General features: G+C 45.6%; 1 protein-coding gene across 2 annotated transcripts; it reads right to left on the reverse strand.

The window, feature by feature from the left end:
- Nucleotides 1-3,768: 3,768 nt before the first annotated feature.
- On the reverse strand, nucleotides 3,769-267,192 carry FRS2 (fibroblast growth factor receptor substrate 2). Of its 2 annotated transcripts, none has more exons than XM_078678808.1 (9): nucleotides 266,998-267,192; nucleotides 163,186-163,405; nucleotides 123,522-123,680; nucleotides 106,572-106,674; nucleotides 85,811-85,902; nucleotides 36,868-37,054; nucleotides 13,974-14,129; nucleotides 6,623-6,786; nucleotides 3,769-6,097 (listed from the first exon to the last, which is right to left on the reverse strand). In XM_078678808.1, exons 5-9 carry the CDS (start codon nucleotides 85,874-85,876, stop codon nucleotides 5,129-5,131), a joined length of 1,542 nt encoding a protein of 513 aa, XP_078534934.1. In that variant the 5' UTR covers nucleotides 85,877-85,902; nucleotides 106,572-106,674; nucleotides 123,522-123,680; nucleotides 163,186-163,405; nucleotides 266,998-267,192; the 3' UTR covers nucleotides 3,769-5,128. The 2 variants fall into 2 exon arrangements, with proteins under 2 accessions (XP_078534934.1, XP_078534944.1); XM_078678818.1 differs by lacking the exon at nucleotides 266,998-267,192 and adding an exon at nucleotides 266,679-266,882.
- Nucleotides 267,193-461,813: the final 194,621 nt, after the last annotated feature.

Below are 461,813 nucleotides of genomic sequence, written 5' to 3' on the forward strand. Positions count from 1 at the left end.
GTGTTCTGCAGCCAGCAGCCCCCAAGAACCCGGAGGACCTGCCCTACCTTCCCAAACCAAATGGTTTTTATCCCCATGTTTTGTAGTTGATAAAGTGGTGTTTAAACTTGTTAATCCCCAGCAAACTAGGATGACAAACATATCTATAATTCTGGAAAAATGCACTTTATACCCATTTTAACAGAGCATGATGGCAATTATTTTAATTAATTATGCAATAAAATTATCCATCTATCTATCCCAAACCAAGACTTTGTCTCCCCATGGGCACCAGATTTGCTCACCCACAGACTCTGGCTCCAGCCAAATCTGCGAGTCTGCACCAATCTGCACCAGACGCCCACAGTCCGAGTGGCCCAACACCACGGGGAGGTTCCCCCGGCAATCCTGACCTGAGATCTGGTGATCTCTGACCTCCCTATAATCTCCAAGCAACACCTGCAGCTCCTTTCTGGAGGATCCCCCTCCCGAAGTTTGTAAGAACAACGTGACACCTAAAGAAACCCCTGCACCAGACGTTCCACAGCCTTGGGTGGCCCAACCGACGATGTTCCAGCATCCCCAGACATCCCAACTTACCTCTCCACCTGGTGGTCACCTCCAGAAGCTCTTCGTCCCCTAGCATGCAGTGTTTTTTGCAATGGGAGAATCCCAATTAAAATCAACAGGGCATCCGACGCCAAAACGGCGCCCTGCACCCAGCCGCCCGTGCCTCTGCGGGTGCACCTAGTGTGCTAACTCTGATCCCCCTTTCCCCTGAGCCAAACACCAGGAGCTTTGCTGCCTCAACCTTGTGGCTTGCTCGTGAGCAGCCACCAACCGCAGGCCCTCTCTTCCTCATTGGATAACATTGGGCCTCAGCACTCTGCACCCGTGCGGCTGAGGGTGCTTCGACTGAGCATCCTCGACCCAGGGGGAACCCTATTTCTAAACCCAGAAACCCAACTCCCACAAGTACTTACCTGTAAACCGATAATTTCCTCTAATAAAATGGCTTGACTGCTTTTCACAGAAAAATCTTCCAAGTGTGTTGAGTTGGTTTGTATGAGAACTTGAAAAACTGCAAATGTACCAAAACTGAATTAATTACCTTTTGTCTAGGAAATGTCCCATTGTGATATCTAGGCATATCACACTGATTAGCAAACATACCTTAAAAAGTAATCCAAGAAGTAACATGTACTGTAATCTACAAGGTAGCTGAAAAGTAATTCTGATTATAGACTTACCTATAAATCAACAAACTGCATTTGAATCTGCATTCAACTGTAATTTATTGCAAAAGCATTGCAAAGTATTTTTTCACTTACTTGCACCAGGCCTGGCTTCATTCTAGAAATGAAATAACTAAATATTTTTATACAAACAAGTTGGTCTGAGTTCAGTCTTTGAGTGTGTGACATTTACTGCCTAAGCTGTACAATAAATGCTTAACACACTACCCTCTGATAAAGCCTTACTGCTCGCCCACACTACCACAAATAGAGAGTACGGTGCAATCTACTTTTACCTCTGCCTACCTTTTGGGTTCCACTGGACTCTGTGCACACTGTGCCTTGCTTTGGTATAGTATATACAGAGCCAGCTTCCTACACTTTGTGGCTTTAGAAGAGTACTTCTGTCATGGACTGGGACCTAAAGTCAGAAGGTAAAATCTTTCACCAAGACGAACCTGGTTAGTTTATCCAACCGGCTACCAAAGCGGTTAGTGTCAAATTGCGCCTAGATCCTGTAATTTCATAACCAGTGACTGTCATTGGAATGTCGTGCTTCATGGTGCCATATCTACTTAAAACTATTATAAATCAGGTCTCTGGTTCTCGTTATTGGATTTTTATAATTTTTGTAAAATACTTTTTACTCAATTTTTCTAATTTGTTTTGGGATTTGTTTATTGTTTTGCATTTCAACTTTATTACAGTTTTGGAACCACATACATACTTTAAATATTATCTAGGAGTTAAGCCTGTTTGCTCTGTGCCATAGCTGCCAGGGGTTGAGCTCAGGTTTATTTGGTGACTTTAGTGGTTTACCCTGACAAGGATTTTGTGATTACTTGAGGTGGGTACTTAACCCCCCTCAACTAATAACCACATTTCTTACAAATGCGTTTCAACTTTCCTTGTTGGTGCAGGAGGGGAAGTATCTTTGGTGTAAATACAAAGGCAATTACCATATGATTATATTAAACCTTAAAGAGTGCAAATTCTAACGCCATATACACTGTCAATCCAACGGACCTGCCAGCAGTTCCGCAAAGTGACCAAGATATCAAAGGCATGTCCTGGTTGAAAAACACAGAACTGAGACAGCATCTCATGACGTGATAATGCTGGGGATCTCTTTATTATTTGCAAATAATTAGGAGGGGATGCTAAAAGTGTATTTATAATCCTACTACCTCTGCTCCCGCGTTCCATTCTAAAATTTCATGTGCTTTATTGGGAAACGACGACCTCACCTTTTCGTGGCATATATAGTTAACTCTTCATGAAATTCTAACCACATAGCTAGATGTCGAATACTCCATTTCTTGATGGTGGCATAACACCCAAAGATTTTGAAGGTAGTAGATTTGACTTCAATGTGCTAACGCATGCTAACAGGCAAACACAAATTCACAGACCGTTGCCTTGTTTCTAAAGAATCTGCCTTTTAGTGCCACCTTCAATGTTCCTGCCCTATTTGCTACATGGCAAGGTTTGGCAAAATAAACACACTACACCAGGAGCATAAAGTAACAAAGAAAAAGCAGGTACAGTCACATGTCTATTAGCATGTCCTAGTGCTTTAACCTACTGCCTTTGACAATGCTTACTTTAACTTATTGCCTGACAAAAAGCTGACAACATTTTTTTTAAAGTACACCAAGTGACATTTATTTATTTTATTAAGTGTGGTCACACCTCAAGGTACCTCAAAGCACTGTGCAGTGACTGAAAGCACGCACTAAATAATGGCATAGTAAAATAGTACAAAAAGCTGAAGTGCTTTAAAGTTATATAAAGCAATGCCCTAAGAAAAGTAGCACAGAGATGCCAGTTGTCAAGTGCTGAATACAATCCAAAACGTAGAAGCAAGACGGAAGGGAGAGCAGGCATCAAATATGCTGATAAGCAGAGTCTGAAGGGAAAGGGTGATGAAGGAAGAGTAGAACGAGCAGGGACCATAAACATTAGAGGGGCTGGGAGTGAAAGGCTTAATTCCAGAAAGGAGTGAGGCAACTTTGCCCACCCCTCTCTTTAGTAGACAAGAGAAAGTAACAAATGTACTATTAATATCCCTCTATGAGTTAACAATATTAATAAAGTAACCATCGTTTATAGAGCACTTTATCATCCCAATCCGAACAATCACTAGCGAAGCCAATTGACCTGGGTTTACCACACTGAGCATTAGCCCAAGAGACAGAGCCAGCAGGAGAGGCCTGAGAGCGGACAGAAAAGGCTCTAGTTGTATATTAGCCTCTCATGCATTTCAGTGCAAGCTCTCAAGTGGAGGCAGAAAGATAAATCCAAAAGACAAATGGTATAAGGTGGAAGATGAACACTCCACTGGACTAAGCCAAGAAGTGATTGAAAATGTCTAAGGCAAATGGCTGAAAGCGGTTGGCCAAAGTCGTCAATGGTTGAAAGGGCAGACCCAGGGGAGGGTGGTCTGCTTGGCAGCTACATTCTCCACACGCAGACTTAAAATGAGACTGTACCAGACACAAGGTTACTATCTTTACCTAGTACAATACTCCAATAAAAGCAACTACATGAGCCATTGAAATGTAAAAATCAATATTTTATTGCCATGCTACAAAATATGTTGGCACTGATGAAGTGATAATGTTGTCAATATCACACAAAATAGTGTTTTACAAAAGGACCATTTGGTAAGCTATATGATACCCAAAGTCGCAAACCAAAATTAAATTAAAAGATGAGTATTTCATTTTAAAGACCAATGTAAAAAAAGTGCACTTCTCTGCATATGGTCATATTTTCTTAAAATTCAATATAGTACCCTGGAATGTATATCATACAAGTTATTCAGAAGGGGCAAAACTCCTAAAAATGTTTGGCAAACGTACTCTCCCACCCTTTAATCGTCTTTTTTTATCATGGAAAAAAACTTTAATTCTAGTAAGCTACATATATACAATGTTTCTATGTTTATAGATTTTAAGTAGGGAAAAAGTAAACAAAAATTCTTAATGCAAATTAAGACATAAAATAATGTTACACTATCATACAAATGTGAAGACACAAAGAATGTTGCAGTTTATAAAAAATGTATATTGCTGCATTTAATAAATGCAATTGTGGCACACTGGTTACTACTTTACTGTTACTATCAGACAGCTTCCATGCGAAAAACATATTAATTTATAATTTCACACCTGAGTGAGCTTCGATCATGTTGCAGGACATGTTTTGATGGGTAGCCCAAAGAATGCTACGACAGAATCAGATGCTTCATGCAAACAGGGCAACATGCCTGCTGGCTTGGGCACTATTGAGGGATGCAGAAAACACTTCAACTATAGCAAACCAGGAGCAATTGCAATTTGTTCAGTCTTTCAGTACCAATGTTTTGCATGGAAGCAAGCCTGTGTCTGAGGTTTGGGAAATCTCACCATGGCGGCAAGGGGAGATGTGAAAGGCAAAAAGGAAACATGCCAAGTACACACAAACAATTCTCACGTATTAGAAGTGCAAAGGACACTGCAGTCATTGAAGTGCATTTGCTCGCAAAGTACACATCAAGAGGCTTTATAAAAATGTATAAAAGCCAACACTGAGTAGATGCAAAAGAAAGGCACAGAGCCAACACACTGGCATGTTACTCACTTTAGTCAATGAAATAGGCACTGTGAGAATAGCATCGACAACATACCGTAAATATAAGTACTGTAGAATAAAGTAGTGTTATTTCATGAGTACCTGCTCAACATTAAGTCCCTTCCAACAATCTAAAAATATTTGGGGAAAATTCTACCCGTCTACAAAAGTAGTTAAAGATTTAGAAACGGGAATGAAGCCATACCATTCTTTAGAAAAAACGAAACCGAACCCAGAAACAATATGACAAGGTGCAAATGACAATGATCCTCTGATACTTTAGTGTAAGCTACCCAGGCTCACATTGGCAGATCTGTACTATTGTGTCGAGTTTTTCGAGAAGTCCCGTCATCTCGTGGCAGTGCTTTCTGTAAGCTGGACATTGCAGCAGTCCTTTCAATGTCTATGACAGCATACAACTCTGTGCGCCTGGTTGGCGTTTGAGGGAGTGGAGTGGTAGGCGTTTTGGGAGTTTGGGGATTGTCCGAGTCACTTCCAGCTTCCAAGTCTACCTGTATGTAGTTGAGATGCCGGTGTTCTAAACTGGGGCGCCGTACATCAAAGTTAAAAATTGTAGGCGCACAGTCCCTACGCCTTGAATATTCCACTTTGTGAGCACTCAATGGTACATTTACATTTTCGGTGTTGACGTAATTATGCATTGGATCTAAGTTACTATGGTATCCATTTACCGATGGGGTCTTTGGTCCTAAGCTGTCCTCTTCATCCCTACTAGGCTTACGAGCTTCCCAAACTGGGGGAAGAGATGGTAGATTTTCATAATTTAGCAAAGCAGTTCTCCTTTGAGCAGAGTTGTTGACATTCTGTGTCTCTGAAACACCAGCAGAGGCTAGTCGACGACTCCTGACACCAGGAACAGGTAATCCATTTACATTTTCATAAACGAGTTTACTGCCAGAAGAGGCCTCTTTGCGCTCATCACTGTCATAACCAGTGTCCCAGTCACTACTGGAAGCATTTACAGCAGCGCTGGCACTTCCACCAACCGTATCCCCACCAGGTTGCTCTTGTTTTTCTTTTTCCATTAGTTGGCGCTGAACAGGAGTCGGCCCTAAAACAAACTTCACTGCATCAGCCTCCATGAGAACTTGTGGGTCATTGTCCTGAACACAGGCCTGGTCTCCTCGCGGGTGGCAGCTCTCCGCATTGGAAAGCCGCTGCTCCAAAGGTGGAAGAAGAGGTGGCATAATAGGTGTTCGGCTTTTATGCTCCTCGTGCACACCCGTGGTGTTAACATACGTATGCACCTGAAAATGAAACAAGAGCATTAAAAAAAAGTTATACACCAACAGTGCGCTACACTAAGAGATAACTAATATTTCCTATTCCCACATGAACTATGAATTGCCTTTACATAGTTGAGATAGCACTGTAAAATCAATCCCAAAGTTGCACGAAGAGCTCTGAATAAAATTCCCAATGGACGTAACATCATTATGCCATATAAACCCATAAAAAAGGGGTAAAGAGAGTCAGGAAGCAGATAACCGATATTTTGTGACACCACAAATGGAATACGGAATACTCTAAATCAATGCATTCACGGTATGAGCAGGATACTGAGCAGTGATGTGCATGTAAGAAGGTCACCTCAGCATATTTGTTTACAATTATTATTGGTACTCTTGGCATCAGAGAGCGAATCCAAAACTGCAAAATTGTGTATGCCATGCATTACTCTGAAATTCACTCTTACAACTTTAAATTGGAAATGTAAAGTTATTTCTAGTAATAACTGATTGCGCAACACAAATAAATGTAAAAAGACTAACTTGTTCCTCTCCAACAAGCAATGGATGAGTAGACTCTTCTCCAACTGAAGGAAGGCGTGTACTGCCAACAGAGGGGTGCCGGCTGGAGGGATGGGATGATGCATCTCCAAAAGATGGATATCTTGGGTACCCATTAGGTAGATTTGGTCCACTAAAGCCAGGTGCTAAAATACATTAAAAAAGATGTAATCATAATAACAAGGATGTCATGGTGCATATTTAAATTACAAGTAACTAAATTGCGTGCTGTGGAATGAATTTTGTATAATCAAGACTACAAATGGCGACATCAAATCCTCACAATCAGTTTGGTATATTGATTAACTTTTTTCTGGAAACAGCAAATAAATACTAGGACTGGGTGGAGTTTCGCTGTGCGAAACGCTGCGAAGTGAGCAAAACCTCAGCTGCGATACTTGGCGTTCCACAAGTGGCGGAGTGCGTTTGGTCATGTCGTTCGTGCTGCTTTTCAGTGCCGGGTGTTTGACACTATGCTGTTTAGCACCATGCACAACGCAAGAGGGCGCTGCTTCTTTTCCAGAAGCTCAAGTAGATTTTCTAACCGAGCGGCAGCTTTCTCAATGCAAACGGAAGGTTTCTCAACATGAGCGGTCAAGACAATCCGGGACCGCCCGCGTTGAAAAATCCCGTTGGGAGGTGGATTTTCCTTTCTCACGCTCGGTAACTTGACATTGGTGAGTGCAAGTGAGGAAAAAACTGTGCTCTGCTGGGCGGAGTTTTTCGGAACTCCACGGAGCGCAGAGTTCGGAAAACTACGCGAATAGAGCAGAGTTCACCCCCCAGGCCTAATAATAAACACAGCTGTTTTCCTGTGGTTATGTCCATGCTAAGTTTGGTTAAGTAGATAACATTTTGAGGCAGTTAATTCTGTTGTTGCTAGAGCTGAACTTTAAGGTCTCCTCAAACTGGGTGTGCAGTGAACACTAACCAAGAAGTTCAGTATAGGACTGCAGCAGAAACAAAGACATCTACCTCTCAAAATACAAACAGTACCCTGAAATGGGGAGCTGATAAACCACATAAATCAAATTCAACGCTACCACCATTTAAGAGATAAGTGAGATGGGAAATTGTAAGGTGTGATTTAATTGTGCAAGGGGAGAAATACAACAAGCATTGGCAAAGCAAACAGCTTTCGCCAATGTGAAATCTATTGGCTTGGTCAATGTTATTTTACATGTTGCACAGCAGTTTAGCCGTGTTGTTCAGCAGCTCAACTGCTGTGCAACATGTAAAAAAAAAAAAAAACTTTGGCAAAGCCAATAGATTTCACATAGGCGAAACTTGTTTGCATTGCCAATGCTTTTTCCCCAATTTCTTTACTTTTGAAGCAACCGCGGCACTTGCGCTTTAGCTTAAGATTTTGAAAGCTAAAGCACGGGTGCCGCGATTGTATCAAAGAAAATAAATAGAAAACAAAATGGCGGCAGCATTTAAAAAAAATCTATTTATCTACTTTTGTTACAATCGCGGCAGATGCGCTCTAGCTTTAAACATCTTAAGCTAAAGCGTGAGTGCCGTGATTGCTTCAAATGTAAACAAACAGAAAAAAAAATCAGTTTTTTCTGTTTGTTTACTTTTAAAGCATATCGCAGCACCCGTGCTTTAGCTTAAGATGTTTAAAGCTAAAGCGCTGGTGCTGCCAATAAAAAAACCAACCCATAAATAAACATGAAAATAAGGGCATGCATGCGGTCACGTTCGGCCAGCAAATAACAAAAGAAAATTGCGGCTGCCATTTTTCTTGTCGAGGCATGCCGCACTGAATAATGACGTTAAAAAAAGGTTTGAAGGAGAACGTGTCCTGTCTGCAACAGGCAGGACAAAGCTATTTAAGAAAATAGTGCTTGGAGGCTGTAATAAAGCCTACTGAATAACAACACATGTAACAGGGGGTGTTCCTCATGGGAAGTTCCAAGAAGGGAAGAGGTGGTACTAAGGAGGGGCTACTACTCCTATTGACCAATTAAAAGCCACCATTTACAAAGGATAGGGACAGGTGGCAATTAAAAAGATGGGTGGAAAGAGGGCGAAGCTTTATTCGCTATCCTAAATACTGCAGGTCTCGAAGAGACAACACAAGCGCTGCCTAGGTGAGATCCACACCAAAAAAAAAGCACCAACAAGACTGCATTTTGAAGAAAATTCAAGTGAATTGTCTCGTGGTATTGAATGACAGGTGTTAATCCCTCACAGAATTGTACTGGGGTACTTAATTTATTGAGTTCGAAGGACAAAGAAGGCCAAAGATGACCTTGTTGGGATGCAATGATGGCCATGTATGCTATGTAGTTACAGATATCTCCAGCTCACCCATAACCCACTGAGCGATGAGGCAGAGGCTTATTGATCTTTGTATACAGTTTTCTTTTTACAGATTCCCTTTGTATGTGTCTAGGGGAGTAGCTATCATTGGTGCAGCAAGTGCAGTGGTCCCGGGTCCAGAATGGCTATTTGAATCCACATAATTGTTGTATTTACTACCCCAACAGCAGCATTTGCTGCTTTCAGGAGAGGTTGTGCTTCAAAGAACAACCTTGACGTTTCTGTTGCATCTCCTAGTAATAGTAATGGAATGAGCACACCTTGTGTAGAAGCTCAGAAAATGACTGCACAATATTCAGGTGCTGCCAGACGTGGGACGTGATGAGCAAGAACGAACCATGTGCTCGGTGAGGAGTGTCTCGCTGTGGAGGTGCTTTAGCATAGGTTGCAAGAAGTCGCAATGTGCAGGTGCATGGAAGCCTGATACACTATGTGTTCCCGCAAGGCACGTGTCCAGCAAGAGTAGATCTGAGTATCACACATACTCATTTTAGGTGCAACACAAGTGTTATGCCTGGAACTTGGCACTCTGCTGGTCTTCTGTACTTGAACAAGGCTAAAGTGATATCCAAGGAAATCAACCAAATATAAATGCTCAGCACAGCTCTGTCAATGTGTGCTCACAGGTAAAGATAGATAGGTGTTTGAGAAGAAGGGAGACCTCAGGTCCAGCTGCTTCCATCCCATGCAGTTTCCACCCTGGCACCACTGAAATGGCATGCATTTATTTGAAGCAGTCCTTCCTATTTTTCAAGTATCATATAAAAGTGATATGTTGGACCGAGTGTTCTGTCACATTGGCATACGCTGAAGGCAACTCATGTTGTACTGAGTGCAACAACAGCAGTGTAGTACACGTTGTACAGACACTTTTTGCATTTTTTAAAATTCATAATCTGGGTTTTAGGTCTTTAAAGCAGAAGCATATTGGTATGGAATTAGAATGTAAAGTGTGTTTCTTATTGAGCGGACAAGCAGTTAGAGCTGTTTCTTTTCGCTCAGTCGGTTCCTCTGTATTGACTTAAAATAAATTCAGAGATTTTACCTATGTGCACTTGACTTCTTCAGAGAACCCTGCTGTGGCAACGAGGAGTGGGCTCTGTCATGCGACCAGCAGAGGATGTCCTTCAAGCAGCTTGTCTTACGTGTCAGCTTTCTTGGAGCAGGAACTTAATGGCAGCCTCCCCTATGCCGTTTACAGTGGGGGACTCCTGGAACGAGACAGCGAGGAGGACACCAGCGGTATTTCCGGGTCATTGCTGTGTATGGGTGGCACTGCCAATGCGGTTGCACAGTGTGTTTTTTGACTCGTTTGGATTCTACCTGTGTGAGCGTTTCACATCAGTTTGTTGGATCTGTGCAGGGTTCTGTTACACTCTAGACTCGCTGTACAGTTGTGCGTTCCGTGCATGAATGTTAAACGGTTCTCAGCTTGCAGCACATGTCTTACATTCATCTATGGAGTATTTTGGATGGTTACTGAATGCACTGATCAGCTGCAGGTACCGCAAGCTTAGGTTATTTGCCATTGTGATTCGCACATTATTTATGAATTTAACAATTTTATGTGATAGTTATGTTCCAGCTGAACCTCCTGGGTTACTAAATACATTATTGAAGCATTTTGCATTATTTGACTGTTACACTGTTGGGCATGTTTTGTGGATACGCATTGCAGATCTACTGTATTTGCATACCATATTTGTATTTTGTGATGTGGTAGTTTGGTTATTGTAGCTACAGCACGCAGCAAAACATCAGGTCTCCTCTGGCCGTTTTAATTACACCGGACTCTCCTCAGATTGAGTGGAAATGCTAGAAGGAGGCGTTTGAAGCTTATTTGGAGGCCATCAAGGGCAAGGTGTTTAAGAAAAAAAAAGACATTTGCTATTTTAAGACATTCTCTGCGTCCCGATAGAAGGAAAATGTTAAAGCACTTGCCTGCATCAAAAGTGATGGGTGAAGGGGATGTACTGGATGAGTACACTACTGCTATTAAAACGCTTAAAACTAGTTTTAAGAAGGAGAAAAAGTGAGATAATGGAGAGGCACACATTTTACGTTAGAGATGGGATGCCTGGAGAGTCTATTGAATGTTACGTTGGTCTTTGAGAAACTTAGCAGCCTCATATGAATATAAATAATTTGAGGATAAAATAAAGGATAAACTAGTGGAACAAACTAATAACAAAAAGACACAAGAAAAGTTATTAACTACAGAAAATTTGACCTTAGAAAAGCTGTTGAAATTGCAGGTAGTATAGAATCTACTTCTGCTTACATGGAGCAGATGTCACTGAGTACACAGGTACATATTGTGCAGAAGGTGGATTCTGTGAGAAAAAGTAAAGAAAAGTGAAGGAAAAAGGAAAAATGTGGAGTGTTACAGATGCTGGAGCAAAAATAATTTGGCTAATGGTTCATGTTGTCCTGCTTTGGATCAAGTGTGTGCTAAAAGCAAAAAAAGGACACTTTTTTGTAAACCTAGTAGCACTAATTCCGCACCAAAACATGTTAATGTGGTTGAGACTACGACGAGTAGTGAAGTCTGAATCTGATGAGGACCGGTGTGCTATTGTATAGAGAGGTGAAGGACCAACAACCTAACTGTCCCCCCCTTTTCCCTCAACAGGTACCCAGTAAAAGCCCTGATGAAAAACCTGGAAACTCGAGAACGGGTTTAGAAACGCGTCGGCTGTTTCATAATTTTCGCATCCACAAAGGGTCATAAATGCAAATGTGCACACCCGAGTGGTGTACACATTCAACAAAGTTATGTTAAAAAAATTATCCCTTGTGAGACCAGTCCTAGATTATAGCCAAACAAAGAGGTTGTAGGATTGCAAGAAAAAGAAGTACTAGGGTACTATTTCAATTATTTTTGTAAATATTGTCAACTTGTAAATATTGTCAACCATGTACTCGTCAAGTGTATAATTGTGTTGTGTAAAAATGTGTATATAAGTTTGTGAAATCCATACATATGGCAATGTACAAAACTTGGACAAATTCTCAATGTTGCAATTGTATGAAGTGAATTAACTTAAACATTTGATAAAAAATATATCAATACCCAAGAATTAAATTAAAAGGGTATACAATCTACTTTGAATAAAGAGCAGCTTCAATTGAATCGTGACCGAGTCCCCTTGTTAGTAATACTATTGTATGTCAAGCGGCAGAAAGAGAGAGTTTGAAGAGTGAAGAACTGCGCAGTGGGCCATGTTGTGGAAAAAAAAATATGAATTATCTCATTGATGTATCGAGTGTCCCGAATAACATGATGGCAGTTTCTTTTTTTAAATTCTTTTTTTTTTTTACTATAATAGGGGTTGGAGTGGGAAAGATTTAGTATGGCTCTCAGGAAGTCAAGTGAGCGACCAGTTGCCTATGGAGGGAAGTGCATAGAAGATGCCATTTTGAATTTCAGAGGTAATGAAGCGCGAGGCACTGTTTATGTGGCTAAGGATGGATTGTGTCTTTTGGGGTGGCTGGAACAGAGAAACCTAGGAATTATCCTTGAACAAACAGTCCAGATCAATTGTTATTAAGAAAGGTGTGCTATGGATGTATACCCTTAGGTTAGTGCTTTTCCAGTTTTTCAGGAGAAATTGGGAAAGTGGAAAGGTTTCTCTCCTCAAATCATCTTATGGCAGGTGTCACTCCAATTGTACATAGGGATAGAAGTGTGCCCATGGCCATGAGGGATGATCTTAAAAAGGAATTGAAAAATCTGTGTGAGCAAGGGATAACTGAAGCAATTGAGAGCTCAGAATGGCTGTCCCCTATTGTGTTGGCAAGAAAAGCCAATGAGTCATTAAGGATGTGTACTGATATGTATCACAGGATTTGAGTGGACAGGCAACCCTTGCCGAACACAACAGAAATGCTTGCCTCACTTAAGGGTGCCACGGTTTTCACAACCCTAGATATGATGGCTACATAGCATCAGAATGTATTGAAGAATGAATCATTTAGAAAGCAGAGATCTCATGCACAATGCAGTCAATGCAAGGCTTAACATTTCGAACTGGTATTTTGTTAAAATTAAAAGCTTGTAGAGCAGTCGCCTGGCCTGCATATTACAAATTATAGATTTTCCTCAGTGAATACTTCAATAGAATGAGACGCTCCCGGCCTTGCATCACCAGCAGACAAGGATTGGCCTCGAAACGAAGGTAGACTGCAGATGCATACACCAAACTTTTGCCCTCAGCGCTTCTAACTGAATTAATAATGTGCTGAATGGTTGCAAGTAAAGAGAGTCTCTAGCATCAGATCGGCTGCGCTGGGGCTTGTATTTTCACTGCACTCGCTGGATTTACTGTCCCCAATCTAGGCTTTTAGTGAGGACGGCCTGAATAGGTGAAAATCGGTCCGCTGGCCTCCAGGTCACTGGGGAAACGGTGATGGCGGGTCCGGCCATGCAGGCAGCGATGGATGCATAGGTGGGCGATGAGAGCAAAAGATCACAAAAGTTGCCTCAAGATGACAAGCTAAATGAACCCTGCAGATGGTAGCAGATCAAAATTATCAACACCAGGGAGCTGCCATCTTGGAGACATTAGGAAGGAAGCTCACCAACAACCTACCAACTGCCACAGTCCCGATGTTGAAAATAAAAATGAGGGAACAATGATATAGGAGTTTTAAGGGGCTACATGCTTATCGCTGTTGATCTGGACCAGAAATGGACAAAGTGGGAGCTCATGGACATAACTGCAAGACTAGGAGACTATGCCCTAGGAGAAGGAAAAAGTTTGACAGTTCAGCCCAAAGAAACTAGTGATGTAGATTCAATGCACCTCTTTGAGGAACAGGAACACCATCAAAGTTGTGGTAAAAGTGTTTCACAAATTGTTATGGTAATAAATCTGTAAACATTTACCTCTTAGGCCACTATTTATGCAGAGGGTGTAGGAAATCCGTACTTAAGCAGGCAGTTAATATACAAGCCACAAAAGAAATCCTTCGGTGCAAATTAGCAAGTAATGGAAATACTCACTAGTTGGTGTTCGAGGTGTTCTAGGAACTTCCAACTCAGACTGTTGATTCCGGTCTACCACGGGCTCTTCCACCACGCTAATGCTATTATTTTGCATAATCTCTTGCAGCATGTTGAACAGCTCCTCTGCTCGGGCACACTTAAATGCAAATATTCCTACAAATGTAAAATAAACACTGACTTGTTGTCTCGGTGCAAAAAGGTTGAGCAGACAGCACCAACACGTACAACATACTACCACTGCACGCTTTAATCGACAACCAGAAACAGAAAATATTACATAAATTAGACGCAAGTTTTAACAATCCTAACTTTTACACAGAAATGTAGGCCTACAAGACAGACAAAACCAAATCCATTTCATGGAAAACAGACGGACACCAACAAAGCAGAACACAATACCGTACAGAGTATTGTGCTGCTTAGTGACTGAACAGCAGATGGAGCCAAACTTACCATAAACTGCCAAGAAACGTAACCAGTCAAGTTCCAGCATTGGATTAGTGTTCCTTTGCAAGCATTAAGTTAAAGTTAACAGGTTTTAACTTATTTCTTGAGCGGGATACTTGGAAATGCACAATGATCGGTCAAAACTATTTATATGGATATCTAGTTTGTAAATTCTCCTTTTTAACAGAGAAACAAATACAGCAATTTTACGAATAAGAAATCTGAACTGAAATCCAAATCTTGTAATAGATCGATTTTAAAATCGTTCCAATTTTTAAACGCCACCTTGATTTGCAATGGTGCGTCTATAATTCGTCTTAGATCGCCAATTATAGAGCAAACATGCCAATGGAGTTGGGATGCGCAAAAAGAAGTTTGTTTTGTTTAAGAGACAAATTACACATATGCTCTTCAGCTGTTCTTCTGAGTGACAATCATCACATTAAACACAAACATGGTACTACAAATTCTTTCATAACAAAAGACTAAAAATCGAATCAATAATCATAAATGAAAACAGACAATTATCTGCGAATTACAAAACTGTGGAATGAATACAGTTTCAAATGGTTCCCTGAAACAACCCCTAAAGCCACTCGTCATAATTTTCAAGCGGTAAGTTTGCCAAAGTACAGCAAATTAACGACTCACTCATCTTAATTGTCGTAAAGGCAACAACATAAATGTAGTTTTAGGATTTTTGCCACACACTTTCAGCACCATATCAGGCTAGAAGGTCTTTCCCTGGGGTAAGCTTTTGCAATGACATCCCCCACTCCTGTGTGTTTTTTAATACAAGGTTTTCCCCAAGTAACACAACTGAACACACAATGGCCACCTTTCAGCGTCCCATCTCCTATATCCAAAGCCACTAGAATTATGCAGCAGGCGAGGGCCAAATAATACGGTGGGGTTGATTAAATTATGCGGCCAATAAAATGATATATATACACTGCAAAACGCAACACGTTTTGTAATAGTAGTAGTTTATTGTTTTGTCACTCTCTAACTTGTTAACATTGTCTAGGCATTGGTTGCACCTGATTAGTACCAGTTTAACCCCCAAATATAGCAATAAGCAACAAAAATGTAACTAGTCAACTTTTGCAAAGGGCCTTCCACAGCACGGCAATGCATTCCCCTGCATTTTTAGTAACAGAACTGTTTGAGCTAGAAACAAACTTTATTTTTTTGTTAAAATCTGCAGATTATGCAGCACATAATGGATTATGTGGCAGATGCAGCATCTATATATAACTATGCGAAAATCGCTGCAGCAGCACAAACAGAACTCCAGTGGTCCTGCCTATACCCCCTGCAATCATTTTTAGGCTGAAGCCTAGCAGACAGCGCAGCTGTCTGGTTTGCTAACAACTTGTTGTGGGCATTCTGAAAGCTTAACTAGGAATGTATTTCACCCACTGCTTACTATTGGCTTTGTAACTTGCAGTCCAACGTGATGGTGTGCCAGTGGGGGAGTGATGGCGAATCCTACCACCCACTGGCATTTGGTGGCCCAGAAAGGTAAGACTAAGAGGGTTTGGAGTCTGCTGCCGAGGGGGCTGTGGTGGACTGGGCCCGCTGGCCCCCAGAACCATAGCGCTGGTTCCCACGTCATCGGCTGCGCAGAGGCTGCAAAGCTTGCACAGGCCTGTGGCCCTGGGTGGCAAGTGGCAGGGCACCCCTTCCGTAGCCACGAAAGGCAGACTGCGTAGGGCGGGTGGTGGAGAGGCCCATGGACCTGGCCGTAGCCCGAGAGTCCTTGAAGTGCTCTAGCGCGTTGTCTGCCTTGTCGCCGAAAAGGCAACAGCCATCAAAGGGCATGTCCATAAGAGTGGATTGGACATCACCCGAAAAACCAGTCAACCTCAACCAGGCGTAGCGTCGAAGGGCTACTGATGTGAAAATCGTCCTGTCTAGTGAGTCGGCGGTATCCAGCCCACAGCGGATGATAAACTTTGCTCAGTCTCTCTCCTCGGCAACTGCATGGGAGAGCATGCCCGGGCCTCCTCGGGCACTGTGGCAGCACCTGCGCTATCATATCCCACACAGAGGGGGTGTAACTGTCCAACAGACATGCAGTGTTTACCGACTGCAGACCCAAGCTGGAGGAAGAAAACATTTTCTTCCCAAGGTGGTCCAGCTTTTTGGATTCCCAATCAGGTGGTGCGTTAGGGAATGCGCCTTTGGAAGTGGAGGCTTGGCCCACCAAGCTCTTAGGGGTGTGGTGTTGAGAGAGGAAAGTGGGGTTGCCCGGGCCGGAGGGTGGAGTCTGGCAATCATCCTGTCCACAGGAGCCCCTGTGTTGGGCCTGGACCAGGTGCCCAAAAGGATGTCACGGAGGGCTTCATTAAACGGCAACTGGTGCTCCGAAGAGCTCGCTGCCGGTTGAAGCACCTCTGTCAGGAGGTTAGTCCTGACTGCCACCGGAGGTAGCTCGAGGTGGAGAGCCTCGGCCGCCCTATGCAACACAACTGCAGATGACACGCCCTCCTTCGTAGCCACGGTGGAAGGAGACAACATGCCAAGTTTTGGGGAGGTGTCCAGACCACTGGCATCCCCAAGTTCCTCTCTCCAGTCCGGTTCATAATCTAACTGGTCGGTTAAAGGGTCCCCAGACCCCTCCCAGTCCTCCCAGTCCTCCTCACCCTCCTCTGGCTGCCAATCTGGTCTCAAAGAGCCAGGGTAGAAACGGGGCAAAAAAGTACCCATCGGCGCCGGATCCGGCATCAGTCGACGCCGGTCCGGCTCCATGTCTACCTCGAGGTGAAGGCCAGGGCCGACGTCGGCTGGAAACAGAGCAAACGCCCGCTGCGGATGTGGTGCAATCGGCGCTGGGGGAGGCGTAACCAGGTCGACCGGCGCCGATCCGGATCCAGGCTTGGATTCAAGGGGACCCTGCGGCGCCGAGGCTGAAGCCGCCTGCGTCATAGGCACTGGGCCCCAAACCGAGTCCGTGGGGCCCGAAGGCACGCCGGAGGAGTCTGACTGCCCAAAGATGATGTGCATCACTTCGTAAAACTGACGAAGCTCGGCAGGGGTCACTCCCGGGGTGGGACACCACCCGCATCCCTCGTAACGGCATCCAACAGAAGGGGAGAAGTCAAAGAGCGACGATGCTTCTTCGACCTCTTTTTATCCTTCAGCTTACCTGACCCGAGCGTTAAGACTTGGAAGAAGAATGGTGTTGGCTCTGCGACCGGTCACTCAACCGCCTACGTGACCAGGACCTCGGGCGGTGCAGAGTCGGCTGCTGGGCCTCGTGTACCTTTCTGGACTGCTCCTGCAAAGACTACAGGGCCATGGTCCGGCAGTTGGAGCACGACTTGGGGTCGTGGTCGCGCTCAGGCAGTACAGGCACATGCAGTGCAGATCCGTCACTAACATCAGTCAGTAACAGGAAGCACAAGCCTTGAAGCCGGGCACCAAGCCGTCAAAAGTCGAGAAAAAGTCAGTCAAAAAGTGATTGGAGGTACCGTTCTCTCCAGATCTGCGCTTCCTTGCAGGAAAAAGAAGGAAGGAACTGACGTTAGCGCCGAGGGTGGTGTCTAAGTAGCTACCACGACACGGAACGCGGAGGCACCTGATGCCACCTTCCGACGTGCAGGGGTACTGCTGATGAAAAAACTTTCTGGATCCAGTCTGACATCTGGGGAGTAATTCTAAGGTAAGGAACCTATAACTAACTGTTTCTTTCAGATTAAAAATGTTCACTTTATGGCAGAGGGAACCATGGGGGAAGCATGGTTGAAACATTAGAAAGAAGACCACATGAAGACTCTAACTGTTGTTACCCTGTCAGTAGCACAAAAGGACTACAGCTGGCAGAAAACTAATAACGGACGCAAGCAAAAATTAAACCGGGTCAGAAAAGTTTAAAACTATGGTAAATAGTTCTAGGCATCGCATTACATGTATGGTGCAGTCTACCAGTTGGTAATGCTCTGTATCCAGTGCCGGGTGCAAACCCTGAAATCTTGCTCCTGCATCTGGGGATAAGTCATTAGTGAAAGATGAGCTGCTGTTTGAAAATGCAGCTGGGTCTTTTTGAGGACAAGGGCCCATATTCATTTTGAAGAAGGGCCGCGGATCCCCTTGCAGATGGTCTAGTGTTTTACTGCACCCGCCTGTGAAGCAATATCTGTGGGGGGCCCTGGAACCCCCTTGCCTCTATAACAAGGGTCACTTTGAAAGGGCGCACCGACTTATGTGGCATATGATCACTGTGCCTTCTGAGGGCACTCTGTCATTCTGCCTGCATCTGTAATATGGTGCAAGTACAAGGGCAAGAACTTTCCCTTACAAATATGGGCCACACCCTCATGCAAATGAGTAAATGCACCCTTGTGATTGCACCCGCAAACATTTTTCGCCAGTGTGATCCATACTAGAGAAGGAAGGCACAAGCATCTGTGGCTCCTTCAGTGATACTATAGTGATCCAGGGGTGCAGAAAAATGGGTGCAAGAGCCTGTTGCACCCATGGAGCACTTTGTGTAATATAACTCAAGGCATATTTCAAGAAATCTTGATCTCTAACTTCGCGTACTGCTCGATACAAAAGGGAAAATAACTTCAATTTAATCTTTGTTTTCTGTGTTTGCTTTGCAAGACGGGGTGGAAGCAGATTGGCATCCATTTGGAGCAAATTGCCATTTGCAGGAGGAAGGCACCTTTCAGTTTCTGGCCTTCAGGCGAACCCCGCAAGCCAACAAAAGTTTTATCTGCATGTCACACAGTTAATTCACTATTCTAGTTCCAGTACTAGAAAATTTAGGGAAAGTACAACTTTTCCCATGATAGACCAGGATGCATATTTACTATTTTGGAAAAAATGTACAAATTCACGAACAGGCGCTGCCCCGCGGATGCGGCTGAAGGCAAAAAATACCCAAGAATAAATATAAGGCTGAGAATTCCTGTAGAGCAGCTTTTGCTGCATCATTTCAAAAATCGTTTTGAAAAAGGGACGCTTTTAGTAACCAGCACCATATTCGAGTACTGAGTATGCAAAAGTGCAGAAGAAACAGAGTTAGCCCTACAAATAGCAAGGACAACTGGGTATTTTACTCACAATAAGCCAAGCAGCCGTTTAACCATTATAAATATAAAAAAAAAAAGGAATCATCAGCTGCAGTAAAGAAAGTTTCCATCTCTATAAAATGATTGAGTAGGATCCACAGAATTAGAATAAAGCTCAGCTTACTGCATGGCGAAATGCAAATGAACCGAACTGTTCTGTAGAACATTAACAACCGCGATGTGTGAAGCCCAGGGAAAGCACTAGAGGCCAAGGGGCAAAAGCAAATAATCCTGGACCAAAAAAAACACTCTTCAGATGTCAATTTCAAGTGATCAGATTTACCACATCTAACAAAAGAAACGACGTAGATAAATTCAGACACAGGCCTTCCAATAACTCTCTTTGATAATGATAGACGTAGAGGAAAACCAACAGCCCATTCAAGACATGTTCCCTCCAAAAACGGTGGTAGAATCGAACCAATGTCAGAGAGAGTTTCTGGCCATATCAAGGTTAACTGGTAGCTTGAAAAATAACATATGTTCTATTGGGTAAAGGCAGTGTCGTTGCCGATACAGCCCTGTTCTTTAAATTTGGCCTCATAATATTGGATGCCACTCTTTAGAATGGCAATAGCGGTGGAAAAAATGGCATCATGAAAGTTATTAAAAGCCAACAGTAATAAATGGGGGTTTGAACGAGATCGCAGTAACTCGAATAGGCACAGCAGACGAAAATAAAAAATAAAAACAACCTGAGGCATAAAGGAATACATTGGGAGGAGTTCAGTGGGTGGGCAAAGGCAAGATGCAAAGCAATTGAATGTCCTCAAGCACAAATAATGGAAACAGAGTAAAGGGCACCATTCTAAAGGTTCAAGATGAGTCGCAACAAGTTTTATGTAATTTATAAACTAGACTCTCTATCACTTAATGGCCATCTGGTGCACTTTGCCTCAGTTGGTAGAGAGGTGTGACTGGTTATCAGAGATATCAATGCTAGGTAACCGTTCGCTCATGACTGATATGCTGGAATTTTTAGGTTTAGGGCGGGTGAAGGGGATGATTTGGTCTACCAATCTCCCCACCCCACCAAACCTGCGTGTTTAGTGAGGCACTTGCTCATCGATGGTGTGTTTTTGTGGGTCTAGCAAGCAGCCCCAGACGATGGCATGTTGGGAAGAAGGAATGCAGGGCCGAAGGCGCTAATGAAAGTTACTTCTCTTTGGTAATTATATTTTTGATAAATACCATATATTCCACAAGATTACTCACCTAATGAATGCCAGGTGCCAGACTGGATACAGAAACCTTTCTAGCAATAGTTCCGCAACACCGCTTGGAGGTGCCAGGTGACTACAGTCGCCAAGAGAGCAGCAGATGGAGCTTAAAGCTAGCAGAGAAATAAAGTAACATATTGAATACCCTGGAACCATATAAATAGATCAATCTCGGAAGGAGAGGTGGAAGGGCAGTGAGGAATCTCTCTGAAGATATAGTATCCACCAATAGGAAAATGTTGCTTACTCTAAGGATCTGTTGGTGGCATGTAGAGCTGTAGATTCTAGTGTTGGGCTCGGAAGTGTACAACTTGTTTTTGTTTGAAGTCTTTTCGAGTCACTAGGTATAGTGATTCCACCTATTGTAGGCCATGCGCATGGGCTTCATAGTCATATTGTTTTTCCGACCCGGAAGGTGAAGATGGAGCATAAAGATGAAGAAAAGATAATCGTGAAGTTAAGAATTAAGGTAAGAGGACCTGAAACGGTTCCCAGATGACTTGGGAGGGGAGGGGAGTGAGCGCAGGCGAATCTACATCACAACATGCCATGAACAAATGCTAACAGGGTAAATAAAATGTTAAATTCGTAGCATGTGTATCTGTAGATATACATGCTGTGCATAGACTGTAAAGCATTTTTCCCCAAAAACGGTGGCTTAGCCTGAGTATGTTGCAGAAGATTGCAACAGTGTACGTAATACAGCCTGGACATCGCTAGCTTGTTGTCTAGCCAAGACAGCCATAAGGTAATATTTAGGAAAGTAGGAGAAATGGACCTACTTTACAGATGTCAGCTAATGGTGTATTCCCTAAGAAAGCCATAGAAGCTCCTTTCTTGCAAGTGGAATGAGGTCTGGGAGGGATAGGGAGGGACTTTTTACCTTAAGCATAACATGTCTGAATGCATTTGACAAGCCAGCGAGCAATGTCTGCTTTGGAAATGGCATGCCCCTTGTGTGGCTTGGAATAGGACATGAAGAGTTGTCTCTAACGTAAGGGTTTTCTTGTATCCACATAATACATTAACACCCTTTTGACATCCAGGGTATGCAAGACGCATCCTGCTACCGACTCTGGATTTGGAAAGATAACGGGCAACTCAATTGTTCGATTGAGCTATAATCTTGAAAGCACCTACGGGAGAAATTTGGTATTGGTTCTGAGTTCCAACCTATCTGGATGTATCTGGAAGAAAGGCTCTTCTAAGGTGAGAGCACATATCTCACCAACTCACCTGAGGGAAGCAATAGGTAAAAGGAAGGCTACCTTCTATGAAAGAAACTGAAGAGGGCCAGAGCAAAGGGGTTAAAATGTGGGCCCATGAGACTAGTTAGTAAAATGTTGAGATTCCAACCCAGGGCAGGAGACGTCCTGGGTGGCATAGCCTAGTTAAGCCCATCCATGAAGGCCTTAATGACTGGTACCCTGAGGAGCAAAGTGTGCTGCCTATCCTGTAGGCAAGCAGCCACATATGACCGAATGGAGATGTAAGCAAGGCCTGACTGCAGAAAGTGAAGAAGGTAATAGACAATGTCTTGTACCAAGGGTATGAGAGGACTGATGTGCTTTGGAAGACAATCGTGTAAAAAACACTTCCATTTGCCCATGTAGCAGGCCCTAGCAGTGGGCCTGTGTGCTTCGCAAAGAATGGACATACATTCTTCCGATAGTTTGAGATAACGAAACTCTATGACCTCAGAAGCTAGATCGTAAGATTGAGCCATTGAGGACTCGGGTGCTTAGAGTTCCCTGGTTTTGCCTGAGAAAGTTCAGTCTCTTGGGAAGCTCGTTGCGAGGAACTAGAGAGAGTTCCAGCAGAGTGGAGTACCAGGGATGCCATGCCCAGGTTGGGGCTACTTGAAAGAGTAAGGGATGTCTTCCTCAGCTTGCGAACAAAGAGCGGTAGGAGGAGAGGCAAAAAAAATAGGCAAATATCCCTGACAAGTTGCTCCATAGTGCATTGCCCATGGACTGTGAGTGTGGTAACCTGGCAGCGAAGTTTGGGCATTTCACGTTTTTGGCAGTGGCGAACAGGTCGATGTTAGAAAACCCCACTGCTAGAAGTGAACGAGTAGAATCTGGGGGTGGAGTTCCTACTTGTGGACCTCTTGATGTGCCCTGCTGAGTAAGTTTGTCAGGTTGTTGTCGAGATCGGGAATGCACTGCATGATCAATTGCACCTTGTGATGTATCGCCGATCTCTAGATGCTCTGGGTTAGAGCAGACAGTTCAGGCGTGTGTGTGTGTGTGTCCCCCTTTTTTTGTAGGCAAGACATGGCTGTGTTGTCCCTGCGTTCTAAAATCACCTTGCTGTGAATGGATGGAAGGAATGCTCATAGAGAAAACTGAATAGCCAGCAGTTCCAGGTGCTTAATGTGTAGGCCCTGGTGCATGGATGCCTAAAAGCCCGATATTGTGTGATGTTGCAGATGCGTTCCCCATACGGGCAACGAGACTTTCATAGTGATGGTCTCCTGCAGAACTGGGTCTAGAAAAGACCATCCCTGCAACAGCTTGTTGGCATTCCAACACTGCAGAGAGTTGGTGAATGGCCCCAAAGCAACACTAGTCCTCGCTTTGACCTTCCGCCGGAGACCACTGTGCTGCTAGGCACTGTTGTAAGGGACGCATGTGTAACTTTGCTTGAGGAACTATTGCAATGCTGGACGCCATCATGCATAACAAACAAATTACTATTCTGATTGTTACTTGACGATCCAAACTGAAAAAGAGGTAGCTATTTTTGAAAGGCGTTAACCCTGGCTAGGCTTGGATATGCCTTCCCCACTAAAGTCTATGCTAGCCCCAAAAAAGAGTTTTACTTGGAGGGACCGAGGTGAGATTTGTCTATATATAGTATGAAGCCCAGCTCGTGAAGAAGGTCTATGGTTGTTTGCATGCCCGCCAGACATTTCTGCTGCGTGTCACTCTTGATCAGTCAGTCGTCAAGGTAAGGGAACGTGTGGATGCCTCCCCGCCTTAGGTCAGTGGCTACCACAGCTAGGCACTTGGTGAAGACTCCTGGGCCTGTTGTGACCACAAAAGGAAGCACCATGAACTTATGAGGTTGCCCACTCGCCACAAATAGCAGGAATCTTTGATGGGCGGGGAAGATGGGATTATGGAAGTAGGCATCCTTCAAGTCTAGGGCGGTCATGAAAGCGCCTTGCGGCAACAGGGGAATGACATTCAGAAGTGTGACCATGTGGAATCGTTCCAACAGGATGTATTTGTTGATAGGTCAGAGGTCTAATTTATACCTGAGAGACCCATCTTTCTTGGGAATGAGAAAGTGCACGGAGCAAACCCCTCAGTTGCCATGGACTGGCGACATTAGCTCTGACCTCTTTGGCATGTAGCGCGTGCATTTCTACCCGAGCAGGCATTAGTGTTCTGTGGATAACCTGTGTGTGCGTGGAGGAAGACTGGGTGGTATTTGGATGAGTTCTAAACAGTACTCCTCCTATATGATGACTAGAACCCAGCAGTCAGAGATAATGGTCTCCCTGTGAGGCAGAAACTCTGCAACCTGCCTCTGACAAATGTTAGATGGACGGAGGGAGAGGGTCCCTGTTTTGGGGTGGTGGCTCCTTTAGCAGCTGCCCCTTTACCTTTGCCCCCTTGTAGGAAAGTGCCCCTTTTTGCATGGTTGCCCGGAATTTTTAGCCGGACACATGATGCACTTGAACTTGGTGTGCCCTGGGTCCCTGCCAATCAGGTTCAAGGACCTGTGATCTTTCCCAAAGCTGTACCTTTGTACCCACAATTGGCACATATCTGGCCACAGGTAAGCCCCTTGTAAAAGGTACCATTGGTACCAAAGGCACTATGAGCAGGGAAGGTCTAGCAGGGCTGCTGCACCTATTGTGCCAACCGTAGGTGCTCTGCACCGTAACACCCACACATTGCCATTGCAGGCTGCGTGTTTTGATGCATAGAAATGTGAAGCATCAACATGGAACACATCCCCGTGTGCCATGCTGCAATCCACTGCCTGTGGCCCTGGTAAGTCACCCGTCTAGCAGGATGCCCTAAACCACAGGCGAGGGTACAGTCACATGAGCTCTGTACCCCTATTGTGTCTCAGTCCATTCTTAGTCATTGTAAGCTCAGTAAAGAATTAAAGAGTATATGGTCTGGGAGTTGGTCATTACGAACTCCACAGGTCCATAATGGCTTTACTGAACACTGGGCAGTAGCAAAGTTCTCTGCACATTACACCCACACTGATGCCAGTGTGGGATTTAATGTAAAATGCACACAGAGGGCATCTTAGAGATGTCCCCTGAAAAACGACTAGCCCTGGTGTGCTTCCTGAATGACTGCCCATCATTTGCCACCACGAGACAGGTTTCTAGACCTCTGCTAGAGAGCCTCCACTCTTTGGGTCCAGAAACAAAGCCCATCCTGGGTAGAGGTGTCATGCCTCTTCCTCCAGATGGGCTGGGTCCACGAGGGGGAAGCTTCTGGCCCCCACCGATTCGTACCCCCACTTTGGACAGGAGAATCAGCAGGAAAACAGAGTTAGGAGGAGAGGTGAGCCCACCTTTGCCAACCCCACTCCTCGCGTGGGGTAGGCAAGGTGAAGCACACATATCAGTCCCCTCCATCTTGAAGACGAGGGGACCCAGCCAATTAGGAAGAGGTTGACTGAAAACATCAAGAGATTACTGGGATGTAATCTAATCAGAAGCCCTGAGGAAGACTTAAATCAAACATGGGCTGCCTGTGTTGGACAAATTACATCTTGTGGCTATATTTTGACATTCTTTGTACTGCATCAGGGACGTGTTTAGTCTCCACTGTATGTTGTTTCAATATGCATGTAATGTCTATATGTGTTGTATATTGAAAAGTAACTACATTCATGTTGCAAAATTTGCCTTGCCATGTTCTCAATAAAACATTGTTACATGTAAAAAAGACTTTCTTCTTTCAATCACATTAAATTGAGACTGTATTAGTTTACATTGTGTTGTGCTACACATCTGTTGGAATGACCAACACTACTGCATTGTGATATTAAGAAACATATTTGCCCATTCACTCCTTTCCATGCAGCAAAAACATTGATCAACTTGCTTTTTTTGGTAAATGCAGGACCAACTATATCAGCACCACTCAGGTTAGATAGCAACTCGGATCACACATTGTCATTGTTGAGAAGCGATGGGAATTGCAGATTGAGTTCAGCAGAGTCGTCTGGCATCTACTGTATCCAAGGGCAACATGGTGGTTGAGGAGGTCAGCTGGAAAATGAGCCGGCACACAACTTCTAAGTCACCTGTTTGGCTCCAATATTACCTCTGCAGCACTGGGAGTGGTCCCATTCCAAGACAGGTCGCAGGTCGGATGGTTCATTTAAAACAAGCATTTGCAATGCAATAGGTCTCGCATTTACGTGAGTTTAAGCTATTGGCATTGTAAATGACAATGCCTTTTATTTAGGTTTTAAAAACGAAAAACACAAATAAAAGGCTTTGTCATTTGCAATGTCAATAGCTCAAACTCACGTAAATGAGAGACCTATTGCATTGCAAATGCTTGTTTTATACTTACTTAATTGATCTGGATTCAGTCTCTGAGTCTGTGCCACCAGCCTTGAGTGAGTGAATACAATAAATACTTAACACACCCTCTGGATAAGCCTAACTGTTCGCCCACACTACGACAAAGAGCTGTTACTACATGTCTATTTTAGCCTCTGCTAAACCTCTGGGAACTCCCTGAAACTGTTGCGTCTTTCTTGTTAAGCACATGGATTGACTGTAGTGAACCTCAGAAGACGTACCAAAAGATTAGGCACATGCCGTCAGTATGAATGCTGTGTCTCAAACCAGGCTTTCAGTGATGCTGTTGATCACACCTCCCCAATACATGACTACATTAGCGTAATCTGACAGTGCGAAGTACAGCCTGGCTTTGATTAACTCGCCAAATACCAGATGCACCATATGCAATTCTTAAACTGCTAAGACATTAAATGCATTATGGAAAGAAGGGGCAATTCCATAACTAGAATTCATATCTAGAGACAGACTGTATCTTCAACGCAGTGTATGTTCACCTAGGTGGCAGAATCCATGGCTGCTGCTGTTTCAGCCAAAAGCCCTCCAATGAGGTGTTGATATTTAGGGTGGGTGGTGTGAATGACAAAATCCGCACTCAAGTTCATGAGTCTGGCCCTCCCCACTGCTAAGCCTTCACTATTCATGTGCTTTGTGATACCAAATTCTAAATGTCATTGCATGTTATTTCTTGCACTATTTCATAGTGACATTGAGAAAGGTTGCTTAACCTAGTAGAGCATTAAATATCTTCAAATAATTAAATTATTTGCTTCCTGTGGTTACAGAATTTGTTTGTTAATTCTACCGCATGTTATCCTACCACATGTTGATAGGAGACAGTGTTGGCTTATTTTTGCCATCAGGCCAAGTATGCCATCCAATTTCCTTCTGTCAAGGTACGTTTGTGTTTTTGTGTACAGGAATAGTCTTTCCAAAGTGTTTCTTCACTGTCCCCTATCTTCACCAATCCGAAAGGACCCCCCTCTCTCTAATCACAGTACATTATACTTTTATAGTAGATTAGTACATTATACCTTTATAGTAGATTAGATCTTCTCACTTTGAACCCATTCACATTACCTTGCTTCAGCAGAGTTTAAGATAATCAGCTCAGTTCATTGACTAAGTGAAGTACAAATCCTTCATTCCCAAAATTCTTGGAAAAAAAGGGCATCTGTGAAGAATTGGCTACCCTTTTAATTTTAAATTTGTTTTATTGATTTCAATAGCAGTAAGATATACAACATTGCATGGAGTACATGTCAGGAAAAAACATCCATCTGGCGAGAAGTTCTGCGATGTACAGTTATGTCGTGCACGAGTGTCCGCAGATAATGAGTTCATAGTGCAGAGCAGGGAGTTGAAGCACTCCAAAAGGCGTAAGGAGGAAATCATTGTTAGAAAAACACCCAATGTTAGCCACGATCCCACCCCCCAACTCCCGTTCCCGCCCCCACGCCACCCAGTGTGCCGAACAAAAGGGACATATATAGTCATAGGTTTGCGTTGGTCGGTATCGTTAGCCAGGTGAAGTTGCAGGATCCTTCGCGGGTTCAGTGAGGCGGAGAATGCGCAGGTATTTGGGGCACGTGATCTCATTAAATTCTCTGGAAAGAAGGGAGAGCAATGGAAGCCACAGTTTCTGAAAAGCAGCAGTGGAGTGTGTGAGCGTGGCATGGATGCGCTCCATGCCGAGGACAAACCAGATTTTGTGTAGCCAACCTGTGTGTGAGGGTTTGGTGGTGGGGCCCCACAGGGACAGGATGTGCTGTGTAGCGGCTTACATGGCGATCCCCATCTGGCGACCTCTCTGGGATTTTAGGGGAAAGGTGAGTGCGTTGGGTAGGCCTAAAAGTGCGTATGCAGGGAACCTGGGGATTTCTGTATCGAATGTGGAGTCGATCTCGTCCAAAACCGACTGCCAGTAGTCCTGGACCTCGCGGCACTCCCAGAGGAGGTGTGTCAGGGTACCCTGTTCTCCACACCCTCTCCAGCACAGCGCGCTTCGCGTGGAATTACCCCTGTGGAGCCGGACTGGTGTGAGATGCCAATATATAGCAATTTTTGTTGCTGCCTCTCTAGAGGCCGTGTTGCGTGTGGTATGGGCCTTGGCTACCCTTTTAAAAATAAATCAGGAACTACTTTTGGGGAAATCAGACTGTTTATGATGGGTACATCTTCCTTGAGATTCCTCTCCATGAACATGCTCCTTCCAACTTCCAGGCTTCATACTGGTCTGGAAAATGTTTACCCCCATCAAAGGCTCTACAGTTCTGCCAAATAGCGCCCTGTTGATCCAGGCGAAACTCCTTTTTCAGATGTGATGACCTCAGAGTATAATTCATCTCAACCAGAATGTCAGCTCTTGTTTTTATGCGCCTCACTAATGTGATACAGAGCACACACTCTGTTTTACCAACAAACTCCTCAGTTTTCAACATCAATTGGATCAGATGGCTCCTGAAAAGCATGAGGTCAACCCTTGTTGAATGTACAGGAAGAGGATGTCTCTTTCAGACCTGCACGATGAGTGTATGTCATGTCTTTGGTCGTAACATGATGCCGCTACCATCAGCTCATGTGTAGCTATCCGAGCAAATGCTCCTCGGTAGTAGAGGTCAAACTATTTCTGGCCAAGTCCTCAGGAAGTCCCCTAGGAGCTCACCCTCCCCCAAAAGTAAGTCACCATGCAGGGAATGTTCTGCTGAAGGATCTTCCCACTAAAAGCACCACAGGAATGTGAGGTCTTCCTCAAGTAAATGATCCTGCTACAAGAACCCTTTTGGAGGCTGAACCATTCCATGATACTTTACGATTTTTCAGGCTGGTCCACAATGCCTAAAATGATGGCAGCAGACTTTTCTAGTGTATCAGCTGAACCCTTACACGTGGAGGCCTTCAAGTTATCTGTTGGATCTCTACAGAATGCCTCCACAGTACTCTGGACAGTCCCCATGGAAGTAGGGTTTAGAGGGTTACATTCCTGCAGGCACTGCAACTCTGAGACCTTTGACGCTTCACCTCCACGGTTCCAGTGCCTAAGACAAAACCACCTAATGTGTCATCCCTGCCTGCTCGATCTACTCGTAGAGGCCGTTAGCCATGCTGTCCATGAAGCCAGCCAAGAACTCAGTAAGTGAAGGTATAATTTGTTTGGCAAAAGAGGTGTTCAGGGCCAACGCTAGTGACCTAACCTACCCTGTCGGCTTGCAAAACACCAGTGGCCTAGATACCAATGTCAGTACTGCTTAATTTTTGACCATCCATATCTCCAACCACCTGATGATCCAGCAATCTGTTTACTAGATCCATTTCTTGGGTAAGAGAGAGTTCGGAATATGACCAGAATTGATGGGGATGAAGACTGAGAATAAATATTTTTCATCCAGGTATCTAGGTCTTAAGAGTACATGGTTAAGTCGAGCCAGGCTGATTTTCTGCTTTATGCTAGCATTTCTGAAGATTACAGTTTTGTTGTGTCGTCTAGTACTGCTCCTACTATGCTTTCCAGCTTTTGCCAATAAATTAAAATACCATGATGAAAATAATAGTTAATTGAAATCCTTGTCCTCCCATCTTGGGACTATTGTTTGAAGCATTAAAATACTTCCCTCTCCCAGTGTGTGAAGATATCCGCTCATGAAAGATCAGGGCCCTGCTACATCATTCAAATGAGTGCCAGGACCCACAGTAGTGCAACAGAGCTGCTGGCTACTTAAATCTGCAGTGTTCCCTTTCAGCTGTTAATGTGGCCTCCAGCTGGAGATCAATGAGTGGAGGCTGTAGGTGTATACCCTTTTGAGCTGTGGTGTTTCTAGCCCCACTTACCTCACTGCCTTTCTTTCTTTTTAAATGTAACTTAGATTATAATAGGCTTCTTTGTAGAAGAACAAGAAATTGGGTTCTGCTACGGTAAGTGTGTGTTGTTTCCTTAGAATATCCCTTATTGTGTTTTTCTTAAATCAGTTTTGGACTTCTGGAGGAGAGCTGTCTCCGTTAACTTTATAATAATAGCCTTAAGGTATGATTGTAGCAGTTGTGGCTGTAGATAGGCATGCTCTGTATAATCCTGCAATCCTGTATTTGGCTCAGATGTTTGCAATTTGTTTTTCTTCAAAGAAGTCTTTAAAGTCATCCGGTATTGTGACTCTTCTCTTAGTTAGCAATGTGCATGGGCTCTAATCCCATTGTTAATTTTTTTTTCTGCCATTGGGTTTGGAAGTTTTGCCAATCGGTCTCTGTTCGGCACTTAATAGTGCTTACTACCGGGTCTACTTGACCACTCCACTACTACGGAATAACTCAACTGGATCCTCAATACCACTTTTTTTGATTGGTGACTAGGCTCCTCTTGAAGCCCTTCTGCCCTAGAGCCCCTCGGGGGTCCATTCACCCATCGTCCCCAGAAGAGAATGCCAGATCAGTGATGGAAAGGATGCCCATCTGGAACTGTCCCCAGTGCCAATCAAAGTTCCACTGTACAAACCATGACCAGGTCTGCAATCTCTGCCTCTTCCAGGAGCACGACAACACCACATGCAAGGACTGCTTCACCTTCTGGCCGAAGAAGACTCTTTGGTACTGATGCGGGCCGAGGTAGGCCCACCACAGAATGTAGAGGCACGAGTCTGACAGTACCCCCCGAATCAGAGGGGGAACAGTAGCAAGAGACCCTTCAAGATTATCAGAGCGCTTTACAGGATTTGGTTAAATGTAGAGAACAGACAAAACGGAGTCAAATTTGCTAAAATATGGTAAGACAGTCGAACAATCAGAGTGACTATAGGTAAGAAGTTCCAAAGCATGTAGCATATTGTAGGTTGTATATCAGGAAGAACAGAGAAGAATTATATAGTAAGTTATTAGTTGGAAAAAGGAGAGGGATTTAGGTAAAATAGTGGGAGGGAGGGATGAGGAGACTTATAGGAAGAGAGGAGCCAGTATAAGTAGTGAAAAGAGGAGGAGTACAAGGTCGGAGACAGTAAGTATAATTAAGAACCCCAATATTTGTTGAGAAGAAGCAGCTTGGTTTTTTTTTTTTTAAGAAGGGATAGGAAGGGTTACAACGCAGGTCTTTGGGAAGTGAATTCCAGATAGACGGGGCATTGCCAGAGAATGAGCAAGATGGAGTAGCTTTCTTTTTTAGCTGAGGGGGAACAAGGACAAGAGCGTTAGTGCTCCTCAATGTTCTAGTACACCCGGCTTTTTGGAGTTTGTCTGAAAGGTAAGAAGGGGTGTTTTGGTGAAGGGCTTTGTGTGTGATGCAGGCAATCTTGTAGGAGGTTCTGCCTTCGATTGGAAGCCATTTGAGGTTTTTGAGAACTGGGGATATGTGGTTGTATCGCTTACAGTCAGAGATAAGCCTGGCAGAGAGGTGAAGAACGGTTTTGATGGGGGCTAGATGAGTGGGAGTAGCACGGTATGAGGCTTTAGCTGCCTACTGCTTCACCCCTTCTGCTCAGAAGAGCTCTAAGACTTCTCCCAAGGATTTAAGGGGGAAAGGTGAACACCTGCAGGAAGATCAATGTTAAAAGTATCTATAACGCAAGCATTGTGCAAGGGTGGACTATCCATTGACACTAGAGGTAGCTGGGCTTAAGTTTGGTGGGCCAGCAGCATCAATTATTTTGGCATGGTCCCTCAATAATTCTGGGTGGCTACACAGCAGGTATCCACATTACTCATTAGCATCTCTAAATGTAAACTGGCTTCATAAACTGTATTTGGCACCCCTTACTAGTCTCCTGTAAATACTCATCAATCATGGCACTTCTACCGACAGCATGTTTACAGAGTGTGCGTGTCCGTGTGCAGGGAAGAGCTTTTGTAGCAGAGTATGAGCTAAGGAAGATAATATGTGAAGCTTTGCTTAACAAAAATATTTTTTGTTAAAACCAGAGGGGAGCAATAGTTCAAAAAAGTGATCAATGACACTATGGGTCTTATTATGAGAGCCCGGTCAAGAAAGGGTTTTTCACAGGGATCGCTATTGTGAGTGGTGATGTGTGTATAGCACCTGATAATTACTGGGTACAATAAAGTCTTCAGATCCAGTAAAATTTCTGCAGGTCCAATCCTCTGAAATTTAACAAGGGGAAAAGGTCGGGCAGTATGCACCAAAACCTGCGGGTTAATTCCCATTATGGAGAACAAAACTCAGAATAAGTGATATTACCTACATCTTATAAATTCTGACCCTGGTGTGTAAAACTTTATCTCGTGTGATAAACTACAAATATTCTTTCGGATACTCGTAATTAGACCCTAAACGTCCAATTTAAAGAACTATCAGCAGAACTGATTTTACTTGCATGCACCAAGAGCCTTACTTTAAAATTAAAAAGCCATAATTGGCATTTATAAAACATGATTGTACACTAGTAAAAAGATTCACCAACATTTAGATTTTCAGATCAATCCACACCCAAAAGTAATAACCCAACATCGCAATAAACTGTGTGTGTAGATTGTTTTAAAGAACTGGACCTTTAGTGAGGTGTGGTGCGGTCATGTATCAATTTCTGTGACTAGCGGCTGAGATGGGAAATGAGACGTACAGCCATGAAAGAGATTGGCTTGTGCGTGAAAATGATAGGTTGTGGGTGGTATTTTAAGTAAATTGTGATGCTACCTCAATCATAGATGAATATATGTGAGCTACCCAAATGAAAGTGACACTGACACAGTAGCATTGAGATATGTTGAGTGAGATGGCATTGTTGTGATTATGGACAAATGAGGGAAACTATTTTTACATAACGGCACTGGACACAGTGCAGACAAACTGAAGTAGTACAGAAACCACACCGGGGAGAACCGTTTTTCGTTTTTGGTCTTAATAATGACCAGTAGTTTTGCATAGATTTTTGCCGCGGGTACTTTAACCCTCTTGAGCTGTATTGAGAGAGGGCATTCCACCACTTATCAAGTCAAATATGACAGAAAGAAAAAACCATATGATCTACTTCCTAGCTAGTAGGGATCATTGGAATTATGTAAAACACTCTTTCCTTTGTACAAAGGACCGGTACGTTTACTCCTACAATATCTAGTCAAAGGAATAGTCTATATTTCTTAATTAAATTACCTCCACATCGATCCTTATTATTTCTTAATGTTATTTTTTCACAGGAGATATAGCCATGGATTGACGTACAGAGAATGCACATGTGCAAGATAGGTTTTCATTAATTTTCTTTAAAAGTGTGTGAACTGTTCTAGCTCGAACTTTATTGCTTTGGGCAAGCTGCTACTAGGTATAGGTATACAACCGTTAGTATACACGATCATTAGCTGGGACGTCAACTCTCAAGAGTGAATACTTTGCTGCAAAGTAATTTCCATGTATTAAACCATTATACCGATAAATGTAACAGTTTACTCTAGTAAAAAACAATGCTAACAGATGGGTCGTTTACTAACTGCCCCTTGTCTTCGGATGGTTATGGCTTTGCCTCATAAAATGGCAGTGCACGAGGGGGCAACGGTTCTGTGCCTAGGTGAGGTAAAAAGAGATGAAGTGGAAGGTGCAGCTTATATCGGAGGTATTTGGTGAATGGCTTGTTGGGTAAAACACAGGTTATTGAATGCAGGCTGATATCACAAGCTCACATTAGGGCCCACTGCACCCTGGCTACTCTACTGGCTGTGTAGTATTAACAGGTGGGAGGGGGGGGGGTCTTTTTCTCACTTCTAAACGACAGCTGTGGTTTTGGCCACTGAACATGGGTGAGCAACACAACCCTAAAGAGAACATTATTGGGTTCAGCATTAGGAGCAGATGAGAGTAAAGAAAGAGGAGACAGCATAGGGAGAACGAGCTTGTGTACTGTAGATGGATGCTACTGGGAACAGTAAAAAACCGACATGGCATGTATTGGCGATCTTGATGCATGTTAGGAGTTCTGCCCAATGTGTTTTGCTCTATGTTAGAATGTGGCTTACCATAGCTGAAAACACTGTTCTAAGTACAGTAATACCAGACTATATAGCAAAACCTCCTTCTGGTAGATTTAAGTCAGGTGTTTGTCCAATTAGTTCTGCATGTTCTGTGGTGTCTATAAGCACTTTGTCTCTCACATGCTTATAGGCAGCTACTTATCAAAGACCGATACATAGGTTCCGTGGAGTATTTATTGGCATGGTGAGCAGAGATTTAAGGCAGAAAGGCCTTAGGAAAATAAATAATTAAATAACGCCGCCTTCACAAGGCTCCACAGTCCCATATCCAATTAAAAGTTAGCAGGAAAGCAAGAAAGTTTCATCTTAAGTGCATATTTCTGCATGCACAATATACCTAATTCACAGGGAGATGACCGGCTTTTCTGTCTTTGTCGGCCTAGCAGAGCAGAGTACAGTGGTCTCAGAGTGTGGCCCAAAGGTTGTCAGGCAGCACTGTTCTTTAGCCTCCCTCAGCCCTGCAGTGACTCTGCCAGATATGAAAAGCCGATAAAGAAGAGAGAAGGCTTGATACTTGGGCCTCTTGCACGTCATTACCTTTTAGTGGGTTCCATCACATCGGCTCCATAGCAGATGGCACACATTCCAATGCACTGGTAGCAGGTGGAGGGGGCGGCTGGGAGCTACGCATAAAGTTAGTAGGATGTGTACGTCGAGATATAAACCACTGACTACCGTTTTACTAATGCTCGGGATGAATAGTATGTGGGCAGTGACGAGGATTCAGCTCATAAGTGAACACATATGAGACAGATATATCAAAGCTTGAATAAGGCCATCTGAAACTCGATGCTTTGCGGTTCTAAGTTCTAAACTAGCCTGGATAGTTCAGCTTTCTGCAGTAACATTTTAAAACGAGGCATCAAATGTGTGCAAAAGCAGATATCTGCTGGTCACAAGTTTAAATCTTCCTAACCTTTTGGGCAACAAGCAGAGGACCATTAAAGTGAATAATAAACTGCTGAAGACCAGTATGAAACAATATAACGGTAAGTTATTTCGATGGGACACTGAAAGTGCCGAACATTGCACTACGACTTGTGGCAGAAATAACAGTAAATGCTAAAGTGACGGCTTATTAGGTCTCAGAAAAAAAGGCAGATTGGCGTTTCACCTGACTTGCCGATGGATTTTGATTGTATGGATAATAAGTAAATAACCAGTGGTGCACGCGCACCACAGAGGAGTGGGGGCGGAAAACGAAACCATTGGTGCGCGCGCACCACAGAGGAGCGGGGGCAAGGGAGCGAGTCAGCGAGGCAAACGCGCGCTGCTGCACATGCTAGCCACCGGCGGGAATGGGCGGAGCAAAGGCAGGACATGCGCCCACCTTTGCCCAATTGCAAGCCGTATTTTGGAATTTTAAAAAACTCTAAAGCCAATGGCGGGCGGCGAAAGCCTGATCACACGCACGAGCGTGTGAGCAGCTTTCAGAATCCCCTTACAAGAGGTCTCGTGCTGCGCACTGCAATGCTAGGCCGAGACCTAAAAAACAACAAAGGACAGGATTTGGTTTCTAAAGTCTAAAGCACTGATACTCAAAGTATGGCCTGGGGGCCCGCATGCGGCTCGCCTGACCTTTACATGCGGCCCCCTGGTGAACAGAAGCACTCGGACGCTGTTAATGAGAGCGATGCTAACAATAAAAATATGTTAAATAAACAAGCAAATATGTATTTAAAGATTAATTTGGGTCAATGAAAGTAAGTAACTATTAAGTACTGCACCACTCAACTTAAAGAGCACTTTCCTGTTTAAAGCCATCTTGCAGCAAAAGTGTAAAATATGAAAAAGTATCTTCAAAATTTCAAAAGTGTATTTCATTAAAACACAGAACCTTTTCCCTCTAGTAGATCAGATTATAGAAGCGCATGCAGAAGTATTATTTTAAAAGTGATGGCTTTCAAACATGCATTTAGAAACATTAATTCTCACACCACCCTGACAACAATGTCAAGAGTTAAATGAGGAGGCAAGTTCGTTGTTATGTGCACTCTTTGGTTGATCTGAGTTGCTATTATACAAGTGAAACATTAAAGTTTATTAAACCAAACACAGGAGAAGGTTTTCTACAGCATGCATCCTGAAGTCATGTATTTCGGGGTCCTTGTATAAGGGATAATGAAGAAAAAGGAGGGAAAGCAAAATAAAACTATTGTCTAGGATCACACAATTTGGTTAAGTGGGGAAGCCAGGATTAATCTCAGCTTTTGTGGGTTCACATTGTGCAAGTCAGCAACTAGATGTATATGCTTTGCTTCTGCTACACCCACCTTGCCACAAATGACACCCCGCCCGACCTCTCGCCACCACACCAACCTCGCCCCCATTTGCATAAATTCAGCCCTCAGCCACATCACAGACCATACTTTTTGGCCCCTGGGAACATGTTTGCAAGTACCCATGGTCTAGAGGTACTCGATTCCAACGAAGCAGCTATAGGACAGGTGAACGTATCGATACACAACATACATAAAGGTAGAGAAAAATATATTAAATGTGACAGAACTTTGCAAAAATATCAAAACCGTTTACAAAGCTGCTATGATGCATCACAACTACACAGGATCTACATCAGCTGATCTTTTGGAAATGTGATAATATCAATGTACCTTGTCCAGTTTGGCATCTTCGACCACTTTCAAAAGAGAAGAGATTGGAGTCATAACCGTAGCGGCGCAGACACAAGTATGGCCATTTCACAGAGTCACGTTTGCGGGTGTATAGGATCAGCTCCGACTCTGTAAGCTCCATTATGCCAGAACCCAGCTCATTACCATCATCATCCACATTAATGACCTTCAAAGGAATAAGCTTACAATTTTAGGGCTGCGAAATGTGAAGATTCACTACAACTGTTAAAAACATTTACTTAAAGGAGATATAAAAAGAATTGAACTTTTTAAAACAGTACACAAGGCAGGACCTGAAAAGAAACAAGGGTCCACAAAATTCGGTACATGTGGTTTTAAAGTTTTGTGTTGCAAGCAGCAGCAGTGTTGCCCAAAGGGTCATTCGCACAGACATTAAGTGACACACAAGCAGCAATGTGAGAGAAGATAGGAAACACAAACACTGTTATGCCTGAATGGTGGTGTCTGGTCACTGCAAGGTTTTACAGGATCCTTGTAGGACATCAAAAGCTTTTCAAAAGTGTCACAAAAACGCAATGCGCAAAAGGAGATCCCTTTTAAAGAAAATAGTAGTACATTAATACATCAAGAATAAACTACTGCAATAGATCTTATTTGAGTTCTAATAGACCGAGGCCACTTTGTAGCTGTATTCATCTGCCAGGGCACACAAGGTGGAAAAATAAGATTATAAGTAACTTTTTCTACTTTACCATTGGGCTCTCTCTATACTAGTCCTAAAATTCAGGAAGAGGAACAAGCTAACTCTACCTTATATGAGAGTCAACCCATAGGAAGTTACAAAGAGATGCCTGACCCACTAAAGTATATCCCAGAGTCCAGATAATAATGTTTGGTAAAATATGGACCGAGCACCGATAGGCTACATTATAAATGTCAGAGATGAGCAGCTGTAGTCGCCTTCCAGCTTGTGGTATAGGTCGTGATTTAGCAGGTAACAACTTGTTAACAATATTTTTTTTATAACAACTCAAAGAAATAGAGCATAGTCTGTTAAAATTAAGCTAAGCCTGTCAGTACAGAACTAAAATTGACAAATAGCTTCATGACCTTATTAACTTTAGTCTTATTCAAATAATAACTACATCTCTACATGCGGTGTTAGACTTTGGCTTAAAAAAAGGCAAGGAAATAGTCTGATTAATGAGAAAACTAAAAATGTTTGGAAAAACAAAGGGATATTTCTTAAGAGTTTGATGTGACGGAAAACTTTCTATGGTTCATTGGTATACGTTCATACATATGTAATAACCATTAGAAATGCAATCTTCCACAAAAGGTGCTGTAAGCAAGCCTTGGCAAGTTACTATAAAATCACAACTCTGCAATTAATGACACTTCAATTTCAGTATAAAGTGAACGATAGGCTGGAGTAGACAATGCAAAAAAATATAAGTACTTTATTAACTTCAAAAGTTTTAAATATAAAGCAAACATCAAGTGGTGAAAAAAGTGGGGCAGGGAGCCAACACATACAAAACATAGAACACAAAATTAAAACCATGAAGCAGTTGAAAATGTGTGGTAAACTGTATGCCATCTAAACATAAACGTCCTCTTTTATATAAACAAAATAATCCAATGTGAGAGGTACAGTCTTTAGAACGATCCCAAAACCGGAGTTAACATTTTGCTCTCAAACAGTCTAGCTTAAAACCTACCTACCTGAGAACAACATGGTTTTATAAATGTATTTCAATCCTGAACGCTACAACAAAGGAATAAGAAATGCTTAACCATGCTAGAAACAAATAGAACAGGAATATAAATTTAACACAATTTCACAAGGGCAAATAAGCACTTCATGTGAAACGTGCGACAGCTCCACTGGCTACCCATCAGAAGTAGAACCAAGTTCAAGGCACTATGCATTGCATACAAGGCAAGGCAATCCATAATACAGGACAAGAGTTTCTGAAGAAAACTTTGTTTCTATATGCCCAGCAGACTCTTGCGCTCATCAGCAGCGAAGATGCTAATTGTCCGATGCACAAACAAAGCCTCTTCGGGCGACAGAAGGTTCACTGTCGCTACTATCAGACTATGGAACATGCTCCCCCTTCACATTAAGACTAGTCCCACCCTGCTTATCTTCCGGAAACAAGTAAAGACCTGGCTATTCAACCAATAAACAACCCGCTCCTGGCCCTTCCCTCTGCTTTTGTCATCAGCACCGAGACACCTAAGGGTATTTGCGCGCTTTACAAGTTGCTTAAATAAATAAATATCTCAAAGTGCCTCGCATTTAAAAATAATTGCTCTCAGCAGTTTAAATGCTACAAAACAAATTAATATAACCCTCCATTGAACAAGACATTACAACAATTCAAAGGAGCACCATTTGCAAAAGACCACCAAAGGATCAAGGTAGGTGGCCAACATGTAAGTCACACTCATTGAGAAGAGTAGCAGATCATCACTGTCCAACACTAAAGGCCTCATTATGATGCTGATTGTCATTGCCTCCGACCAACATTTTTGCGGTTGCGGAACCGACCGGTGTCCGCTCGCCGGTCCCCAAACCTCAATTACGATGCAACCGCACAAGGTTCAGTCGCAAACTTCCAATTCTTTATAGACGCCTGTGCAGCAGTTGGAAACACGCTGCAGCACAAGCGGTCATTGACCCACAGCATTGCAAAATGGTTGTTTGCAAAAGCGCCACATGCAGCTCTTTCACTTTAATGGCCCCTATGCCCCTTTCCTTGGACAAAGCTGGTCTGAAAAAAGGGACGTGGCCGCCTCTGAAGTGAAAGCGCCGCATGGGGCGGTTTTATAAACAAAAGTTAGTTAAACAAGCTCAACCCAAGCAACAACACTGATAGGTTAAAATAAAGGCGATCACAAACATATTTTACATAAGTAAGGATTGGACTTGATGTATGACAAGTACCACAGCATTTTTAAAAGCGAATGCGAGACGGCCAGAGCTGCAGACTTTGGGAAGAGTTTGCGCTATTTAAAATTATCAAAAAAAGCAACGCATAACCACATGGGAGGTTGGAAGAGAGGCCATCACACTCTGTACTGTGTGATTGCCAACTAAAATGTTCTCAGAGTGAAATCACCAGCAAAAGAACTAAACAAACAAAGGAGGGACTTTGTCAGAAATGAAACAATAAGAAGCCAGCATTTCTGAATGCTGCAGCTAACAGCCAATGGCAATTGGTGAGTATGTCAAAGCCCCACAAAGAGATACAACAGGTCATCGCTACTGCTCGACCCAAAAAGATGACAAGAGGAGACTTATGATAAGCAGTGATTGCAGGAGGCACCCCATAGAAGAGAAATACAAATCAGATAAGACAGGACCATCTTTTCCTGCCATGTTTTCTGGTCTATAAACTATAAACTATTGTCTAGGGTAGCAAGCACACCTAGCTTGTATGAGTCTTCAACCTAATCAAAATTAAACTAAGGTCACGAAAGGTTAATCAATCTGTTGCGTGCCTCTCAGTGTCATAGGGTTGCCTGTCCCTAGGATCTCAATACTGTATGTGGTTGGTACAAAACAAAAATTGTTAAGACCTGAAAGAGCACAGCTGGTGGTTATCTATACAAACTAGAATCTGTTTACTACAAGTGTCCATAAAGCATCAAGTGTCCCCGCGGATTGATGTATATAGGGAAAACATATTTCTAGGCGTTTTTACTGATTTACTGTGTTATTGTTTTTTTGTGTTCCTCTGCCCTCTGGTGTGCCCCGTCCGACCCCCCCTTCCCGCCGTTGCTCCCTCGCGGCACGCCCCCTTTTCTTCTGTACCCCCGCCCATTGGACGCCCCGCTCCCGCCTCCCAGCTGCTCCTCCCTCCCACTTTGCCTCATACGGAGGCCGCACGGCGGCCGTGAGCCGCTGGCGCCCGAAGGCGCGCCTAAGGCAAGCCCGTCCGCACCTGGACCGCGCCCAGCGCCAGGACCCCTGGCCCACGACGACGCCAGCCCACACGACGGACTTACGACGCATCCACCCTCCACACACTCAACGCCGGCCGAAACCCCGCCTGCTACCAAGCCAACCCGAAAGGAAGCCACGGACCCTTCACCTGCCAAGCCTGCCAATTCACCTGCCTCCGGACCTGCACCGCACCCGCCAGGCCAGGCACCAGCAACAATCACCTCAAGTGAATCCTGCTCAACAGCCGATCCGTCCACAGACACGCCGTCGAACTCTCGAACCTCCTCGACACAACAGCACCGGACGTCGCATTCCTCACGGAAACCTGGATGAACGCCTCCTCAGCCCCCGACATCGCCATAGCCATCCCAGATGGCTACAAGATCACCCGGAAGGACCGCGTCAACCAGACCGCAGGAGGCATCGCCATCGTCCACAAAAACACCATCCGAATCACGACCAACTCAGACGACACCCTCACCGCCGCCAAGCACCTATACTCCCAGATACACACCGACCCCAAGACCACGCTCAGAGGCACTCTCATCTACAGACCACTGGAACCACGCACACAATTCAGCGAAGCCATCGCAGACTTCGTCAGCCAGCACGCCCTCCCCTCCTCAGACTACATCCTCCTAGGGGACCTCAACTTCCACCTGGAAAACAACAATGACAATACCACCGCCCTGCTGGACAACCTCGGACTCAAGCAACTGGTGAACACCCCCACCCACTACGCCGGCCACACACTTGACCCCATCTTCTCCTCCAGCAAGCACATCTCCTTCAGCCACTCCACCGGACATCACTGGACAGATCACAGCTGCGTCCATTTCAACTTCAGGAGAACCACGACCCACCACCCGCAACAGGTTCCCCGCAGAAGCTGGACCAAGATCACCACCGACCAACTCACCACCTCCCTCAGCCAGCACCCCTCCACCAACACGAGAGATCCCAACGAAGCAGCCCGCAACCTCACTCAGTGGCTCACCAACTGCGCCATTAAAGAACCCACCCAGCAGACCCGGCAGCAAGAAAACCTCGTGGTTCACCAACGACCTCAAAAATTCCAAGAAGACCTGCCGCACCCTCGAGAAAGCCTGGCGCCACAACCAGACAACAGAAAACATGACAGGCCTCAAGAACGCCATCCACAAACACCACCAGCTGATCCGCACCACCAAAAGGACAACATTCAAATAACGTCTGGACAACAACACCCACAACAGCAAGGAACTCTTCTGCATCGTTAAATAGCTCTCCAACCCCAGCGCCTGCAACAACGACATCACACCCTCGCAAGACCCCTGCGACTCTCTCGCCTCGTTCTTTCTTTTTTTTTTTTTTTTCTTCAACTGACATTTTCACCTAACTAGAAGTCCCTTCAACCTTTGGTTTCCTCATTGTATGTATGTATATATATATATATATATATATATATATATATATATATATATATATATATATATATATATATATATATATATATATATATATATATATATATATATATATATATATATATATTCACTGAAAAAACCATAGGTTATAGACCATATATAGTTAGGAATTAGCATTTAAAAAACCTTATTTTACTCACACAAAACCATTGAAATTCCATATATAGTTAGTTGCACTAACTATATATCGCGCACCCGCAATCCACTGCTGATGATGTCACATATTACATCATTCATGACATGGTCAGTGACATCACTGATGACATCACTGATGACATCATCCAGTGACTGTGTGTTTCTGTAAAGTTTAAATATGTTTTACATATTGAAGAATGAGTAGATGTAGAAGTGTCTGGATGAAGGATTTAGTAGGTGCGTGACTGACTGTATGAGTGAGTGATTAAATGTGTCTCACTGAGTGCATGGGTTAGTGACTAAACTGTCTTAATTTGTGCATCATTATGTCTGTTGTTCTGTAAACTGCTGCATGTGTTGATCAGTAGCTATATGAGTAACTATATGGGTTATTGATTGATTGCCCAAGTATTTGTATGGGAGACTGAGTGTGTGTGTGGCTGGCTGGGAGGTGTGTGACTCTGTGCAGATCAATGTGTACTTGTATCAATGATTGTATAAGAGAGTAATTATGTGTTAGTATATGTTTCAAAATGTAAGGTGCTCTATGTTTAACTGTATAGATTAGAAAATGGAAGTGTGATTGATTCTTTACAGGACTGACTAGGTGTGTGAGTAACTCCATGGATGAGTGACAGAGTGTGAGAGTCTGTATAGGTGTATGAGTGCATATGATAGTGTTGTAAAGATGAGTGATTGTATGTATGAATGATTGTATGGGTAAATGAGTGAATGTGTGTGTAAACATAGGAATCACTGAGTGCGTATGTAGTAACTAGTATTGGTGTGTCAATGGTTTCAAAAATTATACTCTGTATTTAACACTGGGTGTAACAGAGGTTATATTAAAGTGTGAGGAGATGCATTGTATTGTCACATGAATGATATCATCAGTGATGTGGTCATTGATGTCAAATGAGATGTCATCAGTGATGTCATTTGAGATGTCATCAGTGATGTCATCAGTGATGTCACTGACCATGTCATGAATGATGTAATATGTGACATCATCAGCAGTGGATTGCGGGTGCGCGATATATAGTTAGTGCAACTAACTATATATGGAATTTCAATGGTTTTGTGTGAGTAAAATAAGGTTTTTTAAATGCTAATTCCTAACTATATATGGTCTATAACCTATGGTTTTTTCAGTGAATTTTCAAGGTTTTGTAAATGCTAATTCCTAACTATATATGGTCTATAACCTATGGTTTTTTCAGTGAATTTTCAAGGTTTTGTAAATGCTAATTCCTAACTATATATGGTCTATAACCTATGGTTTTTTCAGTGAATTTCAATGGTTTTTTAATAGCAAATATCATAAGCTGTCGAATGTCAAGTACGTGGTAAGTAAAAACATTTTCGTGTTTATGCACACTGATCTGCTTTGAATGCTGCCCCCCACCCCTCATTTCTATTAGGAGTACTCTCTCTTTGCAGATAGTGAAGGGTAGTTAACGCAGCCCTTTGCCCCCTTTGTAATCCGTCGTGCCTGCTTCTCTCTCCATTTGATTGATTGTTCTCTTTGGTTCATTCTCTATTTACAAACAAGCACAGAGTCGCAATACTCTGTTTAGTCTTTGCAGATAGCGAAAAATCGTGTAAAAAAACAAAAGGAATCGAGCAAAATCAGTAGGCCACTAATGGGATCTCTTTTTGACCTCGCTAAAATAGAAACATTAGGAACAACCTGTTGAAAATAGCAATGCGTATGTATATAAGCGGCGTTCATTTGTGTTCACAGTACCCCTTGTTGATTGTTTCAATCGAGCATTGAATTGTTCGAAGTTGGTTCTCTTAAGGATCTTCTCTGCCTGCAAACGAGGAAGAATAGGAATATTCTCTCTCCCTTTGCAGATAGTGAAGGGTAGGTAACGCAAGCCTTTAACACGTCGTACCTATTTCATTCCTCATTGATTGATTGATTGTCCGAACATTGACTGTTTGGGAATTAGTTCTTTTTGGAGGTATTCCCTGTTTGCAAATAAACGTAGGAAAATCTTTGCAAGTAGTGAAAGGGTACGTAATGCGGACCGTTCTCCCCCGTTGTAATCTGTCATGCCTATCTACTCCCCACTGATTGATGCACCTTTTTCACCCGGACCATTTACTAGAGATACGTCATCTGGCCCGACCAGAGAGCACCCCTAGTGAAAAGGACATATGCAATAATAACGAAGTGATCACTGTATCCTGTTAACAGAAACTTTACCATGAAACAACCTGGAAAGAAAAAAATAGGAAAACGAAAATCAGTAGGCCACTGATGAACATGAACTTTTATTAAACAACGAACAAAGAAACGATAACATAACGTAATGATAAAACCTATTAATGTCCTAGAAACAAGAAAACGTTAAAATATGCCAGTGGTGAGAGACCAGAAAAACAGTAAGAGAAACCAAATCACCCCTCGCTGTCCCACCGCCTGCCACGCCAAAAAAATCGATAGACTAGGGAAAATGCAAGTCAGTAGAACATCCACCCCCACTCTGGAAACTTCCAAGGTGGGGCAGGGTTCCGGCTACGCCCAGCCGGGAGCAGCCCATATAAGGCAGGTCCTGCTGCCACGCCTCGGCCAGGAGATCCTAACATAGGGTGTAGCCGAAGGAGAGGCCGAGGCCAGCGGGACCCGGCCAGGGGATTGCCTTTACAACGCTGAACAGTTGCAGGGGGGGGGAATGTCTCCTCGACCCTCCCCTCTCTCTCCCAGTCCGGCCGCGGTGGCCCTTGAGAGTTGCAGGTAGTCCCGCCACATGCTCTTCCGGTCCGACCACCAACGGTCGGGGGGCCGAGGCCGACGGGATCCGGCTGCAGCCGATAAACCAAAAAACCCGTTCATGGGGCCAGAGCCAGGGGCGTCCGGCCGACATCCACCGGAAGCCCGGCCCGAAGACGGACGGGACACTTCTTTCTTTTATAATGGCTGCGACAACACTGGGGGGGGGATGTCTTGCACATGCCTCCGACCCCCCCCTCGTCCTCATCGCCTGGTCCGCCCATAACAAATCTCAAGCGAGACGCCGTGGGGTGCACTGGGAGGGAGAGACGGTGCGAACAGGCCTCTCCCGCCTCCCCAGGTGGAGACTTCCCAGCTGCTCCCTCAGCGCTCCAGGCGCCCGGAAAACGGTTCTTCCACTGTGGCCATGCTGCAACGTCTCGCCCGGCAGGGTGGAGCCCGTCCGCTCATGTGACCCCGCGATCGCCGGTAGCTGCCGAACTCTCAAAATGGCGGTCGACCTGGCAAGAGCGGGCCCAGCATAAAGAAATGGCCCGGTCACTGGTTGACTCCACCACCGTAGTCCTCCACGACCTTGAAGATTCTAGAGGAGCCGCGGGAGTCTCCGATCCCCGATGGGGAATGACTGCCATGATCGCCCGTGGAGTGACGAAACTGTATCCGCGGGACGTCGGCGCTCCCATGCTGGCGCCAGCCTCACTTTGAATTACTAGAATCCTGCAGACCTCACTTCCGGTGAAAGCACAGTGTGACCCGGTAGGAAAAATTATTGCACCCCCTCCCCTTTTTGACTGATAGTTCAAACCACCGATCCTTTCCTTTGCCCTTTTAACGGAACTTTGGACTGCCTCCCCCCTTTTACATTTTCTAGAGAAAACAAAACATTAACCACTACATTAGCATAGCAGTTGACACCAGAACTGTTTTCAAATTGAAAACCAACAACATCTTCAACAGAATCCTTTTTGTTTCTGCTGTGACCCTGCTACAGCACAGGCATTGTCCCCAGCAGTAATTCTGCAATGCCGGTAAGAATAGCTGTGGTGCCTACTGGACTCACTCACCCCCGCAGCGCCCCACGCCGTTTTTTGCTGGGCGGCAACTTACTAGACATCACTTTCGTGCCATCTAGATTTCAGCGCGTTCTGCTGCCTTGGAACTATTCGCACAACAGACCGCTACTGACAAGAATATTTCATTATTGGTGCTGTCAATTTCAATAAATCTATTGGATAATTAAAAAGAAATTGCCACGGTCTCTTCGTTGTTTAAATGTTTTTACTGTTTTTGTTTTGTTGTATATATTTATATGTTATTAAAGTTTTATATTCCTACTACTTTGTTGGAGTGCTATATATTTTTAATGTGACACATAATTGTAAAAACTTTGATGTACAAAGAGTCATTCCTGGAATCTTCCGCTTCAGGCTCGGTCCCCTCCCCAATCACAATACAGGATGGTTTTCAGATAGTAGGAACACGTGTGGTGTGACGGATCTCATCGGGTGTGGGCCTTGATCTACTATAACTCCTTTGAAGAGGGGTGATTCTTTACAGCTGGGGCCATAAACTACATCTGCAGGGCTAGCTGATAGCCTGGACAATCGGACACAGAGAAAGAGGAGTGTCAGAGGGTGCGGTAGTGAATAGGGCGAAAGGGAGGTGTCGGGCGGGCACAGAGTGTGATTCTCAGGGAAGAGCAGCGCAGATGGGGGGAGGTTTATTGCCCATGCATAAGACAGAGAGCGGTGGTGACCAGTGCCTAGGGAAGATGCTTGCGTGGGTGAGGAGCCATGCTACGAATCGACAGCGTGCAGAGAGTGGGTCTGGTCAAGACATCTAAAATGGCTGCCGTGCACGACAAAAGTGTGGCATTTCAAAAAAGGCAAGATGGCGCAGACAATGTTTTTCAACACTTCCTCATTTCCTTCGAATCGAACGTTAACAGACGTTGGGGCATATTACCAAAGTTAAGCGATATTTATCGCTAACGATGCTTACCAACCAATTTTTTACCACTAAGCATCGTCAGAAATTATCGAAGATAAACCTTACTATTATCAAGGTTTATCGCAAATGCGATAATAAACGGCCGCAATGCATGAATATCGCTAAAAACTCAGCGATATTCATGCATTACCGAGCTAATGCTCTTAGCCATGTTATCCACCTCCCATTGGATAACATGGCTAAGAACTGCTCAGGGCAGGTGTTACTTTTTGGAGATATTCGCGCTTAGCGCGAATATCTCCAAAAGTTGGTAATAGGAGATAGATATCTTGCATGTTGTAATGCAAGTTATTGTGGTATATGGAACTCATACCATAATATCTCAGGAAAGCAGAAACTGATCCTTTTGGGACCGCCTAAAAAGGCCTAGGGGGTGAGGAGTACTCTACTTTGCCCCCTTTTCACGTTCCGAACTATTTTATTTTACTCTCTTCTGTAATTACACAAAATAGCAGCGATAAGATGCATCGGAGACACACAGTGAGAGAAAGGAGGCCGGAGATGAAGAAGACATGTCAAATACACATTGGAGATAATATAGTGGCAGAAGGGAAGTAAATATGAGTAAACTTACCATGTAACATAAAAATGTTGCACTCTATACTATAAGTCTCATTTTATACTACAATCACTTCGCTACAACCTCATAAATAAAAAATAAAAATGAATAATGTCTCAAACAATTTTTGATTTCTAAATATAAATTTATTCTTCAGAATTTTCTAAATTTGAAAGAACTAGTAACATGTCCTCATCAGCAATGTCCTCATTAAAAGTCTCCAATGATGATTCTTGTAACTCTATGGTCTCCAAACACTCGATAAATTCGCCATCAAGAGATTGATCAAAAAAATCATTCAAGTCATCTCCTCCTTGTGACAATATTTCATTATTGGTGCTGTCAATTTCAATCAATGTAGTGGAATCATTCAAGTCATCTCCTCGTGACAATATTTCATTATTGGTGCTCTCAATTTCAATCAATGTAGTGGAATCATTCAAGTCATCTCCTCCTTGTGACAATATTTCATTATTGGTGCTGTCCATTTCAATCAATCTAATGGAATCATACAAGCCATCTCCTCCTTGTGACAATATTTCATTATTGGTGCTCTCAATTTCAATCAATGTAGTGGAATCATTCAAGTCATCTCCTTGTGACAATATTTCATTCTTGGTGCTGTCCATTTCAATCAATCTAATGGAATCATACAAGTCATGTCCTCCTTGTGACAATATTTCATTATTGGTGCTCTCAATTTCAATCAATGTGTTGGACAATTCAAAAGAAATTGCCACGGTCTCTTCATTGTGAGCCATTTTATTTTGAAATTGCTTGCTGTAAATTGCAGAAAAAAATAATCACTTTCATTTATCGTTTTTAGTAATACATAATATAAAACTAACTTTATCAAGTATTTAGTATAACAGAAGGACTGCAAATAAATAACAGAAAACATTTTTCAAATTATCTTCAAGTGTACAACATAGTTCCCCTTACAAATTAACAACTCACCTTTTTAAAAGTAGCAGAAGTGTTAGTACTGTGTAAATCAAACACCAGAAATTCACCACCAAAAATTCCTCACAAATGTACCTCAGACAGTAGTATCACAAAATGGCTGTGGTTTCCTCTCATTTGACATATATACATAACCAATTAACTTTCATCACACACAAATACAAAACCAAAGTAACATTTTAATTGGTTCTAAATTTCAACACTTTCAAATGTGTTTTCCCCATGCAATTTTCCATAGGACATTTACATACGTCTACAGCCTGTATGGCTGAACGGAATTACACCAAACTTGGCAAAATGGTACATCAAACCTAAGAGGTCAGGAAGGATCTACTATGCCCCCTTATGGTCATTTCCCCCTTCGCTTTGGCCTCCTCTTGTCTCTCAATCCTACCGAGGGACAAGATGGCGGCCGCTACGGACTGTTTGGAATGTTGACAGACGCCGGAGAACCAATCAGCTTCGCAAACCTCCGTAACGCGAAAAGTACGCGAAGCGGAGCGCTGTTACAGATATATATCTTTTTTTGAACGTTAATTTCTCAAAATCCACTGGAGCACATATATTGAGACCTAGCAAAGGCACATCGGGCTACCAGTCCCTAATATTTTGCCAAGTTTCGTGCAAATCCATTCAGCCGTTCGATTATTATTATTTTGTTTTTTTTTTGCCCCGCGGGGCCCTTTTAAAACCTCCACATCAAACCTAGGGTGTCAGCGAGGATCTACTATGCCCCCTTATAGTTATTTCTCCCTTTGTTTTGACCTCCTCTTGTCTCTCGATCCTACCGAGAGACAAGATGGCGGCCGCTACGGACTTTTTGGAATGTTGACAGACGCCGGAGAACCAATCAGCTTCGCTTCACAAAGCTCCGTTGCGCGTAAAGTACGCGTCCTGGGACGCTGCCAGGTCCGCTGTTACAGATATATATCTTTTTTTAAACGTTAATTTCTCAAAATCCACTGGAGCACATATATTGAGACCTACAAAAGGCACATCGGGCTACCAGTCCCTACAATTTTGCCAAGTTTCGTGCAAATCCATTCAGCCGTTCGGGCTAAAAGTGAGGCCAACCGCCCTATGGAAAACTCAATGTTAAAAACACGTTTTGGGACCCCCCTTTTTTCTCGGCCCCCCCTTGACGAACCCCCCCCAAATTTTCAAGGGCTGCTCAGAAACAAAATGTGCCATTTTCCTGAAAATTTCAGCCAATTCCGTCCACAAACGCCAAAGTTATTAGACATAGAATTTTCAAAAAACCCATAGAGAAAAAATCCTAACTATATATACCTACTGGCGACCGCCAGTAGGTAATCCAGTAGGTTATATATATATATATATATATATATATATATATATATATATATATATCCATATTCCTAGACTATCTAACAATGAATGTTAACAAAATAAATAGACTGATTTATATTTTTGTGGGTGGGCTACTCCAGCCCAAACATGGTGGGTATCCCATTTACAGCATTTTAAGTGCCATAGGCAAAATGCACTTGTAATATGGCAGATAGGATATATGACCTATTAGTGATGGCAGTATCGCAACAATCGTTCCTAGCTAGAAACCACGCCAACCAAGGTTGTATAGGTTTAGCATGGACATCAATTAAGGGGTCCTGGCTGCGACCTCCTATACTGCGACTTGTGACCCTTGGTAGTTTGCATGCGCCCCCTGTCTTCAAAATCAAACTAGATTTTATTTGACTCACTTGTTCTTGGTGAAGCCGCGATTTAGAAAAACACACATTCATTATGCCTGTGTAAAATGATTTGTAAAAATGTTTCCACTTTTCTGTCCCAGTGTATCGGTTTTCATACACTGGTGTCTTTGCTGCCTGATGCTTTAGAGTAGTTGATTTGGAATCAGCAACAATGGAACCCCGCCTACTTGGGGAAACACATGGACAAACAGCAAGTATAAAGGTGCAAGGTTTGTGACTTGACGCAGGGCTTCAGCACTCTTTTGCAAACTGTGATAAGAGCCATTTAGAGGGTGTTTGGCCGAGGAAGCAGGTGCCTGGATCTGAAGTTACAACATATTTCGTTTTCTTTTTTTAATTTTTTTTTTATTGAACATGATCTGTAGTATTCAAAAAAGCATTTTCTTTACAGAAAGGAATACATTCTTAATACAGCAATAATACATCCAAAAAATTATTAAGAACAAGATACATACATAAGAAAAATAGAAGAAAAAAAAAAAGGGAGAAGGACAATTATAATTTACACAGTTTGCCTCGTCTTTACCATGTCAGCCCATGTCGGCCCTTCTCATATCAGGGGGGGGGATCTTACATTGGAATACCAATTCGAAATTGGGGCCCAAATCTGGGTGCCCCGGGCTCTAGTTTTCCTACCCCTTGTGCGATATATAGCTATCTCCTGCTTATAAGTGGCAAGAAATCGACAAAGCCACATCTGAAAGGTGGGTACATTGGGATCTTTCCAGCATGCCGCAAGAATAATACGAAAGACGGCAGTACCCAAAAAGACAATCCTCTGTTCCTCTAAGCTGTATCCTAAGGATTCGTCATGACCTAGAAGATATAGAGTAGCGGAGGATCTGAGATTCCGCCCGAAAACTTGAGTCCAAAATCCTCCAATCATTGTTTGTAGGTTATCTAGTTTCGGACATTCGGCAAACATGTGAATTAAATTTGCTTGTCCATGTCTACATCTGGGGCAGCAGTCATCTACTCGCATACCCCAGGTGAAGAGTTTAGCCGGAGTAAAATAAAGGTTGCAAATAGTTTTAAAGTATTGCGCTTTAAGGTTAGGTGCTAAAAATAATGTTGTGTAAAGAGTTATAGAATGATTAATATCTACATCTGGGTTGCCAAGTTTTTGTGCCCAAGATCTCTCAACGTTATCTAAATCATCATTAAAAGATTGGAAAAATAAATCATATAGAGTACCTATTCTAGTAGCTCGTTTCCCTATAATAGAAAAAAAATAAAAACTATCTAAATTAATAGTAAATTTAGAATTACAAATGTTGGTATATACTTGAAAATATTTTAAATAATCTGTAGTTGGTATATCAGATCTCTGTTGTAATCCCTCAAAAGATGGGGCAACATTCTGCCCGAAAAAGTGACCAAGTGTATATATGCCTGAATTCTCCCATCTCCTGGAGACAGTGTCTATTAGAGATGATGATATGATCTTGCTGTGCCAGAGAGAGGTATACCTTGTTATTTTCGGTATGCCTAGTTGTTTGGAGGCAAGTTTCCAGACTTTCCATGCATCTTCGATTACCTTGAACTTCGTCTTTTTATAATATGATGCTTCGAGCGGTTTCAAAAATAGCCCTCGGCATTTATCTCCTAGTCCAAGTTCGAAGATAGAGTGGATATAAGAATCTATGATGGGTAAGTTGGAAGGTTTCACTTTGAAGAGCAGGCCCATTTGTTGTAGTAATGTCGCCCAGAGATAGAATGTCAAATTCGGGATACCTAAACCACCTCTATGTAGGGGAAGAGTTAAAGCTGGTAATGCTCTCCTTATTTTACCGTAATTCCAAATAAATTTAGATATGGTTGAGTCCAAAATTTTAACAGTGCTACCATCAGCCATCAATGGAATAGCCCGGAATAGATAAAGTATTCTAGGAAATATACTCATTTTAATATAATTTGCTCTCCCTATTATAGAAAGGTGCAAGTTATCCACCCTCTTCAAATCTGTTTTTATTGAATTAATTAGAGGATCATAATTAAGCCGGTTAATTTCTTTTATCTCAGGAGAGATGTTTACACCCAGATATATTGCGTTTTTAACTTTATAGGGGCTGTCGTATATGATGTTGCTTGTACATAAAACCATGGTTTTATCTCTGTTGAGTGAATAGCCAGAGTGGAGTCCGAAATTTTGAGTTATTTGCTCTATTTCAGCTACTGCATCTGCTGGTTTGGTTGTGAGCACAGCAATATCGTCGGCGTATGCCAATATTTTAGTAGAATACGGACCCACCTTAACTGGTCGAATTTGAGGGGTGTTAAGAAGCTTTAAAATTAAAGGATTAATTACTAGGGCAAATAATATCGGGGAACAGGGACATCCCTGCCTAGTACCTCTTTGTACCTCTACAAACTCTGACTCAAAACCCTCAATGGATAATTTAGCCCTAGGGTTGATATATAGAGCTTTCATGGCTTTAATAAAGCCAGGGCCGAAGTTGTTAAATTTCAAAATTTCCCATAAAAATCGCCAAGGCACTCGATCAAATGCCTTTTCGGCATCGAGTAGGACCATCGACATCTCTCCCCCCGTGGCACCCATGATGTCAAATAAGGCAATGACTCTGCGAGTATGATCAGTCGTTCCCCTCCCTGGGATAAAGCCGTGTTGCCATGGGGATACGAGATGTTCGATGACCCCCCCTTAGACGGTTTGCAAGTATCTTCGAGTAAAGCTTTGAGTCAGAGTTTATGAGCGATATAGGTCTATATGAAGAGGGAAGCTGGGGTGGTTTTCCTTTTTTAGGAAATATCGCTATATTGGTGTGCTTCCATGACTCTGGTGTAGCTGAGTGATGTTGTACCCCTAGAAATAGATCCAATAAGTAGGGTAGTATCTGTTTACCCAACAATTTATATAGTTCTAATGGGATCTTGTCGGGCCCAGCCGCCTTCCCATTAGCTAGATCTGATAGCGCATTTTCTAGTTCTTCCATTGTGATTTCTTTCTCCAGTTCTTCTCTATCAACTCGATCGAGTATTCTAGACATCCCTGGTTCCGGTAACCACTCTGAGAAAGATTTTCATATCTCTTGTAGATAGGTGTTCATTCTCATTTTGATATAGTTTTTGATAGTATTTTCGAAACACTTCTACAATATCTTGAGGAGAGGTATTTTGTTGACCCTCATATTCGATATTCTTTATCCTATTATATGTTTGCTTTTGTCTAGTTTTGAGAGCTAATTGCTTCCCTACTTTTTCCCCTGCTTCATAGATTCTAGATCTGTTCGCTTGATATATTTCTGCTGCTTTTTGGGTTAGCGAGCTATTTATTTCTGTTTTCAGGATCAGTAATTTTTGTAGTGTATCGGCGGTTGATATTCCTTGCTGGATTTGTTTGGCATGCACTATTTCCAAATTGGTAAGTTCTACGTTTAGTTGTTTATTAATACTATCTTGAGTTTTCTTTTGGTTTGCTACAAACGCTATCGTCTCTCCCCTGATTACTGCCTTAAAACAGTCCCATACACTGAATCTGGGTGCTCTGTATTGGTTATTATCGAAGAAAGATTGAGCGTATTGTGTAATATAATTAATGTAATCTGGGTTAGTGAGAAGCTTTCGGTCGAATGACCATTGGATATTAGGTCTGTTGAAACTATCCAATTCAAAAGTTAGTGTTAGTGCGTTGTGGTCAGAGATGGTTTTGGGGGATTTAATTATATTTATTAAGGCTGTCTTGTGTAATGATGTCATAATGTAGTCTAACCGAACATACTTGTTGTGGGGATAAGAATAATAAGTAAAGGCATTTGCATTATGCTTCAACATATCCCAAACGTCAAATAAGTCGTGACTGTCCATCAGATGGGATACTGCCTTATAAACTTTGGGTTTACGGCCACTATAATTCTGCGGGAGTCGATTAGTTACTAATTTTTCGATATTTATATTAAAATCCCCACACAGAATTAGTGGGCCGACCCAGGAAGCCAATTCCAGTTCTAGTTCAATAAATAGTTGTGGGTCATCCAAATTAGAACCATAGAGTGAGCAAATGTTTATATCTGATTCTAATTGAACCACAGCCCACCTGCCATGCTTGTCGACAAGTTGGCGTCTAGGACCCCCCATTCCGGGTCTTGCTAGGATGGCGACCCCCCGTGTTTTAGACGTTTGTGTTGTTGCTGCTAACAAGTTAAACCCAGGAATTTTTAACAGATTTTTATCACAGCCAGCTATGTGGGTCTCCTGAATACAGAGGATGTCTACAGGGTCTTGACGTAACAGTTGAAAGAGTTGGGCCCTTTTTCTCCCATCATTAAGACCTGCTATATTCCAACATCGCAATTTTACTCTCCCCATTCAAATTTGTTTCCAATTGAACCAGTACCATCTCTATAATATATTTTGTACCTGTTCACGACCACCGTCCTACTTTAAGTTCATTATGCAAATTAACATTCCTCTCCCTGTTTAGGTTACTCAAAATACATGGTAAAATACTCCAGTTATTTAAAGAAATTAGAATCGCCAAAACTTCTTTGAAATTTCTTATACTACAGATCACACTCATTTTTACAGTTTTTTCTCCCCCCCTTTTACCCTCCCCCTCCCCCTCCCTCCAAACCCCTGCGAGCCACCCCCCACCCTCCCCCACCCGCAATGTGAGGCTCGCCTCGTTCTTTCACCGCAAGATCGCCGACATACACAACAGCTTCGGCGCACAGACCACGCACCCAACCACCGAACCAGCGTCCCCCACCACCATCCTCTGCACCTGGACCCAGGTCAGCACCGAAGACACCACCCGCACGATGAACACCATCCACTCCGGCTCCCCTACCGACCCCTGTCCACACCACATCTTCAACAAAGCCGACTCCCATCATCGCACCCCAACTCCGGGACATCATTAACAGCTCCTTCGCATCCGCCACCTTCCCGGAGAGCTGGAAACATGCCGAGCTCAGCGCCCTCCTGAAGAAACCCACCGCGGACCCCACGGACCTCAAGAACTTCCGCCCCATCTCGCTCCTCCCTTTTCCTGCCAAAGTCATCGAGAAGACCGTCAACAAACAGCTCTCCGCCTTCCTCGAGACAAACGGATCCCTCGACCCCTCACAGTCCGGTTTCCGAGCAAACCACAGCACCGAGACCGCCCTCATCGCAGCCACCGACGACATCAGGTCCCTGCCCGACAACGGGGAAACAGCTGCCCTCATCCTCCTGGACCTCTCAGCAGCCTTCGATACCGTATGCCACCGCACCCTAATACAGCGCCTCAGCAACACCGGAATCCAAGGAACGGCCCTGGAGTGGATCATCTCGTTCCTCACCGGAAGAACCCAGAGAGTCCGCCTCCCCCCGTCCCGATCCACGGCCACCGAAGTCATCTGCGGCGTCCCGCAAGGTTACTCGCTCAGCCTCACCCTCTTCAACGTCTACATGAGCCCCCTCGCAGCCATCGCACGCCAACACAACCTAAACATCATCTCCTACACCGACACCCAGCTGATCCTCTCCCTCACTAACGACCCCACCACCGCCAGAGCCAGCCTCCAGGAAGGAATGAAAGACGTCGCGGAATGGATGAAGCTCAGCCGTCTGAAACTGAACTCAGACAAGACGGAAGTCCTCATCCTGGGACCATCCCCTTCTGCCTGGGACAACTCCTGGTGGCCCCCCGCCCTGGGACCGCCCCCAAGCCAACGGACCATGCACGCAACCTGGGCTTCATCCTGGACTCCTCCCTCACGATGACCAAGCAAGTCAACGCCGTCTCGTCATCCTGTTTCAACACCCTGCGCATGCTCCGATAGATCTTCCGGTGGGATCCCCACCGAAACCAGAAAGACGGTCACCCAGGCCCTCGTCACCAGCCGACTGGACTACGGGAACACCCTCTACGCTGGCACCACTGCTAAACCCCAGAAAAGACTCCAACGGATATAGAACGCTTCTGCACGACTCATCCTGGACATCCCCCGTCACAGCCACATCTCTGCCCATCTGAGAGACCTGCACTGGCTCCCCGTCAGCAAGAGGATCACGTTCAGACTCCTCACCCACGCACACAAGGCTCTCCACGACATGGGCCTCAAATACCTCAACAGCCGCCTGACATTCTACACACCCACCCGCCAGCTCCGTTCCGCCAGCCTCGCCCTACGTATTCGCAGAACAACCGCCGGAGGAAGATCCTTCTCCTACCTGGCAGCCAAGACATGGAACTCCCTCCCCACCCACCTACGGCGGACACAGGACCATCTCTCCTTCAGGAAACAACTCAAGACCTGGCTGTCCGAGCAGTAGCACCTCCCCCCAGCGCCTTGAGACCCTAGCGGGTGAGCAGCGCGCTATACAAATTCGATGATTGATTGATTGATTGAATGCAAAGTTAAAGTTAGGATAGGAGATCATAAAAGCATGATAAGGAATAAGAACACTAATTCAAACTTAGTAGTACACTGGTTACAACATCACCACAATATATCCCAAGTGCGATTTATGGTGATAGAGAAGATTGAAATGAGGGAAGGTAGGGACCCTAGCCAGTACTTATCTCAGAGGGAGGTGATGCTTATCAAAAAATATCAAACTATGGAACCTATGGGACTAAATGATAAACTAGATTTACGCTGTTTTTTGTAACAGCAAAGGACCATTTATCCACGTTATCCCTTATGTACATTCATAGCCACGATAGAAGTGTAATCCATCACTCATCTCCACAGCATTTCTCTATTCAGAGCAATTGACTTCATGCATATGTTCTTATCTATTGTCATTCAAACATGAACCTTTTACGTTGATTACACACATGAATGTCACGTCTAAACGTTTTTTCATGTTTTTTCGCACCTAGAGAATTTTGTAATCTACTGTTTATGTTAAACATCATGTGCCAATTCAAGTATTTAGTTTTTTATTTGTGATGGTCGCACAAAACCGGATGTTTCTGGGAGCATACATATCATGTATTAGCTGTCACGGAGTTCACCCGTAGTATCGGTCCTCACTAAAATTCACTCTACTAATATGGCCACCACTTTTTAGTCCTTTCTCGACTTTTTTACCAGTTGCTTGCTAACTCAAGCAGTATTTCAGAGCGTCGCCGAACAGTATAAGAATTTGAACGCCCTGTAAACTGTAGAGCATAGTACGGAATCACCGCAACTTTCGTCTTGAGTTTAAGGTTAGTTTCATAATCTTTAGACTTTCATTATTGTTTGCCCATGAGCAGCTTGCGCCCAGAATACTTAATCCACTCATGCTTTATCTTGCAGATTACCAGAATCGCTAGAGTGTCTGCTCTCAGCTGTTTTTAGGTATCGTTTTTTAGGTCGAGGCTACCGTTGCACTGCGAAGCCGAAGATTTAATGACTTCAACAGTGGGGCTTTAACCCACCTCTCTCTTCCATTGGCTAGATTCGTAAATGGAGGCTAGCCATTGGAAGAAATGTGCGTCACTCATTTGTAGTCCCGGCTTGAGCAGATTTGTGGGCGTTTTTTTAACATTTCTTAAGCCCCGTCTCTTTTTCAGAGGTGGGCCTTTGTGGGCATTTCCTCTTTTTTTTCTTCTACAGGGCTGTTTTTGCGCAGTTGGTAATGTCTCTGTTGCCGGGATGGACGTACACGCCAGGCAGCCCGGGATATTTTCCTTCTCCGCCTCCCCATCGCCGCCGGGCTGCACTCCCCCCTCCCTCTCCAGCGGCCATGCTGCCTCGGCTCAACACACACACACAATAAACTCGCGCAGCTCTGCCGCTGCCGCCTCCCCCTCTTTGTATCAGAAACAAACTGTCGACGCCCTCGGCTGCGTGCCTATTACCGAAAATACGGACATTAAAACGCTGAAAAATGAACGCCGAAGATAGCTGCTAAATATAATTTGTAGGGACGAGCTCCGCGCCTAAAGCTTTCACCCGCACGGGCAGCCGTGCTCTGGGATGCGGCTCTCCGGTAGATGGCACCGCCCATCATCAGGAGGCAGAGTGGGTCATGTGCACCAACGCACCTGGTAGGAGGAAGAAGAGCACTGGCAGTGCCGAGGAAGGGGAAGGAAGCTAAATGGGTAACTTGAGTGTTACTGTTAAGTTGTGAGTGGAGTGGAGGACGGAATTTGCGGTGCCGTGAAGGAGGAGGGGGCTTGGTAACATGGACGAGAGCCCACTCTCTCCCTGTGTGAAGGAAGCCCCATCTGCCGGCGGTGGTCGTCTGAGTGAGAGAAGGAGGAAGCGCTCGGGGAGAGCCGGGTCACACTGTGCAGGGAGTGCGGAGCAGGGGACACCGGTCTCTCCGCTGTGGTCCAACGCGCGGGAACAGGCTGAAGGAGGATTGGATCGCTTCGGATCGAGGGCCGCGAATAAACACATTAGAAGACCTTATAAGTTAATCGTGCAATACAAACATACACCCTCAGAAGTGAAAAGCGGGAGGAGGGAAAGGGTGGGGGCTGGTGATTCCCGTCTGTGGAAAGCGAGTGGGGTTTACACGTAGGCAGATTAACACAGGGAAGGATTGAGTGAAACAAGCCCCCCTCTGCCTGCATCCCTTCTCCCGAGCACAGAGAGCGGCGAGGCTCAGCGCGAACAGCCAGCAGCTGGCGGGCGGAGGAGCAGGCTGACTGTGAGGAGAGGGGTCCGGCAGGAGGGGAGAGCGCTCCTGCCCGCTGCCACCTGCGCTGCTCCATCCCTGGAATTGCTAAGGAGATACCGCGCACCCCACTCGGAGGGAGGACATATATACAGGGTGCTTGTTTAATACACCCGTGGTTTCATGCTGCCACACACCTCTGAGGGATTATAATCATTTTTTTGGGAGGTGACATCACTTTTTAGATCGAGGCTACCGTCGCACTGCGAAGCAGTGGGCGGAGCCGAAGATTTAATGACTTCAACAGTGGGGCTATTGGCAATGTAAATGACAATGCCATTTATTTATGATAAAAAAAAGTCATGAGCAATGCCAATAGCTCTACCTTTAATAATGCCGAGACCATTGCATTGTAAATGCTTGTCCTTTAATTTTCATCACTTTTCACGTTTTATGTTCGCACTCGGCATGCTAATCGGAAGTACTTGTTTTGCAGAATCAAGCTTTTCGGCTTCATTTGTGTGTGATCTCACTCAATTTTACACGCCTTGTTAACCGCAGGTCAGTGTGTCAGTTTCGTCCAGTGCGTTTAGAAACGTGTTATTCCGTCTTTGAATACCAGCATGCGTCAGCACTTCCAGTATTTTTTCTTTTCACTCGGAAACTTTCCTCTTCTTATTTTAATTACATCTACTGGTGCACTTATCTTTGATATGCTGTTTGACGAGCAACCTGCATGCAGCAACTCACTTTAAAAGCTAAAGCTTTACCACGTGTATCGTATTTTCGAGCACTACTAACTAACTAGTGACACCTCACGACTATTTTTGGTAATTATTTTAGTGTGTGCACAGTCTAATAGTCATTGATTGCTCTGAAATAGTTTCCCTGGAATGCCTCGATCTGTTTATGTTGGCTCTTTAGACATATGTGAATCTCATGGATATGATGATTTATCATGCATTGTAAAGTTTTGTTTTTTTCTTGTTGTTTTACTTACAGTGGCCCCCGAGGAAGGGACACGTTGTCCCGAAATGCATCGGGCCAACGTCAATCGACTGCTGTCAACTATGTGTTTCAATCATTATGTATAAGAATATACGATACAATGTTTAGTTAACAATTTACTCCTGTACTAAAAGACAGTCATGAATTAATGGCAATTATGTACATTGTTTAACAACATTGGAATGACTTTGAAAAATGAATAGGAATTGCTTCTTTGAATGAAAGACACACTGTATTCATGTTTTCTGGTCTGTCTGACACAGCATACGCAGAATGCCTTGCACTTGAATGCATAAAAGTACAATGGGGGAAGAATGCTTCTCTTTCACAGCTTCTTCTTGATCACCCTGCTGTCGCCACTCCGTCCGCCTGGCCTCCTACTCGGCTTCTGCTTCAGGCTATTCCGAACGGTCAACTTCAGATCACACAGCGAAGTCTCCTGCCGGCAAGGAATCCTGCAAGGAAAGTTCAGCCTATTCCGGACATTTGACAACATCGCACCGCAAGGGATTCTCCATCGCTGGCTCAAGTGCAGAAGCAGACGGGCGCAATAGCTACAGCTATAGCCCATTCAGACGTTTTCATTTTGTTTTTTGGCTATTGCACACTGCACCCTATGAAGCCTCTGGCCAGGTCTCCAGGTCAGCCTATCGATTCTGTTGGGTACTTGGCATCATTCCAGTCCTGTGGTTGCTTGCTTGCAGGGCCAAACCTTGCCTAAGCTTGCTTTTAGGTGAGACAGCCCAAGAGATCTGCAGTTGCGGACTGCCAAAGCATATCAGGACGGGCTTAGGGCCCGGGTTCCAAGGTAGCTGTTGGCTTCCAAAGTCTCCTCTCCCCCACTGCGTCCGATCCCCCCAGGGAGCTGAATTAGGGGAGGGTAGGGGTGCTTGGATGTGTGGCAGGGTGGGAGGTGGGTCCTTTTTTTCCTAGTTAGCAAGCAGTCAGAATGCCATACAGAGCCCGGGGTGGCCCCTTGAGCCCAGAATGACCAGCATACCCTCCTTTCCTCTCGGGTCCTTCTCCAGCCCTTACCCTTACATCGTGAAAGAAGACTTTCACTCCTCAACTCATGTGGAAAACAAGGGCTTTAAAGGTCTTGAAAGGAGTGCCAAGAGACTTCTCGATTAAGGAGTTTAATGCAACCTTTACTCTTCTTCTTTGGAGCCCTACTTCCACTTTGGTTTTGCCAGCAATGAATACTTCCTCATGCATCTCTCCTCCTGTGCTCCGTTATATGAGCCCTCCCAAGTGTTCCAAAAGGAGGAACACAGGGGAGAGCCAGCAAAATAAGGAAACCAGAGGGAAGGCGGCGACCGTCGAATCAGACTCACGTTCCCTATCAAATTGGAAAGCACCACGCTCACCTCTTGTCACACCAAAAAGGAACCTGTTTTTTAAACATTTTATTACAGGATCTCTTCTGTCATCTGATGGAGGGAGCCAGTTACCCTAGGAGTTACCCAGAGTATCTGACTTAGCAACTGATGTACTGTGTTCAGCACCGGATGATGCCCAAATAGCCAATTCTACAGCGTTCCCTCAGTAGTCCAAAAGTGAGAGTCCAGGCAGAGGGCCAAGACTGTCTTCCTCACCCGCCTAGATATTTACCTTACCTCGCCTAGATAATTCTTAATTGTCCTCCGTCTTCAACGATCCTGAACTCTCGAAGATGGTTCAGTGAAGACCCCCCCCCCCCTCCCAAATCGAATCATTTCACCACCTTACAAGGCCACTTTGGTTGGAGAACTAAAGTCTACCTTTTGGTCACTGGGTCCATAATTATACAGCCCACCTCCTCTTCATCTTTGTTGGACGTAATGCTGCTTATGCAAAAGACTTTACATGGTATCTTGGAATCTTGAGTAACGGTAAGATCAAATCAGGTGGACCAATCAAAACTTCTGAAAGACATCCAGCAAGAACGATATCATTTTAAAAGCAAGGTCTCAAATGTAGGTGAGATCATGAGTTCCAAGATCCCTGTTGCAGCTCCAGTCCTAGAGCTTGGGGGTGGAGGGCAAATTCCCCTTATAGGGCAATGTGAGGTCCAATCAAGGTTCAGTCTATATTTCCCAAATGCCCAATGATTGTGAGAAAAAAACACCATCTCTTCAATTCCCTCAAGGCTTAATGGCTCCCAGAGGGCTAGAGTGCCGAATATATTTTTAGGTTCTCTTACTTCATGTGTAGGCAAAAAGAAGGCCAGGTCCGAAGGCAAAGGCCTGTAAGGGTGCGTCTCCCCCTGATCAATATTCAAGCCCCTCAGAGCTGCCTGCCAGCACTTTATTAGCTGCACCTACCCACAAGGGGGTTAAATCAAAATCTAGTGTTAAAACCAGCTCAGTCTCCATCTCTTCACCCTTAAGTATCCGCACTATTTCAAATAAAAAATACCTACCATTAGCTTGTAGCAAGGTGCCCAAGCCCCTGAATCCCAATAAACCTTGTAAAGAACACTCCACTAGTCCTGAATCTACTCCTCACCTTGACATGAGGTCTTCAGATACATTACTGGATATTATCCGGCAGGGGGAAAAAAGCAAAGAAACAACAGCCTTTGAACCGCTCAAAAATACTCCACATATCCCACCAAATCCCCTCCGTCTCTCAGGGATATCCTTGTTGGATTGAATCAAAGTTGGGTTCCAGCCTGGCGACCAAGGTAGGGAAGTATCAAGGGTCTCCTTTATTTCGCCGTGCATTGCACAGCTAGTGCTCAAGGAAGTTGAGGTCTTAGCTAAGGTAGGCTTACAAGCCTCCTGCCCCACCCCAAAAGGACCCCACCCGCTTGTTTTCTAGCAAGGGTCTATTCCACCTTCTAATTTAAATGTCTACGGTGGATTATATGCCACCCGATGGGAGCAATTTATACCATACAGACCACTCCCAAGGCCTGGAAGTTTATGGCAAGGTAGACAATCGCCCAAAAATCTGATGGTGGTTATAGTAAATGACAGACAAGCTGCAGATCGAGGGAACTATATGGGGGCAGGGTAAAAGGTTCTCTCCACAACAGCAACTCTCCGAGGAAGGCGACTGGAGTTTTCCATAGAGTGAAGGCTCCTCTCCAAATATGAGAATCCAGAGTTGGAATATCCATGGGTTCGGGAGCCACAGCAATAGTGGTGAACTTGAATAAAGATTGAAACCCTTTCATTTGGTGTTGCTTCAGGAGTCCTGGTTGAGAGAGGAACAGACTGTATAACGTTTTATGGTATTGAATAATAAAGGCCAGAGCCGGGGGAAGGGGAAAGCATCCGCAGGGATACTAACCTTAATATCCACTAATGTGGCCAAGAAATCATTGGAGGCTATAAATGTACCAAGTGGGGTCTACAGCTTTCTGTGGTTGAAATCGGCTTGAGCAGTAATATATGTAGATATTTTCTTCTTTTAAATGTTTACACTCAAAGACTTCCGGTGAATGAAAAGCTGGTTTGAATCCTTTGAACATTCTGTCCAGAGTCTGGAGCAAAATTCCCGGAAGCATTTATAATAATGACTGGAGATGTTAATGCCCGTCTCTCTCCTGCACAGATGGACGTACAGTTGGAGGAAGCTTTGGAATCTCATAATATTCCTCCAGCACAATTTCTCCCTGGTGTTATTAAACAAGAGGCTAAAGCTCTGAGCCAATGGCTGATGCACATTGGTTTGATCTATTTAAATGGCTGATGTAAAAGTGATATGCCAGCAGCCGTAACTTTTCAGCAGGCCCTGTCGACTATATATTCACGTACGCTTGGCATTTAAATCTCTTTCTGGACTTTGAAGTGGCAAAATATGAGAGTAGTGACCACTGGGCAACCTCAGCGGTTCTTGGCCTGTGCAAGCCAGTGACTCCCGCGAGGGTATTGCCTCTAGCAGTGTCCTACCCGCAGAGGTTTTCAACACACCTTGATCTCACTCATCTCCAACATCTAGCCTCCTTTGAATCAAATGAGCATATCGATACCCTCTCCATTTGTTCAGAGAATATTATTGTGTGGTACAATGAAACTGTACATCAAGTGCTGGGCTGTATAACTAATTGTAAGAGAGAGGGGACCCTATATAAAGGTGCAGGTGGTGCTGGTTTGATTCCACTTGCCAAGAGCTGAAGCGACTGGTGAGACGGAGAGCTAGGAGTGCTAAGGTATACCAAGGGACCATACCTCCTCAGGAGCTAGTTAAGCTTAAGTACCAATTTAAATCACTAGTTAAGGCGAAAAAAGCCTCAATTTACCATAGTAAGTGGGATGAGATGCAGGAAATTATCCATTCCAAAGATCAACAAAAGTTCTGCGCAAAGGTTAACAAGCCCAGTGACCTTAATAGGCGTACCCTTGTATGTACGATTCCGGAAGATATGTTGGCTACCTATTTGGCAGATTTATATAGGGGACCTTCTGTTCCAGCTAGACCCCAGGGAACTCTCGGATGAAAACTCCCCCTCACTTGGTTTTCAATAGAGGAGATAAGAGCAGTCACTGAGAGAATAAAGCTTTCCTGGGCAGCAGGCCCTGATAACATCCCAGCGGTCATAATTAAATCGAACCGTGTTTGGTGGGCTACGGTTTACTCACCTTTGTTCAGTTTTGTTTCAACCGACCTCCATCATGGACAGGGTCCACAGTAAAACCTATTTTTTTTTTTAAAGGGAAGGATTCAGATCAAACAAATTATAGGCTTATCAGCCTTCTAGATGTCTCGGTTAAGGTGTTTTTCAAAATGAGTGTATACAAATTGGAAGACTGGTCTACCTAATCAAAGACCATCTCAATAGAGCAGGAGGGCTTTCTGGAGGGCCATTTTACCCCTGATCACCGATTTGCATTATGGGCCATTATCCAGAAGGCCCTGGAAGTGAATCGAAGGCTGTGCTGATGTTTAGCGGACTTCAGGACAGCCTTTGATTCGGTGGACAGGGATATTTTATGGGGAAAACGTACCGCCTGGGAGCTCCCTCCAAACCTCCTTAGAGTAATTCAGTATTTGCAGTCTCACACCTGGGCTCAGCTGGAACTAGATAAACCAGGCCGGCTATCTCAAATAATTCCAATTAGGAATGGCCTTCGGTAGGGGTGTGTCTTAGCACCCTTGCTCTTCAGTCTATTTCTAGCTGATCTTCCCATTTTTATATCTCAAACAAAGTCCTTCTCCTACAAAGTTGGGAAATAGCACATTGAATCTCTGCTTTACTCACTTGAGCTGGTATTGTTGGAGTGTACCCCAAATGGACTGCAGAGGAACTTAACCGCCCTACCAACATATGGTAAGCAGAAACCGCTCCAAATTAATCTGGAGAAGACCAAGATTCAGGTCTTTGGGAAAAGAGTAAAAGATTTCTCCTGGTACCTAGATACACAAGAGCTAGTCGACCAATATAAATACTAGGGTTCGACTTTTAGGAGGAACTTGAAATGGGGCAGACATTGGGACTGCGCTAGGCAGAAGGGCCTATTGCAGCCCAGTTGTTTGTCTAGATCCAACTGGACATTTCGGGGTTATCCCATATCCCACTATGGAGGATGTATGAAGGGAAGATACCTCTGCTGGACCTGTATGGAGGAGAGATCTGTTCCCTTGATCGATTAGAAGGGGCAGTTCTCAGAAGACTTCTATCGCTCCCTCCATGTTCTATGGTCCAGAGCATAAGGCGAGAGCTCAACTTAGTCTGTTGGCCTTCGCCCGGGCCTTAAAATACTTCAATAGCCTCTTGGAGGATGACGAAGTGATTAAAGTATCTAAGCTCTGCTGGGATGAGATCCAAGGTAGTGTAATAGCACGGGCAATGTGAGGAGTAGATTGACAATTATTAAGAACCTCCATTCAGACTGTGGCACATTTACGTCCTAGTCCCCCTTCCTAGGTAAACAAGTATTTAACCCGTTGGCTGCTGCTGTCGGCCAACGGTCGTCGCGTGCACTACCTTGGTATTGCTGCGCACGTCCGTTGGCCGACGCTGCCCCACCCGTTTTTCGAACGTTCAGCACTGGAGCTGAACGTTCGACGCAGCCAACGGGTTAAAGACTCTGCAACAATGGTGACCGAGACTAACGACCTGACATATCTGAACAAGAAACCATCTATCAGCTTCTCAATTTCTACTCTAGGCCAGGACATTCTCTTTCCATATTTGACGCAGTTACCAGACCCCCAGCTTACGGAATGAAATCTTATGGGCTACAGTAGCATGTAAACCAATCCATTCATCTCGCCCATGTTGGGCCAGGGTCCAAGATAACAGAGGTCTCTGCCCCTGTCCCCTGTATGTAAAATGCTCCCTACTGCATATAATATGGACTTTTTTTTTATCTTTCAAACTGTATTAAATTTTAAGACCCTTGTTTTTTTTAAATTTGCAACTGTCCAAAGGAGGAAAGCTGTGGAGTTATCAGAAATGCGTTACTTAGATATGGCAGTAAGAATTGCCCAGTTTTAACTGTTTGTCACACAGTTTTAATAATGACCTCTAGTGTGGGTGGGGTGGGGCCTGTTATTTGGGTTAAATCATTGATTTTGACTGTTTTTTTATATTGTTTTATGGCCAATTCTCTAAATAAACTTATTTTCTCGCTACCTACCTCTTTCATAATCATGCAGCCATTAAGTTTTAAGTGTCCATACTGCAAGCCCTCATGAGCCAGGCCACCTAGTTCGGCGAGAAAAGGCTAACTTAACTGCCCTATTAACGATGTGTGAAAATATGATTAGCGAGCAACCTGAATTTATCCCTCTGTTCACAAGTTGTCAATGGAAATATTGCTTGTGGTCCTTCTTGATCAGGAAAAACAGGAGTAGACTGTTTTGTTCTACTGTCTCAACATTTTCTTGAACGTACATTGCTAGAGAAGGGCTACGGTCTCCAGAATCAGCTGCTTCAGAAATGCAAAACCCAAGTACCTCGATAGGGAGAGCTGATTGTGTACCTTTTCTGCACAATATCTAGCACCCACTTGTCTTTTCCAATTTCCTGCAATGCAAGGAGATGACATTGTAAATGCTCCCTCCCACAGTGGTGCTTGTTGGGTGTAGGAAGTGCTGCTCCTGACCAACCCTAAGAATTGTGACTTAGAAGAAAGTTCACCGAGAAGTGCCAGAAGAGCCAACCGAATACAGGGACCTAGCTGCCAGCCGATCCCTCAACGGTGCATCATTGACTGGACTGACTTTGCCGTGGTTCACCCTCTGTTCTTCTCCACAGCAGCAAATACTGTTCAGCGGGACCTCTCCATGTTGATATCAGGCCTTGTGGAGCCCTCTTCAGCTACAGCCTGCAGCTTTGTCCCGCTGGAGGTTTACGACTTCCAAAAAGTTCTTCAAGTCTAAAGGTAAATATCTTCACATGGCTTAAAGGCAGCAGGCTCCCCATCGACTATCACAATCTCCTCTGCCTGGACATCCATTTTTTCTCACTAGGAGCTTGACACCACCATCGTTGATGGCTTCACCGAGACTTTGTCCAGCGGCTACTTGACAGCACCTCCATAGTGACATGTCGCCTTGCCTTGCTGAACTCTACCTTCTACAAAACATTTCTTCTGAAAATAATTTTACGTCCGAATGCAAGCAGAGACCGGGCCCAATCCACCTCATATATCTGACCAATCCTCTATCACGATCAGCCTTAAATTTTGACATTGTCTAGTCTCTCGTAATCAGCTACCCGTGGGTAGGAGCTTTGATCTTTTAGGTGCTATTTTACACACAAAATAAAACCTTTAAAATGTCAAAGCGCCGGTTCTACCAAATTGCTTATAGGTCTCATCAGTAATATTTTGGTCATGATGACAGATTTCCAACAGCAATATACCGTTACATCAGTTTGACCCTTCTGGTTACAAAGATACATAGATTTTCCAGAAACACATGAAACCCCGACCCAACAACTGAGCTACAGTTTATAATGACTATGTAACAATTTATATTGTAAAAACTAACGAATGAAAAATGTGCATGAAGAAAACCTACGTATTTCCGAAAAGTGCACAAGACACTCAGTTTAGGAACAGTGGGTTATTATATACATCTGAATGAGGGGTTACCCATACTATCAAGTGATTCAAAGGAAAATTTGGAAAGTGTCTTCTTCCTTTCACTTTGGCTTACATTTGGCAGCCAATAACTAAAAAAAATCCAATTGATAGTAACAAAAACTCTACTGTTCTGTGTTCCCACACATCGTAATAAAAACAGAACTCCACTTGTATGACTGGGTCTTCCTGTGTAACAAAAAAGCCCCCGAAACAGAGACATCACACTCACCCATCAAAAACATTTTTCTTTTTCTTTTTTTTTTTTAAATAGGAGTAACTTCAGGAATTGGGCCCTAGATCAGTCATACCCACAGAAACCTACCACCACCAGACATTTATGAAAAATAGAAACCTGGGAAAGTAACAGGTGGTATTGCTTATGTCGATCCTCCTGGTTTTCTTAACCACAGTCCCCTTCAAACCTCAGACTTTGCCAAAAAGGAAGCATTCCCTCACATTTCTGTGAGAGGAAGTTCAAGGAGCTGCGGGATCCACACATTTCTCACCACTTAGTGTGCCCAGTCTTGTCCCAATAAAAAGAATACCCCACTGGGTGTGTGGCCCAGTGCCCACGACAGGAAAGGCCTCAAAAGGCAACATGGACAGACCAAATGTTTCCACTCAAACCTGACTCGTTTTTTGCAGTGTGGGTAGCAGTGGATATTGGGCCCAGGCCCCAATGCCACCCAGGGAAACCTACCAAACCCAGATATTTGTGAAAATTAGACACCAAGGTGAGTCCAGGGTAGAGTGACTTGCGTGGATCCCATGACATTTTCTAAAGCCTCTGAATTTTCTAGAAGATAACAGGCTCTGATTTGAAGAACCTCAAACAGTATGTTCAAATTTTGTACTCCCTTTTGTAACTCAAAATATCAACAATATATTATTGGCCAACAAGCCATTAAAAATTTATTTAGTGTAATCTCCTGCAATGCTTGCTTCCTGAAGGCCAGTCTCGCACGAACATCAGAGTTTCTATATGCCTATATGGGGTATAATAAAACCCATAATTATGAATGAATGGGGTTTGATAGATCTCTGAAGAGGTTCATACTTCCGCGGGTGTTGTAAAGTGTTCTCTCAGGATGGTCACACCCTACCTTGTTTGCTACTAAGATGCTGTGGTAATGTGTGCTGGGTCCTGCTAACTGGGCCCAGCACCAGTACTCTTTCCCTAAAACCGTAACTGTAAAGTAGTAAGTACATTTACACCCCGGTAAGGCCTTCTACATGGCACCAGTGGTGCCCAGGGCAGCAATGTAAAAGGGGAACAAGGGCTTCAGCACTTATTGTGCCACCCTGAGTTACCAGAGTAAAATCAAAGTCTGCAGGTCTGCCATGTCAGCCCTGCATGAACAGCTTGCCTGCTCGAGTTCGACCCTGCACACACCATGTGGCCTTAAAAGGTGCTCCTTGTCTTTGTCAAAAGGCATAATGAGTCCTGCCTGCTGGACCTCTGGTTTGTAACCAGAACACCTAAGCCATGCATATCATCTAATGAGCACGCTGATATTGACTCCCCTAGCAGCTGGATCTGCAGGGTCTAATGCACATCAGATGGAGTTGTTAGTGATGGCCCGACCTGCTGTGACAATTTGTTGTCCCTTTTTCAGTGTTCTTCGGGAATTACTTTAGCAGTTGCTCCATTTCATCCAATTGGCTCTGTCATAACCGGCCAGAAGGACTTGCAAATTGGCAATAGGACAATAATTTGCTGCTTGTGATGCAGCTCTTTTCCCGCTGTGTCTTTTCGCTTACTTTCTTTTTCAGGTGGTGGAGTGTCTCCTGTAGCCTGGCTATTAGCTCCTGTACGAGCTGTTGTGGCAACTATGGAGTCAGGTGGGACTTGACCCCTGATAAAAAGTGGGTGGGAAGGGGCTGCTTTGTATGTTTTTTACACCCGTGGTATGAGAACTCAGCTATGGACTGGCTGTTTAAAAATGTCTTCAGCATGCCTCATCATGCCAGGAAGCATTGGTAAATATTGTGTATTCTGTGTGGAAGATGGGGTGTGAAACAAAAGGAATATGCTACTTACCAGTATGCATCTGTTCTTGGCATAGAGGGCTGCAGAGTGGTACATTTATGAATAGATCGCCATCTGGTGTTGGGCTCGGATGATTGCACTTTGTTTTTCTTCTGGAGAAGTCTTTGTCGTCATAGGTGACTCCTCCTCTCGGTGTTAGTGCGCATGGGCATCGGCTCCATCCTTAGATTGTTTTGCCATAGTAGGGTTAGATGGAGTAGTGTAGTGTAGTACATAAAGATATGCCCATGTAAATGTATCTAAATAAGATAATGTTGGGACAGACACAGGTTTCCGGGGAGGCAGGGAGGGCATGTACCACTCTGCAGCCCTCTATGCCAAGAACAGATGCATACTGGTAAGTAGCATATTCCGTTCGAGGCATATGGGCTGCAGATGGTACATTTATGAATAGATTGTACAGCAGTTACCTCCCTAGCGGTGGTCACCAGTGTCTGTCGCAACTGTCTGAAATAGAGTTTTTAATACAGCTTGGCCCACTCTGGCTTGTTGTGCAGCCTGTACATCAACACAGTAGTGCTTTGTGAATGTATGTGGTGTAGACCAAGTTGCTGCTCTACATATGTCATCTAGGGGAATGTTCCCTAAGAATGCCATAGATGCTCCTAGTTTTCTTGTGGAATGAGCTCTAGGAGGAACAGTTAATGTTCTCTTTGCTTTAATGTAACATATTTGTATACATCTTACAATCCATCTTGCGATGCCTGCTTTAGAGATAGGATTGCCCTTATGTGTTGGGGAAAATGCTACAAATAGTTGTTTAGTTTTCCTGAAGTCTTGTGTTCTTTCTATGTAGTATGAAATGGCTCTTTTAACATCTAGTGTATGTAGAGCCCTTTCTGCCACCGTCTGTGGCTTTGGAAAGAAGACTGGTAATTCCACTGGCTGATTGATGTGGAATGCTGAAATTACTTTAGGCAAGAACTTTGGGTTTGTTCTAAGAACCACTTTATTCTGGTGTATCTGTAGGAATGGTTCTTGTATTGTTAATGCCTGTAACTCGCTTACTCTTCTGAGTGAGGTAATGGCTATAAGGAATGCCACCTTCCATGTAAGGAATTGTATTTCGCACCTATGCATAGGTTCGAAGGGTGGCCCCATTAGTCTGGTGAGTACTACGTTGAGGTTCCAGACTGGGGAAGGTGGTAATCTTGGTGGAATGACTCTTTTAAGACCTTCCATGAATGCTTTTATCGCTGGTACTCTGAACAGTGATATGCGCTGCCTGTTTTGTAGGTATGCTGCTATAGCTGCTAGATGTACTCTGATAGATGTGTACGCTAGATTACATTGCTGTAAGTGTAACAAGTAGCAAATAATCTCCCTTGTTGATACGTCTAGAGGGTTGATATTGTTATTAGTGCAGTGTATAGCAAACCTCTTCCACTTAGCTGCATAGCATGCTCTGGTGGTTGGACGTCTCGCTTGTTTAATTATTTCCATGCAATTTGGGGGGAGATCTAAGTACCCAAATTCTAGGATTTCAGGAGCCAGATCGCTAAGTTCAATTGAGTTGGATCTGGGTGCATTATCTCTCCATGGTTCTGTGTAAGGTGCATGGGTAGAATTCGTAGCTTTTGATGTGGCACTTGTGAGAGTTGCAGGAGCGTGGTGAACCACGGCTGTCTTGCCCACGTGGGTGCTACTAGTATCATGGTCATTGAATGTTGTTGCAGTTTCCTGACCACTAATGGGATTAGTGGGAGAGGGGGAAAAGCGTATGCAAATTTGTTGGACCAATTTATCCATAACGCATTGCCCTGCGACAGGTGATGTGGGTACCTGGACGCGAAGCTTTGGCATTTTGCGTTCTGATGAGTGGCAAATAGGTCTATCTCTGGTTGTCCCCATCTTTGGAAGAATGGCTGCAGTATTTGTTGGTGCAGTTCCCATTCGTGTATTTGTTCCGACTGTCTGCTTAAGATGTCTGCTATCTGGTTTTGAACTCCTGGTAGGTGTTCGGCTAACAGATAGATGTTTTGAGGAATGGCCCATCTCCAAATCTCCTGTGCTAGTCTGGATAATTGGAGAGAGTGCGTCCCCCCCTGTTTTTGAATATAATACATTGCTGTCATGTTGTCTGTTCTGATCAGGACTGCTTTGTGGATAACATGTATCTGAAAGGCTTTCAATGCTAGAAACACTGCCAGTAGTTCTAGATAGTTGATGTGCAGTGTTTTTTCCTGCACACTCCACCTTCCTTGTACTGTGTATTTGTCCATATGTGCTCCCCATCCGGTGAGCGATGCGTCTGCTGTTATTGTCACCTGTGGAATTGGCTCTAGGAACGACCGCCCCTTGGTAATGTTTGTTCTGTTCCACCACTTCAGAGAGCGGTGTGTGCGGTCGTCTACCAACACCAGATCCGTAATCTGTCCTTGAGCCTGATTCCACTGTGTCGCTAAGCATTCTTGTAGCGGACGCATTTTAGTTTTGCATATGGTATTAGCAGTATGCAGGATGACATCATGCCTAGTAGCTGCATGAACACTCTTGCTGTTAGTGAGTGTTGTGGCTGAAATCTCTGAATGATTGTAAGCATTGCTTGGACTCTTATTGGGTTGGGGTACACCTTGGCTTTTTCTGTGTCTATGGTAGCCCCCAGATATTGTTGAACTTTGTTTGGTTGTAGGTGTGACTTTGTGTAGTTCACCGTGAACCCTAGCTGGTGTAGTAGCTGAATTGTCTTTTGTGTGTGTTGCAGACACTCCTCTTGCGACCTGGCTTTTATTAGCCAGTCGTCCAAGTATGGGAAGACATGAATTTGTCGTCTTCTTAGGTGAGCTGCTACCACTGCCAGGCATTTTGTGAACACCCTTGGTGCCGTCGTGACACCAAATGGGAGGACTTTGAACTGATAATGTTGTCCTTCTACCACAAACCTGAGGTATTTCCTGTGGGCTTTGTGAATAGGGATATGAAAGTAAGCGTCTTTTAGATCCAGTGTAGAAAGAAAGTCCCCTTTCTTCAGTAAAGGAAGTACTTGTTGGAGCGTGACCATGTGGAAATGTTCCGAATTTATGTATGCGTTGAGAGGTCTTAGGTCCAGTATTGGCCTTAGAGACCCGTCCTTTTTGGGGATTAGGAAGTATAGGGAGTATACTCCTGTTCCCTGTTGGTGCTGTGGAACCTTCTCTATGGCATGCTTTTCTAGCAGTGATATTACTTCCTGTTTTAACAGTGTTAGGTGATCTTGTTTCATTGGACGCTGTTTGGGGGGGATGTTTGGTGGGGTAGCTGTGAGTTCTAGGCAATAACCATGTTGGATAATTTGTCTTACCCACTTGTCTGATGTGATGTTTTCCCAGACAGGTAGGAACTGTGATAGGCGTCCCCCTACCGGTGTTATATGGTCTGGGGGAAGCTCTATGAAGTCACTGTTTTGGGGTTGGAGAGTTGCGGTTGTTGTTGTTTCCGCGACCTCTACCCTTGTTGTTGTTACCCCTGTATCCACCTCTAGAATTACCTCTGGGTGATGTAGGTGTAAAAGAGGTTTGCTGTTGGTTTGTACCTGTACTTTTGGATCCTCCTCTATAGGTGGATCTACGAAAGGAACCTCTTTGTGTCGGCTGCTGCAATGCTCCCATTGATTTAGCCGTTTCTGTATCCTTTTTCATTTTTTCTAGGGCCTCATCTGTCCCTGTGCCAAAAAGTGTTTTCCCATCAAAAGGTTGATTAAGTAACGAGGTTTGTACCTCTTGTTTGAATCCTGACACTCTGAGCCATGCATGTCTCCTTAGCATGATGCTTGTATTTGTCGACCTTGCCGCAGTTTCTGCCGCGTCTAGGACGCACTTTATTGAAGTGTTAGTAATTAACTTCCCTTCTTGTATAAGTTGATCAGCTCTCTTTTGATGTTCTTTAGGGAGATGTTTGATGAGTGTTTCTAACTCATCATAATGCGCTCTGTCATACCTTGCAAGTAGTGCTTGCGTATTAGCTATGCGCCAACTGTTTGCCGCTTGAGATGCTACTCTCTTGCCAGAGGCATCTATTAGTTTAGACTCCTTGTCAGGAGGTGGCGCTTCTCCCGTAGATAAAGAGTTTGCTCTCTTGCGAGCGTTTGTGACCACTAGTGAGTCTAGAGGAATTTGTCCCTTAATGTATATTGGGTCTTTTGGAGCTGCCCTATATTTTTTTATCAATTCTTGGGTTCAATACCCTAGCCCTCACTGGGTCTTTGAATATCTCTGATGTATGACTGAGAAGGCCTTTTAGCATTGGTAGTGTTCCTGATGTTCTTTGTGCAGTAGGTAGTGTCTCTAATAAGAAGTCCTGTACTAGAGGTTCTGTATGTAGGTCTACCTTATGAAATGTTGCTGCTCTAGTAATGAGTTGTGCAAACCCAGTATTGTCATCAGGAGGTGAAGGTTTTGAGGGATATGACTCAAGGTCGGTATCATTACCTGATCCCACATTATACTCCTCCCATGGGTCTGTCCCTCTGGGATTGTGTCCTCATCATCCCCAGGGTGTCCCCCCTCCCCTGTGTCACTTTCTCCATCTGTTGTAGGTGTAGATGGACGTGTGGGAGGAATATCTGGCCTATTGTGAGGAATAGGCGAAGATGGTGTGTGAGGTTTGGGAGAAGGGGGAGGAGTTGTATTCGTCCCCATTGTTCTCTTCTTTGGATGAGCCTTGTCGTCCAAATGTTCATGTTTCCTCTTTTTAGGTAGCTCTGTGACTACTTTGCCAGTCTTTGGGTCAATAAACAAAGTCTTTTGTTTAGGATCCGTTCCGTGTTCCTGTGTCGGTACCGCAGTTTTCGGTTCCGAAAGGTGTCTTTTCTTTGAAATGTCCATTTGTATTTTCGGTGCCGAAGTTTTGTTCGGATCCGACTTCTTCGGTATCGAAGATGTCCCCGGTGTCGAGGGTGTTTTCGGCGCCGAAGCGTGCTTCGGTGTTGACATGGACTGCTTCGACTTCGAGCTTTCCTTGACCTGGTGCTTCGATGTCGATGTGGTTGGTTTATCGGAACCGGAACCACTATGATGGGGGACCGAGTGTTTCGGTTTCTGTTTCGTTGCCGGGCTCGAAGGCGGGGCGTTGGAAACTTTTTTCGGTTGTCTGACCGGGCTCGAGGGCGGGGTCGACACCGTGCGGGGTCTGTTTTTCGGTAAAGGGACGTCGTCACTCACGGTTTGTTGGACGTCGATTTCCTCGACGTCGGACTCGTCCGCTTCTGACCCCGCCTCGTCGGCCTCTTCTTCCTCCTCTTCTGGTTGCTGGTCCTCGAACATCTCCGGGATTGCTTGTGACTGCATTCTCGATACCTCGTGTCTTCGGGCTCGACGGTTTCTAATCGTCGACTTTGACGAGAACGCTGCACAGGCCTCACAGTCCCTGGATTCGTGTTCAGGGGACAAGCAGAGGTTGCACACTTCGTGTAGGTCCTTGTGTGGGAACTTAGCACCACACGTTGGACATTTTTTGAATGGAGTCCTTTCCATGGACCCCGGGCTGGACTACGTCGAGTTTCTCGTAGTCGTCGTCCTTCGAATCGCGTCGGTATGGAGTGAAGTCGCGTTCGATAACGATACCGTCGATTTGGAAAGGAATACGCGCCGGTTATAACCTTCTTTGTTGAAGTCGGTCCGGAGCGCTTCGATCCTCATCCGAACCCGATGGCGGAAAAAAACAATCTAAGGATGGAGCCGATGCCCATGCGCACTAACACCGAGAGGAGGAGTCACCTATGACGACAAAGACTTCTCCAGAAGAAAAACAAAGTGCAATCATCCGAGCCCAACACCAGATGGCGATCTATTCATAAATGTACCATCTGCAGCCCATATGCCTCGAACAACCCTGTTCCAAGTAATTTTTGTGAAGCTTAGTACTGTGAAATGCAGCTTCCCTGGCAATGACTTGGTGGTAAGAAGAGGCATCTTCTGGAGGTCAGGGACGAGCAGGATATGCATCTGGGTCGTTGGGGTAGGGGGATCAGTGTTATTTGCTTCCCATGAGTCAGGATCCCCTAAAAAACGTTATATGCCCCCTCCACCCCACCATAACCTCTACCTGGTGACTTTGGAGGTGTATCATCTAGTGTATCGTGCGCTCGAGATGAAGGAGGTGGAGATGGTGGGGGGGGGGGGAGGAGGGGGAGGAGACGGCTGATGTGTGGTACTGGTGCTTTGTCATTCATCTTCCTCTTTTGAGGGATAGGGCTTTCCAGTACTTCTTGAAAGGGCAGCTTCCTTTTGGTGGTGGAGAAGCAAGGATCCCACTTGTACTTTCCTGGATTTTCCATTGTCGAATGCCCATTTGCTCGAGAATGGGTTCGACCAGAGACATGGAAGCTGATGAAGATTTGGAAGGATTCAGCTCCATAGTTTTCGGACCCAGAGGTTTCTTTATGCAACCGAGTTTTTGGTCGGTAGCGTGGTTGATGTGATCGGTAACGGGCTCAGTCCCGAAGGTCTGTCGGGGTTCAAAGAGGTCAATGCCGAAGGCTTGGCCTTAGTATCAGATTTCAGTGCTGAATCCAAGGTTGCGGCGACCAAAGCAGTCTTTCGGATCCGACCATGGCCCGAAGGCAGTGGTGGTCCAGTGACCTCCATATGTGAGTGTTTGGAGGGGTGGTTGGGCGTTGGAGCTGGGTCAGGGGTAACGGTACTCACATGCTACTCGACGCCTTATAAACTGCAGGTAATTTATGGGGGAGAGCGGAAAGCCTGCACTAGGTGTATGGACATGGAGCTGCCCTGAGTTGCGCCCTTTTTGGGAAACAGTGATTGGTATACTGAATTATGCCCAGGATTGCATGGTAGCATGGGCAGCAGAGACTTGCCAATTGAGTTCATTCCCTAGACCGAGAGCACGAACAGTCGATACCAGGTTCGTCCTGGATAGTGATGAGGTGGCGCTCTGTGTCGAGCCCCGCTGTTGTGGCCTGGGTGGGAGATGTCACTACATGGGGAAAGGCGAAGGAGAGGGTATTGATTTGAGACGATGCTAGAGGGATGAGACTATGCCAGATGGTAAGACACTGGGAGGAGGTATTGTAGACCTGGGAACATCAGGACAGGAGGGAGAGGACATTGGAGGTCTGACCTCAGGGAGGAGGTAGGGGGGGTCTGGGAATGACTTAAAGAGTAGTGATGACACTGATTAGAAAGTGACAGAAGCAGAGAGTTTAGTACCACATATAGGGACTTCCCTCCCCGTGGAAGGGCAAAAATTCAGGTTGGTCAGGCCTGACTCTTCCCCTTACGCATGATTTCCCCAGATAACAAATTGGACAGATTAACAGGGCTAACTTACAGATGGACCCCTCTGTGACCCCTCCCAACTTTTTCATACATATTGGAGGACAGGGAATGATACCTCCTCTTGTGTGCAGCAGACGTATGGGAGATAAGGAGGAGTGGATGGACAGATAGACCCTCAGAATGGCTCAGTTTTACATATTGTTTGTACAATGCATTTTCTTTTGGTGCTTTGCCATTTATAGCTCCCATTGGAGAGTTTATAGAGAGCAGCACAAAATTGCTGACTGTAACGTTGGGGTACACACGATATACCTTGATAGATTTAGGATCAACTAGTTACTATAATTGGCACGGATTTATAAGTTACTGCTGTTTCTCTTCACATTGTTGATTTTAGTGGATCCAAGTGAACTACTACACAAATGTATGCGTATTACCGTCCAATCCCACCATAACTGGACAGAGTTTAAATACTTGTGAGAAAGTTCTAAATGGGAAGCTGCTCTCATGCAACCAATTGTTTATATGATAAATGCCAATAAAAACAGGTATAAAAATAAAAAAAAACATCTTTCCAAAGAAAAATGAAAGCTTCTACCACTCTCCTTATCTTTATCAAAGGTTGTGAGGCAGAAGAACAGGTCTATCTGTGTGCATGGTCTCTATAAACTCGCTCTTTGACCAGGATGGGACTCTATATTCCAGTTCTAAATTGGAGCTCACCAAAAGAATAAAGTAAAGGATATTTTTTCTTTAATGTACGCTAAGAATGCCTGGAGATAGCTAAATTAATTCAATGTTTGCTGCTCCAATAAAGCAGGGATCTGCAGGCCACATTTTAATTACAGCAAAGGCAGATCAGTTACATGAAAAACAAGTAATGAGTTTATAAGGAACAGAGCAGAATGTATCAGAAATTCTCACGTCTACCTGTTCATTTCCGATTTCATTTGTACTTCTAGTGACATGCTAGCGGTCATGTTTAAAAAAATATTTGACAACATAATTTTGCTTTCCAGGGATAAGAAGTAAGGACATGGGAGAGGCGTGCAAGCGCGTGATTCAAAATTGCTGCCGCCCTCTGAGCTCCATCGCATTTCAAGCCCGTTTTTAGATTAAAACGACGATTTTTAGTCAGCATATAGGCGCAAATGAGGCCACTGCAACAATAAAAGTGTCATCTACATTGTGAGGAGATTTTGAGTTCTGTGGATGCCTGAAGTGCTGTTTCAAGCTCCCTGGATCCTGCTCCCAGCCTTACAGCAAGGTACTGCCTGAACTGTCTGTCAAGGGGGCGGAGTGTTCGTCAGGAAAGGGCCTGGCTTGGGCCTAGCCACACCCACAGTCCTGTTTAGCTGCTGCACCAGTATTTTTGAGAATTGCTTTAACTTTATTTATCCAGAAATTATTCATTTATACTCAATTTTAGTCTTTTATTTCACAAAAATGGAAAATAAAAATCCTCTCAACAATAAAAGGAGACAGCAGGTTTCACCTCCTCCAATAAAATCGAAAATGGTAGTCATCTGAACCTTCACTATCTTTAATTTTGGAAGAAATTCAGGCACTTTATGTGAATACAGATACGATTGCGACAGAAGTTAAAAATGTACGTAAAGAAATGTGTTGGTCTATGAAAATTTCTGATAACGCAATTAAAATACAGGATAACAAAGTCAAAGTGGATGCTTTTACCCCACTTGTTGCGAAAATATCTCCTATGTGCTCTCATCTTTTGGATATAGAAAATCGCAATAGGCAAAACAACCTGCACATATTTAATTTACCACAGGAAGTTGAGGATTCGAATTGTCGATTATACTTGGAAAACCTAATTCCTGGTCTTTTGAATATTACATTTCCAGAAAAATTTGAAATTGATAAGGCTCACAGAATCCCTTCTCACCGCAACCCTCAACATACCAAGCCTAGACAAATGATAAAGTCTTTCGTCATCATCATTTGGTTCTCATCAGAAAAGCTGCAAGAGAAATTCCCTCACTGATGGCCAATGGCAATAACATTTTTATTTATTAAGAATTTGCTAAAGAAACTGTTGCAATACAAAGAATTTACTGATCTTCGCCCTCAATTAACAAGTCTTGGATACAAATACGGCCTTTTTGATCCATCAACAATGCGCATATGGAAAGATAACTTCTCAAAATCCTTTCAGCGTCCGGAAGAGCTGCAAAATTTTCTTGATCAACAAATGCAACACTCAATGGACACTCATGGCCCTACTACTTGACTTTATTCCAGTATGTTATTTGCGATCAAATTTATGAATAATTCATCGTATTCCGGGCTCGAACGGTTCCGGCCATGCTTGTAGAGAGTGTGTGCATTTCACTGTTCATATTTATGTATTTTGTCATTTTTTATGTTGTTCTTCCTCCTTTCCCTTTTTGCGTACTCTAGAGCTACTCTCTTCCTTACATTTATACGTTTCTCTTACTATCTTCTTCTTAACCTTTTCTCTCTATTTCTTCCATTAAGGCTAATATTAAAGTAGTAGACTAATTTGCATATAGCCAGGTTCTGAGCTGGGATGGTGCAGTGAGCTAAAAAACAGTGATGGATTAAAACCATGATCTATTGACTTGGTAAGAGTATTCTGCATCATTCAGAAACTCTGTCCATCACCTTTTCCAAAATCGATTTTATCCACACTATGTGTGGGAGGGTATACTCAGACGTGAGTCCCTTGCTCATTGCACCATCAGGATTCAAGCAAGCCGGGCCGAAGAAGGCTGTGATGCCAGAAACCGGTCCCCGGAAGCTTGTTTCCTTCCCAGTATAAGAATTGGCTTGGTAGTTTGGTTTGCCCGGTTCCCATCATGCACTGGGACAGGAACAGACTAATTTGCATATAGCCAGGTTCTGAGCTGGGATGGTGCAGTGAGCTAAAAAACAGTGATGGATTAAAACCATGATCTATTGACTTGGTAAGAGTATTCTGCATCATTCAGAAACTCTGTCCATCACCTTTTCCAAAATCGATTTTATCCACACTATGTGTGGGAGGGTATACTCAGACGTGAGTCCCTTGCTCATTGCACCATCAGGATTCAAGCAAGCCGGGCCGAAGAAGGCTGTGATGCCAGAAACCGGTCCCCGGAAGCTTGTTTCCTTCCCAGTATAAGAATTGGCTTGGTAGTTTGGTTTGCCCGGTTCCCATCATGCACTGGGACAGGAACAGACTAATTTGCATATAGCCAGGTTCTGAGCTGGGATGGTGCAGTGAGCTAAAAAACAGTGATGGATTAAAACCATGATCTATTGACTTGGTAAGAGTATTCTGCATCATTCAGAAACTCTGTCCATCACCTTTTCCAAAATCGATTTTATCCACACTATGTGTGGGAGGGTATACTCAGACGTGAGTCCCTTGCTCATTGCACCATCAGGATTCAAGCAAGCCGGGCCGAAGAAGGCTGTGATGCCAGAAACCGGTCCCCGGAAGCTTGTTTCCTTCCCAGTATAAGAATTGGCTTGGTAGTTTGGTTTGCCCGGTTCCCATCATGCACTGGGACAGGAACAGACTAATTTGCATATAGCCAGGTTCTGAGCTGGGATGGTGCAGTGAGCTAAAAAACAGTGATGGATTAAAACCATGATCTATTGACTTGGTAAGAGTATTCTGCATCATTCAGAAACTCTGTCCATCACCTTTTCCAAAATCGATTTTATCCACACTATGTGTGGGAGGGTATACTCAGACGTGAGTCCCTTGCTCATTGCACCATCAGGATTCAAGCAAGCCGGGCCGAAGAAGGCTGTGATGCCAGAAACCGGTCCCCGGAAGCTTGTTTCCTTCCCAGTATAAGAATTGGCTTGGTAGTTTGGTTTGCCCGGTTCCCATCATGCACTGGGACAGGAACAGACTAATTTGCATATAGCCAGGTTCTGAGCTGGGATGGTGCAGTGAGCTAAAAAACAGTGATGGATTAAAACCATGATCTATTGACTTGGTAAGAGTATTCTGCATCATTCAGAAACTCTGTCCATCACCTTTTCCAAAATTAATATTAAAGTAGTTTCATTAAATGAAAAAGGTTTACGACATCCAGTTAAACGTACTAAAATTTTAGATTATTTAGGTAGATGCAAAGCGGATTTCTGTTTTTTACAGGAAACACATGTTGATGATAAAGTCTTAGACTATATGAAGAAAAAATGGGTTAACAATATTGTTTCTTCTCCAGCTAATGGCAAGAAAAATGGTGTAGCTATACTATTTGCAAAAAAAATCACATTGCAAAATTTCCAGTAAAATTACAGATACGGATGGGAGATATTTAATTGTTAAAGTTTAAGTTCATGATCTATCATATTTTTATTAAATGTTTCCGGTACTACTGCAGATGATCCTGTTTTTTGGGCTAATCTTTCAACAGGGGTGTTAAAAATTGGTAATGCCCCTTTAATTGTTTCAGGGGATTTTAATGTCATCTCTGATCCTTTACTAGATAGATTATCCCGTACTAAATTCCATCCTCCTAAGGTTTATTTAGCTTTTAAATCATTCCTTCAAACTACTAAGTTAGTTGATACCTGGCGTCTTCATTTCCCTTAACTTGTTTTTCAAAACAACACAATTCCCACTCAAGAATTGATTATATATTAGTTTCAAGACAAAATATTAACTCTATTAATACTCCTAAGATTGGTAATATTGATATCTCTGACCATGCTATGATTTCTTGTATTTTAAAATTAAACTTTACCTTGACTAAACAATCGAGATGGTGAATGAATTCCGGTATAGCTCTCAATGAACGTAATAAGCCAAACCTTTTATCAGCCATTCATGACTATTTTCAACTTAATCCTGAAGGTTCTACTTCTATGGTCAATAGATGGGATGCTTTTAAGGCGTATATTAGAGAGGTAACTATTCCTATTATGGCCCACGAAAATAAAACCTTGAATGCAAATAATAAACAGATAAACAAATAGCGAAATATGAACGACTTTTATTACATCTAATGACCCACAATATAGAGATAAGTTACAAAAGCTTTGCTACAAATTTAATACACATCTTAGTAAAAGAGCTGGCATTCAGATTTCTAAGTCTAAAGCTAAATTTAGTTTTAACGCAAATAGAGCTGGAAGACTTTTAGCAAACTATCTACGTATTAAAAAAGACAAAACTCTAATTAACTCTATTCATGGCTACAATGATAAAATTGCTCTATCCCATAAAGATGGTTAATCAATTTTTGGATTTCTACTCCAAGTTATATGATAAACCTGATTTTCATGATGAATCTTTGGTAGATTCTTTCTTAACCTCATGTGGGTTACCTATGATTTCTCAATCAGAAAAAAATTGGCCTTGACTTACCCATTACTACGGATGAAATTTTATCTGCTATAAAATCTGTCCCAAAAAATAAATCTCCTGGCCCAGATGGTATCCCAGCGGAGTTTTATAAAGAATTTCAGCCCCAACTTGTACCTTTATTATTTAAACTTTTTACAACGTTTGGCTCATCGGGTAATACATCTGGTTCCTTTACTGAAGCTTTAATTATTGTACTTCCTAAACCAAACAAAGACCACAGCCTAGTATCTAATTATCGCCCTATTTCTTTAATTAATCAAGATTGTAAATTATATGCTAAAATACTGGCTACACGATTATCCCCTTTATTAGATTCCATCATACATTCAGATCCATCTGGGGTTATGACATATAGATATTCTGCAAATTACTTTGTTGCATGTCATTGAACAAGGTCATATGTTAACTACTCCTTCAGGAATTATGGCTTTGTATGCTGAAAAAGCATTTGATAAACTTCACTGGCAATTTTGATTTAATACATTATCATCTTTTAATTTTGGGGACTCTTTATCCGCATGATATCAGCTTTATATTTTGCTCCTACTGCTCGTTTATGAGTGGTCAAATTTCAAATCAATTCTCCCTTTTTCGAGGTACAAGGCAAGGATGCCCCCTTTCCCCGCTTATATTTTTAATTGGTATTGAACCCTTTCTTGCCTCTATAAGAAATTGTGATAATATTAAATGAATCAATGTTGAAGATGTTATTATTAAAACCTTAGCATATGCAGATGACGTACTTTTATTTATTAATCACCCTTTATCCTCATTTCCTTTTTTAGTAAAGATTATAACAAATTATGCTAAGGATTCAGGATACAAATTAAACACTAACAAAACGGAATTGTTCCCTTTAAATATTTATTGTACTCCTGCCTGACATGATTTCTATGAATGAAATCATTTGGTAAAAGAATAAATTAAAATATCTAGGTATCTTATTCTCTTCTTCTATAAAATAGTAATTTTGTCTCAGTATATTAAAGACAAAACATCTAAACGGACATCATTACATCTTTCATGGTGGGGTAGAATGGAATCTATTAAAATGAATATTGCTCCTAAAATCTTTTACACCCTTGTTATGATTCCTACTCAGTTTCCATTAAAATTTTATACAGATGTTGATAAACTTCTATCCAAATTTCTTTGGAATAACAAAGCTCCTCGTATCAGTTATAAAACATTTTAAATATCTAAATGTAATGCTGGATTCGGTATACCAGATTTTTTTCTTCATCATAAAGCCTTTATTTTAAAACAAAGTGCCTTATGGTTTAATCATTCCTTTTTACAAAATCCACCTGCATGAATCCACATTGAAACCCCCATTGTGAAACAGTTTCCACTACCCACTCTGTTAACTATGTCTAACAAATCCTAATTTTTTCCGTAAATCTGTTATATGTCCACTAAACTGATTTTCAACAATTTTTCAAAATACCATGTATAATACTGATGATTTATCATTATGGTATAGCAATGTTATTAAATTGAATAGAAATATTAGTTTTTGGTCTTCATGGATTAAGGCTGGCATTTTTATCTTAAAGAGGTTTACTTTAATATTACTTTTATACCATTTGAAGATCTACAAACAAAGTTTGGTTTATCTAATTCAGAACTTATAAAATACGAATATTTAAGCAATTCAATTTTAGATTTTCACAAGTTATTCCATCTAAAGTTCAAGCGGACTTATCCATTTATATCCAAACTATATCAATTTCTCATGGTGTATCTATTTTACATAAAAAACTGTCGAATAATTTAGGAAGTAACAGATAAGATTGCAACGTTCTGGAATAATGAACTATCGCTTTCATTGTCTATTGATACTTGGCAAAATATATGGCTTATCAATATATTTGGATGTTACCTGTCTCGCTTTACCAAACCAATTCTTATGTTTTATTTAACTGTTTATGGACTCCATTACGTTTATTTCAAGCAAATCTTCAATCCGAAACATGTTGGTATTGTAAATTACACCCTGGTTCTTTACAACATATGCTTTATGATTGCCCTTTATTTTCCAAATTCTGGACAGAAGTTTGGGATATTATTAAAAAGATACTAAATATACATGAAGACTTATCATATAAATTGTTAATATGTAAATCTATTATTTTATCGCAGGATTTAAATTGTCTTGAATGTAAATTGTTTAATTTCTTACTTTCAGCTGCTATAAAATCTATTACCTTCTGTTGGAAATATATTTCAAAGTTATCAGTTCATGCATGGTGTTCATGGATTATTTTTACAAGAAGAAGTACCCAGTTATCTTTGTCTGGGGTTAATCAGAATTCTAATTCTCATCACTCATTTTGGATTCCTGTTGATATTTATCATCTTGAATAGTATTTTAATGCTTGTTCCCCTTTTTATTGTTCTTATATTATATTAAGTGATATATCTTAGTAGCTCTATTTATAACTCAACAAAAGTTTGCTATTCAATGTTTCCCCCCCTTCCGCTCCAGTTTTAGTTTTCCTATAAATTTGAGCACGTATTGTAATAGATTTTTCAATGTATTAACATTTTTTGTATGTCTATGAGTATTGTTCATTTTAAAATTTACAATAAAATATTTTGAACTAATAAAAAAAAAAAAAAAAATGAAGAAGTAAGGACATAGACAGAGGAGAGTCACACAAGAAGTGCAAATGTAAATAGCATCAACTGGCACTATAAATGGTGTTTGTGTAGGAATGACACTTATGGGCGACCAAGAGAGCCAATGCTACTGTAAGAGCGGAAGAGTCAAAGAAATGTCACACAATACTACCTAACCATATAGCAGAGGATAAAAGCTTTTATAGGTGGTTATCTCATAAGCAAAATATTAAGAAACAGCAAACATTCCTATATACATGTGAGCACACAGGAGACAAGACAGCACAGAAGAATGACCTATCAGCATCCCAACAAGCTACTAAGGCAGAAGGTAACGAAAAATCCACGAATAGGTCATTTACAGTTTTTCATAAAAAGCATGAATACATTAAAGTAGTCAACAAAGCTAATAGCTTTTATATGTGTCTCGAATATGCTGCTCTATAAAATGAAACAAGTGCGGTTCCACAAAGTGTATTATTTAGACTAACCAAGTTCATTAAGTACAAACGCTCAATAATTGCATCTTCACCACTGCATGAAATAACCTACTGGAGATCATCTACTCACCTTAAACTTGCTTTGATGGTTATCTGGGATAGTTTCTTTATCTGGACAGCTACAGCAGCTACCCATGACTTCTTTAGAAGACCTTGTGATCTCTAGAGTTCAAGAAAGAAGATTAATGTCAAATTTGATGTAAAATGCCTGAAAAAATAGGTTCAAGTTATCTAAAGTGATAAAACTTGATGCTATCTACAACATTTTAAAGCCAAGGACTGAAACCATGAAGAATGTACAATAAATATCGGAAAACATTGTCTGCTACTGACAAAGTGAACATTAATACCAGTACATTTCAGAGGATATCAGAGGATACATTAGGGTTTGAGATGAATAGATGTAGCCTACTTAAATACATCAAATTAAGTATCCGACAAAAAATTCTGTCATCTTTTGGTGGCTGGCTTTTAACTATTAAAACCCAGGCAGATGCCAGCATTTACTGAATTACAACTGAAACCTGCTAAATCTTCTACAGGAAAATTTCTTTCCAACCGTGTTGTGAAAATGAAGGGGTTGTATAGCAGTATGTAGTGACAGCTGTGCAGGAACATATGCATGATATTCTTGGCTGAGTGAAGAGCACCTGAGTAGGCCTAGCTAGTAAACACCATAGCTCCTCACCTGTGTGTGTTTGTATAATTACTGGAAATGTTGATTTGTACCTGTACTAAACTTCTGACATAAGGACTAAAAGGTTCATTAAAGGAGCAACCCCTTGACGAGAACACAAGCCACAATTGCCAATGCATCATCAGATGGCAAAGAAACCCCAGTAGCACCAGTTGAAGCAGGAAGAAACGAACTATAGGGAAGAAATGACGAATGTGTTGCAACTATAGCCGGTAACCTGAAAGATCAGTGCTTGTGCGTTTGCAAGTATATGTACTGAGGCAGTAGACTGCCTACTATGCAAGATCAGGCAGCGGATGAGACTTCATGCTTCATTGAAGCTTATTATTTGATACAGGGTTATTTTGCCTACAGTGGTTTGTTTTTTTATAAGAAAAACAATATATTTTATGCTATTTGCTTCGGGTTTTTTTTCTCCTCAGGTGCTATGGTGTTGGGTGCCTGAATTTACCCTGCTGAGATTTTCGATTTGAGTTTTCCTTATAGCAGTTATAAGCTGTTTGGCCGGCACATGGTGCAGAGCTCTGCCTAACAAGTTTGTGTGCTGGAAATAGCACACTGTTAACTATTATTTCCAATTGTAGTTTGCAGTAGACATGGTTGCACTATTCGACGAGTAATGAATACATCACATAAAAGGTTCTAGGGACTTTGACAAAGTGTCCTAATCGTTAAGAACTAATGAGAAAGTTATGTACTTTCAGCAACATTCTTTCTGGGCCAGACTTACCTAATCAAAGATTTCTTATCTAGTGAATGTGAATCTTCCCAAGTAGGAGTTGAAAAATCTTGTGATTGCTCCTGCCTTCAGCTAGGTGGCGCAATCAGCTTTCATTATAAATCTGTTCTGCCTCTGACACAGAGGTGTATATAGGAGCCACCTCTGAATGTTGCCAGTTTGTCTATTCTCTCCACCCCCCACAGCCCAGCCCCCAAACCCCCAAGATAGAGAAACAATCGTGTTTCTAGAGGCATATCTAGTGTTGGGCTCACTGCAGAGGCAGATTCCACTGAAGGCCTGCATGTGCCACCAAGCTTGAGATGTCCAGCAGAAGGCATGATACTAGTAGATTATGGAGTCACAGAACAGGGCTAGAAAAGCCTTCTAGACTACCACTTCTAGAAATGGCCACAATGAAGGGCAGTCTCTGGTAAAATGTTGCACATTGATGCTGTCACAAGCACTGAAACCAGAGTGGATAATAAATACCTAGATCGTTGTTGCTGGAGTAATCTTCTACCTGGCTAGCTGCACATCTCTCTAGGGTCATAGAAAAGGGTGGCCTGTGATGCGACTAATGTTTGAGCCCTTCAATTCTTAACAAATATAGCAAACGTCTCCTAATGTGACAGCATACAGGAGGCAGCAATGGTTGTGGGAGGATTTGATGGTTACTTGTCAAACATATGAGTGGGTTTCGGTGTGATGTTTTGCTTGAACCGGTGGGAGAGAATGTGAAACAAAGTTTGATTTGTTAGTATTGGTGATGGTCATTTTCACCCTATCCAGGGTAAGGAGGGTGAACACAGTCTATATGGCTACATAATTCTTCATGGTAGTGCTTAGGTCATGTGTGAGATGAGTTTGGATTTTTAGCTATATAATTCTCAATTTCCATGGGCTTTTTGGAGAACTGAAGGCGATTCCATTATGTTCAGATTCAGCGACTGCATGCGAGCACGGCCTCTCTGGCTCTATGATCTAGGAAAGTTCTCTGTAGCAGTTTGGAGCACGTGTTAAGTTTTAGTATGAAGAATTTAGCATGGTGTAAGAGATGTTTATAACATTTCCTGCCCATCTATGCATCTGAGGGCATGGGCATAGTCTCTAATCTCTTTCTTGGGCTCTTACATTTTTCTGCGTCGTGTTCACATCATTACCGTACCAGTTCATGGTCAATTTACACTTTGATTTTCATGGTAGAAGAACTACATCACCCAACAGTGGCATACAGCTATATAAGCTTGGCGAGCTGGGTACAGAGTACGGCTGGTAGTTTTGTTGTAAAGGACAACAGGGCCCACTCCGAGTCTCCATTTTAGTTACACGCTTTAGTTTGACATCTTTTATAACGGTGACTTTTTCATGTTTTACACTTACGCGACAATGAATTGAGAAGCTATTCTACATCCAGTGTTTAATTAGTACGCATCATCATCACGTTGCTCGTACACTGTGTCCAAGGCAAAGGAACATGGAACGTGATGCCCTTTTATTTAGTTGTCCAGTTAAGACAGCTCATCTGCTCCAGCCTAACCACCACATCAGCTCTACACCTTTGACACAGTGTGATTGCAGAAGTACTTTTATTATATAAATGGCCTCTGAATTATATATTCGGCAGAGGAGCACTTCTGCTGGGATTGTCCTGGAATGCGACAGATGCAGGCTGCTGACCCTGACCTCTATCCTGCAAAGGATAGATAACTAGTTCTACACGGGTTGGCTTCCAGACACATCATACTCAGGAATGGGGGAGGGAGGAAGGCTATTCCAAGGGATCTGGCAGAGGGTACCCCCACAATGCTAGGTAGTGTTAGGTAGGAGTATAATCTTATAGCAATGTTATTTATACTGAAGGGATATCAAAGATTAGAGAGAATCCCCAGAGGTCTGCGTTCGCCATTGCAGGTTTTATAATCAAAGTGTGTGCCATGGAAATATCTGAACGCAACAGAATTGCTTTTGCCTTACAATTTAATACGCATATAAAGACTGATGGCAAAAAAGACGCAACTTATAAAATGCTGAATATAGAGTCTTTTACAGTAGCCAAGCCACCATCTGTGGCATGGTTATCCATGGGTTTATTTCATTACCAATATCCACATTCCAGTTTACATCTTGCCTGAAGCACTTTCAAGAAGGCAGACATGAAGCATTAGGGGAGAATTTTATTCATGAAACATGGTTTTTACTTTTTGATGACAGATGTCTGAGGGGGGAAAACCGAAGTCTTCATTAATGGAAACGAATGTGAAACTTTGTTCGGCCATTTATTAGTTTGTAAAGAGGTGACACTTCATGGTGTGTGCAATGCACCCATGGCCAATTTGGCGTGTTATCTGAATGGCGTACCAGTTTCCCTAATTCAGCCAGTGTTCAGATTACTTTCAAATGAAAGTTATTTGATCGTAAATGACCATGGTTGTAATGGGATGAAACCAGCAGTGCCATATGTGGTGACCGCTTCCAGGGTTGTGACTTGTTGTAATAAAGTGTTATTTCCACCCACACACACGATTAGAGAAGTTACTGCATGGCCTCGAATCCTATTTTTAAAACTAACTTTGATAAGTTAAGCCCACTGAGAGCCTCATTGTTTCAAAAGAACGTTGCATTAAAACATCTGCTCAAGAAACTTTTGATATTCAAGTTGCAAGGTGTTCCTCTGAAGTACAATCGCTATTGTACACAAACTTGCTGCAGCATTTTGATATATTTGTAAACCGCAAATGTAATGCTTCAAATACCGCTGGAGTGGTACAGTTTTTAAAAGAAAGACTGGGTCTGACTTTGTTAGTACAGTCCAGACTGTATTTGTAGTGATTCTACCATTTTCACACTCTTTGGTTATTTCCGCTCGTTGCCGTTTTGGTCCTATTTTTGGTGCTCCAAAATGGATGTTCCACTTTGAGGCCAAATGGTGATGGACTTAGTATACGTCCTGCTTTTTCGTGAATGCCTGATACAGTGCTTGGGAGTGTCTTTGCTTCAGGAATTAATCAACAACTGGTCCTTGTCCTTTAGACCTATGTGGTTACACTGAATGCAGTCTGTGTTCCGCGGTCTCTGGTGCCCTTCGAGTATGCACTGGACCTATGCCTTGCAATGCAATTGGTTTGATCTCTGGATATGGATCTGCAAGTGCATCTGTTGAGAGCTCATCTTCACTGCCTTTGCTGCAGGATGCTAACTATGAGCTATTGTCTCCAGCCAGCATGTGTGCTTCGGCTCATCAATTCCTGGACCAGCCTCTCCTACAGCGGTCATATTACCGGCTGACACCATCAGCATCTGCTGATTTGGCTGGATACGACCATGTTTGTCCATTGGAATTCGCTCTTTAGAGCTCAATGCATATATTCTCTGCGGATTCAGGTTCCTTCCTGGATCCCACTGACTCTCAGAACATGGGAAACATTTTGGGAGCATCCTAGATTTTTTATTTGTCCTGTAATTTTAACACAAAGTGTCTTTTATTAGTTTTTAATCAATCGCTTGCTTTTGACATTTACTTTTTTTTTTTAAGACTTTCATCTGCTTTTGTTATTAAAGTATACTTTATAACATTTCAGCTGACGTTTTAGGTTAGTTTTATGCTTTAGCAGAGTTTCTTGTCAGCCAAGAATAGGATGTTGTAAAGTACAACAGGGCCTACTCAGATTCTCCATTTATTTGCACGTTTTAGCTTGACACTGCGACTGGAACAGTGCTTTGATTATATAAACAGCCTCTGCATTATGTTCAGCAGAGGAGCACTTCTGCTGGGATTGTCCTGGAACGTGACACACTGAGATGCAGTCCTGCTGACTCTGACCTCTATCCTGCAAAGGATGACAGCCTGTTCTACATAGGTCGGAATCCTGACACATCTTACTCGGGTATGGGGGTTTAGGCTATCACCCAGGGATCTAGCGGAGGATAATCTCACTATTCTCTTGATAGTACAGATTGTGTTAGGTAGGAGTATAATCATATAGTAATGTTATAATGGTTGAACTGTTTATAGTCTTCACCATTCTTGTGATGCTGGTTACAGTGCTTTGCTCCTGATTCCCAATAATCGCAGCATTCTTTCTATAGAATATGATTGTTTTGTTTCAATAAATGTTTAAAAAGTCAATTTGTATCTTTCTTCTGTTTACCTTGGGAATGCAAATGTAAACCACAAAAGGGTAGATCTGTTCCCACGATTTCCTTGGGGAATAAAGAGAGGTCATGTTCAAGGTTGCGGAGTCCATCTGGTTCCTTGATATGGTTACAGGTTCATGAGGCACTGTGAGCTAGTTATAAATTAGGCCAACAATTCCTGATGTGTAAATCAAGTTCCCATATTCGGGCGTTTACATTGTCAAGATACATAGTTCTATTTAATTCGTAGGACCAAGATGCACAGCAAGTTTAGCAAACTTTTGTTGATATTTTAACATTGCTCAAGTTGTCCACTATGCATTCTGGATTGCCATATAGCGGAGAAATCATTTTGAAGGAGGACAAGGAGCTAATCCGACCATTGCACACAAAGGGGGCTGTGAGACCTGAAGAAGATTCTTTTTAAATATTAGGTTGAATGTTACTACATTTTTGAGTGTAGAAGACTGCTGTCGGATAGCAAGGATTTAAGTGAAGATGATTGGGTATCACTGTCATTTACCCAGTGGAGGATGAGGTCAAGCAGGGAAGTGTGTTAATGAGGAGATCAGATAATCTATGCTGTATTTAATAAAGTCCTCCATGAAATTCTTCAACCTAAACAATGGGAGGTAGAAGATATTCAGTGTCACAGGATTGGTTGTTGGTTTTGTGATCACAACCAGGAGGCAATAGAAGAGTGAGCTGTCAAGTGAGTTTATCAATTTGCATTTGAGGGAATTCACTATGTATAAGCAAGATACCTCTCACCTTTCCATTTGCAGCTTTATCAAGGTGGACAAAGTTACAGTTTGGAACTATTCTATAACATAGTGGGGTGGTTGATGGGCCAGGACAGGTTTCGTTAGAACAACAGGCTTGAAGTCTTACTGGAGGGTGAGGGCAGTTATGTATGTCACTTATCACCTACCTAAGGCAGGTCTGTGGAGTTCAGCTATGTGACCACTATTTGGCAGTGCTGAGCAGGACTAAGACAGGGCTCAGCCATGGCAGAGTCAGTCAGGGTTTCATAGAAGTATAGTAAAAACTCTGTGATTGCAAAACTTTAGTGAGCAGATTAGCTGCAATTGGCAACTACAGTTCTAACACTTCTGCTGCCTTTGGCACCACCACAGCAAAAAGAGGCACTTTCATCAGTGGAGGACACCAAGCCTGTGTGTTATTAAGCCCACAAGCATTTAGGATGTCTAAGTATAGTCACTAGAATAGTGAGAGGCAACAAAATAACCGCCTCCTCCCCCTCGTCATCTCCATCACGTGGAACATTCTGTGGGTCCTACATTGGACCAGAGTCTGAGATATCAATTTGCCAAAGATGCTGGTGCCATGAGAAAAGGCAGAGACAGAGAATCGTCCAAACCAACTGGCTGTATCTTAGTAATCTCAAACAAGACAAAAGAGGACATCTATTCGAATTTGGTTCAAGGTCCGAAACTGGCATCTAGGTCTATCAGAAATTGGCACCAGTCTGGCTGTAACCAGAATAAACTGAAAGTACGTCACAAGCAGGGCGGAGGCAAACAGGACAGTCAGAACTAGAGCGGGACCCACTGGCAGATATGAGACTGATGACCTCAGCAGATGCATGGGCCATGAACATGCTCAAGGGAGAGCTAGAAAAGCCCGGAAAAGCTGCAGCATTGTCTCCTTGAAGGCTTCTACAACCTGCGAAGTCTAGGATAACTCAGGAAATTCTGGGCACGCTGAATCTAGCTGTGGAATGCGGTCAGAATCAGAAAGACTGCAGTAGAGTCAGCCTTTAGAGTGCTGACCGTGCAATCTCTCCTTGGAGCGGGAGTGAAGGGGGTAGGAGTCCCATCTGGACTTCTTGTGTCTGCCATGAGATTGTGTCTTGGATTTCATCATAAACATACCAGAGGATGAGGCCTCAACTGGGCCTTGCACTTGGACCGGGAACAGACCTAGGACTCCGACCTGCACATTTACCAGGGTTCAGCAGTATGGATTATGTTACTTACACTGCAGGCATCTGCTCTTGGCATGTAGAACTGTAGATTCACATGCTTTGCATACTCCTGCCACCTAGATTTGGGTCCGGATGTTTGCAAGTTATTTTTCTTCAAAGAAGTATTTTCCAGTCACGAGGTAAGGAAACTCCTCCTTTTGGTGATAATGTGCATGGGCATACCCTCCATTTTTAGATTGTTTTCCCGCAAGAGGGTGAGAATGGAATAAGTAAGTGTAATATAGAGATGTCTATCTATATGTAATGTGAATAATAAGAACTACAACAACGATAGGTGTAGGGGGAGGAGGGAGAGCGCATTGGAATCTATGGCTCTACATGCCAAGAACAGATGCTTACAGGGTAGGTAACATAATCCATTCGAGGCATGTGTGCTGTAGATACACATGTTTTGCATAGACTGTATAGCAGTATTCTCCCAAAGAGGTGGCTAACCAGTTAGCTCGTTGACGTGCTAACACATCAATACAATGTTTGGTAAATGTGTGTGGTGCAGACCATGTAGCTACCTTACATATTTCAGTATGGGAATGTTGCCTAAAAAGGCAATAGATGCTCCTATTTTGCAAGTAGAATGTGCTCTAGAAGGTATAGTTAAAGTTCTTTTAGCTTCAACATAGTAAGTTTGAATACATTTAACAATCCATCTAGAAATACTTGATTTAGAGATAGGATTATCTTTTTGAGGTGGAGCAAAGGCAACAAAAAGTTGTTCTGTTTTGCGAAAATCTTTTGTCCTATCAATGTACCGTATTTTCCGGCGTATAAGACGACTTTTTAACCCCTGAAAATCTTCTCAAAAGTTGGGGGTCATCTTATATGCCGGGGTCATCTTTTTATACAGCCAATATAGTCCAAATCCTATATTTTAACTTGAAAAGTATACGCCCAGTCGTCTTATGTGCCGGAAAATACAGTAATACAATAGTGCTCTTTTGACATTAAGTGTATGTAGAGCTTTTTCTACTACAGAATCAGGTTGAGGGAAGATCACAGGTAACTCAACTGATTAATATGAAAAGGAGAAACCACTTTTGGAAGGAATTTTAGGTTTGTACGAAGAACCACTATCTTAATAAAGTTGAAAGAAGGGTTCTTCTAAGGTTAAGGCCTGCAGCTCGCCAACACGTCTTAGTGAAGTGATAGCAATGAGAAAGACAATCTTCCATGAAAGAAATTGTAATGTACAGTAGTGTAAAAGTTCAAAAGGTGGACCCATAAGCCTTGTGAGAACAATGGTAAGGTTCCAGACAGGTGCAGGTGATACCCTAGGTTTGATTATTCTTTTAAGGCCTTCCATTAAGGCTTTAATTACTGGAACTTTGAATAGGGATAAATGTTGTCTGTTTTGAAGATATACAGCTACTGCTGCAAGGTGTAATCGAATGGGTATGTAGGCAAGGCATGCATGTTGTAGATGCAAACGATAAGAAATAATATTTTGTATAGATGCATCTAACGGATCAATTGTGTTACTATGACAATATATCACAAACCTTTTCCACTTTGCTGCATAACATGCTCTAGTGGTGGGTTTTCATGCTTCCTTAAGAATTGTCATACAAACTGGTGGTAGGTTTAAATATCCAAACTCTAGGACTTCAAGAGCCAAATCGCTAGGTTGACTTTCTTGGAGTTTGGATGTCTGATTTCTCCATGGTTCTGTGTGAGAACATTTTACGGTATGTGAAGCTTCTGGTGTGGAACTATTGAGAGTTTGTTTTAATAATGTGGTGAACTATGGTTCCTGAGTCCATGTGGGAGCCACCAGAATCAGATTGAGAGATATCTGCCTGAGTTTCTGAACCAGAAATGGAGGGAGAGGAGGAAAAGCATAAGCAAATATCCCTGACCAGTAGATCCATAGGGCATGACCTTTGGATAGAGGGTATGGGAACCTGGAGGCGAAGTCTGGGCATATTGAGTTCTCTGCTGCGGCAAAGAGGTCTATTTATGGGAATTGCCATTTTTGGAAGTATGGAAGGAGAACTTGTGGGTGAAGTTCCCATTTGTGTACTTACATCTTTGCCGATCTCCTCAGCAGAATGCATGTCCCTGGAAGGTGTTCTGCCAGGAGTCGGATCTGGTGTTGAATTGCCCAACACCAAATGGTCTGCGAGAGGCATGACAGCTGCAAAGGTTGCGACCCCCCCGTTATTGTACTTAGTACATTGTTGTCATAGTGTCTGTCCGGACTAGAGCAACTTTCCCGATCAGATGAGGTAGAAATGCTTTTAATGCTAGCTGGACTGCTTGGAGTTCTAGGTAGTTGATGTGATGGTTCAGTTGGGTGGTATCCCAAAGACCATGAACTGTTAAATGTTGCAAATGTGCACTCCACCCTGTGAGAGATGCGTCTGTTGTGAGCACAACTTGTGGAATAGGGTCGATAAGGTGCCACCCTTTTGATAAATTCCGTGGGTTCCACCACTAAAGAGAGCGATGAGTGTGGCTGTCTACCAACACTAGATCTGTTACTGGACCCTGTGATTAATTCCACTGACATCGTATGCAATCTTGTAGAGAACGCATGTTTAGTCTTGCTTCAGGCACTATGGCAATTCATGACTCCATCATCCACAGAAGCTGCATGAAAGTTCTGACTGGTAGATACTGGTTGTTTTGAAAGTGGATTAACAATGCTTGAAAATTGTGAATCCTGGCTGCATTGCGATACTATGGAGCCATTAGAGTGTTTAAAATGGCACCTAGATATGGCTGTATTTGAGTGGGTAGAAGATGAGATTTTTGTGCATTGACTGTAAATCCTAACTGATGTGGAAGGTTTATGGTCATCTGTGTGAGTTGCACACACTTGGGATATGTGCTGGCTTTTATGATTCAATCGCCTAGGTATGGGAAGACCTGTATTTGTTGCTTTCGTAGGTGTGCTGCTACCACTGCAAGGCATTTGGTAATACTCTGGGTGCAGTTGTTACTCCGAATGGGAATACTTTGAACTGATAATGATTTTCCCCTATCATAAATCAAAGGTATTTGTGATGTCCTGGGTGAATGGTTGTATTAAAGTATGCGTCCTTTAAGTCTAGTGCCGACATAAAATCGCCTTGCTACAGAAGTGGAAGCACTTGTAGTGTGACCATATGGAGTGTTCTAATAATATGTATAGGTTTAATGGCCTAAGATCCAGGATTGGCCTTAATGAATCGTCCTTTTGGGGAATTATCAAGTATAGTGAATATACCCCTGATCCTTGTTGTACCGGGACGGATTTTATAGCTTGTTTTATTAGAAGAGCTTGTACTTCTTGTTTGAGCAGATGTTGGTGTTCTACAGAAAGTTTGTGAATATGAGGTGGAATGTTCGGAGGGTTGCTTGTGAGCTCCAGGCAATAACCATGTTGGATAACGTCCAACACCTATTTTTCTGTTCTTATTGATTGCCAAATGGGAAGAAACAGTTGTAATCTTCCCCTGACAGGTGATGAATGATCGGGGGAAGTGATATCAAGTCACTGTTTGTTAGTGAATGGAGAGATGTGTGTTGCTATAACTCTACCTCTTCCTTTAAAGTTGTTACCTCTATATCCACCTTCATAGACTCCTCTAGAGGGGGGGAAGGCAGTGTTTGTGTTTAATACACAGATGTGCTTGCATCAGTGGCATTAGTCTTGAAGCCCCCTATGTAGAAGGAGGGACGAAAGGAACCTCTGGTAGAAGGAGGCTGAAGTGCTCCATTGATTTTGCCACTTCTGTGTTTTTTTTTCATTTTGTCTACTGAGTGGTCTGAGGCCCAAAGAGGTGTTCCTTACCAAATGGTGCATTATGAATAGTTAGGACGACCTTTAAACAATGGATAAAGTATCAATCAGGCTCTCGCTTTTGTTAGTGTCGACGTTTCAACCCTATCTTGATACGGTGTCTCATCAGGACAGCGTTTCTGGGGACAGTATCAGCACAAGGCGTCTATTTCTTTTCTGCATCTTTGCGATAGGAGGGGTACCGGGTGATAAATTGTCTGTGGGTGTATGAGGACTAGACGAACAGGAACAGCAGATTATGGACCCAGAATTTCTATTAATTCCAACTTGGTTGTACTGTAGGGAAACCAAGTTAAAGGAAGAAATCATAAAATACCAATGTGCATGACTCATAATTAGTCGGAGAAGAATTCAGCGTCGCCAGTAGGACTCAATTGAGTGGATGTTCTGGATGCGGGACGCCGACTCCTCGCCTGTTGGTAGTGGTGGCCCAATTGCCTTTTGTTTATTTGGAGTGGATTTGGTTGGCAATGGGGCTTTGTTACTCACAGCACACTGTCCAGCTGGAACTTCGTGGGACTTTAGTTCGATCTCCAACTCTGAATCGGAGTCTTCGAAGGAGAGGCCTCTTCCACTGCCGATGCTTCCATCTATTCTTGTTCTATATCTTCTCTGAAGCTATCATGGGTGTCCTTGATACTCTGCCGCTGCATGTCTCTTCGTCGAGCCTGATGGTCCCAAAGAGTCTTTTTGTAAAGGAACGACAGACAACGGAGCAGTCTTCCTCTTTATTCCGCGGAGAGACAGAGGTTACAGACCTTAAGAAGGGCTGTGCGCGGGTATTAGGAATGGCACCAAGGACAGACTTGAAATGCGTCGGTTCCATCGGCAGAAGATTCCATGATGGATCTTCTAGTGGAAGTAGATAAAGAAAAACGAGCTGGGCCCGAAGGCAGCGGTTGGAATTTTCTAATAGAAAGGAAAATGCTACTTACCAGTATGCATCTGTTCTTGGCATGTAGAGCTGCAGATCCTCACACTTAGCATTAGATCGCTATCTGGTGTTGGGATCGGATGCTTGCACGTTGTTGTTTTGGAATAAGTCTTTGTAGTCACGAGATAGGTGACTCCTCCCTTGGAAGATAGTGCGCATGGGCATCGACTCCATCCTTCGATTGTTTTTTGCCATGATGGGAAATGATGGAGTTAGTAGAAAAAGAAAAGATATCCATGTGTGTATATCTAAATAAGATAGAACTGGAACAGATACAGGTCACGGGGAGGTGGGTGGGAGTGTGAGGAACTGCAGCTCTACATGCCAAGAACAGATGCATACTGGTAAGTGGCATTTTTCCGTTCAAGGCATATGAGCTGCAGATCTCACACTTAGCATAGACTGTACAGCAGTATCTCCCCTAGCGGTGGTCACCTACATCTGTTGCAGTAGTTTGAAAGAGCGTTTTAAGAACAGCTTGGCCCACAGAAGCTTGCTGCTTGGCTTGCACGTCAACACAATAGTGTTTAGAGAAGGTGTGTGTTGTAGACCATGTTGCTGACTTACAAATGCCTTCCAGGGGAATGTTCCCTAAGAATGCCATAGAGGCCCCTAGTTTGTGTGTAGGGGGAATAGTCAAGATGAGTTTCGCATTCTGGTAGCATAATTGGATACATTTAACTATCCACCTTGCAATCCCAGCTTTGGAGATGGGATTACCCTTATGTGGTGGGGAGAAGGCTACGAACAATTGTCTTGTTTTGCGAAGGATTTGGTTCTGTCAATGTAATAAAGCAGTGATCTTTTAACATCTAGGGTGTGTAGAGCGCTCTCTGCTATGGAGTCTGGGTTTGGAAAAACACTGGTAACTCCACCGATTGGTTAAGATGAAATGGAGAGATGACTTTAGGAAGGAATTTTGGGTTTGTTCTGAGAACCACCTTGTTACGATGTAATTGTAGGAATGGTTCCTGTATGGTTAAAGCCTGGATCTCACTTACTCTTCTAAGAGTGGTAATGGCAACAGGAAAAGCTACTTTCCATGTGAGGAACTGCAGTTTGCATCTGTGTAAAGGTTCAAATGGGGTCCCATGAGCCTGGTAAGAACAATATTTAGATTCCACACTGGAGAGGGTGGTAACCTAGGAGGAATTATTCTTTTTAGGCCTTCCATGAAGGCTTTAAATGCAGGAACTCTAAACAGTGACAAGTGTTGTCTGTTTTGTAAAAAAGCGGCCAGTGCTGCTAGATGTAAACATATGGATGAATATGCTAGATTACACCTTTGCAAGTGCAGTAAGGTGGCAAATGATATTCTGGATGGAGGCATCCAGTGTATCAATATGGTTATTGGTGCAGTAAATGGCAAATCTTTTCCATTTTGCAGCATAGCAAGCTCTAGTAGTTGGTCTTCTGGCTTCTTTAATGATGTTCATACAGTCCGGAGGTAGGTTAAGGTAACCGAATTCTAGGACTTCAGGAGCCAGATCGCCAGATTCAGCTGACCTGGATCTGGATGTCCGATGTCTCCATGGTTCTGTGTTAGCAGTGATGGGAACAGGCGTAGTTTTTGGTGCGGAACTAGTGAGAGTTCCAACAGTGTTGTGAACCACGGTTGGCGTGCCCCTGTTGGAGCTACTAAGATTAGTTTGAGAGACTGTTGCCGGAGCTTGCGTACTACTAGTGGGAGTGGCGGAAAAGCGTAAGCAAATCTACCTGACCAGTTCATCATATCGCATTGCCTTGGACGATGGGTGTGGAAACCTGGAGGCGAAGGTTCGGCATTTTGCATTCTCGTGTGTGGCGAACAGATCTATGTCTGGTTGGCCCCACATCTGGAAAAATGGTAGCAGAATCTGGGGACGTAGTTCCCATTCGTGAATCTGTTGTGTTTGTCGACTGAACAGATCCGCAATCTGATCAAGAACTCCTGGAAGGTGTTCGGCAAGCAGATATATATTTTGTGGGATGGCCCATCTCCAAATGTTCTGTGCGAGCCGAGACAGCTGCAGAGAATGTGTGCCTCCTTGTTTTTGTATATAGTACATGGCTGTCATGTTGTCCATCCAGAACAGGACAGCTTTGTTTTGTACATGTACTTGGAATGATTTTAGAGCTAGAAATATTGCCAGTAGTTCCAGGTGATTGATGTGGAGCACTTTTTGTTGAGTGGTCCATTTGCCCTGAGTTGTATGTCCGAAAAGATGGGCTCCCCATCCTGAGTGATGAGTCTGTGGTGAGTACTATCTGTGGAACAGATTCAAGGAACAGCCGCCCTTTGGACATGTTTTTTGTGTTTCACCACTGCAGAGAGCGATGTGTGCAGCTGTCCACCAACACCAGATCTGTAAGTTGTCTTTGAGCCTGGTTCCACTGATGTGCTAGACATTCCGGCAAGGGGCGCATTTGAAGTCTTGCATAAGGTACAATAAAATTGCAAGATGCCATCATGCCTATGAGTTGCATGAACACTTTGGCTGGGAGAGAGCGTTGGGCTTGAAATTTTGTGATGAGGGTTTGTATGCTGGCTATCCTGGGTGGGCTGGGATATGCTAGAGCTGTGGAGTTGTTTATTGTGGCCCCCAGACATTGGTGTATATGAGAGGGCAGGAAATGCGACTTAGTGTAATTGACTGTGAAACCCAAGTCGTGTAATGTTTGGATGATTTGGTGAGTGTGTTGAACACATTGGTGGATTGATTTGGCTTTTATTAGCCAGTCGTCCAAATATGGGAAGACATGGATCTGTTGTCGTCTCAGATGTGCTGCTACCACCTCAAGACATTTTGTGAATACTCTGGGTGCGGTGGGGACTCCAAATGGAAGGACTTTGAACTGGTAGTTTTGTCCGTCCACTACAAACCTCAGATACTTCCTGTGAGCAGAATGTATGGGAATGTGGAAGTAGGCGTCCTCGAGATCTAGAGTGGCAAGGAAATCGCCTTGTTGCAGTAGCAGGAGCACTTGTTGGAGAGTGATCATATGAAAATGATCAGACTGTAAATACCGATTGAGGGGTCTGAGGTCGAGTATTGGTCTTAGAGTCCCGTCCTTTTTGGGTATTAGGAAGTACAGCGAGTAAAACCCTGTTCCTTGATGTTGAGGGAACAGACTCTATTGCGTGCTTTTGAAGCAGAGATAGAACCTCTTGTTTTAGGAGCGTGAGATGATCTGTGGACATTGGACGCCGCTTGGGTGGTATATGTGGGGGGTAGTTGTAAGTTCCAGGCACTAACCAGACTGGATAATTTGTTTTACCCACTTGTCTGTTGTAATGGAATTCCAGACATGTAGGAACTGTGATAATCTTCCCACGACCGGAGTGGAATGGTCTGGGGGAGCGGGGGCAAGTCACTGTTTTGTGGCGGGGGAGGTGCGAGTGTTATTACATCGACCTCTTCCTTTGTTATTTCCTCTGTATCATCCTCTAAAATATCCTCTATTGGGGGATGTTTGTGTAGTGGCTTTAAAAGAAGATGTGGTGTCTGCACCCATGGTTTTGGAGGCCCCTCTATAGAAGGAGCGACGAAAGGAGCCATGTGTTTGTGGAGACTAACGCTCCCATGGACTTAGCAGTCTCAGTGTCTTTCTTCATTTTTTCAAGTGCCGGGTCCACAGCCGGGCCAAAAAGTTGTTCTTGGTTGAACGGCTGGTTGAGTATGGTAGCCTGGACTTCTTGCTTAAAGCCTGAAATGCGCAGCCAGACATGTCGCCTAAGGAGTACACTTATATTAATGAATCTAGAGGCAGTGTCTGCCGCGTCAGGTGAGCATTTGACACGTTTGAAATTAGCTTGCCCTCTTGGATAAGATTATTTGCTTGGGTTTTATATTGATCAGGCAAATGTTATAATAGGGTTTCTGGTCATAGTGAGCCCTATCATCTCTAGCCAGCAGTGCTTGCGTGTTGGCTATGCGCCAGTGATTGGCTGCCTGCGCAGCTACCCTTTTGCCAGACGCGTCCAGCAATTAGGATTCTTTATCAGGGGGTGGCGCATCCCCGGGGGTTTGGGAGTTGGTACGTTTTCTAGCTTTGGAAACTATTAGAGAATCTAAAGGCAGTTGTCCCTTAACGTAAGCAGGATCTTCAGGGACCGGTCTATATTTCTGATCTATCTAGGGTTAGGAATCCTGGCACATACGGGATCTTTGAACACTTCAGGGGCATGCTCAATGACTCCCTTGATCATTGGCAATATTTGCACTGTCTTCTGTTACTGTTCGAATGTATCTAAAAAGAAGTCCTCTGCTGCGTCCGAGTACATTGTGACGCCGTGATAAATGGCAGCCCTATTAAGCAACTGTCCAAAACTAATATTATCATCTGGGGGAGATGGTTTTGAAGGGTATGGCTGGGGGCTTGGGAGGTCTGGTAGATCTGCTGGGACAGGGTACTCCCAATCATCTTGTGGGTTCTGTGGATCCGTGAAAGGGTCATTTGGGTCACCCCCACCCCTAGGCCATTATCATTGTCATCTGGAGGTGTTGTATGTGGTGGAGAAGATTCAGACAGAGGTGGTGAAATAGATTTAGGGAGAGGAAGTGGGTTAGAAGGAAGTACAGGAAGAATGCACAGGTGATGTGGCAGAGTCCTTCTTTACAGGCTTTGGAGGAGCTAGTGCTGTGTCTAACTTCCTCTTTTTACACGGCACTGTAGTGACATCTCCTGTTTCTGGATTAATATAAATCTTTTTCCGCCTTCGATGCCGATTTTTTCAGTTCCGAGCGGAGCTGGGGTTGAATGTTATAGTCTTTGGCCTTAGGAGGCGTGGTAGAGTCCTTAGGCTTGTCTTTTGGTTCAGGGAATTTTGGTTTTGGAGCCGAATCGGGATCTTTAGGCTTGGAAACGTTCGAAGCCGGCTTATCCATGGACGCCGAGGTTTTCAGGGCCGATTTGTCTTTAGAGGTGGTAGACGTCGGAACCGCTTTCACAGCAGAGTATTCCTTTGGCTTTGGTGCTGAAGGCGCTGGTGGGATGATTACATGAGGTTTGCTTGATCCAGAGCTACCGGAAGGCTTGTACGAAGGCGGGGCTTCTGAAGCGTGTTTTCGGTCTCGACTCGGGCAAGCAGGAGAATTCTTGATCAGTGCCTTTGGTTGTGTGGTTGGAGCAGGGGCAGTAGTACTCACTCGTTGACCAGGAGTGATGAGGTCGTCTCAGTCTTCTGCCTCTGACACGATTTCGAGATCTTCGGAATCTTCTTCCGGGACATCCGGGCCTTCGTTGAAGATGTCCTTCGGTTCCGGAGCGGATCTTTGCGCCATGATGTGTCGTCGAGCTCTTAGATCGCAAATGGTCTTCCCCGATTGAAAGGATGGGCAGGCTGGACACCTGGACTAGTTGTGTTCAGGTGATAAGCATAGTTTTCAGACCTTAAGATGGTCACTGTGGGGGAACTTTGCTCCACACTGGCGGCATTTTTTGAATGGCGTCCTTTCCATGAGCTGTAGGCCTTACTGCGTGGCTAGGCCTAACGGCCCACGTCGAAGGCCATAATCGAGCCGATGAAAGTCGCACCGAATATGAAGATGTTCGAAGTTAATCCGAAGAGTTTGTGGAAGTTTTGCGCGTCGAAGAAGTTTGAAATAGAGATTTCGAACTGGAGCACAAAAGTTGCATCCGAACCCAATGGCGGAAAAAAACAATCTGAGGATGGAGTTGATGCCCATGCGCACTATCGTCCAAGGGAGGGGTCATCTATCTTGTGATTACAAAGACTTCTTCCAAAAAACAACGTGCAAGCATCCAAGCCCAACACCAGAAGGTGATCTAATGCTAAGTGTGAGATCCTCAGCTCATATGCCTCGAACATTAAAGTTTTCAGAAATTTTTCACACGCAGATGGTGGAACTGTGATCAAAAACAATACAGACGAGGGTAAGTGAATTGCGAACAGAACGGATCCCGATTGACAGTTTCGAATCAGAATGCAGCAATACACGTCCGAACCCAATGGCGGAAAGAAAACAATATAGCAATATAGTCGATGCCCATGCGCATTATCACGCAAAGGAGGAGTCACCTTACCTCGTGACTGGAAAAGACTTCTTAGAAGAAAAACAACTTGCAAACATCCAGACACAACACTAGATGGCAGGAGTATGTAAAGCATGTGGATCTACAGCACACATGCCTCAAACACACCTATTCCTCCTGCTCAATGATGGCCTTTAGGTGCAAGAGGGAGCGTATGTTGCAGGACTTTGAATCAAGTTGAAATGAGACACCAAAGACAGACATCATACAGCTCTGTAACAAACATCTGCTTATGCAGGTGCTGAATGGCTTCCCCTTCGGGGGAACACATCCATAGCACAATGTCACAAAAAATTGATTCTGGAAGATGGGAAAGCTCTGAAAAGTTGAGTGGAGCTCCAGTTCCGCATCGAGGACATACAAGGGTGGCACATATATACAGCTATGTGTTGTGAATTCTGGAGGCGAGGCGAAGTCAAAATAGTCTCAGCTACAGGCGCACACTTTTGCTTAAAAGGTTCTGGATCCAGTCTGGCACTTAGGAGAATTCAATGGGTGAGGAATCTGCAATTAAACTGAACCATCAGAAATATATATATTTTCTTGCTCTTCTCCATTTTAAAAGTTTCAACAACAAAAAAAAGTGATGTGGTGGCCACAAACTACCAATGTTTTACTTACATGAGTGAGCTTTGTATAGGTCCCTATAGCATAATCCTAACCATGCTGCTAAACCTGTAGGAAACTGATGGAATACAGCCAGAAAGGTAGCACATGTAGAAAGCTAAACGCAGACCACTGCTCCTGATTAAGGAGATTGTAAGTATTGTATTCCCTAATGCCATGTACTGCCTTTCCAAAGAAGGTGCTGAAACAAAGATTTATATGTTGGCTCATAATTTACATAATATCACATTAAGGTCTCATGGTGTGTAAGGGTGCAGACTTGGGAGAAAATTATGTTTAGCCCCTCGAAGTAATTACTTTTTACAACTAGATTTGAGAAAAAGATTGAGAGAAACTTTTCAAGTAGGTTTTAAATGCTTCTAAGTGTACCTTGAAGGGGAAGAACTTCAGATACAGATTTGCTCAGCAGAATAATCACACCTTTTTGAAAGGTCAATATTTTTCTGCTGCCATCAAAGAAAATCTATCACTTAAAGGCATAAGCCTCTATGGTAGATGGTTCCTTGGCCTCTCAAAAAATGTCAATACAGACTTTGGGTATTTAGAAATGGCCATACTGAACTAATTCTAAGAGCCATATTCCCAGGTTTTAGGTTTTCCAACTGGGGGTGCAATACTGGCTATGAAACTTGGTCAGGATGTTTAGTTTCACAGCAAATATATCAGAATACCAACAGTGTTATGGCTATTTCAGAGCAATAATAATCACCCTGGAACAAATCAACTTAATCATGGTTGCCAGTTTTTCTATATCCATTTCCTCCAATTTCACTGATACTACCCGACTTGTTAATCAAAGAATTTCCCCTAAGATTTTGTCTATACGAACAAGGAGTCAGACTCCTGGTGTTTTGCATTTTAAACCACATGCTCAACATTACATCGCATTTATAGGCTGAGCATGCAGAATTGAGTCAGCCTTTGAATGTGAATGGGAGCTGCACTTCTGCCTTCAGTGGAAATTACTTGTGCCTCCTAACGGTTTTTAAACCTGATGTCTCTGACAGGGGTGTGTTTTAATTCAAAACCATTGGGCTCTTATGGGGTGGGATGAATGCTCTAATGCCCTTAGAGCCCACTGTATTGGCCTAAACCTGCTATTAAGTTCCGTTTCCAGGTTACCCACCATCACTTTTGCTTCAGCCATATAATAGTTGAGCGGAGCTTTGATGAGCCAGAATAGCCCACTATGGCGGACTACAGAGTATATTGAAGATAATAGTTCATTAAAGGAGTGCTGTTCAGTTTTCAGCTTTGCATGGCGGTATTTTCTTCATTTCCTCCATGTATTTTTTTATGGTTTATGTTGCAAGGTTAGGGTTATGCTGCAAAGTTGAACCTTTTAAGATTAATTGCACTGTAATTGCCTTGCTTTAAAAAGAAGAAGTTATTTTTCAGTTTAGCAGGACATTACAAATAAGAACAAGACAGCAAGCAGTAGTGTGCATGGTGAAAGGTACAGTACACATCATACGACTACGACAAATAATTCCAGGACCAAAGAACAATCAAAATCCCCAAAGCAACAACTGAGTTCTCCCTTCATGAGTGCTATGGACCACCGCTTCTGCTAATTGCACTTTCATTTTTAAGAGGAAACCTTAAAATTCGAAAAGGAGACCTCTTAAAGGCTGCAGTTATTCTCCTTTAAAATGCCCTTTTCTTACCATTTAAACATATTGTATTCTTATATTGTAAAAGTGTGACAGGGTCCTGTGCAGGCTGGACTATTCTGTTGCCTATGACCAAAAATGAACTTCTACAACGAAGACACCAGAACTGATCAAAAATACGTTTTGTGACAATTATATGAAACCTGTTGGGAACGTGTGCACAGTGGAGCATTTGTTAAAATGGCTTTATAAGTTGCAGAATTTGTCGATTTACACTTACCTAGCTCTGTCCATTAATAGCCCTAGCCGCTGAAGCTGCATCTGGACTTTTGTCATGCTTCAAAATATACCATTGTTTGTTCGCTGGAATGCCTCTAAAGAAACTACAAAACAAATGAAGATCATGAATTAGTGATGTTTTCACATTGTCATTACTTGAATCTTGTTTTAAACGTTTGCAGGGTGATAAAAATGGCAATGAAGAAAGTAAACGTTACTTTGCTGTAATACTTGTGTAATTGAGTGTAGGTCTTCTCCAGATTCAAAAGCATGCAAATCCCAAATGTAAGGGTGGGGAGAGAGGGGGAGGGTGGGGGGAGAGAGAGCGAGAGAGAGAGAGAGCGAGAGAGAGAGCAAGAGAGAGAAAGAGAAAGAGCGAGAGAGAAAGAGCGAGAGAGAGAGAGCGAGAGAGAGAAAAAGAGAGAGAGAGAGAGAACGAGAGAGAGAGAGAGAGAGAGAGAAAGAGAGAGAGAGAGAGAGAGAGAGAGAGAACGAGAGAGAGAGAGAGAGAGAAAGAGAGAGAGAGAGAGAGAGAAAGAGAGAAAGAGCGCGAGAGCGAGAAAGAGAGAGAGAGAGAGAGAGATAGAGAAAGAGAGAAAGAGAGAGAGAAAGAGAGAGAAAGAGAGAGAGAGAAAGAGAGAAAGAGACAGAGAAAGAAAGAGAGAGAGAGAGAGAGAGAGAGAGAGAGAGAGAGAGATCCCAGGAGTGGAGGCAGACACAGATGTAATGGCAAACACAGAGACTGCAAGAGACCGACTTAGACAGAGAGGCAGACAGCGGCATAGAGAGTGGGATACAAAAGGGAGTGAGGAAGTCAGACAGAGGGAGACTGACACAGATTAACAGAGACTCAGAGCCAGGCAGAGCAAGGATGAATGTGACAAAAACACAGTGAGTGGGAGATACAGGGACAGACAGCGAGTCTGAGCGATAACGGGAGATTGAGTGAGAAAGGCAGCAAGAGACCAACCCACAGAGAGAGCTGGGGAAAAAGAAACGGGGAGGCAAAATAACTTTTGGTCTCCCTTTAATGGTGCAGGCGAGTTTAAGGCTTGAGAACATAACATAGGTATCTCTAATGCTCCTGTTCATCAATCAGAGCACACTAGCACTGACTAAAAGTTGTTGATTGTTACCTAACGCAATGGTACTCATTTTATCGATCTCTGAAGGATGAAATGCACAGTGCATCTGTAGGCATTTGAACATGTGACCGTAAGGTCAAGTATGAATTCGTAAAGTGAATGCATTAGGCCTCTTCACAGAAAGGAGTTGTGAATGTAGTCATCAACAAGCACAGCGCAATACAGTCAAAAGAATGTAACATTCAAACAAACATTAAAAAACAAAAAAAGTACTTTAAACTAGAAACAAGGATATATTCTAGTGAAAGCTACGCAATAGAAAAATTGTTCACAGGGTTAGTCTAAGGAGTTTCATTAAAAAAAATCCGAGTAGTAATCGGTATAAGGCTAGGTGATAAAAGTAACTGGGTACATCAGTAAAAGACTTGAAAGAGAAACGTTTCCGAGCAGGCGAAGGACTCTAGGGGTGTCAAAGCAGGATATACAAACACCAAACCGTGCAGCAGATTCCACCAGTCAGTTCGCTGCTCAATGGTAGACCAAAAATGTTCAGACATCTAAGCATGTTGCTAGTTGTGATTATGAACACAGACAGTATTCTCTATAACTCACAGCGCCCTTCAGGCAGTTCTGTTACCTATTTGTGTCTGAGCAGTGTGCAAATAGGTGTTTTGTGCATGACGGAGACCGAGTTTTGGCATGTGATGTTTGCTTTCATAACCATGACTGGTGAATTTCAGTGGTTTTAAGTATTTGAATCACAACCAACTGTTTTTTCTAGTGATGGTCATTGTTGTTTAATTATCTGCTTATTTTCAAACACCTGCTGCACATGGCCTTTGGCCGGGTGCAGCGGTGGTAGTCCACGGAGCATGGCCTGTTGCGCTCAACCTGCCGTGGCTGAACATTCCTGCTGTGCGCATCCTTCAGCCAATCCCAGCGGCGGCTGGGCAAACATTCCCAATGTGCATGACGTTGCCCTATGGCAAGGTCCTACACCCAATCCACTGAGACTGCCCAACCCAAGCTGCAAAAGGCCTTTGACAATGTGCAAGGCTGGCTTGGGGCCAAGGCCTCCGTCCAACCGACTGAGAACACCCAAACTCTGCTGCACATAGCCATGGACACTGCTCACTGCGCCGCAATCGCCAAAGTTCCCCTGAGCGATGACTTCAACTTTGCACAGTGTGGGCTGGTAGTGAGGCCAGACCCAAACAGCACTGGGCAGCGCTGGCTTGGCACAGAGCTCTCTGCACCCCACCTTGCCTTCCAAGCAAAGTCAGACACTCACTTTATTGATAAAATGGCCCCGTCTGTAGGTGCTTTTTTCTCTGGATTATGTTTAATTTTTCCACGTGCCTGAATAGCCTTCACTACTTCCCAGGAGTCACTTTTGTTGTTAGCTTTAACATGGCTGTGGAATTATTTTTCTTTTCCCCCCACAATGTGAAACTCGAGAGTCTGAGCCAATTTGCTAGTTTCATGATGGCACCAAACAAATGTTCAGCCCTGAGCCAACAAACCACATTTTGTAAAAAAAATTATTCACATGTGATAGCTAGGAATCAAAAGTCACTTGCAAATGAAAACGGCAGAGAAATTATTAAACAGATTTACATCGAACCAAAAAAAATCACCTTCTGACAAAATTTCTACTTTCACGCTAAGTTTGGTGTAAAGTAGGTCACTAAAATGGGAAATCACTAATTCTAGTACGGTTTGCTCAATATGCACAAAATATGACCGACATTTAGCATATTGAGCGGATTCGTAGTATTTTTTAATGTGTGCTAGCTACTCAATGGGAAGCATCATTAAAAAAATGGGTGTTGTTGGTAGTCCAAAAAAAGTATTAATTTACTTCAATCTGTGAAACAGTTTGACAAATGTGCATGGAATTTAGCAATCTTTTAACAAACAAGTTCCTAACCTCTGGGATCGCTTTTTCTGGTACAGACTAACTCCGGATTCCTCACCTTAGAATATTCCCCAGGCATCAAACAGACCAGGAAAATCCTGAGCAGTACATCAGCGCGCCAATAGGTCGCATGGAGTAGCTCTGCATCGGAATAGGAGGTGCGCTGTGCCTACAGGTCCCACCCTGGTGCGCTAACATCAGTTTTTTCATGACTATTTCTGCCCCAAAAATGCAGAGCCACTACTGAATGATGTGTGACCAGCGTACAGAATCTAGGTGGAACTTTTAGTTGAAGAGCCCATTTCGCAGATATGAGAGGATGGTAGGGTTGGTGAGAAACCTGCAGTGTCTTGAAGAAAAAGGGCTAACGAAGGAAGTAGCTTTGTCTTCGGATAGATACTTCTAACCAAAAATTCCTCACCGTACAATAAATATTCAAGCAATACATACCCAGAAGTGTATCTGCGAACTGGATGAAACTAGGAAATCCTCAAGGACCAAACAGGCAAAATACACATCTCTATGGACCTGACTGGGCAAGCAGTAATTGTTTGTGAACATGTGGAGAGACGCTCCCATAACACCTTGGCAGAGGTCCAGGCCGGTACTCCATGTGCCAGCCCAGTAGTAGTGGCCTAAACCCTGGTGGAATGGGCCCGTAAGTCCTCAGGAGGCCGCTTCATAGCTAGTGTCTAGCTGATCTTGTAGCAAAGAACCATCCACTGAGAGATGGTTCTCTTCTGCACATCTCGGCCTTCTTTTGCTTCTGTGAATGCAATAAAACGCGGACGGTCCACCTGTTGTCTTTGGTACTATCAATGTAGAAAGACAGCTCTTTTCGGATCCAGGCGGTGGCGTCTCTCCTCTTCCATAGAAGAATGAGGTGGAGCGAAAATGTCAGCAAGATGTTTTGGCTGACATGGAATGGAGTAATCAGCTTCTGTAGGAAGTAGATGAGAGCCCAAAGAACCAGTTTGTCCAGGTAGAAGCAGGTGTACAGAGGGTTAACTGAAAGAGCTTGAAGCTCACTGACTCAACTGGCTGATGTAATGACCACTAAGTAGACCGTCTGAAAAGTCAGCAGTCTCAGATGAAGCTGTGTAGGGAATCCAATGGAAAACCTGTAAGAAAAGTCAGAACCAAATTAAGATCCCATAGGGGCATGATGAAAGGGTGTAGGAGGGAACAAATGTTGCAAGCCCTTAAGGAAACCTGTCACAACAGGTAACAAACAGTGAGGGCTGATCCAGCAAACAAAAAAGCAAAGATGGTAGAAATATAACCTTTAACAGGGCCGAAGGTTGTGTCGGGCTAAAAACAGCACAAACACCACCTCCAACAAGGAGGCAGAATCAACATGAGGGGTGTAACACCAAGCCACAAATGTGGCAGGTGTATACAGCTTTTATTGAGAGAGAACTGGCTGCCCAGATGACATCACAAATCTCTGGAGAAAGATCAATAGTATTCATTGTAGTCGCTTCGTCTTCAAGCATGATGGTGGAGGGTGCACAGGTTCAGGTGCAGGACCATGCTCTGCAGCTGCGACAAGTGATCCTACTGAAAGGGCAGCTGATCAGAGGGCAGATGCTCATGCTCAGGAGTTTGGGATATCAAACTCTCGTTGCACAGTCCAGAGCCACTAAAAAGACTTGGGCCCATATGGCCCTTATTTACTTGAGAACGAAGGACAGGAGCAGTATGGGCAAAAAGGCATACAGGAGTGCCGGGTTCCAGTCTATAAAGAATGAGTCCGCGAGTGACAGCTGCTTTGGAAACTCCAACACGCAGACATGCGGACATTGTGCATTTTCGGCAGTAATGAATAGATCGAGCTAAAGTTCTCTACATTCTTGGAAGAGGCTTTGCGCCATCTCTGGATGCAGATGCCATTTGTGATCCTCAAGGAACTGACGGCTGAGTTAGTCATCCATAGCGTTCAAAGATACCAGCAAATTTTGCATGGCCAGGGAAATGTTCTGGCGCTTCAGCCAAGTTCAGAGGCATGGAGCATCCTGGCATTGGGTAGACAACCCACTCCACCCTGTTTGTTGCAATACCATATGGCGGTGGTGTTGTCCGTGAACACCTGAGCCAGCCTTCCGTTGACGGATGGGAGGAAGGCCTTCAATGCCAAGTGGATAGCCCTCATCCCCAGAAGACTGATATGAAGTTGAGATTCCTCCAGATGCCAGAGTTCTCCGATCTCCACCTCTCCAAGGTGGATGCCCAAAAACAGAAGTGATGCATCTGTCACAACTGTAGTCTCCGGATGGGGAATGGAGAGGGGTCTGCCTCTGATCTAATCGTGGTTCATCAACCACCATTGTGGATCTTTTACAGTCCCAACAAAATCCGGAACAGGTCAGAGAGATTCCCCTGGTGCTGAAGCTATTAGGTCTTCAGATCCCACAGAGGCCCAAATATGCCATGAAGCGTGCTTCACCAGCAAGATGCAGGAGGCCACCAGACCCAGCAGCATCAGAGTCAGTCTCACCAAAATTCTGGACTGAGGTACAAATGCCCTGGACTCTCCCCTCTGCAGGGTAAGCACATAACTGCACCAGAATGGCTCTGATGAAAAGGGAGTGTCTGAAAATGAGTCCGGTGTGATTTCAGCATGTTGATAGTGAACCCCAGCTAGTGCAAAAGATTTGTCGTAGTTTGGAGGTGGGTGAAAACTGCCTTCAACAGTCAGTCATTGATTTAGGAGGAAGACTGGGATCCCCTCACCTCCACAGCTGTACTGCAACCACCAACCATCACTTTCGTGAACACACAAGGGGCACTGGTGAGGCCAAAAGGAGAGCACGGCAAACTGGAAATGCTCCTGGCTTACCAGACACTGCAGGTAATGTCGGAGGGCCTGCAGGTTGGGGATATAGGAATGTGTGTCCTGGAGGTTCAATGCTACAATCCAGTCTCTGGGATCCAGGGCAGACAGAACCTGAGCTAAGTTGAACATCTTGAACTTCTGTTCCCGTAGAAAGGCATTAAGAGGGTGAAGATCTAAGATAGGATACTTCCTTTCTCATCACCGGAAAGTAGGGGGGGTCCTGGAGGTTCAATGCTACAATTCAGTCTCCGGGATCCAGGGCAGACAGAACCTGAGCTAAGTTGAACATCTTGAACTTGTTTCAGTAGAAAGGCATTAAGAGGGTGAAGATCTAAGATAGGATCCTTCCTTTCTCGGGTGAAGATCTAAGATAGGATCCTTCCTTTCTCGTCACCGGAAAGTAGGGGGGATTAACAACCAAGTCCGACTTCGGATGCTAGCACCCTCTCAATGGCTCCTTTAGCCAGAAGTGTCTTCACTTCCTCACAGAGCAAGTAAAGATGGTCCTCAGTCTAAGGATGGACGCAAGGTAAACAGGGTTTCGAGAAACAGCAGGGCATAACCCTACTGCACAATTTGGGTAACATACTTGTTGGGTGGTTATTGCTTGCCATTGAAGCAGGTGGTGCCTGAACGGGGTGGTGTGCTGTATTGAGAACACATTAAAGAGTTTGAGGAAGCCGGAGGACTGGGCAGTATGCTGGCTTTGGGTTACTCATCCCCAGTCACAAAAGGAGCGAGGAGTATGCTGGCCTGCGATATAAGGTTGGAACTGTGGACGCACATGGGAGTCCCAACCTCGGCCATGGAAGGGGCAAAGGAAAGATTGCTGCTGTTGTTGGGAACCCAAGGAGAGGCCTAGGGATTTGGCAGTGACTCAGCTCTCATGGCGCTCAAGCCCAGAGTCTGCTTTATCGTCCTGTAGGTGGGAACCATCTAAGGGCATATCTATCACCATTGATCTCAGTCAGGCGTGACCGTGGAGATGCACTGTTGAGACCATGGCTCTGGCTATTAACTCTGTGGAATCCAGTCCGCACAGAATGGTGAACTTGACTGCGTCACAGCCATCTAGCAGTGCCTGGTTTAAGATGGCCCAGTCCTCTTCTGAAAAGATTATCAGCAGCTGCGCAACCAAGCTCACAAGGTGTGAGAACATCAGCCCAAGAGCCATGCAGTGTTCACGGAAAGCAATAAGAGACTGAAGGAAGAAAAGATCCTCTACCCAAAAGGCATCAAGCATCATTGATTTCCTATCTGTCAGAGAGGTAGGGAATGTGCGTGGGTTAAATCTGGCCGCAGAGGGCTGCACCACAAGGCTCTCACAAGGGTTTAGTTCAGGCCCCCATGAGAACACCAGTGAGGCCCTCATTAAAGGAGAGCAGGGGCTCCGAAGAGCATACTCTCAATTGAAGCACCCCCCATCAAGAAGCTGGTCTTGACCACAAAGAAGGGCTGCTGTAGGTCAAGGATCTCCGCTGCCTTATGGCTCATCACAGCAGAAGATGCTCCTTCCTCTGAGACACAGCCCGGAGGAGAAACCAGGCCAGAGTAAGGTGAGGTGTCCAGTCCACTGGCATTGCCCAGCTCCTCATACCAGTTTTCCTCTTGGTAGGGGGCCAGAGCCTCTTTATAATCATTACTCGCTGGGTGGTGGGTCTGTCCATGGGTGCCAAATCTAGGGCAGGCTGATGCAGTCCGGGTGACAACTGAATCTACGTCAAGCATCACTGTCTAAGAGAGGGTGACTGGGTCCTTTTCAAGTGGTGTCGGGAACAAGGACGGGCAAAGGTATTGGTGTTGGCGTTGGTTCGCATACTGGAGCAGGTACAGAGAGTCCGGCTGGAGTCATGGGCAGCCCCATGGGTGATAACCCAGCAGGGTCACCTCTGGTTCCCTCGGGCCTCAAGGAGCGCCAGAGGGATCCGTTGGCCCAAAGATAAAAGTACATACTGGCATAGGCAGGGGTTGTTCTAGCTCCGGGAAACTCGGGAAGTGTGGTGCAGACCCAGCCGCCTGTTCTGCCCATGGAGTGCAGGAGAGGGGGATGGAAGCACAGCGTTTACTGGGGAAGAGAAAGAACGCTTCAACTTTCTTTTCCTTCTTTGACTTACTTGATTAAGAAGACTACTTGAAGTGGGATGACGAAGGTCCGTGGGATCGACTCCGAGAGTGAGTCAGAGATCTTCCTTGGGATCGAAGTCAGATCAGTGTGGGGCCTTCTTCTGCAGCACCACTAGGAGCTACATTGCCTGCTCGTGAATCGCCTTGGGGTGTATCTACTCGAAAGTTGTGCAGGCCTCAGGTCGTGGAAACAGACATTTGTTGAACATTCCTTACACAATTTAAATCCCATGGGTGTGTTGGGGGGACATGTCCCTTGCACACTGGGAGTAAAGCTCAAAAGGTTGAAAAAAGGTGATTAAAATATGACCCAGGTGGGTTTCTGGATCCATACTGTTGGCACGAAAAGAAAGGTACCGATGTCAGCGGGCCATGGTGGCACCTATACAGACACAGCACGCGTCACTTCGGCTGCGGAGGATGTTGAAACAAAGCTGCTCGACGCCACCTACTGGGGAGCCGAAGTACTCAAAATGTTCCTGATCCAGTCTGGCACCTGGGGAATATTCTTTGGTGAGGAATCTGTAGTTAGATGTCGAACAGAAATGTTTTATTTTCTGTTGGTGTTTTAAGCGCATATCAATCAATCAGCGTTCAGGAGGCTGCTTCTCAGGAATGTGTAGCAGATAGTGAAGCACATTAGGATCCAGTGAGAGATAGTTATTTTATGCACCGCTTCTCTTTGCTCCTGTGATCTCAACTAAGGGCTAACTGTCAACTGTATGTTCACTTGTAAGATTAAGGTAGAAAATTAGTCCTCTTTGGGTCCAGCCAATGTAGTCTCTCCTACTTCTTAGAGACGAGAGGTGGAGCAAGAACAATGTTTGTCAAAAGTGAAAGGTACTCGCTACCTTTGGCAAAAAGAATGCACAAGTCCAAAGAACCAGCTTATCTGGGTAGAAATAAGCATACTGAGGATTAGCAGAGAAGGCCTGAAGTTCGCTCATCTTTCAAGCCAATGTTGTGGCAACCAAGAAGATTTGTCTTGAGATTGAGCAACCGGAGAGGACAGTCATGCATAGGTGTGAATGGAGAACATATGAGAAAGATCAAAACTAAATTCAAGGCCCACTAAGGCTGGTGAAGGGGGAAGCAAATATTGTAGCCTTTTAAGGAAACGCATCACCACTAATGATTTAAAGAAAGAAGGCTGGTCCGGATAATGTAAAAAGTCCAAAATACCAGAGCTGTACCCATTAAAATTGCTTAAAGCAAAGCCTTGCTAGGCTAGGGACAACACAAACAACAAAACCCCGGACAGTGTGGCATGAAGTGGTCCAATTGGTTTGGTCACGCATTGGTCTACAAACTTGTCCCAATGGAAAGTGTATACAGATATGGTAGAGGGGTGCCTGGCTGGCAGGATCACGTCCACGACCTTGGGAGAGAGGCCCAAAGAATTCAACTGTCGCCGCTCAATCTCCAAGCATGGAGGTGGAGGGTTCACAGAAACAAGTGGAGGACTCTACCCTGCTACTGCGAGAGGAGATCCTCCAACAAAGACTGCCAGATCGGAGGATAGATGCTCATACCCAGGAGTTCAGGATACCATACTCTCAGTGCCCAATTTGGGACCACTAGGATGACTTGAGAACAATTGTTCCTAATCTTCTTCAGAACTAGGGGCAGGAGTGGTAGTACAGGAAGGCGTACAGATGTCCTGCATCTCCTAGCGAGAGCCGCTTTGGAAACTCCAATGGGCAGAAATGAGGACATTATACACTCTTTGCAGTGGCGAACTGATCGAGCCAAGGTTCTCCTCAACAGAAGAGACCTTGCGCCACTTATGGGTGCAACCACCATTTGTGACCCGCTAGGCATCGACAAGTGAGTTAATCCGCCCTGGAGTTAAAAGATCCCAACATGTGCTGCACCACCAGTAAACTACCCTGGCGTTCCAGCTACATCCAGAAGCGTAGGGCCTTCTGACACAGGCACCATGACTACACTCTGCACAGCTTGTTGCAGTACCACATGGCATTGGTATTGTCCTCGAACACGAGAACCAACCGCACTTTGATGGAGGGCAGGAAGGCTTTCAACACTATCCGGATGACTCCACTCCAACAGGTTGATGTGGAGCCGAGCTCCACCAGAAGCCTCTGATCTCCACCTCTCCAAGATGGCCGCCTTATCCCTGAAGCAATACATCAGTTACCCACTGTCAGCTCTGGTCGGGGTAGTAAGAGTTGTCTATCACTGACTAAATGGCAGTCCAGCACCCACCACTGCAAATAGTTTGCAGGCTCCTCTAAAATCTGAACTTGGTTGGAGAGGTCCCTGTGGTTCTGTTGCCAACAGGACTTCAGATCCCACTGCATAGTTAGCATAGGTCACCAGGAGTGCTTGACCAATAGCAATGCCGGAGGCCATCAGTCCGGATGACCTCAGTCATCTTCAATGGGATCCAGTTCCAAGGCTGAAGCAATGGAATCTGAGCTTGAACGTCCTGCACTCACAGTTTGAAGGCATATGTGCGAAGCTGCACAGTGACCAGAATGACTAAGTTTAAAGGGAGCCTCTGAGATGGCATCCCCAAGGAGGTTAGGAGGTCCGACATAGTCTGGAGGTGGTTGATGACTATGTGGGGCAAGCCTACCTCTGGTAGCCATTCGTCAAAGTAGGGGATGAATGGGACCCAAAGACCTCTGAAGATCTGCTGCGACAACCAACACAATTTTCGTAAACACCCAAAGGGCAATGGGGAGGCCATAAGTGATCACAGTAAAATGAAAATGCTCCTGGGCCACTATGAACAGATAGAGCCTGTGGGCCTGCAGGAGAGGGGTGTGAAAATAAGCGTTCTGCAGGTCCAATGCTACCATCCAGGGTCTAAGGCAGGGCAATTTTGAGAGGGTGATGGTCTAGAACAGGGTAAAGGCCTCCATCCTTTTTTAGCACCAGTAAAAAGTGGGAATAATAACTGTGACCTATTTCTGGTTAACAGCATCCTCTCTATAGCTACCTTCCCCAAAAGAGCGTGCACTTCCTGTCGTAAAAGGAGATAGTCCTCCATCAACCGTTCTAGTTGGTTGTAAAGGCGGCAGGGATTTCAAGAATGGAAGTTTGTAACCCTGCTGAACAATCTGTAACACCCACTTGTCCAAGGTGATGTCCCACCACCCTAGCAGAAAGTGCAGAAACCTGCCACCTACAGGGTGGATGTATGCCGCATAAGACACTATAAAGAGGCTAAGAGGTAGCAGAAGAAAATATTTCCTCCCATGTGATAGAAAGACAATATTGTTATCAGAGGGATTGCCGGATTGGAAGGATTAAGCAGCCGAAGTATGGCCTCAGACAGGGTCCGCACGGCGTAGTCTTGGAGTCTGACAGCATTAGGAGTTGGCTTTTGGTGAATTTTGTATCTGTGTTGGTGGACCGCAATCTAGTGTAAAGTGTGGAACTGGGAGTGGACCCGGTATCGAATTCGCTACAGATGCGTGCACAAATTCATAAGGACCAACAAGCTCCGAGTGAGGCCCCGCCAGCATTCCCTAGAATACTCGAAGTAAAATTGATAAAAAGCTTTGAAAGTTTAAGAAAAAAAGTGGTAAAAATGACCAGAGTAGCTTTGGATCAGTGTTGACAGGTGCAGAAGGAAAGGACCTGATGTCAACACACATGGGTGGCGCGTACTTGGCCCGCACATGTCAGATCCAGTGTGGACGTTGTCAATGCGGAGTCGCAGGTGCCACATCCCAGCATGGAAGGGTATAGCTTAAACGTTTTCTGGATTCAGTCTGACGCCTGGGGAATATTCTAAGGGTCAAGATTGTGACTGTAGTATAATGTCTGGAGTTGATAAATAAATAAAATCTTATCTATAGTCTCGTTGCTTAAGTTGATTGTGAGAATATACAGTTTTTAACCACCAACAGAAGTTACAGTAAAATATTTACTAAAAATTACATTAAAAAAAGATTTCATTTGTTTATCACTGGCATGAACTAGAAAATTTGTGATGTAGTAATTAATTAGAACTTTCAAGCACAATAAACTATATATGTAAAATAAAACAAGCATTTACAATGCAATGGTCTCGGCATTATTGAAAGGTAGAGCTATTGGCATTGCCCATGACTTAAAAAAAAAAAAAATCATAAATAAATAGCATTGTCATTTACATTGCCAATAGCTTAATCGTTAAATAAATGGCATTGTCATTTACAATGCCAATAGCTTAATCACTCGCAAATGCATGACCTATTGCATTTACACCCACACACATACAGAGCCACCCACACAGAGCCACACACACACAGAGCCACACACACACACAGCCACCCACACAGAGCCACACACACACACATAGCCCCCCCCACACACACACACAGAGCCCCCCCACACACACAGAGCCCCCCACACACACAGAGCCCCCCCCCACACAGAGCCCCCCCCCACACAGAGCCCCCCCCACACACAAACACAGAGCCCCCCCACACACAAACACAGAGCCCCCCACACACAAACACAGAGCCCCCCCACACACAAACACAGAGCCCCCCCACACACACACAGAGCCCCCCCACACACACACAGAGCCCCCCCACACACAGAGCCCCCCCACACACACACACAGAGCCCACACACACACACAGAGCCCCCCCACACAGAGCCCCCCACACACACACAGAGGCCCCCCCCACACACAGAGCCCCCCCCCACACACAGAGCCCCCCCCACACACAAAGAGCCCCCCCCACACACAGAGCCCCCCCACACAGAGCCCACCCCCACACACAGAGCCCACCCCCACACACACACAGAGCCCCCCCACACACAGAGCCCCCCCACACACAGAGCCCCCCCACACACACACACAGAGCCCCCCCCCACACACACACAGAGGCCCCCCCCACACACACACACAGAGGCCCCCCCCACACACACACACACAGAGGCCCCCACACACACACACACACACAGAGGCCCCCCCCACACACACACAGAGCCCCCCCCCACACACAGAGCCCCCCACACACACACAGAGCCCCCCCCCACACACAGAGCCCCCCCCCACACACAGAGCCCCCCCACACACAGAGCCCACCCCCACACACAGAGCCCACCCCCACACACAGAGCCCCCCCACACACACACACAGAGCCCCCCCACACACAGAGCCCCCCCACACACACACAGAGGCCCCCCCCACACACACACAGAGCCCCCCCCACACACAGAGCCCCCCCCCACACACAGAGCCCCCCACACACACACAGAGCCCCCCCCACACACAGAGCCCCCCCACACACAGAGCCCACCCCCACACACAGAGCCCACCCCCACACACAGAGCCCACCCCCCCCACACACACACACACACACACAGAGCCCCCCCCCACACACACACACACACACAGCCCCCCCACACACACACAGAGCCCGCCCCCCCCACACACACAGAGAGCCCCCCACACACACACACAGAGCCCCCCCCACACACACACACAGAGCCCCCCCACACACACAGAGCCCCCCACACACACACACAGAGCCCCCCCCCCACACACACACACACACACAGAGAGCCCCCACACACACACAGAGCCCCCCACACACACACAGAGCCCCCCACACACACAGAGCCCCCCACACACACAGAGCCCCCCACACACACAGAGCCCCCACACACACACAGAGCCCCCCACACACACAGATCCCCCCCCCACACACAGAGCCCCACACACACACAGAGCCCCCCCCACACACAGAGCCCCCCCCACACACAGAGCCCCCCACACACACACACAGACAGAGCCACACACACAGAGCCCCCCCCCCCACACACACAGCCCCCCACACACACACAGAGCCCCCCACACACACAGAGCCCCCCCCACACACAGAGCCCCCCCCACACACACAGAGCCCCCCACACACACAGAGCCCCCCACACACACAGAGCCCCCCACACACACACACACACACAGAGCCCCCCCCCACACACACAGTGCCACACACACACACAGACACAGAGCCCCCCCCACAGACACACAGAGAGCCCCCCACACACACACAGAGCCCCCCCCCACACACACACACAGAGGCCCCCCACACACACAGAGCCCCCCACACACACAGAGCCCCCCCACACACACAGAGCCCCCCCACACACACAGAGCCCCCCACACACACAGAGCCCCCCACACACACAGAGCCCCCCCACACACACACAGAGCCCCCCCCACACACAGAGCCCCCCACACACACACAGAGCCCCCCCCACACACACACAGAGCCCCCCCACACACACACAGAGCCCCCCCCACACACACACACACAGACCCCCCCCACACACACACAAAGAGGCCCTCCCACAGACACAGAGCCACACACAGAGTCCCACACAGACCCCCCCACACACAGACCCCCCCACACACAGAGCAACCCACCCACACACACACAGAGCAACCCCCACACACACACAGCCCCACCCACACACACAGCCCCACCCACACAGAGCCCCCCACAAAGAGCCCCACCCACAAAGAGCCCCCCGCAAAGAGCCCCCCCACACAGAGCTCCCCCCCACACAGAGCTCCCCCCCCACACACAGAGCCCCCCACACACAGAGCCCCCCACACACACAGAGCCCGCCCCCACACACACAGAGCCCGCCCCCACACACACAGAGCCCCCCCCCACACACACAGAGCCCCCCCCACACACACACACACACAGAGAGCTCCCCACACACACACACACACACACACACACAGAGCCCCCCCCCACACACACACACACACACACACACAGAGCCCCCCCCCCACACCGACACCCTGCTCTGCGGCCTGCAACATGACTGCAACTTGGACCACCCGTGTCTCCGGGAGGGTCCTGCGAACCAGACCCTTTGCAGTCTTACCCGCAACTAAACAACCCCGCACCAGGCTGCCTCACCCCTTGTGGCCACCCACCTTGGGACACAGTCCTATACCTCGGGGGCAAAGAACGCCGTACGCAACGCCCGCGAGTCTCTGCCCACACCCCCACCCTCGCGAGGCGCCCGGCTCTCTGCCTTTCACACAGGGTGGTGGTGGTAGGGTATTCACCAGCAGGGTCGAGTGGTAGCCACCGCTCTGTCCCTCCGGCCAGCGAGGTCGCACTTCGCGAGCCCACGTTGTCCGGCATTATCGCTGGTGTTTCCGGGGGGGGGGGGGGGGGGTTATGTCCGCCCTATCTTGTGCGCCACGAGGGTGCCGGGTCCCTGCGAACAGCCCAATATTAGCGGAAGCGGTGGTGGTGGTTGGGGGGGAGGAAGGGGGGGGGGTTATGTCCGCCCCATCTTGTGCGCCACGAGTGTGCCACGGGCCCTGCGAACAGCCCAATATCATCAGCAGGGGGGTGGCGGGGGTCAAAGTGTTAGGGCTCCAACATGCTCAGCCGACGTTATTCCTAAGTCTCGACAAGGCCGAGGACGGGTCCCGGTGCACCGCCCTTTTCCTAATACATATCAAACCAACAGGACCCGACATCGGTAACGGTCCCCACAATGCCCCCGCTTTATGTCTTTAAATCCCCGCCCAGGGTGGAGGGAGGGGGGGGGGGGGGGGGGGAGATAGGTAGGGGGGGAGGGGAGGCTCCGCGACTGTTGGCCTTTGGCGACTCCCACCAATATTAAAACGAGAAAGCAGAGGGCAAGAAAAACGAGTGAACAGAGGGCAAGAAAAACGAGTGAACAGAGGGCAAGAAAAACGAGAGAACACAGAGCAAGAAAAACGAGAGAACAGAGAGCAAGAAAAACGAGAGCATAGGGCAAGAAAAACGAGTAAACAGAGGGCAAGAAAAACGAGTGAACAGGGCAAGAAAAATAAGTGAACAGAGGGCAAGAAAAATGAGACAACAGAGGGCAAGAAAAACGAGACGAGAGAACAGAGGGCAAGAAAAACGAGAGAACAGAGGGCAGAAATTACTCCGAGAGGCGCGCTCCACACGACCACGTTTCTCCGAGGCGAGGCAGGAATGCCTCAGAGAAACCAGCGTCTTTTTCAGATTCGGGGGCGTGGTTTTCGTTCTCTCCTCTTCCCATTGGCTGGAAGGTAAAATTCCAGCCAATGGGAAGACGAGAGAAAGAAAACAAGATAGAAGCTTAAAAAAACACCCCCGAATCCGAAAAAGACAGGGCTTGAACCGAGTGACGCCCCTCTCATCCAATGGTTGGAAAGCATGTACTAGGCCAGCCAACGGAGAAGAGGGGTGGGTTCCAAGCCCCCTCTAAGAAACATTAAATCTCGGGCTCCACCCACTGCTACGCAGTGCGACGGTCCTCGACCTAAAAAGGCATCAATAATAAATAGATACTTTGCCTCCATATTAAAATAGACTACTACAAGCAAAGCAGTAATATTACTTGATGTGGAGCCATATGAATAAACTACGGACCAAGAAATACAGTTTTATTGAAAAACCAAAAACATTTATGTCAAAGCTGCCAAACGGTATACAAATAGTTGATGATTAGCGTAACACAGATTGCATGCAGAGAGCAAGTTCCAATTCTGCTCAGATTATTTTTTTTAGAGAATTAAAAACAGTTTATGTGCATAAAGTTATTTAGTGCCTTTCAAGTTACTACGTTCTGCTCAAAGTTTACTGGTTTTTAGAAAAATAAAGTTACTCAATCTTAACATTGTACCTGGTGAACAAATAAATGCACCTGAAGTAGTTTGGGAAACTAGAGTATGTCAAAATTATTTTGCAATGCTAGAGACATGGAGATAGATACCAGTTGTATCAATGTGGTACAGCCATCTTTCAATAATCCTATAACAAAGCATGTAAGTGCTTACAGGCTAGGAAAGATGCCCTAAAGGAGAGGAATATCTACTCCAGGACTGAGACTAGGAGATTTTATCAAGATGAAGACATAACAGCAAGAGTCAAACGAGTTGTCAAACTCAAGAAGAAATAGGGCTTTTAAATAGTGCCTTTAAGAGACCTTAAAGCATCACGTGGTAACCTAACCTGACTCCTATCTGCTCACCTTTTACTTGGCAGACATCAGAGACTGCACCTCTTCAGCCACAGGATCCACTTCTAGCAAGACATGCAAGTGCAGACAGAAGCTTGAGGATAAGCACAATGTAAGTAAGATAGATCCTTGAAAAAACATTGAAACTTTGAAGGCAGCCTTTTACGATACCTGTCAAAGGAAAAAACTCAAATTAGTCATCGAAAACAAGCAACTATTTTTTAACACATTGCCCCTATAAGGATATAAAGCAGTGTTAAATTCCCACCAATTTTAGGGGGCTGGGGGTATATTTTGCTAAAAAACACAAGTGTGGAATGCATAAACTGACTGAATGGACTATCGTAAACTAAAAAGAGGACACAGCTAAAAAAGGTTAAGAAACAATTTTACAAAACAATTTGCATCCTCGACACAAAATGGCTATTTTCCACCAGTCCAGTAAACTCCATCCCAGGATGTTCTTGACTGCAAATTGGGTATGTGTATTAACTATGTGTATAGTTATATTTTATGATGTTTCAAACTTAAACAGGACTTGCATACAGCAGATCATGTACCAACTCGGGCAAATCCACCACAAATTAAAAACACTGGTACAGGCTTACACAAGTCTCGCCAATAATCAAATGTTAGTAGTGTAGCAAACTTACAACCAGTGGCCAGCTTCTAGCTCAGATAGAATAAATTCCAAAGTATTACACCAATTTTGCAAATAAACCAGGGCTCACTAGTGGATAACTGGGTTAAATTCAATGCACTGTGTAGCATAAACAGAATTCTCTGAAATTATTGGAATCCTCCCAAGTGTGACCCATCAATAATCGGCTCAAGAGCCATAAGTGAGTCGCGACCCACAGTTTGGGCAACACTGCCTTACTGTATTCAACAGCAACTTTGCGAAGTATTTTTTTTTTTTTTACAAAGCTGTATTTTGCTACACTGGTGGAATCAGGCACTAGAAGCTCCACAGACGGTTTGCCGTAGAGGACTTTTTGTTGGATATGGATACAAAATATATTTTGGGTGGGAGAGGGAAGAAGGAAAGGGGAAAAATAGAGTACTATTGTAAAAGAAAAAACACCAAGTTGATTGGAAAACTGTATCAATCCCCTGAAACCATAGGAAACAAAACAGGAACAAAAACAGAAAATCAGAATTAATGTATCTTAAATGATCAGTCATACTTCACAACGACTTTGAAGCAAAGCACGTTTTAAATGTTAAAGCTTGGAAAGATGGTACTGCGTGGGCAGCCTCCCAAGGCACCTCGGCAAGTTGCTGCATGCTGTAAACAAAGCACTTATTCAGGCTATTTTACCCTGCAGGTCAACTGTAGAAACACATTTAACCTAAGAATCTGGATTGACAGCAGGGAAATTGTATACAATGTATATAATAAATTACTTCGAGTGACTGCTTGCTTGACGAGTTGAATTTAAGCACAAGTGTGGCTCACTGAATCATGAGTTTTGCTTGAAAAAGTTGCCATCGATTAAAAAATAAGACACATACATTAGTGAACACATGCAGGGTGTCTAACTTGAAGCATTTTGGTCTCTTTTGTTGTCCGTTAAGCTGGGGAGCTTTCGCGATGATCTTGGAAGCCAGCTAACTGGGAGGAACGTCATAGGGCGATGTAACAATTCTAACATTGCAAGGATTCCCCTGCAGATAGTAATAGAGCAAATAACATGCAGTTCTCTTTACTGTGGCCCAGTTACTGTTAGTACAAAGACTATTCCCTATTGGCAAACTCTTGATATTACTGCCACTGAGCAGAAATAAGAAACACAGCTATTAGCACTGAGAACCTGTTCTGCATACCCACGCACTGGTTCTCTGTGGCACAGACCTAACCATAGCCATGTGAACACCACTGCCTAGTCCCACTGTATAAAAAAGCTTTGGCAAAGTCAATATGTCTCAACTATTTAATGAGAGTGAAGAGCTGTTGGCTTCAACAGTGTTCTTAAAGTACTGTTTACAGAGAACAAAAGGAAAAAAGTAAGGGAGGTAAGGTAAAACATCTCTCATAGTATCTCTAGACTGAACAATTAAATCAGTGTTTTCAATCTTCATAAAACATAATAGTTTATTTTCCAAATACTTTTAACTCAGGAGCCTGAACAGAATTTAAAAAGTATAAGGCAGTGTCAGAATAGAAAGGGAAATGCTTTCCAAAGCTTAAATTACTTTACACAGGATTCAGCCATTGGTCTTCTGCAGTAATCCAGGGAGAAGATGTATGGGCCTTCTCCCTCTGAAGCAGACAAGCTAAGAGGGCTGGGGAGCAACACAGTAGGTGGTGGGGGCACACATGGAGAGTGGAAGTAAAAGACATGCACTGAAATAGACACATGCATGCAAAATAAAGTAGTCCCCAAAATTTGGACAGTGGAAGGATGCAGGTCAGCCAAAGAAAAGAACCGTAAAAAGACTACCCTCCATGAATGGGCAAACACAAGAGGAAGGCAACCCATTGAATAACACAACAGCAAATGAGTGACAAATTCAACTAATGGTAAGAAATGGTTATGCTGTAAGCCCACTACAAGTTCCCAATTGGTCTTTCACAACCAGACAGCTTGCACTGTCTGGTAGGTGAGACCAAAAACGAGAAGTCGGTGTGCTTTTTCTGACCAATGGCTGAGAGGTCAGCACAATGGGGATGATATTGATAGGAGACTACAGAGTCACCATGAAGGTAACTCATCTTATGTCATCACTTTTTTCATCTGTGTTTAATATTTCTATATTAGCATGTAACCTTATGCTTACATTATCAATAACCTTAAGTTTATCTTGATCTCAACTTAAAAAAACAAAGCTGAATTAAACACGGGCCCTTTTCTTATTTCTTTGAACAGCTGCCTCGTATTTACAGGCAATTGTTAGAACTGTGCTTAACTGATAACAGGAATGGCACTGACAAAATAGGGGAGGATAAAGCGATGGGGAAGGATAGAGAGGGAAAAATAAGGAAGATGAAAATAATATTTACTCCTTCTGACTGTACAGTCAACACACTTCTTACTAAGCACTTTCATTTCTTGACCTAGCAAGTGTTTCACTGCGAAAGATTCTGGAAGCTTTAATCCTCTCTGCTTTCGCGTGCAACGTTTGGACATGAAGAAGATTTGCAATTGGGATAAGCTGTTGTTTAAAGTATCTCGCCTCTAAGGGATTCTGCTTTAAGATCCGTTTCAAGGTAAGGAATCCGAGGGAATGAGCATTCATTAGAAAAACTAGTTTATTGCCATTGGCAACATTCATTTTTCATGGCTTCGGATTCTCATAGTCCCTCTCCCACTTCTGAGGCCAACTGATTTTTCAACATATTCAATAAGTTATTTTAGCAACTTTTTATTTGCTCAGTCGGTCTCACGGCCTGGCCTCTAGAAGTCAGGAAAAAGAAGGTGAAGCAAACATCACCCGTTCTGGGTAAAGCCTTTATTGGGTTATTTCATCTGGAAATGCTGCAGCCGCACTGGTGCCAGTCAAAGTCTACTGCTTGAAAAAGCTCAAGCTCCAGCGAGAGGAATAGGAAGTGCTTAAGATCAGGAATCTTTGTGCAGAACCTTATACATCAAAAATAAATTTGCTGAAGATAACGTTTGTTAGATGCAATAAGGTGACAGGACTGAAGCTCCATCCTTCAACACAGAGCTCAAAGCACAGATCATAAAAAGGAATACACAGCTGCCAAAATAAATACAGAGACCAGGTAATATCAGGAAAGGCTGAGGAGCTTGAAAGCAGAGTAGCAGACACGTTAACACTATGTTACTCCAAGTGCAACACTGAACAGATGCAGAGTCTCAATTCAAGAACCAAGCAAGCCAAGTAAAAATATTTGGAGGGTGGGTATTGAAGTAACGATGTGGACCTCTCATAGCCAGAAGGAACTGTAGCGAATAAGGTCCATCATACACTGACGATACCTGGACCAGTTAAACTTATGTGGGAAGCCCTAAACAAAATTAGTGACCAAAAGGGGGTATTAATTCACACAGGAAATATGGCGCCTGCAATGTATCATACTGTAACTCAATGCATACTCGCTACAGATCTCGTGGCAGACTTCACGTTTGACAAGGAAAGCGTACTCGCTATAGACTCTCACAACATACATCGTTTTCATTGATTGTGCCATATATATATATATATATATATATATATATATATATATATATATATATATATATATATATATACATATACATACATATACACATACTGCTACATTTTGATAATAAAGGAGTTTAATTTTAAAAGATTGGCGAATTTTAATCTTTCGGATTCATGACACTAGAATTGGAAAGACCTAGCCGGTTCGGAAGTATAATCGGGAACTAGGCATTGAATTGTCAGTTGGGTAGCTATATAGCCCTGAAGAAGTCTAGGGTCATCACCCCAACGACGAAACACTTGTTGGCTGGACTTTATGGTGTTCTCTGGAATAAAGAATACTTACAAAAAGACTATACTGGCTTTGATTTCAACTTATGATAAAACGTTCAAACTACACAAACGCGTGTGCACAGGATTTGAATCTAATCATAATGGTACTAGCAATATCGCTCAATACATAAATTTGCAATGAAAAAGAAACAAAGGTTAAAATGAAGTTATAGTTAGGTGTTGGTAATAAGATCTTTACACTGAAAAATCCACAGAGCACTGCCTATGGACTGGGGGTGTGGCAAACTGGCAGCAAAGTTTTGGCATTTTCCTTTTGTGTGTGGTGAAAATGTCTATGTGTGGGTGCCCCATCTTTGGAAGTAAGGGATTAGGACTTAAGGGTGGAGTTCCCACTCATGGGCTTGTTGCAGAGTCCTGCTGAACAGGTCAGAGAAGTATTCGTCCACTCCTGGAAGATACTTTGCCTGAGAGGAATTTGGCGATGGGTGGCCCAGCCCCTAAATCTGTGCGCTAGGGCCAAGAGCGGAGGAGAGCGAGTGCCCACTGGGTTTTATAGGATGAACATGGTGATCATGATGTCTGCAGCACAAGGAATATATATTGCCCCTTGCGGCCATGGTGACCTGGTAGTATTGACCACTTGCCATGAATCGGAGAAAGTGCTGATGAGCTGGATGTATTGGGATATAAAAGTAGGCATTACTCAGGTATTCTGTAGGATGACCATGTGAAAGTCTTCTGACAGAATGAGTCTGTTGAGAGGACGGAGGTCGAGGATTGGTCTAAGGGATCCGTCCTTCTTGGGAAGGAGGAAGTTTAGGGAGTAGATGCCTCTGCCCTGGTGTTGATGGGCACTAGCTCCTTGGCACCTTTGAGTAGGAGTCCCTCAACCTCCCCTTGCAGAAATGTAAGATGTTCTGGGCTGAGACTGTGGGTGCGATATTTGGGGAGGCTGAGATGAGCTCTAGATAGTAGCTGTGCTCTATGATGGTCGGGACCCACTGAGTCAGTGGTGATCTCTACCAGGTTGGAAAGGTACCCTCAAAGCCTCCCCCCAACAGGTGCTGTGCGATCGCAGAGTTACGAAGCAAGTCAATTTTTGGAGGTGGAGGCTGCCTTAGGAGGGGTGTCTTGGCCATTGAAAAGTTTCCCTCTAACGGAGCCTCGTGTAAAGCCCCTGCCACCAACAGGGTGATAAACCCGGTTTGATGCCGATGGTATGACCCAATTTGATCTGGAGAAGTCGCTTACAAGCTGTCTCTTTACTGGTGCCTGTGAACAGGAACACCTACCTAAAGGGGCCTGAGGCGCACCATTGCCTTGACGGTTCTGTGTCTTTCTTGAACTTTTTAAGTACGGTGTTAACCTGTGGTCCAAAAAGAAGTTCTGTGTCGAATGAAGGTTAAATGGCACCTCCTGCATGAACTCAGACACTCTGAGCCAAGAGTGGTGCCGAAGGATCACTGAGGTGTGAACCCCTGACGGTTGAGTATGCTGCATCCAGTGCACACCTGATAGTTGCACTGGAAATAGCCTTACCTACTTCAACTGGCTTTTGTACCCTTTTTGGAATACTGATCAGGGAGATGCAGAAGGAACTCCTCAATCTCTTCCCAGTGGGCTCTATCCTACAAAGCAAGGTGGCCTACAGAATTGAAGATGTGCCAGTGCATTGTCATACCCACCACTAGTCTCTTCCCAGCATCATCAATCAGTTTGCTCTCCTTGCCAGGGCCACTGTTCCCTTTCTAGCAATGGTAAGCATTAAGGAACTCAGTGTGACAGGACTCCCAGATGTAGAGTAGGTCAGAGGGCACTGGTTTTTATTCCTTTTTCAATGCATGGTGTAACCATGAAAGCTTTAACCTGCTCTATGAAGATCTAAGGGGCGGATTTAATCATCCCCTTGAGCTTCTGGAGGTTTTGGACAGAGAGCTCGTTCTTTGAGAGCATCTCTAGTAAAAAGTAGTGCTCCTTTGGGGTGGCATACATCTCTAACTTATGGTAGGCGGCCACGCATTGAATGACACTGGTTCACTGTAGTGTCATCTTTCAGGGAGGCCCAGATGGGTAAATGCTCGAGGGCAGAGTCTGTCTGAGGGTATATGTCGTAATCCTCACAAGACTCTCTTGGAGTACCTGGGTAGACTAGAACGAAGTCCTCAGCTCTGGAATAAGGGCTTGAATTGCCAGTAAGGTAGTAGGACTCCAGGGACCCCCTGTGGTAAAGGAATAGGAGGTAAGAGAGGTGGTGGTGGTGGTGGTGGTGGTGTTAGGAGCCGAAGAAGAGTGGAGACCTGGTTTTTGAGCCTGTTGGCAGGCAAGAAGGACACAAGTGTCTGATGGCACAGCCTCCAGGAAGGCTAGCCTGCGTTTTTTTGGTAGAGTCTCTACCAAGGCTGAGATCTTGTCTGCCCGTAGGTAGCTGATGAACCTCCTCTACCTTTTGTCAGGCTCTTGCTGCAACCTCTCGAGGATGGAGTGTTTTTCAATTTATATAAAAAATATGCAATGTAATTAAAAAAAAAAAATATCTAAAAATAAATTCTTTAAAACAATGTAGTAAATTAGTATAAAAAAATAACAATTAATACATTTAAAAATGATCATTTACAAAACCTTTGAAATTCACTGAAAAAAACATAGGTTTCAGCCACGTTATAGTTAGGAATTAGCATTTAAAAAACCTTTGAAATTCACGGAAAAACCATCGGTTTCACACGTTATAGTTAGCTGGACATTTCACTCATACAAAACCATTGAAATTCCCCCATTATAGTTAGTTCAGCTAACTATAACTCACGCGCCCGCAATGCACTGCTGATGACGTCACATATTAAATCACTCATGACATGGTTAGTGACATCACTGATGACATCTCAAATGACATCACTGATGACATCATCCATGTGAAAGAACGTCAGACCTCCTCTCAGGGTAATATAACCTTTGATAAACGCACCTTCAAAAATAGAAACAAAAATTTTCAAAAAAAAATGGAGATACCAATACCAGTTAAAACAACCTATTCAGTCATTCCAAAATCTACATACATATCCACTCATTCACCAACAGTTCTATATAATCACTCATACATGTACTCACTCCTCATATGTACGCATACACCTATACATCCTGTTACACACCGATACTCATCCATACAGTTACTCACACACATACTCACACATGCAAATAAACTAACAAACATCCATCCATTTACTTGCATATACAGCTATACACACACACCACTACACTTACTTTTACAGAAACGTACACATACTTACTCTCTTAAACAATCACTTATAGAAACACATACTTATTTATACAGGAACTCTTCCAATCTCTCACACTCTCACTTATAATCACTTATATACATCAATACTCACATATAGTAAATTAAAACATATGTAGTCCATACTAATATTATAAAGAGAGAGCCCAAACCTTTGAGGCGGGTAATCTCAGTAACCACAGCACCAATCACAACACCCAATACAGCGTTGGAAAGGGCAGTAGCAGCAGAAGGACATAGGCTATGCAGACGGCCACCATATACATTTAAAAGGTAAAAGAACCGTGCCAGCAAAGTAGTCCCTTGTGGGCGTCTCTGCGTTGTGCTGTGGGTGTGGGCGTGACAAACGCTGGTGGCGTGACAAACGCTGGGGGCGTGTGTCCGCCCTTCATGCCATGTGAGTCGTACATACAAGCGCCAATTACGTTGCTGCATCAAGGGGCATGCTGGGGGCGTGAGAAACGCTGGGGGTGTGCGTCCGGCCTTCATGCCATGTGAACGCAATTGTGCCGCATCAAGGGGCACGCTGGAGGCGTGAAAAACGCTGGGGGGCGTGTGCTACGTTCCGCCCTTCATGCCATGTGGGTCGTACATTAATCAGAAGATCGTCTGCTGTGGCCGTGTGCTGGGGGCATGACCAACGAGTTCAGCTGGAGGCTTGATAAGTAACGTTACTGCAGCCTCTCCTGCGCGCTGTTACTGAACTCTCTCATTCAACGAAATTACACACGCCTGCTTCCTTCACCCATGGCTCTAGCCGGGCTCAGGCGGCGGATCAGTACACTAATTACACGCGCATGATAACATCAACCAGGGCTGCCGCTGGGCCTCAAGCGAGGGAACACGCGCCTGCTAACATCAAACAGGCCTGCATCTGGGCCTCAAGGGGGGGAACACGCAAATGAGCGTGTCTGCGGGGACAATTACTGCAGCCTCTCCTACTTGCTGTCACTCAACTCTCTCATTCAACGAGATTACACGCGCCTGCTAACATCAACCAGGGCTGTAGCGGGCTCAGGCGGCGGACCACTACACCAATTACACGCGCCTACCAACATCAACCAGGGCTGCAGCTGGGCCTTCTCCGTCCCGATTCTAATGAAACAAAAAATGTTGTCTACCGCGAGATTTTAAAATAAATTGCCCTTGCCAAATACACACATTCTATTTCATACCCGGACAACGTCGGGACGGGCTGCTAGTAGATAGATCGAGATAGATCGAGATAGATCGAGATAGATCGAGATAGATCGAGATAGATCGAGATAGATCGAGATAGATCGAGATAGATCGAGATAGATCGAGATAGATCGAGATAGATCGAGATAGATCGAGATAGATCGAGATAGATCGAGATAGATCGAGATAGATCGAGATAGATCGAGATAGATCGAGATAGATCGAGATAGATCGAGATAGATCGAGATAGATCGAGATAGATCGAGATAGATCGAGATAGATCGAGATAGATCGAGATAGATCGAGATAGATCGAGATAGATCGAGATAGATCGAGATAGATCGAGATAGATCGAGATAGATCGAGATAGATCGAGATAGATCGAGATAGATCGAGATAGATCGAGATAGATCGAGATAGATCGAGATCGATCGAGATCGATCGAGATCGATCGAGATCGATCGAGATCGATCGAGATCGATCGAGATCGATCGAGATCGATCGAGATAGATCGAGATCGATCGAGATCGATCGAGATCGATCGAGATCGATCGAGATCGATCGAGATCGATCGAGATCGATCGAGATAGATCAAGAGAGAGAGAGAGAGAGAGAGAGAGAGAGAGAGAGAGAGAGAGAGAGAGAGATATACAATCCTCGCCACACGCCCAAAGCGCTGCCAACTTGTTGATGGTTGAAATGACGATGAGCAGAAACCCAATCTGGTGACAAAACATAAGATGCTTTAATAAATTGAGATATAGTACTGAGACTAGATCATCTCAACAGCAGAATATAACAAGAGAACAAAGAAACATCTTGAGTAATATGAGCAAGGATGAGAATACATGAGCAAGGATGAGAATACAGTATACAAACCCTCAGACAAAGGAGGAAATATTGTCCTTCAGACGAGAGAACAATATTGTCGCGAATCTTTGCGACAACTGAATGATGGGAGATATTACGAGAGAACTACTAAAGAACAATATCTTGAAAGCATTTCTTCCTACCATGATTTGATTAATAAATGGAGAACCCATCTTATGTTAGAGACAGATGAATATCTGTTTCTTAAGAACTGTGAACCTTTGATTCCAACCTTCTATCAACTCCCCAAAGTGAACAAAAGTCTGGTGGATCCGCCAGGCAGGCCTATTGTGTCTTCCAAGGGAGGACTGACTGAGAACCTTTCAAGATACATAGACTCATTCCTCCACCAATGGGTGATCAAACTTGACTCCTATGTGAGAGACACTAAAGATTTAATTGTCCAAATTAACATGATTGATTGGGACCCTGCGTTTATATTAATTACTCTTGACATCACGAGTTTATACACATGTATAGATCACTCGCAGGGTATGCTAGCTATTAGTTATTTTCTGAAGAAGAGACCACTGAAGTTTGCAGAACACAACAATATGTTATTGGAATTTGTTGACTTCTGTCTACACAATAACATCTTTCAATTTCAGGGAGACCTGTTTAGACAGATCTCAGGGACAGCGATGGGCACCTGCTTCGCCCCCAGCTATGCGAATCTATTCGTAGGCTGGTGGGAGGAGCAGGTGGCCCTAGCTGGGGCAAACACCAGGTGGACCAATAATGTGGTCATTTGGCGTCTATACATCGACGATCTCTTCCTGATCTGGAGGGGCTCCTCCAGGGAGGCAGAGGAATTTATCAATGATTTAAATAAGAACTCATTGAATTTACAATTCACACATGAGATGAGTACCACTGCAGTCAACTACTTGGATCTAAGAGTATTTGTCAAAGAGGGGGTTTTGAGTACAGAACTCTATAGGAAGCCCACGGCTGGGAATTCTACCCTTCATGCGCATAGCAGTCACCCACCGAACCTGATTAAAAGCATCCCTTACGGAGAGCTTCTCCGACTCAAACGTAATTGCACCCATGATGAGGATTTTCAGAAAGCAGCTACGGAATGCCTGGCTAGGTTTAAAATCAGGGGATATAATCAAGGGATATTGCAGTCTGCCTATCAGAAAGTGCAAGCGAAATCCCGGGAAGAACTGAATAAGTCAGTTGCTGAAACAGGTGACATCCAAAACTGGACACAAGGCTCAGTTTCGGAAGATTACTGGCTATTCGAGGGATGCACAGAATGTGATACATATTCTGAGACGCAATTGGCACATCCTACAAACTGATCCTATTATAGGCATGGATGTCCCTAAGTCACCATTGATGACCTTTCGTAAATCGAAATCTTTGAGAGATATACTAGTACAGAGTCATCTAGCACCACCAGTACCACGAACAGGAACACTCAAAGATATGAGGGGCTTTTTCCCTTGCGGAAAATGTAAGGCCTGCGCCACGAGTAGGAGAGTGTTAAATTATACGATCCGTGGATGTGGGAAATCCAGACAGATCAATAAATTCATCACCTGTCTCACTCCCTATGTGGTATACTGTTTGGTGTGTCCCTGTGGACTTAAATACATAGGGAGTACTGTTCACAATGTGAAGGTCAGAATTTTGGAACACCAACGTGCCATAGGTAATAAGGATGAAAACTACCCTGTAGCACGGCATTTTGCCTTAAAACACCAAAGCAATAGGGAGTTACTTCAATACTATGGCATTGATCACATTCCGAAACATCCCAGAGGGGGCAATAGATTACAACGTTTGAGAAGGCTTGAATCACGCTACATCATAGACCTGCAAACGAAGACACCTAAGGGCCTAAACAGTAGCGAGGAATTGACAGTTCATTTGGGATAACCACATATGTAACCTTTGAGTCAAATCTAGATTTGATATAGGAAATGATATTGCTTCATTGTATGTATGTTTTTTGGTTGTGTAATCGATACTCTTTGGGGACTATGTAATGATACCATTAATGTATTCATGAACGGTTTGATGCTTACGCCGATCCACGGCTGTATTATATTGTCCGCTCTGGGGTTTTATGGGGTAGTACTATAGAAGTGAGATTTGTTCATTGTGAAATTAACTTTATTATTCCCCAGCCCCACTTAAATGTGGGCTAATGCCGATCCACGGCGAGATTTTGTTTTTTGCATTCCGGTTCATGAGCGCTTTATTGACTGGCTTTGACAATGTATAATCTATGTACATGCACTTATATTTTGAACCTGTCCCAAAGTCTAAGATTCACAATTTTGGGTTATTGACTAGGCTAAGATGGCGGCCATAACGGAAATGGTCCTGTTTCAACAACCCGTCTTCACTGTTGTGTGTTCAGTGACGCGGGAACATTTAAAACGGATGTGGAATTTGTAACACTGACGAAAGAGTATATCCGAAACGCGTCTGTTCCGTATCCCATCTGCTGAATAAACAAACGAATTGATGGTGGCTTCCTGTGTGTCTGTTATTAATTGACAGAGTTGGGAGCGTTATATATATATATATATATATATATATATATATATATATATATATATATATATATATATATATATATATATATATATATATATATATATATATATATATATATATATATATATATATATATATATATATATATAGGAATTCAGGCCCATTGCCCGCAGGGCCAGCTTTAGGGCGGGGAGGCTGCACTGGGCCCTGACCTGGGGGGGGGGGGGGGGGTTGCAGTTTTGATTTGCCATAAAGTAGTGCAGTGGATTAATATGCCTGCTGCAGGGAACAGATTTCTATTTTTAGATGGATAGCTGAGTGGCTTGGCAAAGCCAGCATTTACGGGCATTTTAAAACATATGAAATGTATTCGAGAGAGGGGCTATAGAGAGATGAGGGCCACTTTTGCGTGTGGTAGTGAGAGAATCCAAGGAGGAGGTCATGAGGGGGTGTCAAAAAAAGACTGTCGCACCAAGTGCCACCAGCGCTCAAGCCAGCACTGGGGGAAAAAATGAATTTGGGCCGGCAGCCTGTGGGTATGCAACGGGATCCACTGAGGTCAATTTTTAGTTTGTTTTCAAGAAGAAACTATTTTTTAGGCAAAATTTCAATTTTTGCACTGCAAAATTCCCTTTTTTGTGTTGCTGTTTACTAATTTTTTGGGGAGTCTGACTAGCTCGCAACATTCCTATGAGGACATGAGGGTGCTTCAGCTATGGCAGGTACTAAAATGTTCTAATAAAAAACACTCAAAGGTGTATGATACATGGACAAGCAAACCGCTTGTGAAAAGTCCACTTAATTCTTGAACAAGACAAATGTTGCTTTGAACACTGTTCAGAACGATATGACAAACATATTGGAATCCACCAGCATTAGGTATTGCACGGAAATCACACCCGGGTAGCACCTGCTCCCATTCTAAGACAGTATGATTGGTAAAAGAAATAAAGAACATGCCATTAGATATCTTGTGAGGTTTTACCAAAGAATAAGGTTTCTCTGTCGGGTCCGGAGACTTGGATTATGCATTTACTTTCTTTATTTGCTCAGCAGCCTAACAGGAATATTGGAACGTTACAACTGTCTAGGACTATGTATCCTATGAGCCCAGACAAAGAACTGTCACCAATCAGACTAGATATCCACAAGGAAAATAGGTCCTCGTAATTCGCTGCTCAGCAGTCAGATAAGTACTTTTCCATGTAGGTTATTATTTGTTCATTCTCCAATATTAGCATATTGTGATTAAATACCATCATGCCTAGCTTCATCGGCTCCCTGCTAGTTAGTGTAGTTTTCTGCCTGGGGGAGCTGCAGGGGGGGGCGTTTAATGAAGCAATGCTAAGGTCTAGTTCAGGCTTGAACCTGGTCTGGAAGACTGACTAGTTATATACGTCAGCCCAATGTATCTAGTCAAGTCACAGCACACTCTTCCTGTAGTCATTAGCTAGACACAAAGGTGTTACAGCCAAACTCCATTGTCCATAAAAAATAAAAACATCTTAATACTTGAATCCTCCTGATCACCATCGAAGGCGCTAGGAGGGAAAGTGTGTGTGAGAAGGTGTAAGAGGACCAGCTTCTCCTTTCCCTTGAAGATGATTTGTGGATAAAATTGACAAGTCACCAAAGAGAGAAATGCCTTAAGCTTTGGAGACACTGAGCAAGCGGATTCCATTGCTGGTGATGGAGCATGGTGGCAAAACTAAATTTTGTGTACCCCTTGTAAAATCAATGTTCCATAACGTTAACATTTACTAATGGTGTGTTGTGGTGAAATAAGCAACAATAGTATAAGATGCACACAAATGCACACGTGGGAATACTAATTTTGCCTGCATGAAGCAATATAATTAACTAATTTGTATTGTTACTGTGATGTGAATTAATACACAGCTTAAATATAAATAAACGCAGCATGAATGTGCTTATTGTACATGTTATTGTGCCAGAAAGTCGTCGGATATGTAAGTATGAAACACATTTATGTGGCTTACTCGCTAGGTAATAACTAATGGGGAAACATTAGTACGGTGGGAGGTAAACAGAAGGAATTTAGTTCCATATTTATCATGAATTTGTGTTTGTTTCTATGATAGTTCCAAAAGTGGCCTCTGAGGCTTAGTGAAAACATGGCTGCTCTGGTAAACTGCAAGCAAGTGCCGGACTGCGCATGCGCGTCCAAAGCCTGCAAGTGAGAGTGAACTGCCTGTGCCCTGGAAGTCAGGATAGTTGCCAAAACGTGGACAGTCGAGTGTTCTGAACGTGGGAAAGAAACGTGAAGTTACCAGTCAAGGAAGTTGCTAGGTCAAAGACTGTCGTAAACAATACCCTTTTATTAACTTGCTGATTCACCGTGAATATGATGTTGTAATGGTGAGGAGATGCGCACCCATCCCAAATTTGTCCAATCAGAACCCGAGTTGCTGATGTTAGATGCCTTTTTAGATAGATTAAGTTAGGAAATTAGTGTATAAAAAACCCTTATTTTGCTTAGAGGGGGACGCTCTTTTCGATTTCATCTCGAAGTGCTGTCGGATTGCAGATCGATTCCTGGATGTAAGATACTTTGATTTATTTCTGGTTTGCTTTGCAGGACTGAAGGATTAGATGAGGGCGTTAGTTAGGGATGTTAGGAGAGAATGAATTTGGAACTATCTGTTCTTTGCTAAACTTTTTTACTGCTCTATGAAATAAATGCCTATTTTCCGAGCTTTAAAATAAAATGATCATTCTGAAATAAAGTTTAAGATTTTACTGAATAAACAATTAATTAATGCATAAATGTCAGACATACTAAAAGTTTGCTTTAATATAGAATTGGGAAATGGAAGATTAAAGCTGGTCTTGTGATTTTCCTACGCCTATTTTCTTTCTAGCAGATCCATTGCCACTATGGTGGTGTGTCTGAATAAAATTAACATTTGTTGAAAACCATGGTAAATGTTTAGAACTGCAGGTGTAAATATTAACTAGTTGAATAGGTTTAGACACTCCACTAATGTTACAGCGGTACTCCTTTGTATTTCACCAATCCCTGAAGTCAAATTAAATGAGTCAGAGAAAGTGTGCAGTGTTATGGGCCCCACTGGTAAATGAATGCGTGTCCGGATATTATAGGGAAATGGTGATATTGATTTAGAAATTATTTTGGGAGTTCCGCTGCAGCACTGGCAGCGAAGCAGAGCATAACTCTCCCCTCTGGGGGGAGATGGCGGCTCCTTCCAGGCCATTGAACCCCAGGGCGCTCCAAAAGTACATGGTGAGGTCAAGGCCAAGAAAGTATCCTCCCCTCCATAAAGAGGACTTTGATAGGCTCAAGTATGCTTTCCTGAAAAGGCGGGCAAGCACCTTGGAGGAATTTAAAGATAACAAGTACCCTGGGAATAGTCCTATTGAAGAAGGAGTTTTCCCTCAATTAGAGGCCTCGAAGAATTACGTGATCCTGACAAGGATGAGGACTCTGGTAACGAAGAACAAGTTACTTACCTTCGGTAACGATATATCTGTAAGAAACAGTAGTTAGTATTAGATTCCTTACCTTAGAATATCCCCAGGCGTCAGTCTGGATCCGGAAACTTTTGCGTAGCAGTACCCCTGCGCGTCGGTAGGCGTCGTCTGCAGGCGTCCCCTGCGGCTCCGCGTCGTCGGCGTCGTGCGCCGTGATGACGTCGCTGGAGTATATAGACGCCGCCTCCGCGCGCTGACGTCAGTTCTTTGCACACAGCTTTTCCGCGCCAGAACACGCAGAGCCATGTGAGAACCAACACTGGTGCCATTTGAAACTAGGGCCCTGAAAGGGATGTCCTTAACCCTAGGTATCAGTTCGCAGAACGGGGAGGATGGGCGGGGCGGTAAGGAATCTAATACTAACTACTGTTTCTTACAGATATATCGTTACCGAAGGTAAGTAACTTGTTCATCTGAAAGAAACAGGTTAGTATTAGATTCCTTACCTTAGAATAGATACCCCAGCAATACCAACCCCGGTGGTGGGTCTGCGAACCAATACAACCTACACCAGAAAGTCCTGGAGGACCGAACGGCCAAAGAAGCCATCCCTCCGGACTTGACTGTCCAGGCAGTAGTGCCTCGCAAAGGTGTGCAGCGAGGCCCACGTGGCCGCCTGGCAAATGTCCTGCAAAGGGACTCCCCGACCCAGGGCAGTAGTAGCCGCCGTGGCCCGAGTGGAATGGGCCCTCAGCCCAACAGGAGGCTCCTTCCGAGCCAAAGAGTAGCATGCTTTGATGCACAGGACGACCCACCGAGAGATGGTCCGTTTCTGTACCGCCCTTCCCTTCTTCTCACCCACGTAGCCAACAAACAGTTGGTCATCCACCCGGAACTGGCGTGTGCGATCCATATAGAATGAAAGCGCACGTTTTGGGTCCAGACGATGGAGCCGCTCTTCATCCTTTGAAGGATGCGGAGGCGGGAAGAAAGAGGGCAAGGTGATGGACTGCCCAATGTGAAAAGCAGAGACTACCTTGGGCAGGAAAGAAGGTCTAGTCCGAAGAACCACCTTATCAGGATGAACAGACAAGAAAGGAGGTTGAATAGAAAGAGCCTGGAGCTCACTCACTCTCCTGGCAGAGGTGATGGCTACCAGGAAGGCCGTCTTTAAGGTGAGAAGACGGAGAGGACAGGAATGAAGGGGCTCAAAGGGAGCGCACATCAGGAAAGTCAAAACCAGGTTCAAGTCCCACTGAGGCATCACGAACGGAGTTGGAGGATACATGTGCGTGATGCCCTTCAAGAATCTCAACACAATAGGGGACTTGAACAAAGATGGCTGATCAGGTAGCCTCAAGAAGGCGGAAAGGGCAGAAAGATAGCCCTTGATAGTGCCCAGAGCAGAGCCCTGCTGGGCAAGGGAAAGGAGGAAGAGGAGAACCTCAGACAGAGGGGCAGAAAGGGGATCCACAGCCTTCGCTGTGCACCATGCCACAAATCTGTTCCACCGGCAGGCGTATACCGACTTTGTGGAGGGACGCCTGGCTGCCAGAATGACATCACAGACTTCAGGAGGCAAGTCAAATGGCCTCAACTGTCGCCGCTCAATCTCCACGCATGGAGGTGGAGACTGGACAGGTTCGGGTGGAGGACCGTCCCCTGCTGCTGCGACAGAAGGTCCTCCTGAAGGGGCAGGCGGATCGAGGGACCGACTGTCATGCTGAGTAGCTCGGGATACCAGTACCTTCGAGCCCAGTCCGGAGCCACAAGGATAACTTGGGCCCGGTCGCGCCTGATCTTCTTCAGCACTCTGGGCAGAAGTGGTATAGGCGGAAAGGCGTACAACAGACCGCAACTCCACTCGCGCCGAAAGGCGTCGCCGAGCGAGTGCCGTCTTGGAAACTCCAACGCGCAGAACTGATGACATTGCGCGTTCTCTTCTGTGGCGAATAGATCTAACCAAGGCTCTCCCCATTGCTGAAAGAGGCCTCTCGCCACATCCGAGTTCAGACGCCATTCGTGATCCACCGAGCACCGACGGCTGAGTTCGTCCGCCCTGGCGTTCAGAGAACCTGCCAGGTGTTGAACCGTCAGAGTCACGCCCTGACGTTCCAGCCATTGCCAGAGGCGCAGAGCCTCTTGGCAAAGGGTCCACGACCCCACACCGCCCTGTTTGTTGCAGTACCACATGGCGGTGGTGTTGTCCGTGAACACCTGCACTACACTCCCGTTGACAAAGGGGAGGAATGCCTTCAGTGCTAGGCGAATCGCCCGCAGCTCCAACATGTTGATATGGAGCCGGGACTCCGCCGGAGACCAGAGGCCTCTGATCTCCGCCTCTCCCAAGTGGCCACCCCAGCCTTGGAGGGACGCGTCCGTCACAACCACGTGCTCCGGTTGGGGAAGGGAGAGGGATCTGCCCCTGACCCAATCGCGGTCCGTAAGCCACCACTGCAACTGTCTCGCAGTGCCCTCCGAGATCAGGACATGGTCGGATAGGTTGCCCTGATGCTGGGCCCACTGAAACTTCAGGTCCCACTGCAGAGCCCGCATCCGCCATCTGGCGTGATGCACCAGAAGGATGCAGGAGGCCATCAGCCCCAGAAGCCGCAGCGTCAACCTGACCGAAACCCGGGATAACGGCTGAAAGATGGGAATCAGAGCCTGAATATCCCGGACCCGCCGTTCCGGAGGATAAACCCGAAACTGCGCCGAGTCGAGAACCGCTCCGATGAAAAGGAGCTTTTGAGAGGGACACAGGTGTGATTTCGGCACATTGATGGAAAACCCCAGCTCGTGCAGGAGGTCTGCCGTCATCTGAAGGTGGTGGACGACTGTCTGGGGCGAGCCCGCCTTCAACAGCCAGTCGTCGAGGTAGGGGAAGACTGAAACCCCTAACCGGCGCAGATGAGCTGCGACCACCGCCATCACTTTCGTGAACACCCGTGGGGCGCTGGTAAGGCCGAATGGGAGCACGATAAACTGAAAGTGCTCGTGGCCTACCGTGAACCGCAGGTAACGCCGGTGGGCCGGCAGGACGGGGATGTGAAAATACGCATCCTGCAAGTCCAACGCTACCATCCAGTCTTGTGGGTCTAGAGCAGCCAAGACCTGAGCCAAAGTCAACATCTTGAACTTCTCCTTCCGGAGGAAGCCGTTGACGTTCCGTAGATCCAAGATAGGACGCAGGCCTCCCTTGTCCTTCTTGGGTACCAGAAAGTAGTGGGAGTAGCAACCACACCCTACTTCTGGCCCAGGAACGCGCTCGATGGCCCCCTTGGCCAAGAGGGCCGTAACTTCCTCCTGCAGAAGTGTCAAGTGGTCCCCCGACACACGGTGGTTCTGCGGTGGCATGGCTGGAGGAGTGGACTCGAAGGGGAGGGCATAGCCCCTTCGGACAAGCTGCAGCACCCACCTGTCCGATGTTATCGCGCGCCAGCGGGAGTGGTGATGGCGAACCCTGCCACCCACTGGCGTCACGTGAGCCCGAAAGCTCGGACTAGGAAGGCTTGGATGCCGCAGCGGAGGGAGGCGTGGACTGACCACGACGCTGGCCTCTACCGCCACCACGGCGGAAACCACGGGCGCCACCACGCTGGGGAGCGCTCTGCGCCGCGTGGCTGGCAGCACGTGTGGGACCTCCCCTCCCTTGGCCACGAAAGGGCCGAAACGAACCCGTCTGCTGGCGCTGGGTCGAGAGACCCAAGGACTTGGCCGTGACCCTGGAGTCCTTGAAGCGCTCCAGCGCGTGGTCCGCTTTGTCACCAAATAGGCGACTGCCATCAAATGGCATGTCCATAAGTGTATTTTGGACGTCTGGTGAGAAGTTGGCAGATCTCAGCCAGGCATGGCGACGAATCGCCACCGTAGTGGACATGGCCCGTCCCAGTGAGTCTGTGGTGTCCAGACCACAACGGATCGAGTACCGCGCCGCATCCCGGCCTTCAACCAAGGCCCGGGTGAGCTTGTCCCGCACTTCCTGGGGGCATTGCGGCAAACACTCCTCGACCGTATCCCACAGGGAGTGGGTGTAGCGGCCCAAGAGGCACGCGGTGTTACAAGACCGCAGTCCAGCGCTCAAAGAGGAAAACACTTTTTTACCAAATTGGTCGTACCTCTTTGATTCCCGGTCGGGCGGAGCCGACGGAAATGCGGACTGTGAAGTGGAGGCCTGGATCACCAGACTCTCCGGGGAGGGATGGGTGGACAGGAAGGCAGGGTCGTCCGAGCATGGACGGTGACGCCTGGCAACGTTCCGGTCAACCGGCGCACCAGAAGCGGGCCTAGACCAGGTGCCCAGAAGGACATCCGTCAGGGCCTCATTAAACGGCAGCAGAGGCTCCTGGGGGCATGACTGCGGTTTAAAAACTTCCGTCAGAATATTCGGTTTGACCTTCGCGACGGGGAGCTCAAGGTGTAAGGCCTTGGCAGCCCTCATCAGGACCACCGAATAGGCAGCACCTGCCTCGGACGCCACAGGGGACGGAGAGACAAACCCAGGGTTGGGCGACTCGTCCAGGCCACTGGCATCACCCAGATCACCTACCCAGTCCACATCATACTGGCAGGCACGGGATAGAGGGTCCTCAGACCCCTCCCAACCCTCTCCATACTCCTCCTCATCATACCCATATTCTGGATCGACGATATAGACATCGGGGTCAACGGGCCCCATCGGCGTCGGATCCGGCGTCGGCCGACGCCGGTCCGACTCCGAGTCCGGAGTCGGGGAGGAAAGGGGGGTGGCGCCGCGCGGCGTCGGTGACCCGACGCCGGCCGGAGCCGACGGCGGAGTCGCTGCACCACGCGGGGGCGGTACCACGGGTTGGCCCACAGGAACCGACGCCGGAGAGGCCGGGAGACCAGCCGGCGACGAACCAGAGGGAACCAGCGGCGCCGGGGCCGGAGCCACCGGCGGCGCCGGGGCAGGAGCACCCGAACCGCTCGGGCCCCCAGACGGGACCGACGGGCCCGCAGGTGCCGAAGGCCCCGCCGGAGAAGACCTCGCCCTCATAGCAATGAGGAAGGCCTCGATCTCCTCACGCGACGCGCCTTCCCCAGGGACCGACAGGTGTGGGGTAGACGGCGTCGGCGACCCATGCGGGACCGCAGGGGTGGGGTCACCCGAGCCCCCGGCCGCAGCACGCGGGCGTCGGGGGGAGTCGGGGGTGCGATGGCGACGCCCCGACTTCTTGTGCTTACCTGACGAGCCGGAGGAATGGTGGCGACTCCCGGAGCGCCCATGGCGGCTCCGCGACCGTTCCCTCGACCGCTCCCTCGACCTCCGACCGGACCGGGACCGCTCTCGACGCGGGGCCGACACCCGGAGCTCGAGAAGCTTGCGGGACCGCTCCCGCCTAGCTTTTCCAGTCAAGGCCCGACAGTCGACGCAGGACTCCACGTCGTGGTCCGCGCCCAGACACCGGAGGCAGAGTCGATGGTGGTCGGTGACCGACATCAGGCGGTCGCACTCGTCACAACTCTTGAAACCGGGCATCCTACCGGCACCGTAAAGATCAATTAGTTAACAAAAAACTTGGTCAAAAGACCGGAGTACTGCTCTTCGGATCTGCGCTAACTGGCGCGGAAAAAAGAAGAACTGACGTCAGCGCGCGGAGGCGGCGTCTATATACTCCAGCGACGTCATCACGGCGCACGACGCCGACGACGCGGAGCCGCAGGGGACGCCTGCAGACGACGCCTACCGACGCGCAGGGGTACTGCTACGCAAAAGTTTCCGGATCCAGACTGACGCCTGGGGATATTCTAAGGTAAGGAATCTAATACTAACCTGTTTCTTTCAGATCCAGGTCTTAGCAAGACACGGTGATTGGAGGAAGATGCCAATCATCTCAGGCTGGAAAGTGCAGCAGGGGCAAAGAAGTTGGCATGTTTGTTGCACTCCAGCTGTTAAGGTAGCCCAGTATGTAGTCAGTAGAATCGAGAAACCCAAGAATACGGAGACTAGAAGGTCTCCATAACGCAGAATGACTAAGACCGTCTCTAGACGGCAGGGTAGTCCTAACCACACAGACTGATAGCAAGATGGCCATGTTTATTAGCAACTTTGTAAAGGATCCCAAAATAGGGCTCAATCGTTTCTGTAAAGCTTGCCAAGGCAAGCTTATAGGTAACATAGGATCCCTAATGACAATGTCTGTCTGAAGAGGCCAAGGGCTCTAGTAATGCAATTTTCCCAGAGATTTTGTCTGGCTGGCCACAGAAAACCATTGGTTTCCTCGGAAATTCGAACTGCGCACATTGAGGGAAAACACTATCTCTTTCAACAATGACCCAAAACTGGGCTAATAGGCCACCACTGAGGTGGGCCTAGTGGCAGTGTGGTCTCTTCAGAGATCCCTTCAATAAAGAAAAGGTGGTCACAAACTTGCCTATTATTATTGAACAAGTTCCCAGAGTCCATAAAAAATGTTTTTGCCTTGGATGTGTGTGTGTGTAGGTATATATAAAATAGAGGCAGGGTGCTCCCCAGCCTCACAGAAGTATCTGGGCAAAAGACAGCTTCAATGGCAAGACCAAACAAGAATTGGCAAAGCTAATAGGTTTCGCCTATGTGACATCATTGCTTTGTTAATTTTTCAAAAATAAGTTTGCATGTAGTTTAACATAGCTTAAAGCTATGAAAAGAAAAAAAACAAGCCCTATTAGCGAGAAGTAATGCCATGTGTAATGTAACTGGTGCTCCTGTAAAAGCGCTCCAATAACGTGGGTCGAGTTGGAATTATACAGACAATAAAAATAAAAAACCAAGCACACGGACAACAGGAGGCGGGGGAGAGATACTAGGTGCTAGAATGTAAGCTTAAAGATGTAAACCATTGCGTGATCAATGGCGACGACAATATAACGCCTCAATGAATTTTGCATTGATTGGCCAAGAATAAAAATAAAGTGAATTCAGCCTTCTGTAATGTAACAGGCGCTCCTGTAAAAGTGCTCCAATACTTTCAGTTCGAGGTCTATATAGATTGGAACTGTTCCTTTAGAATCCTTATGCCCGTACTGAGCACTCTGTTCTTTTTCTGAAGAGATGCCTTTTATGTTATATTGAATTTGAGACCAAACCCAAACTATCTCCTGTGGTAAAGCATTAACTGCACAACCGCATTTATCAGTGAGTAGTGAAGGAACCAGTTGGGCAAGTGTGTCCAATGTAGGTGCAGGGACCCAGGCCAGATAGTTAGAATAAACACCAATTAAGTAAATACATATCTATTATATCATTTGTATGTTCGTTTATTCTGTGTGGTTACCCTGAAATCCTGGATCTCACTCCCATAGGCCTACGTTGGACACCCACTTCTGCTAGGTTTTTGGCTAAGGATTGCATACAGCAGTATCCCGAGCCCTGGAGCAGTGTAAAAACAAGCATTTGCAATGCAATAGGTCTCGCATTAGGAAAGTTTGAGCTATTGGTATTGTAAATGGCAAAGTTTTTATTTATGTGTTGTTTTTGAAAATAGCTAAATTAATAGCTTTGTCATTTACAATGGCAATAGTTATAACTTTCGCAAATGTGATACCTATAGCATTTGTAATGCAATATGTTTTGTATTTACATGACTTAGATGTATTGCTATTACAAATAATAATGGCGTTTAATTTTTTTAAATAACTAATACTTAAATAAAAGTTATTGTAATTTATAATGGCAATAGCTTAAACTTTTCTAAAGAACACGGAGGAGAAAGCGAGAGAGCGAGAGAGAGACACGGGTTGAAGGTAGCCAGCACTGGAACCAAATAACTGCATTAACACACTACGGATGGTGCGTGGTTGGGTCCAACAAGCGATGTTACTGGCAAGAAAAGATTGAATGGTGCCAATTTTGCATGTCATTCTCAATGCTTACTCGTGCCTAACCTAGACATTTTATGAAACTGGCATCCATATGTAGTGGGAGCTCCACACACTACTGGCTGGAAAACGATTCACGAGGTAACACGTTTTTTTACAGTGTCTACTTAGCAACACAAGGGAAGCTAAGTCTGCTTTTTTAACTTTACTACACCTCATTTACACGTTTTCTTTGCTCGTGGGGAAAGTGGGACTACTGTGATCTGTAAAGGCCGGCTAGATCATTAGAATCCAGAGAGCTGTTATACAGTATATTTTGTCAAAGTTATGTTATTGGTGCATGCATATGGAAATATAAACTAGGAGGTCTACGGCATGTGTACAGCTGAAAGTACTAGCAGTTTACAGCATTTGCTACTAAAACTATGGAGAACATAATATCAAAGGAGAGTATAACGTGTTGGAGAAAGGTGTGAGCGAGAGACAAGTTTATTACGACTGAACAATTGTGATAGTACGCTCAATAACCACCTGTGTTGAACAGAAAGCGAGTGCTCCAATCAGCGATCTCCTGAAACATACTAGTTTTCATTAATTAAAGCACTGACATCCCACCGTAAGTCTCCAACGAGTCAGTTCATGATTTGGATTAACCAGAAAGCTGGGAGTGGCCACATGCTTGGAACAAACATTTAAATCTTTGCACAAGACTCTACACTTTTTATTCAGAATATTTAAAATGTGTTGCATTAACGGTGCAGAGTCCAGCGCTGCCCATTGTGATATATAACCCAACAATAGTCAGAAAGGCAAAACTACTAACCTAATAACTACGGGCCTAGTCACACAGTACATCTCTTGATTATTAATTTATTAGAGTTTGCCTGCATTTGCACTATTTACGCATAAGGTTTCAGAATTTGTTTTGGACAGTTAACTGTGAATTGAGCCCAATATTTCTTAAGAATTACATCCTTGCAACTGTAATTTCTGTAATTTCACTTTTCCCACAGTCCGAATGGAATATTCTATGTTAAGTCTAGGGACCCCCCGCCAGAGCTCGCACCGCCGGCCTGCGACCAGGAAGTCAGGCAGGCCGGCGCGACAACCGGAAACAGGAAGTAGGAGGGCGGGAGCCTACCCCGCCTCCCACGGAAGAGCCGCGATTGTTTGGAGCACCGGAGCAGGCAGGAGCCTACCCTGCGCCCCGGTGCCGAAGGAGGGAAGAAGAGTCCTGCTGCCGGGCCCTGCAGCTGAGGAGAGCCGCCGCACCAAGGAAGCCGGTGAGTGGGTTGCTGAGCTGCGAGGGCGGGGGGAGGGGGGGTGGGGCGTGTGTGCGCGTGCGGGGGGGGCTGTGTATGTGTGTGTGCGTGTGTGTGTATGTGTCTTGGAGTGCGTGTGTGTGACTGTGGGGGAGGGGGTGTGTGTGTGAGCGAGTGTCTGTCTGTATGCGCGCGCATGTGTACGGCACGGGACGTGCGCGTTAGCGCACACAAATCCAGGCAAAAGCTCGTACCACCCTCTTGTCCGTCCTTCCCCCGTAACAGATAACATAAGGTCTCCAGCTGGACGCATCCTTTGGATGCTAGCTCCAGCTCGACCTAAACATTAAAGTACCCCATTCCTGCGAGAGCTGTCAAAAGAATCTTTTTTATTATTTTAAAAGTGTTTAATCCTGTAATGAAATGAGAAACAGATTTTCTCAGGAATCAGTAATACTTTTTATTTTTGCAGTTTTATATAGCACAAACTTAACCCAAAGGTACAGGAACGCATTTCACGAGCACCAGTCACATTACACAAGGTTACCTTTCTTTGTTTCTAGGAATGGGAGAGAATAAATGATTTGCCCAGAATCACAGGATGTTGTGCCGACGCCAAGACTCCAAGCTGGTTCCACAGTCAGCAGCTCTGGGTGTTGCACCACATCCTCTTTGCACAGTTCTCTAGCTGAGTAGGGCAGATATGGGGGTTAGCTGTAAAATTGGGGTGTTGCACTGAAGCCACTGCGTCTCGTGTTTAGTGAGGTTCATGTACAGCTGCGTAGGTGCTGATAGAAGAGCCTGTAGCTTCTGCTTACGACGCAAGAATGTGTGAGATCTCCTAACAGTGGTACAAAAAGGGCAGAAGCGCACTCTGCCAACAGTGCTGGATTCAGAGTGAGTGCTTTATGCAACATCTGTGGGATGCTTCTAAGTGCTGCATCAGTGTGGATTCGGACATTGAAATGGGAGGCAGTGATGGTGTAATTTGAAAATGCACAAAGGAGTGGGTCAAATCACAACAGAGGGTGGGAGTGAAGAATAGGGATTGCTGACAAAATCACACAAAAAAGTAAATAAAAAAAGCGAGTACCTGTAGGAGCTGTGGCCAGTGGAAGGACACTGGTTTCAGGAAGCAGTACTTGGTCCAAGCTCCCCAGTATGGACAAAGACTCAGAAGCAAGCCAATGCCAGGAGGAGCAGCGGATCAATAGGAAGCAAGGAAACTAGTGGCATGGGAACCAACCAAAGGCAAGTAATGAGCTGGCTCTAAGCCCGTTTTTAGTTAAGTTTTTCTTTTTTCTTTTTTTATTTACAAGAGATTTTGCAAGAGCTTGCAGGCAAAACCTAAGGATTCTTCCTGCCAAAGGCTGCCGGCAAAGGACGTGGATTTTTTAACAGAGACAGTGGTCCCTAAACAGCCAAATCAATTCAATGAACATAGACTAGATAGTTCTATAGATAGTTCTATATTGATGTCCAGCCGGAAAGTTTTATTCTATTGGATGATTATTCATATCAAAAATCTAAAAAATTTAAGTGGGACACCAGCCGGTGCCCGACTAAACACACTCCACCAAGGGGGACATACAACATAAATTGTAGGCAAAACAAGGGGCAGTCTGATTGGCATAAATTATATACAGACCATTCATAAAATACACATATGCACACAAAATTATCAATAGATTAGTGACATTTGCGTATGTTGTCGACGACGTTTCGAACTTCAATTAATTAAGAGTTCATCTTCAGGACTATTGATCCTTTGCCTATTCTCAATGGCTAACATAAATACGCATGCCAATGATACATTAGTAAATTTGCCCAAAAATAGACATACAGTTACACATAAACAAAGAAGAAAATAGAAACAATATTAGAAGTTTTTCTTTTTTCTTTTTTTATTTACAAGAGATTTTGCAAGAGCTTGCAGGCAAAACCTAAGGATTCTTCCTGCCAAAGGCTGCCGGCAAAGGACGTGGAGGCATGCGAAATTTCCATGGTGCATCAAAAGCGCAGGTAGGATACTCAGAAAAGGACCCCCGCCCCCTCCCAAAACCCTTCTTTGATAGGATTATTTCTACACAAATTGAGAGAGATAACTGGGGATGCTTGTATTCAGCAAATAGTTTGGGGTTTTCAGTTCGCGTTCTATCACATTCCAATTTAAAGAAAAATACCCAAACTCCTCCTCTTCCCAGAAATGGACAGCTTTTAAATGACCAACAGAAACACTGTAGGGCTTTTGGGGTCATTAATATACGCAATCTTTCCAGAACCCCTTCACTATTGAGCCCTGCAGAGGTTGAAGACAGCTCACCTCAGGAAAGGGCTGACCTATGCAGGGCAAGTTCAAATGGCATAGGAAGCCAGGACAGAGGTTTAGTGGTGGCCAAACCAAATGGAGGCCTGAAAGGGCCAGGCCATCTTCAGTCTGCTCACTATATGGTTGCAGCGTTGGACACAAGCCTTTCACGCTGGGGAGCCTGGTGTGGAAATAATACCACAACAGGACCATGGTCAGGAGAGAGAATTGCATGTCAACTCCCAGGAATTGCTGATGCGATCACATGCAGTGAAGTGCCGGACGACCGAAAATCTTGTGCTGCATTCTACTGAAAAAGGACAACGTATCAGCAGTCCAATACATAAACTATCTTGGAGGGATGAGAAAAAGTCCTGGTGGAACTAGAAAATGACTTTTGTCACTTCTGCTTGGACAGGAGAATTCAGATCACAGCAGAGTACCTTCCATGGGAAGTTCAATCTCACAGCGCAGAGAAATTCCAGACATCTACAGGTTTACAGTCCTTTGAACCAGGGTCCAAAACTTCTCCACATGATCATACGCAAATAGGTATCTTGCCAGGTGAATCTCTTCGCTGCACGGTGTAGTAAACACTCTGGAGACTTCAGGAAGTATGCTGGGTTTATTGTGCAGAAGGACAACAAGTCATCTTCATCAAGGAGCTGGTCAGGAACAACTGACTCAACACAGAATGTCTAGAGCAGTACAGAGTCATGCACATTCTGGAACACAGTGAGGTAAGGGAATGAAAGAAACAAAGGTAGGAATAATATATAACACATCTTCTCTCGCTGAAAACAAAAGAACTTGGATCGCTAAGAAAAGCATTTAAGTATTAGTAACGAGAAGAAACCTAATAGTAACGAGAGAAAATTACAAAAGTAAATGCATAAATTTGGAGAACATACTTTGGTTCTTATAATATATAAAATAAATGCAGAAATGGAATACATAAGATAAATGCATAAAGTGGAGAACATACTGATCAGTCACAACAATAATCATTTAGATACATTGGTGGTCTGCGAGATCGTAGACACCTTGAGGATGGTTGGGATCCACCTGAAACCCCTTCACTGGAATGAGTTTCAAGAGCATCGCCACCACCACCCCTCCTACACTGGGAAATATCACCGCTTGGAGAAAGAGTGCAAGAATCACCCCTACCACCCCTTCTACTTAACCCTCTTACAGAGTTGGAAGGAACGTGAGAAGGAATAAACATATAACCAGAAGAATCATCATCACCTTTCTGTTGAACTTGAGAAGAAACAGACCTTGAACCTTGAGAGCTGGTGGTGGAACTAGCTTTCTGATACAAAGCCACCCTCCTCATATTCCATTTTTCTCCATTGGAAAGTACGACATAGTGAGGGTAAACCATCTTCACTGAAAAAGGACCTCTAAATTTGGACAAACCACCAGAAACCCTCCCGGACTTCACTTTCACAAGATCACCCTTATTAATTCTGCTCGAAGCAGGTTCCGTTAGTCTCCTACCAGAGATTACATGTGTCGGTGAAGGAAAAGTCCCAGGCACAGATTCATCCTTTGCCAAGTCTGACTGAGAAACTAAATTCTTGAGCCAAGAAGGAGTTAAATTCGTGCTGGCAACCCTACCTCTCATAATCTCAAAGGGAGATTTGCTCTGAGAACCATGAAGAGTAGTGCAATAGGCATAAACCATCTCACTAACCAAACCAGAAACTGAAGAACTCTTAGAAATGGCCATCTGGATGGTCCCTTTGACTAATCTATTCAAGCGCTCACAGAGTCCATTCCCTTGTGGGTTGTAGAGAGACGTTCTGTGATGAGAAATGCCAGAGGCACTAAGGAAAGAACGCATCTCATGGGAAACTAACTGCGTCCCATTGTCGGTGATGAGGACGCTAGGGAAGCCCTCCTTAAAGAATAAAGACCTTAAATATCTTATAGTCGTTTCTGTAGTGATGTCCTTCAAAAATTCAACAGATAACCATTTTGAAAAACAGTCCACTACAACAATGGCAAACCTTTGAGAGACAGGTAACTCTTTCATAGGACCTATAAAATCTAGGCATATGGTATGCCATGGGACTTCTGGAAACTTTAACTCCCCAACTTGAGATCCTGCTGAGACTTTTAACCGCTTTTCACCTACTTTACAAGTAGGACAGTCCTCAACCCAGGAAGAAACAGAGGAGTCTATACCTGGCCACCAAAAATTTAATTTGAGTCTTTGTTGTGTCAAAGTTTGTCCCAGATACCCCTCATGTGCTATGGCAACTAGTTTGGTTCTTAAATCAGCAGGGGGAACAAATTTGTCTCCACGCATTATGACATTATCTTCACACACAGACAATTCGTCAATAATCTTCAAGAAAGGACGAACAGAAACATGTACACAACTTTCTCTTCGTGAACCTAATTTGATCAATTGGATAACTTCTTGTAACACACAATCATTGGACATGGCTTCTACCCAATCTTTATGTGTGAAAGAACTTGCACCAAGAGAGACAACATCGTTAATCCAAGCAATGTTTTCTTCCACATTTTCAAGATGAAACTCATCACCAGACAGATGTTTAGTCGAGATTGCTAATCTAGACAGACAATCAGCCTGAAAGTTTTTCCAACCTTGTATGTGAGAGATATCGAAGTGATACTCTTGGAGTTTAGAGGCCAATCTCGCTAACCTTGGGGAACATACAGGCTGCACCTCCAGGAGAGAGTATCTTTATGAGTGGCTTATGATCGGTCTTAAGGTTAAAACGTGTACCCCACAAATAAGTGCGGAAATGGTGTGTGCCCCAGGCAGCAGCCAAAGCCTCTTTCTCAATAACAGAGTAATTCTGTTCACTTTGAGAAAGAGTGCGGGAAGCAAACGGAATGGGCCTCTCACCATCCCTATGTGCCTGCATTAGAACAGCGCCAAGGCCACATGCACTCGCATCAACCAACAAGGTAGAGACTTTTTTGGTATCAAAAGGAGCCAGGACTTTTGCACAGCAAATGGCGTCTTTGATATTGTTGAAACAAGTTTCCAACTCTTGCCCCCAAACAAACTTACAACCTTTTTTTAGTAATGCTCTCAAAGGTAATGTCTTCTCAGAAAATTTCTCCACAAATTTAGAATAATATTCAATCAGTCCCATGAAGGACCGTAATTGGTCCTTGTCGGCTGGACAAGGAGCAGAGCGTATAGCCTCCAAGAGATCTTTTTTAGGTTTCACTCCCTTGGCGGATATTTCATGGCCCAAATATTCGATGTCTTGGACAAGAAAGGAACATTTCTCTTTCCTCAAGGTAAGCCCTGTATCCCAAATTCTGTATAATACATTCTTCAGAACTAGATTGTGTTCAGCAACCGACTCCCCAAATACCAAGATGTCATCCTGGAAAAACACCACATTTTTCAACCCCTTGAAGATCTCCGTAACCAACCTTTGAAACACACTCGCCGCCGATATCAAACCAAAGGGCAGGCGAGTAAATTGGAAAATACCTTCCGGAGTGATAAATGCGGTGAGGTGTTTCGAAGATTCGTGAAGCCTGACCTGATGATAGGCACTCTTCAGGTCCAGCTTTGAGAAGTATTTTGCTCCCTGAAGGGTAGACACCATCTCCGAGATACTTGGTAAGGGAAAGGTGTCGGCAACAACGCATTTATTTAAGGCCCTAAGGTCCACACAAAACCTGATTTTGCCGTCGGCCTTCTTAGAAATGACTACAGGGGAAACCCAGGCTGATGCCTCTGTTGGTTCTATGACTCCTGACTGAAGCATTTCTTCAATTAGCAACTTTACATCTTCACTAATAGAGATGGGAATTCTTCTGACACGGTGTTGTATGGGTAAACTATTCTTCTTCAGTTTGATAAGATGAGAGTAACCCCTCCGCTCACCAAGCTCGGCTTTGAATACAGAACCGAATTCGTTGAGGATGGACTCGATAGAATCATCATCCACTACCATGATCTGGTTCTTGGCTCTCGGGTTGATTACTATGTACAAATCATATTGGTGGATCCAACCCAGAATGGGCGGACCATCAATAGAGACGTACACTTTCCCTCGAGTGGATCTCTTCTCAAAGCTAATATCAGATTCAAAGAACCCAAGAATTTCAATCTTCTGGCCATTAAAACCCTTTGCTGAAATGTCACTCTCACTCAAGTTCATACCTTGCCAGAAGGTGTCAAAAGTAACTCTAGGAATAATGGTATGACGTGACCCTGTGTCCACCATTAATGATACTTCATGGGAGTCAATTTTGAAGACAGCCTTTGGTCTGTTCTGTCTGGGATCATCACCAACCACATCGATTTCATCTACCACTAAGAACCTTTCAGCTTCACTCTCGTGTAGATAGTCTTCAACCGTAGCAACCCTTTGCTTAGATCTTGTCTTGCACATCTTTGAGAAGTGTCCCATTCTACCACACTTGAGACATTCTTTATTTGCTGCAAAGCAGAATTTTGCTTCCGAAGAGTGGCTACTGCTTCCACATCTGCTGCATAGTTTGCTGGTAGTGAAGTTTTTCTTTTGTGGAAATCTCGATTTGTTTTTTACCACTGCAACACTGTCACCCCCACAATGTTCACATTCATTAGAATTATTCTTATCAGATACTACTGAGACTTCCTGCTGTGGGCTCGCTTTGTGGGAATCAAGTGTCTTCATACACTTGCTAGATTCTTCAATGACCTTTGCTAGATCTATGGCATCCTTGAGCGAAGGATTCTTTGCCGCCCACAATCTCTCCTGAATTTTTTTATTCGAACACTGTACTATAAGTTGATCTCTTATGAGTTCCTCATTCATGACACCGAATTTGCATTTGATAGACAACTCTCTGAGTCGGGCCACAAAGTCATCTATGGTCTCAGAATCCTTTTGTCGCTGTGTGTAGAACTTATATCGGTTCATGACTAGATTCTCCTCCTTCGAGAATCTAACTTCCAACCTTGCTACAGCTTCCTTGAATTCATCATCCATGTCTTGTCCATTAGCTCTTAAAGCTATGGGTAAGAATCTGAAAACTCTCTGCCCTTCTTTGCCTAGCGTGCTCAAAAGGATGGCTTTTTTTCTTTTGGCTGAAAATTCTTGACCGTCAAGTGCTTCGAGGTAGTTGTCAAACATAATGTACCAATCTTCCCATGGTATCTCTGGTGTACCAGGTTCAGGTAGGAATTGTGGTGGTAAGGTAACCAGGATTTGTTGTGCCATATTTGTTGGTTAATTTTAAACAATAAGGGTGTCAATATGGAAAAGATAAAAAAATTTTTTTTTTTTTTTTATAATTTATTTAGTTGACATATCTCTAGCTATGTGTTATACACAGGAGAACTTTGTTGCGCTTCAATTCATTTTTTTTTTTTTAAACGCTTCTCCACGACAGTCAAACACGAAGAAAACGGAGGAAATGTACTTTAAAATTGTAAATACACTTTAAGATGGCCGCTTGTCCAATACGAGGCTTGGAGTACTTGAAGAGGAGGCGTGAAACGCACAGATGCTTTGTGCGAAGACGTCACAGTAGGTGCGCATGCGTGTGAGGCCTCTTTGCAGACTTCAGTTCAGGCAACAGCGCAAGGACAGTGTCTAGCAACACCGCCGGCGTCAGTGGGTGCGCATGCGTAGAGCTTCTTTGTCGGCGTGACGTCATGCAAGAGCGCGAGGACAGCGCACCTAGCAACACCACCAGTTGGAGAGCGCTCGCGCTACAAGTAAAATTTTACTCACGGTTCCTCCAATAAATTGTCCAAAGTTTCAGTGTACGCTGGTAGGGCAATAAGAGAGATTGCACATGTCGAGTTCTTTTTTCCTTGATGAAGTCTTCCGCTTGTTGTCAGGACAGCGCAATTCTGTTGACGACCTCAATTGCTCACTGTTCGTCGGATATCACCAGGAGTGTCTCTGACCAGCTGCAAAACGTCGCCATAAATTGTAGTAAACACTCTGGAGACTTCAGGAAGTATGCTGGGTTTATTGTGCAGAAGGACAACAAGTCATCTTCATCAAGGAGCTGGTCAGGAACAACTGACTCAACACAGAATGTCTAGAGCAGTACAGAGTCATGCACATTCTGGAACACAGTGAGGTAAGGGAATGAAAGAAACAAAGGTAGGAATAATATATAACACACGGCTCAATCATCAATTCCCTCACTTTTTCAGCTGAAGACTAGACCCACTGATGACATTCATTCATGCAAGTTTGGAAGAAATGCTTCAGGTACTCGTTTCAGCTTTTCTCTATATTCTCAAGACAGGCAGCACAGACCAGAAGACAGAAGGAGACATTGATCTTGGCGATATCAGGAAGGAGAGCCCAAGCTTGGTATCCAACTGTTATGAAACATTCTTCATAAACTCCACTCCTTATCCCCTCCGCTCCCCCTCTCCCCCTCCCTCCGAGTCCGAACAAATTGAAGAATTTTGGACCACATCACACCCGCTGGTACTGGATGAGATTCTCCAGCAAATGCCGTGGAAGATTACCATAGACGCAGGAATATTCCAGTCATTTCAGAACATGATTGTGACATCATCAAGAAGGCGAGGTCAGAGTCCACAGTTAAGCAGTACAGCTCAGCTTGCTGAAGACGGTCCTGGTGTATGGGATGGAATCTGGATTGGAGGGGGAGGGTGTGGAATAGTGTAAATTCTGAACTTTCTTTTTGGAATTATCAAATTATGGTTTGGCTTCCCTGTAACAGGATCCCAACACGTGAACATCCATTGGTATGCAGACGCCAGAACTGAAGTTTGTTTTCGTGCAAGTGCTGGATGTGTCCTCTACAATGTTAACTTTCAATGGGGTCACCTTTTGATATCTAGGAACATCAAGTCAAATACCAGGATTGTTTGGTACACCCCCAATCCCCTTTTCTGGAACACATTAAGTGTAAATGGTGAGGTGCATTAGTCTATAAGACCATGACTGAAGACTAAGACTTGCAGGTACTAAATAATTACTAACTGCAATTAAGAAGCCTTTTAAACCAATTTCTTCTCCCACGATTGCAAAGTGGGGTCGTTGGGCAAGGAGTGATGTGAGCATTGACATGTCTTCCTTTGGTGCTCATTCACTCCGAGATGCCATGGCATCTAAGGCTTTTTCTGTGGGAGGTCTTTTGGAAGCTATATTAAAGGCAGAGGATTGGTCATCATTCAACTTTTAAGAAATTGTTATTTTAAACCAGTGATGGTTTGGCATCAATGGTGAACTTTAAGTTTTAAACTTGCATTATCCGAACTTCCGGTCCTGGACATCAAACATACATTGTCCTACCTATCCTGAAGGAAAGTTTCAATTCTATTATGGACACTGAAGTAAGGATTATCCCACCCAGGCTGAGACAGGGTCCAGAAAGTCACCTGATCAGCATCATGATCGCCACATTATGGTATAATATTTTGTATTGATATTATCACATCCATTGTAGTATATGTTTCCAAAAAATCATTGTTCAGTTATGTTCATTCAGGTTAAGAACAAGAGGTTTCAATGTTGTGTTTGAGTTTTATAGATCTCGAACAGCGGCAAGATTACCAAAAATGGAGACCAGGCTGTCTTTTCACACAAAGAAAGAGTTAGTACTTTTCCTTGTGGATGATCTTTTGTGGATGGCATGGCCTCGGACTACTGGACACTGTTGCTCTTTGTTAGGACTCATTACAATTGTAGCCCTAAACTGTTATAACGTTTCAATGTTCCTGTTAGGCTGCTGGGCAAATCAAGTAAATGCATAATCCTCTCCTCCGAGTACTCAATAAAACTGAAACTTTTCTGCAAGATAGAAACAAAATATTGTTTCACTGGATAAAATGGTGTGAAAACATGTGCTATTTACAGTAGTTCAGCACTGCGCAATCATTTCTGAAAACCACTGACATTTTAAGTCGGTTGCTGAATGTGGACATCAAACTATTGCATTTTAAAAAAGCTATTAAAGTACAATGTTGATGAATTAATTTTATTTAGACGCTACACTTTGTTTACACAATTCAAGCCTTTCCAAGTCATTGCCACGATATTTTCTGAGAAAGTTAAATATCGAAACAGTGCAGCTGGTCCCTCATCCCGATGTGGGGTTGTAATTGTTAATGACATTCGGAGTGCAATGATACACTTAAGCCTGGGTTAGAGTGACGCAGCCTGTGTTCTCATTTTCAATACGAAACATACATTTAGTGACCGAGCAACGCGAAATTATCTAAAAATCAAAAAATGGGGTTCGGTTTTAGTTACTTGCAGTGTGGGTTGGAGACGTTCCCTTAGCTGAGCTCCCTGGAACAGTTGACTGTACAAATCTCCTGCGCCTCAGCCCAACCCCCACATAAGTAAATAAACGTGGCCTTTAAACAGTGTAAACCGTAAGCCCTCTGGCTGCTCTGAAAACAAAATAGCTAACCCACACAAGCCCGAGTGCACAGACTTGCAGGTTCCACACCCCGCCAACAGTGCACGCTGAGCGTGTTATTAGGAGGGTTGTTGTGTGATCACACCGAATTCCTAGCCTCCACTCACATTAGAAAGTTGCCCTCTCGGCGACATTCTTCTTCAAACAGCTACAGTAACCACAGCAACGCCACACTCCCAATCTCGCCAGATGCTCCATTTTAAGCCAGCATTGAAACGGCAAACTCTAAACTACTCGGTCCACTCGAAACGTAAGCACGCATTCTACAGATACTGACAACCGCTGGCGCACACAACACAGTGAACTTTGGAGGCTTCGCGGAACGATCATAAAGACGACCAATCGTAATAAAATTAAAATAAAGACAGGACTTTACAGGGCTCGGACAGGCTGATCCTAGAAAAAGTGCCCCAGCCAAACGTAACAGGGAAAAATGGAATAAGCAGGTTTCTCTGACAAAGTACAGGTGAGCAGTTCATGGCAACAAATGTAGACTGTGATTGTAAACAGGCTTGAATTTTAAAAAAGTTAACAAGTACACAGCGGCACATTTCATGACAAACACAAGCAGACTGAATACAACTGGGGACATTGGTAGTGTCCCAGTTTAATCGCCCTTAGCTTTCACATTTAAGAGGACACGTCCTCTATGTACGTATACTACATACCATTCAGGTTTCAGGGTAATTTCAAGTGTGTTTACTTACAGCAGTAAATAACAGGCAATGGCCCTTTTCAATGTTACTGTCCACCTCTGAAGGCTGAGCAGCTGATTCAAGGACATGTGGGATTCAATCGGAGATCTGCAGATCACACAGTCGCTCGCTCGCTCTCTCTGGTGCAAACGTTTCCTCAGTTTAAAGCAGAAGACGGTTTAAAGTCAAGAGACTCATAATAATATTATACAGGCTCGATGCGAGTTGGTAGACGGGGGAGGGGTCTACGAGTTTGGCATAGAAACGCAATACAGCTTTTTAATAACATAGAAACGCAATACTGCTTTTCAATAACAAACTTACATAAGGATTTATCAGTAAGGTACTTGGTCGAAATAGATAGTGTGTGTGGACATTCTTAGGCAAAGTTTGAGGAGATTGATGGAGACTACAGAGGACAAGGTTGAACTCACCGATTATCACCATGAGTAGGTTGCAGATCATTCTCCTATTTGAAATAATCAATGATGGTTAAGTGGCCGAAAGGACTAGAGTGTTCGCCTCGCCTGGACAACTGTAACCCAAGCCAAGAGTGGATATTTACAGCCGTTTGAACAGCCGTTAGAAACACTACCTCACTGAGATATATGGAACGAGCAGAAACAAGAAGGATCCCAAAGGGTTTAAGGTAACGTCAAAAGGAGCAGGTGGGCAGACCAGGGGGCCGGAGAGGGTGGATCAGGACACGGGCTCATCCTTAAGGACGTTCTATAACCTTTAGTCTCTTTAAACAGCATAACAATACAACTGGGCTCTACTGCTTCATCAATCAGCCAGCATGTACACTGCAAGAGGTATATGAGAGGAAGAAGACAGTTGGCAAAGTTTTCATTAAGAGATTGTGTACTTTGGAAGTCGCATTAGCAGGGTGCAGGGTGTTGCAGTAATCTAATGTACCCAAGAAAAAATGCTGGCTTAGCAATGCTTAAAGGGAGGAGGGGACAGATCTTTCTGATATCCAAAGCTGGTATGAGGCAGCAGAAAAGGAACCCATGCATATGCTACTCAAACAGTCATTACTTTTCTGTGGAAGAAGAGGGATTGTACAAAGAAAAAGATTTAATAAAAAGTTGCCAGAGTGGGGATTGTAGAAGCCCTCAGGAATAAAACGCATATGTATTGGAAAAGCTGAGGATGGCAGGACGTTTGATAGCAGAGAGATAGCTTGTGATTGCGATACTTATTTGACTTGGCAGTAGCTAGGGCATAGCGGGTAATTTCATAAAACCCAGCTCCACTTCTGGAAGTTGCCTTACCAACAACTGTTCGTAGGCAGAGGTAGGGGAGAAGGTGCAAAGGGATAGTGTTTTGCAAGAGCGCAGTGCAGAATGTGGTTTAAATCGGAGGTAAGGGACTTTTGCAGGTGGAAGATGTCCATACATAGTGCAGGGTGGTGTGTCGAAGTGAATTCGAAAAGATTTTTCGTCTTGAGTGTGAGTCTATCGCTAGTGTAGTGTGTGGTTTGCTGCTGAAGGGGCATGGAAGAGTGAGGGGAGAATAAAATCAAGCTTGTTACCAGAGTGGGTTGGTGTGTGAGTAAAGCAATGGTCAGAGGAATCGATAATACTTTAGGTCTGGTTGTCAAGGTTCATACCTCCGAGGATACTTAAGAAACAGGAGAATAGATGGGCACAGTTGCTGTATAATGGTGTCAACCTCATAAACCAAAATAATTACTGAACTGGCTGGGCAGCAAATATGAATTAGGAAACCAAACATCCATAATCAGGCTTATGATCTATGATAGATGAAGACAAATTTATTTAGCAAGCGGCAAACATTTGTACCCTTACAGAAGGGGTGCGGTGACTGGAAGAACGTGGCTGGGTTAGTGCGAAGGGCAGTTGTTTTGGCCAAGCCTTTAGGTTCTATGTAGGTGTGCCAGTAGAGTAGTGGTCTGTGGGAATCTGAGAGGCCAGTATTTTTTGATGTGTACTTTTACGGATATTTTATATCCAAATAAAGTTATTTATTTCACTGAGAGGCCAGTTATTAAGGGAGTCGTATTTCAAAATGACCTGTGTGTCAGAGACAAAGAGAGATGGTTTGAGAGTTAGATGATTATGTGCATATTAAAAGTTTGACCTGCATGGAGTCATGGATGGTCTAGCTCTAACATTCCTCGCTGGTGTTAGCAACAAGAATACCGGTTTTCACATGATGCTGACTTGATTGTGCTGTACTCCCAATGAAACGGACATTCCTGCATACAGTGTTTGGGAATTAACGGTAAGCTTGCAGGCGTTTTAACACCGAGCTCTAAACAGCACATTTACTTACTCATGCATATGAAGATACAAATGAAGACTGCTTAAGGGGGGTTGTTCCCTAGTGAGATGTAAAACTTCAGTTTAAAAGAAAACGTATTTTCAAAGTCATTTACTGTTTGTTTCATCTTGAAGACAATCAAAACAGAACTATTTTGACTTTGTAGATGTATCTATCTATGAAGCTAAGTTAATTCAGTTAGCATGCATCATCTGTACTTTGGCAGCATTCCATTCTCATACAGATTTAATCCCCCTCAGCAATACATATGCAAATTAAATGATTTTCTGAGGGGGTCTCGCTTTATTCGAAATACCTTGATTTGAGTTTAACTAAATCAAGGAGAAGATTTAAGGATTTTTTTTTTTTACGAAAGACCGCAATCTGCATTTAGTATTTAAAATTAAAAATCTAGGTTTACTAGAAAAAGCAAGTCATCCTGGCCTTTTAAACTTCCAAATGGTTTTCAGGACTGGGTCTTATCTGACATGGAAAAAAAATTTGCCAAGTAGGTATGCATTGATATCCCCTTAATGATTATAGCAATGTACTCAGGGAGAGGATTGCGCCACAGAAAACTGACAAGAGTCAAATTTCTACTGATCTGGCACATGGTTGCATAAGGACCTTTACAGTGTCTAGGAAGTACATACTTACAAATATTGACTCCAAAAACTAGCTACATGACAAAACGAATGAATAACTTACTTTTGTATACCGACTCCCAAGAAAATAAAGAACAGTTTAGTAAATTCAACACAAAAAACACCCAAGTTCTCAGATTACACCAGCATACACAATCTAAGTATTATGAAAAGGCTGGATTAAGATCAGTGCCAACAGTTTTCCACTGAAATAGTGTGCTTTTCCCAAACACTCAAAGCCATAACTTACGAGTAGACCCAAAGAGTTTAATGCATGCAAAAGCACAGGAACAAATTGTAAAAAGGTTTATGCAGGAGATGGCAAACAGAATGCTCAAAATGATTAAAGAAACTCTTAAATATTGATTCAGATTAGCTATCTTGCATATGATCCCCTACTGCTGTGAAATATCAGGGCCACATCGTATGGGTTCAAGTCACAAAGCAATCAATTAATATTCTTCAAAACACAATTTAAAACATCTATGGTTTGGATAAATTAAAAAAATTACCTGAAGAGTGTCTTGCACCAATGGAAATAGTGTTATGCTGAAACGCTGGAAGGAGTATTACACAAAATATTCCAGGTATCACTTCTGATATGAGGAAGACTGTAGTTGGTAAATGCTTTTGTAGCTTAGGTCATTCAAATCACCATCTCAAGGTTTTACGCAGCCACAGAATGAAAACTAGATGAAGTTGCAGAACAATAATAAAGTAAAAATCCAGTTTCTGTACAAAAAAAAGAGAAATATTTCATTAACTTAACTGTCTCCCAAACAAAACAAATGAGCTTTTTTCTTGTAATACTCCTCACAATATATACAAATATTCACATCTACCTCTCACTTTCAGAATGATACAATCTATTGTGGTTTTTGCAAAAATTTCACTGCTGTCTGGAATAGCCAGACCAAATGTGTATCGTTAAGGGAGTTGGGAAAATGTGTTGCTTGGGTTAAGGAGAGGGTGGATACTCACTTGCTGAAGCCTTTTTTTTGTCAAAGTGCAAGACAGCCAGTTGGGTCTTTTAGACAGATTCACAATTTATATAAATTTCTTCATGTTCTACCAGTGTTGATTCCTTCAAGATGTGGAAACTAAGATTCGGACTAAGTACAAAAATTATATATATAGATCTAAATTTTGCCTTTTTTAAAATACAGCGAATGGTCATCCTAGATGATAATGCCCGAAAACATATACACCTAATCCCAAGTAAAATGGAACCCTAAATGTTGCAAATGTTGAATACACAGCTATGGTGTTACCCATTGTTTATCTTATACACATGTATACGTTATCATGTCTTTCCTTTGCCTTAAAAAAAATGCACAGGAGCACAAATATTTTGTAAGACATCGGGCTACATTCACTTTTGACTATGCTGCTTTCTTAGCACCAAATCCCTACACCTCCCTTCCTTAGTGCTCTGTGTTGCTACCTCATCCCCCCACTTACTCTCTCCCTGGTGAGGTGCTGTCCAACAAAAAGGATAACGAGAGGCAAGCAGAGGAAATAGTGGTGGGAGCAAGCAACAATGCAGTAATTAATGTATCCAACAAAACACTGAGGTGATGTTTATCATCTTGTTTGGAATCTTCCTTTGATTTTGCCAGCATGAAAATAGATGTTTTCATGTTTATTAGGGATTTCGAACTTCAAAAATACTTTGTACCCACCGAAATTAAGGAAAAAGATTAAAATGGACAAAGAAGGGAACCTGACAATTTTGAATGTGGATAATTTTGAGGCAGTGTTAACTCTAGAGATGCTGATACTACAAATGAATTTTCTGATGCAACTCCTACTAATAGTACTGATTATAAACGCCCTTGGCGGTTTCTACTTCAGATACCTCATGATAATTTGGACATTTTTTAAAAGGTTATTGGGTTAGATTTAAAAAAATAATTTGCCTGTGGACCATAAGGAGTCATTGCAGATCTGAAAAGTGAACAAAGAAGTTACTAAGAATAACAAATACATTGAAAAAGGATGATGAGGTGATTAAAAAATTCCGACAAGGGTGGAAATACAGTACTATGACCTAAATATCTGTATGCGAAGGAAGCTTTTAAGCAATTGAATAACCATGCTGTTTATGGTACTACTTCTATGCAAAGGAACAATGAGATGAAATCTATGTTTTTTGATGATCTAAGTGTTTGGCTTGACAGAACTAATTTCGAAAGAAGTGTACAAATCACTGAAGGGAGAGAATCCGCTGTTACCAATGTTATATTTGCTATCAAAGGTACATAAAGATAGAAAAGGACTACCAGGGTGACCAATTCTATCTAGCACAAAAAGCCTATTAAAAAATGCTGCGGTCTTGTGGATCATTTATTATTGCTGCACATGCAGTCTTTAACGTTATACATAAAATATACAAAAGATTTCTTAAGAAAAACTACCAGTCCCATGGAGTCCTGAATTTATTATTCAATTAGATGTTATCGGATTCTTTAACTCCATTAAACATGCGGGCGTTCTGCAAGTCTACGAGGTTATCATCACACAAAAATTATTTTGTCAATTATGAAATCGTGTTTAATGGAGAACATCATCTTATTTGAGGGCCAGATTTACAGGCCTCCCCAGGGAACTTCGATGGGCACCAGCTTCACCCCCAGCTACATAAACTTGCCTGTGGTCTGGTTGGAGAAGTTGTCTAAAGGAGATACCAGTGAAGGTTACAAGGAAAATATCCTTTATAGTTGTGTTTTATGAATGACGTATTAATCTATAGACTATTTGAAAGTGAAACGACAACATTTGTAACACATTGGGATAACCGTGATTTAAATCTCCGGTTCACCAGTATGAGTATGGATGATATTACATAGTATTCAATTGCATTGAAGTCAAGACTAGAGTGGTAAATAATAAACTACAAACCCCCATAAATTGGAAAGGTTATGCAGGGACCAGCACATTGTACTTTAAAAGTTTTAATTTCAGAGCCCTCAAAAGTAGTATCCCTTAAGCAAAACTGCAGTTCTGGCGAGCTTTATGTGTAAGAACAGGAAACTACAGGGGCCAGTTTCAGGACCAGAGCCTACCCTCCCAAAATGTTGAAGGAAGCAGAGAATAGAGTGAAAATGCTCGATAGAAACTAAAGTTTGAGGAAAATCCATGTACAGGTAGAGGCAATAGATGTGGTTTTACTGTTAAGCATGGAAAACAGCATCTTGAAATAAGAGGGGTACTTAAACATTGGTAGCTCCTACAGTTGTATCAGGTTATCAGGCATTCTGTGGGAGCAAGCCCGAAATTACATTTAAAAAAACTGGATCCCTGATACTAATCTCTAGCCATTACTGGTCAACGAGGAAGACCAATAATTGGCTACAGCCAACAGCAGGTTTTTTAAAACAGCAGGTTTTAAAAAATGAGTGAAATGTAAAGCATGCAAAAAAGGTAAAACGAACAGTGCAAAATCCACTTTGGCCTAAAGCAGGATCTTGAAGTCACTAAAGTGCAAAAAGGACTTCGCAAGTTATGTTCTGAAATGTCCTGACAACCGATGTTTTGTTGGAAGTACCATCTTTCCAGCCTATTACACCATAGGACAAACTAACTGGGATATTAATGACCCACTAACAAGGCATTTCTTGGAACTTCATGTTGAGAATTAGCACCTGTTCTGTTATTCATTACTGATCAGGTTCCAAACCACAGAACCAGCAGGCCTCATAATTGAGGAATTGTCAGCCCATGTGGAGGAAAAAAGCTGTTCTGTGGAAGATAGGAGTAGAAATGTTTGTTGCTCCTTCTAATTTTTTATGTAAAGAATATTATTAAAAGTTTTTCTTTGCGCTTCAGAAAAAAAATATATTTTGAAGGTGGGTGCAGCACATGAAATGTGGACAACGGGAAACAATGCGTATATAAAAATATTAATGAGCTTTATGAGCGGACTTGGAAAATGGATGGTAACCATATGTATATGATACAAGCAGTACTGAATTGAGAGCAAACGTTGTAAAGGTGACAAATGTGACAACCAAGATATTTCTCGTTTCTATAACAACTGGAATGAGAGGACCAGGAACTCTAACCCCTGGCATGATTGAGAAGATATGTGGCATTAGAACAAAGAACAAAGCATGCAAAGGCATAAGTCAAGTTGCATATGAACTATGCGAGTGCATTGTGTCAAAATGCTTTTTTTGCCAATGCTGCACAGCAGTGCCAAAAAGCATTTTACTTTTTAACTGATTTAGTACAGCATTGCCAAGAAGTACTAGAAAAACAGGTTACAAAGGTGATATTGGTTGGCTTGGCCAATGCTAGTTTCCAAAAGTGATAGGGAGCTCCCATTTAATTGGAGCTATGTTGTCTTGAGGTATGCTCTCCATAGTAGAAATTCAGACTTCGAACAGCTCATCAGATCAATGTCGGGTCAACCTACAAATTTTAAAGGTTATCAAGAGTTTAAGCCAATAAACTGATAGCCTTAGTACTGCATTATGGTGCATTACTTTTGGTGAGAAAAACAAAGTGATTAGAGGAATGCTTGAATTGATCTCAGCCACTGCTATTAGCGGAATGCAAATTAGTCAAATGTTTTTGCTCACTGTGCCACTTGACACAGGGTCAGCCAATTGCAAATCAGCTTTTGTCCTTCTCCAGCAGGAAAATTAGTAGACCAGAAATTGTCAAATGTGGTTACCTATCTTTCTAACTATATCTACATAGGCCAAAGGTCAATGGTGTAAACTTGAGAAATGAAAATATAAAGATTATAAAAACTACACTGAATTACAAGAAAAAGCTTAACTTTCAGCAGGCCACTGTTTGAAAGGACTAAGAATTTTAAAGCAGAGCAACATGTCTCCAAAATGGGAATTTGTTTGTTTAGTAGCAGACAGGACTACCTCGTAAGTAACTGTGGTTAAATACACCATGATAATTTGCATCTAGTTTGTTGCTAAAGGCACGTAAAACTAAAAGTAACAACTAGTTAAAATCAACAAAGTCCCCCAAAGCTCCATTGGTGGGGGTGTGGAAACGGGGCATGGATTTTAACATGGGACTAGAACGCCCGGTATTTGAGGCCAGGGGCTGCCCCGGAAAACATTACCGGATCTGGAAGAGATGGGCGGACTACAGGGGCCTTTTACTGGACCCTCCAGCGCCACGAGCCGCCGATGCGGACCACGTCCATACTGCCCCTGGGTGAACTGATGCACACGCGGTTGTTTTGATGGTTAGGCTCCTGTTTCTGGACAATGTAGACACCGTGCAGGGTGGGGGGTGGTAACTGGGTTGGGACGCAGGGGGGTGAAAATAGGGGTGTGTTGATAGACAGTGAGCATACAAAAGTGATAAAGCTTAAGATATTCTATCTGCTACTAAGGGAGCAGTGTTCCTTTTACACTCTGTCAACTGCTAAAATCCAATAAAATTTTGTTCTGGAAAAAAAAAAAATCAACAAAGTAACTTATCTTTATTAACGCTCTTTCTGGTAGATACTCTAACCACGGATTCCTTACCTAGTGAATATCCCCAGACGGGAAACAACCTTTACATCGCGGATTTTACTCCGCAATACAATCACAACGCGGTTGTTACAACGACCGCGTTGTTGTTACTACGCAGTGCCATTACTACACAAGTCATTACATCGACTTGTAGTAGATGGCACTCTAACATACGGAATGGTGTAGTTTACTACTCCAACACCTTCCCTAATGTTACGTAGGCTGGAGTTGAAATAGTAAATTATACATTTCTAAAGTTACGGCGCCATCTACTGCAAGTCGATGTAATGACTTGCGTAGTAATGGCATAGCGTGGTAACAAGGCATTGTTGTAAGGACTGCGTTGTGATTGTATTGCGGAGTAAAATCCGCGTCAAGGTATATATTCTCCTCAGATGCCAGAATGGATCTGGAAACTCAGAAAGCAGTGCTCCTGCACGCCAATGGGTGGTGCAACTCAATGCCAACTTAGTTTGTTTATGGAAGTGAAAAACGCAGCAACAGATAAGTACCAATGATGCTAACTGACAGTTTCTTTTGGAAGCTTTTAAATGTCTTAACACACAAAGCCCATCAGCAAATGGAACAGGGGACCAATCCACAGAACGGGGAGGTAGAAGGATGGTGAGGAATATGCGGTTAGATAGAGAACCCACCAAAAAGTGTATTACCTAACGGAACAACCTTGTTTTTCTAATGGAGATCTTTAAATATAGATTCCTCACTTTGTGAATAGATAAAAAGCGGTACCTCTCAAGGTGGTGTGTCTGTGAAATGACTCAGAACAAAAAGCCCTGCAGGACAGAATGGGCAAAATGTCCATCCCAAAAGATTTGACTGTCAAGGCAATAGTGCTTCGTGACCGTGCACGCTGATGTCTACGCAGCAGCCTGATCAAGGTCAATGACAGGCATTCCACATGCCAACACAGTGGTAGCAACCTTAGCTCTGGTACAATAAGCCCTCAGACCGTCTGGAGCCTGCTTCCTAGCCAATGTGAGGCAGATCTTAACACAGAGGCCTATCCATTGCAAGATGGTCAGCTTCTGCACTGCTTTGCCCTTCTCTGCCCCAGAGAACTCCACAAAACGGAAGTTCTCATCCTAGGATCTTCACCCTCTGCATGGGACGACTCTTGGTGGCCATCGGCCCTGGGTTTAGCACCCATACCCACAGACCACGCACGCAACCTGGGCTTCATCCTAGACTCTTCCCTCTCGATGACCAAACAAGTTAACTCCGTCTCATCCTCTTGCTTCAACGTACTCCGTATGCTCAAAAAAATCTTCCGTTGGATCCCCACCGAAACAAGAAAGACGGTCACCCACGCACTGGTCACTAGCCGACTGGATTATGGAAACACCCTATACGCCGGAACCACAGCCAAATTACAGAAAAAACTCCAACGCATCCAAAATGCATCGGCCAGACTCATATTGGACATCCCTCGCCAAGCTCACATTACCGGCCACCTGAAAGACCTCCACTGGCTTCCCGTCAACAAGAGAATAACGTTCCGTCTCCTCACCCACGCTCACAAGGCCCTCTACAAACTAGGACCCGAATGCCTCAACACACGACTGTCCTTCAACACACCCACCCGCCAACTAAGATCCTCCAACCAAGCGCTTGCCGCAGTTCCGCGCATCCACAGATCCACCATGGGAGGAAGATCCTTCTCCTACCTGGCGGCCAAGACCTGCAACTCTCTCCCCACTCCCCTCCGCCTCACACTGAACCACATTTCCTTCAGAAAGGAACTTAAAACCTGGCTATTCGATAAATAATGCTCCCCCTCCCACAAGCGCCTTGAGACCCAATGGGTGAGTAGTGCGCTATACAAATCTCCGAACTTGAACTTGAACAGATCTAAGCATCTCACTGATGGTCATGGATATGTAGGACTAATGTAAAAGCTCAGCACTCTCTTAAAGTCCAAACAATGGAGTTTCTTCTTTTAAGGGATGATGTAGAGCAAAGAAGTTTGAAGAATGAAAAATTGTCCGACATGAAAAGGAGTGGGTAGGAACCCCAGCTTGTCTGGAAAAAAGGTGTCATAAGGCAGCAGGAACAAGAAGACCTAAAACTCACTCGCACAACATGCTGAAATTATCACCACCAGAATGACAGTTTTTAAGGTCAGGAGGTGCAATGGACGACTGTGAATTACCTTGAAAGGGGTATGCATTAAGAAAGTGAGAACCAAATTTAAGCCCCTGCGTGGCATTACAAAGGGCTAAGGAGGCAACCTATATTCCATGGTGGCTCAAAACAAACGCCAAACAAGACAAACTTCACCTACAGAAAATTAACAGATTATACAAGTTAGCTATCTTAAAAAGTAAGAAAAGGTACTAAATCAGACAGAATTCAAAATGCTAAAAGTACAAATAAAGAATCCTTTAAAATACTCAATGAATTTCGCAAACCAAAATGCCTAGAAGGAACTCATCCTGTTACTCAAGATTTCACAGACAAACTGGTAAATGATTACACTGACAAAGCAGACACGTTGGACTCATACTTAAAACAGAGACAAATCACCAGCACTAACCCTTTGAAAAAACAACAATCCAAGAATACTCTAACCCAGCCTCTACGTTCCTTCCAACACATCCACACAATGAATTTATGGACCTGGTCAAGGCAAGTAGGCCTGCCGGCAGCCCTTCTGACCCATGTCCACCACAAACTTTCAAGACAATTCTTTTAACAACCTCTGCTGCCACTCCAGTAAGAAGAATCGTCAATGATTCCTTACCTACCAGAATATTTCCAGAAGAACTCAAAAAGTCATACATATGCTCTCTACTGAAGAAAATAAACTTGGACCCGCTGAACCCGGACAACTAGAGACCCATTACAAATGGACCTTTCCTGGGAAAACTGATAGAAAGAGCAGCGTTCGCCCAGATGTCACAATTCATTGAAGTGAATGACATACTTTCAGACTTCCAAACAGGTTTCAGTCAGTGAAGAGGCACAGAATATGCCCTCCTTGCTGTCTGGGATGACCGGATGAACACAGGAGACCGCAACGGGGTTGCTGCGCTTCTCCTCTTGATCTCTCGGCTGCCTTTGACACGGTTGACCGTGACACTCTGAAACAAAGCCTCTATGAAGCCGGCATAGAGGGGACTGCTCTAGACTGGATCGCGTCCTACCTTCACAAATAGAACTAATGTCATCCATACCGCACCTTTCTCATCCAAACCAAACTCCACAAAAGCAGGGGTCCCTCAAGGCTCTATCTTCTCGCCCATGCTTTTCAACATCTACATGTAGTCTTTACCGGTATTGATTAATCAATTTCCCCTTACGTGATATAACTATGCAGATGACACACAACTACACCTTCAACTGGAATGCCCCAAAGAGACTGGAAACTCCCCAAATTTCAGTTGTCTCAAAGCCGTGGATCAGTGGATGAGACTTGGAACCACCTCAAATTGAATGCTTCCAAAACGGAAATACTCACGTGTGGCGATTGGAAACATTATGACCCGCTTGCCGCCTGGCCTGATTAACTGGGATCACCACCTAAAGTATTGAAGGAAGTAAGAAACCTCAGAATGACCTTGGACTCAAGCCGTTAATGAATGCCCAAGTGGACAAACTAGCAAGATCAAGCTTTGTCACTATAAAAACGCTGCAACAAAATTTCCCTCATTTGGGATATCCACACAAGGTCCATGCTCCCACCTCTCTTGTTCTGTCCAAACTCAATTACGCCAATAGCCTCTACCACGGATCACCTTTAACAACCATGAAAAGACTACAACGGATTCAGAACTCGGCTGCCAGACTACTCTTGCACATCAAACCGCGAGACCACATCTCACCTGCCTTGAAACCTCTGCATCGGTTACCGGTTGCCAGAAGATCCACGTTTAAGCTGCTTTGTATCGGCCACAAAGCAATACATAGAAAGGTACCGCTCTTCATCAGGAATAAAATCACCGAACACATTCAACAAATAAACTTCCGCTCTAAAATGGCCCTTCGCCTCAATTCCAAGATACAAGAAAAAAACACATGGGTGGCACATCCTTCTCTATTCAAGCAGCCAAACTATGGAACTCTTTGCCCCCCTAACATAAGATCCAGGGACAGCCAACTTATCTTCAGAAAACTGCTTAAGAATTGGCTCTTCCCCACAGAAGCACCATACGCAAACAAAAAAATTAAAGCGTATCCCTTTGCATATAATCATTTATTTTTACTATTTCTCATCCTCTACCTACCTCATTTATGCATCTATATACTTTGAATGTACTTATCGGTCTATACATTTATCACTTTCTTCTAATTCAGCATATCCAATGCACTACCCGATTTCTCACCCTATACATCTATCAATATATCCTCTACACCCACTCTCTCATTCATCCCAAACCCCATACCACTACAATGATCCCCAAAATAACCCTTTCTAGACTCTCCCTTACTCTACCCCTCCTTGCATCATTTTACTATACCGATCCCCAAAACAAACCTTTCTAAACTCTCTCCTCTGACTGTTCCCCTCCACAACCCTTTTTTACTCACCCAAAAGCTTCCTCCTACTGCTATGACCTCCCCCCACCCCAAAAAAAATATCGAAATCCTTTACTCTCCGATCCCGCAAATATCCTTTTCAATCAAAACACACTAACATGTTCACTTCTCATATTCCACAATACTAATTCACCACTAATCCTTTATGGGTCTCAGAGTAGCGTGCTACTATACTAATTTTCAACACTAATCCTTTATAGGTTCCGGAGTAGCGTGCTACTCGCCAATAAAGAACTTCAACACCCCATCAGGATTACAGGCACTATATAAATGCAAACCTTTTCCTTTTTCTACCCCTCCCCAACTCTTCTCAATCCAAATAACTGACTAACATGAAAGTATTTGAGTGGTGGATATATTTCACTATACTTATTCAACACTAATCCTTATGGGTTCCAGGGTAGCGTGCTACTCACCCAAAAAAGTGCTTCAAACCCCATCAGGGTTAGCAAGCGCTATATAAACACAAACCTCTTTCTCTCTTCTATCCTGCCGCTACCCTTCTCTATCCAAATAACTGAATGACATATCCACCAAACAAATTACTTTCATATTTAACTATACTAATTTAACACTAATCCTCATGGGTTCCAGAGTACTGTGCTACTCACCAAAAAAGGTGCTTCAAACTCCATCTCCATCAAGGGTAGCAAGCGCTATAGAAATACAAACTTTGTTTCCTCTTCTATCCTTCCGCTATCCTTCCGAATCCAAATAAGTGACTAACCTATCCACCACTTTAACTACTTTCATATTTCACTATACTAATTCAACACTTATCATTTATGGGCCCCGGTGTAGTGTGCTACTCGCCGAAAAAACGCTTAGACGCCTCGTCCGGGGTAGTAAGCGCTATATAAATGCAATTACAATACAATATTGTAAGCCTTCAAAACATGCATCACAACAGGTGATTTGAATAAGTCCATCTGGTACGGCAAAAATAAACAGGTCAAGAGAACCACCAAGAAACCTTTAACAGTGCCTACTGCAAGTCCTTGCTGGGTCAAGGATAAAAGAAATAAAAAAAGACATTACACAGTTTTTCCTTTAAGGGGTCCATCTGAAAGGTGCAGCACCAAGCCGCAAATGTAACTCAACGCCCGGAGTACACTGATTTCGAGAAACGGGTGCCTGGCTGCTAGGGTTAGCTCAACGGCCTAAAAAGGGAGAGCAATGAATATCAACTTCCGCTGCTCAATCTCTAAACATAGGGGTGCAAGTTGTGAAGTCCCGGTGCAAGACCCTGCCCGATGCTGTGAAGGAATATTCTCCTGAAGCAGCAGCCTGAATGGGTACACATTCTTCGGGCCAGAAATAACAGATACACACACTCCAGTCACAATCCAGAGCCACTAGGTGACCCGGGCCCATTTGTTCCTGATCTTCAAAACTCGGGCAGGAGTGGTAGAAATAGGAAGGCATACAGTAGTTCTGTGCTCCACTCTATGTTGAATGTGTCTCCAGTGGATCTCCATTTGAGCAGTTAATTCATCACTTTGTTCTTGCATGACGCCCAGAGTGCAATAGGTTTGCCCGGCCGTGAGTCCCGGGCTCACTGTGCCACTGAAAGCAAGCTATACCTGGCTGAAGAGCCCTAACTAGGGGGCAACTGGTCATAGGTTGCTTGTGTTAAAGTTCAGGGAGGATCTGGCCTGGTGTAGTGTAGCTCCTATTTTCCCAATAGGCTCTGCGCATTGGAATAGTACCTACAGCAGTAAAGGCCTAGGCCAGACGTTAACTAGGTCTACTACTGTCGATACTAGACTTAATTTTTGGGTTTGCCAGCTAAGCTCAGAGTTCGCTAGAAACTTTCTCGAATGTTCAAGGAAGGAATTAACTCCCCTGATTAGACAAGAAAGGATTTAGTTTCTGACAACCATAGAACATGACAACTTTGCTCTCCCCTAATCAAGAGTCAATCTCAAGAGTCGTGTGAGCACAAGGCAATTATTTTACTCAGTCAGTACGTGCATTCTTAGTCTCATCAGATTGTAGAGAAAAGGAAGAGACGGGCGTGTTCAATAAAAAGGTGTTATTTATTGATCAGTCTCTTTTCTCATACATGAGAAATGGATCGATATTATTGCAATACTTATAGTTAAGTAAAGTGCATACATTAAAAGCAATAGTATAAAATAATACTGTAAAAACATTGATATGGTTTCTGAGCCATATGATGTTTAAAATGAATAAAATATATTTACATACACATATACATTTGACTAAACTTACTCAACTGGTGTTTCTAAATACGCCTACCCCGTGTACCTGACCTAAGTCTAATGCGTGGGCGGGAATAGAAAGTTACAGTTTAAGTTAAGTTTGTTTTTGCCAAGTGAATAACTAAAGAATTCTCTGTGAGGGGTTATTCAGTTCTGTACCTGGAATTTAGGATGAATGAGGAATGGTATCTCTTTCTCTGCTCTCGATATTCCAGGCTGCCTGCGAGGGCTGCCCAGAAGCGCCGGTGCTGGGTCTCTCGGCTTGAGATAGCAGCGCGTCTCTCAGCGCGTCAGGAAGGCGGGGCTGCAGCCAGCGGGGTCTGCTTCTGCTTCGGCAAGTGTGGCTGCTCCGTCTTGTCACCACGCGTGTGTTTGCATAGGGCAAGGTCGGCAATATTTATACCTTAAAGGTGCCGAGATTGACGTAAGGATGGACATAGATACGTCAATAAAGATGTCATACGACTTGCTCGTTAGCACATTCTTTACTAAAGTTCTCTGTGAAATCAAAACAATGGCCGCACGGATTTTCCAGGTTGTCATAGGTTTGATTTGTTATGAGAACGTCGTATGCCTTATCAGGGGCTGGAGGAATGTCGCTTGTCTAATTAGATCTCAAGCGTTATGACCTAATCAGATAACACGTTCCTGTGCCGTAGTGTGACTGCGTCAGATAACGGTATCTGCATCATGGGGGTTTTCTTGCCTCATGGGCTGACTGTTAGTTAACTTGATAGTTAGTTTAACCAGAATAGGGTCAGGAATAGGGGGATCGATTCAGAACCTATAGGAATACATGACACTGGGAGCTCGGGATGGACTGTTCCCATGAGGAGCAGGGTAAAGACTAATTTGCACATGGCTGGGTCCAAACTGAGGTGGCATGGTGGGGAAAAAAAAAGACTGGGATGTGGCCCGAGCGACTGCCAGTGGCTGAGATTTATTAAGGAATTCTATCCATCACCTTGCTGTTTTTGAGACTTCCTGGGAACTCAAGCATGCAAAAGGGGCAGTGGCAAAGACATCAAATCAGAGTTTGCCCCATTGCTGTAAGGTGCCCTGTGCCACCTCGTGTTAAACTGCCGTTTGTGATCCACTAGGCGTCGTTGACAGTTTGTCCAGCCTAGCAATTAAAGATGCTGCTTGGGGGTGTGCAATCAGGGAAATGCCCTAATGATTCCGCAAGTTACTGAGGCTCAGAGCCTCCTAGCACAAGCCCCAGCATCCCATATGCTCTGCTTGTTGCCGTACCATATGGTCATCCGTGAAAACTTGCACCAGACTCCATTGATGGTTAGCAGGAGGGCATTCATTGCTAAACAAATCACTGACAACTCCAGCAAGCTAATGTCTCTGCGGGGACCAGAGTCCTCAGATCTCCACCTCTACCAGATGGTCTCCCCAAACCAGGAAGGATGCGTCAATCCCCACTGCAGGTGTGAGGAGGGTTTAGATAGGGGTATTTATGCTGGCCCAATTGCAGTCGAGCTGCCACCACTGCAGGCCTTTTGCAGTCTCCTCCAAAACCTGGATGGAATCAGACAGGTAGCCATGATGCTGAGCACACTAAGTCTTCAAATCTCACTGCAGTGCTCGCATGTGTCATCTGGCATGGTCTCTGAGCAGGATGCAGGAAATTAGTAAGCTAAGAAGCCTAAGACCCATCCTCTCCGAGACCCAAGAGAAAGGCAAAAATTGGCACTGCGTCAGAATGTCCTTGCCGTGTGCTCAATCCACTTTGGCTGTATGTAGCAGGGCCTCCCTGGACTTGAACTGAGTTTAATTTGCAAGCTCCCAAATTACATACAGATTCATCCACCAGCACCAAAGTTGTAAGTGAATACATCTTTTGTTCCCCCTACTTATCTTTGCACTGCATTCCCCTGATAGACCAGCTCAATATTTGACAAGGTACAGAAAGCTTAAACTGCTAAACGTGCACCAAATCTTGTGTGGATGCTTAAAAAAAAGTTGTGGCAGATGTCTTAGCAAACGAACACTCCTTTTACACCTCCTCTTGGACCTTCATGAAGTGGCTAAAACCAAGCGTAGGCTAAACATACTAAGTTGTGGAGATCCATTTAACAGTGCCAACGTTATTAAATGATGGATCCCCCTTTGAATTCTCCTCTTATCATTGGTTATGCAAAAAAAAAAAAACACATACCTGCGATGGGTGTAACTTGCTACCAGCTGTCAAATGTGATGGCCATCTAACAAACATCACTACATTACAAGTAAAAGGAAATATATAATAGTACCAAAGTTAGGAGTAAATCAATAATATTTGTGGTTGTCTCTTCTACTCCGATTCCTCCAAACCCCACCCCCCACTCGATCGCACAAATTAGGTTAGTCACAAAATCTGCACTATCTGCCTTGGGTGGAACTTGCTGACTGCCACATCCAATGCAGACTCAAACTGTGCCAAAGTTGTAATCAAATAAAAAAAGATTATCCCTCTAACTTTTCACCCCCTCTTCGATGGGAAGCACAACACTTGACATATAAATAGAATTCTAAGCCTTTAAAGCTTCTGCCAAATTGCAAGAGCTATTAGTACAGACAGGGGGCACCTCCTTTTTAACTGAGCTCAGCCTTGAAGGATCTGAACGAATGGGAAATTATCAAGAGTAATCTTAACATACACATTTTATGCATATTTATCAAACAATGGGAAAGTCATCAGGCTCCACGTTTTCTGTTTTAACTGACTTTCAGAGATAAATACAGACAGAAACAATGCTTTTCTAGTCTATTTACCTTTCAACGTAGGAAAATACAGAAAACCGAGCTCCTTGTAAGTGACTCTACACTGTATCTTCATGATTTCCAGGCCAACAGCTGAACAGATAAAGTGAGCGCGGGGTTTAAAAAAAAAAAAAAAAAGGAGATTTTCTTAAATACAGGCATAGGTTAATGTATATTTGTAGTGAATGCTAGAATTTACCTGTGGGTGTGGGGTATGGTTATATTTTGCTGCTTAATTTGCTAAAACACAGCAGGCATCAAAATAGGACTGCACGTTTAGCAGTTAAATAAATGTGAAAACATACCATTTTATGACTTCATTTATTCTCAAACTACAAAATAAATATGGATTAATCAGGTGACCAAAACAGCTAAACAGGGATAACCAAAAGACTCTCGTACTTGGAATTATTGAGTTTATGTTCCAAACAACTAAAGCAGTCTCAAGCCAGCCCCAATGACAAGCCTTGCCTGAGCTGAAACTAGTTTTGTAAACTCTACTAAGAGAAAAGCAAACTACATTAAACCCACTGGGACAATATGTTTGTTAATAGAAGTTACCGGTGAACACACAAGTTTTATGGAGCAGGTACTCGACCAAGTTGAATAACTTTGGATAAATCAGTTGCGCGACCGTAGCAGATTTTGGGTGGGATTGTACGCAGTTACAGTTGTTTTGGGTTGAGGTACAACAGGAGGTGCGCAGAGTGACGAAGGTGGCTGTGGAACTTGCCTCCCGACACGGTCTACTGGGGCTGTTACCTCTTCCTAAACAAGCATTTACAATGCAATGGTTTTGCCTTTGTTAAAGTTAGAGCTATTGGCATTGCTCTTGACACTCTGAAGCTCCACTCTGCAAGCTCCACTCTGCAAGCTCCACTCTGCAAGCTCCACTCTGCAAGCTCCACTCTGCAAGCTCCACTCTGCACTCTGCAAGCTCCACTCTGCAAGCTCCACTCTGCACTCTGCAAGCTCCACTCTGCACTCTGCAAGCTCCACTCTGCACTCTGCAAGCTCCACTCTGCAAGCTCCACTCTGCAAGCTCCACTCTGCAAGCTCCACTCTGCACTCTGCAAGCTCCACTCTGCAAGCTCCACTCTGCAAGCTCCACTCTGCAAGCTCCACTCTGCAAGCTCCACTCTGCAAGCTCCACTCTGCAAGCTCCACTCTGCAAGCTCCACTCTGCAAGCTCCACTCTGCAAGCTCCACTCTGCAAGCTCCACTCTGCAAGCTCCACTCTGCAAGCTCCACTCTGCAAGCTCCACTCTGCAAGCTCCACTCTGCAAGCTCCACTCTGCAAGCTCCACTCTGCAAGCTCCACTCTGCAAGCTCCACTCTGCAAGCTCCACTCTGCAAGCTCCACTCTGCAAGCTCCACTCTGCAAGCTCCACTCTGCAAGCTCCACTCTGCAAGCTCCACTCTGCAAGCTCCACTCTGCAAGCTCCACTCTGCAAGCTCCACTCTGCAAGCTCCACTCTGCAAGCTCCACTCTGCAAGCTCCACTCTGCAAGCTCCACTCTGCAAGCTCCACTCTGCAAGCTCCACTCTGCAAGCTCCACTCTGCAAGCTCCACTCTGCAAGCTCCACTCTGCAAGCTCCACTCTGCAAGCTCCACTCTGCAAGCTCCACTCTGCAAGCTCCACTCTGCAAGCTCCACTCTGCAAGCTCCACTCTGCAAGCTCCACTCTGCAAGCTCCACTCTGCAAGCTCCACTCTGCAAGCTCCACTCTGCAAGCTCCACTCTGCAAGCTCCACTCTGCAAGCTCCACTCTGCAAGCTCCACTCTGCAAGCTCCACTCTGCAAGCTCCACTCTGCAAGCTCCACTCTGCAAGCTCCACTCTGCAAGCTCCACTCTGCAAGCTCCACTCTGCAAGCTCCACTCTGCAAGCTCCACTCTGCAAGCTCCACTCTGCAAGCTCCACTCTGCAAGCTCCACTCTGCAAGCTCCACTCTGCAAGCTCCACTCTGCAAGCTCGAATCTGCAAGCTCCACTCTGCACTCTGAAGCTCGAATCTGCAGCTCCACTCTGAAGCTCCACTCTGAAGCTCCACTCTGAAGCTCCACTCTGAAGCTCCACTCTGAAGCTCCACTCTGAAGCTCCACTCTGAAGCTCCACTCTGAAGCTCCACTCTGAAGCTCCACTCTGAAGCTCCACTCTGAAGCTCCACTCTGAAGCTCCACTCTGAAGCTCCACTCTGAAGCTCCACTCTGAAGCTCCACTCTGAAGCTCCACTCTGAAGCTCCACTCTGAAGCTCCACTCTGAAGCTCCACTCTGAAGCTCCACTCTGAAGCTCCACTCTGAAGCTCCACTCTGAAGCTCCACTCTGAAGCTCCACTCTGAAGCTCCACTCTGAAGCTCCACTCTGAAGCTCCACTCTGAAGCTCCACTCTGAAGCTCCACTCTGAAGCTCCACTCTGAAGCTCCACTCTGAAGCTCCACTCTGCACTCTGAAGCTCCACTCTGCACTCTGAAGCTCCACTCTGAAGCTCCACTCTGCACTCTGAAGCTGCACTCTGAAGCGCAGGACGGGCAGCTCGGAGCTCCGGAGCCCCCTGCCCCCTGCCCCCCACCACCACCACGTCCCTAGCATTAGAGCTCAGGACTGGGTCAGGAGCCGGGGGGGGGGATGTACTTTGTAGGAACGGGAGGCTACATTTTCGTTACGCCACTGCCCTGCGCATCTGTGAGAAGCGGCAGGCTCTGGGCTCATTCAGCACTCCGAGGCTTCCCCAGGGGGATACGAACGCTATTGTCGGTCTACGTTCTGAGATCTGTGAAAAAATATTTCTTTAAAAAAAAAAAAGCTAACAACATCAGAGTGGGCACATCAGTAAAAACACTTTACACTCGAACACAAAAATGTTTCACCTGTTGCATAAGTCAGACCCAACTCAGCGAGGCAAACTTTCCTTGCAGAAGCCAAGCCTCCTTCAGACGTAACTAGCTGCAGCGGCGAGTTCTTCCCCTTCCCTGCTCCTCCGTCGCCAAACAGCTCCATAGGGCACGGATTAGGGCATTTTACCGAAGTCTCAGGGTTTCCCTTTGTTCACTCACGGGGACCAGAAAACAATACATTTACATTTTCCTGCAGTTGCAGAGAGTACTAAAGTAAGCGCTTGTATTCTCCGCTTTGTTTTAACTTTATCAAACATGGGGTGACGTAAAAGACAGCTAAAAAAGATTACCCCATATTATGCTGTAAGTAATGGTTTGGTGTTCTCTTGACTTAGAAGCGTTCTTGAATGTTATGCGCTGCTTAGAATGCTCTGCAAAACATAACATAGAACAATACAGGACAAACACAGAATTTCGGACAACACGGGAGGAACACGTTTAATATCGAACAAGTAACCCCCACAGTTTACTTGACTTTAATTGTGGCTCTGTTGCATCCCGCTCCTGTAGGACAGACACGTACCTATAGAAGCAAATAAGGCACCACAAGCCCACTCGGGCCCTAATTCAGTGGGGGGTGGGGAGGGTGGAGGGAGGGGGGGGGGGGCGGACATTGAAAGAAAGTAATGTTTTTACAGAGTGACACTAACAGGACACCTAAAAGCAAAACCTCGTTTAAATCTGTTGAGTGTTGAAATCTCTTCCCACAAAGGTACCGTACAGGCACAGTAAAACAGGCACTAGCCCACTGTGTTGTACAAACTCCACAGGGCCTCCGACTTTATCCCTGCCGACTCCGCGTTTACCGCCCCGTGTCTCTCCCAGCTTCACTCACTCAGACCCTCGTACCCTGGTTTCTCTTTACGTGCGCACGACATACAGTCTCAGGGTTTCCCTTTGTTCACTCACGGGAACCAGAAAACAATACATTTACATTTTTCTGCAGTTGCAGAGAGTACTAAAGTAAGCGCTTGTATTCTCCGCTTTGTTTCAGACATGCTGCGCCGGCCAGGGCTGGGGTTCATGTAAGTGAGGGGTGCCCCTCCTTGGCCAGAGCTCAGCTGTTTCAGGCTGGAGCATTGTCTGCGCCGCGGAACGGCAAGAGTTAACCTCTCTGCCGCATCTGCAGCCTGCTCCACGAGTGACCGGCGGGCTCAGAGCGCGGAGGACCCAGGCAGCGGGGCGAGGGCTCTGGATGCGGGGAGGACGGAGGTATGTCGCCGGGGGTAGGGGGCTGCTTCCTTCAGGCCGGCTTCTCGCTGCGGGCAGCATCTCCGGTCTCCCTCACAACACGGGAGACCGGCAAGGCAGGCAATGGCAAGGCAGGTCCCGGCAATGCCGGACCAGATTCGGGGGCGTTCCCGGCGTCGCGTGACGTCGGCAAAAGGGAAAGAATGTCAGGAACGCTCCCGTGTCTGGTCCGGCATTGACGGACAGGCCCCTCGTCCAATGGCAAGGCTCCGTTTACGGAGCCAGCCAATCAATGACGAGGGCCGACCCAAAGCACCCTACAGTTCTCAACAGGATTTCGCCTGCGCGAAAAGCTGCGCAGAGCGCAGCTTTCGCTAGGCAAAACCTAAAAAGGGAGAGAAATGCTGAACAGGTTCGCCTAACTGAGCTTAGTGCTTGCACAACGATGCATAGCCAGACACTGGATCAGCCCCACCCCACAAACTCTGATTAAATGGAAGGCAGACTTCCTGGAGTGGGCGGATGCGGAGGAGAGCCGGCTCTGGAAAGTATGCACTGACGAGCATGCAGAAAGGGACCTTGAGCACTGGGGTAGCATGCTGGATACGTTGGGTGGACATAATACAGCTCTGGCAAACGGATCAGACTTAGCCACACCGGAAAGGGGTGAAGGAGCCTCTACTGTGATAGCTAGCTCTAAAACTGAGCTAGCTGATCAGCTGCCTCTTTTATATTCACGCTCACCTGACCCCTCTACAACTACTAGTGGGTCAACTTCAGAACACAACTTGACTATACTTACGCATGACTCCCTCATTTAGCGCCAGTCAATAGGTGGATGCCTGGCGTTCATCCGTCTCCCCCCACCCCTCACATGGGAAATTCCTGATTATGCACCTACCACATCAATAATGTGAACGTGCTTGAAGATGCTATGCTGCACTATTTGTTTTGTCTGGAAAACTGAACAAACACATTTTCACAAACAAAAAGTTTGGATAAATCTACATAAAATATTTTTTAAAAAGGAATGATACATTGCCCAGTAAAATGTCCTGTGCGACACAGCAGAACAGCTGTGACAAACTCCACAAAGCAAGTAAAATAAAGGAATAGAAAGATTGGAGGGATGCAGACCTGGACGATAAGACTGGTGTGACCGAAGGAAGAGAAACACCATGGAAAGTTAAAAGTGACCCTGTGATGGAAAAGGATCCTCATGTGTGCATTCAGAGGACCTACGAACGTCAACTTTCACCACACGGTCTCCCCAAATAAAGGAGGCATTAACTACTATGGTACAGAACAAAGCATATTTAGCAGACTATTTTTTCTGTAACTATTCTGTTTCTGTGAGCATTTGCCTGTGAGGGAGTGATTGAGTTGCTGGTCATCGGTGTAGGAGAGGATATTGATAGTGTGAGAGCGGATGATACTGGCTAGAGGGATCATGCATGCAAAGAAGAGGGTTGGGCTCAGGGAGGATCCTTGTGGAATTACTCTGAAGTGCTCACAAGCGTCCAAGGTGTACAGTGCCAGGCTAACGGACTGGGTCCTGCCAGTCAGGAAGAAGCAGATCCTTCAGAAGAGGTGTTCTTGGATTCCGATGTCGTGTAGGCATTGAAAACTGTCAAATGCTGCGGAGAGTTCAAAGAGGATTATGGCTGTTGCGTCTCCTCTGTCCAGAGTCATGGGTATGTCATCCATGGCAGCGATGACTGCAGTTTCCATGTAGTAGTTGGGTCTGAAACCAGAATGAGTGATGCTTAGTAGTTGGTGGTCGTTGAAGTATTCAGTGAGGTGTGCGTTGAGGATTTTTTTCTAAGACATTGGCATGGGATGGTAGCATGGAAATCAGTCTGTAGTTGGCGAGTGTTTATGGGCCAGCAGAACATTTTCTTCAGAAAAGGGAAGACAGTGGCAGGTTTACAAGCATCTGAGAAGACTTTTATTATGTTCCATTGTCTGCACTTTTTCGTTTACTTGTCTATTATCGCAAATCGATCCTTCAAAGACATTAGGGTCATGGGTAGATGAGTTACTCTCACCACAAAATCTCAGCTGACTGGACATACCCAAGACTACAGACAAACAAGGGAAGGGTGGAAAGAAAAGGAGGTTGGGGGACACTTAAAAAGAAGTAAAGTAACTTAAAGCAAAGCAGACCTTCTTCTAGCCTTTCATCTGTTCGCAAAATAGAAACAAGCATTGGCAAAACCAAGAGGTCTCCCCTTTGGGATCAACTGCCTTTGCCAATTGCGTCCGCCAGTGTTGTACAGCATTGGGACACCGTACAGTACCATCAAAAGAAAATATAAATGATGCAAGGTCGTCACATCATTCGTCACATCATTCCACTGTCATGCGCATGCATGGGCACACCAGCAGAAAGACACTGGTGCCATTTGCAGTTATTTTTTTATTTCCTGATCCAAGATGGTGGACGCCATTTGGATTAGTAACTAACAATTGTTTAGTAGCAAGCAACAATGTATTATAATAATAAAAAAAAGGGTGACAGGTGTTGGGGCGGGGGTAACAAAGAGGTGGTTGAGGGGAGAAAGGGGAAAACCCAGAGAGGGCAGTGCAGGAGATGCACAAAGGGGAGAGAACACCAGAGAAGCACCCAGGCAAGAGAGAGAGACAAACAGTGTACTGGGCGGGCTGGAGGTGGGGAGGAAGCAGATAAAAACAAGCATTTACAATGCAATAGGTCTCGCATTATTAAAGTTTGAGCTATTGGCCTTGTAAATGACAATGCCTTTTATTCATTTGCATCAGTGCGTAAACAAGCACTTTGTACTTCTAGTCCATGCTAATGAGAAGCAAGGCTGGCAGTAAAAGAGACTGCCAGCCTTGCTCATTGTAAGCAAGGACTAAACATTTGAAGTGCATGTTTATGCATCGATTGCAGGTTTAAAACCAAAATGAATAAAAGCCAGTCATTTACAATGCCAATAGCTCAAACTTTCATAATGTGAGACCTATTGCCTTGTAAATGCTTGTTTTATTAATTAAGCGCCACCCCATTCTGCAGTTGGATTGTTCCCCAACGCTGCACTCCCACCCCCACCCCCACCACACCCGCTCCAGGTAGTTGTCATCATGTTTGTGTGGCTGAAGCATGACATGTGTTCATGCGTCACCACGCTTTCCCTGTGTACATTCTTGTGGTTTTGTATTTGCCAGTGCTATTCAACATCGGCAATAACTGGTTTCTTTTATTTTTGCCGATGCTGAACAGCATCGCGAAGAAGCATTGGCAAACCCAATAGTTCTGAATTTGCAAAGCAGAAAGGCGAAACTAGTTGAAATTCTGTTTAACGATCTGGTCACTTTGAAATAGGCATCTATTAGGGGAAGCCAGGGGCAGATCTGCACGACCTGGCTTCCTCTTTGGTACCCTCTTGGCAGGGGTCGTAAAGGGGGTGCAAAAGAACAGAGGGTAAACAGAGCTTTAAACATCGTGTTTACTTTCTGTGACATCCACTATATTCTCTTCCCTTTCAACCACCTCCTCAGAACCAAAGATTAGGCCGATGAGGGGGTCAAGGGGCCAAGCCTGTGATGTCACGGTCAAAAGGTGTATGACATCACTTCCTCCCGCCAACGCATTTTGGTGAATGAAGTCTATGAATTCTGATTTTAAAGGCCAGGAACTCGACGCTCTGAGGTGTCGCTGCTATCCATGACGTCATAACGTCAATCCGATTCGCAACCTCTCTTTCCACCCAACCCTCCCTAACCCCTCTGTCCTCTCTCTCCCTCACTCACCCACAGCAAAAGGCGCCATCTACGGAAATAATGTTTGTGTGTTGGTCAATGCGTGTTGCATGTTCCATGTGTGATTTTCTGCATACGCACAGTGCACTGCCTCTGCAGTCCAGTGCCTCCCCACTGTACTCAACCTTTGACCTGTGGAAACAACGACATTGAATAATCGTGCTTGGAGATGGGATGGCAACTGTGGTTTACAAATAAGTTAACCGCAGGGTGGACACATTTCGGGGGTGGGGGCCCTGCACCCCAGCATAGCAGCCGTGGGAGCAGAGCCACACAAGAAGGAGCCCAGAGAGACAAATATTTGTACCTAGACTTCACAGACCAACGACAAGGCATGCCTACACCCCCCAATTCCATTCTCCTGTCCGCGTGCTTACTATTCAAGGCACATTCCTCGTGTGCCCCCCTTTCAAAGGGGTGGACCCGAGAACCTCCTATGGCCATTCCGGAGCTTTGTGTCGGGTCTGGGGCCACGTCCCCCGGAGACCAGAGGTCACCCCGGAGGGAAACCATTAGCTAAAGGCAGACTCGCTGCTTTAAGGAGACCTGGGGGCAGCAGGCTAGTGACCGTCCAGGTGATAAACAAGCGGGAGTTGTATGAGCGCGCGCGGCTGATGTCAGCGGCGCGGCTGCCTGGCCTTGGAGGCTGCTTGAGCGCGAGACGGGCGTGCGGGCAAAGAGTTGGTGGCGGAGCAAGGTGTTGTGCGGGGGACACGCGGGCAGCCGAGAAGGAGCCGGAGCCTCAGGAAGACGCGTGGGTGGAACGACGGGGCGCAGTGGCGCCTCCCGCTGCCGCCATGGCACGACGCGAGCTGCGATCCTCGGGACTGGAGTTGCGAGACCTACACAGGTAAGGAGATCTGCAACCGTATCGGATGGGACAGATCTGGGTGCAGGGGGGCGGTGGGGTGGGTGAGCCCTTCTCAATTGTGCTGGTGTGCTGTGCTGTGCTGGCGGAAGGGAGCACTTCGGGGTTCATTGACAGGCCGTGGAGTCGTAACTGCAGGAGGTTTGCAAGGGAGGCAGGAGACGGGCACAGCGCGCAACTGTGGTGAATGCGCGCGTCCGGATCCGGTCTGCAGCATGCGCGTGCCCATCTCCGGTCTCCCTTGCAAGCCCTTGAAAGCAGACTCCACGACTATAGGTCTCGCTGCGACAGCGCTTCGCGCTGCGTCGCACTTGCGAGACCTAAAGAGCTGCATGGTGGGCGGAGAAAAAGCAGATAGATGAAAGAACAACATAGAGCAGGTGGAAGAGAGAGACACACGAGGGCGACAGCTCAAAACACATGCACTCTCAAAGTGCTTAAGCAGAAAGAAACAAGTAATTTTCTAAAAGTGCACAGTGGAAGGACACAAGAGGCAATGTTCCAGGGGAGGGTCAAACAAGATAGACAAGGCAAGCCATTGAATAAGAAGCAGGAAAATGAGTGACAATATGATAACCAATGGCGAGCTTGAAGTCCACTTTAACCTTGAACTGTCTAGTAGGCTCGACTAAAAAGTGCTGCCTACCACATTCCGATTCAGAAAAGGGGGTGGTGATGAACAGAGTGCCTGAATTAAGCAGACCACTCTTACCTAGTCCAAAGATCAGGGCTTGATCCATCACCGTTTTTTTAGCTCACTGCACCATCCCAGCTCAGAACTTGGCTATATGCAAATTAGTCTGTTCCTGTCCCAGTGCATGATGGGAACAGGGCAAACCAAACTACCAAGCCAATTCTTGTACTGGGAAGGAAACAAGCTTCCGGGGACCGGTTTCTGCCATTTCAGGCGTCGTCGGCCCGGCTTGCTTGAATCCTGATGGTGCAATGAGCAAGGCACTCACATCCGAGTATACCCTTCCACGCTTATGGTGGACAAAATGATTCCGAAAAGGGGGTGGTGATGAACAGAGTGCCTGAATTAAGCAGACCACTCTTACCCAGTCCAAAGATCAGGGCTTGATCCATCACCGGGAACAGGGCAGACCAAACTACCAAGCCAATTCTTCACCAGAAAGGAGACAAGCTTCCGGGGACCGGTTTCTGCCTATAGGTGTGGCCGGGTATACTCAGACATGAGTCCCTTGCTCACTGCTCCATCAGGATTCAAGCAAGCCGGGCCGACGACGCCTGAAATGGCAGAAAACGGTCCCCGGAAGCTTGTCTCCTTTCTGGTGAAGAATTGGCTTGGTCGTTTGGTCTGCCCTGTTCCCATGATGCACTGGGCCAGGGACAGACTAATTTGCATATAGCCAGGTTCTGAGCTGGGATGGGGCAGTGAGCTAAATAACGGTGATGGATCAAGCCCTGATCTTTGTACTGGGTAAGAGTGGTCTGCTTAATTCAGACACTCTGTTCATCACCACCCCCTTTTCTGAATCGCCTACCACATTCCGGCAGAATCTGAGGAACAGGCAGGAAGTTAAGCGGTCAAGCACAAAAATTCACACCTCAGCACAGATCTGCTAGCCACCTGCAAAAATTAACACACGAACTGAATTTGTCGGAGAGTAAACAGTCCAAGCGGACAAAAAAAAAAAGCTCGCAGCTCTCTGCTAAAACCAACAGCTACCTCGAGTTATCATAACGGCCAACGTTTTACAGACACATGATTACTAATTATCATTAAGGGTTATTCTCTGCACTTTGAATTGCATAACAGGCAAACATTTGTGAAGTTCCAGCTCAGCTATATTCTCCTAGCATGCAGACAGTTACTAATGTGTTTCTCTCCTTTTGGTGCTCAATTAAATGGCGTCCATGTCTATTCATAGAAGCAAAGCAAAAGGGTCAGACAGAGACTGTAAGCTTTAAGCAGTAACAATTCCTTAATTGCTACAGTATGGGACAGGCTTGAGGAAAACATTTGGCACACAGCAGCTTTGAAGCGAACTGTTTAAACAGCCTCTTATAAACACAACATCTCACTTAGAACTCGCCACAAGCCAGAATATCTTTCAATATATAAAAGCTTACATTCTTTCAAGCTCCTGGGCGGCATCCAAGCTGACATTCTGAACCACCAGCATTCCTACAAACTAGTGATGGAAGAGCAGAATTTGCTTCAGCATGAATACATCCATGTGACAGAAAAAGCCAAGTGAACAGAAGGTTTTTTCTACTAAGATATCCAGGAAAATTAGAATATTTTCAAAAATTAAGAACGGGCAATAGTTAATCCGTTTATTTTCTAAATAATGCTACAACTTATTTAAAGCAGGCATATACGCAAAGATAATATAGAGAACTATTTGAAGGAAAATGGTCTTAAAAAAGCAGGTTCTCGACAAGGGCAAAGCTGTTGTTACAGTAGCTGCTTAAAGTATTTCAAAAGCCTTCAAAGATAGGTGCCCTTGCACAAGGGCACAGTCAGTCATCGTTAAATATATTTAATTACTATTTTATTGTTTACACTTCTAATCAGGGCATTTAGCGGGATGAAAAAAGTGGGGGTTCCTGAAAGGGCATGGTCTGTATAATTAAGGGCGTGGCTTAAACGTATACACTAAAATCGAGTGCCACTCTACCTACATATTTAGACAGAAACACAACTGCAACACACACACGTGACCAGTGCTCTGTGCGGTTTGCCAATGATTGGATGGCCAGTAAAATGAACATCTTTTTGCCCCTGGCAGGTACTGCCTTCCACAACTCAATTGTACCCAGTTATAAATACCTGGATACGACAGAACTCAAATTATGCACTAACCGAGAGTAATAGGCTGTCTGGGGGGGAAAAAAAATAATTCAACATCCTGGAAAAAGCTAAAAAATCATAGGGAATGCAAGATTAATTAAAGAATGTGAAATATAAGCAGCAAATACATGGATTACCCTAACGTTGTTTTATACCCATTGTTCAGAAATAGATCAGTGTTTTTGTATGAAAAGTTAAGTATATAAATACAGAAGAGGTGTGGCGCCGCTGCCAGGGCGACTGACTGCGGAATCTGGGGATCCCGGCACCGGCGGCAGATTAGCCCAGCACCATGTGACTCTGGGCAATAGCTTGCTTAATCTTCCCGACGGCCCCCAGCGCCTAGAGACCCTAACGGGTGATTGTGCGCTTTACAAATGTGGATATTATTATATATTATTATTATTATATTATTATAAATACAGGGCTCAAAAGGGACCAGTTTCAATGTTAATTTTAAAGTACTACCGGGTCTGAAACCCAGTCAATAAATCAATCAGATTTGCAAAAGCACACTACTCACCAAGAGGGTCTCAAGGCACTGGGCGGAGGGGGTGTTTAGAGCAGTAGCGGTCATCCGAAGAGCCAGGTCTTGAGGCTCTTCCTGAATGCTTGCAGTGTGGGGCTTCTTCTGATGTTGACCCCAGAGTTAGTTCCAGGTCTTGGCAGCGATGTAGGAGAAGAATCTGCCTCCTGTTCTGGCTCTGAACAGCTCTGTGGATGCAGGGGATTTCGGCTAGGGCCATGGAGAGGCGGTTTCTCTTGAGGGCGTAGGAGATTTGTTCGTTGAGGTGTTGGGGACCGGTATTGTGGAGGGCTTTGTAGGAGTGTGTGAGCAGCTTGAAGGTTACTCTTGTTCTCAATGGGTAGCCAGTGGAGGTCTCATTGGTGCTGGGTGATGTGGCCTTGTCGAGGGATGCTGAGCGCGAGTCTGACTGCGGCATTTTGGACAGTCTGGAGTTAGTGGAGTAGAGATTTGTTGATTCCGTAGTCCAGCCTACTGATGATGAGTGCATGAGAGACGGTCTTCCTGGATTCGGGCGGGGGTCGATCCATTTGAACGTCTCGTGGAGGGTGTTGAGGCATGTGGAAGGTACAGCTTTGATCTGTCGGTTTATGGTGAGGGAAGAGTCAAGCATGATGCAGAGGTTTTGGGCAGGGGCCACCCATGTGGAGGAGTGGATTCGAGGATGAGGATGTTTTTTTCCAGAGTTGAGCTTCAAGCAGCGGCTCTTCATCCAGGATGCGACGCCTTTGATTCCTTCCTGGAAGTTGTTCCTGGTTTTGTTGGGATCCTTCATGAGGGAGAGGATGAGTTGGGTGTTGTCGGCGTAGGATACTATGCCGAGTGTTTTCAGACGATGGTTGCGAGGTGGGCCATGTATATGTTGAAGACCATGGGGCTGAGGGAGGATCCTTGGGGTACTCTGCCTCAGATTTCTGTGGGTTCGGAGAGTAAGGGCAGGAATCTTACCCTTTGAGTTCGGCCGGCGAGGAAGGAGCGGATCCAGTCTTGGGCAGTTCCCTGTATGCCGGTGTCGTGGAGCCTGGCGGCTAGTGTGTAGTGGGAGACTGTGTTAAGGCTGCTGAGAGGTCTAGTAGAATGAGGGCTACAGTGTAGTCTTGGGCGAGGAGTGTGCGAATGTCATCTGTGGTGGCTAGGAGGGTGGTCTTGGTGCTGTGGTTGCTGCGGAAGCCGGATTGAGATGTATCGAGGATGTTGTTGGTTTCTATGAAGATCGTTAGCTAGCTGTTGATGATCTTCTTGGTGACTTTGGTGGCGAAGAGGAGGAGAGAGATGGGCCTGTAGTTCTTGATGTCTGCGGGTCTGCAGATGGCATCTTGAGGAGGGGTTTGACGTCTGCACGATTCCAGTCATCGGGGAACGTTATTGTTTCGAGGGTACAGTTGATTGTTTGTCGTAGTTCTGGTGCAATGGCGGAGGCGGCCTGTGGAAGATGTGCAGCGGGCAGGTGTCAGTGGGTACTCCCAAGTGTATGCTCCTCATAGTCTTTGCGGTGTCTTCTGTGCTGACAGGGGTCCAAGCAAGGATGGTCGGCTGAGTGATGTTGCTGGTGAAAGGTGATGGGTTGGTGCCTTGGTTGTGTTCATCAAAGCTGTCGTAGAGTGCCCTGATCTTGTGGTGGAAGAAGGAGCAGAGTTTGTTGCAGAGGTCCTAGGAGGGGAGACGTCAGAGGTTTTGCCGGGCATTTTGTGAAATCTAGTATGATGATGAAGAGTTCCTTGGAGTTGAGAGATTTGGAGAGGATTCGGTCCTGGATGAAGTAGTTCTTTGTAGATCTGATGAGTTGGTAGTGTGCTATAGTGGCGGTCCTGTAGGTGGTGCGGGCTTCCGAGTTTTTGCTGTTCCTCCATGCTTTCTCGAGTCGTCAGCGCGAAAGCTTGGATTCTCAGAGGTCCGTGGTGAACCAGGTGGCTTTGGTGGTGAATTGTCCGTTGGTGTTCTGGAGGGGTGTGAGCATTTTCGCGCAGTTGCCGATCTATTTGTGGACTTCATTGGCTTCAGAGTTGGCGTCGGTCGTGGTGGGGGGAGTACTGTGGCGGAGGGTGAAGGCGAGGTACTCTTCGGTGACCTTGCACCAGTTTCTGCGCGGGGCGTGGCATTGGCTTGGGTGTGGTGGGTTTCAGGAAGGAGAAGTGGACACAGTGGTGGTCCGTCCAGAGGGGTTGCGTGGTGTGACTAAAGCGGTTGTTGATTCCTCCGGCAAAGATGGGGTCAAGGGTGTGTCCCGCCTTGTGGTTGGGGGTGGTGACGAGTTGCTTCAGTCTGATGTTGGCGAGGTAGTCTAGTATGGCGTTGGGGGTCGCTGAGGTTGCCAAAGTGAAAATTCAGGTCTCCGAGCTGTCCGTGGAGGGGAGAGAGTGGGGCGTGATGTGGTCTGTGATGGTGTTGGTGAACGGGACACGGGGTCTCAGAGGTCTGTAGGCGAGAGTTCCTCAGAGTTGTTATGGGGTTGACCCGGATCTTGAAGTTGATGTGTTCTATGGGGGGCGAGGAGTCATTCGAGACGGAGGTTGCCAGTCGGAGGGAGCATTTGTGGACGATTGCGAGGCCTCCTCCAGGGTGGTTGGGGCAGTCTTTTCTCTAGATCTTGTACCAGTCGGGGATGGCGGTTGGGATATCCGGTGTGGAGTACAGGTGTCTGCGAGGAAGGGGACGTCGGGTGAGAGAGTGTTGAGGAGGTCCCAAATCTCTACTGCACAACTGTGCTGGGAGCATACATTAAGGAGGATGCAGCTCAGGAGTTTGGGAGCGATGGTGCCCGGTGGGCTGGCGGTAGCAGTCCGGGTCCGGAGGTGGGTCCCTGGCACTGCTCGCGCCCAAATGGGCTTGCCTATGGCACGCCCACTGTGCACGGCTGCTCAGCGGCCGCCATTAAGTAGGGGTCAGGGGAGGGAGAGCAGCTGGGAGGCAGGAGTGGGAACACGCAGGGGGGTGGCTGTGCGAGGGGAGAGCTGTTTCCCTAACCTGGAGGTCAGAGGTCTTGCTCAGAGGGACATGGCCCACTTACAGCCCTGGTTCCAATTGCCTGATAGGTCGAATATGTATTGTCCATCTTGGAATAGCAAAGGATAATAAACTATTTAACAATCAAAGATGGCTACCTGTGCGAGTGCAATATGGCCATCTTGGAATGATTCAGTTAGAAACTTGGAGGAGTGATTAGGCTTATTGGCCACAACTGGAAAACGTATGTAAAAATAAGTGGATAGTAATAAGGAGAAAGTACACAGAGAGGCAGCATAGGCATGGGCGTCACAATTACAGGACCTTACAGATAAGGGCAATTGTGATAGACCCTTGAATAATATGAGGGATCCCATAATACCCAGCGCAATAATCCGATTCCCCATCAATAGTAGATACACTAGGTATAAACAATCTCATAACCCCACCCCACCTCCCTCCCCACCTTGCAGATACCCATTCATTGTGTGGGTCTAGAGATGAGGGAGATTTTGGATGTAGGGATCTACCCACCCGATTGAATAATAAAATGGGCTTGTGAAATTTTGAAAGACCACAAGAGCTAAGCACCCTGCCTGTGCTCTTTACTTGCATACAAATGCCCATGTGTAGTTCATAATCAAAAGGATACACCACAAATAAATAGCTGCATGGCAAAATAGCTGACCAAATATATTGCTCCAAATCGACGTAAAAGCCTTACTGAGGTCCTTATTTCTCCCCACTTCGCACAAATGCCTTTATTTCGCTTCTATCCTACGAGACTTGGACTAGACGACACTTTCCCTCGCTCTTCGACTCCTTACAACCAACTATCAGATAGAATGGCTGGGCAGGAGGAATTTTAAATGTATACACATTGTAGCAGTTATATTTTTTGTCTCTTTTACCTTTTTTTATTCAAATACGATGGTGTAAGGAAGACTTGCTACATAACCCGAACTGAAGGGCATTACATACATACAATCAAAAGAAATTATTGGTTGTCTCGCCTATAAAAGTGGTTATAAAAATAGAAAACAAAAGTCGTTGATGGAGAAGGAGAAGATGGAGGGGGGAGGAGATCGAGAGAGGCGGAGATGGAGGGGGGAGGAGGAGATGGAGGGGGAGGAGGTGGAGATGGTGATGGAGGAGTGTGGTTGTATATAAAAAGGTTGTAGGTATTCACCATCAATATCGTCAGCAGTGGTCAGGTTTCTTTTATCAGGCTCAATTCGTCAACGACCATAGCCTAACACACTACTCTAATCAATGTGTCAGTCCACTGTATTTTGGGGTGGCTGCAACAGGGTATGGGTGGCAAGTAGTTTATAATGTCCTTGCATAAGAATTCTGGGCCAGGCCTTGACAACAAAAGACACTGGGATACCTCAACAGCCTCCAGGTAAAGTATCTCAAGGACTAGGGAAGTATATGACAAACTGAAAAGGCAGAGATTAAGTTACCAGAGAGGGAGGGGGGGGGGGGGGGGGGGGGGGACATTTTTAGTGGTACAGACAAGACAATTAGATACGATGATGGTAATGGGCTGATGAGCAGGTTAAGTAATGGAAAATGGCTGCTCGCTAGTAACAGCTATAAACACACCAGGGTCATATTATGGAATTAGAAAATTGGAACAGGAGGAATTTCCCATTTTTAACAGTTCATAGGATCCTCTCATCCAAACAGGAGAGGGTCAAGACTAAATGAGAGACCGAAGGTGCATCCATACATAACTGAAATACTTTAGAAGTAGTAATTGTGAGGATTCCGTTTGGTTGGTTGGTTGTTTGGCTCACAACCAAACAGGCAGTCAGTGCCACAATCAGGATGGGCGGTTTACTGCAGCTAACAGTCATAGACAAGAGCTGGCCAGCAGGGAAGTGAACACAAAGTAAGTCCAGATAAAACATCCCTCTTCTTAGCAAATCAAAATCACAAATTTTACCAACACCAAAAAGATACAGAATAGACAACTGCATACATAACACAGACATCTGTATTCAACATACTATCACAAAATACTTAACCGACAATAAACTCACACTTTTAAACATTGCACCACATAATCTGCCACAAATCAAAAATAACATGCAGTTAACGTACGAAGTCTATTTCCACGTTGAAACTCTGGTGTATCCATAGAAGTCAATGGTCTTCACATAATAGAATTGGTATTTCTCTTTATGGGCAAATTCGAAGATATCATGTGCCTTTACAGTGAGAGGACAGCATCCTTTCTACTGTCCTTCTTGAAACGGAATGCCTAACTGAGAACGGCAGCAATCGCTCATTCAGCTATAGAAGCTTCAACAGTGTTTCAATGTTGAGCGGAAAATGAAATGAGTAACTGGTAGTTAGTTACTTTGGGCCATTTTTTGGGCAGGTCCAGAGAGTAAATGTGCTATATAACAACAGAAAGGCTGAGACAGTAGCTACCCGAAGCTTCTTGACGATTTGTTGTTACTGGTTTATTTTTCTAGTGGCTATGAATGAGAAATGTAATACAAACCTCCAAAAAGGTAAGAATAGAATATCATGCCCAAATGTGAAATGGTGTTGCATTTTAGCAATGTAGTGATAAAGGCCCTTCTAATTAACTGTGAGCGCAAAAAAAAATACTGTTTGCTTCTTGTGTCCCAGGAAGTCACACAAGTGGAGATCTTGGGCATTTTCGAATTCATAGACAAGTATCTCATGGAGCACAAGTATTCAATTGCTGTAGACACAAATTGAAACAAAAATTCCAACGGTTTTAACTATCTGCTTTAAAGAAACCGAAAAACAAGCGTACTGCGTTTGATTTTACAGAGATTGTTTCCACCTTCACGAGATTGACTCAGTCAAGTTATGACTCTGCACACATCTATGCATTCAGTATTTGAATAAGTTTACCCTGCTCATATTTGCAAAACTCTGCTTCTATGACTACGGGAAAATATTACATGAGCCCGGGGTTATAAATAAAAACAATGAAGAGTCAAACGTGATTTGAGCACAGAAAGAATGGATGTGAGCACGAAATTACAACACTTTTGCTAAAGCCAACAATCGATACTTAGTGGTCAAATTAAATCATCTCCTAACCAGTGGTCGAAGCGGGGAAAAAACCAGTAGGGGTACTGTGGGCAGCGAATCAGAGGGCGGGAATAACACACGGATAGGATCAGTGAGCGAAGTCAAAGATGTGGCCAGAATGCAAAAAAAACCATCCCAATTTTTAGTATTCGTTTGGTATTTCACTGATCAGCTACAGCTTGTTATGTTATTTAATTCAACCAATAGATACACATGATTATTTAAGGTTTATATGAGTTATTGACGTTAAAATACATTCACAAAGTGGGATATGTTTCCAATCACAGAATGTCCCAAATACGCTTAAAAGTGGAAGCACAAGCCATTTGTCTCCGAACCATGGAGTTTGTCATCAACACTTCCTCCTTTTTCCCCACACGAGCAGTTCAAACGTCAACAGCAAAATATCCTAGTTTGCAAATGCGTTCTATACAATAATGGCTCTGCCATATTTGACGCAACAAAACATCTGCTACGTAATATGACAATTTCAACTAATAAATTGTTTGTAGCTCAAACGGATCAAAAGTTACATGTTGCTGCAAAGTGGACAGTCCTTTGCAAAGGTTGACTGATCACCTTTCTCACTGCTGCATTTGTAAGTTATACTGGTACTAATAAGGCAAAATCTTTCCAGAGACTGTCGCCATGTGTAAAATGTCAAAATAATAAAGTATCAGAAAATATACTGTATTACGCTGCAGCTTTTTTTTTGCTGAATAATTTAGTCAACATTGCAGCATCATTTTGTCCTCCTTTGCTGCACAATTCCAGTGTCCCCAAAGCAGGCAGCACATGTTAAAAGTGCTTGTGCATGAAGCAGAGAGACTGAAGTTTCCAAACTTAGTTTGGTGCGCATGCAAATCCTGCATTGCTGATCTCTGGCGAGTTGCAGCTACTACTGCTGAAACAAGGCCAATGGAGGTACCAATGGGTGAGGCGGAATGGCCTCAAGGGCAGGACCGGCTTTAGCGCTGGTGGCGCCCTGTCCAACAATGTTTGTAGGTGCCCCCCCAATGAGCACTCCCGCCATGGATTCCCTCACTACCATCCTTTACCAGTGCCCCTCAAGTCTCTATAACTACACTCTCTCTCAGATGCATTTAATTTGATTTACAGCGCCGCTCATACCAGTGCAGGGTGTCAAAGTACTTTAAAACACACACATTACAGAGAGACAATCAATTATACATGTGTAAATCACTGTATAGGAAACGTTACATAAGACAAAGGACTAAAAGGTGTAAAGGTGTAGGAGTCGCATGACAACCATACTAGTAGGCAATATAGCATAATAGTGATTGGTCTAGGAGAAACACAAACTGAGAATTTAAAAATTAATACCATGATTGGAGGTTCTCTTTAATAATCAGAATTGATTTCCATCTGAATGATCACCTTTTGCAATATTAGGATAATCAAAGCTTGGGGGGGAAAACCCCATTAACGCTCTAATTTATAACCTTGCAGTTGGCATGCAGCTCTTAGATGACAGTTAATAGCTTACTGTTTTGTGTAAGGATTTTACCTTATAAACTGCAAGTAACAAAAGGATCTCTCTGACAAAAGCAGTAGCCCACTGATCTATTTACATTATATGCACTTTGTGATCTGCATGGTACATGTTCTTTGCAGCAGGACCATTAACCCTCTGCGCTACCTTTCCACGATTCAAAACTTCCACTAGACCAAACTCTGATCTCTCTCTCTCTCTCTAGGAAGAACTTTAATCACTAGAGTTATCATGATATTGTTATTGTTTCTGCAAATTGCTGGAGGCTTGGAAGGAGGCAGCAAGTGCTTTCAAAACAACTATATATTTGCAAACATGCCACCCCCACCCAAAGTCAGCACCCGGTGCTGCCGCACTGCCCTAGAGCTGGCCCTTCTCGGGGGTCCTGGGACCTCAGTGACAGACTCATTGTTGCTCTAGTGTGTGCTGCTTCAGAGACCTGCCTGCAAGACTGGAAGTGAACTTCAGTATGGATTGTGGTGGACAGGCATAAAGGTTATCCTACACTTGCCACTGCTTGGATCCACCTGCTGGTGATAAGACACCAGGGTGTCGAAGGTCTTGCGGGCCTTCTAAGGTCTAGCATTTGAATGTGCTCCCTCAGGAGAGTGGTCTGGGGGACTTGTCATGAAGGCTGAACCTGGTTCCCCAGTTCCAAATTCGGTAGCTCTGACAATTGTGCCACATCCTCTCCCCACTTAACACCATACTGCCCCACTGAGAGAAACTTGCACTGCCATCAACTACAACCCAATTGTGCCCCTCCATAAACACATGAAATTGAATCAATTCAAATTACGCACTAGACAAGAGTAATATGCCGCCTTAAAAAGAGTACCAACATCCTGAAAAAAGCAAACTCATAGAAAATGCAAGATTAACTAAAGCATGTGAAATGTAAGTAGGAACAACATGGTTACCATAACACTTTTACACAAACCCGTCAGAAATCAATGAGTGCTTTTGCCTGAAAAAGTTAAGGACATGACTACAGGGCCCGGAAGTGACCTACTTCAATGTCCTTACAATACGTATGCAGTTTGGTTTAAAAACACCACATATGTGAACACAGAGCCTCGGTACAGAGTGTGTTTACCAATCCACTCATCAATCAGGCATTGCAGTACCTCCAGGATTGGTGCACTTCCCCACCTGGGGAAAACAATGCTGTTGAAAGAAAGACAAGAAAACAAAAGTAACGTTTCACTGGTAAACTCTGTAAAGTGACGCTAATGTGTTTGGGTATGCATAAAATCAATCTTGCCACTTTGCGACCGCTCGATCTTGCTTTTTTTCATTTTTTATATTTTGACCATTTTATTCCCAAGGCTGCACTGTGGAAAAGAAAAATGTCAGAAAAAGACAACAAAAGTGTTTTTAGTTTTTGGATCCATTTCAGAGAGGAACAAAAAAAGGAAAGGAGGAAAGAGAGAGTGAGAACAGTTTCTTGAAGTCACGGTTTTCTTTGAGTAGGAGCTTGTCATAAAGAAAGGGAATAAGAGGAAACAAGAGAGGGGGGACAGCTGCCAGCCGCAGAGCAGGTGTGAACACTGTCCTTGTCTTCTCTGGGCAAGAAGGAAAAACATTTTCCTTCTCTGCCCGCCAGACCCGTACCCGAAAGCCCTTCTCTGCAGGCCTTAGTTATTTCTGACATCCTGGGACGAATGTTTAAAATAAAAAAGTAGGGGTACGAAATCTATTGAATAAAAAGTAGAGGCACGCCGTGCCCTGCCAATCCCGCCCACTTCGACCACTACTCCTAACTAGGACCTCACTTCCTAAACGAGAAACCAACCTACTGTCTCCTCCTGGCGACAGCTTCCAGCCCTTCCTCAACACATGCCACTTCAGGATGGACACTGACTGGCATGAAAAACGAGCATTGGCATAGCCAATAGGTCTCGCTTTTGGGACCGTATAAGTTTTTACCCATGCAACAGTTGATGTTATTGCACCAAGGATATTGTGCTGCATAACTAAATACTTATAAGGTTCCAAAAGCGAGACCTATTGGCTATGCCAACGCTTGTTTCATGTACGCACTTGTCCATCGCCTTACAATGGTCTTAAAAAATAAAAAATCCTATCAGAGCATTCTCCGAATTTACTTCTCTGGCTCCCAATGCTAAAACCCACCTCTGGATTTTCATTTTCCATAAGTCCAAACACGAAGCAAAGCCCAGCTGTGGAATTCCATCACTGTTGATTAGCACCTGCTAGCAATCTTATTGTTGTTTGTGGGTATCTCCAGTACTGTCTTGAATTGGTTCAGTTATTTTTTGACAGATCAGTTTATAAAAATGACTTCTATAGATCCACTTGTGGTCAACGTCAGTGGCTGACAGCATAATCATAGCCATGATGATCAACTGTTACATAAAGCATGTGAGCCCTGCTTGCCCCTTGACTTCTCTCCATCAATATGCTTTTGACACACCACTGAATCTCAGTATCATTGGTCCGCAACATCCCGATGCTGCCCAGACTCCATCCAAACTTTGATGTGTGTCGTCTAACAAAAGCTCGACTTAACCAAAAAGATTTCATGCTCTTCGGTAGCTGCATGTTTCGTCTAGTTCCCAATATGAACTGCAGTGACTATCCTACTTTTATATTGTCTGAGCTGCATGCAAAACTGAGATAATTATGACATTATGTGACCGTCCTCAAAAATGAAATAGGATATATTTATGCTCTCAACATGAGAAACAAAAATAGGAGGGACATTTGAATTCATAAATGGATAATAATAGTCTGATGTTTTCCATTTACGCTATAAAATCTTGTTATACCTATCATGTGAATATGGTCCCTTAGAATTGACGGGATATATACATATACCAGACCCAACTGGAATAAGATGTTTAAATTGATCACAACAATGTCTTGTATTGGAACATATAGAAGAGTGAATTCCAATCAAGTCATGAGCTACTGTATGTAAATATTGTATATATGTATGTGTAAACAGTGACCTATAACCTCTCGATCTATAAAATGTAAATATTAGCATGTTACGACTTTTTAAATTATCTAAATAATTATATGTATGTTTTTGTATTTTTTCATAGTTTTTGTTGTCCTGTACAGTTTATACGTGAAAGACGGTCACCTGATGAAGGCAGAATGCCGAAACGCGCGTAGTGTCAATATTCACCGCTTTTGCCCACTACAATAAGACTACTGACCGATTTGTCTTTGTTGGTTTTTGTGATATGTGTTTATATATCTTTCAAAAGCTTCCTTTATAATTGTATATATCTCTATCAAATGAATTATTAATCTTTATAAGTATAATTTTCTATCTAAAGAGCCTACATAGGACACCAAAAATAATCAGACAACTACTGTGATAAAATAAAAATAAAAGATTCATAAAAAATATATATCTCTTTGTGATCTTATAAATATAACACTGTGTCAATGTCGTAGCTATACACACGAGGGTGTGCATGAGAGGTTTGTGGCGTTCTTTTATGAAATGTTTGCTATAATTTCTTTTCAAAACTGCTTTTGCCCTACCTATAGCAAATATATTTTGGTGTAGGGGTCCCCTGTTTTTCAAACTATCCTACTTTTATTACCACCTGTGCCAAGCCAGTGGTTATCTTTAAATGATAATCTGTCCCATAAGGACCACGTACATATCCAACTCCACATCTCTGCCCAATCCCAAGCTTTGTATCCCTGGGCCTCTTGTACTTAATTCTGCCACTGACTTCACTCACTAGGATCTTGTCCTGCCTCATGCACTACCGTGCTGATCGGCTTTCCTTGCACCATTTAAGCATAATGAACATTGGTGCTTTCAGAGCTGCCTGCCTCCTCTGCAATCAAAGGAACTTTGACCGTATTGCCCTAACTCAAAACTACTTTGCCTTCTTATCCTACCAGACTACATCACATTATCGTCAGACTATGTAATATACAAAACCATCTGTGCAAAAAAAAAAAAAAAACTGTCAAGCAGACAAGCTCAGCAACTTTATGCACACAATATACTGCACTTGAGATATTGAACTAACAAAAGAAAGGTAAAAAAACACAAGCTTTTTCTTTTTTCCTCTACACTGTTAAATGACGTGTGTGGTTATCTCTGCTTATCACCATCTGTGCACCCTCTCATTGGCTCGTCCCCTTTTAATTTCAGAAAGTCTGTGTACCTCCGTGAGATCTAGAATTGTTCTTGCAAGCACTCTATAGTCACGTGTCAGATGAATACCCCTGTGCTTTGTTCATATCCTATGACCCTTTGAACATTTGGCTTGTGCAGCATAAACACCCAAAATGAAAGGACAAAAATAAAATCATATCTATGGTGGCGTGACTGCGGTGAGCATTCACAATGAATCCATAATTGTGGTGATTTTTCTTGAAAACTCCTGGCTTGACAAGTAGCCTTTTGTTCATTGTCTGCACAATGACCCAGTCCTAGTGCTTTAATTTATTGCTAACAGACAATAAATCCATAGCTAATTAATGCAGTCCTTCTGAGTACTTACAACTGGAGTGTGCTTGGGAGCTGAGCACAGTCCAGAACAACTCTTTCACCACATTTCCTTTCCCATACTGTTCCAGTTAATCCCCGTCCAAGGCTGGTTCTGGGTGCCCTGGGAAAGGTCTGGGTGCCCTGGTAAGGCTGTGCTTTCCCAGGGCACAGTACTACTAGGCATCCCAGGGTGCCCAGATGGATGAATGCACCGTCCCTGCTGCTACAGATGACAGAATGCAGACTGGCTGTGAAATAAAGAACATTTCTCTTGAATAAGGAAGGTATCGGTATTTTAATATTACATTTAATTTATTATCTAGAACAAGTAGCTTAAGGACATCATTCTAAACGAGCGAAAACATAAGGGGATTTAGTCCGCCCTTGAATTTGGACTCTGAACCGGTCTAAAGAATGATTGTATGTGGCAGATGCTAAACCAGTCACTTAACCGCCCACACTCCCCATTGCTGAGCTGTTGTCGATGCATCGCTGTCCAGGAGGAGGTGACTCATCGAGTTCCTATGGATTCTGATTGTTATTTTCAATTCCACTATTGAGTTAAGCGTTTCCCACCTACTAGGTTTAGTAACGTGAGCATGTGTTTTTGAATCCGAAGCTGCTACCTGAATTGAAAACAAGAATTTGCAATGCAAAATGCAGATCGTTTCGAAATAAATTGACAAGCACGCAAAAAAAAAAAAGACGTGAGCATAGTGGAAGGCGAGGGGGCAACGCAGCGGGCAGGATTACAAACGCCAAGGGAGAGGGGAGCAATGGGAGAGGGGAGCAATAGGAGAGCGGCGGAAGCAACAGAGGGCAGGGAATGCGTGGGGGTAGGGGAGCAACACGGTGGGTGAAGGGAAGGGAAGGGAAGCAAACTACATATTTACAAAAACAATAGAGGAGTATCCCCTCGTAGGTAGAGAAATGTTTCTCTAGTTCTAGGCTTGAGTGCTCTGATCAGCACAATATGCCCCAACCTGTTACTGGATAATGCATATCCTTATAGAAGACCCCTCACTCACCAACCTAGTTGGTGACATGCTTCATGCGACACCTGACTACAGTGGAGCTGGTTAGTATTCTTCTTTTATGTGTTCATAACTATCAAAAAGTGTTTTAAAAAGGGCCAACACTACTCACTGCAAGTATTTTATTCTTGAGTGCTTGAACCCTTGTTAAAATATAGTGTGGCACCTGTGCCTAATTAGGTAGGCTTTGGTGTCATAAGTAGTATTAAAGGTTTAAAAATAGCAAAAGTGTGCTATGTGAAATGTGAATCTTACAAAACTATTAATTAAAAAGGTCTACATGTTTCAACCCATCAATCTATTCAAGGGTTTTCGTCAAGACCGTGGTATTTTGAACTGGGTGGTCCGCACACGCTAAGGGGCGTCCTGCCCTAGTTCAATTCGGAGACCGCAAATTACGGTCTCATGTAAAAAAGTGCGTTTTCCCTTAGTCGGGAGAGATCCAGGTGACAGAAGGCAATATGAAAGCTACCATTACAGGCTTCAAGAAGAAGCTTGATGAGCTGAATAAAGAGATGACAGAGTATAAAGGCAACTTGACACAGCAGAAAGTGCAGAAGTTCCAGAAAGATTTGAAAAAATTCTCAATGACCAAAGCATACCCATACTCTGATTCAGAGTTCGTACCACCGTCTAAAGGAGAAGACAACTCAGATGCCTCTAGCAGCGCATCAAGTAACACATCTAACTCTAGTGGGAACTCAAGTGGAGGAAATACCAAACAGAGAGGAAGAGGACGTGGTAGAGGACAGGGAAATTGGCCACCGTTTAATCCAGTGCCAATGCAAGGGCCACCTGACCCTTACTACAACCCACAAAATATGCCAATGTATGGGTGGCAACCACCTTTTCAGCAACCATTCTTTCAACCCAACCCCTACACACCACCTTTTTTATATCGGGGCGGAAGAGGACGGGGAAGAAGAAAAAAACGGAATCGGGGTGGACAGGTACACTGGGCACCGGGAGATCCGAGTATGAACCAGAACAAGCCCAAACCTCAACAAGCAGGGCCGAGCAATCGGAGAACCTGATAACAAACCTTTCCACCAGACCCCTAAGCAAAGACGAAGTATCAGTCTTAAACAAGGGCCTAGGATTTGTACCTACAGCGAATCTGGACAAATTTAGACTCCACTGTGAACTCTCATCATTCTTCCGGAGATTAAGACTGAAAGCATTCTTTGAGAAAAGATCCACCACAGAGGAGAACCTGGACACCAATAAAACGGGATTAAGGAACAAATCCACCTTTACCCCACCACCACATCTGATTCCCGTGGAAATTTCAACTTTCGAACAAGCCGTGTTCAATGAAGTGGAGAATACGAATCCTAAGAAACCATTCATGAACCTGACAAACCAAGAGAGGATCGCCCTGGAAAATTTACGAAACTGCGATACCATTATCATTAAGCCTGCAGATAAAGGCGGAGGCATCGTCGTGCAAGATCGCACAGCTTACCAAAATGAATGTCTCCGACTTTTAGCAGATCATAACAGCTACCGCAGATTACCAATGGACCCAACAGAAGACCTGAAAAGTGAGATAAAATCACTAGTGGAGCACGGTGAAACTGAGGGATTCATATCAAAACAAGAGGCCGATTTCCTCTGTAAAAGTGAAGGGAAGATTCCCTACTTTTATACACTCCCAAAAATACACAAAAACAGGATACCACCTCCAGGCAGGCCAATTGTCTCTGGACTTGGGTCCGTTCTGGAACCACTCTCGCAATTTTGCGACGTGTTCTTACAAAAATATGGTGCAAAAACTAGCACATACCTGCAAGACACCAAAAGTCTATTACAAATTCTAGATCAACTCACCGTGGACAATGACACCATCCTGGTGAGTTTTGACATTGAGAGTTTGTACACCAGCATCCCCCAGGATGCCACACTGGATGTGCTAGAAAGAGCGCTAGAAAAAGAAGAATGGACTTCCAGAACACCTAGACAATTTGTTCTAGAATGTACCAGATTGGCACTCAAAAGAAATTATTTTGAGTTCGAAGACCAGATATTTCTACAGACGGGTGGTACATCCATGGGCAGCTCTTTTGCGCCGAGCATAGCGGGATTGTATGTGTATGACTTTGAAGAAAAATACATTCTCAGTGATACAAACCCCTATAGTTCCAATATTCTATTATGGCGTAGATACATCGATGATGTGCTGACCATATGGAGAGGTACCAAAGAATCCCTGACTTCTTTCTTCAACTGGATGAATACCTGTGATGATCATCTAAGGTTCACCTATGAAAAAAACACCGATACATTGGTCTTCTTAGACGTAACAATTACAAAAAAAGAAGGAAAATTGACTACTGTTACCCATTATAAGCCAACAGCCAAAAATAACCTACTACGATTTGAAAGCTTCCACCCCAGACCCTTACGTGAAAATTTACCCTATGGGCAATACCTACGGATGCGAAGGAACTGTAGTGAGTTGGAAGACTATAAGAAACAAGCCCAGGATCTCACTCAAAAATTGCACAACCGAGGATATCCAAACAGAATTCTCCAAAAAAGCCAAAAGCGAGCGCGCAATCAACCGCGTGCAGCTCTATTGGAACATACCAGCAAAACACTGGAAGAAATCCCCTTGACCTGTGTTACTACATATAACACCATATCCAATGATGTGTCAAGAATAATAAAAAAACACTGGAATATACTGAATACAGGCAATTTGAGATGGGAGAAACCCCTTTTTTGGGTCTCGCTGGCAATACATCCTGCAAGGATGCATGTGTCCAGCTGGAGACGTATAGCGATCAGTCTGGGGGGAAGGAGGACAAGAGGGTGCACAAGCTTTTTCAGGCTGGATTCGTGTGCGCGAACGCGCACGTTCCGTCCTGCGCTGCCCTCCCATACTCCCAGCCTAACGCGCATGCATGCATGCACACAGACACACACACACGCGCGCGCACACGCACTTACACAGACACGCAGGCACCCAGACAGGCAACCCCCTCCTCCTCCCCCACAGTCACACACGCATACACACAGACTCCAAGACGCACGCACGCACGCATGCTCACACACATACACAGCCCGCCGCCGCGCGCGCGCACACACACACACACACACATGCCCCCCCGCCCTCGCAGGCCAGCCAAGCCCCACTCACCGGCAGCAGGACTCTTCCTCCCTTCTTCGGCACCGGGGCGCAGGGTAGGCTCCTGCCTGCTCCGGTGCTGCAAACAATCGCGGCTCTTCCGTGGGAGGCGGGGTAGGCTCCCGCCCTCCTACTTCCTGTTTCCGGTTGTCCCGCCCGGCCTGCCTGACTTCCTGGTCGCAGGCCGGCGGCGTAGCGCGGTTGCGCTTCTGGGATGCCATGTAAGTTATGTAAATACAAAACATATTGCATTACAAATGCTATAGGTATCACATTTGCGAAAGTTATAACTATTGGCATTGTAAATGACAAAGCTATTAATTTAGCTATTTTAAAAAAAAAAACATAAATAAAAACTTTGCCATTTACAATACCAATAGCTCAAACTTTCCTAATGCGAGACCCATTGCATTGCAAATGCTTGTTCATTTAAGAGGGCACGGAGCATAAAAGATGCTGTCGTCAATACTAGACCCTTAAAGGTGTCCCCAGAAAAAGAAACACAAACAAACCTATGGGGTCTACCAAAGGTGACAGGCCACTATAAATGTGGAAGTTGCAGTGTTTGCCCATACACCAAGAATACCAAAACATTACATCTGGAACCGAACAAAACCTGGACAATCAGAGGACAGACAAATTGCAATAGTGAAAACGTCATCTACAGACTAACATGCCCCTGTAACCTACACTACGTAGGAATGACGAGCAGGAAGATCAAGCTAAGCATCGGAGAGCACAGAAGCACCATTAGATGCAAAAAGTCTAATACAAAACTTACTGAACATTTTCTGTCCGTAGGTCACACTCCAGATGACCTTCAATGGACAATTATTGAACAAGTCAAACCAGGAACTAACCTGACCCAACGTCTATTCGAAAAAGAACAGAGGTGGCTTTATAGACGCTCCACCCACAAATCCGGTTTGAACGACAATATACCGTGGAATAGCGTGATTAAATAAGTACTGTTCCCATCAGCCACACAATCGCTATACCGAGCAGTTATTTTCCCAATACACACATGGGTAAAATAGTGTAGAATCAACCCGTGTGGTTTTAAATCCCGTTTACTGTCCTCTGTGTTTCAAATACTCCCTACTTACATTGCGAGCCAACATGGTAATGTCCCTCTTATGTTTACAACATATAGCAGGTACGATCACCATGGCAATGCATATGGGCTTCAAAACAATCGACGCTCGTGAAAGAGTAGTCCTTCTACCCTTTCCATTCAAGCGACCCGATTGGCTTTCAATGAACCACGTGCTAAGACCACGTGACGAAGCCACGCCCAACCAGGAAATGCAACCGGTTTACTTTACCAGCACCGGACGGACACTCCGGTCATTCCTCGGGGCACGTCTAGCAGGAACCAAGTAGGTTTTCCGTGTGACGAACAGAAGTGGCAAGTAAGTACATTCGGCCCTTATACTGCTGTTGGTATTGTTTTTTGGGCTGGGTGGTGCCTCCAGGGGGTTCACGTGAGGCTGGGTGGTGGGTGGGTGGGGGGGGGGGGGGGGTGTTTCATGCATTAGTTGGAATGTTCCTGTGCATGTTTTGTTTTTCGTTCTGAGAGATGCCTATTTTGCGGGGGGCGGCGGCGGATACACACGAGATTGTTCACTGATGTCCTGTACGGTTTTGCATGGCTAGAGTAGGTCAGCAGCCCGGTCCTTCCAAACTGGTTCTGATGTCATGGAATGTTCGGGGACTCAACGACACTAGGAAAAGGAAACAGGTCCTGAACTATGCAGCTCGACATGGAGTACATGTGTTGTTCCTCCAGGAGACACACCTGGGACCGGCTGATTCCGCTATGGTTGCCAAGGGCTGGGGCATACACAGGTTCTTCGCTAACTACAGTAGGTATGCGCGAGGGGTAGCCATTTTGGTGCACCGGCGGGTCCCCTTTGTGCACTCTGATAGCGTTCTTGATAAGGAGGGTAGATATGTAGTGGTCACTGGGGCGCTTCTCGTCTTTAAGATTACTTTTGTTGGAGTGTATGGGCCCAACACTGACTCCCCTGCCATGCTCCAGGGTCTCCATGACGTTTTGCTACGCATCGACACTGACATGTTGGTGGTGGGTGGGGATTTTAACTTGTTGATGGACCCTGCACGGGATAGCACCTCTACATCACCGGATTGCAAACCTCGCTCCCGTGCTGTGCTCTCAACCATGTGTGCACACTATCCCCTTATTGATGTCGAAGCCCGGCTTCACCCCCACTCGCCCGCTTACACGCATCATTCTGGATATCATAATACTAGCACTAGGATCGACTATTGGCTTCTCTCCCCGGGTGTGGTTGGTTGGGTGGGTGGATGCACACTCTACACTCCCACGTACCTTTTCAGATCAATCTCCTATACTTTTGACTCTACTGGTTCCTAGACTAGGAGGGTACGAGAGGCAATGGCGCTTCCCTGGCAAGGCATTGGCTGACCCAGTTTTTAAGGAAGACATTCGCAAGGCGATAGGAGACTATTTTGAGCTTAACACGGGCACTGTTGACACATGGGCCACATTGTGGGAGGGTTTCAAGGCCACCATCCGGGGGGGTGTGCATCACGAAATATGTTGGGTCCTTACGCGAGATCCGAGCCACTATGACTCATATTGAGGCAGACATTGCCGTGTTGGATAGTTCCGGACTCCCTGACCCTGATGGCGCTTGGGAGACCAAGCGTCTGGGCCTGCTGCAAGACTTCATGGACGCCGCAGACAGGGAATTGAACTTCTTGCATACGCAACACTCAGCTAGACAACACGGGGAGGGTGACCGACCTGGTAGGCTCCTAGCACAGCTACTGTGCCCCCCCCGGCAGGCCTCCTACATAACTGACTTGGTTGATGACTCTGGCGTTCGCCACCAGACCAACCCTTCCATATGCGCTACCTTCCTGTCCTACTATAAAACACTGTACACCTCCTCCTTGCCTGCAGACCGTCGTGACCCTGGCCCCTACATTGATGAGATAGCCATGGTGTTTCTGGAGAAGGGCATGCAGGATTTCCTTGCCGATCCCATCACACCCGAGTATGTTATTGAGGCTATCGACGCCTTGAAGGGCTCCTCTGCTCCTGGACTGGACGGCTTTTCGGCCGACTTCTATAAGGAGTTCAAAGACGAGCTGGTGCCCCACCTGATGGAGGTGTACTCGGAGGCATTGGAAACCGGCGTCTTGCCTCCCACACTTCGAGAAGCGGTGATCGTGCTGCTGCCCAAGCCTGATCGTGACCCGTCCCTCTGTGGCTCTTACAGGCCCCTATCGCTGCTAAACCTTGACTACAAGATCTTGGCCAAGGTCCTCGCAATCCGCTTATCGCTCCTGGTGGAGCAGATTATTTCCCCTGCCCAATCCGGATTCGTCCCCCACCGCTCCACCTCCTTTAATCTTAGAACTCTTTTTTCTGTCCTGCACAGAATAGACCCTGGCACCCCGGCGGCGGCGGTGTTTTTGGACGCCGAGAAGGCCTTTGACTCCCTGGAATGGCCTTTCTTTCTGTCCGTCATGCGACGGATGGGCATGCCCGCAATGTTCATCGCCACTGTAGAACTGCTCTATACCGCCCCTAGGGCGCGATTGCGCCTTAATGGCACCATCTCTGATAGCTTCTTGCTCTCGAGGGGCACCCGACAGGGCTGCCCTCTTTCCCCGCTGTTGTATATCCTAGCCATGGACCCATTGGTTCGTCACTTTCAAGAACGGCATTTGCATCGTGGCCTCCAGTTTCGTACTGGCCCGCTCCTCATCTCTCTATATGCGGACGATACCATACTCTATGTCCGGTCCCCTGAAACGAACCTGGAACCCCTTCTCCACGAGATAACCCGGTTTGGGGAGTACTCGGGCCTCCGTATCAACTGGCGCAAGTCTGATATTTTCCCTCTTACGCCCGCCACAGAACGTTGGGAATGTCCATTCCCACTCGACTGGAACGCGGACTCGGTGAAATATCTCGGTATCCACATACACCTGGATGCAGTCTCCATGGTCCGCCTGAACTACGGCCGGGCCTTGGACTTTCTGGAAGATAACCTCGCCCATTGGCTTCGCCTTCCTCTTTCCATGGCAGGACGCATAGCTATCATAAAGATGGTAGTGCTTCCCCGTTTCCTGTACCTGTTCCACAATATGCCGATTCCACTAACCAAGGTTTTCTTCACCCAGCTACGCTCCTTGTTGCTGCGACTAGTTTGGGGGGACAAGAATCCACGAGTTTCCTGGCGAATCCTGACTCTGCCCTATGAACGGGGCGGTTTTGGGGTTCCAGACTTTTACCTTTACTATCTTGTTGCTCAGTGCACTTACGCACACCCCTGGTTTCATCCTGACGCCCGGATACCTCATCTGAGACCGGAGGCGGACCTAGCGTGGCCTGTTCCCCTCAGGATGCTACTGCCTAGGGGCCTGCCCCGTGACCCTCAGGATATCCAGACTGCCTCCACTACTTCCTGGGCTTGGCTGCAGCTGCGTCGACTGCTCCGGAGGGACGTGTTATATTCACCGGCTCTCCCACTTCCGAACCCCCACTGGCTCCCTATCACTTCTGAAACTGTGGTCTGTCGTACTCTTTCCAAATACCAGCTTCGCACCATGGGGGATTTGTTCCCGGAAGGACACGTCTTTTCGGTTTCCGAAGACCACCGTTTTACCGAACGGACGTTCATGGACTCATTCGTTCTTACCCGGTTGAGGTCCATGCTCAGAGCACAGTTTCCCTCTTTCCCACTTCCTCCCGAAGAATTGGAGGCCCTGACCTTCTTGATACAGTCCCCCAATGGTGCGCATGTTGTGTCTAAGCTGTACAAATTATGTGTGGCGGCACTTCCTGCCTCAGACGCGCGAGTACGTGCAGCATGGGAGGCTGATCTGGGCGGAGCCATCACTGATGACCAATGGTCCGCTTGCTGCCAGGCCACCAAGGATGTCTCCATCAACAGCAGGCACAAACTAATACATTTTAAGTTCTTGCGGCGGCTGTACTTCACACCGGCCTTGGCTCACAGACTTGACCCGTCAAGGCCACATCACTGTCCCAAATGCAAAGCCCCACACGCTGACTTTGCCCACCTTGCATGGACGTGTCCCTACCTGCAGGACTACTGGTTGCAGGTACACCTCATACTGGGTAACATTTTAGAGTGCGTCCTGAGTCCCATACCTGAGATTGCACTGATGGGGTATGTTGTTGACTTTCCCCGCACCACGAGGAAACTTGCTGCCATTGGTTTTCTGCTTGCAAAGAGGGAGATTGCTATGCTCTGGGGTTCTAAACGCATTCCCACCTCAAAAACATGGCTCCGCAGTCTGGCCCAGTGCAACAAACAATGTGGAATACTCCGCGCAGCTCCCAACCGCCTCGCGCCCTGTCGACATCTGGGGCCCATACAGACAGTACATTAGCAAGCTGACCCAGGCTGCGCAGTCACAGGCGGCGAGCTCTCTAGTACCAGTTGGGGTGGGATAGCTGTTCTTCCCCCGACAAGACTGCATTGTCTACTGTGATGAGATTGGCTAGTTATTTCTTCCCGCGCTGCGGCCGGGATGCGGCGTGGTGCCGCAGTTACCCCTTTGGTGGCTGCCTTGCGGAGGGCTGTATGAAACCCTGTTTCTTCGCTCGCGGGTCCCCGTTTGCCGTGCCTGTTCCGCTTGCACTCACTTCTTGGTTACACCGGCATCCCGTGGTCACCCATGCAACCGCTATTACCACCTTGTCATGTTCAACGTGTTGTTGGTCGCTCTCTCTCCCTTGTTGGCATTTCTCTGTTTGATGGTTTTTTGCATTTTATTTATCTCTTTGCATCGTCTTTGTACATGTGCATATTACTGACAGAACTAGAAAACGGAAAATGGAGTTTTTTAGAATGTGTTGCACTGCTCATCATATGGTTGGTCACACTTAACTACGATTCATTTTGTATTCCTGTTCATGATGTCGCTGATTTTCTCCACACGCTATGTAACTGTATGCTTATGTGTACCGACCTGATGCGAATAAAGAGATTTAAAAAAAAAAAAGTACATTCGGCCCGACCGGAATGCGGAAACGGTTTACCGCACGATCCCACAGGTTGTAGAAAATTGCCAGAACCCGGGCAGCTCACAGCTTACACTTGGTATGTGCTCTTTATTACTTTACAGGAGACGGACTCTTGCCGTCTTGGAAACGCTGGTGCCCATGAAGCGGTAGTGCCGCATCTAAGCGTAGGCCAAGTCAAGTCAATTAATTTATATAGCGCGCTACATACCCAGAGGGTCTCAAGGCGCTTGAAGAAGGGTGGGGAATTACTTGTCGAATATCCAGGTTTTAAGTTGCTTTCTGAATGCTAGGTGGTTCTGAGTGAGGCGAAGGTGAATGGGAAGTGAGTTCCAGGTTTTAGCCGCCAGGTAGGAGAAGGATCTTCCTCCCATGGTGGTTTTGTTGATGCGAGGAACAGCAGCAAGGGCTTGGTTGGAAGAGCGTAGCTGGCGGGAGGGGGTGTAGAAGGAAAGTCGTGTGTTGAGGCATTCGGGTCCAAGTTCGTAAAGTGCTTTGTGTGCGTGGGTTAGGAGGCGGAATGTTATCCTCTTATTGACGGGGAGCCAGTGGAGGTTTTTCAGGTGACCAGAAATGTGGTCTTTACGCGGGATGTCTAGTATGAGTCTGGCTGATGCGTTCTGGATGCGTTGGAGTTTTTTCTGAAGTTTTGCGGTGGTACCGGCGTATAGGGTGTTTCCGTAGTCCAGGCGGCTTGTAACCAGTGCGTGGGTGACCGTTTTTCTAGTTTCGGTGGGGATCCAGCGAAATGTTTTTTTGAGCATGCGAAGAATGTTGAAGCAAGATGATGAGACGGCGTTGGCTTGTTTGGTCATCGAGAGTGAGGAGTCCAGGATGACGCCCAGGTTCCGTGCGTGGTCCGTCGGGATGGGTGCTTTTCCAAGGGCCTCTGGCCACCAAGAGTCGTCCCAGGCGGAGGGGGAGGTACCTAAGATAAGGACTTCTGTTTTGTCTGAATTCAGTTTCAGGCAAAAAACTAAAAATAAAAACAAGTCGCGTTCATATTTTACGGCAGCGACGGCACGACTGCTCACAAACAAACAATTTTCGGCAGCCGTCCACATCGCAGCGCGATATAGATCACTCCCCTACATCCCGGCCCCTTGTTTTTCGCACGATAGTATCAGATGCCAAAACCAGTTTGACACCTCTCCTTTGGCGCTGGTCCTTTACTGAAAGGCACAGTCCGGCAACTATCACGGTAGCACTGTTTAGACAGCATGGACAACGGGTGGAGGGCGGGAGCAAAGACGGCACGTACAACGGGTGGGGGCGGGGGTATAGACAGCACGGACAATGTGTGGGGGGACTGTAAAGATAGCACAGACAACGGGTAGGGGCGGGACTGTAAAGATGGCACGGAAAACAGATTGAGGCGGGACTGTAAAGATGGCATGGACAAAGGGTGAGGGGGCAGAAGTAAAGGTGGCACAGACAATGGGTGGGGGTGGTACTAAAGACAACACAGACAACAGGTGGCGAGTTTTATTTTTTATTTTAACAAGAATGAGCTCCTTATTCACTGGGGATTGCACTTAATAAAGTGCAGCCGTTTTCCCAGTTGATTAGTGGGGTTTAGTTGAAGTCACGGCACGAAGGGGCAGTTTTCGGTGAGGGTGGGATAAAATACACCACAACTTCATCAGGAAAGCTGTGATAGTTGGATAGATTGAATTCCGGTTTTAAATCGAAAAATAAACAAGAATTGGTAATGTTTCTACAAATGGAGGCGCGGGCTGGCATGTAATTGTGCCCTGAAGGGATACGATAATGATAAACAAAGCGCTATCGGGGAATGGGGCTTAAGCACAATTGCACCTATCCTAAGTGCTGCTGTCTTATGTAATCCTTTAGGTGCCACGGACCGGAGATTCAAAAATCCCCTAAATCTCCTAAGACAGAGACTGTCTTATTCTTAAATATAACACACAATTGGTCCAGCACACAAATTTTTGTCACAAAAGTTAAACAGTAACAATGATTATCAGACACCAAATTATGGATAGCAGATTCAGCAGTGTTTGTAGTTCATTCTTTATTAATTTCTTCAGTAAAGGACTGTAGCCGTAGCCAACGCGTTTCGTCCTACACAGACTTCTTCAGGGCAGAACATTTTTTTATGTGTTAGGATATTATCCAGTATCGGTTTCAATAAAAGTCCAAATCGAGCTCAGCTAGGTCATATAAATCTTAGAGTATTCTTTTCTCTTTTCTTTTTCTCTTTTAATTATCTTTAGCACAGGTGACGGGCTGCTCTTGCCTTGTTAGATCAGTCCTGATTTTGTTTTCACAAATGGGTAATGCATTTAAAGTGAGTTTCGGCCGGCTCCATGGTGTGGCGTCTTCAATAGTAGGATACGATAAGGATAATAAACCTTTTAGCGCATCTTTGAATTTTTCAGTATGTGTCCCTACCAAGGAGGAGGGATGGCGGACATGGATATTTTAAGGAGAGGGAAAGGGTTTGTAAAAATGAAACGAGTAAAACCAAAAAACATAGCTCTGAACAAAGTCAGCCACTTCAGGCTTGCACATGCTTCCACTATACCTTTGTTATAACGCTGTGAAGCTGCTGTCCTAATCCCACCCAGGGAAGACTTTCGGGGGAAAGAAGGCGGTAGTAAACCATGTTAGCCGAACATATCCACGGGGCGGGGGGTTGGGCGAATTGCCTCTTCATCTCAGGTCTCGGAGTTCGCAGTTACACCTTAAGATTTCCCTCCCCCAGACCAAGGAAAAGAGGGTGCGAGCGGAGAAGGGGGGATAACTGCGTACTGAAGAGCTGAACAGCTCGAATACCAAAGTCGTCCTGGCAGACTCGGAGCCTCGGTGGAGGACAGCCTCCCTTGGAGACAGACTGACAGATCAAATAGTGCTCCGCCAAGAAATTAATGGAGCACGACCAGCAAAGTGAAAAAAAGCTCTCGTTCTCGTATCTGGAAAGCTGATGACCCATGACGAGAGAGCAAAGCCTCTGCTCGTAAGTGCACGCATGACCACAAGCTCTAGGCCACAGTTATAGTATTTTCTGAAGCCCATTTACTAAAACTCTTGCCAGAGCGGCAACACATGCACTGGCTCAGGCGAGACCTAATGAGCAGGGTTACTGGCTTGAATTAGGCATAAATCAGCAGCGAAACAATTGACAGAGGTGACAAGGACTTGATTTGCAAAGGGGCACTAGCAACAAAAGAAACCCTCTTTTTCAGGGATCAGCATATACGACGTGGCTTGCCATTTTAGTCCTCACTGTTTTCTCCTTCAATTCAACAGTCTGGTCCCAATGGTGGTATGTGCCACGGTGTCAAAAATAAAGGTACTGTAGAGAGTAGGCCAGTTATTTGCTGCTATTCTTCAGGGTAAGCATTGGGCAATTCTATTTTCTTTCAGATGGTTGGAGCATGGAGACAAACTAATGCTTTATAATCTGAAAAAAATGTTAATTTCAGTGCATCTTATTAGCACATTATCATGATTTTTAGGTTTCAAATATTGCATCACTAAAGATGAGCAAGAGTTGAAAATGTAAGGTTTGCAAACACAAATTACAAAAACCACCATTCACATCTAAACCAAGCGGACTCGGCTGAACGGCCTTCGCCCTGTGATCTATGAGGTTCAGTTACAGGTTTTCTGGACAAATAAGTTTGTATGTGCGATGCGCATCAATGGGCCAATTCAGCTGGAACACTGCTATTTTCTGTATTTGTACAGCGATAGTTGTACGTAGTTGCTCTGTGAAATATTCAAGGTATAAATAGTGAAATCAATAGTCAGCTGATGGACAAGCAATCAACTACAATGCATACTACAAACCAGATAGTAGCAGAATTCTTAAGGGTCAATCTGAACTACTGAGTCTTGGTTTGCTTTCAACAAAGGGCTCGTTCGAAATGTCAAACAAGCAGCACTATAGTCTACATTCTAGGACTTCCTCTGTGAAGTCTTCAAAAAAGGTAAAAATTAAATGCTTGGGATGCTAGTTCTCCATCACGAGTATTTGCTCTGCCTTCATCCGCTGTAGCAAATCCACCAATCCATGCACGGCGAGTAAGGACACATTTAAATAAAAAAAATCTAAATGTTATTTAATACATTTTTTGCTTAGATAATATATGATTACATACATATATTATCGAAGCAAAAAATGTATTAAATTACATTTAGAAATTTTTTTAATTTAAATGTGTCCTTACTCGCCGTGCATGGATTGGTGGATTAGCTACAGCGGATGAAGGCAGAGCAAATACTCGTGATGGAGAACTAGCATCCCAAGCATTTAATTTTTACCTTTTTTGAAGACTTCACAGAGGAAGTCCTAGAATGTAGACTGTAGTACATGCCTGTCAGACAACAACAAAAAAACATACTTAACAAAAATATAGTGAACACGTGTAGTCCAAAAATAAACTTTTTCTGCCACTGCAAAGGGTGTTTGAAGTTGGAGAGAGCATGGGATGGATACAGACTGCCTAAAAATAGATACAGTATTCTTCCTCACAGAGGAATAGAGTGCTCCCTGCATAGGAGAACAAGCATTTGCAATGCAATAGGTCTCGCATTATTAAAGTTTGAGCTAATAGTAATGCAACACCAATAGCTCAAACTTTAATAATGAGAGATCTGTTGCATTGAAAATGCTTGTTTCTATTGTAGATGTCTTGAAACCAATTCACAAAGGCATGAAAGAGTAAGTAAAAGAGTACTGCAGAAGGGCTGCTTTATTGTGAATAAGCCACAGCGACTATCGCAGCTTCGCTAGAGAACTCCTGGAAACGTCTGAGAATCCTGTAAATTGTTATCTACACCCAATGTAGGTGGAGTTTTACAAATTTCTTTCTGAATCAGGCCCAGAGTCTAAAAGTTGATTATTCCTTCAAAGGGGATATATTTAAATAGAAGAGACAGCCAATGAGTCTGGCCACTGGTGGCTGACAGTATGGGAACCCATTCATTGACATAGTCAGACACTGGGCTGACAAGATACCCCATGCGTGCAGATTGTGGCTCAACTGGAATAAGTTGCCGGGTTCTATGAAGCTACGGCATTTTGTAATCGGTGCTTTTTGCCAAGGCATGGTATCTCCAGATCCCCATCTTCGCTAACACCAGGTTGCTTAGTCTAGTTGGCAAAGACCACAGCATGACCCAATAGGATGGGGTGGCAAGGTGTCTACAGATCTGTGTAATGTAATACAGAAGCAGCAATATCGCTATTTCGGTACCGTCCCCATCAACCAGACATTATACTAATAACCACAATTGTGGTGACTAGTGACATGCAGATGAATATGAATGTCGTCTGTGTACGGGTGGCAAGATAGGCCAAGATGCACGAAGTGTTAAACAAACAGACGCAACTCTTAGGGGTGCGATATCGAGTAAAGGATTTAGCAACACAAGCCATTTTCTCACAAAGCAGTTGACAAAACTATTAGAACAGATGAAAGTAGGCTCTGTCAAAGCAACGCTGTAACCAACAGGTGAATCAAAAGCTACAAGAAGTACACAACCGAACATACGTCCAGGAGGGCTGGCTGCAGCCCACAATTTCAGGTTATCCACCTGGATTAATTTACTACAATGATTCTAAATGGAAACCTTTACACTGCTAGTGCTATCCTAATAGTGTGGCTTGGAACCGGCCCTCCTGGACTTCTGCTGAGCACCGCTGAATCAAACCTTGGCTAAAAATTCAACGGTCATACCCTCAGGGCTGGCGACCTGTCCCGATCCAGATGTCCTTTAGGATCTCAAGCTTTACGTACAGGTCTATCTGGTGCAAAGACCATGTACTCCTTTGCAACAGATGTACAGATGGCAGCCAATGAGAATCTTAAGGTTGGCAGCACATCTTTCTCTGGTTCGCTGGTGTGACACCTCTGTCCTTTGGAACCAGGTCCTGAGCATGCTAAGGCCCACTCAGATAGATCACTCTCGGACAACCATACATGGAAGAGGTTACGGTGGGGAGATGGACAACCATGCATAGAAGAGAAGGAAGCAATGGACTTGAGATATATCACAAACAATGTGAAGTGCACACTTCTGCTGGTTAGTGATGCCCAAGATGCAACATTATTAAAGACACAGTTTTCAAGTAAATTCTATAAGGAGCCAAAGCCAATGGTCTTACAACTTTCGGTCATCCACCATACAAGCTTCTGTTACATACCATGGTGTGGCAAAGCCCACTACAGTGTTTATGGGCAGATTTTGGAGCAATATTAATATGCAAGTAAAAAAGCACATTTGTTTAATCTTCCAGTAACTATACCTCCAGTTTGGTATTAATATGCAAATACCCTAACCCCTACTCCAGTGCTTAATTAACAAAATAATAGCAAATATTTTTTTCTTGTGAGTGAGTGAGTGATAATGGGCTGTGCTGAGTGTGAATATTAGCACATATGGACATCACACGCACGCGGCGCACAGCCAGAGCCATTTTATGCACAAGGTCCCGTCAGTTAATAGAAAACCTGCATGGGTGTGCTTTCCACCCACATTCATTCAGTAAAAACTGTAAAATCCCTTAAAAATGTCACTTTCTTAAAATGGTTACCACCACCGACAGACATGCCAGCACCTTATGTTTGCGCGTGCGCACACACACGCGCGCAATCCAAAAGAAATTGATGCCAACCCTGGCTTTCAGTGCACTAATATGCTTTTAAAGAGAACACCGCAGTACTTTGCATTGTACTTGCATCTGCGAAATAAGCAAGTTCAATATTCACAATATATTTATTATTTCAATAGGGAAAGTCAGAGATATGAAAAATATTGCAAAAATGTATTATGCAATAATGTATTTTTGTCTGGCGCAGTCAGCAATTGTAGAATTAATCTCCAAGCATTTACAATTAATGTGTCAATTGAAAAACTCTTGCTTTGTGTTGGAATCTAAGCACAGTTCTCTCCGCAAACAAAACAAGCAGCACTGAAAGTGATCGCGAAAGCGATCGCTATTGTACAAAAAAAAAAAAACACTACCGCAAGTGGCGCGTGCGCCATTGCGAGCCATATGTATTCAATTATCGCGCCGGTGTCTGATAATTGAAGACATATGGGTTTTGGTGCGCGTAAATACACCAATAGGCCATGAGCGGAGCAATGCGCCCGCCTTTGGCCTATTGCGTGCTCTGTTTAAAAAAAAACACATGCAAAGCCCAATAGCGGAACCCAAAAGGAAAAGCACACGCACGAGCGTGTGCGATTACAAGCTCCGTTCCTAACCCCCTACAAAACAGCTCGCCTGTGCGAGCAATGCTGCGCACTGCATCGCGAGCCCGAAAAAAATAGGGCAGCAGTCAAAGCGTGAGCACCAGAAGGCCACTCAGTGGGAACAAAAACAGTACTTTGCTCATGCGCCTCTGGAGAGAAACAGACAAAGAGGGCGTAGTAACCAAACTAAAGCTCAGAAATAAGAGGGAAGATGAACCCAACCAATACTAAGCAATGGGCAGAATCTAAGCCCCCTTTAAGCTAACAAAATGTCTGGCATATGCGGTCTCATGCATACTGAAAGATCTAAGTAAACAAATTGTGTAATCATGACTGTCCACTATTTTATGCGCACTAGCATTGGTCGTCAGTACTGTAAGGGTTGGCAAAGGTGAGGGCAGTCCTCCAAGTGGCTGCAGAAAATAGGTAGAGGTACCCTTTGGTAAGAAGGGCAACATACAATTAATTAACAGAGAACCTGGATTTCACTCCCCCTTCTAAGTGTGATAGCTACTAAAAAACACTTTAAGGAATAGACTGCAGGAGGTGTGCTGAAATTGACGCCAGCATTACCTTCGCACAACTGTACTATATTCCCAAGGAATAAGATAAGATGCTTGGCTTAAAGATCACTTTACTGAGAACCTGGTGGAATTCTGCAGATACCGGTATTATTAAAAAAGATGTTCATGAAGGACTATTTGGAAACACAGCCAAATGTAGCTTTTACTGTCTAGAAACTTCAAAAATAACACTTCTAAAATTAATACTTCCAATTATTAACTCTGAAAATAAGCACTTTGAAAAGGGAGTACCTCTTACAGTGTTAGTTTCCAAAATATACGAATGTTAAAGGTTATTGACAATGGATATAGGATATAGCGTTTATGGGTATGGTATTAGAGAATCAGGGTTATAGTTAGGGTCTAAAAGTATGGAGTAGGGTGTTGAGAGTTTGAGATCTAGGGTACAGAGTAAAGGGAATAGACATTAGGATATAGCACTGAGCTCACAGAGGTTAAAGGTGTAGGTTTTAAGATTTATGGGTATAGGGGATAGGGGATAATGATTTGCAGAATTGGGTGAACGGTATAAGAAAAGGGGTATGGAGGTTAAGGGCATGAAGTTACTGGTGGAATTAAGGGGACTGGGACTAGAGATGTGTACAGGGCTATGAGTTGAGTGTATGGGGTATGGAGGTTAAGGGCATGAAGTTACTGGTGGAATTAAGGGGACTGGGACTAGAGATGTGTACAGGGCTATGAGTTGAGTGTATGGGGTTGAGAATTTATTGTTACAGGTACACAGGTTTACATTTTTAGGTTAAGAGTAAAGACCTAAGGATACACGTTTATGGGTTTGGGGAACAGAGTTAACCCACAAGAGTACATTTGTTTAGTGTTCTCATGGGTAATATATTTAGTTTAAGGTGCGTGGATGACATACATTTACTGTTAATCTGCATGTTCAAAATAAAATCTGGGCTGTTCACAGTAATACTACACTGAATTTGTTTCAACACACTCATTTCAGAGTAATGCAATTACTGGGCACTTTTTTGAAACAAACTCATGCTAGTTAGAACAAGCATTGGAAATGCAACAGGTCTCGCATTAGGAAAGTTTGAGCAATTGGTATTGTAAATGACACTTTTTTTATTTATGTGTTGGTTTTGAAAATAGCATGTACCCATCTGTGTAAAGCGCTCTGATATCTGCAAAGATCTTGTCCGCGCTATATAAAACTTTCAAATAAATAAATAAATAAAAGTAATAGCTTTATCAGTTACAATGTAGCTTTTGTAATGCAATGTGTGTTGTATTTACGTGACTTAGATGTATTGATGTTGCAAATAACAATGGCTTTTAATTTTGTAAATAATTAATACTTAAATAAAATGTATTGTAATTTATAATGGCAATAGCTTAAACGTTTGTAAATAACTTTTGTGAAGATTATGTTCAGTGTATTTTATTGTGACGAAAATCCAAGAACATTGCATGTGCACCTACACACACACACACAGCCACACACACACAGCCACACACACACAGCCACACACACACATATAGATGTGGTGGTGGTGGATCTGGGGGGAGGATGTGGTGGTGGTGGTGGATCTGGGGGGAGGATGTGGTGGTGGTGGTGGATCTGGGGGGAGGATGTGGTGGTGGTGGAGGTGGTGGTGGATGTGGTGGTGATGGGGGTGGATGTGGGGGTGGTGGATGTGGTGGAGGTGGTGGGTGTGGTGGTGGAGGTGGTGGATGTGGTGGTGGAGGTGGTGGATGTGGTGGTGGTGGATGCGGTGGTGGTGGATGCGGTGGTGGTGGATGCGGTGGTGGTGGATGCGGTGGTGGTGGATGCGGTGGTGGATGCGGTGGTGGTGGATGGGGTGGTGGATGCGGTGGTGGTGGATGGGGTGGTGGATGCGGTGGATGTGGTGGTGGATGTGGTCGATGTGGTGGTGGAAGTGATGGTGGTGGATGTGGTCGATGTGGTGGTGGAAGTGATGGTGGTGGGTGTGGTGGATGAGGTGGTGGATGCGGTGGTGGTGGTGGATGTGGTGGTGGTGGGTGTGGTGGATGAGGTGGTGGATGCGGTGGTGGTGGTGGATGTGGTGGATGCAGTGGATGTGGTGGTGGATGTGGTGGTGGGTGTGGTGGATGTGGTGGTGGGTGTGGTGGATGTGGTGGTGGGTATGGTGGATGTGGTGGTGGGTGTGGTGGATGTGGTGGTGGGTGTGGTGGATGTGGTGGTGGGTGTGGTGGGTGTGGTGGATGTGGTGGATGTGGTGGGTGTGGTGGGGTATGCGGTGGTGGTGCATGTGGTGGATGTGGTGGTGGATGTGGCGGTGGAGGTGATGGTGGATGTGGTGGTGGATGTGGTGGTGGTGGAAGTGGTGGTGGATGTGGTGGTGGATGCGGTGGTGGATGCGGTGGTGGATGCGGTGGTGGATGTGGTGGTGGTGCATGTGGCGGTGGATGTCATGGTGGATGTGGAGGTGATGGTGGATGTGGTGGATGCGGTGGTGGAAGTGGTGGTGGTGGATGTGGTGGATGCGGTGGCGGTGGTGGTGGATGTGGCGGTGGTGGTGGATGTGGCGGTGGTGGTGGATGTGGCGGTGGATGTCATGGTGGATGTGGAGGTGATGGTGGATGTGGAGGTGATGGTGGATGTGGAGGTGATGGTGGATGTGGAGGTGATGGTGGATGTGGTGGTGATGGATGTGGTGGTGATGGATGTGGTGGTGATGGATGTGGTGGTGATGGATGTGGTGGTGATGGATGTGGTGGTGATGGATGTGGTGGTGATGGATGTGGTGGTGATGGATGTGGTGGTGATGGATGTGGTGGTGATGGATGTGGTGGTGATGGATGTGGTGGTGATGGATGTGGTGGTGATGGATGTGGTGGTGATGGATGTGGTGGTGATGGATGTGGTGGTGATGGATGTGGTGGTGATGGATGTGGTGGTGATGGATGTGGTGGTGATGGATGTGGTGGTGATGGATGTGGTGGTGGATGCGGTGGTGGATGCGGTGGTGGTGGATGGGGTGGTGGATGCGGTGGTGGATGTGGTGGTGGATGTGGTGGTGGATGTGGTGGGGGATATGGGGGATATGGTGTTGGTGGATGTGGTGGTGGTGGATGTGGTGGTGATGGATGTGGTGGTGATGGATGTGGTGGTGGATGATGTGGTGGAGGTGGTGGATATGGTGGTGGATGTGGTGGAGGTGGTGGATGTGGTGGTGGATGTGGTGGTGGATGTGGTGGTGTGGTGGTGGATGTGGTGGTGGATGTGGTGGTGGATGTGGTGGTGGATGTGGTGGTGGATGTGGTGGTGGATGTGGTGGTGGATGTGGTGGTGGATGTGGTGGTGGATGTGGTGGTGGATGTGGTGGGGGATGTGGTGGTGATGGATGTGGTGGTGATGGATGTGGTGGTGATGGATGTGGTGGTGATGGATGTGGTGGTGATGGATGTGGTGGTGATGGATGTGGTGGTGGATGATGTGGTGGTGGATGATGTGGTGGTGGATGATGTGGTGGTGGATGATGTGGTGGTGGATGATGTGGTGGTGGATGATGTGGTGGTGGATGATGTGGTGGTGGATGATGTGGTGGAGGTGGTGGATATGGTGGAGGTGGTGGATGTGGTGGTGGTGGTGGATGTGGGGAAAGTGGTGGTGGATGTGGTCGATGTGGTGGTGGATGTGGTCGATGTGGTGGTGGAAGTGATGGTGGTGGGTGTGGTGGATGTGGTGGTGGTGGATGCGGTGGTGGATGCGGTGGTGGATGTGGTGGTGGTGGTGGATGCGGTGGTGGTGGTGGGTGTGGTGGATGTGGTGGATGTGGTGGTGGTGGATGCGGCGGATGTGGTGGTGGTGGATGTGGTGGTGGTGGGTGTGGTGGTGGATGCGGTGGTGGTGCATGTGGTGGATGTGGTGGATGTAGTGGTGGATGTGGGGTGATTGCGGCTTGCAAGCTTATTTCGCTCACGTTATGCAGTTTCAAACATGATTGCCACTATTACTCTCAAATTCACTTGGCAGCAAACTGGTTAACTTATTAAAAGAAAGTCGTATTCAGCGGTATGGCCGGTACTTTATTCCAGCAAAGTGGCAAGCCAGTACACACCAATGAGCTAGTAAAGCTAAAAACACACCACATAGCACAATTGCTGGCTGAGTGAGCAGAAGTAAGCCAAACAGCTTTCCCGTAGCTAAGGAGAGCTGAGCTCTTTTTGTAGCAGCACGCATAAGAAAAGTCCCGTATTTTCACCAAAACACTCTCTGATAATGATCAGCCGAATTCAGAAGGCTTCCTGCCCTCATATATTCCCAAGAGAGCAGTAATCTTATAAGGAAATGCTGTCATCACACCTAAAGCTACCAAGGGAGAAAGGAAGTGCAAAACTACACTATAGTGCTTAATGGTAAACAACAGTCGAAAGTGCCTCTGCGCTGACCCGCTGTCTTTCCTGTACACAGTGTTGTGGTGTTAGTCTTTCTGCAAGGGCTCTGCTGTCGGGTTGGTAGAGCCATGACATGACCAATTGCATAACCGTGCTGAAGACTCACCTGAAAGAAACTACATTTATGGCCAACAAACAGATTGTGCAGGGGCAAAATAAAGTCACTCAGTCGGGGGGAGCTATTGACTGAAGTTGGCTGTTCCCACTGTCCCGTGCTATATGCTATTGGGCATAAATAGGAACACACCAATGGATGAGGAGAGCTTGCTGGAAGACATTCTTTGTATATTATAGTTAAACAAACAACAACAAAAGGCCAGCCATTAAAACAAGGAGAAACACGAGAGACGGCCTGCGGCCGTCAAAGTGAAAGTACGGCCGGCGGAGGGCATTGCTGGGGGGAGGGGGGAGGAGAAATGCGACACGGCGGGCAGGGGAGGGGCGGAGCGGGGAGAGCGGCATGAGGGTGTGAAGCAGCAGGGGCCTTTGAAGTGAAGCTAAGCTTCACTTCAAAGGTGTGGGAGGAGTGCTGCTGGTGATTGACTGGCGATTTGATGATGAGCACGCGTATTTTAGGTCAATGCCCTTGCGCATTGACCTAAAAGCGCACGGGCACAGCATCAAATCGCCAGTGGAATCGCCAGTTAGGTAAACTCTCGATAAGCCCCTATATATCTCGCTCCCGCTCAATGCGCATGCGCATTGAGATAGGTCGCTCGACCTAAACAAGCATTGGAAATGCAATAGGTCTCGCAGCATTAGAGTTAGTGCTTTTAGGATTGTTTATGGGTTTTTTTGTAAATCTTTAGCATTTTTGTTTCCTGTAGCCAATGCTAAAGAATAAAAAAAAAAAGCCATAAACATTTCTAAAAGCTCTAACTCAAATGCTCCGAGACCTATTGCACTGTGTGAGGGTGAGGGGTTGAGGGTGAGTGAGGGTGAGGGTGAGTGAGGGTGAGTGAGGGTGAGGGTGAGTGAGGGTGAGTGTGAGTTAGGGTGAGGGGTTGAGGGTGGGTGAGGGTGAGGGGTTGAGGGTGAGTGAGGGTGAGGGGTTGAGGGTGAGTGAGGGTGGGTGAGGGTGAGTGAGGGTGAGGGGTTGAGGGTGAGGTGTTGAGGGTGAGTGAGGGTGAGGGCGAGTGAGGTGTTGAGGGTGAGTGAGGGTGAGGGTGAGGGGTTGAGGGTGAGGGTAGGTGAGGGGTTGAGGGTGAGTGAGGGTGAGTGAGGGTGAGTGAGGGTGAGTGAGGGTGATGCTGAGGGGTTGAGGGTGAGTGAGGGTGAGAGAGTGAGGGTGAGTGAGGGGTTGAGGGTGAAGGGTTGAGGGTAAGTGAGGGTGAGTGAGGGTGAGTGAGGGTGAGTGAGGGTGAGGGGTTGAGGGTGAGTGAGGGGTTGAGGGTGAGTGAGGGTGAGGCGTTGAGGGTGAGTGAGTGTGGGTGAGGGTGAGTGAGGGTGAGGGGTTGAGGGTGAGTGAGGGTGAGTGAGGGTGAGTGAGGGTGAGTGAGGGTGAGTGAGGGTGAGTGAGGGTGAGTGAGGGTGAGTGAGGGTGAGCGGATCTAAATAACCAATTACACCACATCAAATTAGACAGATGCAAAAACGCTGAGCAAATCCCCCCACCGGCCAGAGCTGGGAGCGTTTATCGTGCCTATAAATTAAATTATTGATACCAGATTGCAGACGATGCGATTGGACGGAGGGAGGCGGCGAGTCTATCTGGTCCCTGCCCCTCCTCCCGCCACGCTCCGGGGCAGCTGTGGGGGATAATCTCCTTCGAGCCGAAGGCGGGCAAGATGCGCGGTGCTGTCAGGGAAGAATGCGAGCAGCGGGACACGGCGCTGCTGTTTTCAGGGGGTCTAGGGTGAGTGCCACAAACTAGTGATGCTGGGACGCGTCCGACAGTTAGGGTAGTGACGGGACTGTATGTGTGTGCGCTTCGGTACTGGGACATAAGGGGGCGCTGCAGGTCAGGTTGCAAGGCTGGACAACTGCTTGGTGTCCTGGTAATGAAAAAGTAGGGAGTTGTGCAAGTAGGGATTAAGAAGATGCACTGCTTGATCTCAGTGTGAGTACGAGTACAGCGGCAGTACGGCTGCTGCAAGTCTGGATTGGGCTGCACTGGGTGCTTGCACTGTGAGTACAGGTACAGGACAGTAGGGCTGCTGCAAATGGGGGGGGTGGGGGTTAAGTGCAGCGAAAGCGATTACCTGCGGGGATAAAGAATAGGAAAACCTAACATCAGAATGTCTCAGGTAGCTCATAATGCAGTTGGTCGGCCATATGTGCCACTCGTTGAAAACAATAAACATGCAGAATAAGCGTCATTATAGTAGGCGCGGGCGGAGTTCTTTTTACCTAGCGTGATTCAGGAAGTGTCTAAAGAGAGGACCAACGGTAATTGTTATCCTCATAAACATTGGGTGCAATCAGTTAAACAAACCGTGAGCTGTTAATACGGGTCTTTCGTGGACTTGTGCCGGTAAGGTGTCTTGTTTAAAATGGTGATTTCTGCCGTCTAGCGAGAGCAAAAGTGGGGCAGACTTACTTTCGAGCAGAGCTGCAAGGGTCTATCTCCTTCTTGATGTGGCTGGTGATGCGTGAAGTGCCGCGTGTGAGGTCCTGTTTAAATACTGCGTGGCGTGGCCAACGTGCTAGCATGCACGTTCTAACCTGTGTATGGCGCTGAGTTTAAAACCTGGAACTGGAGGTTTTCTCGAGCATACCTGTTGAAATTAACTTGTAGTCCAGAGAATTGCGTGTTATAGCTTAGGGATTAACTAATTTGTCAGCAGGATGTGTTTTGCGCAATACAGTACATGTTATGTACATTGTCAATTGCAAGCAGGAGAACAGTTTGTGAACTTTAACATCCTAAAGAATCGATGACCACATACAAAGTTAACATGAACTAATGTCGGATCTGTGTGAGACAGCAACAGGGAGCGTTGCGAGTGGCATACAAGACGGAGGGAAGAGAGGGGAGGGGGAGGAGAAATGCGACACGGCGGGAAGGGGAGGGGGCGGAGCGGGTACAATAAACAAGACGGAGGGAAGAGAGGGGAGGGGGGAGGAGAAGTGCGACAGGGGAAATGCGAGACGGCGGGAAGGGGAGGGGGCGGAGCGGGTAAACAAAGACGGACGTGCACGCGCTTTTAAGCTCAATGCGCATGCGCATTGAGCTTAAAAGTCACGGGCACTGCAAGGAATCGCCACGATTCCTTGCAGTGTGGATAAAGAGCGGATAAGTCCCAATACTCTCGCCTTGCTCGATGCGCATGCGCATCGACAGGCGAGACCTAAAAAACAGTTTCATTAACAAGGTACCAAGCAAGTAGTTTTATAGAATGTAACTGCAGTTTACACAGCAACCTCCAGCAAAGTACCAGGCATAGGAGATGAACATCTGGGTACCACCAATGGCATGGTCTATCTATAAGAATGAGAATTATTGTTGCCGTGTGTTGTTTCAATTTCAAGTAAAATTGTTGGACAAACAAACTATTCCCAGACCTGCTTCTCCATAGGGTGATATTCGACCTGACCTCTGGGAGTCTCGGCCTTCAGTGCTTGCTGTTGTGGTTAATAAGTCTGTAGCTAATTTTCACTGAAATGCCCAAGGCCCCCAATACACCTTGTTGTTTAATGTAACCTTATCAACTTGTCTACCATGGATTTCTGCAGTCTGGGACCCCTTTTAGATTGTTTGAGCAGAGTGGACTGCAGAGAGCTATATGGTCAAATGTTAGGACTGCTCAGTGGTTGATCTTTCCTCTTGTAATTATCAATTCATCATGGTGAGCTCCCACTCTGCATCAAAGAGTTACTCGTGCCAGAATATTGTCTCTGCTGTACAATAAAGCAGAACAATACTTCATAGGTTAATCTGTCATCCCATTGGCCTAACCTTTTGCTCCATTGACTGGCCTCCTTTAGGCACTCTAGCAGTGGTCCCATACGGAATCCTGCATTCAGCACTATAAAAATGCCAAGACATCACACAGATAAGCAGGGAAGAAATGTATTCAATTGATTGAATTATAAGTTGTGCAGACCTGGTGACATATCAGGAATAGAGATGATCCATCCATCCTTTGAAGGACATACTTGTGGGCCTTAAATGCAAAACTGCACTCAGATATTGCACTGGCCAGACCAGAACCTATTTTGTGTAGCTAATTTGCAGTTCAAGATTGCAAGTTTTTTTGCTGTTCTAATAGAACTTTGTGGCAAGAAGACTTGAGCACCTTATCACCCAAGTTGGGATGGCTAACCAGAACCTCAGAGTCTCAGAAAGATGATTCCACTGCCCTTCAAGGAGAGCAGACTTCACACCCATTTGGTGTAGAAGACAACCGTGGATGAGCAGGGAAATTCTGCAACAGTCAAAATGGATTTTGCAAAATGTCCACTTTTGAAAAGCGATTGAACATAAGTCTCCCTGCATTTAAGCTTCCTTCAGAGCGATATCTGCAAGCAATGAGAGTAATGTTTTTTCAGTGGGGTCCCAATAACAGCCCAGCCCTTATTGTGTGATTCTATTTGTTTAAAATATATATATATTTATTTATTCATGTTTAATCAGCGGGTTTCCACAAAGGGCTTTCCTTTTCTAACTTTGTTAAAGCATTTAGTGGCATCACCCTGAAAATCCTCTAGCAGTCTTGGCATGCAAAACATAAGAAATTGTGTGTAAGCAAAGGGTTACTGATTCTTTTGTTTTGTTTAAATAGATTTGCTTTAAAAAATAATTCAGCTGAAAGAGAAACAAATATTCATTTGAAGATGGGAAATAGAAGTGAGCATAAACTCAGTAAACAGTGGGTAAGAGGCATTCAGAATCAGTATCATTTGTTAAACTATCAATAAGTGGTTGCTTTCCAACTCAGATGTTCTAAGGGCTGACATGTTTCAATCCATGTCAAGAATTGCAGACAAGTGCCATCATACTTTCTGTGAACCCAAACAACTAACTCCTAGGTCCCTTAATTAAAGGCGGTTGTCTGTCTAGGAAACTGGCTTCTAAATGTATGTTAATTAAATGCAATGTCCTACAGCTTTACAAGAATTAGATTAGATCAGATGTTATGGCTTTGATGTTTTGGATTTCAGCATTTGTTTTCAAGTACAGGGGTAGGTATCATTCTGGTCTACACAACCCCACCTTAAGGATAGCTGGCTTCAAAGATATGTATAAGGAACTGCTGCATTTTTTATTATTATTCATACGTTTTTTTACATGGACACGAAATCTCAGGAGACCAACATTAGACAATTTACTCTAAATGTCACAGTTTGGTAAATTTCAAAGGTAAAGTACTGTCTAATGTAATGAGACTCAGGGCATCCAAGACGAGAACTATCAGCTGTCAGTTCTTGAACTAAAAAATGTGTGTGTGTCCTAACGTTCGGACATAAAATATGAAACTATTACCAATAAGAACAAACTTAATATTAATCTAGTGCAATTATCTTTTAACAAACATTTTTTGCATTTCAACTACCAGTGTTGATGTTACAACATCAACAAATATGTAGCAATGTTATGTTTAAAACAGGAGAAATAAAAAACGCACAGGGTAAATTCAAATTCCGGTCTTCTCTCTCATGATTTAAGTATACCCAACTAGGGGCATGGCTAGCCCAGCCAAGAAGGGGTGGTTCCCTCACATCGGGTATGATCCTGCTGCTGGATCTGCGTCCAAGGGATGGGGTGGATACCTGCATCTGTTTCTGGTTGAGGCAAGACCACTCTTCATCTGTAGCGAGGGGCAGGGTAACATGGCACACCAACAGTCATAGCTGCGGCAACTGCCAGCAGTGACTGATCCAGCGACCAACACATGGCCACGCCTGGCGTGATTAAACCCTATGTTGAGGAGCTTCGGGTTGCAGAGTTAATAAGCCAAGAGTGTGCCCTGTAAGTGAGGCACGTATCTGCCCTAGCTGCATGGGGGACCGCCCCAGAGCAAGAGGTAGACTCTCGAAGGTCCTGCACACTGCCCGCACTACACTCATACCCCCCAACTCGGACAAGAGACTCCTGTTAAAGACTAGACCCTCTGGCACAATGGCCCCTCTAGGGGCACCACCTTCTCCAACAGTGGGCCCTGAGCCCCAGCAACTCCTTTCCGCTTGGCAACCACCCGATATACGCCCCCTCCACCATTGAGAGTCAACTGCTTGTGCTAATCGCAAGAGGGATGATCCTTTGGTAATAAACGGGCACCCAAGGTTTTAGAGCAACGTTCACCATGGGCAGAACACATCCAGCAGCATCACAGAAAAGACTACCAGGTTCACCACCGCCTCCGGTGATGCATCTAAACCTACTAATGGTCTACTGTCAACCCATGACGCCAGCAGCCAGTTCCCTCCCCGCCCCCCCCCCCCCTCCTTCGGAAGTATCCACAACCGACTCCATCTTACAAGCCATAAAGGCCTGTGGAGACTAAAATTGGGGAGGCATGGGTCAATGTGGCTCTCCGGCACCAAGATCTAGGCAAAGTTGTAGAGAGAGTATCCAATGTCAAAGGTCCCAACTCTGAATTAGAGGATAGTACTTCAATCTACCATTGTGCGCCTTTCTGCATCCTCCAAACTCCAGGAAGACAGCACCGAAAACGCATAAAAATAATCGTGCAGGAAACAACCTTCGCTACATTGGCTTTCCAGAGGGGGCTTCAAGCGCTTCACCTTAACAATTCCTGGAAGACTAGATAAAGGCATGGCTCCCCACCAACCAACTGCCTGATCTGTGTTGGAATGAGCCCACTGCTCCTTGGCACAGCAAACCTCCATTCTGCGTGTGTTGCTCGATTTAAAACTATGTACGTTGGGTTTGTTTGGGCAAAAGATGCTTCTGGGGTGGCAGTATGGGATGGTGGCATCTGGGCAGGGATTCAGGGTATTCCTATGTTTTCCAGGTTTAGGATTAACCTTCATTTATGCATTTACACCACACGCGCTGTTTTGTGCAACACGGTTTACACAGGAAAAGAGATCTGAGAAAGCTCTATAGGTAATACCGCAGCAGAGCAGCCATCGAGAGGGAACCCCACTGGGGCATCCATACATATACTCTCCTTATGTTCCCCATGACTGAATTCACAGTGATGACATGGAATATCAATGGCCTCAATGACCTTATTAAAAGAGGTGCTGTCTTTTGCTTTGTGAAGAGTTATTTCCCAGTGATTTTAATCCTTCAAGGGACACACACCTTCTGGTTACATGCTGCCTGGTACTTGTTATGTTATGTTATGTTATGTTATCGTAGGTTTTGTTAAGCGCTCAGCTACTCTAACAGAGTGTCCCGGCGCTGACAGATCAAACACAGCATAACTCTTCCAATGAGGGGCAAATTAGAGGCCGAAGAGCCACGTTTTGAGATCTTTCCTGAAAGATACCAAATTCTCGCTCTTTCTCAGAGCAAGAGGTAAATCATTCCAGGCATGTGACGCTAGATGTTGAAAAGAGCGGCCCCCGGTCCGTGCGCGCCTGATTACAGGGATCCTCACCAATGACAAGGCAGCCGATCGTAAGGGTCTGGTTGGGTTGTGGAAGACAACTCTCTTCCGCAGATACAGAGCCCCAATGCCATGCAAGGCTTTAAACGCCATGGTAAGGGCCTTAAACTTGATGCGTTTCCTGATTGGAAGCCAGTGAAGGGACACCAGAAGGTCAGTGGCATGAGACCGGCGCCCAAGGCCAAAGATGGCCCGAGCCGCCGCGTTCTGCACCACCTGCAGCCTAGACAAAAGATATTCAGGCAGGCCGAGGTAGAGTACGTTCACGTAATCCAACCTCGATCCAATCAGGGCTTGCACCGTTGTTTTCCTATGGTCGATCGAGAGAAGAGGGAGGAATTTCCTCAACATTTTGAGTATTCCGAAGCACTGCCCCACCACTTGCCCAATTTAGTTACAATAGCTTTCCACACGGCATAGTAAAGGATCACATCACGTGGGACTGCGATAGTCCTCCACAGGAGTTTCCCCCTCGCCATCACTCACACCCCCATGGATGCCACTGGCAAGAACACAATATTAGGCAGCCTTTTGGAGGACACGCAGTAAACCTCCATGCTGCTCGTTTTTTCACTGTAACATATTGCACCTATATTAATGTGTCTTTTGATTTGCCATATTATTCATTACAATATTGGTTACACAACCAACATAGGGGTAGAGCAAATCCAATTTAGAACCACACTGAAAAGCACATAGACAGTCTAAGATGGAGTTCACCTAAGTAACATAGTCCTACAACTAGGTTTACGAAGTAGGAAGTGACTATCCCACAGCAGACCGTTAGTTTATCCGACACACATCGACATGAGCAGGAGAGTATACCGCCGGGCGAACAGAATCACCTTCACAGAGTAAGTCGCGCGATCAAAGCATGCCTTGTCTAATTGTTGATAAACCGCTATCAGGCACTGTCATGAACGCTCACGATGCTGCACCGTTTGAATTCTTTAGACACGATTAGCGGCACGAAAATAATGTACTGATTAAGAGAGGCACGCTCCCAGATCCACAATCGGACGGTAAGCACACCGCGGTACTGATCATGCAATAGCCTTAGGAAACGGCAAGCACACCACCAAACGGCACCGATCAAGCTATAGACTTATTCGTACAACGCTGGAGACATCAGATCTCTCACCATAGTAAGCACACCACCTAACGGCACCGATCATGCCCATAGCCTTCGAAAACGGGAGATCACTATAAAGGTGATTTCCATAACGCTGAACTCATCACGCATATACAGTATGCCACTTTTTTAAGTAAACACTCGGCACATTCGTAGAAATTAGCATCATTTCAGTATACTTGTGCACAACGGAGTGCACACCTGAGGAGCATGCTACAAATTACGAACAACGCGAAAGAACAGGAGTGCAAGAGTACATCCAAACCGACTTTACAATTACCCCATGCAGGACCCAGCCATGGATGGAAGCCAGTGTAACTGACACTCGGATAAATCAATAACAGAACTGAGCAGCTTCACTCCTGTGATTTGTCAGAGGATGTACCCAATAACAAAATCCTTACCTACAAATGTAATGTGCGACAATTCACGTAGAAAAAGAAATGTTTAAAAAGAAACACCCCTATTTATATGTTTTCAAACAGAGAAATAACAATCCACCCATAAATGCGGATTTTAACATAAGATTTTCACAATATGTTCAGCGTACTGTGTTTATCATAACTTTTGTAATAAACCGATCAGACCTATGTCATCAGAATTATTGTTTTTCCTATTGACCAATCAGGCCTCTAGTGGTTATCAGTGGCTTGTCTCCATAACCAACTGAGGCCTCCAATACCGATCTTAAGCTTTCCTACAATGCAAGCTTTCAGACATAGTCGCACAAATTACTACTTGTGTAACGATATATCTGTAAGAGACATTAGTTAGTGATAGATTCCTTACCTTAGAATATCCCCAGGCGTCAGACTGTCCCCGGAAATTTTTGCGTAGCAGTACCCTTGCGCGTCGGTAGACGTCGTCTGCGGCTCCGCGTCCATCGTCGGCGTCGTGATGACGTCGTCGGAGTACTTAGACGCCGCCTCCGCGTGCTGACGTCAGTTCTTAGGGCGAACAAAGCGATACAAAAGGGGATGATGGACGGAGCATTTCTACAAATCAAACAATCACCCCCAGTCAACTGATCTGGGTTTAATCCATCACCATTCTTTAGTTCACTCAGCCACCCCAGTTCAGACATGGCTATATGCAAATCAGTCTGATCCTGTGCCTTCTGGGAACAGTCCAGCCCGATTTTGTATCGCTTTGTTCGCCCTAGTGTGGCAGGGTATACTCAGACGTGAGTCCCTTGTTCACTTGGCCACTGGATTCAAGATAGCCTGGCTGATGAGGATTATGAATCCGAAACCGGTCCCAGGATGCTTGTTTCCGGTCCAGGGAAGACATGGCTTGGCAGTTCGGGCTGGACTGTTCCCATAAGGCACAGGGTCAGACTGATTTGCATATAGCCATGTCTGAACTGGGGTGGCTGAGTGAACTAAAGAATGGTGATGGATTAAACCCAGATCAGTTGACTGGGGGTGAGTGTTTGATTTGTTCAAACGCTCCGTCCATCATCCCCTTTTGTATCGAGACGTCAGTTCTTAGACACAGCTTTTCCGCGCCAGAAGCGCCGAGCCATGTTAAAAACCAACACTGGTGCTATTGAAACTAGGGCCCTGAAAGGGGATGACCGTAACCCTAGATATCGGTTCGCAGAACAGGGAGGATGGGTGGGTCGGTAAGGAATCTATCACTAACTAATGTCTCTTACACATATATCGTTACACAAGTAGTAACTTGTGCATCTGAAAGAGACATGTTAGTGATAGATTCCTTACCTTAGAATAGATACCCCAGCAATACCAACCCCGGTGGTGGGTCTGCGAACCAATAATCACACCAGAAAGTCCTGGAGGACGGAACGGCCAAAGAAGCCATCCCTCCGGACTTGACTGTCCAGGCAGTAGTGTCTTGCAAACGTGTGCAGCGAGGCCCACGTAGCTGCCAGGCAAATGTCCTGCAAGGGCACTCCCCGGCCCAGGGCAGTTGTAGTCGCCGTGGCCCGGGTGGAATGAGCCCACAATCCAACTGGGGGCTCCTTTTTAGCCAAGGAGTAACATGCCTGGATACACAAGATGATCCACCGCGAGATGGTCCGCTTGTGTACCGCTTTTCCCTTCTTAGCGCCCACGTAACCAACAAAGAGTTGGTCATCCACCCGGAACTGGCGTGTGCGATCCAAATAGAATGAAAGCGCACGTTTTGGGTCCAGACAGTGGAGCCGCTCCTCCTCTTTAGAGGGATGCGGTGGCGGAAAGAAGGTGGGCAAGGCGATAGACTGCCCGATATGGAAGGCCGTGACAAACTTGGGCAGGAAAGATGGCTTAGTACGCAACACAACCTTGTCCGGATGGACAGAAAGGAAAGGGGGTGTACAGGAAAGAGCCTGGAGCTCACTCACTCTCCTGACAGAGGTGATGGCAACCAGGAAAGCAGTCTTCAAAGTAAGAAGACGGAGAGGACAGTTGTGAAGTGGCTCAAAGGGAGCGCACATCAGAAATGTAAGAACAAGGTTCAAGTCCCACTGAGGCATTACAAACGGAACAGGAGGGAACGTGTGTGTGATGCCCTTCAGAAAGCGATTTACAATAGGGGACTTGAACAAAGAAGGTTGATCAGCCTTAGAAAGGCTGAAAGGGCAGAAAGGTAGCCCTTGATAGTGCCAGAGCAGAGCCCTGCTGGGCAAGAGAAAGAAGGAAGAGAAGAACCTCAGAAAGAGGGGCAGCAAGAGGATCCACAGCCTTTGCTGTGCACCATGCCACAAATCTGTTCCACCTGCAGGCGTATACCGACTTTGTGGAGGGACGCCTGGCTGCCAGAATGACATTACAGACTTCAGGAGGCAAGTCAAATGGCCTCAACTGTCGCCGCTCAATCTCCAAGCATGGAGGACCGTCCCCTGCTGCTGCGACAGAAGGTCCTCCTGAAGAGGCAGACGAACCAGGGGATTGACTGACATACTGAGTAGCTCTGGATACCAGTACCTTTGTGCCCAGTCCGGAGCCACAAGGATGACTTGTGCCCGGTCGCGCTTGATCTTCTGCAGCACTCTGGGCAGAAGTGGTATAGGCGGAAAGGCGTACAACAGACCGCAACTCCACACGCGACGAAAAGTGTTACCGAGTGAGTGCTGCCTTGGAAATTCCATCGCGCAGAACTGATGACATTGCACGTTCTCTTCGGTGGCGAATAGATCTAACCAAGGCTCTCCCCATCACTGAAAGAGGCCTTGCGCCACGTCCGAGTTCAGACGCCATTCGTGATCCATCATGCACCGACGGTTGAGTTCGTCCGCCTTGGCGTTCAGAGAACCTGCCAGGTGTTGAACCACCAGGGTCACGCCCTGATGTTCCAGCCACTGCCAGAGGCGCAGAGCATCCCGGCAAAGGGTCCACGACCCCACCCCGCCCTGTTTGTTGCAGTACCACATGGCGGTGGTGTTGTCCGTGAACACCTGTACTACACTCCCACGGACAGAGGGGAGGAATGCCTTCAGTGCTAGATGAATCGCCCGCAGCTCCAAAAGGTTGATATGGAGCTGGGACTCCGCCGGAGACCAGAGGCCTCTGATCTCCGCCTCTCCCATGTGGCCTCCCCAGCCCTGGAGGGACGCGTCCGTCACAACTACGTGCTCCGGTTGGGGAAGGGAGCGGGATCTGCCGCTGACCCAATCGCAGTCCGTGAGCCACCACTGCAGCGGTCTCGCAGTGCCCTCCGAGATCAGGACATGGTCGGATACCTTTCCCTGATGCTGGGCCCACTGAAACTTCAGGTCCCACTGCAGAGCCCGCATCCGTCACCGAGCGTGATGCACCAGAAGGAAGCAGGAGGCCATCAGCCCCAGAAGCCGCAGAGTCAACCTGACAGAGACCCGGGATAAAGGCCAAAAGAGTGGAATCGGAGCCTGAATATACCGGACCCGCTGTTCGGGAGGATAAACCCAAAACTGCGCCGAGTCGAGAACCGCTCCGATGAAGAGGAGCTTCTGAGAGGGGTATAGGTGTGACTTCGGCACATTGATGGAGAACCCCAGCTGATGCAGGAGGTCTGCCGTCGTCTGGAGGTGGCTGACGACTGTCTGGGGCGAGCCCACCTTCAACAACCAGTCGTCGAGGTGGGGCAAGACTGAACCCCCTAACCTGCGCAGATGTGCTGCGACCACAGCCATCACCTTTGTGAACACTCGTAGGGAGCTGGTAAGGCCGAAGGGGAGCATTGTAAACTGAAAGTGCTCTTGGCCAACCGTGAACCGCAGGTAGCGCCGGTGGGCCGGCAGGACAGGGATGTAGAAATAAGTGTCCTGCAGGTCCAACGCTGCCATCCAGTCTTCTGGGTCTAGGGCAGCTAGGACCTGAGCCAGTGTCAGCATTTTGAACTTCTCCTTCCGGAGGAAGCCGTTGACGTTCCGGAGGTCCAAGATAGGGCATATGCCCCCTTTGCCCTTCTTGGGTACCAGAAAGTAGTGGGAGTAACAACCACACCCTACTTCTGGCCCAGGAACGCGCTCGATGGCCCCCTTGGCCAAGAGGGCCGTAACTTCCTCCTGCAGAAGTCGCAAATGATCCCCCGATACTCGGTGGTATTGCGGTGGCATGGCTGGAGGGGTCGTCTCGAAGGGGTGGGAGTAGCCCCTTCAGACGATTTGCAGCACCCACCTGCCTGAAGTGACAGTGTGCCAGTGGAGGAGGTGATGGCGAACCCTGCCCCCACTGGCGACACGTGGGCCTGAAAGCACGGACTAGGAGGGCTTTGAGGCGGATGCCGCGGGGGAAGGTGTGGACTGACCTTGCCGTTGTCCCCGACCGCCGCCACGGCGGTTTCCATGGCCGCCACCACGTTGGGTATTACCTTGCGGTGTGTGGCTGGCAGCACGTGTGGGTACACCCCTTCCGTGGCCACGAAAGGAGTGAAAAGCAGCCGATTGCTGGAGCGGGGCCGAGCGGCCCAAGGACTTGGCAGTAGCCCTGGAGTCCTTAAAGCGCTCAAGCGCATGGTCTGCCTTGTCACCAAACAGGCGACGGCCATCAAACGGCATGTCCATGAGTGTATTCTGGACATCAGCCGAGAAGTTGGCGGATCTCAACCAGGCATGGCGACGAATCGCCACCGTCGTTGCCATCGCTCTACCTAGTGAGTCGGTGGTATCCGGTCCACACCGAATAGAATAACGTGCCGCATCTTGGCCTTCCACAAGGGCTTGGCCGAGTTTAGCCAGTACCTCCAACGGGCATTCTGGCAGCACGACCGCGACCGTATCCAACAGGGAGTGGGTGTAGCGGCCCAAGAGGCATGGGGTGTTGGAAGACCGCAGTCCCAAACTGAGGGAAGAGAATACCTTCTTGCCGTATTGCTCATACCTCTTGGATTCCCTATCAGGCGGAGCCGACGGGAATGCGGTCTGGGAATTGGAGGCCTGGATCACCAGGCTCTATGGGGTGGGGTGGGGTGGGTGGACAGGAAACAAGGGTCGCCCGGGGCCGGGTGGTGCCGTCTGGCCACGTTCCTATCTACAGGCGAACCTGTAGCGGGCCTGGACCAAGTGCCCAAAAGAACGTCGGTCAAGGCCTCATTGAACAGCAGCAGAGGCTCGGGCGAGCTTGACTGCGGTTTAAGGACCTCAGTGAGGAGGTTAGGCCTCACGGCCGCGACGGGGACCTCAAGGCCCAAGGCTTTGGCCGCCCGCGTCAGCACCACACTATAGGTTGCCCCCTCCTCCGTAGCCACGGTAGGGGGGGGGTGGGGGGTCAGGGGGAGACAAAGCCAGTGTCTGGTGATGTGTCCAGACCACTGGCATCCCCAAGTTCACCTGTCCAGTCCTCTTGAGACTGACACTCCCGTGTCAGAGGGTCCTCAGACCCCTCCCAATCCCCCTCATCACCCATCTCCTGGTATTCAGGGGTTTCAAATGATGGGGCCTGCTCATGAAAGATAAACTCTCCGAACGGCGTCTGAAGCGGCGCCCAGCGGCGCCGCACCGGCGCCGGTTAGAGGGAGGCCTCGGGGACGGCGCCGCCCGAAGATGGCGCCGGGGCCACGCCTGAGGGGTCGGCGCCGAGGATGTCGTTGGGTCCACCGGCGGCGACCCGGAACTGGATCCAGTGGGGCCTGAAGGCGCCGGCGGCGCCGAGGCCGAAGCACTCGACGGCGTGGGGGCCGGAGCCCCCGACCCACTAGGGCCCCCAGGCGGGTCCGCTATGCCCGAAGGCGCCGCAGAGCCCGCCGGGAGAGTAAGGGACCTCATGGCCATGAGGAACCGCTCGATCTCCTCCTGCGTCGCGCGTGGCCCAGGGACCGGAGAGTATGGGGCCGGATGCGGCGGACTTGTGTGGCTGGATCGCGCGGGGGCCTGGACATGTGAGCGTGAGCCCACGATTGGTGATGTTCTTGACGCCCTGCACTCGTTGCGTGCGGCCCTGGCCCCCGGTGTTCCCTTGGACGGTCTGCGATCCGCCGCCATCTTTGATGGACCGTTCTTCATGGATGCGGCTCGGCTTCGTGGTGAAGTTGCTTCGTCCCCGTCGATCGCTGCGAGGAGTGCTACTGCTGTCCATCGACAAGTTTGCAAATCTGCGGCCCGACTCTTCTGGCGGTTTTGAGTGTGGGGACGTGTGCTCCGTGTTGGGGCCCGATCCTGCCCGAGTGACCTGGGAGCGTTGTGGATTGCTGCTCCGATCTCCTTTGGGGAGGTCGTGCTGTTGTCCTGCGGGGGGACCTCTGCTTTCTTCCACGTCGAGACTGAACAACTGGTTTTTGCTGCTCTTGCTGTTACTGTTGAGAGACCTGGACTGCAGAGTTGGCCTCTTGTTTTGGTGCTGGTTGCCGGGGCCCCCTGGTCTACACCCTTGCCTTGCTTTGTTTCGATCGTATGGCCTCTCCATTTTGGTGTGTTCGCTTCCCACTGCTACTTTATGTGCGGTAGTGATGTCTAAGAAAGGCCAGGGATGAGCCGAATTGACCCCTGAGGACTACCGGTGACTGGATTGTGATGCAGATAACCCCCACTCTTGATAATATGGACTATCCCCTCGTGAGTTTATGATACCTGAGACTGTGTCGATCTCGTTCAGATGTTCTATGATTGTGTGGGTGGGCGGGAGGCTGGGGCCGAGTGCTTCGTTTTATGGTCCCCTTGCCCCTTCCTCTTGAATTTTTTCTTCCCCCCTCTTTTTGCCTCTTATTCCTCTCTTTCTTCTTGCCTTCTCTATATTTCGGGTTCTGTTTAGGGCGACAGGCACGCTGCTGGGGGGGTAGGCCGTAGCCTTCTGCAGGGGTGCAGGGTGGGGTGGGTGGGTTGGTGCTTCTTTGCTGATTTCTTTTCCTTGGTTCTATGGCTCTTTTGTATCCCTTTATAGGAGCGCCGCGTCTGTCCCTGTCCCCATGGTGTGCTTGAGGGTGGGGGCTGGAGATGAGTTGTTCTTTTTCTTGTGGTTTTGCCGCACTTTGATTACGACTCGCATGCCCACCTTGCTGGAGATATCCTTACTTCTTTGCGCGCTCATTGCTGTGGGGCGCTTGCATTGGCGCGGCGTTCTCTCTTTCTTGCTTGTGTTACTTCTTCCTTTCCCCCTTCCTTTTCCCCTCTTTTTCTCTATTAGGTTAGTATGGCAGGTGATTATTTTTATTGTCGCTATTCCGGTTCCTATGTTCCGTCTATAATATGTAACTGGGTGATGTGTAGACAAGAGACGAGCCATGGTGGGTGTTGCTTTGGTCTATGGCATCTGTTTTCGGAATGGTGTCAACTGTTGCTGATAATTATCCGTATCGATGCCCTTATGCTTTTTGTTGTTGCTCAGTGGCCTGCTATGGGAACCCGGATGTATGTATACTTCATTTGATCCTGTGATACTCCTTATTATAAAAATAACCTTCTTTTCTCCTGTTCGATGGCCACACCTACCCTTTCTAGCCTGACTTGATTGTTCCTGTATTGTTGGTTTCTTCCAGCCTATCGTTTCGGAGTCATCGGCTGCTCGTATTGTGTCGTAGCCGGCCTGACTGGTTGTAGGCCTGTATTTGTATATGCCTTATTACACATTAAAGGTTAAAAAAAAAAAAAAAAAAAAAAACATTGGCTTGTCCCCATAACCATCTCAAGTGTGCTGTACCGAGCACACGTTTTCCACAAGGAACCCATCCAGCATACAGCCCTAATAGCATATAGGTCTACAAAGGGATAGTTGGCAAAGCAAAATGAGACCTCCTCTGAAGAAGCCTATCAAGGATTATTGTAGCGCATATCTTCTATCGCCACAGCTTGTTTGGACGGATCACTAACACCAAACCCCTTGTTTACTTGAGGAATCTGTGAGATTCCATGTAACAAAATACCTGCCAACTGGCTTTAGCATAGTCTACTAACAATCCATCCTCAAAAGTCTACTGCCTTTAATACATGCTTTCATAATTAGTAGGTCAGGCATACTGACCATCTAATCTGTTTACAATGAAATGTTCTAACGTATGGAATATAGCATGGCATTTCCCTATACAGACAGACATACAAAATGCATCTCCGCAATTGTTTACAGCATGAATATTCTAATTCAAGATGGCACCATGAAAGGTCACATAAGTACGACCTCTTGTAACTGCACCTATTGGCAGCATGCATATCACGGTGTACAATTTGAGATCGTGCCTGCTCATGCTGTTGCAGTCCTCCTTTAACCTTTGAATATATAATTTTTACCTTCAGCAATTTGACAATATTTGTGCAAAAAACTGTGGTGACAACCAGAACAGTAATGTGTACAATCTGCAAATCGTGCAGCTAGTGGCGACAGGAATAATTGTTTCAAACACAAATCTTCCACATAGGAACCACATGGATTTGTGACATGAGGGCAGCCACTAGCCACCAAATTCTTATGGTTTCAACGTACAAAATGAAAGCAAACAAAAGCAACGTCCTTTATTGTAGCTCTGGCAGAGGTACAGCTCCAGTTCGCTGCCCTTTTCCTGCTACAACAAAGCAAGCTGAGCACAACACAAAAGAAAATAGGTCCTCATTCAACTTTGACGCCGAATGCGTTTAATAGCACATGCAAATATCTACCAATCCACATGCCCACCCAAACAAGACCTATGCAAAGCTCATATAGCGTAACTCAAATAGCTAAATGAATCACATCAGAAGGGAATCTAAAGCACCACAGATCAGGCTGCATTCCAAGTTAATATTTTCACAAAATCTGCATATTATGCCATGAACCAATATACTCAAAGCAAATCCATTAGCACGTATTTACCACAAAGAGCAAAAGCATTTCTAAAAGTAATTTCAACAAGAAATCAAATAACAGCATTACCCAAAACATATCCCTATATCTAAAAATGTTTCTTTCTTCTAAACAGACTGATATAAGCTTTCATTGCTCCATTTTTTAGAACTTCTGACACAGCAGCAGAACGTTGGTATTCCAATCACCCACTATTTCAGGAGATTGGAAGCAAACTATGGCCTATATATCACGGGCACAGAAAGTCTCATTATTAGCAACTGAAAAGACAGCGTAATTGTGTAGGCAACTATTCAACCAGCGGACTGCAGCGCCTAGTGAATTTAGATTTTAAAAACCGAACTAAACACCTGCTTAGAAAATGCAACAGGGCAGTCTTAAAATCAACAGGCAGAGAGCACCTTTTGATCAACAACGTAGTAACCCCACTAAGCAGAGCTCCCTCACCCCCCCCACCCCCGATACACACACAGATCTAAGTATGGTGTACTTCAACAAAGATCAAAAAAATTAAAATGGCAAATTGCCCAAAAAATGTATAAGAGCGATAAGGGTGATATTTTGAATCAACAACTACTATCAAAACTATAAGCTATTCAAGGCTGTGGGATGGGGTGAATCCTAAAGTAGAAGAAAGACCCAGGGAAAGAAGAAGGGACATGGCAAGACAAAGAGAAATTGAGATGAGATGATGTAGGAATGGTACATACAATAACGACTAGTCATTAACAGTCTTCTGCCAAATATGGACATCACCCGGTTACCATTCTAAATCAAGAAGTAGGCTTTTGGTTGAACATAACCTAGGATTAAGCCCTTCAACACAGCTCCTACAACCTGTGAAGAAGATAAAGTGCCGACTAGTCAGCGTACTACGCAGGCAGCATCCAGCAAAGGGTATCTACAAGGATGAAAGGGAGCACAAGATGTGCTTGGGTAGCTGCTAGCAGAAAAAGGCATGGGTGTTTGGTTCCCTGGCACAGCCACAGTAAGGTGAATAGGACCATGAGAGGCACCGCAGATCCCACTGCTCTTCCATGTGGATGAACACATCATCTACCATAAAGGATGAGTAGTAACATCAGCGGCATGGGTGGGGGAGGTTCACAGCAAATCCCCAAGTGAGCACAGAAGACCAATGACTGGGTACATGTTGCTGCCACGCACCTTTAACAAAGAGGCTGAACACCAGTGATGGGGATTGACGAACCAAACATCTTCAATTGCAGCTGGCAGAGAAATGACGGACATGAGGCTGCTACTTCAAGCAAGGCATCGCAAGCACAGTCTGAATACTTGCAAAATCATGCCACAGAATTAGCAGGCAGCTGCCAAAGTGAGAATATGCACTGGAATGCACTTTATAATTCATATCTAGTTTCATGCCCTGATGGGACGGCCTAGTTCCTATGATAAGATTCATGAAAGCCCCTTTCTGAGTGCAATGGTGATATCAGATGTGTTTACCAGGCTTACCTCACCTGAACGGGAACCACTAGAATTAGTGTCACAGGTGATTATCACATCTTCCAGACTACATACAGGATAAGCGAGAGGAGGAAAGAATAATGAAATATTCCTTACCAGTTCACCCCTGTGCAGACCCAAGAAACTAATAAAGTGTTTGAATGCAGGAAGAATTTTTATATTTTCTATTTTTCATGGAACACACATCTATGGTTGCCGTTTCCTCACCTCAGAAATCATCTTTATAACCAGCCGTAACGGTTTCTACTCAGGTCGGTAAAACTGATGTCCAGTCCAATAGCTCTGCTGTATTTGGGTTCCTAGAGTTCAGAAACCGTGACACATTTAATGGAATGAAACGTTACCTTTTAGTTGTTACCTTGAATATTGTGCTGCCAACTTTCGGCATCCCAATGGGCTGCTGTGACTGTCACCTATTGGGGTCTGTTTTGTTTTGGCACAAACGCAATAAAATGCTGTCAAAAACACAACACTACCCCGGGTGACAACTGTTCTGCATACAGGTTTATCTGACGTGTGTGCCCATTCCAACATCTGGTGAGTTCGTTTGCACAGCTGCATGGGGGTACCCCACTCCTCTACCTCTAAACGTAATATATGCTGTCTGAATCATTACCACATTCCCGTAAATCTGCTTCTAATAGACTTTGAAACTAGGAATACTGCCAACTAAAAAGGCGCAGATATGTAGTTTTTACTCCAGTACCACTTTCCCTAGACTGCTAAGAACAGAATATGTTCCCCAACTTGGGAGGGTGCATAGGAGGTGGGCGTTAGTAGTGGCTGAGGGTGTGCATATAGTCTAACCTGTAATCTATTTTTCAGTACCACCAGCGGAACCTGAGCTTCACAACACCATTAGAGCTTCAGCTTCCACAGAAGTTGAACCCGTTGGCTGGCTAGAACCTCTTACATAGCACATATTTGTAAATGTGCATGGGGAACTGGTGCAACGCAAGATGCCACCTACTCCATTAATTCTATAGCTTTCCACATTGTCCGAGACTAAGACACCTAGAAAAAGAGGTCATAATCCCTGCAATCTCTCCTCTGAGGGTAGGGCTTTAATCAGGATTGAAATGACTGTTGAACCAAAAATGTTTTAAATCTGCTGGGGGTTCAAGTGTGATGCTTTCATATTGGAGAGCGAACCCCAGTTTGTGCAAAAATGTAACATGTAGGTAACAAATCAGAACATAAGTCTAACATGGGGAATCTAATGGGCATTGAATCAACTAGTACACACATAACAGCTCAATATAACCTGAGTGCACAAATAGGAATGGGATATGCGATGGAGCATAGAGAGATAGGGTGAGTTGGAGGGTGGAGTTTGAGTTGGAGGGAGGGTGGAGTTTGAGTTGGAGGGAGGGTGGAGTTTGAGTTGGAGGGTGGAGTTGGGGGGTTTTCTAGGCACTACATGGATATTTTGGCGGAGCTGGTCAGCAGCCACAACAGCTGGACATTTTATTTTACATTTTATTTTACCTATGTGGTACTAACTTTATTTCAAACTGTAAAACTCTAAAAGGAGGTTTTGCACGTATCACGAAGAGCAGTAATGGCCAGTGTTATGCATGCATTATGCATCCTTGAGATACATGGCGGTTTGCAAACACCCTCGGCTTGGAAGTGAGAGGATTTTAACATTTTCATACTGAAGTAAATTGTTACAACGTGTTGAGGAGGTGGGAGACCAGAACTTAACATAAGGTGCCGTTTTCTTTTTTCAGTAGGTATATCAAACACACACTGAACAGGTGTTTCATGTTGCAGTGATGTTGCAAAAAACCCTCTATTGCTCCTGCGGATAGTAATGGCACAATCTCTTTAAAAAAGGCAAACGTTCCTTCCTGGTCTTTTGGTTAGAAGGGTTGGGATGTATGGGGATACACAGTGATAGACAGTACTCATTTGCCAGTTGAAATCTGCGTTACCAGTTGGTAAAAATACTGTAGCCTCCCCATCGCCTTTACCTCCCCCCTCTTATTGATGTTGAAAGATTGGGTAAATGGACAGTCATTGTTTTGTGGCAGAGCATCCTCTGCCTTGAAATACTCGAGAACGGCCGCTAGAAGAGCCACAAAAAAATTCCCTTAAAGTGTTGTAGTTGTTAGACCACCCTGGATAAGACTGTTGGAAACCATGGTGGCTTAAATACAGTGGGTCTGTTAAAACTAGAAGGACCTCCGCAATGGATCAACGGGCCTTTAGTTTGGTCAATAACAATAAGTATCTTTATGTGTACCAGAAGCCGTAACCAACAGTCTCCAACAATTGTTTTTAGATTTAAGTAGATTTATTTACTTCATACGGTTGTTGGTCAATATCCATGCAAAACCTGCAATTTTTGTAATGCACCAATTCATTTGGGGGGGGGGGGAGATACACTTAGGGGGCTGTGCAAACTATACCATGAACCAAAGAACAAAGGCATAACTATTCAAACAATACTTCAGACAGAATACACATTAATATTCTATATATATATTTTCATGGTCACTTTTTTTCATTACACCCTTATCTTAATGAAAGTACCTGTTTTGTATTAAACCAACAGAAATTATAATCTATTCCTACTGAATCAAATACCTTCCATTATTATGTTCTACAACTAACAACCTCATCACAAGTTTTGCCTGTGATCCCGTGCGTTGACTACTACCCACTATGTCAGTAACCCATGTGACTGATATGTTATAGATTTAAATTCCTTGGTTAGTAGGGAGCCGCTCTCTATTCATCTTAAATCATTATTTGTAGACCGTTTTTTATAATTCCATTCATGTTAAGTTTTACCGTAAAAAACATATAGACTTTGTACTTTAGGTCACAAAAACACACATGGTCCTCATTCAATAAATCTTTTACAGATATAGAGTCCTGTGTATCAATAAGAGACGGTTTCCTTATACAGTCCATTCTATTGGCATTCACATTGATATAACCTCGCATCTCAAGTGTTTAAAAACGAATCCATCATATACAATACAGACACAGCCATTACTTGTTTCACACTAAACTGACAGCTTCTTCAGGGCTCTAATGTGAAGGACTCCTTAGGATGATTCAAGGGTGGCATAAGCTAAAATTCAACCATATTAACGAAAGAAAGATTTTTTCTTAGGGCTTCACTTGATCTCTGAGGTTCCCATCGTCATCACACTATTTATTTAATTCTCCTTCCAACAGTGAATCACAATTCAATCCAATTTTCTCCGCTGGCAATAATATTAGCCTTATTCCACTAATTCATTGTCACCTCCTCATATGTAGTTTTGGGCCAATGCAATCACCTTTTTCAGACTTCTGTCCTGAAACCAACCGGATGGAAGGCCGTGAGAGGAAACACGAATCAGGTTCTTATCATTGTGAATACCAATAAAATGGACTGTGCAAAGAAATCATCTATGGATGATACACATGGGTTGCTCATATGTGTAAAACATTTCATGAATAAGGGTCTTTAAGTTTTTGAAATATAAAGTACAAAGACTTTTTGGATCTTGTTTTTAATTAAAGTTAACCTAAATGAAAATATAAGGAATGGTATGCAAATCTTATTTTCAAGCAATATCGTGTTATGGCCTCCGAAACACACAATACCAAATTCAGGTTGTTATTCAAACTCCCATTCTTTCAGGGAGTTATTACTGTGTAATCCGTCTATGTTGCTTATAAGAGGACAATACGCTCAATAGATAATCCTGTTGACATTGTGTGCAGCGTAATAAGTGCAAACGTTGCCATTCTACAATACATTCCTAATTTGTTAACCTGCCTGTATGAAAATCCTTTAATGAGAGGAAAAAAAGAGGTACCATCTTGGTGCAGTGTTGATGGTATAGCTATCTATTGTTCCTCACAGATTTTCATGTGTATATTACTTATTATTAGAAATAGCAATAGTGCACTCCATAGCTTCTATTCAAAATCACATTAAATCGGCATAATCACATGCATCGCTGATCATTTCTTTTGTGACATGGGTGTAAGTCCTGTGGGCTAGAATGGGCTGTATAAGATGTTTAGGGTGCAGTGCTGGGTGCCTGGGTCAAATAAATCCCAATTAATCATTATTTTATTGACCCACATTAAAGGCTGCTTGTCCTATTGTGTAGGACAACCGTCATCTGGCGCAGAGGAGGTAATTCCCCCAGCACGCTAAATAAATGGGCTAAAACTGATCTAAGCACAGGTGTGAGAGACATTGGATTTTTTTGTTCCAAAATTAGAAGGGCGCCCACCTAGCTATCATTTACAGAAATATGCCTCATGCTGTAACGTGTCCACTGGCTTACAGGTTTGTGTTCTTTATTTCTCCTTACATGCCATGTACTCGTTATCCAAACAAATGGTCCACATCAAAGGGTATATGCAAGAGATGATGTTGGATCACAGATCCAAAGTCAGGCACTCAGGTTTAGACAGGTCTGTGTATCTTTCTGCTGCCGTTAAAACTTCTGCAGGACATATCTGAAGCATCCATGATAATGCGATTGCTTGCATTAGAGGTATTAGAGGTGCCTTTGCACTCAGCCACGATCCTGCTTTTTTCTGTGTGTGTCTGGCAAGTATTGTCGAAATAAATTCGATGTGGCAGTGAATTACTAATGGTTCAGTTTATTATTGCACTCTATAATAACTCCGTTTCCCATTCTATAAATCATTTTCAGGAGGTGATCTATCCCCTGCTCCTTGAACAAAAACCTTTCGCTCAGTTTTAATACATTTCAGTACACCTGCACCACTTACACCACTTAAAAGTAATTTATTAATGGGCAATGAAAAGATAAATCTAATCCCATCATTTGCCACCTTTTCCCTGCTGTTAGTAAGTTACTGTTGCAAGTAAGAACATGGTTTCCAATTATGCAAAACCATGCAGTAAGATTCTACAAGATACCATGAATACTTGGTACCAAAATTCAGAACTTCACTTGCCCAGCAGCATTTTTTCCAACAGTGCTTCAAGATGCCATCAAAAAATGCCTGGAACTTTCAGCTTCTATAGGCAATAGAGCGCAGCCAACTCTTCTCGATTTTAGAAAACACTTAGAAAGTCACCCTTTACACCTCTTCTTGAAGTAAAAACCTACCCCCTCCCTAATAGTTGTATGGACTTTCTGCTACAACTGTTTGTCATTCTGTAAAGCATAAATTTTCCTTTGGAGTACAGCCTTGCGGTCAACTTTTTATTGCGATGTAGTTTAAAAAAAAATTCATTAAAGCGCCGAGGTCTCTCTATGGTATCAGAGCCATTTATAAAATGGTTAACTAAGTATGAACTGACATGGGAAGTAGACACTACTACCATTTGGCCTAGCAACCATACTTTGCCCCAAGCTCTCATTCCATTGATGAACCCACCCCCATGCCCCAACCACTACCGCACAGAGCTTACCTCAAACTGCCCTGCTCATTTTTATTTTACGATTCCCCCAAACCACACAACTAAAACATGAAGTTAAATAAGAGGGGCATTCAACGATTGCTTTGTTGTTGACTGAATTTACATGCTCATCCTGCCAGTTAATTCACGTCCTTTGTTGTCATTTTATAGTTTTACATGGTACGGAGATCATTTGAACCCAACATAAAAGGATGACTATACAGTGAAGGGCATCACACACTACATAATAAGGGTTGTAATGCTGCAATTGAAAAGTTGCTTCTTAGACTCTCAGCGGGTCAGTCTACTTTTTTGAGGCTGTAGCAAATTCCTTCCACATCAAGTACAGACACGCTGAATCAAGTGTTGAATTAAATAAACTGTTATATAGGGCTATGACTTGTATCAGTGGGTGCTTCTGTTGTTAAAACTGTAGCCTCTCCAATGGAGAACACCACAACTCTCCCCATGCGCTCCACACTTTTTTTCCACTCCTAGTAACACCACTACACAAACTCACATGGCGCAAATTCCACACTCTTCCATTCTCAAGTTTGACATCACCTCAAAAGCCTTCACAATCCTCAATGAGATACTTTTGTCCCGGTTCCCTCGCACGCACATACTGACCAACAGATATACCAGGAATCCCCCTACTGTTGTTACGCATGTCCCTAACCTGTACCAGACTACTTAACACTTTTTTCTCATTTGGATAGCAACCTCCGATTTTGCCCTTTCTTCCTTTTTATCCCTCAACCACCATGGTACAAGTTTGGAGGAAGGTTTTCGCCCCATTAACACTTCAAATGGTACTCCACCAGTTACTGAATGGGGGGTCTATCTTGTACAATGATAGAATACTTTGAAGAGCTTTCTTCCAAGGTAACCCAGACTTTAAACGCCAATTGAATAGCCTCCTTGATGACTATTAAAGCGCTCAGACATCCTCACATGGTTAATACCACACATTTTTTTTAAAAAAAGACTGCATCTTATTAGACACAAGCTACACCCAGTTATCTGAAACCAATATTTCCGGAAAACCTTCTTTAGAAAAAATATCCTCCGGTTAGTCAATAATTACCTCTGAAGTAAGATTGCCAACCATGAGTACCTCCAGCCATTTGGAATAGTACTCAAGGAGCCCAATCACTTATGCCTCCTTTGACAGTAATGTAGTAAAAAGGCCCCAATAAATCAATAGCCAATTTCCGCCATTGTCCATCTGGTAATTCTACAGTTTGTAAAGGCACACCCACAGGTTTAACCACCTAAACGCATGACCTACACACACTACACTCCCTCACCCATTGATATACCATACCACCCAGATCTGGCCACCAAAATTTTCTTTATATTTTTCTGCTCATGCTCGACATCCCTCAATGGCTTTCATGTACCAACTTGACAATACTCTCTCATATCCGAATATGAGATGCAATTTAATCTCCTCTCTTAATATCACTGCACAGATGATTCATCTTTCTCCTCTCAGAATGTATTACAATCATCTTGTAATTGACACTCCAATGGCCATCCTTTTAAGAAATGTATTTTTTTATGGCCAACAGTACTAGATCTTTTTTTAGGTTTTGCCTGCAAGTGCGCACGTAGTGCGCATGCGCTAAAAAACCTCTTGAGTTCTATGTCGGATCGATGACCCGCCTCTGTCTCTCATTGGCTAGCTCCATAAATGGAGGCTAGCCATTGGGAAACAGAGGCTGTCAATCACGCTTTCTCGGGGAAAACGCAAATCGGGGGCGTTTCTCTGGCTTTTTTTAAGCCCCGCCCCTAGTTGCCATGTGTCCCGGGCCGCGCTGTGATTGGCTGCAGGCCCGGGACACCCCCGTGACGTCATTTCCCGGGCCGCGCTGTGATTGGCTGCCGGCCCGGGACACCCCCGTGACGTCAGCCAATCACAGCACGGCCCGGGCCTGACTTGTTTATTTTTACGGCTTGGGGAAAGAGCCCGGCCACTTCTGTTTTTTTTTTAAGCACCTCTTCAATCTGTCACCGTGAGCGAAGGGGCCTTTGGTGTTTGTGAGAAAATTCCTCCACTCCCCGGAGGCCATTGTCGTTTTGTGCACTTGCTTTTTAAGCACCTCTTCAATCTGTCACCGTGAGCGAAGGGGCCTTTGGTGTTTGTGAGAAAATTCCTCCACTCCCCGGAGGCCATTGTCGTTTTGTGCACTTGCTTAATGCACGGTTCCTTAGAAGGTATTTGTCATGCACTTTGTGAGCGCTTCCGCTGTTTGTAGTCAAGGCCTGAAAAGAATGCGCGCTGAGCGGCCCGTGTAGACTTGGACGTTTCTCGGGGGCAAGGCGCGGCCCCACGGCAGACATGTCTGTGAAGAAATGTCTCAGGGCGATGAGAGTCTGAGGCAGGTTGTAGGGGACGCCATTTTAGACCGATGGCGCACCGACTGCCCATGACAGATGTGCGAAGCTGCGGGACTGAGAGATGCAGGCCTCCTGGTGATGATGTCATTAGGAGAGGTGTCAGGTGAAAGGCAATGGTGAGGTGTCTTTTCTAGAGGTTTATCAGACCAAACAAGGGTAGAAGTGACCAATCCGCTCCTGCTGTCAAACCTCCATGAGGTCACCTGGGCTGCAAGTCACCTGCGCCTGACATGGAGAGGAGAGGATGTGGCATAACAGTCAGAGCTGCCGACCTTGTAACTGGAGAACCAGGTACGAGTCTCGGCTCAACATCCTATTTTCCCGGGCCAATCACTTAATCTCCCGTGCCTACCAAATGAATGTATACCTGTGTAACATAACTGGTGCTCGTGTAAAGCGCTATAAAACAAAAGGGTCGATCGACTCTTCCTGTCTCCAGAGCCTGCAGACACTTGAAAGCGTGTTTATTAGGCCCCCTGGTGGCGGTGGAGGATGCACTTTGGATCCGTGCTGTAGTGAATAACACTTCCTTTATGTGAACTCTTTTATGCATTAGGAGTTAAGGGCCAGTCCCTGCAGCTCATACCTGGTAGATAAGATAAGGCTGGTGTTGAAACACATCTTTTTGTTCTTCCGTGACAAACTCAGCCATTTGACATTTTGCCTGCGGGGCTGTTTAGGTTTACGGTTCAGATATTCTCCGATAGTAGCAATGCAGACCGTGGCACTGTATGTGTTCATTCATTCACGACTCCTCTAATTCGGACCTTTCATAGTGCTAGGACACGGTTCTGCCCTCAAATCATTTTCTGGAGATGCATCGGCTTTCTTCACGTGTTGCTATTAATTAAATTAGCACATATTTCTCCTGTGAATATTCATAATTATACAAACCTAACCATATGGGTGCCATAGTCTCCTACATCCCTCTCAAAAATAGTGTAATTGCAGCTCCTCCTAGAATTGTAATGGTATTTGCTGCCCCCTACTGGTGGGCTGGCAATGAGGATAGCTTAGCTTGCCTTGGCTGGCAATGCCTTGGAATGCTGAGAGTGGCGCAACCAATCAGCTTCTTCAGACTGCAGGCCATAGGGCAGCTCTAGGACACCTCTGGCAGGCCCCTTGGATGTGAATCTCAATGTTGTTCACAATTTTTTCCGTCCCACGGAGAGATTGCACCCAATCAAGTTGACAAAATGACGATCATTCGAGGTTTAACGCTGAATGAAATGGGATTGTCTGCAAACATGCAAAAACAGCTTTGGAGTGACGTTTCCTGTCAGTAATGGTCTGTTCAGAACAAGGGAAAATGATTGCTGTTTTTAAAGAAAAGAAAGACTTTAAGAAAAGAAAGATTACGAATAATTTTTTACATGCACGCCATAATGTTAAATCCTCAAAGTTAAAAGATCACCTTCTGAATCAGTTTACATACGTAGCAGAACTACAATTTTGTGATTTCAATGATGGGGGTTCACCTTTTTGATGACTGGGTTTGGGGATGAATTGTTTCGAATGGGCAAGTTCAGGCTAAGTGGCATGTTGGGATACGTAGTTTTGGGCATTTAGAATAGGAAAGAGAGGCATGGAATCCGCACCACAGTTTAGGTACCGCGGTTGCATATGTCACCGGTCACCTGTTGATAATTAAATCAAAGGGAGATATACAGTTTGGTTAACTCGGAGAAACCAATGAGGTTCTGTTTAAACAGAGAAGTGTGCTTCGGCACGCCGTGAGGATGCAGCAATGTGGTGGTAACTGAGCGACTAATGGTCTCGAAAGACTCTGGGAAGTCGTCTTTTAAGAAATACTTTAGCATGCCACGGTGAGTGGAGGGAAGATTAGTTAGTATGAAGGGGATATTCAGTGTAATGGAGGGACTACCTCTTGTGAAGAGGTTGTGTAATGAGGGCATTAAGGATGGATGTTTTAAACCCAGGCCAGTGGGGGGTGAATAGAGCGGGTAAAATAGAGGTGGGGGTGTGCAGTTGGGGATAAGGTACATGAGGAATAGGATAATGGTAAAAATGTTTAAAATGTTCGAAATCAATAATGATAAAGATGTAAAATCGAGGAATTTGATTAAATGTAACCAATATGTTTTATGAATGCTTTTCATTTAAATCAGCAAAGCAACAGCATACTGATGGTGGTACTTGATATTTTTGCCTTGTAGATACCCCTGACGAAGGGAATGTAAATTCCCGAAATGCATTGGGTGATGCAAATAAAGCTGTGATATGTGGAAACGTACGCTCCATTTGTGTTCGAGTCATCACTTAGAGCATGGCAGATGCATACGTAAAATAAATCGATAACAATGAAGTGAAAAATTGATAAACGACACGGTATAAAAAGAAGTACAAAGAAAAGCATGGGAACATTTGATTTATTGGATTCACACAGTCCAGGTTTGGCTGTGCAGCCGGAAAGGTTCCTGAATGGGGTTCCTTAGTGTTATGGTTTCATTGAAAAGCGCAATGGGACAGCGCGCAAATCTGTGCTTGCACGCCTTAATAAGCTGAAATAGAGAACCAGTACGAACATTAAAAAGACTGTTAAAGAAATGGTGTGCATCTCACCACTCTTCAGTGTTGTTCATAATGTAAATGACAATGCCATTTATTTATCTGTTTTCAAAACCAATACAAATTTTGTCATTTACAATGCCAATAGCTCTAACTTCTCCAAAGGCGAAACCGTTGCATTGTAAATGCTTGTTTTTTTATTTGCCTGCATCAATTTCACTTCAGACAACTTCAGACCATTTTCCACCTCTATAGCCCTGCCAGACATTACATATTCATAAGTGAATGCTACATCAAATCCGCTTTCCTCCATCTCACAACCATTGCATGTTTCTATTGGTAAACGTGACAACCCATCAGTAACACAATGATCCTTGTCTGGAACATATACAATATCATGATGGTACTGCTGCAATTTTGAAACTAAGCCTGTTAACTGTGGCCTGGGTTTTTTTCCCACCTCCTGGTTTTAGAATGTTTACCAAAGGCTTTTGGCCTGTACAAATGTTTAATTCCCTCGCCCACACATACATCATTCCACAGCCCATGTGGCAGCCAATAACTTTTTTTCTATTACGGAGTAATTCCTTTGCTCTTATCAAAATACGAGATGCATATGGAACCACCCACTCAGTACTATCCTTTCTTTGTGATAGCACTGAATCTACACTGTATCCACTTCCTTTCACTCATATTATGCAATACGCCCCATCACAAATAATTTCAACCAAGGTGTACATAATACCTCATTCCTGATTGCATTGCATTAATGTGGAAAAGTAAATTTTGCCATGTTCTGTGTCCCTACGAGTCCTCCATCATATGTTATGTGTGCATGATTAATATGCATATGTATTCCCTATGTACGATTAAAGACGCAATTACAGTTGTGTCCACCTCTAGTATGTCAGTTTCCAGTTCTCGTGAATACTACGAATATCAGGCCTATGTAAAGTTACGTTGCCACGTTTCTCAGTGTGCACGTTATTCCATTGTAAAGTCCCCGTTTCTAGGCCTCAAAAGGGCCCGGACACCAGATTCAGCTCCTGTCTCCTGAGCCTCGCTGAGGAGCGATACAGCCCCCACCTGTATCCTCGACCCTTCACTTACTTCCTGCCTCACAGTGCCCGGCTCAGCCTGGCTCTGCCTCTGAGTCTGCCAAGAGTATGTTATGATTCCAGTTATCAGTTCAGTCCTCCTTCTCTGCATTCCTAAAGCTACTGAACTGCATCAATAGTTTCCGTCATTGTCTAGCCTTTACATCTCCATGTAAGGGAAATACTGTATTAATGGTCATTTAATATTCTTCATCACGCACTACATGTAGAATAATGCATGCTCCAGTCTTAGAGTCTGTTAGCCTTTACCCCGATAACTTTTGGATTCTATCAACATGTTCTCTAAACATCAGATACTAGATACTGCTTAGGTACATGTCGCCCTGACTCTCCAGACTCTCCAGACTTCAGTCTCTGCTCCTAGCACAGAGTTCATAGCCCCCAGCTTCTCCTAGTAACACGTCATTGCCAAGTTTGCGCGCACCATTAGGTTAGAGGTCCCGGCTCCTTAGGTAGCCCCCTCCATGTCTCCGCCCCATTCATGACATATTCTGTTACGTTTGCATCACATGTCTATGTATACGCCTCTGTTACACCCACTTTCACCCTTATCTTTCGCGACTGCTATTGACCACACCCACTGCTCCGCCTATCCTATGTACTGTAATGCAACTGTTTTAGTATATATGTTCGTGTATTGTTATTAAAAGTCAGCGCGCTCATCCCAGATCCTGTCCCGGCAGCTGCCGGGCCCTGCCATCCTATTCCTGTATTAAACCTGCAAAACTCCTACTACCTCGAATCTTGACTCTTATTTATTGAGCTATCTGTTATTCATTTATGCATTCAAAAAGAGAGGTATTATTTATTTATTTACCACATTAAACTACTCATTTTGTTTCCGAGCCCAACAAAATGCCACATTTTTCTTTAACAATGACTGTATACTTCTCCATGAATCGAGAATAAAATTCAGTCAGCCCTAGATAGGACATTAACTATTCCTTACATTTGGGTTCTGGAGCACTGACAATGGCTTCTACATGGCTGACTTTAGGACGTATACCTTTCTCTGATATAAAATGCCCCAGGTATTCCACCTGCTGTTTCCCAAAATCACATTTCTCTTCTTTTATGATTAGACCATTGTGCATAAGGGTATGCAACACTTTTCTCAAGTTCCCATCATGCTCAGCTTTGTTCTTCTCAAATATCAAGAGGTCACCCTGAAATACTTTTGCTCATGCTATCCCTCGTATAATCCTAGACTTATCTCTCTGAAAGACAGCAGCGGCGCCTGACAAACCAAATGGCATTCTCTTTTACTGAAACATTCCCTTGCTGTTATGAATGCTCTGCAATGCCTTGAGCCATAATCCAACTGAATTTGGTGATATGAGCTGGCCAAATCAATTGTTGTAAATACTGATGTCTCTCTGATGGATGACACCAATTCCAACAGATTCGCTAATGGAAATGCATCCACTTAAATGGCCTCAATAAGACATCTTAGGTCCACACACAGTCTTAAATCCCCACTGGCTTTGAGTGAAATAACAACCAGCGATACCCAGTCTGAGCTCTTGATAGGTTCAATAATATCTTTCTGGCATAAATCATGCAGAATGCCCTTCAATTTAATTCCATCATTTCAATTCACAATTCTTAATTTCTGCCTCACGGCCATAGCATTCTCACATAACAATTTTATGCTCAAAACATTTCATCTTTCCTAACTGGTTCCCAAACACACTAGTAAAATTCTTCTTTCAACTTTGCATACTCCATGTTACTCGTATTGGACACATTTTGCCCATCACTCACGGAATACACAGGTGGGTCCACCAAACTCAGAGATATGAGGCCAACCTGGGATCATAGCACCTTTCTCAGCCACATACACTTCTCTGGATCATTTCCTGGTGCCAGATTCCAATGCGGCTTTCATTACCCCACCATTGGAACAGTTGTGTGCTAACCACATTCCCCAAATAACTCACTCTAAATAACTAACAACTAAAATACCAACATGAGTGGGAAAAAAAATGCTGGAAAAAAGCTATGTACAAATTTCTGAGAATCAAGTTCAACATGTAACAATAAGCATTACAACACTTACTGAAATAAAATTCTGAACAGCAAAATGTGCCAATTGCAAACACAGACACAGCACATTCCCAAACCAATATTAGACGTGAACAAGAAAGACTGCTCCCAGTACTGAAGATAAAATGTTGTTAATTGGACAGTGTGCTGATCACTGGTACAGAAAAGGGGGTGGTGATAAACAGAGTGTCTGAATTAAGCAGACCACTCTTACCCAGTCCAAAGATCAGGGCTTGATCCATCACCGTTATTTAGCTCACTGCCCCATCCCAGCTCAGAACCTGGCTATATGCAAATTAGTCTGTCCCTGGCCCAGTGCATCATGGGAACAGGGCTGACCAAACTACCAAGCCAATTCTTCACCAGAAAGGAGACAAGCTTCCGGGGACCGGTTTCTGCCATTCCAGGCGTCGTCGGCCCGGCTTGCTTGAATCCTGATGGAGCAGTGAGCAAGGGACTCATGTCTGAGTATACCCTTCCACGCTTATGGTGGACAAAATGCTTCAGAAAAGGGGGTGGTGATGAACAGAGTGTCTGAATTAAGCAGACCACTCTTACCCAGTCCAAAGATCAGGGCTTGATCCATCACCGTTATTTAGCTCACTGCCCCATCCCAGCTCAGAACCTGGCTATATGCAAATTAGTCTGTCCCTGGCCCAGTGCATCATGGGAACAGGGCAGACCAAACTACCAAGCCAATTCTTCACCAGAAAGGAGACAAGCTTCCGGGGACCGGTTTCTGCCATTCCAGGCGTCGTCGGCCCGGCTTGCTTGAATCCTGATGGAGCAGTGAGCAAGGGACTCATGTCTGAGTATACCCTTCCACGCTTTAAGTGTTCTGCTTAATTCAGATACTCTGTCCATCACCACCCCCTTTTGAATCGTTTTGGCCACCACAAGTGCGGAAGGGTATGCTCAGATGTGAGTCCCTTGCTCACTGCACCATCAGGATTCAAGCAAGCCGGGCCGAAGACGGCTGTAATGCCAGAAACCGGTCCCCGGAAGCTTGTTTCCTTTCCAGTAAAGAATTGGCTTGGTAGTTTGGTCTGCCCTGTTCCCATGATGCACTGGGCCAGGGTCAGACTAATTTGCATGTAGCCAGGTTCTGAACTGGGATGGTGCAGTGAGCTAAAAAACGGTGATGGATCAAGCCCTGATCTTTTGACTGGGTAGGAGTGTTCGGCTTAATTCAGATACTCTGTCCATCACCACCCCCTTTTGAATCGTTTTGGCCACCACAAGTGTGGAAGGGTATGCTCAGATGTGAGTCCCTTGCTCACTGCACCATCAGGATTCAAGCAAGCCGGGCCGAAGACGGCTGTAATGCCAGGAACCGGTCCCCGGAAGCTTGTTTCCTTTCCAGTAAAGAATTGGCTTGGTAGTTTGGTCTGCCCTGTTCCCATGATGCACTGGGCCAGGGTCAGACTAATTTGCATGTAGCCAGGTTCTGAACTGGGATGGTGCAGTGAGCTAAAAAAACAGTGATGGATCAAGCCCTGATCTTTTGACTGGGTAGGAGTGTTCTGCTTAATTCAGATACTCTGTCCATCACCACCCCCTTTTGAATCGTTTTGGCCACCACAAGTGTGGAAGGGTATGCTCAGATGTGAGTCCCTTGCTCACTGCACCATCAGGATTCAAGCAAGCCGGGCCGAAGACGGCTGTAATGCCAGAAACCGGTCCCCGGAAGCTTGTTTCCTTTCCAGTAAAGAATTGGCTTGGTAGTTTGGTCTGCCCTGTTCCCATGATGCACTGGGCCAGGGTCAGACTAATTTGCATGTAGCCAGGTTCTGAACTGGGATGGTGCAGTGAGCTAAAAAACGGTGATGGATCAAGCCCTGATCTTTTGACTGGGTAGGAGTGTTCTGCTTAATTCAGATACTCTGTCCATCACCACCCCCTTTTGAATCGTTTTGGCCACCACAAGTGTGGAAGGGTATGCTCAGATGTGAGTCCCTTGCTCACTGCACCATCAGGATTCAAGCAAGCCGGGCCGAAGACTGCTGTAATGCCAGGAACCGGTCCCCGGAAGCTTGTTTCCTTTCCAGTAAAGAATTGGCTTGGTAGTTTGGTCTGCCCTGTTCCCATGATGCACTGGGCCAGGGTCAGACTAATTTGCATGTAGCCAGGTTCTGAACTGGGATGGTGCAGTGAGCTAAAAAACGGTGATGGATCAAGCCCTGATCTTTTGACTGGGTAGGAGTGTTCTGCTTAATTCAGATACTCTGTCCATCACCACCCCCTTTTGAATCGTTTTGGCCACCACAAGTGTGGAAGGGTATGCTCAGATGTGAGTCCCTTGCTCACTGCACCATCAGGATTCAAGCAAGCCGGGCCGAAGACGGCTGTAATGCCAGAAACCGGTCCCCGGAAGCTTGTTTCCTTTCCAGTAAAGAATTGGCTTGGTAGTTTGGTCTGCCCTGTTCCCATGATGCACTGGGCCAGGGTCAGACTAATTTGCATGTAGCCAGGTTCTGAACTGGGATGGTGCAGTGAGCTAAAAAACGGTGATGGATCAAGCCCTGATCTTTTGACTGGGTAGGAGTGTTCTGCTTAATTCAGATACTCTGTCCATCACCACCCCCTTTTGGATCACTGGTACAGCACAAGCTCTCAAGTCAAGAGAACAAGGATGTGTTGATCACCAGAACAGCAAATTAAGTGTTAAAAAACAACGGTGTGCTAATCCCGGGAAGAGCACTGGCTGCAAGTTGAGCTGTACATTAAGTATTGAGCATGGTGTGCTGATCACCGGAACAGCACTGCTATTGATATGACTCACCACAGCCAGTACTGCTATCAATACGACTTGCACCGCAGTTCTTTACCTTAATTTCCGGTAGAAAAAAATATACCTTGTTGCCAGCAGATAACGTAAGACAATAGACAGCTGCATCCGCACTCACCGTTCACCGATGCAGCCTTCATCGCCGCATGACATAACACGATCGTCAAAATAACACGCACCGAAGGTAACTGCTGCTTGCCAAACAACAAAGAAGTCGGCACAAGTTGCCACATCTATGTACAAAGTACCTGTTGTACAGATGAACAGCGTCACAATTACGCCGTAAATAGCTTTCTCAGCCTCTAGGCCAGATCGTGACTTTCTGTTGCCCAGCAACAATGAATGCAGCGCTAAACTCTGGCAACAGCAACTCCTCTCTCGTTGCCCAGAAACGACAAATGCAGCTTGGCTGAACTTCAGGTCGGTCCTTCCAAACGACACACCACACGAATATGCCTGCTGCGTCACATTAGAAGGCCATATCCCGACTCCTACTTCGGGATCTCCATGCTATCGCACAAGGCATACCGATTAACCGAAAGGCAGATCTCCGGTTACATACCTGCAGCGATGATTCACTTTCAAATCGCTGCTTGCCCTTGCACATTCTCTACACCGACAAACACAGTCTAGTACAGCGGTATTAGTGGAGCCTTGTCTGCCAAAGCAGACAATATTGAAGTGGGGACAAGTAACTGCAATTCGTCAGAAATCAACAATGACCACCTCTTATGCAGACGCCGCTCTTGATCCATCCTCATTGCCATTGTTAAGAAGAGACAAACACCGGGTGTGTAGAGGTAAACTCTTTATTTATCATAAGTTTCTTCAAGTGGTCAAGAGTTGTGCCACCTAGCTCCCTGAATAAACACTGCTCCTGGCCAACTGTTGTTGTCTAGAATCACCCCCACAGCCCCCCCAATATTCTCATTCCAAGCCCACATTCTACCCCACAGCACCATTCCATTCCTATATTCTAACAGCTTCCTTTCAAATTTAAAATGAATGACTTGCATGACTTGGGAATCAGGGAAGCACAACTAAAATTCAGGTTATTACAAAATATTCCAAAACTGGTAATGGACATTGTTTAAACTGATGACTCCAATGGATCTGCTCCTTCCTGACTGAAAGGACCCAGTCGGTCAGCCTGGCATCATACACCTCCGACACCCATGACCTCATCTGAGGAGTTCCACATGGATCCTCCCTGAGCCTAAACCTCTTCAAAGCATACATGATCCCTTTAGCCAGCATCATTCGCTCTCACAATATCAACGCCCACTCCTACAACAATGACATGCAACTCACTCTCTCTCTCACAGACAAGATGCCCAGTATCCGGATCAAGTTCAATGCGTGCATGACTGAAATCGCCCACTAGATGAAGATCAACCGTCTAAAGCTGAACACAGACAAGACGAAAAGCATGATCTTCAGGAAGAGCACATCAATGTGGGACTCCATCTGGTGGCCAAAATAGGTAGGACCTGCACCCACCACCACCTCCACCCACGACAAGAACCTCAGGATCTTAATCACCAACAAACCTCAACATGACCACCTAAGTCAATAACCTCACCACCTAATGTTTTCATACCCTGAAGATGCTGAAGAAGCTTTTCAAATGGCTCCTAATCAGCACCCAGAAAACCATCTCACACACCCTGGTCACAAGCAAGCTGGGCTATGGGAACACCGTCTAGGCCAGGATCAACAAAAAATACTCACCAAAAGCCTGTAGATGATTCAGAACTCTGGGCCCAGAATCACTCTCAACCTCCCAGTCACACTTACATCACACCCCACCTGAAAGAGCTCCACTGGTTGTCCATCCACAAACAAGCACAATTCAAACTCCTCACTCAAACATTCAAAGCACTACACAACACTGGCCCAGCATACTTCAACAATTGCATCTGATTTCACAGACCTTCCCGACACCGCCATTCATTCTGATTGCTACTGGAACAAATCCCAAGCATATGGAAAACCAGACCTGGCAGTCGAGTCTTTTTCTAAATCGCTGGTAAAGCATGGACAACCTGCCTTTATACATAAGAGCCCCCTCCCCACTTCTTGATTTTCACGAGAAGCTGAAGATCTGGATTTTCGAGTAGTCCCACTAGTCTGTAAGAATTCCTAGACTCACACCTGCTCAAGGCCAGCATACCCTCCTGGATGATAATAGTGCGCCCTACAAATCTGAATAACATAACCATAGTCAAAGTGACAGGGGTTTCTCACTGCTATAGATGTACACAACCTGGCTATGATCCGATTCACATCTCATAGCCCTGCCCACATCTGGACTTCTACTGGAAAATTATATGGGAAACATTAGCAAGCTCCAAGCCACATGAGCTTACACCCTCTTGGCACACGTGGCACTACCTCATGATGCCTCAGATATGACCAATACATTTTCTGTCACTTCTGTCGATGGCCATCAGTCGCACTCACCACAGCAATGGTATGCATACTGAGATACTGGAGTTCAGACAGACAATGTGCCTACACTTGTAGAATAGATAACATATAAAGTAAATGGCCTTGTAAGAACAAATAGATGTTACAAGACCAGAGGGCCATATTCCTGACTATAGGGACACTCTTTGAATTGCAGCTGCAATGTAGCTCAGCATGACATAAAAACGGCCTGCCTAAGTTGCTAGCAGCATTTGTTTGTGTTCTGTATGGCTATTTTATGGTCTTCCGGGGCAAACGGAATGCAGAGATCTAAGCAGTGACGCCCCATAATACATGGAAGGATAAAGGTACATGCAACTCTACAAAAAGGCTTGCTGCACAGTTTCTAAACAGCTACGGACAGGGCAAGGTGGCAGAGTTGAGGTAGATTAAGGCACCATTAGGCTGAATTTGGGAAGTGAGCTCCACCCACTTTTTACGTTTCATTTACTGTTGGTTGTTTGTTGCGAGAAGCTAAGGAGGAGACCGGAAGAGAATGCACACATTTAGTTCTTAATTCCGGGAATTCTGCACACATGCAGTATACAATGAGTCTGCCATGTTGCATTTACAGACTGCAGGTTCACACTGCAAAGTTCACGTGGATAACCATTACTGAAAGTATTTTATGTAGTGAGTGCTTCCTGCCTGCGCTTCCTCCTGGTTTGTGTTGCTTTTGGCTTGGAGGTAATTTACATTAATTATTTGTCTCATTCTCGCCACCACAGACAGCCACACCAATGACAAAACTATATAAGCAGGAATGGCGGGGGATTCAAGCATCTGTGGTGCAAGTGAGCTAACATTACGCCCAGACAGACTGAACGAGCGAATTAGTTTTGATTTGCACACAAATCCTTGCATGCATGTACATAGATTAGCTGGACGTCGTCTGCTACAATATAGTATAATGCAATGAAACAGCTGCACTGCAATAGAAAACACACTAGGTTATATGTATCTATATATAAACAGAAAGGAACAGCAGAAGTAAATTTTAAATTTGCTTTAAAAAAATCTGATATTGCATTCAGAAACAGATACAGTGCTGTAAAGATCATGAAAAAACTGCGCACACATGAAATGTACCAGTTATGTGAACCATAACTTTTAAACCCAGCCACCATGAAAACCATAAATAGCCTACCAAATGCTTGTTGTACTTGTATGGTGAAAAGACAAGAGAGTGTAGTGATATGTGAGTCGGATCCAAATTCACAATACCTGACTCACCGCCATGCCCTGGTACCATATTTTCCTCAACAACATTAAAGAATATGGTGATTCTTTTTGGTTTCAGGTTTGTAAGCGGGACTACATCAAACCAACCATTAAGTTACTGTATTGGCTCTCCACATATGCTAGGATTAAATATAAGTGCAATGGCCGGCACAGCTACCAAAGCTGTACGCCTCACCATGGTCCAACTAGAGACCTTTAATCTATCAGTGTCGGCCCATCTGATTAACCAATGATACCTAAAAAGAATGAAATACAGAAGCAGATCATTTGGAGTACAAGGGCAGAGACTCTGGAGCCCTTAAGCTAAAATCTGAACCAAACTACAAGTGGTTCTAGGAACTTTTAAAACAACTGTAATTCAGATCAGGCTCATGGTTCACTACCCTCCAAGACAGGATCCTAAATTCCCCTTCCATATATTAAACTGTATTTATTGTCCTGCTATCAGCGCTCTAAAATAACCAATTGGAGTTATGCAGTTCTCTGCAAAAGTCTTTAACAAACATCTCCAGAGCTATGTGCATAGACTGATTGTTCACACCATTTGTTAATCAGGGTGAACAGGTTAAAGAAGCGAGACACTACAATTACTGTTTTACTCCCCTTGGATTTGGAGTATGAGAATATGGTTCCTGACAAATCATAAAGGGTATGGGGGGGGGTGGGGGGGGAGTGCAGGCTCATAAACAGATATGGTTTTTAAAATGTTACAATCATTTTTTGGACCTTCAGGTTTTCACAGCCAGCTACATGATCACTTCCATAAGTCATTCTCAACACAGGCCTACGACATGAGTACCCTGCTTCTGTCCCTTTGTTCAAGCTACTGCTTCACTTCAGTGGGAAGTCCATCAACTTTTCCTCTCTTCACAGTATAACCGCAAGGTTTGTCTGTGTCCTAGACTTGTTCTCTACCTCAGATTTAACAGCAAATTTCAAAGGCCTGGCGTGATGTCTCTCTCTGCTGGTGCTACAGACCTTCTCACTAAGTCCAAGCAATACAAGGAAATGGCCCTGGAGGAAAAGTCCAACGGGTCACTGATAGAAAGACTAAATCAAAATGTGTGCCACACATAAAATGAATATCTGAATTCCAGAGCTCTGATCCTTGGATTCTAGGAGAAACAATACACTTTCTGAGCAGGGTCTCACTCAACACCATCAAGCTACCAGAGGAGGACAAAGATTAAGGCCACAGGGGTTGTGTTTGAGAGGACAGCATAGACATGCCAAGCAGGAGAAAGGCACCAGTATGTAGACTGTGGTTCCGAACGAGCCGCTAAACAGGTTTTGGTCATTTCTTTGTTCCCTAGCAGTGCTCTGGGCTGGTAGGATATGCAGGGACATCATATTCAAAGAGGGAACAACAAAGAGAAGTCTCCAGCTGTTGCCACAAGACAGCAAACCCACTTTCATGGACAGCAAAGAAAAAAAAAAAAAAAAAGAAGAACTTCAGTATAAAAGTCATATCATATTTCCAAACAGGCTACTTTTTCCTTTCAACGTTAAAAAAAAAATAATTGCTATGTATCCTTGGTGCATTTCATAGCCCAAACAATGATGGAACATTGGAATAAAGATATACACCGATATTCAAGTCAGTTTCACCAAGAACTTCATACCAAAATTGATAATTCTGCAATGCCACATCATTAAAGTTAGGATTCTCATTTACTTATTACAAGGCCATCATATCAGGAAGGAGAAGGGGAGCTCTTCCCTATCTTCACTATCTGTGTGTCTGTCTTATTAAAAATCTTATACAGGGCAACTGGAATCATGAAATTGTGCGGCTGTGGCATTTTTGACACAGTTATGGGTTTGCCGCTTTGGACACAATCCATCATCAGATGCATAATCTGCACAATTTAACAGAAAAGTTGTTTCTAGTCCAAACAGTCAAAAGTTACTAAAAACGCAGTGGTGTGTGTTGCAGCGCAGTGGAAAGCCCTTTGGAAAGGTTGACTGGTCACCTTTCTGTTGCTTATTGTTTTATTTAGGTGTTGAGTCAGTACTAATGAGGTGTGCCCTATGCCCAGACAGTGCTAACAAGTGTAATAAAAATGAAAACACAATGAAGTAATACCAGCTACCATTATTCTTCTCGGGATCGGGCCGATTGGTAGATGTGCTCTAATGACAAAGTTGAAGGTTTGGGCACTAATAGACCAGCGCTGCAATACCAGCTTACCAACTAGAACAAACGATGTTGACCCCTTGATAACTTACTGCATTTCCCTTGGTCTCATTCCACTTTCCAGTGTTTACAAGACAAGAAAGTACTTTGATTTATTTTCAGGTAATGGAAAGTTCGCGTCTCCACTCAAACATGAGGGTGTGAAAGCGTCCAAATTTAGAGTCAATAAATCACACGTACCTATAGGGGGGAGGCTCATTTAATTTTACCGGCTTCTATTCAAACACCTGAATTTACTTTATGCAGTCGATCCGATCCCATTAATAACCATATTACATCGCCAATTGGACATCGGGAATAAAAAGGTTTATTAAGTTCATGGAAGAATGTTACCTTTGGAACACGGTCATCAAGTGGCAAAAGTACATGCTTTCATAAGTGAAATGTGTACAGTATAAAATTAAGTTTTGCATATTTTTCCTACTGATTCTTTTTAAACATTTGCTATATAAAGTTATAAACTTTCTATATGGAAAATGGGTCAGCTCTAGTAAAAACGATATGGATGTTAGGGTTGTAAATGTGCACATGGTAGCTAAAAAGACAGGGGGATTTTTGTGAATTCCTGGGTAAAAATAAATACAAGGACATTGGTGGGCTAGCACGGTTTACTTACTACTGTCAACGCAGATTTATTTAAAAACATCAATAGTTTTAAATCGCATCTCTGAGACTAGCCGATCACGGTGCATGCATTCTGCAACGCCACCACGACAAAGTATAACTGCAAAAAGAGTGACTTTTGCTTGACACCCGAAAATGGAAAACTTTGCCCAGCTACACAGGAAAGGCTGCTTTAATACATTTACGGAGTCTTAGTTTTCAGTGTGTACATTATTTAGACACTGAAAACTATATATCTATCCCTACCTACGTGTGCGCAAACAATCTACCATGGCACTTAGTGAGTTTTGCACTACTGGTACACCCATGGAAACATATACACACCCGATTTCAGGGGGTTGTTTCTTGCACTCATTCCCTTGCAGTATCGAAGCAAGGGCCGCACACGGATCGGGGTCGTTGAAGCTACTCGTACGACCTGGGCCGCACCAGTAATTTTGTAAACATGGCTCCCGTGGGCGGCTGCAGGGTGCCGCGGGTCTCCGAGCGGGAGAGAGCCTGGGACCGGGCGGAGGACTGAACAACTGTAGGGAGGTAAGCACATGACGCGAGTTTGACGAAGGTACAGCCCGGGTGGTGCACCAGAAGATCTAGCGCGGTGGAGTTCAACCAAGCCAAAGCCCGCCCACGTTACCTTACTCACCAGCTCGGGTCCCATTCGTAGAAATTACAGCTGGCTTCGGACCTCGGCTCCGAGGCCCCTCTTACAGATCCACTGGGCCAGAAGTTGGTGGAACTCGGAATCGCTCAGTAACAAACTCAACATCTCGGCACTCAGAGTCCATAGAACCCGCCCACTGGTGAAAGACGGACGCGTGCAGCAGCTAGATACTATGCCAGGGGCAGATACATTCTCCCATCCAATGAACGGCGAGCTTACGTTCTCTCGCCCAATCCTAGCTCACAGTTCTGCTTCCGAGACCTGACAGCCAATCAAACAATTAGCAAGAGCTCACACAGCTACTCTTAGACAATGATGGGTACGCGAGGGCCAAACAGCAAATGAACACACGAGCTGACCTCCCTCGGCCAATCGGAAGACAAGTATTCCAATAAACAATTGTACGTCACCAGAGTTTCCCAACTCTAAATAGTTCACGGTTGCATCTCTTTGATTGGCTGAGAGTCCTGGTGTAGTTTTGATCCCGTTTGTCATCACTGTCGTAATCACGGGACAAAGGAGGACTGTTTCAATTTATTTATGATTTTATATTGCGCGGACGTGACCCGGAGCCATCCGAGTGCATTACAAGGGAACAGTTGCCAAAAGAGGACAGTAGGGATAAATTAGTGATTACAAACTCGCATCGAGAGTAGGTGGCAGATAAGCTTCACACCAGTGCTGTTCCAAACCAATGTGGCAGATAAGCTGCACACCAATGCTGTTCCAAACCAATCAGCGAAGGAGTACAATTGAGATACAGTTTAAAACCAGCGTTAGCTATTGGCTTTGCACGTGTTTTTGTCTTACACCAGCGAGGTTGCTGTTCAGCATTGCTAAACGTTAATGATGACGAGGAGAGTGGTGTGGAGTATGTTAGTGTGGAATGGTGAATAGTGGAGTGCCTAGCGTGTTGTGTATTGTGGCATAGAGCAGATTTGCACAGAGTGGCATACAGTATAGTAGAGTAGGGTAGATTGGCATAGAGTGCATTGGCATAGAGTGCTGCAGAGGACAGTGATATAGAGTGCAGCATTGTAGAATGCAGTGGCGTAGATTAGAGTGTTGCATAGTAGAGTGCAGTGGCGTAGAGTAGAGTGGCATAGAGTAGAGTGGCATAGTGTATAATTAAGTGGCATAGAGTGCATTGGCATAGAAGGCAGTAGTGCAGAGTAAGGTGGCATAGAGTGTAGTGTTGCAGAGTAGTCTCGTAGAGTGCATTGGTGTACAGAGCAGTGGTGCAGAATAGAGTGCAGTGGCGTTGAGTGCAGTGGCGTAAAGTAGAGTGGTGCAGAGTATAGTGCAATAAAGTGCTGTTGCATAGAGTGGAGTGAAAGGCACACAATTGGTAGATGTAATGCAGAACAAATCAAAACATTTACCCCCAGTCAAGAGTTCAGGGTTAAATCCATCATTCTTTTGCTCACCATGCCACTCAAGGTTAGACCTGGCCAACAGTCCAGCCCGAACTGCCAAGCCAGGTCCTCCCTGCACCGGAAACAAGCATCCTAGGACCTGTTTCAGGGTTTCACCCCTCTTCAGCCAGGATAGCTTGATTCCAGTGGCACAGTGAGCTCAAGACCCACGTCTGAGCATACCTGGCGCACTTAGGGCGAGAAAGCAAAAGACACACAATTGATGGACGGAATGCAGAACAAATCAAAACATTCACCCCTAGTCAAGAGATCTGGGTTAAATCCATCATTCTTTTGCTCACCATGCCACCCCAGTTTAGACCTGGCCATATGCAAATCAGTCTTGACCCTGTGCCTCATGGGAACAGTCCAGCCCGAACTACCAAGCCAGGTCCTCCTTGGACCGAAAACACGCATCCTTGGACTGGTTTCGGGGTTTCACCCCTCTTCAGCCAGGATAGCTTGATTTCAGTGGCACAGTGAGCCAAGGGCCCACGTCTGGGCATACCTGGCTCACTTAGGGCGAGAAAGCAAAAGACACACAATTGATGGACGGAATGCAGAACAAATCAAAACGTTCACCCCCAGTCAAGAGATCTGGGTTAAATCCATCATTCTTTTGCTCACCAGGTCACCCCACTTTAGACCTGGGCTCACTTTGCCACTGGAATTAAGCTATCCTGGCTGAAGAAGGGTGAAACCCCAAAACCGGTCCTAGGATGCTTGTTTCTGGTCCAGGGAGGACCTGGCTTGGCAGTTCGGGCTGGACTGTTCCCATGAGGCACAGGGTCAGGACTCATTTGCATATGGCCAGGTCTAAACTGGGGTGGCATGATGAGTAAGAGAATGATGGATTTAATTTGAGTGGTAGACCTGTTAGTCTGTTTTTTAGATTGAAAAGGATAGTGGAGGGATAGACAGGGAGAATTTAGAATTGTTTTTGTTTGTTTTGGAGTTCATACCAGTAGGAGGAGGCTTGGGATGAGTAAAAGGGAGGGGGATGAGTAAAAGGGAGGTGGATTATAGTGGCATAGAATGGAATGCTACTCAGTACAATGGCATAGAGCGCAGTTATGCAGAGTAGAGTGGCATAGAATGCAGTATTGCAGAGTAGAGTGGTGTAGAGTTTAGTGGCAGAGAGTGCAGTGTTACAGAACAGAGTGTCTTAGAGTGCAGTGGTGAAGAGTATAGTGGCATAGAGTATAGTGATCTTTAGAGCATTGACGTGGAGTAGAATGTAGTGATGTAGAGTGCAGTGGCATAGGATTCAGCTGTGTACAGTGCAGCATGGAAGAATGCTCTGGTGTAGAATAGAGTGATGCATATCAGAGTATAGTGGTGTAGAGAGCAGTGGTGCAGATAAGTGGTGTAGAGTAGAGTGGCATAGAGTGCAGTGGCATAGAGTTGTGCAGACTTTAGTGGTGCAAAGTAGAGTATAATGGCATAGAGTGCAGTGGCGTAGAGTGGAGTGCTACAGAGTGCAGTAATGTAGAGTAGAGTGCCATAGAGTGCTTTGGCATATAATGCAGTAGTGAAGAGTAAAGTGGCATAGTGTTCAGTGTTGTATAGTAAAGTGTCGTAGAGTGCAGCGGTGAGGAGTGCAGCGGCATGGAGTATAGGGACTTATAGAGCAGTGGCACGTAGTAGAGTACAGTGATGTAGAGTGCAATTGCGTAGGGTGCAGTGGTTTAGAGTAGAGTGGCTTATAGTGCAGTGGCATAGGGTGGACTGGCGTAGAGTGCAGTGGCGTGGAGTAGATTGTTTCAGAGTAAAGTCAAGTTGCACGGAGTAGAGTAGTGCAGGATATAGTGCAGTGGCGTTGAGTACAGTGGCATAGAGTGCAGTGGTGCAGAGTAGATTCGAGTGACGTACATTGGATTGGCGTAGAGTAGAGTGGTACAGAGTAGAGTGCATTAGCGTGGATTGTATTGGCATAGATTGCAGTGGTATAAAGTGCAGTGTTGCAGAGTAGCGTAGAGTGGAGTTGTGCGCAGTAAAGCTGAGTGACCTAGACTGGAGTAGTGTAGGGTGCATTGGCGGATGTCCGGGAGTCCGATACCCCCATCGTACCAAGGAAGAGTCAACTTGCTGTAGGCAATCCGAGCACTACCCCCCCAGAGAAGCGTCTCTGGAGAGCCTCTATCTCCTTGAAGTAAGCCACCGGCACCAGGTACATCGAGTTCTGCAACGCATATAGAAACCGAGGCAGCGCCGTCATTTTAAACAAGACCGCCCTCCCAAGCAGAGAGAGTGGAAGGGACCTCCAACGCTCCACATCTGCCCTGCACCTAGTCAACGGAGCGACCAAGTTCCGTTCGTACCGCAGCTGCGGATCTAGCGTTATATATATACCTAGGTACCGAAACCCAACTTTTTCTATCCGCACCGGACATGACCGCGGAACCACCGGAGGATCCCCTGCCACCACAAACATCACCGACTTATCCCAATTAATGATCAGTCCAGAATACCTGCTAAAAATGGCTAACACATCGAGGAAGACTCCGAATGACTCCGTAGGTCTAGTGAGGTAAAGAAAGACATCATCTGCATAAAGTGAAATCTTGTCCTCCCACTCCGATGTCCAACGCAGACCCCGAATCGATCTGTCCCAACGCACCCACGCGGCGAGCGGCTCCATCGCAAGCACAAATAGCAGGGGCGACAGCGGACATCCCTGTCTCGTCCCCCTCCCGAGCTGAAAATCGCGGGATTTGCAGTTATTGACTATTATTCTAGCTAAAGGCCTGGAGTACAATCAATCAATCAATCATTCACAGCATTTATATAGCGCGCTACTCACCCGGAGGGTCTCAAGGCGCTTGGGGAGGGGGGGTCCGCTACTGCTCGAACAGCCAGGTCTTGAGCTGCTTCCTGAAGGTGAGGTGGTCTTGGGTCAGGCGGAGGTGGGTCGGGAGGGAGTTCCACGTCTTGGCGGCCAGGTAGGAGAAGGACCTTCCTCCTGTGGTGGCTCTTCGGATGCGGGGGACGGCGGCGAGGGCGTGGTTGGTCGATCGAAGCTGGCGTGTGGGAGTGTAGAAGTTGAGGCGGTTGTTGAGGTATCTTGGGCCTTGGTTGTGTAGGGCTTTGTGTGCGTGGGTGAGGAATCGGAACGTGATTCTCTTGTTTACCGGGAGCCAGTGCAGGTCTCTCAGGTGTCCGGAGATGTGGCTGTGTCGGGGGATGTCCAGGATGAGTCTTGCTGAGGCGTTCTGGATCCGCTGGAGTCTCTTCTGGAGTTTGGCGGTGGTTCCGGCGTAGAGGGAGTTGCCGTAGTCCAATCGGCTGGTGACGAGGGCCTGGGTGACCGTCTTCCTGGTCTCGGTGGGGATCCACCGGAAGATCTTACGTAGCATGCGCAGGATGTTGAAGCACGACGAGGAGACGGCGTTGACTTGTCTGGTCATGGAGAGGGAGGAGTCCAGGATGAAGCCCAGGTTGCGTGCGTGGTCTGTCGGTTTGGGTGCGCTGCAAAATAAGCGAACCATCCTATAAATTCACTGCCAAACCCCAGCTTCCCCAAGACCGCAAACAAATACTGCCATATCACCTGGTCAAAAGCCATCAACGCATCCTAAGAGACCAACACCGTCTGTTCGTGTATTTTCGAAGCACCTCCAAGGACCCCATGCAGCCGACGCAAATTCAACGCTGTATTCCGATATGGCATAAACCCGGACTGATCCGGGTGAATCAGGGTCGTAATCACCTTAACTAGTCTGGTCGCCAGGAGCTTCACAAGGATCTTAGGCTCCGCATGCAGCAGCGATATAGGCCTATACGAAGAGCACTGCATCTTAAGTTTGCCCTCCTTTTAAGGAACCACGACGTTAGCTATACGCTGATCATACGGGAGCTCTCCCATCTCTCTACTCTCCAAAAACATAGCACGTATGTATGGAGCCAACTTGTTAGCATTTAACTTATACAATTCAATAGGAATCCCATTCGGACCAGTCGCTTTGCCCGATTTAACCTGCCTAATCGCTTGGGCCACTTCGTCATCCGTGAACGCGTGTCAAGATAATCCCTATGGTCCTCCGACAGACGGGGCATGACTATATCCCTAATCAATTCACCATTTTCCACCTCCGTGTAAGCACTCCCCGCTGTATACACCGCCTGATAATAATCAGCGAACTCATCTACTATCTCCTGCGGGTCCGTTAACAGGTGTGACGACTTATCCTCTAACTCCGGCACCAACATCGAGGTCCGATCCCCTCTCTCGAGCCAGGCTATCAATTTACCGGCCTTGTCCCTGTGTTCATATATTTTACTCTGTACGGCCGCCTGACTAGCCACTGCCTTATTGCGTACTAGCACACGATATTCCTCCTCACGAAGGCGCAACTGATGCAGGTCCTCTGGAGCCCTCGACTCATTGAACTTCTCTTCTAAACTCAGAATTTCTGCCTCCATCCGGACCATATCTGCCAGAGCCCTCTTCTTCTTCCCCGCCACCAGGGACAACACTTCCCCTCTCGCCACAGTCTTGAATGCCTCCCACAGGGTCTGCGCCGAATCGACAGAGCCAGCATTTTCTTGAAAATAGCTATTGGACATACGGAGTCTTTCAATTGCCACGCGCTAATAGGAGCTACTCTGCCAGCCGCCGGCAAATCCAATCGGATGACAAGCCATAACGGAGAATGATCAGAAATACACCTCCCGAGGTAGCGCGCCTCACAAATCTTAGGAGTCATCGCCGCCGGGAGTAACGCGTAATCCAACCGAGACAGACTACCATGAGCCGCGGATACATGAGAATAATGTGTAGCCATCGGGTTACGTGCACGCCATCCATCAACCAAACCCAGCGTCGCCAGGAAGTCCGGCAGCCACCGCTGTGATGGGCGGAGCACTCGAGGAGGACTGCGATCTATTTCCCCATCCAGGATGAGGTTCCGTGGTTTTCGGGACCAGACTCCATTTTGTTTGCGTTGCTCGAGACGCCATTTTATGTTGCCCTCACGTAGGCCTTGGAAGTAAATGAACGAACAAAGCTGCATGGGCTTCGTTGTTCATGTAAGCATTAACTTGCCCTTTTCGACTTGCGAGTGAACTGCAAGATGCTGACCCCGTCACCTGAAACTGACCCTTCCACGAAGCCAATTTCTTTAACTGATCGTTGTCCGAAATTCTAATCAATGTTCAAGATATTGTTAACTTTTAGTGTTCTTGCACATATCTTATCCTACTCAACATCTGAATTGCTCTTTCCTTACGACTTTTCATTACATGGGTAGTGCTTTCAATTATGGGTTTGTCCGACTTGTGGAAATTGAATTTGGGACATTCCCATTAATTAATTTGTGGGTTGGTACGATGTAAAGTGAGCTTTTTGGAATGTAATAATGTATGTGAAATGTATTACATTGGTCAGAATTTGCCGCAGTGGGTGTGCATTCGTAATGAACTGAAATTGTACATAAAAAGTGATGTCTTGCTCTACGAAATTTGAACAGTTTCTTGAGTTGTACACCGTGTTGTATTGCTGAGATTACTGTTACTAGCTGCAGCTAATAAATTTGATCTCTGACGCCATCCAGAAGTATTCCGTGTCTCTGTTTGCCAAGACAGGAGAACCCGAAGACTTTGGGCGGGTCCCTGGCGCCGCTGGGTTCTAAGAAAACCCGGTTCTTCAGTTGGCGCCAAACGGTGGGGTGACTTCAGCGGTACCGGTCCAAGCCCAAGGATCGTGAGGAGCCACGTGAGGAAATTCTGGAGGAAGGCCGCCACTTCATTGATCCCTGCATGTCGACGTGGACCGAAGGTCTTTTCTGCAAGGCTTCCCGCTTTCCAACGGCTACGAGGGACTGCTGCCCTGACTGTCGCCCTGTCTTGGACCCTCGATAGATGCTTTGTAGAGCGAGACGATAGACGGTCTTCTGGTGGCGTGACAGATATTTTGGTTAAGTATAAGTGGGTCGCTCCTACGACTTTGTTTTGGGTTCTTGGTTTTCTCTGATTCGGCTGCTGCAGCAATCGAAGCCGAGGGGCTCGTATATTTGCGAGTGTATCGATAGTTGATAACCCCTTGAAGTTTGAAGCTAGATTAGTGAGCTATAAGATGCCTGGTCTTAGCAAAATTAGGAAATGGTTTAGTTGTGGTTGCAACAGGGATTCCCGATTGGAGGATTCGTGTCCGATACCTCCGGTTGAAACTCCGACTTATGAGCTCTATTCAAAACACGGAGTGGGTCCTATTACTTATAATGAAGTATGGGTCCGCTATACTAAAAAAGATGGTGTTTTACGATGGCCCCAACATGGTAGTTTCAAATCAAATATTTTAGATAATCTGGAAGTTGCACTATTTAAGAAGAAAGCCCGGCCGTCAATGTTTGACTTTTTCCGCCTTTGGCGAAAGGAAGCCAAACAGAGAGAAATTAAACAAGCAAAGAGAGATAGGAAAGAAAAGAATATGTCAGTACTACAGGCTGCTAGGCAGTATAGGGATGATGGAGAAGAGCGAGCGAGTGAAGTTTTAGATAGACAGCGTTGCATGGCCATAGATAAATGTTATCCGGCCTTGCCGTCTTCTCCTCCGAAAGTAATTGAAGACCTTGAAAAAGATCCTTTGATCTCTCATTTATTGAGATTGCACCCCCTTATGTGCAGGGTGCTACTGCGCCTCCATTACCCCCGGTTGTTCCCCCCTTTGTTGTTCAACCTCCTGCTGTTGTTCAGCCACCCGGTGCTCCACAGATGATTTTACCTCCTACTGTGCAACCCACTCTAGGGTCGCAAGCTTTGCTACCAGCTTTGCCTCAAACTCCTTTGCCTTCTACTTCTGTATCTTCGACTCCTACTGTTCTTGTCCCTACACCTCTTTTGCCTCAAAATACTTATTTTCCTGTTTTTACGCCTACTTCTTCTCCTTCTGCTCGAAAACGAATGACTGAGACTGTTGCTAATCTGTTGTCTCCATTGTTTGGGTCACTGAATATGACCCCTGTTTCGGAACGTAAGCAGAGTCGTAGTCAGCTTCGCAGTTCCGAGGAACGGGCAGTGTTGGATTTGTTGGCTCGTAGACGGATTTTAAATGCTTCCAGGTATACTTTGCCTGCGGTTATGGATGTTTTCTTTCAGTGGGAACCACCTAAGCAAAGGTATGTTTTTAATGTAATGTGTATGTTTCTGCGTCAGGAATGGGAAGATAATGAGTTGGGTCCGATTCCGCAGGAAGTGCTTGATGTTCAGTCAGAATTTGCTAAAGGGACGATAGTGGAATCTGATGTTACAGATGCTGTAGAGACGATACTTGCTTTCAGGTCTAGGTTACCGTCTCAGCCATTGTATGAACCTGATTCTTCTGTTAGGAGGAAAGTGAAGCAGTATCCTATGAGAGAGGTTCCTCCTGTATGGAGAGACGCAGTTCAGGCTGATGCCGCTCATAACATTAATGCCGTACCGGCACATTTTCAGCGAGTATGGGTACATGTCCCTTGGAAGAGAGCAGAGGTCTTGGCTCTTAAGCAGACCTTACATGACCCTCGTAAGAATCCTGCTGGTTATTATAAAGAGTTGTCTCAGACAGTTGAAGCATGTATTATGAATTTAGCTGACATAGATATGTTGATTGGTAATGTATTTCCGCAACCTTTGTGGGCGAAAATTCGTCATGAGAATCATGCGCAAGAATTAGGAGATACGTGGGCTAATATTGTTGCTGCAGATGGTCGACAAGTAGGAGGTGCCAAACCTGAGCCCTTAGTTGCAGAATTACCTGGTAGGATTATTAATTTAATGAAAACTATGATGTCTCCTTTACGAGTGAATTGGGACAAGTTAGCAGCATGCAAGCAAAAGAAAGATGAGAGTGTGTCTGATTTCTTCACATGGTTTGAGGAAATGTTTATTGATCATAGTGGTCAGGACATGAGTACGGAAGGTGGTCAAAGGTTGTTCGTGGACAAATTTGTCTTTAATTTGCTTCCCGAAGTTTCTAATAAGTTAAAGGACTCTGAGAGTTCATGGGCTGTTTCTTCGTCGGCCCAGATATTGGCTACTGCACAATATTACGAGAATAGAGATAAAGATGAGAAGGATAAAGCGGAGAAGAAAACGAAAGATTTAAAGACGAAAGTTCTTCTGCAGCAAGCTTATCCGCCTCGTCAGAATCAGTCTCAGTTTCAGCAACCTCCACAATTTCAGAGGTTGTTACAGAAGCCGGTCCCCGGAAGCTTGTTTCCTTCCCAGTGTAAGAATTGGCTTTTGTAGTCTGGTCTGCCCTGTTCCCATGATGCACTGGGCCAGGGACAGACTAATTTGCATACAGCCAGGTTCTGAAACTGGGATGGTGCAATGAGCTAAAAAACGGTGTTGGATCTAGCCCTGATCTCTTGACTGGGTGAGAGTACTCTGCTTAATTCAGAGACTCTGTCCATCACCACCCCTTGTTGTAAATAATTTTGTCCACCCTAAGCGTGGAAGGGTATACTCAGATGTGAGTCCCTTGCTCATTGCACCATCAGGATTCAAGCAAGCCGGGCCGAAGACGCCTGAAATGGCAGAAACCGGTCCCCGGAAGCTTGTTTCCTTCCCAGTGTAAGAATTGGCTTTTGTAGTCTGGTCTGTCCTGTTCCCATGATGCACTGGGCCAGGGACAGACTAATTTGCATACAGCCAGGTTCTGAAACTGGGATGGTGCAATGAGCTAAAAAAAGGTGTTGGATCTAGCCCTGATCTCTTGACTGGGTGAGAGTACTCTGCTTAATTCAGAGACTCTGTCCATCACCACCCCGTGTTGTAAATAATGAGCCTTATGTTCAGCGATTCTTTCCTGGTCCTAATCAGTGTGCTTATTGTAGAGAGGAAGGTCATTTCAAGAATAGTTGCCCGGCTTTGTTACAACGTGCGAATGGGGTATCTGGTCAGAGAGGTCGTGGTGGTTTCCAGCAAGCCCCTAGGGGTAGGGGACGTGGTGTGATCCCCCAGAATGAGCGTTCCTCTCCCCTACAGAATTCTGCGAATTATTTTGACAGACAGAATGTTCCGAGTGGTCAGTCTGCTCAGTACTATGCTGAGGATTACTATGTCGAAGGTGAGAGTTCTGGTTATAATGATAACTAGGACAGCCAAGGGCAAAGTGAGGGAGTAGTGTCAGTTCCAGTAGATCAAAGTGGACCTTATGTTGAAGTGATTACATCAGGTGTGGCAGAACCTTTTCTTTTGGATACTGGTGCGACGAAGAGTTCTATTATGCACTCTAAACTTCCTGGCGCACCTTTGTCTGGCTTGACCAATGTTTCAGTAGGATTTTCAGGCGCCCCAGTTCGTAATCCGGTTTCTAGTCCTTTGTCTTTTTCCATTGGTCCTTGTGAAATGAAAGCTCCACTTATTCTAACGACTGGTTGTGGTGAGAATCTGTTGGGTTTGGACTTGCTGAAAAGATTGTATGCAACATTGCATTGTTCTCCTTCGGGAGTACAACTTACCCTTGGTAAGAAAGTGATTTCTCCAATGTATTTGTCTAAAGATTGTCTGCCACTGGAATTGCGTTCGCTTCCTGATACGCTTTGGGCTACAGGTCCAAATGATGTTGGTCTTTTGCAGATTCCACCGTATGTTGTTACGCTCAAGTCGAATGCTAGACTGCCTCGTATTCCACAATACAAGATTTCGAACGATGGTGAGAGAGCTCTATTAGCGATTGTCTATGATCTGGTTGAGAAGGGTGTAGTTGAGGAAACGAGAGGTAATGTGTGTAATAGTCCGGTTTTGCCTGTCCTTAAGCGTACTGATGCTTCTCAGCCACCTGTGTACCGGTTTGTGATCCACATTCGAGAGGTCAACAAGATTGTTGTGCCACAGTTTCCTGTTGTCCCTGATATCACTGCTTTGTTGACTCTGATTCCTGCTTCGGCAGCCTGGTTTTCTGTCATCGACTTGAAGAATGCTTTCTTCAGTATTCCAATTGCCGAGGAAAATAGGGATATTTTTGGCTTCTCATTAGGAGGCCGAAGCTTCCAGTTTAAGAGAGCTCCTCAAGGTTATTGTGAAAGTCCCTCCATCTACAGTCAAGCGTTGAAAACTCAGCTTGATGGTTTTGTGTTGCCTGTTGGTGCTACTCTTATTCAGTACGTTGATGATTTGTTGATTACTGCTGATGACAAAAAGATTTGTAAAGAGGCTACTCTTTCTCTGTTGCGGTATTTGTCTGACCTTCATCATAAAGTGTCACCTTCAAAGTTACAGTATTGCAGACAAGAAGTAACCTACTTAGGACATCTCTTGTCGAAGGAGGGAAGAAGGTTGACCCCAGAACGAATTCAAGCGATTGCGCAAATGAGTGTGCCATCCACACAGAGAGAAGTGCGTGCCTTTTTAGGAATCACATCGTATTGTAGACAGTGGATCCCCAATTTCTCATTGTTAGCGAAACCTCTGTTAGCATTGACTCTGAAAGATACTCCGCATCCTCTTCCCTGGTCTGACGAATGTCAGAAAAGTTTTTCTGAATTATGCGATGCATTGTGTTTGGCTCCTGTGTTGGGTACTCCAGACTATAGTAAGCCTTTTACGTTGTACGTGCACGAGAGAGAAGGTTGTGCGTTGTCAGTGTTGACACAACCATTCGGGGACAAGCAGCGTCCATGTGCATATTTTTCAGCTACGTTAGACCCAGTTGCTAAAGCGTTGCCGAGTTGTTTGAGAGCTACAGCGGCAGCGGCTGTTTCTATCCGACAGTCTGCTGGTTTGGTATTGGATAATACGTTGATTGTGATGGTCCCACATGCAGTGGATACATTATTGAACAGGACCAAAACTCAGCACCTTACTAGTGCACGTCTGTCAGGATATGAGTTGACACTTTTGGCTGGCCATGTGCACATCAAAAGCTGTAATGTGTTGAATCCAGCTACGTTGTTGCCGATTTCTACAGAGACGGATGCTCAAGAACAGCATGATTGTTTTCTTCGTACAGAGGAAGAAACGAAAGCTAGAGTTGACTTAAGGGATACTCCCCTTACGGATGTTGATGGTACCTTATGGGTAGATGGTTCGTGTTTCAAGCTTCCAAATGGTGAGATGACTGCGGCATATGCTGTCACAACTCTACATACAGTTGTTGAAACAGCAAGCATAGCACAGAATTCTGCGCAAGCAGCAGAGTTTATTGCATTGACTAGAGCGTGTGTGTTGTCAGAGGGAAAGCGAGTGAATGTCTAAACTGATAGTCAGTATGCGTTTGGTGTTGCCCATAGTTTTGGACGTTTGTGGAGAGAAAGAGGATTCCTTACTTCTCATGGTGCGAGAATTCAGCATGGGCAGTTAGTGAATGAACTTTTGGAATCACTTACTCTCCCAAAGCAGATCGCAATTGTGAAGTGTAGTGCGCATAAGAAAGTTGTGGATGATGTAGGTCGAGGGAATGCGTTTGCGGATGAAGTTGCGAAGGAAACGGCGAAAGACATGATGAGCCGTATGTATGTTGCAGGCCCTGCTAATTGGGTTATGGCTGGTGGAATGTGTGAAGAGTAGAGTAACCAAAATGGAGAGCAAGGGTAATGCGGGGCGAGTCCCTACCCCTGTGGTAAATTTAGATAAACAACGAGGACTGGCCCACTGTGTTGGAGTGATGGAATCTGGTTAGTATTCCATGTCACCTGTAAACGTAGCTGTGTCAGCTGGGCTCAAGCAGTCTTTGTTTTAAAACCCCTCACACACCAACCTGGTTGGTGTCATGCTTCATCATCGGGGTCCAACCAGGCAGCCGAGTGCCGCCTGGTTGTGCTTCAACGCCTGACTACAGCGGAGCGGGTGTCGTGCGATAGTGTGAAGTGGATGAAGGTGAATGTTAAAATGCACCTCTGGGAATCCTTGCCTAGTAATTTATTCGTGGCGGCCCAGGGTGTAAAGATAATAGAAACTATGTGTTGCAACTAGTAGTAAAAAAATTATGATTACTAAGTTGACTTAATAACGGTCTACATGTTTCAGTCCCTAGAGGGTCTAGGCGGGACTTTCTTCAAGACCAGGGTGAGTGAGTGGCAAAAGGAAAGGCCACGTGTTTAGGTCCTACACACGCGCTAAGGTGTGTGGAAAAAAGCGGTGGAAGGCGCGCCTGTAAGTTGCAGGCACCTCCAAGCAAGCGAAAAAATCCTGTGGGAAGGAAGAACAGACAATGCACACCGATGCGTTAGAAGGGCTGCTGTAAGCGAGCGTTCGCTACATTACAATAGGTGTTTCATGGCGTGCATGGTGGTTACTGCTATCAAGAAGGCAGGTGACAGTGGGTAGAGCACAGTATGCTGTGATTGCTATCATGCCTGTGCTGTGGGCTTATAAGGTGGCGCTGTGGAGTCTGGTGGGTGTGACTATGACCTAAATGCCACCAGTGTCTTAGCCATGGTGGTGCCGTTGCCTATAGCGGCCGGCCCTAGCGTCACCAAAGGAGTAGAGTACAAGCCGCGTGGGCTCATGTGTTCAAATGCGCAACCAGTACGCTAGTAAGTTTGCTATTACAGTGAGACTCACATACATTTAAAAATTACGTAGTGACAGACATACATATCAAGGTTATATGGTGAAACACACATACAATTAAAAGATACATGTTTATAAAGCGCCAATATTTACATCGCTAGTAGGGAAGGTCCAGATAATCGGGGCACAGGGGGGGAGTCACTCCAGTCACTATCTGGAGATAGAGGAGGGAAATAGTGATGAGTACCCCTAAAGTTAGGAATTGTATGGTCGGACAATGGGAGTGAATTCGTGGGTCAAATCATGAAGAAAGTATGCGTTGGTTTGGGTATCAGGCAGAAGTTCCACGCAGCGAATCACCCCCAGTCTGCTGGACTTGTTGAATGTTACAATGGTACCTTGAAGCTGAAATTAGCTAAGGTACAAGCGAGCACTGGTCTTACATGGCCGGGTGCCTTGCCGTTGGCTCTTTTGTCAAAAAGGACGACAGTGCATTATCGTGTGGGACTTCGCCCATACGAAATAGTTTTTGGTCGTCCAGCGAATGTTTGGGGTGTGCCTCGTCCAAAAGAATACAGCAGTATTGAGTACCCTATGTTGGTGGATTACTTACATGACTTGACTGCTAAATTACGTGTTCTCCACCAACAGGTCTATGACAGTTTGCCGACAGCTACTGTAGATCCAGGCCATACGATTCAACCTGGAAACTATATTCTGACCAAGAATTTTCAGCGCACCAAGAATTTGGAACCAATATGGACTGGTCCCTACTTAGTTCTTCTGGTCACTAGAACTGCTGTTAGAGTAGCTGGCAAAAAGAACTGGGTGCATGCCACCCACTGTAAAAAAGTTCCTTTGCCCTTACCGTATGATAAGTGGGTAAGGGATGGAATAGCTGATTCCGAATGTGAGAGGATTCCTAGATTTGTACCTTTTAGTGATGCACATTTGACATGGACTCAGTCAGAACGCGAGGATGATGACATTCTGCAAGCTGCTGTGCCTCCCCATTTGAGAATCGACACAACGAATCCAGAGGTTCTTTTCGAGGAACAAACTGTGCTTGGTAAAGAACGATACAATTTGAGACCAAGAAAGCCTATTGCTATGGACAAATAAAGATTGGAATTTTGTATGTAGTGAATTACACCTTGTCAAATCAAGAGACTTTTTTCTTTTTCGAGTCACCATTCGGACTCAGCTGCAGGGTCACGGTACAGCCTTAATGGGTGAGCCGCGTATTGACACAAGGTCTGTGGTTCAGGGTCGTTAGTGCGATCTTGACGCACACTTAAGTGAAGAAGGTAATAGCCGTGAGCAGCACGTTAGAGGATGGAGTCTTTTGAGTCTAACAAGGGTGTTAAGAGAGTCGATTTTAGAGCGAAAATGTGTACATTAGTTCGTAACAAATGTTTTTTAATACTGTGTTTTCTAATGCTTTTGAATATTACATTAGCTTGTGTGGGTTGGATTTTCTATGTCACACAACAGCCGATTACATCTACCTCCCAACCTACTCTTTCTTTTCCTACTGTTTCCCCACATGAGTTTCATACTTTGCCTGAACATGAACAGACACGAAGATCAGAATTTGTGAACAATTCGTTTATATAGATGTTACACCAGCATCAGCTAGTTGTAAATACCATGAATTGTTGGGTGTGTGGTCTTATGCCGCATACAACAGATAAGGGAATGCCATATCTGGTTTTGCCTTTTTCGCCTAATGGGTCAGTATGGGCACTCCAATCAATGTTTATCTATGCGAATGAAGCATCGCCTGTACGTTCTGTTAAAGACAATGCGAGTAATAATGCCTTGATACGGGGAATAGTTGATATGATTAGAGATATCGATGCGTATAACGCTATCCCTAAAGATGAGGTACGAGCATATGTCGGTTGGAATAAGACGACATATAGTGTTAGCTTGACAGAGAAAGAGAGACAGTGAAGGTCTCCTCCTATTTGGATTGTACCCCACCAAGGTCATCTTTGTCTGCAAGGTAATGGTCAGAATCCGAGAGCTCAGCTTGGTAAGAGTGTGTGTGTTCACACCTATGTCTATACGTCCCAGAAATCTCCTCCGTTCGTGCCAGCTAAAGGCACGTATTTTGTTTGTTACGACAGAGCATATACATGGTTGCCTTCTGATTTTTCAGGCACGTGTTATGTGGCATTTTTGCTTCCCCCTACGTACACAGCTGCTTTTGATTACCATAAGGCAAGATATGGTAGAGGTGTTATCGATGCGAAAGATACTGTCGCACAAGAAGTTGGAGACTTCTTTAGGGTTTTCTGCCCTTTTGGGGTCCTATGGCTAATGGTAGAAATATTCGTCAGCTTACGAGAGTGGTCGAGGCCACTATCAATGAGACTGCAGGTGCTCTAAGCAATATTACAGCTGAGCTTCAAGCGGATCGCCTTATGACATTACAGAAGCGCTTTGTTTTAGATATTATACTTGCAGATAGAGGTGGAGTATGTAAATTGATCGGGTCTAGTTGCTGCGTTTTCATACCAGATAACGCCCCGACAGTGTACCAAGCCATCTTGAGGTTATATAAGTGCGCTGAGTCTATACATGTAGACGAAGGGAACTGGTCGTTGATGGAATGGTTTTGGGAACTGCTGTCCAAATGGGGATGGAAGATTCTGATGTTTCTTGGTATAGCTTTAGCAATCCTTTTCTCGTGTTGCTTATGCATCCAGTGTGGTCCCGCCATTTGTGGCCTTTGTGCTATGATCTGTGTGAGAAGACCCATCCCGAGAGAAGCGAAGGATAATAAGATGATGTTACAGCAACACCTTGATGACCTGATGAGAATAGATATAGACCTGGATTCAGATTGACGTGAGTTTAGGTAATTGCCTACGTAATAGCAAAAGGAGGGTCTGAGGTTCCGTGGTTTTCGGGACCAGACTCCATTTTGTTTGCGTTGCTCGAGACGCCATTTTATGTTGCCCTCACGTAGGCCTTGGAAGTAAATGAACGAACAAAGCTGCATGGGCTTCGTTGTTCATGTAAGCATTAACTTGCCCTTTTCGACTTGCGAGTGAACTGCAAGATGCTGACCCCGTCACCAGAAACTGACCCTTCCACTAAGCCAATTTCTTTAACTTATCGTTGTCCGAAATTCTAATCAATGTTCAGGATATCGTTAACTTTTAGTGTTCTTGCACATATCTTATCCTACTCAGCATCTGAATTGCTCTTTCCTTACGACTTTTCATTACATGGGTGGTGCTTTCAATTATGGGTTTGTCCGACTTGTGGAAATTGAATTTGGGACAATCCTAATAATTAACTTGTGGGTTGGTACGATGTAAAGTGAGCTTTTTGGAATGTAATAATGTATGTGAAATGTATTTCATTGGTCAGAATTTGCCGCAGTGGGTATGCATTCGTAATGAACTGAAATTGTGCATAAAAAGTGATGTCTTGCTCTACGAAATTTGAACAGTTTCTTGAGTTGTACACCGTGTTGTATTGCTGAGATTACTGTTACTAGCTGCAGCTAATAAATTTGATCTCTGACGCCATCCAGAAGTATTCCGTGTCTCTGTTTGCCAAGACAGGAGAACCCGAAGACTTTGGGCGTGTCCCTGGCGCCGCTGGGTTCTAAGAAAACCCGGTTCTTCAAGGGCAGAGTTAAAATCTCCACCAATCACCCGGTCTCCCAGAGGAAACGATAGAAAAACATTCCCTAGATCACGATAAGTTTCAGCCTGCAGGCCCGGTGGCACATACACCGACAGCAAAGTCACAATATGACCCCCAACCAATCCCGAAACCCCTACATATCTCCCCCTCTGGTCAACCCAAGTGTTTTACACCGACAGTGGAAAGGAGTTTTTGACCAAGATACCAACTCCTCTGGACCCTGTTGTAAAGCTTGCATGCGCCACCAACTTATAGCCACCCCTGTGAAGAGCCAGACATTTATTTCCAACCAAGTGTGTCTCCCTGAGATGCACTACATCCGGGCCATGTCTCCTAACAAGCTGGTTCACCATCCCTCTCTTGATCTTGTCCCCCAAGCCATTAACATTCCAACTCAGTACCCTCATTCCGCACCCCTGGGAGCTACGTGTCTCCGCACCTTTACAGTTTCAAATACAATAGCATGGTGACACCTGAGATCAAAAAACATAAAAGAAAAAAGAAAAAACACACTCTCATCAACACACCCGAACCCCCTCCCCCCACCCTGCACCCCTGCACTCGGCCATCGCCAAACCCCAACTCGCAGTGTGCCTGTCGCCCCATACACAAACAACCCCCCATCTAAAAATAGATTTGAGGAGGAGTCCAGTACCCCGGATCCCCACCTTCCCGCCATGTCCAACACTGGTATCAACGTCAATCAGGAGAATATGCACTCAACAGTATCTCCCTCCCCCCCGAAATTTCACATCCCCATTGCCCCAAATAAAGTCACTGGTCTTCTGCCTCTTCCGCCGCCTCGCCATCACGCTCCTGAGGCTCCGTCCGCATCGGCAATCCATCGACCCAGTCTGACGCCGCCTCCGGATTATCAAAAAAACAAGTCTTTCCTTGCACCTCCACTCGGAGTTTAGCTGGATACATCAAGGCATATTTATACCCTTTGACTCGCAGCCGTTGTTTAACTCCTAAAAAACTCTGCCGCTGTTTCTGCACCTTTTGAGTAAAGTCAGGATAGAAGTTCAACGACGAGTTTTCAAATTGGAGAGGTCCTTTCGACCTTGAGGCCTGGAGGATAACGTCTCTGTCCCTAAAATTAGGGACCCTCACGATCATCGGTCGGGGATTAGTGCCCAGACACGGTCTCCCTCCTGGGACCCTGTGCGCCCTCTCAACCGTGAAAAGGAACTCAGGCCTTTAGGCTGCAGATGTTTAGTGATAATGTCTTCCACGAATAGATCAGGGGCCTGTCCCTCGGCATTCTCCGGTACCCCGGTAAGGCGAACATTGTTCCTTCTGGCTCTCCCTTCGAACTCATCCAGTTACCAACCCTGTACCGCTCCACCACGTCGTCCGTCAGGCTCGCTGTCTTTATGTCTGTAGACTTCACTCTCTCGTTCGTTTTTGTGAGATCTGCCCGGATCAGGTTGACCTCAATGGTCACAGTGTCTAGATTGTGGTCCAAAGACTGCATCTGTTGACCAAGAGAAGTACGGACCCCCTCAATGGCCGCCATTACATCATGCAATGTGGGTTCCAGTGTAGGGCTCGGGTCCACCGCACCGCCATCTTGTATCCGGCCAGACGCTCCATGCGAACCCTTCATGACAGTGTATCGATCTAATTTATTAGATTGCACTGTACGGCTTGTCCTGGACGATTTCACCTGGGCCTTCTCTACCTCCGGTTTGGTCGCCATTGCTAGGACCAGACTAGCCCAAGAGCCCAATTCCTCCGCCCTCGCTCGGCAAATCGTCGTCAGCCACCAGGCCACCATCTCAAGGACAGCGTATTCGTACACAACCGACCAGTGCACAAGGGGGGGGACGTTTCCATCAGGGGGGGGATACCCCAAAAGAGAGGGCACCCACAGTCTATTGATCCGCAACCGGAAATCAAAACGGGAGTACGGACCGGCCACTTCCGGTCGATCGATCCGATGTTGTTCAACTCGGGACTGGGTCAGCTCCCATCCAAGACCCCGATCACCCTCCGGCTCAAGCCCCGATCTCTCGGACACCCCAACTTCACTCCCCGTCGTCAGATTCGACCGCGGAACGTCTCATTCGGTGCCTCTGCCGATCAATCATCCAGATCAGTGTCGAGAAATCAGGATACTTACAGGAGGTCTCGGGAGCCCCGAGCTCACGCGCTCATCTTGGACGCGCGCCAAGCTCCTCCCTTTACAGGTTTGTTTATAGAGAGGAGCACTTGTGGAAGAATATAAGGAGAGGTAGAGTGAAAAGGCTTTGCTCCTTGGGAGGGACAAACTGAAGCTGGACAGCCTAAAATAAATAAAGCCAGCAAATAGAAAGCCAGAAAATGGGAGTTGCAAACCACAAAGCCATTGGTAAACAACAGGCAGAATGCATTCCCAGGGAAGTGTTCTGAATGTCCCTAAGGCTTCAACTAAAAAATGAAAGCACACAATTTAGAGTGGGATCCAAAGGAATTTAACCAAAGTTTCTTTAAAAAAAGAAGAGCTTTCAGATCTTCTTGATCATCTTTTAAGGCAGCATGGCATGTGGTCATAAGGAGGGAGGGAGTTCCAGACTCTTGTAGCATTTCCGGAGAATCACTGGTTCATGAATCATTCTTGTACGAATGTTGGGGGCTCTTGGAGAAGGGATGGGGTATTTCTTGAACTCTGTTTACACCCCAAATTTTAATTGTTTCAGCTAGGTGCATTGAGTAGTGCCTTGTGTGTGATGTAGGCATTTTTAAAACTGGGCTCTCACTTCAACATGTAGCCATTGGAGGGCTAGCAGGATAGGAGTAATATCGTCACATTTTTTGTGACCGGTAACAATTCAGGTTGTAGCATGAGAACTGCTCTTAGGGTATCTAAATGAATTTTGGGGATTTCGGAGAGGAGCGAGATACCGTAGTCAAGTGTGGAAAAAATCAACGCCGGTACAATTGATTTCAGGTCCTGTTCCGGGATGAGTTGCCTCATTCCTCAGAGCAGCCTTAGTTGGGACTATGCATTTGTAGAGTCGGGCACTAGGAACCCAAACAACAAACTGGAGGGCCACAACAGGAAGTGGTAAGCCCTCAAGAAAGGAGTTGAATTACGTAGAGGGATGGGGACAAAAAGAAGGAGATAGTAAGTTTGAGGTATATTAAGCAACATGGTGTGCCGAAGGAATATAGAAATTACTTTATATCCATACCAGTCTGTGCCGTATCTTCAGTGCCTGGTCAGCCGACATTACAGCTGGCGACGAAGTCGGGCGCCCTGCTACAGACCCACATGCTGGAGAAACAACCGTGCCCTGGATCGCTATCTCAGTGGTAAGAAAAACTCTCCCAGATCACCGTAGTCCCATCCCATCCCATAGTACGGCAGCCACTCAGTGCAAGCCGCTAAACATTGGTACCAGGTGGGCCAAATGGATTGAGAAATTTGATGATTTCATCAATGCACTGGAAAAATTTAACGAAACAAAGATAATCAAATACCTCAAGAATCTAGCAGGTGATGGGTTCAAAGAAGCCCTAAAAAACATTCAGAAAGAAGACTTGGCCACATACTAGAAAGTCAAGGATACACTTACCTTGAAGTTTGACCCAACACCAAACGTAGATAACGAGAGATACATTTTCAGAAAAAGGCACAACAAGAACCACTAGAAACAATGGACGAATTTGCAGAACATCTGGAAGTAGTCCTCAAGCACTTCAGATTCAGTGAATTCAACGACGAAGAGGTCATGCACCAGTCTGATTCATTTTGAACACAATACTCAGAGAAACACACACCTTAGATAAGATGTTACTATTGGAAAAAGCTGAAGAGTGAGTGAGAGACAAGCAGGTTCAGTGTAAGCAGGATCACCTGCAAAGAGACAGTACTTGCCATGGAGAGTAGCAATAAGACAAGCAAAGACAGATACAAGTCAGCACTCAATGAATCAATGCAAGCGTGCTACAGATGTGGATTATCGTTCCCACACGAATGAAAGTGCCCTGCACTTGGACAGAGATATAAAGGATGTGGGAAAGAGAACCAGTCCAAGTCCTTCAGTCAAGCTGATAAGAAAGGGAAGTCTGATCATTACATGATAAAAGAGAAACCAGAAGACACACGCTGACATTGAGTCCAATTGAAGACAGAGACCATCCACGTCATCCTGCAGCCAGTCAACTGTGTCAGCATCCAAATGACAGTGACAATGATGAATATCTCCTGATGATTTCGATAGAAAAACCAGAGACTCACCTGGCACCATCAACCTGAATATGGGAGGCCAAGCAGTAGAGTCTGTGGTGGAGAGCGGGTTATAAGTGAATGTTGTGGGAATACAAGAACTAGCATGCCTGCCACACAAGCCGCAACTAACTGAGACCTGATGGAAAATCTACACATGGCCAGGAAAGGAGCCCCTGAAGTGTACTAGGAAATTCAACACAATACTCAAATACTGGAGGTGAGAGACAACCGTTGAAGTCTACGTACTAGAAGGATAAACACCCACGCCCAACTTCCTAAGCCTCCAAAGCAGCAAGCCTGGAAGTAGCCGACATACACCTTAAGACAGAAGAGATACAGCAGATGAAGCCATCAGGAGCTGCAAGCAAATATCCAGTAGTCCATCTAAGAGTAAATGATCACTCATTACCTTTCATCATCAACAGAACGTCTATCAATGTGATGCCCCGCAACAGACTCAGAGAACTTATGCAGACCCCTGATCTAAACCAGTTTGATATCCAAGTATACACAGAGGCTGCATCCAAGCCACTGCATAGCTGAGGCTTGTTCAAAGCAACAGTGCGACACACGACAGCTGAAACAATCATACATGTGCTAAAAGGGAAAGCATTTGGCACATGCCTAATCAGCTTTGCTATAGCAGCAGAAATGGGACTAATCTCAATCAACTATTCCCACACTAATCCCCACACTATTTCACATACTAGGAAAACTGAAGGAAGTGTGGGTCCAGCTACACATAAATGAGGACATTCAACCTGCTGCACAGAGGCACAGACAGGTGGCATTCCACTTCCAGGAAGCAGTATATAAATAAATCACACGTATAAACAACACAAGACCAAAACTACAACAATCCAATGTATAGAGGTTGAGATATTGATTTCTAAAGGAATAAATGAAGTAGAGTGCTTAGAAGCAAGTAGTGCTAAAAAGGATACTTCAGGTCACACTGGACTGGGGCAAAGTCCAAGTTTGGGCCAACCGCGATGGACTGCCAGCCGGCTACAGGACCCGCACAGGCACTGGTTAACAAAGTAACTTTACAGGTCGCAAACAGTGACATGCATCATTCTTCTCCATGCGGTGAAAGCAATACGTCCATTTCGAAGATGAGTATCAGAGTCGAGAGGAGTTGAGCGATGCACCAAATTCTGCCACACAGTCGAGGGAATACATCAATCTCAACAAGCTGCAGCAGCGGCAATACGCTGCCCGATGTGTCAATTTCTGGAGGCAAAGCTCTGGTACGATGTTGGTGCGCTGACAGGAGATGCATCCTAATACGTGTTGCAAGTATCTGGTGCGCTTCCAGTGGTCCAGGCACAGGAGCAGGGGTAGAGACTTTGGCATCTCTGAGTCTCATGCAACAGGAAGCAAGCCAACACGCCCATGGAGATCACTTGGAGTGGGGTCCAGCTCTCCTTCAGCACAGTCAGAGCAGTAGGCAACAGGGCAACACACAGAAAAACAGGCCTTACAGATCAGCAGTCTAGTTGAGTCCTTTAAGCAGCACAGCAGTTCTTCTGGAAGAGCTTCAGTTCCAAGTTCAGTAGTGTCTGATTTTAGGGGGACCCAGTACTTATACCGAAAAATCCCTTTGATGTGGGGGTGACTTCAAACCAACTCTGTGAAGTGCACAAACCAGTACTGCCTGCCAGGCTGTCTGGAGGGGGGGGGGGGTAATCAGTCCTTTGTGTGGAAACAGGACACAGCCTACTTAAGTGAAATATTAGCCCCTCCCTTCCATCCTGCCCAGGCAAGGCCATCTCAATGCAGATGTATGTAGATGGGGACTCACACACACCTATCCTTCCTGTGTTGTGACTGTCTAAAGAGAATTCCCAAAGTGTAGCTGCCCCCCCCCCCCCAGACGTGTATTGGAGACAGGCTGCCAGGCAAATAAAGAAGTAAGTGTAGAGAAAGTTCCACTTTCGAAAAGTGGCACTTCTAAAACAGTAATGTTAAATCCAACTTCACCAGTAAGGAGGATTCCAAGCATATGAAACATAAAAAAGCTACTCCTCTCTAATCAGGAATTACAGATTAAAAGTGTGTTTAGGAATTCCCAATCCTAGCCTATGAGGGGAGTAGGCCTCTGTCGCGTAGTACAAGAAGGGGAGAGGCTTGATGCGGGTTTAAAGAAGGTAGGTTTATTTGTTTGATACACAAAAGAAAGGTTAGGTGTCTTTTTTCCGTGGTTCCTGTCTGTTTCCGGGGTTCTGGCGATTCCTTCCCGTCGGTGCTGTCTCCCTCTGCTTCTACGATACTCCACCGGACGGGCCCTCGGTAAAAGAAATAAAGAAGACGGTTACTGTTCTGCTCAAACTCCCTATGCAATCGTAAAAGAAACAGGATCGTTAGTCGAAGCATATAACGCTTCCTTCCTTGGGGTTTGGTTCTAATAAACAACAAAAACTTAATGCGAGAGCAACTTGCTTTCTTCACTGTTTCCCAGAGTCTCTGGGGATAGTTAAGCCTGTCTCTCGCTTCTGCCTCCTCCCCTCTCTACGAAAACGGGATTGTGTCCTGCCCCTCTTACAACCCGGAGTAGCTGGCCCGGACACCCCACCAACCCACCACCGTGTTCCCAGCCCTTTTGAGCACTTGCCTGAGGCCGGGACCCACTGTTGGGATCCCGGCGGCACCGTCCGTAGCGCCTTCCTTGGACCATGTCTCGGCTCCTCCAGGGGCTTCTCTGGTCTCGTCGCGCTCCGTCTCGATCTCCTGATCTGCTTTCTCCTGTTTCCCGGCTTTGTCGCGGTTTTTTCCAGCCTCTTGCTTCGTCTCCTTCTCCTCCGTTTTCCTTGGTGGTTCCGCTCCACTGCCTTCTCTGCTCTCTGGTTCCACACCCGGCACAGCTGATTCCAATCTTTTAACACTGCAAGTGCCCCGCCCAGGACTTGTGAGTATGGTGCTCACAAGGTGGGGATGGAAAGTGCCCCCGGGGCATTCAGGTGCGTCTTCTATGCCGATTAGTCCAGTCGCCTCGTCACAGAGCCTCCCCTCCTGGCATGGCCAATCGGGCCATGTAGACACAGGGGCATGGGAGAGGAAATCCACGTTAGACTGCAGCACCCCAGGGCGGTGAGTAACCTGGAACGAAAACGGTTGCAAAGCTAAAAACCAAAGAAGTATCCTTGCATTGGTGTCCTTGTGTCTAGCCAACCAAACCAGGGGAGCATGGTCCGTAAGCAGGGAAAAAGGGCGGCCCAGGAGATAATACTGCAGGGCCAGAACTGCCCAGCGTATGGCCAGGCATTCCTTCTCAATAGTGGAATACTTCCGTTCCCTGGGCAATAGTTTCCAGCTCAGGTACACCACGGGTTCCAAAGTGCCTGTAGTCGATTCTTGGGATAAAACGGCTCCCAGGCCAAGGTCAGAGGCATCTGTTTGCAACGTGAATGGGGCTGAAAAGTCAGGACATTTCAACACGGGGTGATGACATAAATGAGCTTTGAGGCGTTCAAAACTCTGGGTTTGTTCCGGGGACCACACGGTGATGGTGTTTGGTTGTGTCTTTTTTAGCATGTCGGTGAGAGGTGCAGCTTCCTCTGAAAATCGGGGAACAAATCGTCTGTAGTATCCCACTAAACCCAGGAAGGCCCTGATGCCCTTTTTTGTAGTGGGTTGCTGTAGGGAGGCGATGGCTTCCACTTTATCCACTTGGGGATGGATCCGCCCACCCTGGATATAATACCCCAGGTAGCGGACATTGTCCGTGGCTATCATACATTTCTCGGGGTTGGCCGTCAGACCAGAGGTATGTAGACAGTTGAATATTTCCCTGAGGTGTTCAAGATGCTCCTCCCAGGTGTTACTATAGATGATTATGTCATCCAGGTAGGCTGCTGCGTATGTATGGTGGGGTCTCAGAATCACATCCATTAGTCTCTGAAATGTGGCAGGGGCTGCATGTAACCCAAAGGGAAGGACCCTGAATTGGTACAGTCCGCAAGGGATAGCAAACGCTGTCTTTTCCTGCGCCCTAGGGGTGAGTGATATTTGCCAGTATCCCTTCGTTAAATCTAATGTTGTCATATATTTGGCATTCCCTAACCTGTCTAGTAATTCCTCTACCCGGGGCATAGGGTATAAGTCAAAACGGGACACCTCGTTCACCGTTCTATAGTCCACACAAAAACGAATGGTCCCATTGGGCTTCGGAACCAAAACAATAGGGGAACACCAGGGGCTGCTGGAGGGTTCGATTATCTCCATACGGAGCATGTCCTCTACCTCCCGCTCTACGAGTATCCGTCTGGCTTTAGGGATCCTGTACGGTCTCTGTCTAATAGGGCGAGCTCCCTCAGTGTCTATATCGTGTTGCACTAGCTGTGTATGTCCTGGGATTACAGGAAAGGTATCCCGGTGGGCATGGAGGAGCCCATTAAGAGTTGTGTTCTGTTCCATGGTTAATTGGGTACCTCGAGGTATCGTCATGATACCGGGGTTTTTAGACCTCGAGGGAAACGGAATGTCCAGGGGCTTAACGTTTGTGACATACAGGTTAGGTGGTCCTGGTTCGTCTGTCAATTTTTTTAACAGGTTTGCATGGTATATTTGGCCTGTCCTACCTGTATGGGGGACAGCTACTCTATAGGTAACAGGGGTGACCTGTGCGAGAATGGCATAAGGGCCCTGCCAGCGGGCTAATAGCTTATTATCAGAAGAAGGAAGTAAGAGTAAGACTCTGTCCCCAACAAGAAATTATCTTAGTGTGGCTTGTTTATCATAGGTGGCTTTTTGTCTTTCTTGGGCTGCTTCTAGGTGTACTTGGACACTATCCCATAGGGTTGTCAACCTGTCCTTGAGTTTAGCTGTATACTCTAATAAGGTCTTCCCCTCGTCCTCCTCCTCCTCCCATCTTTCAGCGGCCATATCAACTAGAGTTCGGGGTTTCCTCCCGATTACCAGCTCAAAGGGGCTATGGCCAGTGGAGGGCTGAGTTTGGTTTCTTATGGCAAACAAAGTGAGGGGCAACTGCCTATCCCAGTCTCTACCTGTTTCTGATACAGTCTTTTTAAGGATCTTTTTTATAGTCTGGTTATAGCGCTCTACAAGGCCGTCTGTCTGGGGATGATAAACGGAGGTACGGATCTGCTTGACTCCCAGTAGCGTGCATATCTGTGCCATGAGTTTGGACATAAAAGGTGTCCCTTGGTCGGTGAGCAGTTCTTTTGGGAACCCTACTCGGCTAAAGAAAGTAATCATGGCATGGGCTACACTGGAGGTGGTCATACTGGACAGGGGAATAGCCTCGGGATACTGTGTTGCATAATCAACCAGGACCAAAATATATTGGTAACCTCGGGCTGAGGTAACTAAGGGCCCGCCTAAGTCCATCCCTACCGAAAAAAAGGGATGTCTATGATAGGGAGGGGACACAAAGGGGCTTTAGGAATGTGGGGAGGATTCATGAGCTGACATTTGGTATAGGCAACACAATATTTGCAGAGATCAGAATAAACCCCTGGCCAGTAAAACCGTCTGAGCAGATATTCCTCCGTTTTTCTCTCCCATAGTGACCTCCCCCTGCTTGGTTGTGGGCCAGATATAGTACCTGGTTGCGGTAAGCAAGGGGTACTAGAAGTTGGTATAATGGTTCAGCATCCTTGATAACTTTCCTATACAACAGACCCTTACGCACAACAAAACAAGGTCCTACCTGGTCTTCCTCGTCGTTTATGCTCCTTGCCCAGCATGGCCTAATGCTGGGTCTTCCCTTTGTTCGGCTCTAAAACTGGCTGGTGTTTTGGTTTCCGTGTCGGTACCTACGGAGGTGGAAGCGGAGGATGGGTTAATCTGACGGTTCAATACCGTCATCCTTTTCCCTTCCCTTTTTCTCTGCGAGACTTCTTTTCTTTATACACACCCGAAACCATTTCAGAGGAGAACAGCGGGGCATCCTGTAGCCAGCGTTAAGTATCTCTTTCTTCAATGGCTTTTGTAAGCAGAACAGGAAATCCGGTATAGTCGGTTCCTATGATCATCTCTTCTACTAATCGAGGGATGGCTCCTACCCTTAATCTGTTCTTTTGGCCCTTGCATTCTAAGGAGATTATAGACACAGGGTATTCTTTTTGGTCTCCATGGACACATGTGATTAACATCTGTTCTCCCTCTTGCCACTGGGTTAGTTTCACCCGGTCCTCTGCTATAACGGAATGCCGGCATCCTGAGTCGATCAGGACCAGAATCATGACGCCGTTGATTTTGAGGGAGAGGTGATAGGCTTCCTTGCCCTCTCCCGCCCACAGGACCCTATCCTTAGGGTAGCCTACTTCCATGGGATCTGCGTTGTTTGTCTTGTGTGGACAGTTACGAGCGATGTGATCCCACTCTGCACGATTAAAGCATTGGGGCGTCTGACTCCCTTCTCTTCCAAGGGGTCGGGGTAGTAAACGGTGGTCTAAAGGAGGCCTTGGTGGGGGTGGTAGGGGAGTCGGGTTTACTGCTCTCCACCGGTGTATGACTGCATTGGGTATACGGGGCGTAAAGGGTTGAGCTTCTGGGTTCCTCTGGTGAGCACAAGCTAATTCAATAGGGTGATTGACAGTTAGATTGGGATGTTGTCCTACCCATGCCCGGGTGGGGGCAGGGAGACCTTCGATGAACTGTTCTAACAGGACTCTTTCAACTACTTCCTCTTTACTTGAGGTATGGGGCTGTAACCACCTTGTACCTAGACCCTGTATACAATAGAAATAGGCTCTGGGGTTATCCTGTGTTTGCCATTTCTCTTTGCGGAAGCGGGTGCGATACTGCTCCTGGTCGCACCCAAGTCTCTCTAATATCGTTTTCTTTATGGTTGCATAGGGTGTGGTACCAGCGGGGTTCGCAGCCTGGTATGCTGTTTAGAGTTCCCCCAATAGTAAGGGTGCAACATACTGGCCCCATCTTTTTTCCGGCCACTGTGCAGTACTGGCTACACGCTCAAAGTTTGTGAAGAAGAAATCCGGGTCTTCACCGGCTCTATATTTTTTGAGTACCGAACTTGGAACATTCGGGTGTACCTTTGTGCTTGCTACCGTGTCGGTAAGTCGTTGTATAGCACAGTCTTGTAGGGTCTGGGTTTGGGCCATAAGTCCGGCTTGTGCTTGTAGCGCTTCTTGCAGATGTTCTCTATCTTTCTTTGCCTCCGTGGATTGCGCCTCCATCACAAGCTGTAAGTGACGTTGGCCCTCGGCCAGCTGGGTTAGCATATCGTCTATTCGGATTGGTTGTGTCATTGTCTCATGGGCTTGGTACTGGGTAGGTGTGACGGATGACCTCCTTTCTTTTGTTATACGGTTAGCGTGATGAATTTCTTCGATCCCACTTCTGATACCACTGTCGCGTAGTACAAGAAGGGGAGAGGCGTGAGGCGAGTTTAAAGAAGGTAGGTTTATTTGTTTGAAAGGTTAGGTGTCTTTTTTCCGGGGTTCCTGTCTGTTTCCGGGGTTATGGCGATTCCTTCCCCTTGGTGCTGTCTCCTTCTGCTTCTACGATATTCCACCGGACGGGCCCTTGGTAAAAGAAATAAAGAAGACGGTTACTGTTCTGCTCAAACTCCCTATGCAATCGTAAAAGAAACAGGATCGTTAGTCCAAGCATATAACGCTTCCTTCCTTGGGGTTCGGTTCTAATAAACAACAAAAACTTAATGTGAGAGCAACTTGCTTTCTTCACTGTTTCCCAGAGTCTCTGGGGATAGTTTAGTCTGTCTCTCGTTTCTGCCTCCTCCCCTCTTTACGAAAATGGGATTGTGTCCTGCCCCTCTTACAACCCGGAGTAGCTGGCCCAGACACCGCACCAACCCACCACCGTGTTCCCAGCCCTTTTGAGCACTTGCCTGAGACCAGGACCCACTGTTGGGATCCCGGCTGCACCATCCGTAGCGCCTTCCTTGGACCACGTCTCAGCTCCTCCAGGGGCTTCTCTGGTCTCGTTGCGCTCCGTCCCGATCTCCTGATCTGCTTTCTCCTGTTTCTCAGCTTCGTCGTGTTTTTTTCCAGCCTCTTGCTTCGTCTCCTTCTCCTCCGTTTTCCTCGGTGGTTCCGCTCCACTGCCTTCTCTGCTCTCTGGTTCCACACCCGGCACAGCTGATTCCAATCTTTTAACACTGCAAGTGCCCCACCCAGGACTTTTGAGTATGGTGCTCACAAGGTGGGGATGGAAAGTGCCCCCGGGGCATTCATGTGCGTCTTCTATGCCAATTAGTCCAGTCGCCTCGTCACAGCCTCATAGTAGTGAAAACCAAAATAGGCTGTATGTCACTACCAGGACATGCAAAACATGAAGGTACATGTCTCATGGATCTCATGAGCTCTCTAGTCATTCTTCTGTCTCATGTTAGCGATAAAGTTAAACAATGAGCAAATACTTGCAGGATCTTGATTGATGGTTCTAACTTCAAGAGAATTATGAAAACCTAGTCCAAGCAGTGGAGGTCAAAGGGACCCCAATTAATTATAGACCTTTCTATCGTACTATAAAATCGTGATGCCTTTTGAAAGTCTTACCTTTGCCAAATATAAGAAAAATATATTGGTCCGTGATGGACTTGAGACCCTCTGGAGATTCCGGACTTTATACACAATAAAAAGTAAAATTGCCCCGTAACTCAATGTAAGTTAATGATTAACTGCAAGAGGAATAAGAGAAGAAAAACAAGAAAAAAGCACTGTCAGTTACTATGCAGGTGGTATACCTCTAATAAAATCATTAAATGGCATTGACCTTGCCCGACTGGCTTCCGGCTGACGCCTGGGATCATCCCCGAGATATGGTGACGAAAGACATCAGTTTCTCAAGGGCAAAAAGTGGCAAACGTTTCCTATTAGTAGAAGAGTAAAAACGTGTGCATCACTATGTGGCAACATAAAATATACATACTCCCTTTATATTGAATCAAAGAGCATTATATTTAGGAATCCCTCGAATACGATTACTTTAGAAGGTGGTGCCTATAAAAGTGCTCCGGACCCACAGAAGATGTTCAGGAGTTGCTAAATTATATGCACGACCTACTGTCCAGGTTCCATGATTACTATGGCTTACCTGGAGACAGAGAATGTTGTCTACAAAATTGCCACCGACCGAGCGCCGTAGACGTCTCTCGGCGATGCACGCGTATACTGGTGAGTGACAGGATTGCCGTTATCTTCACCAATTTAAATGTACGGATAGGGTGGGTTCTGGCAGCGCCTAATTCCCGGAAGTGTACGTCATAGGCCGTAGACGAAAGACGGACTATTAAGGCACGACAACTCGTCAATGAAAGAGTAGACTGTAGATATATCAACATTGTGGCAGCCATATTGAAATAAACAAACGTGGTTAGAGCCCGTACATCCTTACAACTTCAAATGGGTCTGTTCAAAGCAGACGATCTAATCATCCATAAAATACAAAAGAAAAATTCTTCATATTCAGAAATGAGAAGAACGACCTACAGACTAAATAGGCAGAGAGACTTTCAAACCGGCATTCGGAAATACAAATTGAAACTGATTGCGATAGAAAAACTGGATTTATCAAAACTAAATAATGTAGAGTCTCCATCTCCACGTAGATGACTCAGCTCGAAGTAGTAATAATAATATACGGAGAATATAATTTCCATCGATGAATGACCACCCGGTCAAGTGTAGTCAGGTGATCTGGAAAGATCTGAGAATGTATGGAAGGATAACTAATGTGACCAATATATATGATGGGGGTACAGTTTTGCTTCATGAATTTTCCTAATAGTATCTGCTGGTCATAATGTTGGTTGTGACATATTTTTCCCGAGATGCAGTGGGAGCTAAGACTCATACTGCTCCTGTCAAGATAGGTTATATCTTATCCCATCTCTCGGATGCAGTATTCCTGTTAGGCATTATTATATCGAATAACCTGATCCCAGGGTATTTCACTATTCATTCCTCTTTTATATGTATCGAGGGTGTAAATCCAGACACCTCCCTCCGTTTACGTACTTCTACACTTTGGTTTCCTGAACAAATGTTTATTTTTTCTAAAATTAGCCATTGGAGGTCTTGAGGGTTGTGCTGTGCTTCCATATACTGTTTCACCATGGGGGCAGATGTTTTTTTGGTCCTGATGGCTGATCTGTGTTCCGTTAAACAGGTTGTCATGGATCGTGAGGTTTCCCCAACATAGCCATGTTGGCATGGACATACAATCAAGTATACGATTTTTTTTTTTAACGTATTTTATTGGTTTTCTGCACAATGCACACAAAAATACAGTTCTTTCAATACTATAATGGCAATCCGACATTAACTGTAGATCCCCTCTTAAAGTAGGTATATGACTAGGTTATGTTTCAGCAACATACATTTATTGCATTCAGTTAACCCCCACTTCTACGTCAATTGTTCATCCCCAACTCCCTTTCTTCATGAACTGTTCCCACCCTCCTCCCTCCCCCAACTTTCGACATCGACGCTTAGGGTATTATTAGCCCTATCTTTTAATCATGCTCAGGAGTCACTGTGTTGCATTCTTCTTGATGTGCCTGTTATGTCTCGGGGCTTCTTCTATGCGATGGGGGGCGTTATATGGTCTTCGTGTGCCTCATAACCCCGCAATGCTTGCATCAGTGTTTCCCATGCTGTGGCCGCTTCCAATGCCTTATCGTTGTTTAGCCTGCGGGCTTGCTGATAACGTAACATACTTTCGCTGTTTGCCCATTTGATGAACTCACCCCTCCATCTCCTGCTACTAGGTCCCACTGTTGCCTTCCAATGCTTAGTAATTTCTCGCTTCGCTAATATGAGGCCCATGTCTACAAATTTGCTTGTTATCTTGTTTTTGGATGTGTAGGGAAACCAATGTAATACGCTAGTGGCAATATCAAACGTCAGCTGTCTTTCCGTAGTATCATTCAGTGTTGCCCCCACCTCCTCCCAAGCATATGATCTAATTCTAAACCTGTTCGCGCACATCTGGGACATGCAGCCTCCTCTGCTTTAAAATATTTACGGATTCTACCTGGTGTTAGGTACGCTTTGTGGAGTATGTAGAAGTGCACAAGCTGGAATCTAGCATTTCTAGTACTCTTCCAAGCCCGGCGCACTATTTGCGTCCAGGCAGTATCAGGGATATCTTTCCCTATATCCATCTCCCATTTTCCCTTTAGTGTCTCTAATGGCGCTAGTCGTTCGTGAAGCATTCTGGAATAAAGGCACGTGACTGCTTTGAACGTCCCGGCTGCCATCATTGTGTATTGGCAAGCCATAGTCGTCTTGGGCTTCGAGAGCCCTCCTCTCCAGTGTGCCTGCATCGCCCTCGTCAATGCTGCATGTAGCAAATAACCTCCCCTGGGAAAGTCAAATCTATCCCTCAGTGTCTGGAAGGGTAGCAAGGCTCCATCTTCGTAGAGGTCTCCCAGCACTTGGAGCCCCGCCTCCTCCCAGGCCTGCAATTGCAACCAGTCTCCGCCATGGGGCAACGCCGTGGCCATTCCCAGCCGGATTTCAGGTGCATAGGGGTGCAGGACTCCCGCTCTTCGTTGTGATCGGTTCCAGCATAACCGGAGTGTCTTTTCCTCCGTTAACAAATCTTTAAGGTCTAGCCTTTGCTGCAGCGCTATGAACGACAGCACGTGGCGCGGTATTCCCCTGCCTCTTTGTTGTTCTGGGCCTCTAAATTCTCGCGCAATTGCTTGCGTTAACACTTGTAGCTGAGCAGCAAAATAATAGATTTCAAAGTCCGGGACTGCTAGTCCTCCCTTGGCTTTAGACCGTACTAGCGTAGCTTGTGCTACCCTGTGCCGACCTGCACCCCAGAGGAAAGCCACCGCTAGTGATTTCAGTGACTTAAATATGGAGCTCAGTATCCATATTGGTAGTGTCCTAAAATAGTACAGGAAACAAGGAAGCGCTATTATTTTTAACAGGGCTATATGGCCCATCACCGATAACGGGAGGGTGGCCCAGAAGGCCATGCTGCTTTTCAAGGCTCGCACGCTCCTACCTATATTTCCCTCCAGTATGTCCGCGACTCGGTGGTATATATGGACCCCCAAGTATTTCAGACACGAGGGTTCCCATCGCACCTCCCATTCCGTGGTGGGATGGGTTTCACACCGCCTTACCGGAAACAGGCATGTTTTTGACCAGTTTACCCTTAGGCCCGAGATGTTGCCGAAGCTCGTGAGTAATGTCCCGGCCCTCATCAGCGCCTCACCAGCATCCTTTAGGAACAATAACATATCATCAGGGTATAACGATATATATTGCTGGTCATCTCTGCCCCTCAAGGCCCCGTAACAGATCCCTTCTCGTATTTTCACTGCTAGTGGTTCCACCGCCAATGCAAATAATAGCGTGCCACTCGTACTCTAGCCACAGCCGACGTATATAGCACTTTCGTCCATTGTATAAAGTCCAACTCCAGACCAAAGCGTCCCATCACTCTGTATAAATATCCTCACTCTAGGCTATCGAAGGCCTTCTCTATATCCACCGATAGTATCATTGGTTGCCGCGCCGCGGGATGGTCATCTTCCAGCAATCGCACCAGCCTCCTGATATTTGCGGAGGTGTTTCTCGTCGGTATGAACCCAGCTTGGTCCTCATGGATCAGCGTGGTCATAAAATGCAAAAGTCTGGTCGCCAGCACACTACTTAATATTTTGTAGTCAGCAGTCAGCATCGATAGCGGCCGATAGGATGCTGTTTCCGTACCGTTCCGACCTGGTTTCAGCAGTGGGATCACCAGCGCCTCTCTCATAGACTGGGGTAGTTGTCCTAGCTCCTTTGCCTCCTTATAGAGCTCCTGAAGTCTTTGTGCCAGGAGATCAATATATTTCTCATAAAATTCTATAGGTAGGCCATCTACACCCGGGGTTTTATTACGGGCCATGCTTTTGATGACTCTCCGAATTTCGCCCAGTTCTATTTCCTTTCCCAATTCTTTCGCCTGTTTGTGATCTACTTCAGGTAGGCGCATCTCCTCCAAGAAAGTGTCGATGGAGGAGTCCCCTGCTATTATTGTGTTTTTTTATAATTCTTCATAATAGCTCTGAAAGCATTGTAGGATCTCGTTCTGGGTGTTGATTACTGCCCACTCCTCTGTGCTTAGTGCCAATATTGGGGAGCCTCTTTTAGCAGGGTTGGCCAGCCAGGCCAATAAAGTCCCTGCCTTGTCACCCTCCGCATGGACCCTCGTCATGTAGGCTTTGTGGTCGAAGCTGCGCAGGGGCTCAACTTCTGCCGCAACTGCCTCCTTCACTTGTCTAACCTCATCATGTAGTTCCGGGTGCCCGTGTCTGGCTAGTTCCGTCATTCGCAATTTATTGTCAGCTACAGTCAAGTCATTTAAGCGCACTTTGCGTACTCCTGCGTGCTTCCCTATACAAATTCCCCTCATGACAACCTTGAAGGTGTCCCACTCTGTCGCCCTCGAGGTTGTCGAGTTAGCGTTCTCCTCAAAATAGTGGGTGATTCCTTCTTTCAGTGCCTCGGAGAAGACCGGGTCATCCAATGTCTCTGGGCGCAGCCTCCAGGTGGGTATGCACGAAGTTCCAGTCATCCAGTGCAATGTAATCAGCAAAGGATTATGGTCTGAGATCGTCCTGGCCAAGTATTCAGACTGTACAACGGCTGGCAGCACCACAGGGGAGCACAGCACCGCGTCCAGTCTAACATGTAATTCATGCATCCCAGAGAAAAATGAGTAGTCCCTATCCAACGGGTGTTGCCTGCGCCATACGTCTATTAGGTCCCACCTTGTTTGCCAATCTAGCCTACCCTTGGACAGTCTGTGCATTGGTGAGTCGGTCAATGGGGGATGCGACCTATCCAGCGACACGTCCGTTATGGAATTGAAGTAGCCACCCAGCACCAGTGGGCCCGCTAGGTAGTGTGCCAGACATCCCTATAGCCGTGTTAGAAAGCCCAGCTGATCAGCATTGGGTGCATATACACTACAAAGGGCTATGTCCCTGCCTCTAAGTTTCCCTTTGATGGCTACAAATCTGCCTTTGGGGTCGATCATCTGGCTAGTTAATTGAAATGGGACTCCTGCCCTCACCCAGATTAAAGCTCCTCTAGCAAATGCTGAGTATGTAGTGTTATAGACTTGGCCCCTTCATCTCCTCTGCAGCGCTATTCCCTCAGCTCTCATCAGATGAGTCTCTTGGAGTAGTGCGATGTGTACCCCCCTACGCACTAAGTAGGCATGGATTTTGTGCCGCCGCGTCATGGTATGAAGCCCTCTCACATTCCAGGTTATACAACTTAAGTTAGAAGTGTCACCCATTCTCCAACACTGGCCTGTGCAACACTAAACATGACCCTGCTTATGCGTCGATGACTATCTTTACTCAACCTACCCCAGAATTCCCCATTCTCCCCACCCTCCCAAGAACAGGACCTAGCAACAACCACCTAGTTCCCATCCAAACCATAACATAATTCAACACTCTTCTAAGCCCAGCAGTAGACACTGTGGGCATGCCTTAAGGGCAATGAAGGGGAGCTGCACACCAGATGGTAGCTACCTTACTTTCACAATCCTGAGTAATCTGCTGAGCCCCTTGGAATTAGCGCCTCCAAAAGTCCCCCCGCCCCCCAACAGCATTCGGTTAATCAACTACCTTCTCGTTTCCTCACCACAGGAAGTCCATCATGGCGATCACTTCGCAGTGCTGCCGACCCCCCAAGTCCAGCTACTCCATATCCAGCATCCCGTCGGCCGTCTTAGGTGTGACCTTCGGTAATCGATCGCTGTCCGTCTCTGAGTGCTCAGTGTCAGAGCGAACATTGTCTTTTTCTGACTCTGTGCCATCTAGCGATGGAGGTCCCTGCGCACTGGACAACGTGGATACCGCTGCTAATACATCTCGGTGCTCTGCTTCCGTCTGTGAAGAAGAGGGTCTCCTCAAGCCCCGTTGTCGATTGCGAAGTCGTCTCGATTTCCGCCGTGGAAGTCCTTCTGCGACAGTCTGTACTCTCCGCTCAGTGTCATCTCTTCCCGCTGGGGTGTCAAAGAATACCGTTTTGCCATCCACAATGACCCTCAGCGTAGCCGGAAAGAGGAGAGAGTATTGCAGCCCCTTATTACGCAGCTTGGAGGTGTGACGGCGCTGGGTTTCATAGGTGTAGTCTGGGAATATGTTGACCCGTCTGTTCTCTACTTGGTAGGGGCCATCCGTTCGCGCCTTTTGAAGGACCAGATCCCGGTCTCGAAAGTGTAGCCGCCGAGCCACCACTGGTCGCGGAGGTCGCCCCTGGGGGGGGGGGTGGCCTGGCCGGTACTCTATGGCCCTGTTCCAAGGTGTAAAAGGTGGATAACCCCTCTGGCGCCTCCACAGTTTTAAGCCAGGACCCCAGATACTGTACCATGTCCGACCCTTCAATTTTCTCCGGAAGGCCCACTATTCGGATGTTGTTCCGGCGATTGCGCCCTTCGGCGTCCTCTGCTCTCTTTTCTAAGGCAACTAGGCGCTCCAGTACGTCGTTCAGTGAAGTTTTGAGGTCCTTTTGTAGTGGTTCGATGACCTACAGCGCTCCCTCTATTGACGTGACCCTGTCGGCCAGCTTGCCATGATCGGCCCTCAGCAAGCCTAGTCCCGTGGCTACCTGTGCTATATCTTGTTGTAGCGCTGTTCGGGTGTCCGTTATTGCCTCTAGGATTCTATCTAGTTGCTGTTGCAGATGGGGGTCCCGTGCCCGCTCGGTTTCTCCCTGCTCTTCGTGGTCGGGTAAGCTCTCTTCCGCTGGTGGCTGGGTGCTGCTTTTGCTCCCTTTTGGCTTCCCCATCACCAGGTACATCCAGTTCAATTGGTACTGACCCCTCCTTGTGGGTATTACTGACCAATCGGTCTTTCGGTAATATCCCTCTTCTTCGTTCTCCCCGGGCGCGGCCCTCTGCTTCTTTCCGTTAGTGGTCTGGCAGGGCCCCGTGTCCGGCGCCGGACACCACAAGCAGTAAGCGTCCCGTCCCAATCGCCGTCGGGTGTGGCTGTGTGTGGGCAATCGCTAGCTGGGATCACCCCCTGGGCTCTCTCTCACCACTGTTCTGTGCTCTTAGTTTGGGGCCTTCCAGTACCTGCTGCTGGTGGGTTCGACGGTCGCCATCTTGAGTCCAGTCCTGGGGTTAGAGGCCTACTTCTTGAGCACCAGCAAATATTGGTTCTGGCACTGGTTATGGTTCCCAACTCCCTCTGTGCACCTGGTGTTGAGTCCCTCTATGCGCCTTCCGTTAATTCCAGCCTCTCTCCCTTCTGGGTTGCTCTCTAGAATGTCAGGCAATTGTGTCTCTCTTGTTTCCCTGTCCCTCCAGGGATCCCCGCTGCTCCTCCCCAATCAGGATCGCTCCACTGGGCCCAACAGATGCTCTCCGCTCTTCTTATTATTCTCCACTTGCCTCCTCAAATTTGGCTGACCGCAATGCTCGTGCCTCTGTTGGTGTGCAGAGGCTCTTGTGCGATTCGTATCCTCCGTTTGTAATCGCGGGAGCATTCAGGGCTATTTGAGTCGAGGGTCGGCTCTCTCCTTTTGTTATGTGCCGCTGTGTGTCTATGCGTCGCAGGCCGGGATACCAGGGAAGGAGCCGGCCCGTCACGTATGGGGTTCGGCCTCTTCTCCTTCCCGATCCTCAAAGCGCAGACACTGTCCCTCCCCCGCAGTCTGTGTGCGCGGGTCCTCGGGTTGTCCCCACCACAGGTCCTTCGATCTTCTGGAGCCTCACTCGCCCCTGGTCGTCCCCCCCGCGCCGGATCGCAGGTCGTCAGTCCGCTCTGCATGGGCGCCATGTCGGGGATCTTCTGCGCGGCGCACTGGTCAGCCTACCAGCTCATCTCCGCGGGCTTTCCAGGTTTCCTGTACCCCCGATCATCACCTCCGAGGGGGGGCCTCCGTTTCCCCTAGCGCCGTGTGCAAGGCGGGGGTCTCGAGGTCCGGTACGTCAGGATTATTGCGGGCTGGATCGCGCAGCTCTCCGCTTATGCAGCCACCATCATTGGCTGCTAGCCACGCCCCCTACAATCACGTATACGATGTTCGTAGTTTTACAGTTGGTAAATTATCTCAATTTGATGTTATTACCATTAATGGTATAAGTGGACGTTTCAAGAGCAAATTGACAAGCAATAGAGGACATACATTTAAAATTGCCACAAGGTAAAGTTTTACCTGTAAGTGTCATTTGAGTAGTTGGTTTATGAACTTTTTGCATCCTGGAGCGCACTATTAGATCCTTTAGGTTTTTGTTTTTCCCGTGTGCAAATAACGGTTTAGGTATAGAGTTGTCCCTTTCTCTGGTGGCATTTAAGATATGCCAATTGCTGTTAACAATGTGGCGTATTTTCTCATTCAGGGTAGAATGACGTGTCACAAACACCAAACAGCTATCTGTAACTTTTGTTTGGTTAGTTAACATATGCTGTCTGTCGTAGAAACGAGCCCGATTATACGACTCCCGGACTAGATGCTTAGAATAACCTCTGGCTATAAATTTAGTTTTCATCTCAATAGCTCTAAGGCCAAAATCCTCTAAATTGGTACAGTTCCTATGGAGACGTAGGAACTGTCCAAAAGGAATACTAGTCTTTTGGGATTGGGAGTGATAGCTTTGAAAATGCAGCAAAGTGTTGCATGCATGTCCCAGGCCGTGTGGTATCCTCAGGATCGAACCGATGCTATATGGGGTCCACCTCTCAACCGCCCGAGTCTGGATAGCAATACACACGCAGACTCAAGGATGGTTAAGCGAGGGAAGGAAAGGAAGGGGACAGCGGGGAGGGAGATCTGAAACGAGAAACATAAGGAGAGGTCAGAACTAACCATCAACCTTACATACTGTTTTACATATAGCTGTCTGTTTCTATCTCCTACTGACCTGTAAAGGAAAATACAATATCTGGTGAGCTGGCTCTCCGATCACATAGTCGTCTGTGAAAACATGTTAAATGCAATTGTCAGAACCTTCTACGCAAGTCGTAATACCAAAACCTAGTAGACATTTCTGCCCTATATCACCTGTGATGCTGGGGAACTCTCATTAGGCTCAATCATGACAATCAGTCATAGAACCCCACTGTAGTTAGGAAACAGAAGATAGTGCAATAGTGTGAGTAGAATGACAAGGTCCAAAATACTTCCTCCAATCTGGGAGAGTCAACCGGAATATTCCGGATGCTGAGATTACCAAATCATCCAACACACATACCACCTCATGAGGGGAGTTACGTCACTCAACCTCATGTAAAGCAGAGATTCAAGAAGTTTCTCGTGGCTTGTAGTTCCGACTAGAGAGGGCTGAACCCAACTGCCTTCGCATGAACTCACAGAAACAGGAGTTCTCCAACGCAAGGAAGTATAGGCGCCCTCCCGGTAAGTCTCCAGAATCCACAAAGTCCACCAGAACGCTAAAGGCTCAGGCAGGGAAATAGCGTTAACACTGAATAGGCTAGACGCTGTAAGTGGCACAAGATGTAAGAACATATACAAGAACTATCCGTGTTCCTGTACGAAGGTCTTTAGCAATCCCCAAATGTAAATATACGAAAGCGGTGCACGAGGCACCCTTACCCGACCAAGAAACAAACGTCAGGACTGCAGCAACAAGGATCCAAGTGGCGGAATAATCGGCAGCGTCTGATGTTCGCTAGCCCGATTTACCCGGTTTCCGCATCACGTGGTGCATGCAACGCCGTGACGTCTGACACAGCGCGTCACAGGAGGCTGCCGGGAATTGTAGTTCCTGGTCAGCGCGAGACTGTGCGCGTCCCGTTTTCATGCCCCCTGACAGTGCAGTTGGTTTTGTGTATCGATCTACCTCTAGGTGATCAACATTGTTTTGTATTGTAATGTCCAAAAATTCCACCCTGCTATTGCTCGAATTGGCGGTAAAATTGATATTACTGTCACATAAATTGACCCATGACACAAATTCTGGGATGTCTTCTGAGTTTCCTGTCCAAACAAAAAATATATTGTCTATATATCTAGACTACATATTTACTGATTCGCTAAATGGAGCAATTTCATTGTCAATATATTTACTTTCAAAAAGAGCCATATAGATATTAGCCACTGTCGGGGCAAATGATGCCCCCATACTGACTCCTTATGTTTGTTTGTACAGAGACCCATGGAACTCAAAAGTGTTTTCCTGCAACACCATTTTAAGGCAATCTAGTAAAAAGCGGTTTAGGACAATCGATGTCATACATGTCCATAAACCATGTTACAGCCCGTACCGCTCCTTCCTGTGGTATGTTGATGTATAAAGCCTCAATGTCCATGGTAATCGTGGTGTGCATTGAGGCATTGAAATGGTACCCCTCCACTTGGTTAATGATTTCCTGTGTATCTTGAATATACAATGGTATTTTATGGACATGTGGTCTCAATAGGGTATCTACATATTTTGAAAGAAGTTCTGTTACAGATCCCATTGTTGTTACTATGGGTCTGTACGGTATGTCAGTGCTATGCTTATGTATTTTGGGTATACCATATATTGCCGCCATTTTTGGTTTATCAACATTAAGGTATTCCCATTCCTTATCACAAATAAATTCTTGTGTAAGTGCTTGTGTGGTAATATCCAGTATCGTTTTTTGGACTCTTTTGGTAGGATCAACATTGATCGGGATGTAATATTTTCTGTCATTTAGCATTTCTTACATTTTCTGGACATAATTCTCTGTATCAAGAAGGACTATGCCCCCTCCCTTATCACAACTTTTTACAGTAAGATTCTTATTTGCGACAAGTTCTTTGAGTGAGGTATTTTCTTCGCGGCTAATGTTAAAATATGGAAAAGGGATGTATTTCATCGCTTCGGTTAGTTTTTTGTATACCACATGCTCGAAAATGGCCACTTCTGGACACACTTGTTCCAAAGTGGGTAGGAAGGTGGACTTAGGTGCAAGTCCTGAAATGTTTTGTATATTAGGTACTGTATTATCTTGCTCTGCAAAGAAAAACATGTAACCTAATCTTGTGAAAAAATTCATTAGATCTTGAAGAATCTCAAATTCATTTGCTTTAGTGTGTGGGAGGAAGGATACTCCCTTTGTTAAAAAAGGTTCAGTGGAGGGATCCAAAGTCTGGCTACTTAGATTGAAGATTGGGATATTAGTCAATCTCGCCAATATTGGCGATGTCTTGTCACCAGATATTGGTTCTCGTTCTGAGGTGGTTGGTTCTGTGCCCGTTGGTAATGCATTTGAGGTGGTGGGTATTGTAAGTTCTGAGGGGGTATATATTGCTGGTTCTGACCAGGTACCTGGTTGCCCCTGAATCTGGGCTGATACCTATTTCGCCAATGTGCTTGTTGGTTCCCTCTCCTGGCTAAAAAAGCCAATTGATCACCTCTTGTGCCTCTGGTTGTATTTCTTTCATGGCCTTGTTCTTGAAAATAATCATATCCTTCCCCATCCAAATAGGAAGTATCAGAAACGGTTGTACATTGGGGAGATATACACAGTCAGGTGTGTCATCACTAACCAGGGTCTTGGGGGTTGGTGTTCTGTCTGATTATGTTTTCAAGGGGTTATGTTACACCAGGTTCATTGAGGCCTGCTGTGTTGCTCTGTATACATTTATTTGGAGGCATTCCATTTGGCAGCAAAATGTAGGAGTTGACTCAAAACACTTTGGTGCGGTGATACTGGGTTAATAGTTATTGACAGTGGATGCATGTAGATTTGCAAAACACTAGGGGGCACATCATTGGATTATTTTAGGTTACAATTATGTTTTTGGTGGGATAAATGACGGGTGATGTTGGTTGCATTAACTATAGCTTTTTCATAACTAGATGAATAAAATATAAATTACTTCACATGTTTAATGTAGTAAAATTAATTGATGTTTTTTTTTAACTTTGTAGTTACCCCTAAAGAAGGGCTAGTGAGCCCGACATACATTGGGTTGATTCAATTAAGACTACCCTGGAGGAACAATGCACAACAGCATGCTTTTGAAAAACGCCCTGGAGGGGAATATCTTTAGCATTAGAAGAAATGGGAATGCATGGAGCCCTACACGAGAATTGAGAAAGTTTTGAAAAAACAGTGGACAAAATGGAATAAAAAATGGTTTACACATTGAAAATGGAGTTGTTGTGAATATTTATGGACAACGCTGTGAGATTGGGATAGGGGTGCAACTGCGCTCAAAATTTGAAAGTAAAGAAAACCACCCACTATGCCAATTATCTGGGGTACCTCCTTCATCTACCATTTTCTTCTGTAGATTATTCAAAGTTGGTATAGCCTCTGACAGAGTTCCATTGTCCGCATCGTTCGCTGGGACATAAGTACAGCAAGCAGTCCCAATTTTTATGTATACCTATCTTTCCATGGCCGTCACAAGGTCAAGAATGTGATGACACTGCATTATCATCATTCTCATGGCACGCAGCTCTTCTTTTATGGCAATAAATCCATCTTTCATAGTATTGACAGTCTTGAGGCGTTTTCCATTGAGTTATATGTAACCATTGAGCAGTTGCCTTGGCCTGAACAAACAGCAGAATACTTCCAAAGACCAACTGGGCATCATTAAACAATCAGTACTATTGGGTAACATCATTCCAAGTGGTAGTGCCATAACACTCTGCAGTTCTTCTCCTTCGGTGAGGATGTAACAAAGACGTTGGGCGGCTCATGGGGTGTTAATGAAGTATTGGCATATTAACTCCAGGGATTACCAAAACAGAGGCATGGAAGGTGTCCGTGGTACATAGGCCACTCCAGTTCAGTGGAAACGAACATACAGTAGTTCTCCACACTGTCAATAATTGTTCATGAGGCTGGAGGTGCCCCCCGCATGTCAGTATTATCTATTGTGGCACCGCAGTTCATATTCCTACCTACATTAATGGTGCAGTTTCCTCTGAGACATAAAGAAACCAGCGTTAATCTTATGACTGTCTGAGGACTTGCTGTACTATCTATCCAGATGTAATGCGCAACATTATCATACCATATATGCGCGCACTTTGTCACTGATTAGTAACAGTACCATTCCATAAATACATGACCCTGCCGTAAAATCTGATATCAGAACGCCACTGAACACGGACATAAACTGATCCTGTAACACTAAATCCTGGCCTACAAATACAATCTGGGGTAAATGATTCACTAAATAACTATTGCACTCAGTGGGTAGGCGTGTTACTAACAAAAACCCTAAACCTAAGCCCATTTGTATGGCCGAATAGCTAGAGCGGTTAACCTCAAAGTTGGGGAACCAGGTTCGAGCCTCGGCATGGACGGTCAACATCCTGTGATTCTGGGCAAATCACTTAATTTCCCTGTGCCTAACAAAACAAATGTGTCCGTCTGTAATGCAACTGGTGCTCATGTAAAGGGCTCTGATAACTTTGAGTCGTGTTTGCGCTATAAACAACTATGTAAAAAAAGAATGTTTTCTTCATTCATGCAATTTCATCCATGATGTCTTGTCTATCTGTAAGGATATATAAAACTTCTGCTAAAGAGTTATATCATGTGGCATTAACCAGAAACTGTACTACCCTAACGTGTTGTTTCCATTCAGGCCTTAATGCTACACAGATATAGAGATGCAAAAGACATAGAGATGTGCTTGGGGTACTTCTTTAGTTGAATGTAGCCTATCTAATCCTGTGGCATGAGGGATTAAAGAGCACATGAAACATGATCCATTAGTACTTTATGAACCCATGTCTCAGGTGCTGATACCACATGTGATCTAATTATCTGGTATGGATAATATGCAACATATTAACATGAGCAGAGAGTTCTCTTCGCAGGCGTGTGATGAAACTAGTAGAGCTAGAACATACATTCCTATAAAAGAGAAAATGTTGAAGCAATAGTGTTGAGATAAAAAAGGAAAAAGAAAACAAAAATAGATAACTTTAGTTCTGTTGATCTAAAGAATTGTCCAAAAGCATCACATTGTCCAAAAGCAAAGGTGGAGGGGGACATGTTTATTCGCACAATCTCCCCCCCCCCTCTTGTCCATTTAAATGGCTGGTGACTTTTGATGTAATAATATATTTAATTGAAGGGTAGTGGGGGTTACCATTGTCACAGTAAAAGGGTCATCGAATCTCATATCTTTCCATTTACGGCTACGTGCACAACTTGGAGGTCGACCTCAGCAGTGGCGCGCTTCTCCTTTGCTTTGTTTACCTGTTTAGAAATTAACTTTGTATCTTTGCTTAATTCTGAGAGATAAACATGAATTTTACCATTCAAGATATCAGCCGTGCTTTCTCCCTGTACATTACTTCTATTGGAAGGTATTTGTGTGTTCATAGGTCTCCCTGTCACTATCTGATGGGATGTCAGGTGATGATTAGAACTAGGGGTGTTCCTAAGGGAGAAGAGTGCCAATGGTAAGCAATATTATATACATCAGGCCATCAAGGCGCTCAACACTGCTATTGCTCTGGGGATGATAAACAGAAGATAACTTATGTTTTATCCATCGCATTGTTGCAAGATGTGTGAAGATTGTATTGACCAAGTGTGCGGTGATCAGATCTTATCTCTTCTGGAATTACCCAGCGGGGAATCAACATATGAATGAAAAAGTAGCAGCTGACTTAGCCTCATAATGGATGCACGGTCTAGCTTCAATCCATCAAGAAAAAGGACCAATTACAACTATAAGATAGCGCCTCTATCTAACATGTACACAAAGTCAATATGAAGTGCCTTAAAAGGACCTTGTGGTCAAGGTATGGTAGAATGCATCACCTTCAATGTAGGATTTGGAGAGAATTATTGAGAAACAGTACAATTACGAAGGTAAATGGTTAGCATGTCATGTAAGTTGGGAATGAACCAATCGTGTTGTATTTTCATAGACAAATGATCTCTTGAGATGTGGGCTGGTAAATACAATTGATCAAAAGATGATGCTTGAGGCATCACTGGTTTACCTGTAGATATCTATCTATAAATTAAGTCATCGCCATACTGGGAGCATCCTCTTGCCTCTCATAACTGTTTCTCATGTGGTGAAGCAGCTTCCTGTAACTCTCAAAGATGTAAATGCAATGTGTTGGCATAATGAGGCATGAGATTATCTGTGGTAGTGTCAGATTGAAACTCAGACGTAGATGACTCAGCTCGAAGTAGTAATAATAATAATAATATATATAATAATATACGGAGAATATAATTTCCATCGATGAATGACCACCCGGTCAAGTGTAGTCAGGTGATCTGGAAAGATCTGAGAATGTATGGAAGGATAACTAATGTGACCAATATATATGATGGGGGGTACAGTTTTGCTTCATGAATTTTCCTAATAGTATCTGCTGGTCATAATGTTGGTTGTGACATATTTTTCCCGAGATGCAGTGGGAGCTAAGACTCATACTGCTCCTGTCAAGATAGGTTATATCTTATCCCATCTCTCGGATGCAGTATTCCTGTTAGGCATTATTATATCGAATAACCTGATCCCAGGGTATTTCACTATTCATTCCTCTTTTATATGTATCGAGGGTGTAAATCCAGACACCTCCCTCCGTTTACGTACTTCTACACTTTGGTTTCCTGAACAAATGTTTATTTTTTCTAAAATTAGCCATTGGAGGTCTTGAGGGTTGTGCTGTGCTTCCATATACTGTTTCACCATGGGGGCAGATGTTTTTTTGGTCCTGATGGCTGATCTGTGTTCCGTTAAACAGGTTGTCATGGATCGTGAGGTTTCCCCAACATAGCCATGTTGGCATGGACATACAATCAAGTATACGATTTTTTTTTTAACGTATTTTATTGGTTTTCTGCACAATGCACACAAAGATACAGTTCTTTCAATACTATAATGGCAATCCGACATTAACTGTAGATCCCCTCTTAAAGTAGGTATATGACTAGGTTATGTTTCAGCAACATACATTTATTGCATTCAGTTAACCCCCACTTCTACGTCAATTGTTCATCCCCAACTCCCTTTCTTCATGAACTGTTCCCACCCTCCTCCCTCCCCCAACTTTCGACATCGACGCTTAGGGTATTATTAGCCCTATCTTTTAATCATGCTCAGGAGTCACTGTGTTGCATTCTTCTTGATGTGCCTGTTATGTCTCGGGGCTTCTTCTATGCGATGGGGGGCGTTATATGGTCTTCGTGTGCCTCATAACCCCGCAATGCTTGCATCAGTGTTTCCCATGCTGTGGCCGCTTCCAATGCCTTATCGTTGTTTAGCCTGCGGGCTTGCTGATAACGTAACATACTTTCGCTGTTTGCCCATTTGATGAACTCACCCCTCCATCTCCTGCTACTAGGTCCCACTGTTGCCTTCCAATGCTTAGTAATTTCTCGCTTCGCTAATATGAGGCCCATGTCTACAAATTTGCTTGTTATCTTGTTTTTGGATGTGTAGGGAAACCAATGTAATACGCTAGTGGCAATATCAAACGTCAGCTGTCTTTCCGTAGTATCATTCAGTGTTGCCCCCACCTCCTCCCAAGCATATGATCTAATTCTAAACCTGTTCGCGCACATCTGGGACATGCAGCCTCCTCTGCTTTAAAATATTTACGGATTCTACCTGGTGTTAGGTACGCTTTGTGGAGTATGTAGAAGTGCACAAGCTGGAATCTAGCATTTCTAGTACTCTTCCAAGCCCGGCGCACTATTTGCGTCCAGGCAGTATCAGGGATATCTTTCCCTATATCCATCTCCCATTTTCCCTTTAGTGTCTCTAATGGCGCTAGTCGTTCGTGAAGCATTCTGGAATAAAGGCACGTGACTGCTTTGAACGTCCCGGCTGCCATCATTGTGTATTGGCAAGCCATAGTCGTCTTGGGCTTCGAGAGCCCTCCTCTCCAGTGTGCCTGCATCGCCCTCGTCAATGCTGCATGTAGCAAATAACCTCCCCTGGGAAAGTCAAATCTATCCCTCAGTGTCTGGAAGGGTAGCAAGGCTCCATCTTCGTAGAGGTCTCCCAGCACTTGGAGCCCCGCCTCCTCCCAGGCCTGCAATTGCAACCAGTCTCCGCCATGGGGCAACGCCGTGGCCATTCCCAGCCGGATTTCAGGTGCATAGGGGTGCAGGACTCCCGCTCTTCGTTGTGATCGGTTCCAGCATAACCGGAGTGTCTTTTCCTCCGTTAACAAATCTTTAAGGTCTAGCCTTTGCTGCAGCGCTATGAACGACAGCACGTGGCGCGGTATTCCCCTGCCTCTTTGTTGTTCTGGGCCTCTAAATTCTCGCGCAATTGCTTGCGTTAACACTTGTAGCTGAGCAGCAAAATAATAGATTTCAAAGTCCGGGACTGCTAGTCCTCCCTTGGCTTTAGACCGTACTAGCGTAGCTTGTGCTACCCTGTGCCGACCTGCACCCCAGAGGAAAGCCACCGCTAGTGATTTCAGTGACTTAAATATGGAGCTCAGTATCCATATTGGTAGTGTCCTAAAATAGTACAGGAAACAAGGAAGCGCTATTATTTTTAACAGGGCTATATGGCCCATCACCGATAACGGGAGGGTGGCCCAGAAGGCCATGCTGCTTTTCAAGGCTCGCACGCTCCTACCTATATTTCCCTCCAGTATGTCCGCGACTCGGTGGTATATATGGACCCCCAAGTATTTCAGACACGAGGGTTCCCATCGCACCTTCCATTCCGTGGTGGGATGGGTTTCACACCGCCTTACCGGAAACAGGCATGTTTTTGACCAGTTTACCCTTAGGCCCGAGATGTTGCCGAAGCTCGTGAGTAATGTCCCGGCCCTCATCAGCGCCTCACCAGCATCCTTTAGGAACAATAACATATCATCAGGGTATAACGATATATATTGCTGGTCATCTCTGCCCCTCAAGGCCCCGTAACAGATCCCTTCTCGTATTTTCACTGCTAGTGGTTCCACCGCCAATGCAAATAATAGCGTGCCACTCGTACTCTAGCCACAGCCGACGTATATAGCACTTTCGTCCATTGTATAAAGTCCAACTCCAGACCAAAGCGTCCCATCACTCTGTATAAATATCCTCACTCTAGGCTATCGAAGGCCTTCTCTATATCCACCGATAGTATCATTGGTTGCCGCGCCGCGGGATGGTCATCTTCCAGCAATCGCACCAGCCTCCTGATATTTGCGGAGGTGTTTCTCGTCGGTATGAACCCAGCTTGGTCCTCATGGATCAGCGTGGTCATAAAATGCAAAAGTCTGGTCGCCAGCACACTACTTAATATTTTGTAGTCAGCATCGATAGCGGCCGATAGGATGCTGTTTCCGTACCGTTCCGACCTGGTTTCAGCAGTGGGATCACCAGCGCCTCTCTCATAGACTGGGGTAGTTGTCCTAGCTCCTTTGCCTCCTTATAGAGCTCCTGAAGTCTTTGTGCCAGGAGATCAATATATTTCTCATAAAATTCTATAGGTAGGCCATCTACACCCGGGGTTTTATTACGGGCCATGCTTTTGATGACTCTCCGAATTTCGCCCAGTTCTATTTCCTTTCGCCTGTTTGTGATCTACTTCAGGTAGGCGCATCTCCTCCAAGAAAGTGTCGATGGAGGAGTCCCCTGCTATTATTGTGTTTTTTTATAATTCTTCATAATAGCTCTGAAAGCATTGTAGGATCTCGTTCTGGGTGTTGATTACTGCCCACTCCTCTGTGCTTAGTGCCAATATTGGGGAGCCTCTTTAAGCAGGGTTGGCCAGCCAGGCCAATAAAGTCCCTGCCTTGTCACCCTCCGCATGGACCCTCGTCATGTAGGCTTTGTGGTCGAAGCTGCGCAGGGGCTCAACTTCTGCCGCAACTGCCTCCTTCACTTGTCTAACCTCATCATGTAGTTCCGGGTGCCCGTGTCTGGCTAGTTCCGTCATTCGCAATTTATTGTCAGCTACAGTCAAGTCATTTAAGCGCACTTTGCGTACTCCTGCGTGCTTCCCTATACAAATTCCCCTCATGACAACCTTGAAGGTGTCCCACTCTGTCGCCCTCGAGGTTGTCGAGTTAGCGTTCTCCTCAAAATAGTGGGTGATTCCTTCTTTCAGTGCCTCGGAGAAGACCGGGTCATCCAATGTCTCTGGGCGCAGCCTCCAGGTGGGTATGCACGAAGTTCCAGTCATCCAGTGCAATGTAATCAGCAAAGGATTATGGTCTGAGATCGTCCTGGCCAAGTATTCAGACTGTACAACGGCTGGCAGCACCACAGGGGAGCACAGCACCGCGTCCAGTCTAACATGTAATTCATGCATCCCAGAGAAAAATGAGTAGTCCCTATCCAACGGGTGTTGCCTGCGCCATACGTCTATTAGGTCCCACCTCGTTTGCCAATCTAGCCTACCCTTGGACAGTCTGTGCATTGGTGAGTCGGTCAATGGGGGATGCGACCTATCCAGCGACACGTCCGTTATGGAATTGAAGTAGCCACCCAGCACCAGTGGGCCCGCTAGGTAGTGTGCCAGACATCCCTATAGCCGTGTTAGAAAGCCCAGCTGATCAGCATTGGGTGCATATACACTACAAAGGGCTATGTCCCTGCCTCTAAGTTTCCCTTTGATGGCTACAAATCTGCCTTTGGGGTCGATCATCTGGCTAGTTAATTGAAATGGGACTCCTGCCCTCACCCAGATTAAAGCTCCTCTAGCAAATGCTGAGTATGTAGTGTTATAGACTTGGCCCCTTCATCTCCTCTGCAGCGCTATTCCCTCAGCTCTCATCAGATGAGTCTCTTGGAGTAGTGCGATGTGTACCCCCCTACGCACTAAGTAGGCATGGATTTTGTGCCGCCGCGTCATGGTATGAAGCCCTCTCACATTCCAGGTTATACAACTTAAGTTAGAAGTGTCACCCATTCTCCAACACTGGCCTGTGCAACACTAAACATGACCCTGCTTATGCGTCGATGACTATCTTTACTCAACCTACCCCAGAATTCCCCATTCTCCCCACCCTCCCAAGAACAGGACCTAGCAACAACCACCTAGTTCCCATCCAAACCATAACATAATTCAACACTCTTCTAAGCCCAGCAGTAGACACTGTGGGCATGCCTTAAGGGCAATGAAGGGGAGCTGCACACCAGATGGTAGCTACCTTACTTTCACAATCCTGAGTAATCTGCTGAGCCCCTTGGAATTAGCGCCTCCAAAAGTCCCCCCGCCCCCCAACAGCATTCGGTTAATCAACTACCTTCTCGTTTCCTCACCACAGGAAGTCCATCATGGCGATCACTTCGCAGTGCTGCCGACCCCCCAAGTCCAGCTACTCCATATCCAGCATCCCGTCGGCCGTCTTAGGTGTGACCTTCGGTAATCGATCGCTGTCCGTCTCTGAGTGCTCAGTGTCAGAGCGAACATTGTCTTTTTCTGACTCTGTGCCATCCAGCGATGGAGGTCCCTGCGCACTGGACAACGTGGATACCGCTGCTAATACATCTCGGTGCTCTGCTTCCGTCTGTGAAGAAGAGGGTCTCCTCAAGCCCCGTTGTCGATTGCGAAGTCGTCTCGATTTCCGCCGTGGAAGTCCTTCTGCGACAGTCTGTACTCTCCGCTCAGTGTCATCTCTTCCCGCTGGGGTGTCAAAGAATACCGTTTTGCCATCCACAATGACCCTCAGCGTAGCCGGAAAGAGGAGAGAGTATTGCAGCCCCTTATTACGCAGCTTGGAGGTGTGACGGCGCTGGGTTTCATAGGTGTAGTCTGGGAATATGTTGACCCGTCTGTTCTCTACTTGGTAGGGGCCATCCGTTCGCGCCTTTTGAAGGACCAGATCCCGGTCTCGAAAGTGTAGCCGCCGAGCCACCACTGGTCGCGGAGGTCGCCCCTGGGGGGGGGGGTGGCCTGGCCGGTACTCTATGGCCATGTTCCAAGGTGTAAAAGGTGGATAACCCCTCTGGCGCCTCCACAGTTTTAAGCCAGGACCCCAGATACTGTACCATGTCCGACCCTTCAATTTTCTCCGGAAGGCCCACTATTCGGATGTTGTTCCGGCGATTGCGCCCTTCGGCGTCCTCTGCTCTCTTTTCTAAGGCAACTAGGCGCTCCAGTACGTCGTTCAGTGAAGTTTTGAGGTCCTTTTGTAGTGGTTCGATGACCTACAGCGCTCCCTCTATTGACGTGACCCTGTCGGCCAGCTTGCCATGATCGGCCCTCAGCAAGCCTAGTCCCGTGGCTACCTGTGCTATATCTTGTTGTAGCGCTGTTCGGGTGTCCGTTATTGCCTCTAGGATTCTATCTAGTTGCTGTTGCAGATGGGGGTCCCGTGCCCGCTCGGTTTCTCCCTGCTCTTCGTGGTCGGGTAAGCTCTCTTCCGCTGGTGGCTGGGTGCTGCTTTTGCTCCCTTTTGGCTTCCCCATCACCAGGTACATCCAGTTCAATTGGTACTGACCCCTCCTTGTGGGTATTACTGACCAATCGGTCTTTCGGTAATATCCCTCTTCTTCGTTCTCCCCGGGCGCGGCCCTCTGCTTCTTTCCGTTAGTGGTCTGGCAGGGCCCCGTGTCCGGCGCCGGGCACCACAAGCAGTAAGCGTCCCGTCCCAATCGCCGTCGGGTGTGGCTGTGTGTGGGCAATCGCTAGCTGGGATCACCCCCTGGGCTCTCTCTCACCACTGTTCTGTGCTCTTAGTTTGGGGCCTTCCAGTACCTGCTGCTGGTGGGTTCGACGGTCGCCATCTTGAGTCCAGTCCTGGGGTTAGAGGCCTACTTCTTGAGCACCAGCAAATATTGGTTCTGGCACTGGTTATGGTTCCCAACTCCCTCTGTGCACCTGGTGTTGAGTCCCTCTATGCGCCTTCCGTTAATTCCAGCCTCTCTCCCTTCTGGGTTGCTCTCTAGAATGTCAGGCAATTGTGTCTCTCTTGTTTCCCTGTCCCTCCAGGGATCCCCGCTGCTCCTCCCCAATCAGGATCGCTCCACTGGGCCCAACAGATGCTCTCCGCTCTTCTTATTATTCTCCACTTGCCTCCTCAAATTTGGCTGACCGCAATGCTCGTGCCTCTGTTGGTGTGCAGAGGCTCTTGTGCGATTCGTATCCTCCGTTTGTAATCGCGGGAGCATTCAGGGCTATTTGAGTCGAGGGTCGGCTCTCTCCTTTTGTTATGTGCCGCTGTGTGTCTATGCGTCGCAGGCCGGGATACCAGGGAAGGAGCCGGCCCGTCACGTATGGGGTTCGGCCTCTTCTCCTTCCCGATCCTCAAAGCGCAGACACTGTCCCTCCCCCGCAGTCTGTGTGCGCGGGTCCTCGGGTTGTCCCCACCACAGGTCCTTCGATCTTCTGGAGCCTCACTCGCCCCTGGTCGTCCCCCCGCGCCGGATCGCAGGTCGTCAGTCCGCTCTGCATGGGCGCCATGTCGGGGATCTTCTGCGCGGCGCACTGGTCAGCCTACCAGCTCATCTCCTCGGGCTTTCCAGGTTTCCTGTACCCCCGATCATCACCTCCGAGGGGGGGCCTCCGTTTCCCCTAGCGCCGTGTGCAAGGCGGGGGTCTCGAGGTCCGGTACGTCAGGATTATTGCGGGCTGGATCGCGCAGCTCTCCGCTTATGCAGCCACCATCATTGGCTGCTAGCCACGCCCCCTACAATCACGTATACGATGTTCGTAGTTTTACAGTTGGTAAATTATCTCAATTTGATGTTATTACCATTAATGGTATAAGTGGACGTTTCAAGAGCAAATTGACAAGCAATACAGGACATACATTTAAAATTGCCACAAGGTAAAGTTTTACCTGTAAGTGTCATTTGAGTAGTTGGTTTATGAACTTTTTGCATCCTGGAGCGCACTATTAGATCCTTTAGGTTTTTGTTTTTCCCGTGTGCAAATAACGGTTTAGGTATAGAGTTGTCCCGTTCTCTGGTGGCATTTAAGATATGCCAATTGCTGTTAACAATGTGGCGTATTTTCTCATTCAGGGTAGAATGACGTGTCACAAACACCAAACAGCTATCTGTAACTTTTGTTTGGTTAGTTAACATATGCTGTCTGTCGTAGAAACGAGCCCGATTATACGACTCCCGGACTAGATGCTTAGAATAACCTCTGGCTATAAATTTAGTTTTCATCTCAATAGCTCTAAGGCCAAAATCCTCTAAATTGGTACAGTTCCTATGGAGACGTAGGAACTGTCCAAAAGGAATACTAGTCTTTTGGGATTGGGAGTGATAGCTTTGAAAATGCAGCAAAGTGTTGCATGCATGTCCCAGGCCGTGTGGTATCCTCAAGATCGAACCGATGCTATATGGGGTCCACCTCTCAACCGCCCGAGTCTGGATAGCAATACACACGCAGACTCAAGGATGGTTAAGCGAGGGAAGGAAAGGAAGGGGACAGCGGGGAGGGAGATCTGAAACGAGAAACATAAGGAGAGGTCAGAACTAACCATCAACCGTACATACTGTTTTACATATAGCTGTCTGTTTCTATCTCCTACTGACCTGTAAAGGAAAATACAATATCTGGTGCACAGTGGGGTGAGCTGGCTCTCCGATCACATAGTCGTCTGTGAAAACATGTTAAATGCAATTGTCAGAACCTTCTACGCAAGTCGTAATACCAAAACCTAGTAGACATTTCTGCCCTATATCACCTGTGATGCTGGGGAACTCTCATTAGGCTCAATCATGACAATCAGTCATAGAACCCCACTGTAATTAGGAAACAGAAGATAGTGCAATAGTGTGAGTAGAATGACAAGGTCCAAAATACTTCCTCCAATCTGGGAGAGTCAACCGGAATATTCCGGATGCTGAGATTACCAAATCATCCAACACACATACCACCTCATGAGGGGAGTTACGTCACTCAACCTCATGTAAAGCAGAGATTCAAGAAGTTTCTCGTGGCTTGTAGTTCCGACTAGAGAGGGCTGAACCCAACTGCCTTCGCATGAACTCACAGAAACAGGAGTTCTCCAACGCAAGGAAGTATAGGCGCCCTCCCGGTAAGTCTCCAGAATCCACAAAGTCCACCAGAACGCTAAAGGCTCAGGCAGGGAAATAGCGTTAACACTGAATAGGCTAGACGCTGTAAGTGGCACAAGATGTAAGAACATATACAAGAACTATCCGTGTTCCTGTACGAAGGTCTTTAGCAATCCCCAAATGTAAATATACGAAAGCGGTGCACGAGGCACCCTTACCCGACCAAGAAACAAACGTCAGGACTGCAGCAACAAGGATCCAAGTGGCGGAATAATCGGCAGCGTCTGATGTTCGCTAGCCCGATTTACCCGGTTTCCGCATCACGTGGTGCATGCAACGCCGTGACGTCTGACACAGCGCGTCACAGGAGGCTGCCGGGAATTGTAGTTCCTGGTCAGCGCGAGACTGTGCGCGTCCCGTTTTCATGCCCCCTGACAGTGCAGTTGGTTTTGTGTATCGATCTACCTCTAGGTGATCAACATTGTTTTGTATTGTAATGTCCAAAAATTCCACCCTGCTATTGCTCGAATTGGCGGTAAAATTGATATTACTGTCACATAAATTGACCCATGACACAAATTCTGGGATGTCTTCTGAGTTTCCTGTCCAAACAAAAAATATATTGTCTATATATCTAGACGGTTACTGCAAAAACAACAATGATGGACAGAATGTGGATCAATGTCACACATTCACCCCAGTCAAAAGATCTGGGCCCAAATCCATCGTTTTTCCACTCCACACCACCCTGGGTTAGACAATGGCGATATGCAAATCAGCGCTGACCCTGTGCCCCATGGGAACAGTCCAGTCCGAACTACAAAAGCCATGTCCTTCCCAGAACGGAAACAAGCATCCGAGGACCGGCCCGGTTTCGAGGTAACACCTCTCATCAGCCCGGCTAGCTTGCTTCCAGTGGTGTGGAGTGCCTGGGACTCACGTCTGAGCATCCCCAGTACACTTAGAGCGGTTACTGCAAAAACAACAATGATGGACAGAATGTGGATCAATGTCACACATTCACCCCAGTCAAAAGATCTGGGCCCAAATCCATCGTTTTTCCACTCCACACCACCCTGGGTTAGACAATGGCGATATGCAAATCAGCGCTGACCCTGTGCCCCATGGGAACAGTCCAGTCCGAACTACAAAAGCCATGTCCTTCCCAGAACGGAAACAAGCATCCGAGGACCGGCCCGGTTTCGAGGTAACACCTCTCATCAGCCCGGCTAGCTTGCTTCCAGTGGTGTGGAGTGCCTGGGACTCACGTCTGAGCATCCCCAGTACACTTAGAGCGGTTACTGCAAAAACAACAATGATGGACAGAATGTGGATCAATGTCACACATTCACCCCAGTCAAAAGATCTGGGCCCAAATCCATCGTTTTTCCACTCCACACCACCCTGGGTTAGACAATGGCGATATGCAAATCAGCGCTGACCCTGTGCCCCATGGGAACAGTCCAGTCCGAACTACAAAAGCCATGTCCTTCCCAGAACGGAAAAAAGCATCCGAGGACCGGCCCGGTTTCGAGGTAACACCTCTCATCAGCCCGGCTAGCTTGCTTCCAGTGGTGTGGAGTGCCTGGGACTCACGTCTGAGCATCCCCAGTACACTTAGAGCGGTTACTGCAAAAACAACAATGATGGACAGAATGTGGATCAATGTCACACATTCACCCCAGTCAAAAGATCTGGGCCCAAATCCATCGTTTTTCCACTCCACACCACCCTGGGTTAGACAATGGCGATATGCAAATCAGCGCTGACCCTGTGCCCCATGGGAACAGTCCAGTCCGAACTACAAAAGCCATGTCCTTCCCAGAACGGAAACAAGCATCCGAGGACCGGCCCGGTTTCGAGGTAACACCTCTCATCAGCCCGGCTAGCTTGCTTCCAGTGGTGTGGAGTGCCTGGGACTCACGTCTGAGCATCCCCAGTACACTTAGAGCGGTTACTGCAAAAACAACAATGATGGACAGAATGTGGATCAATGTCACACATTCACCCCAGTCAAAAGATCTGGGCCCAAATCCATCGTTTTTCCACTCCACACCACCCTGGGTTAGACAATGGCGATATGCAAATCAGCGCTGACCCTGTGCCCCATGGGAACAGTCCAGTCCGAACTACAAAAGCCATGTCCTTCCCAGAACGGAAACAAGCATCCGAGGACCGGCCCGGTTTCGAGGTAACACCTCTCATCAGCCCGGCTAGCTTGCTTCCAGTGGTGTGGAGTGCCTGGGACTCACGTCTGAGCATCCCCAGTACACTTAGAGCGGTTACTGCAAAAACAACAATGATGGACAGAATGTGGATCAATGTCACACATTCACCCCAGTCAAAAGATCTGGGCCCAAATCCATCGTTTTTCCACTCCACACCACCCTGGGTTAGACAATGGCGATATGCAAATCAGCGCTGACCCTGTGCCCCATGGGAACAGTCCAGTCCGAACTACAAAAGCCATGTCCTTCCCAGAACGGAAACAAGCATCCGAGGACCGGCCCGGTTTCGAGGTAACACCTCTCATCAGCCCGGCTAGCTTGCTTCCAGTGGTGTGGAGTGCCTGGGACTCACGTCTGAGCATCCCCAGTACACTTAGAGCGGTTACTGCAAAAACAACAATGATGGACAGAATGTGGATCAATGTCACACATTCACCCCAGTCAAAAGATCTGGGCCCAAATCCATCGTTTTTCCACTCCACACCACCCTGGGTTAGACAATGGCGATATGCAAATCAGCGCTGACCCTGTGCCCCATGGGAACAGTCCAGTCCGAACTACAAAAGCCATGTCCTTCCCAGAACGGAAACAAGCATCCGAGGACCGGCCCGGTTTCGAGGTAACACCTCTCATCAGCCCGGCTAGCTTGCTTCCAGTGGTGTGGAGTGCCTGGGACTCACGTCTGAGCATCCCCAGTACACTTAGAGCGGTTACTGCAAAAACAACAATGATGGACAGAATGTGGATCAATGTCACACATTCACCCCAGTCAAAAGATCTGGGCCCAAATCCATCGTTTTTCCACTCCACACCACCCTGGGTTAGACAATGGCGATATGCAAATCAGCGCTGACCCTGTGCCCCATGGGAACAGTCCAGTCCGAACTACAAAAGCCATGTCCATATATATCTAGACTACATATTTACTGATTCGCTAAATGGAGCAATTTCATTGTCAATATATTTACTTTCAAAAAGAGCCATATAGATATTAGCCACTGTCGGGGCAAATGATGCCCCCATACTGACTCCTTATGTTTGTTTGTACAGAGACCCATGGAACTCAAAAGTGTTTTCCTGCAACACCATTTTAAGGCAATCTAGTAAAAAGCGGTTTAGGACAATCGATGTCATACATGTCCATAAACCATGTTACAGCCCGTACCGCTCCTTCCTGTGGTATGTTGATGTATAAAGCCTCAATGTCCATGGTAATCATGGTGTGCATTGAGGCATTGAAATGGTACCCCTCCACTTGGTTAATGATTTCCTGTGTATCTTGAATATACAATGGTATTTTATGGACATGTGGTCTCAATAGGGTATCTACATATTTTGAAAGAAGTTCTGTTACAGATCCAATTGTTGTTACTATGGGTCTGTACGGTATGTCAGTGCTATGCTTATGTATTTTGGGTATACCATATATTGCCGCCATTTTTGGTTTATCAACATTAAGGTATTCCCATTCCTTATCACAAATAAATTCTTGTGTAAGTGCTTGTGTGGTAATATCCAGTATCATTTTTTGGACTCTTTTGGTAGGATCAACATTGATCGGGATGTAATATTTTCTGTCATTTAGCATTTCTTACATTTTCTGGACATAATTCTCTGTATCAAGAAGGACTATGCCCCCTCCCTTATCACAACTTTTTACAGTAAGATTCTTATTTGCGACAAGTTCTTTGAGTGAGGTATTTTCTTCGCGGCTAATGTTAAAATATGGAAAAGGGATGTATTTCATCGCTTCGGTTAGTTTTTTGTATACCACATGCTCGAAAATGGCCACTTCTGGACACACTTGTTCCAAAGTGGGTAGGAAGGTGGACTTAGGTGCAAGTCCTGAAATGTTTTGTATATTAGATACTGTATTATCTTGCTCTGCAAAGAAAAACATGTAACCTAATCTTGTGAAAAAATTCATTAGATCTTGAAGAATCTCAAATTCATTTGCTTTAGTGTGTGGGAGGAAGGATACTCCCTTTGTTAAAAAAGGTTCAGTGGAGGGATCCAAAGTCTGGCTACTTAGATTGAAGATTGGGATATTAGTCAATCTCGCCAATATTGGCGATGTCTTGTCACCAGATATTGGTTCTCGTTCTGAGGTGGTTGGTTCTGTGCCCGTTGGTAATGCATTTGAGGTGGTGGGTATTGTAAGTTCTGAGGGGGTATATATTGCTGGTTCTGACCAGGTACCTGGTTGCCCCTGAATCTGGGCTGATACCTATTTCGCCAATGTGCTTGTTGGTTCCCTCTCCTGGCTAAAAAAGCCAATTGATCACCTCTTGTGCCTCTGGTTGTATTTCTTTCATGGCCTTGTTCTTGAAAATAATCATATCCTTCCCCATCCAAATAGGAAGTATCAGAAACGGTTGTACATTGGGGAGATATACACAGTCAGGTGTGTCATCACTAACCAGGGTCTTGGGGGTTGGTGTTCTGTCTGATTATGTTTTCAAGGGGTTATGTTACACCAGGTTCATTGAGGCCTGCTGTGTTGCTCTGTATACATTTATTTGGAGGCATTCCATTTGGCAGCAAAATGTAGGAGTTGACTCAAAACACTTTGGTGCGGTGATACTGGGTTAATAGTTATTGACAGTGGATGCATGTAGATTTGCAAAACACTAGGGGGCACATCATTGGATTATTTTAGGTTACAATTATGTTTTTGGTGGGATAAATGACGGGTGATGTTGGTTGCATTAACTATAGCTTTTTCATAACTAGATGAATAAAATATAAATTACTTCACATGTTTAATGTAGTAAAATTAATTGATGTTTTTTTTTAACTTTGTAGTTACCCCTAAAGAAGGGCTAGTGAGCCCGACATACATTGGGTTGATTCAATTAAGACTACCCTGGAGGAACAATGCACAACAGCATGCTTTTGAAAAACGCCCTGGAGGGGAATATCTTTAGCATTAGAAGAAATGGGAATGCATGGAGCCCTACACGAGAATTGAGAAAGTTTTGAAAAAACAGTGGACAAAATGGAATAAAAAATGGTTTACACATTGAAAATGGAGTTGTTGTGAATATTTATGGACAACGCTGTGAGATTGGGATAGGGGTGCAACTGCGCTCAAAATTTGAAAGTAAAGAAAACCACCCACTATGCCAATTATCTGGGGTACCTCCTTCATCTACCATTTTCTTCTGTAGATTATTCAAAGTTGGTATAGCCTCTGACAGAGTTCCATTGTCCGCATCGTTCGCTGGGACATAAGTACAGCAAGCAGTCCCAATTTTTATGTATACCTATCTTTCCATGGCCGTCACAAGGTCAAGAATGTGATGACACTGCATTATCATCATTCTCATGGCACGCAGCTCTTCTTGTATGGCAATAAATCCATCTTTCATAGTATTGACAGTCTTGAGGCGTTTTCCATTGAGTTATATGTAACCATTGAGCAGTTGCCTTGGCCTGAACAAACAGCAGAATACTTCCAAAGACCAACTGGGCATCATTAAACAATCAGTACTATTGGGTAACATCATTCCAAGTGGTAGTGCCATAACACTCTGCAGTTCTTCTCCTTCGGTGAGGATGTAACAAAGACGTTGGGCGGCTCATGGGGTGTTAATGAAGTATTGACATATTAACTCCAGGGATTACCAAAACAGAGGCATGGAAGGTGTCCGTGGTACATAGGCCACTCCAGTTCAGTGGAAACGAACATACAGTAGTTCTCCACACTGTCAATAATTGTTCATGAGGCTGGAGGTGCCCCCCGCATGTCAGTATTATCTATTGTGGCACTGCAGTTCATATTCCTACCTACATTAATGGTGCAGTTTCCTCTGAGACATAAAGAAACCAGCGTTAATCTTATGACTGTCTGAGGACTTCCTGTACTATCTATCCAGATGTAATGCGCAACATTATCATACCATATATGCGCGCACTTTGTCACTGATTAGTAACAGTACCATTCCATAAATACATGACCCTGCCGTAAAATCTGATATCAGAACGCCACTGAACACGGACATAAACTGATCCTGTAACACTAAATCCTGGCCTACAAATACAATCTGGGGTAAATGATTCACTAAATAACTATTGCACTCAGTGGGTAGGCGTGTTACTAACAAAAACCCTAAACCTAAGCCCATTTGTATGGCCGAATAGCTAGAGCGGTTAACCTCAAAGTTGGGGAACCAGGTTCGAGCCTCGGCATGGACGGTCAACATCCTGTGATTCTGGGCAAATCACTTAATTTCCCTGTGCCTAACAAAACAAATGTGTCCGTCTGTAATGCAACTGGTGCTCATGTAAAGGGCTCTGATAACTTTGAGTCGTGTTTGCGCTATAAACAACTATGTAAAAAAAGAATGTTTTCTTCATTCATGCAATTTCATCCACGATGTCTTGTCTATCTGTAAGGATATATAAAACTTCTGCTAAAGAGTTATATCATGTGGCATTAACCAGAAACTGTACTACCCTAACGTGTTGTTTCCATTCAGGCCTTAATGCTACACAGATATAGAGATGCAAAAGACATAGAGATGTGCTTGGGGTACTTCTTTAGTTGAATGTAGCCTATCTAATCCTGTGGCATGAGGGATTAAAGAGCACATGAAACATGATCCATTAGTACTTTATGAACCCATGTCTCAGGTGCTGATACCACATGTGATCTAATTATCTGGTATGGATAATATGCAACATATTAACATGAGCAGAGAGTTCTCTTCGCAGGCGTGTGATGAAACTAGTAGAGCTAGAACATACATTCCTATAAAAGAGAAAATGTTGAAGCAATAGTGTTGAGATAAAAAAGGAAAAAGAAAACAAAAATAGATAACTTTAGTTCTGTTGATCTAAAGAATTGTCCAAAAGCATCACATTGTCCAAAAGCAAAGGTGGAGGGGGACATGTTTATTCGCACAATCTCCCCCCCCTCTTGTCCATTTAAATGGCTGGTGACTTTTGATGTAATAATATATTTAATTGAAGGGTAGTGGGGGTTACCATTGTCACAGTAAAAGGGTCATCGAATCTCATATCTTTCCATTTACGGCTACGTGCACAACTTGGAGGTCGACCTCAGCAGTGGCGCGCTTCTCCTTTGCTTTGTTTACCTGTTTAGAAATTAACTTTGTATCTTTGCTTAATTCTGAGAGATAAACATGAATTTTACCATTCAAGATATCAGCCGTGCTTTCTCCCTGTACATTACTTCTATTGGAAGGTATTTGTGTGTTCATAGGTCTCCCTGTCACTATCTGATGGGATGTCAGGTGATGATTAGAACTAGGGGTGTTCCTAAGGGAGAAGAGTGCCAATGGTAAGCAATATTATATACATCAGGCCATCAAGGCGCTCAACACTGCTATTGCTCTGGGGATGATAAACAGAAGATAACTTATGTTTTATCCATCGCATTGTTGCAAGATGTGTGAAGATTGTATTGACCAAGTGTGCGGTGATCAGATCTTATCTCTTCTGGAATTACCCAGCGGGGAATCAACATATGAATGAAAAAGTAGCAGCTGACTTAGCCTCATAATGGATGCACGGTCTAGCTTCAATCCATCAAGAAAAAGGACCAATTACAACTATAAGATAGCGCCTCTATCTAACATGTACACAAAGTCAATATGAAGTGCCTTAAAAGGACCTTGTGGTCAAGGTATGGTAGAATGCATCACCTTCAATGTAGGATTTGGAGAGAATTATTGAGAAACAGTACAATTACGAAGGTAAATGGTTAGCATGTCATGTAAGTTGGGAATGAACCAATCGTGTTGTATTTTCATAGACAAATGATCTCTTGAGATGTGGGCTGGTAAATACAATTGATCAAAAGATGATGCTTGAGGCATCACTGGTTTACCTGTAGATATCTATCTATAAATTAAGTCATCGCCATACTGGGAGCATCCTCTTGCCTCTCATAACTGTTTCTCATGTGGTGAAGCAGCTTCCTGTAACTCTCAAAGATGTAAATGCAATGTGTTGGCATAATGAGGCATGAGATTATCTGTGGTAGTGTCAGATTGAAACTCAGATGTCGAGGCAGTCTGGGCCACCAAAACATGGACATGTTGTGAACCTAATCGCACATATGGGGGTGCACACCTAGCTGCATCTTTTGCTGCCCAATCTGCCAGTGCATTCCCCCATGACACAAAATCCTGTCCATTTGTACGTGCTGCACATTTCACAACTGCGACTGCTTGTGGTAATGCAAGCCCCTCTATAAAAGTTTCTAAAATAGTCTTATGTATAACAGGACTCCCATCATCGTCTTTCTTAAGGAAGCCTCTCCTACTCCATCTCATAATTCTAGAATGTACAGTAGTAGTTACATAAGCCGAATCTGAATATATTGTGATGACATTTCCTTTTGCCTGTTTAAGAGCCGCTATCAAGGCTATCGATTCTGCTGATGGGCAAAATAATGTTCTGGTAGTGTTAGCTGCTCAACTATGTGTATGTATCTGAAGAATCATGCTGTTGTGCCTTGACTACTGCTGCACCTGTGTGCCTTACTCCTGGAATCTGGTCAATAGTAGAGGAACCATCAATAAAATAGAAAATACTACCTGGATTAGGATCCTCTGTTGCTTGACTAGATCAATTAGGGATATACGTTGCACTGTCATGCGCATCATCCTCAGAGTCTAGTATTGGCTGAGCAAAGAATGTCGCAGGGTTCACTGTATGACACTTCGCAACCTTCAAAGATAGTAGTGACAGTATCACCTCATATCCTGATACTTTATGTGTAGTTCAAGTAGTCTTAGCTTTCTGAATGATGGCAAACATTGCATGTTCTGCAAAAAAATGTCAAACATTGGAGGTGCTCTTTGGCACTGCAAAGGCTGCAGTGGTGAGAGCTTGCTCACAAGGATAATGTCCTCTCATCACTGGATCCAACTGTCCACTAAATTTGCAATGGATTTATGTCCTAGAGGATATTTCTGTGTAAGGAGAGCTGTCACCACTTGACCATTGCAATTACAAAAGAGATAAAGGGCCAGATGCATCAAGCATTTTTTTACCTGTTACTGAATCGCAAAATGTGTTTGCGATTCCCTATTAGGATAGGGCGTGTTTAGGGCATCTCTTTCAAATACCGAATCGCATCACTATGCATGAATGTTTTGCGACTGAAATGAGGTTGCACAACATTTGGATTTTACCACCTACTTCAAGTAGGCGGTAATCAATTTGCAAATGGGAAGGGGTCCTTTGGGGACCCCTTCCCCTTTGTGAATGTCTGTAAACGCATTTTCTAAGATCAGGCAGTGGTCCCACGGACCACTGCCTGCACTTAGAAAATGAAAGGAGAAGTTTCCATTTTCTCTTGTGCCAGCAGGCCACCATCCCCGTGATATTTGCAATTCCTTGGGGATCGCAAATTGCGACTTACCTCATTAATATTCATGGGGTAGGTGATTTGCGATACCCTAGGGATTTCAGAGCGTGTTAAACACACTTTCATGCATTCCCTTTTGCGATTCTCTATTTGCGATTCGCAAGTATTCATAATTAGGAAATCGCAAAATGGTTTTTTGATGCATCTGGCCCAAAGCTTCTTGCTGTAGTCAGGAGTCTCCAAAACAGGGGCATTTGTTATCCCAGTCTTCAATTTTTTGAGTCACCCTCATTTCTGGTGTCCACATTATCTTATCATTTCTGTCTTTCACCTGTTTAATAGAAGCCAGCAAATTTGCTATTAAAGTGCTGTAATCAAAGACCCATTGTCTCACAAAATTACAGAGGCCAAGAAACTTCTACATTTCTTTCAACGCTTCTGTCTCAGTCATTTAAAAAGAAATCTTTTTATTGCATATGATATAAAAATAACAATTTGATAGTTCAGGACGAACGTGACATTTTCCTGGCTCCAAATATCATCTGGTCCAATAATTATAGGTACAAAAATATTCCACATTGCGTTATCATAGTGGTGGTAATACAATTCTACATTTTTAAAATTCAATTCGAGTCCACAGAAGACCCCCTCAGGGCGGATCACAAATGTTCCCTCTGTAGGTGTTCCACTTGCCCCATATTCTGTCCCATTTCTTGGGGCATCCCCGATGGATATACGCCGCACTCTCAGCCACGATTGCCCTATCCATGTCCCTTCCCCACTTGTGATATCTCGGAGCTGATTGAGCCACCCAATGCTTGGCTATGTTGCGTTTCGCCAGCATCATTGCTAATGTCGCCCAGTTTTGACCTGCCTGGGTGAGATCTGTTGGGTCCCATATGTTTAGAATACACCTCTTGGGCTCCGGGGTGATTGTCACTCCACCTACTTGTGTAAGTACACTCATAATTTTTTCCCAGTAGGACATTATTATTGGGCATTCCCACAGTATATGATAGAAGGTACCTTCCCTCCCACATTGTCTAAGGCAAAGTCAGTTGTCAGTTTTTCCTATCTTGTGACGGGTTACTCTAGTATAGTAAATACGATGGAGTATTTTCAGTTGCACTAACCTCAGTTTGGAGGATATTGCCACCTCCCGAGGGGACGCTAAGGCCTCCTGCCAATCAGTCTTGTCTAAGTCCCCCACCTTCTGTTGCAATTTTTCGCGGAGGCCTAATGTAGGATCGGATTGGTTGTTGAATATTTTGCGATATGTGAGGGAGATAGCCTTTTTATCTATTTGTTCTGAGAGCAGCCTATCCTCTAGCGGGGAAGCATCGGGGTGGACAGGTACTGTTAGGATGGTTTTCTGAAGTGCATGTCTAATTTGTATATAGCGAAACTGTTCTGTGGGTGCCATCTCGTACCTTTCTTGAAGTATTAGAAAAGGAACTACTTCCCCCTTCTGCCAAAGGTCCCCCACCGTTGATATTCCGCAGTCTATTCAAAATGGGTAAAGCCCTTACTGGTACCCAGCCTGCTTAGTCGCTGAGTTTCCCAGAGAGGAGTCATTTGCGTTATCCAGTCGTCCCAACCCAGCTGTTTGACTGCCTTGTGCCAAATTTGTATTGTGTGTGCTGTGGGGCCCGTTAGTGATGTCTTTCGAGTTTTATTATAGAGATGCCTCATTACTCCTACCTCTCCTAGGTTATTCCTGTCAGCACGAAATGCAGGGTCCGTTTGTGGGGCATGAAGCCCTTGATTAACCACAATAAGCTGTGAGGCCCAGTAGTACAGTTGTATATTTGGGAGGGCGATTCCACCATCGTACACACCCTTTACCATGGCAATTCGGGCCGGTTTGCCGTCCTGGAGCAGGGTCGTTACTTCTGGTTCAATCGCCCTAAAATAAGACACGGGGACCGGGAACGGGTGTTTTGAAGGGCGTACAGGAATCTCAGGAATGCCATCATTTTAAAAAGTGCCGCTCTCCTGAGCAAGGTCAGCGGAAGAGAGCACCAATGTCTCATGTCTCGGCGAAGTCTTTGCAGGGGTGCCATGAGATTTTTTTCCAGAAAAACTTCTGGTAGTATAGTGATATAAATGCCCAAGTACTTAAAGCAGCCCACTGTGATTTGTAGTGTGCATCCCCTTGGCAACTGTGTTGGAGGACCGTGTAGGATGTATAGGATTGTTTTAGCCCAGTTAATGGTGTATCCGGAAAATTTGTCGTATGTTGCACAGATGTCTAGGAGACAGGCAATGGAGTGTCTAGGGGAGGCTACATAAAGTAGTATATCATCAGCGTATAGGGAGATGCGGTCTTCCCACCACTCCACCCATTTGAGGCCACAAATAATAGGGTCCCACCTTTTCCAAGCCGCCAACGGTTCTAAGACTAATGCAAATAAAAGTGGCAATAGGGGGCAGCCTGGATGCGTTCCACGTCCCAGGGGGAAATTAGCTGAGATGTGTCCATTTACCATCACATGTGCCAGGGGTTTTGTGTAAAGCAGCTGAATCCATGTGCAAAATTTAGGTCCGAAGCCCATATGCTTCAGGTCGGCAAACAAGAAGGGCCATTCCACCATATCCTAAAAAAAGCCATGCATGCCTCCAAAGAGAGAATGGCTGCTGGCTCTTGGATCGTGGGAGTGCAAGCGAGTATTCTACGCAGATGTTGCAGGTTGAGGGCTGTTTTTCTACCTGGCATGAAGCCGGATTGATCTGGATGGATCAGCTAGGCAAGATGGGGTGTGAGTCTGGCCGCTAGGGTTTTTGCTAGTATTTTGGCCTCTGTGTTGAGCAGCGAAATCGGCCGATACGATGCACAGTCAGTGGCGGGCTTACCGGGTTTGTGAATGGGTATTACCGTCGCTATACGTTGGTCTCTGGGGAGCTCTCCAAGCGTTAGGCTGTCTTCTTACATCTTCAATAAATACAGAGTTATTGTCATAGCCGTTTTAATGTACAATTCAGTCGGTATACCATTAGGACCCATGGCCTTCCCGGACTGTATAGAAACTATGGCCAACGCTAACTCTTCTGTGGTAAGGTCTGTTTCAAGATCGTTGACTTCTTCTGGTGTAAGAGTGTGCATGGTGAAGTCTTTAAGAAAGGCCTGTGCCTCCCTGACTGTGATAGTGGCTTCCGGAGTGTATACGGTCTTCTAGTGTGCTGCTAGTGCGTTAGCTATTTTCTGGGGGTCTCTTATGGGGTCACGTTCATTCAGCTGCAACTGTGATACCCATCGACCAATGCGTTCCCTTTTATCCAGCCAAGCCAGAATTTTACCCGCCTTATCACCTACTTCGTATATTTTATGTTGGGTGTCTAACAGTTTAGACTTCGCGACCTCCCATAAGTAGTCCATGTAACCCTGCTTTTTTAAATGAAGGTTATGGGCGGTGTCTGTGGTAGGGTTCATGTCATGCGCTATCTCGTCTTGGCTTGTCTCTTGTTCCAAGTCTTCTACTATCGCCGAAACGGCATGCCCTCGGAGAACCGTTTTATACCCTTCCCACAGAACTGCTGGAGAGGCCACCGTGTGGTTGTTCTCCTGGAAATAGTGTTTAGTCGTTGCTGTGAGAAGTTTCCAAATTTTAGGATTTTTTTGAGAATCCCGGATATATAGGAAAGGTTCGGCGTGGAATTTTAGCTGGGCACATATACTTCACTATGACTGGGGAATGGTCGGAAATACCTCTGGGTAGGTGATTCACTCCCTCCAGACTCCCAAGACTATCTGCCAGCGCAAGTATGTAATCTATCCTTGATAGGCTATTGTACGCCCAAATGAAATGTATATTGAAATGTGTACCGCCACAGATCTATGAGGCCCAGTGCTTCAAGGAACTCGGCGAATCAGGAGCATTACCCCTACGCCTTTCCCTAGGTGGCATACAGTCACACCCATCGCTAATCGTGGCATTAAATTCTCCGCTCTGCTCAAATGGAGTGAAAAAGAGAAGAGAGTTTCCGGGTCAGAGAAGGCAGCGCACTCGCAGAAGACGCCAGGGCAGGACGAAATAGTCCCCTGTATAGCCTTCTTACCTGATTGGAGCGCGTTATTTATATGCGCGAGGTACACTGTGATCTCATTCGAAACAAGAGACAGGTCAATATACCTTTTTCTTTTTCACTCCATTTGAGCACTTTTGACCACACCCCATTTCCCTCACGTTATTTCACATAACGGTCCTGATGAAAGCCTGTAAGTCCTATCAAGGCGTATAAGGCAGAAACATGTCGACCTAATTCCTTTTCCCTTCACAATAACCTTTTAACTATACTCTGAGCGCATCAATTACTCCTAATAAGTATCTTCTGATGCACAACACCAGAGTTTACAAGACCCGAACCCAGACCTATTAAAACTCATTTTCTGGTAATCCGGGCCTTTTTAACAATCCCTCATCACTGGCTCACTACTGCTTCAACCTTGGGTCAACACCTCCTGGTGGAGGTTGCATAACCTAATCGACCTGATGATTATGCATACACGTGAATAAAAAAAGCGGAGAATCAAGATACACCGCTACAACTCCACCATACCCATCACGTGCATGAGGGTCTTTTAATTTGGGATACACCCCCCGCTCCTGCAAGAAACCTAAGGTTGTGCAGGACAAGTGATCCTTTCCCGTCTGATTATTAGATATACTTTGGAAACTGATTGGATCAGATTTCTACCTCCCTCATTCTTGATGAAAACATCAAGCTTGGTAGTCAGAAGTTAGTTGTCCGCCACTAATTGCCGTACTTGCTTTTGAAGGGCTGACGTGTCTGTGGTGAGAGTTTTCATTGTCGCCTCGACTTCTGCCACTCTAGTGGACATTTTTTGGAAGTCCGCATGAAGTGAGGATATGTCCATCAAGACTAATCCGATACGTGAGTCTAGTGAGGCATGGATGTTATTCAAAGTAGTGAGGATATCTTGTAGTGTCACTTCTGTCCCCTCTGTCATTGCAGGGTTCACGGCTTGGGCTGTGTCGCGAGCAGAGGGATTCAGTTGAGCCTTGGTGAAGGCGTACTTGTCCAGTTTGGGTTGCTGTGTCCCCCGTTGGCCTCTGCCCCCCCATCGCAGCAGGTCTGTCTACGCAGTGGAGAGCACGGTGGTATTTACCGTCACCAGCCCGTGTGGTAAGGACGCACACGCGGCCTGTCGGGTTCCCCACCACAGGTCTATTGGGTCACCTGCGGGTCAATTGCAGAGGATCGGAGGGGGGAGTCCGCTCTCGTCGTGTTTATTCTCAGTCTGGTGATGGACCAGTGTACGGCGTTGACGGGGGCCTAACTGTCCTGCTGGAGTGTCTCTTACATTTGTCACTGCGCCCCAGAACCCCTCCAGAAGTGGCCCCCACCTGGCACCAACTATGCCTGCAGTCTGGGGTGGAATCTGTATTGGGTGAGTTTTTGTTTTCCAGGTCGTTCCGTGCTAGTATCAGCTGCCAAGTCAGCACAGCAAAGTCTCACAGTGAGGGGGCCTCAGTAGCAGGGGGAGAATCGGGTGTTAACCCCTCAGGGCCCGTGGCATACACCTGCAGCTGGGCCCTCCCGGTGCACTCCAACAGGATCAGGCACCCGGAGAGTCTCTTGTTGGTGGGGTCATTGCGGTAGTTGCCCCACAACTCTTTCTCTAGGCTCAGTCTGCGCCGTTCTGTAAGGCCTCTCCGCATGCCTGGGCTACTATATGAGGAGACAATGGCGGGAGCCGGTTGCGGCAAGTATCTGAGGCACGCGGCAAGTATCTGAGGCACGCGCCTCGCTTCCCTGCAGGTCCGTTATCTGTATCTCAGGATTGGGTCTGCCCTGTCGCCTTTCACCCCACGCCAATGCCCCGGCTGGGCCCCACAGTCCGATGTATGGCGGCGAAGTGCGTTGCTCTTTCACCCGCGCCTCCCCCGCCACAATTTCCGTGTGGGTGGTGACAATAGAAATCTAGCCCCCGGCTGCAGTGTGTCTGAAGGCCGTATCTTTCCGTTGCAGCATCTCCTCGTTTGTGTACAAAACCGGTTCTGTTTAAGCGGCACTGCGGGTGCTCACTCGCTCCGGCGTTCCCTTCCTCCTCTTTTACGGTCTGTTTGCTTTCAGATTCATAAGCGGATCAAAGGGGATGCCGGTGGGGTCCCAGAGCTTCTCTAGGCTGTGGCCATTTTGTTCGGCTGCTAGCCATGCCCCCCTGTCTCAGTCATTTGATGTATAGATGCTGCTCTTTCAGAAGTTACTCATCAACAAGAAGCTGACAGTAATTGTTCTAGGTAATGGACCCCTTCTGACAATATTGAACTTGGTCTCTTTCTATCTTTGATACTCTCTGTGCTAAAGTAACCAAAAGAGATATGGTATCTTTCCTACACTGCTATTCTGGGCGACTGCAAACAAATATGTTGTCGACTTACTGCAACAATGTACTGTGACATTGAAAGTTTGACAGGCCATGTTTCACTCTCTGTTGAAAATGCTAGGGGACTCACAATACACTTGAGGTAAGCGAGAATACAAATACTGAGTCCTGCATTAGAAAAATACTGTCAAATAATGGCTGCCTAGATGCAGAGGGATGCTAATAAAGGCATTTTTTGAGATCTATAACAGACATTTTTTTAGCATCCTAAGGAATATTTGTCAAAATGATGGCAGGGTCAGGCAAAATTGGAAAAATCTGGTATTACTACATCATTCAGGGGGTGCAGGTCTTGAACCATACACAAAGTATTACCTTGGATTTCTTGATTGTATAAATCAGGGAGTTACGAGGAGATAGTCCAGGGTAAATGAATCCTTGCTCTAGCAACTCCTGTATAGTAGGGGCGATGCCCTCATCTGCTTCTTGAGAAAGAGGATACTATCTCACCCTAGGTAGAATAGCATCTTCCTTCAGTGTAATTCTGAATGTTGTAGAAGTAGGAATATGGCCTACATCATGGGGACCCTTAGTCCACAATGTGTCTGGTACTTGGAAAAGATTTGCATCCCTAACAAAGTCAAAAGCTCTACCTGGTGTGCGCATCCTTACTTCCAATATACTCCATGGTTTGTCATCCTGAAAGACTACAACTGTTTTCTTAGAATCATCATCAAATAGTTGATCATCCAGTATTTCCCTAACCATTTTACCTGGCTCAAGGAATATAACACATGCCCACAAGACATGGTTATGATCACTAGATATCCGAGCACGACAGGTTGATGTTATCTCCAAGAGCTCTTTTTATAATATCAAATCATTGTCAGGTATCCAAAAATCTTGCCCTTGTTGCCAGAAAAGAAACTCTTTACGTAACTGGACCTATCTTACCAGGAACTCTTATGTCTCTGGTATTATTATGTATACTGCTGTACTAAATGCTTCTTTATCAGTAGGTGAAGCTCTGATTTGATCTCGAGTAGAAGAATCTACTGTTACAGTCATAATCCTGGGAGGTGGAATTCCAGGGTTAGAACAAACCATAGTTCCATCAGGCTCAGAATGAATAGTCATATTTAATTTGGTAATAAGATCTCTCCCCAACAGATTAGCTGGGGCAGCTGGTGAGAACAGTAAACATCCATCAATGTACCTCCCTCCTATTTCCAATGCCATTAATTTAGTAAATCAATGGAGATGGAACTAACACAAGACCAAGTTGCTTTTGTACCTATGAGGAATTCATGCTTATTGTCATTGATAGCTACCATCACAGTGGGTTCCTCATCTGGCCAATGTGTCACTGACAATACTGGACACATGGAACCACTCTGTAGGCACCTTCTTTCCATGTATTCTCCCACATAATTTGTCAGTAAAACAACGGCAGCTAGTGGAATTTGAGATTGGTGAGGCGCAAGAGCAATGAATGTAATATTAGACGCGAGTGAAGTGAGCGAGTTCGGTGCTTATATGTGAGATTCAGGGGGTTCACCCCTAGAAATCTTTTTTTTTAATTGGTATATTTTGGTGCATTTAAAACATACAGGGAATGTTCCATGAGCAATACGGATTAGAAAGAGTGCCGCTAGTACTAGGCTGATAGTAGGTATTATATATTAAGAGTTGAGGGCCTGGAAAAAACACCAAGTCAGGATTAAAAATGTCACAGTGATTGAAATTGGCAATGGGAGTTTATTACTATCCAAAACTCAAGAGCAGGCGGACGGGACCTGGAAATGGGTCTCCAAACAAACTCTAACCACTCTATAAATAGATGTGGATTTAATGTGGATGGAGAATATGGATTAGGTGAAAAGAACTGGTGATTATTTGCCACCGAAGAGGCTGGAGATGACAGAGTGTTATAGCACTCCAGGAATTAACCTGAGTGGAGGGAGGACTGGGTTGGAGGAGTGGATTGGTGAGTGTGAGACACATCAACTAACCCCTAAACATGAAAATTTGTATTTGTGTAACCGAGAATTGACATTACTGTTGCTAAATGAGTATATACCCAATATATGGTCTTGATGCTGTTCCCCAAAAATCTATGCATATTGTAAACTCCTGCCTAGAAGACATCGCACTGTACTCATGGGTCCAGTAACTATGATTTAGGAAAGGGTTTAGGACATGTGGTGCAAAAGCACTGGGCAGTTTCTGTGGATTACTCACATAAAACAATGCATGTAATGAACACCCAAATCTTGACCTTGTTTGGAAAGCCGGTGTTACCAGGAATGCTGGTGGAGAAGTGGAATGCAGTGAAGTTAAAAAAAATAGAATTCCACAGTTTTCATAAGAGAATGGGCGCATGCGATATGCTCTCCATTCATTGCACACGTCGTCAAGAAAATTAAGGCAAGCCACTAGAAAATGCCATGAATATACATTTGTCTACTGACATGTTGACAGATTGTCTGCAGATAGACAATGTGCAGTAAGGGGTAAGTTACAAACACCAATGGGAAACTTATTGGAAATTCCTTGCCTTTGACACTCATTTTTAATCCCTAATATGTACTCTCACATGTGTGTTTTCGAGCACTAAAAATAAAAGATCAAATTGTATGTAAAACAATATTGCAAAGGTTTATGAGTACCTAATGGATGTTCAGTATTTTCCCAATGTCCACACTCTTTTCCACCCCTGGCACTCTTTTCCATCCCTAGCCCCCATCTGCAAAAATCTTGCAGTGAGGATAAATTGCCATTCTTGTGTAATTTGCAAACTGCCACATCGCACAGTAACTAGAGGTATCTTTCAAAGCATTTTACACACAAAGAAGGTCCCAGGGGAAAGTTTATAGACCCCACTGTTAAGCCCCCTGTATCGAAGTGACACCAACCTAAAATTAACAGAGAGTCAGAAAACAAGCAACCACGTACCCAAATACAGATATACAGGAAATAGTTACTAAACTATGCGAGTTCCCATCAGTCCACCATCGAGACCGCCCTTCATCATCTGGGATCTCTGGTGCATAATTTCTGTCACATTAGCGGTTAAAAAACCTCTGCTGGTGGATGACTAAACCAGGCACAGGAAAAAACCACAACGATATTTACAGATGTGAATCAGAAAAAGCGTGTCTAGATGGGAACTAAAAATAGCAGTGCGTGAGAAAAAAATGTGTTTGTGAAAGTGAAAGAAAGATGCTCTAAAATTAGGTAGTGGTCGGGAAAACAATTTAATAAACACCCTCACACTCCTAAATCAATAAAAACAGTGCAATAGTGGTTTAACAAATAGCCACTAAAGATGAAAGGTCGACATGTTTCTGCAGACACCCGGAGTCTAGTGATCTCCTGCTGCTTCCTCGGGACCATTAATGCTACTGCTAGAGAAGATAAAAAATAACAAAAACCATATCACCTGAAAGTGTATGTATCAACATCCTCTCATCCTAAAAGTAGGGGAGAAATTATAGTATAAGGGTACAGAGTCATGATTGCATTCGAAAATAACGTGCACTTTACGTGCCATTATTATGTGCTAGACATAGGCTACCATTGCCAAGCACTCAGACTAACAAACTTAGTCACAAATCACCAATTCAGCAAATTTGTAGATTACGGTTCACTCACCCACTTGATGAGAAGGAACCACTCCACCTCACCTGGCACGAGCTCAGGTAAATGGATGCACCGCACTAAAAATAAACAACAAATCAAAAGATGTATCCACATCTAAATGTATTCCTAAACTAATCGATCTTAGCATGCTCCACATCAAGCATCACATTCCTACCAGCGCCGTGGAACAGCACCTGGTTAGTAAGCCACAGTTAATGAAGGGTAGTTATGAGTTGATGACAGCGCTATCTAAAGTAATCACTGTTTCCAGCAAGTGTAAGCATGCATCCACACTTAACTACAATGCCAGAATGTTACGCAGGCAATATTGCATGTAAAAAACGGAACACAGCCTTTTTCACTCATGCGCATACATCCCCGCCGTCTTACCTCTCCGTCGGTGCACCGGGGTAATTGCGCACCCAGTGGGTTAATTGTTGCAAACGCCCCCCGCTTGTTTCTGGACAATAAAGATTTTTGCAGGGACTGGTACCTAATAGCGTGGAAATGCACGCGCGATTGGCTTGTATTGATCATCAAAACTGCCAAAAAGAAAGCCGACGAAATAATGGTCGAGATTCAAACTCTAGAGGGCCAGATTAGGACAACTCTCACGAGCAAAATCTTTGGAAAGGGACAGGAGGAAGGAAATAAAGTCAGTAAAGAACTGAGGGACTCCATCCTAGTGAAAAAGCTTGAAAAATTCAAAAAGGATTTAGCTAAGTTCTCAGCTGAGACCATATATCCTTATACGGCGGACAATTATGTTCCTGTGGTATCTACCACCAGTAGCCGGTTAGGATCGACTTATGGCACGTCAAATTCTGACGAGGCATCCACTGACTCTGATTCCTCGAATCAAGGAAATACCAAGGCGGCTGTAAGGGGTCGAGGTAATAGTAATAGAAGGAACCGACGAGGTTATAATCCCTATTATGCCCAACCGCCTATTCCGCCTTGGTGGCAACCATCACCTTGGGGTGTACCATCCTTTCCTCCACCTGGCCCCTTCGGACCACAGCAACAATACCCAGATTACAACCAGCAGCCTTTTTTAGGACAGGGCTCTGGGCGCCCGAGAGGCAGGCGAAGAAGTCAACAACAAGGCCAAGTGCGGTGGAACCTGACTCCATCGACCATGGACCTGAGAGACGGCAAGAAGATCCCGAGGGAACAGGCAGGAACATCAGCCTCGTGATCAATCTAAGCAAACATGTTCTTACCGATACGGAAGAACTGGTCCTTAATAAAGGATTAGGTTTTGTTAAAACCAACAAAGGCGACCCTTTCCTGATACAAACGGAAATGGGCAAGTTCTTCCGCAAAATAAGGCTTCATTACCTATTTGCGAACAAAACAACGGTAACAGAAGTGGAGGACGCATCTAACACAGGCCTCAAGCGACCATCTACTTTTAACCCCAGTGTAGTAGGGTTGCCTGCAAAAGTTCAGGCATTTGAGGAAGCTGTGGATCATGATTTAAGACAACTGTACCTCCAACCTAATGATGGCTTTATCAATCTAACTAAAGGTGAACAAGATGCTGTCACGACTTTGGCTAATTTGGAATCGGTGGTAATCAAACCAGCCGACAAGGGTGGGGCGACTGTACTAATGGATGCAGAAATGTATCATGATGAATGCATGCGCCAGCTGAATGACGTAAGGGCCTATCGCAAACTGGACAATGACCCAACCGACAGGTTGACTGTGGCCATCGGCCATATTGTCGAAGAAGGTCTTGCAGAGGGATGGATTACTGACAAAGAATCTCAATATTTACGCACTGTCCATCCTAGGATGCCCTATTTCTACATCCTTCCCAAGGTACACAAGCCACAACGCCCCCCTCCCGGTAGACCCATCATATCGGGAATCGGTTCACTATTGGAACCTTTATCTACATTTGTAGATTTCTTCCTTCAACCAATAGTGCGGGAGATGCCTACCTATTTGAAGGACACTAAGGATGTCCTTAGGATTTTGCCTGATATTGATTTTAATATGGACCTTGACTTTCTAGTGTCCTTTGATGTGGAGAGCCTATATACCTCCATTCCACAGACTGAGACACTGGAAGCTATTGAAGCTCTTTTAACAGCTAGAGACTTAAATTCCATCACACCAGTCAGTTTCATCATGAGTTTGGCAACCATCGCCATGACCGAGAATTTCTTCGCTTACGAAGAATCGATCTACCTACAGGTTAGCGGGACAAGCATGGGAAGTGTTTTTGCTCCTAGTCTCGCTAACCTGTATGTACATACCTTCGAACAAACACACGTACTCGCAGACACTAATCCCCATCTTCGGTGTCTGCGAGTATGGAGAAGGTATATAGATGATATTTTTGTCGTGTGGCGGGGGACGGAAGAGGAACTCCGTCAGTTTCACACTTGGCTAAACGAAAGAAACTTATTTCTGAAGTTTACCATGGAGTTGGACAGACACAAACTAGCATTCCTGGATTTGTTAATCTCTGCATCGGGAGGGGGGTTACAGTCGGAGCTATACCGAAAGCCAATGGCTAGGAATTCCCTGTTAAGCTACGACAGCTTTCATCCAAAGGCGCTGAGGGACAATCTGCCCTTTGGGCAATTCCTCCGTATTCAGAGGAATTGTTCCACCAAAACGGCCTTCGCCCTACACTCCCAAGCTTTGGAAAGAAATCTGCATGAGAAGAAATACCCTAAACATTTTATAAAAAAATCCAAAAAACGTGCAGCTAACAATAACAGGCAATGTCTTTTGGAACCAACACCTCCAAAGAGCTCACAAGAAAGAATGACTTGTGTGAATACATTTAGTACACTCTCAAACCAAGTCCAAAAAATTGTGAGGAGGAATTGGAAAATCCTTAGGACTGGGAGTGATCCTATACCTCCCCCTTTGTTTGCCTTTCGGAGAGGCCAAAATCTGAGGGACCAATTGGTCCATACAAGGCCCAAACCCATGATTCCTCGAGCTGTCGGCACCCTCTGGGACATGCCTGCAGTCACCGGACACCATCCCTGCGGGGGCTGTGCGGCATGTCCACAAACGACAAGAACATTATCCATAGACATAGGCACAGATAGACCTTGGCAATTAAAACGGTTTACCAACTGTAACAGCTCCAACTTGGTCTATTTAATAACATGTCCCTGTAAATTAAATTACGTGGGGATGACCACCAGAAAGGTAAAGTTCAGAATTTCTGAACATAAAAGTTCTATCCGGTGCTGTAAACAAGCTACCAAACTGACAAACCATTTTCTGCAGGTGGGTCATCAGCCCACCGACATCATGTGGACAGTTTTGGACCAACCATGGATTCCACCGTCAGTTACTGATACGGCGAAATTTCTGTTTAAATGTGAACAAAAGTGGGTCTATCGCCTTCGTAGTGATGAACGTGGGCTGAATGATGCCATCCCGTGGATGTCCCTTTAGGCAGAAGGGGTGTCTTCATAATGGACCTTAATTCCCTTGATAGTATACAGCCCTTGGGAATGAAACACCGGCACTTTTGTGAATACAGAAGATGACATCTTTGTTGGGGTAACAAAATTACCCACATAATACGTAGGAGTGGCTGTAATATCAAGCGATGGCACCATGAAATTCTGTTAGGTTCTGGTGCACAGGATCAGTTTGGTTTTCTGTTGGTAATTTTCTGCCTAATTGTCTAAGTAGTGAGATGATCATCCTGCTTTCTCACTATTTGATTATGGATTCCTCTGAATTTGAAAGAAGGATACATCTTCTCCATAATGCAAATAGTTTTGCATTGTCAATGCTTAATTTCGCATTTTCACCGAACTATCATTAATATGATTTTGTAATCGTACAAACTGTTGTTCACACAGCGCACTCACTATGAAAACGCGTTCCCTGTTATTGACAAGATAATCAGCGAACAAAATCACGCTATAATTTGGCGGGGCGTCTCGGCAGACTCTGTCATGGGACAGAGAGTATTTGGGAACTACATTTCCCAACAACGAGAGCGCACCAAGCAGCGAGTAGGCGCATGATGTCATCACGCGCAGGGGGCGTCGGACATTGATGCGCAGTGAATGCGGAAGCGAGAAAGGTTTATCTGCCTCGCCAGTGCACCGAGTCGGTTCCTCCCTACGATAGAGCTTAGAGGGACGACCGGTGCACCGACGGAGAGGTAAGACGGCGGGGATGTATGCGCATGAGTGAAAAAGGCTGTGTTCCGTTTTTTACATGCAATATTGCCTGCGTAACATTCTGGCATTGTAGTTAAGTGTGGATGCATGCTTACACTTGCTGGAAACAGTGATTACTTTAGATAGCGCTGTCATCAACTCATAACTACCCTTCATTAACTGTGGCTTACTAACCAGGTGCTGTTCCACGGCGCTGGTAGGAATGTGATGCTTGATGTGGAGCATGCTAAGATCGATTAGTTTAGGAATACATTTAGATGTGGATACATCTTTTGATTTGTTGTTTATTTTTAGTGCGGTGCATCCATTTACCTGAGCTCGTGCCAGGTGAGGTGGAGTGGTTCCTTCTCATCAAGTGGGTGAGTGAACCGTAATCTACAAATTTGCTGAATTGGTGATTTGTGACTAAGTTTGTTAGTCTGAGTGCTTGGCAATGGTAGCCTATGTCTAGCACATAATAATGGCACGTAAAGTGCACGTTATTTTCGAATGCAATCATGACTCTGTACCCTTATACTATAATTTCTCCCCTACTTTTAGGATGAGAGGATGTTGATACATACACTTTCAGGTGATATGGTTTTTGTTATTTTTTATCTTCTCTAGCAGTAGCATTAATGGTCCCGAGGAAGCAGCAGGAGATCACTAGACTCCGGGTGTCTGCAGAAACATGTCGACCTTTCATCTTTAGTGGCTATTTGTTAAACCACTATTGCACTGTTTTTATTGATTTAGGAGTGTGAGGGTGTTTATTAAATTGTTTTCCCGACCACTACCTAATTTTAGAGCATCTTTCTTTCACTTTCACAAACACATTTTTTTCTCACGCACTGCTATTTTTAGTTCCCATCTAGACACGCTTTTTCTGATTCACATCTGTAAATATCGTTGTGGTTTTTTCCTGTGCCTGGTTTAGTCATCCACCAGCAGAGGTTTTTTAACCGCTAATGTGACAGAAATTATGCACCAGAGATCCCAGATGATGAAGGGCGGTCTCGATGGTGGACTGATGGGAACTCGCATAGTTTAGTAACTATTTCCTGTATATCTGTATTTGGGTACGTGGTTGCTTGTTTTCTGACTCTCTGTTAATTTTAGGTTGGTATCTTTCAAAGCATCCCTGCTGTGCTCTGTGCTAATGGAAAGAGTAATCTACCTAGTGGCTGGTGGAAGTTTTAGGGGGATTGCAGATGCGTAACACAGGCCTCTCGTTACAGTGGAGTCCCAACCCTTCAGTGAGGCCCATTCAGCTAAAGGCCAACAATAGCTGTATGATATGGAAGACTCGGGGGAGGGGGCTCATTGCTAATCAATTTCCGCAGAGAGCATGTACACACAGTTTATTGTCACTGCAGAGCATGAAAGGCCCCCTTTTGCTGTAGGCTACGGTATTATTGACATGAGGGAACCCAAGAAGATCTGCGCTCAGAGGCTACGCCCTCTAACCTTAGTAAACCATGCATAATAGACAGCTCTTTAGGCCGTCTTCGATTCCTCATTGGGTAGTTTTGTACCAAAACCATTGCTTCACAGACAAGAGCACGGACGTAACACCAGAATCCCAAACCTACACCCCGATTCTAATCCAGAGACAGACGACAAGAGCACAGGCTGGAAGATACGAAACCTCACCTAAAACGAGAGAGATACCCAACGAGTGCAGCAAAACACAAAAAAATCAAAAGATGCACAACTTCCACTCCAGCGCACTCGATGCATGTAAATAATACCTACAAAACTCACTTACTCACTTCACAAATTTGAGAGCTGTGAAACGCGCACAGCACTGCTGTGATACAGGTCTCTCACAGACAACAAAAGTACAAAACCCTTCTTTCCCACTCGTCACAGGCTTGGGTGGGGTCAGTTATGTTTGCTGAACAGACACCACCCTGTGATGACTAGGAAAAGTGTGGGGATGTGAGAGGCAGCATTAGCACTGACAGCGACAGCCCTGTGAAGTACAGCGCTGACACTGCACACGCCCGGGGCCGAATTCCAAAATACGACGTAGCTTCACGTCATTGCTGGGCGGGCCCCAAGGATGTACAAGCATTGAAAGCCTGAGCTGGCAGCATGTCAGCCCAAAGGCTGCTGAAAATTAATGATCAAAATGGTTACATGCGCACTAGCACATGTCTTGTGTCCAACAAAAACTGCCTGACGTCTGTTTCGGAGGAGCACCACGCTAGGCAGGAAAAAGGCACTGCATTAAAACGGAATAATGCGCCTGCCCGAGGCCACGCAGTGGCCATAGAGAGGGCGGGCCACTAGTCTCGGAGGGCTGTCCCGCCCCCAGCAGGATGTTCAGCTTCACCTCCTCTCTTGTTGGAGGAGGCGGCTGGCGGTGATTCACGTCCGGGGCGGCTGGGAGGGGCCTCCATGGGTACTTAAGTTCCAGTACCCCGTTGGAGGGCCTCTTTGCCGCTCCGGACGCCGTCGTGAGCTCGTCGGGACACTCTTTTGGTGAGTGGGGCCTACGGGCCTAACCCCCCCCCCCCCCCCCCCCCCCCTCCGCCTACTCCCTCCATGCAAGGTCGAGTTGTGGCGAGGCGGCCCGCTTAGTGTCGGGCCGCTGGGGAGGCAGGGGCCGTAAGGCGGCAAAGATTCAACCGACCCCCCCCCTCCACCCGCCCCTTTCTTCGGGGAGCGGGCCATGCTGCTTGCCTGTGCCTTCTCACCTGGGGTGGATGATTTTAGTTGCCACCAGGGTCGCCGGTCGGGCCGAACGAGGTGTCCCTTTCGAAGGAGGGGGGGAAATGTCGTGCCCCGCTAGGCCGGAGCACACCCTACGGTCTCGACCCGGCCCCTGAGTGGACGACTTGGGTATTTCTTCACTCGGGCCGGGCAGGGGCGGTGTGTTTACGTGTAGGTTTGCCTGTATTATTAATTTCGCTTGTCCGTCGACAATTACGTGCTATGTGCGGTCACTGGCGCTGCCCGTGTGTTGGGTGCCTGTTTCACCAAGGCGCACATTATACTGTCTAAGCGTCCGTTATAAATGTAAATCACGAGGGTTTGATTGCGAAGGATAACCTGTCGGTCGATCTCTAATCTAGGGAGCCGGTTCGAGCCTCGTCAATGTGCCCCAAAAATTACGTGCTATGGGCGGTCACTGGCGCTGCCCGTGTGTTGGGTGCCTGTTTCACCAAGGCGCACATTATACTGTCTAAGCGTCCATTATAAATGTATCTCACGAGGGTTTGATTGCGAAGGATAGCCTGTCGGTCGATCTCTAATCTAGGGAACCGGTTCGAGCCTCGTCAATGTGTCCCAACATCGTGTGATTCGGGCCAAGTCACATAACCCCCGTGCCTATCTAAACTTGTGATTTCATGCCTCCGGTCTTGTTGGTGCTATACACTCTAGCAGATAGTTTTGCATGGCGAAGCGGTTGAATGAGGGGAGCGTTGGCCTTCACTAGCTGTCCGCCGGAGCTCCAGGCAGTGTTCTAAGCGCTATCACATGTTCTGTCCCGGGGGTGCAGCTGGGGGTAAAGGGCTGCTCCCGCTCTGTAAGCGGGGAATACGAACTGTTTCTTGTGCATTTGCGGTTTTAGGCACTTCCTTTTGAAAGATAAAGTCAATTATTCCCCTTCAAGCATGGTCAGTTAGAGAGGGATCCTGCTGCCCCCGCATCCCTCTGCATTTCGTTTTTTAGGAAAGTTAAACTTTTGTGCTGTCAACATCCGACTGGCGTCGTAAATCTTGTGCAGCTCGGGTTAGCGCAGTGGAACAGTGTGCATCTTGCAAGCACGGAGTCGAGGGTTCGAACCCCCTCTTGGGGCGCGCGGGCTTGCACTAGCATTAGAAGGTTCGCGTTTGCAGGCAAAAATGGGCGCATGTATGCCATTCTATTTTCATCTTCTTTGAATTAACGGGTGTCATAATAGATTTTCATGATACATCAGAAATGTATGTTTCACATTACATTTCGTCGGAATTATGCATTGTAATACTGCCTGGAATACATGTCAGTCTGCCCCCTCCCTGCGCCGCATGTAGACGGGGTCTCCTCACCGAGAGTTGGTGGCATAGGGCTTATCAGTCCCCGTACTTGTTTGAGGAAGGGTCATACTTGCCTTGAGGTAGATGACATTCAATTTACGGCATTCCTGTTTTGTTTTGCTCGGTGCTTTCGACAGGATATGGCCTCCGCTTCGCTCGTGGGGGACATTAATGGTCCGGGCATTTTGGTATTGGCTTCTGTGTGGCAATTACGTGGGCTGTGTGCGTGTCCCTGTCCGGCGCACTAGGGTAATGGCGTCTGGGGTAGTATTTACAAGGTCGGCATGTTTCTTAATGGCTGGCGCACGTGGGTATTGACAACTGTGAGCGGCCAGCTGCCTGGGCAGCATGTTTCGCATTTTATGGCGGCAGGGTGCGGCCATTTTCGTGGCCCGGCGCATGTGGGTGTTGGTGTACGAACGCGGCCTTCTCTTTCTGTCGTCGCGGAGCTGCCGTTTGCCGCTATCCTTGGGATATATGCGGGCTGCTCAATGGGGGGCCGCCCTCATGGTCTGTATAGTCTGAACTGGTGGTCAAAGCGGTTTTTGTTTTCTGCCCTTACCTGGTGTGGATGTGGCGTAGTGGCACGCGCGCTGATTCACATGCTGGATATTTCTGTCAGGGCCGAGGCATGTTCCCCCCCCCCCCAGGCATTTGGCTTCCCTCGTCGGCCTGCTCCTAGTTGGGCGCAAGGCCGTGCCCCACGCTTCAGTGTGTGTCATGTTCCTCGCATCTCTGGGTGACCGCTCGTCACACGTAAGGTAGAGCAGAGTATTGCGGGGTTGAGGGTCTGTACTCGCGAGCCTGGGCAAAATTGTATTTAGGGGCGTCAATTAGGCTTCAGGGGTGTTTCTACCCGGTGCCCTCGAGGGGACATTGTCCTGCCTGTCTTTATTAAGAGAGGTTGGCCGAACGGTTTGGGCGGGCGACCTTGTATCTGGTGACCCGGGTTCGAGTCTCGGCGATGTCACCGAACATCCTGTGATTGGTCTCAATGGCGCAATCAGTTAGCGCGTTCGGCTGTTGACAAAAGGTTGGTGGTTCGAGCCCACCCAGGGACGGTTTCCTTTGTGAGCAATGAATTTCTTTTCCGTGCCAAAAAAAAGGAATGTGTTCAAATACAAATGGGGCTTGATGATGCACCTGATGCTAAATCCGTGCCTCGCTCGTGCCTTTTAAACACGGAAATATGTTGTCTGCTTGACGGGACCCGTTTCCAGCGCGGGCAGAATCGTTTGGTCACTATGGTTTATATCGCGCGGGGCCGTCCTGGGGGGGGCGTTAGTTGGGAGCTTCTCCCTGGCTTCACCCGGGTATCTGGTTGTAGGCGCGGGTTCCTTCGTGCCGGTGCCCCCACCCCCGGGGACCTGTGCGAATGATCCCTGGCGCAATAGGAACCTTTCCGCGCACGTTCTCTCGAGGCCACTGGCGGTCTCTTGGCGTCAGTAGGGTTGAGGCCCTGCTTGCCCCATGGTCTCACATAATTTAGTTATAGCACGCAACTCACTATTTGCCTGCCCAGTTCCCGATCGTGCTCAAGCGCGGGGTTGTCCCGCAGCCCCGGCCGGGCAACCGGCTTGTAGTGTCCGGGTCAGGAGGAACGTTGCACCCGCTAATGACCTTCACTGGTATCTACCAAGCACCTTTCGGCTGTTCAAACCTGTACCAGCAGGTGCCTGGAATGTTTATAATTGCAATGTACTATCAAATCTCTAGGTGCGCGCCATCCTACGCCGAGTGGTCTGACCACACGGCGCTGGATACTAGGTTCGAGCCTGGGGTAGACCTCACTGGTTTCCCCTCACAGTTTCGCATCGGCTTCCTGGGGCAGCTCCTAGCGCCATTGGCCAGGGGTTGGCCAACCACAGCTGGGTCAGCCGGACTAAGCAGGGCATGCAAGCATGACTATTACTCTGGCATGTTAAGCTAGCGAGAATAAGAGCACGTGCGGGCACGCGCCTGTAGACGCCCTTGGTTAGCCTCTGGTAGGCCTCTGGTTGTGGCTGCCGGCAAGTATTGTTGGGATCTTTATGTTCACACCCAGTCTTTTGATAGAATCTGCACGACCAGACGCCTGGTTGTGAGAGTTATTCATTTATGACTGTCCTTTGGGCCATCTCTCCTGGGGTGTCTTATGCTAGATATGGAGGGGCACAGTTTCATTAGCGGTCCAAACTCAGAGAGAGGGTAGCATGTTGTCAACATGTTGTTGTGGCAGACTTCCATATCTCCTGAACTCCCCGATGTGGACTTTCCTGGGCCTAGGGGAATTTATATACTAGATTAGAGGGCCCCTTACTAACAATAGCGAGGGCATGTTAATTCAGGAGCAAAGTATCAGGGCAGCAGTCAGCATACTTACTGTTAGATTATGCAATCCTGTCCCTCTCATTCGAGAATGTAGGGGGTTGACCTGCTTTTAGTCGCTGTCAATCAGACTTGCCCTTGGTTATGTGCGGCATTGAGGGCCTTGCCCATCAAGGTGTACGCATACTGTTAGGTGAGGGGACAGCCGCATTTTCAGGAGCTTCTGCTTGTTATGCGGAATCACGCTGGAGAACTTCCCTACCCGCGGCAGTCATTTTGACTCATCTTCAAAATAAGTAATACAGTTTCTACCTGTCCCTCACATTATGGAATGTAGGTAGTTTACCTGCTTCTGGTTCCTGTCATTCGGACTCGACCTTGTTAGGGTGCGGCTCTGAGGGCCTTGTCCCAACACAGTGTACGCATATAGTTATGCGAGGGCGGACAGACCTTTGTCTGGTAGTCTGCTTCCTCTGCAGGAACCACCTAAACCGTGTGCTTACTTGCCCGTCAGCAGGACACGTGACTTTCGGGTAATTTCATAAGCTTCTATGTACATGTAGAGGTTTAATGCTTTACAGGTCAGAAAGTTACCAAGGGACCAAACTGGTGTGCAAGTCCGGGGAGCATTTATTGCAAGAGACAGTAGCCGGTTCTCGTGTTCTGCAGGCTCCTTGCGGTACTTTCTCAGACATGCTATGTGGGGCATGGTATAGCATAGGCATTGCAACTTTATTACTTGTCAGTCTCTCCTTTTCAGGCATGCCTTTGCCGCACTCGCTGGGGGAGGGCTAGCCATCTTCGGCTGCACACATGGTTCGTTCCTCTACTGAGGTCACTTTGGGCAGCAGGTCCTGGGAGCCTCTAACTAGGGCAGGATAGGTGTTGACCGCCCAGTAGGCGGGGGCATGCCTTTGTCAGATACTGGAGGTCAGTCTCCTCCCAACTTGTGCAGGCTTGGTGTCGTTGCCTCCAAGTCCTGGTGGCGCCCTGTACCAGTCTATGCAATCCCTCATGTTTGTGGGGTCAGGTCTACTCAGATATGCGATCTTAGAGTTCGCAGGGATCAAGGTGTCTCCGGGCGAAAAGCATGTGAACATGTGGTGCCTGCGGTTCTCCCCGTTAGTCCTGTTACATTAGTAAGGTACACCCCACTAGTCAAGGAACAGATACTCCGTATTTTCCCTACATTCATCGCCTGTATTCTGAGTTTAGAAGCACAAGCGCTCAAACGGAAGCACTATGCACGTCAGACTCACCCTGAAGCAGTGGTGCCTGGGCCTTGGTCTGCGACAGTTTCTGTTGCAGGAATCATGCATGCGTTGGGGCTGTTCAGGTGTACGAGCCTCGAGGGCAGCAATACAGGACACCCCCGACTCTCGTGGCGGTCTGGTACCTCGGGCTCGCTATGCCAGTTTTCTTGGAATAAGTGGGATGTCGGTGCAGGCATTGACGTTTAAGATGTAGGTATGCTACATAGCCCTGTCGCGTCTGAGATGACTGGGCGTGCTTATAGCTCCTCCCTGCGATCACAGTATGATCCGCTTGGAACTCAGCTGCACTACTTCTTAGCACAAAGGGATAGCTTTACCCCCTTCAGTCTCATGTAAATAGGGTGCTCAGCGTAGGATCTACACAGTCCTATGTCAGCGTGAGTGGCCTTGGCCGGCGAAATTGTTTGGGGCAACAGCTTCGGCCTTTTTTGCAGGGATAGGTTCCCCTGCCCTCCTCCTTCACGCATGTGGGATAGTCTACACTATTGATGTAGAGGGATTCTGCCCGGGGGGTATATGCTGCTTAAGTTCAGAGGTGGAACTCTTTGGTTCAGCCTACTCATCCCTTGGCGGGGGTCGTCAGTCAACTTTTTAGAAAGCTACTTATTGTTGGCAGCAGGGTCCAAGCAGTCTCCGGATCTAAGCAGTCCGGGTCTAGCAGTCTCCGGCCTCCTGGGGCGAGGTGTTTCGGCTGTTTACCTAAATGCGAGTTCACCACTCAAGCTATACTATTTTGCACCGATCACTTAAAATAGCCTGCAGTACTTTGCCTGAGGATAGTTGCTCAAGCATACACGAGGCACAGTTTACAGTTGTTTTGTGCCTAGCAGTTCACCAGAAGTAGTACATTACTGGGTGTTGTCTGCTGATGCTTTGTGCGAAGGTGTGTGGTGGGTATCAGTGTCATGCGCTGGTTCTGCTATGGTTTTGATCAGGGAGCGATATCAGCAGGGGAGGTCCCCTTATCTCTTGGGCTCTTTCCAGGGGTATTACCTCTAGAACCATGGTTAGTCTACACTATTGCTGTAGAGGGATTCGTTCCCTGGGGTATTGCTGACTAATGTCAGTGGGCTTGTGGTGTCAGCGGGCGTGTCTGGTCGCAGGTCGGGATCTTACCGGGGCACTTGGTTCTGTCCCAGCAATCCCTGCTGGTGGTCTTAAGTCATTCTTACAGACAAGCTATCTACAGGTAGCGTGGCCTAAGCTGCTTCCAGACTAAACCCGAGAGGGCTGGTGATGCCTGCTGTTAATACCTGTTCAATCCCGTGTGGCATATGCAAAGCCATCGCCCAGGTATATAGTATAATATGTATTTATCACTTCGATGCCCCTGTGCTCTTTCGAGTATCGCTGCACAAGCATCATTGTAAGCACACTTTCTCCATGTTATGCGGAGAACGGCGTACAGCAGGAGTGTGACTTGCTGGGTATCGCCTGCTGTCGCTTGTTGTGAAAGGGTGTGGTTGAGTTGTTGGGCATGTGCTGGAACGCCTATTGTTATTTCGAAGCACCTTCAGTAGTGGGGCCCCTCCTCATCACTTTGTCATTTACCTGGTGGTATGACTTCAGGTAACCGGGTTAGGTTACACCCTGGTTGCATAGCATTAAAACACCCGGGGTATCTGCAGATTAGGGGCAGATGGGCCTGGGTGACTTCAGGCATGTAATGTTCATGTCAGGATCAGGTCGCTTCGAGGTGGAAAGGGTCCACCGCTCACCTGCTGTTTGGTCTTGTTCTTTAGACCGTTAAAATGCTCTGCAGAGCAAAGGTTACAGGTTTCCCTAAAATCTAAGTGGTGGGGGCCGTGAAAAGATTCCCCCAACGGAGGGGCCTGGGTTTCAGCAAACACAAGATGTTTCAGGACAAGGTCAAGGGTTACCTCGAGGAGGATGGTGTTCTCTCACGCCCGCAGGCTTAGACCTGTTCCTCCTAGATCGTAAGAAGCATTGATGAGCAAAGGTTGCAGGTAATGAGGAGTAGCAGTGGTGGGGGGGCCCGTGCGGCAGCGGGTACCACCACACGGGCTGTGGCGGAGTTACTGGGCGATCCGGAAGAAGAGAGGTGCAAACGCTGGACGTCAGCGGGCACATAAGGGTGCCAGAGCATTACCTCAGAGCCTAACCTGTAACCTCATGGGAGGTGCAGGAATTCGTGTCGGCGCCCCAGTAGTCCTTCGGGCGGTTGTGGGCCTGTGCAACCGGGGGTTTGCCTAGTCACGCCCCGCAAATGGGCGTGTCAGTATAATTATGGTAATTGTGCAACAGTTGGGTGGTTCGCCACTGTGTTGTTTGGCTCAACAGGCGGGCAGGTGGCGAGAATGCAGCCGGCCCGGGATCGCCCGTAATGTTTACCCACCTTCATTACATATGTTGTATGTAATAAACCTGCAGCAAATTTTTCCCAAACTAATACGTTGTCAGTGTGTTATTTTGCACGTTTGGGGAATGTGGGGGCGGGGGATTTCCTGTGGCCCTGATGTGACTATGCGCCTGCCCGAGGCCACGCAGTGGCCATAGAGAGGGCGGGCCACTAGTCTCGGAGGGCTGTCCCGCCCCCAGCAGGATGTTCAGCTTCACCTCCTCTCTTGTTGGAGGAGGCGGCTGGCGGTGATTCACGTCCGGGGCGGCTGGGAGGGGCCTCCTTGGGTACTTAAGTTCCAGTACCCCGTTGGAGGGCCTCTTTGCCGCTCCGGACGCCGTCGTGAGCTCGTCGGGACACTCTTTTCCCTCCCTTGCCTCTAACCCAGAGTGTCGGTATGAGGGAATTGTGGAGGTTTGTTAATGTGTCTATTTATCGTTGCAGGTTGGAGTTAAGCGGAGTTACTGGGCGATCCGGAAGAAGAGAGGTGCAAACGCTGGACGTCAGCGGGCACATAAGGGTGCCAGAGCATTACCTCAGAGCCTAACCTGTAACCTCATGGGAGGTGCAGGAATTCGTGTCGGCGCCTCAGTAGTCCTTCGGGCGGTTGTCGGCCTGTGCAACCGGGGGTTTGCCTAGTCACGCCCCGCAAATGGGCGTGTCAGTATAATTATGGTAATTGTGCAACAGTTGGGTGGTTCGCCACTGTGTTGTTTGGCTCAACAGGCGGGCAGGTGGCGAGAATGCAGCCGGCCCGGGATCGCCCGTAATGTTTACCCACCTTCATTACATATGTTGTATGTAATAAACCTGCAGCAAATTTTTCCCAAACTAATACGTTGTCAGTGTGTTATTTTGCACGTTTGGGGAATGTGGGGGCGGGGGATTTCCTGTGGCCCTGATGTGACTATGCATGGCAATTACTTTAAGCAATTACCATACATAAGGCATCTAAAGTTAGAGGGGCGCAGCCCCTGATCCCAGCGCTGGAAACCGCCACTGCTGTAATGAATTACCTCCTCTCACAAACACACTTTCCTGTCCACTTTGAGGTGAAGCCACCATTGGCGGTGCTTGGTAACTTTGCTATGGTGGCATATGTTGCACCTGAGGCATTGCTGGTTACTGCACATTTTGTGGTGGCGTTCGATGATGCATATATTATTTGCGGATTTGACTATGGCTGCACTTCTGTATTTCCTGGCTGATTCAAAACTCCTGTCCTTCCATTTTAATCATCCCATCTCTTAATCCTGTAATGTCCATATCTGTGACAATAGTGACATGTTTGATCCATCTTCTGGGGACCTATCCTGTCTCTTTCTATTCCCCCTCGTCCTCCTCTGCTACTTTCCTGTATCCTTACATTATCCTGCTGTTGTGAGTACTGTTGTTGGGTGATCCCTGGGGCCAATCCCACAGACACTGCAGTCATCTGAGTGGTGGTTGCTACTAATGCTTGTTCCACTGCTCCTTTCTTTGCCAGCTTTTGCTGCACTCATTTGGCTGCTATTTTCTCTGTCACCCCCTGCTTGTTTCTCATTTTTCTCCTGCTTCTTCTTACAAAAATCAATAATATGTGCCTTTATCTTTGTCCAGGGCTTGGCTTCCAGTGCCACTATATTGTCTAGATTATCCTGCACATCAGAAGGTAAACCCTCCTTTACTACATTGTAAAACAACAGGGCATTTCCCTCTGTTATTTCCCAACCATGACCTACTTCGTGAGGCCATTTTTCCTTCATCCTGCTAAGAAACTTGAGCGGGATCCTCATTTGGATGCATGGATTGAGCTACGAGGGACCCAATGTCTGGCCTGTCATGATACATTTTCCTCAACTGATCCCAAACTACTGCACTAAATTGAAAAGAGAGCCATCATACCTAGTCTCATTGAGGGTAACATTTCTCACTCCAGCCTTCTGGAAAACAGTATCTGTCTCATCTGCTATGAGAAAGAAAGGAAAAGTTGTTATGTCCCCTGCTGCCAAGGTGATACGTTCAAGGTTGCTTTTCAAAAGCTGTAATACATTTCGCTTAATTCTCCTTGTCCATTTGTGGCCAAAGAACATAATGAGGTGCCCCAGGTCCCTTCTGCATCAGTGGCATCTGATATATGAGAGTGGCAGAATGTTGGGGATTTTGCTGTCTGGCATGTTTTTTGCCACACGGGCAAACATTTCCCCATGTAGGGATAGTCCCAGTCTGGATCTCCTTCACCAAAAAGATTGAAATCCTCAGCATTTGCCATTTCAAGTGGATCAAAGAACCCTTCTCGTGGTCATGGACTACTCACTGAGAGTAAACCTTCAGTCCACCCTGCTAAATTATCCACATAAGGGACAACACTGTACCAACTGTTTTCTCCTTCATCACCTATCTCACTAGGGGCGAGATCAGTGCTGCGCAAAATGGATTGAACATTCACCTGTTGCATGGTCTATCATGTAGTGTAAACTCTCCCATAGCTTCACAAGATCCCATCCTTGGGTCTGGCTAACCATGTGTTACCTGAAACCGCAACTGCTCAACCTCAGTCGCTCAGGGTTTCCTAGTTTTAGAAAACATGTCCTGCTCTCTTCCTCTAGTGTCAGTGCAATTAGGCAATCCAATTACATCCTTTGTATTGTCAAGATCAATAAGGGTTTTTCTTGTGTACTAGTGTCATAAATAGAGCACCCAACCTCTGAAAATCAAAGTATTTCACCCATGTTATCTACGTGTCTGTGTATTGAGTCTACTCTATTTGCCATTCTCCCAAAACTTCCCTGAATCTATCCTGAAATATCACCATAATATTCTTCTCTGCTCACTTAACTTGCATCTCTTCTGTCCTCATTTTATGATACCCATTCCTGAATGCTTTCTGTTGAAAATGTTACATTCCATTTCCCCTTCCACTAATGTGGTAGAATAACTTCAGTCCTTCTAAGATCCTCATCTATTCCTTGGGATACTGGCCATCGCACCATACTAATAGCTCTGTCTACATAGTCATTCCAACTAGCGTCATGTACATCTCTCCATTGTGGGGTAGACATTTGCTCCCTAACCACCCTTCCTGTTGTGTAATGTTGCTGTTGAAACATGACTGTTTGTCACCATCTCCTGGACCCAGCTCTTCCTCTTCACTTCTACCCTCCTGAGGAAAGGTTGGATCTAAACTACCCTTCTAATTGTCCTGAAAATTGAGAAGTCACCCAACTTTGTTCACTGTCTGGGAGAACTTGTTTGTCTTGGGTTTGATATCTATGGGGCAACACCAGGGAATCCCTTTGGGAATTGTGAAGGGGTCTTCACTTCAGGATTCTCAAATTCCACTGTGGCTCCCTATAGCTGTTTCAGTGGATACATGGCAGGTACCTTGGGAGAAGTACTCATTGAGTCATGGGGAGGTGGGAGAGCGGACGATGTACTAGGGGTATCAACATTTGAGTAGTCCTTAGATTTCTCACAAGAAAATCGCCCCAAAGCTAAGGAGCCTTCTAGTGACTGCAGTTTAGCTCCTGCATATTGACTGTTAAGGCGTGTAACAATGTGCTCTAATATTTTGTCATCAAATGGCCCTTCCTTTGGCCAGGGATACGTGTGCTTTGGAGTAGCCTTAAACCACTCCCTACAGTATTTTTGTAAGTTTTTCTGGTCACCTAAAAAGGTCTTTTGCATTTCCTCTAAGGGAGACTCCTTAATCCCCCTGTATTTCTAACAACTTTTAAAATGTAAATGTTATCTGTCTTGTAGGAAAGGGCCCCTTTTGACATGGTTACCCCCCATTTTGTGCCTGGTATTTGGTGCAACTCTGACTGAAAGTGTATTGGGTTCCTGCCAACCAGGTCCCCAGTACCAGTGTTCTTTCCCGAAACTGTACAATTGATCCATAATTGGCACCCCTTTAGGGACTCTGTAAGTCCTTAGTAAGCGGTACCCCTGGTACCTAGGGCCTTGGAACAAAAGAGGGACCCTAAGGGTCGTGATGCAAATTGTGCCACCCTAAGAGAGCCCTCACCAAGCTCATGCAAGTTGTCATTGCGGCCTGCGTGTCTTGGTGCAGAGAAAACCAAAAAGTCAGCACAGCACACATCCCTGTGTTCCATGCCTGCCAGCACTACATGTGGTATAAGTAAGTCTCCCAAACAGCATGCCTTACAGCCTGAAGGCAGGCTGCACTATACCCTCTGTGGGCATATCTGCGGGAGTGGATATGTCCCATGATATCTAAGTTTACCCCTAGATATTACAAGTGCACAGGCAAGCTTTAAAAAGTGTGCATGTGCTGCACACTTATCATTACGAGTTCCCCAGCTACATGATGACTTCCTGTGCCCCAAGGTGTTTGGTACCAAACACCTCGTCTCATTAAACCCAGACTGATGCCAGTGGTGAATTTATTAATACATGCACCCTGAGGGCACCTTAGAGGTGTCCCATAAAACCTACTGACAACCAGTATGTTGAATTGATGGTCTCGACCGGTCAGCCACATAGACAGGTTTCTGACCTCCTGAGGTGAGAGCCTTCACTCTCGGAGGTCAGGAACTAAGACTGCTCTGGGCAGAAGTGTTCACACCTCCTCCAAGCAGGATGGACATTCCAAAGCAGGAAGCTCCAAAGGCCCTGCCGCCTTTGGTATGCGACCCTGGGCCTCTCCAGATGTGGTAGGTGCCCGACCCTCCTGTCCTGACCCTACTTTTTAGAGGCAAGACAGTTGGGAAAATTAGTAAGATTAGGAGATCTGACCACGTTCAGGCAGAACCACCCCTAGGGCGGACAAGCTGATGTGGAGCCTACTTTTCAGATTCTTCCAAGTTGTTTTGGGCAGACTTAGCATTTTAAGGTCTGGGTTATGACCACTTCCCGCAGGAAGTGGTCATATCGAGGGTGTAGACACCTTAAGGATAGAAAGACCATTGGCTACTACCTATCATTTCCCGTAAATGCCCATAAATTGAGTATTTAGGTGGCAACCCTGAACCCAAGAAGTCAGATTCGACAGATCAACAGAAGAAGGACCAAGAAGAGTCACCGCCTGGCGAGAACTGCAGCAGAACCTTGGTGTGAAATCAAGCTGTCTTCAGCTCTCTCTTGACATTTACGACAAAGTGACTCGTTCTGCAAGCTGGAGAACTACCAAAGCCTTGGTTAACCGGCCAGCACTTCGAAAACTACAGACAGTCTGCCTTGAAGTAGAGGAGCTACTCCCCTGCAGTCTGCAAGCACTGACAAGCAGAGTCCGGTCCATCGCCTTGCAGCTCCTTGGCCCGACCGATGCCGCAGGTGACGAGGTGAAGGTACTCGTGCTCTGGAAGGTAAGTTCAGTCTCTCCACTGAGTGTGAACACACCAGGACCAACTGGTGCAGTGCAGTGCCAACCTGCAGGGTACCGGATGCCCTGCACCAGACACCAGCAGTGTGAGTCCATTCCAGATTCTCACTGCACCAGGACCAAGCAGCTGTCGAGGGACATCAGCATCACTGAGACCCACTTCGAGAGTGGCCAGATACTTTGATTTTGCCCCTTTGATTTTTATGAGGTGCATATTTGCCCACTCGGCCCTGCCGACCTAACCACTCTGCACCTGAGCCACCCGGCCCGGGTCCTAACAAATAGGGCTGGGCGTAGTTTGCGAAGTAGCGCAACGCATAGCTACGCGAACTGCACTTCGCACTACGCGAGCTATGCCTTTTTCAATGATTGCACTGAGCGGACAAGCATCCGGCACTGTGCAATCATTGAAAACGGCATCTTGCACAGTGCGAGCTGTAGTTTTCTGCCGCTCAAGTAGATTTTTACTCGAGCGGCAGCTTTCTCAACGCGGACTGGTAGTTTCTCATCACGAGCGGTCGCGCGCATACGCGACCACTCGCAATGAGAAACCTGACCTCCCCGCATTGAGAATCTCGCTGGGAGGTTTATTTTCCACGCTCGCAATCGGCTTGACGTTGAGGACCGCGAGCAAGCAAAAAATGACAGCTATGCTACCCTACCCTATGGATGTTTGCACTGTGCTACGTGCAGTTCACGTAGTGCGCAGTAGCGCAAACTTCGCAAACTACGCGAGCATAGCGTAGTGCTTTGTCCAGGGTTACTAACAAACTGACTGTGCCCCCTAGAGACCCAAGCCCCCATTTGGGAGCCCTCAGACTTGACCACAAGTCCTCCTATGCAGCCTATTTTTGGGTGGCTCCCTTCACACTAGTGCACCAGCTACCAGCCTCACCAGCATCCTGCTCTTGGTAGAACCCAGATGGTTCCTGAAGAACTGCTGGTAGTACTTTGTACGTTGGCCCACTACAACTCCGAACCCTGAAGGTGCACCCCTGAAATAAACTGTGCCTACCCTTTTACATATTTGTCTTTCCCTCCCATAAGATTGCATTGTGCGTAAAAGCGCACAGGTTTAAAAGTGTTACTTACCTGTGAATATTGCTATCGATAACTTACTTACATTTGAACGAGGTTCTCGGTTTTAAAACATATATAAAAAGAAGTGTTATTTTTCTAATTTGGTCCAAGATTTATTCTTTGAGTGTGTGTCTCATTTATTGGCTCTCTGAGTACAACACATGCTTAGCACTACCCTCTAATAAGCCTAAGGGCTCGCCCACACTACCCCAAAACAGAGCGTTAGTATTATCTACTTTTGCCTCTGTAAATGAATTGGGACCCACTGGACTCTCTGCACAGTGTACTTTGTTTTTAGTACACTATATGGAGAGCCACCTTGCTGGATGTCTACTCAATATTACTTAAAAAAAAATATCTTTACACTAGTCCTCATAAACAAGAAATCCATCAATTTGTTTTTCAGTCATATGTTAAACATTATACATCATCATAACACCATGCAACTTTAAAAAAACAACATTATTCTGTGGCCATATATTTTTATTTACATGCACACACATTCATCATCAGCATATTTAAAATATGAACACTTCAGCTACTTCTAAATGTTAATCACCATTGTTTTGACTATTACCTGCAACTAATGTAGGTAGCAACTGGCCACTTCCCTTCACGCTCGAGACAATCACTCTCAAAACCATGCGTCTCATAAATCATGGAATTACATGTGGACATTCGATTCAGGACAGTAATTTGAGTGTTCAGATCGTACTTGGAGACAAATTTTGCGACATCAGCCTTTCAAATGTCCCTCTATGTCAAATATTGGAGCATTTACATATTGTAAATCCAACTTTGAACCACCCACATTGACCACTTAAAAATTTATATTGGAATAAACACTCTACCTACTATGCAGCATCATAACTTAATATTCTGCAACACATGGAAACAATCTTGCATGAAATAACCTTATATCCTTATATTTACATTACACCTGTGTTAACCATTGCCAGAGAGACAAGTATATGTTATATACAAAGCATGGAACAAAGGGGCCAATTAGGATGGAGGTCAGACTTTGCCTGTCTGCCATCCCTGTAGAAACGGGACCGTCCGCCACGTGGGCGGCGGTCCCACCATGCCAATTATGATGCGCCCGCCACACTGGCGGGCGCATAATGCATTTTTAACATTGCGGCGGACGGTGCTGGAAGCACCACCCGCCGCAATGTCAAAAATGCAGGCATGCATATACAAAGCGGTAGGCACCGCGCGGTGCCTGCCGCTTGGTGTATGCAAATGCAGGGGGCTACCACAGGTACCCCCCATGTCCACACCCCTCTCGCCTTCACCCCAAAGTTAAGACCGCATGCCTTTCCGTGGCGGCATTGCCACCACGCAAAGGCATCTGCATGAGGCCATCCTAATATGGCTGGCGGTGTCTGGAAGACACCGCCAGCCATATGAATCCTTTTCTGCCCCGGCCGCAAGGCGACCGGGGCGGAAAAGCGGCGGACGGTGTTTCCGTCCGCCGTGGTCCCCCCCGCCATTGTAATATGGCAGGGGGGGGGAAATAGGTGGCGGACGGGCACGGATGGTAGACGGACCGCCACTGCCTGCATGGCGGTGGCGATCCTTCCGCCATCCTAATTGGCCCCTTAGTCTGCATTGTCTTCACCTTAAAGATGGCAATGGCCGGGTCCTACCCACCCCTGTGAATAGGCAGAACTTTAGACAACACAGTGTCTGCTTACCTCATCAAATATGCACAATGACCTATGAAGCAGGGGTAGGAGGTATTCTGGTGGCAGTAGTCAGTTGAGGGCAAGAGGGACTCTTATGCTGGCTTGCCAAATGTTGTGGCGTGACTTAAAATAAAGAAAAAAAGACAAGCTCCTATTGGCAAGGCAAACATAGTTCTTTACTGTTGTTGCAGGGCAAACACAGCTCTTTACTGTCACAGCTGGGAGAGTAGCTATCTCCACACAGGTAAACACCTGGTCTCAATTTGCTGCTTCACAGGCAGCCACTTATATAGCAACATGAAAAATGCTTGTTACAAAAGGTCAGCTAAAAAGTTACTTAGCAGTTACATATTGGTAACAGAAAACATCTCATCACCTGTGTCCCTAACCTCTTAACCTATTCCTTACACATTTTTCATTGTAATTCTAACAATTCTCAATAAACCATGTATTTACTTCTTTTGAATGCATGTGTATTTGTGTGTGTTTTATCATCTGCTTTCAAGACTTCTTATCAGATTCTATGTACTCTTGGCTAATTCAATCTCCTGCTCCAAATCTTAAATCATGTTTTTTGAATTTACTGGGACAAAAGAATCCATGCTTGTACTGAGACCATACATTCCTCAAGCTTACAAACACAGGTTTTCCTTTCACTAGGGCTTCGCTGATCATACACTCTATTTTCTAGTGAACTCTTCACCTCTCTGGCATCAGGACGGATTTTAGGCCTGCACTGTTCTTTTACCACATTTACATTTATATAGTTTTTTACTGCTGTAACGTAATTTCTTCATGTTTCATTTCTTCTCCAATACAAGTCATCCAGCCAGTACACAACTATAGCGACAATATACTAATACTCGAAGCCACCCAAGAAGCGTATGACAAAGCACGCCGCAAAGTGTGTCATCTATTCGTAGAGATAGGGTTCACACTTGATGCAGAGAAATTCCACAAAACCAAACTGAAATTCTTTGGCCACATATTGTTGGAGGAAGGCATGACGGTAGTCCCAGATAAAGAGACGGCCTGCACCACCACCACCACACCAGGAGACGTGAGCATGCTGTGATCTTTCCTGAGTCTGGTGAGTTACTTCGCCAGGTACATCCAAGACTACACAACCATTAGTGCGCCACTGCGCAATCTAACATCACAATTGGGACTTCAGATGGTCACCCAAGTGTGAGCAAAGCTTTCATAGAATCAAAACAGCAATAGAAAAGGCGGGTGTCATGGCATAATTCGACCCAAAACTACAGACTGAAGTGACAGAAGATGCTAGTCTGGTAGGACTGGGGGCTATTCTAGCAGAACACATGGGCAACTCCGAAGCCCAGGGACACATATTGGCATTCGCCAGCAAGAGCCTTTCCGACAAAGAAAAGGCAGACTCATAGCCTGAAAAAGAGAGTTAGTGGCTGTCTAGACCAGTGAACACTTCCACATACTCCTCTACAGAACACATTTCACCATTGTAACAGACCATCAGGCCCTATTAACAATCTTGGAGAAACCCAAAGCAAAAATGCTACCAAAGATTGATCGATGGGGGATATGCTTACAAGAATATGAATACACAATTGTCCACAAGCCACAGAAAGAACAAAATCCTGTGCACTACTTCTCAAGACACCCCCTGCAATCGACAAGACCAAACCAGCCAGTTGCAGAGGAATACCTCCACTTCATCGTCCACACAAGCATACCCTCTGCTCTGTCAATCACACAGATAGTGGCTGTAAAAAAGGTAGATTGCGACCTTGACCTGGTCAAACGTCTAATTAAGATGCAAAAGTGGAAACACAGGAAACATCGGAGGGGGTCGAAAAAATATAAATAGGGCCTCGCGCCATTAAATGCAAGGGCCACACCGATCTTTAACTATGGCCTATTTCTATTCCTCTGATATGCTGTCGAAGATCATAAAAAACTGCGTAAACAAGAGGATTCACGGCATCCCCGAAATTCAATGAAGTGGACACAACTAAAAGCTCATATGAGAGGGAGTGTCACTCATAATACACATTGCCCAAGTACATCAATAGGTTCACGGTATACGCGATTATCCATGCAGTGGACAGAACTTCGCGCTCAAGTCAGGGGGAAATGCGACAAAGCTATAGATTCTCCCATCAGGAGGATAGTTGCGTCCAAATCCGGGGGCTGACAAATAGTAGATACCCCAGAGCGAGAGAACGTCCCCCCCTGTACTAGAGGATATATAAGACAAATTACGCCAAGGGACTTACCGGAGCTCGGTCGGGAAGTTCCAACATTTTCTCCAAACTTCCCACGCGGGGATATGTGACGGTTTCTGGGGTGGCTGCCGGAAATGGAAGGTCCTCTCAGAGTTTCGAGATTTAAGGAGACCCTGCCCCGCGCGAAGGGGACGTGAGCAGACCCGTAGGTTATCGCGAGGCTACCGACTGCTATAATCATGAAGGAAGGACTAAAATTCTAGATTAACGGTTCGGCCATCTTAGAATTTTATTTGTATAGGGAGCCAAGGTGTATAATAAGCTGCCCGATCTAAAGAGGTCGTCCTCATAGAAGATACAGGAGGAGGTTCCGGCGCCCTATAGTGCTGCAAAAAAAGAATGGAAGGAAAATTTGGGAAAACGTGGACCAGGAAAATGACGAGTGAAGGGTAAGGGTCACACAACAGTGTACATATGTAACAATAATACATTACAGATTTAGGGGGGGAGCATCAAATCGGGGACAGACAACGTGGAAGGGGGGGTGGGCAAGAACCTGCTCTACATCAAAGCATTTGCCTAGGGACATTCCTCAGTGAGGCCCCTTTCCACACTGTTGAGATAAAATATCCAAAACACCTCGCTTTTTCTCCGAATGGATGTGGGATCAGATCCAGGACAGACTTGGATTTTCTCAAGGACAGACCACTTCAAGTCCATTTCAGAATGATCGTTCGATACCCAATGCCCCACAATAGGTGCACCCAATTTGCCCGTCCTAATATTTGATTTGTGCTCTCCTATTCTGGTGCGAATTTAACGTCCAGTCTCACCAACATATGGGAGATTACATGGACAGATGATAATGTAAATCAAATTGGAGGTACGACAATTTGTCATTATAGTCAGGGGGATGGTGCGCTCCGGGGTGATAATGGTAGTTCCTGTTATGGCATTAGGGCATGCTTGGCAATTGCCGCATCGATGATTACCCATAACACGCTTAGTACCTAAGATGGAACTTTGCGACATGGGCGTGGGTTCCAGTAATCTGCCTCTCACTAAGTGGTTTTTTAGATTTTTATTCCTTCTAAACGCAAAGATGGGTTTAGGTAGGTGGTCCTGATCTTGATCAAGGTTAAGGAGGTGCCAGCTGGAATTGAAGACCTGTCGCAGCTTGTTGTTCAAGTTGGAATGTTTGGTGATACAAACGATCTTGTCCATGGGATCTTTGTTCCTCTGCTCGAACATGGCCTCCCGGTTATAGTACCTGGCACGTTTGTAGGAATTCTTTACAGGCCTGTAAGGATAGTCACGTTGTACCAACTTCTCCTTCAAGATATCACCTTGAAGGAGAAAATCCTTAATGTCTGTACAATTAATCCTGATGCGGAGAAATTGACTAAAGGGAATACTATCCCTTTGACAGCGCGGATGGAAGCTGCTGTTTTGGAGGAGGGTGTTTCGTGCAGTGGGCTTCGTGAAAAGAGAAACATAAATCTCTTTGTTGTGATGTTCCACCCAGATGTCGAGAAAATCAATCCTATCACTACTAGAGTGCGGATCTGCTGAGTTCAACCAAATGATATACTCAGTCAGAGAATCCTGTTCCCCTTCCATATAAAAAAGATGTCGTCAATGAACCGGGACCAAGCCCGGACATTTTCATGGAAGGGGGCCATTTCGTTGTAAATATGGATCCGCTCAAAGGTTCCCATGTATAGGCATGCTATGCTGGCCGCGCATGCTGCGCCAATGCTGACACCTCGGATCTGATGAAAGAAACTATTATTGAACTCAAAGTAGTTCTCAAACAAGACTACCTTTAAACATTCCATAATAAAAGGGGTGTTAGTAATCCCTGGTTTGGATTCAAGGATGTCTAATCGGCAAACGTCTAATTAAGATGCAAAAGTGGAAACACAGCAAACAGTGGGGAGGTGTCTCTGATAAAATCAAGGAGTTCCACAACATCCAGGAAGAGCTAGTGGTGACACAGAATGAATTATATTGAGAGGGTAGTGAATCGTGATCCCCAAGAGTCTATTGAAAGCATGCCATCAAGTTGGAGAATGAGGGACACAGAGGAGTGGTTGCCACCAAATGAGCGCTACAAGAGAAACTATGGTTTCCAAAACTAGATGACATGGTAGAGGCAGAACTGCAGGCATGTCACATGGGCACGTGTCTGTCCTCAGTAACAAATCAACTACAGCTACCAATGTAGGAACTACTGGAGAACACGTGGGAGCACGTATCAGGAGATTTCTTCAAACCATGCTCCTCCGGCAAGTACCTCCTTGTATTGGTGGATGAATACTCCCTGTTCCCGCTGGTCAAGATGATCTCCTCTATTGGGGCTGAGAAAGTAATCCGAATACTAGACAGCAACTTTGCAACCTGGGCCTTCCAAAAACACTGAAATCAGATTACAGTCCACCCTTCACCAGTAACGAGTTCAAAGACTTCCAAATGCAACTGGACATTGAACAGCATAGGATTACACCAATGGAGTCTCAGGCCAAAGGATTTGCCGAAAAATTCATGAGCATCCGAAAATGAACTGTGCAGAGAGCCAAAGAAGAAGGATAATGATTGAGCAAACACTGTGCTAAATTCTGCCGCATTTCGAATCACCCAGCACTCGATGACAGGAGAGAGCCCCATCACTCTCATGCTCGGACAGGAGGTCAGGACCAAACTCTCACAATGGACTGCGACTAACACCGCAGACAATGTCAGGCTCAAGGCCACTGGCAAAGCAAAGAAAGAGAAAATTAAAATGTAAGCAGACACCATGCGGCGGAGGCAGTAAACGACACCTGGAAAAGGAAAATGGGTGGGGGTCAGGCAAAAACATCAAAGGTAAGCATACTCGGAGAAGCCACGTACGGAGCTCACTTCATGCTCCACTGCTGAGACGTCTGACGGATGTCGAAGCATCTCAGCATCAGTACCACCGCACTGCTCTGTGTCTGACTGCCCCCGGCAAAGAGAAGTCAATCGGCACAACGCTGTTCCCTGTCCCCCTTTTACATTTTTTTTTTAGAAAATTGCATCGCGACGTGCTGCCACGTGCTGCTACAGAGTTGTTTCCTTCCCCTGCTCTCCCCTCATAGTCTCAGTGGCTACACTGTCATAATATTCCATGATGATGGAGTACCGAATTATCATGCGTTTTCGACAACGCTGCTGCAGAAAAGACATTGCAATGCCCGGTGAGTGAAAACTGGCAAATTGATGGCCACAGTACACTTACAGAGATTAGGTGGGGTGGGAAAGGAGATTTCACATTTGTTTTGGCGAACACTGAGGGGAGGGGGACTGAGTGCACCCCTTCTGGGATATCAACATTACAGCATAGCACTTAGAGACACACTCTCAGGAAAGAAGCATTAGGCCAGTGGTTCCCAAACTTTTTTGACCCGTGGCTCCCTTGACCTAATTAGCAGTTGGCCGTGGCTCCCCACCATTTTTTTACCGGCGCACCGGGGTGCCACGGCGCGCACTTTGGGAACCACCGCAGTAGACCTTTGTACTCTCTACCATTCCTATGTGACTCTATCCATTTGTATCTCTTCCTTGAGTGACTTTACAACCTGTACATTTGCAATTTTTTCTATTAGTCTCTTCCCTGTGTGACTTTACTACTTGTACATTTGCAATTTATTTCTGTTTATATCTCTTCCCTGTGTGACTTTATAACTTGTACATTTGCAATTATTTTCTGCTTGTATCTTTTATGTAACGCAGGTAATCCTAAGTCCTTATGTATCGCAACTGGTTCTTATGTAAAGCGCTCTGACACCTTCGGGTAATGTTCGCGCTATATAAAATCACATTAAATAAAAATCAAAATAAAACCAAAGGGTGTACCTTCTGATATGTATCTTATTGTAGTGATTTTTCTGGTTGGTTTAAATTGCAATTACGTTTTACTGTCTCTCATGAAGCACACTTAAACCCTACTCATTGAAAATTCAGACTGCATTTGGCAGCCTGCTGGCGGAGTTTGATTGGATGTGGTGTCACAAAAGCAGGTTGATTTAGAGTTGTTTGTCGCAAACTTTGGGCATGAAAATGCATCCAGAAAAAATCAGTGCGCAGTCCATGAACTTAGACCCTAAGTGTTTGTTTGTTTTAATCGCGCACCTTATTAAGAAGCAAGTTACTAGTCTGTTAACCTAACTCCCAATGTTAGCTCGGAAATGCTATGCTTGTCTAATGGTTGTTGTGGAAACTCGGGGACAGAGGTAATGGGCTGTACTCTTGTATAAATGTATATATTTTTTCTAAGCCTTCACCTCAGAGTCGCTCCTTGACGGTAGTTTTCAAAGTGTGACAACAAGCATACATTCCAATGAGTCCAGTGCTGGGGATCCACAATCATAGGCATGCACTTTTTCAAAATCCCTATTTGCCCCCCACTTCACTACTTCCTGTTTCCAAAGTGCTTCCAGTTCAGCCTCTAGTGCTTTTCCTTTCAGTTGGGATCTGTATAGGAGCCTGAGGTTGCCTGTTGTTTGTTTTAATCGCGCATAATTACTCTGGTGTTCTGGCACTCTGCACTTCTGACATCGCTGCACAGGGGGGCCTAACGAGGCCAGATGCTATCTTTCTCACGTAGTGCGGCGGCGCACCTGGCTACTGATAACGGCGCACCAGGGCGCCGCGGCGCACAGTTTGGGAACCACAGCATTAGGCTATTCTGGGTTTGGAAGACTCCTCAGTCACTACAGAGTGTGGTGACAGGTGTAGCTTCTGAGGCGAATTCCAGGTGCGAATAATGCAAGTCATAATACGATGAAGAACATTTCTTTTGATTCTTAGAGTAAAGTTCATACCATTACTTCATCTAGAGCTTCTGCAAAGTCTGTATCAATGTAAAGCAGCATAATAATCTGCATGAAAAGGAACAAGGTTGTCCCTGCTTGATAACTACGGCAAATATGGCAACAGGATTTCACGCATCCTTTTCTTCACCTGAACATTTAAATTGCCCACTATCTAATCATTAGAAATGTTTGGATGTCATTATTGGGGCTGACAGCTCTGATGCTATGTGTTAAAACTTCCCCATAACCCTAAAAACATTCTTACTACCCAACACCTTTACCCATCCATAAACACAAAAAATAACTTTACCACCTTACACCCCTACCCCTACCCATTCCTAAACCCCTAAAATACATTTACCACCCTATACCCCTACCTAGTCCAAAGCCCACGCCCAACCCTAAACCTAAAACCATAAAAGCATATATATATATATATATATATATATATATATATATATATATATACATATATACTGAAAAAAACATAGGTTTCAGGGGTGTTATAGTTAGCTGGACATTTCACTCATTCAAAACCATTGAAATTCCTCCATTGGAGTTAGCTGTACTAACTGTAACTCTCGCACCCGCGTGACATGGTCAGTGACATCACTGATGACATCTCAAATGACATCGCTGATGACATCATCCAGCGAATGTGGTTTGGTTTGTTATTTAAATATGTATTATATATATATATAGCAATCTGCATTAGAATCAGTGGATATATACCTATTTTGAGGGAGAATTTAGTAGCAGTGTGATTGACTGTTTACTTGACTAATTTATAGTGTCTCACTAAATATATTGGATAGTGACTAAACTGTGTGAATATCTGTATTACTTAGTCAGTTGTTGTGTAAACTGCTGCACAAGTTGGTTACTAGCTACGTGAAATTCTACATTAGTTATTGATTAGTTAACTGACTATTTGTATGGGAGAGTGAATGTGTGTGTGGTTCGGTGGGGGATCTGTGACTGCCCAAAGATATGTGAATAGTTAATTCAGTACGTATATGACGTTAAGACTACATGTTATAATAGTTGTTTGGGTGAGTGAATATCTTTATGGGTGTGGTGATGAGCAAATATATTTCTCAATGGTACATGTCCAACAAAGTAGAAAAAATAAAAGACAGTGTATGTGACAGTTGTTGTATATAAATAAGTATACATAAGGCTCATTAATTGCACGAGTGACTGTATAGATAACTGTATACTTGTAATAGTGATTTCATAACACACTAAGTATGAGTTACTATCTACATGAATAAAAGAAGTGCTATTTGTATAAGTGTGTAGCTGAGTAACTGTAAATATAATAGATTGTTTTCAAAAGTGAGTAGGATGACTGCATAACTGAATAGGATGTGTGCTGGTGTGTAAGGTGTATAAGTATATTTGATAGTGTTCTATTGATCATTGACAAAATGTATGAATGAATCTATAGGTAATTAATTAGATGTGTGTGTAGATCTAGGAATCACTGAGTGGGTTTTTAGATACTTGTATTGCTGTGTCAATGGATTCAAATATGGTACTCTGTATTTTACAGTGAGTGATGAAAGGTTATACTAGTGTATGATGAGGTGTATCACATTGTCACGTGGATGATGTAATCAGTGATGTAATTTGAGATGTCATCCGTGATGTCATAAGTGATGTCACTGACCATGTCATGAATGATGTAATATGTGACATCATCACCAGTGGATTGCGGGCATGAGAGTTACAGTTAGTACAACTAACTATAATGGAGGAATTTCAATAGTTTTGTATGAGTGAAATGCCCAGCTAACTATAACACCCCTGAAACCTATGGTTTTTTCAGTGGATTTCTAAGGTTTTTTAAATGATAATTCCTAACTATAACCTGACTGAAACCTATGGATTTTTCAGTGAACTTCAAAGGTTTTTTAAATGATAATTCCTAACTACAGCCTGCCAGAAACCCATATTTTTTTCTGTGAATTTTAAAGGTTTTTAAAATGATAATTCCTAATTATAATGTTCATTAAGCATATCTGGTTTTTCTATCTTTTTGAATTATTATCCCGTTCTTGATGTAGTAAAAACTGCAAATATTACCACTCTTCAATTTATTCCTTCCTCCAAGAAAATCACTACAAACCAGAACCACAACTAACGTTAATAATATACAAACTAGGCGTTCTCGTAGAAAAAAAGCACCACTTCCCATACTTTCAACAACAAACCAAATCTACAATGCTACCTAAAAAAAGAGACGATAGTTCCATTTACCACTAACAAATTAATATCAACATTTAAGTAGTGTAAGGATGTCGACTATGTACTGTGTGAATTACATCCAACTCACACCCATATCTAAAGACAAATATGTAATAGAGGTATTAATCATGTACTTCCAAAACCCAACAAAATCACAACACCTAGCACCACCACCACTACAACCACCCCTCCTGACCCCTCCCCCTCTACAACCTCAGAGGCAACGCAAAACAGGACAAGGAACCTTCCCAAAATAATTTATCCCCTCAACAGCACACTAGCTCAATGTTCAGAGATGTGGCAATCAACTATGTATAAGGGAAGGAACTTGCACATCAACAATAATGTACACAATGCTAACACTACCAGTGATATGCTATACAAAACTCACTATACAAATCAAAAACCTCTCCGTGTGTAGATATACTATTGATGCATGTAGTGTACTGCACACTGGACGCAACCATATTATCTCAGACTCTGGGGAATATCTCGGTCATGTAGCTGTGTTGTCTCCCCCCCTTTAAGCAGAAGCAGAGTGGGCTGGCCCAACGTACGCAACTCCAGCGTAAGAGTATAAATAATTAGCCTACGCCTTGAGCGTGGTTCACTTCTGCAAAGAGAAAAGACTCTGCCACAGCGAAGGTCCTCACCCTGCCACGTGGCTGCCGCCTTGACCACGTGCCTCCTCGATACAGGCCCATTGCGAACTCAGCGCCACAGCACCGCAGACTTATGTCTGTATCGACTACTGCCTTCGATCTACACTGCGGACAGTAGGGTTCACAACTTGAATTCAGCTTTGGATCTACACTACGGACAGCATTGAAGTTACCCTTGATTTATTTATGACAGAGACAATTATACTCTAAGTCCTCAGATTTTGTTAATGGATGCAACAAAAAACATTCCTCAATGTCTGTACTGACTACTGCCTTCGATCTACACTGCGGTCAGCAGAGTTTACAACTTGATACCAGGATCGCATCAGCACTACAGTCAACATTGAATTCAGTTTCGATTTAGTTAAGGCAGAGACAATTGTACTGTATGTGTTCAGTTTTTGTTAACCCCGTGCATGCTGATGACGGCCCCCAGCCGTCATGCACTACAGTGCTCGTATGCTGATGACGGCTGGGGGCCGTCATGACCGCACCCGCGCTGAAATCTTCAGCACGGGAGCGGAATCGGCCCAGCATGGAAGGGGTTAAAGGATGTGACAAAAAAATTCCTCGATGTTTGTGTCGACTACTGCCTTCGATATGCACTGCGGACAGCAGGGTTCACAACTTGAATTCAGCTTTGGATCTACACTATGGACAGCATGAAATTCAACCTTGCTTTCTTTAAGGCAGAGACAATTGTACTATATGTCTTCAGATTTTGTTAAAATAAGTGACAAAAATCCTTCGTCAATATCTGTGCTGACTATTGCCTTCGATCTACAGTGCGGACAGCAGGGTTCACAACTTGAATTCAGCTTTGGATCTACACCATAGACAGCATGAAATTCAGCCTTGATTCATTTAAGGCAGAGATAATTGTACTCTATATCCTAAGATTTTGTTAAAGGATAAGACAAAAAGAATTTCTTGATGTCTGTCCTGACTACTGCCTTTCTATCAACAGTGCAGACAGCAGGGTTTACAACTTGAATTCAGCTTTGGATCTACACTACGGACAGCATGAAATTCAGCCGATTTATTTAAGGCAGAGACAATTGTACTCTATGTCCTCAGATTTTGTTAAAGGATGCAACAAAAAACATTCCTCAATGTCTGTACTGAGTACTGCCTTCGATCTACATTGTGACGGCTCACTATTCACGTGGAATAGCGATTGCACATGATGCATTCCAGTAAGAAAGAGACATTGCACCACTGCGACCCACCCAAACCACGAATCATCACAGGGTGGGCACACGCTGAGTTCTTTAGGTACCACTAACTCACTGCACCACAAGTCATCTCCCCGTGGCCTTATTAAGGCAGAATTCACTAGGCTAAAAACATTGTTCCCAGTGCGGCCTGCCCGGACCACGCATCATCGCAGGTTACGTACACGCTCAGTGCCAAAGGTAATACTAACTCAGTGCACCATAATTCATCGCCAGGTGCCCGTACTCAGGCAGAATTCAATAGACTCCTCATTTATTATTTGCAGAGTGCAGTACCAAACAAAGTATAACGTCCCTCAAACCTACACAATATCCTTTTAGTCGCCCTCCTTCAAAAACGTCTTTTATATCAGCTCTAGGTTTAGTTGAATAACAAAACTCACGCTGCAAGTGCAAAGGCACACTTAATGGCAGTCTACACTGCGGACTGCACAGGTCACAGCTTGAACTATAATGTCCCTGAAACATACACATTTCGACAATGTATTCCATACATGTTTCATCTTTTATTTCAATCGTGATTACAGATAATGCAGTCCAGTAGGCAACAGACAATACTTTCAGTGCAGACCGCTCAAACCACGTATCATCGTAGAGTGCGCACACGCTGAGCACCAGACGTACCACTAACTCAGCATAACGCATCATAAATAATCGCCATGTGGCCTTACTAAGGCAATATTCAGTAGTCAAAAGACATTCTTACCACTGCGGTCTGCCTGGACCACGCATCATCGCAGCCTCCGCACAAACTGACCATACCTTAGTGCACCACAACTCATGAACCCTTTACGATAGAATCTTCTGTGTATTATTTCACATATAGTGCTCCTACATTTGTACAGCAGAAGTCATAAACCGTTTACAATTGAATATCTGTGTATGATATCATGATTACTATTCTACTTGTTACCAACAGCAACGTAATAAAATGGAGTCGAGCAAACGTGCCCGTACCCACTTTAACTATCTATCTGTGTCTGTGTATTTATTATGTTTGTAAAATGCTGCTCCTGCGCCCTACCACATTATATTGTGCTGTAACCAGCGTATGCAACCATCTTACCTCTGCCAATAACAAAAACTCTGATTATATAACTTTCTCTCGCTCATTCTACAAATACGAACGTACAAACTGGATCATTACAATACTGCAAAGAAAGTGTATAGTAAATTTATAACTGTGTCCTATTGCTCCATTTTTTTTTAGCATAATTATATAGCGCGTATATCGACCCAAAACTATATCAGCAATTTAAATGAGCACCGTATTTACAGTACATTTTCAGGCACGCGTAGATTACGTCATTTCTCTACAATAACAGGATGTGGACACGACTCCGAGCCTCGAACACTGATTTCCAGCACCAAGTTTGACAGTATACCCGAATGACCACATACGTATATATATATTAGCTGCCCTTCATGTGACAAAAACTGCAACCTAAAGCTTTCATAGCCCTGTATTAATACAGCTACAGCACTCCACTGAATGTACAACAAACATTCATATTCGCAGAAATGCGTCATGTCCACCATCTTTTATGTGTGCAACTATGGATGAATATAGGGTCAGTGATACCCTGTACCTTCCATGTTGGCCATGTTGTGGGACTTTACAGACATAATGACACATTTGCGTTTAAGACCCGGGTGACGGCAGCACTACAACACGGACACCAAAATCAGCTGATTTCTCATATTGCTCTTGACGGAACCACGCCAATAGCTCCGGAGTCATCGTTCACAGCCTCACGCAGGACTGCCATATGTCAGTCCAGCCCACTCCGCTTACGCTTCCAGGAAAACACAACAACGCTACATGGCCCAGATTTCCATTGTAGTGATTTCTTAGTTCCAGGTCTAGTTGTCAGAACGGCACACACACACTCCCTCATGGCTGGTATACACCCACACCACACCCATCCAGCACATGCTTCACAACACACGTGACCCTACCAATAAAAAAGACGGGGCGCACGTGCTCTACGCCATTTTAGAGTTGCTCCCATCACAAGCACTGTGATGGCCGTCCTAGTGGTTCGGACACCACATGTCAGCCACGGCCCGTGGAGGGAGTTTCGGTGGGGCAGAGAGGCGAGGCGGGGGAGGGGCAGGGTGGGGGTGCTAAAAACCGGAGTATGGATAATTGAAGGTAAGTAAACAATTTAATAAATAAAACGAATTTCGTAGCGCCCTGCATCGCAAAATGTGATCAGTTTAAAATAAAATATATATATTTTGGGACCCCCTAAGCAGGTCTAGATGATCAAAATATTTGTTACATGCCCCCTTTATCCGTTTTGAACACTTGTTCCACTCGCTACTACCGAGGCATAAAATGGCTGCCAACACTTCCTGGTTTTAAATGTTGACAACCACTTGACAGCCAATCAGCATTCTGCGAGAGATAGGGACGGTGCGCTTATAATCCGCGCAAGATGCGCGGATCCACAGAGGCCAGTGATGTATATGTACTTTCAATTGCAATTTTCTCAGGAACTACTGAACAGATTTACACCATATAAGCAAAAGGCAAGAGTCTGAACCAAGGACTACAACTTTACCAAATTTGGTGTAATTCCGTTCAGCCGTTCGGGCTGTAGCCGCGATGAACGGTACCTATGGAAAATTGCATGGGGAAAACACGTTTTGGGACCCCCCTTTTTTCTCAGCCCCTGCTTCACGGATCACCCCAAGACTTTCAGGATAGAAGCGGACCGGAGCGGCCACCAGTTTTGAAAATTTTGAGAAGATTTCGAGAAGATTCGTCAACCAGCACTAAAGTTATTCCAAATAGAATGTTCCGGACTTCCTATGGAAATGGGTCCTAACTATAACTACCTACTGGCAACCGCCAGTAGGTAATATATACCCTGAAGAGTGATCCCATAACCGGCCCTACACTTTCACGCAAGGCAACCCTCATGTTCAGTCGAGCCCCCTCAATGAGGGATCGCCTCATCAATACAAACCCCGAAGTAATGGAAAAGACCACTTGGTTACAAACCAATAGTGGATTTTTCAAGTGCAAAGTGTGCAAATCTTGTACACATGGTGTTAACACTAAAACGTACAAAAATGGTTTTAGTGACAGGGAACATAAAACAGACAAGGTTTTAACATGCAAAACGGAGTACGCTATTTATGTGCTCCAATGTCCCTGTGCTCTCAGGTATGTGGGCAGCACTAAGTTGGCGGTGCATAAGCACATCCTGCAGCACCTGAGGGCAATCTCTAACCAAGACAATACCTACCCGGTGGCCCACCATTTCAAGGATGTACATCATAGTACAAACAAGGAATTAACATTCTTTGTAATTGATGCGGTACTAGCGAGTAGACGTGGAGGGGACAGGGAAGCTATGCTTCGAAGATTAGAAACTAAGTACATCCTCTGTCTAGACTCCAAGTCCCCGGGGGGTTTGAATGTCACTGAAGGTTTACACATTAGCCTTGGATAGATACCCATCAGTATGTATTTATTTATTTACTTATTTATGTGGGATCTCAGATGGACACTGCAATTACCTGTACATATATGAATATGGTTTTCCGATGATTTTTTGATGATTTTTTAATCATTTTATAGTCATGGTTTTAACCATTTTTGTACTATTTATTATCATACAGTGATCTTCTGTAATAGTGTTTCTAATGTACCTCACGGCTTCTCAAATTTTGTCATTTGGCTTTATGAGAAAGCAAGTGCCTCACTAATTGTATGGCTCTTGTGAAATCTAGGCACTGATGCACTTTAATCCTCTATATCCAATAATGGCACTTTATTAATTTACTCATTCAGTTAAACAATATGATCATTGCTGCTTATACTCAATTGTGGGTTCAATATAGAAAAATATGGGCGAGACTGGGTTCAGTCCGCCAACACAAGGTATCATGGATATGATAACTGCTGTTTACCGGTTGCAATGTTCATTTATTTCACTTAGTGGTGTTACACTTTTTATGCACTCAGCCCTTTTTTGCACCCTTTTTCTTGCACAGCTACAAGGCTTTGCAGCCTCAATTGGTACTGTACAAACTGGACGGGACGTCAAGGGATTTATCCCGCAATTTTTGATAAAGTCAATATTGGAGAATATTATGACCAGAGGTGAACGAAGAAATTGTACCAAACAGTGATTGAACTGTATAGAAGACAGAAAATGCCTAATATGATTTTTAATGAATAGATTTGCGATGTTTGCACAATTGTGACAAAGGTCCAGTTACTCATCCACAATAACATTGGGATTATTCGGTTATTTGGGCATTAGTTTTCAAACTATATGAATTTAAGCTGAGGATGCTTTAACTACTTATTTATATTCCTTTGTATCTATTATATTGGATGATCGGTATATATTTTTATAAATCTAATACATATTGTGAATTAGTGCACAATAATGATAGCACATTGGCAATTTTCAATTTTATTTTCATGCTATGGCAAAGTGTACAATGTTTCCAAAATGTTTAAGGACAAGGAGTTTCATATATGATTTGCTTGAAACGCACAGTATATGCAAATATGTGGATATTTGAAGTCTGTTCCCTTTGTCTATGCTGACTTACCAGTATCACGTGCAGAGGGAAGGTTTCCTTCAAAAGAGTGTGTTCTTATTGGTCACGTTGTCATGTGAACAAGGCTCGTTTAGAGCTGAAATGTTATGGCGACTAGCACGCAATTCAAGAAATAAAAATCACACTGGAATCCTGGTCCGTACCCCCTAGACCTGCTTAGGGGGTCCCAGAAGGAACCCCAGCGCCCATAGTTAAAAAAAAAAAAATCAGCAGGTCCGTATAGGGTGCGCGGACTCTGCTGTAAAATAAATAAAAATAAAACAGAGCTTTTTTTTATAATTAGCCCCTGGGGGGGTAAATACCGGGGGCAAAATTATTACATTTTATGGGGGGCCCTTATAATTAGACCTCAGGAGGGCTAAACACCGGGAGCAATATTTTAACATTTTAGGGGGAGGGGCCCAGAGGGGCTCTCCGGCCCCGGGGATTGTCACTCCCTGGGGTAAAAAGAAAAAAATGGTGGGGGGAGGGGTCCACGTTTCCCAAAGCCGCGGGGAACATCACCCCCCGAGGCTTTATGTTTGTGGGAGGGGGACTGCGTGGTCCCCTTCCTGGAGCACTCGAGGGCCCCGTTACCCCCGGGGCTACAAAAAAAATGGTTTGGGGGGCTGTAAGGTCTCCAAAGCCCCGGGGACCACCACTCCCTGGGGCTTTATGTATTGTGGGAGGGGGACTGCATGCCCCCTTCCTGGAGCACTCGAGGGCCCTGTTACCCCCGGGGCTATAAGAAAAATGGTTGGGGGGGTTGTAAGGTCTTCAAAGCCCCGAGGAGCACCACTCACCGGGGCATTATGTATTGTGGGAGGGCCGGCTCCTGCAGTGTCCTGGGGTGTCTATCCCGCTCTCCCATATCAAGGAAGTCATTTCTCTCTTTCAGAATGTAACTGAGATTGCTTTTCCACATGGCGAGCTGCATGTTAGTAGGTCTCCATGTGGAAAAGCAATGTCGGCTCCCAAACGTGTAGAAGTTGTGCACCAAAGGCGTTGGAGTCGCGCACCGTACAGGAGGAACAGTTCTATGATTTGCGAGGCCCTGGGCTAAAAGGGAATGCGCGAGGCCCCTCTAATTTATTGAAGTGACCTCTTGCAAAGCATTCAGAGACACCGCAAGAGGCCCATTGTACAGGATTTTAGCACCCCTATAGTTTTAACTATCAGCCCACAAGCAATTCTCACACCTCCAGCCTGATAGATGTAAGAATTGCTTGTGGGCTGAGAGTTAACACTGTGTGGGCGCTAAAATCCTGTACAATGGGCCTCCCGCAGTATCTCTAAATGTGTCTCCTTGCAATTGGGACTAGGGGAAGCGTCTCTCTCCCGTAGGCCTCCAGACACCATCCCTGAGAGGTCCAGGGAGGGGAGGGGCCACCCCTGGACCCTAATTGCAAGGAGACAGGAAAACAACAGAGCACACGATCGGTTCGGGCCCCATGCTGGTGGGCTGAGGGCAAGGCCCTGGGCAGCTGCCCACGCCAAGCGCCGATCCTGCACAACAGATTATGAGTCGTGCATGCAGCGCATGTACACCAGGGGGCCGCACTGCTGGGGCTAAAAAAAAAAATGGTTGTGGGGGGGGCTGCAAGGTGTTGAAAGTCCCAGGGACCACCACTGCCCGGGCTTTATGTATTGTGGGAGGGCCGGTTCCTGCAGTGTCCTGGGGTGTCTATCCCACCCTCCCATAGCAAGGAAATCTTTTTTCTCTATCAAAATGTAAATGAGATTGCTTTTCCACATGACGAGCTGCATGTTAGTAGGTCTCCATGTGGAAAAGCAATGCCGGCTCCCAAACGCGTAACATTTGTGCACCAAAGGTGCTGGAGTCGCGCACCCTACAGATTATGAGTCGTGCATCCAACGTGTGCACACCAGGGGGCCGCACTGAGGTGGGTGCGCGACTTTTAATTTTACTGTAAAAAAGTAGTCCCTATCAGTAATTTCTAATATTCCCGGGGACCCTATCGCCCGGGTCTTATAAAAAATGTTGGGGACCGTAGGGGGAGCCACAATGCCCCCACGGTCCCGCTGAATTCCCGCGTTCTCCGGGAGCAGGCATTGCTTTTCCGCATGGGGAGATGCTATCTTGCATGTGGAAAAGCAATGTGGTTTGTATTTTGAAAGTGACAACAGATTTCACTGTTGAAAAATGTAAACTAAGTTTGCTATGGGAGGGCAGAAGGCGTGAGACTCATGCCCTCTCATAGCAAACACCAGTGTCCCAGGGGTAGGCACCCGAGACATTGTAAGAGTTGACCCTAGGGTTTGTCAGTCTCAAGGGCCTTCGAGGGCTCTAGGCATAGGGTCACGCAAGCTGCCTCGCACAATACACTAAAAAGGAAGAGAAAGTGACGAGAGATGATTTGTGATGTGTTTAGGCTTGAGAGCCTGGATGATCATTAAATGGGGTCTGGCAGTGAAGTGCATACTTATTCTGGAAGAAGTCTTTCAGGGTCTTGCGAAAGCAAGTCATCTTTAATAATTGCCTCTCGCTGTGTGTACTTGCAATGTTATCTGATTTGCTCCTATGTTAAAAAGAGAAACTTTCAACACCTCTTTTTGATTGGTTGTGAAGCATTGTAAGAAGACTTATTAGCGACCAATCCCTTTCCTTGCGCAGATTTTGAAAAACATTTGATTGGCTGTTGTGTGGTTAAGTCTACCTTCTTGATCCTAATGTTGATTGGCTTGTTATTTCTATGTGGCGTTACGATACACTCACCATGTATGTAGCTCATTTTGTGACGCACTTTATTTTACCATGCGTTTCAAAAACTAGTTGTGGTAGGGTGTTTTTAACTTAAACTGTGTACTCTGCTTACGAGTTTGTTGACTGTAAAGGTATTTAAAAATATTATTATATTTTGTATTGTATCATAATTGTGCTGACTTTTTTCCTTTAGTGTGGAGTAATTTGTACTTTCATTACATGTATAATTCTTCAAAGAATCCTTGAAAGAAAAATGCACAAGTTTTCAAAATATTTTTATTGAGTCTTTTATATTCATCACATTGGTGAAATGCAATTTGTTTTTCATTCATTGGTATCAACGCCTTGGACCACATTTCTTTTATTTTATCATAAACACTCATTTCTTAAGTTTACATTATATAAGTGTTGCCCCGTCATCTTTTTTTAAATGTTAGGGCTTTTTTTACTATCAGATAAAGTAGAATAGAAGTGCTACGACAAACACACCCTCACTACTTCATCTTCTTTTTTTATGTACATTTCATGTCATTATTACATTTTATAATCATTTTTAAAAATTTAAAGAATTAATATTCACATTAACATTTGAAGACACAATTATATTAGCTAGTTAAAAAAAAGTGCTTGCGAAGATAATCCTCCTGTTCTTCACAAGTGAAAATTGGTGAAAGCACTACTCAATATAAATACTTTTAACCCATTTTCACTCTAGAAGGTAAAGTGTATTCTCCTTTATTGGAAAGTATTTTCTCGAAAGCTTATTTATACTACATTTTTCAATCATTAAGAAATGCTTGCATACTAAAGAAAATAAAATACTCGGTTGTAAGTCATCCAACTCCAGTTGAAGGATCATAAAGTTAAATATAAATTCAAATATACATTAACAATATGATCCCTCTGTGGAAATGGAAGATAAATTGAAGATTATGGCATCGCTCCTGATCATTACTTTGCACGTAGTAATTCCTTAAATAACCTATATTTCTTGTAATGTTTTTTACTGAACTCATTATTATATTATATTTAAACGTAATCATACCACATTCTATAATCATTTAAATATTTTTGCTTTCTTTCTTAAATATATAAAATATATACCCATTAAGATAATTTACCTCTGTGCGATATTCTTTCCTTCCTCCGTCAAAATTCATCCAACTCCTCTGGAGGGGACATAATGTTTTATGTTTTTTTAAATATACATTAACAATATGTTCCCTGTGAGGAAATCAAAGATATTGTCTAGATGCTTCTGCAGTCCCGGATCATTACCTTGCTCGTAATTTCTTCGCCCGTATTGATTCTCTGAAACGAAACTAATTATCTCACAGGTGTGGTTTATATACTTTTTGGTTACTTAACAGTCTAAGTGTTCAATTTATTGCTCCTCCCACTTTTAAGTCACGTTTTTCAGTTGACAGGTGTTCTCATTTGCACTGTTTTAGTGCATCACGTGTTTATGTAAACGTGCCTCTTTCCATACTTTTTAACTTTTGTTTAATTTCTAAAATGCTTTATTTAAACTCGTTTTTCCCATTAAAGGATATCTTTAGGTTACTTTTTTTTAATACGAGTATTAACATATATTCCTCTTTTTCTTCTGACTTAATATTCTAGTAACTTCCCTTTTTTTGTAAAACTATTTTTAATATTCTTCATTACCCTAAACCCCTATTTTCCCTACATCCCCAAGAGATACTCTCTATTAAAATGTGAGTATTCTAAGTTATATCCGAGTATTAATTTATTTAATTCCATTACTACGAGTTTTAATACATTTATGTATCTAATATTTTTTAATCTTTCTTTATACACTGCAAGGGATACTGTTATTTGTGTAGAATAACACTATGAATCAGTGTCCATTTGAAAAATTGAGAGAGATTGATTTGGTTGGTTGATATGTTTGCAGTTACATACGTATATATACTCTTGGAGTAAGCCAGGCTTTAGGGTATGCAGTGCTTCAAACTCCTATGCATTATGCATGTAGTTGTGTAACCACCTTCACATTTGTGCTTCAGGCCTACATTTTCCCAGTCTGTATCTATATACTCCCGCTAACATATTGTGACTTAGGTTGCAATTTGAAAATGACTCTTTTTATACCATGTAGTAATTCATTCAGTAAAGTAAAAGTGTACCAATTAAGAATTCACTCAGTGTCTTTACTTATTTTAATATAATCATTCACTCAGTAAGCATGTACTCATGTAGTGAGGCACGCTTTAGAAAATGGAGTGATTTAAAGTGCTATGCATTATGCATGTAGTGGTGTAATGACCTTCACATTTGTGCTCCAGGACTACAATTCCCCACTCACTCTCCATACCAGGGGTCTCCAACTAGTAGCTTGGGAGCTACTGGTATTTCACCAGCGCCTTGAAAGTAGCTCTCAGAGGTGAAGCCAAACCAAAGCAATCTCAGAGATTCTGTGTATATTAAAGAAGGTACCACTGTTCATTTCACTACCCTTAAGAGTTACAGACAGCCAAACAAATGGCAGGGCCTGTTGATAACACTCAAACACACACTGTGGTGGCGTATGAATCAAGCAATCAGGGATGTATAGAGCGCACTACTCACCTGTGAGGGTTTCCAGGCGCTTGGGGGGTTTGTGGGGGGATTTGTGCAGCTTTGGTCATTTGAAAAGCAAGGTCTTATGGATTTTCATTTGTCCTCGTTTTTTTCATTCAAATATAGGCTACAATGATCAGTATACATTGTCGGAGAAAAATGCCTTTACTGATTATTTTTGTGCAGGAAGGTGTGTCTTCCTGCACAAAAAAGAAACTCCACATGAGACAGATATTCTTACAACATGGTGCAAGGGTGCCTGTATCACCCACCACATGCGTGCAGTTTAAGCAGCAGTGGAGAGGGAAGGACAGACTTCCAACATATTTATGTTCATATGTTGTATCTTTGTCCTTCGGAAGTAGCTGAGCACGCTGTAGCTAAAGAGCTTACAGTGTCATGGTACAACACTTCCTTATAGTTCTGCAGTTACACATTCATCATATATGACAAATGCGTTCTTTAGACAATTATGCAGTACGAATCCATTTATGAAAACTTTCACACACTAGCATATAGCTGCGTTTCAGAGTGTTGTAAAAAGGGGCGTGGCCTCAGAACACCTCTCTGCAAAGTAGCCCTCTGGCGCACACTAGAGGTATCTGGTGGGCTAGTTGGCCCCCAGGGGACCTCAGGATTCAAGGGCACTTAATCCTGCAACTTAAAACGTGCCACAGGGTGTGTTTGCACACATGTCACCTCAGGCCCGCCCCCTTCCTTCACCATTGTACAAATATTCCTGTAAAATCAGCCGAACTACGAATTCCGATTTACTCACCTGTTATCAGGAGAGAACGCAGTGCGGCATCTTTTAGCCCAGCACTGACCCTGAAAAGTAATTAATTGTGGGTTTCTAAAGCGCTAGAATCGACTCCCGAAGGAGTATCTCTGCGCTGTAGACCGCCGGGGAACCCGTCCTGGCTTTCCCTGTGAGATGGTCCCTACTGGGTATCTCCAAGGTGAAACCAGGCATCCCCGGCGTATGTGGGGGCCGTTGTGGAGATGAGGAAAGCTAATGCCCAGAGTTGCCGAGTGTGAATGGAAAGACACATATTGCAAGACTCAAATGTTCCTCCACCAACACTACAATTCTAATCGTCTCATTAGAACCAAATGTTTTGTTATACCTACAGCCACTTGCTGGAACATTGAAACATTGTTGTGGCAGATGTCTCTGGACTTTTATATAGCCTCTCCACTTGATACATTCAACTGTCACTCCTTTGTTGAATACATTATAGCACTCATTAGAGCATGGTGATATTAACAAATATCTTAAAAGAGAAACAACACCATCTCATGTGCCAAACAGTCTTGATATTCATCATTTAGCAACTGCACAGGAGGAAAGGGATAGCTACTCTGCCTTATTTCTAATGAGTGCCATCCCCCAGCCAAAAATTAAAACCCATCCAGATTTCTCAGATCTCCATAGCTTCATATAGGCAGTTTCCAGAACAACTAAGTCTTCCAGGGGGTTGGAACGAGAGTCACTTATAATTAATGGCTATAACGTCGCAGAGTGGGGCTCACTTATCATTTCCCATACTGTCCTCATACACGGACCCATCCATCTCACCGCTTGCTAACTTTATTCTATTGTAATGTAATGTAAACTGGTACTTATACCGCGCAACTGTCACTCCAGGGAGCATCTAGCCTAAGCTGACCAGAGAGATTTAAAACACTGGTCAGACTGCTTTCAGAGGTCTAGCCCTAGATGGTCACACTAGTGCTCTGGCGCCGGCATCAGGGAGATTAAAGATCCAGGTTTTCAGTGCCTTTCGGAACTTGAATTCTCGTTCCATGGCACGCTGATGAGGGGGGAGTTTGTTCCATGTCTTAGACCCTAGAACAGGCAAGGATTTACCACCTCTAGAGCTCAGTCTAAAGGCAGGGACCGATAACAGATTGGCATTGGAGGACCTCAAGGTACGCAGAGGATGGTAAAGTGAGAACCTTCTTTGTATGTACTTTGGTCCCCGAGAGTGAAAAGCTCTAAAGGTAATTAGTCAGATCTTAAAAAGGACCCGATTAATTACTGGTAGCCAGTGCAAGGTATTTAATGCGGCAGATGCGGACGATTTCTTTGGCCATTTCAGCACCAATCTGGCCGCTGCATGTTGCACCATCTGCAACCTGTACAAGACCACCTTATTGGTTCCCGCATATAGGCTGTTACAATAGTCAAGTCTCAAGGTTACGAGAGCGACTGCCACCATTTTCTTGGCTGAGAAAGGAAGTAGATCAAAAAATGTTCTTAGTCCCTTGATGACAGAGCGGCATCAAACTTGATACCTAGATTACGTGCCGTATTGGTTGTATGCAGCGGTACCTCTGCGTTCTCCGGCCACCATAGCTTTGGGACAAAGTCATTTTGCGGGCCCATTAGCATAATTTTGGTTTTGCCTGTATTACATTTTAAATGGTTCTTCCCCATCCACTCAAATGTCGCCGTCAAGCAACGTTTAAGATTTTCTTTCCAGTCCTTTGAGTCTTTATCCAGGACTAGGATAAGTTGCGTGTCGTCCGCGTAGGCAACCACATCTATTCTAAAGGACGATATCAGCCTGATCAGAGGGGTGGTGTACACATTAAAGAGTGTCGGGCTCAAACTGGATCCCTGTGGTACTTCAGTTGTGAGTATTTTTTCCTTTGAGCAGAATGCGCCCAAGGTGACCCCTTGCCGCCTGTCACTTAGAAAGTTCTTCATCCAATCCAGTACCTTTCCAGTTATGCCAGATGTTGCTAGCCGGTCAATCAAGATGTCATGTGAGACCGTGTCGAAGGCTGACGACAGATCTAATAATATCAGGACAGCCTTCTTACCCTGGTCTAGCGCCATTCGGATGGTATCGGTGGTGAACAGTAGAGCTGACTCCGTAGAGTGTTGAACTCTAAAACCAGATTGGTTAGAGTGCCAAGCAGAGTTGTCTTCCAGGAACTTAGTGACTTGTTTATTCACGAAGGACTCTGTTACTTTACATAGCACAGGGAGCAGTGAAATTGGTCGGAGATTGGATAATGTAGTAGGGTCAGGTAGTTGTTTTTTCTGCAGGGGTTTGACCGCCGCCAATTTCCGTTCTAAGGGAATAATTGCTGTGGCCAATGATGTATTTATGATATTGTTATCTATGGAGTGACAGTGTCTACAAGCGCATGTAGAAGCATCGGGGGGCAAGGGTCAAATGGTGATCCTGATTTGGTCGCCAATATTGCCTGGCGAGTTTCCTCCAAGTTAATTGGCCGGAAAGTCGCCATCAGATTCAAGGGCATACTAACCCTGCTACTGACTTCACCCAATTCTTTGTCAGGAATCACAAAGTCCTTGGTGAGGCCCTGCACTTTTTGCTCAAAATAGTCCGCAATTGTGTTACAGAGGTTTTCCGAGGGTGGAATTTCCTGTACTAATATTTTGGGGTTTGTAAAGCCCTTCACAGATTTTTGTTTGTTGTTTGCCGCTTTAATAGCTGTTGTGTAAAAGTAAATGTTTGCCTTTTTTATCAGTGCATGATATACACTTCTAGCAGCTTTGTAATTACAGCGTTCCTCCTCTCGATACTCTTTCCGCCACCTACGTTCAGCCCTTCGTACTTCACCTTGTTTTTCTTTAAGTGACTGATTGAACCATGGGGTGGATGCTCTCTTATGGCTAGGCCTATTCCTAACCTTAGCAGGACCGGCTTTATCTTTAAGCGCAGACATCCATTCCCTGAAGCTGTTATTGTCAGTTTCCGGGTTTCCTGTCATTGGAGGCCTGCAGTCACTGGCCATCGAGATCAGGTCCGGGTGGCTGACGACTACTTTCCAACCCTCATTTCTGACCTGAGTGTTCTTTCCTAACTGATTACCATTCACACCACCTCCAAATGTGAGGTTAAAAGGAACCAGTGCGTGGTCTGACCAGGTCTGGACCGTAGTGCAGCCAACTTTAAGTGTGTTGAGATTGGAACAAATACAATCTAGGATGTGTCCTGCCCTATGGGTAGTATTTAGAGTAAGTGTTGCTAGGCCTAGTACGTCCATTGTATCTTTAAATGAGGTAGCTGCTGGGTCAGCGGCGGAGTCCAGATGGAGATTTATATCCCCAAGTAGCGTAACATCAGAGGTGGTAATAGGGAATTACGGTTGAGACGCGCAGAGGCGCGCTGGATTATGAGGTTACACACGGTTGGGCGGGGACTCAACTGTGATTCAGAGATGCAGTTCTTTTTAGGCGATTAGGATTACGAACTATAACCCGTATTGTTCACTGTAGACTACAAACTATGACGTTCAGACTCAGGGTCTATTGGACAATTTTTCTGTCTGTAAATATCGGGATGAGTAATTCAACTTAGAGGACCTATGTGAGAACACATACATTGTATCAAATGGATGCACCTCTGAGAGTAGATGTTGTGAACTCTCATGTGTATACTTAATGGGTGGAATTTCGTCACAGTATATATTCTGTTTTACAAATAGGACATCAACTTCCTGTTGTTGATATATAATTGTTGATATATAATTTGCACTTATTCCATGCTTGTTTTAAATTAACTTGAAACTTTTCTGTCCTTCAGCAACTCTACTCGTACTGATCACCTTGGCCTTTTGAGGTTTAATTGTTTTTCTGTCCTGAAGTGTTCACTTGGTGTCTGCAATGTTGGGGTTGGTTATAGTATTTGGACCCCATTTATTTTATACTATGGTCTGGCTTTGAGCAGGTTGAGACATATTGGTCTCTCACACAACCTATGATAGGATTAGGGATTTGGCCGTCATACTCACATTCTTAAATCTATACCCTTCAATTGCAGTTAATACTCGATATGGATTTTAATGTACACCATATGCGATCACGATGTATACTTGATTTTGTTTTTTTTGTCCCGAAAATTTGACATGGTATATTGTATAATTTAGATATTTAAATCTTACCTGTAATATAGAAATGGGACATAATTTGGATTTCAATTACGACTGCAACACGAGGGCATAACAAACCTGACACCACATTGAAGTATACCGGTTAACGTTTCAGTCTTTTACACGTTTTGTTTATTTAGACACCACTTCCCGTGTGAAACCCGATTCACTTCCGGGTTTTGGACGCCAGTAGCGCGAGGGCGATTCTGCCTAAGGTAGGAATACCGGTCTTTAGAGTTTGTAATAGAACTCCGTTTTGGTGATAAGGTTGTGGTTATAATATATTTATTAAGACTAATGGTGGGTTATTATTTGGTTTCTTTATAGAATTTCGTAACACACGCACCTGTGGTTAAGTTTTTTGTTAATCAGAAAATGTGTCCATTGGATATACATGGACTTGAGTGAAACTTTGGAGCGACAAGAGTGAATATTGGCTTACTGAGATCGAGGATTTGAGAATACCGGGTAAGCCAGACCAAGGTTACATATTTTGGCATCCTACATTGAGGGGACGGTGATTTTACATTGTGTTAGGAATATATGTGCATGTTGGGTGAAGACTTGTGGAATATCGTGTCCACATTATGACTTGTGAGGTTTTACATCACTACACCACAATATTTACTTCGAAAACAATACGATAGCACTTGGTGGATGTGATGAACTTGACTTTTTGAGGGATGACTTCATGTAGTGTGAATATGGTGCTGCAGAGTGTGAGTTGACTTACACAACTCAGGTTTAGGATTCACTATAACCTGGAACCCTATATTTTACAGTGGCGACTGATTTCATGATTGTACTACATATGGTCACCTTGCGGGTTGGAATTAATACCGGAAATGGGGTAAGTTTCACCCTGGAGGTTTTAATTTCTGAAAGTTAGGGAAGTGCAATTGTGAAGATTTTAAGAGATTAATTTCTTTCTCTTGATTTTCCTCCCCTCTTTTCTCTTTTCTCTCCTTATTGTATCCTTTCTTCAAATGAGACTAGCCTAGGTATTGACATTTCAGCAATCAAGGTACCATTATTTTTGGATTTAATTGTGTACAATGTGTTTCTTTCTGTGGTGGCCAGCATTGTTTGAACTATTGTAATTAATGTTGGTTGGGTGCACATACACAAAGGTATTTCCGTTGGATTTGCGACACGGGTGATGCATGACTCTGGTCCATTAGACTCAATTTAACAATCTTACAAGGATACAGCATGTTATGATTTAAATTTGGAAAACTTTAAAAAAAAAATTGTAATATGAACTTCTGAGGGGTTCCACATAAGAAGGTGTCCTTCGACTAAAATGTCACTTTTGGTATAGAGTCTATAACGTAGTACTCTTGGATTTGTAATCACAGGAGTGAGACTTAAGTCATTACTTTTGTATTTTCCAGCCCTGAGGAGTTGTAGTTTCTGTTTATGTACAGTCCTACAACGAAACACGTGTCGGCTGGCTGTATATAAATTTTCCTATCTGATGACCAAATAAAAGGAGACACACACAAACCTCCAAAGAAAACGACGCTGGACAAGATTTTCTTTTTGTGCTAATTCGAATCTATTGACACATTTGATGTTGTGATTCATTTTGAGTGCGCAGGATTTTGTACTTCGGTCCTAGCAAACAACTAGACCGTCAGCCTCAGCCAAGATGGCGGCGTATGGTGTGCCCCAGGAAGTGGGATGCTCGCTCCCTCTGTGCCGTGCTGTCTCCCTCCACACAAACAGCACCAGCTGCGGTGGACCGGGGAGCAATGCGGCGGATGAACGGTAGGTATGATTCAGATACTCAAAGTATTATGCACAATTAAAAACGACAGGTAGTAATAATAAAATATATGTGTGCTCGCAACAACGAATCTTCAGTCATTCATGCAACGCGCTTCACACGATGTTAGCCACTCTCTTAGTTCAGACCGAGCAATCTGTCTGACTCCTGGGCAGAGACTAATTCTCGTCAGGCTCTTACCAAGCAGTTGTGTTTCAATAGACTCGTTAAGTCCCTCCTGATCTGCTCGTTCTGAAAAAATCCATTTGGCCTCCTTTCTTGCTAGAATTGCTTCCAGATTATGTGTGTCACCCACCACCTTCTCTAGAACAGTTCATCTCAAGTCCCTAGGGTCATCTCCCTTATCACTGAAGTGTTGCACTAGGCGTGCTGTCAATTTCTTCGCCTTAATTGTATTGAGATGTTCTTGTATGCGTACTTTCACCTTCCGGGAGGTTAATCCAATATAATATAGACCACAACTGCAAGTTAACCTATAGATCACGTAAGGGGTGTTACAATTACTGAATCGATTTAGAAACCAAGTTCTCCCATCATGTAATACAACACTTTTAGTCACTTGTGTCAAGCAACAAACAGAGCACCCTCCACAAGGATGATGCCCAACTGGAAGCGAATTTGGTTGTGTCTTCGCCGGGGTGCGAGTGTGAACCAGTTTATCTTTTAAATTAGGTGCTCTTTTAAACACAAAACGTGGCACTGGCACCTTACTAGTGGCTGTGTCCAAAATGGACCAGTGCTTCCTTATAATCTGTCTCATTTTAGTTGACAGAGGATCAAAGGTGGTTACCACTGGTAAATAGACTTGTCTCTCCCTTACATTTCTTTCCAATAGGGTTTCCCGCGGGGTATTCAATGCTCACTTTCGGGCCTGTTTAATGACCTTCATAGGGTATTCTCTTTCCCTCAGTTTCATTACTAGCTCCTCAGATTGTTCCATAAATTTGTCAGTTGTAGAGCAGTTCCACCGATATCGTAAAAACTGCCCCACTGGGAGATTATCAATTAGGGCCCTGGGATGGAATGAACGATAGTGGAGGAGCGAATTTCAGTCAGTTGTTTTATGGTGGACATTCGTAGCCAGCTTGTGGTCCACAACAGAAATATCCACATCAAGATATACAGCCGATGTTTTGCTGATAGTCCATGTGAATCGCAATCTGTCATCAGCCTGGTTCAACCATTGCAAAAATGTCATCAACAGGTCCTCTGTACCTGTCCAGATACAGAGGACATCATCTATATACCTTCGCCATAGGGAGATATTTCTCAAGTACGGGTTAGAGGGGTGATTGATCACATTCTCCTCGAACTGGCCCACATAAATGCAGGCCAGACTCGGGGCGAATGTGGCCCTCATTGAAGTCCTTGCTACCTGTGAGTACAGTTGACCTTTATACTCAAAAAAGTTCTTTGTGAGTGCCAACTTAATACACTGCATGACGAATGTCTGAAGTGTATCATAAAACCACTCAAGTTCCCCCAGGGCTCGCGCTGCTGCCACTAGCATGGCATCCTGGGGGATACTGGTGTATAATGACTCGATATCAATAGTCACCAATTGTTGGTTCTCAGAGTCAAGGTCAACCTCCTTCAGAATGTTCAATATTTCGGTGGTATCCTGTACATACGAACTTTGTGTAATCACCGCCTCCCTCAAGAAAAAATCGACGAACTGCGAAAGCGGCTCCAAAACAGACTGGATGCCTGAAACAATCAGGCGTCCAGGAGGGGCGATGCGGCTTATGAATCTTTGGCAAGATGGAAAATGCCGGGACACGCGGTTTCGTATTGATGATAAATTCCCCCTCTTTAGATGTTATCCACTTTTTAGCCACAGCGTCAGCCACCATACTTTTGATAATATCAAGAAGTTCAGGTGTGGAGTCTCGCATCAATGGATGGTAGTTCGTGCGGACCTCCAACAACCTCATTATTTCTGTTTCATAATCACAGGTATTGAGCATGACAACGGCGCCGCCTTTATCGGCTTGCTTGATCGTAATAGCATTGTTATCTTGTAAAGATTTAACAGCTAGCCAGTCTGCCTTGCTCATGTTGTGCACAGAGCGTTGGCCATGGGTTTATTCCAGAATTTCAATGTCATGTAAGACCCGCTGTTCGAACACAGCCACTTGAGGGCCAAGTGAAGACGTGGGGGGACAAAAACTTGAGGGGCGGTGCAAATTCGTATAAAAAATGGATGGAGACATCTTTTCTTTATCTGAAAAGAACTTCTGTAGCTTGATCTTCCTCATCATTTCAGACAATTCAATCCTACATAAAAAGGTGTCATGCCTAGGGGTGGGAACAAAACCAAGTCCCTTATTTAAAACCCTTTGTCCTGTCGATGTTAATTCGTAAGAGGAAAGATTGACCACAATGTCCTTGCTATTAGTCATTTGATGTGTATTCCCATCATCTAAGTCTGGCAGGTTCTGCCTCTGCTGCGTGGTCAGGTCGTGTGTTTAATCCGGTGGCAGTATGAGCATGAAGCCGGAGCTTTATACAAGCCGGAGGGACTCGGCACTGGTAAGAAATCTGACCTTGGGCTCCCAGTTATGATACAGGCACGTGGCGTACCAACGGTGGGCCGGCTTGTTTTATCGTTTGACGATCCGGAAGAATGTACCAGAATACTCAGAACGCCTGAAATATCTATGGGGCAGCAGTTCTTTGGGCTCAAGACGTTATTAGATTTTAGCAAATAAGTACACACCGTTGAGTACGGGAGTCATGTTGAAAGGTTTTGACAACATTGGTTGAAGGTATCAGCGTAAGCGGTCTGGATTGATTCTCTGCATTTTATTTTTTTCGTAGGGGGCTAGACACTGAATAGCCACTCGGAGGACACATGATCATTTGACACGGGGTCCAGTAGGTTGATGGTTGTGGGTATGCAGTAACTTGGCAACCATCAGGTAATGATGAGAAGGATTGAACATGTTTAATCTTCACAAAATATTGTGTATGTTGATTAATTAAGGTTCCTAGCATGTCTTATGAAGAAGACTGACGTATATTCACTGCTGGCTCTTGTTTTTAAAATCACTACAGGTCTTGGGAACGTTTGAGAGTGAAGAATGAGACTATAGAACCCCTATAGCCCTGATGAAGTTGCGAGAAAACTTAGCAACGAAACATGTTGGCAATGTAAAAATAATTATGGTATATTTGTAACCATTTTTAATTGGGAGTGATTGCAGCTTGGAATAAAACTGGATGGCCAGCAAGCATTAACAGGTTTTAATAAGTGAACTATTTGTCTGGTTTTTCACTGGGGTTCTTTGAGCAGACACATATTTTTTTAATAGTGGGCACATTGTTTGTGTTTACTATTTCTTCACTATACAATTATTGTTTGAAAAGGGAACACATTCTTTTTCTTTTCTACACACAACAAAGAGAGAGTGGCCAATGATGAGAAGTGGGTAAACTGGCAATTATCAGCCAGTAACCCCCTCGGGTGCAGCTACCATGAGGTACTCTCCTTTTGTTCACTATATTTTTCACTAGTGAAATTAGACCTGTTATGATGTTTTTAAAGTAGAAAAAGTGCACCGTGAACAATCATAGTAGTGTTAATTAACACACTAGGGGGATTAAGAGAAGAATTATTACAAAATCCTGTGATTGTGTTGGTTAAGATAGGTGTGATCAAGGTGAGGCCTTCTATTGTTGTTATTTGCTTGAGTGGGGGGGGCGGCCTCAGCTAATTCCCCCTGTAACTCCTATAGTATGGTTGGATGGTCAGTGACATCACTGATGACATCTCAAATGAAATCACAGATGACATCACTGATGACATCATCCACGTGACAATCAGATACACCTCATCATACACTAGTATAACCTTTTATCACTCACTGTAAAATACGGCGGTTGTGTGAGCAAGATGGCGGCCGCCTGAGCGGCCGGTGCAGAGAGCTTGCGGCGAGGACTCCGGACAATCGGCCAAATATGTTTGAAATCCTGAATGCACGGCACATAGACTAACCTGGGATCCCGAAGTTAAAATACGATGGAGTGAGGAGAAGAGTCATGCGGCAGATCCTCGTTCGGTTCGGGTCCATCGGGTCCCCGAGACGGCGTCTGTGGGCTGCACTGCGGGCGCTTGAAACTGTCATCCCCGGCTGCCTTGAGGCGAGAAGTGGGCGGAGTCAGCGTTCTCTGCGGCGGCGAAGCACAGATCGGCCCAGGCAGAGGCGGGGGAGAGAGCGAGATACCTGTTGCCTCGAGTGTGGCTCCAGCGGGTCTGATTCCATTCGGCTGAGGCAGCAAAGGCAACACGAAAGGATAATGGCTCCAGCCTAAAATCTGGAAATGCAAGAAAAAAAGCTCAGAAGGACGAGGAGGTGGCTGAGAGTATGGAGCAGCAAAGTAAGAAACAGCAGTGTGCTCCTAAAACCCGTGCAGCTATGGCCACCGTTTTGGATTTACTTGTTAAAGCTGGTAAAGAGAAGGGACAGAGGGCTCCTGACGAAAATATACAAAATACATCTATGGCTGAAATTGTAACATCAGAGAGCCCAGAGAGCCCAGCCATATCCCTTCTTCTGCAAGACCCCGCTGAAGGTGGTGGCCCTAAAGAGTCGCTGCCTAGTAGCATTGAAAATGAGCCAGTACTACGCGAATTGGGAGTTAAACCGGTCGGAATGGGAGAAACCCCTGGTAAGGTAGTAAAGCTGTCAGAGCTCCCAGAGTCTGATTCTGAAGATAAGGCTGACGGGGCAGGAGGCTCAGGTGATAAGGAGAGTGAGTTTAGTGAGGCTTTCTTCTCGGTCTCAGGGGGAGAATGGTCAGAAGAAGGTGAAGAGCAGAGTTCAGGTGAAGAGACGGATACCGACCCTGAGAATGACTTACCAGTGACGGCCATGAAAGTGAAGCAATCTGCTAGGGTGCATGAGTTAGAACAAAAAGAATTAGTCTGGGATCACTCTTCTACTCAGCCTCTAGTAGGAAGTCCTTTATTGGAACAGACACAGATGTCTCTGTTAGAAACTATTCATCAAGAAATATTGGCACACAGAGAGGAGACGCGGCAGGATAGCAGGAAATCACAGGCGGCGATGAGGAAGATGCAGGGAGTGGTACGTAAACTCTCTAAAGCCATTGCCACAACTGGGGATAGAGTGACTAACCTAGAGGAGCGCGTAGTGGTAGCAGAAACCGAGGCTGCAGGGGCTGTTTCTAAAGTGGATGCTCAATGTGTTCAGTTATCGGATATTCAGTGGAAGCTGGAAGCGATGGAGAACAGGCTTAGGAGGAACAATTTGAGGGTTTTGGGTGTCCCGGAGGGGGCCGAAGGTAATGATATAAGAGGTTACATGATTAAATTGTTTCAGCAAGCCTTCCCAGAGCTATCCAGCTGGGATTGGTCAACAGAGCTACAAAGAGTTCACCGCTTCCCCTTTAATTTAAGAAGAAACGCAAAAGAGGGAGATAAGCCCAGGGCTGTATTGATTTTTTTGGGCAACTTTGTTCTTCGACAGACAATTTCGGATAAGGCGAGACCTGATGCAAAGAGAACGGTAGATGGGGTCTCATTTTTTGTCCGCCCAGACTTTTGCCACGAGACTGTAGAAGAGAGATGATAAAACCTTTTCTGGATAAAAAACTTCAGGCATATTTGATCAATCCTGCACAATTAAAAGTGATTAATGATGGGAAGACGCTATACTTCTCTTCAGAAGTTAAAGCCAAAGAGTATCTGGATAGTCTGTTGAAATAGAGCTTATAATCTGTGAATGTATCTAAAGGCGTAATGTGCTAATAGTGCTAAAGCAATGTATCCCCAGAGGCATCTCTTGATGGCTGGGAAGGATCTTTAATGTGTAATGTGTAATGCATTCAATGTATATATTTTTTTGAAATTTTTTTTTGGGGGGTTTTCTTTGGCTTTGAAGTTAAAAAGATGGCACACTTTTAATGTCCTCGCCGGAAACTTTGCAACTCCATCATATGCACAGACTAGCTCTGTGCGTCTCACAGCGTGGGGGGCGAGGGGCTGAGGGTGTTGGGTTGGGGTGCAGGGGGGTGGGAAGGGTGGGCAGAGGTAGGTGGAGGGGTAGGTGTACCAGGCAAAAAATTGAAAATGGGAATATAAAATGCACTACTGGTTTGATGGGAATGTCCGGACGAGAAAAGCAGATAACTATAAACATTAAGCGACGGGGTTTACCGGGTAGTCAACGCAAAATATATGACGGCAAACTGTAATATTTGTACATTAAATGTGGGAGGTCTAAATGACTGGAGAAAGAGGCAAAGACTGGCCCATTTTGTCAAATATAATAAGATTGATGTACTTTGTCTCCAGGAGACTCATCTCCCTTGGGCGAAGAGGAATCTTCTGTTCTTAAACGGTTTTGAGTTGGTCGCTTGCTCTTCTCAAACTACAATGATTAGGGGGGTTGCTGTATTGGTTAGGAAATCTTTGGGCAAGGCTAAAAGAATGAAGGTAGATAGTCATGGGAGGTGGGTTATCTTAGAGTTAGAGATGGGGCTAACATTATGTTCAATTTACGGTTCAAATGGTGACGACCCGGAGATTTTTGATTTTTTGGAGATAGAGCTAGCTGGTTGGATAGGACCGGTAATAGTTTGTGGTGACTTAAATATTTCGGCCAACTGGTTAGATAATTCAAATTATGCAGGTCGGAAACCCAGAGTGTTTAGAGCGATTAAAGCACTTATGAGCTCATTGGCATTAGTTGATGTTTGGGGGACTAAAAACCCATTAAATTCTGGTTTTACGTACTTCTCGAACCCAGCCCAGAAACATTCTAAATTAGATTATATATTTATCTCCTCACCAGAAATCAACAGAGTCATCATTACTAGGTTACCAATGGTGCTGTCTGACCATAATCCTTTGCTAATTCAGTATAAAATGAATGGGCTCAGAAGAGCAAAGTCCTCTTGGACATTTGAGAGAAGATTATTGACGGATCCTAGATTTGTAGCCCACTTAAAGCAATGGTCCGAAGCTTTTTTTGATGCCAATAGATTTAGCGCCTCCCGAAATACTGTTTGGGAATCTTTTAAAACAGCTCTGAGAGGGGAAACCATTAGCTTCTCAGCCAAAATGAAAAAAGATGATAGAGCGGAAGAAGCCAAATTACTTGAGAGACTATCAGAGATTGAAGGGGAACACGTTAAGGTTATAGCATCTGGCGGCGATGGTAGAGATTGCTATAATACTCTTTCTGCTACTAAAGCAGAATTACAGAAATTGATCACACAAAAAGCATCAGGGGAGTATAAAGTAACCAGGGTCAACCGCTACGAGACAGGGGAACATGGAGGTAGAACCCTTGCTCTCCGTTTAAGACAAGAGAGGTCTAAAAATACTATCTCAAAGATTGTGGATAATGACAATGAATACACAGAAACCAGTGATATATTACATGTCTTCAGAGGTTTCTATCAAAAGCTTTATGATGAGGAGAATAAAGATAGAGTACAACATGATATTATTGAAGACCAAGGCCCACTCCTAGATATGGTATCGCAAGAAGAACTAGATAAAGACATCACTCAATCAGAGGTTATAGCTGCTTTACATGAGTTGGCCTCGGGGAAGGCAGCAGGACCCGATGGCATTCCTTTAGAGGTCTATAAGAGTATAGAATCTGAAATTATCATCCTACTTGTAGATCTCTTTAATGGGATAGTTTGCTCAGGTCAAATCCCAGACTCATGGAAAGAGACGAATATTATCATTTTCCATAAAAAAGGGAAACCTACCGAAAATCCTGGGTCTTATAGACCTATCTCACTGATCAACTCTGATACCAAGCTCTATGCGAAGATATGGGCTAGGAGGTTGGGCAGGGTCATGGGTGGTCTTGTTTCTCCCTGGTAGCATGGGTTTGTTCCGGGACGTGGCACGACGGATCATACCAACAGAGCTATAGCCCTATTTGATGCCCATGCTGCTACGGGAGGGGAGATGGCCATGATCCTGCTCGATGCAGAAAAGGCATTTGACCGGGTGGTCTGCAGTTATTTGTGGGATATTTTAGCCGGTAGAGGGTTCGGTCAGAAAATCATTAAGGCACTAAAGGCGATGTATCTAGATCCAGTCACCAGTGTGACCGTTAGGGGGGAGAAATCGACCTTGTTTCCTATAAAGAGGGGAACCCGTCAGGGATGCCCGTGTTCTCCGATCCTTTTTTCCCTATATATTGATCCGCTAATACAGGCTATACTAGGAAGCCCAAGGCTAAGACCGGTAATGTTTAATGGGTACGAGCATAAAGTCCTAGCTTATGCGGACGACATTGCGGTGTTTTCTTCGGTGCCACAGCAGGCAATGGAGGTTTTGTCCGATTTAACGAAAAAGTTTGGCGCTAGGTCAGGATATTTATTAAATGAATCCAAGACCCAGATTATTTGTACGAAAAAGATCGTGAAGGCTGATTCCAGATTTGTAGAAGCAGCAGTCTATTTGGGGGTAACGATTAATGCGTCAGTCGAGAAAATCATTGAGGAAAATTATATCCCACTTATTAAATCGATTAAATCTGAGTTAAAAAGGTGGGATGGGCTACATCTGTCCCTGATCGGGAGGGTAAACGCAGTCAAAATGACAATGTTTCCTAAGGTCCTGTATCTATTTAGAGCCATTCCTTTATTCCTGGAGGAGAAAATTATTACAAATCTGGAGGCAATCTTCATTAAGTTTATATGGCAATTTGGGAAGATAAGACGATCCACCAACCTGCTGTCTCTCCCCAAAGATAGGGGAGGCTTGGCTCTCCCTAATTTGAGGATCTATCATTGGACGTGTCTGCTGACACAAATGTCAGTGCTTTTTCAGTCTGAGTCTAATGGTAACGACCCAAGGGCAGGAGTAGAATGTCCTCCTTCCATATTTGAACTACTGTTAGGCAGAAAGGCCCAGGGGTTATTGGTATGTGAAACAAACCGCAAATTTTTCAAGAAGACAAGATTTAAGATTGTAGATGGCGTTTGGAGAGTTTGGACGGCTTGCAGGAGACACTGTAATATTCCAAAAAATAACTCATACCTACATATTTATAAGTCCAGCCTTTTTTCAGCAATCGAAGCCGACAGAACTCTTAAAATATGGAGAGAGTTGGGCATTAAAACTCTGGGGCAATTGATGGACGGAGAGGGAGTAGTAAGTTTTGATCTTTTACAAAGTAGATATGGTATTCCAGATTCTCATTGGTTTGATTATACACAAATAATGCGTCTAATGAAGGCTCAGAGACCTAAACTGCTACCTCCAGACGTCAGCCCCTTAATGGAGGTGCTTACCAGAGGGTGTAGCAAAATTAACATTATATATAATCTTCTAATATCAGAGATCAAAGATGATGTTGATAAGACTGAGGTAGCCTGGGCAAGAAAATTAGGAAATCTAGATGTAGATGTTGATAAGGCCCTATTATTGAATAAGAAGATTTTCAGAGCTACAAACTTAAAGGCCCAGCACTACAAGACAGTGTTTAATCTTTATTACACACCGGCAAAACTATTCTCTTGGGGGGTCAGGGCGGATGATACATGCCCAAGATGTGGGAATAGGCAAGCAGACCTACTTCACATGTTTCATAATTGTAATCTTCTAACACCAGTAAAAAAAGAGATTGAAAAATTTTGGGGGGGGGGCTGCTAGGGCATAAGATTGACCTATCCCTTACCCTAATGATTCTGGGCACGGACTCTGAACTTAAACTTGGAAAAGAGGAGGAAGCTTTGATCTTTATATCTGTGGCCGTGCTTAGGCTTTTGATCTCTGCTGGCTGGAAGGATAGTGTGGCCCCCTCTTTCCAAATGTGGCTCACCAGACTGCTTGGAATTCATAATATTGAGTCCGCACTCTATGACCTTAAAGGAATAAGAACTCGGGACTTTGGAAGGAGACTTTGGGCCCCAGTCACAGATTGGAGGAAATCAAAAATATAAAAAGTTGAAATGTGAAAATGTCTTTTAGAGTCTGTTATTAGCTTTTGATTAATCGTTGAAGATTGATTATGAAATAGCAACAGGATGTAATCATAATGAAATTGTTTTTAGCCGTATTGGATAACTTGAGCTTATATTTATTGCCACATAATTTATTCATTGTATTGTCTAGTCGTGATTTGTCTGCTAGTGTCCTTTTGTAAGAATTGCTGCTTTTACCTCCGTATTCTTTTTTTTTTTTTTTATGAACAACGTTTCTTTTTTATCAACTGTAACTGCACTTATATTCCCAATAAAAATAATTAAAAAAAAAAGTAAAATACAGAGTACTATATTTGAAATCATTGACACACCAATGCAAGTTTCTAAAAACCCACTCAGTGATTCCTAGATCTACACGCACATCTAATCACTTACCTATAGATTCACTCATACATGCTGTCAATGATCAATAGAACACTATCAAATATATTTATACACCTATATCGACATTACACACTAGCACACATGCTATTCAGTTATGCAGTCATCCTAGTCACTTATACAAACAATGAATCATACTTACATTTAGTCAGTTACACACTTATACAGACACTACTTTATTTATTTATATAGATAGTAACTCATACTTAGTGTGTTATAAAATCACTGTTACAAGTCTACAGTTATCCATACAGTCACTCATACAATCACTGAGTCTTATGTAAACTGATTTATATACAACAACTGTCACATACACTGCCTTTTATATTACTACTTTGTTGGACATGTATCATTGAGAAATATATTTACTCATCACTACACCCATAAAGACTTTCACTCACCCAAACAACTGTTTCCACATGCAGTTTTAACCTCATATACCTAGTAAATCAACTATTTACACATCTTTTGACAGTCACACACCTCCCACCCAACCACACACACATTCACTCTCCCATACAAATACTCAGTTAACTAATCAATACATAATATAGACTTTCACATAGCTATGAACCAACTGGTGCAGCAGTTTACACAACAACTGACAAAGTGGTACAGATATTCACACAGTTTAGTCACTATCCGATATTTTTAGTGAGACACTATAAATAGTCAAGTAAACAGTTAATCACACTGCTCCTAAATCCTCCATCCAGATATTTATACATGCACTCATTCTTCAATGCAGATTGCTATATATGTAATACATATTTAAATTACGAACCAAACCACATTCACTGGATGATGTCATCAGTGATGTCATTTGAGATGTCATCAGTGATGTCACTGACCCCGTCATGAATGATGTAATATGTGACATCATCAGCAGTGGATTGCGGGCGCGCGAGTTATAGTTAGTACAACTAACTATAATGTGGGAATTTCAATGGTTTTGTACGAGTGGAATGTCCAACTAACTATAACGTGTCTGAAACCTATGGTTTTTTCAGTGAATTTCTAAGGTTTTTTTAAATGCTAATTCCTAACTATAACAGGCCTCAAACCTATTGTTTTTTTCAGTGAATCTATACTACTATAATAAAGGAGAAACTTTCAGGCTTTGAGGCGGGTAAACTCCGGAACCACTGCGCCAATCTACACACCCGATACACCGTAGAAATCGTCAGGGTGTGTAGATGGTTATAGGCTATATAAAGTTTAAAAATAAACCTTATTTAAAAAATGTATATAAAAAAAAAGTAGTCCCCCCAAAGTAGCGCCGGCCGCGACGTGCGTGCTCACGTCGAGGAGCGGCGTCAGAGGAGCGATGGACATGGCACGGGGGAGGAGCGGTCACGTGAGGAGCAGTGGACAGGCCAGCGGCGGTGCGACCAGCGGAGAGGCAGACATGGAGCGGGGGAGAAGCGGCGAGGAGCTGTCAACTCAGGAGCAGCGGCTGAGGTAAGCAGGCGGGTGTCGGGCCAGGCGGGGGACGGTGAGTTACAAAAAGCAATGTCGGGGCAGGCGGGGGTCAGGGAAGGCGGGGGACGGGGACTAACACCTCCATTGACTCAGGCCACGCGAGGGTCGGGCCAGGCGACAGGTAGGGGACGGGGGCACGGGCTGCTGGGCAATGTCGGGGCAGGCGGGGGTAGGGGGAAGCCTGAAAGCTCCCGGACAAGGTCGGGACGGGCTGCTAGTATACATATATATATATATATGTATATATATGATGTGATCAAGACCACGGCTGTAGTTAAAACACGTATTCTCTTTGCCGATTAAACACGAATACCGAAGATCAGTGTGGCTCATGAATCATTGCCTTGTTTCATTCGTGCTTAGACAAAGACTGTTTGGTTGAAATGCGTCAGCAAAAATAAAAAGCTTGGATTTACCAGGAGTGCGGGCAAGCTTTGCAGCGCAACAGCATGAGCGAAAAATTCTGCAAACAAATATATATAGATAGATATATATAAACCTACTGGCTGTCGCCAGTAGGTAGTTAGAGTTAGGACCATGTTTTCATAGGAATTTTTTTTTTGACTTGCCCATATCTTTTGCTTCGTTTGATGAATCTTCACAAAATTTCCCAAAAATGTGCCCTGGTGAATCTTGTGGTGCATGGAAAGTTACCAGTCGATCAGTCAAGCGGGGTCGAGAAAAAGGGGGGGGGGTGTAAAAAAAAAAACAAGTGATTTTCCCATGTTCAATTCCATAGAGATTTAAGACATAACTAAAGCTCAAGCCGCTGGACGGAATTCTCCCAAATTTGGCAGCATGGTTGCTCTTGGTCTAGAAAGGTCCCTTTTTGTTATTTGGTGAACAGCCGCTCAATAGTTTTTGCCTCATTAAAATTAATCCAATTTTGTAGATATAGGGGCATGGATCCTAGGAGGATTTGACAGACCCTGTCCTGAAATCTGATTGGCAGCCACCACTTCAACAAGGTAGTGTTGGCAGCCATCTTGAGACTTCGCTTCAGCCGAGTCAAACAAAAAAAGAAAAAAAAAAAAGAAAAGGGGTCAGGGTAGCAATGCCCTGACCCCTTAGCAAGGTAGGAATACTCTTACTCCTTAGCCCTGGTCATGCAAAAAAGCATTCTTTTTTTACATATTTGCTGTGGGAACGCAAAGAAGCCTCGGATCCGCTGCAAAAAAACAAAACAATTGCAGGCTCCTGCACTTATTTTGAATAAAGCCTCTGGGTGGGCTAGGTCCCGGGGCATTTTGCTTTTAAAAAGGAGGGGGACGCACAGAGCCCCCCCTTCTAAGGCTCATTGAGCCCCGGGGACCACCACCTCCTCGGAGCTTTATTTATAAATATGGAGGGGGAGCACAGGGCCCCCCTCCAGAGGCTCTATAAGACCACCCCTGCCTGGGGCTAAATAGGTTAATGAGGGGGCCATGCGGACCACCCTGGACCTTGAAAACAATGGGAGAGGGGCCCTCCCCTGGGCCACATACAGCCCCAGGGAACACCTTCTCCCCGGGGCCAGCCCTGAAAATTAAAGGTGGGGGCCGTACAAAACAATGGTTTTGTATAAGTGAAATCTGATACTATCTATAAGGTCCCTGTGACATTTGGTTATTTCAGTGAGTGTATATATATATATATATATATATATATTTTTTTTTTGATTTGGTTAAATCAAATGTGACCATAAGGGGGTCGCTCAGAACTGGTACGTTGAGAGTTCTAAATAGTGATGAAATACTTTTGTATGTATCAGGAATCATGTGTGCACAACATTGATTGAATAATCACTATGTGAATAATGATCTATCATTTAAAATAAGTGTTTACATGTATGCAGATGGGGGATTAACCCATTTCAAAATGGCGCTCACATTAGCCAGTGAGCGTTGATCCTTTCCTCATTTTCATTGAAGCAACACTGTTAAAAAATATGGCGTTCCCGATGTGCCGGTAACATCGAAAAAGGCACTTCCGCCAAAACGCGTCTGTTGTGGGTCACAAAATAAATGTGTGTATATCACCCCGGGAGTGCGATATCTTCTTTCTACGAAATTGAAGGAGTGGAGCGATATAAATATATATATATATATATATATATACAAACAAAACCAAGGGGTGCCCCAATGAGGACGTCACACCCGGAGGGGTCAGCGCACACAGCTGCAGGCAGCAACAGCCGCAGCTTCTCTCCTTACTGCCACCAATAACCAGACGCGTTTCAAGCGGTTGTCGCTCTTCTTCAGTGGCTAAATGAGCACAGAAACAGCTGCGGAAGCATCTTTTATTACAATACACAGTCCCGCCCTGTTGGGCGCATGGCATCCTGGATAATGTAGTCCGTCAAAAATGGTTGCCAAGACCTTAACTTCCATAAAGAACCCCAGTGGGTGGAGCTGCCTCTCGTGAAAAATATCGCCAAGTGGAATAGTAAAAACAATGTCTCTCCCCATGTGGGTGATGGCACATAGAAAAACCGCTGTGCTGCTGCCAATACTTCCTCAGAGCTAGGCCCCCTCCGCTCCTAGTAGAGCCCACGTTTGCGGGCATCAAGGATCCGCCCTTTTAGGCAGCGGGACCTCCTCACGGCCGGACCAGCCGCTATACAAACAAAACCAAGGGGTGCCCCAATGAGGACGTCACACCCAGGGTCAGCACACACAGCTGCAGGCAGCAACAGCCGCAGCTTCTCTCCTTACTGCCACCAATAGCCAGACAAGTTTCAAGCGGTTGTCGCTCTTCTTCAGTGGCTAAATGAGCACAGAAACAGCTGCGTGTAGTGGAAGCATCTTTTATTACAATACACAGTCCCGCCCTGTTGGGCACATGGCATCCTGGATAATGTAGTCCATCAAAAATGGTTGCCAAGACCTTAACTTCCATAAAGAACCCCAGTGGGTGCAGCTGCCTCTCGTGAAAAATATCGCCAAGTGGAATAGTAAAAGCAATGTCTCTCCCCATGTGGGTGATGGCACATAGAAAAAACGCTGTGCTGCTGCCAATACTTCCTCACAGCTAGGCCCCCTCCGCTCCTAGTAGAGCCCACGTTTGCGAGCATCAAGGATCCGCCCTTTTAGGCAGGGGGACCTCCTGGCGGCCGGACCAGCCGCTATACAAACAAAACCAAGGGGTTTCAAGAGAGGTGTTCGCCCCCCGCCCCAGACTATTACCCGGAGAACTCATCCCCCAGGCCTGCATAAACAGAAAAGTGGGACCGCAACCCCATCCCTGGGTAACTGAAACAAAGAAGGAAGGGGGAGCACTGTTGTGTTTCCCCCAGATAAGGTAGGCTCACTCCCGCTCCCTGTATAAGGGATGAATGAGGCAGCCACCTGACAAGCAACATCCTACCTTATATTGGTGATATTTAACATATGGTTATTAGTCTATTAATGTGGTGACTTCTTGACAAAGCCAATAGGCTTGCTTTATATATTGAAATGGTGACCCCTTGGCATAGCCGCCAGTCTCAGGATCCACCTCCCAGTAGCACCAGTTTGGCAGGTGGAGACTTTCTGCTTAGGCAGCTTCTTTCTTATTTGTAGGAGTCTGCAATAGATCAACATGTGATTTAGGCAGCAATTACCCCTGTCCCCGGGAGAAAGACATCATTGATCTACATTGGTGATCCAAACAACATTTCATAGTTTCTGAGAGTCTGCAAAACACTTCTGAACAAATTATTAACCCCTTGGCTGCGGGGTGTTTTCCCCCCGCTGTGCGGGGGGCCGGGGGGCCGCGCGCGGCACCGCTGTGCTGTTGACGAGCTCGGCTCGTCATGAGGCACAGCGGAGCTGCCCTCGTGACGAGTTGAGCTCGTCACACCACACCCGTTTTTAGAACGTTCAGCACAGTGGGGAAATTATCCCCGCGTGCGAACGTTCCAACGGCTGTGACGAGCTGAGCTCGTCATGAGGGCAGCTCAACCGTCCCTCATGACGAGCTGAGCTCGTCAACAGCACACAAGGGGTTAATCATTATTTGGGTCAGATATACATTTCAGTACCCAACATCATGCTGACATTGACCTGCTTAAGCATGCTTTCGAACCTCTTATCTAAGCTATCCGACCAGGGGCGCAGCATGTGTGAGAATAACATCTCCATTCCCAGAGCAGACACAGCACCGGTGAAAGCCTTTGCTGTGAATGCCACACCATTTGAATGAAAGTCCTAACTGCTCCCATTGCAAGTCTTTTATGACCATTCAAGTAACATCTGTCTTTTGTGACCACACAATTCTGGAGAATGATTCAACTACAAGCAGAATATATTTATACTGGTTGACCAGGAGCAAAGCCCCAGTGTCATTAAGATAGACTATTTCATAGAGTTTGCTTGATTTAGTGAAAGGTGTGAGAGGGAGCCTCACAGCTATAGATGGCTTAATCAGTTGACAAATATTCTTGAATGGATGAGAGCTTGTAAAGTGCAAATAGCTGTCTGAACAGAATGTCCAGCATTGAAAAAGGCAGCGGAAGGTCAAGCTGAAAAGGACATTTGGACGGCCACAAACAGCTAGGTTTTGAGCATTTTCAAAGGCAGGTTTCACAGGGAATCAGGCAAGTTAAGGAAGCGCATCCCACGGATTGGAAGCAATTGATTAAATACATGAGCCGAGGGACCTAGGAGTCTGAAGAAGATTGGCATTCGAGGATCCCAAGAGGTCTGAAAGACATTATGTTCAGAGCATATCTAAAATATACCTACATCTCTCCTGTGAAATGCTCTACGGGTGATCACAAAGCCTTCAAAATGCATCCTTTTCTGCACAGAAAGCCAGTGTAGCTCCTTGAGATGAGGTGAAACTGGTGTTGGAGAACATTAAGAATGATCCTGACTGCTGCATTTTTCACAGGTTTGAGACAGCGCGTAAGATATTTGGGAAGACCAAGATGCAGAAAATTGGCATAGTCTAATCTTATAGTAATTAGAGCGTGTGTAATAGTTGTGCGAGTGTCAGGAGGCAGAATGTCCAAGATTTATTTCAGTAAGCATAGAAGAGAAAAACATGTGGCCACAACAACTGAGATTTAAGGGTTAAAAGATAAATTGTTAACAAATTTGACTGCTAGATTCCTGGCCACAGAGGTTGGAGCAGGAACTGTACCAAGTTCAGATGGCCAGCATGTTTGACACCAGAAGGAGTTGGAAGAGCAAAAGATAAGAATATCATTTTTTTAAAAGTTTAACTTGAGAAAGCTATTTTTCCTCCAAGGGGTGAAGAATATGCAGTCTTTAGAAGAGCCTTGAGCCAGTACAGGATTGTCCTCAATAGAGACAACCAACTGCATATCATCCACAGAGGAGAGTGTTGAGTCTAAAGGCCTCAACATATTTAGCTAATAGGGACACCCACAGGCCAAAGGCCAAAAGGTTGGGGGTCAGGGATGAGCCCTGTGGTAGCCGATATTTGAGAGCAGTAGAAGAGGAAGACAAGAGAAAGAGAGACTGACTGGCATTTATTACTAAAAAAAAGACTAGATCTATTGTAAATTCGCATTGTGGCCTGAATCTTATTGTGAGTCATGGAGAAGTGTATGAATTTCAAGATAGTTAGATAGCAGAGTAATGAGCAATTGTTAAAAACATTTTAGAGGCCGCAGAAAGATAGACTTTATGCCTGATGTTGGCTAAGACAGGAGGGACCGCAGATGTTTTTTTTTTTTTCAGAAAGGGGGGATTAGGTGGGACAGTTTTCGGATCTGGAGGATAGTTTCCAGCAATAGAGGGGTGTTAAAAGTTGTGTTTAAGATAGGGATGATGACACAGACTGTCAAAGTCTAGAAGAGGAGAGGACAAGGGTCCAAGGGTGAGCCTTATTTACAGGCTAGAACAGACTTTTCAGATTTGAACAAAGAAAGGTTTTCAGACTGCAGTAATGAGGTGAGGTGGAGAGAAAGGAGTAGCCTGGGGATTTAAAATTGTGAGATTGATCTGCAAAAGTGCGGTGAATATCAGAAATTTTAATTTGAAAGAGCCCAGAGAGGGTTTCACATAGCAGGAGTAACAGGAGGTTGACATGCTGTTGGTGCGAGGAAGGATTTAAGATTGGCCTGTAAGTTTGAGAGGGGCTATTTTGTCGATGGCAGCTATTAGCCAATTGTTGAATCAATTCACATGAACAATACGAAAAAACAAGCATTATAGTTGTTTGGCTATATTTCCTACATCCAAACCATAGCTAACAATGTGCCATCATGGGACCTATGGCATGAAAGCTGTATACCTGCACCAAGTTGTCAGCTGTCAGTATGTTTTGACTATAATTTGCTGGGATCCTACAAATCAGGACCCCAACATTTGTGCCCTCTCTCCCAAAATAGCTTTGGTAAGTACTGTTATACATCCACAATTGGCTACTAGTGTACCCTTATAAGTCCCTAGAATATGGTACTAAGGTACCCAGGGCATAGGTACACCAGGGATCTCCCATGGGCTGCAGCATGTATTGTGCACCCATGGAAGTCCATTTAAACTCAGACTACAGGTCTGCCACTGCCGTCTGTGTGAGATGGTGCTTACACCTCTCACCTCACAACAGATCTAAATTTCCTTATATCTCAAGTGACTGCACTTAAAACCTATGTCACCATAAGGTGGGACCTTCAGTCCTGAGGGCAGGGAGCTTAGGTTTAAGTGTGAGGGTGGCCCTGCATTAGCAGGACACCCCTACAAACCCAGAGTCGATTCTCCAGGCTTTGTAAGTGTGTCATCCATTTTAAGAAATATAGTGGCCATCTGTCATTACGAAAAGTTCCAACTATATAATTGCTGTGCCGAATCTGGTCATGTTTGGTATCAAACATGTTGGAATCATATCCAAACACCGATTCCAGTGTTGGAGGTATGAGCCCATATACTGGGGAGCTCCTTAGAAAAGTCTCCTGTTATCCTGGTTACAGCCTTTCAAGGTCTGCCAGCAAACTAGTGCTGTTGCCGACCACAGACACTGTTCTGCCCTCCTGCTGCTGAGCTGAGCTCGAGCAGTGGAAGGTAGAACAATAGGTGTCCTGTGACAGGGAGGTGTGACCACCTTCCAGACAGGACTTAGTGTACTGGGCTGGGGTGGGGTTGCTTTCCAGCACCGCGAGACTGCATGGAAGGGCACATTTGGTGCACTCCTTGCATAAAGCAGATTGAGCCAGTTCAGGAACCCTTGGTTCCCATTCTGGTGTAAAACTGGACAAGGACAGGGGAGTATCTGCCCCTCTGTGCAGTCACTCCTCTAAGAGGGATCACTGAGTCGTTCCAACCCTTTCCTTGGGTATTTAAGGGCTCCCCCATGGGTGAATCTCGAGATTTGTCATGGAACAAGACTCACTTCTGGAACCAAGACACTCTTCGACCGTGTGGAAACGTGGACTTCGCCTGGACCAGAGACTGCATCAAGGAAGACTCCTGCTGCTCCTGTTCTGCAAGCATTCCACCTTGTCTGTGTCTTTGCTTCTCTCAGAATCTACAGGGACCTGTGGGCATCAAAGGCATCCAAAGCAATATCGCTTGGAGTGAAGTAGTTACTCCCCTGTGTCTGCAGACACCACATTGTGGCTGACTGTTTTCCTGCTCCTATCCTCCTATGGACTTCCAGAGGCTCAGAAACATAGATGGTGGATCTGTGGCTCCCCAGAGGCCTGACCTACCTTCCCTGCAATTTGGATGACATTTCCCCTCATCGGAGCCGCTGGGACCAAACCCTGTGCACCGCATCGACTTGCCATTGCAAAAAACTTGTTTGCTCTGCACTCCAGAGATCTTCTGGCTCCAAGAAGCTCCAGCCTCCAGCATCCTCTCTGCATCCCTTGCATCATCGCCCTTCATTTTTTGTGAGCTGCCGGAGGTCCTCTTGCGACTTCTGTGCCTTTGGCCTGTGGGTTCTCTATAGTGTCTTCTTCTGCTTTGGTGGGCTCCCCTGCTTGCTCAAATCCTGCTCGGACTCTCCTGCACGTGGTGAGTTCTTTGAACCTTGCTGTTCCCAAAAATTCCAGCTTTTCATCTTCCACATCAGTTACGGCTAAAAAGGCTGGTTGGTGCTCCTGCCAGACACCGACATCCAATGTGGGACAGCTCATGTATGGTTCCTGATCTTCCACAGCATCACTGGTTCCCCACAGTTGCAGCAACAACATCCTCATGAACTCTTCTGAACTTCCTGCCAAGGGTGGACATTGTGCTTCCATGTCTCGGGTCACCTCCGAGTGGCATAGACACTGTCCCCTCGGATTGCAGGTTATCCTCTTCAAGAATCCACCCTTGGATTCCACTGGGCTTCTTCACAGACTTCTCCAGAGGCCTTTCTTTCAGAGTCACCCATTGTTATCTAAGAGAGGTTCTGATGCCACTTCACCCCTATGCACCCGGTTTCCCTGGTGCAGGCAACCTGGTTCCTGGGGCATCCACGGGTGTGGTGGCTCTTCAACCTTCCGTTCTCCAAAGTATTTCTTTGAGGTCATCTGAGAATGGCCCTTTTTCTTTATAACCGCAACTTCTCCATTGACTTCTATTGGACACGCAGCTGTGTTTCCACTCTTCACACAGCCTCTTTGGGGTTCCTGGGTACTTACCTTGGGTGGTTCCTGGTTCTCCAAGCACTTCTAAGTCCTTTGGTCCAAGTCCCATTCTCCTTTGCAGTTCGCATTCCACGTATTTAGTATATGGCTTACTCTTCCCCCGAAGACCAGTGTATATTTGTGCTACTTACCTGATTTCTTTAAAGTATTCTTATGTGTGTTATTGGTATCTCTGTTTAGGAGATATAACAAGTAATAATGATTGTGTTAATAGACTTTTTTTTTTTTTGAAAATCTGTTTATTAGCATAGTAGGTAAAGCAGTCACAGAATTTCCAGTCCCGGAGTGAAACAGGGTAATACATACATAAGGTTGCTCAGAACATATAATTGCATAGTTGTCTCGATTTTGCAGTTTGTTGGTGACAAGAACCGTCGCATTATAGACAAACCCCGGTCAAAGCTATCCCTCCCCCCACCCTCAACAAACCCACCTGACACTCTTACAAAAACATATGATTGAGCAATGATTAGACTGGGGCACGTACGGTAGTACAACATATTGCTCCATCTGCCTGTACACATAGATGGAACGAGACTATTACAGTGATGGTGATTGTGATTGAGGGGGCCCCACGCACCTCTCCATAGCGCACCACAGTCAGTGACAGTGTATGTCAGTCCGGCTAAGGACACATTTATCTGACATTCGGAGAGGCACCTGCATCCTCGTCCCCTCCGTCGTCCCCAGCTTCAAACATACCTAATATGGTAAACCAGTCCAGTGAGATTGGCGTTTTCCTCAGGCCTCTGTATTCCTCCCGCTGCAGTGCATCTCCCTCTGCCTTGCCCCACCTCACCACTTCTGCCCTCCACAGTTCAGGGTTGGGAGGTCTGGGTGACTTCCACCTCATCGTGATGGCACGCTTCGCCAGCAACAGGGCCAGGTCCGAGAAACGTGCCGCCACGGTTTTGGTGCGTTGTGAGGGCCCCAACCCCAGTAACGTGCATTCCAGTGTGGGAGATCGGGACAGGGCGCCCGCTTTCTGGAGCGATTCATGGACCGTGGTCCAGTAGTATCCTAGTTTGGGGCATTGCCAAAGCATGTGTATTAGTGTTGCGTCCTCGGTGTCACATCGGGGGCAATTACTTTTCGCATCAGGAAACATCATATGTATGCGGCGTGGGGTCAGGTAGGCTCTGTGTAGGAGCATCAATTGGATGAACTTAAACTTGGGGTTCCTAGCTACTTTTTTGGGAAACTGAAGGATACGTTCCCACTCTCTACCCCTCAGGGGCCTACCAATGTCCCCCTCCCATGTTGCCCGGAGTGGCGACAGGTCGAAAGCCCTCCCCTTCTGAATACTAGCAGTGAGCCACCTTGTCAGGTGGGCGCCCGTGCCCATCAGGTAGTGCATTGTGATGAGAGGATTTGCAGCCGGCTCTCGGCCCCTAGGGGACCACTTGTGTGTGATATAGTGGTCATATTGATCTCCTGAAGATTGCGGCCCGCTACCCAGAAGGCCAGCCATTGTAGTTGACACGCATAGTTGTAGGCTCTAAAATCAGGCAAACCCATACCACCGGCGTCAGAGGGGAGCTGCAGCTTGGACAGACCTATACGCCTGCGGCCGTGCCCCCACACAAGTTCAGTGAGTAGAGTGTCTAGGGTCTTAAAGGTAGTTGCCGGGATCAGATGGGGCAAGTTAGTGAAGTGGTATTGTGTTAATAGACTTATCTTTCCTAAACACTGTGTGGTTCTTTCTCATCTAATCTACACTCTTGATTAAATGTGGTAAACCAAGCTCCTTCAAGATCAGCCTGAAGGCTGCTCTCCATAGCTAACCCTTTTTAAAATCAGAAACTAAATTCACCATAATGGCTACCTGGATTAGTGCACGGTGCATTACTTCTTTAAGTGAAGATATAATCTAGCCGCAGATTCCTTACCTTAGAATATCCCAGGCGTCAGGATGGATCTGGAAGACCTTTGCTTGAGCAATACCCTTGTGGCTGGAAGGTGGCGTTGGTCGGCTCCACAGGACGTAAGCATTGTCATGCATACTGGAAGTGACGTCCACGTCACCTTTACAGGCGCCACCTTGGTACTCTAACGTCAGTAACCTTTCACTGTTTTCCACGCCAGGATCGCAGAGCCATGAAGTGCACTGCCACTGCTGTGTTTAGAACAACTAGTGCACTGCAATGGATCTGTCTGGACCATAAAAACCTGTCCCAGTGCGGGGAGGATGGCTTGGTAGGAAAGGAATCTGGGGCTAGATTAGGTCTCTACCAGATAAGGTGTTACTGAAGGCAAGTAACTTGTCCATTAGATATAGACATCAAGCTGCAGATTCCTTACCTTAGAATAGACACCCAAGCAACACCATCCCCGGAAGAGGGACTGCAAACAAGCTTAGATCAGGAAGTCCTGCAGGACAGAGTGGATAAAAAAGGCCTTCCCCACGGACTTGACTGTTCAGGCAATAGTGCTTAGTGAATATGTGCAGTGATGCCCAAACAAATGTCAAGGACTGGAACACCATGTTGCAAAATTGTGGTTGCATCCTTACCTCTGGTGCAATGAGCTCATACGCCTTCAGAAGACTGTTTCGTGGCTAGAGTGTAGAAATTTCTAATGCAGAGGACTACTCATCACAAGAATGTTCCCTTCTGCCCTGCACAACCTTTGTTTGATTCAACGTACCCCACGAAGAGTTGGTAGTCCACCCGGAACTCTTTAGTGTGGTCGAGATAGAATAACAACACTCTTTTTGAGTCCAGGCGGTGGAGTTGCTCTTCCTCTTTAGAGGGGTGAGGAGCAGCATAGAAAGAAGGCAAGGTGACTGATTGCCCCACATGGAATGTGTTTGTGTTACCACTTTCGGTAAATACGAGGCCCTAGCGTGAAGCACCAATTTATCAGGGGAGATGGTCAGGAAAGGAGGCTTTAATGACAGAACCTGCAATACGCTCACCCTCCTGGCAGTAGTTATTGCCACTAAAAAGGCTGTTTTTATGGAAAGCAGCCGGAGGGGACAGTTGTGCAGAGGTTCAAACATAGTGCACATCAGGAAGGTGACAACCAAATTAAGGTCCCACTGAGGCATGATGAATGGGGCAGGTGGGAACATATGCACAAGCCCCTTAAGAAATCTGTTTGCAATAGAGGATTTCAATAAAGAGGGTTGGTCTGGCAGCCTCAATAAGGAAGACAGGACCAAAAGATACTCTTTAAGAATTCCCAGAGCAGAGCCCTGCTGGGCAATGGTCAAAATAAAGAGAAGGACTTGAGAGAGGGAGAAGGAAGAGGGTCAATAGATTTTTCTGTACAATATTTTACATATTTCTGCCACTGGCAGGTGTACCCGACCATAGGAGACGGCTGGCTGCCAAAATCACATCACATCACAGACTTCAGGAGAAAGGTTGAATGCGGTCAACTACCGCCCCTCAATCTCCACCCAAGAAGGAGTAGAGTTGACAGATTCGGGTGGAGGACCATACCCTGATGCTGCAACAAAAGATCCTCCCAAAGGGGCAGCCTGACTGGAGGATCAATGCTCAGTTGTAGAAGCTTGGGATACCAGAATCTATGTGCCCAGTCCGAATCCACAAGAATGAATTGGACCAGGGCGCGCCTGATCTTCTTGAGCACTCTGGACAGGAGCGGTATTGGCAGAAAGGTGTATAGGAGGCCTGAGCTCCACTCAAGACAAAAAGCGCAGTCGAGCAAGTGCCGCCTTGGAAACTCCAGCGCGCAAAACTGCTGACATCGCTTGATCTAACCAAGGCTCTCCCCACTTCTGAAACAGACCTTGCACCACCTATGGATGGAGATGCCATTTATGATTCGCTAGGCATTGACAGCTGTGTTTGTCCGCTATTTCAGGGAATCTGCCAGGTGTTGAACCACCAAGCAACTACCCTGCAGTTCCAGCCATGTCCAAAGACGCAGAGCCTCTTGACAAAGGGTCCATGACCCCACTTCACCCGGTCTGTTGCATAACTACATGGCGGTGGTGTTGTCCGTGAACACCTGTAGCAGCGTTCCCTTGATGGAGGGGATAAAAGCTTTTGAAGAAATAGAAACCTTTTAAGGGGTTCACTGATACACCTGTCCCTTTAAACCAACAAAGAAGAAATTGGCAAGAAAGCTGTAATATAAAAACAATGCATTTATTAACCTCACATGAGGGAGATTGTGTCACACAGTACCCTCAGGCCACTGTAGGAGGCATTCTAAGGAGTACAGAGAACAGGGGCCTTATATATGCATAGGTTACATAGTCAGCATAAAACCAAGGGGAGGTCCTGGCACATACAAGCATGTTTTTTGACTAATATGGGTATACAAAATTTGCTTGCTCAACAAAGTGGGAGGGGAGACCAAACTGAACACATCAGTAAGAATAGCCTGACAGTTCTATACTAGGAGCAGGTGCATTCTTCCAGCTAGACCTTTCTGAGCATGTGCAAGGCTCTGGAAGAGGGAGAAAGCACATGGCTAACTAAAATGGCTGTCAAGAATAAAATGGCTTTCAGCTCATGCTAACAGCGATTCCTCCAATCTTTAACACTTTGAGTGCCAAGCTAATTAATCGGAGCTTCAGCAAGTTGATGGGGATTTCAGATTCCACCAGAGGCCAGAGTCCTGCTATCTCCACCTCCTTTAGAAGGCCGCCTGATCCCGGGAGTGATGCATTTGTCACTACTGTGTGATCGGATTGGGGAATGAAGAGGGGCCTGACTCTGACCTAATTGTGGTTTGTCAGCCACCACTACAGATCCTGTGCAATTCCCTCCGAGATCTGTACCATGTCGGAGAGATTCTTCTGATGCTGCACCCACTGGAATTTCAGGTCCCACTGCAGAGTCTGCATTTGCCATTTGGCATGTGTCAATAGCAGGATGCAGGAGGCCATGAGGACCAACAACATGAGTCAGTCCCACCCAAATCCAGGATACAGGCTGAAACATCTGTATCATAGCATGAATATCCTGGACTGGCTGCTCGGGATGATAGGGTCAAAACTGCAGTGTGTCCAGAACTGCTCTGATGAAAGGAGCATCTGAAAGGGTCAGGTGTGACTTCAGCACATTGATAGTGAAGCCCGGTGAAAGCAGGAGATTTCCCGTAGTCTGGAGGTGGGAGAGGACAGTCTGGGGTGGTTTGTTTTCAACAGCCAGTCATCGAGATAGGGTAAGACTGGCACCCCTGATCTGCGCAGGTGAGCAATGTCCACCTCCATCACCTTGGTGAACACCTGAGGAGTGCTGGTAAGGCCAAAGGGAAGCACTGTGAACTGAAAGTGCTCGTGGTCCAGCGTGAAGTACAGGTAGCACCGATGGGCAGGCAGGACGGGAATGTGAAAATAGGAGTCCTGCAAGTCCAACGCTCCGATCCAGTCTCCGGGGTCTGGGTCAGACAAGACCTGAGCCAGGGTGAGCATTTTGAACTCTTCCTTTTTGAGGAAGTAGTTAAAGGCTCGCTGATCTAGGATAGGATGAAGGCCCTTGTCCTTTTTTGGGACCAGAAAGTAGCGAGAATAGGAATCACAGCTTACTTCTGATGCCAGAGCACTCTCTATGGCTCCCTGGGCCAAGAGAGTGCTGACTTCTTCCTGAAGCAAGTTCAGAGGGTCCTCCACCAGCCGGTTGTAAGTCGTAAGCATGGAGTGAGGGGCAGTCTCGAAGGGGAGGGAGTGTATGAAGAATCCACTTGTCTGATGTGATGGTTTGCCAGTGGTGGAAGTGATGACTGATCCTGCCATCAATTGGCCGCCCATGGTCATGAAGAGCCAGACTAGGAAGATTTAGATGCTGCAAGGGAAAGAGAGGACTGACTGGACAATTGGCTGCCTGACCCACAGGGGCTGTGACCACGGCCGTGCAGAGGTTGCTGAACTGTCGCAGTATGGTGGGTGGGATATGGCTGGCATGGCTGAAAGTCCCTTCTGTGGCTACAAAATAGGGTGAAAAGCAGACGGGGACAGGTGGCCACTGAGAGGCCCAATGACTTGGCAGTAGCCTGTGAGTCCTTAAAGCGCTACATAACAATGTCTGCCTGGTTTTCGAAGAGACCGGAGCCATCAAAGGGCATGACCATAAAGGAAGCCTAGACATCACCAGAAAAGCCAGAAGTTCTGAGCCAGGCGTAGTGATGAACGGCCACCATCGATGACATTATTCTGGCCAACGAGTTGGTAGTGTCAAGCCCACAAAACAGAGTGAACTTTGCCGCATCTCTCCCATCTGATACCGCTTAGGAGAGAATGGCTCGAGACTCCTCTGGGATCTGAAACAGCACATGTGCAACAGTTTCCCACAAGGAGTGGGTGTAACGGCCCAATAGACATGCAGTGTTCATTAACAGTAATGGAAGGCTAGTGGAATAAAATATATTCTTGCCCCAACTAAAGGAAGAGGAGACACATGGCTGCAGGACCTGTGCCAAGAAGTTTGTCTTGACTTCCACCGAAGGGAGTTGAAGGTCCAGAACCTCAGCAGCCCTTCTCACCACAATAGCATATGAAGCTCCCTCCTCCATAGCCACAGTAGGGGGAGGAAGCAGGCCAAAATCTGGGGAAGTTTCCAGGCCACTGGTCTCACCCCATGCCTCATACCAGTCCATTTTGTGCTCAGGCTGGTCTTGTAAAGGTTCCAGTACCCCTCCCAATCATTCGCCATTCCCATCCCCTCAAAAGAAGGCTGAAGAATCAACCTATGACCTAAGGGTGCCATCGGCATCAGAATCAGTGTTGATCAGCACCGATCTGGGTCCTCAGGGATGAGAATGGGGCTGGCATCGGAAGTCTTGTCACGGGGGCCAGTGCCGGGGAAGGTCGCAGGGGAACAACCGGCACCGGTCTAGATCTGCCATTGGAGGGCATCTGCACCGGAGCCGTCAGTGTGGAACCCGATAGAACACCTCCTGAGCCTCCAGGGCCACGCCCCGCACCTTTGGCCCCTAAGAACAGTGTCTGTGTTACAGCCCACCAGAAGGGCCTCCGGAGAACACTGACGCGGTGTGTTAGGAGAACCTAACACGTTCGCGAGACTACCTTTCCCAGGAGCTCATCAACCCTGTAGTGGTTAAAGTAGCCTTGCCCTCCTCACTGAGAATTCATCCCGCCTTCCACACCTCCTTACTCAAACCCGCTCGTGCAGCCACCAAGAGAGGCTTGCCTCCAGTGTTGGTGAATGAAGATCTGGAATACGAAGTGAGGGGTATCCTGGATTCCAAGATATCCAGAACCAAATTGTGGTATTTGGTAGCTTGGAAGGGATACGGAGATGAAGAGAATACATGGGAACCTACTATGGGAGTACATGCCCCCCGTTACATTCAACTGTTGCATAAGCGTTTTCCCAAGAAACCTTGTCTCTGTCAGTGTTCATCGGGAGAGGGATGTATTGTTACAGCCCACCAGAAGGGCCTCCGGAGAACACTGACACGGCGTGTTAGGGGAACCTAACACATTCGCGAGACTGCCTTTCCCAGGAGCCTCGGCGTTGCGACGTTGGTGATGTCATGACGTGGGCGAGGCATCAGAACAATAAAGCGGTTCCGGGGCAGCTGGGCGCTGCCGATTACTTTCGTCCTGTAAGGAGCGCAGCTACGAAGGAGGCTGGAAAGGGTGCTTCGAGCACCAACATTGTTTGTTTTTTCGAGTCTCCCTTTGGCAGTGACTCGCTCATAACTCTTGTGTGGCAGCTTTGAGGGTCGGCGCTTTCCTGACGTTTGCTTGGTTGGCCGAACCGGTTCTGGTTCTTGTGGAGCAAACTACTTTGTTTAGATACTCCTTGTGACCTGCGCCACCCGTGTTTTTTTCCTGAACCATAACATTTGCCCGAGTTCCCTGAACCTGCAAGGAGCAGCCGCCTTCAAATCCTAGGTTAATCGTGTTGGTGTGCTAACTCCAGTGCTTGCAGGAAGGTCAAGCCCTCGTATATTTTCCAAGGGGCGAGTTAGCCCTTCCCCGCTTTCCCTGTTGGCGAACAGCTTCTGGTTCATGCAGGGAAGGCATGTATGGTTTTGTTTGATAAATAAACATTTATTTTGACTTTGCATGGGGGACAATTGTGCTATCATTGCCTAGGTACCTAATAGGAGGAATCTACCATTGTGAGCCCCTCCCGAAGGATAGTAAGACTTCCCAGACGATCCCTTGTCCTAGATTGATTATATAGCGGATTCTGATCTTCACAGTAGCCTTGGGTTACAAGGCAACATTTAACTTTCTGTTTGTCACTACACCTGGGTACATTATTTTCTTGGAGTCATGCTGGTTTCTTTTTATGTACAGAAGCAAGGGTTATGTGAGTGAGCATGAGGACAGCTCTTCTGCTCCCCTGTCTCAGTCTACTGAGTGGTGTATAGGGTATGTGATAAGCCCATTTGTCCCTCCTGATTTATCGTGATAACTTATTGACCAATTACTGATAAGGGTATTCTCTCATAGGGTTCTTGCCTCTGAACTACCAGCAGTCCTAGTTTAAACTTGAAGAAGAGAAGAGAGAGGTTTATTTTCTTTACAGGTAACTTTCGTTATCCTGATGTATATTCACTGTTAGGAGATAGGGCAGAATAAGAAGGAACTGTGTTGTTCATTATTCTTATACGTGTTATGCCTTTCTTCTAGGTCTCCCTCCCTGCTGTTCCCTTCCTTCCCTTCCCCCGCTTGACCACTCCGCGGAGTCTGTGTATACTCATTCAGACCGTGGTGGTGTCGAGAGGTGGACCATACTAGCAACGTACGATCCTGAGGATTCTGGCGACAACAGAGTAATCGGCGAATGGATTATATCCTCCCGGTTGTACGTTGAGATATGGTCACTCTAGAGGACTTACTTACTGCGTTACAGTTAGTACAGACAGAATTAGCAGCTTCTAGGGCAGAGACTGCTACCTTACAAGCCACAGTAGATAGGATGCAAAGAAATCTTTTCAATGCAGGCATGTCATTAACATCCCACTCTCCTCCGTTAGTTGTGGAAATACCCACACCCGTTCCTTTGGCCGCCCCAGAGAGATTTCATGGTGAAAGCAGCAAAGTTCAGGTCTTCCTCACTCAAATCCTACTACATTTCTCATGTAAACCCAAGGCATTCACTACCAACCATGCCAGGGTAGCCTTCTTGATTTCGTATCTCGCAGGAGACGCAGCCCAATGGGCGGTTCCGTTGGTGAAACGAGATGACCCCTTGCTGTATGATTGGGACTCCTTCATAAGGGATTTTGAAAGAACCTTTAATCGTAGGTCAGACACCCTTTCAGCAGACAAAGATCTATTGGAGCTGTGACAAGGGAACCGGGATCTTATAGCCGATTTGAATGACTTTTGCAGGCTAGTAACAGAGACTGGGTAGCCATTTTTCATAGAGGACTCAGAGAAGATATGAAAGATGTGTTGGTTCAAATAGAACAACAACCTGAGAACTGTAAAGCTTTAATAAATTTAGTGTTGCGCCTAGATCACCGTCTCAGTGAAAGACGAGGAGAAAAGAAGCAAAGAGACCTTTCTTCATGGCGCATGGATCAGACAAGGACCTCCGACCATTCCACTGTTCATAAAACAGAGCCTATGGAGATAGGAACGGTGCGTTCCTCTCTTACTCCTGATGAAAGGGAATACAGGTGCAAGAAAGGACTTTGTATATATTGCGGGAAGAAGGGTCACTTCATCAAGGAGTGTATAGTCAGAACCAAGTTTCCTCGCATGGAATCGTGCAAACAAGTGGCTGCTACATCTGAAGCAGCGGCGCGAAACGATCGAGCTTGAGGAAGGAAGAAGGGTATTCTTCAAGCCCCAGTTACATCCCTTCATTAAGTGATGATTCCTTGAGTACCAGACAACACTTCGTCATAGACCTATCCTTTTTTATAAATGGGGAGTGGTGTTCAGTATCTGCCATGTTGGATTCCGGTGCTACTGGATGCTTTATGGACCAAGAACAAGCCATATTATTAGGATTGGCTTTACAGGCCAAGAACACCCCAGAAGCAGTATTCGCTGTGGATGGAAGATGTTTAGAAGCAGGACCAATTCGGTTCCAAACCGATATCATGGAAGTGTGTCAAGGGTATAACCATCAGGAAAGACTCACCTTCAATGGGATCCATGCCCCACAATATGGCGTAATATTGGGGTTACCATGGTTGAGGCTGCACAACACCCAGGTGGATTGGAAGGAAAAAAACATACGATATACCTCTGCTTATTGTGTTAAGCATTGTAGGTCCCCAGAGGTCAGTTCTTCGCAAGTGATGTCTACCTTTCATCAGATAGCTACTGCAGCGGAACATCCAGTTACACTCCCCAGTGACTACCAGGGCTACGCGGATGTGTTCAATGATAGTAAGGCTGAAATCCTTCCACCACACAGGCAATATGACTGCCAAATAGATTTGATACCCGGAGCAATTGTTCCCACTGATAGGGTATACGCCTTAACTGAACCCGAGAACACCCACCTTAAGACATACTTGGACAAATATCAGGCGTTGGGTTTTATACGCGAGTCCAAATCACCTGCAGCTTCTCCTCTGTTCTTCGTTCCTAAAGCCAACGGGGAACTGAGAGCTTGCATTGAATTTAGGGCATTAAACGCCATCACCGTTAAGAACCGCTACCCGTTACCCCTGATCCTGGTTTTGCTAGAGCAGGTTAAGAATGCCGTGGTATATACACGACTGAATTTAAAAGGGGCCTACCATCTGGTAAGAATGCGCAGGGGCAACGAGTGGAAGACGGTCTTTAAGACGCGTTACGGCCTATATGAGTAACTCGTTATGCCCTTTGGGCTGTGTAACGCGCCAGCCGCATTTCAATTCTTCCTGAACGACGTGCTAAGAGAATTCTTGGATCATTTTGTCGTTGTGCATATCGACGATATACTGATCTACTCACCCTCCGTTGAAAGTCATCCACGTCATGTACGCACCATCCTTCAGACTCTGCAAAAACATCATCTTTATTGCAAGATCAGCAAGTGCGAATTTGGAGTGACCACAGTGGAATTCTTGGGGGTGATGCTAACTCCTAGGGGACAAGAAATTATGTAAAGAAAGATCGCTGCAGTAAAAGATTGGCCTACCCCCACAAACGTGAGAGACATCCAATGTTTCTTAGGGTTTGCCAACTTTTACTGTCGGTTCATCAATCATTTCTCTTCATTTACAGTTCCCCTCACGCGTTTACTACATAAGAAGATTCCCTTTCAGTGGACCGAAGAAACGCAAAAAGGGTTTGAGGCTTTAAAGGAGGCATTTATCTCCGCTCCGGTTCTAGTACAAGCCGATCCTGACCAACCGTACATCGAGGAAGCGGATGCATCGGACCATGCTGTCGGAGCCGTGTTGTTGCAACGTCACTCCGAGACAGGCCAACTCCATCCTGTGGCATATCACTTTAGGAAGCTCCTTCCTGCAGAACGCAATTACACCATAGCTGAAAAGGAGCTTCTGGCTATCAAAGACGCCTTCCAGGAGTGGAGACACTTTCTTAAAGGGGCCAGACATGTGGTCACACTATATAGGGACCACCGTAATCTTCAGTTTATGACAGCCGCCCGCCATCTGTCCCCTCGTCAACTTCGGTGGACCCTGTTCTTTGCCGAGTTCGATTTTTTGGTCACTTATCGGCCAGGTAAAGATAACAAGAAAGCAGATGCATTGACACTGCAAACCTACATTTATGCAACGGAAGAACCCGAAGTGAAGGCCATCATTGATCCACAACATGTCATATGTGCCACAACTACAGAGCCCTTTCTCAAAAGTGTGGCTCGGAGTGTTCTAATCAACATTTGGCAGAAATGGCTAGCCGAACATCCGGAATGGTCCATCAAAGAAGGGCTTCCGGTACGTGGGAGTCAGTTGTTGATCCCCTCATCTCACTAAGAAAACAAGTGTTCAACTGGTGTCGTGTCCTTCCCTGTGCGGGTCACAATGGAGTGGAAAAAACTACAGAGAGAATCACGCGCCAATTCTGGTGGCCCACGGTTAAAAAAGACATCCGTTCCTGAGTAATGGAGTGTGTGACATGTAACCAGATGAAGGCCTCACATGCCAAACAACCAGGACTGCTACAACCCTTGCCAACCCCGGAACAACCGTGTGAGAATATTTCCTTGGATTTTATTGTTGGTATGCCACCAGACAAAGGATACACCGCAATTCTGGTGGTAGTAGACTATCTTACCAAAATGGCACACTTCATCGCCTGTAAAAATGTACCCACCGCCAGTCAGTTGGCTCAATTGTTGTTAATACACGTGGTAAGACTACACGGATTACCTCAAGTGGTGGTGTCAGAGCGTGGTTCCCAATTCACCGCCAGCTTTTGGAAAACATGGTGTACTGCTCTCAGGATAACACCCAACCTGTCTACGAGCTTTCACCCTCAAACAGACGTCCAAACCGAGAGGGTTAATCAAACTTTAAAACTATATTTAAGGTGCTATGTGGACAACACAACAGAAGCCTGGGTAGACAGTCTATGATTGGCTGAAATTGCTTACAACAGCGCTATCCATAGTTCCACTAAACACTCCCCTTTTTTCTGCACATATGGGTTTCACCCTAGGCTCATTCCTTTTTTGCATCCAGTTAGGACAGAGGCCTTACCTGAAGTAAAACAAAGGGTCCTTCATATACAAAAGACACTACAGAACACGCAGAGAGGGCTGAAACAGGCAAAAAGAAGCTACAAGGCATGCACAGATAGACATAGGCGTGTTGGGCCTGTTTACAAACTGGGGGATTACATATGGATCACCACTAAAAACATACGGTTTAAGAGATATAGTATCTTTAATCCCAAATACATTGGCCCTTATAAAGCCATCAAGCTGATCAACCCTGTAGTGGTTAAAGTAGCCTTGCCCTCCTCACTGAGAATTCATCCCGCCTTCCACACCTCCTTACTCAAACCAGCTCGTGCAGCCACCCAGAGAGGCTTGCCTCCAGTGTTGGTGAATGAAGATCTGGAATACGAAGTGAGGGGTATCCTGGATTCCAAGATATACAGAACCAAATTGTGGTATTTGGTAGCTTGGAAGGGATACGGAGATGAAGAGAATACATGGGAACCTGCTGTGGGAGTACATGCCCCCCGTTACATCCAACTGTTCCATAAGCGTTTTCCCAAGAAACCTTGTCTCTGTCAGTGTTCATCGGGAGAGGGATGTACTGTTACAGCCCACCAGAAGGGTCTCCGGAGAACACTGACGCGGCGTGTTAGGAGAACCTAACACGTTCGCGAGACTACCTTTCCCAGGAGCCTCGGCGTTATAACGTTGGTGACGTCATGACGCGGGCGAGGCATCGGAACGATAAAGCGGTTCTGGGGCAGCTGGGCGCTGCCGATTACTTTCGTCCTGTGAGGAGCACTGCTACGAAGGAGGCTGGTAAGGGTGCTTCGAGCACCAACATTGTTTGTTTTTTCGAGTCTCCCTTTGGCAGTGACTCACTCATAACTCTTGTGTGGCAGCCTTGAGGGTCGGCGCTTTCCTGATGTTTGCTCCGTTGGCTGAACCGGTTCTTGTTCTTGCGGAGCAAACTACTTTGTTTAGATACTCCTTGTGACCTGTGCCACCTGTGGGGTTTTTTCCTGAACCATAACATTTGCCAGAGTTCCCTGAACCTGCAAGGAGCAGCCGCCTTCGAATCCTAGGATAATCGTGTTGGTGTGCTAACTCCAGTGCTTGCAGGAAGGTCAAGCCCTTGTGTATTTTCCAAGGGGCGAGTTAGCCCTTCCCCGCTTTCCCTGTTGGCGAATGGCTTCTGGTTCATGCAGGGAAGGCATGTATGGTTTTGTTTGATAAATAAGCATTTATTTTGACTTTGCATGGGGGGACAATTGTGCTATCATTACCTAGATACCTAACAGGAGGAATCTACCATTGTAACCCCCTCCTGAAGGTTAGTAAGACTTCCCTGACGATCCCTTGCCCTGGAGTGATTATATAGCGGATTCTGATCTTCACAGTAGCCTTGGGTTACAAGGCAACATTTAACTTTCTGTTCGTCACTACACCGTGGTACATTATTTTCTTGGAGTCATGCTGGTTTTTTTTTATGTACAGAAGCAGGGGTTATGTGAGTGAGCACAAGGACAGCTCTTCCACTCCCCTGTCTCAGTCTGCTGAGTGGTGTATAGGGTATGTGATAAGCCCGTTTGTCCCTCCTGATTTATTGTGATAACTTATTGACCAATTACCGACAAGGGTATTCTCTCATAGGGTTCTTGCCTCTGAACTACCAGCAGTCCTAGTTTAAACTCGAAGAAGAGAAGAGAGATGTTAATTTTCTTTACAGGTAACTTTTGTTAACCAGATGTATATTCACTGTTAGGAGATAGGGCAGTATAAGAAGGAACTGTGTTGTTCATTATTCTTATACGTGTTATGCCTTTCTTCTAGGTCTCCCTCCCTGCTGTTCCCTTACTTCCCTTCCCCCGCTTGACCACTCCGCAGAGTCTGTGTATACTCATTCAGACCGTGGTGGTGTCGAGAGGTGGACCATACTAGCAACGTACGATCCTGAGGATTCCGGCCACAGCAGTCTGTCAGGCTGAGAAAAGGTCAGCCTGACAAAACACGGTTCATCTTCAGGTCAGGCAGCCAGGAGCTAGACATGCACAAAATGAGCAGGCTACTGCCTGCCTGAGCTGAACTTTGCTGGGCTGAGGATGTCACAGCTCCTGTGGGCGTGACCTCCTCAGCTCCGTAAAGGACCTCGAGGCCCTTCCCCTCATGACAAGGGTAAGCATCACTCATTGCCAGGCGATTCAGTTTTAAGGCATGAGGCACCCAGGGTTGAGTGTCAATCAATGAACACAGAGTGGGGTGGGGCCAGCAGTCTGTTCGACCCATTCCACACTGTGATGACGTTGGGACTGCTGCCTTCCCTCACTGGCTGACCTAAGGTCAGCCAATGAGGAAGGCAGCAGTCCCAAGCCTCCTGGCTGCTCCGCTGCAGATCTCTAATAAGTGTGAATTTCTTTTTTTTTTTTTATTGTTTGCCGCGTACCTGTGTGTTTGAATATTTAGTAATGAGTGTTGTGAATGTGTGTGTGTGTGTGAGAATGCAAGGCTTTGAGTGGGGATGTTTGTCCCGTCCACCCTCCTGCATCCTAAAATTACCAGCTGCCACTACCTGCTTCCTGAAAGAAATCCTGAGGAGAGCCATACTTGGATTTGCTCCTAAGAAACAGTGGTTCTAAAAAACACATATCTTCAGTGAAGAGAGTAAGAACAGCCAGCTAACCTGTAGAATGACCAAACCTTTTGGGATGAGCACTGTCTCTAGAAAGGAAACTGACAACATGGTTTTATTTTTACAAGCCAAGCCAACCACCTCCCAGTGTCTGTCACAATTATTTCCTTAACCACTGCAAAATTGATTAAAATGAGTAAACATACTCACATGTTCTTGAAAGAGTATTTCAGCAAAGGTTAGGACGATGCCCTCCCAGATGGCTTTAGACACAATGGAGTCGAATAGGATGGCGGTCAGAAAAGCATTCCGACTGCCGTGGTAGCGGAAATTAACAGTCCGCAGGCACTGTGAGAAAACCGCCGGTCAAATTATGATGAACCACCAGAAAAATCAGACCGCGGCGAATGGATCACACGAAACTCCGCCGGGACCACCCGGAGCACGTGAAAATCCATCCATGGAGGTCTGATTTGCTGCAGAAAGACCCAAAACCGCAGTTCGATCAGCGGATCGACTACACGTGAAATTAGGATACCATGGCGGTGACAGCGGAACGGTCAGTTGCTTCCACTACGATCACAATATTTAAGGAATGGGAGAGCCGGCGGAAGGGCTGTTGCATTCTGACCGCCGCGATCGCCCCAGAAGAGTAATGGTGGTTGAAAGCAAGCACACAACAAAGCTACCAAGTGTGGCCATAAATCTGGCTCAGCCTCAAAAAACGCATAACACACCCCAATTACACATCCCCATGGCAAATAAAAAATACAAATCCCAGGTCAACACACTTGATATGAATACTCCTTTTTGACCCACCCAAATAGCGGAGTATAAAACCAGCCCCTTCCCTGCCCAGAATCCTTTGCACAACTCCACAACTGAAGGGCTCAACCCCACAGCACCAAGGAGGCAAATCAGCACACATCACACCATCATAGCCACACACACATCACCACCACCTTCACAACTGCACTTTACCCACATTTGCACATCACACACCATGTCACAGAAGAAGATGCCCAAATTCACTGACAAGGAGTTATCAGTGATGGTAGATGAGGTAATCAAAGTACAGTGCCCCGTCGTACACAAAGAACCACAATAGGAGCAAAAAATGGAAGATAGAGACTGGCCTCACTTAGGTCAGTTAGCAAAGCCCTCACTCACCAACCTGGTTGGTGACATGCTTCATCATCGGGCCCCACTGAAGAGGCCGAGTGCCTCTCCAGTGTGCTACGACGCCAGGTCTACTGCGGAGCAGGTTATTTGTGAGTTCAGGCGTGCAGTGAAACTATTATAGTGGTGGTGAAGGAATTATAGTAAAAATGTCTTAAGTGTATCAATTTTTTTTATTTTTATTACTTGATCACTAGGACATGAATAAAAATTGAGTGTTGGAAACTGGTCCAAAATTAATTGATTGGTTACTTCCAAATGATTTTAAATATCAGTCAACACGTTTCTGCCTACAAACGGTGTGAGTTTACCAGGCATTCGTCAGAACCGTCGGGGTCCGGTTCGAGGGTGTTGCAGGTTTCCAGAGGGTGCCTGGCGTTGAGGGCGGTGTGCCATTTACGCTATCACCCCCCCTCCCGTGACCCATGGTACAGATCTATTTAACCTTACAAGTGCAGTAACCTAAAGTCGGGAGGCCTCCTAAACCAGGAGTAACCAGGAAGGAGCAAGCTCCTCCCCGATGCACTTTTTTTCACCTTTAACTTTCACGTCCCTAGGTCAGGGTGAGCCTTAGGGTGCTCATACCGCCAGTGTTTATTTCACTAATTTGGTCCTGACGAATGCCTGGTAAACTCACACCGTTTGTAGGCAGAAACATGTTGACTGATATTTAAAATCATTTGGAAATAACCAATCAATTAATTTTGGACCAGTTTCCAACACTCAATTTTTATTCATGTCCTAGTGATCAAGTAATAAAAAAAAAAAAAATGTGATACACTTAAGACATTTTTACTATAATTCCTTCACTACCACTATAATAGTTTCACTGCACGCCTGAACTCACAAATAACCTGCTCCGCAGTAGACCTGGCGTCGTAGCACACTGGAGAGGCACCCGGCCTCTTCAGTGGGGCCCGATGATGAAGCATGTCACCAACCAGGTTGATGAGTGAGGGCTTTCCTAACTGACCTAAGAGAGGCCAGTCTCTATCTTCCATTTTTTGCTCCTATTGTGGTTCTTTGTGTACGACGGGGCACTCTTCTTTTGTTTGAAAAAACCTAACTGGGGACTAAGAGTGGCCCTTGACTCTCCCTACCTCTCTCTTTGTTGTCTTGTAATCAAAGTAGAACCAAATTTGTTTGGAAGCTTTTTCCAACAGACACCAGTAGCCACAAAAAATCAAATGTGGGCAAGGATAGTCAACAAAGTCAGAGCAGTAGGGTGCAGGGTGAAAGAGCGTACCAAAAAGAACCATGAGCTGGCTCAGAGGACTGGCGGTGGCCCTCCCATTCTACCACTAACATTCACCGAATGGGAGTAGAAGGTGCTTGCCACACTGTATCCAGATAGTCTCACAGAAATAGCCAGGAGAGTGGAGGCTGGTAAGTAACAAAAAATGTCTATCATTAGACTGCTATGTACTGTCTTGCACAACTAGAAAGCTACACTCCTAGGCCCAAATGCACTTATGTGCAACTCACGCTTCCCAACACATGTCTCACAGATCGAACATGTACTCCCTCTGAATCACCCCAAAGGTAGCTAGCAACACTCCCAGTGGGGCATGTGTACAGGCAGCCAGCACTACAACTCCCACCAGGCCCTCTTGTTCCACAGCTGAGCAGGATGGAACACTCCCCCCATCCAAGAGCCATGTGTAACATATTTCCTTCCACTGCTCCACTTCACAGGTAGGTAGCCATCTTAACAGGGAGGGGTGTTTGTGGGTGGGAAGCCAGCACTACAACTTCCACCAGGCCCTCTTGTCCCACAGCAGAGCAGGATGGAGCACTCCCCCCCAACCATGTGGCAGCCATTGCATTTCTCTCTTCAAACTTACAGGTAGGTAGCCATCTTAACAGGGAGGGGTGTTTGTAGGTGGGAAGCCAGTACTTCAACTCTCACCAGGCCCTCTTGTCCCACAGCAGAGCAGGATGGATCACTCCCCCCCAACCATGTGGCAGCAGTTGCATTGCTCTCTTCAAACTTACAGGTAGGTAGCCATCTTAACAGGGAGGAGTGTTTGTTGGTGGGAAGCCAGCACTACAACTCCCACCAGGCCCTCTTGTCCCACAGCAGAGCAGGATGGAGCACTCACCCCCCAATTATGTGGCAGCAATTGCATTGCTCACCTTCACCTAACACAAAGGTAGTGATCTTAACAGGGAGGGGTGTATGTGGGTGGGAAGCCAGCACTACAACTCCCACCAGGTCCTCTTGTCTCACAGCTGAGCAGGATGGAGCATTCACGTCAACCATGTGGCAGGCATTCTATTGATCTCCTTCACCCAACACGTAGGTAGCCATCTTAACAGGGAGGGGTGTTTGTGGGTGTGTTAGAAATAGGATTTTTGGTAGGCTAGGACAGGTGCCAAAGCCAGGAAGAAACCACCACTCTAGTCAGGATAAGGGAGTTACACTCCTAAAATAACCCCTGCTCACCCCCTTGTTAGCTTGGCACAACCAGCCAAGCTTATCTTAGAGGCAGTGTGTAAAGCATTTGTACATAACCAACAGTAATACAGTGTAAGCACTACAAAAAGACACCACACCAGTTAAAGAAAATATCCAATATTTTTATATACTTAAGACAAGACCAAAAATTATACAAATCCACAATACAGTACTTAGAAATCTTTAGTTATCAAAATAACTTTAAAAACAGTTCCTTGAAGTTGATTGCTCTGTCCGGGGCTATTACGGCGCAGTGAACAAACAAGTCCAAACAGTTCAGGCTGACCGGGGCTTCGTGGGCCAGCTACGGTATCGGGAAGACCCGCAAACAGTACTTTTAGAAATGCAGGGCATCGGCGAACTCTTGTTGAGCTTCTGAAAGCACGGTGTGTGCAGGCGTCAGTTCCGGAGGTCTGTGCAGGAGTCGTTGGGGCCCTTGAAGTCACGCGCGTTGCAGATCGAACTCCTCTCTGTTGAAGTTAGGAGCGCTGGCATCGGAAGCTGCGGGGCGAAGTGCAGTAGTGCGGCATGCGGTGCCCTCAGTCCGCGGTGCGAGCAGCGGCACGGTGGCGGCGGCAGATAGCGTCATCTGTGAGACCAGAGTCACGGTGTGAAGTGAATGCGGTGCTTGTCGCGGTGCTGGCAGATTGCGCTGCAAGCAGCGGCATAGTTGTTGCTGGACCGTTGTCGTCTGACTACGGTGCAAGCAGCGGCGTCGATTTCGACGTGGAGCCTCGTCGTCGGGGAGGCAAGGCGTGGTCATGAAGTGAGGCGGTGCGGAGTGTGGTGCCCATAGGTCGCGGTGCAAGCAATGGCTCGGTGGCGGCGTCAGCAGGCGTCGTCGGGGAGACCAGGGTCGTGGTGCGGCATTGCAGCTGTGTCCTATGAGGTGCCTTCAGGACACGGAGTCGGCAGTGGCATCGGGTTCCTTTTTACTGTTGCAGCACAAAATACACAGTCCCCAGTGCTGAGGGAAGAAGAGCTTGAAGTCTTAGCTGTTCCTGAGACTTCTGGGCTGGGCAATAGCTTGCTTAATCTCCACAACGACCCCAACAACGCTAGGATGCCTGGCTTCACCTTGGGGGTGCCCAGGAGTGGGCACTTCACAGGGAAAAGCCAGGAAGGGTTCCACAGCGGTATGCGTACAAGCGCCGAGATACCCTTATGGGTGATTCGTGCGCTATACAAGTACTACTACATTTACATTTACATTTACATTCTAGAACAGGGGCAAGCTCTACCTTAAGCATTTGGATAAACTCACAAAAGTAGATTGCAGAAAGTTCAGTCCCGTCCTTTCACTGCCCAAGACAGAAGCAGCCACTGCAGGCTAACACAGCAAAGCACACAGCAAAGTGGTAGGTCCTCCTCACAGCTTCGCCAGCTCTTCTTCTTGGCAATCTTCTTGACCCAAAAGAGTTCTAACGTTCAGGGGTCTGGGCCCCAATATTTATATCACAAAATCCTTTGATCTCCTAGGCAGAGAGTGTCTGTGCCCAGCCAGAACCAGTTCTGCCTTCTCGGGTGTGGCTTTCTAGCAGGAGGTGGAACTGCATGGTCAGAACAAGACCAGGCCCTTTGAGGTGCGAGGAAATCTCCTCCCCCTTTCCCAATTGCAGCCCAGGTCTATTTAGCCCTTTCCTGACCCACCTAGACTATTTGGAGCCACTCCTGCTCCCCAGCCTTCCGTCATCCAAAACCCGGACAGGAAATCCACATTCCAACAGAGGCACACGGGATGACTGAGCAAGAAAATACCTACTTTCTAAAAGTGGTATTTTCAAACACAGAATGTAAAAATCACTTTCACTAAAAGATGCATCTTTAGATTCTGAGTTCAGGCATACTAAACTTTATTGTTCAACCTAATTCCCCGGGCCAGTTATGTTTATAAGATGATATAAACAAACTTCCCAATCTGTCCTATGGGGAACAAGTAGCCTTGCAATAGCGAAAAACGAAATTGGCCGTAATTCGCTATCAGGACATGCCACACACACCAGGGCATGTCCTACCTTTCACAGACCCTGCACCCAGCCCACAGGGGTACCTTGGGCCTACCTTACGGGTGGCTGACATGTGAAAAAAGGGAAGGTGATGGACTGGGAAGTGTGTGCACTGGCCAAGTCGACATGGCAGTTACAAACTGCGCGCTGACTTGGCAATGGAGGGTCTGAGTTACCTTTTCAGGGCTACTCACGTGGGTGGCACAATCAGTGCTGCAGGCCCTCTAGTATCTTTTGATTCACAGGCCCAGGCACAATCAGTGTACTTTACTAGGGACTAACAAGTAAATCAAATATCCAATCATGGAAACACCAATCCATAACACAATTTATCACAGGAGCACTTACACTTTACCACTGATCAGCAGTGAGAAAAGTGTGCAGAAACACTTCCTTCACCAAACTCAGAGGTCCTCTCACAGGGTGACAATACAGAAGCTCAAAGGGACTGAACCCAAGAGACTTCTGTGGTACCTCCCTGTATGCAAAGAGAAGGTACGGCAAGAGGACGTCCCACTTACGCCTCCTCATGGGTTCTGTTAGACCCTTAATCATGCCCTTCAAGGTTTGGGTGAATCTCTCCACCAGACCGTTACCTTGTGGGTGGTAAGGGGTGGTGAACTTGTAGGTTACACCACACTCCTTCCATAGGGATGTCATATACTTGGATATGACATTGGTACTCCTGTCAGAAACCACCTTTCTGGGGAACCCCACTCGGGGAAAATATCCCCATTAACGCCCGGCCCACTACTGGCGCCGTCATTGTCCTGAGAGGGATTGTCTCCGGGTACCGGGTGGCATGGTCCACCAAGACCCGGATGTAACTGTTGCCCATGGCTGTTTTGGGATCCAGTGGCCCCACAATGTCCATCCCTATCCTTTCAAAGGGTGTTCCGACCACTGGAAAAGGTTGGAGAGGAGCTTTGACCTTCCTCCCACTCTTACCACTTGCCTGGCCAGTTTGGCAAGACCTGCAATGTCCATCTGACTGCCGTCGCATTTGGGGCCAGAAGTGGGTGACAAGCCTGTCAAAGGTCTTGTCCTGCCCCAAAGGTCCTGCCAAAGGCACGTCATGAGCCAGACCCAGTAGGACGTTCCTGAAGCGCTGGGGTACCACCAGCACATGGGCTGACCCAGGCTCAGCGACCTTAGGCTCACTGTACAGGAGATCATTCTCCCAGTATATCCAATGTAATCCAGACTGATCACCAGCTGCCTGGTCTAGAGCCTGCCGTCGCAGACCCTCCAGAGAAGGGCACTCCTTCTGCTCCTTGCTGCCAATGGGTCAGTTCAGCTACCTGCTCCCCTGTAGGCACCGGGGCGTCACCCTCAAGATCCACCTCCTCCTGGTCCGTGGGAACTTCAGCGGCCGTTTCCAGCACCCCGTGTCCTTTTTCTTGGCAGGGACTTGGGCGACTGTTTCAGGCTCCAAGTCCTCTTGATCACCCTCTCTGGCCGCCATTGACCGAGTGGACATGCATGCCCACTCTGGCAACCCAAGCCTCTCAAAGTGAGACCTGAGCTCAACATCCTTCCATAAGGACTGCTCCAGGTCGTTACCTAGCAGACAATCTACAGGCAGGGAAGGGCTCACAACCACCTTCAAGGGACCCGAGACCCCCCCACTCGAAGGGAACCTGCGCCACCAGACACTGGCGCTCTGAATTGTCCACCGCAGTTACTTGGTGGAATTCCCCTGGGACTACCTGCTTCCCAGAGACCAGGTAACACCGGACTGAGGTCACATTGGCTCCAGTATCTCTGAGAGCCTCTACCCTTTTCCCATTGATGGTCATCCAGGTGCTGTATTTCTTTGTGTTAGGGGGCACCAGGTTTCCTGGGACCATCTAACTATCCCCTAGTGAAACGAGGGTCACTTCTGCGGGGTCCCCACCCTCCTTTGGGTACTCCTCTTCCCCAAGCGCTACACTAGCCAACACCTTTGACTGTCCACCAGTGGGTGGCTGTGCCCCCTTAGGGCACTTGGGGTCCCCCTTCATGTGACACACCTGGTCACAAGCAAAACACTTGTGGGCTGGGCTCAGCAGGCTTTCCTGATGAGACCCTTTGTTTCTTATCTACTGGGGGATGGGAACCTTTACCTTGGGTGTTAGTTTATGGCCCTTTAGAGAACCCCTGTTTTACCCTAGTCCCCCTCACTTTTCTGCTGGGGACCCTGCCCACCTTTGGCTGAGTCTCCCCCATACGCTTTCCTGTGGACCCTGGTCTTCACCCACCGGTCCGCCATCATAGCAAGCTTCCTGGGATCAGTCAGCTTACTATCAACTAGGTGCTGGCGCTGATCTGCAAAACATAGACTAGACAAGTGCTACCATGCAAACAAATTGTAGAGCCCCTGAAAATCTGTCACATTACTGCCCTTCACCCAGCCATCCAGTGACCCGCAAAACATATCTACACATTCCAACCAAAGTGTTGGCATCGGACTTCTTACTGGACCTGAGCTGATCCCTGTACTTTTCAGGAGTGAGACCATACTTAGTGAGAATGGCATCCTTCATATCTGGATAGGTGAGGTGATACCCTTTACCCAAAGCTATTAAAGTATCCCTTGCTTCCTCTAGGAAGAGAGGCCACAATCCTGCTCCCCAATTCTCCTCAGGGACCCCATTCATGTGTATCACTGCCTCACCAGTCCAATACTGATGTACACACGTCAGTCTTATGTCTTCCACCCCATCCCTTGCCAGCTTAAGCCTCCCCACCACTTCATAGTGTGACACTATACTGTGTGAGGGTGACCTGTGTACAGGACCAATGTGACACTTAGGGCAGTTTCACAATTAGTTTCATGTTATTTTCTTCTACTAGTTTGGAGTCATGGTTGCTCATGTGCAGTGCATAAGTTTGAGCAGCACAGTCCTCTAGTCATGTTGTTTGCATCTGGGTTTCCGAGAGTTGTGCATCTGTGGGTGAAAGCTAAGCTGTATGTGTGTTTGCTGAGGTACTGCTGCCCTTCCTGAGTGTGCTGTTATCTGAGTGCTTTGATGATTTGTGTTGTGGGAATTCATGGTGGGGCACTCCGATATGTGTGCTTCTGTTTTTTTAGTTGTGCACACACAGTTTGGTGTGCATGCAGTGCTGTCAGTGTATATTGCCTTGTACTTGCTTGGCGTGCATCTCCCTGATGGCCAACTGAGTTTGCTATGTGATGGATTGGTATGTGCATCTGGTGTGTTTTTATTGTGAATGTATGCCGTGTTTGGCTCTTTCTACTGACAGGTGCAGTGTGTAATGTTCTATTTGCATGACATTGCATGTGGGTAGTTGGTGCATTGTGATACATTCACATGTGTGTTGCATGTGTAGTGTGCATTTCTTGTGTATGTCACATGCAGCAAAGTGGATTCATGTTCATGAACTTATTTTGAGTGCACAATAGAGGTTTGTCCTCCTATTTTTGGCCTGCCACTTGTCAGGTTTATGCATGTGCATGCTTGTGGTACACTATGACACCATGTTCACTTGATGACTGGTGTGGTGTGTATGTGTGTGTTAGCTGATTTGTCCCCTTGATCCCAGTTATTGTTCATGATTGTTTTTTGAGGAGGCAACTCTTGTGCTGGGGTGGGGTGTATGTGCATTGGTCCTGATTGACAATGTTGAGTATGATTGTTCTGTCTAAGGTCACATTGCCTTTCCACTGTTTGGCTGTACATGGCTGGGCTTGTTGGACTTCTGTGGTTGTTGTTTGTGAGATTTATGTTTGGATATTGTTTTTGGGTCAGCATTTGTTCAGGCATCCCAGAGTGTGAGTCTGACATTTGTAGATGCACCACAGGGTGTGTGATTGGTTGTCAGCAAACTCACAGAACATAATTTGCACCATTATATGTGTTTCTCACAGTTGTTGAGGGTGTGAGGTGGGTAGATGAGGGGCATGTGTGAAGGTGCTACTTGTGTTTGACAGTCAGGGTGAGTGACAATGAGCCATGTGTGTTGTGCTGATGGTGACATACACGTCAAGTAAGTTGACACAGATGTGTGGCTGGTCACTGGATGATTGATTGGAAAAATGGGGACCCCTACATATAGTCAGGTTTGCTATTCGTAGCTCCATATTTCCATCGACCGAATATATCGTATAGCACTATTTATATGTATTGCTATTATGTATTATCACTGTTTTTCTTTGTCTGCACTAAGATGTGAATATATGTAATACATGTATTTATATGAATTGTATATCCTGTTTTATTCCTAAAAAAACAAAAAAGAAAAAAAGCATTATCAATGCAAAAGAAAAGATAAATAAATCAAATAAAATGGCTTCTTAATTTTGATATATCAATATGTCTCAGTCAATAGTCATTTAAAGTCACACAACGATATGTGCACCATTAGGGCGGTATAACTATAATTGGTTTGCTATATTTTTCCTTTATCTAAATCTGGTCACTGTATGATTTCTGACTCTTTCTATCATTCTTGTGCCTATGCATGGCTTGCATGGATGTATCCCTGAATTGTTGCACATAGTTTACTGTGGTTTCATTTCACGCACTGTACCACCCATGTCTGATTTGAGGGCCTAAGGGTGGTGTAATATGTTCCTCTTCTTGCTTGCGATGTACACATATTATGTGGCTTGATCCATGGCTTTCCAGCACTGTCGACTTCACTTTGGGCTAGCACATGACCTATGGTATGTTTATGTGTATGTGTCAGTGTGGGATCTTTATGAGGGACTTGACAAGTAGTGTGAACAGTTCAGTGGTTGTTCATAAGCAGTGTGAGTCTTCATTTCTTAATTCTACTCAGTTTGATTCAAATGATTGGAAGTTAGATATGAGGAGGAGGGTTGTCCAGCCCCTGACCTTCTGTGCAGGGTGTTCATCTTCACCCCCACCTTCCCAGTCAATCTACCTTGTCCTTTGATGTGTGAGGTGCTTTGTTTGCTCTAAGTTGGCAGGGTATGCCTTGACGTGGGTCACTTGCTCACTTTGCCACTGGATTAAAGCTAGCCTAGCTGATGACGGCTGATTAGCCAGAAACCGGTCCCAGGATGCTTGTTTCCGGTCCAGGGAAGACATGGCTTGGCAGTTCGGGCTGCACTTTTCCCATGAGGCACAGGGTCAGACTGATTTGCATATGGCCATGTCTGAACTGGGCTGGCGGAGTGAGCTAAAGAATGATGATGGATTAAACCCAGATCAGTTGACTGGGGGCGAGTGCTTGCAATATTCAACACTCCATCCATCATCCTCTTTGGTTTTGCTTTGTTAGCCCTAAGTTGGCAGGGTATGCCCAGACGTGGGTCCCTTGCTCACTTTGCCACTGGATTCAAGCTAGCCTGGCTGATGGTGGCTGATTAGCCAGAAACCAGTCCCAGGATGCTTGTTTCCGGTCCAGGGAAGACATGGCTTGGGAGTTCGGGCTGGACTGTTCCCATGAGGCACAGGGTCAGACTGATTTGCATATGGCCATGTCTGAACTGGGGTGGTGGAGTGAGCTAAAGAATGATGATGGATTAAACCCAGATCAGTGGACTGGGGTGAGTGCTTGGAATGTTCAACACTTCGTCCATCATCCCCTTTGGTTTTGCGAGGTCTAGCCACACCTGGCTGATAAATTGTGCAGGGGGGCACACAGCAGGCGTGGAGGAAGCATACTGTGGATAGGGTGAAGGTGGAGCCCTGTGAATCTGGCCAGACTGCCCATGCCAGGCGCTTGCCTTGCCTAATACATTGTTTGCAGGTTTTCCCGTATCTTCACCGCTGCGGTGACTAGCCCGGGACATTGCTGTGATTGCGGTTGATCGGTGACCCGGATGCGAAGGTGTGAATTTCTAGCAGGCAGGACATGTGTGAGTACACTGGGGGATATGTCCCTGTCCCCACCTGAGCGTCTGATGTGGATGGGAACAGCATTTCAGCACAGGACTTGTATGTTGTGGTTGTGTGCAGAGTTGTGTTTATACGTACCTGCGGTGTTGACCACAGCGAGGTCCGATTTGCTGGTAGTGGATGAGGTACAGCAGCGGAAGGGCTTTAAGAGCTGGATCCATAGCGGTGAGGACCGCGTGGTGGTTACCGGGATTGTAGTTTCGTTTTCTCCAGTAGTGCTTCTGCCGTCTCAGGGTGGCTGGATTCTCCGGTGTGATGGGCTGTTTGGGGCATCGTGATTTGTCCGGCAGTTGGACGTCATTCCGCACGGCAGTGTTTCCCCATTGGCTCCCTCCACCACCGGTGCGAAAGGAAAATTCTGGCGGCTCACGTAACTCCGCTGTGGACGGGAAATGGGCTATGTTTGCTCATTGTAATATGGCGGATGCGAGGACAATTAATAGACGGCGATGTGATCGATTCTGCTGCAGAGGCAATATAATGGGGCAGTTGGTACTACTGCTGGAAGTAGGGTAGGAAGTCAGCAACAACTCATATCAATGAAGGTGGTGTTAAGGCACGTGTTGAGGAAGGAAGAAAGCAAGGGGCACAATGAAGGCAGCAGATCAATAGACAAAAATGTTAGCCACTGTCTGCTGCTCCAATGCTCCAACTTTGTGAACAGTGAAGGGCACAAATGTGGATAACTTTATAATTTCAAAAATAGTTTTACTAGCCGAGGCAGCCGTGGAGAGAGCTAGGACCGAATAGGACATTACCGCAAACCACAAACCAATTAATTAATGTGCATTTAAAGTTATCTCAGTGTTTTATTCCAAAACAACCTCTCTGCTTATTGTGTCTTCGACACGCTCCTCCGAGCTTTTAGCAGCTTAACAGAACAGAAAATGACACACTAAAAAGTGAATAACGGATGTTTTTCACCTCGGGGATCAGAGTGACATCAAAAACAAAGTTATAGAAAGATTTTAGGCACACCACAAGATGCAATAGAGTAATGTATTTGGTTGCCTAAATAGCCCTAGATATTTTTGGAAAAACACTGACATTTTAAGCAAGCAGAGGCAAAGTCAAAAGGTCTCATTTAATATGCAGACGCATACTTATTCCTATTGGCTTTGCCAGTGCTTGCATGCTTTGGCGTGCTGTTGCATATGCAGATATCTTGATTTTGTTTTTGTCAAAGTATAAAAAATAATTGCAGAATGGCCGCAGTGTGTAAGCATGCATTGCAATTCTTGCTTGTTAGTCTTTAGCCTCAAAATTCTGTTCCAAGATGTCCACTGGCCGTTTTCAAACAGTAAGTATGATATAGTATGTGTTTGATGATGCGCAAATGCCTACTAGGGAACTTCCCTGTATAAAAGTGTGCAGCTGCTAGGCAATAGTAAAATAAAAATAAAATAAATATCAAAAAGGCAGGTAATAGGGCGGGATGTTATAACATGGCCAGAAGGGAGTGGCTCGGTACCAGTGTGCAGTTACTGGGAGAGTGGAAACACTACAAGGGACTGATCCAAAAAAAGCCCTTCACATTAGTAAGCGAAGGATACAACTCACTTAATTAGTCACAATTTCAAGAAGAGACAAACGCCGGAATAAGGAGGGAAGTCGGTGAAGAAGCACGAGTAGCAGACAACAGTCATCCAATCCGGAACACAGGGTTGACCCACAGCCCGCACTATTTATTGTGGACAGGTCCACGACAACAGACAGTCAAAGCGGTCCGTAGGCGAGACCTAAAGAGGCCTTCAATAGGTTCTTGTAATAGACTGACTGCAAGCAAACAGCAAATCTTACATTTGGGATAATGGGAAAACACTTCTGAAAACTCCCCAGACTCTCAAAAAGAAATCAACATCATGTCTATTTAACCACGCACTCTGACAGAAAATGTGTGGGTTAATCAGTATGTGAATCGGAAGGGGGGGGGGGGGGGTCGAGAATCTGTATCAAGTTTACAATTAGGGGTAGTAGACGTCAACTTTAGACCCTGGCTTTCTGAAATAACTGCTAGCGAATGGATCATGAACATAGTAATACTATCATATTGCGCACATTAGGAAATTAACGCATTGGATATTGAACCAAAGTGCGTGTGAAGTACAGGGAATCTAATAACTACACAGCTTTTAAATTGTCCTTTGAGGCAAGATTGTTCTAATTAGTTTGCCATCCAAGGAAAATAAATTAAATGCAGTGACAAAAGTTAAAGCTTTTAGACTAACTTAGGTAAAACGCTTAAGGACAAAACAAATGACTTGGGGCGTTTTAAGGAATTACCAGTCGTGTTGACAGTTTCCATTGAGGCACTAAAATCAAAGTGATTGTTACGTTCGGGACGCTTCATCGGCCGTTTCGTGTAGAACTCTCAAGGTAGTCCAGCAAAATCTCAAAAAGGAAAGCCACAAAAAAAACACGAAAAGAACTGTGGCAACTGTCAGGGCCTAAAGAAGCAGTTAATTTTGCACTGGCAGTCCCCAAAACTATCTTCGCTCTGGCAGGCAGAAGGCCTAAGTCAAGATGCAACTTAATATACTTGCAGTCAGTCAAGTCAAGTCAATAAATTTATATAGCGCGCTACATACCCAGAGGGTCTCAAGGCGCTTGAAGGGGGGTGGGGAATTACTTCTCGAAAATCCAGGTTTTAAGTTGCTTTCTGAATGCTAGGTGATTTTGAGTGAGGCGAAGGTGCATGGGAAGTGAGTTCCAGGTTTTGGCCGCTAGGTAGGAGAATGATCTTCCTCCCATGGTGGTTTTGTTGACGCGGGGAACAGCAGCGAGGGCTTGGTTGGAAGAGCGCAGCTGGCGGGGGGGGGGGTGTAGAAGGAAAGACGTGTATTGAGGCATTCGGGTCCAAGTTCGTAAAGAGCTTTGTGTGCGTGGGTGAGGAGGCCGAAAGTTATCCTCTTATTGATGGGGAGCCAGTGGAGGTTTTTCAGGTGACCAGAAATATGTTCTTTACGCGGGATGTCTAAAATGAGTCTGGCTGATGCGTTCTGGATGCGTTGGAGTTTTTTCTGGAGTTTTGCGGTGGTGCCGGCGTAGAGGGTGTTTCCGTAGTCCAGGCGGCTTGTAACCAGTGCGTGGGTGACCGTTTTTCTAGTTTCGGTGGGGATCCAGCGAAATGTTTTTTTGAGCATGCGAAGAGTGTTGAAGCAAGATGAAGAGACGGCGTTGACTTGTCTGGTCATCGAGAGTGAGGAATCCAGGATGACGCCCAAATTCCGTGCGTGATCCGTCGGGATGGGTGCTTTCCCAAGGGCCTCTGGCCACCAAGTGTTGTCCCAGGCGGAGGGGAAGGTACCTAAGATAAGGACTTCTGTTTTGTCTGAATTCAGTTTCAGACGGCTATGCTTCATCCATTCGGCTACCTCTTTCATTCCTTCATGTAGGTTGGTTTTAGCGGTGTTAGGGTCTTTGGTGAGAGAGAGGATCAGTTGAGTGTCATCAGCGTAGGAGATGATGTTGAGGTTGTGTTGGCGTGCGATTGCCGCGAGGGGGCTCATGTATACGTTGAAGAGGGCGGGGCGGAGTGAAGATCCTTGTGGCACGCCGCAGATGACTTCAGTGGCCTCTGACTTGAATGGTGGGAGGCGTACTCTCTGAGTTCTTCCGGTAAGGAATGAGGTGATCCATTCCAGTGCTTTTCCTTGGATTCCGATGTTTCTGAGTCGTTGTATCAGTGTGTTATGACAGACTGTGTCGAAGGCTGCGGAGAGGTCGAGGAGGATGAAGGCGACTGTATCTCCATTGTCCAGTAGAGTTCGGATGTCGTCTGTTGCTGCGATGAGTGCGGTCTCAGTACTGTGTTTGGCTCGGAAGCCGGACTGTGAAGAATCGAGGGATTTGTTGGCTTCGAGGAAGGCGGCGAGTTGGTTGTTGACAGCTTTCTCGATGACTTTGGCCGGGAATGGAAGGAGCGAGATGGGGCGGTAGTTTTTGAGTTCGGTGGGGTCAGCTGTGGGCTTTTTCAGAAGGGCGCTGAGTTCGGCGTGTTTCCAGTTTTCTGGGAAGGTGCCGGAGTTGAGGGAGCAGTTGATGACGTTTCGGAGGTGTGGTGCTATGATGGAGTCTGCTTTGTTGAAGATGTGGTGAGGGCATGGGTCTGTGGGGGATCCTGAGTGGATGGAGTTCATCAGGCGGATGGTGTCTTCAGTGGAGATTGGGTTCCAGTCTTTAAGGATGTTCAAGGGGGGTGAAGGTACGGCAGAGGGTTGGGTGGGTTGGTCATCGGGTTGGTTGTCGAAGCTGTTGTGGATGTTTGCGATTTTGTCGTGGAAGAACGAAGCTAGTGAGTCGCAAAGGGTTTGAGAGGGGGTGATGTCGTTGGAGTTGGCAGTGGGGTTGGTAAACTCTTTGACGATGTTGAATAATTCCTTGCTGTTGTGGGCGTTTTTGTCTAGTCGGTCTTTGAATGCGGTTTTCTTGGCAGTCCGGATCAATTGGTGGTGTATGCGGATGGCGTTTTTGAAGGCGACCCTGGTGTTGGTGTCTTTTTTCCAGGCCTTCTCAAGGGAGCGACAGAGTTTCTTGGATTTCTTGAGATCCTCGTTGAACCAGGGGGCGTTTTTGCTGCCTAGCTTGATTTGATGTTTTTTCAAAGGTGCTAGGTTGTCGGCAGTGTTGCTTAGCCATTGAGTGAGGTTAATGGCTGCTTGGTTGGGGTTCGATGAGTAGGCAGGGGGGGTTTGAAGAAGCGATGTGGAGATCTGGTCGATGGTGATTTTGTTCCAGTTTCTTCGCAGGGTAGGTTGAGGATGGTTGTGGGTTGTGGTCTTATTGTAAAGGAAGTGAACGCAGCTGTGGTCCGTCCAATGGAGAACTGTGGTGTGACTGAAGGAGATATGTTTGCTGGAGGTGAAGATAGGGTCGAGAGTGTGACCTGCGTGGTGTGTGGGGGTATTAACAAGTTGTTTGAGTCCGAGGTTGGCGAAATTGTCCAGCAGGGTGGTGGTGTTGTTGTCGTTGCTCTTTTCCAGGTGAAAATTGAGGTCTCCCAATAGGATGTAGTCCTCGGAGGAGAGGGCGTGTTGGGTGATAAAATCAGTGATATCTTCAGTGAATTGTGCACGGGGTCCTGGTGGCCTGTAGAGGAGGGTGCCTCTGAGTGTGGTCTTGGGGTCGGTGTGGATTTGGAAGTGGAGGTGTTCGGCGCTAGCGAGGTTGACGTCTGAGCTGGTTGAGATGCGGATGGAGTTCTTATGGACGATGGCGATGCCTCCTCCTGTTTGGAAGGTGCGATCTTTTCGTATGATCTTGTAGCCTTCCGGGATGGCTATGGTGATGTCTGGGGCTGAAGAGGCGTTCATCCAAGTTTCTGTTAGGAAGGCGATATCTGGGGAGATGGTGTCTAGTAGATTCCAAAGGTCGATGGCGTGGCTGTGGACCGATCGGGTGTTGAGTAGGATGCATTTTAGGTGGTTGTCGTCAGGTCTATGTTTGGTGTTAGTGGGTGAGGAATTGGTTTTTGTGCCGTCAAACTTGCAGGAGTTGCATGTGAAGGCTCCATGGGTGTGTCCAGGTGCGGCTTGGGCGCAATTGGGGAGTCGGCCGGGGTTTAGTGCAAGGAGGGAGGAGGAATCGTATGTAATGCGGGTGGGCTGGGACTTAAGGGAACCAGGGGGTCTGGCGCTGGGCGCGGCCTTGGCGCGGACGGGTGTAGACGGGCTTACCTTTGGCGCACCTTCGGCGCAACTGGGGCGCGACCGCTGCGCTTGAACGCTGCGTGAGAATACATCTGACATATATGGTTGGAGGAGGGGGAGGGGCGAGGGAGGGTCAGCAGGGAGGCGGGGCGGGCTGTGGGGGTCGGGCTCTGAGGCACCAACAACAACAACAACACGCGTAAGATGGCGGCAGCGTAGGGAGAAACGCAACTGGAGGTAGGCTGGGGCTCAGTTGACTGACTGTGCTAGCAGTAGGGTCGCGCTATGTCAATTAGCGTTAGAATATCGAGCGCCGTACAAACAATGCCCCCAAAACTTTCCTATATGTGCAGCAGTGAGCGCCGTGTCAGCAGTCCCCCAGAGGCTTTAGAAATGTCCCAAAAGGAGTAATATCCCTCGCGCTGCAGCGTTAACCAGAGTAGTGTGTTAAATAAGTATCAAAGGCAATCACACAGCAATGCAGCTCTGAGTAACGATACCAAGCAGGAGCAGGCAGCAGGGTGAAGGGAGCGACCGCTTCTGAGCTCGTCAGGGCGGTCACGGCGCGAGCGGGGTCAGGGCAGGCAGTATAGTTCGTGGGAGGGAGGGTCAGCAGGGAGGCGGGCGGGCTGTGGGGGTCGGGCTCTGAGGCAACAACAACAACACGCGTAAGATGGCGGCAGCGTAGGGAGAAACGCAACTGGAGGTAGGCTGGGGCTCAGTTGACTGACTGTGCTAGCAGTAGGGTCGCGCTATGTCAATTAGCGTTAGCGTTGCACAACAAGGAATACAGCTCAGGAGCCATAGGTGTCACCCCCACTAAAACATCCGCTGGGTACATACAACTCAGTCCTTTTGAAAATCAACAGAGATGGAGAACTGGCCAGATTAGTCTGGCAGAAAAGGCATTTACGGTTTCCCAGTACAAGAATTCTACTGGTTAGTTGAGGTACTTGCCCATCAATCCAGTTCTTCAGCTCTGGTATCTTTGGAAGGGTAGCTTGAAATTTTGTAGGGAAATTCATCCAGATAGTTTGAGGACTTACGCAAAATAAAAAAAATTAAGTCAGCTATAAATAAGTGCCAAAATCTGGGCAAAGTCCTCGATGATAAAAACAATGGCAAATAAGACTTTACCCTGGTTCAATATTTCTTGTACAGACAAGAAGGTTTATTATTTTCTGCAACTCGAGGCTCCCTCCACAATTGCATTTTGCAGTCTGTGGTTATAAGGGTACTCCCTGAAGCACAATTGGTTTGAAGTTCACAAGAGAAGGATCTGCCTCAGTATAGTGAATGTTTGGCTTGAATAGTGTTTTGTATTCTTTTACGTCCACAAGTAGGAGAGAGACAATAGTACCTTGTGTATAAACTGATGAAATTATATGATGCATGGCAACTGGAGTCCGAAAGATTTCCGAAATCACCAGACAGTAGTTGTGCAACAACTATGAGAAGGAAAGACTATATTTGGTGGCGTGGTGCCCGTAGTGTCACAGAAAAGCAAATCCTAGTAATTTACATAGGAACATATGTAGAAAGGCCTTAGTTAAATAGTTTTCTAGTAACAAAACAAAAGTAGCAAACAACATGTCAAAACAAGACCTCTGAAACATCTAATCATCCACTTAGGGACACATGTTAAATGCTAGACTTTTCAGATGGCTGCCACTTCTGTGGCTATAAGAGATAAGCCTTGGGAACATTTAAGCTGAAAGAACCCACATTTTATAGAATGTATTCTACAGTAAATAAAAGGCATTTTCAATGCAGCTATATAATTGGTAATTTTGTGACTTAAGTTAACGGACTAAGAAATTGGACAAGAAAAGAGACCTTCACCAGAGAAACCAAGAGTTTGACAGATCATTGCAAAATGGATAATAAATGTTCTGTGTTGATGGTGGATGTTATCTGCTAGAGTAAAACGTTAAATCTTAATTTATAGGAAATGGAAAATAAAGTTTGATACGTAAAGCACAATTATAAAAGTGTAAACAAAGTTGTGGTTTGCCCTGGAATTTAGGCATGTCAGCACAAGGAAGGAAATAAAGAATAAATAAGAAAGTTGGGAAAATTCTTAGAAAAGATGATGGACTGCTTTAGGTTCGACAGTGATTGCTTGTACAAGTAAGACGTTTCATTCATGGAGGCAGGGTGGTGTAATTCAAGAGTACTTGGAAGTAACGTGTTCCATCATGAGTGAGCCAATCAATTACTTAAAGCAAAATAAAGAAGGCAGATAGGAATTCAACCCAGGAAGACTAGAACACATCTATACTCTTCAAATATATAACAAAAAAGTGTGAACTGCTTCTCTACTTAGAGAAATGTTCATGTCTTTTCTAGGGTGATCCTGAACCAAGACCATCCCTGAATAAGAGGAAAAGGACCTAAGTAGGTGCATTTCATACAGGCCCCATCTGACTTCTGAACTTTGATTATTACTATAAAAAGAAGTACGAAGAGACTGCTAATACTGATTGATGTAGCTCATTCGGATTTCAATAGCAGAGGACAGAAGCATGACAATGTAAGAAAGATACTGCCAATTTAATCTGGTACTTTTATATAAGGAGGAAGACCCAATTTGACCACTTTATGCCACAAAAGTCTTTGATAGGGATGAGAGACATGTTTCATTCCAGTGTTCAGGCGGATTACTTTGGTCTCCTCTAGCTGAAATAAACAAAGGTTACATACTTTCCTTTGAACAAGTTAAAGAGGATGTGGTCTCAAATTGTGAGGCTATAGAAAGGTACAACAGGACTTCTCTCTCCCACACACTTTGCTTTAGGTATAGACAATTTGCCTCCAGAAGACTACTAGATCATAAGTTTGCATTATGTGTAAAAAAAAAAAAATAGCTTCTAAAGGTTTCCTGACCAGATTTGCCTTGAATGAAGTTGTAGACTTCTATGGAGGGCTCGCAAGCAGCAGGACCAAAAGGAACAAGTGCTCGATATTGCTAATATAGAGGTCACTAGATCAACAGTGTGCATCGTCTTTTAACTATTAATCTACTAATTTTACCTTGTTAAATGGAAAATAAAACGTTTTCATTCCATTGTAGTCTATTAGAGATGTTTTCTGATGGCACTGTTTGACATCTCTTGATTGAATGGAATATCGGCGATACAAATGTTTGTATCCAAATTCTCTTTGCTTCACTATGTTGCCTTTTATGATTCTTAATATTTTTGAGAATAATATCTTGAGATGTCTTGTATTATATGTGGAACCGGGAAAAAGTTCTGGATGTGTGCTGAAACATCATAATTCTTCCTGGCACAACCACCTCCGGAAAATCATAATAGGCACCGATTAGCGATACGACAGTCAGAACCTGCCCTATTCACAAATAAACCACAGACATTAAATGTGCCAACCAAAATATAAATAAAATGTCAGTACTATTTGATAACAAAATGCAGACCAGATATCAGAAAAATAGAACAAATAAGTTTATGTCTTGCCCATCTAAGTCATGTTACAGCACCACATTTATTTTTACTTTTTTTGGAATAGTAGATTGGAAAGAACCGGATACAAAAAGGGTACACAAGATATGTGATAACAGTAAATTGGAGCTGAAGACTGTAAGCACAGAATGTTGATTACAGAGAAATATACGATGTCTTTCAGATGCAACTTTGATGCTACTACATACCTGAGACAGAAAGCAGACTTTGGGGGAAACGTGGTGAAAAGGATAAGGTTCAGTACACACTTGGAATACCTGAGGAAATATATCCCAGGTGAACCAGAGGTTTTATCATTGGGGCAAGGGGGAAGTAGAAGTAGCGGACAGGATTCTATACCCATGTATTGTTCTTTTCAGTGCTGATTGGCTGGTCATTGGAAGGGCCTATTCTGCCAAGCAGAGAGTAAAGGATATGCAGGGCTTGCCACCTCATTATGTTGGGGAAAAATAGCTGCAATCATATCCCAATATATTACTCATACTAAGTGCCTGGGCTCTAATATTGATACAGCTCGAGCCAGATTAAACTCAAAAGAGATGGCAACGAATGATGTGAATAGGTGATAACAGTAGGACAGGAAAGCTGGACGATGCTAATTCATTCTGTTCTCTTGTGCGATACTGGTTGTAGGGTTTCATGTCCTACTTTGTGCTGCATGATTACAATCTGCGAACTCTTATGAACATACCTGAATGCAGTTGTTTGGGTCACTTAATTTATGAAATGATGCTTTCAGTAGCTTCAATAGCTGACTAGGCATACAAAAAAGAAAGCCTAGAGCGGATTCCCAGTCAACCGCTAGACAAGACGGGGTGCACCTGCCACCAGGTGGGTGTGAGGGGCATCAAAGCAACCAAAATACAAAGGTAACTGTGACAAACCCACGCGAGCTGTGAATAATTTTTTGAAAATACAATTTTAGCGACAATATTCGTTTTTTTTTTTCACAACAGATTTTTATTGATTGATCAGGTCAAGGCATATACACAGCTCTCCACAGTCAGGAGATCACTGCCAAATATCAACACATGGCACAGCATCTTGTAAACCCAATCAATAAAAGAAAAAGGAACAACCCTCCCCAAGCTCCCCCCACCTCCCACAACCACCCAACAACCCCTCTACCCACTCCTTATCCCTCCCTAACCCACTGTACGTGATCACAGTAAGCCTCTAGTAACAGTTTGTATCATGCCAGGCACCATGCGCCTCCCTAGGCCTGAGGTCCAATGTCTAAATCCGGACTTTCGTCAGGGTCTGTAGGGGGCTCCAGGGTCAAATCCCTATAGTCGGCCCATCGTTTCCAAATTTTGTAGTGTTTGCGGGGGCATCCTCTGGCTTCAAATACTGGGCGCTCCAACCCCATAAAATAGTCTAGACCCGCCTTCCATGCGCACAGGGGGGGAGCTCGCTCATTCTTCCATGCTCGCGCCAGGTCCCGCTTGGCCACAACCAGACCCAGCAACAAAAGGTGACGTTTATAAATATTCCCTCCCACACCCTCCAGGACATGGAGAAGGCCCAAGCGATGGGTGCCGGGGAGATCCCAGCCCAATACCTCCGACAGACAGCTCCATACACCCGTCCAGAACCCTGTCAGGCCAGCACAAGACCATACAGTATGCAACAGGGTACCCCTTTCAGCTCCACATCTCAGGCACTCCGGGGACGCAATCAGGCCCGCCTTCACAGCCGCTCCCGTGTATAGTAAGCCCTATGGAGATATTTAAATTAGATCAGTCGGAGTCGTACGGCAATAGCGGTCCCACGCCGGGACTCCAAGGCCTCCCTCCAATCGTCGTCATCTAGGGGTCCGACGCCCTTCTCACAGGTTGCTTTCAATGGAAGTAGGGAAGAGGAACAGTGAGTAATCAGTGTTTGGTAAATACGGGATACTTTCTTATCCCCGAGGTCCCCCATGAAAACTTTCGCTTCCACTGAGCTGAATTCCGGCAGCGACTCCAAACCAATCAGACTAGGCGCAAGCTCGTGACGAAAGTGCAGATACCTGAAAAATTGGGTCTTGGGCATATGGAACTCATTCCTAAGCTCCTGGAATGACTTGAGAGTCACTCCGGTCACAACATTTCCAAGCGCAAAGACCCCGATAGAATCCCATCCGCCAAATCCCGCTAGGGAGGCCAGTGCGGGGAGCCGCCCGTTATTCCACAACGGGGTCTCCGCTGTCAATCTACCCCACCAGCCCATGCGACGCAGAGCCTGCCGCCAAATCGCAAAAACAACTTGCGTGGCACATGGCAGCTGCCTCCGCAGCCTGGCTGAGTATAGGATTGTGTGCAGCGTGTTGTCCCCCATTAGCGAGCGCTCCAGGGCGTATTCCGGGTCCCCTCCGTCCCCGTACCACCACTCATTTAGCACCAACAAGTGGGAGGCCTGGTAATATGACAGTAGGTCCGACGTAGCAAGACCACCACAATACGTAGACAGGAAGCAGGTACGCAGCACCACCCTAGCCGCACCCCCAGCCCACAAGAAGCGGCCAAGGACCGAGTTGACCTGCCGGAACCACCGAGACGCGATCAGGTGCGGATGGTTCTGAAGCTGATATAAAAGGCGTGGAAGTGCTACCATTTTAAAGATCGCAGACCTACCATATATGGTAAGAGGCATCCGGGACCATGTTTTAATATCCGTCTGGACCTTTTCCCACACCGGTATCACGTTGCGCTCCCATGATATCGCCGCGGACTCGGACAGGAACACTCCAAGATACTTCATGCCTCCTGCCGCCACCTGTAGGGCCGACGCCCACGAGCCCGCCACCGCCCTGCCACCCAGCACCCATAGGGCGGACTTGCGCGGGTTAAGACAGAGGCCCGACACCTCGCCAAAGATGCGCAGGATCTCCAATACTCGGGGCCCTGATCTATTTAAGTCCGTGAGGAGGAAGAAAACGTCGTCCGCATATAGTGCGATTCTGTCGGTGAGTCCCCCATTCCACACGTAGCCCCGTAGCTGCGCGTCAATGCGTACCCAAGAGGCAAGGGGCTCCATGGCTAGTGCAAATAGATACGGGGACAGCGGGCACCCCTGACGGGTCCCCCGACCGATCGGAAACCTCTCCGGCACCGCTCCGGAGACGCGCACGGACGCCGTAATATCAGTATATAGCAGTTTGCTGTACGAGATAAACACCGGGCCCAGATTAAGATGTGCAGGAGTGCAAATAAGTAGGTCCAATTCACAGAATCAAAGGCACTATCGATATCAGCCAGCAGTAGGGCCGCCTGCTCCCCGATGGCTCCCATTGCGTCCACAGCTGTCTGCGCCCGTCTAATATTGTGTCGGGTCGCCCTGCGCGGCATAAAACCAGCTTGATCCGGGTGGACTAGGTCAGCCACGTAGGGGAGAAGGCGGTTCGCCAACGCCTTAGCCAGCAGTTTAGCTTCAATATTAAGCAACGATATAAGGCGATACGAGTCATGGCGGTCCGGGGGCCTACCCGGCTTCTGAAAAACCACCACTTCAGCGTGGCGCCAGTCTGCTGGTAGCTGACCCAGTTCCCGCGCCGCCTCCAGTGCAGTCCTGTAAGACAATTTTCGTTTTGACCCATAGTAAGTTCTTCATTTCAGCAAAGTGATGCTGCTCCCACCATCATTCTATGGGCGCTAAAAAGGTGTAAGCATCAACAAACCTCATTGGCCCATAACACTGTCACAAATAAAGGTTTAGACGATTACAGAATTTTTAATTCCAATACATTTGGAAGAAAGATCCCCCTGCACTGATAGCAAGTCGTTTGTGGCGGGTGCGAAAATTACGCAAATAATTTACAAGCACCAAACCGTTGGTAAAATCCCTCGGAAACTCGTCTTACTGTTCTGCCTCATATCCATTTAAATTCCAGTAAGACATCGGCATGGCGCGCACCAAACCTCTGCGTTCATAAGAAACCACATCCAGTGGGCATGAATACAATAATGAGAACTACCAGCAACAACACGCCTATTTAACAATTTAGGTACCATGTAAATGCCAACAACATTGATAAATTCATCCTCTGCCTTACAGAGTCTCCAGTGCCCATGAGCCACATCAGTAGCGCATATGAATTCAGTAAAGATTTTGCACTCTCTCACGAAAGAGTGGCTCACATAATCACCAGATCAGTAAGAGCTTTTCACTTAATCTTTCTAGTAGGTACCCAGTGCCAAGTCCTGAGAGACTCTCCACCTAGATAGGGGCGAAACATGTTAACTTTATGGTTTAAATCTTTTATTGAGATTTCAAAAAGGACAAAACAACAGGACCACAAACTTTCCATCAAGCGTAGCAGGATTAGCTCCGATGTAATAAGGACAAGCATACTCGGTGCCGTAAGGAGCTGAGCAACAATGCAGGTCACAAATAACACCCTTAGACAAAGCAACGTGGCCCTCCCCCTCCCTCAGTCCACAAATCAGAAGGATAACTCCACTATGAGAAAAAAAGAAAGAAAGTGAGAGTCATCAGTGCGTGGCTTTTTGTTTGCAAGTGGGTGCCTTCTGATCCGTAATTAGGGTATCTGCCAAACGCAGAAGGCGCAGATAGCGGGGGCAGCTCAATCCACGGAATTCCCCTGTGAGTAGTGTCAAAAAGGGCCGCCATAATTCGGGGAATTCCTCCCCCCTCCCATCCCATGCCAGGGCACCATCCACAACCTATGCAACCAGCCTGTGTGTGTGGAGGCTTGTGGAGTCCTCCAGTGTGCCAAAATGTTTTGCGTGGCCACCCCTAGGGCGATGGCGATGAGGCGGCCTCTCCTCAATTTTCAAGGGATACATCTAGGCATTGGGCAGCCCCAGCAGAGTGTAAGCAGGGAATCGGGGTAGTTGGGTATCTAAATGGGAATCTATGTCATCCAGTATTGTGCCCCAGTACCCCTGCAGGCGGTCGCAGCTCCATAGTAAATGTTCTAGCGTGCTTTTCCCTCTCGCACCCTCTCCAGCAGAGGTCACTAATGCAGGGGTCAAACTGATGAAGGCGCTCAGGCGTATGGTACCAGTAAGTGGCCACTTTGTTCAGAGTCTCAGTCAGACCCGCATGATATGCGGAGTGTCTAGCTCTGTGGTAGATGCCGCTCCATTCTTTGTGTGTAAGGACCCTCCCTAGTTCCCGCTCCCACCGACACCTACCAGCGTTGTATGTGTAAATGTTCGTGAGGAGGAGATGTTGGTCCAGCTCAGAAATTAATTTTTTATCGGAAGTGCGAATGATTAGCCACTTCTCATAGCTCGTGTTTGGTGGCAATCCGATCCCACACCTCCATGACGGTACCTGTGATCTGGGACGCGTAGAGGTTAGGCAGCCGGTGGCGTTTGGGGAGAAAGGGAATCCCCTGTAGGGGCATATCCGCCACAGCTTGGTCCTGAAAGAGCCAATTTTTGCCAGATTCCAACTGATGCCATTCCACAAAGCTTCGGAGCTGCGTCACGTAAAAATAGAGTTGGAGATCTGGTATCCCTACTCCTCCATGGCCAGGCGGGAGGACTGCGATGGCTTGTTAGAAGCGCGGTCGGCGACCCTGCCAAATGAAGGGCGCCAGCCCGGACTGTGTCTGTTGGATCCACCCCGACGGTGGTCACAAGGGAAGAGTCTGAAACAGATAAAGTATCTGTGGAAGGAGAGTCATCTTGGTAGCGGCTATCCGCCCTAGCCAGGAGAGGGAATGGTGCTTCCATCTCCGGAGTTCTCCGCGGAGCTGCGTGCGAAGTTTGGTATAGTTCGCGTCTACAGTGGCTGGGATGGTGGGGCCCAGGAGGACTCCCAAATAAGGGACCGTGGTAGAAGACCATTGGAGATCATGTTCCCCCTGCACCTTGGCCAATGTCTCGGCCGATAGGGAGACATTGAGGGCAGTCGATTTGTCGGTATTAATTTTGAACCCGGAGGCGAGCGCAAAGCTATGTAGTTCAATAAAAAGTGCACGGAGAGATTGGACAGGATCTGTGAGGGAGAGTAAAATGTCATCAGCGTAGAGGCTGATCTTGTGTATGTCCCCCCCGAATGGGATGCCCTTGATGAGGGCGTGTTGCCGAATCCTCTGCGCCAGCGGTTCCATATAGAGGGCGAACAGGATAGGGGAAAGGGGGCATCCTTGTCGGGTCCCCCTTCCGATCGGAAAGCGGGAGGAGGTGTGTCCATTGACGCGCACTGCAGCATTAGGCTGCCTGTAGCTGTTCAAAAAACATCCCCCAGGCGATAAAGGTGCAAGACCTGTTCCAGGTAGGGCCAGTGCACCCTATTGAAAGCCTTTTCGGCATCTATGGCGAGGAGCATGCAATCTGGGCGCGTACGCGACCCTGCCTCAATGAGGTGTAGGACCCGCCTAGCATTGTCACTGGTCTGCCGCTGAGGTATGAAGCCGGCCTGGTCCGGCTCCACCAGCTGTTGCATGTAAGGTGCTAACCGGCTCGCCAGTATGCTTGTGTAGTTTGAAGTCAATGTTTAAAAGCGAGATCGGCCGGTATGAGCTACAACGGGTTGTGTCTCTGCCAGGTTTCGGTATAACCGAAATTGCTGCTTCCAACAATTCTGCGGGAAACGCGCCGGGTTGAGCAAAGGAGTCAAAAAGATCCCGTAATATGGGGGCCACCTGGTGACAGAATGTTTTGTAGAAGATCACCGGGTACCCATCGGGGACGGGGGATTTCCCCAGCTTCAGGCGTGAGATCTCTGACACCACCTCCTCAAGACCAATGGGTCTATCCAGGAAATCCGCCTGGGCCGAATTCAGAGATGGGCGGTTCGCCTCCTGCAAGTAGTTCTGACCTGCTTGCGCGTCAAGGGTGTCGCCGGCGTAAAGGGATTCGTAGAACGCCCCAAAGGCTTCTGTAATTGCCGCGTCGTCAGAAACTAGGTCACCTTGGTCGGTCAGTATGGCCTGCACCCCGTCTCTGGCGCTGCTCCCGCAGCCTATTCGCTAGCAGTCGTCCGCATCTACCCCCCCGCGTAGTAGGCCTGCCGGAGACGGAGGGCCGCATATTCCGCCGTGTCTTGGTCCAGAGCGGCCAGCATCTTCCTCTCGGCGCACAGTTGGCGCCACGCCCGCGCTGCCTCCGTGCGTTGGTGCATCTGCTCCAACTCTGCCACACGTTGCGCAATTTCTGCCCGTTTCTGCGCTCGCTCTTTGTTGTTGGCCATAGCGATAGATATAAATTCGCCTCGCAGGACCGCTTTAAGGGCGGCCCACTGTGTGGTGTCGGTGTTGTCGTTGTAGGTCCGAAAATGTGTAATGGCGGATTTAATCAGCTCCACCGTCGATGGGGTATGGAGTAGGGTTTCCCCGAGGCACCAGAGTCTGTGTGGGGTCGGTGCGGCTGTTAAGGAATGTGGCCACCACCGGGGAATGGTCAGATAATGAGGCCGGCAAGATATCTACGTCTTGTGCTCACGGTACTAGCGGGGAGGCGCAAAGGAAGTAGTCGAGTCTAGCGTAGGACTTGTGGGCCCCTGAATGGTAGGTGTAGGCGGTACTGCGTGGGTGGAGGTGTCTCCATAGATCAGTATGGCCTAAATCTCGGAGGTGTGCGTGTCCAGATTTGGGAAGGGATCCCACCTGACCTGACCTTTGGCTGGAGCGGTCTGCCGTGTTATGGAAGACTAAGTTAAGGTCGCCCCCCAGTAGTAAGTGTCGTTCGGTGTTGGCTGTGGCCGCTGCTAACGGCTTCTGGAGAAAGGCTTCCTGGCCCTCGTTAGGCGCGCATATCGAGCCCACCAGTATCGTCTGCCCTGCTATTAAAAAGCAATGTACCAATAGTCGCCCTTTTATCTCTGCTTCCCGTTGGAGGACTTTGCCCGGAAATGATTTGGATACCAATATTCCTAGCCCTGCTACTTTCTTGGGGGAAGACGAAAAAAGTTGCATGGGGAAGGTACGAGTTTTAAGCCGGTGCTGATCTTTTGATAGTAAGAGAGTCTCCTGTAGGAGGCAGAGATCAGCTGTGGAATGCTCTAAAAGGGACAAGACAGCTCGCCGTTTGATGGGGTTATTGAGCCCTCACACATTAAGGGTGAGAAACTTAAGCCTGGAGTGAGTCATCGTCTTTCAAAGTTGACTCCGGAGCGTTGCGCAGCATATGGGAAATAAAACATAAAAGAGAAGTGGACAGAGGGGCGGCCCCCACCTCTAATACCCTCCCTAGCACCCCCCTCCCCACCCCAACCCCCAACTCTACCAGCAACCCCCAGCCCCGCCAACACCCACCAGCCAAACCCCAAATCCTCGATCCCCCTCCCTAATCCCAACACAGAACTCCCGAACATGAGTCCGTCCCCAGAACCTGATCATAATCCCAGTCCTGCCCTCGTGTGGCGCAGGGCTGTGCTGAGTTACCTGTGTGGACGTGCAACCATGTCGCTCCCCGTTGCCCCCCCTCCCATCCCCTGGACTGTGCTTAATGGAAAATGCTGGTAGGTACTCCCCCCGGAGAAAACTCAGTCTGAAGATGTGGTGTCTTTGGCCACTTCCTGGATGGCGCTGTCCATCTTCTTTTTAATGGTATGGGCATCCGGCTTCAAGCCCACCGCCTGCGAGCGTCGTCGTGCGATTTGCTGCCAACCATCCCTGGAGGGCTGGCGCGATGGTGTCGGCAAAGCACTCTCCTCTGCTTGGGCGATGCCCAACAACATGCAGGCCTCTTGGAGGGATCGAAGCTGGTGTAGGGGGCCGTTCTATTTAAATATCAGTCGGAAAGGGTGCCCCCAGGAGTACGGAATCTCTTTGCCTCTCAGGAAGTCCGTCGAGACCTTAAAGGCCTTGAGCCAGTGTCTAACCCAGGGTGGTGTGGAGTGCAAAAAAACGATGGATTTAGGCCCAGATCCTTGTACTGGGGTGAATGTATGACTTTGTTCTACATTCTGTCCATCAACTGTGTTTTTTGCAATTTTCACCCCGAGTGGGCTGGGTATGCTCAGACGTGAGTCCCAGGCTCTCCACACCACTGGAGTCAAGCTATCCAGGCTGATGAAGGCTGATAGCCAGAAACCGGTCCTTGGATGCTTGATTCCGGTCTGGGAAAGACATGGCTTGGTAGTTCGGACTGGACTGTTCCCATGAGGCAAAGGGTCAGAGCTGATTTGCATATAGCCAGTGTCTAACCCAGGGTGGTGTGGAGAGCAAAAAAACGATGGATATAGGCCCAGATCCTTGTACTGGGGTGAATGTATGACATTGTTCTACATTCTGTCCATCAACTGTGTTTTTTGCAATTTTCACCCCGAGTGGGCTGGGTATGCTCAGACGTGAGTCCCAGGCTCTCCACACCACTGGAGTCAAGCTATCCAGGCTGATGAAGGCTGATAGCCAGAAACCGGTCCTTGGATGCTTGATTCCGGTCTGGGAAAGACATGGCTTGGTAGTTCGGACTGGACTGTTCCCATGAGGCAAAGGGTCGGAGCTGATTTGCATATAGCCAGTGTCTAACCCAGGGTGGTGTGGAGTGCAAAAAAACGATGGATTTAGGCCCAGATCCTTGTACTGGGGTGAATGTATGACATTGTTCTACATTCTGTCCATCAACTGTGTTTTTTGCAATTTTCACCCCGAGTGGGCTGGGTATGCTCAGACGTGAGTCCCAGGCTCTCCACACCACTGTAGTCAAGCTATCCAGCCTGAATGAAGGCTGATAGCCAGAAACCGGTCCTTGGATGCTTGATTCCGGTCTGGGAAAGACATGGCTTGGTAGTTCGGACTGGACTGTTCCCATGAGGCACAGGGTCGGAGCTGATTTGCATATAGCCAGTGTCTAACCCAGGGTGGTGTGGAGTGCAACAAAACGATGGATTTAGGCCCAGATCCTTGTACTGGGGTGAATGTATGACATTGTTCTACATTCTGTCCATCAACTGTGTTTTTTGCAATTTTCACCCCGAGTGGGCTGGGTATGCTCAGACGTGAGTCCCAGGCTCTCCACACCACTGGAGTCAAGCTATCCAGGCTGATGAAGGCTGATAGCCAGAAACCGGTCCTTGGATGCTTGATTCCGGTCTGGGAAAGACATGGCTTGGTAGTTCGGACTGGACTGTTCCCATGAGGCACAGGGTTGGAGCTGATTTGCATATAGCCAGTGTCTAACCCAGGGTGGTGTGGAGTGCAAAAAAACGATGGATTTAGGCCCAGATCCTTGTACTGGGGTGAATGTATGACATTGTTCTACATCCTGTCCATCAACTGTGTTTTTTGCAATTTTCACCCCGAGTGGGCTGGGTATGCTCAGACGTGAGTCCCAGGCTCTCCACACCACTGGAGTCAAGCTATCCAGGCTGATGAAGGCTGATAGCCAGAAACCGGTCCTTGGATGCTTGATTCCGGTCTGGGAAAGACATGGCTTGGTAGTTCGGACTGGACTGTTCCCATGAGGCACAGGGTCGGAGCTGATTTGCATATAGCCAGTGTCTAACCCAGGGTGGCGTGGAGTGCAAAAAAACGATGGATTTAGGCCCAGATCCTTGTACTGGGGTGAATGTATGACATTGTTCTACATTCTGTCCATCAACTGTGTTTTTTGCAATTTTCACCCCGAGTGGGCTGGGTATGATCAGACGTGAGTCCCAGGCTCTCCACACCACTGGAGTCAAGCTATCCAGGCTGATAGCCAGAAAACGGTCCTTGGATGCTTGATTCCGGTCTGGGAAAGGTAATGTGGCGGGGGGTAATTTCAAAGCGGGCGGTGGTTTTTAGCGGGCGGATCGCCACCGCCTACGGGCATCGATCCGCCCGCTAAACTAATGACCCCCTAGGTCTCAGAGTTTTTTGGGAAACTTCTTCCCCCTTTTTCACACGAACAATTGTGGAAAAGGTCCATTCTAGTGTAAATCCAGATGTTTTTGGGATTGCGCAGATTGATTCATGGGTCATGTGCACAACACAATGCACTGCAACTTATGTTTTTCTGTATAGTATGTAATAAGGGTTCTATAGAAAATATATTTCAATTGAACAAAGAATGAAATAAATACTGTTTATATTGATTAACTGATTGAATGTATTTCCGATCGTGTTAATCTAAAAAAGAATCAATAATTTCCACTCAAGGTCTTTTGTGTTTTGTTAGTTTCACCTCACTTCAGAGCGCTGTGTTAGGGCCTTAATTTGTACATTTTGAGGAAAGGGTTGTTAATGAGCAATCAGTGACAAAGAGGGCCCGATCGGATATTCTTCAATCACAAACGACTATGGTGAGAGATGTAAACAAGTTGCCAAATATGTTTTTTGTACAATGAAGCAAACCTTGACCTTAATCGCTGCATCCCCCGGATGCCAGTAAAGCGCTAACAGGGCAGTTTTTGTGTGGACTCATTTATGCATATTCTAACATATTCGGCCAGTTTAGATTTGGAGCTTTTACAGCCTGTTGACCAGTTTCTATCAGAGTCTGTTTGCACATGATGTTGAAGTAGTTCAAGTATACCTCAACAAGGTTACTTATCACCTCAAACCTATGGTTAGTTAGAAGTTGGAGAAATGTCTAGAGCAGATAAAGACACACTCTTCGCCACGAGTCAACTTGCTGAAGGACGAACAGTGGCCAGAGTAAAAAAGATTGTCTGGATTCCAAGTTTTTGCATTGGTGGCAGGAGCTGTGCCTACACTGGAAGGGAACTCTATGGGAAACAAGGAAGATTCTGTGTTTCCTAATACCTCAAACTCAGCATACATCCGTTCACGCATAGGAAGCTCTCGGAGTGTCTCTGGCATATTGCAATGATTCATTGTTCGCTTTTCTTGCTCCAAGTGGACATGAGTGTCATCTCAGTATATCTTGAGGATCCCTTGACATTGCACTAAAAGCGGAGCCAACAGTCTGGTTCTGGCACACCGCTTTGGCCGTCACCTACCCAGCCTGTCTTCGACATTTGTCTAGTCTTCTCCTCCGCAGCGGTCTCCTTTCTCTGGACTTCCAACTCTCCCTGATCTGTTTTTTTCCCTCCTCTTTGCTCTTTAATTGTTTTCCTGTTGAGACCTAGCTGTTTGGCTGATGCCTGGTGGAGCTACCCGATAGCTAAAGAGGAGATGGGCTGGGGACTTCCTCCTCGGCCGTCACCTACCCAGCCGGACTTTGGGCAGACTCTCCTTCGTCTCTCCATCCTATCTAGCTTCTACTCCTTTACCCCACCCCTTACCCTTCTAAGCTCCATTTATTTCGCCTTCTATGCTCTTGAAATGTTTTTCTAGTAACTGATGTAACATGTAAATGATGTCATTTTGTAATTCCTGTGGAACCTTATGTAAAGCGCTCTGATACCTCCGGGTCTAGCCAGCGATATATAAAACTCTCAAAATAAAATAAAATAAATAAAATAAATAAAACTTCACATGACACTGCATGACGACTATTCCAAAGATCCAATTCTAACTTGTTGGCTTCTGTTGGAGAGAATGGATTTGATGCATTTCAGGACCGTCTCAATATTACTTTGTTTTTGACAGTATCAAAGGTGGCCGAAAAGTATCTGAGCCAATTTCTTGCCTTCATCGAGCAAGAGTTCCTCTCCAAATAGGGTAGGGATGACAAAGTGCCTCATGATGTGTGGGTACCTTCTTGAGACAATTTTTCAAATATGGGAATACCGGCACCAGAGGATAACGTAAATGGGCTGATATTGGTGAGGGGCATTTTTTAAACACCCATGGAGCTGACTCCAGGATGAATGGCAGTGCCTTGAACTGAATGTTGTCAGTTGCCAATTGACCTTGGGTATTTTTTATGACAAATATGAAGCAGTATATGGGTCCTCTAGCACTATGACCATTAGATGTAAAGGTTACTGTTACAAAGATGAATGGTAGGAACTCCAGACATAGTCAATAAGGTAAGTTTCATGTAGAGGTTAATTGAAGCTGAGATGGAGGATGGTATATTCAAGTCTAATTCAAGGCCCCACCAGGAGCAGGTGCTTTGCTGCTCAGCCCTCAGTCTCCAACTGTCTTTTCTCTCACAACCAGGCACACCAACATTCTGCTCTCACATCAACATTCTAACATTCCAGTACACATTCATACAGGCTGAGCAGCAAGAAAAGGAGATCAAAGTAGAACATATCCCCTTTCATTGGGAACATAATAAACCATTAATAATTACAGCTTCGCACAAAAAAGGTGCAATACAAGTGAAAATGTGCAATAAACGAATGGAGATAAGAAAATAAAGATCACCTAGTTAAAATCACAGCATAGAGTGATAGAAACAAGATGGAACTGATAAATGTCAAGTATCATAGAACAGAAGAAAGAAAAATGAAGGAGATGTATGAAATGAAAGCATGAAAAGTCTAATATACAAACATTCAACAGAACAGAATATCAGAGTAAGAAGAAACACACGAAAACAACATGAAAGAACTACTGCAGTCAGTAAAATGAACTACTACAAATATGAAAGGGACACAAGAAAGGGACACCAGCCCCTTTTCTCACTGGAAGAGACAATGAAAAATGCAAAAAAGGACGTGAGATAACACATATAGAAAGCCGTTCAAGATACAGCAAGGCACACCAGTTGGCTAGACCGGAATGGATGCATGCATCATAGAACGCTGAAAGGTGAAAAGAAAAGGGTTAGGAAGAAGAGTGAGGAAAACCACACCTAAAAGGAGTAACAATCAAGTATGAATTAAAAATAAACCCCAATTGCCAGGAGAATATCAGAAAGAAAACTTTGTGCAAAGTTGAAAAGAACCTGGCATAATTTAAGAAGAATATCAATTAACAGGAGTTCCGTGCACAGAACTGCTGTAAAAACTCATGAGTAAAAATAATGCATGCATAAGAATAGCAGTTGACATCCTAACACAAGAAATTTCAAGGAACCTATGAAGAAATACAAAGCACAACACTTTAAGCGCAAGTGCGAAAATTCTGCATAACACTTTGAACACAAGTGCGGAAATTCTGTATTCAAATAATCTCAAATCGAATATAAACTAAGAAATATGGAACGTCATATTATATATAACAGTGAGAATACAATAACATGAGAATGTCAATAGTACATGAATAAAGAGAAATAACATGCATTGCAAGCTAAAAATGCATTACAGAATTATGCATAACCTTAAATAAATAATTATTGTAAAAGCACAATACGGTGAATAAGAAAAAATAAAGAAATAAAATAACAAAAGTAGTCACAGTTGTCATCTTGCATGTAGAAAGAATTACAGCATACACAACAGCTTGAAATGTAGAAGAAAATAAGGTACTCCCTGACATCACTGACAGAATGTCCAACCGCAATACTGCTGCCAAACCACTAGGTGTCACAATTGCTCTAATTGTGCTATTATAGTAACACCATGCATCGGATGAAAATACAACACTGAAGGTAGAATAGGAGTGTTTGATCCATACCCAAATGTTGAGAGGGTTAAGATGGTATTCCGAGTTGAAAGCAGAAAGTAGATAAACGTGGTTGGCAGAAGCATTACACAGAAGCTGATACAAGAGTGCCACTCTTAAAATGGCGGCACGCA

This window comes from Lissotriton helveticus, chromosome 1_1 (genome assembly GCF_964261635.1).
Source record: "Lissotriton helveticus chromosome 1_1, aLisHel1.1, whole genome shotgun sequence".
NCBI classification, from domain to species: domain Eukaryota; kingdom Metazoa; phylum Chordata; class Amphibia; order Caudata; family Salamandridae; genus Lissotriton; species Lissotriton helveticus.

What these genes read in the sequence shown, in the direction of transcription:
- FRS2 (XM_078678808.1), bottom strand. Translation starts at nt 85,876, where the DNA reads ATGGGTAGCTGCTGTAGCTGTCCAGATAAAGAAACTATCCCAGATAAC. An exon ending in AAGATGCCAAACTGGACAAG is followed by an intron (nt 14,130 to 36,867) that starts GTACATTGATAT and finishes TTACATTTGTAG; the next exon opens with GAATATTTGCATTTAAGTGT. An exon ending in AACACCTCGAACACCAACTA is followed by an intron (nt 6,787 to 13,973) that starts GTGAGTATTTCC and finishes AATGTATTTTAG; the next exon opens with CACCTGGCTTTAGTGGACCA.